The sequence below is a fragment of the Chelonia mydas genome, chromosome 2, assembly GCF_015237465.2.
Source record: "Chelonia mydas isolate rCheMyd1 chromosome 2, rCheMyd1.pri.v2, whole genome shotgun sequence".
NCBI lineage: Eukaryota > Metazoa > Chordata > Testudines > Cheloniidae > Chelonia > Chelonia mydas.
In genome coordinates, this window is record NC_057850.1 from 55106019 (window position 1) to 55564398 (window position 458380).

A 458380-nucleotide genomic window follows, 5' to 3' on the forward strand; every position below is an offset into this window, starting at 1 on the left:
AATGCTCAATACCTGACAAATGATTGCTTTATGAGAGTCATGATTCATTAATGGAGAAAAGAACTGGGGAATAAATGATCATTACTTTGGGGAATTATTTAAAATATCACAAAATAACAACTGGAGTACAATCTACTAAGAGTGTATCATTAAACAGAACAGAATGGGTATTCAACAGAAAAATGATTGGTTTCAGAGTAATTGTGGCACCTTAGAGACTAACCAATTTAATTGAGCATGAGCTTTCGTGAGCTACAGCTCACTTCATCGGATGCATACAAAAATGATTGTCAGTGTGATGAAGTAATTTGCCCCCGTAAGGGTCATGGTGCCTAGCCATCAGCGCACCCACTCAGGTGGCATAACCCTTCCAGATTTGTGGAGGTTTTGATGTATGCAAAGGCCTAGGAAATGAGAGGTATTAGTGGAGAGGAAGCAGTCCTGGAAATTAGTGTTCAGGAGAAATCTGTTACTGTTTCTTTAAGGGCCTGGGGCCAGGATACTTACAGAGGGGCAGGGCAAGGCACCCCTCTCACCCAACCTGTGTGGAATGAGGTGGAAGAAGAGGAATGCATACATTCTGCCTCTTCCCTCAAAATATAGAGATGAAAGTGTTAGATCTGACATTTTGGGCTAAAGTCAGGGGAAACAGACAAATAAGAATACTGGACAAATATATCAAGAATGTTGGAAACTAAGTGGATGAAATGTAGCCCAACACAATAAACTCGCTCATGCTCACAGGGTTAAAATGTGAGAAAAGAGTTAAGTAAAAAAGAAAAGACTAGAAGAGATTAAAATCTATAGTTATGGAACAGTACATTATACCTGGAAAACCATCTCTCTGGCTGTGGATTTAGAATCATATAATAAAATAAACGAGAAGAAAGAGACAGATAACGTTTGAGTTTATGATAAATGGAGTCACCATTGCCAAATGCATGCCAATGGATCAAAAGATGAAAAAATAGGTAGAGTGGAAGCAGCCTTTTGCATGCCTAAAATTGGAGCTGAGAAATCTAAAAGAACATCTAATTTTATAGCCATTATGAATATGTCTACACAGCAGTGAAACAGCCCCACAAGCCCAAGTCTGCTGGCACAGGCCAATCGCGGGTGTCTAGTTGCTTTTAGACATACCCAATGAGAGCTGATTTGGTGGGAATAATGCTAGCATCAAACTGGATATGGACATCTGGCCTACCACAGCTGTTCTCTTTTCAGATTAATCATCAGCTATACTGACAATTCAAAGGGATACCTCAAGAAGCAAGAGTGACCTAATACATGAAATATTGTTTTAGACACCAGAGTTAGTATAGCCACGTATGGACATAGCACTAGTATGGATTCCAGCACATGCAGGGATACCTGGCTGTGAAACGGCACATAAAGAAGCAAAAAATTGTTTAAAAAACGGCGACATTGCTGTAAAGATTCCTTAAAGTAAGCAGGAAATGAAAAGTTTAGTTTAAAGAGGAATGGTGAGAATTGTGGACCTAGTAAAAAGAGAAAGAGTCTATGAAGTATGTCCCAGCATAGACGATAATGTGCTAGTGCAAAGTTATGAAAGGATCAGTGATATCCTCGTATTTAGACTGTTAACTGGTCACTGTGGTTTGAATAATAATTTACGTTTATTGAATAGACACAAAGATGGGCTTTGTAACATATGTAAGGTTAAAGAAACAGTTGATCACCTGATAAGGGAATGCAGAGAGTGTTCCCCAGAAAGAAAGGCTCTTTATGAAGAATGTAGACAAGGGGCAGGCAAACTATGGCGCATGGGCCAGATCCAGCCTACACACCATTTTAAGCCGGCCTCCGAGCTCCCTAGAGGGAGCGGGACTGGAGCTTGCCCCGCTCCAGCTCTCCAGCTGGGGCGCTGGATTGGGGGGGACTGCACAACCTGGCTCGGCCCCACTCTGGCACTCCAGCCGGGGCGCTGGGTTGGGGGAGGGCACCATGCAGCTCAGTCCCGCTCCAGCCAGAGTGCTGGGTTGGGGTGGGGGCGGGGGGGCGCACCACGTGGCTCAGTCCCACTCCGGCGCTCCAGCCGGGGCGCTGGGTCGGGGGGACCACACCACATGGCTTGGCCTTGCTCCGGGGCTCCAGCCGGGGGCTGCATCATGCGGCTTCCGGAAGCTGCCACATGGCCTCCCTCCAGCTCCTATGTGCTCCAATGGCCCCCTCCTGGGCTCCAATGGGAGCTGCAGGGGTGGTGCCTGCAGATGGAGCAGAGTGTAAAGCCACTTGGCTGTACCTCCACGTAGGAGCTGGAGAAGGGACATGCCACTGCTTCCAGGAAATGCTTGAGGTAAGCGTCACTCAAAGCCTGCACCCCTGAACCTCTCCCCACACCCTAACCCCCTGCCCCAGCCCTGATGCCTCTCCCGCTCTCCAATCCCCTCGGTCCCAGCCCACAGCACCCTCCTACACCCCAAATTCCTCATCCCCAACCCTAAGCCAGAGCCTGCACCCCAAATCCCAACCAGAGCCCTCACCCCCTCCCACACCGCAACCCCAATTTTGTGAGCATTCGTGGCCCGCCATACAATTTCTATTCTCCAATGTGGCCCTCAGGCCAAAAAGTTTGCCTACCCCTGATGTAGACACTTAAAGGTGATACTATGAAAGGTTTAGTGCAAGTATGGGGAAAGTGGGGTAACATTAGGAAAGCTCTGTTATGCTTTTAAGGCTGTTGAGCAGAGTGAGAGTCTAGTGGCATGAATGTACAAGGAATATAATAGGTAGTGGTTACAGAGTCAGAGTCAGCTTCCCCATAAAGCATAAGAAGAGGATGAACTAAGACACTAGTGGGAAAACGCTGCCTGCTGAGCCTGGGGACTAATTGGAGGCATGGAGCAGCTGAAGGGGAAGCTGGTTGATAGTCACAGCTAGCCTGAGGACCAAGCAAAACCAAACAAGACGAGTTGGCCAAGGAGGGAGAAGCTTTGCCAAGGAGGGAGAAGCTTTGGAGGATACCCCCCAGTTTCCTGAAGGACAGCTGGAAAGACCCCTGTACCTGAGGGGAGAATCTATGGGCCAGCAAGGCCAGGACTGAAATGACTGCATAAACTAACTACTTCCTTTTCTCTCGCACAACCCAGTGTAGCTGAACGGTGTCACCACGAGGCAACAGAACTTCAGTAGCTTCATGCAAGATTCTAACACCTGCTAATGGGGTGAATGGGTGGAAAAACAGAAGAGCGCTGCTGCCCTGTTGCACATCCTCCTCCAGAGCATGCCGCTCCTTTGTTTCCCCTGGGTAATTTACATCTTCTGTTGGAGCTGGAGGAGCCAATCTCTTCTCCGTCTCAGGGTTTCTGGGATAAGGGCCATGAACCTCTGAAGTCCCGAACGTGCTTCTAGTCTCTCCTCAAGACAAACAGCCTAGTAATGAAAGGGACACTCCTACCTCGTGTCAGTCCACCAGCCACCCCACCCCTTCACTTAGAGAGAGGTTACAGCTACAGGATTTGTGTATAAGTCCCCATGGACGTAGGTGACTTAAAAGTGTTCTCCTGTCTGCAATACCTCAGCTCTGACTAAGCTCTCCTATACAGTATTGCCAACTGAAACCATTCAAAATCATGATATTAGCTTTAAAGTAATGAGTTTTTAACATATTCACAAAATTGGGGGAAGGGTTATTATCCTTCTAGTTTGTCACCCTTTAGGGCTCATATTTTGAAGCTTTTCTCCACAACCTTGAAGGCTAAATGTGTGCCTTTTCTTTCTTTTTCAGAAAAGCCAAGATTCTCCCCTAATCCCATGCCTCCATCATCTGGGGTTTCAGGAAAAACACCAACTGTCATGAGACAGGAAATAAAATCATGAGTTGGCACACTGCCTACATAAACCTGTAGGCAGCCACCTTCTAGATGCACACTACATCCTCTGGACATCCTGAAACCTGAGACTCAACTAGACCACATCAACCACCATACTCACAATCAACACAAGAGCAAGATTTCCTATGTGAAAAAAATGCACAGTAAGAGTAGCCAGTGACTCCTCTCAATGTTCTGAGTGTGTCTTTTCTGGCTCCCTCACAGTAACTTCCCCTCACTTTCAGGGTACTCCTGAGTCTACGCTGATCTCTCCCAGAGCTCGGCCTCCCTCTGTTCTTCTCCCTGAAGCACAGCCTCAGCCAGTGTGAACAGCACACCCAAGACTTCATCCTCCCAAGCAGACTTGATGTCAGTACTACTACAGCTATTCATTCTCCTGTTGTTCAGCCAAGGAGCTGCCTAGTCCGTCCAGTGTCAAGCAATGTCCATATTGCTGGAGAAAGGGACTCACTGTCAAAACTGCTGTTGGTATTTTTCCTCTGAACCCCGCCCCCACCCCCAACTAATCTGTAGCCGTTTGCTCATCTAGGGCCTGGTATGACAGTTGTGCATCCCCCATTAGAAAAGGGGAACAAAAAGTCACGTGATTCCTACCACTGAGCTGTAGCATTTACCCTCACCAACGACCAGGAAATCCACTGGGACATCCTCTGATGCCAATTTGAATAGGACTGGGACTAACTGATTACCTGACCTGTTCAACCAGATTAGGGAGCTTCGGAATCAGCTGCTCCTGAAGCTGTTCCTGCCAGGCTTGCTGCTCTTCATGGTGAGCTGGATTTGCAGCTCATCCCAAATTGCAGCTAAGTCTGGTGGGTTGCAGTGTGTTCTTCTCACTGTTGTTGGACTGCTGCCTATATTAGTTGCTGCCGCAGCAAGATTGCAGTCTGAGCTACTTGTTACTGCAGTTATTCTGCTAGCCATTTTGGGAAGGTTTCCATTCCCTCCCACTGGTACAAAGAGTTTCTGGGAACTTCTGGTACCAGATATGAATGGACTGACCCCTTATCCGTTATATGGTTTGTATTGTCCCCAGGAACATCATCTTGAAGATAATCAAAGAAAAAAAATCACTCACATTATACATTTGTGATGCCTAGGATCTTGTCTGATTGCTGAAGTCTCCCATATTATAATGATTAGATAACTAAGGAAAACTAAAGTAAACTGAAGCCTTGGGTACTGTCTTAAACACACAGAATATAAAATTTATGCTGCTGTTCTGGAAACAATCCTAACCCTACATGCTCAAACTTGTTTTAAAAGGATTCTTTATTCCAAAAATAACTCCATATTCTAAAAATTGGGTTCTTTACATAATGCCCATATTAAAAGCTTAAACAAACTTAATGCACTTCTGTGCTGTGCTCTCCTGTTTTAAAGGAAGTATTATGTGACTTTTAATATATTTAAAACAAATAGGCTGGTTAAAATGAAGCTTTTTAATGTAAAATCATGAAATGTGATTTGACGACTTCAGAAATCTTATGCAAGCCTGGTGTAAATGGATGTAACTCCACTGAAGTCATTGTAGCAATGGCTCACAGCAGCTCTCAATCTGGCCCACTGGGTAAACTCAAAGTTTGATTCCTCTAATATTGCCCTGTGTCAGTGTTGTGGTTTCTGCCATTTTTTACCTGCCTCTGCCCAGGGGAATCCAGGGTCATGAGGCACCTTGTTACCACCTGCCCTTAGCATGAAGAAATCTTGTCTGTCTGCCGTGGGTCAGCTCCATCAGCTGCAGGCACTTTCCTCCCACTGTTTCTCTACTGGTTAGCAACAGGCACACCCCATCTCTCAAATCCTATGAGCATCTCCCTGGAGCGTCCAGGCCCTGGTTCACAGGACACTTGCAGTTTTCATAGATTCGTTGCTTCCAAAGAAGCACTAAACCCCAGCTTGCTAGTTTCACTTTGGATCACCGCTCTGCTTATCACACAACACTTAGATATATTTATAGTGAAATCAAGCATAAGTTTATTTAACAAAGCACAGAGATTCAAATATTACCAAGTAGAAGTACTGGGAACAAATGATTACATATAAAATCATAACACATTCTAGAGCTTAGACTGAATTAACAAGATACTCCCATGTCTTGTAGGGTACTGCTCATCCAAAATCCTAGCAGTGCTTTACAGCCAGGCTAGCTGTGATCCTCCTTTCCAAGCATGCCGTTAGTTTGCCTCTTACGTAAAGGATTCAGTGTGTTCCTTTGTACTTCAACAATACCAGAATAATTGTAAAATCATAGAATCATAGAACTGGAAGAGACCTCGAGAGGTCATCTAGTCCAGTCCCCTGCACTTGTGGCAGGACTAATTATTTAGACCATTCCTGACAGGTGTTTGTCTAACCTGCTCTTAAAAATCTCCACTGATGGAGATTCCACAACCTCCCTAGGCAATTTATTCCAGTGCTTAACCACCCTTACATTTAGGAAGTTTTTCCTAATGTCCAACTGAAACCTCCCTTCTTGCAATTTAAACCCATTGCTTCTTGTCCTATCCTCAGAGGCTAAGAAAAACAATTTTTCTCCCTCCTCCTTGTAACATGTTATGTACTTGAAAACTGTTATCATGTCCCTCTCAGTCTTCTCTTTTCCAGATTAAACAAACCCAATTTTTTCAATTTTCCCTCATAAGTCATGTTTTCTAGACCTTTAATCATTTTTGTTGCTCTTCTCTGTACTCTCTCCAATTTGTCCACATCCTTCCCGAAATATGGTGCCCAGAACTGAACACAATACTCCAGTTGAGGCCTAATCAGAGTGGAGTAGAGCAGAAGAATTACTTCTTGTGTCTTATTTACAATACTCCTGCTAATACATCCCAGAATGCTGTTCGGGTTTTTTTGCAACAGCATTACACTGTTGACTTACACTTAGCTTGTGGTCAATTATGACTCCCAGATCCCTTTCAACAGTACTCCTTCCTAGGCAGTCATTTCCCATTTTGTATGTGTGCAACTGATTGTTCCTTCCTAAATGGAGTACTTTGCATTTGTCCTTATTGAATTTCATCCTATTTACTTCAGACCATTTCTCCAGTTTGTCCAGATCATTTTGAATTTTAATTCTAACCTCCAAAGCACTTGCAACCCCTCCCAGCTTGGTATCATCCTCAAACTTTATAAAGTATACTCTGTATGCCATTATCTAAATCATTGATGAAGATATTGGACAGAACCGGACCCAGAACTAATGTCTGTGGGACCCCATTCATTAAGCCCTTCCAGTGTGACTGTGAATCACTGATAACTACTCTCTGGGAACAGCTTTCCAACCAGTTTTGCATGCACCTTATAGTAGCTCCATCTAGTTTGTTTATGAGACAGAATCAAAAACTTTACTAAGGTCAAGATATACCACGTCTACCACTTCCCCGCATCCACAAGGATTGTTACCCTGTCAAAGAAAGCTATCAGGTTGGTTTGACACGATTTTTGACAAATCCTTAGTCTTTATTCATAACTAGGACACTGCCCTGCTATTTGTTTTTTCCTGCAGATTTCCTCTTTAGTAGATTTTGCAATCTCTTAATTAGCACCTGACCCAGTATGCAGATAGGCATACAAGACAGAAGTGGCCAGACATGGAGCTGTGTGTATTACCTTAGAAACTATCCCTTTCAGGCAGGAGATACGTCTCCTCCTGGTGACCTGCCTTAACTCAAGACCACAAGAACATTATTTTCACAGTAGATGTAGAACTCCTTAAATATTATCCATTCATACATTTTGCAATTATTATGATCACCAGTGGCTCTTAGTAGCAATCTCGCATGCCACCCTTTGATAAAGTATTATGTATATATATGAGACCAGGGGATCCCTGTAAAACCCTGTGTATGCTGTGCCCTCTGCCAGTTGGCACCAAGAGGTCCCTGGGTCACACTCTAATATTGCAACCTGTGTCAATTTTATTGACACTTTTTTACGTACTTGTGTCTCCATTTTTGGAGTTCCCTTTAGAGAGAAGAAGGGTGCTCAGTGACAAAGGATGGTCTTGTGATTAAGGTGCAGGACTAGGACCCTGAAGATCTGGCTTCAGTTCCACCAGCCTTCCTGAGAGAGCTTGACCAAGTCCATTTAAATCATAGAATCATAGAATATCAGGGTTGGAAGGGACCCCAGAAGGTCATCTAGTCCAACCCCCTGCTCAAAGCAGGACCAAGTCCCAGTTAAATCATCCCAGCCAGGGCTTTGTCAAGCCTGACCTTAAAAACCTGTAAGGAAGGAGATTCTACCACCTCCCTAGGTAACGCATTCCAGTGTTTCACCACCCTCTTAGTGAAAAAGTTTTTCCTAATATCCAATCTAAACCTCCCCCATTGCAACTTGAGACCATTACTCCTCGTTCTGTCATCTGCTACCATTGAGAACAGTCTAGAGCCATCCTCTTTGGAACCCCCTTTCAGGGAGTTGAAAGCAGCTATCAAATCCCCCCTCATTCTTCTCTTCTGCAGACTAAACAATCCCAGCTCCCTCAGCCTCTCCTCATAAGTCATGTGCTCTAGACCCCTAATCATTTTTGTTGCCCTTCGCTGGACTCTTTCCAATTTATCCACATCCTTCTTGTAGTGTGGGGCCCAAAACTGGACACAGTACTCCAGATGAGGCCTCACCAGTGTCGAATAGAGGGGAACGATCACGTCCCTCGATCTGCTCGCTATGCCCCTACTTATACATCCCAAAATGCCATTGGCCTTCTTGGCAACAAGGGCACACTGCTGACTCATATCCAGCTTCTCGTCCACTGTCACCCCTAGGTCCTTTTCCGCAGAACTGCTGCCTAGCCATTCGGTCCCTAGTCTGTAGCGGTGCATTGGGTTCTTCCGTCCTAAGTGCAGGACCCTGCACTTATCCTTATTGAACCTCATCAGATTTCTTTTGGCCCAATCCTCCAATTTGTCTAGGTCCTTCTGTATCCTATCCCTCCCCTCCAGCGTATCTACCACTCCTCCCAGTTTAGTATCATCCGCAAATTTGCTGAGAGTGCAATCCACACCATCCTCCAGATCATTTATGAAGATATTGAACAAAACCGGCCCCAGGACCGACCCCTGGGGCACTCCACTTGACACCGGCTGCCAACTAGACATGGAGCCATTGATCACTACCCGTTGAGCCCGACAATCTAGCCAGCTTTCTACCCACCTTATAGTGCATTCATCCAGCCCATACTTCCTTAACTTGCTGACAAGAATGCTGTGGGAGACCGTGTCAAAAGCTTTGCTAAAGTCAAGAAACAATACATCCACTGCTTTCCCTTCATCCACAGAACCAGTAATCTCATCATAAAAGGCGATTAGATTAGTCAGGCATGACCTTCCCTTGGTGAATCCATGCTGACTGTTCCTGATCACTTTCCTCTCCTCTAAGTGCTTCAGGATTGATTCTTTGAGGACCTGCTCCATGATTTTTCCAGGGACTGAGGTGAGGCTGACTGGCCTGTAGTTCCCAGGATCCTCCTTCTTCCCTTTTTTAAAGATGGGCACTACATTAGCCTTTTTCCAGTCATCCGGGACTTCCCCCGTTCGCCACGAGTTTTCAAAGATAATGGCCAAGGGCTCTGCAATCACAGCCGCCAATTCCTTCAGCACTCTCGGATGCAATTCGTCCGGCCCCATGGACTTGTGCACGTCCAGCTTTTCTAAATAGTCCCTAACCACCTCTATCTCTACAGAGGGCTGGCCATCTCTTCCCCATTTTGTGATGCCCAGCGCAGCAGTCTGGGAGCTGACCTTGTTAGTGAAAACAGAGGCAAAAAAAGCATTGAGTACATTAGCTTTTTCCACATCCTCTGTCACTAGGTTGCCTCCCTCATTCAGTAAGGGGCCCACACTTTCCTTGGCTTTCTTCTTGTTGCCAACATACCTGAAGAAACCCTTCTTGTTACTCTTGACATCTCTTGCTAGCTGCAGCTCCAGGTGCGATTTGGCCCTCCTGATATCTTTCCTACATGCCCGAGCAATATTTTTATACTCTTCCCTGGTCATATGTCCAACCTTCCACTTCTTGTAAGCTTCTTTTTTATGTTTAAGATCCGCTAGGATTTCACCATTAAGCCAAGCTGGTCGCCTGCCATATTTACTATTCTTTCGACTCATCGGGATGGTTTGTAATAAAACTCTGTGCCTTAGTTTCCCCTTCTGTAAAAAGGGGGACAATATTCCTTCCTATATCTGCCTTGTATATTTGAGCCCCGATTCAGCAAAGTATTTAAGCACATGCTTAACTTTAAACACATGAGCATGTGCTTAAGTGCCTTGCTCAATCAGTCTTTTAGATCGTCAACACTTGAGGGGCAAGGATTCATGCTTATTTTGGTTTTGTACAGCAGCTAATATAATGGGGCTTCGATTTCAGATAGGGATTCTAAGCACAGCCCTAATGAGAATAAATGATAAATAATAATAAAGCACCAAACATGCTACTTTATTTTCCAAGTCCATACTTTGAAGATATTATTACAGCTCATGCCCAGTTAGTGTGAATTCAGTAAATACCACCAACAGATATGTTCCTTGTAGGGAGGGACTTATTAAAGGTATAGGATTCTGCAAGTTGGAGCCATTGGGAAGGCCTTTTTTCATTTGGTCAAAATTGACAAAACACACATTTTCACAGAACTGTGTTTTGTAAATACTGAGTTATGCTATTATCTTTGTAAGCATAAGTTGTGTGTTAATATACAAAATACAGACATGTGGATATAAAATTATTCATGGATATTTTAAGCGTTTGCAGGATCAATGCCTAAATGTAAAAATTAACACTGATGCAATGTTAAGAGAGAAAAAACAGGAACTTAGTAGATAAGACTGCTCCCACAATACTCATCTACATCTTATATATTGTATGGTACATACTAAGAGCAAACAATCCATACTTTCAGACCGTTGTCACAATTCACTCTCAGTTCACGCATTGACCTGTCTCCCCATTTCTGAAACCAGCGGCACCTCTCTGCCAAGCAGTAGCAGATATCATGCTTCGCAGGTCAGTTTACCAGTGGAGAAGAAATTAGTGATGTGAAGTTTGATTATATTTTAAGTATAATTTGCTTTTATACAAACACACACACACACACACAGAGTACTGAAATGAGATGGTCAAACAGTATACACACTATTCTTTCTTTCAGGAATCTCAGCCCAACACCAATGCCCAGCGAGAATCACTGCCTCTAATCAGAGCCTAAGGCAAGGAGCACACTCTCCTGCCATTCACATAGCTCCCTCTACCCAAAACCTTGCATAAGCAAAAACTTTCACCACCATATACATTTCTTCCAAGACTAAAAATTTGCTCAGATGCTATGAAAAAGAACATGAAAGACTGAGTGTAATTGTTGCGTCTGGTGCTGCCTGTCATAACAGACACCATCCCCAGTCAGGATCCCATTCCCTTCCCACTATATGAACAAATAAAGTATTATTGAACCTGATCCATTCTGTACACTCATAACAATCATATACTGCACTGAAACTACAATGGGTTTATTCTTTAGAATGGGCAGTTAACATATTCCATGCAGTCACTTCTGGTAAAGCTTGCCACAGTTTGCCCCCATTCAGTTGTGAATCCCAAATTAAAATAATATTCGATTTGCCTGCCCCACTTCTCAAATTATTATTGCGGGAAGCAATAAATACATAACTGAATAAACAAACCCCAGCCTTAACAGAGACATACTGCAGATTGTAATAGATACTCCTGAATGTGTTTAAAAATACTAATTCAGGTACCAGGTGACCTTAAGTGCAGCTTCATACTGAAGCCACTCTTCAAATATGGCATTCTGGGATTCCATTTTCATTGGGTCTAATTCTGCCCGTAGTTACACAAGTGTGTATCTAGAGTAACTTTATTGATTTCAGATGAATTATTCCAGGTTTAAATCAAGCCAACTGAGAGAAGAATTTGGCCTCTTGCCTCTCAGTGATTTTCATGTGAAATGGGCCTGGTTGACAAGATTGTTTTTTATAAAAGCTGTTAATCCTGCCAACTCAGCCTGGAAGCTGAAAGTTAAGCCTCATCTTCTTGAACTTTGTCACCAGTAGTAGAGGTTGTACAGATCAACACAGACCCTCAGTTATACCTGTGTAAGCCCATTGTCTTTAAATTATACCCTCAATAAAGCCTGTGACACCCCACTAATTTCTCTGGAGTTGCACAGGTGTACATGATTGGATTTTAGTCAACAATTTTGCTTGTATGATGCTCCAAGAATTGAAAGAATCCATTTTATTCTCTCTTTCCAGATCATTTGGTTTCCACAGTTATCCATACACCTCCATTGCTGTCAGCACAAGGCAGGTAGGTGTGTGTGACAATTTGCTTCTCTTCAATTGACTACAGTAGTCTGTTCAAATTAAAAACAGGTTAGAGTTCCAGAAGTGCTTAGCCTAGATGCTATCAATATTCCCACAACACCAAGTTTCCTCCGTGTTTCCCAAACTGATGGTTTGGTCTGTGTGCCAGATTCTCTCTATGTGGTGCAAAGTAAACCTAAAGAGGTCAGAGATTACTACTGGGAAATACTCCTTGTGTCTGGAGAATCTCTGCAAGTGTGAAGCAGAATGCTGGTTTGACTTCAGTGGGAGCAGATGTTGTTAAACAAATGTTTGGATACTTATCTAAGCTCTCCGGATCTAGTGAGGTCCCCATCAGGTCTTGTGTCCCTTTTTCATCACACAAACCAACCCACCCACCAAGCCTTTCCCTCACACACCTTCACATGACACCATCACACCTACCTTATGTTGTCTTTGTTAAGTGCCAACATTGTATTCTATGTTGGCTCCATGTACAGAAGGATTGGGGACCTGCTATTGTCTTTAGCAACTTTGGCAGATGGCAGCCTGCTACCCCTTAAAAGTCTTTGTGGCAGCGACCCTCACCCTGAAATGCTATTTGGCAGTCCTGTGCAGCATCACCCCTTTCAGACCCAGGAGCATTCTTCCTTGAGTTCCCTTTCTGGTGAGCCCCCTCATCAGGTCCCCCCGAGACCCCTCCCTTTGGGAGCTCTGTCTGTAGGGGGCTGTTCCTCATGCCCAGGTGCTTCCCTGCTTAATTAACTGCCTCCCAGTTACTCAGTGAGTTAATTAGTCCCAACTGAACTTGAGTTGCCGCATTTGCCCTTGTGGAGCCTGTCGGAGGTAGGGTGAGCACTGTACCCATAATCTAATCTAGGGCATTAGGACAGTAAGCACCCACCACCATTGCAGTCGGGAACATCACACAGCTCTGGTCTGCTGTTGCCTCTGTCAGTGCCCTGGGGCAGAGACGTGTGCCATCAGCTCTAGTGAGTGGCTGCTAGTGTAAAACTAAGACTCAAGCCCCTTAAAAAATAAGGATGGAAATCTGTAACCTTTATTTACATGAACAATCCCTAGTCCCAAATATTTCCACTGATGTCCATAGGATCTATTCATGTGATCACAAATTACTCATGTTAGAGAGACATGGTGTGAGAGGCAGGAGATATGATTCTGTACTGACTTGCCGTGTGACCTTGGGCAAGTCATGTCACCTTTGAGTGCCTGTTTCCCTTCTTGTCTATTTAGTGTATAAGCTCTTCAGGGCAGGAACTCTTCTCTCACCATGTGTTTATACAATGTCTAGTGCAAAGGGGCTGTGGTTTTAGTTGGGGCCCTGTAAACACTATTGTAATGCAAATTATGATGTAAGCAAAGATTATCAGACCAGACCCTAAAAGGGAAGTTAGTAATTTTCTCATTCTCTCAGAGAGCACACAAAATATAGCCTCTCCTTCTGAAGAAACATATTAAAATGGCTTCTGCTGACCCTCCTCAGTATATCAGATAGGCTCAGCCAATCAGGGAGCAATGTAATTGTAACTATGTTATTTCCACATATGTGCACAAACTCAGTGTACAACTGTCTCTTGAATGACACGTAAATTGTAAATTTATGTGGCTTAATTCCTTGAACAGCCTCAGCCTAAATAATTTCTCTTTACAGGAAAACCTTGTGCTTCTCAAACATGCTCAGTTTTGTTAAACCAAAGGAAATGCATTACTCTAGAACATCATTTCACGTCCCACATTTATTTTTCTGAGCCCACGTACAAGCATATGATACAAAAAAAAAATACTAGCATACTGCTGTACATCAGCTGTGTGACATATGGAGAGAAAACGGTATATGAAAATCAAAGGAGGAGAGCATCCAAACTACAAAATGGTCACAGGAAGCAGTACTAATCACTGCTGGAAAGAAATTGGGCTAAAAGACAAGCAACTTTACAAATACAAGGTGAAATTCACCCCTGTGCACAGGGTCCTCACAAGGTCAATGCACACTTAAATCCCACATCAGCCCTACGTTGAGGTCTTAAGTTATGTGATAGGTCTTTTATTGGCCCTCTGTACAGGAGTGGATTTCAGCCATGATGAAGAGCACTTTAGCGCAGTGAGAATGAGTAGCCTATCAAGTAGTTAATCATAAGGCTAACAAAAGCTACTTAGTATTACAGTTTTAGTGACAGACTTATGCTCTACCTAGCAACCTGAACTTTCCTGAATAGTGTTATCCATAAAGTGTTCATTCAGGTAGATATATTTCCCAGCTACTCAGTGTTCATGTTAATGTGAAGTGTTGTTTTAACTCTGCCCTCTGGTAGACAATCTCAAATTACATAGGCCACTACATATTTACTATAGAAACTATGTCATTCAATAAATATTCCAGGTTTGAGAACAGTTTGAAATCACATGGCAAATAAATTGTGTCACACCATTTTTAACCACACTAGCTACCCTGAGGAGGATACTCCCTTTGTCTCAGATTGAGAGCAGAAACGTTTAATTTGTGAGAGTTTCAATGACAATTCAACTGGATTCTCAAAGTGCAGCCCTAGCAGAGTACTGACATCTGGTGGTCATTTCAGGTCTTCTCAGCAGTACATGCTGCTGTTGCCAGGCAATGAATGTGTGTAATCTCAAGGGCACTAAAGATCAAGGATAGATAACAGGGAGTGAAACTACACAGCCTGACCCATCATTAGTCTTCATCATAAATATACATACAAATTGGTAGTGTGGGCTGGACACTTGTGCTAACAGAAAACATTTCTCTAGGAAGACAACTTTATGCAGGGAAAGAAGGTGAAATTCATTCTGCATAGTCCATATTTAAATTATGTTAATTTTAGAATGACTTGAACAGATATTTTAATGTTATACTTTCAAACTCCTCAGAAATATGACATGCTACTGAAGCATCCAGTGATGCATATTGTTTTGTGGAATTTGCCAGATACAAAGTAAATAGAGATATGCTGCAATATACAAACAACAAAGCAAGAGTCATTTAAAGCTAACAAAACATTAACAGTGTTACTGGATTAAATTTACTCTAGCGATACTAAGTTTTTGTAAACAGAGCACATTCAATTTATCAAGATGTCCAAAACAACTGGGTCATTAAATGGAATTATATGAAACCGTCTTTTACCATCAACAGACAAACAAACAAACAAAAAGTGTTGTTTCCTATGTATGAATGTTTCTTACTAATGAAAAGAAGCAGTAAGATATGGGCCATCTTTTGTTAAACATTTAACACTCTGTTAAATTATAACCAGCAATGTTCAATGAACAAATTATCCCTTTCAACATCTGCTTGACACCAAAACTATCCAGGTAAAATCCATATCTGCTCATTTCAAATGACGATTAGAATTCAATCAGACATTACTAGAGATAGACCACAGCAAACAACTAAAGTTTGTGGACATTGGGATATAGGAGTTTGATTCAGGCCCATTACTAGATATTACAGTAACATTTTGTCTACTAAAACAACGAGTCTGGTGGCACATTAAAGACTAACAGATTTACTTGGGCATAAGCTTTCATGGGCTAGAACCCACTTCATCAGATGCATGGAGTGGAAAATTACACATGCAGGCATTATTATACTGACACATGAAGAGAAGGGAGTTACCTCACAAGTGGAGAACGAGTGCTGACAGGGCCAATTCGATCAGGGTGGATGTAATCCACTCCTAATAATAGATGAGGAGGTGTCAATTCCAGGAGAGGCAAAGCTGCTTTTTTAATGAGCCAGCCACTCCCAGTCCCTATTCAGGCCCAAATTAATGGTGTTAAATTTGCAAATGAATTTTAGTTCTGCTGTTTCTCTTTGAAGTCTGTTTCTGAAGTTTTTTTGTTCAAGTATAGCTACTTTTAAATCTGTTAGAGAATGTCCAGGAAGATCGAAGTGTTCTCCTACTGGCTTTTGTATGTTACCATTCCTGATGTCCGATTTGTGTCCATCTATTCTTTTACGTAGGGACTGTCCAGTTTGGCCAATGTACATGGCAGAGGGGCATTGCTGGCACATGATGTCATATATAACATTAGTAGATGTGCAGGTGAATGAGACTCTGATGGTGTGGCTGATGTGGTTGGGTCCTCTGATGGTGTCGCTAGAGTAGATATGGGGACAGAGTAGGCAATGAGGTTTGCTACAGGGATTGGTTCCTGGGTTAGTGTTTCTGTGGTGTGGTGTGTAGTTGCTGGTGAGTATTTGCTTCAGGTTGGGGGGCTTTCTGTAAGTGAGGACTGGCCTGCCTCCCAAGATCTGTGAGAGTGAGGGATCGTTTTCCAGGGTAGGTTGTAGATCGTTGATAATGTGCTGGAGAGGTTTTAGCTGGGGGCTGTACGTGATGGCCAGTGGTGTTCTGTTATTTTCTTTGTTGGGCCTGTCCTGTAGTAGGTAATTTCTGGGTACCCGTCTCGCTCTGTCAATCTCTTTCCTCACTTCCCCAGGTGGGTACTGTAGTTTTAAGAATGCTTGATAGAGATCTTGTAGGTGTTTGTCTCTGTCTGAGGGATTGGAGCAAATGCGGTTGTGTCTTAGGGCTTGGCTGTAGACAATGGATCGTGTGATGTGTCCTGGATGGAAGCTGGAGGCATGTAGATAAGTATAGCGGTCAGTAGGTTTCCGATATAGGGTGGTGTTTATGTGACCATCACTTATTTGCACTGTAGTGTCCAGGAATTGGGTCTCTTGTGTGGACTGGTCCAGGCTGAGGTTGATGGTGGGGTGGAAGTTGTTGAAATCCAGGTGGAATTCTTCAAGGGCCTCCTTCCCGTGGGTCCATATGGTGAAGATGTCATCAATGTAGTGCAAGCTGAGGAGGGGCGCTACGGGACAAGAGCTGAGGAAGCGTTGTTCTAAGTCAGCCATAAAAATGGTGGCCTACTGTGAGGCCATGCAGGTACCCATACCAGTGCCACTGACTTGACGGTATAAGTTGTCCCCAAATCTGAAATGGTTGTGGGTGAGGACAAAGTCACAAAGCTCAGCCACCAGGCATGCTGTGGCCTCATCAGGGATACTGTTCTTGACAGCTTATAGTCCATCCTCGTGTGGAATATTGGTGTAAAGAGCTTCTACATCCATGGTGGCCAAGATGGTGTTTTCAGGAAGATCACCAATGCACTGTAGTTTCCTCAAGAAGTTGGTGGTGTCTCGAAGATTGCTAGGAGTGCTGGTAGCGTAGGGTCTGAGGAGAGGGTCCAAATAGCCAAATAATCCTGTTGTAAGAGTGCCGATGCCTGAGATGATGGGGCATCCAGGGTTTCCAGGTTTATGGATCTTGGGTAGCAGATAGAATACCCCTGTCTACTAGTTACTGATAGCCAAACTTCAAAAACTTCAGATGCGTTTTGGTTCAGATATAAATCCAAAATTCTTGAAACATTCTGGGTCTTCACAAATGAGCTAGAAATCTTGCTAGGTCAGACTTATGGTAGTTTGTGCTTCCTGTCAGGCCACTGACTGACACACAAACAAAATCTGGCCTCAGATAGGTACACAACTGCCACAGGAATGACAGGGAGTTGGGTCAGATTGAACAATGCATCCATCAGTAGCCATTGACTGGTGGATTGCATAAAGCATCTGTGTTATTTACATTGTTTCTTCAAATCCAAACTGTAGCTTTATGAAGAAACTGCAATACAAATTTGCTATTCCCAGGTTGTTCAAACAATTTTCACTCATTTTCACCAAGTTGTAACTTCTCAGTAAATAAGTAGACCAGGCTGGAGAATTACCCACTTTGAATCTTTTTGTTAGCCAATCAAATTTGACAGATGGCTGACTCTTTTCCACTAATAAAAAACAAACAAAAATGAAGCTATCCTCAGAAAATCTTACTCATATAAAAAGCTATTTTTAGTGGATAAGATATTTTCCGATAGGCTGTGGCACTTATGGGCAATATTTTCACACATGTAATTACTTACATACAATTACACCCACCTAATTTGTAGGCAAAAATATCCAAGGTATGTAGGCAAATTGGTTATTTGAGTGCACACAGCCCATGCAGGGGATTTTCAAGGGACAAGTGGAAGTTAGGTGCCTGAATCTCAATGGGAGTTGAGAGCCTACCTGCTAGTTATCCCTTTAAAAAAATCTCCTCTTATGTCTTCCCAAATTAGCTGATTTTCACACACCCACTTCAGGTATCTTCCCAAATAAATGAAACTCATGCTACTATTTGAACCTCCATATGAAAACCTGGCCCTATAGGGCTATTTCCTAAGACAGTCATAATGGCCCCATTGCAAATCAATGGCAGTTGATCTTGGTGAAATTCTTTCCCATGCAAAGGACAGGCACAAGGACTATGGGCCACTTAAGTCCCACTTAAATCCTGTTTTCAGGGCTCAAGCGGAGCCCAGGACTTGTGCTGGTCTTCTGTACACTGAAGAATTTCACCCGCAATGAGTACCTGTCGCATTGCTGCATGAATACCAATTGAATAAAAGTTCTAAAATTACATCAGTCATTTGGTAAAAGAGACAGAAACAAGGATTCTTCTAAGAAAACATTGCCACAGGATCTACAGCTCCTCATCTGAAAAGAACATATTTTATTTTCTTTATTGTCCCCATAACATTTATTATCTACAAGTATTTCAGCTTTTCCAATACATGTATGTCATTGTAGGAGACTATTATTCTGTGACAATGTTCTGCTCCATGAATCTTTCATATATGTTTATCTTGGAGATTTTCCTAGGGGTTAGAGGTGTTCCCCACCCACAATCAGGCAAATTAGAGTTTAAAAATAAGGTTGTCTTGTTCTAATTGATAACATCATGTTGACAAATCTCTTCCGAAGACACGTGAAAGCAAAATAACCCATTCCCGCTAGCAAGCCAACCAACATGGTGGTACCAAGAACTCTTGGTGCCCTTTTCTTGGCCACCCGGAACGCAGTTGGCAGAACTGCTGAGATTAATATGTTGTTGACATGTCCTAAAACTTTGTTAAATGTTTTTCTCTTCAAGACACGTTCATAATAGGCTTCCAAGTTGGGTCGTTTTCCATTTCCCCAGTTTCTTCTTGCAAACCCCAGAAACTTCAGGCGATGTAATGTAACAGCAAGCGATACATCTGCCAAACTAAAGAATTCGCCACACAGCCAAGGCTGCTGTCCATCTTCTAATCAGAGATAAACACACAAAGAATTAGGAGCTAACAAAGTACAAGGTATGTGGAAGGTTGCCTGGTCTATTACATGTATGTTTACTGCTAGTACATAAACAGATTCATAAACAAGGATAGTACTTTTAAAAATCTGATTTAATAGCTAACTTCCTTCTCCAACCCCTTCCATAGTCTATACAATGCTGCAAAGTCTACCTCCCAGTTGCCCAGTAAGATCCACACTTCAGTTTGGTACTTTAAGACTCATTTTTTGCTCCCGATTAAATTTTCTCAAGACTAAATTAATTCAATAGAGGTGAAGGGAAACAAGGGAACTACAAGGGCTGCAGGTCCTGCTGGCAAAGGCGTGATAGAATAACACAAACAGGATGACACTACTTAAAAAAACTCAAATAGGAGCTGCTTACATCTGATGAAAATTTTCCAAGCAAAAGAAAATTAACCTGTTGATCTGGCCATTAGAGGAGCTCTGCATTGACCCATGGCCTACGCAGAACTTTTAAGATCTGACAGTAATTTTTTCAGAATTGCCAATTTAACTAGAAGTCCCCTAATTGCCCTCCTATGACCCAGTCAGCAAGTTACATTCTGTTTAGATCTCAAGTGGAAATGCTCAAGTGAAATACAATGCTCTCTGCTGTATTTTTCAAATCAAAATAAGTATATGCTCTCTGAGCCAGGGAGATCTGTGGTTATATCTAGAAGGCTGGGGAGAGAGACCTGTGCTGGGAGGGAATCAGTTCTGTGCAGCTGAAGAGAAATGTGGAAGTTAATCCTTACAAAAGAAGAATAAAAGGGAAGATCTAAGCAGCTAACTGTGTGAGCAGGAGACTTGTGTGAGGAAGAAGACTAGGAGGGAGGGAGAGATTGGAGTAGTAAAAGGAAGGAATAGAAGGTCAGAGACAGATTGAGAGGTGACTTCATTGTGGTATACAATACATTCACAGGGAGAAAATACCCAGTTGTACAGGGCTCTTTAATCTAGTAGTAAAAGGAATAACAAGAACCAGTGACTAGAAGTTAAAGACAGACAAATTCAAATTAGAAATAAGGCACTTTTTTTTTAAAGCAGTGAGGATGATTAGCTATTGGAACTACCAAAGGAAGTGGTGATTCTCTGTCTCTTGAAGTCTTCCGATCAAAACTGGATGCCTGTCTGGAAGATATGCTTTATTTAAACACAAGTTCATTGGGCTCCATACAGGGTAACTGCATGAAATTCTATAGCTTGTGTTACACAGGAAGTCTGACTAGCTGATCTAATGGTCCCTTCTGGCCTTAATATCTATGAATCTATAGCTGGAAAGTCAGAGAGATAGAATAAACAGGTAGAAAAGAAGATCAAAGATATGAAAGGGATTAGAACAGGAAGAAAAACGAAAAACAATACAGTCAAAGCTGTGTTATCTGGCACTTTCCCAACTGGAAAGCTCTAAAAACCATCATTTCTGATAGGGTTGCAGCCAGGTGTCCAGATCCGGGTGGTGCTCACCTCAAGCAGCTCCCCACAAGCAGCGATATGTCCCTGTTACTCCTAGGCAGAGGTGCAGTCAGACAGCTCTGTGCACTGCCCCCACCCCGAGCCCTGGCTCCACAACTCGCATTGGTAAGTATAACTCTTAGTTGACCGGAATATTTGACTAGCCAGAACCCTCATTCCCCCAACACGCCAGATAACAAAGCTTTTACTGTATATTAAAAATGGGCTTTATAATTCTGCACATTAATCTTTATTTTTGTTTAGGATTCTGACCAACAGTGAGAAGTGAAATCCGAACTGTCTGGAGGTTTGGTTCAGATGGGCACCCACACATTTAAGCTTATTCTTATCTTGCTGAAAGTAACATACATTGTGAAATGGAAATGAACTAATTACTTCAGTAAAGAAAACTCATAAAACTGCATTGGAAGTCTCATGAGAACACACTTTCCCATGTGTGTTGTGGTTTTACCTGCTTGAGGTTGGGCTGGGAAATACTTAGAACCAGCCTTCTAATTCAGTTTCCGAATGACCCCTTCCAATCCCAGATGGAGCCAGGGTGTGAGGAAGAGCACAAAAATGAAAGAACTGTGAGAATTGAGAAAACATTTTTTATGGTATCTATGGCCTAACCAAAGCAAGAACCAGACATCTCATAAAAAAGCCTGTAATCATGAGATTTTTCTGGTCTATTTGCAGACTCAAGAGGTTTAGATAGCTTAGATGAAGTTCAGAGAAGCATCTGATTTGTCAGAAGTCTGACATGCAGCCAAATGCCACCTCCCTTCCCCTGCTATACTCTTGTCAAATCTCAAACTAAGTGATGTCATGCCAGGTCACTGTTTGGATGAAAGATCTCTATGAGAAAACAAAGTACCTCATGAAGTGATGTTGGTACATCTCATTTGTTCACTGAAATGTTATCATCTGATCACTAGAGCTGCTATTCATGATGTGGGGGGTGGGGGGAGTTTGGAGACAGAGGAAATTGGAAGTGAATCTCAAGAAAGAAAAACCACGAGAAACAGTCATAAAAATGTTTGTATTTGGTTAAACAGCTCTCAGCACTAGAATGATATTAAGATTTCTGAATTCAGTTTTTTAATCAATTTGGGTAACTCTTCAACAAGGAGTCCAGAAAGTTCTAGGCTTGATTATGGTTTACAAATGCAAGAAACTCTAGAGCATCTCGATGAAATTCCAGAGGGTATAGATGAATCCTCAAGGGTTTGGTAATGGGATGAAATTCTTTGCTCGTGTAACTCCACTGGCATTGTGGCAGTACAGAATTTGGCCAAAAGATTTATTCACTATTGTATCATTCATTGGTTTTAATCCGGCCTGTATTGATAGAGACTAAAAGCTGTTACCATCTGACTTCTGATTTGCTGTCTATGTGAAGTGAGCTAGTTGTCTGAGTTCTGTTCTCAGTGAGTAGGAGTTCACTTACATAACACGGTTAATACCAACTAGCATCCTTATTGGTAGTCTCAGTAGAAGGGTGAAGGATTGAGAGCTTGATCCAGCTCCCAGTAAAGTGAGAGGAGAGGCTCCCATTGATTTCTGTGGGAGCTGGATCAGACTCTGGATGACCACAGAGAATGAGCTTTCTTTAAAAAGGATCGGCTAAGGTTAGGACATAGTGGCACAAAAGTGTGAGGGAACTTGCACTGCCGCTGCTCTGCAGTGTTTTTGTTCTGTGACTAGAGGCCTTTAATCTCCAGGACTGTCAGTTATGTACCTATCTCCATCACAACGGTTTAAATTCAGCATGGTATTTAAGCATATGCCTAACTTTAAGCATGAGGCCTACTGACGTGTTTAAAGTTAGGCACGAACTTGTTATGTTGAATTGGGACCTCAAGCAATTTATGAAATGTTTTTTTAAAAGCAGTATGGAATGTTGTGGCTAATCATGCTGAAAATGTGTGATCAAGGTCTCAAAAGCACACTTAAAAGTGCTCATATATGCTCCTAATGACAGTAAATTGCATTAGACTAAATTAGTATTGAAAGCCATATTTGATAGGCTCAGTGCAGTTAGATGGCTATAAATTAAAACGGATACATCAAAAAGTATCATACAGAACAAATGCTGCTATCTGGATGAATCAATTGTGTTAAACATAACTGTCAATAGAATTAAACAGGAATAATCCCTTACCTGGTGTTTCTTCATTTCTCCTTTGTAACTCAGTCTCCACCTGATCCAAAACTTTTTCCAATTCATCAAGTATTTTCTTCAGGTACTTTATATTATCATGGTCCAGCAGCTTAGACTGCAAATATACATAGGTTATAGTTTTAAACAATCATACATATATATTATAGTTAGTGTTTTGGGAAGAAGATTCATTTTGGGATTACAGTACATATTCATAAAATGTGCACATTTTCCCATCACAGTTAAAAGCCAAGTGGAAGCTATTGGCAATACGCATATTAGTAACGATTCAAAGAACAGAAAAAAATTATTTCCAGCATGGAGATACTCTGAGTGCTTAATCCTGCAATGGGGTGAGTGCTCTCACTTCAGTCCAGCAAGACACTCACGTACAGGCTTAACTTTGAAGTCTGTGGCATATTAAAGTTCTTTAAATTAAGCATGTATTGAAGTGTTCTGCTGGATGGGAGACGAAGTGCTAAACGTTTTGCAGGGCTGTCTCCCTGAATGAGCACACTGATAATGACAGGTGAATCATTCCAGGAGAAGTCCAATATTACCAACCAATTAGTTTAGCGGTGGGATACCATTAATTTACTCACCTTAAGGCGCTTCTGTTTTGCTATATAAGCATCTTGGAGGTCTGGATTTTCTTTGGCAAGCTTCTTTAGTTCCGATTCTGTGTTACCTATCTGGCCTAATAAAACACAAACAGGAATTATATAAAATCACCCACTATATTCATGTTTTCATCCACAAAAATTAATGAGTAAGTGGAGTTAAAAATTGCTACAAAACATATGTCATTTTAAATGGGAAGTGGTTTCTGAATGAAGTTTCCATGTCAAGTGGCTCAGAGATATCACAGTTTGGAGTAGTGGAATGATGAATTAACAAGGGGCCCCAAAACATTTTCTACTCCCTATTTTGTGATTAATTCTATAAACCAGGCACTTGCTTCCAGGGAGAAAGAATGAAGGACTGGGGAAGCTATTCATTTGTTCTTTCAGTAAACCCAACTTCTTTGTTACTCATTACCAAAGAGGGAAGGGCAATGGCACATGGCAACAGATGTAATAAACAGCTGTATCTTTGCAGCAAATGCTTATACTTTGTTCCTGAAAAATATTTGCCACCAAGTTTTCAAAGGTGGTCTCTAATTTTGTGTGAGCAATTTCTGGGTGCCCAAGTTTGGACACCTGGGCCTGGAGCACCCACAGCTCCCTTTAAGTTTGATCGGTGTACTGAGCAGTTCTTAAAAAAATCAAGGCACAAAGGGCCAAATTTTTACAGGTATTTATGCATCTAAAGATCTTTGTCTATCTGCACCTTTTGAAAATCTGGCCCAAAGTGTTCCAAGTTGGTCAAAATTTGAGACACCTAAAATCAGCAGCCCCTTTTGAAAATGTTGGGCAGGGTGTATATTTGCTATAGGCTAGGAAAAGGTTCTGCTTGTGTAATGCGAAGAAGAAATGTGAGTGAAGACCCTATAGAGACATTATCATTATTTATTTGTATTACAGAGGGGATAACTTTTTCATTTTTAAACAAGTGTGTAGTTTGTTTGGACGTTGGAAGAGACTCCACCAGCTCACAAACCCATAATGTCAAAAGTTAGGCTCAGAGTAAGCAAGTTTTTATTAAACACATATCTCCAGTAATAAAAAACTGAACACAGAAGAATACTTATAGGGCCTGAGCCTCCTCTCAAATTCACTAGGGGAAATTAGGTGTAACTCTTTTAGAGGGCTTGTCTACAATCCAAATGTTTTGCTGGTAGAGCTGTGCCAACAGAGACCCCTAGTGGAGATGTAGTATAACCCAACAGAAGGAGCTGTTCTGCCAACACAGCTAAACCACCTCTCTGAACAACATTAGATATGCTAACATAGTCAGCTAAGCTGCATCTATACCAGGAATCTTGCTGCACAGCTGTATCAACTAGGAGGTGTGATTCTCTCACACTGCTAGCCAACAGCTATGCCATCAAAACTTTGTAGAGTAGATGAAGCCTAAATCTGTGGAGTTAAATTGAAGTAAAATTGCTGTAAGAGAAGAATACGGCCCATTATTTTATATGTTCTTTGTTTCAACCTTAAATAGCCGTGAAAGTCATATTTCAACAAGTTACCTACTTGGCCTGATAAAACAGAAACAGGAATTATATAAAATCACCCACTACATTCATGTTTTAGTCCACAAAAATTAAGTAAGTGGTGTGCAAAATTGCAAAGAAACATGTCATTTTAATCAGCTTGAAGAAATGAGAAGTGGTTTCTGAATGAGAACATGGCACACATTAAATGTCTTAAAAACTGGCTAATTGATAGGTCTCCAAATTTAATTTAAAGGAGGAATTATCATTACGTGTCTGTGTTACTAGTGAGGTCCCAAGATCTGCTTCTTGGCCCTATGCTATTTATATTTGTATCAATGACCGGGAAGAAAACAGAAGCGTTACTGATAAAGTTTGCACACGACACAAAGATTAGAAGAATTGTAAATAACCAAGAAGTGATATACAGTGATCTGAGTCATTTGCTAAACTGGGGGCAAGCAATGAAGCAAACAATATGCATTTCAATATGGCCAAATGTAAAGTCCAACATCTAGAAACAAAGACTGGAGGCCCTACTTACTGGATGAGGGATTCTATCCTGGGAAGCACTGACGCTGAAAAAGAGTCGGTGGTTATGGTGGATAATCAACTGACCATGAACTCACAGTGCAATGCTGTAGCTATAAGAGCTAATGCAATCCTTGAATGTATAAATGGGGAACTCTTGAGTAGAAAGTCTATATTACATCTGTATTTGGCACTTGTGAGACTGCCGTTGGAATACTGTGTCCAGTTCTGGTGTCCATATTTCAAAATGGATGTTGAAAAATTGAAGAGGGTTCAGAAAAGAGCCACAGGAATGATTAAAGGATTAGAAAACATGCTTTGTTGTGAAGGACACAATGAGCTCAATCTATTTGGCTTATCAAAGAAGAAAATGGGGTGATTTCATCACAGTCTACAAGCACCCTACATGGGAAACACAAATTTGATAACAAAAGGCTCTTTAATCTAGCAGGCAAAGTTATAACAAAATTCAGTGGCTGGAACTTGAAGCTTGACATATTCAAACCAGAAATAAGGTGCAATTTTTAACAGAGAGTGTAATTAACCACTGGAATAACCAAGGACTGTGGTAGATTCTCCAATCACTGGACATTTTTAAATCAACATTATATGTTTTTCTGGTAGATATGCTCTAGTCCAACCACAGTATTGGACTCGAAGCAGAATTTAAGTCAATGAAGTCCTATGGCCTGTGTTATGCAGAAGTCAGACTAAATGACTACCATGGTTCCCCCTTCCCTTACAATCTACATGTTAGGAGTCAGAAATTGGTCTAAATGGAAAAATCAATAGGTGAAATCCAGGCCCCACTGAAGACAATAAGAGTTTTGCCATTGACTTCAATGGGGCCAGGATTTCATCCCATATCCTGCTTTGAAGATTCCCAAAATGTGGGGTTGTGCAGATCCAGGATTTTGGGACAAACTGATCTTTAAAAATTAATTTAATTTGTCAGATGAACCCAGGCTGCTTATCCTTTTTTGCCCCCAGGTGTGAAAATAAAGGTATTTCTCCTACAAAAAGTGGGGCCAAATTCTCCTCTCACGCAAGTTTTAGATCAGTGAAACTCCACTCTTTGTAAGGCTACTCTTCATTACGCTAGTTTCAGAGAGAGGACAGTCAGGTTCATTATTTTAATAGAAGTTCTGCTGCCATTGTACATTTCTACATTTACAAAGAATATATTTTCTTCACTGCAATGGTTTGGTGCAGGCACTATTAGTGCAGCCTACAGGAAAATATGTATATTGTTTTATAACCTAAAACAGCGAGATAAAAAAATTAAAATTTTGCAAATGCCATTACTGTCTGTGCATTTTAAGCACAAACCGAGTTGCTATCCTTTCCTGTTGTTAGCAGAATTAACTCCACAGATATTCCCAAAAGGAGTATTTTTCCACATTTTCAAATCTTTCAAAATTTTAAGCAAAATATCTTTTAAAATTATCAAGATTTTAAAGTTAAAATGACACATATAGGGCTAGATTCTTCCCTCAGTAGTATGCTCATAACTCTACTGATGTCCAATGGGACTGTGATCACAAGAGATAGTAGCTATGACTCAGATATTTTATCTGGTTGGCAGTTGAAGCTGAACAAATTCAGACTAGAAAGAAAGTGCACTTTGGGGGTGTGGGGGCGAGGAAGGATTGTTACCAGCCTAATATGGAAAAGGACATGTTCATTCTAAAACAAAGACCTTGATGAATGTACTCGTCTTTCAGCCCACAAAACTATTATAGATAGCAGTATTTCCTGTCATTATGACTGAATGCTCAACATTGGGAGAATGGAACTGAAGTTTCCTAAATCCCTGGTTTTGAGTTACTGGATAAAATTTTCAGAGGTGCCTACATTACTTAGAAGCCTAGGCCCTCATAAGCAACTTACATACTTTTGAAAATTTTACTGTTCATTTAAAAAGGCCAATATTTTAAAAAAATGAGTGCCTAAAACTAGGCCAATAAATCCATATCATGTTACTTTATTAAGTGAGCTGATTTTCAAAACTGCTGACCACCCAGTTGCTCCCAGTTATTTAAGTGCCTAACTGTAGGGCATCCGTTTATCAAACGTATTTGCCATCAACAATGTCTGAGTATGAGTTGTTTATGTGTTAAGCAAATTTTAAAACTACATTCTTATTCAGGTCTCAGGGATCTTTAAATATAAAACATATTTAGAACCAAGTAAGAAAGATCTGTTAAATGGCAATATTTTGGGGTTTATATTCAGGCTACATACTGCGAATTCTAGTTGTTGCATAAGCTGGAATCATGGAATCCACTGTTAATTCTGGGTGTAAAATGCAGCCATGCGTATAGGCATCCATAGGCAAGGAGTCCAAGAGCTCTCTATAGTGTTGCACCCTTGGATAATACATGCTTCCTTCTTCTGGCATTAATCTTGGTGTCCTCTCTGAAATACATTTATTTAGGAGATTTTTAAAAATAAATCAGAAGAGCTATATAATATATGTAATGATATTATGATAAGACTAGTGTTCTTAATGGTACTTCAGTTGTCCCTGTGTAGCACAGATGACATGGTTATCAAGTGAAATCCTCACTACTGGATGATTCCCGCCCCCCCCAACTATGAGCCCAGTTCAACAAAACACTTAACCGTGTGCTTAGTTTTCAGCATGTAATCCCATCCCTCTTCAGCAATGTACTTAACCATGTGATTAAAGAGACCTTAGCAGAGCAGAGAATCTGCTCCATAGCATATTATAGTCAAGCAGTTTCAGCAGAATCAATTTTTTACATTTCAAGCAATGTCACTACATAGTGAAGTACAATAGACATCTCTTATGGCCCATTAAAAAGAAAATATTGCAGTGATTCAAGAACTCTATTATAAAATGATACTTTAATTATTTTAAATATGTTTTTAAAGAGTTTTACAGCAGCATTAACAGTTCATTTATAACTGTATTCATAGATTGTAGCCACCCTCAGCTTTACCCAGCTCTCTATTTCCTCCAATTATTATCTGACCAAAAGGCAAGCAGCTAGCAATTAATTCAGCAGGTGTTGAACTGCTAATAGTGACATGTTCTTACTGCTACGGGAATCTCTAAAGTCCACTGCAGAATTTTATCCTTGAAACTACATTTGCCAGTTAGGGACATAGCGTATCAGAACCCTAACTAGAGAGCACCAATACAAAAGGTTGCGTCTTCTTCTCACTCCAAGAAACACAGTTTCTGTGCACAAGCCAAAAAAAAAAAAAGTTTTCTTTAAAAATTGGTCCTGCCTATTTGCTAGTAATGACAAGTGTTGTGAAATTTCAAGGTATGCCACTATTCCTTTGTTATTACCATAGATGTACTCTTCCCACTTCTATCTCCTTATTCCATTTATTCGTGTGCACACATGCAAGCACACACACTCACTATTCTCTCTCCTTTACAGGGTATAATTAAAAAAAAGATTATTCTGGAATTATCCAGGAAACTACACCATTTTTGTGTGAGAGGTTTTTTCCAAAAATTGAAAATGTTTTGCATCCTTCTGTGAAACTATTATTTTATATTAGTCCTTGCTATACAATTAGTACAGCAAAGTATTATCATATTTCTGACCTGTGTGGGCTAGCAGGATAAGTGATCAGAATATCCGTTATCTTGCCAAATAGATGTTAAAGTATTTTCAATGCAATCCGTTTGCTTGGGGAATGCGAAACTTTTTATGGAAATGAACAAAACTCTATACAGCGACACATAAGTACTGCATTAAAAATCACATAATCTAAAAAAAATTTTCATTACCATCCACGAATGTCTCTTCAAGATAATCAATAATCTGTGTGGCCTCACAAATAATGTTTTCCCCATGGATAAGGACAGGCACTTCTCCAGATGAGTTTAAACGCATAAACCAAGGTTCATTGTGTTCACTCAGGGGTAAACTTACATCATGTTCTTCACACTTCAGTGCTTTTTCAGCAATCACTAAGCGCACCTGAAAAATATTGCAAGAATTACTTGATTAAGCTATTTGCCAGGGATAAACTGATAGACTGTTCAATTAGAGGGGCAATGTGTTTCAGTGGGAGTCAGGAGTACTGGGGTCTATTCCCAGCTGTGCCACTGATCTGCTGTGTGACCTTAGCAAATCTCTTCACCTCTCTGTCTTCTTTCACATCCTTTGTCTACTTAAATTGTGTTCTCTGTAGGTATGGACTATGTACAGTTCCTAATGCAACTGAGTCCTAATCTCAGTTGGGATCCTTAAGTGGTACTGTAATACAAACAAACAAACAAACAACAAAGAATAATTGTAATTGCCTAAAACTCTTCTTTCAACACATTTATCATGAGCATAAAATAGTTGGTGGCTATTACCTGACTGACAGGTATTCCTAGAAACAGTTGATAAAATGTAAGTGAATTAACAACACAAATTTTTTTTTTTAAAATATCTTAAAACCTGGTGCTATAGTTTTGGTGATGTCTAAATTCCTTTCCCATATACTCTCGAATATGTTCTGTATACATAACTGGAACTGAGGCATACTTTTTTGGAATTTTTTATTAAGACAAAGTTACAATAAAATATTAACATACTACATTGGACATGACTTATTAAGGATCAGGTTAATATTCAAAAAGCCTGGCTAAAGATTTGCTGGCTGGAGAGCTCTCCCCCTTTGAATAAATGTAAAAAGGGTGGCCAAATTTCTGAATACCTGTCCTCTTTTTGGTGCTTCTCTTGTGTATGTACTTGGTGTGAAAGCTTCTCCATTACAAGAATAATCCATATTTTATTATACCATAATTGTTTGCTTTGGCAACTGAACCATTTGTAATAAAGGTGAGAAACAGCCCTTTGTTAAAAAGTATCAAAACGTCTTCTGAATTAGAACACAAAATAGATGTATATGCTCATGTCGTCTTGTTATATTTACAGACTACAGAAGTGCCATTCAAAATTATCTGTTACATTTTAACAACTCAAGGAGTGTTATATTTCTGTTTTAAAGCTCCTAGTCATCCTTCCTCGTAGGCCTCCTCCCCGCTGCCTCCAGTGCTGGATTTAGGGATTCTGCATTTCGAAATGATCACAGTCCCCTGGAGGCCTTGCAAGCCTTTCAGGGCCTAAAAAGAAAGCTTTGTGGCCTTGCCCCTCACCATCTCTTCCTCCTCCCTCTCCAGATCTAGGCAACAGCGCTACTTCCCTCTGCCCACGCCTAACCATCCAGATTGGGACCTGCAAGGCAAGAAGGCCACTGAGCTGCGGCTGCCGCCGCCACGCCCCAGACGGGGCGGCAAAGACGCGAGGGATCTGTCCAGGTGCTGATCCCTGCTGGCACCCCCGAGAGCAACCAGGCACTCACCTTTTGGGAGCAGAACGAGTGGGTCCAGTGGTACAGTATTAACTTAGCCTCTGCCTTGCAGTCAGCCAGGAGCACGCTGCCCGCTGCCGCGCCATCCTCCTGCCGCGCCATCGTTCCCAGGGGCTGAGCGGCCTCAGAACCGGCTCCCCAGCGGACCGGGCTGCCCGGCTGCTACGGAGCGTGCGCCGGCGCTCGGAGCATGCTCCGTGACAGCCGCCGCCCTCGCACGGCATCGGTACCTGCGCCCTGGCCGCACCGGGGAGGAAACGCAGGGGCGGGCGGGGCAGGACTAGGAAGAGAAGGGGTGGAGGAGGGACAGAAAAAAAAAGTGGGATCAGATTGTGGGGGCTTGTGCTGCACCCATGGACAGTGCATCACTGCACCTGCCACCCCCTACACAGGGCTCTGGCGTGAAAGCCCCAATCTAGCCCAATGCCTAGGTAACCTCTGCGGGGAAAACCCAAAGCAGCTGCCGCCTAGAGAGCTCATGCACTGAGTGCCCCCCAATATTGGCAGACATGATTTGGGTGTTTAAAATAATACATGGGTTAGAAACTGTAATTCTGGTAAGGTACAAACTGCAGGGCAGAATCTGGCATAAAGAACATAAAGTCCCTCCATAACCAACAACCATGGCTGTGTGTGTTTGTGTCCCATCTTTACATGTGTTTATAGCCCTCAGTCAAGAATGGCCAATTTGCTAAGGTTAGCCCAAAACATTGAGGACCCAGCCCTTCAATGTGTATCCCATGCCCAGCATGTTGAGCTAAATTAAACAGAATGTTCCTTATACAGGCATAAATATATATGTACATGGAAAAAGTCCACACCTCAAGAAAGTTCATTTATGCTTGATGAATAAATGGATGTTTTAACAATCACATGATTACACGACGCTCAAGGAAAATACGTTTTGCTGAAGAGAAAAAACACGATGGACGTCATCATCCAGCAAGAACATTAATCAGACTGTGTTACATTACCTTACCCACCTGTGTTTCTTGTATTGTTATTATTACATCTTCATATTTGCTTTCCTTCAGCCTAAACCAGGGAGTCAATGCTCTTGAATTTTTAAGGGTGACATACAGAGGAAATAAAAAGATTTTCCCTCCTTTTTGTTATCTACGAGGAATAAAGAAGGCCTGAAAAACATATGATGGTAGGATTCAGCCATACTCATCAGAAATTTCTCCCTCCATTCCAGGATATGAGGAAAAGTGAGAGGAAGCAATTTCTGACAGTGTCACCACCATGTATCAGAAATTATGTCCCCTAGGCCAGGAAAATGCAGAAAGCATTTTTTGTGGATGAGTAAAGATGGTACATAGCTTATATTAGATCTTGCAGCTAGCAGGAAATCGGATAGGAAAGCCTTTTCTAGGACTACCCTGTTTCACACTAAATATTCCCCACAGCTAGGGCAGGGCAAGCCAAACCGGAATCTAGGATGTTGTGAGTTCTAGGCCCTGTTGGTACTAAGTGTGTTTCATTTCATTTTAGACATAGTGGGTAAAATCCTCACTCTACTGAAGTCAATGGAAGTTGAGCCATTGGTGTCAACAGAGCCAGGATTTCACCCACTATTCATAGTCACTTACCTCTGTAATGTAATTGTGACCAAGGCATTTAAATAAGGAGGGAAAGAGGGAACAAAGAGTCAGCTCCCACCCCTGTAATACTCACAAGAGTGAGGCACAATTGCAGTCTTTGGATTCCCCTGAACCTAAGGACTGTGGCAAGGCCAGCATCACAAACAGCACAAACTTCCTCAGAGGAGGTAAGCAGTATTTCAGGGGAGTGACCCTACACAGCCCCACCCCTTTGGGTACTGCTCAATACAGTTCTGGGGGTACATTTTGTGCCCTGCAACAAAGTGATCAAGGGGAAGTTATGATTCTTCTGCAAACTCCAGGCACAATGCCTCCCAAAGCTCACATTGGGAAGTGTGGACATGACAGAGGCATACAAAATAATGAAGGGTATAGAGAAGTTAGAATGGGTGTTCCTATATACACTCTCATAACACAAGTACAAAGGGACATTTGATGAAACTGAAAGACCATACATTTTAAACTGATAAAAGGAAATTCTTCTTTATACAATCCAAATTAAACTGCGGAATTCATTGCTACAAGACATAATTGAGATCAAGAGTTAATTGGGGTTATATAAATGTCTATCTATATAGCTAAATGTCCTCATAGTTACATCAGATAGTACAAAATATAGAAAGGATATAAACCTTCATAGTTTAGGATACTATCTTAGAAAATCAGGCTTATGTTATATTGCTCATGGATTTGAATTCTAATTAGAGCTAGTACAAGACAATTATAATCAATGCTACCATCTGTGACCTTGCTTTAAAAGCCTGGAAAAGCCACTGCAGAAAAGAAATTAGTCCTCCTGTTAGGAGGGCATCATCTCAGACTTGAACTCTGCAGAACAGGAGAGTGTAATTGGCATGGCTCAGGAAAGCTTTCCTAGATGAGAATATTTGAATGTCTGCTCTGCAGTTTGTGAGGAGCTAAGAGAATAAGAAGACACACTGGGGCACTTAAGAACATTTCTCTTTCTAAACTACAATGGTGTCTTTCTGTTGACTTCACTGAGTTTTGGATCAGCCCCCAGAACTACTACTCAGACAAGTCATATAAATGTATAGTAGTGCCTGAGAATTATAAACATTCCTTCAGATTTTGTACATTAAAATATGGGGAGTCCAATATTAAATTTTCCATAGTATATTGTCTGAGAGAAGTGAAAGTAATTATTTGTACATGATAACAAATCTTCATAGCCCAGTGGTTCTTTGACTTAGTATTTATAGCAGTGTTTAAGTAGCCTTAATTATTTCTGATGCCTTCACTGTTACGAATTTTCCCTTTAACATGAAAAATAAGAAGCATATCAGCTCACTGAGAAATTCATTGTCTGCAGTACTCGGTCTGTTGTCCAGTTAATTCTGGAATTTATGGGGAAATGAGGGATCATTTGTTTATTCAAATACAAAATATCAGAGATTTTTTGATCAATTGAAGATCATCCCAAATAGATGGCCCTGTTCTCTATTGTTTGTATACCTCAAACTCCCATTAAACAACCATTCACTCTAATGATAATTTTGGGTGTGCAAAGAATGGAGATCAGGCCCTGCCTAAACACTGTGGCTTATAATATTTTATTAAGTGTTTTGTTACAATGTCTGGCTGTGCAAATGTCTAGTGCTTGAATCTGTAAACATGTATGCCTTTGATTAACTTTAATCACATGAGTACTCTCATTGACTTGAAGCAAACACTGTGTAATTAAGTGCAGATTATTTATTATTAACTAATAAAAATGAATTTTTGTTGTATTTCGGGTGAGCTGTTACCTTGGGAAACAGAAAATTCTTCCTTCCTCCCTTGATGTATTTTTCTCACATCCCTGAGTGCAGCTCTGGAGGAATAATATAACTAAAGGATGTACCATCCAAACAACAAGCATTTACTAATTTGAATACATTAATGTTTAGAAATTAATGAATAATATTAATTCTAGTAAAGCACAAAAATTGTTTCCTTACACGAACAGCATTTCAAACAAAGAAATGCCAATGAAATTATAAGAAACATGTACAATAGTTTAGAAAAGCAAAGGTTTTTTATCTGGATATGTCTAACATGTCTTCCACTGTAGTAATGGTTTGAATGATCATGAGTTAATTCAGTTTCAGGTAAAAGGCAGGATAAACTAAAATAGGTCTGCAGCTAGGGTTTGTGATTTCAAAAGGGCAAACCTGAAAAAAAAAATGAAGAGACTTCCTTGAGTTCTACTGTCCACTCCACTTCCCTAAGTATCTGAATGTGGAGAAGGCTTGGAATTACTTTAAGTCAAGGCTGCAGAAACTATCTGAAGCATGCATCTCAAGCAAGGGGAAAAATTGTAGGGAAGAGTGTCAGACCAAATTGGATGAATATCTCAAACAGGTTATTCAGAGACAGGAGAGAGCCTACAAGGAATTGACCAAGGGATGAATCGGCAAGGAAAGCTACCTCTTGGAGGTCAGAAACTGTAGGGTAAAAGTGAGAACTGCCAAAAGCCAAGCAAAGTTGGACCTTGCAAAGGAAATTAAAACCAACAGTAAAAGGTTCTTTAGCCATATAAATAAAAAGAAAACCAGGAAAGAAGTGGGACTGCTAAACACTGAGGATGGAGTGGAGATTAAAGATAATCTAGTTATGGCCCAATGCCTAAATGAATACTTTGCCTTGGTTTTTAATAATGGTAACGAGGAGCTTGGGGGCAGTGGCAGGGTGGATAATGGAAACAAGGATATGGAGGTAGAAATTACCACATCAGAGGTAGAAGCCAATCTTAAACAGTTTAATGGGACCAAATCAGAAGGCCTGGATAGTCTCCATCCAAAAATATTAAAGGAACTGGCACATAAAATTGCAAGCCCAATAGCAAGGATTTTTATTGAATCCATAAAATCAGGGGTGGTACCCTATGACTGGAGAACTGCAAATACAATACCTATGTTTAAGAAAGGGGAAAAAATTCTGTGAAACTACAGGCCTGTTACTTTGACCTCAACTGTATGCAAGGTCTTAGAATAAATTTTAAGAGAGAGAGTTGTTAAAGACAGAGGTAAAACGTAATTGCGATAACACATAAAATGGTTTTACAAAAGGTAGATCATGCCAGACCAACATGGTCTCTTTCTTTGAGACGATAACCGATTTTCCAGATAAAGGAAATGCAGTAGATCTAATCTACCTGGATTTCAGTAAAGCATTTGATACAAGTCCACATGGGAAATTATTAGTTAAATTGGAGAAGGTGGGCATTAATATGAGAATTGAAAGATGAGTAAGGAACTGGTTAAAGGATAGACTACAACATATCATGTTGAAAGTGAACTGTCAAGCTGGAGGGAGGTTACTAGTGGAATTCCTCAAGAACTGGTCTTGGATCCGATTGTATTTAACATTTTCATTAATGACCTTGGTACATAAAATGGGAGTAAAATTTGCAGGTGACACAAATGTGGGAGGTGTTGTCAATGTAGAGGAGGACCAGAGTATCATAAAAGAATATTTGGAGGACCTTGAAAACAAGTAATAGCAATGGGATTAAATTTAACAGTGTGAAATGCAAGGTCATATGCTTAAGGACTAACAACAAGAAACTTTGCTACAAGACAGGGACATATCAGTTGGTAGTGACAGAGGAGGAGAAAGATCTGGGTATATTGGTTGATCACAATTGGTTAATCCACATCAACTTGGGTGTATTAGTAGATGCAGCTGTGAAAAAGACTAATGCAATCCTAGGATGAATCAAATGAGGGATTTCCAGTAGAGATAGGGAAGTGTTATGACCATTGTCCAAGGCACTGGTAAGACCTCACCTGGAATACTCTGTGCAATCCTGGTCTCCCATGTTCAAAAAAGATGAATTCAAACTGGCAGCCAGGTGCAGAGAAGGGCTACTAGGATGACCAGAGCAATGGAGACTCCCTTACGAGAAGATACTTAAAGAGCTTGGCTTGTTTAACCTAACAAAACGACAGCTGAGGGAAGAGGTGTTTGCTCTCTATAAATATATTAGAGCAGTGGTTCCCAAACTTGTTCCGCCGCTTATGCAGGGAAAGCCCCTGCCGAGCCAGGCCGGTTTGTTTACCTGCCGCATCCGGAGGTTCGGCCGATCGCGGCTCCCAGTAGCCGCGGTTCACTGCTCCAGGCCAATGGGAGCTGCTGGAAGCAGTGGCCAGTAAGTCCCTCGGCCCGCGCCACTTCCAGCAGCTCCCATTGACCTGGAGCAGTGAACCGCAGCCACTGGGAGCCGCGACTGGCCGAACCTGTGGATGTGGCAGGTAAACAAACTGGTCCGCGTGGGGCTTTCCCTGCACAAGCGGCAGGACAAGTTTGGGAACCACTGTATTAGAGGGATAAACACCAGAGAGGGAGAGAAGTTGTTTAAATTAAGGGAAAATGCTGGCACAAGAAAAAAGGGATATAAACTAGCCATCAGTAAGTTTACGCTTGAAATTAAAGTAAGGTCTAGACTTCAGAGAAGTGAAGTCCTGAACAGCCTTCCAAGGGAAGTAGTGGGGGTAAAAAAATTAACTTGTTTTAAGACTGAGCTTGATCAGTTTATGGAGTGGATGGGATTGCTGCAGTGGCATATGGCCACGACTGCCATTAGTAAATATGTCCAATGGCCGGAGATGGGACACTAGAGAAGGAGGGCTCTGAGTTACTACAGAGAATTCTTTTCCTGGTGTCTGGCTGGTGGCCCATGTGCTCAGAGTGCCATATTTGGGATTGGGAAAAAATTCTTTCCAAGTCAGATTGGGAGGATCTGAAGGGGTTTCACCTTCCTCTGCATCATGAGGCCTGGGTCACTTGCTGGTTTGAACTAGAGTAAATTGGGGATTCTCTGTAACTTGGTGTCTTTAAATCAAGATTTTAGTATTTCAGTAACTCAAAAAGAGGTTATGGGTCTATTATAGGAGTGGGTGGGTGATGTTCTGTGATCTGCAATGTGTAGGAGGTCAGACTAAATGATCATGATAGTCTCTTCTGGCCTTAAAGTTGATGAGTAATAGATATTCCTGTGTTAAGAGAATTAAAGATATGCATGACATGTATGATGATCTTGCATGATCTTAGGGCTAACACACAAACTTCGGAGTCTAGTAATCTTGGTTCTATTCCTAACTTTGCCATAAACTTCTTGTGTGTCCTTGAGTAACATACTTAATTTGTCTGTGCCTCCATTTTCCCATCTGTAAAAGGGTGGTGATAATACTTTCCTACCTAAACCTAATTCACTTATGTTTATGAAGTGATTTTAGATCTTCTTACAGAAACTATTATATTATTATCTGAAAAATCCAATCTGTTTGCCATTTTTATATGTTTGGGCAGCAGAAATGTATTCTAGGAAATTCCTGTTTCATCCTATAGTCACATGCCCACACCCAAGTACAATAAAAGACAGGAGGCAAAGTGAGGAAGTTAATCCCCACCACTTCTGGCTTTCTTAACTATCTCAATGTATCCACAAGCACATCCAAACCTTTCAGTTTTTTTCTAGATTTAAGACACCAGCCACAGGTGCCAACTTTCAACTTTCCCCAGGGGGTGCTCCATCCCCGCTCCACCCTGAGGCCCCGCCCACACTCCATCCCTTACCCCAAGGCCCCACCCTCTCTCCGCCTCTTCCTGGACCCACTACGCCCCCTCCCTAAGGCTCCCCACCCCACCTTTTCCAACCCCTGCTCCTCCCCCTCCTCCAAGCGTGCCCCACTCTTACTCTGCCTCTTCCCGCCCCTGTTCCTCCCCACCCCCAGTGCCTCCAGCCCACTGCCGAACAGCTGATCAGCCATGGGCAGGAGGCACTGGGGGGTTGAGGGAAGAGCTGATCGGTGGGGCCTGCCGAATAGCTGATCAGCAAGGCCCACCAAACAGCTGATTGGTGAACACCCACAATTTTTTTTTCTGACAGCAACTTAGGACCAACATATCTGTATTTCCACACTTGGCCTACGTAAACAGTACTCAAGTTCAAAAGTTTTTTTATGGTGGAACACAAGAGATAGGGATTCTAAAACTTGGTGGGGTGGTTGGCCTGCTGATTTGCATATCAATAACCAGGACAGTTTTCCAACTCAAAACTATTGCACAGGAATACTGAGCTCGGAACCCTGGGAACATACCCAGGTTAGGTGAGCTGTGGTTGTACTGAAATTATTTTCCATGAGCCTTGTAATAAAGATGTTTCTCTGAATAACCACAAGAGGTCCCCTTTTACCTAAAAATGTGACAAAATGCTGGACTTATTTATTTCTTCAGAAAAGTGCAAAAAGAATGAGGTATTATCCATATGTGCTTTTTCCTCTCCAGCTTTTCTTAAAAAATCTTCAAATGCACAAGCGTGTTCCATCAAGAGAACCAAAAGCAGAAAGACATTCAGAACATCTTGGAAAGCCCTCTTCTCTAAGACAGGCATCCTGCTACAGCCCCTTTAATCCAAGTTTATTTGCCAAGAGACATCTTCAGAAAGCTCACATGATTGATTAGAAAATTATTCTTCATAATTCATTGCAAATACTTTTGTATACACTGGATATGTACCTAAGTACATAAAGGAGGAGCTGGGCAGATATCCAGATCACGAAACGAACAGCTGCAAACTGAGTTGCCACCCAGCCACTTTTCAGATAAGAGATAGGTGGCCACTTTATCATTAAATCTTGCCTCTTAACTAATTATTTTTCTTATTTCTCTAGCATTTTTGCCTTTTCTTTCTATATGGCCTCACTTATAGAACCTTGATGTGGTGTGTTTTGATCTTCCTGTGATGTACAGAAATATCTTGTTTTTCATTCTGAAAACAAAATATATTGGTTTTACTGCATAAACTTTTACATCATGAAGGTGCCGTACTAGCTCCACAATTGAATTGTTTGTGAGAATTATAAAAATTAATGCCTAAACAAAATTCTTTATTAGTAGTTTTTACATAAAATCTGTAGTGAAAATAATATTAACTTTTATACATATACTGTGACAAAGTTCCTCCTCTGCCCTGGTGGGTCCTGAGCTTATTGGTGGATTTGCTCGTCTCAGAGGTTCACGGCAGCCCTCAGTTTGGCCACTTTCATGGCTCAAACCTGCCGTTCACTCAGTTAGCCTCATCACTGGCCAGCATGGGGAAAAGAATGAAGAACAATCCTTGCAGTCTCTGCTGATCCACCTAGTGGATCGGGGAACAGGCCAGAGACTTTCCCCTCTGGTGGAACCTACAGTCCAGGTCAACTCCTCTGGTATCAAGTAGGGAGTTGAGGGGATGGAGGGATGGGGGGAACCCAGGACCGCCCTCTACTCCGGGTTCCAGCCCAGGGCCCTGTGGATTGCAGCTGTCTACAGTGGCTCCTGTAACAGCTGCGTGACAGCTACAACTCCCTGGGCTACTTCCCCATGGACTCCTCCCAACACCTTCTTTATTCTCACCACAGGACCTTCCTCCTGATGTCTGATAATGCGTGTACTTCCCAGTCTTCCAGTAGTATGCCTTCTCACTCTCAGCTTTTCACGCCTCTTGCTCCCAGCTCCTCACACGCACCACAAACTGAAGTGAGCTCCTTTTTAAACCCAGGTGCCCTGATTAGCCTGCCTTAATTGATTCTAGCAGCTTTTTGATTGGCTGCAGGTGTTCTAATCAGCATGTCTGCCTTAATTGTTTCCAGAAAGTTCCTGATTGTTCTGGAACCTTCCCTGTTACCTTACCCAGAGAAAAGGGACCTACTTAACCTGGGGCTAATATATCTGCCTTCTATCACTCTCCTGTAGCCATCTGGCCTGACGCTGTCACAATACATACACAGTATAAGCAGTGTAAGTAAAGTCAAAACCAAATTAACAAGGGAGTAATATTCTGTAGAAATTAAGATCAGAGTCTGGAAATCAATATTCCCCTCTCCCCCTCCAATTCTGCCACTTACTTTGTGATTTGGCCAGAATACATATCGTCAGAAGAGTGATCATGCTATTAAAAATGGCAATTTCTTACTCAGCAGATCAGTTCCCACGTGTATTCAGAGTCAGATATGATTATTTTACAGATAAAAATAAGCTTTAGCTACTTTTTCACACCAGACAGAACTGCCAAGCCAACACAGGTACAGGAAAAATTAGCTGGATTTTATTCTGACTCATACATCATTAGCTGAATTGTTGATTCAGTTCCAGTTGCAGAATCTGAATTACTAATGATGCAGTAGCTAATACAGCTATAGGAAAACAAGCTGGATTCTATTCTGGATCACTCATCATCAACACCTATTGACTAAGTTCCAGTTGCAGAGTCTGTATTACTGGTGATGACGCATGAGCCAGAGAGAACACAGCATGACTTTCAGATCCCAGGGAGAGATTGCAGTGTTGACAGAATAGATATCCTTTGACTGTAAACTTAACGAATTCATACTGAAAACTAGTGAGAGACAAGAAACATGGACCCTTACATTACCAATATGGGTACAACAACACTGCATATAATATTTTAACAGTCACACATCAAAGTATAACTACAATTCAGCCTATCTGTGCTTCAGTTTACCCACGTGTAAAACAGTGTAGGCAGGCTAAACTTCATGACCCTTGTATAGCCTTTGGAAAATACTTGGAAGAAATCTTGTATAAAAGTGTAGAGTACTGAATTACTATTTTGCACCCAACCCAGTACATACATGCATGTGTTTCAGTAAACTGAACTATCTCTCTTACTTACTGAGTTACTTACAGTATCATATTCAATTCCCCTCAGACAGTTACTGTTCAGAACTCTGTCCTACATTCTCCAAATGCACAATCCCTCCCCTTTCCTACACAAAGGAATTTCTAATGTCAATATTTCCAACAATTCTTTAAAAATTGAATTTCTCCTCTGTGACTATGAAGATACTACTAATAAAAATCTAAACAACAATATTTTATTTAAAAAATTACTAGGAGCCCCAAACTTCCCTACTTTTCTGATGCTTATTAAAAATGAAACATTCAACTGTCCTAATGTTATCAAATCTTCAACAGTTTTGACTATTATAATCAAGTAGCAGGAAGTGGCAGATTTCAAATCAAATGTAAAATAGATCAGCTGAATGAGGTCCAAGGGCTCTACTACAAATCTTAAAATTCAGGCATTATTATTCAGACTTTATGTGATCTACCACTCTTATCTCCGCAAATAATCTTTTATCCCAACTATGCCTCCAGACTGTCGCAACTAACACATGCGATCAAACCCAAAGCTAACTAGTCGGAATCTTAATCCAGGTCTCACTCCAGAACATAACGATTTTCGTTTGTTTGTTTTTAAAAATGCACCTATCACATTGCTTCAGTGTGCATATGTAATATAGTAGCTAGGGGGCTTGATCCTTCTTTTAGTGAAGAACAAGAAGGAAAAAAAAATGTATTGAGACCTAAGGCTCAGTTTTGCAAACACTGATGCCCCTATTTAAATTTACTCACATTAATTTCAATGGGACGACTCACATGAGGAAAACTAAATGTGTGCTTAAGTGTTTTCAGGTGAATTTCAAGTGAATTTGACTATTGCTTATTATACTTATTATACAATCATCTTAGTTACCCTGTGCTCCCCACATTTTTTTTGTTGTATCTACCTGTTGCCTCTCATCTTATACTTCATGTGTAAGCTCTTTAGGATAAGGAATGTCTTATTACATTTGCACACGCCTGGCCCCACTAGGGCACTGCCATAATAAAAATAACAGTAAGTGTGCAAGGGACCATGTTTCCTTCTTGGCTTGCAGTTGGAATAAGAGCTTGCTACTAAGTACTAATAGAGAAACTCCTTTAGTGTTTGACCCAAAGCCCACTGAAGTCACTGGCAGGACTCCGATTTAGATGAGATCCTTAAGGCCTGTCTTAATTCCAGTTGAAGTCAGTGGGAAAAAACACATTGATTTCACTAAAAAGTGAAACTTGTTAAAAATAGCATTTAAAAATGTAGTAGATCAATGTCAAATAAAACTAAGATACTCAGATGTCACGACTAGCTAGAAACAAAAATAGTTCTGAAGAGTTTATCCTTCCCTATTATTCCTGAATTACATGATGTCAAATCAACTCCTCATTAGATAGCCTTTTCTATCCTTATGACAGGATGAATTTTTCCCATCTCTTAATTTCTTCTGTCCCTACTCCCTGTCTTGTGTTCTTCCTGTTTTTTTACCGGTCTCTTATTATTATTATTATTATGCACATTAAAATAGCACTACAGGCCCCATTGTGTTAGGCACGGTACAAACACATAATGAGAGGTCATTTACAATCGAAATAGATGAGACAAAAAAAGGTTTGCCCAAAGTTATGCCGCACACTAGTGGCAGAACTGGGATTAAAATCCAGGTCTCTTGAATCGTGGTCTAATGCAGACTCTCCACCACGCCACACTATCTCGCTTTTTGGGGCAACTCTTTTATTCCCACTAACCTCCTCATCTCATCTTTTCCACACACTCCCCATGCTTTCTTCTCATCTCAATCATGTTCTTCACCTCTGTTCTCTCTTACGCCTCCATTGTTTGTTCCATCCCTTTTCCCTTAGCTTTGTCCCACTCCCTTTGCTGTGCCTTCCCCCTCCCTCTTCTCCTTTCTGGTTCTCTTATCACATATAGGACCATAATATCCCTTCTTTTCGTGCAACTGGAGGGGACAAGGTGCAGAAGAAGAGTTACCAGGAGGTTTCTGCCTCCCATCACACAAGGGCTAGGTACAAACACAAACCAAGCATTTGAGGAACAACCAGAGGAGCAAGGAGAGATGCAAAAGGATTGGTGCCTCATGAAGATGTGGAAAAGTAGCAGTGCTCACCCTTAGGAGAGACGGTGTACCCCACTCACTCAGCCCTGGTCTACACTACGAGTTTAGGTCGAATTTAGCAGCGTTAGATCGATTTAACCCTACACCCACCCACACGACGAAGCCATTTTTGTCGACTTAAAGGGCTCTTAAAATCGATTTCTGTACTCCTCCCCGACGAAGGAATTAGTGCTGAAATCGACATCGCTGGGTTGAATTTGGGGTAGTGTGGATGCAATTCGACGGTATTCGCCTCAGGAAGCTATCCCAGCGTGCTCCATTGTGACCGCTCTGGACAGCACTTTCAATTTAGATGCACTAGCAAGGTACACAGGAAAAGCACCAGGAACTTTTGAATTTCATTTCCTGTTTGGCCAGCGTGGCGAGCTCATCAGCACAGGTGACTATGCAGTTCCAGAATCGCAAAAGAGCTCCAGCATGGACTGAACGGGAGGTACTGGATCTGATCGCTGTATGGGGAGACGAATCCATGCTATCAGAACTCTGTTCCAAAAGATGAAATGCCAAAATATTTGCAAAAATCTCCAAGGGCACGATGGACAGAGGCTACAACAGGGACCTACAGCAGTGCCACGTGAAAATTAAGGAGCTCAGGCAAGCCTACCAAAAAACCAAAGAGGCAAACGGCCGCTCCGGGTCAGAGCGCCAGACATGCCGCTTCTATCATGAGCTGCATGCAATTCTAGGGGGGGCCCTTACCACTACCCCACCCCTGTCCGTGAACACCTGCAAGGGGGGAGTCTCATGCAACAGAGGTGAGGATTTTGGGGATGAGGAAGATGATGAGGAAGAGGATAGCGCACAGCAGGCAAGCAGAGAAACCGTTCTCCCCGACAGCCAGGAACTGTTTATCACCCTGGAGCCAATACCCTCACAACCCTCCCAAGGTGGGCTCCTGGACCATGAAGCTGGAGAAGGCACCTCTGGTGAGTGTACCTTTGTAAATATAATATATGGTTTAAAAGCAAGCATGTTTAATGATTAATTTGCCCTGAAGACTTGGGATGCATTTGCGGCCAGTACAGCTACCAGAAAAGTCTGTTAATGTGTTTGGGGATGGAGCAGAACTCCTCCAGGGACATCTCCATGAAGCTCTCCTGGAGGTACTCCCAAAGCCTTTGCAAAAGGTTTCTGGGGAGGGCAGCCTTATTCCGTTCCCTAAGATAGGACACTTTACCACGCCAGGCCAGTAGCACATACTCTGGAATCATTGCATAACAAAGCATGGCAGTGTATGGTCCCGGTGTTTGCTGGCATTCAAGCAACATCCATTCTTTATCTTTCTGTTTTATCCTCAGGAAAGTGATCATCCCAGAGAATTGCGGTGGGGGGGGGTGTTAGTTGGGTTTGTGCTGCACATTAACCCCAGAACTGCAGCCCCTCCTTTTAAATGGCCAACCCAACGGGTGCTTGGTATGGGAAAGGAGGGTGCTGCTGTTTGAAACCATTCCCACAGGTTACGACGGTTGAAGAAGCCGAAAGGCTGTGGCTTACCATGGCTGCCTGCAAGCTGAATTCTGTTGCCCAGCCCTGCACGTGTGATCTCTCACACCAAACCAGCAGGCCCTCAATATAAGAGGCAAAATGCGATCTTGTACCGAAAGTACATGTGCTATGTAATGTTAACAGCTTGGTTCACCATGAAAGAGTCTACCCATTGTTCTCTAAAATGTGTCTTTTTAAATACTACTCTCCTTTTTCCCTCCCGCAGCTGCAAATATTTCACCGCTCCCCCTATCATCTCCATCCCAGAGGCTAGCGCAGATAAGAAGGCGAAAAAAAACGCACTCACGATGAAATGTTCTCTGAGCTCATACAGTCCTCCCGCACTGAAAGACCTCAGCAGAATGCGTGGAGGCAAACAATGTCAGAGTACAGGAAAGCAGAAAGTGAATGCTCTGGCATGAAGTCACTCCCCTTGATAACAGAACATCAGTGATTGCATTGGCTACTTGGATCATAGCAGTCCCCACAGTAGACTTGCCCACTCCAAATTGATTCCCGACTGACCGGTAGCAATCAGGCGTTGCAAGATTCCACAGGGCTATTGCCACTCACTTCTCATCTTGGTATTCCTGCGCTTCAGGGCGGGGGAAAGCAACTCACAAAGTTCAAGGAAAGTGGCCTTATACATGTGAAAGTTTCGCAGCCACTGTGAATCATCCTATACCTGCAACACTATGCGGTCTCACCAGTCTGTGCTTGTTTGCCGGGCCCAGAATTGGTGTTCCACTGTATCAACCAGCCCCAGTGCCGCCATGATGTTCCAATTGCCACAGCCCATGCTTTCAGGAACGTCTGTATCCATGTCCTCATCACAATCATCCTCGTGCTGGTGTCTCTTAGCCTGGTTCTGCACATATTCCAGGACAATGTGCGAGGTGTTTACAATGCTCACAACAGCAGCGGTGAGCTGAGCGGGCTCCGTGCTTGCTGTGTTACGGCGTCTGCATGAATAACCCAAGAAAAAAGGCGCGAAATGATTGTCTGCCTTTGATTTCACAGAGGGAGGGAGGGGCGACTGATGACATGTACCCAAAACCACCCTCGACAATGTTTTTGCCCCATCAGGCACTGGGAGCTTAACCCAGAATACCAATGGGCAGCGGAGACTGTGGGAACTGTTGGATAGCTACCCACAGTGCACCGCTTCGTAAGTTGATCCTAGCCATGGTATTGAGGACGCACTCCGCAGACTTAATGCACTTAGTGGGGACATACACAATCAACTGTATAAAATCGATTTATAGAAGGTGATTTTTAGAAAATCGACCTAATTTTGTAGTGTAGACATAGCCTCAGTGTGGTCCCTTATTCAAAATGATTCTATTGTATATTAATCTTTTTTTAGTATATTTATTGATCATAAGTAGTTCTCTGCAAGCATTTAGGAGTCAACATTTGAAATTTGAGCTGTGTTGCTTAGTCCTGATTGGATGAGCACACACAAGTACTTCCAGCAGAAGTCAATTCACATCTGAATTTAAAATGTGTTTTCTGCGAATAAACACAATAGGAACATAGCCAACGCTGGAGCAAATTTGTTTGTTTTAAAAATGCAAATACAATATTCACCCAGCTCTTAAACAAGATCTCAGTTGTGAAAGTATAAATAGGACAAGATAAGGTTTTGGGCAGCAGTGGATACTGGGCACTGAATAGTTGTCTATGTTCTTTTGGCACGAACTGCAACATGATGGCATGATTTTTTCTTAACTAAATAGCGTCATTGGACTGCTACTCTGAAAACACAGTTCCTTTATCATGTGTGTCTCAGCAAGGTTTCCATAAGGAGAGAAATATATTGATTCCACCAAAACAAATTGAAAATTATAGTGAAAAAGCAAACAGAATTACTATTTAGTATATATTGAGTTATCATCTGACAGAATATATTAGGCTATATAGAGGAAGGGATGAATTTAGATCCTGTGTGTGTAACTGATACAAATGAAAGTATGAAGTTGACTCTGTGCCCTGTGCAAGACTGTAGGGGAGAAATGAGTGCAGCAGGCGTTGGTATGTGTCTGAAATAACAAACCTACTCCAGTAACACTCCAAGTGACATAGTGGGTGGGAAGAAGAAACCAACAAAGCAGAGAAGCTGCAAAAGAACTGAAACCAGCTTTTCAAATTGTGAAGACGGGCATAGAGCTACAGGGCAAAAAATGCCCAGATTTACCACATGCAATACTCTACAGTTCAGAAGAGCTAGATAGTGTGTAAATGAGGGCAGAATTTGACTTACACATTATAGTCTCAGGTAAGCAAAGCATGGAAATTAGGATAGAAATTAACTGTGAGTTAACAGCAGAGTCAGTTTGGGGGAATCACATGAAAATGATGAGCAGAGTTTTGTATACAGAAGTCAGAAGTCATTTTTGGATCCTGGAAAAAGATCCCCTTTTTTCTAAATCTAAGTAGTAAACAGGGTTTTCCCAGCCAGTTGGACTAGCGTGAGCACCCCTTCTCAGACAGTGTGTTTGCCACTGATAATGCAGAATATTATGTCTTATATCACGAGATATTTTTAAATATATGAGAGAACAGTGAAAAAAAAAACACCTTTTCAGTCTGGGCTTTTCTGCTCCTTCATTATGTGAGGCACTTTGATACCACTGTGATAGGCATTATATAAAACATAAGACAGTCACAGAGAGAATCATTTTGCAGTCCACCTTTCCCATTATGCAAAACCTGTGTGCTTCAGTGGCCATGAGTCAGCTACAAATTACAGCAAGTTCCCATGTAGATGTGAGTGGAACAAGAACACAATTAATATCTTGAAGCATTGAACCAGCTGGTGATTTAATTTTTTTCTCCCCATAGACTGTATGATGCCTGCACACTGTGGCCCATTATCATGTCTCCTCCTTTTGGTTGATGTCAGCTTGTTTGACGCTGGAATAAGGTCTTCTTAACTGCAGTTACATTTGTAAACGTTTCATCAAAGCTCCTGAATGTCTGGTAGCCAATGGACCCAATGGGTGCTGTAAATGTGATCCGGGTCTATCTGAGTGGAGGAACAGCATGACCATATTTACTGCTGTTGCTATTCTGGGGGCTGTATGACGCTCTTCTCCCTCTGGCTGACCACTGCTTGGCTGCTCATCTTTCAACACTCACTCTAAGCACGATAGGATGAAATAAAAATTAAAAAATAAAAAAATTTACTGGTGGGAAAGTTACTTGCAAGTCTAAACTTATTTTTAAATATTTTTCTATAAAGTATTTCCCTCAGTAACAGACACTAAACTAATCTGATTGGACAGTGTTTTAGAATGTTTTTGGATCCAACTGGGTTACATCAAACACTATTGACCTAATCTTTCTAGAAAACCACAACTAAATTGTTCAACAGATTGGTAACAGGCTGCCTTGCTCCTCTGTTTTATGAGTTCAAATCTAAGACAGATTGGCAACATTTGGTTGCTACCACCGTCACCTGATGGCTCTCAAAGCCTGCTCTCCTCTGTGAAGTGAGTCTCTGTCTAGTTGCCAATAGACATAATGCAAGATCCCTCTCTCTGCAATAATTTTGCTAGTATAATAAGGATTTTTTTAAAAATCCACTCCTCATGGGAAGAGATGAGAGAAGGCAGTCACACTTTATTATTAAGTTCCATTTATAAACAGTTTATAAAAGGTTCATAAATGATTAATAGCTATTATAAGCATGAGAGAGACATGATTAGTAAGCGTTATAGATGGTTATAAGCAAACCAGGACAGGATGTCACAGATGGTTATAAGCTACCTATGGACCTGTTGGAGTCTAACAGTTGACTAACCATTTATTAAAATTTATAATTTATTTATTAACCCCTTTATAAGCTATTTATAAATGGAAGCTTAATAATTCAGTGGGATCAAGACAAAGAAGAATTCTGGGTCCAGGGGTAGAGGTTTGGAATTTATGTTAATTTCTAAGGAACTCAAATATTAAGGTAATATGGCAAGACAGACAAATGAAAAACATCGAAATAAAACCCCCACAACTATAACTGGCACCCTTATATAATAGAATTCAGAGGCCAGATGATGAATCTAAAATGCCCTCTCTCCCTTAGAGGCCAAGTCACATCTGTAGAAAGATTTGAGAAAATTCACACTATAACTGCTAGCTCTGAATCTTTTCTGTGCTTAAATTGAGGATTTCATCCTCCAGAGCTTTCAAGCAATCACAGCTTTTATATGTGCTAACGTCTCTAAAATAAAAGCAATCACCAAAACACAGCTGCCTCCATCAACAGGAATGAAAGGGTAACTTCTGAAACCAGTATGAAGGCACACCTCCATCTTTAAAGGCCCAGTGAAGTTATACCCCAATTTATTTATACCACCAACACCTAATGACAAAATATAAATCCTAACTCTCTTCAGTTTCACTCATTCATAAGCACTAACTACATTACTCATAACAGAAGGATATATAAATCAACCTCAACTATATAATTTGGGAGGCAGCAAAAACCAGTAAAAAAAATCATCTCTTATTTCATAATCCCAAAAAGTTTTAGATGAAATGACACAAGTAAGTTTTTCACACATTAATGTTACTGCTTTTACATTTGTAATATATTTTAACACTAAACATACAGCTACAGCCACATGGAACATTATATTCAGGAATGATTGTTTGTTTTAGGCCTATCAAAATATCATTTTAAGCAGAATTTGGAAAGGCAAATTTATGTAAGGTCTAATTGTATCCTCATACTGCAGATTAAGAGAATTTGGAATAGGGTATATTATTAGGGACTGTCAACATTTTCTAAAGTGGCTAGTATTTTAGGTGCCCAACCAGAGACACTTTATAGGTACCCGATCTTCAAGAAGTGTTGAACTCCCACACTTTGAAAATCAGGCCCTATTCAAGTCTTTCAAGCTAAACAGCCAAAAACTGAAGCATCCAAAATCACTACTTTAGCCTCTATATTTAACTGTTGGTACCCTTCTGACATTCTGTGGAAAATGTCAGCCTCTCAGATCTGCCAGTCTTTCTGGTTTGGACGGAGCACCGCCTGCCAAATTAAAATCATATTGCTTGGTCAAAATTGGGCAAATTTAGCAAAATATTTCTAATGCTATCATATAAAACAAATGACTATGGAACCAAACTGCCAATCAAAATTTACTGCTGACTTTCAGTGAAATAACTGACAGTTGAGCCTCCTTATATGAGGCTTTACACATCTTTCATCTAAATGAGGGCTCCAAACATCAAAGCTAGTATATAGAGACATCATGTGACTTAATGACAGTGGAAAATTTGAAGTTCATAAACCAAAGACTAGATAAAACTGATCCTTACTCTATATGTAACAGATTTCTCTCTTTTACAGCAACTTCTAAAGATATGTTTATTATCATATCTACTGAGGGCCCAACCACTCTCACCTGTGACTCCTAATGTGGTTGTCAGGCTTCAAGAGGGGAGCTTAAAAAACGAGTGCCTATCTCAGTTGCCAGGCTGGGAAGAAGAGCAGACTTTGAGTTTTCATTCTAGGAGAGAAGACAGACTGGGACTAGGAAGTGGGGATGACTGCTGCTTATTGGGGCCTTCCTGAAAGAAGGATTACATTTGTGTGTGTTTATTCTGGACTTTTCGTGCCGTGGAAGGTCAAAGTTACCTCACTGTGGAAAATGCTGGAGGCTGAGCAGTGGAAGACCAGGAGTGAAACAGGCAGGTCTGTGCTGCACTGTGCCCTACCATAAGGGGGCACAAGGGGAGGATGTGTGGCCACATGTCTAATTTAAAGCAAGTTACTCATATAAATTACATATTACTCACATTGTTAGATATTTCAAAAAATGACAGAATGAAGCCTCTTTATGCAACAAGTGATGCAGTTTATACATATTTTGTGATTGTAACAATCACCAGTAGGACAAGAACATTTATTATGGATGCAGCATGTATTATATTCTTGATTATGTACTGAATAAGATAGTTGGACTATGATATTTCAGAAAAAGACTGTCTATTTCTCACAAGGGCCCTAATCCTGCAAGATGCAGAAATCCTCATTACCAGCTGAGGTTAATAAGACTTGGCCTAATTCAATATTTCACTCATGGCAGGACTAGGTCCATAATGTCAACCACACTCACTACAGGATGATTTGTAGGGCTGTCAAACAATTTTAAAAAAATGAATCATGATTAATCGCGGGATTTAAAAAATCATGATTAATGGCAGTTTAGATCGCACTGTTAATATTAGAAAACCCATTTAAATTTATTATAAGTATTTTTGGATGTTTTTCTACATTTTCAAATATATTGATTTCAACTACCACACAGAATACAAAGTGTAAAGTGCTCACTTTATATTATTATTTTTATTACAAATATTTGCACTGTAAAAAACAAAAGAAATAGTATTTTTTCAATTCACCTCGTACAAGTACTGTAGTGCAATCTCTTGTTCGTGAAAGTGCAATTTACAAATGTAGAATTATAGTTTACATAACTGCACTCAAAAACAAAACAAGTAAAACTTTAGAGCCTACAAGTCCACTCAGTCCTACTTCTTGTTCAGCCAATTGCTAAGACAAACAAGTTAGTTTGCATTTACGGGAGATAATGCTGCCCACTACTTATTTACAATGTCACTTGAAAGTGAGAACAGGAGTTCACATGGCACTTCTGTAGCCAGCATTGCAAGGTATTTACATGCTATATATGCTAAACATTTGTATGCCCCTTAATGCTTCAGTCACCATTCCAGAGATCTGCTTCAATGCTGATTACGCTCATTAAAAAAATAATGCATTAATTAAGTTTGTGACTGAACACCCTGGGGCCAAATTGTATGTCTCCTGCTCAGAATCTGAAATGCCTTCCAAAATCTGAGAGTGATGAGATATTGAACATGCTATCAGAAGTCTTAAAAGAGCAACACTCCAATTCGGAAACCACAGAACCCGAACCACCAAAAAAGAAAATCAACCTTCTGTTAGTGGCATCTGACTCAGATGATGAAAATGAACATGCATCAGACCGCACTGCTTTGGATAGTTATTGGGCAGAACCTGTCATCATCATGGAAGCATGTCCTCTGGAATGGTAGTTGAAGCATGAAGGGGCATACGAATGTTTAGCATATCTGGCAAGAAAATTCCTTGCAACGCCGGCTACAACAGTGCCATGCGAACACCTACTCTCCCTTTCAGGTGACATTATAAATAAGTAGTGGGCAGCATTATCTCCCATAAATATAAACAAACTTCTTTGTCTTAGATGATCATAATGGCCCCTTCTGACCTTAATATCTATGAATTGGCTGAACAAGAAGCAGGACTGAGTGGACTTGTAGGCTGTAAAGTTTTACATTGTTTTATTTTTCAGTGCAGTCACATAACAAACAAATCTACATTTGTAAGTTACTTTCACAATAAAGAGATTGTACTACAGTACTTGCATGAGGTGAACTGGAAAATACTATTTCTTTTGTGTATCTTTTTTACAGTGCAAATATTTGTAATAAAAAATAATAAAGTGAGCCCTATACACTTTGTATTCTGTGTGGTAATTGAAATCAATATATTTGAAAATGTAGAAAAACAACAAAAAAATATTATAATAAATTTAAATTGGTATTCTATTATTTAACAGTGCAATTAAAACTGCCATTAATTGCAATTAATTTATCAAGTTAATTTGTTTTGAGTTAATCGCTTGAGTTAACTGCAATTAATTGACAGCCCTAATGATTTGATAAATAAATTATTAGGAATCACGCTGTGGATTGGACAGCCTGAACAAGGCACATTGTACAGACAAAAATGCAAATAGCATATGCTAGAAGCACAGATGATAGCCTGTTCACAGTTAGAGCATGAAACAAAGATTCAAAGTCTCTCTGTTAAGTCATACAATCTAAATTCCATTGCTCTTAAAGCACAGAGAGTTCTACCAACATTCGGCTTCAGTGCTTTTTTTCTTGAAAAGGGCAGAATCTAAGACTTAACCTGAAATTTCAAAGGACACATACTAAACTGTTGCACAACTCTACACAATTGTTTAATTGTATTATCTGTGAATGACAGTTTATATATTTGTAAAAGGGGTTGGTGGTTCCAAGCCACTGCCTAGTGAATATATTTCCTCATCACACAAACTATCAACACAGACAGTAACTGCTAATCTTAAGAGAATAGCCAAGGACAGAGGCAAAATAGATACAGAACTACCCTCTCATCCAAAACAGAGTTTTGGTTTTTATTGGTGAAGCAATGTAGAGAAGCATGTAATATGGCAGTGCTTGCTAGAAATTTTCTGTTTAATTTAAAGGCTTCAGTTTCTAGGGCTAACAATCTAGTACATCTTTGGAGCACAAAATTCATTTTTAAAAAAGGAATTACCTACAATTTCTGTTTCTAAATGAGCATAGAAAGCAAAACAGCAGTGTGCAATTGCAAAGTCAAATATAGCAAACAGTCAAGATGGATCAGATAACAAAATGCAGTTAAGAGAGTGCCACAAAGGGATTTCATCTACCTGCTTCTATTTAGACTGTCTGAAAAGATAGCAATGGCTTTCTGGTAAGAGAATCTATAATAGGGGCTGAGCTGTCCTGAGATAGGAACCCCAGCAGCTCCTGAGCTGACTATTACTATCTGATTGATCATTTCTTTATTAGTAGTACCAAACTCCAGGAAAGAGGTAACTACATATATGTGGAGATCTTTTTTTCTAAATTCCTGTTATACCTACCATTAAAATTCTACCAATATTAGCACTTTGTAGTGATATTTGTGATAACCCTAATTTGCCTGTACTTCACTCACTCACTCTCTTGTTGTGGATAATCTGTTTGTGCTCTTTTTCTAAAATCAGTGATAAACAGGGCTGGATTTACACCTTGCACGCTCCTAGGCACAGCACCTTCAGCGCTGCCCTGCCCCCCGCCTACAGCTGACCTTTATATTTTCTTTTCATTTTTTATGGAAAATATGAACAATAATTTAAAAATTTAACACAACCACAAAAATACATGTAATTAAAACAATCACATATGTAGCAGGTAAGGTCCCCTGCTACCTGTGGCTCGGAGCTGCAGGGCCCCTCCCCCCACGAGCTGCAGGGCCCCTCCCCCCGCCACCCTTGGCAGCACAGAACTGTGGAGCCCTTCACCTCCCAGCAGTGGCCAGTAGCTGTGGGGTGCCCCACCGCCCGCGGTGGCTTGGAGCTCTGGGGGCTCTCGCTGCCCAGCGGCAGCCGGGAGCTGCAGAGTACCCTCACTGCCCACAGGAGCTCGGAGCTCCGAACTGCCACAGGTGGCTAGGGTACCCCGCCACTAAACTTTTAGGCGTCCAGCCCCACCACCACAACTGCCAAGTGCCCCACACAGACCCCTCACTGCCTAGCGCCCCAACACACACAGACCTCCCTAACTGCCCAGAGCCGCCTACCCCCTCTCTGCCCAGAACCCCCCGCCCCCCCAAGCCCACCCAGAGACCCACTCTCCTGCACCCTGCCCCCCACCTGCACTTACCAGCCCCTCTAGGAAGTGACTGTGTCTGCCGGGCTGAGCGAGCAACCAGTATGGCAACACTGTTCCCTGCTGGCAGGTTCCAGCAGAGCTGCATGGGGCAGTCTCCCCTCAGCCAGCCACGCCCCCTGCCAAGACCCAGGAGCGGCAAACTGTGAGATTTTAGGCGCCCCTAGAACGCTGGCATCCCAAGGAATACACCTACTGTGCCTAACTGGAAATCTGTCCCAGGTCACAAAGGGTTAGCTAATTTCCAATCACTCAGTTTCCATAAGTAGACACATTCACAAGCAAAGGACTGTGTTTTATATGAAGATAAAAATACAGATACAGGACATACTTCATGGTTGAAAACAGCTAATTTGATGATGCAAGACAGCTGTAAATACAGTTTGATTGGCTAGAATGCAACGGCTGCTTTGCATTGCTCCAGGGTGGCTTGAAAGCAGCCAGTGCATACTGGTAAATATGGCCATAAAAGAAATTTAAAAAAAATATTTAAGTGATACCTCATATTTTCAAATCTTTAGAAATATCATATGGTAACATTCTCTTTTGGTTTCTTGTTTACTGTTCATGCATGAAATAGTTTTTATCTAAGAATTTTTAATTAACAGTGTTAAGGTTGAGTGCATATATTAATAAGTTAGAGTAAAATACAGTGCAGAGATGTTACAATTATCCCAATACCAAGCATTATAAGCCAAAGACATTCAGAGTTAAGGTTAAATTTACCAGAAATCCACGTTAAGGTATGGAAAGGTGTGGTGTTTAGATGTCGCTTGTAATTATTAGAATTGGGAGCACTGGCTGTTGGGAGTCTGAAAGGACAGGAAACAGGAAGGAGGGGGAGGAGTTGAAGACGCTGAGGGAGAGCTACTGAGGGTGCAACAGCTACTTGAAAAAGAGGTTTCCACTTTAAAAATAAAGTCCTGTTGAAGTTTGTTAGTACCTTGCCTGGCTACTACAACATTTTGGGGACGAGGATGTATCTTCTGCCTCTGAACCCACCTGCACCCTTTCTATAAAATCCAGGTGAGCCTCCAATTGCTTTTACTGCCTGGATCCAGATGTTTGAGACTTATCTGCTTGCAATCAGTGCTACAGAGATTTCTGAAGTAAAAAAGCATGCTCTGCTAATCCACTGCCTTAGAGCAGAAAGGCAGCGTATATTTTACACTTTTCCCCTTGCAGACGATAAATATGAGACTGCACTCAGTGCATTAAAGAACTTTTTTGTACCAAAAGTGAATGTAGTAGCTAATCGCTACAGATTTCACCAGCATGAGCAGAAACCAGGGGAGACTATAATGCAGTATATTGCTTCCCTGAGGAGTCTGATTGTAACTTATGCCTTTGGGAATATGGCAGATGAGATGATTAGAGACCAGCTCATTGAGAAAACAACCATGCTTCTTGCAAGACAACGTTTACTTCTAGAACCACAACTTACACTAGAAAAAACAATAGCCATTACTACCCAGATTGCGTCAGCTACAGCTGAAGCCAAAATAATGAGCATGGATACAGAAGGCACAGTCCAAGCTGTGACTTCTTTGCAGAAAAGTGCACTATCGCTGCAAACAATTACAAGAGGAAAACTAATGAAAAACGACCAAATCAGCAAATTCAAAATACAGTAAAAGCATGCTTTCACTGTGGATCCCCACAAAACCTCCCAAGCTACACAGGATGTCCGGCAAAAGTAGCTCAGTGCAATCATTGTAAAAAGACTGGGCATTTTGCTGAAGTATGTCGCAGCAGCCAGTTCAGTCAACAGGTGCATGCACTTACAATACCAGATGTTACTGTGCTGAGCGTGGACAAAATCACTACTGCACATATTCCAGAACAAATAAAGTGCACGGTAAATGTTTCCACCATACCCTCAGGCACTCTATTCAGCTAATGTTGGACACTGGCTCAGCAGTATCTATACTACCTGATTCCATCTATTTGCATTACTTTAAAGATGTGCTTCTTACTGAACCCAAGCTTCACTTGGTGTGCTATTTGAAAAAACATATTCTAGTACGTGGCTGCCTGCCAGCAATAGTTACTTTTGGTGATTGTTGTGTAACTGCAGAGTTCTACATTGTCCACAAAGGCACTCCTATCCTTGGCAGAAATTTATTGGCTGCTTTAAATCTCAGAGTAGTTAATGGATGAATTGATCTTCCTCAGCAAAGCACTCTTGCGGTACACACACCAGTTTCAGCTGAGACCCAACACCAGGTTGAGCAGAAACTCGGCTGTGCTTATGGGTTTCCGCATAAAGTTAAAATGCGGAATAATGTGATGCCTGTACGACAAAAATTACGGCGCTTACCATTTTCAGTCAGGGAAGCTGTTTCAGAGGAACTTAGAAAACTTGTTCAAGAAGACATCATTGAAGAAGACATTAACTCCTCAGAATGGGTTTCACCTATAGTAGTGACGCAGAAGAAGGGTAGAGGCATTCACCTTGTGTGGACTTAAGGGAGCCAAATAAAGCTATTGTGATTGACAGCCATCCTCTTCCTCACACAGAAGTAGTATTTGTAGAACTCCATGGAGAAAAGATGTTTTCTACTCTTGAGTTGCAGAGTGCATACCACCAGATTATATTGCATGAAGATAGCAGAGACCTCACAGCATTTTTATTACACGAGGGACTATTCCATTTTAAACGTGTTCCATATGGTCTCCCATCAGACCCAAGTGCCTTCCAAACAATGATGTCATTGATTTTGAAGAATCAACATGGAGTTCAGTGCTATTTGGATGATATTATCGTGTTTGGAAATACTTCGGAGGAGCATGACAATAACCTGCAGTCTGTACTAAACTGCATCAGCAAAGCAGGCCTCAAGCTCAATAGGTCCAAATGCAAATTTAGACAAACTGAACTCTCCTTTCTGGGGCATACAATTTCACAGGCTGGACTAAAACCTGATCCGGCTCATATCCTGGCAATTTCAAATGCTCCTCCTCCAACAGATTTGCAAACGTTACGTTCCTTCTCGGGTCTTACCTCCTGGCATGCAAAATTCATTCCCAATTATGCATCTGTCATTGAACTGTTACGAGAATTACTACAGCGAAGTTCAACCTTAGTGTGGACAACGGATGCACAAGCTAGTTTCGAAACGGTGAAAGACATGATTGTACATAGTCCAGTACTTGCACTATTCAGTCCTGCATTGCCCACAATTGTAACTACTGATGCTTTTGATTATGGACTTGGGGCTGTCCTCACACAACTTCATGAGGACAACTCAGAGAGGACTGTTGTATTTGCTTCAAGGACACTAAGTAATGCTGAGAGAAAATATTCTACAGTCAAAAAAGAAGCACTTGCTTGTGTCTGGGCTACTGAAAAATGGAGAACTTACCTGTGGGGCCGCACGTTCAAGTTGCGCACAGACCACAGCCCTTTGACGACGTTGCCCATCACGAAAGGACGGGGAAGAGCAGGATATCGTATTGCTAGATGGTCTGCAAGACTACTCTCTTTCAATTATGAACTGGAATATAAGCCTGGAAACCAAAATGTGGTAGCTGATTGCCTTTCTCGCCTGCCTTTGCCTTCACCAGATGGTCCACCGGAGGATGAGGATGTAGTAGTTGTGCTTATTACAAGCACTCTCACTGCAGTTACAAGAGACAATTTCAAGCTGCTTGTTCAGCGTGTCCAATTCAACAAAAACTACGGGAATTTCTGACAAAGAGATGGCCCAGTAACCCTAAAAACCTTGACCCAGTTTTGCTGCCTTATTTTAGAGTTCGGGATGAACTTTCTTTGCTCGATGGCTGTGTGCTACGAGGTACACACCGGCTACTTGTGCCAGAAGAATTACAGTCAAAACTCATACACCTGGCACACGATACTCATCAAGGAATTGTCAGAACCAAACAACGACTACGGGATCTGTATTGGTGGCGAGGGATGGACTCTCAAACTGAAGCACTCATAAAATCCTGTGTCACTTCCCAAATGCATGATAAGACAGCAGTGACATGTACCCCTCCATTACAGCCTGTTCCTCTTTCTGAATCTGCATGGGAAAAAGTGGCGATTGACGTTGTAGGACCCTTTGATACTGCTCCAATTGACTGCCATTATGCCATCACCTTAATAGACTATTTCAGTAAATGGCCTGAGGTAGTGTTTACATTGCAAATCTCTTCTGCTACAGTAATCAAGTTCCTCTCTTCAGTTTTTAGGAGGGAAGGTAACCCCAAAGAACTGGTTTCAGATAATGGTAGTCAATTTACTTCCCTGGAGTTTGAAACTTTTCTAGCAGAGAGGAACATTTTACACAGAAGGTTATCCCTATACTACCCTCAAGCCAATGGGGAAATCGAATGATTTAACAGAAGTTTGAAAGAGAGTTTGCAAACAGCTAAACTGGAAGGGCGATTGTGTATAACCTTCAATACTGATTTCTTGCAAGCATGCTGGGCTACATCACATGCCACAATGCAAAGATCACCCGCAGAGTTACTGCATGGGAAACAGATGAATACTAAACTGAACATTACTGGATTTTTAAAGGCACAACCTGAGGCCCCAACCGAGGATGATGTGAGAAAAACAGTTGAACAGAACCAAGCAAAGTATAAGGCTTTCACAGACAGGCGGCGGGGTGCTAAGGAACCAAAGTTCCAGTGTGTTTCCTTCGTAAGAATATGAAAACCTGGAATTTTACACAAAGGGGACCATAAATTCACAGCTCCTCTTAAAATCATAGAGAAGAAGGGACCTTACACCTACTGACTTTCTGATGGGCAGGTATGGAATGCTTCTTATCCTGCACCTACCTATGCACCAAGAGGAGATTATGCCAACACCCAGTCTGCATTGGATGACTTCACCGTAGTATCCACACAACAAGACATTGCTCTGGAACCGGGGCTTGAGAGACGGCTTGTCAGACCCAGATGACCACCTGTCTGGACTAGAGACTATGTTATGTATTATCTATAGTGTTTTTAGTGTAATATTTCTGTCAACAGTATAGTGCCTTGTTTCCTATTTGTTCCTGTGGTTAGAACAATGTTTATTGTAATTGGAAGAGTTTCTTAAGAGAGGAGGGAATGTGGTGTTTAGATGTTGCTTGTAATTATTATAATTGGGAGCACTGGCTGTTGGGAGTCTGAAAGGACAGGAAACAGGAAGGAGCGGGGAGGAGTTGAAGAGGCTGAGGGAGTGCTACTGAGGATGCAACAGCAGCTTGGAAAACAGGTTTCCACTTTAAAAAATAAAATCCTATTGAAGTTTGTTAGTACCTTGCCTGGCTACAAAAGGCACTTACAAACAACCTTAAATCTGCCCTGCAGTGGCAGCATGAAGAAGGAAAAACTAAACAAAATCTAATGTGTCTTTAAAAATCAGGTTAATCTAACCTAGGACCACAAACAATAATATGCCTTAATCACAATGAAAAGATTATTGCATGATGTCACTGCAGGGAAACCTAATTTCTTTTAATGTAGCCCAGACACGAGAATCCAATGCTTTTTATTTACATGGAAAGTTAGAAAAGTCTGTGTTACTACACTATTAAGATCATTCAGGACAAAGAAGAGACTGACATTTAAATTTTTTTTATTAAAGCTAATGTTAATATTATTTAATACATAGGTTAAGGAAAGAATATCTATAAATCTGGGTATAATGCTTAAATTATCCCAAAGTTTTATTTTAAAAGTCAAAAAATACATATAGTACATTATTTGCAATATCCCATATTTATACTAATAAATTTAATGATAGTTACAAATATTAGTATCCAAATATTTGAGTACATCACTCATAAAAAGTTATACTAAGAGTGGCTTATGGAAAGCAAATATAGCAATAAGTATAGATTTTCCCTCAGTAATTGAGAATTTAGGATAGGTTGTCCCTCAGTAAATACAATCCAACAGAGAAGTAATTTAGTTACTTTCCCGACTTTGATTCTCAATGACACTCCAGCTCCTCTCTCCTGGTATTGCTGATGTCCAGTGATGTGCTCCAAATCACAGAATCATAGGACTGGAAGGGACCTCGAGAGGTCATCCAGTCCAGTCCCCTGCACTCATGGCAGGACTAAGTATTATCTAGACAAAGGGTGGGCAAACTTTTTGGCCCAAGGGCCACATCTGGGTGGGGAAATTACAAGCAGAGCCATGAATGTAGGGCTGGGGCAGGGGTATGGGAGGGAGTGCAGTGTGCAGGAAGGGGCTCAGGGCAAGGGGCATATGAGGGTGCTCAGGGCATGGGGTTGGGATGCAAGAGGGGGTGCAAAGTGCGGGAGGGGGCTCAGGACAGGGAGTGGGGTGCAGGGCGGGGTGCAACGTGTGGGAGGGGGCTCAGGGCAAGGGGCTGGGAGGCAGGAAGAGTGCGGGGTGCAGCAGGGGGGATCAAGGCAGGGGGTTGGGGTGCTGGGTTCCAGAGGGGTTTGGGGTGCAGGCTCTGGCCTGGTGCCACTTACCTGGAACAGCTCCAGGGTGGCTGTGGTGCGCAACAGGGCTAAGGCAGGCTCCCTGCCTGCCCTGGCCCCGTGCCGCTCCCAGCACCACGTCCCTGCCGTGGTTCCCTGTTCCTGGCCAATGGGAACTGCAGGGGGCAGTGCCTGCAGGTGAGGGCAACGCACAGAGCCCTCTGCCTGCCCGCCCCCCCCCCCGCCTTAACCCCAGGGCACCACAGGGGTGGCAATCCCGCAGGCCAGATCCAAAGCCCTGAAGAGTTTGCCCACTCCTGATCTAGACCACTCCTGCTCTTAAAAATGTCTAACCTGCTCTTAAAAATCTCTAATGATGGAGATTCCACAACCTCCCTAGGCAATTTATTCCAGTGCTTAACCACCCTGACAAGAAATTTTTCCTAATGTTCAACCTAAATCTCCCTTGCTGCAATTTAAGCCCATTGCTTCTTGTCCTATCCTCAGCGGTTAAGAAGAACAATTTTTCTCCCTCTTCCTTGTAACAACTTTTTATGAACTTGAAAACTGTTATTGTGTCCCCTCTCAGTCTTCTCTTTTCCAGATTAAACAAACCCAATTTTTTCAATCTTCCCTCATAAGCCATGTTTTCTAGACCTTTAATCATTTTTGTTGCTCTTCTCTGGACTTTCTCCAATCTGTCCACATCTTTCCTGAAATCTGGCGCCCAGAACTGGACACAATACTCCGGTTGAGGCTGAATTACGATGGAGTAGAGCGGAAGAATTACTTCTTGTGCCTTGCTTACAACATTCCTGTTAATATGTCCCAGAATGATGTTCACTTTTTTCCCCCACCAGTGTTACGTGGTTGACGCATATTTAGCTTGTGGTCCACTATGATCCCCTGTCAAGGTTCCTTCCCCATTCTGAACGCTAGGGTACAGATGTGGGGACCTGCACGAAAACCTCCAAAGCTTACTTTTATCAGCTTAGGTTAAAACTTCCCCAAGGTACAAACTATTTTACCTTTTGCCCTTGGACTTTCGCTGCCACCATCAAACGTCTAACACCAGTTACTGAGAAAGAGTTCGTTTGGAAACGTCTTTCTCCCCAGAATCCTCCCAAATCTTACCTCCCCCCCCTTTTTTTTTTCTGGGGAAGGTTTGATAAAAATCCTCACTAATTTGCATAGGTGACCAGAGACCCAAACCCTTGGATCTTAAGAACAATGAAAAAACATTCAGTTTCTTAAAAGAAGAATTTTAATAGAAGAAAAAGTAAAAAGAATCACCTCTGTAAAATCAGGATGGTAAATACCTTACAGGGTAATTAGATTCAAAACATAGAGAATCCCTCTAGGCAAAACCTTAAGTTACAAAAAGACACAAAAACAGGAATATCCATTCCATTCAGCACAGCTTATTTTCTCAGCCATTTAAAGAAAACAGAGTCTAACGCATATCTAGCTAGATTACTTACTAAGTTCTAAGACTCCATTCCTGTTCCGTCCCTGGCCAAAGCACCACACAGACAGACACAGACCCTTTGTTTCGCCCCCGCCCTCCAGCTTTGAAAGTATCTTGTCTCCTCATTGGTCATTGTGGTCAGGTGCCAGTGAGGTTATCCTAGCTTCTTAACCCTTTACAGGTGAAAGGGTTTTTCCTCAAGCCAGGAAGGATTTTAAAGGTGTTTACCCTTCCCTTTATATTTATGACACCCCCAAATCCCTTTCCGCAGTACTCCTTCGTAGGCAGTCATTTCCCATGTTGTCTGTGTGCAACTGATTGTTCCTTCCTAAATGGAGTACTTTGCATTTGTCTTTATTGAATTTCATCCAGTTTATTTCAGACCATTTCTCCAGTTTGCCCAGATCATTTTGAACTATAATTCTATCCTTCAAAGCACTTGCAACCCCTCCCAGCTTGGTATCATCTGCAAACATTATAACTGTACACTCTATGCCATTATTTAAATCATTAATGAAGATATTGAACACAACTGGACCCAGAACTGACCCCTGTGGGACCTCACTCATTATGCCCTTCCAGCATGACTGTGAACCACTGATAACTACTCTCTGGGCACAGTTTTCCAACCAGTTATGCACCCACCGTATAGTAGCTCCATCTAGATTGCATTTCCCTAGTTTGTTTATGAGAAGGTCATGCAAGACAGTACCAAAAGCTTTACTAAAGTCAAGATATACCACATCTACCACTTCCCCGCTATCCACAAGGCTTGTTAACCTGTCAAAGAAAGCTACCAGATTGGTTTGACACAATTTGTTCTTGACAAATCCATGCTGACTGTTATTTATCACCTTATTATCTTCTAGCTGTTTGCAAATTGATTGCTTAATTATTTGCTCCATTATCTTTCCGGGTATAGAAGTTAAGCTGACTGGTCTGTAATTCCCCAGGTTGTCTTTATTTTCTTTTTGTAGATGGGCACTATACTTGCCCTTTTCCAGTCTTCTGGAATCTCTCCCATCTTCCATGACTTTTTAAAGATAATGGCTCAGACATCTCCTCAGTCAGCTCCTTGAGTATTTTAGGATGAATTTCATCAGGCCCTGGTGACCTGAAGACTTGTCTAAGTAATTTTTAACTTGTTCTTTCCCTATTTTAGCCTCTGATCCTACCTTATTTTCACTGGCATTCACTATGTTAGATGTCTAATCACCCCCAATCTTCTTGGTGAAAGTTGAAACAAAGAAATCATTAAGCACCTCTGCCATTTCCACATTTTCTGTTATTGTTTTTTCCCTTTCATTGAGTAATGGGCCTACTCTGTCCTTGGTCTTCCTCTTGCTTCTAATGTATATGTAGAATGTTTTCTTGTTACCCTTTATGTCTCTAGCTGGTTTGATCTCGTTTTGTGCCTCAGCCTTTCTAATTTTGTCCCCACATAATTGTGTGTGTTTATATTCATACTTTGTCATTTGACCCAGTTTCCACTTTTTGTAGCACTCTTTTGATTTTTAGATCATTGAAAATCTCCTGGCTAAACCAGGGTGGTCTCTTGCCATACTTCCTATCTTTCCTACACAGTGGGATAGTTTGCTCTTGTGCCCTTAATAATGTCTCTCTGAAAAACTGCCAACTGTTTTTCCCCTTCGACTTGCTTCCCATGGGATCTGACCTACCAACTTCCTGAGTTTGCTAAAGTCTGCCTTCTTGAAATCCATTGTCTTTATTTTGCTGTTCTCCCTCCTACCATTCTTTAGAATCATGAACTCTACCATTTCATGATCACTTTCACCCAAGCTGCCTTCCATTTTCAAATTCTCAACCAGTTCCTCCTTATTTGTCAAAATCAAATCTAGAACAGCCTCTCCCCTAGTAGCTTTCTCTGCCTTCTGAAATAAAAAATTATTTCCACTACATTCCAAGAACTTCTTGAATAATCTGTGCCCTGCTGTGTTATTTTCCAAACAGATATCTGAGTAGTTGAAGTCCCCCATCACCACCAAGTCCTGTGCTTTGGATGATTTTGTTAGTTGTTTTAAAAAAGCCTCATCCACCTCTTCTTCCTGGTTAGGTGGTCTGTAGTAGGCCCCGTCATGACATCACCTTTGTTTTTTACCTCTTTTATCCTTATCCAGAGACTTTCAAAAAGTCTGTCTCCTATTCCATGTCAATCTCAGTCCAGGAGTATACATTTTTAATATATAAGGCAACACCTCCTCTTTTTTCCCTGCCTGTCCTTCCTGAGCAAGCTGTACCTTTCTATACCAATATTCCAGTAATGCGTATTATCCCACCAAGTCTCTGTGATGCCAACTATATCATAGTTGTGTTTATTTACTAGCATTTCAATCAGACTATTGTCGCTTGTAAATTGGTCACCACTGTTCTCCAGATTCCATAGTTTAAGGTCTTTACTTACTATATTATCACTCTATAGTAGTCTGTAATCTCCTTGCAAAAGGGACCTTTTCTTCTGTGACTCAAGAGCCAAGTGTACTCTTATGGTACTATGTAATAATTATAGTCCCCAGTACATGAATGACAAAAAAAAAACCCCACCACTTTTTGTTGTTCACAATTAAAGCCATAGCTGAATTTCACAGCTTGAAATGTCACAGGTATCTCAGTAAGAAACAGACCTCTGATAACTTAGACAAAAATATTTAATATAGTTAGAAACAATTATATTAATTCATAATTACTTGTGAAACTCATTACAGTCGTGCAACTCAATACAAACATAAGGTTGTAAATTTGTGAAAGAAAGCCTGAACAGTACTGTTAACTCAGCAACATTACATAGGTGCAACATTTTCAGTTAGCGTAGATTTAAGAAAATGGAGCTACACTGGCTTACTCTTGGGCTTAATTTAGCTTAATGGGCGTGTCCTGGCTGTTACTCTTTCAGTTCCTGATTTTTTTTTCAATTTTTTCACCTTGCATTAAGGTTTTTGCTTATAATAATCTGTAGTTTCTATTAATAATTTATTTTAGACATTGCTTAACCAAAACACTCTTCTTAGCATATGTGCAACATGCCTCAGGTGGCATGTGACCAGGATTCATCACCGAATTTGGTCTGATGGTTGGATCATTAGCTTCCCCAGCGTGGGCCAGGTACTGAGGGGGGGGACGGGGACTGTGACGTGAACACTGATCCAAGCCCCCCAATCAAACCACTCTTTTTTTTTTCTTTAATTCTGCTCTATCAGAATAGGAGGTCATATATCACAGGAGATGAAATTGGGACGTGGGAGCATACATATACATCTCATAACTTCCTCAAACACCCTTTGCAGTGAAAAGTTTGCTTTAAAATGTTCTTTCAACCTGTCTGTAACTTTAAAAGAATGTGAAACTAAGGTTTCAGAAAACATCAATCCCCATAGTTCTGAGATATGACCAAACACAATTTCCAGTTCCTTCTCCACTAAATCTTGTCCAGTGCTTTTGTGCCACCTCCTGTCACTTCCCTTATATTTTTATCTGATTACCAAATGTCTGGTGAAGAGTACTTGGTAGTACTTGAAGCTAACCAGTCATCCAAAGGCCATCAAATTAAAGGCATAATGTGAGACTTCTTAAAAGGTGACACCATTATGTCTTTGAAAGATCAAAAATACAACTACAGTATCCTGTGCCCCATAATCTTAGACCTCACTTCCTCAAACTATTGTCAGTTTGGCACAGTACCTCTTAGCACTGCAGTGAGGGTGGGTCTTCCATGCTATTTAAGATGAGATAAAGTACCACAACTCAGCTCAGCTTTACTCAGAGAACATTAGCTCCTGGGACCAAACCTAAAGCTCTGAGAAGTGCAAAGAAGAATTCTAAACTTGGAATATGTTTGAGCATGTTGGTAAAGTTAAACCATCCTCTCTCTAAAAGGGGACATTGCTACCACCTTCAAGACAGAGAGGCTGCCCCCAGAATCCTCTTTGTGCATTATCTATAAAAACATACATGTATAAATATTTACGGTCACATATGCACCCGCCACCTCCCCCCCACACACACTTGCAAACATTGTGTCCTTTCCGCAGGCAGCTACAGATACTATAGAAGTAACTATCAAGCTAGATTAACACGTACCTACAAATCTTCGCAGAGCCAGAGCTGTATTCTCCCACATCCGGTACATGCTTGCAGCCAGCACGCACCCCTGCATAGCCCGATGCTCGCGCACAGACACTCACCTACCAGCACCCGTCCCGCACTGCGAGCGCACCTGCACACGGGAACGCTGGCAGCTAAGCGGAGCTCACCCTACACGCGCCTCCAGCGCCCACACGCTCGGCTCACCCCGGCACCCGCGGGGGACAGGAGCGGGCGGGCGCGCGCACGGACCCCTCTGGTGGGGGTGCCGGGCTCCGGCCCCCACCGCCGCTGCCGCCGCCTCCGGGTGTGCGAGCCGGGGGAGGGGCGGGCTGCGGGGGAGGGGCGGGGGGCGGCGCTGGCGCCGAGCTCCGGGGCGCCGGCGGAGGAGCCCTGGCAGTCCTGCCGCGCGGGGCGCTGGAAGCGGAGGGGCCGCGGGGAGCGCAGCGCAGCGCCCGGAGCCCGGCGGTGGCGGCGGCGGCAGCAGCGGACCGAAGGAGCCGAGCTCGCCCCGCGCTCCCCTGAATGACGGGCGGCAGGTTCGACTTCGACGATGGCGGCACCTACTGCGGCGGCTGGGAGGAGGGCAAAGCCCACGGGCACGGCATCTGCACCGGGCCCAAGGGGCAGGGCGAGTACGCGGGCTCCTGGTCCCACGGCTTCGAGGTGGTGGGCGGCTACACCTGGCCCAGCGGCAACACCTACCAGGGCTACTGGGCGCAGGGCAAGCGCCACGGGCTGGGCGTGGAGACCAAGGGCAGGTGGATGTACCGGGGCGAGTGGTCGCACGGCTTCAAGGGGCGCTACGGGGTGCGGCAGAGCCTCAGCACCCCGGCCCGCTACGAGGGCACCTGGAGCAACGGGCTGCAGGACGGCTACGGCGTGGAGACCTACGGGGATGGAGGTGAGCGCCCCGCGGGAGGGGAGCGCGCCCGCCCCCTGGCGCGCGGGGCTGGGTGCAACACGCCTGGCGGGCCACACGCACGGCATGTGTGTGCGCGCACACACACACACACACGTGTGCCGCTGCCACCTGGCGCGCCCCACGCACGCAGCCCCGGGCGCCTTGGCTCTCGCAGGAGCTGCTCAGCCCCCGCCCAGGCCCCCGCTGCCAGGAGTCCGGGTCAGGGGAAGGAGGAGGAGTCTCAACTCAACTCTTGACAAAGTTTCGCGCCCACCCCCCGCCCCTTTTGTGTATAGATTGCGCGCGCGAGCAGGGCCCCATCGAAACCGCGGGAGCGGTGCATGCTTTGCAAGGGGGCAGCTGCTGAGCCTGCGAGCAGATTCCCCGTTGTCAGTGGTTGAAACTGCAGCCAACTGACAGGGAGTTCAGTGAGGCCTCGATCCTGGAGCTGGACCGCTAGTACTAATGTGACACGGAGCGGAATGGAGGAAGGTTCACAAAGGAAGCTACCGTTGCTTTACACTCAGGGCAATGAAAACAAAGTGTCGGTTACACTGTTGCGAGGTGACCTAAGGTTAATGTTAATTATCCTGTTAGAAACGCTGCATTTGAGTAATATATGCTGAGGAGATGAAATTTATGAGCTGTTTCATGGTTTCCCTTTTAAAAGCCCACATTCCCAGGGCTATCGTTTTTCCTTCTCCAGCGGGTAGAAATGTTTGCAGATTCCTAAACTTTAGAAAGAAATTGCGATTGCTTGCAAACATTGGTTTTTGCCTGTTCTTTGTACAACTGCTGGAGGTTTCACAGGTGGTGTTAGTTGATTTAGCAACAGTTACATATTCTGTCATAAAGAAAACGGTCAGACAAATCCAATCACTTGCTTTTGAGAGTTTGTGCGGGGAAACAATATTGATAAATTCACGAGAAAGCTAAACAGTGGCCAAATAGATTACACATTATTAGAATTAATGAATCTTAGCCCCACCCACATTTTTATTAAATGAGCTTATTTAATTAACACAGAAATATTGTAACTTAAAAAAAACCCACAAGTGATTCTAAATACAAACAAATCATGTTTTGAAATAAGCAGGCCAGCTGCTGTTTCTCTCCTTTACAGCCCCCTGCCCCTCCCCCCTAAAAAACCAACCCTCCTAAAACTCTCCCATATTTTGGGATAAGTATGTCTTAGTGACTTCTGACATCATATTTAATGTATCAAGGGGTGTCAAGTTGAGGTTCAGCAAGATGACGCATGAGTAAAGCTTACGCAGTTGCACAGTTTCATTTAATCATAATGTACATGTGTCGTTTCACGTGCCACACAAAAGACAGATGGGCCTGTTTCTGCTCTCACGCTGATTTTACACGGCTGTAGCTTTTGGAGTTACAGCAGTGTAAAATCAGTGTAAGTGAGAGCAGTGACTAATGGAATTACTTGATCTATCCCAATGTAAGGGGAGAATCTGGCCTAATTTTTTAGAGCTGAAATCTTTTAGAAATGTTACTTAGTTTAACATTTGTCATGTACATTTTGCAAGTTTAAATTTGTGTGAAAGTGTGTGAGTGCTGTGCAAGAAGTGTAATTTAGCAAAACGATAATATATAAAATCTGCCTTCCTTGTGACTTAAAAACAAATCTTTGGTTCAGGCCTCTTAAGTAATGCTGTGTATCAGTTTCTACATGAAGTTTGATTAGCGACTTGTGGTCAGACCCGGAAGAGATGCAGCAAAGAATGGATGCCCATGTGCTAAGGGGAAGTAGAGCTGCATGCTTCCAAAGGAAGCTTTTTATTCCAAAATTTAGAGAGACCATAAAATTAATTGTATAATAAAGTTAAAATACATTAATTTTATAGTTAGTTTTATATTGGGATTTTTTTAAAAGTGTTTTCACATGCTCATAGTGATCTCTTGGGGCTGAAAGTTTTTATGCTTGGTCTCTGCCTAGAGGATACATGCAGGTTTTTTATTTATTTCATTCTAAAACATGATCAGAGTTTTAGTTCACTTTCACTACACTGTAGGATTTTTTTTTTCTGGTGGATTAGAAGCTTAAGAAGGGCAGACGACAAGTATAATTAGTTTACCATATTTTTAAAGTAAATTAGCATGCTCATTATTGTTAGAAATAGGTTTCTCAATAATTAACATACCCTAAAAAAGAACAGTGTAATTGTGGGAATCCATGATTTTTAGGTTTTTTTCCTCTTCTCAGTGAAGCAGAATGTAATTCAGAGGTCAGTGTCTTCATAGATAGTTTGGAAGTCAGTAACTTTATAAAAAATCCACACTATCCTATCTTAAGAATTTTTGTTCTTGTAAATCTAAATCTATTACTAAGGCCCCAATTCTGCAAACACTTAAGAGCATGTCAGTATATTTGAGCATGTGCATTCCCATTGATTTTAATGGAACTACTCATGTGAATTAAGTTACACGTATGTTTAGGTGTCTGCAGAGTCAGGTCCTTAGTTTTGAGGCACTGCAAACAATACAGCAGCAAATGGGAAACTGCAGTATTTTTACCTGTAGAAAAATATCTGAATTGTTACTGCAAACAAATTGAGCATATACCAAAGGCGCTCAAAATAAGCAGAAATTGGGTTTGTTTTATGCTGAGTCGGCTAGTGCGTTGCGTGTTGGCTAGTTTTTCGTGCTTGTTTCATTTTTAAAGTAGCTTGTAATTACACGCCATTGTTTGTTGTCCTGGAGAACACTAGCATAATGAAATAACTTTATGTATGTACTGAGACTTAGATTTTAATGGTTTAAAAAAAGAATCTAAACAGAAAGTTTCCACAATAGTTTTCTCTAAAGTGTGTTAGTGTGGGAGGGATGTACATATAAGTGTAGAAATAGCAAACACTGGCAACAAGCAAATTTCTGCTTTCTGTCTGCATACAAAACTTCCTTTGATTTTCATCTGCAACACCAGAGTATTACAGTCCATTGTGTGTATGTGCTTTTGAAACTGACGTTCAACTAAATCTACATGGAAAAGGTTATAAATTTAGGTCTTAATTAGAGCTAGGTAAACTTTTTAGATCGATAGTTATTTGCTGACAAATGCAATTTTGGGCCATCCAAAACGATTAGCGAATTTAACTGTACTGAATTCAACTATTTCGCTGTGTGGCCCTGTTGTAGCTCGTTTCTTTGAGGAGCACATGCAGTTTTTAAATCACTTGGTAATGACAGTGGTAGCCTTAAAGCCGCTATCAATGGCACTAATTAGAACTATCAGTTATAGTTAAAATGAACACGAAAAAAAGCATGTTGTTTCTTGCATGAATGAGTATGCATTGCACAGGAACCACAAGCTTTCCATTAGATTTTTTTGTAGATCATGTTGTCTATTGAATATGTAAGCCTTTCATTATATTACAGTATTATTTTGGATAATCATATCCCTATAACAACTTCTTAAATGTTCACTTTGGAAATAATAGATGCAACTATAATTTACGTAAAACTATTGTTTCCACATTTATCTATATGTATGCTTTCAGCATACTTTTTAAAGGGAAAATATTTCGAATGTAACTGGAAAACTTAATGCAAGAGTGGACACTTTTCACCATGATACCACCTAGTAGTAATAAAGAGAGGGATACCTTTTTGATTAATGCCTAATTACAACCAAATGTGTGAGTTCTTGAGAATTGTTGCACTGCAAAACTTCACACACAAATCAGATGAAATATCCATGGCATGGTGTTTGTTTGTTTCCCTCTCCCTCACCACCCCAATATGTTTGATTTATAGAATACTCCACTTCCTCGTTAGCTAATTTTTCTTTTCTTTTTTTTAAAAAGGAGCTGGCCTTGATTTCATTGTCCCAGTAGAAAGAAGAGTCTGATAAGCACATAAGTGTAAATTAATTGTCCTGGTTTTAATGCTCTCCAGAGAAAATCATAACCATTTCCATTTTCTCCTAGAAAGCAGTGAAAAACATACATCATAATTGGCTTATATGTTTTTGATCTACTGTGTTCACTTTTCAAAATAAAAATTTTATGATCAAGAAAAATTGAAGACCATCCTAGCTTTGATATTTATGATAACTTTTTTTATTTAAATAGAGTGGACCTGATCCAGATCTATACTGTTCTGGCAATGTAAAGAGGCTATGGGGTCGGATGCCAACATGGTGTAATAGGGCCTAGTCTAAATGAGAGTCAAGTGTACTTCAAAGTAACAGAACAGTTATTACTGGCATAACAAATCAGACAGTTGATATATGAAGCAGCAAAACATCTGTAGCCGGATTCTCACCTCAGTATACCTTTTGTAATCACATGGGTGGAAGTGGGGGCAAAATATAGCTTCAGCTATGCTAGAATATTTATACATTTATTTCCAGGAAAAATATTTATTAAAGTAACAAATGTCAAGAAAAAGACTGTACTTTTAAAACTATTTACAGACCATATCCATGTATTATGCTTATGTTTTTTATTTGCTCTGCTCCATCTGTTGAGTATTTCTAAATAACCACATTTCTAGATTCAGCAGCCTTAAACACCAGTGCTTCAGCAGGTATCTAGGATACAGAGAGGGAAAGAGAATCTAAGAAAGTTGCTTACTGTTGATGTCAGCCGCCATCTGTTAGAAAGGAAAACCTTCCACTTGCTAGAATATTTTAACACTAAATAGTTACATTGTTGAGCTTATTTAACATTATATGAAGTATAAATTGGTTAAAAAAATCTTTGTGACAAAGCTTATAAACTGATGTTTTTAAATTAGTATGTTCAGACAGATATGATAAGTGGTGAATGGTGGTAATATTGTATATTGATTAATTGTCACACAGATGCATAACCAAGCTGGACTATGTACATAAAACTGAGATTTAATTTCAGACAAATTACTCAAATTAAGCTTTAAATGATGTTAAAATTTGAAGCTTTTGACAAATGCAAACATTTACAGAAAATCACTGACTTCAAAATGTCAAATATATTTCTCTAAAGAGCAATTTAATGTGTTATGCAGCTAACAGAGTAAAACCAAACAAGGATATTTTAAAAATTGCTTATTAGTACTTTTCTAAGAATATTCAGAGTTATGTATGTTAGTATTTTGGGCAGTGGGTGGGGGGAGGAGAGAGGGAGATTAAATCAATTTCTAACTTTTAAGGATTAGGACAAGAACTTCTCAGGGGACACATCTGCCTATTGTAGGGTTTCTCGCACTTTCCTCTAACACATCTAGTATTGGGTATCATCAGATGCAGGATATTGAACTAGGTGAACCACTGACCCAGTATGGTAGTTCCTATGTTCTTAAGGAGACAACCATGTACCAGGGCGTAACCTGAATTCACTTTTTTAAACCCAGAAAATACAACTTCAATCACACAGATATCTGTAAAAAGAAAAGGAGTACTTGTGGCACCTTAGAGACTAACAAATTTATTTGAGCATAAGCTTTTGCGAAAGCTTATGCTCAAATAAATTTGTTAGTCCCTAAGGTGCCACAAGTACTCCTTTTCTTTTTACACATACAGATTAACACGGCAGCTAATCTGAAACAGATATCTGTGATTGCCTCTTTTCAAATGTTATGCAACTCCCTCCCTCTTCTGTTTCCATTTTAAAAAAAAAATTCAGTGTTAAGACTGTGACATAACATATTCAGGTACAGCTAAAATGGTATCCCTTAATTCTCTGTTATTCTGCCATTGGCTTGTCCTAACTACATGCAAATGAGCACAAATGCAGCACAAATGAGAGGTTACTTCAAATTCTTTTCATATTTAAGTGAATAGTGAGAGAAACTTGAAGTTTCTGCCTTAGTTCTGATTTAGTTATTTAATTAAATATAAAAAGAAAATTTACAAGCAAAACTATTTTCCATGTCTCAGTCATTATTGTTCTAAATTTCATTATGGCTGATCAAGGCCTTGAACATGTTGTCTTTGGACCTGAACTCAGTTGTTTCTTAAGCAGATCTCCCACTGATTTCAGTGGGACTTTTGCTTATGATCAGACTGCAGGATAAGATGTATACTATTTTCCTGGGTTCTTTGTCTCATAAGACTGTATTTCTGTTGCTACAAATAGAATGAAAGTCTGAAATGAAATACAACCTACAGGGAAGTTATTGATTTTATAGAGAACACAGCTATTCATTATTCATGATAGCGAAATATTTGTTGGCAGCAAAAAATGTAAATGCCAAAATTTCACAAGGAGTAAGAAGAGGCAAAGGTAATATACTACCATTTCATTCCTGGCATCTCAGAAAAATTAGATGTTTTTTTTTCTCTGTTAAAATATATTTTGAAACTAGTGTGCAAGGAATCATTGTGCGGTAAACCATTAGGAGTGCCTTTTTGTTGAGAGACCCGGATTAAAACCCGACTGGACACAATTGGATTTTTAGCTGTCTGAGTACTGGGTTCATTTGAAATGTTAAGTTTTTATTAAACGGCAGAATAATTTTTAAAAAGTTAGAAAAATATTTTTCTATTCTAGTTTTCTTTTTACCATGTAAAATGTGTTGCCTTTTCTGATGAAATTTTGCCAAAAATATGGTTGATAAAATAGTTGACAGTAGGTATACTATTATAGTGATGGCATCAGTTCCTCTGTAACTGAATTGCTTCTTAAATGTTGTTTCCATTGGTTATTCTTTTAAAAGGTACATACCAGGGACAGTGGACAGGAGGGATGCGGCACGGATATGGTGTACGTCAAAGTGTACCTTATGGCATGGCAACTGTGATCCGGTCACCCCTCCGAACATCTCTAGCCTCACTTCGTAGTGAGCAGAGCAATGGCACTGTTCTGCATGACATTACTTCAGACAGCCCAGCTGGAACAAGAGGTGGGTTTGTTTTGAATTTTCACAGTGACCCGGAAGCCATGAGTAGTAAGAAAAGAGGCGGCTTGTTCAGAAGAGGATCCCTTCTTGGTAGTATAAAACTTAGAAAATCTGAATCTAAATCATCAATATCTAGCAAACGTAGCTCTGTCAGGAGTGATGCTGCTATGAGCAGAATTAGTTCTAGTGATGCCAACTCTACGATTAGTTTTGGAGATGGTGACTGTGATTATTGCCCTATGGAAGACCATGTTGATGCCACCACAACAGAAACGTACATGGGAGAGTGGAAGAATGACAAGCGCAGTGGTTTTGGTATTAGTGAGCGTTCAAATGGTATGAAATATGAAGGAGAATGGCTAAATAATAAAAGGCATGGATATGGATGCACCATATTTCCAGATGGCACAAAGGAAGAGGGAAAATATAAAAACAATGTTTTGGTCCGTGGAATAAGGAAGCAACTTATACCAATAAGAAACACCAAAACTAAAGAAAAAGTGGACAGAGCCCTAGAGGGTGCACAAAGGGCAGCTGCTATGGCAAGAACCAAAGTGGAAATTGCATCTTCAAGGTATGTAATTGCAAAATGCATACTTTTGCCACTTGGTGTAGCAACAAAAAATGTATTGTCTGCAGTAAGTTATATTGACAGAGACTCTTAAAAGTTTGAGTACAAATTGTTGTCTTCAATGGGCAATATTCAGCTCTGTTTCATATGTGCATCTTAACTGACTTTAATGAAGTTGTATATGTGAACCTGAGAATAGAAGTTGCCCCCATAACTTGAGAGAAGTATTACTTGCACACTTCAGAAATATACTGTCAGTCTTGCACACTTGCACCTAAAATATAGAACTACTACTAAATTAGATCATTGCATTCCGTTGTACACATGGGGTTTCACCTTTATACGCCATCTTGAAAATTAAACTGGTGAAGAATGTGGTGGCTTGCTTATAAAGTGGAATATCTTGCCATAAGCATGTTACACTTTTGCTTAGTGATTTGTTCTTCTTTACTGTAGGTTTTCAGGTAAAATGTAAGGTGTTCGTTTTGACTTGTAACACCCTAAGGACTCGATTCACAAAAGAACTTAAGTGCCTAACTAGCACTTTAGGTGCCTTAATCCCAGAATCATGCCCCACTGGGATTCACAGAACCCCTGCTCAGTTGCCCCTGAACCCTGCAGGCACCTAAAATAGATTGGCTTCTAAATTTTTGCAATAAAAGCTCCCTAAGTGCCTATGTGTCTGCCTCTGAGCATGCATGCATGCTGCAGCCCCATGCCAGGCATCCGGAGGCCTGAGCCCCGGAGAATGCATGAACCTGGGGAGGACAGGCTTTCCATTGCCAAACTCACCTGCAGGACCTGATCTGGTAAGCATGCTCAGAGCTCACCTACCAGATTGGGCCTTTCTAGGGAAGCTTACACAAAATTCCAGGGTGAGGAGGAGGAGGAGCTCCTTCATAACTTTCAGGCCAGTCGTTAGAGAACTCACCTGGAATGCAAAAGACGCATTTGTACAGTTGTGCTCAAAACATCTATCTATTAGCAACACCCCTCCCACACAGTTCAAGTCTCCCTAATGCCAGGAGAGGGTTTGCAGCTGAGAATCCCATGCAGAGGGAGGAGCCTCCCTGCAGCCCAGACTTAGGCACCTATCCAAAAGAGAGGGGCAGGTCTTAGCATACCTCTGAGCTTGGCACCTCCCATTGGCTAGTTTACGTGAGGCGTCGTCTAGCATGCTGGCTTTCATGAATCCTGTTTTGGAGGCACCTATCTCTCTGTATAGGGATCTAGGTGCCTAACTCAAGCTTTGTGAATCCAAGTGATTTTTTTTTAAGTACCTAAAAGTTATACATGGTGATGTTGAGTGTCACCATACCTAAGTTTCTTTGTGAATCACGACCTACCTACTTATTTGAGAGAGAGCCTCTTTTCACTCATTTCAGCTGGAATCCCTTAACTCTAGATGGGGATAGAGACCCACTTGGCAGGGTGTTCTCTGAGGGGACTCAGTTTTGGAACTTGCTTCCCCCATTGGATCTGAAATAACCAGAACCTGATGACGTTCAGGGCATGTTGCAAACTTCATGGGTTTTTTTCCCCAAGTGTTTGAAAATGAGAGAGAATTATGAGGGTGGTTAACAGAGAAAGAAGGAAGGCTGTTTCAGCTTTTAATTTTCTTGTTTGTTGGTTTGGGGCTATCTGAGATGGAATTGCCGCAGTTTAAATTATATGGTAATATAGGCAGTTTATGATCATTTTTAAGTGTTTTGTCAAGGGCGCTTAAAGCAAATGCATAGGCACTCTTTATTGTTTATAAATGTAAATAAATAAAATAGAGCTTTCTGGCAACTTTCCACATTTCAAATTAGTTTTCTCAATCAGACTCTACTTGCAATTTACTGTCACCATAAAAACAGCTTTTAAAAAAAAGATGCAGTGAGGAAATATTGACTGGAGTGTTAGAAAGAGAATATGCCATATTACACTTGTTAAAGATGACCTTCCACTGCTGACATCAACTTTTGCTTGAACTGTACAGCCACTAGTGCATAGAATTAAAAAGGTATATTCGCTGCACATAAGTAATACTAATAAATAATTCAAAGAGTGAGCCCCAAATACATGGAAGAAGTTGAATTTTTGGATGATTTATACCGAAAAGTAGTTGAGTGGCAAACACATAAAGAAGTTATTGGGCTACTAACGAACCCTGAGGAGCACTATCCAATTAGAGGTAAATCTGCTTGGCAACACAGTTTGCCCTCAAATGAGTGTTAGTAATTGGATTCTGCAAAGAAGTCAGGGAGGCCTTTGGCAGCATAACCATTTAGCAAAGAGTTGAAGCAATAACTAATTTTAAAACAACAACATAAAAAATCCAGAATGAGAATTTAAGTTTTATCAGAAGATTTAAAAGTAGGTTGAGTAAAGAAATGCATCATACTGTACACATTTTGATAATAAAGCAGATCATAGTATATTCTGAAGTTAAAAAAACATGGATCTAAAGAAAAATAAAGATTATTTTTTAACCAGTGTACTGCTTCCTAATAAAAAAAAATTAGAGTAATATTTTAAAGAATCTTTAACAGTTTGTAAATGATGTTGTAACGGGGTGCAGACTCACCACAGCGGTGCCTCCTGCTGGTTGGTTTGGGAATTAACTCTTTCAGCAGTGCACCTTCGTTAGTGGTGTCTCACTCTCCATTACTTTCTCGGTCTCCACCGTCCTTACAGTTGGACCCAGGTCCCTCCCGGACTGCAGCCTCCACTTCTGGACACTGTCCTCCAGCTGTGCCTGCTCCACTGGCTCTCCCCCACCCCCTTTCCAGGGGACCGGCAGTTTCTGGTTATGTCACTTGCCTCAGTGGCTCACTGCAGTCCTCAGTCTTGCCCCTTCCTCCAAGGGCAAACTGCAGTCTGGCTTAGCCGCTCTCATCACTAGCAAGTGGGGGGGAAAGAAAGGACCCTCTACCTGCAGCCACTTACTGCCCTCTTCCAACTCTCCTCTACTGCCTGTTTCCCGTGGCCACTTCGCCCTAGCCCCAGCACCTTTTCTGCCCCTTTCTGTCAGGGCCCCAGTCTGGCAGTCATCAGCCTAGAGCTCTCCCAGCCTCTGCTGACCCTGCCCAGCCCTGTCTTAGGTGCTTTTTTTTTTTTTTTTTTTTCTCCCTCTCCCTCTCCCTCTCCCTCTCCCTCTCCCAGCCAGTTCTCCCTTTGCCTTCCAGGGAGAGACTCCACTCCTCTCTGCCCTGCAGCCTTCTTATAGGGCCCAGCATGGCCCTGAGAGGCTACTTTCAAGCCTCCACTTGATTGGCTCCCAATAAGCCCTCCCAGGATTGTCTGGGCTCTGCGCAGCCTCTCTGGCGTGCTTTAACCCCTTCCATGCAAGAGTGGGGCAGCTGCCCCACTACAGATGTTCGTAAAGTCTTCAAAAGATGTAAATTAGTAAAGGCTGGATATGCAGAAACACCATTTTAAGTAGGTGGAGGTAAGGGTCCCCCAAAGTATGACTACAGAAACTATTTGTAATAGTGTATTCATTTCTGAACACCTTCTTCCTAAAAAATGTAGACAAATAAGATAGAATGTAAAGGAGCGCAATAAATAAAGGGTAGATAAAAGGGTAGAAGAATTGGTTGTTACAAGGAATTTAAAGAATAAAATTATCTATAGTTTTGCTGAGCAATAGCTGAGCCCTGGTCTACACTACAAACTTATGTCAGTATAAGTATGTCACTCAGGGGTAAGGGAAAATCTGCACCCAGAGCGACACAGTTATACTCACCAAACTCCTGGTGTAGGCAGCACTATGTTGATGGGAGAGCTGCTCCCATCATCATAGCTACCACCTCTCAGGAAGGTGGAGTACCTAGGCCGATGGGAGAAGCTCTCCTGTCGGCATAGGTAGCGTTTTCACTAAGCACTGCAGCTGCACCACTGCAGCACTGCAAGTGTAGACAAGCCCTAAATGTGATTTGAGAAAGATTATTGAGTCTGGTACCATGTGTAATTGAAGTTACAGGATGAAATTAAGAAAAATAAATTGATAATGAGAGCTGGATATGTACCTAGATTGATATACAAGTACTTCTTGATAGCCCTTGAAATCTATTCTCCACCTCTGCTTTTTGTAATCAGCTTTTGTCATCCTGAAGCAATCAAGTGCATACAAGAGCAAACACATAACAGAGCATCAGAAAATACTTGAGTGTCAATCATAAGTAAACAACAACGAAGTTCTAAGGTAGGATTAAAGACCAGTAGAGACTTGTCTTGAAGGACATTCATATAGGGAAGGCACACATTATATTGACCCTCTGCTGTCCTAATTGTTTAGGACAGTGGAGATAGGATGGAGAGATGATTATAAAGGATTAAGAGGGTTGAGGATGTGGTTGATAAACATTTTGAGAGGTAGCGTAGAGTGAATCCATGATATGTACGTGCATATAGTTTTATAAATTAATGTTTATGGGCACATCAGGGAATGTTCCATGTCAGAAAAATATAATCCTTTAACAAAAAAGAGAGGCAGTCTGGTTTAGCAAGACTACCCATTTTGGGTTGATCTCCATTCAACTTTCCTTTTTATTCACCATCACCTTGCCTCAGTCTCCTCCATAAGTCAACCAAACTCTATTCTGTAACTTTTGCTTAAATTACCTTTAGTCATTTTGGAAACTCGTTCTGTGTTTATTAGTATCCTCAGCATTAAATACTGGTAGCATAAGAATAATTCCCTTTTTAATCCTAGCTCTTGGGCTGTATCCTAATTTTTGACGCTGTTCAGTAGTGTGAATAGTTTCTCTTGTCTTTTCAAATGGAAATCATTCAAACTCATTAAGCCTTTCCATAACTGATTTTCTTGAGACTGTGATAAGAGAGATGCTCTGACTTAACAAGATTGGAGTTTTATGCAGGAATTAGTAGGTGAAATTCTGTGGCTTGTATTATGAACGATACCAGACTAAATTATAATAATGGTACCTTCTGGGATTAAAAAAATCTGTGATGCACCCTCTCAGAAGAACAATTTGTAAACCGTAAACAATTATATACACACAGTTCTATTTGGGGGTCTAACAAGGGTTTATCCAATACAACAGGAACCATTCTTTTTCTTATTGATCATTCTTCAGGTAATACAATAAGTTTCTGCTTGCCTTCTTTTTTTGCAGCTGTATTCCTGGCTGAGAGTTTCAGCAATTTTTCTTTAGTAACTCTAAAATTCATTTCCTGATCCATTCATCTCCAGATGTTTTTCAAAAGATATGCTCTAGTTCCAAAAGAAATTAGTTCTGAGAAGTTCTACGGCCTGTGTTATACAGGAGGTCAAGCTGGATCATCACAATGGTCCCTTCTGGCTTTATAATCTACGACTCTATGAATGAATGTGCAGAATGGCTGTTTAGCACAGATTCCCTAGCTTCTTCATTCGTTGTTCCCAAACTAATTATTTTACCATTTTCAGCATTTTCAGTGTACTTACTCAATGACTCAAATGATGCCTTTCCCTTTTATTCTAGTTGTATTGCAAATTATTTTTTACTCCAATTCTAATTTCAGTATTATCTACAGATTTGGAAATGTTTATTTTCAGTATCTTGGCCAAATAATTTAGTTGTTTAATAACTGTTACTGAAATTTTGGGACTGAGCCTGGATTCATAACCCTTGTTCAACTTGTAAAACTTCCATTTGTAGCTGTCTTTTTTTTCCCTTTTATCTAGTGCACTGTTTTGCTTCCTGTTCTCAGACTCTTTGTTGCCATTAATCTCTTGATATATGGAAGATGTCAAAAGCTTTCTGAAAATCTGTTTTATGTATTCTGCTTTTCTTTTATCATGACTGTAGGATCTATAAAGTAATCGAGCAAGTTAGTTAAGCATGACCTCCATCAACCTAAATTCTATCCTGACTCAGAATGTGCTTTCCTATTTATTTTTACTGGTGTCTTTTTGACATAATTACTGTCATAGCAATTAATCAAAAATAAATGGACATCATTACAAAATCATCATATACATACAAAGCTGCTCAACAGTTAAGAATTGTAGACCAATCCCTGCTACAACAGAAAGACAAGATACACATCTAAAAAGTGAATATTCATTATCAATGAATAATAATTAATAATAAAATTGTTTTAACAAACACAGGTATAACTTGGGGATCGTGGCATATTACAGTAAAAGCAAAAATCTCTCAGAACATATTAAACAAAGAGAAAACACTGGAGCGCATGTATTAAAATTTCAGAAATATAGGGGTGCTTCCCCCATTTTATCACTTTAATAGTCTCTGTGGAGAAAATCTTAAAACTATTTTAAAGTCACTGAGACAAATCCATTCATTTATTGCCTACAAAAATGTTATACTGGGGATAAATCTAGCCTACTTCTCCATCTTCCTGTATGTGGAAGGAAAAATGGCTACTTGCCAGTCCTCAAGAATATTGAACGGGGGAATTTCTCCTGTGTGTGTATTCTAAGGACATACAAAGTATGGGTCCAATCCTGGTGAATGCTTATTGCCTACTCTGAGATCCTAAGGATGCTTCAACACCTGTTAAAGCAGTCGTCAATCAGAAGGTTGCACCAGGAGACTCCAAAGACTTCATTTTTTCATTGTAAGTATTTTAAACTTTTTTTTAAAGGAAGTTATACATTTCTAGTATTATAACGTCCAAGTATTTCTAGTGTAAAGGTTTTATTCTGGCTAACTAGGGTTATATGAGATAAGAATACTGCCCCCTCAAAAACTTGATGGTGTTAGAAAAGAAGGAGATGGAGGAAATAAATAAGATTAGTTTATTTTTCTTTACAAAAACTTTTTATTGTGATGGAGTCGCTTAAAACAATTTGAACATATAGTAGTTCAATTTTTTGCCATTAGCTAAGATTTTGTCCAGATTTTAAACTCCTGTTTTCAGGAGTGTACACCTCATCTGAAATATTTACTGTGGGCACATAAGCAGTTTCACTATTACAGTTAAGCATGTGTGTGAGGCTCTGCAGGATCAGGTCTAAGTCTGCAGTGTGGGCTGTCATCTTAGAATTGAAATAGTATGGAGATGAATGTTAATAATTTAGTCTTTGATCTTGTTAACATTTACACATGTGCTTATCTTCATTACTCTGAGTTTGTCACAGTTAAAATGGCAGTGGTCTATAATTTTGAAACAGAAATTGCATTAAGTCATTGAGCACTATATTTCAGTAAAACTATATTTTTAATCACAAATTTGTTACAGTACTTTGAGGTGATAAAGGCCCCAGTCCTAAAAACACTTAAGTGTATTTGTAACTTTGCTAAAGTGAGTAATTTAGGTTTGTTAAGTTTTTGCAAAATCAGGAACAGATTCAGTCATACTTCACAAGTTTGTAAAGTTAGGAAAATTCACACACAACTCTAGGAGCCAGATCCTTAGCTGGTATAAGAAAGGACCTTTAGATCATCTAGCCTGATTTCCTCTATATCACAGACAAAGTATGTTTGCTTTTGGTTTTGATTTTATTTAAAATTTCATGGGAATTTCAATGTTTGTTATAATTTTTTTAAGGATGAAAATCAGTGTAAAAAATGAACTTCTCAGGATTCTGGGTAAATATCAGGGTTTAAAGCATCAACTAAAGAAAAGTAAGAATACTGGAATTAAAAGTAGTTTAATGCTGTGGTTTATTTCATCAGCTGTATATTACCCACATTACATACATACTGTTATCTTCTACTACATTACCTTACTTTAACAGACAGCGTCGTATTTGCAATTAGACTAATTTATTATTAACAAACACATCTACCTAATGTAATGCATTGGATTTTCTTAACATAATCAGTATTTACATGTACTTTAGGGGTCAAAAGTCAAATGAAAATTGGCAAAACCTGAATAATAAATATTGTAAAAACCCAGGAATTTTTCTGTAAAAACAGAAAATGAAAGGCATTAATCACAGGTCATTATATTTCACTCAGTTACCTCTGTATTGAGCCCAGTAACTTGCATTAGCTTACCCACGCTAAACATCTGGGCCTGAAATATTAAAAAAAAACACCAGCTACTGTTTGTTTCAAAAGCATGTTGTGACTATCTAAATTACATGGTTTTAGAGATCTCCTGTGCCCTCTAAGCATCTTTTCTGAACTCTACACTTGGCCCCATGCTGACTCTTCTCCTCCCCCCATTTAGAAATAGGTGGAAGTCACAGGTTCTGTCATAGCCTTAATTAATAAAACCAGAATTGGTAACATGAATAATCAGAACAGCAATGTGTCCAGGAAACAGCTCACAATTAAGACAACCTATCACTAGATCTTACATAGAGGATGCAGTCCATGCAGTTTGCCACTCCATGTATGACTGTTTTCAAGTAAGATAAGTATAAACTAATCAATGCTTACTCATTTCACATATTCAAGAAATCAGAGCTTTGTTATAGGATCACCAAACTAAGCTTTGTCAGCTTTTTATCCTTACTGTGTGCTAAATATTGTCCATAGTAACCATTTATTATTATGAAAAGTTCTCTGCATGTGTATCATAACATTCTGACAACCATTTTGGTCATAAAATTTGATTTTCTTGACATAATTGCAGTACTATGTATTTTTTTCAAGAAGTAGATGAGTAGAGAAGGGGAGCTGGATAAGAGTTTTGACTATATTCTTCTTTATACAACCTTATTAATATCCATAGGGTGCATGTTATGGGTAAATATAGGATCCCAGCAGATTCAAAATAAATACAACTAGTCTTGAAAAAACCACTTGCATTCCCACCAGTGGTGAATGGGAAGCTTTCCCTGTCTGTGGTAGAGAGGGGTATAAAGGGTCTCTGGAATATATCCTTCTCTCTTCCCCCCACTCTCACCCTCCCATAAATGTATGCACTGGGAGCCAAGATACTTGTCTTTGGTTTGGAATTCCCTTCTTTCCTTGGTGTGTGTTTTTGTAATTACTATATGGATGAGATATAATTCTAAAAGGATACAGTTTATTCTTAAGAATAATAATAAGCACGTGTGCCCTATACTTTCTGATACTCTATATTACTGAGTTCTTCAGATTTTCTTACTAAGATAAACTCTTCTGGTAGTTTTCTAGATCTAGCTGTGACTATACAATGTTAGAAACAAGCGTAATGATACTTATAACTTAACATCGCTCTTTTCATCTTCAGACTCTTTGCATTCATTACTGCTCACATCTGTGTTGTAGGTAGGTATTTTACAAATAGGGGGATCAAGGCAGAGAGATTAATTCTACCCTGCAATACAACTTCTACCACCAGCCCGTGTCAGCTGACTCGGGCTCTGGCTGCAGGCAGGGTGGATTTGATTTAAATTACTAGTCAGGAAGACTTGATTTATTCATGGATTTCTACATAAAAGTGCATTCTTGTTGGTAGTTATAATAACCTTAATACGTATTCTTCACAGCTCAGAGATAGATGTAGGTTTCATTTTTAGAAGGTATACACTATAAATTTTTAAACAGTCGTTTATTTTGAAAATGTTTCAGATTAATTTTACAGCTATATCAGAAAACAATGATTGTTTGGTTATTTCATTTCCCAAAGGTAATTGAAGCAGATATTTATGAAGTCATTGGAAGGTGAACTATCTCCAATTCAACAGGTTAATCATTAATATTTGGAGGATTTTCTTGCCATGCCTTATTAGGAGGAGGACATCACCAGACAGACATTTAAATTGTTTTATTTAATTAAAACAGCAACATTAAGTATTCTGGATTTTTTTCTTCGACAGCAAACATAGTATTTTAACAAAACAAGCATATGTCCCTCGCTTCTCACATTTATCTCCAGACTTCTTCTCCTTGTCCAGATCTATTGTGCCCCTAATAATCTTCTATTCACTGAACTTTTTGAAACTTTGCACTTTTAGAGAGAGGTAAGGAATTGACTCTGTGTACACAAATTTGCACAGGGGCAATAGAGTTGAGGTCTGTTATTTCTCACCTCTCTCTATTATTTACTTATTTAAAAACGTTTTTGCTCTAAACAAGCATGTTACCTCTGGAGACACAAATCCACAGTTTGAGAACTGCAAAACTAAGCATCTCTGATGGTATCTTCTAGAGTGAGCACTGAGTCCCATTGGGTAGATAGAAAGATTAGCCTAAATAATCTATACAGAAGCCTGTGGAACCTCATAAAATTGGATCCCTAATCCATGAACTATTGGACATTTACAAAAATTTTCTTAAACATTACATGAATATATTGTCTCATACTACAGATTTAGAATTTATAATCCCTATTGCATGATGAGATATCTTTGAGCTATAATAGTTTTAATTAAGATACATCTTTAGATAAGTTTTTTCCTCAAAAAGCATTTTATCAAAAAAATCCAATTTAAATAAAGATGATTTTTTAATTTAAAAAAAAAATCATTGATTTTTATCCACACTGGCTGCAGGGCTATAAAATTGCAGTGTAGACAATCAGGCTCTAGCTGGAGCCCAGGCTCTGGGACCCTCCCCTATCGTGGGGTTGCAGAGCCTGGGCTCAAGCTTAAGCACCAACATCTACCCCGCAATTTTATAGCTCTGAAAGCCTGAGTCAACTGACATCGGCCAGCCGGGGGTGTTTTATTCCACTGTAGAAATACCCCTAGTGATTACCCTGAGGCCAGAAAGAGAGTTTGTATCAGGAGCTGTGGCATGAGTTCCTGGAGCTCAGTCATTTGCTCAAACTATGAAATTGTGCTTTCCCCTCTCTCTCCAAGTTAATCACAAGAAATGCTACTTTTAGCATTGGGTTGACATTGCAAGAGAGAGAGTAAACTTTGAAAACGCATAGGGGGAGAAAGTGGGAATGGCAATGAATGAAAAAAAAGATTAGTAGAAGAGAGGAGAGATGGAATGGAAGAGAAGGGATGGGGAGAAGAAATCAAAGGAAATGGAAGGCTTCCCTGCTTATCCTTTCCTGTCCTCATACCCCACAAAATATTTTTGACCAAATCCATACTACCACCTAAATCAGACTTACACCACACTCAAAATGCTGAGTCTAACAAGCTTTAATATGTATAATTATGTAACATTCACTGATCTTTGAGGTGGATAAAACAGAATATAAATAGATATTGCTCATTAACCTTTTTATTCGCTATAGCAGCTGTACAACTGCCACAGAGTCCAGATCTCTGCAGTAAAGCACTTAAATTGAGGCAAAATATTGTCCTGAGTTTTTAAAGTATTTCAACACAGTTTAAACTGGATGCTGTGAACATATATTAGGATGCTGTGAACAGAACAAACAGAAATTAAAACCGAAGCCTCCTGTAGATAATTACAGTGCAGCGTCCCTTATCCCCTCTCACTCATGTCCTCAGTTTTGACCTGGACAAACTGTGATTTCAAGGGGGAGAGAGAATTTAGTGCGTATTGCATATGTGTAGTTTGTGTCCCCACTGAACAGCAACTGCCAGTCATGCCAAACTGTGTCGAAATATGTGCAGCGCACAAACTTTCCACTGTGGATTAAGCTGACTCTACCAATCTCACTTTACTCGAGGCACTAAACTGGACACTCGCAAAACTAGTGCCTTGCAAATCTTTGAGATGCTTTACTTATTATAGATGAAATATGAACATTGTGTTTAGAAATAGGATCCAACTAATACCAAAGGTATTTATATGAGTCTGCTTGCATTAGTACAAAGATAACTTGGGTTTAGAACAAAATCAGTTATATTCATTTTACTGTTCAGTCCGATTCATGATCAAAAATAAAATTTTGCCATGGTAAAATTTAAGTCAAGTTCTATGGATAAAATCAAGCTGCTGTATAATACGTCATGTGAATAGTCTTAAACTAACTCTACATTCTGTGTGTGAAAGCCTGGCTCTGTTGAAGTCAGTGAGGCCAGGATTTTACTCATTATACAGTTATTTCACTGGAAAAAGGAATGCAGGTTTGGACGTTGAAAAGTCTGATTTGTAACAGTCCCTGTAGTGTGTGTTGGTGTATATATAATATATCTGTTTCAAGTGTAGAAATTACAAAACTGTCACTGGCTACTTCACTGATTTGACTTTTGACCAAAAGCGTTAATAGCTGAATGAGTTAACAGCTGAAAAGGGCCAAAGTACTTCTATGTTAGCTTTCAGTTAAGCTGTAAATTAAAAAAATCCCAAGTATTTAATTTTTCAATCAAATCATAGAATAATAGAAGATTAGGGTTGGAAGAAACCTCAGGAGGTCATCTAGTCCAACCCCCCACTCAAAGCAGGACCAACTCCAACTAAATCATCCCAGCCAGGGCTTTGTCAAACCGGGCCTTAAAAACCTCTAAGGATGGAGATTCCACCACTTCCCTAGGTAAAGCATTCCAGTGCTTCAGTTTTTCCTAATACCAACCTAGACCTCCCCCATTGCAGCGTGAGACCATTGCTCCTTGTTCTGTCATCTGCCACCATTGAGAACAGCCAAGCTCCATCCTCTTTGGAACCCCCCTTCAGGTAGTTGAAGGCTGCTGTCAAATCCCCCCTCGCTCTTCTCATCTGCAGACCAAATAATCACAGGTCCCTCAGCCTCTCCTCATAAGTCATGTGCCCCAGCCCTCTAATCATTTTCGTTGCCCTCAGCTGCACTCCCTTCAATTTGTCCACATCCTTACTGTAGTGGGGGCCCCAAAACTGGACACAATACTCCAGATTTGGCCTCACGAGTGCTGAATAGAGGGGAATAATCACTTCCCTTGATCTGCTGGCAATGCTGCTACTAATGCAGCCCAATATGCCATGAGCCTCCTTGGCGACAAGGGCACACTGTTGACTCATCCAGCTTCTCATCCTCTGTAATCCCCAGGTCCTTTTCTGCAGAACTGCTGCTTAGCCAGTCAGTCCCCAGCCTGTAGCCGTGCATGGGATGCTTCTGTCCTAAATTCAGGACTCTGCACTTGTCCTTGTTGAACCTCCTCAGATTTCTTTCTCATCAGCTATAGATTCTTAAGATTTAGAGAAGGGGATCTGAAAATAGACAACGGGCGCTCCAGAATATTAGTGTGGACTAACTCTTGTCTGTAGATATTAATGCTAGATCACTTTCACAAGCAGCCCCAAACTAAAAACATTATGATACAGAAATAAAAATAATTGTGCTGTCAAGTTTACTTGTGGAGCTCCTACTGATTTCAATGGAAATTGTGCATGCATATTAGATCCAGAAGTTGGTACAACAGAGTTGTTCTCTTAAACTGGGGAGATTAAAAATTCTCTTAAAAATTGAGAGATTTGAGAACGTAGATGTATAGGAAATTTCTGACTTAAGATAAAATGTAAATTCTGCTGACTGTATATGTTTTAGTTAAACAGAAGCTCTGTGCACCAGGCCTTTCGAAAGACCCATATAAGGAAAACCTTTCCAATAAGCAAGACTTTTGGAATGTTTCTCTGTACAGGACAGATTATTACATAGATATTTTTGGCTGATTTGCAGACTAATTAATTTAGGAGCTGAAAGAACCTTTAAAAAGCCAGCCCAGTAGGTATATTGTTTTAAAAAAAAAAAACATTTTTTATGGGTCTTAGATCATATAAGTGTAGGACCAACATCTCTTGTTAGGGCCAGATTGTGAGAGAAGACGTTGTGCACACTTCCCCTTTAGCTGTTCCAATACATCTCACTTCTGATGTACAATACCCCAATCATTCCAAAAGCTAAGGCTTTGGGCAGTGTCTGCCAATTCTTCCTACTTGGAGTAGAGTTTTTGTGATGGAGAGATGTCTGTTTAGAATGAAGAGACCACCAGATGCATTTTCACTTGTAATCTGAGGTACAGCTTTGAACCAAGGTGAAAGTAAAAGGTTAATGAATTAACCTACTGTTTCCTATCAAAATGTTCTGCGGTAACTGCCATGCTGTCTGGAGTGGCTTACAACTGAGTGCCTACCTCAGGGCAGACTGTCAGAAAACAGGGCAGACACCCCACGCTGGTCATGTGTTCTGTAATTAGATTTCACCAAGCCAATAACAAATGTGAACTCCTGGATCATTTTATCAGTCTTACCATGGAGTCACAGACAGTCCCCTTGGACCAGTGGTGGGCAACCTGTGGCCCGTCAGGGTAATCCGCTGGTGGGCCACAAGACAGTTTGTTTACATTGACCATCCGCAGGCACGGCCGCACCCACAGCGCCCAGTGGCCGCAGTTTGCCATTCCCAGCCAATGGGAGCTGCGGGAAGCAGCGACCAGCACATCCCTGTGGCTTGCACCCATTCCTACGGCTCGCATTGGCTGGGAACGGAGAACTGCGACCACTGGGAGCTGCGAGCAGCCGTGCCTGTGGATGGTCAATGTAAACAAACTGTCTCATGACCCGCCGCCAGTGGATTACTCTGACGGGCCTGATGGGCCGCAGGTTGCCCACCACTGCCATAGACTCTCCAGTCTATCTTGCCACCCAAACAAAGTGGACTTTGTGATAAAAGGTCATTTAAACCAAAAAAATCACATCACACCAGGTTGCTCCCTGTCCCAAGAGACCAGTCACTTGCCTCAGATCAATTGGCACTCTAGATCTTACACCAAAGATAACACTGGTAGCAAATTCTATAGTTAACTAACTAAATGTTCATTAGATAAAAAAAGGAAATGAATTATTGAGAGGTTGAAGCAGGTAAAATATATGTAAAGGTGAGTCAGAGTTTGTAATTCAAATTGGTGGCAGTGATGTACTAAACTGCCACTTTCCCAAAAGTCTTTTCAGGGTACACAGGTTGTCTCTGGGGCTCTCCACTTTGCATCTGGTACACTTCCCTTTAAGAGTCCAAACAGTCCAGAGATGAAGGATCTTTCCCTGAATCCATTCTTATAGTTTCTTCTCAGTTTCTTCTGACAGGGTCACTACGCGCTTGGGCATTTCCTTTGATGACTGAGAATGAGGAATGTATTTGGAGTCTTTGACCTCCAATCATCAAGTGACCACTTGCTTTGAAATTAGCACTTTTCTGTTAAATTTCTTCATTTGCATTTCACAAGGCTTCTTTCTCATTTGGTTATTTATTTACACAATGTAAATGTTTGCTACTACATTTAAACAGGATACTGATAAGTAAAGACAATGTAAGTAATATCCATTAGTTTTCATGAAGTTTAAACACCAAATACACTCTTTTATACATTTAATAATCACTTTGATCTATACTAATACACAAGTGAATTGGCCGGGGGCTTCGGCATGAGCTGGCACTTGGTCTGCCAGCATCACAGTAACATCATCTTCAGTGTTTGCTAACTATCAATATTTTACTAGTAATCAGAACTTGAGAAATTTACATGGCACTGACTAGTTTGAAAACTAAGCCTGTTAGGAAGAAAAATACCTCTGCCTGTACAACCCTTCCCTTCCCCCAAGCTTCTTCCCTTACAGGAATAAAAGTCACGTGTTGTTTATTTGTAGTGTATTTAAGTGCAATGTTTTCAATTTTCTATTTAATTCTTTTTTTAAATGTAACTTACTATACCAATTCATTTAACTTATTTGATTAATTCCTTCTGTATTAAACTAATATATTTGCAGAATAGTTTTGAGCTGTGCATATACCACAAAAAGTATTAATTGAATAATTTATTCCACAAATGCTGTAAAATTAACTGAATAATATATTTGCTGAATACTATTTGAGCAACCCTACTTAGTTACTACTTTTATTTTTGTTAGATTTTTTTTCCTTTCTTGTCTTTACTCACTTTTCCTATTTTATTCCTATCTTTTTCTGAGTTGACGTCCGTGTCTGTTTCCGCTCTCTTTCTCTCCATTCTCCCCCATATTGTGGTGTTCTACAACTGTATGTTTTCTGTCTTTTCTTCTCAAACTCCCTTCCCCTGCTCCCCCTCCCAGAATTCTCTGTAGTCTAGGGTATTTTTCTCTCTCTTCCCCCACCCCAGTTTATCTAATCAGTTTCTCCTGTTGCTTCATGTACTGCATGCTTGGTAATAACAAGAGAGGACTCCATATTTCTAAAATGAAACTGGCTCTTTATCAAGAGAACCATTTACAGAGATGCTGCAGCTAACATTGAAGCCATGTTCAAACAGACTGATTTCCTTGTGCCTCCTCCAAGCTCTTCCCTCTTGCCACCTGGGCTCTTTCCTCCAAATTCCATGCAGGTTGTTAAACGTTCACAGCCCTCACAGGACTTGGAATTTTACCAGATACCCAATAGCCAGGTGACTAAACCTACAGCTACAATGGTTATGAAAGATGGGGTGCAGGAGGTCCAAAGTTCAGGAACAAAGGCCAAGTAAGAAGCCAACCCCTGCTCTCCTCTAGCTGCTATGAAAGAGAAGGCACTAAGTTTCCTATCAGTGTGCTACCCTGGACACTGCTCAAGGAGCCATATTTTTTTATATTAGTTTCTGGCTAGTATGCATCTGATGAATTTGAAGCCATCCCACACTTCTCCCTTCCAGCGCTCAGAAAGGGCAGGATTATTTTCTCTCTTCCCATTCCAGAGCCTCCAGGTTGCTACTTTAACTTTCCCTAGTTTTCTTGTTATTATGCTGTCTCCTCCACTGTACCCCCCCCTCAGTTTACTGGCTGCTGCAGAGAGATGGGGAAGGCACATTTCTGCTGCTCTACTCTTCTCCAGCCTTCATTTTTGGAGTTCCTCTTCCCAGTAAATAGCTTTAGGACATGCATCTGTTGTTGCTCAGAATTTTCCAGACCCCATCTAAATGAAATTAAACAGTTGTGTGTGGTGTGGGGTTTTTTTTTTGTTTTGTTTTTTGGTTTGTTTGTTTTTTTGGTCATTTTCCACTGCTACTCAAACAGATCTGAAAAATAGCAATGAAAATAGACTGCCTCATCTGATTCTTGTCAGTCTTCAGATTTGGGTAAACATGATTGCATTCATTCATCCTTGGATCACATTTGGAAAGCTGTTTCCACAACTATAATGGCTAGAAACTTAATTTTTGATTAACTTAATGATAGCTAGTTTCTACAGAAGGTAAAGGCATATGCCCAGGAAATATTCCTACTTACCTAGGAGCACAAGTGGAATTTTCAAGTCCTGTTAATAATAGTTCATTGTGTCAGTTTCACAAACATCTTCAAAAGAGCTCAAAGGTGGTGTTGAATGTTTTGTAATGGCGAACTGTAAAACAAGGAATAATAAGGTGAGTAAAATGTAAGATAATGTGCGATGAGTCCAAGTTAATGTTATAACGCATGTCAGTTAAAATCCTTTGCCTAAACAAAATGAGGGGCTTTGTGCTAAACATGTATCTGAAATCATATCCTTACTTCTATGGGGCAGTTTCACTATTGGGATTAATTCCAGATGTACCCAAAATCTAGACTAAAGTACACATTTTATCCATACATCTAATGCCTTTCTAACTATTATTTTATGAATCAAAAGCAATTTATTTCTGGAAGCGTTGGACTAGAAAATAATGTCTGACACTCACCAAATCATATATCTAGAAATATTGATTGAAGAATGCCACGGTGGCCTTTTTGTGCTCCTTTACTGTTCAGTAATATTTTAAGTAATATTTTAACTATTCAAGTAGTGGGAGGTTGCCTTTGGGATAAAGAAGCACGTTCATTTATTTATTGATGGCTAGATTCATGTAAATTTAATTACTCTATATGTGTGTTAAGTTTCCAGATACTTGGCGAGTTACTGAAAGGTGAAATGTACAAATATAAATTAATTCTTCCTGTTTATATCCTCCAGTTACAATTGCACTATTAAAAAAAATCATATTCGCTATCTCAGTTATTTAAGTACATATTCATAGGGATATATCACTCCCCTGTAGTTGGGCTTCTTTTTTTCTAATGTAGTTTTCATCATCAGTTTCAGCAGGGAGTCTTGCAGCAGAATATTTGGATATGAGGAGTATATCAAAGCTGTCGTTAGAATTACTTCTGTGTCTTGGAAATGAGATTCTATCTTTAATAATTATATAGATGTTTATAATTTAATAAAAAATAGAAAAAGATTAAGATAATTTATTAAGAAAAATTGCTCAGCAACCTTTGGTAGAAACCTGAATCTCTGATATGCACCAATGTTCTCTGTAATAATATACAGCATTTCAAATGAACAACTGCTGAGTGGCACTCCTGGGAACAACCTTTGGTAGCAGACAGATTAGAAAAATTGACGGCATTGTGCTTCCAGCTTTGAGTACAGTATCCTGACAATGGAATATGTGGTTTGGTTATTCAGAATGACAGCTCTGTAAAAATTTACTGGGTCTTTCCTAAAGTTCCAAAAAACTTGAATATGAAAAACAGTTTTAGTTAATACATAAACTCCTCCACATTGTTTTGCAAGATTCTATTTAAGGAAACATAGGGATGGCAGAAGCAAAATTGTAATGGCTTTTCAACTTTGATATTAAGCCGCTTATGAACCATTTACTGTTGAGTTATGGTTTTGAGACATGGTATTTGATGTTAGTTCATTTGCATTCTGCAGTCTCATGTTCATTAAAAGGCTGTAAAGTGATCTTGAATTTAACATGATAGTTATTTTGTGGCTATGTAACAGCTGTGAAATATAGCCGCCTGATGATGGCATAATAAATTAGATCACTTTTTTAAAGGATTTGCCTTGGACCTTTCCTGTGAGTAGTGTGCACACTTGGTCCTGTATATAGCATATGCATCCTGCCTCAGCAGTTCATAATACAATACAGATGGGATTTTAAAAAGTGCTGGGCATTGATCTAACCTTTTGCTGCTGTTGAAGGTCAATAGTAAAACTTCCACTGATTTCATTGGGAGCAGCGTCAGGCCAAAATTCACCGTACAATTCAGAGGTGCAAAATGTACCATCTGGCAGTACAAGATCGTAACCATGGATATATCTGAAAGGTAATTTCTGAGATCCATTTTAGTCAGAGTCCTTTTTATTCTTTTACTGGGGCAATACCAGAATTTCATCTTCCAGGAAATCTCCCCATCTCTTCTAAATCTTCAGAGACAAATCTTCTTCTAATCATCACATGGCCATAGCAAGACCATTACTTAAAGTAGTTTGAAAAGAGGGTAGGGTAAAGTTCTTACCATGCCAGCTAAGGGGGAATGGGAGCACTGCTTACCAAGCCAGAGAGATGAGGAGCAGCGCCTTTGTGTGTTTAGCAGAGGAAAGGGAGCTGGTTTTCCTCCTTACTTTAACTCCTGAGCAAGATATTTTCTTACTAGATATATACTCCCAAACCCTCAGTCCAGCTCTGGGGATACAGCAGCTGCTTTTCGGGAAGGCATTCCTGAATTCCAAACTTGTCTACCAGTTCCAGCTATATTCTGTCTTCAACTGTTCTCCAATCCACTGAAGTCATCTCTACAGTCACAGATGTCAGACTTGTTTGTGATCAGGCTAGAATTATTTTGCCCAGAAAAGGATCTTTTGATATGCCTATTGTTTCACTATTCCAAAATGGGCAAAGAGAGTCCAGCCTATATTACACTTAAAATGGTTAAACCTGTGCTAGGGTTGATTTAAAAAAAAAAATCAAATAATTTTTTAAGTCAACATTGGATTTAATGTATTTTTGTTTATTTTCAAAAACTATTTAAAATTACATTTGAATATGACAATTTGTTTAAAGCCTGAACTTACTTTTCTATGAAAATAATTTAAATTAAATACAAAGAATAACATTAAGTGGTACATTCATTGCCAAAAGTTTAAAGAAAGTCTGGCTATGCACCTGCTACCACAGTTTGCTGAAATGCTAAACCAGCTTTTTCTGCTGATGTAGAGAAGAGAATATTTTCTTCATTTGCTCTCTTTTTTTCAGTTGTTTCTTAAGCTAGTTCTGTTCAATGACTTGTTTGTTCAAAGTTAAGAAACCAATTGAGAGTAGAAAAAGCAGGAAAGCTTGTTTTGCTTTTCCAACCTGTGAATAAAAGCTAGGTGTGACAGGGTGTAATCTACTAGTTCCATAATCTTGAAGGATATGGTGACCAGAAACAATTAGTTCAGTTCACTAACTACAGTGAATACTTCTGTGATGGGTTGTGTAGATCCTACAAGGCAACAGACACCAAAGGGTTTAAAAAAGGGAGCAGTTATCTCCCCAGTAGTAGTCTATGGGAAGGCTAACAACAGCCGGGATAAAAGGCTGCAGCCCAGCCAAATGGGCAGCTGCTGTAGTCAGAGCCGCAGTGAAGGGACTCTATGAGGTCAGACTGGAGGAAGCTGCCCAGAGATACCAGTTCTTCCAGAAGGGATCAGAGAAGATTGCCAGGTAGGAAGTTCCTGCAAGGCCCTGAGGTGAGAATCAGCCCAGGGGAGCAGTAGGAGAGTTAAACACCAACCAGAGTCCCTGGGCCTGAGTCCCCTTACCATCTGTGCACAGATGGGGTAGAGACTGCCAAGAACCCTGACCAGGGGTGGCAGCAATAACAGAATATGGGACTGTGTCTTTGTGTTCCTGCTTAACTTACTTTATTTCTGCTCTGAAGAAAGAAGGGAAGAAATCTATAAAGGGGGCTGTGCCGGAAAATGGATTAAGAGAGAGCTTGTGACAAAGATCCACTGAAGTGGCCTATAGAACTTTGGGTGGAGACTGACTCCTTTCAGTCCCAAAAGAGGAGAGACAAGTAATCCAACCAGAAGGCTGGAGTTACAGACAAAGACAGGCAAACATATAGGTGACATCCCTGAACCAACTAATGGAAACTGAGGCAGAGATAGCTGCACTTCTGTGATAGACTGCTAGGGGTTACTACAGTGCTCAGGTCCCTCAGTCACAGCTTCCTTTGTTAATAAATCATACTTCCTTTGTTTAACATATTCATTTTAAATGTAAAGCATGTTTTGATCAACCTTTATGTATCCAGCACGTTGAAATTGGTAGTGTTTAATAAAATTAAAATTGTGTATTTTGAATTTTCATCCAAATAGAAATAATATTCATCCAAATAACAAATAAAAAATTAATAATCTAATATATAAGAAATGGATCATTCAACATTTTCCAACTTTATAAGAAATGTAGAAACTAAGATTCTGAATACATGTATGTTAAGCTACATAATTGCTTAAATAAATGTGTATAGTTACAGTACTCTGGCTAGTAAAAATCACCAAATTTAGTGCAAAAGCTATATTTAGTTGCAAATCATCATGCTATAATAATTACCGATGAGAATTAACCTTTCTTTAAGAAAACTAAAAAGTACAAATGCAAAACAATTAAAATCTGTGATTTAAATCAAGGTTTTCTGCTTGCTGATTTAAAACGTGATTAAAATCAATCCACCCTGGCTTATGCATCACCAAATGCATATCACCAAATATAACTTTTATTTTATCTCTATGACTATAAACCTCGAAAACTTGGTAGTGTCTAACTCTGTTGGATATATTTCTAAATTTTCTAGAATTAATGGTAGAAAAAAGACCCAATTTACAACTAAAATTTTTCTCTGATGTGATTTGTGGTTCTGTGGTTCATACAATTAGCGACATTGTGGTTGAGAAGAATGACCTAGGGATATCAAAGCATGAAAGTCTTATTTCAGACCCAGCTCTGCTAAGGATTTAAAATATATATTTACAAAACAGACTCCAATCATTCCTATTAGAACCATTGTTGAGTAGAATGCAAATCTGAAATAAAATGGGGGTTTCGTTTTCAAAGAAGCTTTCCATATGCCAGGTGCATTTGGGTCACAATGACCCGTTTCTGGAACTAAGACTCCTTTCCCCTCCAGTTGTTCATTTAAATAGATGATCGGTTTTAAAGAACTATTTCCAGAAACTTAAGCTAGTAGGGATCCATTGCTAATTTATACTAGTCATTTTCACTAAACTCTGTGTCCAGGGTTTCCCAAAGTGACCAGGGTTTCCCAACTTGAGACACTGTAAAGGGGGCTGATTTTTCAGAGGTTGAGTACTCACTGCTCTGAAAAATCAGGGCTCTTTAGTGCATACTCAGTCACTAGTCACTTTTGAAAATCTTGGCTTTTCTGCATAGTACAGATCTTTTCAAAACGTGGGGGTGGTTTTTTTTACTTTGTTTTTTTCAAGTGGCAAATCTATTTTTATGTATTAAACAATGAGTTATTAAGTTAGATTAAATTTTGTGTGCTATATATGTAAATTGGCATGAGTACTCATCTACATGTTTGCAGGTTTGAGCTCTTAGACTCTAAGCTCCTCTAAAACATGATGCACTATGTAAATAGTACTAGCGTTAAGTTGATGCTGTAACTCAAAAGCATCTTTTTTGCACTGAAGAAAGAGAGAGAGAAAAGAGAAGAAGAAGGGCTGCTATTCTTTTCTTCGATTCTAGCCATTATATATGACTGCTGTAGCGGGACACAGCCCTGTCCATGGCTTGCCCTCTGCCAGGCAGGAGCACATCCTGCTCCATGGGGAGGAGGGGCAGCCTATGGCCCCCCGACATCTGCCTTTCAAGCAGTCTCTCTCTATCTGTGTGTGTTTCCTGTTACACCAGTTACCTTGTTCCTGTCTGAACCACAAACATTAGCAGAAGTCCTCGCTGATGTGAGAGGCTTGCTTAAAGCTATATTACCAATTGTATGCATGCTTATGAATATGTAATCAATATGTAAGGAATGAGTGAGATAGTATGAGTGTAACAAACCAAACACAAGGCTTGAACTGAAATATTACCGTGTAAGGATAATCAGGGTGTATATGGGACTGTATAAAAACCCACGGCAGTAGCGGCCAGTGAGAGATGTAACCTGCAACAGCAAGAACTCAGGACTGGACCAGAGTAGTAGAGCCCTCCTGCAGACCCAAAGGGACTTCGGGGACTCTCATTGCCTAGAGGTTCGATCTCTGGGAAGCTGGAACCTGGCCAATCTCAATCACTTAAGATTGAAAGCAACACCCGCATCTACAGCCTATCATCTGTATGAATGGAATGTGTGTGAGAGTATAATAACGCAAAGAAGGGAAGCAAGCAATACATCAACCATCAGGAATACTTTAGTTCAATTTTGATTGTGATTATTTCTTGGCCTGATTCCAGGGAACGGGCAACAACTTCCACCAAACAAGTTAATAGGTTATTCCACTGTATTTCAACAAGAGGTGCCTGATATCTTTCAGGGTTTTTTCCATGCCCTTTGGCCAGCTGTCCATAGGTAGTCTTTCCTTTTGGTTGTAAAGGTATTGTCCTGAGGCTATTACTTCCTTTTTCTCATTTTTGGGCTGCTGCAGATCGTAAAAGATTCAAAAAATGCAAATGGGAACTGGTGTTTTACAGGTCATCATTATCAGCTTTGAAGAACAAGGAAGGAGAATCAGTAACCGAACAGAGATGGAGGCAATCTGCAGGGATTTCTATACCCAGCTGTTTGCATCCCGTATAGTCGTCCCAATGCCATCACTTCAACAAACCAATGAACACATACTCCCGGTTCTCATCAGCGAAGTCTGTCATGCAGTCCATCAAATGAAAGAGGGGAAGGCTTCAGGCAAGGGTGGTCTGACAGCAGAAGTGCTTAAGGCGGGCAGTCAGGAACTTTGGAGAGCTCTCGCCCAAAGTTTCAGCCACTACCTGGAAATCCAGAAGATACCGTCCAGTTGGAAAGAGTCCAATACCATCTTGCTGCATAAGAAAGGCGATCAAGAAAATCTAAAGAACTATCGCCCGATCTACCTGCTTTCACATATCTATAAGTTGTTCACTAAAATAATAACAAGTAGACTGTCGCCAAACCTGGATGAACAGCAACCTAGAGAGCAGCCCAGCTTTTGAAGGAATTACAGCACGATAGACCACATCTTCACTCTGAACGCTCTAGTAGTTGGTTTAAGGGAATACAAGTTCCCTTTGTGCATTGCCTTCATGGACTACGAGAAGGCGTTCGACAGCGTAGAGACTAACGCTGTTCTTGAAGCTCTTTCAGAACAGGGCATCAGCGTGAAATGTATCACATTACTAAAGGAAGTAAACTCTGGCTGCAGCATGGACATATCGCTGTTCGATACTCCCCTCTGAATCCCCATCAAGAAAGGTGTGAAACAAGGAGATACAGTTTCACCAAAATTATTTACAGCCTGTTTTGAATTGGTTTTTCGACTAGCAGACTTGAAAGGCGGGATTAATATCAACAGCAAGCGGCTAAACCATGTCAGGGTCGCAGATGATATAGTGCTGATAGCCGAAAATACAGCACAGCTTGAGAGAATGCTTAAAGGACTGAACACGAAAAGTAGTCAAGTCGGATTAAAAATGAACTGGTCGAAAACAAAATACATGAGATCAGATGTTCTGCCAAGAACCCAAATAACTCTTGGAGGAGAGCAGATCCAAGACGTTGATAAATAGGTTTATTTGTGCCAGGAAGTCAACATGCGCCACGATCAGAAAGGCAAACTGTCATGCAGAAAAAAAGCTGGATGGTGCGCATTCAGTGACATCAAGGACATTCTCCAAGAAAAGATCAGCAAAACAACTCATGCGAATCTTTTTAACTCGACCATGCTTCCAGCAATGTTATATGGCAGCGAAACATGGTCGCTGGCAAAGATTGAAGAACATCAACTGTCTGTCACATAGAGAGCAATGGAACGAACATTTTTGGGCCTTTCGCTCCGCGATCACATCCCCAACAAAATAATTAGGCAGCAGTCTGGAGTGTGAGACGTTGTTGTTAAAAGCAGGCTCAGCAAAATGCGGTCGGCGGGACATGTGGCCCAACTCAGTGACAACAGATGGACTGCAGCTATATCCAAGTGGTATCCGCGAGCACAAAAACGGCCATGCGGTCGGCCTCCAAAAAGGTGGGATGATTTCCTAATGAGAAGATATGGACAAGCATGGTGAAGGATCGCCAGAGCGAGAGAAGATTGGAAGAGGTGTTGCGATCGGCTCAGTCTCAACTGATGAAGGACTGACAGTCTATGCAGTCTAAGCATTTGAGCTACACAATGGAAAAGTAAAGAGCAGGAATGGATGTAACTACAGTTGGAAGTGACACTATGTCCTTAGGGAACAGGCTCACTTGTCTTGTTAAATTCACATAGAACCCAATCTCGCAGTCCTTACTTAAGCAACCATTTTGATACAGCTGCAGGGTCTTCTCAGTAGTTCTTCAGAGCCCTATCATGGAATCCCTGAACAAAACCCTTCAAATTCATGGGCTGTTATCTCCCTATAGACATTTCTTGACTTCAGCTGGACATTAATTTGTTTAATGTTAAAGAAAAGTCCAGGGAAATAGTGACAAGCCACTGCCCTTAGAGATATTTAGAAGCTGAGTAAAAGTTAATAGCTCTTACCTAGATTTAGCTGCTGATCTTTCAGGCCTTGCTTGAAGAAAGCCCTTTCTCCATTAGTTGGTTCTTCAAGAAATTTCTGCTAATTCCCACTATTCCCTGTAGGACCCTGATATTGCAAATACAGGTGTTCTCAAAAAGATATGTAACATTCACTTCAGCAGATTAGACTCATTTCTCCTGATCCTCAATCTCCTTAATAGAATTCCCTTTTTACTTAGTGGGAAGAAAGAGCGATTCATCTAAAATGTGCTATAGGGTAGTGGTGAAGAGTCTATTAGAGGGATCAGCATACTAACATTTGTTTTGAAAACAGTCTAAGATGTGTAAACTAACTGCTGGGGAGAGAGTATGGCTGCGGGTCAAAAACCTCCCAGTAGATTTTTACTGTGGCAGCCAGCATTTATATTTCCACCAGACACTTCACAAGATTGAAACTGGTATGAGAATATACTTTGTGTCCTTGTACCCATTTAGATATTTGTGTTTTCCCCACAAATGAAACCACTGTTTTTATATTTCTAGATGCTGTTTTTTCTACATTACTGCCTTTAAATTTACCTGTGATTCCCACCTGATGAGTAGCTTCTGTGCTCTGTGGAAGTGCTTTGTGGCCTTCAGGAGTCCTAGACTTAAAAGATTTAGAGCAAGCTATTGAAGATTCTTGGAATAGGGACTGTGTCTGCCTGTCTCTCTCTGCTATAGTTCATAGCTGAAACAATTGGTGGAATGGTAAATAACCGTAAGTACAGGGCTTTTATACAGAGTAATCTGGATTGCTTTGTAAACTGGTTTCAGAGTAGCAGTCATGTTAGTCTGTATCTGCAAAAAGAAAAGGAGGACTTGTGGCACCTTAGAGACTAACCAATTTATTTGAGCATAAGCTTTCATGAGCTACAGCTCACTTCATCGGATGCATGCAATGGAAAATACAGTAGGGGGATTTTATATACAGAGAGAACATGAAACAGTGGGTGTTACCATACACGAGTGGTGCGATTGGCTCAGTCTCAACTGATGAAGGACTGACAGTCTATGCAGTCTACGCATTTGAGCTACACAATGGAAAAGTAAAGAGCAGGAATGGATGCAACTACAGTTGGAAGTGACACTATGTCCTTAGGGAACAGGCTCACTTGTCTTGTTAAATTCACATAGAAGCCAATTTTGCAGTCCTTACTTAAGCAACCATTTTGGTACAGCTGCACGGTCTTCTCAGTAGTTCTTCAGAGTCCTATCATGGAATCCCTGAACAAAATCCATTGTTTCATGTTCTCTGTGTATATAAAATTCCCCTACTGTATTTTCCACTGCATGCATCCAATGAAGTGAGCTGTAGCTGACAAAAGCTTATGCTCAAATAAATTTGTTAGTCTCTAAGGTGCCACAAGTCCTCCTTTTTGTTTTTGCAGATACAGACTAACATGGCTGCTACTCTGAAACCTATCCACATCTTGTGAGCAATGGGCATGGGTTTAAAAGAAAACTGGGCCCTACCACTTCTGCAAATGTGTATCGGTGGGATTTGTAGAATGGCTGCCAATTGCGTGAGAGAATGTGAGCAGGCCTATGCAAGGTGGCCATCCCTCTCTCTACTTTTGGGCTCTATTGTAGTTATAGATGGGACCTTTCAATTATATCCTTATACAGAGGGATGTGATCATGAATTCTTGCTATTTTAATAAATATATAGGGGGCAAGAGGCTATGTTGGACCACATGGCTAAAGTAACAACTTCAAGCAGAGTATTTTAAAAACTGGTACTGGGTTTTCACTTTATAGCAGAGGACCTGGAAGATTGCAGTAGCTAGCAGGAATGTCTACATGTGAAAACATGAGACTTCTTTTAGTGGAAGTAGGCCTTTGTCCTTACAGGAGAAAAGGAAGTGTATTAATGTTCTAAATAGTGGGTGTTTTACTTTCTGATTGAATCAGTTATGTAGAATAAAAAAAGAGACACGCTTCCTACAAAGAGCTCTTTGTTCTGAAAATGTATGTGAAAAAACCCATGTGCTTGAAGTGTCCTCGTCTTCTAATTCAAGTCCATGTCCTGTTTGATTAGCTAAATTGAAATGTGCCCTCCTTTAACAGCACGTCACATTTGAGATGACTGACTACGTGAAACTGCTGCAGTTGTCTTTACTATTGCTTTCAGCACAATATGCTAGGTGGGCTGTAATGATATCAGCTAATTGTTTTACTCATGTATACTGTGCCTTTCATTCTGAAGGATCCCAAAAAATTTCACAAACTCTGTACAGCAGTCATATCCATTGTTGTTCAGCTATATCTGGGGTGGAGATCAACAGCCAACCAATGAATGCTGCCCAACAGTAGATGAGGGGGAAATTTGGCCAAGAACGCTAAGAAAATTGGCTACTCTTAGAAATGCCTGGGATATTAATATCCATATACAGCAGACAAAACTTCTATTTTTAAGGTCTCCACCAAAAGGAGCACCCCATCCACATAGTGAACTATTCTCCATTTATCCATGCCGGATGAAAGGCTGACCAAACCTGTCTAGTTTGAATCTATTCACTGTAAAGTCCAACACTCGTGCAATTGAAATCCTGGTCCCACACATGTCAGTGGCAAAACTCCCATTGGCTTCAGCGGTGTCAGGATTTCATCCAAGGAAAAGTATTTCAATAATTTACATACTTTGGGGGTGGGAGGCGGGGATTTAAAAAAGCCTAAAACAAGACATCTGTAGGTCTCAGATGGACCATAACGATTAACTAAGTAGAGACAGTTCAGCTGCTCATGGGGGGAAAACTTCCTCAGATTCTCAGCCTGCTGCATTAAGTGTCAATTATCATCCTTTCCGATGAACCTTTTAAATTCTGGACCTGAGTTGTGAGTGAAAATTAAAAAGGAGATTAAGAAAGCCAGACAAATGTATGCATTTTACTAAAACCCAGAGAGCCTTTTTCCCAATATTTATTGCAAATCTTGGGCCACTTCTTGTTGGAAGGAGGGCCAGAGCTCCTCTCGCTTCCCTTGCTATTCAAAACAGCCTAAAGTACTTGCAGAAAGGTCTTGAGCTGAGTTCTCTTAGTACTCAAAGGGAGTAGCATACAGGTTTATCCTCTGGTTTAATAGCCCCCAAGATACAGTATTATGCATATTACAGCATCTTAATTTAATTCTTTTTATTCCCCATCTCAGTCTATGGACTCCATAGTTTCTGATGCATCTGTCTCTGAACATGATTTTTCTTGTGGTATTTATTTTCCTATGTCAAATGAGGAGGGGAGGGAAATTGCATTCCTCACTTTCTTTTTTCGGAAGGCCATAATGATGTTTAAAATAGCATGACGTTCTGACTTCCATCAAGGAAATTCTCTTGCCAGTTTTTGTCCTTCCCCTTCCATAAAAAGAAACTTCTCTTAAAACCCAAACATACCGGTTCATATTTTGCCACCCGTACTGAAGCCGAGTGTTATCTTACTCGGCAAGTAGTCCCATGGAATCATTACAGAGTAAGGTACAATAGAACCTCAGAGTTATGAATGCTTTGGGAATGGAGGTTGTTCGTAACTCTGAACAAAACATTATGATTGCTCTTTTAAAAGTTTACAACTGAACATTGATTCAGCTTTGAAACTTTACTATGCAGTAATAAAATGATGCTTTTAGCCATCTTCATTTAAATGAAACAAGCACAGAAACAGTTTTCTTACCTTCTCAAATCTTTTTTTAAACTTTCCTTTTATGTTTTCAGTAGTTTAACACAGCACTGTATCGTATTTGGCCCCATCCCTTTTTTTGTGTGTCTCTCTGCTGCTGCTGCCTGATTGCGTGCTTCCAGTTCCAAATGTGGTGTGTGGTTGACGGGTCAGTTCGTAACTCTCGTGTATATAAGTCTGAGGTTCTACTTTATTACTCAGCATCGGTAAGGGTGACAGAATGTATACCATAAAGAAAATTCAGTTTGGTCTCTAAGAGTTATATTTCTGGAAATCTGATTCTCTTTGCTTTATTTGATGAGCATAATTAAGAACACTGTTTCATACTTTAACAAGTAGATTGGATCTCTTCACTAGAGAATCTTCATTTAGGGATAATTGAGACTAGACAATTAATAGGTAATATACCTTTACAGTAGAAATAACTGGTTATATAGACTGCTGCAGTTTAATTTTTAGCACTAACAAGCAGCTTTTGAATCTGAGGCCCAGAAAATACAAGAAAATCTGAAAAGACATCTATTAAACATGATTATTAACTTAGTTTTGCCAGTTAACTTGAAACCTAAAGTGAAATTTGGGTTAAGCATAGATTTATGGTTATGAAGGATGGACTAAAAGGTTGGGCAATTACTCAAATCTGGGTTTAATTTCCAGCTCTGCCACAGACATCCTGTGTGACCTTGGGCAAGTCACTTAATCTACCCTGTCCAGGTCCATGTTTCAGAACTGTGCAGGGAACGCAAACACTGGGTCAGACATTGCTATTGTTAAGACCCTAAATTCATATAGTCACACCAGATCAAGCCAGTCAAATACTCTGCTATTGACTTGCTTAAATGCTGCATCCATGGGTCAACTGATAAACAGTCAATGAGCTATGGTTGATTTTACTTGGACACAAAAGCCCATTGTGAGTCAAGCTTGTTTTACATTGGAAGGTGTTAGAGTGAGCTGAAAGGGAAAAATATGTGACAGTGAACTCTTAGTGGCTCTCTCTTAACAACACTAAGGCTTTCTCTACTCTACACAGCTTTTAGTAACATGCCTGTGTCTCCACAGCCATGCCACTAAAAGTTATGCAGTGTAGCTGCTGTTTGTCAGCTCTCCCACGGACAAAAACTTCCACCTCCAAAGAACAGCGTTTGCATTGTCAGCAGGAGGGTGCTCCTACTGACAACCTGCTGTTCACACTGGCACTTGTCGTGGCAAAACTTTTGTCTTTCAGGGTTTTTTTTTTTTTAACACCTCTAAAAGACAAAAGTTTTTTTGTTCAGTTGCCAGTGTAGACAAAGCCTAACTCACAGCTTAACAATTGTGCAGCCATAATGTGTATGGTTCTTAGGGGCCCTATTTAAAAGTCCTTCATGTTTAAAAAACAGCTAGTATTCAATAGATTAATCCTCATTCACGATGTGCCAATTTGTAATATGACATATTAAACAAATAACAGAATATATCATAATAGTTCCAAAGGTGCCTAAATATGTGATTCTCAATGGATCTTTTCTCAAAAGTTCTGCTTTTGGCGGTAGCTGTGAAATATAATACAGCAGAATCTCACCAATTCTTGCTAATGACTGGCAGATCCAATGTGGATTACTGTATTTTACCAATTAGCAAGTAAGAGAAACATGACGACAAAACTTTAGGGATACTGCATCACAGAATGTACTTTGCTAATTTACCTTGACAAGTACAGTTTTGTTTTAAGTATTTATACTTCATAATATGTTGGTAAATGCACTGGAGCGTAGTTGATAAAAATAATGAAGCTTTACAGAGGAACCTTAGTACAGCAGTCTGCTATGAAATCTTCTCTAAGAAGTGGGGTGAGTACATTGTGTGAGCTATCAGATTAGCAAAGTGAGAATCGGCGAAGTCGTTCTTTAGATGGAAAACATCATATTTCAAAATTATTCTCTTTTGTCATATAACATCAAAGAAAAGAACTATTCTGACTGGTTTAGGAATATTCTGAGGGAATGTAAACAGTTGAAAATGATGCATTATATCTGTTTAGAGAACTAAATTCCTAACTTTTGTCCAATGTTTAAAAAACAAAACATATAATTCAGAGGCACTACATCCATGTTTATTTGAATGTCTTCTCATTGTCTTCCAGATTAAAAGACTTATTTGAAGTATAGGGTAAAAATCCCCTTTATAGAAATAGCTGTAATGTTTTATGATTAGTTTTCTTTCTTAACATAGGCGCACACTTTAGACAGTTGTTAGTGGGACAGATAAATAACTAGTAGTATATTTAAAAAAACAAGCTAATAAAGCTCTTTCCATAAACCTAAATAAAAAGTTTTAAGCATCTTAATATTTGTCATAGTATTACTAAAAGGAGGAGCAAGAGCCTGTCCAGACTGGAAACAGCATATGCATTTGTTACTGTGTTTAAGTGTGTCAGCAGAGAAGTCTGACTAAATAAGGCAATGCCGGAGTTGAACTTATCAGCATTTGACAGGAATATAGCCCGCTAACAGCTGAAACTGTAGCCCATCTTTTCTGTGCTATCATCAGCTCTCTGCGTTGCACACAGATGTATGTTTATCATCTGCTGTGTTGCTGACTGTGCTCAAAATTTATTCATCTGCATTTTTTTTAACTTAATCCCAGAAGTTATGAATGATCTGTAGCTCCCAGAAAACTTCAGGGTCTGAATTCCCCAGGGAAAACTAGATTGAAAGACAGATCTAGTGTCCAGAAATACAAATCTAATTTGAATGTTTCTTTTCCAACAAATGCACAGGTGTTCTGCCAAAGATCGCTGGACATTTCAGAGCTCACTGAAGAAATGTCTCTTTTTTTAAATGTTTTAAAGAAAAAAGGGTGGGAGGATATTAAGTGTGATTAATATGAATTAACAGTGCGTATTTCAGTGCCAATGGGTGTCACCTGGCTAATACACTGTGCTGAAAAATTATCATGGATATGTTTTATGAATACTCCAAAAACAAGTCCTAGTTGGTCTGATAGCCTGACCTCACCATCAGGGTGTGATTTTATGTCCATTGACATCAGTGGCAAAATTGCCATTGATTCTATAGGAACATAATCAGGCCCTTAATGGGTTGATTTTTAAAAAATAATATACGCATTAAAATACCCTTAATGTTATTTTCATATTGGGTTTCATATTTAAATTACGCTTTTGGATCCCAATTATGTGTTGAGCTAAGTGTACAGGGGTAGGAATTTTAACCCAGTTTGGATATGTTACCCAACAGCTACTAAACTGAGGACTAAACATCCTAGTCAGGTTATAAAACACCTGTGGTGCCAAACAACCTAAGGCCATGTCTCCTGAAATTCAAAGGTGACGTGTGTGTGTGTGTTTTCTTTATGCTGCTTAAAGGAGGCCTGAAAGGTTTTCTACTTAGGTTTTTTGTACCTTAAAAATATCAGGAGTGGCAAGTCTCTAGTAATCCTGGGTTATGCAGGGGGACCTCTTGGGAGAGCTCACAGCCTGTTTATTTTGAGCTATAACATCCAATTGAAGGAATAGAGGTGATGAATCTTTAAGAAAATATGCCTTTATCCAAAGTGTTCATTAGTCTTTGAAGTTAAATATGCATTAGAAGAAACTAAAGTTTAGGGCAGTGAATAGAAATCCCATCCCCATCTCACTTGTTCATCTTTCACTTTGTGTTTTTTTGATTGATCTTTTTCTCTCTTGCTTCATTCCACTTTTCTTCTCATTTCTTTCCTGTATTTAATAATGGTGTATCTTTTCATTTGTTGTTTTTTCTTTTCACATTCTAGCTTCTCACATCTTTCTTTCCCTTTACTGGGTCTGATTCTCCACTTTCATCAGGTGTAAATGGCTATGCAAAATAATGAAAAATCAGGTCCACTGTGCTCTTTACCTCGTCCCCTATTTTATGTACTTCCTTCCCCCTCCAAAAAATTCCTCTTGCCCTTTCACTACCCCCACTTTTTTCTTCTGTAGCCCATCAATATCTTCCTCCGCCACCTCCTGCTCCCATATCCATGTACCCATTCATTCACCCATTCACTCACCCTTGTCCATAGGATTTGAAATAGTTGCCAGAGGACTAAACTATTATGCAAAGACCCAGTGGTCTAACAACAGTGGTCAACATCCAAGTGAAAAGCTAAATTCTCTGTCAGCAGATGATTAGGAGCTTGGAGTCCTACCAGGATGATCCAGGTCACTATGTAAGAACCCCAGATCTTGTAAAAGTAGTTTAATGTATAATGTCTAAAATGGGTAGGATGAAGCAGACAAAGAGAGGCCTGAAGTTCCATAATCCACATTCCTGAGGGAAAGGTCTTTACACACAATAACTTAAGATCATTCTAGACCTGAGAAAAGAGGACAAATTCATTTCAAAGTTGAGGTCCAGAATGACATTCTTCGCCTCTATTATCCCTTCCCTAGGTCCATAAGAAAGTGTACTATCACCTAATGATCAGGCGCCTGTGTTTCTGTATTGGGGAGGGTTATTACCAATACAAGCCCAAGCAGGGAATTTTGCGGGAGGGGGGAGATTTTCCTCCCTGTGCACCACCTGAGGAGTGCAAAGGGAACAGAAAGGAGCCAAAATCTGATGCAGAGCCAGTTTGTGTGATCCGAAGCCCAGACTCACTGATAGGGCATTGTTTGCCTTTTCCTAAAGCTGCTAGCTTTCATGGTGTCATACATCTTTCATCAGACACATTGCAAGACTCAGAATAAAACCGCTGCAGTTTCAGCTGAAAAATTTATTTTCCTCAGTTCACTGACCTGGAAACAAAGGTGTCTGTACTTCAAGGACTTTGTCATTCAGTAGCCTAGTGTTGAGAATACACATGAAAAGAGTAACTTTCTGATCTCTGAATCCGGCTGGTAACAGAAGTCCATATCACTGAGTGGGGAGCTCACCTGAGTCAGCTCACTGTACAGATTCTATAGAGGGCTCACAATACAGAGTCATGGTTGTACAAATTATTGCAAAGTGCGCAATATCTCTCACCCATGGGAGAGGGTTTTGTTTGTTTTTTTTAATCTAACTCCTTTCATAATAAAGGGATGTATTAAAGCACCTTTACCGTAATGAATGGTAGTCCAGTGGCTGTGAAGGCATGTAGGCAGAGATGTTATCTATTCTGCAATACTTCAAATAGCCCTGAATATTAGAAATATTTTTAAGGTGGGAATATCAGCCAGGACACCAAGTTTATCCCCTCCGAAGGATGTCAGATAATGTTTAATTTGCATGTGGAAGACCATTAAAGAAAGGCAACAGAGACCTTTGTTTAACAGATTTATAGATTTTAAGGCCAGAGGGACTGTTATGATCATCTGTCTGAGCTGCTGCATAACACAAACCATAGATACTCACCCAGTATTTCCTGCATTGAGTCCATAACCACTGGTTGAGCTAGACTTTATCTTTTAGAAAGACATCCATTTTTTATTTAAAGACTTCAGCGATGAATAATCCACCACATCTTGCAAAGGATATGGAAAAATGCACAGAAAAAAGATTGACAAATGGAAATTATGATAGTGGATAACAGGTGAAATAAAGATATTGGTGGATGAAGTGGTGATGAGAGAAAATCTATGGCATCTCAAAAGGAGAGGAGGGTAGTAGAAAACATAGAGAAGAACAGGAGAGAGGGGTCAATTGTTTAATGTTAGGCCTCAAGCCTGCTTGCAGATCCACGTAGGTGGACTCTTTTATGTCCATACCGAACCAAAGGAACTCTGCACTGCCGCAGGGGTCTGCCCATGTGGCAACAATTGCAAGATCGGGGCCTTACTGTACAGTCTTAATTTTAGAGGTCTTTCAGCTATCAGTTTAATTAATGCCCATTAATTAGATAAACCTTACAAATAGTCTCCCCTAAATCACCTCTTCCAGACTGAAAGGGTCAGGGGAGATTCTCTGAGATAAAAATTGAATTGATTATACTGAAGCAGTTTTAAAAAGAAAAGCCCATATATAATGGAATTCTTATATCATTGTTTCCAAATATGTAGTCTTATATGAGAATTTCTTTGAAAAAATTAACCTCAAATGTCAGTTAACATATAGTCAGCATGCATCCATATTACAGATTTGTTTTAAACTACATTAATGCTTCCTTTCTACAATTAGGAATGACAAAATCCTTCTTTTCTTTTCTTTTTTTTTTTTAAAGGATATTTACATGTTTCAGTATCTTGTCTGTTTGAATATAGCTCTCTTTAAATGGAAAAATCATGTGAGCATACAATCTGTTCTGTAATCGTAGTACATTGTATATCAAACCTAAAATCACAAACAATTTGCACTAGTGTCATGAGTATCTTTTTTTTAATGTCCAGTCCACTGTTGTGTATCAAGATGGTTGCAAATTAAAGAATAGTTTTACATTTTAAAATATCCTTTTATTGTAATTGTTGAATTATATTAACATTTTATCAAGCTTTCAGAGTAGCAGCCGTGTTAGTCTGTATCCACAAAAGAAAAGGAGGACTTGTGGTACCTTAGAGACTAACAAATTTATTTGAGCTCAGATAAATTTGTTAGTCTCTAAGGTGCCACAAGTCCTCCTTTTCATTTTATCAAGGTTGGTTCTAACTCTATATAAAATATCAATAAGTGGAAAAGCTAGGTACTGTTAGAAATTAGCAGTCTAATTTAAACATTTAGTATTTGAACTTTAAAGGTGGGTGATTCTGTTCATCAGATTTTTACTATTGACAGATGTTTCATAAAGCAAGGGATTAATGACTGCAGTTTGGCAGTGAGATTGGTTTTTATGAAAGTTCAATTTATTATACTGAAACTATCCTGAAACGTCAGTGCATTGGATTCTCAAACTTTTGTATGTATATTCTTAGTGAGTCAATCTTGCATAATAATCTCTTTCATCTTCACAGTGAACTAATTATTTAGTTCTTATCATTTTCTATCTCACAGAAACCTCATGTTTCCCTGAGTTACTAAATTACAAGATTTTCATCATGTGTGTCAGGTTTTAGCTTGGAATACTTTTTTAGCAGATTTCCAATTAGGCAGCAGTCAAGATAGATATAGAGCTCCTATCTTTGGACACCAATGTATTTTAAGGACATAATCACTATAGTTTTATACTAAAATGTACTTAGAAAAAATACTTGACCACCAATTTTTGTTTTGAGTGGATGTGTCTGACCTGATTTTTTTCTAAACTATTCTTTCTACCATGCTCTCTTTGTAATAATCATTTTCTAATATATAAAAGGAAGAATTTGGGCTGAACATTTCCTTTGACTATTAAAAAAATACATTTTGAACTTATTTTTAATTTTTTTAAAAACCCTTCATTTCCTCTGCTAAGAATAGAGAGGGTTAGAACTGGGCAGTTACAAGCAGAAGTATGATCCCAGCCCAGCAAAAAAAAAAAAAAAAATGGGCACCTACTAATCAAGACATTTTTCTGCCAAGATTGAAGCACATAATTTTGCCACAATCAAAGCTATATTTTCACTGGCTCATTAGACTACGTACAGTACTTGTGAATTGTAAATGTTCCTTGCCGCCTCTGACTTCAAGCCCTGCTTGATTAATGAATAGAGACATTATCATCTATAATTTATCTTTTGTACCATACTGCATACTAATATCTTAAAGTATATTATGTATTGGGCAGTTTATTCATCATCTGTATACCAACAAAGCGCACACAAATTTTCTCTGTCATGGCTTATGTTAAAGGCATTTTTTCTCAGTTGTGAATACTGCATCTCCGGCAGTAAAAAGTACTGTATTTGTCATGCTCATGTTTGCTTTCATGTTCTTAAAATAATCAGATTTTAATGATTTTCCTTCTATCATCTATGAAAATAGATTGAGTATGTTAGGATTTTCTACCTTTGGTTTTCCAAAACTGCTATATCAATTCTGTTCTCTCCCTGCACAGTACTTAAATTATTGAATGAGATCCAACAGAGAAATATCCATTTTGTCATTTTATTTATTTAATCTATTCAAGATTCTGTGCAAGATCCAATCTTGTACAATGGGCATATGCACTTTTAACATCTGGAACACAATTTTCTGACTTTGCCTGATATATAGTGTACAGATCCTGCCTATTTTAGGCACACACGTGACAGTTTGCTTTAGCACAGGTGACTAAACTCGAAAACTGAACTCTGTTAAACTGGAATATCCTGTTCTATACGCTGCACATTGTTAGTCTGCCATAGTAAATACAAAGGGACATTGTCTGAGAGTTTAGGCTTAACATTTAAATATCATAAGTTATTCCATTTACATATTTCATATGCAAAACAAAAGCAAAATTCTGTTCTTTTTTCACAGATATAAATCTGGAGGTACCTTACGAAGGACAATGGAATTATTCCAAATGTAAACAGTGTAAATCAGAATATACTTTGATTTTTCTCCTTTTTATTCATTTGAAATTTTTTTTCTCTTTCTTGGTGTTTCGGGTGAGGAAAGTGTGGCAAGAAAAATTACTGCTGGTATTTATAGTATAGACCATCATCCTGCATATGTAAATTACTGGCCAGTGCCGCCTTGAAGTGGTTAGCACCATAAGGCCAGCCCTACAGGTTTTTTCCCATCAGTGGGTTATAAGGGAGGGTTGTCAGGCAATATGGGCAGTTACCTAAAATATTTGTGGGGAGAACTGTTCTCTATGAAGAATGTACTGCAGTAAGAAGCCCCACTCCTTCTTTCCCTTCTCTCCTCCCTTCCCCACAGGAGAACGACTAATGGCTTCCCCTCTACCCATGAAGGTCTAAGGAGAGGATATCCTCTCCTGCACATTCTCCTGCCTGCTGCACATTCTCCAGTTTGGAATAAGAAAATAAATTGGGCTGGAGTGGAGGTTGTTCTGTGATGGGGATTGATTCAAGTGTTAGGTTTTGTTGCTGGTGGAGGGGATTTGATCTGGACATTTAGTTCATTGGAGATGGCAAAGAGAAATTGCTAGCTGATGGATGGATGGATGTTGCTGCAAAGGAAAATTTGGATGAGGCGTTTTGATGCAGTGGCAGAGAATTGCAGGAGGGCACTATATGGGAAATATCTTGGGATAACCAGTGTGTCAGGTCATGTCTGAGATGAAAGAATGGAAATTGCTCAGGAATCCTAGGTCCCAATTCTGACCATAGTAGCATGATTATAATTCTTATCCCTTCATTGAAAATTGCAGAGAGCAGAATTGAGCTCTGATATTTGAATGGTAGGAAGTATGTGACTACAGGATAGGAACTGAGGAAAAGTGATCTTGTTGTTAAGGCACAGAACTAAGTTGGGATATCTGGGTCCATGCCCATCTCTGCCACTTCGTGTTTTGATATTTGCCAAGTTATTTAGGCCAAAATTTTCAAACATGAGTGCCAGAACTTAGGCCTTTAAATATGGGGTCTGATTTTTCAGAAGTGCTGAGCATCTATGTTTCCCACTTAAGGCAGGGTGAGTTTTCCCATTGACGTCAAAGTACCTTGGATTAGGCATTTAGAGAGTGATTGGAGATGAGCGCAATAGGCTTCTGAGCAATGCATGAATATGATGGTGTCAGCATGCTGATGCACCTGAATAACACTTACAGAACAAAGAAAGACCAATTAGATTTAAAACAATTTAAGTTTAAGGTTTCCAAGATGTTACGGGTGAGGGGAGGGAAACTAGTATAAAAACAGTAAATGTTTAAGATACAAACTAACTTGCAAGAGTTTAGAGAAAATCAGTTTCCTAATCAGAACTTTTAAAAGTAATCAGGGTAATGTCAGACAATTACTGTTGTGAGGGCGTATACATAGCTGTCACTAGAAAAAAAAAGGAATCTATATTCCTTTTGTTTTAAAGATTTTAAAATAACTTTGTGTACAACAAAAGCTGTGTGATATAAGCTGGAACTTCTTAAGCATACAGTTTTCAATAGCAATAAACACATATATTAGACCAGCTGTTCTCAAACGGGATCGTGACCCTTCAGGGGGTTCACATTATTATTGTGGGGGGTTGCAAGCTGTTAGCCTTCACCCCAAACCCCACTTCACCTCCAGCATTTATAATGGCGTTAAATTAAAAACGCTTTTTTATATATTTATAAGGGGGGGGTCTCACTCAGATACTTGCTGTGTGAAAGGGGTCAGCAGTACAAAAGTTTGAGAGCCACTGTATTAGAAACTTGAAAATGAATAAGTTGTACATTGTTAATTAAACCAGCAGTGCTTTTTCTACCTGACCAGAGCAATTTTTTCTCTCTCTCAGGCCTGGCCTACACTAGGGCTATGGCTACACTGCCTTGCCGCTAAAAGGCATGCAATGTAGCTGCTGTTTGTTGGCAGGAGAGAGTTTTCCTGACGAGAAAAAACTTCCACCCCCCACGAGCGACAGCGGCTTTGTCGGCAGAAGAGTGCTCCTGCCGACAAAGCGCTGTTCACACCGGCGCTCTTCGTTGCTAAAACTTTTGTCATTCAGGGGGGTGTTTTTTTAACACCCTTGAACGACAGAAGTTTTGCTGATGAAGTGCCAGTACAGACAAAGCTTAGGAAATTAGGTCGATATAACTGTGTCCCACTGGGGTGTGAAAAAAGCACACCCCTGAGCGATGCAGTTAAACTGACTTATCCTCAGTGTAGACAGCACGGGAGAATTCTCCCATCCACCTAGCCGCCACCTCTCGAGGCAGTGGATTACCTGTGGCGATGGGAGAACCCCGGCCGTTGGCGTGTGTAGAGTGTTCACTGCACTGCTGCAACTGCACCACTGCAGCGTTTTAAGTGTGGAGGAGCCCTAAGTCAGACTAGCTTTCCTGGGGGGGAAGTTCAACTATTCAAAAATACAAGTGTGTGTGTTTAATGAAAATTATAATTTTTCTCTAAGTACTGGATCTGTTGCCATGAAATGGGTTCCATTGTGGATAAGATCAACATATGTCCCGTTAGTATTAGGAGTACCATGTGCATTTTTCATTAAATGTCTTCCTCAGGTGAAAGAGTATTAAATAAAGAAGTTGACACTTGAGGATTTTGAACTAAGTTGTTTACATGAGCAATTAGGAAAGGATGATCTGCCCTTCCCCCTTCATTGTTAAGTGGTAGATTGTTGCTATGGTGATCACTCTTTCCATCTCATCAGCCATAACCTGGTTTTCCACATCATCTGAATAGCTGCAAGCAAAGCATGATCTTTATTATATTTTTCTAAAATGGGTTAATATTGTTTTACTACTTAGTTATTGAATGGGACTTATAACACCGAGATGAAGTGAATGTATACAAGATGGTCCTAATTCCATTGTGTATATAAATCGGTTTGTGCACTCATTAAAATAAATTTAATTTTAAATCCTTTAACTGTTAAGTGGAAATTTTTTGAGATAGTTTATTCTTGTCTGGGTACAGCAGATCGATTTGATTTGATCATCTGTTGTCTTTTAGAAGAATGTAAGATAAGAACCAGTAATATATACGTGAAAAAGTTAGCAGTCCCTTGATTAATTTATCAATTAAGTGATTTGTTGTTTGTTAGCTAATACAGTGAAAACAAGATTTTTGTATTAGTAATAGTAACACCCCACTTCAACAGTTTCATTCCCTTTTAATGCAACCATATTCTGTTAGGACAGCACAGTTAAGAATATGATTAATATAATTTTTTTAAAAAAATCTCAAACTTCAATAATACTTACAGGGTTTAGGGTTGAAAAGTTCTGAAATTCCTGTTTAAACTATAGACCACTATCATCAGTCAGCATTTCTGTTTCCCTGTGCTGTAAATTACTCTTAGGCCATGTCTACAACATAACTACAGTGCCGTATCTATCCCAGTAAAACCCCATAGTGTAGACACAACCTACAGCAAAGGAAGAGTTTTTCTCTTGTTGTAGAGTCTTTCAGTGGTTCAGGGAACCATTGACAGACTTGCCAGAACAGACAGGAGTGGAGGAGCTGCGTCGCTGCCCTAAACGCCAGAGGCATAATGGGAACATCATGATGATGATGTAGGAACACAACAGTAGGTAGTTCAACAGAAGCATTATTCTCTTGACCTAGCTGCATCTACAGTGAGGTATAGGTCAGCATAGCATCAGGGATGTGGCTCTTTGAGACTTCTGTGCACCGTAGCTATGTCAACCTACATTTTAAGTGTGGACCAAGCCCTACTTTACCATTGTTGTTATATCACATAATACTAGAAGCATCCCAAAATGGGGACTGTGTAGTTTATCATGGGACGTACTTCTTCTAGGTATGTTGTAGAGATTTCTACAGAAGGTAAAACTTTATATGGAGTTTATGTGATACACAGGGCCTTGCACAGACCACCGGCGCATACCATAAGGTCACAGTATTGCAACACAACCTATGTGATTACAGCCATAAAGCATGTGTATAACAGACTCTTCATTTTATTGACCTGCGTTACACATACCACAGAATGCTAACACCCATAGTGCACAAGGATGCAATAAAAACTGTTTAAAGCTGTATTGCTAGATGACAGATTAATGGCTTTATGTATTTCCTATTTTATGCAAGCGTCAATGTATATGGGGGCAAGTTTTTTTTTAAATTTTCTTTGAAGAGTTTCTTTTCCCATTTTTTCTGAAGAATCTGGATACTCTTCGTTTACACCTCAGGAACAATATTAGAGCAAGATCATATCTGCCACAGAATAACTTTTGTCAGCATATAGTCCATTATCTGCTTTATGGACTGCAAGTCCACTGGAGAGTATTACAAAGCTCCAGTGTTCCTCAAGGCCTCCTACAGCATTTAGATCTGTAATTCACAAACAAGGTCAGCTCCCAGAGTACTGCACTGGGCAGCACGGCATGGGGAGGAAGTGACCAGCCCTCTGTGGAAAAATAAGTGATTCAGGACTATTTAGAAAAGCTGGATGAGCACAAGTCCATGGGGCCGGATGTGCTGCATCTGAGGGTGCTAAAGGAGTTGGCGGGTGTGATTGCAGAGCCATTGGCCATTATCTTTGAAAACTCATGGCGATCGGGCAAGGTCCTGGATGACTGGAAAAAGGCTAATGTGTTGTGCCCATCTTTTAAAAAAAGGGAAGAAGCAGGATCCGGGGAACTACAGGCCAGTCAGCCTCACCTCAGTCCCTGGAAAAATCATGGAGCAGGTCCTCAAGGAATCCATTTTGAAGCACTTCGAGGAGAGGAAAGTGATCCGGAACAGTCAGCATGGATTCACCAAGAGCAAGGCATGCCTGACTAACCTAATTGCCTTCTATGATGAGATAACTTGCTCTGTGGATGACGGGAAAGCAGTGGATGTGTTATTCCTTGACTTTAGCAAAGCTTTTGATACGGTCTCCCACAGTATTTTTGCCAGCAAGTTAAAGTAGTATGGGCTGGATGAATGGACTATAAGGAGGGTAGAAAGCTGGCTAGATCGTCGGGCTCAACGGGTAGTGATCAGTGGCTCCGTGTCTAGTTGGCAGCCGGTATCAAGCGGAGTGCCCCAAGGGTCGGTCCTGGGGCCGGTATTCTTCAATATCTTCATTAATGATCTGGAGGATGGCATGGATTGCATCCTCAGCAAGTTTGCAGATGACACTAAAGTGGGAGGAGTGGTAGATACGCTGGAGGGTAGGGATAGGATACAGAGGGACCTAGACAAATTGGAGGATTGGGCCAAAAGAAGTCTGATGAGGTTCAACAAGGACAAGTGGAGAGTCCCTGCACTTAGGAAGGAAGAATCCCATGCACTGCTACAGATGAGGGACCAAGTGGCTAGGCAGCAGTTCTGCAGAAAAAGACCTAGGGGTTACGGTGGATGAGAAGTTGGATATGAGTCAACAGTGTGCCCTTGTTGCCAAGAAGGCTAATGGCATTTTGGGCTGTATAAGTAGGAGCATTGCCAGCAGATCGAGGGATGTGATCATTCCCCTCTATTCGGCATTGGTGAGGCCTCATGTATATCTACACTAAGAAATTAGGTGGATTTTATAGAAGTCGATTTTTAGAAATCGATTTTATACAGTCTATTGCGTATGTCCCCACTAAGCGCATTAAGTCGGTGGAGTGTGTCCTCAGTACCGTGGCTAGCATCGACTTTCAGAGAGGTGCACTGTGGGTAGCTATCCCGCAGTCTCTACTGTCCATTGGAATTCTGGGTTAAACTCCCAATGCCTGATGGGTCAAAAACATTGTCGAGGATGGTTTTGGGTACATGTCATCAGTCTCCCATCCCTCCCTCCACGAAAGCAATGGCAGACAATTGTTTTGCGCCTTTTTTCCTGGGTTACCCGTGCAGACACCATATGATGGCAAGCATGGAGCCCGCTCATCTCATCGCTGCTATTGTGAGCATTGTAAACACCTCACACATTATCCTGGAGTATGTGCAGGACTAGGCTAAGAGACGTCAGCACAAAGACGAATGTGATGAGGACATGGACACAGACGTTCCTGAAAGCACGGGCTGTGGCAATTGGGACATCATGGTGGCAGTGGGACTGGTTGATATAGTGGAATGCCAATTCTGGGCCCGGCAAACAAGCACAGACTGGTGGGACCGCTTAGTGTTGCAGGTATGGGATGATTCACAGTGGCTGCAAAACTTTTGCATGCATAAGGCCACTTTCCTTGAACTTTGTGAGTTGCTTTCCCCCGCCCTGAAGCACAGGAATACCAAGATGAGAGCTGCCCTGACTGTTGAGAAGCGAGTGGAAGCTTGCAACACCTTACTGCTACCGGTCAGTCGGGAATCAATTTGGAGTGGGCAAGTCTACTGTGGGGACTCCTGTGATCCAAGTAGCCAATGCTACTTGGCTATCAAGAGTAGTGACTGACGTTCTGCTATCAAGGGTAGTGACTCTAGGAAATGTGCAGGTCTTACTGGGTGGCTTTGCTGCAATGGGGTTCCCTAAGTGTGGTGGGGCGATAGATGGAACACATATCCCTATCTTGGCACTGGACCACCTTGACAACCAGTATGTAAACTGCAAGGGGTACTTCTCAATGGTGCTGCAAGCACTGGTGGATCACAAGGGACATTTCACCGACATCAATGTGGGATGGCCGGGAAAGGTGCATGACGCTCGCATCTTTAGGAACTCAGGGCTGTTCGAGCAGTTGCAAGAAGGGGCTTACTTCCCAGACCAGAAAATTACCGTTGGGGATGTTGAAATGCCAATAGTTATCCTTGGGGACCCAGCCTACCCCTTGCTCCCGTGGCTCATGAAGCCGTACACAGGCAGCCTGGACAATAGTAAGGAGCAGTTCAACTATAGGCTGAGCAAGTGCAGAATGGTGGTAGAATGTGCCTTTGGACATTTAAAAGCTCACTGGCGCTGTGTGCTGACTAGGTTAGACCTCAGCGCAACCAACATTCCCATTGTTATTGCTGCTTGCTGTGTGCTCCATAATATCTGTGAGAGTAAGGGGGAGACGTTTATGGTGGGGTGGGAGGTTGAGGCAATCGCCTGGTGGCTGATTTTGAGCAGCCAGACACCAGGGCGATTAGAAGAGCACAGCTAGGTGCGCTGCACATCAGAGAAGCTTTGAAAACCAGTTTCATGACTGGCCAGGCTGCGGTATGACAGCTGTGTGTGTTTCTCCTTGATGCAAACCCTCCCCCTTTGTTGATTTTAATTCCCTGTAAGCCAACCACCCTCCCCCCTTCGAAATAAAGTAACTATATTGTTTTGAAAACATGCATTCTTTCTATATTAATTTAAAAAAAAAATGAAATAATGGACAAGGTAGCCTGGGTGGGGTGGGGTGCGGGAGGAGTGAAGGACAAGGCCACATTGCTTATTGTTGCCACACTACAAATCAAAACCGTTTGAATGACAGCCTTCTGTTGCTTTGGCCATCCTTTGGAATGGAGTGGCTGGGTGCCCGGAGCCTCCCGCCTCCACGTTCTTGGGCATCTGAGTGAGGAGGATATGGAACTTGAGGAGGAAGGCAGGCGGTTATACAATGGATGCAGCGAAGGTCTGTGTTCTTGTTGGCTTTCCTGCAGCTTCAACAGACGCTTCATCATGTCTGTTTGCTCCCTCATTAGGCTCAGCATTGCCTCCTGCCTCTGCTCTTCGTGCTCACTTAATGCTTTCCTGGCCTCTGCCACTGAATGCCTCCATGCATTAAGCTGTGCCCTATCAGTGCGGGAGGACTGCATGAACTCAGAAAACATGTCATCGCGAGTGTGTTTTTTTTTTTTTTCACCTTCCAATCTGCGATAACCTCAGGGACGGAGATGATGGGGGAGCATAGAAACATTTGCACCTGGGGGGAGATAAAAAGGGAGAGTAAAATTTAAGATGATACATTTCTGAGAACAAAAGGGAGACTCTTTCAGAGTGAATCAAGCAATTCACAGCAGACAGCACACGTGCTTTAGGTACAAGGTTGCATTTTGCCTTTTATATTGAGCGCCTGCCGGTATGTGACATCACGCAAGTCTGGGCAACAGAATTCAGTTTCCAGGCAACCATGGTAAGCCTTTTGGTACGCGAGGTTGGCTTCTTCTGCCTTCATAACATGTGGGAATGGTTTCAAACTGCAGCGCCATCCTTTCCCATAGCAAGCAATGCCGGTTGGGTTTCACATTTAAAAGGAGGGGCTGCGGTTTTCGGGTGGATGTGCAGCATACATCTCCTCTCACCTCACCGCCTGGCTCTTCTCTGGGATGATCCCTTCACCCCTCCCCCCGCCGCATAGCTATTCTCCGGAATGATCCCTTTTAGCCAAGCGCAAACAACCCAACATGAACGGGGTCCTTTTACTGTTCCCTTACAAAAATTCCCCTATTTCAACCAGGTGACCTTGAATGATATCACTCTCCTGAGGCTAACACAGAAAGATAAAGACCGAATGTTGCTTGAATGCAACCAAAATCCAGGACCATTCGCTGCCATGCTTTGTACTGCAATGATTCCAGACTACTTGCTACTGGCTTGGCGTGGTAAAGTGTCCTACCGTGGAGGACGAAATAAGGCAGCACTCCCTAGAAACCTTCTGCAAAGGCTTTCAGAGTACCTCCAGGAGAGCTTCATGGAGATGTCCCTGGAGGATTCCTGCTCCATCCCCAGACATGTTGACAGATTTTTCCAGTAGTTGTACTGGCCGCGAACGCATCCCAAGTCTTCAGGGCAAATCAAACATTAAACACTATTGCTTTTAAACCCTGTACTGTAGTTACAAATGTGCACTCACCAGAGCTGCCTTCTCTGCCTTCAGGGTCGGGGATCCCACCTTGGGAGGGTATTGTCTCCAGGGTGATGAAAAGGTCCTGGCTGCCGGGAAGAATGGATTCACCGCTTGCCTGCTGCACATTCTCCTCCTGCTCCTTCTCCTCTTCCTCATCCACAAAATCCTCCTCTCTGTTGCATGAGACTCCCCCCTTGCAGGTGTCCATGGACAGTGGTGGGGTAGTGGAAGGGTCCCCCCCTAGAATGCCATGCAGCTGATCATAGAAGCAGCATGTATGGGGCTCTGACCCTTGAGCAACCATTTGCCTCCTTTGCCTTTTGGTAGGCTTGCCTGAGCTCCTTAACTGTCACGCGGCACTGCTGTGTGTCCCTGTTGCAGCCTCTCTCCACCATGCCCTGTGCAATTTTGGCATTGTGATAAAGCTCTGTCCTTGCCTCCGTGGGTCCCGCATTTCCTGGCGGATTTCGCTAACCTCCGGGGCTCACTGTGACCCTCCACGTAACCCTTCTCTCTCTAGAGACAAGGGTCACAGTCTACTGAACCATTTTCATCATAAGCCAGCGAGGGAAGTGAGGAGAAATTATCCTTTCTTGCATAGTCTCTGTTGTCTCCCAGTCTCAGTGGTTAATCAGGGGACAAAGGTGAGGGGTGGGGGAGCCCGGGCCCACCCTCTACTCCGGGCTCCAGCCCAGGGACCCTAATAGTATCAGCTATGGTAGCTGACCTTTTAAAAACATTACATGTACAATTTCCTGGGCTACTTCCCCCACAGCAGCCCTCACTTCCTCAAGGTCCACTTCACCCTTACCTCAGGGCCTCCTTCCTCGTGCCTGATATGGTGTGTACTACTCAGCCTCTCCCACAGCGCAACTTCCTCCCACAGCTCCTGATATGCACACCCACCTAACTGACTGGGAGGCTTTTAACTAGTTTCAGCCAGCCCCTGATTGGCTTCAGGTGTCCCAATCAACCTAGCCTTCTCCCTGCCTTCTGGAAAGTTCTTAATTAGTCTCAGGTGTCTTAATTGACCTGGAGCAGCTGCCATTTCACTTATCCTGGTACCAGGGATTTGTTTAGCCTGGAGCTAATATATCTATCTCCCACTACTTTTCTATAGCCATCTGGCCTTGCCCCGTCACAGCATATATATTAGCATTTCTTCTTTTTGATCGGAGTTCAGCCTGCACAGATTCTTCTCCCCATACAGCAATCAGGTCCAGTATCTCCCTTTTGCTCCATGCTGGAGCTCGTTTGCAATTCTGGGGGGACTGCATGGTCACCTGTGCTGCTGAGCTCGCCACGCTGACCAAACAGGAAATGAAATCCAAAATTTCCCAGGGCTTTTCCTGTGTACCTGGCTAGTGCATCGGAGTTCAAAGTGCTGTCCAGAGCAGTCACGGTGCAGCACTCTGGGATAGCTCCTGGAGGCCAATACCATCAAATTGCATCTGCACTACCCCAAATTTGACCCAGCAAGGTCGATTTTAGCGCTACTCCACTCACTGGGGAGGAGTACAGAAGTAGATTTTAAGAGCCCTTAGGTCGACGGAACAGGGTTGGTTGTGTAGACGCATTCATTTTAAAATCGACCTAACGCGGCTAAATTCGACCTAAACCCGTAATGTAAACTAGGGCTTAGTGGTACCAGATGATAGAACAAGGAGTAATGGTCTCAAGTTGCAGTGGGGGAGGTTTAGGTTGGATAGTGGAAAAAACTTTTTCACTAGGAGGGTGGTGAAGCACTGGAATGTGTTACCTAGGGAGGTGGTGGAATCTCCTTCCTTAGAGGTTTTTAAGCTCAGGCTTGACAAGCCCTGACTGGGATGATGTAGTTGGGGATTGGCCCTGCTTTAAGCAGGGGGTTGGACCTGATGACCTCCTGAGGTCCCTTCCAACCCTGATATTCTATGATTCAACATTTGGAAGCATTAAAAATTAGCTGCTGTGAAAATATTGAGGGAGATCTTGACTACTGTCTAGTAGCATACTAAACTTTTTCAACCCTGTATACATACAACATTGTGATGTCTCTAATATTATGCTGCCCTAGGCAGTCTTCCCATTACGTGTTCTTGACCCATATTTGTGATACGACATTTTGCTAAATACCGTCAAAGATAATCTCTCAAGTAAACAATATTTCAGATGATATATTAAGACATTCATCTTTTAGCACAAATACAAATGTATTTCAGATAGAGCCAATTTTAGGATTATTACTGGTGTTCTTTCAAGTAAGAAGGGGATCTCTGTGTGCTGTGAGGTTAGAATAAGTCACCTTGAATTACTAAAATGCTTAAATCTTTTGGGGCTAGCTATTGGCTGCAGAGCACATGAAGGAATTTCCTGACAAAGTGTGTGGCATAGCTCCACAGCCACAAGAGCTGACAAAGGACTGTCAGGGTGTCTGTGAACTCTGCCACATCTCTGCTCAATGCCCATCATAAACAACCTGTATGGTGGAGAATATTGAACCCCTGCAGAAACATGCACCAAAGCTCATTAGGCCCACAACCTTCCCATATAGCCTTTCTGTGACTTGTTCACCTGTACAGCAGATACCTATTGTGTCCTACATGCCTGCAAGTGGCAGGTCAAGATCTGACCCTATCCATGTGTTTTTGAAGTGTGAATCTTCAAAGAATTCCAACTTCCAGATCCACAGACTGAAACCCTGTGTTTGCAGTCTTGGAATCTGGGCTATGTTTTGCTGCTCTATAGCTTCCACGGTTTGGAATGGTGAAGGTCAGTCTGTCCCCTTTACTCCTGTTTTCCTGCTCTTTGGGTGCTTTCCAGTATTTGCTATGCCTGCACAAGAGCCGGATAGGCAACTAGTTACTCTTGCTCAGTAAGGAAATATTGTCAAAAGTCTCAAGTTGTTTAATGCCAGTAGACAACAGTGTCAAAGAAAAAATCAGTGCAACAGTCTTTCCACAGAGCTTGAAAACAGTGTTCTGACTCAGCCTCATCATTACCTCTCTTCCCTTATCTGAAAAATGCTAACACCAGGATAGTTAACTCCTGGTCTTCTTCCCCACATACTCGATGGAGAGCTGAATACCTGGTCCAGCAACAAGATGAAATACTGGAGCAGGAAGTCCTTTGAATCCTTCATGTTCTAGAAAAGATAAAGAACACTGAATGTACTGCTCTGGAATTGTAGGAATATCCAGCTTTAGAAAGGCACATATGTTCCTTAACTGGGCTTTGCCGACTTACTTGCCTTCAACTCCAGGTCTGAGATATTTTTACTGTTCAGCCCTTTGGAAGGGATAAAATGTACTCCGTTGGTGTATGGATATAGTTGGGAACTTGAAGACCTGGGTGGAGGGGAGGAAATCACTCAAGCAGAATGGCAGCCAGAGAAGAAAATAAGTTAACCAGTTAAGCTGCCCACATGTGACATAGTATTTGTATCTGGAGGGTTCTTATGTTTTGTAAAGACTTTCTAATTTATTTTTTTAACAATGCCCATTTCTGTTGCCTCTGGGGACCATGTACAAATTTATCCCTTATAAGACTGATGTAACAAAAAACTGTAAGAAGAAGATTCCCCACATAGGATCAGAGTATAAACGTTACCTCTCTCAAGCTGCTCATGCAAAAGTTTGTCTTGGCCATTACACACACGTGCGCACACAAACGGGAGGACACTATCAAGTAATATTTCAGGTTTTTTTAAATGATCCTACGTTGTGGTAAAGGGGAGACAAATAGATTTTGTGACTTGGCTGATATAATTTTTCCTGACAGTTTTCAAATCTGGCTCAATTCCTCAGGAGTGTTAAAGCAGACAAGTTTGATATTAAAAGAAATACATTCAGAGCAATTTAACGTCTTTCATGTCTGTGGGTGTTCTTTATTGCTTACATAAGAAAATACTGTATCTTTGAAATGCAGTTTTGTTTGTCATCCTATATATTAACCTGCTGCCATGAAGCTTTACTACTACTTTGTTGGCCAATCATATAGAAAGAAACAGACAAACAAACCATTGGTGCCTGCTAGTAGAATGGCTGCTCTCCCAAATTTAAATGTGCAGTTTCAAATATAGTTTTAATCTAGTAGTGGTAAGCATATCTTGATGAAAACAAGTTCCCCTGCTCCTCTGGCTTCCAACTGGACCCGTGTACATCTCTGGCCCACCATCAGGGACAGTCATATGCACAGACTTTGCACTCCCTGAACATTACGACAGCCCTAGGCTGGAATCACTGCCAAAGTCAGACACCTTAAATGGAGAGGAGCATACACTGAACATTGTCAGGCAGGGCAAACTGGAGATCAACTTCCTGGAGTGAGGCCATGGACCTCATCATTTCTACAAAAGGCATAGGGTGGGCTGGACAAATGAGGATGGAGGAAAGGTGCTTTCACTGGAGTCAGTAGGGCAAGGAGCAATAGCAGAGCCAGTGAGAAATCTTTCTTTGCTCACTCCATATGGCCAGGATGGGGAACAGACCTAAAATGGCTAAATGAGGTTGTGTCCTAGAGATGGTTCCCATTCACAATTTGATTGTTCACAATTTCCATCAATTAAGGACCTTCCTCAATAGATTTGTATTCTTACCTCCACACTGCCATCAGAGGTACTTGTAGTTCAAGATTGTGCTCCATGGTCAACACAAAATCCCCTCATTAAGATGTGCAGTGGTCTTTAGGGTCTTCAAAGTTTTGACAATGTATCTGTGAAGAGTCTCAGTAAGTACTACACCTGGATGACTTCCTAGATGAGTCAACACTTTGAGACAAAGCATCTTAACCTGTTAAGAGTTCACCCTTTTTACACCTTGTTGTTCATAGAAGAATGCTCAAATTCCCTCACAAGAATGCTATCCTCTTTGAGTTCTCTCTTGAGGTGGAAATACTCTCCACCTTTTTAGAAATACACAAAAAAGGTGATCTTCTACCTGGAAATTTTGATCAAAAATCTCTACAACATTCACTGATGGAAGAACCTACTTGTCACTTTGCATTTTGCTTGAAATTAGTTCCAGGAACTATCTCCTGTGTAAGACCACATTATACCTTCCTCTACTTTGCAATTCACAAGTGAAAAGACTTAGACAACTTCTAGTTACATTCCTTCTTTCCTGCCTAGTGAAATCAGGGGTTCTGGAACAATCTGAATAATGGGGGTGCTGAGAGTAATTGAACAAAACTGCAAACCCTATATATAATGGGAACCACTTCAAGCCAGGTGATGCAGCATCACACACACACACCCGCCCACACCCCTAGTTCCAGCACCTGTGGCTGAAATTGTAAGAAAAGAGTTTTTTCCCCACCCGTAATTTTAATTTTCTTTATTTTGGCTACACCACTTCATAGACACTCCCAGTTTGGTTATACTTGTCTTATTTTCTATGCCTTGTCATGTTGTAGACTAGCTGCTTTTGGATCTTAATTGCTGAAAGCATATAATATTTCCTATTAACCTGTTTGGCTCCTTGCCCCTTAAAACTTTTGTTCTCTGACATAAGTCTACCACTGTTAAGAGGCAATACCATTGTTCTGGAAACTTGCTTAAACAATATGTGCTTTGTTCCACTTGCACACATACTATGGCAATGTCATATAAGGAATCAGAGAGAAAAAGTGGTAGGCCTTTCATGGATATTTTCTGCTGTGATTAGTAGCACTGCTTGTCTGACCTGTAACCTTTCATCCTGGAAAGTACAGAAACCAAAATTACAGCTAGGAAACAGGATGCCTTTCTTCCAAAAGATATTGTAACAACAGAGAGCGAGCAAGCAAGCAGGGGGATTGATCAAAACAGCATCTTTGGTAAGTAGTATATAAATTAATATGCATCATTGGAGTAAAGGATGTGGAGAGAGTGGAATAGTCCTATTGCATCTTATTACAATAAATTACAGACCCAGTCACTTAATATATAACTAGAATCATTCATTAGAGCTGAAATGACCAGAAATAGCTGTAGAGAGTAGAGAGATAGCATTAGCTCTGAACATTACCAAGTGATACAGACAAGTGTCCTTTGTAGAGTTATTGGGTCAATTTCATCCAAAGACCATCAGGAGAAAGTGGGTGTAACTTCCACAGAAGTCTCCAGGATAAATTCTTAAACTGAGAATGACCGGCATGCCAGTGTAAGGAGCGAAGTAGGACAACATGTACTGTGTTAGCATTAAAAGGGCCAGATTATTCAAACCTGGGTGCTTAAAATTGAGCACCATATTCCATATTAAGGCACCCAATAATATTCCATATTGAGACACCCAAATAAGCAGTCTGATTTTCATACTTACTCAAAAGAAAGCTGTGGATGCTCAGCACTTCTGAAAATCAGACCACTTATTGAAGTGGCTAACTGCGAGTTCTTGACATTTTAAAAGTTTGAGTTAGATGCATAAAGTGATGTATAATTCACATGTGATGTGGCAGAAGAGGAAAAGAAATTATCAGGAGGATATTAGATAAAGACCTAAGACCTACCTAATTTAATTACCCTGTGTTGGCTCCAACAGGGCTAAATTCAGCCCTGGTGTACACAAGCACAGATCACCTTTCCTCAGGTGCTTTATTTCCTTGCAGGAGGAGCTGAATTTGGTCCTTGCAAAATGCCAAACTACAATAAATTATACTCTTTTTGCACCACCAGTGAATGCCAAATAGGTGCCAGTTCTTCATTGCATATGCAGCATTGTGGATCCCACTGAAGGTGTGCACATGAGGCACACCTGAGGTGGTGTTATTTTTTAATATCAGTGTGCCCTGTGCTGCCTCCTACTCTCACATGAGGACATAAAGGGCAGGGCAACCCTTCCTCAGTTCCCTTTTACAGTCTGTGGCAGTCAGACAGAACCTGACAAGCATCCAACACACTAGTTCTTAGCTCTTAGTTTCAGGCTGAACTTCAAAACCTTCCAAAGTCTCTAGAACTACTTTCAATCTCCTACATTCAACCACTGTTAACTAATCTGTCATCTCTGGACTGAACTCTTCCGGTCAGACCTCCCCTTACAGGGCTCTTTAGTATGGCAGACTTGAAACCTGGGAGCTTCAAGCCCTGACTATCCAGCAATGGACTAATCCCCCCTAAAGGCGGCACACAGTAGGTATTACTTCTGTGGAAATCACATATTCCAAGCAACTCGTTGTTCTCTGCTAGAAGCATTCACGTCACAAGGCTGAAATTGGTTCTTCTGAAACAGTCCATGAAGGTTGTGTTAGACCCCCAAGGACACGAGTTTCAGAATCCTGCTAGTGGACAAGCCAACGCCCTATCAAGCAGACAGGTGATACTTAAGACTAGTGGAGAAGATGGTGCCAAGGAAAAGATCCAACGCTGATGTCTTCACTAGCACCGATGTCAAATACATTGCAAAAATAATAAAATACAATGCAATCTGCAATAAATAAAACTCTCCTACTAATTTAGCAGTGATTGTATTACAGCATAGACAGGGACAGCTCCATTTTCCCATTGGGGCGGGTTTGCATCACTAGCAAAACAAAGCCCCCTTAAAGCTGGCTTAAACAAAACAAGCTTTCAAACTTCACACCTTCACAGCTGATCTGAGGAAAACTTCCGTGCATCTCTCACTAACATAAGTTGGTCCAATAAAAGATATTATTTCACCCACCTTGTTTCTCTCATATCCTGTGACCGTCAGGGCTACAACAACACTGCATACAACAATGTAGGTTCAATTTAGAACAGCCAACTGAATTTGTCACAAATCCAATTTTTGCATTTGTTTCATGTTAGCTAGTTTTTGGTGTAGTTAACTTCACCTGCTTTGTGTCTGAAACATTCTGGCATTATACCCAAATGCCAGTTTCCTGTATTCTATCAGGGTAAATTTAGATATTTGCAAATGAAAGCGCCATCAAAGCCTATTATTTTTGCTTGTTTCCAGTGTTCAGTCTCATGATCTTTAACATATCATAATGTGAGCAGCTTGATTCATCTGTGCCTGGGTGTATGCCATGTGCAGTCTGTCACCCCTGCACCTGAGGACCTACCCCCACGGGAGAGCTCAGACCCTTTGCTACCTTTGAGAGACTCAAACCTCAGCTGTTCAAATACTACTAGTATCTAACTTACCAAATTGACTTGCACATTTCAAGCATTGCTCTCACTAGATGTATTGAGTAAGATACGTTTGAACTAAAAAAACTGATATGGTAACTGTAAAGTACAGAAAAACAAATGGGGGGGGGGGTTTATTAACCTCTTTCTAGGCATTTTGTACCTGATTAAGGAACATGAATGAGCGCAGAAAAGGAAAGGTTAAATTCAGAGTAATTCACAATCAATTTAGTGTGGAATTTAAGACAACTCAATAAGGGACATGAACTGCAAAAAGATGATTTCTTTAAAAAAAAAAAAAATCTGTTGAAGTCCTTAAGATTTGAAACAGAGTGATACTGAAGAACTTTTGAAAAGACTTCAGCGGGACTAAGATCTCTATAGATTTTAGCCTTTTGAATAATATGAATTCATAATGTCAATGTGTCCATTATTTAAACAAATGTTAGCTACTCTTTCCTTTCCAGGGCTCTGAACATCAATATTAGTCCTATAAATTCTCTAATTATGTCTCACAGTGGGTTGTTTTGGGTCTCACAATGGGTCTGCCTCTATTGTACACTCTATTCCTTAACATCCACCCCACAACTATCTCAGCTCATGTGCTGTGTTGTTTTGCAGTGTGTCCTATCTATCAACATTTGCTATTAGGATTTCATTGCATGCTATTTTTATTCTGAGCAACGACCAGTGCTGGAATATATTTACGTTCCATAGCTATGTGAAGCGAAAGGTGGCAAATGAGCATGATGCCTCATGTAATCCAACTGTAGTTTTTTCTTTAAAGTAAGCCTTTTTATATTGATATTTTTGCTTACATCGTGTACATCTATGGAATTCAGACTATTCAATTATATCAGAAGTGTAATCAAATGAGACCATGATGAGTATCAAAGTCTCCTGTTAAAAATCCACGACATACTCTTAACAGTATTTTTGAATACTGCATTTAGACATCTCATACTACAAAACTAATAAAAATAGCAAAATATTTCTGATATATTTCAGGTGGATAAAAATCAATTTAAAAAAAATTAAAAATTAGTTTTTTTAAAATCCGATTATTTTGATTTAAATTAAATACAGGTTTTTGGTTTTTTTAATAAACCAGTTACAATTTATTTATTTGAAATGGACATCCTATGTTAAGACCAAAGCTGTTTATAATCTATTAATCATTTAAATGAATCGCAAAAAAATAATAATTATGCAGTACTTATTTGCTATCAAGTTTAAGTCAAACCACTGAACTGGTGGAAATCACTGGCTAAGCACCTGGAACGGGAGCATGTTGAAGTGCTAAACCAGATTTTGCCAGCAGTAGCCTCATCTGCCCGTGCAGAGAGAATATTTTCTTCACTTCACTTTATTCAGCTAGCTAAATCAAAGTTAAGAAACCAATTTGGAGTTGAAAAAGCAGAAAAGCTTGTTTTCCTCTTCCAATCTGTGAATAAAAACTAGGTGTGAAGAGTGAGCTCTGCTAGTTCTAAAATCTTAAAGGACACAGTGACCAGAAACAATTCACTAACTATAGATAATGCTTCCTTTATTTAATAAATAAGTTAGTTTTAAATGCAAAAAATAAAAATTTTGATAAAAGAAGAAAGCTTGTATCCAGCATACTTAAGTTTTATTTAATTAAAAAATGCTGGTTTTCTGTATTTAGTTTAATTGCATTTCTATCCAAATAAAGCCTGACATAAATCACAAATAAAAAAATATAATAAGAAATGCATCATACACCATTTTCTTACATAGTAAAACATTTTTAAAAATCAGACTGTTATGCCATATAATTGCTTAAATAAAGATGTATAAGAATAAAGAAGCACCAAATTTAATAAAAGCTATATTTAGTTGCAAATCAACATGTTTTAATGGTTACCAACCAGTGAAAATCAACCCTAATAACTAAAGTACAAATGCAATTAAAATCAATTATTTAAATCAAAGTTTTCTTCTTTAAATCATTATCAAAATTGGTGATTAAATCAATCCACCCTTGTATATTTGCACATTACACAAATAATGCAGATTTATTTTTCACACAATTGACCTAAATCCTTGGCATCTGAAATGTGCTCTAACTGGTCAAGTTATTAGTGTAAAATTTAATTTGTTCTAATAATCAGCCTCAGGTGAAGGGAGCACAAATATACAACATGTACACTGTCTATTTGACTGTAACATCATATGAGAATAGTTCACTTCTCAGGCATGTGTAACACTGCAGACTTTTATGCCCTAAAAGTTAAATGGATTATTCTAGTGGACCAGATTCCACCATAGAGGAGATGGGAGGTATGGACCCTTCTTAGGTACTTTTCTTAAGTGATTTGTCTGAATGAATCCATCCATGGGCAGATCTAGTTGAAGGTTTTCTAACTAAAAGCTGGGGGAAGGGAGTATTCCCCTCCCCCCCGCCCCCCCGAATTGCCAATTTTTTTGTTTTACAATTGTTTTTTGAAATACAAAAACAAGTTCTCAAATGATAAATTTCAATGATCATTTTGATAACATTTTGAAAAAATATTGAACTTCCTCACTGATGCAAAGCTCTTACATATAAGACTCCATGAGTAATACTTTCTTTCATTTCCAGTTGCTTAGGAGAGTCTCTCTCATCTTGTCAGACAGTGTTCGGTCATCAGTTATACACACCTTTGTCACCTCCTGTCTGGATTAAAGTTATTCGGTCTACCTGGGCATGGAGCCATCAACCCTTTGGTAACTCCATATAGCAGAATATGCTTTTTAAAAAAAAAAAAAAAAAAATCCTACCATAACAAAACACTGCTCTGCCTGCACATTTTTCCCACTGGGGAGAGAACAAATCATGCATGATAGATGTTAATCACGTCACTTAATGCTCTATTGGAAGGTACTCAGATACTATGGTAATGAGGTTAGTATGACAACCTCTGTAGAATAGCTTAAGTGTGTTGTAACGTCAGAAAAATATGTAAAAATAAAATGTAAGTGATTGATTCCCTTAACATTTCATTTCGTCATTCATCATGACCTTCACACCTTGCAATTTGTGGATGTACTGTTGATTTCTACGGGAGTTTTGTTTACACAGAGCTTTGCAGCATTGGGCACTAAATGGGTAAAAGGGAAAAAGCAAAAGTTAAAAAGGTTCTTCCGTGAAAAGAGGAAATTAGTGAGAGCAGGCCCTACTGTTATTGACCACACAGAACTCTGAGCTCTAAGCTTGGCATTTGTTTTTCCAAAGATTGTAATTAGAAAGAGAATAATAACCTTCAAGAAAGTGATGTTACTCATTATTTAGGAGAATCAAGAAACAGCTTGAAAGCAATTAGGAGGAGCCACATGATTGATAAAGAGCACAGGTTCATTAAGAACTGATTAAGTCAGATATACGAGATCAGAGGTGGCAAACTACAGTCCCCGGGCTACATCCGGCGCACGGGACCGTCCTGCCCGGCCCTTGAGCTCCTGGCTGGGGAGGCTAGCCCCTGTCCCCTTCCCCCGCAGCCTCAGCTTGCCGTGTCGCCAGCACTCTGGGCGGCGGGGCTGTGAGCTCTTACCGGGCAGCAGCCCTCCATACAGGTTCAGAACCCCAATGTGGCTCTTAAGCCAAAAATGTTGCCCACCCCTGTGCTATCTGGTTACTAAGAATATTATAGTGTTTATTCAAAAATTTCTGATAGATGGAAAACAGAATAATTAATGGTTTGCCTTATACTGGGGAGAAAGCTGATTACTAGAAAGGTTTGTTTTGAGATCAGTATCTTTAATAATGTGCTGGAGAAGTACAGTAAATTGTACATTGATCACATTTACAGATGACACTCAACTAGCAGGTACTGTAAACATACAGGAGGATATTGTGGAGAAATAAGACAATGGAGAGTTTAAATGGAATTTAAATTGAGATAAATGTTATACTGTATGCTTTGGATCCCTAATAGCTGATGCATGGAAGACATATGGCACTACACGTAAAGCACATTTAGGATTAGTGCAGAATGCCAATTAATGTTGCTTAAGCTTTTCAGCCCACAGTACACCTCGTTTAAGTCACTTTTCAGGTATAAGCAGATGGACATCTGTAGGATTGTACCAATGGGACTGATTTTGAAAAGGCTCTGATTTTGTGCCCACAGTTCTGTGGGTGTAACTGATGTCATTTAGATATTTAACTACCCTAGTGAATCAAAAAAGCAAGAATACATCTAATGGCATTAGTTGCACCCACAGTTTAGAAAGCCAAGGCTGCTTTCAAACTGAAACCCTTTGATTTAAATCCAGATATAATTTGTAATAAAAGCAAGTACAGTAAAACTGAACTATTGACATTATAAAGAGAATGATGATCAGTTGTTCTCCATGTCAACTGCAGCAACAGAGATTTACTTTATATATTAGGAAAAACTTTCTAACTATAAGGATAGTTAAACACTGGAATAGGCTTCCAAGGGAGGTTGTAGAATCTCTATCATTGTGAGGTTTTAAGAACAGGTTAGACAAACACCTGTCAGGGATTCTCAGGTCCTGTCTCAGTGCAGGGGGCTAGACTAGATGGCCTTTGAAGTTCCTTCCAGCCCTACATTTCTGTGATTTCCTTGACTTCCCCAATATGCAAACTGTAGATATTTAGGGGGCCTCAGGTCTAGGAACAGTCACAGAGTATATAATATATGCTCATTTCTATAGATCTATATTTATTGTACAAGAGGACTGTAGTTCGACTGCCACTGGAATAGCTTAATTAATCCTCTTTAATGATTGCGTTTTAGGAAACATTTTGGCCTCAGATGTTTAAAAAGACAGCTTTCTGATAGACTAAAGAGCCCTGTACTAATAGGCAAAGGCATGAGCAAGATCCAGCATCTAGAAACCAGACTATATATAAGCCACACATTTTTAACAGTGAGGATAATTAACAATTAGAACAATTTACCTAGGGATGTGTTAGATATTCCATCACTTCAAGTTTTTAAATCAAATGTGGGTGTCTTTCTAAAGAATACACTCTAGCTGATCTAGAAATAACAGGCTTGATACAGGAATTGCCAAGTGAATGTCTATGAATGGCGTTACACAGAAGGTCAAAGTAGATGATCATAATGGTCACCGTGGTCTTAAAATCGATGCCACTAGTTTCTATGAACTTCCATACCAACAGTGGTAGTGTCTTTAATTCTTTTCAGAAGGTTTTTTTATTCATACATATTGCCATATTAGACACAAAAATACCATAGTTACTCATTTATCTAGCTTGTTTATTTATTTATACTATAATTACATTTTTGTAGTAAATAAGCAACGTTATTTTTTATCATGGGCACTACTAAACTCTTCGGTTACCGGCGGGAGGGGGGAGGTTGAGTTCAGGATGTTGTCTTCATTTGCCTACATCAGGGGTGGCCAACCTGAGCCTGAGAAGGAGCCAGAATTTACCGATGTACATTGCCAAAGAGCCACGGTAATTCGTCAACAGCCCCCCATTAGCTCCCCTACCCTGCTCTCAGCGCCTCCCCCTCCCTCCCCGCACCTCCCAATCAGCTGTTTTGTGGCATACAGGAGTCTGGGGGTGGGGGGGAGAAGCAAGGGCATGGCAGGCTCAGGGGAGGGCATGAGAAGGGGTGGAGTCGGGGCAGGGCCTGTGGCAGAGCTAGGGGTTGAGCAGGGAGCACCTCCCAGCACATTGGAAAGTTGGTGCCTGTAGCTCCAGCCCCGGAGTCGCTGCATATTAACTTCTGAAGAGCTGCATGTGGCCACCCCGGCCTACATAGTGATTACACTAGCTGAATATAATTCATTATTTTGCAAAGCACTTCAAGATATCTTAAATGTAAAAGGAGTTATATAAAAGAAAATTACATTCTGTACAATTATAGTTGGTATAATCTGGATGACATCCCATGTACTTGGAGGTGGATATTTTTCTAGTTCTAATAATTTTGGTTTGTAAAGCTGTTTGTGGTTGCTGAAATGTTGGGGGAAGTTTTATCAGGGTTCTCTGACTGCATTAATGATTTTTTCTCGATCTCTTTTCCATTATGGTACTTTTGTACCTGTATGATCAGTTATGTCCTCTGTCAAAGCCAGTTACATTTTTTTAATTTTGCAAAGTCAAGAACGTGGGTGTACTGTAAAAAGCCCTTTAGCATCTATTAGGAACAGTTTATTTTAGATCTCTAAACTTTGCAACACCAAGGCTTAAACTGGCATCTATTTATAAATTTGCATGATATTTTCATCAAAAGTAAATGTATGCAATCATTATATTGTATTTGCTTGTATTGCCATCTTTCTTAATAAATGAATACAAATTTGCTTGTTTGAGTTCACTGGCAAGAAAACCTTGCAACTGATCAGCTTTGTCTTCGCATGATGCCACCTTTTAAGGCTGGGCCATATTTCCTACTGACTGTACTTCATTAAAACCATCTTTATACAAATTTCAGCTCAGCAGACTGAAGAAAAATCCCCCAAAGCATCAAACAAAGATATTTTCCATTCACTTCCAAACCAGACTGATTAAAGCAGACCAATAATTGTCCCAATATTATTTTGTGTAGACTACATGGGTCATGATAACTTGTATGAAGGTTTGCTCTTTTGCAGTTATTCACAATCAACAGGCATAATTTTCTGGCTATACTTCATCATTTCTTTTCCAGAGACAATAATACTTTGCTCTCGGGTGTATTAATGCAACTAATGAAACGGCATCTGTGCATATAAACCCTTTTCTGCTCTGTATAGAACTGCACATGCAAGAGCTAAAGCTGATGCTGCGGATCAGGCTGCTCAGGCTGCTCGCCAGGAAAGTGATATTGCACGAGCAGTTGCCAGAGAACTTTCACCAAGTTTCTACCAACCAGGTAAAATTTTGATTGGTTTTGTTTTGTTTTGTTTTGTTTGGGGGATATTTTCCTTTTTATATTTTTTAAAGAAAAGGGTTCTTTGTTAAATTAAAAAGTTCATCCCATTTTTAATTTAATCACTTACTCAGAAACCATAGTTGTGTGTAGGCAATGAAGAGCACTTATTGTTCAAGAGGGTTTTGTTTTTATTGTATTATCATTTGGTAACAAATAGTGCTTCCTATAAAACCTTTCATTATTGAAGTGTCAGTGTCAAGATTTTATAGGAGTATGCTGTGTCTGAGCATCTCCCTTAAGTTTGAAGTTAGAGTAAGTCTTACTCTGTCTTTAGAGAACATAATACAACTGAATTTTCAGAGTTATTTCTATGCCATGTTCATTACAGGCCAAATCCTGAAATCATTACTGAATCTTGGGACGTCAATGACAGCTTTGCCTGAACTAAGAACTAAGTAAAAAACAGAGGGCTAGATTGTGCCTGACCCTTACACAAATGTGTTAGTCCCTGTACTCAAAGTATCACAGAAATTGCTCCACCCCAGTTTCCCACCTGTAGATCTGCCCATTCACAGCACATATTCGTTGGCCATTTGGTGGAGAGGGGATAACAAGAAGCACTGGAATGTTTACCATATATTAGGTGTCCTTCAACGGTTATTTAAAAAGTAATTGATAAAAATAAAAACAATTTCAAAACATGTAGACCAAAAAAGAACTTCAGTTCTTCTTCGAGTGCTCGTTCATGTCAATTCCATGTCCACAGTCGTTGGAGATTTTTGCCTTAGCGGTATCCGTAGGGTCAGCGGTGGCACACACACACACACCCCCCCCGAGTGCTGCGTTCATGCGTCGGAGTATCAGGCGCCACGCCCTCTCAGTTCCTTCTTACCGCCGTGGTGGTTAATTGGAACACCTTTGCTTGTATAGCAAGGGCTAGCAGTTTCATCTCTTCTGACACTGAGCCTTAGGGCCGTGTAAATAGTTGTTCGTAGTAGTTAGTGGTAAGTAGTTGTTAAGTGTAGTTAGAAGTCAGAGTCCCATTGGGGACTTCACCCCAGACTGGGCATGCCTCGGTCTCTGGGGTTTAAGCCCTGCACGGACTGTAACAGGCCTATGCCTGTGAGTGCTCCCCACGGCAGCTGCCTCAAGTGCTTGAGGGAATCACATGTGAATCACAAGTGTTGTGTTTGTAAAACCTTTCGACTCAGGACTCAGAAAGAGCATGCTATTTGTTTGTGGGCTCTCCTCATAGAGGCTGCCCTCCGACTGGCTTCTGAGCCATCCCAGCCAGACTCGATCCCTGGTACCTCAGCCTCGGTGCCCAGTGCACCCCCAGCACCACTCCCCGTTGCCGGTGCCCAAAAAGAAAACTAAGAAGCACGGCTCCCCAGCGCCAGGCAAAAAAGGCTATGGGGCATGGGGCAAAAGACCCAGTTCAGGCAGCCTGGCCACTCCGGAGCCATGTGGACGTGCCTCCCCAGTCAGGGCCCATAGCTCCTTAAAGGATCCACCACCGACTCCCAGGAGTAGTAAGGGACCCAAATTTGTGGCAACATCGACACCTTCCCAAGCTCCCCCTGGCGCCAAGAGAGCAGAGGCCTCTGCCCATGCTGTCGGCACCGCGTGTGCCACAGGACGCAGCAAAGGCTCCCTACGAGGGCAAGCCAGCCTCCAAGACCCCCCAGAGGACAATGGAGGGCCGCTGATCCCCCTGAGCCAAGATAGCGCTCTCCATCTCTGTGCCGCAGATCTCCAGCGTCGCAGCCCAGATCCTCTGGGACTCGCCCTTGGTCACCGGCAGTGCGTTCACGGTCCCCGCCATCTTGACACGGATCACCTAGGGGGAGGCGCCAGTCACCATACTACAGGCACTGTTTGCCCTGCCGCCAGTGTCCTCTTGGTGCAGATCTCTGTAGCCTGCCCCATGGGAGCACTGCGATACCAGTTCCCCCGGCACTGGCGAGACTCCACTGGCACAACTGGGCACCAGAGGCCACTCCACCTTGGCAGCACGGCCAGTGGCCGTATTGGAGTGCATGGGGCATGCCGGTGATGCCGATGCCCGCCTCGCACTGCTTATGTGCCACCACCTCAGAGCAACAGTTGACAGCACCAGGATCGGTGCATGAAATGCGCTCGGAGGTTGGGGTAGCGGAGACAGTACCCAAAACCCCACGGGGGATAATGTCCCGTGGCCTCCCCACCTGTACAATCATCGTCTTGTCCCCGGACAAGGTGGACAGGGGACCCACAAGGGCCAGACTGCTGGACGATTTTAAGGAACACCAGGCCCTGCTTCGACGGGTGGCCAAGAACTTGGGCTTAGAGGTGGAGGAGATGGCTGAGCAAGCAGACACCTTGTTCAGTGTGCTCTCGGTCTCTACCCCTGCCGGTGTGACACTACCAGTGCATGACAGAGTCCTGAAAATTGCCCTCTGGCAAACCCCATCATCCATCCCTCCCACCTCCAAAAGGGCCAAAAAGAAGTACTTAATCCTGGCCCAAGGATTTGAGTACCTATATACGCACCCACCTCTGGGCTCACTGGTCGTCTCTGCAGCCAACAAAAAGGACAAGCAGGGACACACCAGTTCAGTTCCCAGAAATAAAGAGGCCAAAAGACTGGACCTTTTCAAGAGGAAAATTTATTCAACAGCCAGCCTGCAATTCCAGGTGGTGAACCACCAGGCCTCTTGGGCAGGTACAGTTTTAACTTATGGGACTCCTGGCTTCAGACCACTGGCCTATCCCAAGAAATGCAGACCTCAATCCAGGATCTCCCATTCGATGGGAAAGGTCTCTTTGCGGAGTAAACAGATGCGAGGCTCCATGTGTTAAAGCAGTGGTCTCCAAACTGGGGTGCGCAAGATCATCCCAGGGGGTGCACGGCAGCAGGAGCACCGCTGGACGGCACTCCACCGTTTTTTTCTTTGGTAGCAGCTCTGCACGTCCACAGCTGGTGTTCCCCTCTGGTGGCGCGTCTGCGGCAGATCTTCCGGTCCTGTTCCATCGGCGGCGCGTCTGTGGCAGGTCTTCCGGTCTTTGCCCTGGGGGTGCGCAAGCCAAAAAGTTTGGAGACCATTGTGTTAAAGGACATTTGGGCCACCCTTCACTTGCTGGGTATGCATTTGCCTCAGTCTGCAAGGAAACAGTTCCAGCCGCCCCCACCACCAAGGCCTTGGCAGTCTTATCAGGGGTCTGCAAGGAGAAAGGATAGAGACATGAACTTGAGCTGTTGCCACCCTTCCTCCTCCCACTCACCCGCACAGCCCAGCCCGGCAAAGTATCCTGGGGGCCAGAAGTGCTCATTTTAAAGGTGTGCTCGAGAGCAACGCCCCAGTCAGCTCCCCAGATCCACCTTGTTCTTTCCTCAAACATCTTTGTCCCTACCATTCGGCCTGGTTGCAGGTCACCTCAGACCGCTGAGTGCTGGACATAGTATCTCGGGGCTATACCCTGCAATTCTTGGCTGCACCTCCCTCCTAGCTCCCACCCCCATCCCTCTTCAGGGACCCTTCTCACAAGGAATTCCTCGTTCAAGAGGTCAGAAACTTCCTGCGCTTGGGGGGGTGGGTGGAGGAGGAGGTCCCTCGGGACATGAAAGGAAAGGGGTTCTATTCCTAGTACTTCCTAATCCCAAAAGCAAAAGGGGGCCTTAGACCCATTCTGGACCTGCATCACCTCAACAAGTCTCTCAGGAAGTTGAAGTTTCACGTGGTCTCCCTGGCCTCCATCATGCTTTCCCTGGATCGGAGAGACTAGTACGCCGCCCTCGACTTGAAGGACGCTTATTTCCATATTCCAAGGTCACAGACGTTTCCTCTGTTTCATAGTGGACAGATGCCATTTTCAATTCACGGCACGGCCCTTTGGCCTCTCATCGGCCCAAAGGGTGTTCACAAAATGTATGGCGCCAGTGGCTGCTTACCTGAGATGGCAGGGGGTCCAGGTCTTCCCATATCTCGACAACTGGCTTATCAAGGACAGATCTCGGGAACAAGTGCAGAGGAGCCTCGATTTGGTGCATTCCACCTGCTGCAACCTTGGCCTGTAAATAAACAAGAAAAAATCCACCTGAAGGCCAATGCAACGAATACAGTTCATTGGGGCAGTTCCTTCCAGTAGCGCGTTTTCAAGTCATGTCGGACCTGATCTCCCATGTGAAGAACCACCCGCTCACCACCGCTCTCATCTGCTGCAGTTGTTGGGCCACGTGGCCGCACCCAAACTTGGCGGCACTGCACATGACCGCATGGCTACTGCATGGCTGAATGCGGACGAATGGGAACACTCGGCCTGGGTTCAGCAGGTCTTGTTGGGTAGCAGAACACCCCTCCACCAGCACGACTTGCCTCGCCAAGTGGAAAAGATTCATGGCTGGGCCTCGGAACGGCATGTCCGGGCCTCGTTGCAGGAGATCCTAGACTATCTGCGGCATCTCAAACTCCAAGGTTTGTCCCTGACATTGATCAAGGTCCACCTGGACGCTATCTCAGCTTTCCACTTTCTGTTCCAAGTCAGGTCGATCTTTGCTCACGACATTATGGGCCGGTTTTTGAAAGGCCTGGAACATCTCTACCCACGCGTCCGGGATCCCGTCCTTCCCTGGGACCTGAATCTCGTGCTGTCGAGGCTCCTGGGGCCTCCCTTCGAGCCTTTGGCTTCCTCCTCTCTCCTGGAAGGTTTCATTCCTGGTTGCAATAACGTCGGCCCGCAGGGTGTCTGAGATCAGGGTGGTTCAGAACCACCCTATATGGTCTTCTACAAGGATAAGATCCAGGTGCGACTGCACCCGGCGTTTCTGCCTAAAATAGTTTCCCAGTTTCATACGACACAGGACAGGACATATACTTACTCATCTGCTTTCCAAAGCCCCATATGTCAGATGAGGAACGCAGGCTGCACTCCCTGAACGTCAGAAGTAGGCCTTCTACATAGATAGAACGAAGCCGTTCCATAAGTCAACGCAGTTGTTTGTGGCAGACAGAATGAAAAGTCGCCCAATGTCTGCTCAAAGGATTTCGTCCTGGACCACGGCCTGCATCTGCTGTGAGCTGGCAAAAGTTCCTTCGCCAGCAATCATGATGGCACTCTCGACTAGGGCACAAGTGTTGTCAGCGGCCTTGCTGGGCCAGGTGCCAATCCAAGAGATCTGTAGGACCACTAGCTTGTCGTCTGTCCACACGTTCATGTCTCATTATGCACTTACCCAGCAAACTCAAGACGACACTGGCTTTGACAGAGCAGTGCTGCAAGCTGCCTGACGATGAACTCTGAGCTCACCTCCATGGACACTGCTTGTGAGTCACCTAGAATGGAATCGACATGAGCAAGCACTCGAAGGAGAAAAACCACTTACCTACCTTTTTGTAACTGTTCTTTAAGATGTGTTGCTCATGTCCATTCCGTTACCTGCTCCCCTGTCCTCTATCGGAGTTACCGGCAAGAAGGAACTGAGAGGGCGTAGAGCCAACAGCGCCAGATATACTGACACATGAGCTAGGGATGTAAAAGTTTAACCGGGTAACCGATAAGCATTAAGCTTTTCTGTTAACGATTAAATTCTGCCGGGGTCCTGGCTGCCAACCCCGTGCACCTGGTTGTCTGCTGCTGCCTGTGCCATGCATCCTGGTGCACCAGAGGTCCTGGCAGCCAGGACCTTGGGCGCGGGTTGGCAGCCAGGATCCCGGGTGTGGGGCCAGCAGCGGAGCTCCGCGTAAAACGTTGAAGTGCTGCAACACCTCCGCTGCCCCACATTCCTAGTTCCCCGGTTAAACGTTTAACCGTGTAACCGATAGAATTTTAATCAGATACACGGTTATTGTTTTTACACATTATTTATGTCCCTAGCATGAGCGTGGCACTCAAGGGGGCACCACAGCCGATCCTATCGGATACCGCTAAGGCAAAAATCTCCGACAGCCACGCAGGTGGGCGCATGCACACCTAGAATGGAATGAACATGAGCAGCACATCGTGAAGAACAACAGATGCAAAAAGGTGGGTAACAGATTTTTATCTAGTGTTAATATGTATTTTCAGAATATTATCTGGTCTCTTACCTGTCCAATAAGAACATTACAGCCATACTCGGTCAGATCAGTGGTCCATCTAGCCCAGTATCCTGTCTCTGACAGCGGCCAGTGCCAGATGATTCAGAGGGAATGTACAGAACAAAGCAATTTCATGTGATCCACCCCCTGTCTTTCAATCCCAGTTTCTGGCAGTTCGTAGATTCATAGATACTAAGGTCAGAAGGGACCATTACGATCATCTAGTCTGACCTCCTGCACAACGCAGGCCACAGAATCTCACCCACCCACTCCTGCAAAAAAAACCTCTCACCTATGTCTGAGCTATTGAAGTCCTCAAATCATATTTTAAAGACTTCAGTTGGAGGTTTAGGGACACTTGGAGCCTAGGGTCATGTCCCTGCCCATCTAGGCTAAAAGTCATTGATGTACCTATTCTCCATGAACTTATTCTTTGTGAATCCAGTCATACATTTGGCCTTCACAACGTCCCCCTGACACAGGTTCCGTAGGTTGACTGTGTGTTGTGTGAAGTACTTCCTTTTGTTTGTTTTAAACCTGCTGCCTGTTAATTTCATCGGGTGACCCCCTAGTTCTTGTGTTATGTGAAGTGGTAAATAATACTTCCCTGTTCACTTTCTCCTTACTATTAATGATTTTGTAGACCTCTGTCATATTCCTCCTTAGTCAAGAGTTACAGCTCTTCGATTATCTTTCTAGGGCAGAGGTCCCAAAAATTTTAACCTCATGCCCCACCTTACTCCTGTCCGCCCTTCCCCTCCCCCTCGCTTCCCTCCTGGCAGAGCCGGGAGCAGAGCCTCGGCTCCGGAAGGCTGTGACACAGACAGGGGTAAAGAGGCTGAGGCTGGGGTCATGGCAGGCGCGGGGCCAAGCCTCAGCCGCACCCCCCCGAATGTTCCTCCATGCCCCACAGTTTGGGGACCTCTGTTCTAGGGCTTGTCTTCACTCGCAGGTTAACACAAATTATAGCTCAATTTTCCTGCTAACTTGTCCCGCTATCAAGACAAAAAACCCTCCTCCCTCATTTATGGGATATGGTTGAAATCACATGAGTTAGCTAACATTGTTCAGGGAGTAAGGCAGACCTCAAGTGAGCTTCCCATTCAAGGTATCTGTAGTGTGTTGTAACCCTGCAGTTGAAGGCCACGAGTTCTTCAGTGCCTTCCCACAATCTCCCAGCGCCCTCATCCTCTGACCTTTTCTTACCAGCAACCTATTCCCTCTTTCCTTACCAAAAGTCACCAACCACTGGAATTAAGGCAGCTTAGCATCCTGGCTCCATAGTTGTATGTGCCTTCCAGTACCTGCAACTACACTCATTTCCAGACCATAAGCTCAGAACAATTTCTGGGATATATGTGCTGAGACAATACATGGGAAACCACACATTTCATGATCTTCTGAAATTTTATTTTAAAATGAGTTTATTTTTTTGTCTCAGCATGCTTTATTCTTATAGTCTTGGAACTTAACTTTTTTTTTTGCAGCCTGAGCCAAAGCAAAGAAATTCATTATTACATCTCAAACTACAGTACATCCTCATGATTATAATGAGCAGTTTTGTTTTGACAAAACCTTTCTAGTTTACGTTTATATATAATACAGGATGCACTATCCCTATTTCTACCCTACTTGTGTGTGTATTTTTCTAAGATCAGTATATGGTCACATCCTGGAAGTGCTCCCAATGATTTCAAATGTTGCAGTAAAGGCGTGTATCTAGGACAGTGGTCTCCAACCTTTTTATGTCTAAGATCACTTTTTGAATTTAAGGGCAACCCAGGATCTACCCCACCCCTTCCCCAAAGCCTTGCCCCGCTCATTCCATCCCCCCTCTCTCTGTCGCTTACTCTTCCTCACCCTCACTCACTTTCACTGGGCTGTGATGGGGTTGGGGTTCGGGAAGGGGTGCGGCGCTGGGATGGGGCCAAGGGGTTCGCAGTGTCGGAGGAGGCTCTGGGCTGAGCCTGGGGCAGGGGATTGGGGTGCAGGGAGGGGCAGGGTGCTGGCTCTGGGAGGGGGGTCAGAGCTGGGGCAGGGGTTTGTGGTGCAGAAGCGGGTACAGGGTGCTGACTCTGAGGCGGGGTCAGGGCTTTGGCAGGGGCTTGGGGTGCAGGAGGGGGTATGGGGTGCTGTCTCTGGGAGGAGGGTCAGGGCTGGGGCAGGGGGGTTGGGGTGCTGGCTTGGGGGGAGGGTCAGGGCTGGGGCAGGGGTTTGGGGTGCTGGCTTGGGAGGAGGGGCAGGGCTGGGGTAGGGGCTTGGTGCAGGAGGGGGTCAGGGGTGCAAGCTCTGGGAGGGTGTTTGGGTGCAGGAGAAGGCTGCAGCGCCGCCTGGGAGCTGCCCGTAGTAAGTGCCACCCAGCGGGAGGCCGCACCCCAACCCCTAGCCCTGAGCCCCCTCCTGGAGCCAGCACCCCATACCCTGCACCCCAACTCCCTACCCCAGCCCTGACTCCCCCTCCCAGAGCCAGCACCCCGCACTCTCTTCTGTACCACAACATCCCTGCCTACCCCGGCCCCGCGCCACTCCCAGAAAGGGCCAACATACCTCTGCAGCCCCTGAGAGGGGGCGTGGGGCACATGGATCTGCACGCTTGCCCCTCTCTGCAGGCACGGCCCCAAAGCTTCCATTGGCCACAGTTCCCCATTCCTAGCCAATGGGAGCTGCAGGGGCAGTGCTTGCAGGCAGGAGCAGCATGCAGAGACCCCACCCCACCCCACGGCCACAGGGGCGTGCTGGCCGCTTCTGGAAGTGGCGTGGGACTGCAGAAGGCAGGGAGCTGGCCTTAGCAGCAGCCCCGCTACACCACCGGAGATTGCAATCAACTGGGAGAGTCCCCAGGATCAAGCAGTCGATCGCGGTCAGTGGGTTGGTGACCACTGATCTAGGAGAATCACTGATTTAAACACAGTACAGTCTTTCACATGAACAATTTAGGTAAGCAGTTTTGTCTCTTTAAAGTACAAAGTGACATTAATTTAACTGTTATGTAACTACTTATTAGCTTACGGACTTCAAAATCAATGAAAGGTCAAATAATGATTTAAATTTGATTTTCTAAGTTTTTTTTATAATTGTTAATTTTGGATTATATACTGGTATATGTAAAGCAAACAAGTGTAGAAAGGCGTATGGACAGAGAAAAAGTAATCTAAATTTTGAACACAATCACACATCATGGGTTCAGAATAAAGTCAGAGAACCAAATCTCTTGAAAGGACTGCATTTCTCTGAATATATATACGTGCTTTAAATTTTCAGTAGGCTTTGATTTGCTCAAGCTATTTGGTCACATCCAATAATCATAACAGTAATATTTTTGAATAGGCCCAGTTAATACCTCTCCATGAGTGAGTAAGGTAAGAACTTGGAAACAGGGACCTTGTCAAAATTAAATAGGTTAAAGGAGGATAATAGGGAGTATGGAAGCCTACAGAAAGAGCGGTGCTAGAAGCTCCCAAGATTGGGAGACAGAAGGGGCCCTCATAGCCAAACAGTAAATGCTAAAGTGTGTCAGTGTGAATCCTGGCCCCCTGGACAAGGATTCTATCAGCCTGAGATCATAGAATCATAGAATATCAGGGCTGGAAGGGACCTCAGGAGGTCATCTAGTCCAACCCCCACTAAATCATCTCAGCCAGGGCTTTGTCAAGCCTGACCTTAAAAGCTTCTAAGGAAGGAGATTCCACCACCTCCCTAGGTAACGCATTCAAGTGTTTCACCACCCTACTAGTGAAAAAGTTTTTCCTAATATCCAACCTAAACCTCCCCCACTGCAACTTGAGACCATTACTCCTCGTTCTGTTCCTTTTCATTGCATACCTGGAGATCAAAAGTAATGTTATTTAACATGGCTTGATTTTGGTGTAAAGGGGGTGTAAGAGGATCCATTTCTCATCAAGAAGAATTTCCATTTTACAACTGTTTTGTTCCAGTTGTGTGGGGCAAATCTTGACTCCCTACTCCACAGGTGTAGAGACCCTCTGCAAAAGAACTCTTTCACCTTACTGTACAAGAGAAGGAAGGACAGTATGACACTAAACTGGTAGGAGTGGTAGATACGCTGGAGGGTAGGGATAGGATACAGAGGGACCTAGACAAATTGGAGGATTGGGCCAAAGGAAATCTGATGAGGTTCAACAAGGACAAGTGCAGAGTCCTGCACTTAGGACGGAAGAATCCAATGCACCGCTACAGACTAGGGACCGAATGGCTCGGCAGCAGTTCTGCAGAAAAGGACCTAGGGGTTACAGTGGACGAGAAGTTGGATATGAGTCAACAGTGTGCCCTTGTTGCCAAGAAGGCCAATGGCATTTTGGGATGTATAAGTAGGGGCAATGCCAGCAGATCGAGGGACGTGATCGTTCCCCTCTATTCGACATTGGTGAGGCCTCATCTGGAGTACTGTGTCCAGTTTTGGGCCCCACACTACAAGAAGGATGTGGAAAAATTGGAAAGAGTCCAGCGGAGGGCAACAAAAATGATTAGGGGACTGGAACACATGACTTAGGAGGAGAGGCTGAGGGAACTGGGGATGTTTAGTCTTCAGAAGAGAAGAATGAGGGAGGATTTGATAGCTGCTTTCAACTATCTGAAAGGGGGTTCCAAAGAGGATGACTCTAGACTGTTCTCAGTGGTAGCAGATGACAGAACAAGGAGTAATGGTCTCAAGTTGCAGTGGGGGAGGTTTAGGTTGGATATTAGGAAAAACTTTTTCACTAGGAGGGTGGTGAAACACTAGAATGCGTTACCTAAAGAGGTGGTGGAATCTCCTTCCCTAGAAGTTTTTAAGGTCAGGCTTGACAAAGCCCTGGCTGGGATGATTTAGTCGGGGATCGGTCCTGCTTTGAGCAGGGGGTTGGACTAGATGACCTCCTGAGGTCCCTTCCAACCCTGATATTCTATGATTCTCTGATTGAGTCTGCAGGGGGTGCATGCCCCTTGTACATCTTAGCACTCAGTTCTTCAGGGGATCTCAACTATACATATCCTTCTGTCAAACCTCCTACAAAGGTGTGTTTGCCAGAATATGGTGGCTACTTCAGTCATTTGGATGAAATGCAACAGTAGAGCAGTTTACTGCCCATCTACGATCTGGGTGGAAGGATTCCTCCTCTTTCCTTGTGACATTCGTGATGCAAGGCTATGTCATTCATGCTCAATTCTGCAGGCAGGATTACTGTCAGCAAGAGAACAGAAGAGGAAAGTTCATAGGCAGGTAGATCACATAATAGTTTTTAGAAAGTTTTTGCTGAGTCAGTCTCTTGTGTGGGAACATTTACAACCTGTGTAGTTAGATAGAAAGAGCAGGTTTTATGAATCTTGATTTTAAGTTTCCTAATCCATTATAAACATTTCCAGACATGTGAGATGTACATTTTAATTTCTGTTCCTTTTCTTAAAAAGCTTTGATTTAAGGGACTGAAATAGTCAAAGATTTTGACCAAATTTTAAGTATCCCACATCAGCCGCAATACAGCATAGGATCTGCAGAGGGTATTATGTTGAATTGTGCACCTGGGAATCTCCTCAAAGGTGCATGAATTTTAACATATCCAGTTTAAGGCTGAAAGTTCTGAATGTTGCTCAAATAGATCACTTCTGTCTGGTATCATCCAGTTCTGAACCTCACAGTACGCGGCAGTGTTATATTTAAATATTTCCAGTATATCATAGCTATGACTGATAGAGCACCATTTCTTATTATCATATGTCATTAACAATAATAAACAAGGCATGCCCATAATAATGTTTATATATCCCTCTCCAAGAGCCATTATTCAAAATAATACTGGGTTTATGCCTGTTTAAAAGAAAACAAACTCAACATTGTTGTCTCCGTTATAGCAATTTCTCAGTTGCCCAAGCCTATTCGGTTTCCAGCATCTCCATAGAGTCCTATTAGGTATTACTGAAAGATAATGAAGCATGAGATAGTCTCAATCTCCATGACTCTAGTTAAGACACAGCCTTTCATTGCATTGAATTGTCTTGGGGAAAAAAAGATATTGTGGGAAAATGTAATTTTACCCTCTTCTTGGCTAGAACTGTATGTGTGATAAACAAGCAGTCTGTCAGCAAGGTATGCATGACTGCACTTGGGATATCAACAGTTTTCTTTAAGAAAGAGAAACAGAATGAAGGCTAAAGTCTCCCGTCTGAAATGTTTCTCCTTAAACAACTGATCATTGTGTCTTTTCTCGTTTAGCCAGATCCTATCTGATTCTCCTGAGGCCTAAGCCCATTGAAATCTCTGAGTCTTTGGATCAGGCTCTTAAATTTTTAGTCCTCAAACTCTTGCCTCCTACTCAGTACATACCGGGACAATGTGGGGTGCAATTTACAATTATGAAATGAAACAATTTTAGCTTGCTCCCTAGCATGATGCCTCTTACATTCCAACTGAACATTAGATGTACCTATTTTCACATTTAAGTATTGCACTCATTTTACACAGACACCAGCAGGTGTCAAAATGTTCTAGCTGTTATACTGTAGTTTAGAGGGAGAATGAAAAGGGAGTAAAGCAGTAAAACAAACTAGCATATTGTAAAAGTGAGATGTCAGTCTGAATCGTGAATACTGAAATACCATTAAAGTCCTGACATTTACCTTTTCTGTAATTAGTTACCTTAGTATTTGCATATTGGAAATACAGTACCACAAGTGTGACTGCAAAGATAAATAATGTGGTGTGGTGAACAAGAAGGTACAGGGAGCCCTGCGTCTTAGCCTACTCATGCTAGGACCCTGCATAATCTGATTTCCAGCACTGCAGACAGCAAAGGGGTATGGCTAGGGGTCTAGAGGGTGGTGGTTCTGTGAGGGTTAGAAATTTACTTTTTGGAAAATAAAAACTGAGAGTCTCACATAATCACATGATTTGGGGAGAAACAATGCATCTTTTAATGGAAAGGGGGCATGAATTCTGTTATACTGTAGTTGGAGATGACTGTGTGATTCTGATCTTACTCTAGTGAGAACCAGGAGTTGTTATTGAAGTCAGGGAGTTGTTACTGAAGTTACACTTATAGAAAACTGATGTAACTGAGATCAGCATCTGGCATAATGAGTCTAAAACAGTGAGTATTTTGCCCATAAAACCACTCATATCTGAACTATATTGTGTGCCTCCATGGTGACACAGCAGAATCTTGAGGGAATAACACTTTATCTTCTTTGTTTTGAATTTCAAGCTGATATTGCTCACTGAAGTTCTAAAGGCATAAGGAGTGCTCTGAGCTACAACCTATGATTTAGATCAGTGTCCTGGATCTGGTGTTGCTTCGGATTATCAGCGGTTTCCCTTTCGGGGAGTGGGTTGCCATCTGTCTTTAAGGAAGCTGTTTTGATGCCTAGGGGGAAAAAAGGCTACTATTACAATCTTGTTAAACATCCTATCTCCAACCTTTCTATAGTCCATGAGGGGAGTATCCCTTATCTTCTGGGAACAGTAAACCTCAATGGGGGTGGGGAGGGATTGTTTTGATGCTACTCAACTTGAATGCTTCCCCAGGTTAGAATTTTAAGAGCCAGAACTTATCAGGCTTTCCCCATGAGCAGTTCCACCCAGCCATCAGCACTAGAAGCACAACGATGAGAGCACCCCACAGCAGTGACAGATATCATTTCTCTCCCACCCCCACACTGCATATTTTGTTCTTGTTTAACGTTTCTTACACACAGTTGATTGTAGTTTTGACCTAAGGTTGGTCAGTCTATAGACCTGGAGTATTACTAAGGTTGCAATAATTGCTGTTGGCTGTGTTAGGTGGATGGATGGACCTGAGATGCCCAAGGCTTGGTTTGTGTATTTACAGATCTCAACTCCCAGCATACAGCTCTAAATCTCATTGTGCTGGAGATTTTTATTTTCTTCGGCGCTTCTGGTTCATGTTCATATTTCCTCTAACTTGGTCAGACTGCTATGGAGCCTACATGGTCTGGTAGAGATTGTGAGGGCTGAACAGCTGCTCTTATTTTGTAGAGAACTACTCCGTTTAATTTACTCAATAATCTCTGCTTTGAGTAGTAAATATTAATCCCCAGTAGCAATCCAGAAGTCCAGGTTTCGTTCAGTGCATGTTAACTAAACAACCCCTCTCCCCTCCCCCTGCCCCCAAGTCCAAATATGTGCGGGGGGAAACTTGCTACTTGGCTTATAATTATAAATTTTCTACATGCATTCAGATGCAGTGAGGCAAATTCTTCTCCCTCCTTTGTGGTGACTTCTGGCCCAACAGGCAGTGGAGCCAGGACAGCTATGCAAATCCATTAGCTCAACATCACAATGGAATAGGGGGAACACATAAAAATCTCTGGTAGAGTTTGTGACAGTTTGGGGGATCTGTCTATGCAAATTATGAATTCTGGTCCATATTATGAAGTTGTTCCTATGAAACACCTGAATGACAGGTTGGCTGATGAGGCTGGAAAAAGCTACTTCCTCCAACTTGTCTGCAGGGAAGAAGAAATGGAACGAGTGGAAAATCCTCCAACCAGACAAAGGGACAGATGTAACAAAGCAAGAGTTTTTAAAAGGACTCTTAAGGGGAAGGCCTTGGAGAGAGACATGGGAAGTTTGGGCAGGAGATGTGAAGAGATAGGCATGCTTTCAAAGCAGGAGGACTAGATTTCGCTGCAGAACCAACCAAGCTCAGAGAACACAAGCTGACCTAAGGAAAGAGGCTCCATGGTTCAGAAGTCAAGACATGAGCTTCAACAGAAGGATCCTGGACACAGCAGAGAATGTTCTAGAGTGATGAGGAAACTAAGGCAGGGAAATGTGTGTAAGAGTTATTATTTTTGTATTGAGTTGCATGTGTTTCTCATGAGATTAAGTCAAGAGCATGGGGGTCTCAGCTCGCGGGGGAGGGTGTAGACAAAGAATTTGCACTTCGAGTGTGCCTACCCGAAGCCAGGGCAGTGCCTGGATTTTGTTCACACTCCAGAGGCTTAAAGATCAGTGTGTGAATCCCCTCACGGCAGTCTGGAGTGCCCAAGTTCAACTAGGTCTTTGATGGAGTTATGCACATGTTAAGGGGGGGAGGGGGGAACTTCTCTAGGTTAACAGAACCATGAGCAATAAACAGCTTGGCTTTTTTAAGAACAAGACATACCAGACCAATTCTATTGAAATTTTCAAATATAACTTCACAAGAGACTACTGTAAAACCATTAAAACCATTGTGGGAGAAAAACATCTACTTCCACACCATGCTTTGCTAAAACAAAACATTACAGTTACTGCATTTCCTTGCCTACTAATTTTGTAAATCTCTTTTTTAAAAATAGCATTCAAATTGGTGTAGACATGAGCATTGGCACATGGACAGAAAACTGTGTCTCATTTTACCATCACCCTTTTTTTTTGTCCTCAGAGAGCTCAGGAAGGAGGCATCTAATGAGATGACATAGGAAGTAGTGGTAGATCCATGTCCATTAATTAAATGTAGAAGAGGCACACAGTATATTTAAATCAGCCGATGATGGTGAAATGAGGTGATGCAAGAGGAAGTGATGACAGAGAAAAACAAAGTAGTTAGTTGAAGTTACAAATATGGACTGGAAATAATTACTGGGGGACAGAAATCAGTGTTGCCACTCTCATATGAGTAACTGCTCACCAGTGCAAATAAGGGATTCACAATTTGACTCTAAATAATCTGTATCTGAGACAAAGCCAGGCTGACACATAGGGCTGAAATCATCAACCTAAATGTTTAAATTGAAAGGAAGAAACTTGACCACCAGTAATAATATCAAACAAACATAGGAGTGATAGGAGTCAGCATATTAGATATAAGACGTGATGGTACGCCCACTGAAGTCAGTTGCCAAACTCTCCTGGGAGCAGAATCATACCCATGCACTTGAAATGTGATATGGCAGCAAAATAGCTAATGCTATTTTAAGCTGTATACGCAAAGGCAGCATGTCATGGAGAAGGAAGGTATTAGTCCCTTCTCCACGTGACTGGTGACACTGCACCTGGAATACTAAGGTTATTTGGGGGCACCTCAATACTAGAAAGATGTGGACAAGCTGGAAGGTATTCAAAGAAATGTTACAAAAATCAGTGTGTCATTCTACTGTGACAACTGACTGTAAAAACAGCCACATATCTGCATATATTCAGTCATATCTGCTTATTTTAGTGACAAATACATATTTAATTATTTTCACTAATGTCAGTCCTGCAGAATCAGCACATCATGGAGAGCATGCATTAGATTTTCAGTTTGATACAAAACCATTTTTAGAACAGAATACCATTAGGCTGCTTTAGTTAATATTGGTTAAAACTTTTTGATGTATTTATTCAGATTTTACAAAATATGATCAAGGGTTACTCTTCAGAGCAATTGTAAAATGAATAAATGACCAGAGGTTCTAATAACTGCACTGTGCTCCCAAGAAGCCCAATGAAATTAAATATTTTGAAAAGGATTGCTATTATATTTGCAAAGCCTAAAACTTTATTTATCTTGGCAGTTGTACCATATCAGGGTGTCTGCCTATGGGGGAGCAGCTCAGTGGCTAAGTGAGCCTCTAAAAGTCAGTGGCACTCATGTAGATTACAGCATATGTAAGTTATTCAGCCAGGAAAAATTAAGCCTGTCCTGCCCCGGCAGCCATATCTCACTGGAATATGATCTTGTCAAATATAAACTAAGTACAGTCAGTCCTGGTTAGTAAAGGGATACTTAGGAAAACAAAGTGCCTTCAGGAAGCAGTGTTGATGATTCAATAAGTTCCATTCTTTCCTCTGAGACAATGAACTCATGTCCCAGCGTGGTGTTGTAGAGAAATGTACTATTTGCAGTGCCATCCTTCATATCAGATCCAAATCCAGGTATAGTATTTCCAGATGGGGCTCCATACATGTGTAGGGGCCTACCATTGAAGGATTAGGCCCTAATTTACAGTGCAGATACTCAAATGAGTTCAAAATGTGCTGTTTACACAAACATTCCTCCTTCTCTCCTCTAGACATTTGCTAGGATATTCAGAGAGGGTATGGCTGCATGCCAGTTGTAAACCTGTGGCTGGCCCATGCCCGCTGACTTGGGCTAAGGGGCTGTTTAATTGCAGTGTAGACTGGAGCCCGGGCTCTAGGAACCCAAAAACAGGAGGGTCCCCAAGGTCAGGCTCCATCCTGAGCCTGAATGTCTACACTGCAGTTAAGCAGCCCCTTAGCCTAAGCCCTGTGAGCCTGAGTCAGCTGGCACGGTCCAGCTGCAGGTGTCTAATTGCAGTGTAGACGTACCCGAAAAGAACACAGAAGGGGCACAAACACTATTGTCACTTAAGTGTTTATTGATAGCCATTTGAGAGATTCACTATTCTACTATTTACACTATCCGATCAAGTCCCTTTACACATATTGTCCATCTTGTAAATTTGTATTTGGAAATTTTTTGAAAATGTTGCTTTTAAGGTTTATTTTGAATAATGAGAAATTAGTGTCTTTTTTTTACTAATTTGAAAACAGCTATGGATATTACATGCAAAAATCCTGCCTAAATACTGTACTCAATTAAGTGAATGATAGTGCTTAACGTAGCTTTGCAGGAATTGATGGGAGGATTTGATATTGCATTGAACGATTGAGAAATGTTACCTTTCAAAGTTTTCCCTGTTAGATAAACTTGTTTACCATGCTGTTTGAGTTGCAAGTTCATGATGTTGTACACAACCTGGACCATTTTGCAAGTTCGCCTACATTTTTGACACTCTTATACTTTCTCTAGTAAGTCGGGTAATGTTTGGATGGAGTTTTAGCCTTTGTAATACATTCTTATGGTTTGTGAGTTAAGGATCACGTTATGTTATGCTAACAAAGTCACTTCCATTTTATAATGCATTTATCTCTAAAAGGCAGGAGGTTTAGAAGTACAGCAGCCAATCTCCAAGTCATGTCAATAGTATATCCCCAGTTATGTTCTGTGGGGGAGCGGGGGTGGTTGGTGGAGAACCTGAGAAGGTTGGGAAGGATCCCAGATAATTTCTGAAATTTAGGTATGATCTGGGCATTTTTATATTATACAAAATTTGCCATATCCTGTCTTTTCTTTGGCCTGGTGTGCAATACAAATTTAGATCGATCTACATAGACTTGCGTCAACCTAGTTGTGCATTTGTCTACACCAAAATTTGTATCCCTCCAATGTAAGCACCACATCACGGTGATGCAATAAGAGCACCTCCCCAAGTAACACAAAGCCACGACTTACCTCCTTAGGTCTACACAGCTGGTACACAGCTGGTACACACTGATTACTTGCATTGATCCAAACAGTCCTGCGGCAGCCATCCCACGTTACCCCTGTCCTTGCAACAGTGGCCGCTCCAGTCACAATTTTGAACTCCACTGCCCAGCAGTCACAAAAAACAGCCACTCCAACCCCTCCCCTCCCCTGTTTTAAAATCACACACATGTTTTTGAAATGCCTTTTCCTGATTGCCCACCTGGGTAAGCACACCTACCTGCTCACCTTTGTTATGTACCTAAAACCATGCCAACTCCATGCACACTGAGTGCTATTAGATGTGCTTCTGCCTGGAGCAGGCAAGAAGTCTTTGATCTACTTGGACTGTGGGGAGAAGAGGCTGTGCAAGCACAGCTATGCAGCAGCCATAGAAATATCAACATCAACCTGCAGATTGCAGAGGGGACACTTCAATGGGGGCACGATAGGCATGAGCAGCCGTGCTGTGTGAAAACAAAGGAACTTCACCAGGGATACCAAAAGATGAGGGAGGGCAACAGGAAATCTGGTGCTGCCCCACAGACATGTTGTTTTTACAACAAACTGCTTGCCATACTTGGCAGTGACCACACCAGCACCCTGCATTCAACGTGGACACTTCGCAGGAGCTCGAGGCAGAGACCCTTCCTGGGAAAGGCAAGGAGGAGGGCAACACGGCAGGAAACTCAAATCCTACTGTGAGCCAGGAGCTGTTTGAAACTCCACTGGAGTCAAGCCAGTCCCAACAGGCAAGCACAAATGACCCCACTGATGAAGGAGAAGGGAGCTCGGGTAAGTGTGCATATGTATTATTCCTTATCAGCTTTTTGCTTTACATTGTCCAAAATCTCGTCTCCTTCCCTCCCTTTTTCTCCTCCCTCTCCACCATTCTTCCCCATTTAAAAATGGTGCCCATCCCATCTGCAAGTTTAGCAAACAGTCATTGACTTTTGATTGCTTACTTTACCTGTATAATATTAAAAAATAGAATGTTAGGGAATAAATTCAAAAAGATTAGTGTGGAAGTCCAGTTACACAATCCATATCAGATCAGTGTCCTTTCCTCGGGTAGACAAATAGAGGTAGACTCAGCATCTGCTTTTCAATTCTTTGGCTTGTTGGGCTAGGCAGAGGGGGCCTTGCAGAGTACTTTGCTTATATGGATAGAAATGTTCCTTTTGTCCTCTTGAGAGATCTTAACAAAATTTTCATGGAGATACTCTGCAGTCCTCTCCTGAAGATTCTAGGGACGACAGCCTTGTTTCTTCCACCACAACTGGGGACTTTCCTACGGGGACTATTCTGCCATGAGTTCAGCAGGCACCATTGTAATAAACAAGCTAGTAGCATATGAGCCTGGGCAGCTTCAGGACGCCAGTAAGAGCTGCGTTCTCTATTCCTTTGTCACTCTTGGGAGTGAGATATCAGCCAAAATCACTACTGCTTGTGAAAATATTGCCAGTATTCATTGTCCTTTCCCTAAACCCGGGGCAGGGCCACCAGTATTTAAAGCTTCAGGAACAGAACACCTTCCCACCCTCCCTGCTAAGCTAGGACGTGCTCACTAGCGTTTGAGCTGCAGAGCAGTGCTGTAACGAGGTGCTCCAAAGTTAAAGTGACAGTTAGCATTTCTCATTAAAGGTGGGAATGGGAGTAATTGAAGGGAGTTTTGAGACTTCTCTTTCGCTTTCCCTCGTGACTGTAAATCTAATGGTGCGGCTGTCTATTTCAATGAACAACTTCTGACGTGGTGGCCTTGAGAGGTGCCCTCTGTATGTTGTTTGAATGTCTGACCCTGATCAGGAGAAGAAAGAAGAGGACTAGAGAGGATATGTTCTCCGAGATCCTCCAGTCCTGTACAGCCTCAGGCCATGAACTCAGGTCTTGGAGGGGACATATGGCCATGACCATGGACAAGGACCAAGAATGGAGAGAGTGGTTGCTGCAGGAGAGAGAAAAGGACCCAGAGGCACATCAGGAAGTGCACGGGGGTATAATGGGTTTGCTCAGGCAATAAACTCAGATGCTGCAAAGCATTACTGACCTACATCCCCAGAGATCCAGGATTCAGCAGCCTTTCCAATCATTGGAGAACTCCGTGGTTGATGCTCCCTAGGCTGTCCTGTTGACAGCCATCTCTGCCTTGTTGCAGTCTGTCCCCTTCTTTGACTCCACCCCATACACAAGAGAGACCCTATTTCATAAAAGCATCAAACAACATTACCGTGACTGACTGTTAAAGGTTCTTTTAAGGCCTCCCTCACTCACACAGCTCCACAGTTGTGTCTTCTAATAGCCTTGGGTTTTGGCTGTTGAAATTCAGCAAACAGCCTGACCACCTCACCCCTTCACTGTGGCAGTAGCTTTTCCCCCTTCACCTCACAGATATTCTGCAGTACACAATGTGCAGCTATAATGAGGGGCACGTTTGCCTTATTAAGTACTAAGTAAACAGCACTGGTATCTCTTCAATGTATCAAAAGTACATTCAACTGTCATTCTGCACCTGCTGAGCCAGTAGTTGAAACTTTCTTTGGTGCTGGGCAAGTGACCACTGTAAACCTTCATGAGCCATGGGAGCAAGAGGTAGTCTGGCCCCTCAGAATAGCTATTGCTATTTCAGTATCATCAGTGTCCCTGCTTTCAGCTTTTTGAAAAGTCCTGTGTTCTTAAAGAAGAGAGCATCATGCACCTTCCCCTGACCAGCCCACATTGATATTAATGAAGCACCCACAGTGATCCACTAGCACTTGGGTATGGGAGTTGATGTATTCAGTGGCAGAGTGGACTGGTGCCAGAATAGTGATATGGGTGCATCTGCCAACCCACCGCAATTCAGGAACCACAGTGTTGTCAATCCATCCATATGTCCTTTACATTACCCAGCGTCACAGTCCTGTGTAGCAGGAGATGCTTAATGGCCTTACGCACAAGGATGACAACAGCCCTCATTGTGGATTTTCCAACTCTAAGCTGATTGCCCAGTCCAGCGTTGCAAGCTTCGCATGGTTGCCACTTGCTTCTCACTGACAATGCAGCTGTCATTTTGGTGTTCCTACTGGAGGTCTGGGTGAGCTTAGCACACAGATCCAGAAATGTGATATTTTACAGCCAAAAGTTCTGCAGCCACTACTCATCATCCGAAATGTACCTTATGCTGCAATTCTACCAATCGGTGCTCATTTTTTGAGACCAGAAGCAGAAATCCACTGTGTGGAGCTGCTCCTTGAACACCAGCAACAGCCTGGCATTTTTTCCCATTGAGTCTGTCAGCATCCAGTTTCTGCACTTGAACATCTCCACATCTTCCTCTTTACAATCCCAGTTATAATAGTATTTGCTCAGGTTCTTCTAATACCGGAGAATTGTGCATGTTGTATTAGCAATGTTCATGAGAATTGTGCTGAGCTGTTCAGAGTCCATGCTTCTGCCAAAGAGACTGAAAAGCGGCATGGAGGACTGTGGGAGTTTTGCAACCAGCATGAAAGTTGTGAGCTGTGGAAAACATTATGGAATGGAGAAAGTGGCATGGTAGGAATTTGACCCCTGCTCCCAGAAATCTTTGGGTGAATCACTGGTATTTCACAAAGCACGGCAAAAATGTCCCACAAGGCATTGTGTCAGATGGCAGCACAGGACGAGCTCGGATACCTACCCGGGGTGCACCACATTTTACATGGATACAAGCACTTGTGATGAGTACATGCAGCGCCAAAGCACGCACCCAGGTGTGCATGGACCCAAGCAATATACAAAGGTCATTGGCTATACACCAAGATAACTTGCATTGACCAAACTTTGTAGCATAACATGGCTTTTTGTCTTGTAATTTGCCTATCTGGGCAAACCTACTGACCCTGAGACATCTCAATGCTAGAGCTAGCAAGTAGGAAAAATATATTCTTGCCAGGCAAGCCAGGACAATTTTAAAATCCAATCCAGAGAAGTAAAGTTTAATGACTTCCTGGGCACACTGCTGACTGGCACTTAAAAATCCTGGGTATACTGACTAACCAGTCAGAGGCTGAAAATGCAAATCAGCTTCTGACCTCAAGTTCCTTGTAAACAGCACTGAATGCTGTGTCATCAACTATCCCTTTTCTTTCAAATCCCAGCTGAAATTGTATTCTAAGCCTTTGCCTAGACCATGCATTTCTCCCTCCTTCTGCTATTATTCATTTTTAAATTACACAATTGTATGAACCGTGTTCTCAGGTTCAGTTATTATGAAAGATGCTGTAGAAGTGAAGTTGTACTGTTTCTGTAACCCCTGATTTGACTGTGTTACTCAAAACTTGCTCAGAGCTTGTGCAAACTTAATCTGACTGTTTGTTTATATTATATGAACAAGATGGAACATGCTACTGAGTATGTTGTGTTATTTTGTCAATAATTTTTTGGTACAATTGAGTTCACCGAAAGGTGCTAGATCGACAGTGTTCCCCACCAAAACCCCTCAGATATGCCCAGGAATGGGAAACCATCTTTAGGAGTGAGAAGAATACTTGAGTGCTGGATCCTGCAAGGTGTTTACTACTTGAAGGAGATCAGCACCTTGAGGGATTGAGTCATTAGTCTCCAGTTCCATTCAATCCTTGGTCCCTGTACGGATACTGCCAGCAAATCTCACCAAACATATATAAATCCACAACCATAGGAGGTGGTAATGTGGACAAAACTGTCCACTGACCCCAGCAACTCATTTTACGTGTACCTCTAAACAGCCATCCATTGACATGTGCTGCCTAGCAGTGAAAAAGCTCTTTTTTCGTGTAATTTAACCTTTAGAAATATTAAAATAAAACAGAGGCACCAAAGACTTTAATTATAGCTCTTCCTCCCGCCACATACTCACATCCACAATGAAGTAATAATAAAAAATCCTGTCTTTCTGAAGTTTACTGAATACAGTTATTTTCACCCTAGTGCTGACTCACTGAGATACTTAGTTTAAGAGACTGATGAGGGATTATTTTTATTTCCTTCCCCCACAGTTGTCATCCTGACTTCTGAGAACTGCTTACCTATAAAGGTCCTACCCTGAAAGTCTCTAACGTGAGAAAGTCTTGCTGAAGTCTGTGAGCATTCTCCATGTTCGGGACCTGCAGGATAGGGCCCTTCTAATAATACAATTTTGAGCTCAGGTTGAAGTCAGACTTAAGTCATAAATATTCAGTAGCGTAAAAAATAATTCTCACTGACAGCACAGATATTGTTGGCAGCTGTAGTGTTACAGAAAAACATTGATCCCCTCACAGGATAACAAAGTCACAGGATTTTCACTAATTTATTCCTCAAAACGGTGAACATCAATCAATAGTTGTAATACACTGTTCAAAAAAGATCATTCAGTTGTTTAAACAACTAGAGCTTCAGCTTTCGCTACAACCAGTGTGCTCTTGCTTTGTTCCAGGTTACAACACAGTAAAGACCTGTGTATTTACCTAATAATTATTTCGTATTTCTGTCTTCCAGATCAGAATGAATATAGTAATTACTTTTTAATTCACTAAATGTAACTCTCAACTCATCCACGGTGGTATGACGTATCAATGTATCTATGTGTTGTTTCTGAGGGCCAAGTTGGAGAATGGGCTTGCAATTATTCAGACATTGGACTGGGATTCAGGAGATGCGAGTTCAATTCCTGTTCTGCCCAAGACACTCTTTGTGACCTTGGGCTATCACTTATCCCATGATACAACAAAGCTCTTAAGCACATGCACAGTTCCACTGACAACTAACTATTGAGTTCAGTGGGACTATTCAGTTCAGCGTGTGCTTAAGTGCTTTGCTAAACTGGGGCCACGACCTCAGTTCCTCATCTGTAAAATGGGGATTTGATATTTCCTTTTGCTGCCCTTTTTCTGTCTTATCTAATAGGATTGTAAGCTCTTCAGTCTCTCTCTTACTATGGATACATCCACTGCTTAGCACAGTGGGGCACCAATCTTGGTTGTGTACTTAAAACATGGATGTAATACAAATATTAGCAATAAATTCTTCACTTAGGCACTGCACTGACTTCAGTGAGCAGTGGATCTGATAATGTCATCATTACACCTCTGGCAGTTTGGGGTGAGTATTGGAACCAAATTCTGGGAGCATTGCGTAGACATCTCAGGGAAGAATTTAGCCTTAACACAATATAACTACACTTATTATCATTAAAGTGAACAGAAATGCCATTCATTACCTAGGAATTAAATCTACTGAGTCCAAAAGCAACTATCATTATTAGTAGTAAATCAGTTATATGGAAATAAAATAGGTTAGGGGATGTTACATAATTATGCACTCCAGTTTAAAAGATAGGAATAGGTGTATGCTTGATAATTACCACTGAAATATTCTGAAATCGAATTATGTACTGTCATCGTGTACTGTACTTTGAATGACATTAGATTCTGTATAGAGAGTTGCCATCTTTTCTTTGTCTACAAAACCCTGCTTACATAAAATTGCACCATTTTAATTTTTCCATGCTAGGTTTCTCCAGGTTTTAAAGTGGTGCTTTTTTTCTAGAAAATTATTTGTAAAGTGCTTCTCTTTTAACAAGACCTTTAAATATTTTTTAAATTTAATATAAATCTATACAGAAGGAAAGACTGAACAATGTTTACTGTATATACAGGTGTGTTTTGTTTGCCATGCTTTAGATTCCCTTCTCTACCGAAGAGCAAACACAGTTCAAAACTAGTCTCTAGAGTAAACTGTACATGGATCTTTATATTTTAATCACCATTATTCCACTTATTATTATCTAATTAGTCGCTTAGGTAATGCCAGGTGACTCTCAAACCAGCATTTCTGCATACAGTATGTAATGATAATACTATTTCGTAGTTTTGTAGACCTCCCACCCAAGCCACTTACAAAATATTAAGGATTGTGGCTGGGCCTGCGTAGGAATGCAAGTAGAGAAGAAGGACACAAGGAGCCTATCTTGTGCAGGGAGCCAGCCACGTTAGGAGTAGAGGGTTCGTTAGCCCTGTCGGTATGGCTAGCTTCCAGAGGGGAGCTAAAAGGGGTGGGCTGAGAGCAGAGCCCCAGACCCACTTCCTTCAACACCAGCAAGTGGAGTTGGTCTAATAGGGGAGGATGCACGTTTCACCCTTCAAAAAGTTGGTAGAGCTTCTTCTATAGCATGTTGTTACCTACAGGCCTAATAGGCATCTGACTTAGTCATCTGGACTCCAAATGCTAAAAGACCCAGCTCAACTGTCACTGTTTGGCCTGGGGCTCTCAACATTTTGCATGCTGGGATACCCACCTCTCCATTTAATCATATAGAAAAACCCCCTTTTCTGGAAACCTGTTCATATTCACCAGATTGAGAACCCATGATCCCTAGCCCTAATGAGTTAAGCTTCAGGCAGTAACTCCTAAGAGGGAGCACATTCATAGACGTATTTAAGGGTGCCCAGTTGGAAAGATTTTACTGGTGCTAACAGGATTTCCCATTTTAAAACAGGGAATAGCTCCAGAACAAGGGAGATGTTTTCAAGCAGGTGAGTCAGTTGCGCCCACTAAATTATCTCTTTTGACAGGCGAACAAACTGAGGCAAAGAAAAGTTGTGACTTACCCAAGGTCACACAGGAATAGAAGTAAAAATCCCAAGAGATCAGGATGTAGTGTATTCAATTTTAAGAGCAACTGAAAGTGTACTATTACACTAGCGGAATAAGTAATTTAAAAATAATATATTGTCATGCCATTTTAATTATTAAACCATCAAACTGTTACTTGGTTTATGTGTTAGCATGCACAGCTGGACCAGAAGATGAACTGGTTCACAATGAAGACACTGTATCACAATAAACACTCCTTTTTTCCAAGTGAGAGAGACAGGCAGAGACTTGATTAGGCCAGGATTTTTCTATCATCCAAAATGAGTCATTTGTACTAATTACCTTTTTTGAAGAGAGGAATTGCCTTTATAGCTGGCAAAAAAAAATAGGATTAATTTTTCATTATACCTCTGAAGATATAGAAATAAATATAAAAAATACAATACATGCTTATTAAATTACACTAATGAGATTGGGAGAGTCACTGCCAGATGGTGAATTTTGGATATTTAGTGATAAGGGTTCAGATCCTGCCTGTGAAGCAAAAAAGCCCTGAACTGAGGAGACATGCTGCTCCTAGGAAACAGCAGGAGGAATCATGCTTCAGGGAGACTAAATTCATCCCTATCCACCCTAATGCACAAGGGCAGGCTACATATCTGTATGGGGTGCACCCTGCCCTCCTGCTCCAGCTTTAGCCCCTCTTCCAGGCTAATGAGGAGGCAGGAGCAGGGCCGTGGCCTTGGCCCCATCTCCTCTCTGCCTCCTTAGGGTTCTCTGTATCCCAAGGGAATAGGGATGGAGAAGTCCCTGTGCTCCCTGGAGTTCAGAGACTACAATTTTGCCAGTCCCTCCTTTTTAAGCCCCTTACACTCTCCCCTTTTACTTCAAAGCTGTGTAAAAGACGAAGCAGAATGTTGCTCTTAGGGAACAAAGGCAATAAAAAGAAACCAAGCTCCAGCATTACAGAGTGTACTTTATTAGTTTTTCAATTACATTTTAGCTTTCACTAGCTGTGAATAATGCATCATAGAATATTGCTAAATGTAATACTGCCAACTCTTGTGATTTTTGTGATAGTTGGTGCTTCCTTAAAGTGAGCTTCTGGAATCAAGCGATTATGTGACAATCTCTGCTCTTTTTTTGTTTGTTTTGTTTGTTTTTTAAAGTATATTTCTAGACTTCGTGATTGTGGAGAAAAGCTTGGAAATGTGACTAGAGTATGTCCTAAGGGCTAACAAGAAGGCAAAAAAAACAATTAGCTTTTTTTAAAAAATCTCATTACTATTAAAACATTGTCATGATTTTTGAACCCTTGAAGACGATACTGTAAATGTAATGAAGTATATTTTGTACAAATAATGACAAACTAATAAGACCTTACTATAGATCAGTATTAAAACTTTAAGAGGAAGAGAGACCATCAATTTGTATTTGTGTGTTAGGAAGTCCTTACTTCACTGAGTTTCTGTTGCACAGGGACACAGCCTTTTAGTGGCAAACTAATTCTCAGATTCCAGCAGCAACAAGTTACAATATTCTTTACCAGATGTTATTATTGTAAAGGATTAGAAAGCACCACTAAACTCAGATAAGGGGAGGGTGGGAATGCAAGGGGAGCTAGGTGAAATTTCTGAATAAGAGCCAAGGTCTACTCTGCCATGAAGACATACCCAAAGACAGAGACAATGCAATCCCTCACACAAATACCCACTCATAAATTCAAACCAGAAAACTTATAAAAGATTCAAGCTCAGTCTTCTATAGGCTATTAAGGCATAAGGAGAGAGATTGCCTCCTAAGTATTTAACAACCAAAATAACAATCAGGTATCATTGTGATGAGGACCATGTATGGTAGACAGACAAAAATCAGCTATTGGAGGAGAAAATGGCAGGTGTATGCATGAGACAAATAAAAAGTTAGCCACTTGGGGGTGAGATTCAGAAAGGTATTTAGGCACTTAATTCCCACTGATTTCAATGGTCTCATTTGGAGACAATCTACTGTATTTTCTATGTCCCTTTGCAAGGTTGAAGGCAAAGTGATCAAACCAATAGTGAAAAGCCCAAATTATTGCCAAGCAGAGAGGAAAAGGTGCCGCAACTTTAATTAGCAATGCATTATAATATAAAGTCCAAAACTGAGTGAGTTTTTATTTTCCCTCTTTATTTCAGCTTCAGCCCAGCTCCATACCCACAGCGTGGCAGATTTGCCATCAGGCCCTATTCTTGTTTTAATGAGATAAGATTTTGTTATACTATTTTTCAGGCCCTGATTATATCAAACAAAGATTTCAAGAAAGCGTGGAGGTAAAAGAAAACCCTGAAGAAAAGGTTCAAGAAAAAACACCTTCCCCCAAAGAGTCTCCTCATTTTTATCGAAAAGGCACTACACCACCTGGGACACCTGAAGCAAGCCCAAAGCACAGCTCTCCTCTTCCATCTGAGCCCTCCCCTACCAAACAACTGAAAAGGCAAAACTCCAGCTCAAAGGCAAGACTCACTCAAGAAAAAAAGAGTTTAGCTAGTGAGACTGTAACAGCTGTGGTCAACAAGCCTCTGTATTCAAAAGTACCCGCAAAGGAGGAGATAGCGGTGAAACATCAGCCAAAGTTTTCAGCCCACCACAATCCCATCAGCACAGAGAATGGGGAGCTGCATGGTCACTACCATGGCTACTACGTAAAAATGAATCCAACGCTGCTTCCACAGGAGCTCAGGGAGGAGGATGAAGATGTCAACCCATTACCTTCAGCACTCACACGGATACCAACTCCACAGAAGCCAAGTCCTGCCAGATCTGTGACTAATCCAGATGCCAAAGAAAGCAAATCTGATACAAAAGTAAAGAAACCTGAACTTGCTGCACCAAAGAATCCCACTAATAATGAGTCCCATTCTTCAGCAGAAGTGGAAATCCATTCGGTAAGTACTATTGGCAGCCCCTTCCCCTTCAGTGCTGCTCTGCCTGCTGCATCTCAGCTTTGCAGTCTAAGTCCGGGCAAAACTCACTGACTTCCATAGCAGTTTCATCTCTGTATGGACTGCTGGATAACACCCAATGAGTAAAACTGGAGTAAGGAACTGAGGTTCTTTACCTCACTGTTGCCTTTCTTAAAAATATGGAAGGGACAGATAGTAGCCAGAATACCAATAGTGGCAGTTCATAGAATAAATTCTTGTGTATTTATGTAACAGCAAGATCCTTACACACACAAATGTTTTGGTGTTTTTTCATGTGTTCACCTCAAACCAATATGTTTTCCTTATTGGATATTTTGGTTACACTGCTAGATTGATCCCAGAATCTAACAATTTCTAAATGTTTACCCAAAAAATTATGCAGGATCTTCCAAAAATCCAATTTTATGACAACAAACATTTTTTCCCCATTAATCGTTAAAGTGCCAGTGGGATTTACTGAAGACTGTTATTGAAAAGTTTATAACTTCCATATAGCTTTGTTGTAAACCTGCATATAAACATTATCAGCACAGGGATTATTATTTGCTTGCCCTGAGAAAGGTAATTTCCAAATTCAGATGGCTGCTGCTGAATAGTTAACAATTAATTACTGCGCAACCATTAAAAAAATTATATATAGTATCACATCAGACACGTGTGTGTTTATCATTTCAGCTTCAGAATCAGCATAACAGATCATCTTCATCACCCATGTAACTCCCTAGAGCTAAGGGTTACCCTTTAGATTGATATGAATGTTTGGGGCTAAATTGTCAGTGTATCAAACAGGCCTTAAATACCCAGTGATGCAATAAGACTTTATTAAAGTCCTGATTACAGATTCTCATTAAATATCAGCTACAAAGGTGATATTTCAGCCTCTTAGGGTACGTCTACACGGCAAAGAAAAACCTGCAGCTGGTCCATGCCAGCCGACTCGGGCTTATGGGGCTCACGCTGCAGGGCTGTTTCTTTGTTGTGTAGACTTCTGAGCTCTGTCTGGAGCCTGGACTCTGGGACCCTTCCACTCCATGGAGTTCCAGAGCCTGGGCTCTAGCCCGAGCCCAGAGATCTACACAGCAATGAAACAGTCCCGCAACCCAAGCCCCATGAGTTAGTCGGCTAGCACAGGCCAGCCACAGGTGACTAGTTGCTGTGCAGATATACTTTTAGTTATCATCATCATGTTCCTATTACACCTCTGGCGTTTAGGGCACTGACGAAGCTACTCCACTCATGTCTGTTTCTGGCAAGTCTTTCAATGGTTCCCCAGCCGTCCCTCAGGTTTTTCAGCTCGGTAAATACAGTAAATTCTAAAATTTCATATATAAATATATTAAAAACCTGATCCAAAGTCAGTGAGGGATCTTAAAGTCCACTACACGATCTAAATAAACTCCCAAAACAAGTACTTTAAAGTTTTATAATGCTCAGTTCTTATACTGCTATGGAAAATTTAATTTTCTTCTTTATTTTTTAACAGAAATTCTAGTTGGATTAATTTCATAAAATTGAAAGTGAAGACTGAAATTGTGTTTTTAGACCATTGTGCCTAGATATTCCATTACTAGACAGTTGAAAGGTACAACTGTCAATAATAATGCCAAAAAAGAAAAAGCATTCAATAAACATTTGTTTTGTATTTGAAAAAAGCCAGATGATTAGGGCTGTCGATTAATCGCAGTTAACTCATGTGATTAACTCAAAAATAAATTAATCGTGATTAATCGCACTGTTAAACAATAGAATACAGTTGAAATGTATTAAATATTTTTGGATGTTTTTCTACATTTTAAAATATATCTTTCAGTTACGACACAGAATACAAAGTGTACAGTGCTCACTTTATATTATCTTACATTGCAAATATTTGCTTTGTAAAAATGATAAAAGAAATAGTATTTTTCAATTCACCTCATGCAAGTACCGTAGTGCAATCTCTTTATGATGAAAGTGCAACTTACAAACGTAGGGTTTTTTTACATAACTGCACTCAAAAACAAAACAATATAAAACTTTAGACCCTACAAGTCCACTCAGTCCTTCTTGTTCAGCCAATCGCTAAGAGAAAAGTTTGTTTACATTTACAAGAGATAATGCTACACACTTCTTAATTACAGTGTCACCTGATGTTCGCATGGCATTGTTGTAGCCGGCATCGGAAGATATTTACATGCCATGTGAACTAAAGAGTCATATGCCTCTTCATGCTTCAGCCATCATTCCAGAGGACGTGCTTCCATGCTGATGATGCTCGTTAAAACAATGCGTTAATTAAATTTGTGTCTGAACTCCTTGGGGGAGAATTGTATGTCTCCTGCTCTGTTTTACCCGTATTCTGCCATATATTTCATGTTATAGCAGTCTCGGATGATGACCCAGCACATGTTCGTTTTAAGACACTTTCACTGCAAATCTGACAAAATGCAAAGAAGATACCAATGTGAAATTTCTAAAGATAGCAACAGCACTTGAACCAAGATTTAAGAATCTGAAGATCCTCCCAAAATCTGAGAGGGATGAGGTGTGGAGCATGCTTTCTGGAGTCTTAAAAGAGCAATACTCTGATGCGGAAACTACGGAACTTGAACCACCAAAAAAGGAAATCAACCTTCTGCTAGTTACATCTGACTCAGATGATGAAAATGAACATGCGTCAGTCTGCACTGCTTTGGATCATTATCGAGCAGAACCCGTCATCAGCATGGACGCCATGTTCTTTGGAATGGTGGTTGAAGCATCAAGGGACATATGAATCTTTAGCGCATCTGATATGTAAATATCTTGCGACGCCGGCTACAATAGTGCCATGCAAACGCCTGTTCTCACTGTCAGGTGACATTGTAAACAAGAAGCAAGCATCATCATCTTCTGCAAATGTAAATAAACTTGTTTGTCTGAGCAATTGGCTGAAGAAGAAGTAGGACTGATTGGACTTAGGCTCTAAAGTGTTACATTGTTTTATTTTTGAATGCAGGGGTTTTTTGTACATAATTCTACACTTGTAAGTTCAACTTTCATGATAAAGAGATTGCACTACAGTACTTGTATTAGATGAGTTGAAAAATACTATTTATTTTGTTTTTTACCATGCAAATATTTGTAATCAAAAATAAATATAAAATGAGCACTGTACACTTTGTATCCTGTGTTGTAATTGAAGTCAATATATTTGAAAATGTAGAAAACATCCAGAAATATTTAAATAAGTGGTATTCTATTATTGTTTAACAGCGCGATTAATTGCACGATTAATTGCAATAAACTTTTTTAATCGCATGATTAACCACAATTAATTTTTTTTATTGCTTGACAGCCCTACACATATGTTCATATTATATCATGATAAAATAGTTTCCATTCCAACGGAACGTCAGGAGGATTTTAAACAGCAGCTACTAAAGTTAGACTTTTTAAAATCGGCAGACACAGATAACTGGCATCCAAGTTTCAAAAGAGCTGGCCAAGGAGCTCTCTGGTCTATTAATATTGATTTTCAGTAAGGCTTGGAACACTGGGGAAGTTCCAGAGGCCTGGAAGAAAGCAAATGTTGTGCCAGTATTTTGAAAGGGTGAACAGAATGACCTGGATAATTATATGCCCATCATCTTAATATCAATCTGAGGCAAAATAATGGTCTGGCTGATATAGTACTCGATTAATAAAGAATTAAAAGAGGGTAATATAATAAATGCCAATCAACATAGATGGATGGAAAACAGATCCTGTCAAACTAACTAGATTTTTTTTTTTTAGGGGATTACAAATGTGATTGATAAAGGTAATAGTGATGATGCAATTAATATACTTAGAGTTCTGTAAGGCATTTGACTTGGTATTGCACAACATTCTGACTAAAAGTAGAATGATAGAAAATAAACATGGCACACGTTAAATGGATTAAAACCTGGTTAATTTATTGGTCTCAAAAATGTAATGATGAACAAGGAATTATCAAGTGGGTGTGTTTCTACTAGGGTCCCACAAGAATTGATTCTTGGCCCTATACTTATTTACTGTTGTCATCAATGACGTGACAGAAAACATAAAATCATAAAGTTTGGTGGCTTGGTAGATAATGAAGAGGACAAGTCATTGATAAATTAATCTGGGTTGCTGGGTAAGCTAGACTGAAGCAAACAATGTGTGTGTCAATGCAGCCAAACGTCAAGTCCTACATCTGGGGGAAAAGGTAGTCCATCCATACTTACCAGATGAGGGACTCTGTCCTGGGAAGCAGCAACTCTGAAAGAGATTTGTCCGTCATAGTGGATAATCAGCTGAACATGCGCTCCAAGAGCAATGCTGTGACCAAGAGGCAAATGCAATCCTTGAATATATAAATAGGGCACTGATGCAACCGCCACTGGAATGCTATGTCTAGTTCTGGTGTCCATGCTCTAAGAAGGATGTTAAAAACTTGGAGAGGGCTCAGAGAAGAGCCATGAGAAAACATGCATTATAGAGAGAGACTCAAGGAGCTAAATCTACTTAGCTTAACAGAGAGAAGGCTAAGGGGTGATTTGATTAAGTACCTACACAGGGGACAGAAATACAGGGTTCTTCAGTTTAGCAGACAAAAGTATAACATGATCCAATGGCTGAAATTTGAAACTAGACAAATTCAGACTAGAAGTAAGGCAAAAAAAATTAACAGTGATGGCAATTAACTATTGGAACAACATTACTGTGGGATGTAATGGATTCTCCATCACTGGAAATTTTTAATCAAGATTAGATATTTTTTTGAAGGATATGATCTAGTTCAAACAGGCATTAATTCAGAGAAGTCCTGTGGCATGTGTTGTGTAGGAGGTCAGACTACAGTATCACAATGTTCCCTTCTGGCCTTTTAATCTATTATGCAGCTGATATTGGCCTTTGACCCTGGGAGCCTGACTATGTGGATGGGTCAGACGTACACTACCATGAAGTTGTCAGGCCCGGGAAGGGGAAAGGGGGTCCAAAGATGAAGGGACAGAATCTCAGCCTGAAATTTGAGTTTTCTGTTCAGCCCTGATATAAGCAAGTGAAGTTGCACCTGCTTAGGCAGCATCTATCAGGCCAAATTTTTCTCATCTTTTCCACCATTCCTTCCAAACCAAATCATTATTGGGACCTGAGGGAGCTCCTAACGTTACTGACTAGCTGGAGTCTCTCTATATCAGAAATGTATCCCTCCACCTTCTCTGACAATCAGGGCAGGGCACAGACACAAACACACCACTAGCCAATGATCAGGAAGGCTATGTCTTCACTACACGCCACTGGCAGTGGCATGCAGTGTATGTGTAGCTACATGCTGCAGTGAAAAGCATACACACTGCGGGTTCTAAGTACACATGTCAGCAAAAGGTGAGGAAAGGCTCCAGCAGCAGGGACCCTACACTGCTGTTTTTAGCAGTGTCGAGAGAGAGGCATGACTTGGGCAAGTACTCACATACATATCCACACCCTTCAGGCATGTCTTTACTAACCTAAGCTATGCCTCACAGTCTATTGCTATTTATACCTGTGTTGTGGGGGCTCCATATGTACCTACACGACACACTACTGAAAAAAGCATGCAGTGTAGCCATGCCCAAAAGGTGGAGAGGGTAATAAGAGAATATCACACAGCAGACATTTCTTTATTGATGTGATAGCCTGGGATCTGTCCCCCTGCCTCTACTGGGGTACTTTAATTGCATTAGTCTTGATAACATCGGTGTGGTGAGTGTATGAGAAAAAGGAAATGAGGGTGTGGGAGTTCACTCCCAATGTGAAGGCATTTTGCTGTATGTCTTTAAAACTATATTTTCTACAAGTGTGTGTGTGTATGTGTAGCTGACTTTTCCAAGATATGTGGTGATGTGTGTCAGAGACAGGGTAAATTCTCTACCTGTTTGCATTTTTTAAAACTTTAACAGGAGTAAAGCAACAAGAGGTACTCCAACAGTCTACCAGAACAAGGGTGTGTGTTGGTACAGAATTGTTATTAATGCTGCTTGTGCATTTTTCTCCAAAGTTTTCACCATCCCCATTTCAACCTCAGAAATGATTTCCCTCATTCCCTGATTCCCTCTGCTCTAAGTCTTTCCTGAACAGAGATTGTCAGCAAGTCACAGTTACCCATCCACTGAACTAAACCTGAAAAATCATTGGAGATAAATCAGATGAGATTTGAATTGTGATCAAAAAGATGAGCAGATGGTGTTTTATCCTATGCACCCATGTTCTTCTGCCAAATTGTTTGCATATTGGCTTAAATAAGGTAGTATTGGAAGAAGGGGCATGGCTCTATTATACCGTAAAAGACTATTTTGAGAGTAACTGGTATTAAACCACAATACGTAGTTCCGTTTTACCTAAATCTAAGGGCATCACAATGTGCAGAATATCAAGTGGTATGGGGTATAGTCTCCTCTTAATGTGCACTTGACATCCATCAATCATACAATCTAATGTCCCTGTTGAAAATACAGAGCTCTGGCACTGATCCTGTAAACTCCTATGCCTAGAATTCCCAGCAAAGTCAATGGCCATTCCTAATGCAAATGGATTGCAGGACTAGTCTTTATATCTCTTAGTTATTTCCCTGAACAGTCGTTCCATCTTCTACCTCAAAATTAATTACATAGGGTTCTCTTACCTAAGGGAAAAGATGTTCTCTTTCCTGCTACTAAAAAGATGAAAGGACAGTTTGATGCAGGACTAAAACTTTGCTGTTGCAGCTTCTTTATTGCACCTGTTCTAGTCAATCCTGCACAGCACAGACTAATTTTGCCTTTTGCTATTTTAAGCTCCTGCAGGGTATTAAGGACTTATCTTTGGTGCTTCACCTTAAAGCATTTAACACTCATAGCATGTGTCTAAAAACTGGGGTCATGCTTTGCATAGAACAAAACTCTAAGACTGAACATTTTTGGAACATCAGAAAACTCCACTTTCACAATTCTTGTTATCAAAAGAGAAAACAAAATATATTCACCACTGTGAATGGGGTGAGTCCCTGTTTGTGTCAACTCAGCATGGGTTGGTGCCCCAACATCACCATCTCTTCATTCTTTACTCAGTATTAGTAAACCTAATCCTTAACCTCCGCTTCCTCATCAGCTGCTTCTTTCTAGGAAGGATGCCTTGTCTCATATCCTACCCCTCTCTTACTTTAGAGGTTCTCTACCTTTTATTCTCCTTAGTAGGAGCTAATGAGACCCACTTCATCTGGGTGATAGATGCATCAATAGAATAGCCCTCCATCTCCAGGCAGAGTTCTGGAATCTGATATCTTATCCTGTTGCTGTTTGAACTACAGCCCCAACTTGCTATTCAACCAAAAACTGTGTGTCTTGGAGCTCTCATACCATGTAGAATGCAGTTCAGGATGTATGATGGGTAATGAAGGAAATCCTGGCTCCACTGAAATTAGTGACAAAGCTCCCATTGACTTAACAAGGCCAGGGTTTCACCTAGTCCACGTAAACCAATATTATTATTTATGGCTAGAATTTTCAAAGGAGTTGGCACCCAGCTCCAACTGAATTTCAATCCTTTGAAAATCCAGGCCCATATTACTGAAGCATCTACAAGCTCCAGCATGCTAGAGACCCAATGAACATGTAGTAAGAGCTAGTCTGAAACCCAAAGAGCTTACAGCCCAAGTAGACAAAGGGAATAGAGGTATTGTTCACATTTTACATGGGGGACTGAAACACAGAGAGACTGAGTGATGTGGCCAAGGTCACACAGGAAGTCTGCAGTAAAGCCAGGAAGTGAACCCACCTCTCCTGAGTCCAAGTCAGTGCCTTAACCATAACCATAACCATCCTTCCTTGCTGGAGGAATGTATCCTAACAGTGAAGTGTATCGTATGGTCCTTCTGCAAACAGAAAAGTGGCTTCAGTAGGAAGGGTCTCGTAAGTGTATGAACCTTGGCCTTTTTGAGTTTGCAAGTCATACTTGTTTCAAACAGGTTTGCCATAGAAAGGGATCCCCGTAGGGCCGTGGTGCACTGAACCATGCAGATGTAAGCATCCAGAGTAGTTATAATAGCAGCCTCTCCTATGATAATCTAAAGGCCAGTTTGTGGCAGGAGGGATGAGTCCCCATCTCTGTGAAGTGGAATGAAAGTGAATTTGATTCAAAAACATCCAGGGGACCCATTGTTTCTTGTGGGGAATTTTCTGTAGACAATATCGCTCAAACCCTTAGTCATTTTTAACACACACTCTGCTACAGAAGGATATATCTTCACTTCAGAGTTAACTTGGATGATTGGCACCCACGTAAATCTAGCCTGGGTGTGAGGAGCCACACTGCAAAGTCCTACCTGAGTTACCAGCTGTTGCACTCACCCATGCATGGCAGTAGGACTTCTGGGGGTATCTCCTATGGTTCCTTATGCTGCAGTAAGCTGGGCCACTCTGATTCTTTGCCAGCAAATGGTGAGATAATGATTTAGTAATTTAGCCTTGTTGGTACTCCGTGTGGGGACTTGAATTGTGGGAAGGCACTGGAGATTATCAGCAATTCAGTGGTTTAGCCTGCATCCTCACTGCAAAGCGGCCAGGTTACCGACCTGAGCATCAGGCTTTATCATACAGCCTCAGATAGGTCAAAGATTTGTGTATGTGGACAGGGGCTAGAAGTGGGGGTTAGGGGCAACACTGAGGTAGGGGTTAACTGCCATGAAGACATACTCCACCAGACACTTGTGAAAATTCAGCAAAGGCTCCAGGGTGTGACCCTCTAGCTCAGTGATTCTCAACCTTTCCATACTGTACCCCATTTAGGAGTCTGATTATCTTGCGTAGCCCAAGTTTCACCTCAGTTAAAAACTGTTTGTTTACAAAATCAGACATAAAAATACAGAAGTGTCACAGCACACTGTTACTGAACAGGTGCTTACTTTCTCATTTTTACCATATAATTACAAAATAAATAGATTGGAATATCAATATTTTACTTACATTTCAGTGTACAGTAAATAGAGCAGAGTAAACAAATCATTTGTGTGTATGAAATTTTAGTTTATACTGACTTCGCTAATGTTTTTTATGTAGCCTGTTGTAAAACTAGGCAAATACCTAGATGAGTTGATTACCACCTGGAAGACCTCTGAGTACCCCCACAGATACATGTACCTTGGGTTGAGAACCACTGTTCTAACAATTTGTTGTCATGCAGAGCACTGTACTTATGCAGGTTGCATTTAACTGGCAAAACTACATAAATGGGGGGCATCTCCCAGAGACCAGATTTAGCCCTGTTGGTACTTCTTAACGGAAAGACTGCTAGTTAATGGGATCATAAAAGGGCAGTAATTCTGCTTAAGCAGGAAGACTCCAGCTCATTTAGGGTACATCTGCACTGCAGTTGAATGTGTAACACAGGCAGCCAGACCCACACTAGCTTTTGATAGTAGTGAAGACACAGCAGCACGTACCCCAGCACAGAACAGCAACACAAATATGTATTTAGGGTCCCCAGGGGACTTATACAGGGGCTCCTAGCCCAGGCTGAAGCCCATGCCACCATATCTGTACTGTAGTGGTTAAACCTAGCATGGGAATGCTTATATAAGCTGCAGTGTCACCTTAAATTGCAGTGTAGACATACTTAGTGACATGATTTTTAGAAGTTGCTAGTGATAGTGTGCACCAATTTGAGACATGTTAAAGCAGTGCGGGGCAACCTGTGGCCCATCAGGGTAATCTGCCTGCAGGCCGTGAGACAGTTTGTTTACATTGACCATCTGCAGGCGTGGCCGCCTGCAGCTCCCGGTTCACCGTTCCTGGCCCATGGGAGCTGCGGGCGGCTGTGCCTGCAGACAGTGAATGTAAACAAACTGTCTCACGGCCTGCAGGCAGATTACCCTGATGGGCTGCATGCGGCCTGAGGACCACAGATTGCCCACCACTGCCTTAAAGGGTCTAATTTTCAGAAAGTTCTAAGTAATGACCCCCTCAAACTTAGGTCATTAAGAAGTGCCTTAAGTTGGGCACCCAAAAACTGAGGCACTCAAAATCATTAGTCGCTTCTGAAAATCTTGCCTCCGGATATTAATTTTAAAGTTTCAATCTTACGCTAGTTTTGTCTCTTTTCTCCTGGTCTTATTTGTTTGTTAGCTGTGATTTGTGCAGAAAGTCCTTCACCTGTTCCTGGCCGTGAGCTCACTTCTCAAATGCTAACTATACAAGCTGGGCCATCACACCAGGTATCTCACATCTGTCAGTGCCATTGTGCAGATAGGCCCAGTACAGGTAGTGTGCCTCCTCCCATCTCCAAGGGCCTCTCCATTCGTTTGACAGCCTCTTTGCATCTCAGCAAGCAGTGGCACTATTGATATGGGAGTGTCTCCATATTGACAACTTCAAGAGATCAAAAATCATGAGACACAAAAAGATTGTATTGCGTTTTTTTAGGTCAGTCCCTTGATTTTTAAATTTCCCATCCCCAGGGTGTGTGCATGTGACAATTAGTGTTGCCCACTCTCCCACATGTATTGGATAAGGTGATTTTGGCCCCTGCTGCAGGAGCTCTCACCCCCACATCTGCCCCTCTCCTGCCCAGTAATTAATCCTGTCCTCCAGGCCCCCATCAGTTCTCTTCCCACCCAACCCTCCCTCCCTCATTGACCCCACTGCCCTCAGTTCTCTCCCCACTCAACCCCCCTTAGTTCAGCCCCCCTACCCCATCGACCCCCAGTGGTCTCAATTCATCCTCCTAGCACTCACACCATCTGCTCCAAACCCATCATCAATACAGCCCACCCACCCCATCAGCCCTGCTCTGCAGCCCCCACGCCATAATTCAGCTCTCCCAGCCTCACCTGTGCTCTTCTTCGGGTTCTTCACCCTCCCCAGGCCTAGGAGGCCTGCAATGGGGTCACCTCTCCCTCTTCCCAAGCTGGCAGGGAAGCAGCCGCCCAGGGTTGACAGCCGGAGTGCTGCCACCTGGGGCTGAAAAAAAAAAAATCCTGAGCTTTGAGAGTTCTGTCATGAGTGAGGCTTAATTTTACTTAGAAATCATGTCTCACAATAAATTCACGACAGTTGGCAAGCCTGGTGTCTGTTAATTGTTAACTCCATTTCTCCAAGACTAAAGTCCCCTGCAGCTACCATCTGTAGTGGATTCTATTGTGAGAGTACTATGAGCCCAGTCTTGAAAACACTCATTACCAGGCCTACTGCTCGTCACTGTACACACTGTTTTCATTGTCTTGAATGAAACTACTCACAGTAGTAAGCTCGAGGCCTGGTAGTAAGTGTTTGCCTGTAATCATTTCTGAACCATTTTTAATACTATTTGATGTGATACTAGCACAAATACTGTTCATTTAAGACAGGCTTTGCCATTACGGTATTCTAGCAAACAGTTCTCAACCTGTATCATTCCAGGGATTGTATGGCTGATGTCAATCATAGCCATTAAATGTAGCGGAATTTTACAATAGATGACGTTTGCAGTAAGTCAATAAATTCTTGTTTAATATTTAATTAAATCTGGTTATCCCTCTTGTGATCTTAAAAGTGATAGCCCCATCAACAGGTCCAACAATCTTGCCCTGCTCAGGTCTTGCCTTTTTGCATGGATCATTTGTGTTTTCCATAGGAATGAATTTTATAAGCGGTGTGGTTTTCTTTGTTTTTTTACTAGCAGTGGAGTATGCATTTTTTAAAAGTTAATCACATGTAAGTCTGAGTAAATATGTCAAAAATTTTAAAAGGCGAACCCAAGAACGGAGGCATCTCATTTGTTAAATGTATATTCCAAACTATTCATAAGTGAGAATCTGTACAAATGATATCTTTCTGGGCACTGTTAAAAAAGCAGCAGTATACATCAGAAGGCTAATCAGAATCTTTGGTCATCTATTTCATGTAAAAATGAAGAAATTATACAAAGATTAAGAGTCAGCTCTTTAATAAAATTTAGATTTCGCTTGGGAGGCAGGGGTTGTTTTGACTTTTACATTTCTTTATGAAATTGACCACCTCCATTTATAAAGTAAGGGAATTTTGCCATCAGTGTCTACAGGAGCAGGAACAGGTCTGTAATTCTGCAACTGTTAAAATTACAGTTTAAATATTTATAAAAGATTTCTGGGGGATCTCTGTCATCTCTTTTTTATTAGCCAAACTACCTGCGGAGGGAAGGGAAAGAGGAAATTCCAGTGAGAGTACTGCGAGTGCCAGGGTGTATTATTTTACATAACACAGTTATATTTTCTACTTTAAAAGAGGTTGGAGTCTATGAGGAGGCCTGAAAGTAGGGAAGAGGTGCTGTACTATAATCTTTTTTTTTTACTACTACTGAAGTTCAAGTTTTGTTTTAAAAAACTGGCATAGTTTTTGTCTTGCACTATTTTGTTTTCTTTGGACAATCACAGTTCCCAGAAAAACAACTTAATCCTGACTTGATTAAACCAATATGATACCACATTTAATTTCACCTGCATTTACAGCATCCATTGCATTTCTCACACACATGATATTTAGCACAGCTGAATGCCAGAAATAATGAGTTTAAATGTTTTGTTTATCAGGAGTAGAGTCTGTACCTTTAGGGGTGATTAATCTTTCAGAGGCAGGTTTTAAAAGGTCAAGACAAGGTCATGATATATATTTCCTGTTGTGACTTCATTTAGAAACATGTATTATGTTCAGGCTTGCATGATTTTTTCCATTTAAAAAAAATGTAATCGAAACCCATTTTATTGTATTTTCAGGGTCCTAACTCAGTCATGATTGCCCTGGTAATGCTGTTGAATATTGGTTTAGCCATTCTTTTTGTCCATTTTCTAACTTGACTGGAATTAGAGAAGGTAAGAAAGGTCTTGTTTCTATAGAAGAACACCATATCCAAATCAGTTTGATTCCCCAGTTCAAATTATAAAGATTTACAAACTTTTAATGTTCCCTACTTTAATTTTAGCTATGCCTGAATGTGATTCAACATAGTTACTTAATGATATAATTGTTTTGACCCTTCAGTGAAGTCATGACAACTAGTGGTGTTAGCCCACAATTCTCTGCAGTTGTCTCATCAGCCTTTTAAATGGCACCAGTCGTACTCAGACACAGGGAAGGAGGCTTGGAATTAGGATGGGACGCAAGAGAGATGACACTTGGAAAATTCAGCCAGGGGCCTGATCAGTTTCTCTACTGATGATTTGTGGCTTTGGGGTCCTCTGGAAGCTGAAGCAAGCAGCCATGTTGGAAAACAACAACAAAAATCTGCTGAAGCAGCCCAACCAGTGAAGTGCATTGGCTACTCCATCTGTTCCAGCAGTGTGTGACTAAACTGGAAATGTACGGAGCTGCACTTTTTGTTGATGGAAGCTAACAGCTGCCTTATTATTTTACCGTCTGATGTTTTTAGTAGGGAGATCGGAAAACGACTGCCAGAGGAATGTGGTCAGAGGATTCAGTTGCTGTGGAAGTGATTCCAGCGTTCACTCCTATCTCATTAGAAGAAATAGTTAGCAGCATCACTCACCAGTCTTATTCCATTACCTGCTGCTTTTAACATCTCCTGCAATGGTCGGGGAGATTGAATTTCATTTGCTAGTGCATGATTCTGTTTTCGCTGTTGTTTAAACCTGATGTATAGCCATAATATAGTATGTAGAGCAACCTGGAGAAATGTACTAGTTGCATCTAGCAGCAGAGAAGCTAAGCTCTGTTATACATACAGTATATATATTTTTTTATCTGAAGGTACAATTCTTGAAACTAATTTTCCTAAATTATTAAGGTTTAGCAGGTAATATACAGTAATGGCAAAGTTTTAAGCTGTCCTTTATAGCTTCCAAAAAATGCTCAAATGCTTGTGTCAATAGCAAGCCAATTTATAATACCATGAGAGTCTTCAGGGAGTACCAGTACGTTAGAAAAAGGAGGCAGAATATCTTGAGAAATAGGATTGAAGTTTTGTGTGGTTTTTCTCCGACACCAGTGTTGTGGTAATCGGTTATTTGAATGATTATATTTTAATATTGGGATTTTTGCCAGCAGTTAAAGTCAAGTCTTGTCCAAGTGGACATTAATGCCAATGAAACCTAAGCTAGTTACTACATACAAAAATATTATTAATTTTAAAATACTAGCTTTGTGTTGAATACATTCAGGTAGAGCGTTTAGATCCATTGAAATAATTGTTTAATCAATTATATGGCTTTAATGTCTTTAAAGTCCGTAGATAATTTTACCTCAACAAAACAAAAAAAGAGAGAGCCACAGAAATTTTGATTTGGAACATTTGTCTTAAGTTGTTTTATAGTCCTATGTTATGCTGATGTGATCAGTGTTTTTTCATGTGCCATTACACTGTAATTACTGTACCCTGTATTACTCAAAAGCATGCTTCTTTACTTACAGAAGTTTATGTGGTGTGATCATTTTAAATTAAAATATTTACTTTCAAATCAAAAATAGAAAAGGGCTTGGAATATGGTTTATTTTATCTCTATTAGAAAAGATTTCATAATTTTTAGTTTTTGAACATGTTTGTAAACTTTGTAATTGTTTGCATGGTTTAATGGAGAAGTTTCTTAAAAGCTACATTAGGTATCTTTTGATGCAGCACATAAAGTAACATAGGTATGGAATGAATATTGTGTAGCCTGATACAGCTCAGTGCAGAACAATAACACTGTGTTTTATGCAGAAGTATGTTGAGAATCCTGTGGTTTGACCAGTGTGGAAGAAAGCAGAAAGAGAGCAAATGAAAATAACTGGTATATTTATTTATTTTTAAAAAGAAGTAAAATCATGTTTTACTTTTAAATTTAAGAAAGTAATTTTTAAATGAGAACACATTTTAAAGTTACTGTAAGCCTTGAAGTAAGGGATAAATGCTCCTGCCCACCCCATGTCTCCTTACAAAGAGAACTAATTTTTTAACTGACATTTAATTCTTATTCAATGTTTATTTAAAATACTTTATGCTCTGAAAATAATGGGGTAACAATCAGCTTCTGAAAATGTTTATAAATTTAAGCATGTTAGTACAATTTATAAATATGTATGATTTATAAGCTTTTCTAAAACAAAGCTCAAAAATTGTTGGTATTTTTCTAAAATGTGCACAGCTGTATTTTACATGAAAGGCTATTTATAATTGGTTGTTATACTGTACACTACATTTCGGACAGCACATGAAGCCTGCCAATGTACTTAATAATGTCACTTTGTCTATTTAAAGTTTCTTGCTGTGAAAAAAAATGAACTCTTTATGTAGGAGTTTCTCTATTTATAAAAGTCTTGAACCCAAAATGTATAATGTACAGTTTCCACGACTGTATTTGCTCTAATAAAAAGTTGGTTATTAAGAGTTGCAGGTGGGTTTTTCTGTTCATGCGAACAGTATCCTGCAGATATTTTTCCTGGAAAAATGTCTTCTATCATCTGCCAAGAGAATGGGCAGAAGCCTGGCTCCTTGGAAGTCCATGGGAATTTGGCCCTTGTTTTCAGTTGAGTCAGAATTTTACCCAAGGAATGTATCACTTCAAAGTGAAAGAAAGTTAAAACTGGTGGATAGCTTCCTGATATAGGTGTTCTTCCTTTCTCTTCACAATTAGGATTTTTATGTATTTTTACACAGACTAAACACAGCATATAAAACTCCATTAAAGCCAGCAGGGTTGTCTAATGAGTAGGTCACTACAGAGTTTTACTCCCTCTTAGTTGTTACCAATTGGTGCTGAGTTTTCAGGAGCTTCCCTTTAATAGAAATATATATTTTAGGAGCAGTTGCTCCTGTCTATATTTTGAATTAACTCTACCTTTATAAAGCTGCAAGAATGTCTCTTGTTTACACAATAAGCCCTTCTCTAAAAAGTTTAACAATGAAAAAATAAGTTCCTGGGTATAATGAACAGAGATACATATTGTCAAACATTTTTGAAACTGATAGATCTCTAAACCACCTTTTATTCCCCTACCACTTTCTGACCACACAATACTCTTCATATCTTCAAAACTGAGATTAAAGTGACATGAAGTATTTCTACAGTACTGTGAATGTGAAGATGTAATAATTCATATGTAAATCCCCCCCAGTAACAAGTGAAGGATTTAGGCAGCAACAGAGGAGAACGTGTTTGCTTGATCACATTTAAACTACAATAGCTTTCCCTGCCTAATTCTCAGACACCTTTTGAATCTGGGGATGAAGAGGAACTTTTTCTACAACTATGGGAACAGAATGACATCTTTTCCAGCTATGCGCACTTTCTTATTTGTGTAATTACATGGTATGAATTTATCTGATTACACAATATATTCAATGTCCACAATACAGAGATACTATCAAATGGACAGTTTTGAGTCACCAAAGACTGTCAAAGTCTCAGTTATCAGGTCTTCCTAGCACATACAGTTCTTTATTCATTCTCTGCTCCTTTGTCTATCTTCCCATCAGATAAAAAGAAACTAAAGAGACTCCCACTCTAGTGGTGGGACATTGAAAGAAAAAGTGGATTCAGTGTGAACACTGGCCTGTGGGCTTACACTATCAAAACCATGCTCTCAAATACATAGCATAAGCCATTTCCATAACAAACCTAGAAATATTTATTTACACAAACATTGACATGTATGTAATGATACTACACAGTAGCTAAGAACTATAGTAAAGTAGGCTGTACAATAAATTATTCTGATAAGAGTAACAAGCCTGCAGGTATTCACTCTGCTTTCGAGTCATATTAACATTCTTAGTTACTGTATATTAATAAGATATGGTTATGAAGGATATAAAAATGATCCTTCAGTACCTCAGTGAGTCAGAGAAGATGGCACAGTACATTGTCCTCCTATCGAAGGTCAGCTACTAAACAAGGAGCAAATGAAAGAAGATTAACTAAGCCTTTAAGAAATAACATTTTTCAAATCCTCTGGTTTAATATTCACAGAAACAGTGAAGAGGTTGAAGAACAGAGTGTGTGAAACAGAATAAGGGATTGGTGTGCTAACCTACTGTAGTTGAAACATCTGCAGCATCTCTCTCAAATTCTGCAATGCACAAATCCTGGTGTTTTTCTGTGCAGAAAACTAGCAAGTGGCATCTGCAAACAATACAGACATATCAGCACTTTATGGGTGCCTCTCGAGGAAGTGAATGGAAAGCAGGTCTATTCTCCCGAATACTAGACTTTTAATGGGGACAGCCCAAGGAACAGATGGGATTGGGGGAGGAATAAAAAACTTTACTTCTGTCTGCCTTAAGGACTTCATACTGCTGCCCATAGTACCTAAGCATCTTCAATGTAAAAATCAACAACCTAGTCCCTAGGGGAGTTCATAGAGTCTCTGCCACTTTTCCCTTTTTTGGTTCTGACCATTTAGATTTTATTGATTTACTTTTTGTTTAGGTTCATGTGTTTCAGGCTAATGGGGGGAGGGTTGGGTGCAGGGGAAATTACTGTTGTGTTATTCTGAGGGTGGAAAGGGCTTTCTGAAGAGGAAGGTGTTCCCTAAAGAGGCTAATCTCCTATGAAAGCTTGCTCCATGCTTGTTCATTTTTCTTTCCTTATGACTAATCTCTACTCTCTCAAATTGAGCTGAGAGCCCAATAATTCTGTTCTCCGCACCCTCCCCCCATCATTCTCCAAGAAGTCAAATTCGTCGCATGCTACTTAGCCATGCTGGACCAAATTCACTGGTGACATGACAAGATGGAACTTCAGTTACTGCACTGGAAATGCATGTGTTTGTGTCCGTGGCCCAGTCTCCCATTTGGCTCATTTTCACACTCTAAGGCTGTTGCTCTGTATGACTGTATCCTAATTTTCAAACCTATACTTAATTCATTCAGTCCCCCAGTAAGGGGACTCGGCCCTCTATGGGGTGATGGGGCACCACACCGCCTCGCTACACACACTCTGCTGGGTTGGCCAGTCTATGGCCCAGACCTTCAGACAGGGACTGTGCAAAATAGTTCTAGGTAAGCCCAGGCCCTGGGTCAGAGTGGGGCAGCAAACAGTCAGAAGCTCAGGCCTGCAAGCAGGGGCTGAGCAAATAGTTCAATAGCAAACCCCAGGCTCCTGGCTTTGAGCGACTAGGGAGAGTGGGTGGCAGGGGGCGACGCAGGCCCACCCATTCCACTGCGTCCCAGCCTGGGGCCCTAGCAGCAGCAGAAGACCCGCTGCTGTGTCAGTGGGGATCCTGGCCGCAACACGCTGACATTGGCTCTGGCAGTGCTGCAGCCAGACTAGGGTCAGCTGCCCCCAGGCTACTTCCGTATTCCCCCTCATAGGGTACCTGGGTCAGGGTGGTGTCCTCAGAGGGCTCCAGCACCATCGATTCCTCCAGGTAGCTGGCGAGGGGTAGGCTTGGCAGCTCCTCCGTGCACCTCTCGGCATTGGCTGGTCCAGCCAGTCCTGGGGTCGGCCGTGGATTGCCGGGGTCACCCAGGCTGGAGCCAGGCCACAGGCGTCTGGCCTCTCCGGCGGCTGCGGACCATGTGAGCTCTGGGATTGGGCTTTTATACTCCCTGTCCTGCGCCTTGACCTCTGGGGGACGGGCGCAGGATCCACTGGCTCCGCCCACTTTGGTGTCTGGGGAGGTTCCTCCCTCTGCAGGGTGGTGGGGCACCACACCGCCTTGCTACACTCCCATATATGATTAGTGATTTGAATAGCTACTGTAGTTCTTTTGTGATAGTATACATGACTGAAACCTCTGTGTATAGAGGCTGCAAAAGGCAGATAACTATTCCCAGTGAAACCCTGTCACCTTTATAAAAAATCTGATATTTGAATTGTGAGATCCACTCCAAATGTCCTTGATAAGATCATGAGGAAGAATGGACAGATTGCTGCAGCTGACTAACAGGGGAGACTAAAGAGTCCTCTGGGGATTCTTGATTTACGTTGGTCTGTGTGCTGTGATTATTATTTTTGGACTTGAGAAATGAACACATGAGCTCCTGGGAAAAAAGTACCCTGTACTGCACATTCATTCTTGCTCATTAGAGTCGGCTTCCACAACCGTATCCTTCCTCCATCCCTTGCACCCGATTTACCAGACTACACTTGGAAAGGTAGAGAACCATATAGTGTTTACATTTTACACTTGTAGCTTGTGAGTTTAATATAAATTAAAGAGGAGCAACAAATTGAGGAAAAACAATTTACTGTTTTCTAGCTGCCTCTAGGAGACTGGCCTCTGGTTTTGTTGTAATTTAAATCAAAGTTGGGAAAGGGGCGATGATGCTCTTTTTATGCAGAAGATAATTAGAGCTGAATTCCAGATTTATAGAATACACTGCATGGTATTTCCATGACCTGGTCTCCCCTCTGATACAAACCAGTAAATTCAGGAGAAGATATGTCCCCTTTTCTAATCATAGAATATCAGTGTTAGAAGGGACGTCAGGAGATCATCTAGTCCAACCCCCTGCTCAAAGCAGGACCAATCCCCAACTAAATCATGTGCAAGCTGTATTAGTTTCACTGAAAAACACCATGTAAAGGGTATTTAAAACTGCAAAAATATAACTCACTTTCACTGAGATTTCCTTTATCAACCTCTTCATGTCCCCCTCACATAGATAAATTAGATAGGGGCCTAAGCCACGAAAGGCAGATTGGGAACAAGGTTTTCAAAACTAGGTGCCTCAGTCCTCAATTAGGCCCCTAAGTAGCCTGATTTCCACACTGAACATGTAATAGGTCCCACTGAAGCAATTTTGAAAATCAGAATCCTAACTTCAGGCACCTGTTCTTGAAAATTTTTGCCCTGAATTTCAAACACTCCAAAGTTTGCAGGTGTTTGGCTCTGGGTGCAGTGAGGGGGGTTAGTTTCAGCCACAACAGTAACAGGGTCCAAGTGCAAAGTTTTGACCCAGAGCTAGATTTAGATTCTAATTCAAAACATACACAGAACAAACCCCTCAGAGGATCTGGAGTCCTGAGACCATACACAGCAAACTATTTTTATTAAATTCAGTTCAGTAATCAAATTTGTTTGCAATAATCGTGGGATAATTACACCACTGTGCTCTGTAGTTGGGGCCCTTTATTTAACTTTGCTGCTATGGTATATTTGGGGGGCATTTTCCATAGGATTAGAATAACTCTGAAAGTATCTGGTATTTTATTTGCTATACCTAGCTCTTGTAGAACATTTTATCCCAGAGCTCTCAGAGCACTTTACAAAGTGAGATCAGGATCATTATCCCCATTTTACAGATTCTAAAACACAGGAAGGTGAAGTGACTTTTCCAAGGTCACACCAATGGTAGAGTCCCAATCCAGACCTCTATCCACTAGGAAAAGATGCTTATATAGTCACATTTAACTGAGAAATTGTGTACCACACAACAGCCTGCATAAATTGTGTTGTGTACCACACAACAGCCTGCATAAATAGTGGTCAGTGCCTTCCATTTTACTTGTGACCACAGTAACTGATTCTGCTTAGACTAGTGTTTGTGAGGCCTTTACAGTGCAGGGTCTACTGCTGTAGGAAGAGCAACATGAGATGAGTAGAAATACCATTACACAGGGGCGAGACTTCAGTGCTACTAGCGATTTAAGGCCTGTAAAAAGCAACGCAATTGCTTTGATTTACATTTACAGTAGATGGTTTCAGTGCTTTGATATCGTACTGAAGGGACAAATTCCCAACACCATTTCCACAGGCCTCCTCCACATGCCCCCAGTTGTCTATGAGATCAAATATGGTGGTTATACATCTGAAGGGAGCAAAGCAGTTGGCTCACCACTAGCTCCTTCTTATGGCCATGCATGAAGTAGCGGCTCTCCTCCCGACGGTGGCTCTGGGCCTGTGGTGGTCTGTTTCTTCCTGTGACTTGGCTCTCCGGCCAGGTCACTTTAAAGTCTGTCCCCTTCCAGAGTCGGCCTTGAACAAAAAATAAGGGGAATTAATGCAAATAAACTGAATTCACTGGAAACAGAGAATGATTCAAAGTGCATCAGCAGCTGGCCCTCGCTTTCCTCAGGGAGGGACTGTCGGGCACCGGTCAGCGGAGGAGCTCCTATCTTCATCCAGCCCCTCTCTTCAGGAGATGATCACTGAAGATCTAGTGTTTTCTGTAGGCTGCCATCAACTAAGCTGGGGCTCTCCTTCTTACGCTCATCCCTCCAATCCTGACACCTGAGCCCACATTAGATAATTAACCCCATGTTGTCTAGTGGGGGGAGTTGTATACCCCATCACACAGCCTCCCCATTGAGATGGCAGCCAGAGAACTGGGCCAGCAGACTGTGCCCCACGCACACACACTTCCTAGGGGTGGCAAGGGAAAAAAATCACCATATGTTGAATTTGGGAGGTGTAGAGCTGGAGAGACAGATATCAGCGCATAAGCTGGGGGTTCATTTTTTTCGTGTCGTTTAACCACCTCAAGGGGGCATGATCAGTGACAAGGTTGAACAGATTTTTCTAAGAGGTGATATCAGAGAGAGAGAGAGTCCACAGTCCATTTCACAGCCAACCCTTCCTTTTCCAACACTGACTATGCCCCCCCAACCCAGGAACCGTTCGCAGCTCAGGAAGAGTGCTAGATGGCATTGCCCCTAGTCCCACTTCTGAGGCCTTGGTTTGCAGAATGACGTCTTTTGAGAAGTCAGACGTGAACAGGACAGGTTCTTTGCATAGGGAGGTCTTTCAATGTCTGAAAGGCCTTTTTGCAGGCATCAGACCAGTGAACTTTCTTGGGGCTGGCCTTAACTAGGCTCTTGGGGGGTAGGGGGGGCACTATCCCCAAAAACGCTGGCATGAATCCACAGCATTAAACCACAAGCCCCAGAAACCTTTTGACATGTTTCTTCTTGGTTGGGGTAGGTCATATTTTGAGGGGATGGGCTTGGTTCACGAGGGACTGGACCTGGCCTTTCCCCAAAGGATATCCCAGGTAGGTGGTCTCTTCTCTTCCAGCCTTACACTTTGTAGGGTTTGCAGCTAGCCCAGTGTTTCATAGGGACCAAACTATGGCAACGACTTCTGCTAGGTGTTCCTCCCAACTTTGGCTGTAGATGCCTATATCTAAATCTGCTGCTATATATGAGCCATGTGGTTGAAGACTAGATCTATGAGCTGTTGGAATATTGCTGGGTTACCACAGAGGTCAAAGTCATAGTCCTACAACGATACAGGCCAAAGGACAGACAAAGGCTGTTTTCTCTGGTGATTCCAGTGTGAGTGGGATCTGCCAGTATACCTTGGTTAGAGCTAACACTGTGATATACTGGGCCGCACCCAGACAGTCTAATAATTCATCCACTTGGGGCACGGGTAAGCACTTAATTTGGAGAGATCTTTTAGAAAAAATCAACACTATGCAAAACTGGATAATGCCATCCAGTTTTGGGGACAAATATAATTGGACTTTGCCAGCCACTGCAGGATTCTTCAGTGACCCTTCATTCCAACATGACCTGGATTCTTTTGCTTCACAGCATCCCTCATTTTCGATGGGAGCAGCCAGGGGTTTTCCCCAACAAGTTGCCCCGGCTCTTTGGGTATGGTGTTGCATGAGAGGTGTCCATCTGGACTGGAAGACAAATATTGTTGGGAAGGCTTTCACTAGGCTTCTCACTTGGGCCCTCTGCTCCAGATGGCGGTTTCCCCCGATCTGTATATGATCTGGGTCCAGAGAAGGGAATACTTGGAGCCCCAACTTGGCTCAAGGAGATAAGGAGTAAAACATATGCTCTCACGCTCCTTCCATGGCGTCAGTTTAATATGGTAAATCTGAGCAACTTCCTCTTAGAAGGCTGCCGAATCTCATAGTTAACTGGCCCAACTTAGGGGACTACTTCAAATGGCTATGTAACAAATAGCTTGGACTCTAGAAGTACCACCCAATCACCTGACTTAAATATGCACATATGTGCTCCTTTGTTATAGGCTTGCTCCTGGGCCTGTTGGCCACTGAAGAGATATCCTTTGGTGCAGGTCCCTAGGGTTTTGAGGCCCTCACAGAGCTTTGGTACATATTATACAATTGTCTCTGTCCTCGGAATTTTTTTTCTTCCCACTTCTCACAGACCATGTCAAGAATCCCTGGGGTTGTCTCCTATATAAAAGTTCAAAAAGAAATAATCCACTAGATATGGGGTTCTCAAATGGGGTCAGGACCCCTCAGGTTATTACATGGGGGGTCACGAGCAGTCAGCCTCCACCCCTAACCCCGCTTTGCCTCCAGCATTTATAATAGTGTTAAATATATTTTAAAGTATTTATAATTTATAAGGGGGGATCACACTCAGAGGCTTGCTATGTGGGTCACCAGAAAAAAGTTTGAGAGCCACTGCACTAAATGATTGGGGAACCTCTCAAAAAGCAAATAAAAGCAAAGGGATGAGCTGATATCAGTGACAGGGTTCCTTAGCATTTATCCTTTTCAGGATCTGGTTGAATGATTGAATTAGACCATCCATTTACGGATGACAGACAGATGTATGTAGAGTTGTCATTTTTAGCAAATCACACACCTCCTTCAACAGCCAAGATGTAAAGTTGGTGCCTTGATCCATGAGGCTCTCCTGAGGTACCCAGACTCTGGCAAAGACGTCTAGCAGTTCTTTGCATTGGTGAGAAGACAGTGGGATTGCCTCAGGATATCAGGTGATGTAATCAACTATAAAAAAAGTGAGGCTGGATATAAAAACATTAAAGGGTCCAACAAGTTTCATCCCTGTCCTTTCAAATGGGATGCCTACTACAGGAAGTGGGACTAGAGCAGTGGTGGGAAATCTGCGGCCTGTCAGGGTAATCCACTAGTGGGCCGCCAGACCAGTTGTTTACATTTGCGCAGCCACCCACAGCTCCCAATGGCTGCGGTTCACCGTTCCGGGGCAATGGGAGCTGTGGGAAGCGGATTACCCTGATGGACCACGTGCAGCCCGCAGGTTCCCCACCACTGGACTAGAAGGAATTATTTCACCCCTTTACGTCCTATGAGTTTGCATTTGGGACAGGAGCTGCAGAAGTCTTTAACTTTTGATTAATCTGAGGCCACGAAAAATCAGTCCAGAATCCGGGTTAGGGTCTTCTCATCGGAGAGTTGGCCCGCAGAGGGGATAGCATGAGCCAATCACATGTTCTCACACCTCTGAGGCCAGTGAACAAGGAGTTCCAACCAAACAGACCCATTAGTTGGTCTTTCTCCTGTTGCTCCATGTGAAGCTCAAATCGGGTGTACTGCTCTGCTCACTCTGGGACTCCCACAAGGTAGCCGGTCTTAGGCTCAAGATTTCATCTTCCCTCTGATCCTTGATGAAGTTGGTGCCTCTAGTTAGGATGCCCTCTCCTCTGGGGGAGAAGGGGGGCAAACAGTTTCATTGTTAGGTGGCCCTTCTGGGAGAGCTTCCTCTCAGCCAGACCCCCGTCCTTCTCCATGGTCCAGCTCCTCACCTACACCTGTGTGTCCAACGTCCAGGGTTTTGAGACTCCCTTCTCCCAGGATCACCTCATTTAACCCCTCTGGGCCTGTCTGAAGTCCTCTCAGTACCTCTGAGAAATGCTCCTAATCCCACCCCAAGATAATGAAGTAGGTTAGTGTTGAGGCCAGCCCACCTACAAGGGAATTCCTATATCCCCAACAGTCAATTGCATGCATCCACTGGGATAGGATTTAACATCTCCATGAATATACTGTAGAAAGAGTCCCAAACCTAGAAGCACATTCAGTATAGAGGCACTCGTGATACTAGTGACCTGCGCACCCACATGAAAAACAAACCCCACTGCTGTCCAAGTAGGCCTTGAACCCGAGCCTGATGTTCAAGGTGGCCCTTCCTTATGTGACTCATCTGCTTCCAACCCCTACCTTCCTGTGGAGGAAACTGCAGGGACCATTCTCCAGGCTGGGTCCTAAGATGCCAGAGTTTCCCACCAGAGGCCAGTCTAGGAGCCTGCAATCTGCTGGGCCTTTTAGAGGCTGGCATTTCCAAAACCATGCCATAAGACCACCAATTCCTCTGAATAGGTTCTCCCTTAAGTCAAGGGGCCCCTTGGCCTCAAGCAGTCACTCATGTGATGCAGCCAAAGCCATTTCAGTAGCCAGACAGGAGTTCGAGTAAATACAGCTGTATATTCTACTTAGGTGTATGAGTGCCCTGTACACCAGAGCTGGAGAATTTTGCCTAGCAGTAGGGCAGTGCTCATGCCTCGTGGCCATAGCCCCTCCCCTGGCTATATAAGAGAAATCTTCAGTAAGCTTAAACACAAAAAAGAAGCTTACAAGAAGTGAAAACTTGGACAGATGACTAGGGAGGAGTATAAAAAAACTGCTCGAACATGCAGGGATGTAATCAGGAAGGCCAAAGCACAATTGGAGTTGCAGCTAGCAAGGGATGTGAAGGGTAACAAGAAGGGTTTCTATGAGTATGTTAGCAACAAGAAGGTGGTCTGGGAAAGTGTGGGACCCTTATTGTATGGGGGAAGCAACCTAGTGACAGATGATGTGGAAAAAGCTGAAGTATTCAATGCTTTTTTTGCCTTGGTCTTCAAAGACAAGGTCAGCCCCCAGACTGCTGCAATGGGCAGCGCAGTATGGGGAGGAGGTGAGCAACCCTCAGTGGTGAAAGAACAGGTTAAAGACCATTTAGAAAAGCTGGACATGCACAAGTCCATAGGGCTGGATGAGATGCATCCGAGAGTGCTGAGGGAGTTGGTTGTTGTGATTGCAGAACCATTGGCCATTATCTTTGAAAACTCGTGGCGATCAGGGGAGGTCCCGGATGATTGAAAAAAGGCAAATATAGTGCCCATCTTTAAAAAAAGGGAATAAGGAGAATCTGGGGAACTACAGACCAGTCAGCCTCACCTCAGTCTGGAAAAATCATGGAGCAGGTCCCCAAGACAAGACCCTGCACTCTTTTAAGGACTCTTAGGCCACCCAATATTCCTTGGGGATGTATACACTAGCAATGTAGAGGCACCACTGGTGGCCACCAGCAGCAAAATACAGTCCACAATGCTCCTTTGGAAAGCCTTTTCCTCCCTCGAGACAGCAGGGTTACCCCAGAAAGGGGCACAGATCCCTGAGAAGGCAGTTGGGTCTGGGGTTCAGCCAGTCATCACACCCATCCCCATCGCCCCTCAAGTGTTCATTTTGACTTCTTGGTCCAGAGCATTAGTCCCGTTGTCATTTCCTTTACCTGACCTCTGTTCAGGGACTGGTTGGCTTGCTCGTGCAATGTTTGACGCTCTGTTACAACTGACAGCTGGGTCCTAAGCACCATCAGGTTGGGCTATGCTATCCAATTCCTCTCCACTCCTCCTCCCACCATCCCTCCCCAGGGAGGACTCCTCTCACAAGATACTGCTTCTCGAGCTGGTCTATTCTTTACTGGCCTTGGGAACAGTGAAGGAAGTTCTTTTAGAACACCGGGGTCAGGGCTTCTATTCCCAGTGCTTCCTGGCTCCCAAATCCAAGAGAGGAGTAATACTTATTCTTGACTTCTGCAACCTCAACAAATATATCAGATACATGAGGTTCCATATGGTCACCCTATCAACTAGCCTTGCCATGTTGTCTCAGAATGACTGCTCTGGATCTTCAGGATGCTTAATTCCATGAGGACATTCTCCCAAAGCACAGAAGATTTCTCCTGTTCATTGTGGCAAACTGCCATTTTTAGTACGTGGTCCTTCCCTTCAGTCTGTCTTTTGCCCCCAGGATGTTACCAAATGCGTGATCATGCTGATGGCATACTTCCGGAGCCAGGGAATCCACGTCTTCCCATTTCTGGGCAAATGGCTACTTAGAGGCAGGTCCAGGGAAAAAGTCCTTTCTCATGTACACATTACACTGCATTTACTCAACTCTGGGTCTCATCCTAAACACTGGAAAGTCAATGCTGGTCCCCACCCAGAAAAATTGAGTTAATTGTGGTCCTAATAGACTCTACAAATTCAAGATGTTTTCTGCTTACTGACCATTTCCAGACAATTTGCTGCCTTTGTCTCAGTCTGCAGTTTCAACCTTCCTCCATTGATTCTGGATTCCTTGCAGTGGTGGATGGTTCAGAGGAAGTATGTCAAGGCATTCCCTTTGCCCAGTCCTTAACCAGAACTGTTGTCATTGACACCTCCCTGATACATTGGGGAGTGCATCTGGGGTTGCTGAAGGTTCAGGGCCTGTGGTCAGAGCAGGCAGCTCCACTGCATATCAATGGCCTGGAGCTTGGGCCCATCTATAATGCCTGTCTCACTTTCATAGATTGCATCAAGGGTTCACATACTTACCAACAATACCACTGTGGTGTATTATGTGAACAAGCAAGGGTGCTCTGCCAAGAGGTGATTAGGTTGTGGCAGTTCTGCATTAACAAGAGTATCACTTCTATAAGCTGATCACTTGCCTGGGGCCCAGAATCATCTCACGGACCATTTCAGCAATAATTTTTTCTCTGAAGCCCAGTGCTCTGAGAGTCATCTTTGTAGAGTGGGGCATCCCAACAATCAAACTGTTCTCTACAAGGAACAGGAAATGCCATTTGTTCTGCTCTCAAGGGGGTCTCCCTGACCAACGCCTTCCACCTCAGCTTACAGTCAACTCTCCTGTACACTTTTCCTCTGACCTCTATCATTGCACAGGTCATCCTCATGCTGAAAGTGGATTGGGACGGGACAACCTCATTCTCATTGTCCTGGCATGGCCAAGGCACTGCTAGTTTTCCAACTTTCTTGCACTGTCAGTTCAGACCCCATATCCCTTCCCCCATTATGACTTTCTCATACAGAATCATGGTCGCACTTTACATCCTGCACTCAGCTCCCTGCATCTTATGGCATGGCTGCTCTATGGTTGAATTAGGAGGAAGAGCAATGTTTGGCAGCTGTTCAACAGGTCCTACTCAGTAGTAGAAAACCCTCTACCAGGATGGCCTATTTGGCAAAGCGGAAGCCTTTTTCAACGTGGTCATTGGCCCATGGAGTTCAGTCAACACTGGCTAGTATCCAAGACATCTTCAGTTGTCCGGTCTTATGCTTAGTTCATTGAGGATGCATCTAGTGGCGATCACAATCTTTTAACCATCCATTCATGGAAGATCAATGTTTTCCAGTGGTATGGTGGCGAGATTCTTGAAAGGAATCCTTTGTCTTATTTTCTTATGTCTCCATCTTCCAGTGTGGGAACCAATTCCCTTGTGGGACCTTAACACAGTCTTAGCAACTCTCATGGGACCTCCATTCAAGTCTTTGACATCCTGGCCCTTTCCTCTCCTATGTCAAAAAAATGCATTTCACAACAGCTGCAAGGAGAGCGAGAGAGTTGCAAGCTTTGATTGCAAGTGCTGCCCCTCTACGGGCACTGCTAGGCAAAATTCTCTGGCTCCAGTGCCCTGGGCGCACACACAGCTAAGTGGAATACACCTCTGCATCACATCTCAAAGACCCACAGTTACAGAATTGGCTAGGTTCTTTGGTGTTTGAGCGCCCACTCCCTATCTCCAGCTGGAGAATATGGGCAAAATGCTCCACCACAATGAGCTCAGCCACCTTGACAAGTGTCCAACTTTAACCACCGCTAGCATAGGTCTCTTAAATTTCTTGGCCACCATGTGGGTTCTTGCCCCATTAGGTAAGGAGCCAACAAGGTGGCCCACTGGTAAGGTTGCCACTGGATTGCCATAGTCACTTACTCAAAGATTACCAGGAAAGCCTCTGGGTCGCCTTCAGGGCCTATCTTTGTGAATTTCACTGGCATGGCACCGGGCCCAGGCCTACAACTCCTGGAGGGGAACCCCAGGGAGTCCCTGTGGCTGCACTGGGGCCATTACCTGTTGGACCAGCATTTGTTAATGTTCCTGCCGTTGTTCCCTAAAGTCCGAGACCATGTGTTGATGCTGGTCAGCCATTTGAGATTTTGAGATTTGGTCAGCCATTTGAGAAGACCCTCTAGGTCCATATTGCCACCATCCTATCAACCCACATCCCTAGGTCTAGGGTGTTTGACCATCTAGGTCAGTCATTCCTCCCCCCTCCTCTTCATACATAGGAAGGATGACCACAGACTCTGCCAGTTATAAAGCGGTTGTCTAGCCACTAGCACATCTTGTGGCCATCTGTGGAATAGCAGCTCACTCTCCGGTCGAAAATCACTCCAGGCTTACAGAGGTCTGCCTCTTCCTGTGACTTGGCCCTCCGGCCAGATGATTTTAAAGTCTCTCCCTTTTTGGGGTAATCAACAAACAAAAAACAAGGAGAATTAACATAAATATACTGAGTTCACAGGTGATAGAGGAGAATGGTTCCCTCAAGGTGAGTCAGCATTTGGCCCTCCCTGTCTTCAGACAGGGGCCAAAGGGCAGAGGTCAGCTGGGGGAACTCCTACCTTCAGTCAGGCCTCTCCAGGAGTAAAGTGCTACTCTCCCTTCTGGTCATCCATCAACTGAGCTGGGACTCTCTCTCCAATCCTGACATTTCTCCCAGATGTGACAGGGCAGAGTCACCTAATCCCACATTAGCTCATTAACCCCAAGGTCTAGTGTGGTGTTTGTATACCCCATCACAAGGGACATTGTTAGCAGGGGGAGAAGAGAAGTATTTGGAGGGAGAAAGAACAAAGGGAGAGGAATGAAGGAGATTTGGGGTGAGAAAGAAAAAAGTGAGGGATGTGGGGAAGGGAGAACGGTGATTTGAGGAGCTAAAAATATGGAGGAGGGAGGAGAATCTGGGATATGGAAGGGTAGGTAAAAGACTGGGGAAATGAGGGAGAGGAGAAGCATTTGAGGAGGAGAAGGAGGAGGTGGTAAGATACCAGAGTGATGGGTGTCTATATATAAATATAAATAGATTGGAAAGACTGTAGAATTGGAAGGGAGAAGAGACGAGAGACTTAGGACCTGGGAAAGAAAGAAAGTTTAGGAAGATTTGAGGGCAAGGCAGAAGTCAGGGGAGAAAAAGTTTGCTCGACAGAGGAATGAGATTGGGGGACTGAGGGGGAATGAAGGAGGGGGGCATGTTGAGGGAGAAGACGAAACACAACTGTTTGAGATTAAGAGGATTTGGGTGAAAAGAAGAATGACAACTGAAGAGGGAATAAAGTGTAGAGAACAGAATGATGAGAAGTGGGTCCTGAAGACACTGCTTCGAGGAGCCCCGCAGGAACACAGCCAGGGAGCTCAGAGATGGCCAGGAAAACAGGAGGAGACCAAATCAAGATGAGCAGCACCAAAGTAAGTGCTGGGGCCTCACAGGGAAGGCGGGGGATAGAATGACCTTGTGTCCGTCTCCTCCAATTTGTGTGCCAAGAGCTATGTAAGTGAAAAAAAAATTATTTCAAATGGTGCTAAACCACTTCAGCAGGATAAAAAGAAAAGGAGTACTTGTGGCAGCACCTTAGAGACTAACCAATTTATTTGAGCATAAGCTTTCGTGAGCTACAGCTCACTTCATCTGTAGCTCATGGAAGCTTACGCTCAAATAAATTGGTTAATCTCTAAGGTGCCACAAGTCCTCCTTTTCTTTTTGCGAATACAGACTAACACGGCTGCTACTCTGAAACCTGTCATTCAGCAGGATAAATGACTGAAAAGCTTAATACATGTGTTTCATTTTTAAATGTACATGAAAACATCCAGCTCTGGAGCTTGGCAGAGGATGAACACACACTGAACAGGGAGCGCCTTTAGAGCCAGCTCAATGTTCTGCAAATTTGTCTTAAACCTACCAAACTCCCAGGGCAAAATGTAATAGAACTGGGACTATTTGGGGATTATTAAGTAGCCTACACACACTGTGTAATCGCACTCAAATGTTTGAATTTGTGACTTGCGCACATAGATGCTGATCTCTGATCTCTTGTCCTAGGGTGAATTCCAACCCCTTTGAAGTCAATGGGAAACATTCCATTAGCTTCTGTACGGTCTGAGGTCACTCCTAATTATTCAAAAACAAAAAAATCCACTTTGCTGTACTTGGAGCTGAAGTCTTAATAAACCAGCTATTGCTATGACATGCCATTGTTCTGCTAACCAGTGACACACACACCAGGGTGCACATAAGCTGTCTTTTGGCCTTTATTTGTACAGTGCCTAGCACAATGGGATCCTGGCCCAGAGCTGGGGCTCCTACATGCTATGGTAAAACACATAAGATTTCTGACCACATGCTGAATCTGCTATTCGAGACTAGAATATTTCTAAACATAATTCCACCTGGAAGGGATCACCGTGTATTGGAACTTTATAGTGTTCTGCTCAAAACAAAACCTCTTAATAATTGCTAGATAAAGGAGAAAGAATATCTAGGGCTGTAACTCCAGCTAGAAGAACAGAGGTTGTTACTACAGCAAAGTGGAGTCTGGCTTAACTAAAAACATTTGTGCCCTTCCAAAACTACATGTACTTTACAGCTCTTGATTAACATTAGTGTTCTTATGCTGAAAATATTAGAGCCCATGGGCCAACTCCTGGTAGTTTTGCATTTTTCCATGTTGTTTCCCCCTTATTTGGGGTGAAGGAGAGCAGATAAGTGTAATTCACATGTCACGCTGCAGGGTCAGTGGTAAAGAGGGGAAATACAGCTTCATGGTACATCCCAGATCACCATGGTGCCACTGCCAACCCGCCTGCCCATACACATATGCCTATACAAAAGTTGGGGAGTAGCCAAGGAACTACTTTTCATGCAGGACAGTCCCCTTATAAAACTGTAAGAGATGCTGGAAATTGCTGTGAAAATTAATGCTGAGGCATTTTTTCCAAGGAATCTGTACGGGGCCAGAAGAGGTGGGGGGAAGAGATGAAGAATACCCTTCACAATCTTGCCTCTGACTGGCATTCATCTTCTAGCCCACCTCCACAAAGTTCTGTCTCGGAATCCATAATGGCATGGGGATGATGCCATGGAGGTAACAAAACTCCTTTTTCCATGCAGCAGTGTGAGATCTGTGTGCATAGGGTCCCCCACCAGGGACAGAACTGGGGAGAGCCATTCTGGGCCCATTACATTACTAAGTTTTTACAGTTAGTAAGCTAGGCATTGCTTACTTTTCTGTGTTCGGTCAGCATGTTGTTAAAAGCTACCCCATGAATTGAGTGCCACTGAAAACAGTCAATAATGCAAACACAGTGGTAATAGCTTATATTGACTGATTGCATAAAACAGCTCTGAGGAAAAAAGATTTTAACCAACAGGGTTTTCCCTGCTATTAATAAGTTGTGATAAAACACATGAGAAGAAGAAAATAAAAACCAACCAGATAAGCATGCAGCTCCCTAAATTAAAGAACTTGAAACACAACTATAGATTTCCTCCTTTGTGAACAACTCCTGAGATTGCAAAAATGTTCTTTGTATTTATGGCTATTCCCCTTTGTACTAAATGCTACATACACATCGTTGTGAGTCATACAGATTATGTAACACGTGAAAAAGCATTCTAGCATCTGCTTGCTACAAAAAGTATTGCTAACAGATTCTCTTTTTATCTATTTCTCCTTTTCTAATATTCTAGTTATTTTCACTATTTACTCGGGTGAAGATGACTCATAGCTGGAGAGCAGACTGTAATGTTTGAAAGGAATCTAATGGCCAGATCTGTTGGCGATCAGACATTGTCATCTGCCAGCTATGACAAAAGAGGATTTATAAACAATCTTTTCCAGATCATATTTTAAAAATATGAAGTGTCATATTGCTGAAAGTTCTATTTCATTTTTTAGATCTATTTAATGTTGATAAATGCAAAGTGATGCACATTGGAAAGCATAATCCCAACTATACATATAAAATGATGGGGTCTAAATTAGCTGTTACCACTCAAGAAAGAGATCTCGGGGTCATTATGGATAGTTCTCTGAAAACATCCACTCAATGTGCAGCAGCAGTCAAAAAAGCAAACAGAATGCTGGGAATAATTAAGAAAGGGACAGATAATAGGACAGAAAATATCATGTTGCCTCTATATAAATCCATGGTACACCCACATCTTGAATACTGTGTGCAGATGTGGTCACCCCATCTCAAAAAAGATATATTGGAATTGGAAAAGGTTCAGAAAAGGGCAACAAAAATTATTAGGTTGTGTAGGCTTCCATATGAGGAGAGATTAATAAGACTGGGACTTTTCAGCTTGGAAAAGAGACGGCTAAGGGGAGATATGACTGAGGTCTATAAAACCATGACTGGTGTAGAGAAAGCAGATAAGGAAGTGTTGTTTACTACTTCTCATAACACAAGAACTAGGGGTCACCAAATGAAATGAATAGGCAGCAGGTTTAAAACAAATAAAGGGAAGTATTTCTTCACACAGTGCACAGTCAACCTGTGGAACTCTTTGCCGGAGGATGTTGTGAAGGCCAAGACCATAACAGGGTTCAAAAAAGAACTAGATAAATTCATGGAGGATAGATCCATCAATGGCTATTAGCCAGGATGGGCAGGAATGGTGTCCCTAACCTCTGTTTGCCAGAAGCTGGGAATGAGCGACAGGGGATGGATCACTTGATGATTACCTGTTCTGTTCATTCCTCTGGGGCACCTGGCACTGGCCACTGTCGGAAGACAGGATACTGGGCTAGATGGACCTTTGGTCTGACCCAGTAGGGCCTTAGCATGTTCTTATTTCAGGAGCACCAGTCCAGGCTCTATATAGTTGCACAAATATTAAAATATACAAGAGTAAATATCCACGTGTGCATGCACATGTGGGTGTGTGTGTATATATGTGTGTGTGTGTGTGTGTGGCAAATTGCCGGCACTACTTCGATGGGTCTCGCGCTCTCTCTTCTTGGGGAGGGTTCAGGGCACCATTTCTTACCCCTGAACTGGGGTATTAACTGCCCCACTAGTGTCTTAGAGGAGGGGAGTGGAGAGGGAGGGACCCGGGCCCGTCCTCTACTACAGGTCCCAGCCCAGGGGCCCTAGGGATAGCAGTAAACCACTTGAATTAGCAGTTCCTTCCCCTGGGCTACTTTCCTCTCCTGCCCTTCAGCTTGTGGGGCTTCCTGCCCTCCCTCTGCACAGCTCTGATGTCCCTTTACCTAGGGTCTTGGTCTTCTTAGCCCACCGGAGCACTTCTCCAAACTCTCCTCTGCTTCAACTCCTTCCCTTGTCTGATTGAATTGGGGGGAGGGGGTTATCAGGTGACCGGCGTTAGGTGCTCTAATTGGCTTCAGGTGCTTTAATTAATCTTTTTGCAAGCTTTCTTCCCTCTACAGGGAATAAGGCTCCCTTCTGACACTCTTCTGCTGCCCTCTGGCCATACTGTATCACATATCTTTTCCTCCTGCCCCCGCTCAACACCATGGGACTACTTGGGATGAGAGGCAGTGCTGTCGTGATAGGCGATCAGCATTGCCATGTTGGGTTCCAGCCCTATGCTGTACCCGGAAATGGAAGGGCTGCAGGGATAAGAACCACCTAGTCACTCTTGCATTCTTCTCCTTGTTTCTGTGCATCCACTGGAGTGGGGCATGGTCTGTCACGAGGGTAAACCACCGCCCCAGTAGGTAGTAGTGGAGAGTCTCCATAGCCCATTTTACCGCCAGGCATTCTTTTTCAATGATGGCGTACTTTTGTTCCCTGGGGAGGAGTTTCCGGCTGAGGTACAAGATTGGGTGTTCCTCCTCCCCTACCATCTGCGAAAGGACAGCTCCTAGCCCTACCTCCGAGGCATCTGTTTGTAGGATGAATTCCTTCTCCAAGTCTGGGGCTATGAATACTGGATGGCAGCAAAGGGCTGTCCTTAAATCTGCAAATGCTCCTTCTGCCACATCAGTCCACTTTACTATCTCAGGGCCTCGAGCCTTTATCAAATCAGTCAATGGCCCTGCTCTTGTGGCAAAATGAGGGATGAATCTCCGATAGTATCCTACTATCCCTAGAAATGCTCTGACCTGCTTTTTGCGGACTGGTCGAGGCCAACTTTGTATTGCCTCTACTTTGTTGCACTGGGGTTTCACCAAACCTCTCCCTACTACATACCCAAGGTATCTGGCCTCAGCTAGCCCTATCACGCATTTGAGAGGGTTGGCAGTGAGGCCGGCCTTCTGCAGGGCGTCTAACACAGCTTCTACTTTTCTGAGGTGCGTTTCCCAGTCAGGGCTATGGATGACTATGTCGTCTAGATAGGCGATGGCATACTTGGCATGGGGTCACAGCAATTTGTCTATAAGTCGTTGGAATGTTGCATGGGCCCCATGGAGTCCGAAAGGGAGGACAGTGTTTTGGAATAGGCCATCGGATGTAGAGAAGGCACTCTTTTCCTTGGCATTCTCGGCCAGGGGAATTTGCCAATATCCTTTGGTCAGGTCCAGAGTGGTTAGGTATCGGGCCCTGCCTAACTGATCAACTAGTTCGTCAATGCATGGTATCTGATAGGCATCGAATTGGGATACATCATTCAACTTCCGGAAGTCATTGCAAAACCTCAGGGTGCTGTCAGGCTTGGGGACTAGGACGATAGGGCTGGACCACTGGCTGTGGGATTCTTCAATAACCCCGAGTTCCAGCATCTTCTTCACTTCTGTCCTAATTTCTTCCCTTTTAGCTTCCGATATTCGGTACGGTCTTATCGTCACCTTACTCCGGGACCGGTAACAATATGACATTGGACCACTGTCGTACGGCCCAGCTGTGTACAGAACACGTCCTGGTTCCGTTGGATCATACTAATGACCTCTGTTCGTTGTTCTGGAGTTAACTCAGAAGATATCTTCACCTGCCCCTGTGTGTCGTCTGTCTGGGGTGGAGCTCTCCGAATGATCAGGCATGTCTCTCAGTCACACCAGGGCTTCAGTAAGTTGATGCGGTAGATTTGCTCTGGCCTTCGGCGGTCTAGTTGTCTGACCTTATAGTCCACCTCCCCAATGGCTTCCACTATCTCATATGGTCCATGCCAGCTGGCTAGGAGTTTGCTTTCTGCTGTCGGTACTAGCACCATTACCCGTTCCCCCGGCTGAAATCTCCGTACTTTCGCCTGATGGTTGTAATATGTCTGCTAGACCTCTTGTGCTTTTTCCAAATGTTCTCGTACTATAGGGGTTACTCAAGTTATTCGCTCTCTCATCTGTGTCACATGCTCAATGACATTCTTTCCTGGATTGGGTTATTCTTCCCAATCTTCCTTGGCAATATCTAATATTCCGCATGGGTGGCGTCCGTATAGTAGTTCAAAGGGAGAGAAACCAGTGGACACCTGGGGGATTTCCCATATAGCAAACATTAGATACGGTAGAAGGGTATCCCAGTCTTTTCCATCCTGTGCTACCACCTCCGGATCATACTTTTAAGGGTACGGTTAAACCGCTCGACCAGTCCATCTGTTTGTGGATGGTAGACTGAGGTCTGTATGGCCTGGATGCAGAGTAGGGTACATAAGTCTTTCATTAATTTTGACATGAACAGAGTTCCTTGGTCTGACAGGATCTCCTTAGGGATGCCCACTCTGGCAAAAACCTGGAGTAGTTCTTTTGCTATTGCCTTGGATGTGGGGTTTCTTAAAGGAATGACTTCTGGATACCATGTGGAGTAGTCAAGGATGACTAGTATGTTTCAGTGGCCCTGTGCCAATCTTTCCAGTGGGTCCACTATGTCCATTGCTATCCTCTCAAAAGGGACTTCAATAATAGGTAAAGGTACTAATGGGGCCCGCAAGTGAGGTCGGGGGCTATGCAACTGGCATTCAGGGCAGGAGGCACAATAGCGCTGGACCGCTGCACATATTCCTGGCCAATAAACCTTCTTAGGACTCTATCTAGTGTCTTGTCTACTACTAGATGTCCCACAAATAGATGACTATGAGCTAACTCTAGTACTGCCCTTGTGTGTTTCTGTGGGACTAAGAGTTGCTCTACTTCTTCCCCTCATATTTGCGCTATCCTGTACAACAGATCATGTTTGAGCATGTAATATAGCCTTGGGCCTTTGGTCTTTCCTTCCACGGGTACACCATTTACTTCCATTACCTCCTCCCTCACATTCGCATATAGCAGGCCATTGGTTTGGTCCTGCTCGAAATTCTCATGTGTGGTACCAATCTGACCTAATTCCAGGGGGCCTGTTTCTATTTCGTCCCCTGGGTTGCCCCCACTTGAGCTAGGTACTGCCTCCGAGTCCTCACTGGCCTGAATTATCTCCTGGCCTCCTGAACGGGTTCGCCTACCAACAAGGAAGGTTTTCTGGTGCTCTGCTAGAATCCTGGTTCCTAATCTTTTATCTGCCCTCCTTTCCCGCCTAGACTTTCAGGGTTTTCCGGGGGATGAGAATAACTCTGGGGCAAATTCGGCAAATATTGGGGTGAGGCTATCTATAGGTGCCTCCGTCTCAGCCCAGGGGTTGCTACCCTCCCCTGGCTCTATTGGGGTGGGAGTAAGCTCTCAAACCCGGGGAAGTCCCTACCAATTAAGACAGGGTAGGGGAGGCTGGGGACCACCCTTGCAGTCACCCTGGTAGTATTCCCCTGGATCTCAATCCGTACCAGGATTGTGGGGTAGAAATTTACCGTGCCATAAACGCACGTTACCCCTGTGTTTTTGGCCCAGGTTAGTTGGTCTTGCACCACCAACTTCCCCAAAACCAGCGTGACAGCAATCCCAGAATCTACTAATGCTATGGTTTCGATTCCATTCATTTTTACTGATCTTGTATACCCATCCGAGGTCATTGCAACCCCTACCAGGCCGATTAGGCCACATTGCTCCCCATGATCCCCCAGATTACATTGCATAGGATCTTCCCTGTTGGGGCATTGGGCTGCTATATGCCCCAATTCCCCACACTCATAACACCGCCCCCTTATTCTGGTTGCTGCCTTCTGCCTGGGGCTATTTGGCCGGCCCCCCCAGCCCTCTCTTCCCAAACCTCCAGGTCCCTTCTTGGCCTTGGGCCATTCCTCAGTGTCTTTCCTCCCAGTTATGGTTCTCCTGGAGTTCTCGACAATCCGGGGTCTTGGGTTTGGGACTGGCTTCCTGGTTTGCCATGTCTCACCCCCTGGGGTCTGGAACAGTTCGCGGGCTGCCAGCTGTCTTTCCACGAGGGAGACCAACTCATCATAGGTGGAGGGGTCATTCTGGCCAACCCAAGCCCGGAGGCCTGGTGGTAGCCCCCTCATATACCGGTCCAGTACCAGGAGCTCTATCATCTTCTCAAAGCTGAGGGCCTCAGGGCGCAGCCATTTCCGGGTCAGGTGGATCAGGTCAAACAATTGCGATCGAGGTGTCTTGTCCTCCATATACTGCCACTCATGGAACCTCTGGGCTTGCAATGCCTTCGTTACTCCGGATCTGGCAAGGATCTCTGCCTTCAGCTGGGGGTAATCTGCTGCAGTCTCCACGGCCATATCGTAGTAGCCCTTCTGGGCCTCCCCACACAGGAACGGGGTGAGGATACCAGGCCACTGATCTTGGGGCCAGGCTTCCCGCAGGGCTGCTCTTTCAAAAGCCAGGAGGTATGCCTCCACATCATCCTCCCGTGTCATTTTCTGTACGCAGTGGCTGGCCCATATGGTCCGGGTCCCGTCTCGGTTCAGCTCCGTAAGGGCCTTCATCTGGTTCATCAGCTCTTGCAGCAGGGTTCGGTCCTGGGCAGCCTGACTCATCAACAGACTATTAGTCTCCTGCTGCATCCGAGTTGCCTCCTGTTGGGCGGTTGCTAGGACCTGGGTAGCCTCCTGCTGGGATGTGGTGGCTTGTATTAGGGCCTTGACCACATCATCCATCTTAGGGACGGGAGGGTTTTGGCTAACCCTGGTTTAAGTCCCCAGCACGTAGATCCCACTGCTCACATCACGTGTGGCAAATTGCTGCCACAACTTTGATGGGTCTCGCGCTCTCTCTTCTTGGGGAGGGTTCAGGGCACCGTTTCTCACCCCTGAACTGGGGTATTAACTGCCCCACTAGTGTCCTAGAAGAGGGGAGTAGAGCAGGAGGGACCTGGGCCCGCCCTCTACTCCAGGTCCCAGCCCAGGGGCCCTAGGGATAGCAGTAAACCGCTTGAACTAGCTACTTCCCTCTCCTGCCCTTCAGTTTTTGGGGCTTCCTGCCCTCCCTCTGCACAAACCAGGTGTCCCTTTACCTTAGCCCACCGCAGCACTTTTCCAAACTCTCCTCTGCTTTGCTCCAAACTGCTCTCTATTCCAACACCAATCTGCTCTGCTTCAACTCCTTCCCTTGTCTGATTGAAGCAAGGGGGTTTTATCAGGTGACTGGCTTCAGGTGCTCTAATTAATCTATAGCAAACTTTCTTCCCTCTACAGGGAATAAGGCTCCCTTCTGACACTCTCCTGCTGCCATCTGACCATGCTGTATTACAATATATAAAAGTGTGGCCACAAGCAGTACCCTTTCTAAGCATGTCACACCATCAGATAACTTCCCACATGGGACCATTCATCTCTCAGCCCATCTCCTCCTGAAAGGCTGAGAGAAGAGATGAGCCTTGCAATAGGCACAAAGGATAAGCAACCCTAGAACCAAGGGGAAGGAATGAGCTGCACAGTCAAGAAATCCTTCCAGAAAACAGCCTTCGACCAGTCCCCTCAGATTTATCTGAGCTGAGCTTTAATCAACTAGTCCTCAACCAAGGCCTAGTCTCAGGCTCAGGATAAGTCACTCATCTGCACTAACTAGGTTAAGTGATTAGAGACGGAGCCAGGTGTAAAAGCATACTTAGTAGGTATACATAATCCTGCCTCGCATAGGGGGATGGACTAGATGACCTCTTGAGATGCCTTCCAGTCCTACATATGATTTTATAGGTTTCAGAGTAGCAGCCGTGTTAGTCTGTATTCGCAAAAAGAAAAGGAGTACTTGTGGCACCTTAGAGACTAACCAATTTATTTGAGCATAATCTTTCGTGAGCTACAGCTCACTTCATCGGATGCATTCAGTGGAAAATACAGTGGGGAGATTTATATACATAGAGAACATGAAACAATGGGTGTTACCATACACACTGTAAGGAGAGTGATCACTTAAGGTGAGCTATTACCAGCAGGAGAGTCGGGGGGCGGGGGGGAGGGGGAAAGAAAACCTTTTGTAGTTATAATCAAGATGGGCCATTTCCAGCAGTTGACAAGAACGTCTGAGGAACAATGGGGGGTGGAGGGGGGGAATAAACATGGGGAAATAGTTTTACTTTGTGTAATGGCCCATCCACTCCCAGTCTCTATTCAAGCCTAAGTTAATTGTATCCAGTTTGCAAATTAATTCCAATTCAGCAGTCTCTCGTCGGAGTCTGTTTCTGAAGTTTTTTTGTTGAAGAATTGCCACTTTTAGGTCTGTAATCGAGAGACCAGAGAGATTAAAGTGTTCTCTGACCGGTTTTTGAATGTTCTAATTCTTGACGTCTGATTTGTGTCCATTTATTCTTTTACGTAGAGACTGTCCAGTTTGACAAATGTACATGGCAGAGGGGCATTGCTGGCACATGATGGCATATATCACATTGGTAGATGTGCAGGTGAATGAACCTCTGACAGTGTGGCTGATGTGATTAGGCCCTATGATGGTGTCTCCTGAATAGATATGTGGACACAGTTGGCAACGGGTTTTGTTGCAAGGATAGGTTCCTGGGTTAGTGGTTCTGTTGTGTGGTGTATGGTTGCTGGTGAGTATTTGCTTCAGGTTGGAGGGCTGTCTGTAACCAAGAACTGGCCTGTCTCCCAAGATCTGTGAGAGTGATGGGTCATCCCTCAAGATAGGTTGTAGATCCTTGATGATGCGTTGGAGAGGTTTTAGTTGGGGGCTGAAGGTGATGGCTAGTGGCGTTCTGTTATTTTCTTTGTTGGGCCTGTCCTGTAGTAGTGACTTCTGGGTACTCTTCTGGCTCTGTCAATCTGTTTCTTCACTTCAGCAGGTGGGTATTGTAGTTGTAAGAATGCTTGATAGAGATCTTGTAGGTGTTTGTCTCTGTCTGAGGGGTTGGAGCAAATGCGGTTGTATCGTACAGCTTGGCTGTAGACAATGGATCGTGTGGTGTGGTCTGGATGAAAGCTGGAGGCATGTAGGTAGGAATAGCGGTCAGTAGGTTTCTGGTATAGGGTGGTGTTTATGTGACCATCACTTATTAGCACCGTAGCGTCCAGGAAGTGGATCTCTTGTGTGGACTGGTCCAGGCTGAGGTTGATGGCAGGATGAAAATTGTTGAAATCAGGGTGGAATTCCTCAAGGGCTTCTTTTCCATGGGTCCAGATGATGAAGATGTCATCAATATAGCACAAGTAGAGTAGGGGCATTAGGGGACCAGAGCTGAGAAAGCATTGTTCTAAGTCAGCCATAAAAATGTTGGCATACTGTGGGGCCATGCGGGTACCCATAGCAGTGCCGCTGATTTGAAGGTATACATTGTCCCCAAATGTGCAATAGTTGTGGGTGAGGACAAAGTCACAAAGTTCAGCCACCAGGTTTGCCGTGACATTATCGGGGATACTGTTCCTGATGGCTTGTAGTCCATCTTTGTGTGGAAGGTTGATGTAGAGGGCTTCTACATCCATAGTGGCCAGGATGGTGTTTTCAGGAAGATCACCGATAGATTGTAGTTTCCTCAGGAAGTCAGTGGTGTCTCGAAGATAGCTGGGAGTCCTGGTAGTGTAGGGCCTGAGGAGGGAGTCTATATAGCCAGACAATCCTGCTGTCAGGGTGCCAATGCTTGAGATAATGGGGCGTCCAGGATTTCCAGGTTTATGGATCTTGGGTAGCAGACAGAATATCCCGGGTCGGGGTTCAAGGGGTGTGTCTGTGCGGATTTGTTCTTGTGCTTTTTCAGGGAGTTTCTTGAGTACATGCCCATGTTTATTCCCCTCCCCACCCCCCACTGTTCCTCAGACGTTCTTGTCAACTGCTGGAAATGGCCTACCTTGATTATCACTACAAAAGGTTTCCCCCCCACCCCACCCCACCCCGCTCTCCTGCTGGTAATAGCTCACCTTAAGTGATCACTCTCCTTACAGTGTGTATGGTAACACCCATTGTTTCATGTTCTCTATGTATATAAATCTCCCCACTGTATTTTCCACTGAATGCATCCGATGAAGTGAGCTGTAGCTCACGAAAGATTATGCTCAAATAAATTGGTTAGTCTCTAAGGTGCCACAAGTCCTCCTTTTCTTTTTGTGATTTTATACTACAGGCATCATGATCCATACAGGCAAGGTGACCAGATAAAACCATGTGGTACCTTGCATGAGAGTGACTTTGAGGCAGACAAATAATTGCCCAGTACTACTTTTTTGGGCCTCTCAAGCAGCAAGAGCACTTAAAAACAATTCTACTTACCCCTGCTAGGGACAATGGTGGATCTTACAAACTAACAGCATTGAAGGCAACTAAGGGACCACAGAGGATGAGCATGTGCACTTCTTCATCCGTTAGCAGGAGATCAGGCACTCACATCATACAGTGGTGATAGATGGGTGGGTAGGTAGGTAGATTAATAAGATAGATACATAACCAATGGTGGTTGTCTGTATATTATGCTTATGTATCAGTCATGTTTGCCTTACAGCTATTTGCTTCTCATTGGTCTTGGAGCAGCTTTAATAATTATGCAAACTGAAAATCTGGAGTGACCCATATAAATGAAAATGGACTGGCTGTGGTTTCCATATTATGGATTGTAATTGCATGTACAAATACGTGAACAAAAACACTTTGTAATAATTAGGGAAAATAGCTTTCAGTGTCCCTCATAAGCAGTACCTGATTGATTCACTCAGTTATAAAAAGGAGTTCAGCCCTATCTCTTCATCCCAAATGACAGCCATAGTTACTGAAAGAAAAGCAAATGTAGAATAAATGAATTTTAAGCCATAGAAAGTTGCATTGTTTGAATTTATTTTTAATAGCAAGCAAGCAAAGATTTTAGGTTTCATATATGGAACCAAAGAAATTCAAATACTGTTTGTACATGAAGTAATATTCTAAACATTGAAGATACACTTTCAACTCAAAAACTGGCTGGAGAAGTTATATATGGATAACCTACTGAAAAACATTATAGCTTGTATATCATATATACAGCTATCTTCTCTACAGGACATGACAGAGAACAGTCGATTGAGAACCGATGGACCAATCTTTGATTGCTTGCTATTAAAAAATAAATTCAAACAATGCGACTTTCTATGGCTTAAAATACATTTATTCTACATTTGCTTCTCTTTCAGTAACTATGGCTGTCATTTGGGATGAACAGATTGGGCTGAACTCCTTTTTTTAACTGAGTGAATCTGAAATAAAGCAACAGACAATGCACCTGTATACTTCTCTGCATCCTACTAACTTAAAGCATAAGTTAGGAGTGAGAGCATCCACCAGTTATGCAATGGTTTCTAAGTTACAACTAATTCCAAAATTTACTGGCAGTCAAAGCAAAAATTATACAACTGGGGTGATTAGCCGCTGAAACTTGGCCTGAATAAGAATCCTTGCTGCTACACTTTGTGTGTGTTGCAGAACTTCGGCTGTCTTTTTCTGCAACACTGCTTCAAAATCTTCAGTTTGTGTAGCCACAGCCTCCTACTGTACACAGAAAGAAGCCACAGCGCGTATGTGATGTCCGGAATGGATTTCATGACCTTTACCTCAAAAGCACAAATCTCTAACCCTCTGCCTAGTGAGCTAGAAGAGCAACTCCCATTAGGTCAGCCAGTAACAAACATGGAGGTCTGCTGCATTCTAAAGTCACTCCAGAGAGCAGGTTTGAAACATTAATGTGTTTCCCATATTGCCCTCTGCATTGGTGTACACTAGACACGACACATTCCCAATCCATCGCAGCTGTGTGTGCTTTCACTCTCCTTAAAAGCTAGGTGACTACAGCATACCACTAATATTTTGCATACTGTACCAGGAGCCAGTTGTTGTGTCTAGGCACCTAAAAGATATTTTCAATATTCCAAATATGCTTCTGTCAAAGCTCTGTTGACACGTTGTGTTATATTAATGGGAAAGTAAAAAACATCAAGGATATCATCAAAGAGTTACCACCTGCAAGACAAAAACAGAATCAAGCTGTAGTTCTGTCCTTAGTTTGCACACATGGCACCAGAACAAGGCTGGAGGCCAAATTCTGACATTGTACCTATCAACTATCCCTGCGTTAGGAGGGAATGTCCTGAGGAACTGACTAGCCAGTGACATTTGGAAAATGAATGACTTGTGCTTGCCAGGTGCTTGGGAAGAGTATTTGTTATGAAGTACTTGGCATGCAATATATGCTTTCATGCTGTGTTATTATTTCCTGTTCTTCTAGTCCTCCTTCTTGTGCAAAGGGACAAACTCAAGTCTGACCCCAGGTACATTAAGTAGTCAATCTAGGTTGCATATGCTTGTACATGTACATGTTCTTTCCTGTGCCATTTTGGATTGAACAAATGCTTTACTACGGTAGGATCCCATATAGTATATGATCCATAGTTTCATAACAGTCATGGAGACATGAAGTTTGTTCAGATAACCAGAAGCTCATATAAGTGGGAGTCAATGCCAGGGGAGACAAGAAACAGGAAATCACTTGTAGTTTTAAGGTAAATGGATTTAGATAAGTTTGCATTCTACTGTCTATATCCCCATGTGAAGCATCTTGATATGATGTCCTGACTGTGACCAATGTTTGTATCATCCCACCCCATTCCACCACCATTCTATGGACTAACTAGTTCCTAAGAAGCATAATAAATACCTACTTATTACATAACGTTTTGATCATTTTTGAGAAATGGAATAGCTTGGACTTAATTGATGTAGTGATGTCGCTTCCATGCAGCAGTTCAAATAGAAGATTTTTTTATTGTATAAATGATTGCTGTGATACTAACTAAGCAGCTGCTAGTCTCCAAATGGGGATTTACATCAAATAAAGATGGTTCTGAACTCCCCTCCCCTTTTGCATCCCTGGGGACTGAGATTATTCAGAACCATCCCAGATCTATATTTCATGGCTCACCAATTATTATAGTAGGTCAATCAAAAATCTCTGATCTTAACATCCCAAACTGTGGAGATACTTGAAATACATGATCAGTTTTAGGCATGTTACTTTGGAATAGTCATATAAACTGAAATCCTCAGTAGTACATGTACCTTAAAAACACAGTGTTTACTGAAAAGGGGGTTTCCTTATGGAGTAACCATCTACGGTGCATCATCCTCGTGATGTATACATAGCATAGAACCCATTTTTATATTCTTTTGTTGTATAGGGCAAATCACCTTTTTATTGTTCAGAATAATTACTCTTATTCAATAGCATGTATAAATCATAGAAAATACAGTTATTGTCAAAGTACATCATTTATATTGTCAGACAGTAACTGTTACTAGTGAATACATGACAAGGAAAAAGGTCTAACTCTGGCAAAATTTTGTAGGGTGACTTTGGAAAAGCAACGAATATGAGCTCAGAATCACCAACTGTCTGTTTCCCTAGAAAATGGATATAATACTTACTTGCCTCATGGGGGTCTTATGAAATTTAATAAAAAATATAAGCTAATTAGTTCACTTAATTCAGTCACATTTGGATTTTAGGTCCTCAGAATAGAGAAATGTAGAATATAATATTATTACTGTACATTTTCAAGCAATTCTACAACTATTCTTCCTTTTTGCAGCTGAAGGATAAAGTTTATTTAGTACTTCAGATGTACGGCACTGCTCAAAAGAAAAGCAGCAGAAGGAATAGGTAGGAAATATTCAAACCACTCAGTCTGAGAGACTTCAAAGGACTTACAGTGGACGAGAAGCTGGATATGAGTCAACAGTGTGCCCTTGTTGCCAAGAAGGCCAATGGCATTTTGTGATGTATAAGTAGGGGCATTGCCAGCAGATCGAGGGACGTGATTGTTCCCCTCTATTCGACACTGGTGAGGCCTCATCTGGAGTAGTGTGTCCAGTTTTGGGCCCCACACTACAAGAAGGATGCGGAAAAATTGGAAAGAGTCCAGCGGAGGGCAACAAAAACGATTAGGGGACTGGAACACATGAGTTATAAGGAGAGGCTGAGGGAACTGGGGATGTTTAGTCTGCAGAAGAGAAGAATGAGGGGGGATTTGATAGCTGTTTTCAACTACCTGAAAGGGGGTTCCAAAGAGGATGGCTTTAGACTGTTCTCAGTGGTAGCAGATGACAGAACAAGGAGTAATGGTCTCAAGTTGCAGTGGGGGAGATTTAGGTTGGATATTAGGAGAAACTTCTTCACTAGGAGGGTGGCGAAACACTAGAATGCATTACCTAGGGAGGTGGTGGAATCTCCTTCCTTAGAAGTTTTTAAGGTCAGGCTTAACAAAGCCCTGGCTGGGATGATTTAGTTGGTGTTGGTCCTGCTTTGAGCAAGGGGTTGGACTAGATGACCTCCTGAGGTCCCTTCCAACCCTGATATTCTGTGATTTCCATCCTGCTCATTAGTGATTTGAAAGATACAAATGATATCCCCAGCCTTTCCTTCATCTCTCTCTCCAGTAAATCTCAGTGATATTTTCTGAAACATACAGGTTGTTTAAGGACACTGAAATGCTATGCATTATTTCTCCTTGACTTCACAGGCACTATTCTTGTCAGTATCATATGACTCCAAATTGAATACCCATCCATCTGAAAAAGTTCACATTGACCAAACTTTAGGTGGCTTAGACCATCCCATTGATAAACTTACAGGCTTCAACAGAAAGAGCAGGAAACTTCAATTTCTAATAAAAAAACCTCAGAATGGTTGGAGCATAAACAAACACTTGCAAATTTATAAAGATAATTATTTATTACATTAATTCAATCACAGTATTAAGGATATAATTAATGCCCCATCAACAGTGTCACAATGATGAATGAATAAATAAGTAATACTGGGTGATTTGCCCCTTAATGGGAGATGGCTCCAAAGCCACCTGTGACAAGCTTAACTCACCTACCCAGGTGAGGAGGATGAAGGTTGTGTGACTGGTTGGTTAAGTGCAAGATGGATAACAGATTTTTAAAAATATTAAAAATTGGATTTAAATTAAATACAGATTTTCTTTTTTAAAATAAAACTAATTAAATTTGAAATCAACAACCTACATTAAGCCCTAAACTTTCCACAATTTATTAAAATCATTTAAATTAAGCACAAAAATATTAAGCAGTACATGTCTGACGCTCAGTATTAAAGAAAATCAAACCATTGAACTGGTGGAAGTCACCGATTAGGCACCTGGAACTAGAGTTTGTTGAAAGTGCTGAACCAGCTCTTGACAGCAGTAGCCTCTTCTGCAGTGCAGAGAGAATATTTCCTTCATTTCAGTTTATTCAACTCATTCAGCTAAATGATTATTTCATTTGAAGTTAAGAAACCAATTGAAAGCTGGAAAAGTAGGAAAGCTTGTTTCTTTCTTCCAATCTATGAACAAAAACTAGGTTTGAAATGTGGCGTTCCATACTGGCTTATGCAAGGCTGGTGCTGAGACCTTTTCCCTCAATGCATAGGAGATACACAAACACCCATGTGTGGCCACTGAGACAGCAGCCCTCCTGCCACCATCATGAAGCCTCTATGCAGTATTTAAAGGTTTGGGGATAGATTCACAAAGGAATCTATTGCCATACCTAAACACTCAGCACCTTGAAAAGTCACTGGGATCCACAAAACCTAAGTTAGGCACCTAGGCTCCCTATAGACAATAATTGTGGAGAGATAGGTGCCTCAGAATGGGATTCACAAAAACCAGCACATGAGGTGGCTCCTATCCTAAGTTAGACAATGGGAAATGCCAAGCCTCTCTCTTGGGGATAGGTATTGGCAACAAAAGGGAAGCCCCTCCCTCTGCTCGGGATTCTCAGACGCAAAAGGATCTCTTGGGGTTTGGCCATTTTAGCATAAAGGTCGACCACCTCCTCATAATTTTTAGCCCAGTGGTTAGGAGTACTCCCCTGGGACGTGGGAGACCTTGGGTTCAAGTCCTCCATCCACCTGACAATCTGCACTATTGGATATTTTAAATTGGGAGATGGAGAGGGCTCCCTAAATTTCTCCTGTTCCACTTTGGATTAAATAATGAAAGAATCAGAGAGAGAGGGAGAGAGATACACACACCTGCTGGTTAGAGCATTCACCTGGTAGATGGGAGACCCAGGATCCAGTGGCTCCAATATCCACAGTGGAACAGCTTCTAACAGGAGACACCGTGGGAGCCCCACACCAGAATATTCCATAGCCAGTGGTTAGGGCACTCACCTGAGAGGTGGCACATCCCAGTTTAAATCTCTTCTCTCCATCAGGCAGATGGGGGACCTGAATTGGGGGACTCCCACATCTCAGCTGAGTACCTTAAGCACTGGACTAAAAGTTATGAAGGAGGTCCTCCGCTCCCCAGTTGTTTTGTGTAAGCTCATCTATAGTGACCCAGTCCAGTAGGTGAGATCTGAACAGGTTTACTGGCTAAGGTCCCACAGATGAGGTGGGCAGAGGAATACCCAATTTTCCCAGGTCATGAATAGCTCTGGGGCTTAGGCACACAGACCCCTGGAATGGGGCTGCAGTGCATATGCTCAAGGTAGAAACATAAGTGCTTAAGGAACTTTCACTGCAAAAACATAGGCATGAAGCAAATTTAGGTGCCTACAGGGTTTGTGAATCCCAGTGTGGCCCAATTCTGGGATTTAGGTGCCTAAAGTGGATATTCAGCAGCTAAGTCCTTTTGTGGATCTAGCCCTTTGTGCCTAGGTGATTTTTGCCCATTGCGAGTAAATCATAGGATGAATTTGCATCACTCTACGGATAGCTGTACATACAATCAGCGTAATCACTGTAACTTCAAATGAATCAGTGAAACAAAGAGGAGTTACATATACAAACTGCACATAGCGAGCATTAGAAATGCAAATATACCATCACAAGAAGAGTAAAATAGACTAACAAAGAGGCATAATAACGCAGAACATACATGACGAATTGCGATAGAACACATAATTCTAACAACAAAGCTAAGAAGTTTTATGTCACCTACTTGGCCAACATAAAACTGACAAACAAAAGCAACAATTATATAGCATCAAAACATTGGCTTATAATTGTAGTAATCACTGCACCTGCACAAACACCAAGATTAGAAAAAATGTTCCCCCAAAAGGCAGCTTGTTGCAGGGTTCTACTCCTTGCTCGGGTGCCCTCTTGTGGCTGTGTCTGGCCAGGGCTGGATTTAGGTTTTTGTTGTTAGTGACAAAAGGGAAAATAGAATGTTTGAAGTAACATGTTTCGGGTACTCTAGATGTGGATTTATTTTTCACTAACCTCCTAGAATGTTCTGGACCTTTGTAGAATCTTGTGGAACCTTCCAGACTTTCTGAGAACTACATTTTCCTCGAACCTCCTAGAATGTTGTCAGCCATGCCCTCATGGCTATATAAGAGACAGTCAAGAACAAACTGAAGTGAGAGCCCAGCTATGATATTGTGGGCCTTGCTTTGTTGTGTAACTGTGAAAGTGTACTTGCCTTTTAAGACTTGAAGAGTGTAAGTAGCGACTAATAAACAACTTATTTAATGTCACTGAACATAACGATAATTTCCTCAGTTTGGTAGAGCTTGCTGGGCAATACAATGACGACATGCGTGAGCACCTACATCAAGTAGTTTGTAAAGAAGCTATGGACCATTACTGCAGCAAAACAATTCAAAACGAATTGATTGACCTTATGCCAAGGAAGGTGCTTGATAACATATTGAGGCTGCTTGGCAAAGTGAAGTACTATGCCGTAATAATTGACTGCACTCCCGTCAGTCACAGTGACAGTATATCATTTACATTAAGATTTGTTGACGAAGAGGATGGCAGTATCCAGGTAAAGGAACACTTTATCGGTTTCCAACCTGTGAATGACTCTACTGGGAAAGGCCAAATAGAACTATGTATGAACGTTTTGAATGAGAATAAAATAAAGCTTCAGCACTGCCACAACCAAGGCTACAACAATGGCGTGAACATGAAGGGAAGAAACAGTGGCATCCAGGCAAGAATCCTTGTGCTGAATCCAAGAGCTTTCTTCATGCCTTGTGGCTGCTATTCCCTCAGCCTGGTAGTGTCAGACACAGCATCATCTTCTTTAGATTCAGTATCTCTCTTCGTAGTACAGCAAAGGATATACATCCTGTTTTCAGCATCAACTATCAGGTGGAACATCTGGACAATGTTACAAATCTGACCATAAAGCCAGTAAGTGACACTCGCTGGGCGAGTCGCATTGACAGCGTAAGGCCAGTGAGGTACCAAGTGACTGAGGATTACGATGCCCTGATGGAACTGGTGCAGTCGAGTAAAGTCGAGGCTGGAATCCAACACGAGGCTCAAAGCCTGGCAAACCAGATCACTGATTTCAAATTTCTGATCTCAACTGTGGTTTGGCACTATACCCTGTGCAAGTAAATGTTGTAAGCAAGGCATTACAAACTCAGTCGATGGACATTGCGACCGCTACTACTTGATTTCGTTGTGGCCTACAGAGACAACAGATTTGACGATGCCATCACTGCTGCCAAAGAAATGGCAGAAAACTTAGGAGTTGAGCCTGTCTTCAAGGAAACTTGTATTCATCAGAAGAAGAAACAGTTTGGTTCTGAGGGCAGAGATGAGGTGATGGGAATCTCGGAGGAAAAATTCAAGAGGGAGTGGTTTTGCTCGCTCATTGACACTGTTCATGCATCCATCGAAGAAGAGTTTGGACAAATGAAGCAACATGAAAAGACCTGAGTTTTTTGTATGACCTTAATAAGCTGCCAGTGGACAGGAAAACATTCTTGAACAATTGTACAGACCTTCACCAGACGCTGACACATGGGGAATGGTTTGGACATCAATCATAAAGACCTCTATATCGAATTGGACAACATCCATCACATTTTACCACACGGGAAGCATTCTCCACTCCAACTTCTCCAATTTATTCCTGATGCAGAGCTGAAGGACACTTTTCCTAATGTGTGGATAGCTTGGAAGATTCTGATCAAGCTGCCAATCATAGTCGGGAGCAGTGAGCACAGCTTTTCAGAGTTCAGGCTCATTAAAACATATCTTTGATCAACAATGGCCAATGAGAGACTGACATCACTTTCTATTTTATCGTTTGAAAATGCCAGTGGTCAGTCTTCGGATCTCTCTGACGCTGTGCTTCAGTTTATGAGGGCAAGGACGAGAAAAGTGACATTCTGAATTAAAGGACGAGAGTTAACATTCTAAGGCTGTCACCTACTGTAACGCTATTTAATACTGTATCAACGTTGGGTGGACTACAGTTCAATATCTTGATGTTAGTACATTTCAGTTATTTGTAAAATTAAAAAAAGTTTCTATAAGCTGAGAGGAAATGAATTTTTTATTTGCTTACATATGATGTGGCCTGAATAAATACAGATTTACAGATCTTCGCATGCAAATTTATCATCCTATATGACAGAGATAAATCATACATGTAAATCATGCATCCAAGTCATGAAATGGGCTACAAATGCAATGAAAAATAAGTTATTCAAAAGTTTAACAAAGACAGGGGCAAAGAGGCTCCTCATCTGGGGTGCCATTTGGTCTGTGGCCAGTCCTGTGTCTGGGAGTTAGCTCTACCCCCTCTGATGCCACCTTCCTTCACTCACTTGTACTGCGGCCCTTCTTAAGCTCTAAAAGTCACAGTGCTTCCTCTTTATATAGAGACCTGGCTGAAGGACCAGGCCTCTATATAATTTTCCCCTTCTGGGGTAACAAAGTCTCACTGGAGCAGCTGTCTGAGTGCCATTCCAGGCAGTCTTCTCATTCCAGACTGTACCACTTTCTCAGTGGCTGGTAGGGGAACCCAGGCCTGCCTGCCTGCTGCTCCAGATTCCAGTCCAAGGACCCCCCAATCAGCAGCCAAGATCTGCACTGTCTCAACCCTCACTGCCATTTCCCTGGGCTTCCTCCTCTGCAGACTTTCTTCTCCATCACCTCTCTGGATAAACTCTTCCCCCAGGGTCAGGATCCCAGGGCTTTTGCTTTCCCCGCAGTTTTCCTCCTTCTCTCCTCGCTAGGCCCAGAAAGTGACTACAGACTTCCACACTGCAGTCCCCTTCTGCTCTCACTTCCTGCTTTACACAACCCCTTACTTATTCCTGCACAGATGGGCTCCATTTTCAATTAGTGCTTGTCACTCAAGACTAAATCTCCTCCCAGGTGCACCCTACAAAGTTAGTTAGCCCTGTGCTGAGTCACCTTAACCCCTTCATGGGTGGTGTGGGGAGAATACCCTATCACATAGCTCAACAAGAGAATGAAAAACAAACCAAGGTTTTCATCATAGAAAATATCTTCACACCCCAACTGATTACAAGCATAATTAATACAGCAGTCAAGAGACATCCACATTGAGTGAATCGCCTAAGCAATCCACTGACATACACGCTGCAAGAAATGGTCAAACTAGGAATGGTCTGAGGAAAAGGAGCTGGAATAGAAAGAGGAGGAATTAAATACTAGTGTTCCCATGTTATCTGGAGCACATTTTCCTCCAACTTTGAGTGCCCTTGCATTTTTTTTAATGTCATCTTAGACCCCTGTTCAGACAGGTACTTAACTCTGACTTCAGTAGATCTACTCACATGCTTAAAGTTATACACATACTTAAGTACATTGCTGAATCTCAGCCTTATTAATTCTCCATTGTATATTTTCAGATATTTTGCAACAACTTGTTTCATTTGTTTAGAGCTGCCTGCCAGCAGCTTAGACAGCTGGAACATTCCCTTGCTCTTTGTCCCCTTGCTCTTGTATTATGTCAGAGGGTAAACTGGCGTGCCCAATTTACCTTTCCCTCCATTCATTATTTGGATACCTCTGACACATTCCCCTCTTACTCCTCTGCTCTCTATGCAAAACTGTCTTAGTCCTTTTAGTCTCTTCATGTGATTTTCCATGCCTTTAATCATTTCCATTCTCTAACTCCCTCTACTTCTCCAATATCCATTTTTGAGATGGGGGCTCCGCTTCTGAACTCCATTTCTTTATATAATACCTTGTAATATTTTCACTATTCCTTTTCTTCATCTCATTCCTTATGCATTCTATTGTTTTCTTTACTTTTTTGACCACTGCTGAACATTGCATAGGAGCACTTCTAATTTTTTCTCCCATTGTGCATTACCTCACACTTTCAATATTGAAGTTCACCTCACATTGGGCTACCCATTTACTTAGCTTTGTTAGGGTCCTCTGTGAGTTCCCCAGACTTTAGTCTTGAGTAACCATATAATTGTACTATCTGCAAGTTTTGTCACCTTGCTGGTTCAACCCTTTATCATATCACTAGTGAATCTATTAATCAACACGGGTCCAAGCATAAAACATTGGGGCACCCAATTCTTAACCTTTTGTCATGATGAGAACTGATAATTTATTCCTAATCTTTGTTTGGCTCTTAGCCAGTTTCTGATGTGTGAAGACTGTGAGAACTTTGTCAAAGGCTTTTTGAAAGTGAAAATAAATTATGCTTTCTGATTCTTACTCCTCTGTTTATAAACATCCCCAATATAGATGAATGATTTGCAGAACCTAAGTAAAGTAAAATGCATAGGGACCTAAGTGGAGACTTCCCCCAACAGATGATGTTCCAGTTAAAACTTTGCAGCTGGTTACATTTGATAATAAGGTTCTAGAATGTAGAAGTACAGCCATTGATCTACTTGTTCCTGTTCCTCCCCCAGAAACCAACAAGGGATTCTATGGAGTTTCTACGACCAAGGGAAAATTGCAGCAATTGGTATTGTTATGTATGGGGGACATCAAGTGAGCTTGTTCTGAAGGGGGGGGGGAAACAATGCTCATTACTGGGGATCCAGAAAGATTTGGTTCACGTAACTGAGCTCAGAAAAGGTAGTTGGAATTGGGAGTTGCAGCAAAGTCAAGGAGGGTTGTAGGTGTGTGTTGGGAAAAAGTTATTGACTGAGTGGGACCCTCACTGATGCATAGTCCTCTATAGCTGCATACCTAGAGCTCTATGTTTTTCATTGTCCATGCACAATCAGTATTGCTCTCAGCCCGCAGCTTTAGCCATCATATAATAATTCTTGGCACTTCTCAAGCACCAATCCCCTCAACTTGCTTTACAACTTGTAATTCATTAAGCTTCACATCACTCTTGCAAAGTACAATGTTATCTCCCTTTCTAAGCTGTATCTCAGTTTCACCAAAGTGGTCATATGACTTTCATAAAGTTCATTGGTAAAGCTGGGAACAGAACTGAGAACTATTAATCATTGGCTCCTGGCCCAGTGCTTTAACCACTATGCTCCCTCCCAATTGGGAATAGCTAAAAGTCAACCTTGTGGTTTTTAAGATACACTTCACTTCTGCTCAGACTGTCTCATAACCTCACTGTCCAATCATGCTGGGGAAAAGATAGAAAGCAATAGATCTTGTTTAATTAGGCTGCAACTTTATTCACTTAAAATATCTGGGTGTGCTCAGCAGGTCATCATCCTTTCTTTAATCATTTTCACATAATCCCCAAACTGGACTCAGCGATCCTGTCTGTGGGACTTCACAACTTTCCCCTCGTAGTAGGACAGTTTAGGGTGCCATAAAAGGAGGGCAATTGGCTCCCTGCTGTACTAGACTGAGGGTCTCCATGTCCCCCCAACTCAGCTCCTTTAAGGGATGCTTTCCTCTAAATCTTTTTCCAATCCATTTTATCGAAATACCCTTCCCTAACAAGTACCTGCACTGCCACAGGTTTTATGTAATCCGTTTTGACATTATAACCTAACCACCCTATCTACCTCACTGGGTCACAAACCTCCTGTGGGGAAGGGGAAAAAAACCACCCCTGCCAACTGTGAGGGGAAAATTATTTTTCAGTCCCAACGACAAAGGGGTCACTAGCATGATGCCCAGTATGGATCATGAAGGAACTTTTTCAGATTTCATGGGTGTGAAGGTGAGAGGGCTGCTCGGGAACTCCACAGGGTATAAATTCTACTCCAACCAACCTGATCCATCCACTTGCAGCAACTACCCACTCCCTCTGCGCAAACTTCCTTTTCCTCTAGTTGCACAGGAAGCCCTTAAAGGGCACAAGCCCCTTTTCTTCTGGCCAGCTGGACAAGGATGCAGCACATACTGTTGTGTTGAAAACCTGAGTTAACAAAAACACACCACTGACTTTTGATCCCTGTCTCGTTAGTATATGGGAACCATGAGCTTTTGAACTGTGCTCCATAGACATGCATACTCATTTCAACACAGCCAGTGCTCTCCTATTTTCCATAGTATTTTAAACCTGTGCCTGACATCAAAATTCTTACTATTTATAGCTTTGCATGCAACATAATATTTACTTCAACCTCCAATATGGATACTTACTGTAAATGTCAGGGGATTATTTACTATGGTAAACTAATTAGTTATGTAAATGGTTCTCTTTTCAGGGCAAGGGGACTGTTAATGCTTGTTGGATTACTTGGGCATTACGATCCTTTGAAGTTCTTTAACATTTTTGAGTATTTACTTTGGGACTGTACAACTTTGAGGCAAATGATACAGCTAATATCCCACAGCAAAGACATACAGAGAATCACTTTGTTTAACCCAAGTATTAACAGTACTTTGTCTCAAATGAATGCATCAATTTTGCTGAATTACAAGGAAATTCCAGGAAAAGAATGAAAGATGGGAGCCCCTGATGAATTTATTTTGATCAGGGTTATTATAGTAACTAATATATTAATAATGATGGGACACCTAAAATAAAGTTTGACCAGCTGTTACCAACCACCATTAAAACGTATGCCAATTTTTATCCTTGAGTTGCCATAAAGGGAATTTTTAAAAAGTGGGAGGGTGAACACTGAGGAGTATAAATTTCCCCTCGTTTTGTGTTTAACTCCCATTTATAATAAGAACTATGTTTTGAAATATAGTTACCTAAATTTCACTTGCAAATATGCATTTATGTGCAGGCAGGTAACTGTGGAAAATGGATAACTGCCAGCATGAAAGCATCCTTTTGCTTGTGTAATGAGTCAGTGGCTACACACACACACGCAGACATCCTATTGGGTAAGAAAAAAGAGCATAGAGCTTCCAAACACAGAATCTATTTTAGGTGCAGTGAAATCTGGATCTCTCTCATCTTCAGGTCACCAGCAAATAGGTAATGTATTGTTCACACAGGCTTGAGCAGATCTAACATGCTATGTACTAGAGGACCGTGGCGCACACACAGTTAGCCAGCAGCTGGCACACGCAACAGGTGCAAATTGAGGTTTTACACATGGTAATATGGGGCTAGATTCTGCCACTCTTACTCCCACGGAGACCCATTCTTAGTAGTCATATAAGCTAAGTAGTAACAGAGTCTTAGTTCTCTGGTATGGAACAGTCTTGATACTTTTATTTGGTACCGTACAAATCACTCTGTTGGCGCTTAGCAAGCAAATAATATTTAGTTACTTGTGGACAAAGGTTAGCGGTCTGTTTGAAAATACTTCTATGCTCCTTTTTCCTTTCAGATTTAATATTAATTTTTCCCCCATTATCACAGGTATATTGCACTGATCTGTCAGTTCTCTCCCTCCTGCCTTCAAAATTAAAAAGCTATCCTGGGCCAACCCTTGAAATACAAATTCTCAAGACCAGAAACAACATTTATCAAATTGTAAAAAAAAGACAAAAGGCAAATTTACAGAACAGCAACAAGGCAAAAACAACCAAGCGAAGGTGGGCCAAAATCTGCTCTTGGTTACACAGGTGAAAATCCAGAGTAACTCAACTGACTTAAATGGTCTTACTCACAATTTACATTAGTGTAATTGAGAAAAAAGTCTTGTCCAATAAGCAGGTCTTTGAGCTAGGATACCCTCCAAATTCTCCCGGATATGTTTTCAAAGGTATCGAGAGTCAGCATGGTCAAAGGGCCCCAGATTGGGGCTGAACAGACTTGGTTTCTATACCCACTTCTACCACTGGCCTGATGTGTGACCTTGGTCACCCCAACTCTCTGTTCTTCTCCCACCCCATCTATTTAGACTATAAGCTCTTTGGGGCATGTATAAAGTTTGGGGCTTCACCTAGGTCAGTAAGGGGTTCAGTCAATGGCTGCCTTGTAACCCTGGATGTCTCGTGGCTATACAGCTTTGGTTCAAAGCTCTGACTCCAACAGCCTGCCAGCAGCCCACAAGCTTCACCCTGGCTTTGCCCAACTTGGTTACTCCTTGAAGACTGACCTTAGTACCCTGCCAGCCCCAAATTCACCCTAAAATCATCCTGCTGCAAGGACTAGGTCCTCTCACTGGACCCTCACAGAAAGGGTGTTAGTGTCACTGCCTCTAGACACTCAGTGTAACATGTCAACCTGTCAGCTTCCTAGAAGCACACACTTTATTGAACTTACTCAGCACTGATGATTTATAATGAAAGCAAAACAAGTGTATTAGCAAAAGAGCATGGCTTAGGGGATACCAGGTAAAAGAGATAAATATAGAGATGGTTACAAGCAAATAAAAGTGAAAAGATGCATCTAAAAGTCTAAAACTTAATCTAGCAAGGCCCAGTCTTTGTTCAAGATGGTTTCTCTCAGCCACAGTCTCCTTTCTAGCCTTTACTGGCCAGCACCCATCACAGAGACCAAAACACTTGGTTTCTTTGTCTCCTTAAGATGAAGGGTCACTTAAGGGTTCACTCCTGCTCTTTCTATAGTTCAGTGAACTTTTGAAATGTATTCATCTGGAGAGTTCCCCCAGATAGCGTTCATTAGTTCATGCTGAGTAAAGGAGCCATGAGATCTAGAGGATAAGGCTCCATTCTGGCTCCTCCCCCACCGGTGGTTGCTACTATGCAAAGTATCTCTTCCTGCTGAAACATCTGATACAAATGAACTGCCCATTGAATTTGGCCACACGGTCTGAGGTGTCTGCCTCTTTCCTTTGTCTGGAGAAACTCCTTTAATCAACTCCCCTGACATGCCTAGTTTAAAACACCTTTTAGTCATTGACTTTAAAAGCATAATATCAGTGAGTATCCAAAATTTCACATAAAACATTGTTATGTATATTTTACAATGAAATTGTTGACCAGTATGTTATTAGTTTTCAAATGATACCTCACAAGACATATTTTGTACAAAAGAAATCATAGCATTAGTGTGTAGGGTATAAATATAGGGGTGTCTAGGGTCACAACAGGGTCTGATTGATTCTTTGTCTGAACATGACCCACACAATGCAGTTCTGATCTCAGCTGGGGCCTCTAGGTACTACTGCAAAACAAACAAGACTCAGAATCCTGGCACAATTGAAGATTTCAGCCAGAAAACTAACACTCCACACCTCTGAAGGACCAATGTAGAGTATATTTTCTCTTTTGTAAAGGACTAAACGGAAGTAAGAATTGCTCATCTGTTGGGGATCAGCCATCAAGAAGGTACATTTTCTTAACATGACTAGAAAAGAGAACTAAATTTAAGCTAAGAACTAACGTATGTCAAGCAAACCAGACTGGCAGTTCCTGGCTGAGAAAAGGATCCAGTAGCAAAGATGTCAGAAAACTCTTCTGAAATCTGCAATGCTACAAAGCTATGCCAGGGAAAGAAAGCAACGCTTAAGTCTAGAAAACACATCTCAGGAAGCTTTCTCCAAGTAGCATCGTGGGAACAAGTCTAGTAATCTGCAAGGGAGAGAAATTAAGGAAACAGATATAATCATAAAACAATGACAGAGGAGCAGTTTGGAGTTTGTAAACTTGGCAAACATGCTTTGCTGTTTTCAAACCCTTTCATAAACTATTTCTTTTAGCATGAATACAGTAGTAAATATCTGAATTCCTTGGTATTAAAGAAATCTCACACTTGTTTACTGAGAGAGGTCTCACCTGTTGGCTGTGGTAATAAACCTGCTGCCTCAGTTTCTCTTGTTAGTATATTAATTAGAGCTGGTGGAAAATTTTCTGACAGAACATTTTTCCCATCAGAATATCTTGATTCATCAAAATCAAGTGTTCTGCAGGAACTTTCAACTGAAACCAAGTTCCCTGCCAACTGACATGCCTATTTGTCTCCTTCCTTAGCAGCCCTCCTGACAGGCTGCAGCAGAGCCAGGACATGCAGGGTTTCCAGGCTCCTGGGAAGCAGATTTCATTTCAGAAGCACTAAAATTATCCTGCTGTTTATTTAGCCCTTCAGCTAAACTCAAACTCCACCTACTGTAGCCAAGCATAAGTCAAGGCCAAGCTTTCCCCAGTCTTGCCTTGGGTGCAGGCAAGTTGCTGGGAGTCTGCATTCAGCTCCCATTTTGGGCATGGAGGGGAGATTCCACCTGGTGCCCCTAAAAGTTGAACAGATGTCCACTTTGGGCTTTACAGCCTCATTGTCCTTTTACCTCAGACCACTGTCATAATCTTATTTCAAGCCTCTCTCCCACTCTGGGCTCCTAACACAAAATCTTAACAATCAACAAAAATTACACTACCAGTAAATGCTAAAAGCTTCTTTCCCCAGGTCCACAAGCCCACTAACTGTCTCTAGATCTGTGGAGTTATTTATCCTGTTTCAAGTGACTGACTGATTCCTGCAGGGAACTGCTCATATAGCCTACTCCACCCTTACCAGCATGCTGTGCTGCAGAGACCCAGGAACTGCAACTCCTAGCCTGGGCTATAACTAGGGCCCTACCAAATTCACAGCCATGAAAAATGCATCACGGACTTGAAATCTGGTTTCCACCACAAAATCTGGTCTTTTGTGTACTTCTGCCCTATACTATACTGATTTCACAGGGGTCAGAGACACTAGCATTTCTCAAACTGGGGGTCCCGACCCAAAAGAGGGCTGTGGCGGGATTGCAAGATTATTGTAGGGGGGTTGTGGTATTGCCCCCTTATTTCTGTGCTGCTTTCAAAGCTGGGTGTCTGGAAAGCAGCGGCTGCTGGCAGGTGCCCAGCTCTGAAGGCAGCACTACCAGCAGAAGCAAGGGTGGCAATGGGCAGCTAGAGAGTGGCGGCTGCTGGCTGAGGGGCCAAGGGTCCAGTTCTGAAGGCATCAGCACAGAAGTAAGGGTGGGAATACCATACTATGCCACCCATACTTGTGCTGCTGCTGGTGATGGTGCTGCCTTCAGAGCTGGGCTCTTGGCCAGCAGCTGCCGCTCTCCGGCTGCCCAGCTCTGAAAGCATCACTGCCACCAGAAGCAGCACAGAAGTAAGGGTGGCAATACCACAACCCCCCTACAAGAATTTTGCAATGCCCCCACTACCCCATTTTGGGTCAGGACCCCTACAGTTACAATACCATGAAATTTCAGATTTAAATATCTGAAATAATGAAAATTATTATTTTAAAATCCTATAACTGTGAAATTGACCAAAATGGACCATGAATTTGGTAGGGCCCTAGCCAAAACCAAGAAACAAGCAGGCTAGATGTGGAGTTTGTAAAAGGGCCTTATACTACTGTATTATTATTGTAATAGCAATTCAACATAAATATGTATTATGTGTGCCTGAATTGTTGCACAAGGAAATTGTTAATTACTAAGAGCATATTTGATTTTGTTGTTTGATCTGTCCATTTTTAGGACAATTTGATGTGTAGTATCCTGATATGATTAACAGTAGAATAAACAGAGCAACTGAGACTTCACAAGTCTCCGTACAGTTACCTGAATTGACAACTGAAGGCAAAAAAAGTCACATTCGCTTGTATTTAATGGGAGTGATTAGTCAAGACTTTTAGAAGTAATAATGCAGGGAATCAGAAGAGATTTTATTATCACAAGTTATGCTTAGATAAGTGATTTTATAAAAATAGTAGCTTTTTACTCAACGATATACTCGCTATGTATATTCAGCCATTTCTGCTTTTTTTAGCAACAATGAGTTTTTACTATTTTTACTCATGTTAGAGCCAATACAGCTGTGGCAGAAAAAGAAAAAGACAGACAGACACACATAGATTCTACTCTGTTGCATACCCTCAAACAGAAATATTATCTATAATTGAAAGTTATCTGTGAATCAGCTTGACTTTCAGATCCCAGGGTGAGATCGCAAGACTCAAGGTTATAAACACAGGGATTTGGGTTGTTTTGATTAAAATAAATAAAATAAATAAAAACATTGTATGGCTCCTGAATTTTATTTGTTTTAGAGACAAGAAATGCAGAACTGGGCAATGCCATTTTTATAGAATAAATCACACTTTTAAATAGAATCTGTAGGCAATGAGGATCTCTCCTAAAGAGGGAAAATGGAAACATAATACAAAGAATACAAGCACTGAGCTACAATCAATGGGCACTGTAAGTAGTCAGCACCTACCACTCGAGATCCGACCCCTAACTGGGATAATTGTTTGGCTCAGAGTTTTAGATCCACTCTTCATGATTTTGTCAGTCATTAATTGGTGGTTCTTCCTGAAACCAAAAAGTGCATCAGTGCACAGTAAGATTCTGGCCACTTGTTCAGGCCTTTTTGTCTTTGTGGTAGGCTGCTACTACAACAGTAACTTTGATTGGATGACCAAGTGTATGCATAAAAATCCCAGGAAGCCTGGAAAGGTTAAAATTGCAATATGAGTTAAAATCACTATTACTATCAATGTAAAATCAACATTAACATATTAATATATCTGCTGACCATTAGCTGCCCTCAGATCCTAGTTTATATGGAAAACTGTCTATACAAAAATGGTGGTGGCTTTGTTGTCATGTGGGCCAAAGTCTCATTTCAAGATAAGACGACTGACTTCAGTGAAGTTGCCTCAGTGTCGCTGAGATGAGAAACTGGATCATCAGCTGTTATCACGGTCCCTTCTTTCTAAAATCCTGGTATGAAGGAATCAAAAGTCTCCTAACATGTCCCCAACTATCTATGATAAGTCCTATGTTAGGTATTTACAAAATAGACCATAAGAACTCCAAAAACTCACAAGCCCCTAAAAAGACAAATAGCTTTTAAGGGCTAGGATAATTGTTCAAAGGCCAAATATTCTATTACAGGTCATGTTTTAAAAACATTTCCTGAACAGGTAATGCATATTTTGAAAAGTCCCTATCCCAGCAATAATAATTCCAAAAGGCTGCATAGTAAGTCCCATTGTCTGCTGTCCATCGTGTTATACGGATCTGAAATATCAGCATAATTTCATGAGAAATGCATAAACAACCTCGCATATAAATTAAGCAGAGCTGATTTCCCCACTCAGAAAATAAGTATACCTCTCACTCTGAGTTGCTAGTAGGGGAGATGAGGGAAGAGATAAAATTGATCGAAATGAGTCATATTTAGCAGATTACAATAGAAAAAATAAGGATTACAAAGAATAGCTATATAACAACTATTGGGCAACATAGTTTTGCTCCTCTTCAAGACTTATTACAATTTGTGTCTAATCCATGTGCTCACAATGATTCATCAGATGGAAGCAAAGTGTATTTAAATAATTCATAAATGTAAGTAGTCTCATCATTTTGATGGTGACAGTTTCATCATATATATGCTAATATTCATCCATAGCAGTCTTCAGTGCTCTCTTCTTGACCAGATCTAGTTATATGATCCTAATGTAATTTGGAGTAACGTGCTCTTTCAGTCTTTGCTCAAAACACACCTGACACACTATACATTACAGCTATTCAATAAGAAAGGATTTGAAGTTACCTGTGATGAACACATTGGGTATACAGATCAAAGCAGAAAAAAATGCCAGGTGTAGAGGTCTCTTCACGAGCTCTTCTTTTCATTCTAATTTCCCTTGGAACAGTGGAGCAGCAGCACCTGCTGATTTGCATGTGTTTCATCATGCCCATTCTAGCGCATCCCAAAATGGGATTAACCTTGAAGGACTGTGGATTTTGTAGTTTTCACTCTGCCATAGAGTAGACTCTGTGGTGTACTGAGGACTGTATTGGAATTGCAAGGAATCAGTTCAACAGTGTGGGGATGGAGGGAGAGGGGAGGCAATTGCCTGTTTTTGCTTGCACGCTAGGGGACTCCGGAGTGAAGTATGTGATCAGAGGAGCCTGGAAAGAACCAGACTAAAACAAGGTGGGGTGTGTTGTGCCTCTGTGCCTTATGGAGCAGCCTACTTTGTCTCTCCCTGTTTTGAGTTACTATGTATTAGTCTGGATTCTAAAAATAAAAATAGTGTTGCAATGCAACCTTCAGCAAGAGTAACTAACTTATCTGTGCTTACTCCATGAACAGAACAGAATTATAAATAAAAAATTTCAATCCAAGTTTTCTTTTTTCACTCATATCCTTCCTACAAACTCAAAATGAAAGCTGAGCACCGAGCATCCATTTGAAAATTTGAAAATCATGCTGTCAAATCCAAGTGATGCTGTCATTCCATAGCATTCTGTAGTGATCTGCATAACTGTCAGATCACTTTCAAAGCGATTACTTTAAATTCATGCTTCCCAAGAAATCAGTGTTCAATTAATTCACATACTTTAAAAACGGTCTATATTCATACAGACACCAAACCAACATGAAATCAAAGATTAGATGCGTCCTTATTAAGGAGACCTCTAATAAAACAGGTTGAGTGGACATTGCTTGGGAGGATATATTTTTCCCCATGGATTGCATTATGCCTACTTTTACTGTAAATCTCTCAGAGAATACTCACATTGTATGTTGTGAGTAACACTGAGTACACTTTTGACATATTAGCTAGCTTTGAAAGAACTGATAATATGCAGCTTCAGAGTCTCTGTTGGGATTGTCCTTTGAAAAGTTAACTCTCTCTCTCTGAAGAATTGAACAAAAGGTATTTTTTAAATGTTATTAATCCTTAATAAGTACTCGTACAAAATAAAATTCAAATGCTCAATATTTAAAACATTTGTATCTGATTCAAAATGAAAAATAGGACAAACACAGATAAAGGTCCAGCCCTTGAAACCAGGATCAGTTCTAACTGAAATCTGACCAACTGTGGTCAATAAAGATCCTATGACACTGTTCACAAGAGTAAGTGTGGTAATTCCACTGTTTTAGCCAAATTCCTCTGTGGGTAATATTAATTATATTCTCACTGCAGTTTCACGTCAATATGGTATTCTTTACTTCCTGGCATAAACTGTTCCGTAGGCTGCTGAAAGCTTTCAAACTGTTGCTGCGTTTCATTCTAAAGGTGGGCGAACTTAAATGGTATGAAGAAAGGATAGACAGAAAATGAGAAATTCCAACAATGGATTGCCCAAGATGAATTGTTCTTCATATTTCCAACTGACAGATATGGAATTCACATAATCCTGTAGCTTTCTTTATAATTGACCTGTATCAAAATACATGGCCCCAAATGTTCTGGGGGCCAAGGTGCATAAATAGTTAAATAAAGAAAGTGGAATCAAAACCTCAGTATCGTAAATCTGGTGCTTTGATGCTCAAAATAGCACCAGAGAAACTGATCTAATACCAGCATTGCTAACTGGCCTCAGGAAAGTAGCTTCTAGTATGCTCTCTGTTAGCAGACTTATGTTCTGTGTTTACACTGAATCTTTTTTCCTAAATCTCTCTTTGGTAGTACTATTTGTTTAAATAATAGGGCATTAATATACCTGTCTCTGATAATTTACAGCAGCCCCTCTCCCCAAATAAGGCAGCTCATGTAGACCATTCATTTTTACATTCCATTCTGAGCTGCATGTCTTTAGCTAGAAATTTAACATGAAACCTGTACAAAGATCTCTCTTATTAAAACAGCCTGTTTTAAGAGACTACCCAAAAATGGCCCAAGAGTTTCATCCACTTTTATTAGAAGACCACATCTATTAAGCAACCCATTTTTCAGAGCACCCTCAGTGGTCACTGAGAGAAATTTTCATCATATAATGAAACTGGAAACCAGAGTGGGTTGCTTTTTAAAAACACTACTGTATTATAACACTGATCAGACATGTAGCTCCTCTTCATGGTACAGTGCCAGATGCTCAGTTGGCGTAAGTCAGTGTGACTCTACTGACTTCCTTGGAGCTAGTCAGATTTACACCAGCTGAGGATCTGGCTGTAGTGTTATTTGAAGGCATCATTTAAGAGAGATGCTCCAAATATAGTGTTCTCCCAAGGACGGACATAGAAGCAAATTCGGTTTAATTATACTAGGAAAAAGCATTCTGGTGTCAAGATGATTTCTAGCTACACAATGTCAATTTTCTACAGAGATGTTTAGATATTTACAGTTCTTTGATAAGAGTGACCTTATCAAAGAACTGTGATTAAGATTTATGATGGCCAGTTCAAGCAGCAGAAGTTCAATTTTGTAATTACTTTTAAAATCCAAAAAGTGTTTCTCCTACTTCCTTCTTTCTGGTTTCCAAATCATGACTGAAGGCCTGCTCAATATGAAAGATCAAGTACCAGTGATGCTCAGTTGACGGCCTTCCAGAGAGCAATGAGATAGAAGTACATTTCAGTAGGAACCTAAGCACGCACTCAAACTAATTGCAAGAGCAAGACCATCATGATAGTAATACAATGTGCATCTTCTAGCACATTTGGACCTGGAACCCAAGAAACTGCCCAGGTGGAAAGTAGGTATAATTGGGACAACAGTAACTGAACATTTTTTCCAAGTTTGTACCCTCACTGCATATCCTTTATCTATATGTGTTGTAGCTTTCCAATTTAGAGTGTAAGCTCTGCAGAGCAGAACCCTTGCCGTCCTATTTAGGGTACTTAGGGCACCTATCACTGTAATACCCGAGCAAAAAAATACAGTGATTACGGTTTGCATAGAATGGACCACAGTGAACTCTGCCTGTTGCCTCTTATCTGAGCATTTAAAAGTATTTTTAAACTTTGTATTAATAGCAGCCATCCCAATCCTATTCATTATTTGTGAAATTCAGACAGCAGCATATGGGCCTTGGAATGGCTACAACTCAGTGTGACCACTGGGCTTGTTCTGCGTACAAGTGGGAGGCTGGGGAGAATGTGCTCACATCAGAATAAGTGTGTCCAGCTCTTACAGACAAGCGTGACAGGTCTCTGCCTCAATGGGCTTCTAATTAGGAATATACACGGGGAGGCTTGCAATATTTCATGTTTTTCCTTAAAGCCCCAGCTCCTGCAGTCCCATGATTACGTTAAGAATCAAAGGGTCTCTAGCCATTATGGTTGCAGAGAAATCCTTGAATACATGACATATCAAGGCTCAAAAGAACAAATAAGAACTCAACTGTTGGTAATTTTTTTTGTAAATCATGATTTTGGGGGAAGGACTCATGATTTTTGAATGCTTGGGAATGGCAATTCTATCTTCCAAATCTAGACTCAGACCAGCAGTGTGTACATCTGAGAGAAAACCATGAGCAGTCCATTAAAAAGCACATATCATGCAATTTTTTTAATATGGTAACATTTCACCAGCACAGCTCTCATATAGACAATGGGGATTGCAACCCAGAGCTAAATTTGATTATCAGTGGGCAAAATGCTGAAGCCCTTACTCACTTTTTAGTCAGTTCTTTACTTAGACAAAACTCCCACTGGTCTGAGTTTTTAGTTCTGAAGCATAATTCCCACTGACATCAGAAGAAGCTTCCCAAGTAAAGTCTGAGAAAGGGCTTCAAGTTTTGGTCCGATAGTCAAATATTGTTTCAAGATTGTCAAAAATTCAGAGCAAAGTTTAGTTTATCTTTTAACATACAAAAAGATACTCAAATTCCATTCTATTTTTTTTTTTTTTTTTTTTAAAGCACATTTTCTCCAAACATTAAATACAGATTTACTTCAATCTGGAAATGGCCAAAGTTAACCAATCTTTGTTCCTAACTTTCTTCCAGATCCAAAAACTTATCCCATTTATGTTACTAGAAACACTTAAGGACAAACAAAATAAAATTACACTTGAGTCATATGATTTGAATAACTCCTGGGAAATTGAAGATAGAATTGACTTAAAGTTGACTAGCATGCCATGAGATAAAAAATTGGAGTTATGCTACCCAATAAGAGTAACACCTACATAATGAGAACGAGCCTGCCTTCCTGAGTAGAGTCTGACTCTGGCAATGGGACTGATTCAAACACTCAGTCTGTTGCTTTCTCTGGAGGAAATCTCAAGTGGGAGGTGAGAAAATTGGGTAGTATTTTATAAAGAATAAAGCCCCGATCTGCTCTGCCCCTGAAACATTCCCAGCCCAAGTCTTCATTTTTAAAACTCCTGGGGCTTGACATAGGGATGCTGCATCACACCCTCTCCCACAGTTCGTGAGCAGATAGCATTACACAGCATGCCAGGGCATAATATCTCTGCATGCCCAGACTCTCTAAAGATTTATGCCTCTTTTTTTAATTTTCAAGCACCACACAGTATCTTTGCTCCCTTTAAGTAGCGAGCAAAAAAGTAATTTATTAAAGGGGCACACCTTAGAATAACAGGTTTCAGAGCAACAGCCGTGTTAGTCTGCATTCGCAAAAAGAAAAGAAGTACTTGTGGCACCTTAGAGACTAACCAATTTTATTTGAGCATGAGCTTTCGTGAGCTACAGCTCACTTCATCGGATGCATACTGTGGAAGCTGCAGAAGACATTATATACGCAGAGACCATGAAACAATACCTCCTCCCACCCCACTCTCCTGCTGGTAATAGCTTATCTAAAGTGATCATCAAGTTGGGCCATTTCCAGCACAAATCCAGGTTCTCTCACCCCCTCACCCCCCTCCAAAAACCACACACACAAACTCACTCTCCTGCTGGTAATAGCTTATTACCTGTCTTGGATAAGCTATTACCAGCAGGAGAGTGAGTTTGTGTGTGTGTGTTTTTTGGGAAAAGGGGGAGGGTGAGAAAACCTGTATTTGTGCTGGAAATGTCCCACCTTGATTTTCATGCACGTTGTAAGGAGAGTGGTCACTTTGGATAGGCTATTACCAGCAGGAGAGTGAGTTTGTGTGTGTGGTTTTTGGAGGGGGGTGAGGGGGTGAGAGAACCTGGATTTGTGCTGGAAATGGCCCAACTTGATGATCACTTTAGATAAGCTATTACCAGCAGGAGAGTGGGGTGGGAGGAGGTATTGTTTCATGGTCTCTGTGTGTATATAATGTCTTCTGCAGCTTCCACAGTATGCATCCGATGAAGTGAGCTGTAGCTCACGGAAGCTCATGCTCAAATAAAATTGGTTAGTCTCTAAGGTGCCACAAGTACTCCTTTTCTTTTCACCTTAGAATAACCGAATCAAAACTGGGTCTTCCCTATAAATCGTATCTTTAAAGTTTAATCCTGGAAAAATTATTAGCCATGTTTCTGCCCAAGTAATGAAAAACCAATATCCCATTGCTTATCTACCCAGACCATACCTAGGTATTGACTTATTTGCTATAGCCGGTGCACATATGAAAGTCACGTGGCCCCTTGGATCTGTCTGCCTACTCTCTTCTTTTTTGTGCATTGGTAAAGTATCAAAACTTACAAGAATCTTACTATAGAAGAGCAGATTTTTGTCAATGTTGATACTCTGCCCGCTCACAAAAACAGAAGAGGCAAGCAGAACAGAAGGCCAGAGTGAGGCAGGCCTGCAAAGCAATAGTGCTATTCTTCTGGTTAATTATTAACTTAAATATGTATGCTCACATTGGGAATGTTGAACAGGTGGGGGTGGGTGCAAGGATATGACAATCCTCCCTATCTTTATGGAGAGATGAGAAAGGTACTTTGAAATTTTTCATTTGTAACATGGGATCATACTATGAAAGAGGCTGAGAACCCCTGCAGAAGAGGTTAAATGTTAGACCTTCCAGCCTTGAAAGCTGCTCCTCTATTTCTCAGCACTTTACAGATATCAAGCATGAGCTCACAACTGCATAGAGAATGCTGTGGCTTTTTATTAGGCACTTGAAGTCATTGGTTGTTCAAATGAAGCGATAAGAGCTGTTGGAGGTCGTTTATGTAGCTCAAACTAGGGTGCAACTGGGAGGAAGGTGACTGAGGAAAGGGGTGTAGATTTATATTCACCTTTAGGAATTTATGCTATGCTCACCACCATATTACCTGAGCGCCTTAAACATCTCATGTTCCACATCCAGCTGAATCTGCAAAACATCCTTATGTCTCTTTACACTCACTATTTCAACAGAGCTATAAAAATATCATCATTGTATGTGAAACTGCAGTTCACTACGTACTTGGGGCTTGATCCAGCTCCTATTAAAGTCAGCAGAAATCCTTCCATTAGTTACAATGAGAGTTGAATTGAATGAAATATATTCTTTGAAAATTGAGCCCTAAATTTATGCATCCTGCAAGTTTCCTCAGGCCAGGCTCTACAAGGCCCAAAAGAATACACTTAAGTAATGAACCAAAAGGATTCCCCACCCCGTTAGCTGAACTAGTAGAAACTCATACTTTGTCTCAGCTGGTGGATATTCCTTACACCCAAGACATGCTACAGTCTAGAGGACATTAGTTTTGGCTAGTTATAGAAGAGAATAAGTGGAAAGTCTGATGAAGCTTCTGGGAGAGAGAGACAAATGTTGTTCCCAGTGGGAAAAAAAACAAACACAAAATCGATATGGCTGACAATTGAACTCCCAAGTAGCATCTAGAGGCACCAACAGAGATGGGTCCCATTGTGCTAGCCAGTGTACAAACACATTGTGAGAGACAGTCTTCCCACACCAAAGAGCTTACAGTTTAAATAGACAAGACAGACAAAGGTTAGGATCCCCTCCTACCAAAGGCACAAGGAAGAGAAGTGAAGTGACTTGCCCAAGATCACACAGCAGGTCAGTGGAAGAATCGCTTCAAGTCTCTTAAGTCCCAGCTCAGTGCCCTCTCTACTCCTATTCCTTCTTCTGTGCATGGGCTTTGATTCTTGTTTCCAGGTAGAGCACAAGACTCCTAGAGACATCTCTCGTGTAGCCATTCCTACACTGCTTCGTGTTCACTTGGTAGGAGACCTTATATCTAGCCTGTTCATTGGCAACCTGCAAACAAGCCACAACACAGATCATCAAACAACAAATATATTAAAATAGTTACTGGGCGGGGGAGGGAAAGAGAAAAGAGATTAAAATTAAGAGTGTAGTTTGGCTGATCTGAGACCGAGCCAATTTTCTAAGTTGCTCTTTGTAGCATATGGGAAATATAAGGTGAAATGTAAGATGCAAAGAATAATTTTAAATCTATGCTATGAGAAATACGATTAATTCCAGTTGACACAGCATAAATTAGTGTCCTTTCCTGAGCTGTGAAGGCAACAAAACCCAACCCCTAATTGCTATGTGCTGTTGCTGCTACAAGAAATACCATGTGTTTTTTCAAAAAAAATAATGGATAGTTTTGTCATTCACGTAACATAAATTGTTCAATTAAGTTGTCTCTTGGCCTCTCAGTTGAGCTGTGATATGCTTGACTTCCTCCCCTCTCACAGTGGGGCTTACCCTTATATTTGTTTCACTATCAGCTACCTCAGCATATTTCTTTTGCCTGGAGATAGGATGTGCTTTCCAGTTTGCTTATTCCAGGGGAATTTGATTCCTTCATATGACTCACAGGATTGGAAATTGAGGAAATGAATATAAATTAGGATTCTAACAAACATGTCTGTATCTGAAAAAAGGAAGCCACTGCCCTTTACGCTTCAAGTTTAGGAGAAAATAGTTTCCTGAAGGTCTAAATCTGTGCATTCAAGAAAAGCAGGCTTGATTTACCCAAAGAACTCAACTCAGTGCTTTCAAAACTTTATCCATGATAATCAGCATTTCACTCATCCTTGAGTGTTAAAACAGTTGTCCATGGAGAACTCTCCAAACCAGGAGTTATAATTTTGCAAGATTGTCTCTTTTACACATATATAACTACAGTGTGATTGCTAACCTGCCCTGTACAGCAAGCATGACAAGCAAGATGAGAATGCAGCATGACATGCCAGGACCAGGGCTGCTATTCTGCTCCTTGAACTGGTAGAGAGCCCTGTTATATGAGCAAGTCCATTACATTCCATCCACCCCCACGCACAAGTCAACCAGAGCTAATTCTGAGCTCCCAAACAAGCAGTTCTTCCAGCTTTCAGACAGATGAGCATCTGTGACCAATAAGGGTTCAAATCAACTCAGTCACCCATATTTGGTGCTCCTTAATTTGCATGAATATGACACCATGATCACAAGCCTCATTGCATGAATGGTACATTCAGTCTCCAGAGTCTTTATTTCAAAAGGCAGTTTTCCACTTCGTAAGGTAAAAAGGCCCAATCCTATAAGATGCTGAGCACCCAGAATTTTATGACAAAGAAGATGATGAATGTTATGATCATGTAATGAGCCAATTTTATTTATAATATGTGAAACAGGATTAAACAGAAGACTGGAGGTTAAACCATCAGCTGATTTAAATCAATATAGCTCCATTAAAGTCAATGGAGTGATGTTGACTTACATCAGCTGAGAATCCAGTCTTCAACTGGTGTAAGTCAGAATAGCTCCAGTGAAGTCCAGCAACTGACAAGCTGGCCAGTAGAGCCTTGTCCAAAATTTGCTGCCACTCAGCAAAGAGGGAGTTTTGGGTACTCAGCACGTCACTACCCAGTGCTGCGTGTTACTTGGGCCAGTCTATTTCCAAAGTGCTAGTGTGCTCTGGAGCATGGAAATGATAATACAAGAGATACAAGGTGGGTGAGATAATATCTTTTATTGGACCGACTTTTGCTGGTGAAAGAGACAAGCTTTTGAGCTACACAGAGCTCTTCCTCAAGTCTGGGAAATCCCAAGTGTCACAATTAAATGCCCAGTGGAACAGATAACTACTTATGCTAATCTGTTCCACTTTTCATTTAGCTGGGCTCAAACTACCTTTCGCCGACCTGAGGAAGAGCTCTGTGTAAGCTTAAAGGTGTCTCTATCACCAACAAAAGTTGGCCCAATAGCAGATATTACCTCACCCACCTCTCTAATATCCTGGGACCAACACAGCTACAACTACACTGCATAATACAAGAGATGGCAGACGAGGAAAATTCACAGCAAGTGGTGTTATATAGCTTTTTTCATTTCCGAGTACTCAGTCGTGGTTCTGCCACAAGCCTAGAGTAAGAAGTAGCTTGTTCTTCTGCCCCAGAGGGAGACTGATTCTTGGAGCCACAATTTCCCTCCCAGTTTTTCTGCTGCTCTAAGAAGGGAAAAAACTATACTAAGTCTGTACCTGGTACAGTTCACATCACCCAGTGTGCCGGTACAGTTATGCTGCCTAGTACACTGAGGGAGAGAGGAGCAAAGTCCTTTCCCTGCCTCTTTCCATCCACCTAGCCTATGGGAGAAGTTTAGTAGTATATGAAGCCTACTCTCCCTCCTGCACTGAAGCAGCAGAAGTAACCAGTGCAAAGATCTTGCCTTAAACAATACTCAGTGAGATAGATGTTAAGAACACCATTTTACAGACACGAATACTGACGAAGAGAGAGGTTAAGCAACTTCCTCAAGGCTCAAAAAAAGTCAGTGTCAGAGCAGATACTTGAATTGAAGTGTTCCCGGCTCCCAGTCCTCAGACCATGCGTAATACAAGTTAGGAATAGGAGATGATGATCTACAAATTCATTCAGATTCAAATTTTGCCCTTCAAAGTCAGCTTTATCTTAACTTTCCTCAATCCTCCCAAAATGCATATAGCACAAAAACACTAAAGATGGGATAGAAACTTGAGAATCAGAGTCACTACATAAAATGATGGTAACAGTTTAGAAACAGATGTCTATGGCTCATTAAGTTAACATCATTCTGTCATAGTGACATTTATAGGATGTTAGCATGGTAGCTCATACTGCTTTACATATTTTTTCTTAGCATCTGTATAATTGATACTGTTTTACCATAATGCTTATAATTCAAACTAAATGATTGTGAAGAAATGTTGTAAATCAGAATGATCCAAAATGGGACCTAGATTTAAGTATGGCTAGTACTATATGTTAACTAAATGCCAAAGATTTTGTAAAAAGAAAATTATTGTAGAAAAATGGCTACTAGTCACAAAGGTAAAAAGATAATATAGTACCCTCTACAATAGCCATCAGAGCCGAATTAGTGAAGGGTTAACTCATTTTGCTTAACTTCTGACCCATTTTAATACCATCAGCTCAAAAGTTTGACTCAAACTTTAATGTTGGTAAATGGTAACATGTAATCATGACTTAAATTTACTGATATTTGTATATGTATCTCTATCCCCATACACACAGTATTTTTTCCTTGTACTTCTTTCTTCAAGGATATAAAGATGAGGTGGTCTCTGTTATTAATTGTTTTTCTCTACCTATATTTATTAAGATACAGCCGCTGGAATCCTGATTACAACGAAATGTGATGTGTCTACTGTGACAGTCTGCCTGTGTCTGTAATCTGCTGGGCAGGCAAGATGTTGGAAATTACAACAGTATTACCATGTGTGAGAGACTGAATATAAAAACTGCTTCATTTATAAAAGGTTAAAAGTTTTTTTAAAAACCAAGAATTTAAAAAATATAGAAAATTCCATTATCTCCTTAAGCAGTGCCAGATCAGGACTCTACTTGATACTAGATCTAGGCCTCTGGCTCTTCCCCCTCACCCCCAGTAAAGAGTTCTGAAAAATTTCCACTGGCTGCTAACCAAGCCCTTTTTGTAGGAGAGCTTTTTAAATAGGTCTGGTGAAAAATTCTGTCTAAACTGTATATTGATAGAAAATTAAAACTAAAGTTTTTCAACAAGTGTCCACTTTCCACAGAAAATTGACTTTTCAGTGAAAAGCCAAAACACTTGAAAACCAAAGAATTCTTGATTTGCAACCAGAAACCAAAAATTTCAGCCAGAAATTTTTTTTTATTTGGAAATGCCACTGTGATGGCTCATAGGAGAATTGTAATTTAGGTGCCTTATGCCCCCATTCTCCTCTCTGGGCCAGATTCCCCAATCACATTCCGCCTTCTGGGAACCACAGAAAAGGACTTCTATGATGCAGCATGGGGGCTCAACAAGAGGTGGTTGTGACCTATCATGGGAGATGTGTTCTGGCCAGGGAGCACAGCCGATAGCGAAGAATGGGGCACGAGGAACCCAAGCTAGAGCTTCCATGAGCACGTTGGCAGCCTTTCCAAATTAAGGTTAATTTTTAGGCATAAGTTATGTTTTCTTTTTTTTTTTTTTTTTTTGGGGGGGGGGGGGTTGCTAAAAATTCTAAGTTTTCCATAGAAAATGTTAACAACAAAGAAAAAACATCCATTTTCTCACCATCTCTAGTTTCTACCCGAAATCACTTGCCAGAGTTGAGAGACTCCTTTTTGCTATGGCTGCTCCAGTCATTCCAATGTGATAAACAGGGAATAATGCCTTATTCTGTTTCACCAAAATAAAATTCTTAAAAATCACATTTTGTAATTCCCTCAAAAGTTTCACATCCGAACGACATGACCGCTCACTTACTAAATTACATTTCCAGTGTAACTTTAAAACAAGGTCAAGGGTCATTTCTCCACTCCACATATAAATATTCCAAACCCTGAGCATGTCTTCAAAATCACTTAAGCCACATTAACAGCCACAACTAAATTAAAAAAAAATACAAAAATCATACATAATTTAAATTAGTCTGTCTCATGTGCATTTAGTCTCCAGTTTATCAACTTATCCCCAAACCACTCCTTATTGTTGTTCCAATCTTTTCATAATTGCAAGATTTTCAAAACATGTCTCAAGCATCAACCCATCCCCTGAAGCAGAAGTAAATATCTGTATGATTCAGGATTCCTCACAGGATCCAGACTAAAAAATATATGCTGGACAACAAAGGAAACAAGAGAAAATAAGCTATATAAATCTATACACTCTCACTGATTTTCAAATATTATATATAAATAGCAGCTTAATTTTCAAAGGTGTTGGAGTACCTTTATGTCCCATTGATTTCCACAAAATTTGTGGGTGCTCAGCTCTACTGAAAATCAATTTACATAGCTTTGTGAGGGGTTTTTGAGGAAGGTTGGAAGTATGTTCCTGGAGGTATAAAAGCGTCTGTTTTGCTACTGCTTTGGCTGGCTGAATTAATTCATTGTGTGTGTATGACTCTCTTGCTGCTGGGTAGTCATTTTGATTGCAAGTCTAATTAAATTTCTCAAAACTAGATTTTTTGGTATGGGCATCTTATTTTTATCTCTATCCAAATAAATATATTGACATACTCAATACAGATTTAAGAGCCTAATTGAGCACCACGTCATAACATTTTGGCCTGAATTCCTAGCCTGTTTTATTCACAGTTGCTTATGTACTTGAACAAAGATAGCTGTAGCAACAGTACAGCTACCCACAAATAATTCCCCTTCTAGAGCACCAGCAACGTGCAACTCAGAGTTCACGTTCCAGATTCTAATGTACATCTCTAGCACTGCTATCCATATACTGCGCCCAGTTGCTGTTTAGACCCCGCCATCTACAAACCACACCTCTGCCTCCATACAACATATTTTTGTCTTTGGTGCAAGGCCAAGTGATCCTGGATGTTGCCTTCCTTTCCTTGTACAGTTGATCTTCAATACAGAAAGAAAAGCCATTTGAAGCAAGGGATTTTCCTTCTTCCACAAGGACTCATTATCTATAGCACTGAGCTCTTGGTTATTAAGATGGTCGTCTATTATGATCTTTTTATATAACCTCTCCTTTCTAGTGTCACCTTCATATATTTATTGCTACTTCTGTTACAGCAACGTAGCTCTAGTCTAAACCATAAGCAGTTAAACATGAGATCTCACAGGTACATTCAGTTTCCCCATCCCACTGAAAGCCTCTTTATAAAAAAGTTATTTTATTGACTGTCCCCATTAATAAATATTTTTTCTAATCCGCATTAGGAGTGGCCACTTTGGGCCTAAGCCTTTTCCTTTTCCTAATCTCCCCAATCTTATACACACATTTTCCAATAAGAGAATTTTTAGGCTAAGAAAAACTGAGCCTCACATTGCTGTCAAAATATTTCACTGTCAGAGGACTTCTGAGGTCATACTGGCCCTCTAGGAACATTGTAAATTTCCTGGCTGCTTTGCAACAACCACTTCATCATTCATAGTAAAGATTTACTATTGCTGTTTGCAATCTAAACTGAAAGCCTGATCATTTCTGTAGACATATAAAACTTGGCTATATTGTCATTTTTTATTCTGCAGCATAACTAAGACCATTTCCTGCAACCCCTCCCCACTGTCAATTCTATGTTCCGAATAGTTATAGTACAAGCAACTCTTCCCACCCACCCCAAAGACTGTGTAATCACAGTTATCATGAAAGCTTATGCTCAAATAAATTGGTTAGTCTCTAAGGTGCCACAAGTCCTCCTTTTCTTTTTGCGAATACAGACTAACACGGCTGCTACTCTGAAACCTGTTTGTTCTACAGACTCATTCCTCTAATCTTTGACATGGATCTCAGGACAATGCTCAAAACAAGTCAGAACAAAGGCATTGAAACTGAGGGCAGAATCTAATGTAAAGGTCATTAATTCATAAGGAGGAAATACATTTACTATTGGGTTGTTTGACACATTATTGGCTTCTTGTGAAGCACATCATCAGGGAAGACAAAAATATAATGTTATAATGAAAATCAAAGACAAAGCAAAGGTAGAGATGGAACTCACATATGGAGAATGGAAAGATGGTCAATAGTATCTTCATTTCCAATTGCTTGATACGTGCCACAATTAAAAAGATATAGTAAAGCCACAAAATACAGGGAGTTTACTTTTTATTTTAGCCTCCTTTTTAAATACTAGGATCACTGAATTTACTGCATGTCTTTTAACAGTAACTCCAGTGCAGTTCTTTGGCTTTATTGAGGATTTAGTTAATTACTTTAAACAAAAAAAAACACATTCAACAAAAGAAGAAAAAAAGTTATTGTTTTCAGCCTTGAATTACGTGTTTTAAATACATGAGCAGTGTCAGAGAATTTTTCCACACACATTAATGCCAGCACACATTTCCTCTCCAGTGCGGGAATATTAACAGACCTTCATGATCCATGTTGCCTTCCACATGCTCACTTGAAACAACAGGACTCTAAGTGCCTCTGGGCTTTCGACATCACATTGCAAGGACTATCAGTTTGCATTAGTCACAACAAACTTCCTATGAATATGTGGCTTCCAGGGTCCTTTACTTGAGAACAGTTGCTGGGCTAAGAGATAACTGTTTCCCCTCTCATCTCTATTTACTGCCAGCAAATGAAATGACGAATGATGGCCAGAACCAGATTCAGTAGGTTTTTTAGTAAACTTGACTTTATGTATCTTCTAGAGCTTTCCCAATGTAGCTCCAACCCCCAATTCCTGGACATAATTATTTAATTCTGAAATACAGGAATTAAAGGGTCATTGTGAAAAGAGAAATTTGTTAAATATTACTCCAATCTAGACAAATTTTGGTTTTAGTTTTGTTTGTACATTTTTTTAAAAAACAGCTTTTTACTAATGAGGAATAAAACTGTAATTACAAATAGAACAAGAATAGCCTGTTTATATCTAAATACAGTGACAAAGCGTACCAGCTACATATTTTAAAAAGTCACAATCAAGGTCTCTTTTTTCTAAAAACTTTTACCAGAAAATATATGTATCTTCTCTTTCAGTACTCTTTTTAAAAAAGCTTCAAATAACTACATTAATAAAATTACGCCAGAACTGATCATTTAGAATGTTTTCTGTATTCAAGGGACATTTTTTGAGGCTATCTCCATAGTACATTTTAATATAGTGGGAGTTCTCACCCAGGATTGTGTTTGTACTTTAAGTATGTAATCTATTATTTTCATGAATATAAATCCCTTCATCCAGGCTCACAAAGGGTATGTCCACACTAATGTTTAGTCATCGTTTAACAGGTGTCAGTTAACACATTAACTAATATAACTGTCAATTCCTGTGTAGACCAGATAAACACGATTAGGAACAAATGTTGGTAAATATAAAGTAGGGTTAACCACGGCTAAGAACAAATGTGTTTCATCTCTATACTAGAATTTACTCTTATGTTAGTTAAGTGCTAAAGCGCCAATAAAAATTCAAATGTAGACATACCCAAAATGTGTGATACTGACTTCTAAGACTCACGAGAGACAGATGCGCACACACACGATATGGGATTTATTTCTTTACCATGTAACAGGTCAAATCTTATACAGAGAAGAGAAAATGATGTAACCTCTTCTGAGCCACAGGAGATGCATCTGATTATCCCATGATTGCAAGACCTCTGTCAACCCCAAGAGCGTATATATTTATTTGCACTCCAAAAGAAAATGTTTTAAAATCAGCGTACGGAATAGTCTCAAAAGATTCAAAAGTGCATTTTGCTGTGAATTCAAAGGGACCATGGACAGCTAATTGTATGGCAACAGGGGAAGTGCATAACATAATGGCAACGAACCCACAAAAGCACAGTGCAGGATGGGGAACTGAGGCACCTAATCAAGCTGGCATTATTCTAAGCCCCTCCTTTCCTGTCCCCCCTATAGACAATGAGATTAGTGACAATAGCACTATGTAGTATCTAGAGCTGCTAAAACAGCTATGATATCATCCAAAAGCACACAGTGACGCCAGTTCCATGTATGGTGATGCTGACTCAGTTGTCATTAGCTTTGGGACAATTAGTCATGTTATTTGTGCTGTGGTCTGATGGAAGCATGTGTTTTATCAGGAGGCTGCTTCCTATCTGCACTACCATTTCTAGCCAGCTACAACTCTACACGTAGTTATACATGCGCCAGACATGCATTGCTCAAGCAAAGGGGCTGCAAGGACAGGAGTATGCCTGTTAGCCACCTCTCGCCAGCGTGGTCTCCCAAGCATGATAGCCACATGATTAATGTGTTTTTACTCCCCTCTGTGCCACACAGTGGAGGTAAGAACAAGGGCCTAAATTAATCTGATGCATTTTGCCCTGTTTGCTATTTCTGTCATTTCACATTGTGTTTGTTGTATTCCCTTTGTTTCTACATGCAGTGCAAGTAAATTATATGAAGTAGGGCACTGCATTAACACCTCTAATGGAACGACAGCATCTTTTATTCTGATCAAGCAGGATGCATAACTATGGAAGATTTAGTTGGATCCCCAAAGAAAGGTCATTCAAGCCTCCCTATTCTTCAAGAACAGCTACAGAGGGGGTCATTAAAAGGACTTTTTTATGTTATTCATAAAAATGGGTCATGGTGCGCAGCACAACTGTAAGAAACACAGATAATGTGCTGAGACCACTGCCCATCATGCTGACCAGTATTGTTTCATTTTTATCTTGTACTGCCCTGTCAATCTATCCGTCATCTCCTGTCATACTTGGACTGTAAGCTCTTTGGGGAAGGGACAGTCTTGTTCTGTATTTGTATAGCGCCTAGCACAATGGGGTCCTCATCCATGATTGGAGCTCCTAGACTCTATTATTTGAATTTCCACAATAATGAGCTTTCACAGTATGTCATGAAATCTCATGTTACTCGTCTTATTTTATGTAAAAATAGCTTCTACATATACGTAAATAAGGTCAGGGGATTTCTCTGGAGGAAAAACCACAAAACAAACAGTCACCCAACTATCTAAGGAAAAAATAGCAACGCTAAGAGTCTCACAACCTGACCACAGAGAAAAGGCATACTAGTCAGTTCACCCCAAAGGAGCTCCATGGCATTCCAGAAGTCTTCACAGCAGAGATGGCACTTGAGTTCCTTTGAGAAGTCAAGCCTTTGAAAAAGCAATATTGGCTAATGCAGTGGTTGTAGCATCTTACTGACGAGCAGACTGGCGTCAAGAGAAACTCTGTTACGAACAGTGACTATGTACAGAAATGAGGCAACAAAACTTCCTGCTATTTCGTGCAGCTGCAGCCTGCTTCTGCCCTACCCTGGGCTGCTTTGTTTCTGCCCCAACAAGAAGTGTGTCCCAAGAAACCAAAGGTGGCATCTCTACTCTTCCTGGAGGACATACTCTAGCACAGAGGTGACCATCATGGCAGAGAGGGCATGACTCCTGCAAGTTTGACTCTCCAGATCTTCCATCAGCTCAGAGGTGTTAGATGGCTCCAGGAGCAAGCCTATATTCTGAATAACATCCATTTCCAATAGGTTCAGAAAGCTCCTCTGTGGATGATAACTTCTGTTAAGAGAGTATGGATATTAAAAAAAAAGGTGGATGAGGTGATATCTGAAGAAGATATCCGTGTAGCTTGAAAACCTGTCTCTTTCACCAACAGAAGTTGGGCCAATAAAAGATATTATCTCATCCCCTTGTCTCTCTGAAAAACCAAGGGCAATCAGTGACTTTTAATCCCCTTCTAGGAAATCAAACAATTCATGAGCAATCCTCCTAAAAATATGAATATGGTTCTCTTTTCCAACATCTCTCTCAGAAATGTTACCAACAATTCTCTCCTAAAAATCGGGAGACACACACACACACACACACCCCGACCTCCTCAGGTCAAGCTGCAGCAATTGATTGGCAAAATCCCTGGGCCAGATAGATTCATTTCAGATTTTTATACAGCAAATTATTCATGCCTTTCTCATGAAGCTCTCAAACATATTCCCCCATTCTCCATCCATAGACCAACTCCAAATTTATCCTCTGGAAGCTAGGTCTAACCTGCTGCTCTTGAAAATGGGTAAAAGCTCACCTGCAACACTCTCAGACCTATTTATTTAATCAAGATCCCATGGTTCTACAATCAGACTCATCTGCAGTTCTTGCCAAGAGTTTACACTGAGAGGACGCACTAAACTTGGTTAAATTACAACTAGAAACCAAAATTTTCACTGACCTAAGCAATGAGCTTGAATTAGTTAACACAAAGTGTCATGAACACAGGTGGATGGGGAGAAATCATGGAAGTAATGCTCCTGTAGAGATCAGACTCTTAAAATTGACTTAGTTTAGACTAGATGTTTTCCTCTCAGTGCAGGTGCATAATTCTGAGAGTTCCTCTACCAACGCACATGCATCAAGAGGCCAGTGACTCATTATGAGACCTTGGACAAGTCACTTAACCTAAAGTTATCTATCAGGTTAATAATTTAAATCCAGTTATTTTCATATTTTGATTCTTTGCTATAATTACACAGGGGCTGATGATATTTTTCTTGCAGTTTCAGCAATTATTTTGTGTAACTATATGGACAGTGTTTTCTGATGTATCCATTACTTTGATGTAACTGTATTTTACATAGCATATGAAGTTATGAGATCTCTCTCTTAGGTCCTATCCCCCATTACCTTACAATCTTAGTTATTTATCATCACCATACCTTTGTGAGTAAGTGCTATTCCCATTTTACTGGCATATGGAAAGACTAAATGACTTGCCCATCACACAGGAAGTTTGTGGTGGAGCAAGGATTAGAAACAAGATCTTCCAAGTCCTAGGCAAATGCTCTGACCACTGGACCATCTTCTTTCTCTGAGAGGGTACAAGAATGGCATTAACATCCTTCAAAAACAGCCTAACCTGATTATAGGTACACCAGTGCAAACCTCCAGTATAAACACGCTCCACTGACAGAAAGTAGGGTTTACTCACATATGACTTACTCTTGCTAATGTAATATTTGGATTCCTTAAGAATGTTTGCAAATGCAACAAAGTGAAAGGTTACACAGGTGATCTGTGCCTCAGACTGTAACTACCTCTGCCAGAGACATGAGCGTGCCAGATTTCTCCACACTGTGGCAACATTTGTATGGTTTCTTATTCAACTAACGTAGCACTGAACTGGTTTAAAATAAACTGAACTGAGTGTGAGTGAACATGGCTGTGGGTGTCTATGTGAGCATGCGTGTCCATGAACATCCAGTATTGCCAACTTTCATGATTTTAAGGTATTGATTTCACGAGACAGCTAAAAACATGACAAAAGGCTGCCAATTCACAAGTTTTCCCTTTTTCAAAACGGTCACCATCTCTTATTACTGTCCACAGGGCTACAGCCAGCAAGAGGGATTGTGGGGGGAATAGTGGCTATCTGCATGTGAAAGGGAGGCTGCCATTAATAAAGTTGGTGGCCACCTCCCACTGTTTTCAGTTGAGATTGAAGCCATGCCCACAGGCAAAATGGCTGCCACTCTAGGACTCAGGGGGCTGGACAGTTCACAAGGACTGTGAGGAGCAGTAGAGATACTGGGAAAGGTGGATGGTAAAGATGAGGGGGGAGCAGGAGGCAGATTTAGGGGTTGCAGTGGAGCAGAGTGGAGCAGGGGTTCAGGAGCAGCTGGGAGGCAGAGGAGGAGGAAGTGCTACTCAGTCTCAGGCAGAGAAGGGTAGAGGGAGTCAGGGAAGTGCTGCTTCTTGCAAAAGGCTAAACCAATCCCATATTTTAACTGCAACATTGTCACTGACGAATGATAATATTTCTATGCAAAAAAAGGTACATCAGTCACTACAGGGTCATTTTTGTAGTATTACAAATATTTTCAACACTTAATTTTTTAAAAAATTATATTTAATGAATGGAGATTATCTAACTGTACTCCCCAAGGATGCTGGTTAGTGGTTAGCTTATACTTATTTGTGAAGAGGTCATCTCTTTTATTGCCGTGCTACATAAACATATGACATTTACTCATATGAAATGACAAACATTTCTTTTTGCTGTTGCTTACAATGTACAACACTCATTTTTGTCTGTGACCCTGTCCTGATATATTCCTCTGCACCCTGTTAAGCTAAATTCAGAAAGCAGGAGTTAGTGTAAAGTCCTTTAATAGATATATCTGTAATTTACCAACCCTAAAAATTGGTATCAGTTCAATGTGAGAGTGTGAATCAGGACCCATTAATTAGGGCAGAGGTTCTCAAACTATTTACTATACAAACCTTCTTTTATCAAAGGAAATGAACTAGGAGGGGAGAGAGTCAAGACAGTAATAGACAAGGGATGGCAGTTCCCCTATCTTAGCGTTGAGGAAAGGGGTAGTCTCCCTATTAGCACTTAGGGAGAGGCATGCATTTGTATACATTAAAGGTTGGTTTTTCAACCTTAAATTATCACAAACACCTTGGCAGCAGAGTCAAAAGACAGATTTAAAAAAACATCAAGATACATTTTTCAGTCTGATGATTCTGGGGCCACTCTTGATTTTTGAACTCTTGAGGAGCAGTACTGAATATACCGTGGTGGAAAATTGAGAGAGAAAGGTAGGGGGTTGCCAAGGTCATCAGTATAGCACCACTAAGGAAAGTGATGACTCTGGCTGACTTAGGGACCAGAGGGAACAACACAGTGGCCAATAATATCAAGTTGCAAGTGTCTAGTTAAGCATACCGTACTCTCTACAGCTATGATTCATTTGCCGGGGGGGGGGTGCATTGTTACCTCACTGCCGCTCCCACATGACAACCCCTGCCCTTGAGATATCCTTTCCCTGGAATCAATAATCACTCACATCAGCTCCCTCAGGCTTCTCCTAGGCTGCTTTGTAATGATCCACTCTTACTGTAGTAATACATTTTGATGCCTTAATTCTTTTCCCTCCCTGTAAAGTCTGTGCTGGCTTTAATTACACTCATGTGACCTGACCCTGCAAGGTGCCGAGAGCCCACTAAACTCATGGAATTTATTGGCTTCAGAGGTAGTTGGACATTCAACCCCACCCAGAATTGGCCCCTCCTTTCACAAGTCTGATAAAGTAAAAAATTAGGAAAGTGAGCTTGCTTACCAGGCAGATGTCTAGAATTCCCCCTGCTTTATTTTATATCAAAAATAGTCTGCTCTACAAAGAAGGATAAGTCTGTCTCTCTTCCTATGTTTGGAACCTCTGGCTCTCACAATTCAATTAAAACATACAGTGTGATATTCCATGCTGACCAATGGTGTGTAAGGAATTCAGGCCCAAGAGCCAATTATGACTGCACAGGGAATGCAGGATTGGGACTATTATCTTTTCATGTTTAACTAACTGCCTATTTTAAATCTTTAATGCATTTCACTAGAGGAGTTGACCAAGTTTTCTAGGTGCAGCATAAACTAAGTTAAAAGTAGTTTACGAAGAGTCTTCCAGCCTTTGTCAAAATAAATGTTCTTTCTCCAATTTACTCTGTATGTGTTTTATATTATCCTAATTGCTATCATTTTCCAAGGAGAAAAACTTATTTTCAGCATGATCAATATCGTATTCATTTGGAGAAATTTAGGCACCAATTCAGCAGTCCATACCTCTACAGCAAAACTCTCAGCTTTAGACACGTTCTTAAAGACAACCAGGCACCTCACTGCTTTACTGACTGCAGATGGACTTAAACATTTACAGAACTGCTTTGCTGAACTGGGACCTGAATTAATAGAATGAGCTTTAAATGGTTATGCCTTATCCTACATTAGAAGGTTTTAAATCCTCTAATCTTGAATTTTGCATCTCTTTTCTAAGGTTTTAAAGGCACCATATAGATTCAGCTAGACCAACACTGACTGTTTCAAAAAATAAATTAAATTAAATTAAATCTAGGACTAAAGTGTGCAATTCTGAAATAGGAACCAAGTTCTTCAAACTTTAGCACTCAATGAAAAAGCTAGCTAGTGGCATAGTAATACTGAACATGCTCATGAAAAAAGTCATGGTTACAGGGGTTTTGTTAAAACATCCAGTATTCATTCAAAAATAGTATTTCCCAGATATATATTTGGGGTTATTCTCCTGGTATCTCAGGTATATTTGCTTCATTTCATCTGCTGCAGGATGAGTTTAATCTTCCAGGACAGCTTTTTATTTTAATTATCTGCAGGCCTGACACTTTGTTCACTCACATTTTCATAGCCCCGAGTTAAATAATCTTTCGCAGCTGGATTTAGTTCTCCTGATTCACAGAAGAAAACCTACTAGAAATTAATCAGCAAGCTTTATGATTAAAAGCTTGGTGTAAGCTTACTCAATATCCATCCATATTCAGATGCAATTATGGTTCTCATGCTATCACCATGCACGTTTCCTTGTAGGAGGTCTAGGAAATACTGTGGGAGGAAGCTTGAAGAGTGAAAATCAATGAGCCTGTCACATGGGAGGCCAGGATTAGGCCCATGGAATGTGAAACTGTTTCAGTGCTTTATACAGCAGATACTCCAAAATTTATATGAATTTCCAGGCACCTACCAGGAGGAGAAACATATGAATGAGGCCCCAGACCTCAGCATTATTCATTGCTCCCTCTACCTTTCTCAGTCCCCACTCCCTTCTGGAAGTTCTGCTCCATGCTACTATGTGGTCCCATCACAAAAAAAAAAAACAACATGGGGGACTACAGAGGTACAGGTGCAGTTACCACTGATCTAACCAGTAGTAACTCATAGGCAGATTTCCAGGCAGAAATCTGCTCAGCCTCCTATGAAGCACGCCACATCCAACAACTGCTGTCCACCTCCACCCCAGCTGTACCCTCTAAGACCAATAGAGCTCCTACCAGAAGGGACTTTTGCAGCACGTAAGCAAGGGGAGATGAGAGCAGGGCCACTGCTCTCTCTCTCTTTTGTGGGTTTGGCTGAGGTTTCTGCTACAGTTTGGTCTCCTCTCCACCACGGAGCATATGGTAGCTTGTGATCCTACCTTTCCAAGCACTAAGTAAAGCTCTATTATAAGCCTGTAAAACCAGATTGCCTTGTTGAATTATCTTCTGTAGAAACCTCAATCACTGATACATTGGGGAAATTAAGGAGTTGGGGAAAACTATCTTGAAAATGGGCAAAGCAAGATAAACACACTAGTGGCATGCATTTAGCAAAGGATAATGCAAGCCACACAGGGGAGTGGGAAGAGAAGGGCAAGTATATTCCCCATCTTTGAAAGTTAAACATTTAGGGACAGATTTCAAGAACACAGGTCCCATTTAAGAACTTAACTGGCCAGATTTTCAGAAAAGCTCAGCATGTTGGGTGCTGAGCTTTTAGGAAAATTTGGCCCGTGTGGTCTGACCCAGTGTACATGGGGTTCTCTCCACTGACTTCATTGGCTTTGAGTCAGACCATTAGGTTTTCATGGATCAAGAATGCTCTATCATCCCCTATTTCTCCCCAAAACAAGGGCTGCTGCATAGAAGACAGGCAAGGTGGGTGAAGTAGTATCTTTTATAGAACGAACTTCTGGTGGTGAAAGAGACAAGCTTTTGAGCTTCCCATACTTGTGAGAACAGCTGTTCGCATGGCACTGTTGTAGCCGGCCTTGCAAGATATTTACATGCCAGATGCGCTAAAGATTCATATCTCCCCTCATGCTTCAATCACCATTCCAGGGGTCACGCATCCATGCTGATGACAGGTTCTGCTCAATAATGATCCAAAGCAGTATGGACGAACACACGTTCATTTTCATCATCTGAGTCAGATGCCACCAGCAGAAGATTGATTTTCTTTTTTGGTGGTTCGGGTTCTGTAGTTTCTGCATCAAACTGTTGCTCTTTTAAGATTTCTGAAAGCATGCTCCACACCTCATCCCTCTCAGATTTTGGAAGGCACTTCAGATTCTTAAACCATGGGTCAGGTCCTGTAACTATTTTTAGAAATCTCACATTGGTACCCTCTTTTTGTTTGGTCAAATCTGCAGTGAAAGTGTTCTTAAAATGAATAAAATGTGCTGGATCATCATCTGAGACTGTTATACCAAGAAACATATGGCAGAATGCAGGTAAAAGAGAGCAGGAGACATACAATTCTCCCCCAAGGAGTTCAGTCACAAATTTAATTACCACATTTTTTTAAATGAGTGTCATCGGCATGGAAGCATGTCCTCTGGATTGGTGGCCGAAGCATGAAGGGAGCATAAATGTTTAGCATATCTGGCATGTAAATAGTTTGCAATGTCTGCTCAAAAGTGCCATGCGAATGCCTGTTCTCACTTTCAGTTGACATTGTAAACAAGAAGCGGACAACATTATCCCCTGCAAATGTGTTTGTCTGAGTGACTGGTTGAACAAGAAGTAGGAGTGACTAGACTTGTAGGCTAAAGTTTTACATTGTTTTATTTTTGAATGCAGTTATTTTTGTACATAATTCTGCATTTGTAAGTTCAACATTCATGACAAAGGTTGCACTACAGTACTTGTATTAGGTGAATTGAAAAATAGTCTGTTGTTTTTTCACAGTGCAAATATTTATAATTAAAAATAAATAGAAAGTGAGCAGTGTACACAGTCTTCTGTATTGTAATAGAAATCAATAGATTTTAAAATGTAGAAAACATTCAAAAATATTTAAATGGTATTGTATTATTGTTTAATCGTGTGATTAATCGTGATTTTTTTTTAAAATCGCTTGACAGCCCTAATATGGGCTACTCCTGGGGGGAATTCTGTGCCAAAGAAAATTAAAACTTCTGAGCACAATATTTTAAAATTCTGCAAATTTTATTTGTCAAAAACAACACAATATAATCATACCAGTTTCAATTATTTTTGGTCATTTATTTCAAAATACCTGTAAGCAAGTATGTCTGTTACAATAGAGACAACAAAAAAGATTCCGGAAATGTTTTTTGACAAATAGATTCCTTACTAGGCATTGTAGAGATGCAAAGACTCACTGGTGTGGTGCCTCCTGCTGGTCGTCTAGGAATTAGCTCTTTCCAGCTTACGGAGTGCCCTTTGCAAGCTGGTGTCTCACCTGCCGCTGGCCCCTTGTCCCTCCTGGACCCCAGTGCCCTTTTACCTCAGGGTTCTGCCCCAGCAGGACCCCCACGCTCTAGGTCTCCCCTCCCAGGGGAACCCCCAACCCTCTAAACCCACCTTGCCTCAGTGGCTACTGCCAGTCATCATCTAGCCCCTGCTCACTGGGGCAGGCTGCAGTGTAATCGCCATTCATCATTGGCAAGTCACCACCCCGCTATAGGCATATTAATACAGAACTCTGAATAATAATTCATTTAAACTACAATACAGAAGCATATTTCCTGCACCCCTCAGTAGCAGTGCAAAGGCTTGGGGGAGTCAGGGGTAACAGAGGAGCTGAGGGAGAGGAAAGTAAATTGCTGGGAAGGAGCTTAGGTGTTAAGTTGGAGGGTTGTTGAGTATGGGTAGAAAAGTATGGAACAGGTTTTTTGGGGAGGCAGGGAGGGATGTTTAAGGAGCTTCCCCCATGCAGATGCTGGCTGATCCCTAGCCTCTCCCATTCAGTCAGCCATATCTGCCCCTGTCCCCGCACCCCAACCTGTCCTTGCACCCCCTGTCCACGTGTCTCTCCACCCCCACTCAGACACCTAAGGTGACCTTTCTCTGCCAGTGAATTAGAAATAGCACCACATGACCAGCCCTTCCTGCCCCCAGCCTAGGGTTGCCAATTTTGGTTAGATGTATTCCTGGAGATTTCATCACATGATATAATCTTTAATTCTTGGAGACTCCAGACCAATCCTGGAGAATAGGCAACCTACGCCCAGCCCCAATAAGGAATTTGCTGTGCTAGAACCTCTCATTTTAAGAAAAAATAAATAAAGGCCCCAGCACTTCTTGAGGTCTCCTCCTATAGCTAGCTATTTCCTCCCCCACTGCTGTCCTCCTCTTTGGTCTCTCCCCCCATAGCGGTTTCCTCCCCAGCCCTATAGCTGACCCTCTGTCTCCGCTGATGCTCCTACTTGTACCGTTCCTGTTGCCAACCCCAAAGGTTAAAACTTCTTGAGAAAAAAATATACTTTTGGAATTCTCTTTTAAAGCAAAAAGGAATAAATCATGTTTTCACTCTCTGGTGTGAGAACTTGCCTGGGCAGCCCCTCTCCCAAGATGTGTGAGAATGCAACCTTAAATATATCCAGTGTACACACAAAAATGCAGGCCATGGTGCTATTGAGCCCTCCTCAGATGCCAGCAGACTCCTGCAGCCCTCCCACCCATTACCTAAGCCTCCTAGTGTTGCCAGTTTTGGTTGGACATATTCCTGAAGGTTTCATCAGATGACATTATCTTCAACTCCTGCAGACTCCAGAACAGTCCTGGAGGGTGGCAACCTTATGCCCCCTACACTCCACTGCCCTGGCAGGCTCCAGCAGTGGCATCCCCCACCCTGATCACCAGCTTCCTGAAGAGGCTTTCCCTAGGCTTGAGGCCACTTCTGCTAAGTGGGGTAGGAAGGGGGGGGGCTTCTCTGCTGTGCTGAACCCAGGGCCCCCCCCCGAGAGCACACAGGGGCACCCCTTGTATTGCAGGCAGCTGCTAGGGCAGTCTGCAGCACACATTGCCTGTAGCAGCCAAAGGGGCATTCCTCTCCTTTATAAAGCTTAAGCAAAACATTCTCGAGCTGCGTCTTCTCTCTTGTCCCCCACCAGTCTCCCCCGCCCCAAAAAAAACCTACACAAAAATCATGACTGGTGGATAACACTGCCCTTACTGCAAACACTGCCCCACTGTGGGAAACAGAAAGAAACTGATGCACTGTCTCAGAGCCATCAGGGGATGGGCCTGAGCTGAGCCTGTAACAGGCTGCAGCCTTCTACCTCCCTGGGAGGGGACATAGTGGCCACTAGAGGCAAGGGATTGCAACTGCAGCCTGAAGCCATCATTCAAACAGCTGATTAGTGGAGGGGAGCAAGACTACTCTGCCCAAATAGCCTCAGACTACACTGGCTGCAGCTGTCCCACCTCAGCTGGCCCAAAATGGCAGGGGGCGGGCAGAGAGAGAGAACAGTAGTACCCACTCATCAAAAAGAAGCCCCATTGTGCAGGATACTGTACAAACGTGGATTCAGGCCCCAAAGAGCTTCTTATTTTTGTTCCAAAACTGTGGAACAGGGACTCAGATTTTCATGCTTTCAGACCCGTTGTCATGAACTGATAAGCACCTTGCATGGATACTGAGTGCCCGTAACTGACTTCAGTGGGAGTCGTGGGTACTCAACACCTTCTAGGATTGGGCCCTCCATGTTTTAGCTATGTCATACACAACCTGAAACTTTTTAAATGGCATTTAAAACAACTGAAAGCCTAATTCTTGCATATTATATCCAGAGAAAGGGCATTCATTGTTCTAGAGGGTCAGACACCTGAGTGTTCTGGCTTAGTTGGACCATAAGCATTTTTCATTTCTCTTTTCACATTCTCAAAGGGCCAGATTCTGACACCTTCACTCTCTAAATAATATGAAACTACCACCTTATTCTGTGAGCAGTCCTAGTCAGGGAAGCCAACCCTAAACCTTTGAACAACTCATCAGCATTGAAGCGTTTCTCCCACCAGTCCTGGGTTTTGCGAGACTGTCTCACTTTAACCCCCACAGACTTGTCCTGGTTGAAGTAGAATACTTCCCACATTCAATGACATTCGCAGCTGTACGCTCATTACACAGGGTTCACACCATTGCCAAGGGCAGAGCTAGGAGTGCAGTAGCTTCAGCTGCTCCCGAGCATGCTCAGACCCCTCAGGCATACTCAGTGGCTTCAGGGGAGCTCAGGGATGGGGAGTGGCAGTGCATGGAGGTGGACTGGGCTGGAAGGTGGGGGTGGAGCATGGCGCAGACTCAGTACGTGAGGCACCGGGGCCAGCTGCTGCAGTGGGGATAGCTTCACGGGGATTGGTGGTGACCAGTTGCATCCCACCGTAGCCACTTGAAACCTTGGGAGGTATATTATGTCTAGAGTCCACCTCCAGGAGCTATGGCTCAAACTCAAGATGCTTTCAATACTTCTAGCTAGTGAAACTAAAATGGACAAAATTTGCCTGAACAACTCCAAACAGCCAAATACAAAGGGAAGACCTGATCCTGCAGTCCTTGCTCAGGCAAAAATATGCACTAAAATCAAGTGCACTTCAGGCTCAGGTGCTTCCACAATACTAGTGTAATTACTCCTTTCTATTGAATTCATTACTCTAATAGAATCACATATTTTAGGAGTGTGTTTTACCTGCCGTTTTCCTTTGATACATATAGGGTGCTACTCTAATATATATTTTGCATGAAGGGTTAGATAAGGCTTGTGGCAAAGTCACAGAGTAAGGGCAGCAGGTAACTCCACCGTGTCAAAAGCTGACCTAGGACCAGAATGCAGCCTATGAACTGGTGAGGTATATTTAACTCAGCCAGACCCTGCCCGAATGAGGTAGGCATAAGGAGAGGCCACTGGATAAGGAAAGGGCCAAAAAAGTAAACAGGAAAGCCATTTGTTTGATTACTCACTAGGGATTCTTCTTAACAAAACAAAACAGAACTGGCTCGAGCCCCCCCGTAATCTGGGAATATTAAACACCACTTCTGTGCACCTATAAGAGGCAATATTTTCTCTCTTGCAGGCACTGAGTCTGTGCATAGCAAAGAACACTTAAAAAGGGAAAACACCAAAACCATTAGTCAAAAGCATATGGCCATGAGTACATTGGGCAGAGTCCTCTGGGTCAGTTTCTCACCTTGTGGTGTGAAAGTCAGACAACTAAAAGTTCCTTTAACACAGAACTCCCCTCTCCCTCCACTGCATCCCACTCACAGTTGCTGTCCTTGGTCAGCAGAGACCCAGTGTTCAGAGGTGAGTTTATCTCCCACTCTGCAGGGGCAGAGGAGTCCAGCAACACCTCAGCTGCTGTAGCCGCCACCACCACTGCTACTGCCCCTCTGCTGCTGCCAGCCACTGTCCCTGCACTGCACTACCATTGTCTTTCTCCTGCGACATCATGTTCTGCGGCTCCACCACTTACATCAGCTGTCAGTGATTTCAGCAGGTGGGTAGGAACCTCACTTCTAGTGCAGGCTGTGCAGTCTTTCACTGCAACAGTGTCCCACTGCAGGTCTAAGGCTCAGCACCTGGTTATCTGTTATTTCAGCTTTAGTGATCACTGAACAAAACAAGGACTCTCAATTGAGTCTAATCAGATCTGTCTTTAAAACAGTGGAGAGGGGAGGGTCAAGTCAAATGGTATCTAGGACTCCTTAGGCAGAGCTCACCACCACCCCTCCCTCCACTAGGATTTGGCATACTTGTCCCCTGCTTAGACGATGAGTTTCAATTTAGGGTGATTCCCTCAATCATGGCAGCTAAGTACAGTTCTGCTGCCCTTAGAACAAGGAAAATATTTCATTATCCCTGCACTGAATACTAAGATGATTTGTAACCCAACACCAACCAAAATTCATCACATAGGTGTGCAGTATGATGGAGCTGCTTTGCCAAGGCAATGTAGGTATTTATGCAATACCATTCCTGAAACCCCCCACCCCCCGCCAGTTCATCACAAGATGTCAAGGAAGAGCTCACTCAGACCAGTATACATAAATAATGCTTTGTGCTGAAGATGATGTGTGAGTCATTTTAATTAGGCTCCAGTAACAGGCCCCAGAGGAAAAGGACTTTCAGATGTCAAGCACAGCTGGACCTGTTATGTTAACGGGGTTGGGGGATGCGGGGGAATGCCACACAGAGATCCAGCTCCAGAGCAGTTGGACTGTAGGTTCCACCTTTGAGAAAGATGAAGGAAGCCAGGCTTGTGTATTTGAGAGGGACAAGAAGGGGTATAAAGCACAGTTCACCTGGTAACTATGACAGCATCTCTTACTTCCATTAATACGTATCACAGTGTTTACAGTGCCAGTGTACAGAACTGAGACGCATGCAAACAGATGAAATATGGGGAGGGAAAAATTGCCCTCCCCATTCGCCACCTATGAGACTGGGGAGCTTGGGACCTCTGCCTTGCAGTAGGGTGGTGGAGTAGGGGTTTTTGCCCAGCGGGGAGGAGGGCCTCGGGGCTTCAGCCCCATTGAGTGTGCCTGCCAGGGCTCAGGAGGAGCGGGGCCCTGGCAGGTGCCTCCCCTGTATTGTCGCATGTGGCTCAGAGGGTCAGTAAGTTTGGCAATCCCTGTTCTAGATTTACAATGGCAGAATTGTTCCTCAGACTCATAATATAGTCCCTTGCCAATGTCACTACCAAATTAGCTGAGTTTGAACCAATGAAGACTATCTCTCTATTCCCATTCCTCATGGCCTTTGCCACCTAGCATTTCAGATCCAGAGCATTTCAAGGATAAACTAAAGAACATTGACAGAAGGGGGCATGCTTCCATCTGAAAAGATGAAGTTCTGAAAGTTAATTCTGTTCATGGTTTTCATTCTGCTCAAAATCCTGCCGGAAAACACAACTTGTTTTCACAGCCCTCTCCTTTCACAGCTCAGTTACTGTTCAAGATTTAGCACTACTGATGTTCAAAAATGATATGACTGGGGTAAGTGAAGCGTTTTCCTCACAGGCTGTCACAAGCCAACAGATAAATTCAAGATTTACCAGCAATGCAAATGGACCAAAAAAATAATGTTTCATGGTCTAGTTTACAATAAAGGCATATGTGAATAAAGTTGTTTGCCTTTGTAGTTGACTATGGAATTGCTCCAATGCTCACACCACTGAGTTTCTGTTAATGAATGACTAGTACTGAGTCACAAAAATCCCCTTGCACAAGCAACATTCTATTTCCTTAAGGTGGGGTGAGGTAACTGGGTGGGGTAACAGTTCACATACTTGCATTATCACTGCTATCATCAAATTAGCTGTAAACCTTGGCAACAAAAATGTTCATACTAATAAAGTAAGTGCCGATTTGATGCTAACAAACACCCAGAAGTTCAGATGTTTATCAGAGCCTTTCCAAGCTTCTTGGGCGTGTGAATTGGGCTGGAAATAGAGACGGGCCCAAACCAGCCCGTCTGGGGGATCTGGATCTAGATTTAGATCTGAATTCACAACTAAAACCTATTACTACACAACGACCAAAGCATAACACTGGTTCTGAGCACAAACAAACTTTGGGGAAGTTAAGTATTTACATTACAATAGCATCCAGCACCTCCCAATCAGGATCAGGGCCCCATTGTAATGGGCACTGTACAAACCAATGCAAAACAATTTCTGCCTCCAAGATCTTAGCGTCTAAAATGACAATGTGAATGGAGGGTAGAAGGAGTAGATTGTGTGGCTCTGCCACAGACTCAGTGTTTGATGTGGAAGAAGTGACTAATTCCTCTGTGCTTCAGTTTCTCCATCTGCAAAATAGGGATGATAGTGCCTTGGTAAAGGATTTGAAATCTGATCTCTTTTCTTGTAAGTATTATCATTGACAACAGAACATACCATCAAAATATCTGTTCTTTCAGGTTGAACCAGCATGTGAGTTGTTATCCTGCACAGCTACAGTAATACCAAGGAGACTTCCATCATAGAAATGTCAGGCTGGAAGGGACCTCAAGAAATCATCTAACCCAGCCCCTTGTGCGGAGGCAGGGCCAAACATACATAGAATATCAGGGTTGGAAGGGACCTCAGGAGGTCATCTAGTCCAACCCCCTGCTCAAAGCAGGACCAATCCCCAACTAAATTATCCCAGCCAGGGCTTTGTCAAGCCTGACCTTGGAACCTCTAAGGAAGGAGATTCCACCACCTCCCTAGGTAACCCATTCCAGTGCTTCACTACCCTCCTAGTGAAAAAGTTTTTCCTAATATCCAAACTAAACCTTCCCCACTGCAAATTGAGACCATTACTCCTTGTTCTGTCATCTGCTACCACTGAGAACAGTCTAGATCCATCCTCTTTGGAACTCCCTTTCAGGTTGTTGAAAGCAGCTTTCTCTTCTGTAGACTAAATAATCCCAGTTCCCTCAGCCTCTCCTCATAAATCATGTGCTCCAGCCCCCTAATCATTTTTGTTGCCCTCCGCTGGATGCTTTCCAATTTTTCCACATCCTTCTTGTAGCGTGGGGCCCAAAACTGGACACAGTACTCCAGATGAGGTCTAACCAACGCCGAATAGAGGGGAATGATCACATCCCTTGAGCTGCTGGCAATGCTCCTACTTATATAGCCCAAAATGCCGTCAGCCTTCTTGGCAACAAGGGCACACTGTTGACTCATATCCAGCTTCTCGTCCACTGTAACCCCCAGGTCCTTTTCTACAGAACTGCTGCCTAGCCACTCGGTCCCTAGTCTGTAGCAGTGCATGGGATTCTTCCGTCCTAAGTGCAGGACTCTGTACTTGTCATTGTTGAACCTCATCAGATTTCTTTTGGCCCAATCCTCTAATTTGTCTAGGTCCCTCTGTATCCTATCCCTACCCTCCAGCGTATCTACCACTCTTCCCAGTTTAGTGTCATCCGCAAACTTGCAATCCACACCATCCTCTTGATCATTAATGAAGATATTGAACAAAACCAGCCCCAGGACCGACCCTTGGGGCAATCTGCTTGATACTAGCTGCCAACGACATGGAGCAATTGATCACTACCCATGATCAATGTACCATAGACGAACCCTGAGAGGTGCTTTTCTAACCTGTCCCTAAAAACCTCCAATATGGAATCCCTGACAATGTTCTTTGGATGCCTATGCCAGTGCTTAACTATCCTTATAGTTAGAAAGTTTTTCCTAACATTTAACCTAAATCTCCCTTGCTGCAGATTAAGGCCATTCTTTCTTGGCCTGCCTTCAATGGACATGGAGAACAATTGATCACCATCCTTTTTATAACAGCCCTTAACTTATCTGAAGACTTGTCAGGTTCCCCCTCAGTCTTCTTTTCTCAGGACCGAACGGTGGTCTTCATCAAAGTTACTCAAAGCACTGTACAGATGGGGCTACTGTAATATTTTTCCAGATTGAAAGACCAATGCAGAAAGGGCAGTAAATGACTTATTAAAGACCACAAAGTCAGTGGAAGAGTTAAACACAGAACTCAAGTCTCCACCCACTAGATAATACTGCTTCCTAAATATGAAAGGAATCCATTACGGATAAGCCCCTTTGTTTTCAGTTTAAACTGATTTTTACAAAAAGCATTATTCATTTTTTTCTGATTTTCACCCTTTTTGTATGAATAATATATAAAAAATAACTTTTTATTAGGAAAATACATTGCATGAGACTATATTATGATAATACATTAGTCTGTGTGTATATGCAAAGCTGCTTGTTAAAGTAAGGCTGTGTATTAGTTTAGAAGATACACACAAACAAACAAACATACACGTACTGAAGTGCGTGCGCATCTGATGAATCTCACGCCCACCACCCTCAAGCCCTTTCACCACCCACCTCCGGGGAAGAGCAGAGAAAGAAAACAAAGGAAATCAGCAGTTGCCACCAGCTAATTAAACATCATAGGCACAATCGTCTTAGGGACACAAAAATCCAATCCTGTTCTTAAAAAAGGTAAATTTTATTAAAAACAAAAACAAAAAAGAAAGAAAGAAAATACATTTGGAACTTAGGCTTTTGCTAGATTTAAAAAACCCACTTACAAAAAATAAACATCAAGAATAACCTCCTTGAGATACAGCTTGAAGGTTGCAAGCAAAACAAAAGCATTTGGGATTAGCACAGAGGAGTCCACAAGCCAATAAGAAATAAACAGAAATAAACCTAATTGCATCTTTCTAGACACTTCCTGATCTACTTACATATCTGGGGTTTCAAATAAGTAGTTCTAGGTATGATCTGATGATTTTCCATACCTGACTTAAAAGCTTCTTATAGCATTGCTGCTATGTGTCTCCTCTCCCTGGAGAGCAGAGGGAAAGACAAAGGGAATGTTTTTTCCCCAATTGTAAAAAGTTCTAGTCCTCCCATTAGCTATTTTGGTCAGGTGCCCACTCCCCTTCCTTTTATTTGTGGATTTGTTAACCCTTTACAGTAAAGCAAGTAGAGAACAGCTACCAACAGCTAACTGGCTGGGTGTCCGTAAAAGGGAGCTACCTCCCCCCTTCATTTATCACAGTCTACAACAGTAAACTGTTTATTCAAATGAAGAGTTTTATTTGGGGATTAGAGATATATTGTTTTCTTAAACTCAGAGATGGCACTGTGTTTTGAGTTCTGTTTTAGTTCTGCAGCAAACTACACTGATGAACAGAATTCAAAGCATTAATCTATTGAATATATTCCCACATCTTTCTGTCCACCAAAATAAACCCCAATATTTACCCAGAAAAATTATTCATAGTTTTTGCACTGATCTTCCCCTGGTTTTGTTGTTGTGATAACAAACACTGAAATTCCCAGAAAAAAAATAAAATAAAAACTGAAAATGAAGGGCCCTAACTATGGAGTATCAGTTACATAGCACAGAACCTATAGCAAATGCTAGTCCCCCAGTTGCAAGTGTGTAAATCTAAATTTTACTTCTTTCCTTTACCATTTGGTGGATCAGAGTGCTAGTTTCTTCTTTAGTTTGAGACCAAATTATAAATATGGGGATAAATTTACCAGAAAATGCAAGTAGACTATCCTGGATCTTTCCACAGTGAATATTGATGCAACTTTGAAAATTATTTGAAATACTAGTATTAGGTTTAAGAGTTCTCCTCTTAGATACATTAATTCAATCCCACTGACTGGAATGAAATGACATGACACCTATGCAGCCAAGAGGAGAATCTCGCCTACAGCGTCTTGACAGACAGTAATATTAGATAAATTGTGGGCCAAATCCACTCTCTGCTCTACTGGTTCTACCCCAGCATTTAGGCCAAAGCCTTCACATTGGTTCCTCAAGCTCTGATTCTTCAAGGTGCTGAGCACTGCCAAGTAGGTGTTGAGAATGGGAGTGGAGCTCCACACCTTGCTTGATCAGGCCCAGTTTAAGTTGTGTGCTGACAGCTCAGGGCTGTGAGCTTGGACATAAATGCACCATTTCCTCTGAATGGCGGTTATGAAAGGTTGTTCAGGGAAGAAAGTTCTATTATTTGACCTTGTAAGAGTCTGGTGCAAGGAAAGATCTATGGATGACTACTGACACATGGAGTCAACACAGGACATTATACAGGTGAGGGAAATAAAGGCCTTAAATAGGGCTGTCAATTAATCACAATTAACTCATAGGATTAACAAAAAAACCAATCATGATTTAAAAAATTAATCACAATCACATTGCTAAACAATAGAATATCAATTGAAAATAATTAAATATTGTGGATGTTTTGCTCCATTTTCAAATATATTGATTTCAGTTACAACACAGAGTACAAAGTATACAGTGCTCACTTTACATTATTTTTTATTACAAATATTTGCACTGTAAAGAACAAAACAGTATTTTGCAATTCACCTCATACAAGTACGGTAGTGCAATCTCTTTATTGTGAAAGTGCAATTTACAAATGTGTTCTTTGTTAAATAACTGCACTCAAAAACAAAACAGTTTAAAACTTTAGAGGCTACAAGTCCACATAGTCCTACTTCTTGTTCAGCCAATCGCTAAGACAAATAAGTTTCTTTACATTTACAGGCTCTAAAGTTTTACATTGTTTTATTTTTGAATGCAGTTTATTTTTGTAATTCTACATTTGTAAGTTCAACTTTCATGATAAAGAGATTGCACTTCAGTACTTGTATTAGGTGAATTGAAAAATACTATTTCTTTTGTTTCTTTTTTACAATGCAAATATTTGTAATCAAAAATATACAGTGAGTACCGTACACTTTGTATTCTTTGTTATAATTGTAATCAATATATTTAAAAATATAGAAACATCCAAAAATATTTAAGTAAATGGTATTCTCTTCTGTTTAACAGTACGATTAATTGCATGATTAATTTTTTTTTTAGTTGCTTGACAGCCCTAGTTTTAAATTGTTGTTTGTCCCATCCATCTTGTATACAATTCCTGCCATTTGAAAGACACTTCATCTCAAGTTTGACACTGAGCAAGCCATCTCCAAGCTCATCACTCATATACTGTGACTACCTAACACGATCCCTGCTCTGCATGGATGAAGCAATATGCAGATTTACACGAGCACATCAGCCATAGACTGTTATTTTAATTTATTGGAGATGAAGACACACATTCTCATGTTAAGAGTAGTGGAGTGCTCTTCACTGTATACTGAGCTTAACATCATTTTTGAGCCTTAGAAAAAGCATCTGACCTGTTTCTGTGTCAGCACATTCTTCCCTTTACCTTTCACCTGAACATCCTATGTCCCCTCTGGAAGATCCTTAATTAACCCTTATCTTACAACCATCAGATGTAAGTTAATAGTCATTTGGGGTCATCTTTCCAAGTTTAAGCTGCATGGCATCCACCTGTTCTTGCCTGTCAGAATTAAATCTGGAGAGTGCTGAGTTGCTTGGTGATGTACGTCATTTGAAGCTACAGCTATTCACCTATACAGCAGAGTGTGGACTTAATTGGGGTGTTTATGCTTTGATGCCTAAAATGCCATGAGGAAAAGCTTATTTATAAGATGTTTTCCTGTGAGAAAAGGATGAATACCCGTTTCAAGATTATATAGCCTTGCTTGAATCATTTATTTACTCATTCGGGGCTTATTTTAAGACACGGTTCCTTATTAATGAAAACTGAGTTCCCCTACATGGCCTTAGACATATGCAGCCTCCCAGATGGTAAGGAATGAAGCTTTAGGCTAAATAAGCAAGTGATGTATAGTGTATAAAAGTAGCAGAATTCTTTTTTCTTTCTCAGGAAGAAGTGGGAGTGCCTGGGTACAGTGATTGACCAACATGTACCAGCTATGTGAAGTAAGTTTCCTTCAGTATAAATCATGCAAGCAAACAGCCATTTAGATGTGGAGTCTTTGCATGCATGTTATTATTATTCTATTGACTCTTTTTGGACAAGTGTGTCTTCAGTTTGCCTTGAAAGAAACTCAGGGGTTTGATGAGGACTAAGTTTACCATTTGAAAATAATCAGATTCTATGTAGGTGAATTTGTCACTTTACTATGAAACAAACTGAATAATATTTTTCTAGTTACTGTGGTACAGTAAACTATAACTAAGCAGAGTGATCCCTCCAAGTCATCATGACTTAACCACTGAAGCAAATAAACATTTACATGATAATTGGAACTTATATTTTGGAAAGTACAACATTTCCCAGTACAGGTTTGTATCCCTGGAGTCTGGTAAAAGTGAAAGAAATGCTCTGACGTTGTCTTTTACTCTGTTCCCTTTTTAAGAGGTCTTCTAAATTCCATAGTAAGAAGTCAAAAATATATAAAGACCCCAAATGATCTAGATTGAAGGAAATCCTGATGGATTTGTCATTTTGTTAATACCACCTTCTATTTACAGAGGAACTTCCCCCTGAGAATCTCTAAACACTTTGCAGACGTTGATTTATATGCCTCACATAACAAGTCCATTAGATTGTAAAATGGGTATACTTAGCATTAGCTAACTGGTGAACTGAAACATAGACATCTTAAAATGACTTGCCAAAGATACACTAAATCTGTGGCAAAACCAAGACTATAAACTGATTCCAAGGCCTAGCCAAACAACACTAAACTCTAAACAACACTACCTCTGTTGGGTGGCTTTGCTACTATACTTCATGTACTTTTCATGGACATATTATGAATCGCTCTAATAATCAGTTTATGCTGTTATATCATGTTCATACATGAAAATACAAGTTCATGAAAAAAGCCAGAAAAGAATAAATATGAAAGATTTCATTATTTTAGAGTTGATGTTGTTCAAGAATCTTTCCCGTCAATGCAATTTAAAAAAAACAAAAACAAAACAAAAAACACACCTCTATCACACCAAAGAGATAACCACCTAAGGTGACTAACATCCCCGCCAACCTCGATTCATAGCCCATGCCACCCAAATACCAAAATCCCCAAACATATTCACAGACTCCTCAGCACCACAATTCCTTTTCATTCCCAACATACAGCCAGGCATCATTAGGCTGGGAAGCATTAGATTTTTTTTTTAATTGGTAAATGTCAGTAAATTTCAATTTTACAATACACACAAAACAAAAAGTGTTTCCATCAATAATCAACATTTACAGATAGCTAAAGAAAAATGCTGCTTGAAAACTTAAAAGAATTCAATTTAAGGATATTTACTTTGTGTATTTTTGACATGTGATGTTGACAATTTGTGTTTTAACAATTACAAAGCTTTAACTTTTTGAATCTTAACATATGTGATCACTAAATCATCATGACCCTCCATACTTTCCCACAACTGTGAAACTGTAAAGTGATAATTAAAAAAAACAAAAAGCACAAACACTGATTTCTCTTCAAAATTATAAGAAAAACTAAATTCTGTCAAGTCTACCCAAATGCACACATCAGTCCCCCCCAATCACACAAATACAACCTTAACTCTGACCTCAGAAAAATTACTGTATCTAACAGATGGTTTTTACTTCTGAAGTCTACAATATTTTATTGCTACCCAAGCATTCTAAGGTATAAAGTCGAGGCTGTGTGTTTCAGTGATGTAGAGGAACTGTTTCATTGACAAGTCATTGGAATTTAAACGGATCTTGCTAAGAGAACTGAAATATCTGACATTTCTATCAGTTTTTCCATCATTTTCTCATTTACTGGGCTTGTTGGCTTTAGTTACTACGGTGGCTGTTTCTTTAATTTGCAAAATATGAATTATAACTTGATATAAAGACAGGCTATAGTACAGTTTAAAAAATAATAACCCATATTTGGAAAAGCATAATATTATATGTTTTGGGGTTTGGTTACACAAAACAGAATGTGACAGGATCTGAACAAGGTAAACTTCCTTAACCAAGGTACTCCAGTAGTTATTTTAAGAAATACAGGCTGTCTGGAGGAGGCCAGCCTTAAACATTACAAAAAAATCTCCTGCTGTTTGCTTTTATCAGTGAAGCAGAAAATAAGTTGGCTAAAAAATATGCTTTTTAAAACCTGAAGCTAACTAAGTGTATTAGTATCTCTATTTCCAACAAGACAGAGTCAACAGCAATGTAAGGTTAGTGTGCTTGTGTACTACTGCCCTCTATTGGATCAAATCAGATCTGTTATAACTGTGTGTTCTAGGCCCTATACTCCTAACAGATAACAGAGATTCTCACCTTCTGTAAATGGATACAGCTCCACTGACTTCAGTGCAGTTTTGCCCAATTATACCAGCTGAGGATCTGGTTCCTTTACTAACACTGGAGTTTTTGGTATAGAAGAGTCAGTTCTATGCAAACTCTTCCCCTGAAGTTCCCAAGTGCCCGCAGTATAAATTATAGCCTCTCTCTCAGTATTTCTAAAGTACCCATATGAGGGGTATCTAAGTGCCAGTGACAGCCATGAAAGTCCCAGGTAGCTCTATATTGTTATGTCATGGAGTATGAATGACTCACCAGCCAGCATGCCCCCTTATGTCTAGGCTGTCCTCCTCTTGCACCCTACTGCCAACAGCTACTCCGGCCCAGCACCAATCTGCTTCTTTTCATGACTCAGCCCATGTAACATTCAGTCCGACCCCTTCCAGAGTAACAGAGTCCCATGACCTTACATCATGTCATCAGCCTGACTTGGGCTTAATGGTCTTTGCCCCCTTATCAAAGGGCTTTCACACCAACTTCCTCAAGAGTAGGTAGGGGAAACCAGGCCCTCTTTTTGCTCTGGCCTTCAGTCCAGGGACCCTCTAACAAGCAGCTAAGGTGTACTCCCCGGCTACTTCCTACTTTGGCCTGTCTCTAAGCCCTTTTCCCCAGTCCCTGCCTCGGCTCATTCACCTGCAGACTCTTCAGCCCTTCCCCTGGACTTTGCAGAGCCCTTGCCTGTTCTTGTAAAGAGAGACACATCCAGGAGTTTTTTCCATGTCGGTCTGGCTCCTTTTCTGCCGCTCCCAAGGCTGACTATGACTGACTAACTGTCTATATATTTTTCCTTCCCAAAACCCCAACCCTCGGGCTACCCCTTTGTCAAGGCTCACTACAGAAGCTCACTCCACTCCTGCCCTTTCCCAGCATCTCTCCTGGCCCTTTACCAGAGCTCTTTTCTTGGGAAACTATCCCCAAGCCTACTCCCCCCTGGGCCTCTTGCCTCTTCTATGCACTGAATGCCTTCCTTTATTAGTCACTCCCATTCCTCACAGTGAGAATTCATCCTTAATTCAAGCACCCAGTTGGGCCTGGCCCACCCTCCAGATGCACTAACTGCTCTCTAGCTTCAGTTAACTTCCTCTCTGCCAGTGTGGGGAATACACATAAACACAAGAAAATCAGATTTGTATGTAACCCCTTTGGGGTTTAGAGAGCATGGCCCCTTTAAATCCTTTTCCTGGGAGGGAGGGGGAGCAGTGAGAGTAAGGAGGGAAACTTGGGGGTGGGGTCTGGAGCTGTGGGGTGAGAAGGGCCCAGAGCCGTGAGTACTGGGGCTTGTGACTCTGCATTGGGAATAAGGAGGGAGGCTGCTGGCTAGTTAAGTGGGGAGGTGGTCGCTCTGTGTGGCTTTGCAGAGAGCGGCAGAAGAGGGCACCGGAGCAGTTTGTTGGGGAAAAGTTCACTGGCGCTTAAGATGACCAGGAGCACCCAAGACTCACCACTGGACTGGAACTTTGCTTAGGCCTCCTGAACTCTGTGTGCAGACACATTGCTCAGTGTCTGCCCTTTCAGACTGTGCTACCACTGGGCCTGTGGGGCCTTGGTTTGGATGCAACCCTGTTCTACTGCTCCCCCTATACTTCCCCTTGTTGTTTTTCTCCTCTCACCCCTCTGTAAATAAATATCTCCCCTTGTTATATCTGTTGTACTTTTCCTGTGGGTGTGTGTGTTTACTCTGGAGGGTTTGGAACAGGTGCCCCTGGGGTGGAAGGGACTTTCCCTGCTGCATTCCTGTACATGCAGTCTCTTGGCCAGAGCTGCCTGCAGAGCAGACTCCATCTTGGCCATGAGGGCGCTAAAGTTATATGTACATTACTGATTCTTTATGACTTTACAACATTATTTGTGCAGCATGCCTTGATCATCATCCATTTCAGCTCTGTGGCATACTGCCACTATATTTCTCCTACCTAGTCGCTCCCAAATATTGCTGCTAAGATCACCTTCCTCAAATCCCTTCACGGGTTCCCCTTTCCTTCTGCATCAAGTTCAAGCTCCCCAATTCTCTGTGTCAAGACCACATGCTCTATATAAAATATCACCCTCACCTCAGTCTATGCACTTATTTCTTCCTACACCCCCTCACATTGTGTATACCACCATAGCCTCTCTCACAACCACTCCCTCTCTTCTATGTCATTAGTTAGCCCTGACTTTGCACCTCCTTCTACATTGCTCCTTCTGTAAATAGCCTCCCACTTCCATGTGACAAGCCTTACCTCTTTTTCCCCCTGTTCTATCATAGTGCAAGAATCAGCTCATTGCTAGGCACCCCCTCATGGCCATACATGGCATATTAGTTCTTGGTTCTCAGGCGCCACCCACCAATAGTCCCTCTGACAGTGGGGTGTCCTCTCTTCCAGGGACTTGTGCCTCTGGCAGGGTCACCCTCTGGAGTCCACCCCCTTCAGGTCACAATTGTCCAAACTAAAAGTTCTAAAAATGTCCTTAAAAGAATTCTTCCCCCTCTCTGGGGCTTTTATTGAGTCTGTCGCTCCCTTGCTAGGCTCAATAACCCTTGTGATAGGCTTGTACACCTCTTTCCGTGGGGTCAGTAGGGAAGCCTCATTCAACACTTTACTCTGATTCCTGGCCCAGAGCCCTGTAGAGAACAGCAAGGTCGCTTCTTTACCTGTACTTCAGTTTTCCCTGAGCTACTTCCTACCCAGCATCTTAAGTTCTTCTCTGGGTCTCAGTCTCTTTTTGTTTCCATCAGGATCTCCCAAGCCTCCCTGCCTGGAGAGCTTTTCCTTACTCTCTCAGCTTTCTGCCTGGCACTCACATTCTTTCCCCAGCTGAGCTTTGTCACCACCTAAACTTGACTTTTCCCCCCTTCACTGCAGCCACCTTCTGCTCTTCATGGATAATTGCCTGATTCCCTTCAGGTGATGCTCATTCTGTAATCAGGTTGGCTCAGCCCAGGCTCTTCAGCCAATCGGGCAAGCCACTCTGTTACACATAGCCTTCCTTAAAATGCCCTTCTTCTGCAAAGATTTCCAACACTGATCTCACCACTGAAATTGCTTCTGTCTCTTGTTATGTTTGAATTGCTGTTTCAAGTACCCTGGTAATCTGAGTGATCCTGTAAGTAGCTCGTATAAGGAAGGGACTTTGTCTTTCTGTATACACATTTCCTACAGTGTTGTGTAAATTTATCAGTAGTAGTATTACTGTAATGCCTAGTCACCTCAGTCATGGACTATGACCGTATTGTGGTAGATGCTGTACAGACAGAGAGTAAGAGATTGTCCCTATCTCAGAGTTTACAGTCTAAGTGTAAGATAAGAGACAATAAACAGACTGTTGGGAGGAGTATAAGATGCTTTAAATTACCTGCATTTAGAACACCTTAGTTTATTAGTAATGAAAGTATTTTAAAATCTAATCTTCTGATTCATGCCATTTGTTTCCTTTTCATGTTTCATTCAAATCAGGTAACTCAGTTTCACTTTTGTTTTTCTCAGTTTTGCTGTCTTTTGCATGTGGTAGTACAATGCTGTAATGTTGAGCTTATATAGGTGGCAAGGGAATGTTTTAAGATAAACCACAGACTATTTAATCAGCATTTAAAAGACAATCATGGAAGCACCTCCTCTCATATTAGGTTTTTGTAATGTCTAACTGTTGGACCTAAATCAGGGGTGGGCAAACTATGGCCTATGGGCTGCGTCCAGCCCATCAGACCTTTTAATTGGGCCCTCGAGCTCCTGCCAGGGAGCAGGGTTGGGGGTTTGCCCCACTCCGCCCGTGCCATGGCTCCATGCAGCTCCCAGAAGCAGCAGCATATCCTCCATCCGGCTCCTATGCATAGGGGTAGCCAGGGGGCTCTGTACACTGCCCCTGCCCCAAGCACTGGCGCTGCAGCTCCCACTGGCTGGGAACCGTGGCCAATGGGAGCTGCAGGGGTGGCGCCTGCAGATGGGGCAGAGCTGCCTGGCCGGCGCAGTACCTCTGTGTAGGAGCCAGAGTGGGGACATGCTGCTGCTTCTGGGAGCTGCTTGAGGTAAGCGCCACCCAGAGCCTGCACCCCTGACCTCATCCCAACCCACTGCCCCAGCCCTGATCTCCCTCCCGCTCTCCAATCCCCTCGGTCCCAGCCCATAGCACCCTCCCAAACCCCTCATCCCCAGCCCCACCCCAGAGCTTTCACCCCCAGCTGGAGCCCTCGCCCCCTCCAGCACCCCAACCCCCAATTTTGTGAGCATTCATGGCCTAACATACAATTTCCATGCCCAGATGTGGCCCTCAGGCCAAAAAGTTTGCCCACCCCTGCCCTAAATAGACCTGACATAACTTCCCACATGTAGTTAATGAGGTATATTATTTTAAATATTTTCTTTTTCATTGCACAAAATACAAACAGCTGAGTGAATGAACCCTGTTACTTTTTTCCTTCTCTAAACTCCACACAGCTGTGGACTCTATAAAACAAATAAAAGGTCGTGTGCTTGGACAGAAGCCAACCTTTATTTACTTCTGTGAAACCTGTGCTTTATTTTCTGAAAGACTTAAGCTACACCCAGGGAGAGGCAGCCACTGTAGATTAGACGGTTACCCTAAGATTTTTGCTGTTTCCTGTAGAAAACAGTGGCTGGAAAATAAACATTGTTATTTCACAGAGTTCAGCCCAGTCACAGGTTAGTAGCTTCAAGGCCTTTCTGTCATTTCATGCTTAAACATTCTAAAAACCATCCTTGAACTGCAGGTGTTCCTGCCAAATTACTCCCACCTCCACACACAGAGCAAATAATGGCTTAAACATGTCACTGCAAATCTTCTTTCTCATTATCTGTAAGATGGAGGGTTTATTTTGCTCGTCCCATTAAAACAGTTTATTCTAACATTGATAATGAACTATTTCTCATTAACCGCTATCTAACTGAAGATTAAATTTAATCTCTAAGGGCAGTTCTAAGACACTAATTTGCATACTGCTTATCTACTACTATGTAGCAATGTGATACAATGAACTGTCAAAAAGAAAAGGAGTACTTGTGGCACCTGAGAGACTAACCAATTTATTTGAGCATAAGCTTTCGTGAGCTACAGTTCACTTCATCGGATGCATACTGTGGAAAATACAGAACATGTTTTTATACACACAAACCATGAAAAAATGGGTGTTTATCACTACAAAAGGTTTTCTCTCCCCCCCACCCTACTCTCCTGCTGGTAATAGCTTATCTAAAGTGATCACTCTCCTCACAATGAATTGTCACAGGACCATGAGTGTGTAAGAGACTGATGAAATATCTGTCCATTCTGGATCTAGTGGCATTTAAATGTAGCTGGCCACAAGTTTAGTTATAATGATTCGTCATTACACTTTAGTCACAACCTATCGTTGTGGTTTGTCTTAAAGCAGTAGCATTGGAGAGAAGTCAGGACTAAGGATTCCTACCCCTAGCACAGCACAATAAGGCTACCCAGATCTGAGTGCTGGGAGGGCATGAATGGGTAGGGGAGACGCAAGGAGTAGGCAGATTCATGGCTCCATCCCTCATATTCCAGCCAGTGGAACTGTCAGGTTGTATGAAGGGAGAGGAGGGGATATTCTGGACTTCAAATAAGGAGCATCACAATTATCTCCTGTCATGGAGTCACCAAGAAAATACTCTGGAACTACTCCATACTAAGCCAGCGAGGACTCTGGGGGAACATCTCCTCTCTCTGAGCATACTGTCTCCCAGGCAAGAAGCTTACACAGCTTCGACCTTCCAGGGTCTGACTTTGGAGCATTCAGCATCTCCTTCCACACCATGCACTTCCCTCAGCGAGTACTCCCAGGGGGGGCTCCTGGTGAAGCTAGTGGGCCCTCCATCCCAACTCTGCAGTCAGATGTGACTCTCAGCCAGCTGGTAAAACAGAAAGTTTATTAGTTGACAAAAATACAGCGTTAGCACAGAAATCAGTTACTTTCAGCCAAATCCACCTTGAGGGGAGGGGAGCCCAGAGCCGGGGCCCAAGCCAGCAAGAGAAAGTGCCCCAAGCCAGCAGAGAAAGACTCACTTCTAGCTGCCTGGCCCCTGCCCTGTCCCTTGCTCCTCCTCCAGCCTTTGTCTTGCTTCCTGGGCCAAGAGTCACCTGGTCGCATCCCTCTCCTGTGTCTCAGGTTACAAAGGGGCAGCCATAGCATCTGTGCAGGCAGCTGGAGCAGCCCCTGCAAAAGTCACACACCCTTCTTCCCACCACCTAGACATTGGTGTAATACACAGGGAAACTGAGGGACACACAGCATTCATGCAAAACAGTAAGACACACATAGACTTGCATACAAAATAATAAGGAAAAATCCCCATTATGTCACATCTCTCCCCCCTGAGAGATCTAACTGAGCAGGGTCACTTTAGCCAGTGACCTGGGGAAGTTCAGGCCTCCCTCTCTGGAACATAGCATTAGCTATAACATTTTCACTCCCCTTAACGTGGGCCACCTCCATCTCATAATCCAGGAAGAACAGACTCCACTTCAGGAGCTTGGCATTGGCCCCTCTCATCTGGTGCAGCCACAGCAGGGCCAGTGGTCCGTGTACACAGTGAAGCGCTGCCCAAATAGATCTGACTGCAGCCTTTTAAGAGCCCACTCCATGGCTGCATAGCCCTGGCTATGGCTCTATGGCTGCATAGCCCTGCTCCCAGGGCAGCAACTTCCTGCTCAGGTACATGATGGGGTGTTTCTCACCCTTTGCATTGGCCTGCCTCAGCAGCACGCCCAGCCCTGTGTCTGGGGCATCGGTGAACACCATAAAGGTCTTGTCAAAGTGTGTGTTTCCCAGCACCGGGCACTTGACCAGATCCTCCTTCAGCATGCAGAGAGCTCTCTGGCACTGCCCAGTGCAGACCAGCTTGTCTGGCTTACCCTTCTTCCATAGCTTAGTGATGGGAGCTGGCACAGAACTAAAGTGGGGCACTACTGCCATCCCAATAAAGGCCTGGCCCTGTTTCTTAGTCTGCAGAGCAGGCCAGTCTCTGATCATCCCCACCTTGGCCGGCTCTGGCTTTAGGCAGCCGCTCACCACCTTGTGGCCCAGGTACGACACCTCTGCCATCCCCACCTTGCACGTCCCAGCTTTTACAATCAGCCCTGCATCCTGGAGGCAACTCAGCCCCCTCTTCACCTGGGACACATGGTCCTCCCAGGTCTGGCTAATGGCACAAATATCATCAATGTAGGCTAGGGTAAAATTCTCCTTCCCCCTCAGTAACTGATCCCGCTGGCGCTGGCAGTTGATCGGTGCCTCCTTGAGGCCGAAAGGTAGGACCAGGGATTTGTACAGCCCTACAGGGATGACAAAAGCAGGTTTCAAACTGGCATCTGGATCCAAAGGCACCTGCCAGTAGCCTTTGGTGCGATCCCTGGTCATGGGGTACCGAGTCCCTCCCAACCCATCCACAATCCCATCAGGCCTAAGCATGGGCAGGCAGCAGACATGTTGATGGCATTGAGCTTCCGATAGGCCACACACAATCAAATCGACCCATCCTTCCTGGGGACCAGCACCATGGGAGACGCCCCTGGGGCTGGTGGATGGCTGGATCACCCCGAAAACCAGCATGTCTCTGACCTCTCCCTCCAGGGCTTGGGCTGTGTTCCCAGTTAATCTGAATGGGGAACACCTGATGGGAGGGCCGGCTCCTGTCTCTACCCAGTGGACAGCTCGGTTAGTGAGCCCAGGCCAGTTGGAAAACAGCTGTTGGTATGAATGAATCTCTCTGATCTCTGCCTGCTGGGCAGGAGTTAGCTGGTCAGAGAGGGGAATTGATTCCAGCAAGGGGCCGTCTCCTGTCTTAGAGAAGAGACCCCCGCAGGGGATCTTCCCACTTCTCCCACTGGCCACACCAGCCTCTCCCCGTCACAGTACGACTCCATCATGTTGACCTGGTCTCCTTGGTGGCTGAGAGCCCAGTTGGGCAGTTCCACCACATCGTTCTCCTCATTCAGCTGCTTGATGACCTTGAAGGGCCCATCCCAGGCAGCTTGCAACTTATTCTTCCTCACCCGGATGAGACCCCTCACCTGGTCCCCAGAGCCATAGGCTGAACAGTCGTACCAGACTTTCCGCCTCCCTTGGGCCCTAACTAGGTTCTCCATGGCTGGACCCATGAGCTCAGCGAGCTTTTCCCAGAAAGTCAGTACATACTCCACCACTGATTCTCCATTGGGAAAGGCCTTCCTGTCCCATTCGTCCCTCACTAAGTCCAGGGCTACCTTCTGAAAAGGCTCCTCTATGACAGGCAGGTGTCTCAAGGCTGCTTTACCCTTGTCCTGGGCCTTTTGCATCTCTGGACAAGGTAGCCCTGGTTGACAGCTGTCCCACCCTGGCTGTGGTTCCCCACAATCAGCTGGGGTCTCCGATCCACCTGGGCTCAGCTTTGCCCCTGCTGTCCCAGTGAGGGCAGGCAGCAAACCCGCGGCTTTGTTCACAGCATCAGAGCCACCTTCCCAGTGTGCCAGGGGGTGGGAAGTATCTCTCTGTCCCACTCAGCTCTAGGGCTCTGGTTACAGACAGACAGGTATCCTGAGCTTAGCAGCTCCTCCCCCCTGCCAGCCAGGTCATTTGCATTTTCACTGACCACTTCAGTCTCAGCCAATGGTTCCCTGGATTCAAATTCAAATTCTTGGCCATTACAGGAGCAGGGCCTGGATCCTGTCCCAAATAGACACAGTCATTCCCCAACAGGAAGTCAGAGCTGATATCTTGGAAAACCCCAACTACCAGCCAGCCCGACCCCTCCTGTGTCTGCAGGTGAGGGGCTTCATCCCTGGGACCTTCACCCAGGTCACACAGCCCCTCAGCATCTGGTGAGGCTGCACCACCTGCGGCCTGACAACAGTTCTCTCTGTCCCAGGATCTCGCCACCCCAGGAATGTCTCCCCATTGACCATCACCTTCTGCTCCCTCTGAGGGGCCTGAGCCCAGGAGAGTCCAGGCAGACATATATGCTGGGGCCAGGAGTGGGAGCCAGTCTGCCACCCCACCCATCTGGCTAAAGAGCTCTGTGGCCTTGGGACCCAGGAAAGGGTCTAGACACCGGAGCCTTTCTGCCAGGCCAGCCTGGTTCCAGTTGCCAGCCTTCCCAGAGGCCTCGAGACAGGCATCTATATCTCCCCTCTCCTTAACCTGGGGCAGCAATTTAGTGTCGAGGTTCCCGGCAGAATTGGTACCCCAGGGTCCATCCCCACTCACCCCTGGACGGGTCCTTCTGCCTCTCAACTCAGCCTTTGCCAGTTCATGTTGTCTCTATCTCTCCTACTGTTCTGCTTAATGCCTTCCCTGTCTCTCATAGTCCTCTGACTCCTTAAATCTCAGCTCCAGTTCCATCTGTCTCAGATCCACCAATGGGGAACATGGTGGAGACTTCCTCCTGGTCGCTGACCCAGGTCGCCGGGACACCCGGCTGCTCCCAGCCTCTCTCGCGCCCCCTGCTGGGTCAGGAGCCAATGCGGGCTCTGGGGCTGCCTGGCTGTTCCCATGCTTTCTCGCGCCCCCAGCTGTGTCAGGAACCAGCTCCTTAGAGTGATCCTCCTCTTCCAACAGAGCAATCAGCTGCGTCTTAGTGAACTTTCCAATGCACAGCCCTCTCTCTCTGCACAGTTCTACAATGTCCTTCTTAAGGAGATGGTTATAGGCTGATCCTAAATGGTCATGGACTCATAGGTCTGTGCTTTCTCAACTCCACGCGATCCATGAGAGGAAACTCCTCAGTGCGACAGTCCTTCTCAGGGGTCCACCTCTCTCAAGGCTAAGACATAGGCTCTCCCACCTCCTGGAACAGCACTTCTTGGAGCCTTCAGCACCCCCATCTCTTGCTAATCCCCCTTTGTTTTACTGTTCCCCAGTCGCTTACTGCAGGATGCTCTGTCCACGTGGTGCAGTTTATCCCACCTTTACCACCAGTTGTCACGGAATCACCAGGGCGATGCTCTGGAACTACTCCATACGAAGCCAGCCAGGACTCTGGGGGAGCATGCCTCCTCTCTCTGAGCATACTGTCTCCAAGGCAAGAAGCTTACACAGCTTCGAACTTACTGGGTCTGACCTCGGAGCATTCAGCATCCCCTTCCACACCGTGCGCTTCCCTCAGTGAGCCCTCCCAGGTGGGGCTCCTGGGGAAGCCAGAGGGCCCTGCACCCCAACTCCACAGTCAGATGTGACTCTCAGCCAGCCGATAAAACAGAAGGTGTATTGGTCAACAGGAACACAGCATAGGACAGAACTTGTTAGCACAGAAATCAGTGACTTTTAACCAAGCCCATCTTGGGGGGAGGGGAGCCCAGAGCCAGGGCTCTGGCCCTCTCCCTGCACCTCACGCCAGCCAAGACAGACTCACTTCCAGCTGCCTGGCCCCTTCCCTGTCCCTTGCTCCTCCTACAGCCTTTGTCTCGCTTCCCGGGCCAAGAGTCACCTGGTCGCATCCCAGGTTACAAAGGGGCAGCCATTGTATCCATGCAGGCAGCTGGAGCAGCCCCCACAAGAGTCACACACCTTTATTCCCACCACCTAGACACTGGTTCAATACACAGGGAAACTGAGGCACACACAACATTCATGCAAAACAGTAAGACTCACATACAACATTAACAAGGGAAAATCCGCACTACGTCACATCTCCCCTCCTAGCTGAAAGTCGGAGCAGTTTTAACTGGAGCGTAGGTGAACCTGACTCAACTTTCAGGTGAACCAGGGGGATTTTGTAGCTTTGGGTAGAAAACTTCCAAACCCAAGTTTTGCATGATATGAGAATCAAGTTTCCAGTGCAAGTACTTGTGATTATCAATTTGAAATTTCCTGCGTCAAAAGTATCCTGCAAGATTAGCCTTTCTGAAATCCTGTCCTTTTATGTTCACCCATGTGAATATTGCTGCCAGTGAATTGGTTTGTAAGAAAATTATTGAAAGTGAGCACAAAAGTGACACCAACACAGTCAAATTAAGTTCATTGGAAAAATTAACAATTTTTTGTTTGTTATTTTTGTAGTCGCCCTCACGGGGTAGAGCTAGGTTCTTTCCACCTCATAAGCAAACAGATATATGAACATTTTAAGGAACTATTTCAATACTAAGTTATCACACATTATTTTTACCTGTGTGGGCTTATATTAACAGATACTGAAATGTCACTTCACCAGTCGTCCTAAGAGTGGGATAAAGAAAAACTTGAAATGGACAATAGACTGATGTCATCTCTGTAACAAAATCAGGAAGCTGTTTCTCAGATTAAGCTTTGTGATCTAACTCAGAGAGGAATTTTCAGTGTAGATTCTACGACAGACATTTGATTCCTATGAATACCCTGTCTGGCATCTTTTGCTAGACATAGATGTAGAGTGTCACAGGCAAGTGCTTCTGCAGTTAAGCTCCAGTGTGAAGTGCAAGGGGCGGGGGTGAAAAATTCAAAGGTGACACTGGTAAATGACTGCAGCATGGCCCAGAGAAGCTGGTGGAAACCAGACTGTGGGCCTTTGGCAGCAGAATGTCCACCTGCAGCATGGCAGTACAAGCTGTGTATAAATCCCATCCATCAGGGAGCCCAAAAGGCCTGAAAGTAGACAGGGCTGGCTGGGAAGGAAATGGGAATAGGCTTCCAGGCACATATGCTCTTGTTAGTTTAAAGTACTGCCCTCCCTGTAGGTTGTTTTTCCTACCACAAATTCCCCCTGTGGGAAGTTTGCATCCACTCTACACCCATGAGCATGAATCAGGTCCAGAGAGTGTACTTTAGTCATCGATGACGCAGAAGGATGGGGTTGTAACTAGAAAAGCACCTGTGTGTGTAAAAGAATAGACCCTGGTGATAAAAGGGGCCTGCTTTATCTTATACCCTCCTGGTAATAGCTTTTCTTGTTACAATCCACTATTTGCTACTCCAGTGTGCAAATTAAACTCACTCCCTCAGGTTTACAGACACGTATGCCTGCATGTATTTATTAGCATTTGGCCCTGAGTAATCCTAGTTGTTGGCTCTGTGTTTCTGAGCAGGGAGGGAGAGAGAAAGCGTTTGTATTTTCTTCTTCTTGGTAATTATTCCCCTAGTTTAGGTTTTGTGGGGGAGGCTGAGGGAAGACATGAGGTATGCTGGATGGTAGGAATTGGTATAGAAGAGTAATATTAATCACTTCTCTCATGGGGTAAATTCTTATTGTATTGTTTAATTGGCATCTTGATACCATATCAGAGGCTGCATTATAAATTTTTAAAAGCACGGTGAACATGTAGCGTAGTGTGCACTAGTTAGTTTAGGGGATTGAGGTTCCTTAAGGCAAACTGACAGGCTTGTTGTTTATCTTCTGCAGCTGGCCGTTTGTTAACACACTCTTAGATATTTATATACCTAATGGTAGCTCCTGGGTTGGTGATCAGATTGTGTGAAATGGCACAAATACTCTAGTCTAGGAAACTATGGGCATACTCTGAATGGGAGGCAGTGCACTTGCCCATGTGTGAACAAATCCCCAATAGCTATGACCTCTGCCGTGTGGAGAGCCAGCTGTGACTCCCACAGAAAAAGTCTATGTTCTGATTTGCCACCTACCTTTTGTCATTCACTTGACCTGATTAAACATTGATATGCCATCCCCTCCTCCCTCACCATGCACCCCCAATTCATCTGCACTGTCCAGCAAACAAAGCTTTCAGAAAGACACACTCATGCCAAAAGCCTTTAAGCAGAGAACAGAGTAGGTCAGCATCTGAGATTTATACAGATCAGTGGGTACCTAAAGAGAGCATAGTGCTGGCTAAAATTAATAGTGATGAGGGTGACACACACTTCCCTGTAGCTGGTCCCTACCAACCTCAGCCTGTTGGGTGACAAGTAACTTATCTAAAACCTGAACAAGACAGACATCATGTTCTCCTTCCTTTTAAGAAAGGAACTGATGATCTCTTGGGACACAGTCTGGGTAATTTGCTCATTAATTCTAGATTCCAGGCACCCCAAGATATAAAATAATGGATGTGAAAGATCAATGGATGAATTATTGATCTTGTCAGAGCTCTCTAAAGCTAATTACAGTACAGAGTGCTGAACTGAAGCAGCTGTTGGCTACTTACCACAGACATTAAAGTTGCTGAACTGTGAAACGAATCCCACAATCTTTCAGTGTTTCTTCTCATGTATTTTCCTACAGGACCTTACCCCTTTGATTATGGTTCACAGGTTTCAGGGAGGGTTAAAATATAAATTTAAAAGTTCCTGCCATCTAAACAAACTTGGAAGTATTTCTAACAATAGGAAGCATTACCAGCATTTGTATATGCCTCGAGTTGAAAGGGAACCCAAATCCTCAAGGGCTAGAGGGTGACTGACACAGTTTTTAGATGCACTCACACTGATAAAACATCCTTGACATGATTTCAGAAGTCTCTCCCTTGCTCTCTCTAGCTGACATTTTCCCCCGTATTGCCATCTTTAACAAGTTGGTCATCAGCGTGAAGAGGGACGAAGTACTTCTGATGAGAAATCAGATAGATAGTTGATATGAAAAGAGTTCTGGCAGAAGACACAGCGCCTAATATTCATGAAACACGGTTGCAGCTATTTCCTTGCAACTTGCTCAGATGGTCCCCTTATAGCCCCAGGCAGGTCTACACAGCTGGCACTATAGCTTGCAAAGGCCTTGGCTACATTACAATTGTTGTTTTTTCCACGGACAAATCATTCTTGACTAGTATTGCCAATGAAATAGGCACACAGTTTCTATCCGCATCAAATGCATATCCGCTTTCTCTCATTACCTCCTTTTTATTGTACAAATGTGTTAACTGTGACCATTGCAAGGAGACTCACTCTACTTATGTTTGAGTTCTCCGGTGTCATACAGGATCATATTCCACACATCTTTTTTTAGCACCAGCTTTTGAGAATCCAGGGCCACTGTGCAACAAGTAGGCGTTTAGTAACTGTTTGCACCAGTTGTTATGCAGTATTTGTTAGAGCTTGAAATTAAGTGTCTTCACCTAGCATGTCATCTTCCAGGACCCAATCCTGCAATCCCACTGAAGTTAATGGCGGGGGGGGGGAGAGGGAGCTTGCAGGATCCAGCCCCTGGAGGGTTGGAGGAAACAGATGGTAGCAAGAGAGGAGCAGGGAGAAGCGAATTATGTATAGAGGAAATATAATTATAGGAGAGAGCAAAATTCATAGGGCCTGAAGGCAAAAATTTAAATAGCTCTACTTTTGTATGATTTTAATAAACTCAGTTCCATCAAATTAAATATTTAATTCCCATCCTATACTTAGTAGTACTGGGAAGAGACAGTTTGACACTAATATAGAGCATTTTTTTTCCTGGAGGAATTTTGTTCTTTAATTAAATCTCCCATTTCTCTCTAAACAATTCCACTGGCAACGCAAATCATACACTGCATGATTGACAGGACATCATGATGTGTAATCTCATGCAGATGGGGGACAACATATAGAGGACATGGTAAGTTTTTCTTTCACCTGTCACTCGAGAAAGCCCAAAAACCTTATTAAAAAGAATGTTTCAGATTTTAATGAAATTGTTTAAGCATCTAAAGATACTTTCAATCTTTAGACTCTGGTAAGCAGCCCCATTTTCCCCCCCACAGTGCCTGCTATCTGGCTTCCGTTTGACCTGCCCACCATGGTGAAAGTTTACCCAATCAGGACATTGCCAGCAGTTCTAAAGCTTCATCCACACACACTCATTCGTGAAAGCCACACACATTTCCCTGTGTTTGTAAATGATTTAATACTATATATATATATGTTGCAGTACAAAGTAATAGTACAGCCCTTTTCCCACTTATTCCTGCAGCCTGAGGTGGAACAGCATAAAGACATCTAGCAGGCGTGCCTTTGTTCCTTATTTAAAATAGGTTCTGCATCACCATATAGGGCACCCTCCCTCACCAATAAGAATGGAAATAAGGCCTTCTCTACTTTTTTAGCAAAAATTCCCTATCAGCTACAACAATAGTGAGAGCACTAGTGTAGAAAAGGGACCAACAATATTTTAAGCACTGTTGGGAGCTTCTTGCCGACCTATCTGCACTAGCACTCCCAGCGATGCTAAACTGAGGGTAGCAACCATGGGAAATTTTAGCAAATGCTCAGCAGCACATCCACAGCCCAAGTCTTCCTCCAGAATCTAATTCCACTCCAGGGGAAAGTCAGCAGGGTTCACTACTGCAGAAAAAAAAAATCACTCTCTCGGTTCCCCAGCAGCATGGCATGCACCACAGTGTTGCTCCTGAAGTATGAGGGACTGAGCTCAAGTCTCAGCTCTGCAGCTTTCACATGGAAGCATGAAGTCAGAGTGCTCAGCTTTCCTCTAGTTGGTATCTTTTTATGTAGTTCTAAGTGTAGTTCCCATTTCAAGCATGGGGGCCCAAAGGAGAGAGTAGAAAACAAAATGCATAGATAGATGTTTAAAAGTATATGTTTTATATAAATCATGCTTCTCCCTCACATGTAAAGAGGAAGGTTGGGCCAGTAGTGAGGGTGCTGACTTGAGAGACCTGGGTTCAACTCCCTGTTCAGCCACAGACTTCAGGTAAGTCACTTAGTCTCTGTGTCGCAGTTCTCCAGGTGTAAAATGTGGACAATAGTTTCCTTCTTCACAGGGACGTTGTGAGGCTAAATACACTAAAAACTGAGGCGCTCAGATACTGTAGTATCATATAAGAATCTTTAGACTGTACATTTTTATTCTCATAGATGGTGGGCTCTGATGTAGGGACTGGGTGGGATGGTCAAAAGTAAGTACATGGTTCATTGACATTCAAAGGAACATGTATTCCTAAGTGACTTAGGCACTTCTGAAAATCCCACTCTCCAACTAAGACACTGCTTAATGCAGCATGGGGACAGAATTCTCAAAAGCCCTTGCAAATACCATGGCACCCAGGAAATTGTTAGCCAGGCAAGGATACAGCTATGATTTTCACAGCTAGGACCACACGTACAATTACATTATGTGAATGCAACGTAAGCTGTATCCAGCTAATACACATTACTGAGGTCTTATTTTGCTGTGAATTATGCCTTGGGAAAAGCCTGCCTGGTCCAGAAAAGAAAGAGTTTAACATTTTCTAAAATAACGTACTCTAAATTGTGCGTATCCGTTTCCTCCCCCAGAGAAATTCAAAGCCCCCAGATGATTAGTCAGGTCTCCTTCTGGTTGTCAGACAACTGGAGGTCTATAAGATAAAAGAAACAGTACCACATGACAAAAAACAAAACAACATGGCTCAAGTACTAAATATTGAGCACTGAATAACCACAGTGAACTGTTTATGATCAGTCCGTAGAAGGGCAGCAAAATTGCACACAGATTCACTGAGGGTCAGATTTTGCCACATTTATGCTCAGAAGTATCCTCACTGACTTTAATGGGACTGCTCAGAGTAAGGTCCTACTGGACATACAAGTGGAAGAATCTGGCCCTAAATACACTTGCATAATAAATCAATTTGAAAAAATTACATTCTGCTTATGAACATGTCAGGAGCAGAATAAGCAGCTAAATACACAAAATATGTCAGTGGCTGTGAATCATTTATTCCACTTTAGCTATTTTGTGCTGCAGACACCATAAAGCCTTTACTAGCTCTTCATAACCATTTACTTGCTGGGAAAAAAATCAACATCATGTGACCAATAAGGAAGATCCTCCTGTGTGTTTTGGGATTTATAGCCTAACCCCACAATGTGCCAAGCACCATCTGCTCTTAGTGGTAGATAAGAATACTTTCTACCCTTGAAGATTCTGGCCTATATGCCCCCACTTTATGGCTCTCGTTCTGCTCCACATTTAAAAATAAAACAAGTTTTTAAAAAAGCAAGCCTTCCATTGACTTTAGGGGAAAGGAGCAAACCCTCTGATAACTCTGAATTTAGTTAAAATATTAACTTCCAAGTTGAATTACCCCACTAATGACTAACTGCTAAATATGGCTGTAGTTTGACCATATACAATATGCTGAAAATATGATTTCATGAAGCCATATATTCTGAAACAAATGTGTTCTAATGTTTAAAAAAATGCAAAACTTTTTATTCATAAGAATAATATCAGATGGTAAATAGGGAAATGAAGTAATTTTTGTCAGAGTCAGTTTAGGGGAGACAGCTCATGACAAGTTTGGAGTAATAGGTCGACTCATTGCTGCCACTTGCAATCTGTGTTGCCATGTCAGGGACCCAGCATTAGGGAGCAGCATGAACAGGGCTCTTGCTCTGTGAGTTAACAGATGCTGTAGATGTTCTCAGAATCTGAGTACAAGACTATGATTGTAGTGGGGCAGCCGCCCCACTCCCATATAACAGGGGTTAAAAGCAGCCCTGGATGGGGCTGGGAAGAAGAGTGAAAGCAGCTGAGGGAGTGGTAGACCACAGGTGTGGCCAGCTCAATCAGGCCACAGCTGGCCCTATAAAGGGGCTGTGAGCCAGGAGCTGAGGCGAGTCTCACTCTAGCCGTAGAGTGGGAAGGGCTAGCTGCCTGGGAGCAAAGTACCTGAAGCAGAGCAGTGCTGGGGAAAGGCAAAGTGAGCTGGGGAGCTTCAGCCTGGTAAACCCCCAGGCTGCAGGCCTTGTTGAAGGCCTATCAAAGGTACTGGGGCTACAGAGATACAGCCCGGAGACAGGTAAAGGCAGCAGGTCCTAACCACTTGCCAATGATGAGTGGCCATTATACTATAGTCTGCCACAGTGAGTGGGGGCTGGATGATCACTGGCAGTAGCCACTGAGGCAAGGTGGGTTTAGAGGTTTAGGGGTTCCCCCTGGGAGGGTAGACCCAGACTGTGGTACACTGTTGGGGCAGAACCCTGAGGTAAAAGGGCACTGGGGTCCAGGAGGGACATGGGGCCAGCAGCAGGCAAGACACCAGCCAGAAGGAGGCACTCCAGAGCTGAAAAAAGCCAATTCCCAGATAACCAGCAGGAGGCGCCGTGCCAGTGAGGCTTTGCTACAATGTTGTTAAGGTCCAGACTGTGGGAGGCCTTCACTAACGGTTAGCACAGGAAGTTGATCTAATTGTTGGAACAGGAGTGACCAGGCCTAGTGGCCAGAACCCAAAGCAGAAGCAGGGTTACTTAGTCCAGGGAGCAAGCCAGAGACAAGAGCCAGGAAGCAGGAGCCCAGGCTCAGAAGCTGCATACCAAGTCCAAGGAGTGAGCCAGCAGTCAGAGGTCAGAACCACAGTATCAGCTGGAGCCAAGAACTGGGAGCAAGAAGTAGGAGATTGGGAGCAGGAACAGGAGTTGGAGTCAGAGGCAGGAGGAAGGACCAGGAGCATGCTGAGAGCGAGAGCAAGACCAGCAACACAGCTACAGCCTTGGAACACGAGAGAGGAGCCAGGAACCTACACCTGCCACAGGGTTTAAGAATGTGCCTGCTGAAGTCTTCAGCCAATCAGGAGGCCAGGTTCATTGGCTGAATCTGGTTTCAGCTGTGGGTCCCTGACACATGCAAAGTTTTCATGGCAGCCCAATCACTGATATAGAGGGGCCTATCTGACACTAAAAGGAGGAGCAAAGCAATAGGACAAATGAACACCCACCCCCACCAAACAATGCTGGAAACAGTTGATCTGTATAATGTAAGAGTAAGCTCCTCTAATATGCATAACATCAATTGCCTTATAGGTTGTTGTCCAGGGGTTGGTTATTTGCTACTACAAGTTACCATTTTATCATTGGGCTGCATATTTGCTTCCTACAGATGCTATTTTACTGGTGAGTGCAGAAATTGCAACATGCAGAAAATTCACCAAGAGCTATATCAGGGGTCTCAAACTCGAATCACCAGGAGGGCCGCATGAGGACTCGTACGTTAGCTCAAGGGCCACATCACCCTGCCCCCTACTCCGCCCCTGCCCGTGGGGTGCAGCAAGGGGCTCAGGGCAGGGGGTTGGGTTGTGGCAAGGGGTTGGGGTGCAGGCAGGGGGCTCACATCAGGAAGTTGGGGTGCAGGAGGGGTTCAGGTTCCGGCCCGGCACCGCTTACCTTGAGCGGCTCCGAGGTGGCAGGAGTGTGCACTGAGGCCAGTGTAGGCTCCCTGCTTGCGCCGGCCCCATGCCACTCCCCTCCGGGAAGCAGTGGACACCACTTCCCTGCGGTCCCAGGGGGAGGGGGAGCAGAGAACTCCAGTGAGCTGTTCTTGCCTGTGGGTACCTCCCCCGAAGCTCCCATTTGCCGTGCTTCCCCGTGTTCCCGGCCAGTGGGAGCTTCAGGGGAGGTAACCACAGGCAAGAACAGCTCACGGAGTTCTCTGCTCCCCTTCCCGCCCCCCCCCCCCCGTCCCCTGGGGATCGCAGGGAACTGGTGCGGGGCCCTCAGTACCACGGGGTTGGCAAATCCGCAGGCTGGATCCAAATCCCTGAGGGGCCGGATCCAGCCCGGGGCCATAGCTTGCCCACCCCTGGCCTGGAGGTAGGCTGGGGACGTGGTGCGCTGGGGGGGCGGGGAAGCTTGGCAGGCTGCAGGGAAGAACCCCGCGGACCACGTGTTTGACTTTATTCATTATTTGGCAGTGAACATTGTAGTGAAAATGTTGATATAGCTCAGGGGTCTCAAAGAGGAACAGCTACAGAAGGTGCCGATAAAAAGCAAGGAGGGAGATGAGGAGTCAGTGTGGAATTAATCCACAATCAACACCAATATGATCATCATGAACTATATATCAGTGAGAGATATAAAACTGTTGGATTCAGCATGCCTTTAAGCAACTGATCTTGCATAACAGTGCTACTAGTTTCTCTTACAACCCATATTCCTTAAGTCATTCTCCCCTCCTCCAGGCTTGGCATAACCTTTACATAAATACAATAGCAACAGTTAGCTAAATATGAATGTCTATAAGACATAAAGTGAACCAAATTTCATTTCAGAGAATGGCTATTGACTTTTTCCATTAAATTAGGCAACAATTTCTAAAGGCCAGGATACTTCACAACAAGGCATACTGTACTGCATTGCCAATTTTCTCAGCAACAGCAAGTGAAGGGGAGTTTTTGCTGCCTGCTTCCAGAATTTCCCAATCCTCAGAGCCACTGACTGCCACACATCATGCTACAATAAGTAGAACGGTAAAGAAAGTAGGAAAGAATAGAGGAAGTTATCAACTACTTCATGGACATTTCCATCAAAGACCCAGAACTGCTAGGTCTCAAAATGCCTCCATCCATCCAGTCTTCTGAACATTCTTGTTAAACAGCAGAGAATTGGAGCATTTGGCCTCTGCTTAACAGTGGCAGAGATAGCTTTCCTCTGAAACCCATGAATGGATTCAGAACTGGTTTATTTGATTTAACAGCAGCAGCATACTCTTCAGCCATATTTTTGAAGCTCCATCCCTTCAGTTTTCTCCTGGTACATGCAGAACAGGCTAATCAAGCCAACCACAGCTCAAGAACTGATATTATTCATATTTGGAGGACTGAAAATCTATTTTCATTGACTGGACAACAGACAAATGGCAATTCTGCAGCTGACTCTTGGGACAGTATGTAAGATATGCATGGCATGCTGGAAGCATTGTAGTCTGGCTTTGCAAAGGGGAATTCCCTAGATAAGGACAGCATTCAGGAAGGGAAGGGAAGGAAGGAGTGAGTGAAAAAAGCATACAGCAGCATATGACCTGTGGAAGAGATAAAAGGTTTGGGATTAGAATAGTACTTTCAATTAATAAGTTTCCTAAAGCTAAATTAAAACTAGAATAAAGTGCCTTCCCATTTGAAATCAGGCATTTGTATCCAAAATATACACACATGGGCAACATTATAAGCACCCCTACCTTCCCTCAACAGCCTGTTCTTCCAGGATCCTGACACAGGATCCTGTTTTGAGGCAAATTGACTAACAGCTACAGTTATAGCAACAAAACAGAAAGAGCAAACCCTTTTCCTTTCAAATGAGAGCTAAACTTTTGAAATAAAAAATTTTGCACTCTTAGCTATTTGAGAAGCCAGTAATTTTCTGTATTTTTATTTTTAGGAATTTCCTAAATCCCCAATGATTTACAGATAACTTAAGCCATGCATGTGAACAATGATCTTATGTCTACATTTAGTAGAGTTCTTTAATAACTAAAGTGACTCCATTTAAAAGCAGAAATATGCCAATCTGCTTTTTTCTTCTCTGTACTATTTTTGTACTGCTTCATCACATCAAAGTGATCAGAAAAGCCCGAGAGATAAGAGCAGAATATCCATATGGAAGAATAATGCAAGATTAGCTCATGGAGTAGATAAAGCAGAGCACTCTGCTGTGACAAATATCTTAGGGTTTGTCTGTACAAACAGTTAATGTATGGCATGCTGGGGTGCAAACCTACCATCCACTAGCCTGCCTCATACTCACTGTCCATGTGGCCCCTGCTGCTACAAGCTGAAAGCTGCCTTAAGCGCTTTGATCTCCTCTCCTTTTAAATGAGTGAGTCTCAGGCTCAGACTTTAAGGCCAGAAGGGACCATGATTATCTAGTCTGACCACTTGCACGCCACAGAACCTCATCCACCCATTCCTGTAATAGAACACACTGGGGAACTTTTAGTGTGCAGTAGCGGGGTTGACATGTACACTGACTGTGTGGCAGACTAATGCAAGGTAGATCTATACCCATCTTGCCATGTACTGTTTGTATAGACAAGCCCTCATTGAGACTAGAAGCTTCTCAGGGCAGGGGCAGTGTGTGTGTTTGTTTGTTTGTACAGGGCTAGCCCAGTGGGGCCCTGGCCAATGATTGGAATGTATAGTGCTACAGCAATACAAATCATTAGAGCTGCGAAGACTCAGAATTTCTAGTATATAGGTGTCAAGGTTCCTTCCGCACTCTGAACTCTAGGGTACAGATGTGGGGACCTGCATGAAAACCTCCTAAGCTTACTTTTACCAGCTTAGGTTAAAACTTCCCCAAGGTACAAACTATTTTACCCTTTGCCCTTGGACTTCCACTGCCACCACCAAACGTTTATGTGGGTTTATTTATTAGGAAAGCGTTGTTTGGAAACGTCTTTCCCCCCAAAATCCTCCCAACCCTTGCACCCAACTTCCTGGGGAAGGTTTGGTAAATTTGCATAGGTGACCACAGACCAAAACCCTTGGATCTTAAGAACAATGAAAAAAGCATTCAGTTTCTGAAAAGAAGGATTTTAATAGAAGTAGTAAAAAGTAAAAAAGAATCACCTCTGTAAAATCAGGATGGTAAATACCTTACAGGGTAATTAGATTCAAAACATAGAGAATCCCTCTAGGCAAAACCTTAAGTTACAAAAAGACACACAGACAGCAATATTCATTCTATTCAGCACAACTTAATTTCTCTGTCATTTAAAGAAATCATAATCTAACGCATATCTAGCTAGATTACTTACTAAATTCTAAGACTCCATTCCTGTTCTGTCCCTGGCAAAAGCATCACACAGACAGACACAAACCCTTTGTTTTTCTCCCTCCTCCCAGCTTTTGAAAGTATCTTGTCTCCTCATTGGTCATTTTGATCAGGTGCCAGCGAGGTTATCCTAGCTTCTGAACCCTTTACAGGTGAAAGGGATTTTCCTCTGGCCAGGAGGGATTTTAAAGGTGTTTACCCTTCCCTTTATATTTATAACAATAGGAAACCCCAACATTTTGAAATTTGGTTTGGGTTCAAAATTTTCCACAAAGCAGAGATTCCTGAAATGAGAACATTTAGAACACTGATCCATGGTGTTTTCAAAAGTTCCAGGACCCAACAGCTGCTGAGTGAAATTGATACGATGCTTGCCACTGTCACAGGTGCTCACCTCTTAATAGTTCTGGCACCTGGTGAGCCCGCTGGCCCGTGAGTCTGGAAGCCCTGAGGTCCCAGGGCCCTGGGCAGTCCACATGGCAGGACTGCCCTCAAGCCACAGACCCTCAGAGCTCTGGGATCCTCAGCAGCCCACCAGGAAGGCATGGGTGAAAGTAACTCAAAGGACTTACCGGTACTCTGGAACCATGAGCAGGGGGCGTGGCCGCAACCGGAAGAGGTGTGGCCTCATCTGGAAGAGGTGGGGCCTTTAAATACCCAGGCCCTTTACATCAAGATTTAAAGGCCCTGGGGCTCAGGCTATGGCTGGGAGCCCCGGTCCCTTTAAATCACTCCTGGAGCTACCAGCTGCAGAGGCGGCTGAGAGCCCTGGGGCTCAGGGGTGATTTAAAGGGCCCGGGGCTCTGGCCGCTGCTACCACAGCGGAGCTCCAGGCTGTTTAAATCACCGCCAGAGCCCTGCCGCCACTACCCCAGGGCTCTGGCAGCGGGGCTCGGGAGGTGATTTAAAGGGCCCAGGGCTCCGGCCGCTGCAGAGAGCCCTGGGCCCTTTAAATTGCCCGCCTGGGGAAGCAGGTCCGGTCTAGCACGGCGTACTGGCTCTTGCCGGTACGCCATACTGGACCAGACCTGCTTACTTTCACCTCTGCAGGAAGGTTTCCACAATTCAATGGAAGTTAGTCAAACCTGAAGTGCTTTCAGTGAATCGGCATTTTCCAATTAAACTCCGTTCTGACTAGCTCTACAAATAATAGAGAAAAAGAGGCTTGTTTGCAAGTTTCCGAAAGTTGTTTAATGTATTTTCTTTCTGAAAGTTGACCAGCTCGGGAATAGCACTTTTGCTGCTCAACAATCCAATGTCATATTGAGGGGTCTAAGCGGATAGGTTTATGTTGATTCTTCAAACTAGTACATTTTCCTATGGGCTGCCACCTTTTATTGCAGAGTCCAGGATTTCACTTTGTAAAAAGTCTAACTGATATGGTTTTTGTTTGTTTGTTTTTTTTAAAGTAAGTGTAAACTAATACCATGATGATGGGAAACCTAAGTAAAAACAATAATTCTAAGAAGTGTGAACTGCTGTTGTACATCTCAAAAGGATGATAATTCTGAAGCCTAATGACCACATTTAAAGTTATTTCATTGTTGATATACTTCATTGCTGCAAGGCAAAAGTGAAAACCATAATATGACGATCAATCTATTGTGAATGATAGCCTATGTTGGTGTCACAACTAAGTGGAACTTGGGTTGTGGGTATAGCCTGGAAGAGTACCACCCTCTCACTTCCCATGCCCCCTCAATCCTACCCTTGAAGGGCCTAAATTACAAAGAGTTCTCAATCTAGCAACTGCATTCTGAATAGGATGGAATCTTGGAATTATAGGTGGAGAGAGACTATCATAAAAGGAATTATCAAATCCAATCAAAACTGCCACCTCCACACTAATGAAGTGCACTTGATGTGGGGGTGGGGGGAAAATCAAGGAATGTCCAAATTTACAGCAATTCTTATGTGGCTGCTAAGATGGCTCTGTTAGTGAAGAAACCTATAGTAAAGGGAGCAAGGAAAAAAAAAGTAGAAACTTCAGAAGTAGTTTGTGTGTGTTCTTTGGTTTCACTCAGGACTCGGTTCCTCCCGTATCTACAATTGCACAATGCCCTTTTCTAGCAACGGAAGTTCTATGTACCTAGCTGGGGGTAAAATTGGGCCCCTGGACCTTTTTTAAAATGCTTCCGTGAGATACACATCATGTTATGTTCCATTTTGTATCTTGTAATTCCAAAAGTAAGTTTGAAGACATTTAAATTCAGTCAACACCAGGCAGAAGCTACCTTATTTTTTGTGGTTTTCGTTTAAAAAGGGTCTCAATGGGCCTGACTGTGTCCCCTCACTTGAACCTACATAAATCATAAGTAACTCCACTTAAATGAGTGAGTTCATAGGAGTGGAAAAGCAGCATGAGAGGAAAAATAGGACCCCTAGTGAATGAATTCATCCTTACCTGAAGGCCGAATGTTAGCAGCACCTCTGCCTTCCAAGTCAGAACTGAATCCATATACCAGAATGGTGTTAGGGAGGAGTTGTGCAAGATGTAAAACTGAGATCCTAGCCACTGTTGGTTAATAACTATACCATAGGGTGCTTGAGGTGTTACCCTAAAGGCACTGGCCATATGTCATTTCAGTTAACTACCTTTTGAAAACATTACTTCACTTGTTGCTTTAAATGTTTCACTTTGAGGCATTAACATTGCTATATAGTCTTTTGATAGAGCCAGTAAAATGGCTGCCATAAATCTAAATCCTGTGTGGTAGGGTCACGGGGCACTCTACTCACCGCAGGACAGTACTGCCTCCTGATAGTTCAGGGGATTAGCTCTGCCAGGCCGACGCTCCTTCTGGTGGTCGCACTCTCTCTCTTTCCCTCTCTGCAGCTTCTCTCTTGTTCCAGGAACTGCAGCCTTCTCTTTAAGAAAAGGAGTACTTGTGGCACCTTAGAGACTAACAAATTTATTTGAGCACAAGCTTTCGTGAGCTACAGCATCACTTCTCTTTGTGACTCATCCCCCTGGCCAGGTCACTACATAGTTTCCCCTTCCAGGGGTGTATACGATGTAAGTGGGGGAATGGTTCCACCATTGTGGGGAACATTCCTGGCTTATATACTACCCTGGTGGAATTGGCTAGCAGAAGGATCCGAGTCCTCGCTTCCCCCTCCCTTTTACCCAGAGGCCTGCCTGACCTCAAGGGCTGCCCTCCCACTCTCCTGTGTTGCAGTCCTTGTAACCCCAACAAGGTTGGGCCCAGGATTCCTGGGGGCTCAACACCACCCCCCAGTCTTGTCATGGTCACTTAGGACGGGGACTAGGGTGTCCCCACTCCAGGGTACTCTCTCCACACTGGACACTTCCCTGACCCACTGATCATTACATATAGTTCAAAGCAAATACAATTTATTAAACAGCAACCAATTTAAAAAACGGGGAAGGTTAAAGGAAAACATGTAACCCTGCTCTCTGGCCACGGCAGAACCACAAACAGCTGTCTCTGGAATGTAAGGGAAGTTCAGTCTTTACCTCACGTTCCAGGCCTCCTGCCCAGGGCCTGGCTGTGCTGCAGGGATGCTGCGGGTTGGACACTTGCTCTCGCGGTGGCCACACGCCCTCAGGCTCTAGGTGGCAGGACTCCTCTTCCCAGCGTCGCCCTCGCCCCGTCGGGGTTATGATCCCCCTCCAAGTCTGGCTTGCAAGGCATCTTGGCTGGGGGCATCTCTCTGCGCTGGGCCCGCTGCCCCGGGTCCCCCTCGCTTTCCCCAGCTACTCACCACACCCGATGCCAGACTGCTCCAGCCGCAGCTTCACTCTGCCTCCAGCTCAGCTCCCCAGGCTGCTATTCTGATTCTCTCTGGCTCTGGCTGCTGCTCTCTCCTTATCTTGGTCTTGCTGTGGCCCAGGCAGCTCCAGCTGACATGGAGGATGGGACCCCACGCTCCTGACTCCCACACTGGCCAGCCTGCCCTGTCAGTCTTGCTGACCTGGAGCATTGGCCTCTCCCCATTGGCCCTGGGGACTGTCAGTCTCAGTGTCTTGATTTCTCATCTTTACCCTTTCTTTTGGTACTGGGAGAGGGCCAACCAAAAAACCACACTAAGTTTCAGTAAGGGCCCAACAGTCCCATTACACAAAGTCCCTTCTCACCAGCAGCCTCAGGCAGTCTTCCCTTTCACTGCTCCATGGTGCCCCTTCCTCGGTGGCTGATAGAGGACAGGCTTGGGTTCCCTGACTCTGGGTTCCAGCCTGGGGATCCTACAACACACAGCCAAGGTCCGTTCAGTCCCCAATCTTGCTGCTTACTCCCTGAGCTGCTTCCTACTCTGCATCCCGCAGGGTCTCTTCTCCACCCAAGGGTTGCCAGGCATCCGGTTTTCGACCAGAAAACACCCGGTCAAAAAGGGACCCTAGCAGCTCTGGTCAGCACCGCCAACCGGGCCATTAAAAGTCTGGTCAGTGGTGCAGCGGGGGCCCGGGGCTAAGGCAGGCTCCCTGCCTGCCCTATGTCCGTGTGGCTCTCAGAAGCGGCCACCAGCTCCCTGCAGCCCCTAGACACATGGATGTCCAGGGAGGCTACCCGCCCTGCCCCTGCCCCGAGGGCCAGCTCCACAGCTCCCATTGGCCAGGAACCACAACCAGTGGGAGCTGTGGGGGTGGTGTCTGCGGGCACAAGGGCAGCATGCAGAGCCTCCCTGGCCACCCATGCATTTAGGGGCTGCAGGGACCTGGCGGCCGCTTCTGGGAGCCATGGTAAGCACCACTGGGACCCTGCACCCCTCCCTCACCCCAACCCGGAGTCCCCCCCCCACCCAAACTCCCTTCTGGATCCCGCAAACCCCCCAACTCTCTGACCCAGCCCCCTCCTGCACTCCTGCCTGAGGTGCACCCTCCCAAACCCTTCATCCTGGCCCCACTCCAGAGCCCACCCTCCCCAGCTGGAGCCTCACACCCCCCCCGTACCCCAACTCCCTGCCCCAGCCCAGAGCCCCTTCCTTCACCCCAAACCCTTCATCCCTGGTGCCATCCTAGACCCCACACCCTCAACCCCAGCCCAGAGCCCCGTCCTGCACCCTAAACCCCTCATCCTTGGCCCCATCCCAGAGCCTGCACCCCCAGCTTGAGTCCTCACCCCCTCCCCCAGCCCAGAGCCGTCTCCTGCACCCCAAACCCCTCATCCCCGGCTCTACCCTAGAGCCCGCACTCCCATCTGGAGCCCTCACTCCCCTCCCTCACCTCAACCCCCTGCCCCAGCCTGGTCAAAGTGAGTGAGGGCAGGGGAGAGTGAGCAACAGAGGGAAAGGGGATGCAGTGAGTGGGGACAGGGCCTTGGAGATGGGGCAGGGCAGAAGCAGGGTCACAGGGATGGGGCGGGGCAGGGCAGGGGTGTTCAGTTTTGTGCGATTAGAAAGTTGGCAACCCTACACCACCCTGCTCTCTTCAGGGTACACCCTTTCCCCAGGGCCCTACCCCTTCCCTGGGTTCCCACCTTCTCTCTCTACTAAACCACAAACCATCCTCCTGGGTTTATACTAGCTCAGCCCACCTCTGCTCAGGTGAGCTTCCTTCTAATCAAGGCTCTCCACTCAGCCTATATTTCACTTATTTGCTGCTTAACTGGCTAATTGGGCCTGCCTGGCCTAATCCAGCCCTCACAGAAGCAGTGTGAAGAGTACACCTCATTCACTGAGCAATCCCCAAATTCCAAGCTTTGTGCCTCCCACTAGGCCTAAAATTCTTGTTTTCTTTCCACAGCCTTTGGTGAGGCTGGAAATAACTCCAAAATATAAATGCTGTATTCAGATATAATGCTTCATCTATGCAGAGACAAAAAGGTTCAGTTAGTAAAAGGGACCATTTAGGAGCTCCTTCAGGGAGCCACACATACCACCTGAGCAAGAGTACAAAAATGAGTGTCCATGTTTATACATACAATGGGGCCCAGTCCCCCTCTGTACAGTCAGCACTTTCATAACCACCAAGTCCCATGTGTTGCCAAGCCAAGTGAGTCTGGGTAGTCTAGTCACTGTTTCTAGGGTACACTTCCAAGCTCAGACCACTTGTCTGATGCCCTTCCTTGGGACATGGGACTCTGCAGTCCAGCTACACTAGATCATGAAACCAGTTCCTCAGACCTCTTGAGAGCACACTCTCCCGCAGAACTGCACCTGTTCTGTGCGGGCTCTGAGCTTCTAGTTTAATCCCTTCAGGGACAACATGGCAGGAAAGCAGGAAACACGGGTTTAGCAAAGGAATTTCTTAAGCACAGTCACTTTACTCATAAAAAGTTACAAATCTTTGAGACATAATAAAAGTCCTGAGGTACACCCTCCCTTAATCTGAGCTTCTGAACACCCCTTCTGTGTTTGTCTGCATTTTGGGCCAGGTAGAGTTTCTCATACTCTCTTTTCTTCTGCACATCCTGTTTCCACATGGTGATATTTGCTCTTCCTACCTCCATTCAGAGCAGCACCCCTTCTTAAGTACAGTCTCTGTCTCCTTTTAGCCATGTTCTCAGCTGGTGAGCTCCAGCCTCCCCACCTCACAGCCCCATGGCAGGCTTGCCCCAGCTGTAGAGGGGGGAGAACAACAACAACGTTTCTTGGCACTGGACCAGCAATTGACAGTCATTCAGTGTGGATAGCCCCAGTTTGGTCTGTTCTGGCTTCTTTGTGATGAACCTTCAATGGAGGTGTTAAGGTCCTGTCCTGGAATGCAGTGCAGTGACCTTGCATTTGGCAAGTTTAGACACACAATACAAAATAGAGCTGTTAATATAAAATGGAGTTCACAATTTGATAAAGACATATCTCGCTCTGTCACAATACTATATTATCTAAAAGAGTACAAAGGCCCCCTGGCCTGTCCAAATCAGTATAACTCCTGGCTATTGCTGTGCTCACTAATGCTTGGATGCAGTGTGAACTTGGAATCACAGATCCCAGTCTCTGCTGTGTAGCCAAGTGTCCAAACCCATGGGTTGCTCTGCCTAGGCTATACCCACAGCCTGCTTCCTGGGTCAATCTCTTAACCCTACATTTAGGCATACTCCCTCCACTAACATGTCAGCAGCATGTTCTCCCAGCATAGCCTGCCAATCCCATAATCTTTTCTCAGCATCACTCTGGGCCAAACCCATAATCTTCTCTCAGCGTCACCCCTCTGCCAGCTGATTGGCCCAAAGTCAATCAGGTGGCCTTTAACCAATCCCAAGAACTCACTTAGTGGGGGATGACCCTCTGATCTGGAGCCATAGACCCTTCCTCCAATGAGAGGAATCCTGGCAGCAGGAAGTCAGGAGTGAAATTTCCTTACAATCCTCTAACCAACCATGGTTCTGGGATAGAGGGGCTCGCTCATCTATTGCCCAACCCCGTGAGTTGTTGGGCATGGTGGGTATGGCCAGGCCTTCCATGCGGACATATGCATGGGGAGGTTCTACATTTGGCAGCCAAAGAAGAAGAACGGGGGGGCTGGCAGGCCTACATTGTGCTCCTGGCACTGTTATGGACTTCTGTGGTGTTTTATAGGCCAAAGCCAAAAAGAAGTCTGTTGGTAGCTATGGAGGAGCTGTGTGATGAGGGCAAGTAGTTACCATTTCAAGACTAAGAATATAGTCCCAAAAACCATACTGCTTGAACCTTCTAGCCCTCTCTTATGTTCATTTTTTAACTGGTATTTTAGTCTGGCTATTTTATACATTCTGACTATTTCTACTGCATTCATGGGGAAATACGGAGATCCTCCAGTGGCAAAAAGATTCCACTGAAGTCCTATAGCTGCTAATTAAAGATTATGTAGCCAAGTGATAAAAGTGTGAGATTTGTATTTTCAAATATATGGAGTTAAACCCTTCTATTACTGTTGTACTTTTATTACAGTTTTGATTATTTTTTCCATTAGTGCAAGTTTAGATTAATTTTTACTCCTCTTCCAAATTTAAAAAAAAACGTATCCAAAATATCTTGTACAAAAAAGCCAAGTTAGAAAGAACAGTTCAGCCATAAAGATAGTATGGGTCCAAATGACATTAGTGGACTTGTACCCACTGTCATCAACTGAATTTGTCCAGTAACTGTAAAAACAACTACATTAGAAAAGGGTTAGTTGTTTCAATTGTCCAGTAAAAGAAGACTTAAGGGCTGATTCTGAGAAAACCTGAGACCTATAAAGTTCATATAAAAATAAACTGACTTCATCTGCTCTTAGGATTTTTCAGTACACTATGAATGCAGTCAGTCACTATGAATTCTGGATACTTAGCACCTCTCACTGCATGCTCAGTCCTCCATTAGAAGTAACCTTAATTCCACTGTTTTCCAACTCAGTGCTCCCCTGTGCATGTTTATGAAACTTAGGAGAGGACCAAATTAGCTCTAATCTTTAAGGGTGAAATTCACCCCTGTGTAGAGGGTCCACATGAACAAGGAAATGGCCGGATGTGGGCTTTCTGCACAGAGGGTGAATTTTACCTTACGTGATTAAATATTCTTATTTGAACGTAATTGTTTTCTCATGTAAACTGTTTTTGATCAGATAATTCCTTTTTCCTTATTCTGCTTTGTTTTGTTTTCCTTTGTAGAGATATCTGTCAAATGTAGAGATGAAGAGGATTATACATATAATGAACATAGCTGCCATAAAAAGCTGTATGTATAAGAAATTTATTTTAACTGTATTAAATAAAACCTAAAGAGACAAACATTTCAAGGACTAGTCTGTGGCTAATATTGAAAAAAAAAATTAAAAACATGTGAAAGGGCATGAAGTGGTGTGGAGGTGGTAACTGAAGATAACAGTAGAAACAAGGAAAATTTTTAAAATACAGTAGAACCTCAGAGTTACAAACACCAGAGTTAAGAACTAACTGATCAACCACGCATCTCATTTAGAACTGGAAGTACACAATCAGGCAGCAGCAGCTGACCAAAAAAAAAAAAAACAACCAACAACCCGCAAATACAGTATAGTACTGTATTAAACTTAAACTGCTAAAAATATAAAGGGAAAGTTTTTTAAAACAAGATAAGGAAACCGTTTCTGTGCTTGTTTCATTTGAATTAAGATTGTTAAAAGCAGTATTTTTCTTCTGCATAGTAAAGTTTCAAAGCTGCATTAAGGTTCAGTTGTAAACTTTTAAAAGAACAATCACAATGTTTTGTTCAGAGTTACGAACAACCTCCATTCCTGAGGTGTTGGAGAATATGAGGTTTTACTGTAATAGTCTGTAAAAGGGAATGGCACTCAATGTTGCTTTTAAAAATAATATCCCACAGACATAACCCTGGAGGACATATTTACAGTTCTTTCATGATAAAAAAAAAAAAAAAAAAATCTGTGCTCCTTTATGGTCACATGTGTTTTATGCATCAGTCTGAGCAGTGGCCTTATTCCAAATTCCAACACAGGAATTGCTTTGCATGCTAAAGTTTCATTTTTAAACGGCCATTGTACAATTTATTTATTCCTCTTTCAGCTTTTAGCCCTTACAACAAGAACAGCTTTGGGTTATCTTAAGCTTTCTCGCTATATGCACACTAGATTGCTACACATTATTCTTTGTAATTTTTTGTCTTAATAATTACTAGTGCTTTCTTTGTTATCCTGAGCAGCCCTACCAGAAATAGAAACAATAGCTCCAAGGCAGTGGAGGCTATTCACTTTCTTTTCACTGAATAACTGTTTCCTCTCCTGGCTCCAGGGTCTATAGTGACTCATGTGCAGAGCAGCTCATCTTCAGCACCTTTTACATTTTCATGCTTATCTTTAGGAGCAGATGACTTTTCATTTCCATACCTATCACTAATATTCTCTTGACTGTTGTGTATGAGATAAGGGCAACATAATCTAGATCTTGTATAACTTCTTCTCTACTCAGTTATAATCTTCTTCGCACGATCTCCACTGCTCTCCCCATTAGTCAGTCTGGCCCCAATTCAGCAAGGTACTTAAAACATACCTAGCTTTAAGCATGCAGTCCCATTGACTTCAGTGGTACATTGCTGAATCAGGGCTTCTGTCACTAATCAAAGAGAATTACAGGTGTCATCTCTCCTTGCTGAACAACCTGACTGGATGGTGAACCCATTCTAAATGTTGGCCAGCAAACAGCCATCCAACATGCTACAGTTCTGTAAAAGCTTTAGGTGCTATTAGCTGGCTTTTTGTAGTCCAAGTAATCATAGGATGTTTAGGCTGTCCTCAACCTACAAATACATTCTTTCTCAGAGCACACAATATGGCTTCACTGACACTTTTTTTATTATCCAATACTATTTATTATCCAACACTATTACAGAGAACAAGTGTATCTGTTACCTGAATCCTTACTAGTCCAACAGAAGGCTCATACTGGACTGCTGTCTGTTCAGTATATTAGTATCCATTATTCATGGTTTATTCATAACTAGTGTAAGGACCAAAGTTTCATGTGAATGTTTCAGTGTCCTGTTTCAAAACTCAGGCCTATGCATAAGTCAGGTGACCAAGGTCACATGACAGCATCCCAGCTTGTACAGGGGCTGTCTGTTCACTCAGAAGAGGAAACCTACAAGGAGCAGGAAGAGTCTCTAACATTAGCGAGGATAGTGGTAGGCTAAGGAAGCTTGCCAAGATTCAAGTGGCTCCTAGTGAAGAGAGCTGGGGAGATACCTGCAGGGGAGGCTTTAGGACCTGACTTTGGGACAGAAGTGTGTTCTGTTATGTCCAGTGCTGCAAAACAGAAAGGAATTGTGTGTTAAAGGGAGAATTGGGGGAAGTACCACAGCCTGTAAGAGCCAAAGGAATAGTCAATGTATATTTTGTTTTGTGATGTAATAAATGAGACTCTAAGAGGGAGAAAGTTATTTTGAAATGCCTGGAAGCATATGAATTCATCCAAGAGGGGACATTGAGGCAAGACTCACCAGATGCTAAGAAAGGGGTTAGCTGATCCCATGGCACTCTGAAGCCTATTTGTTTTTTAAACGGTTTCATCCGTCACTAGCATTCACTAACATTCTCATTCTAGGTTACTTAAGGCACTGAAATTTCTCCATAGTTCAAATACAAACTGATTCTTTTTGGTCTGGTATTTTCACATATATCAGGTTTCATGACAGATGTTTTCAACTGAGCTAAATTTTGATCATGATGACATGATGTGCTATGCCACATTCAAATACTTGCTTAGCTTGTGGGTTCCTTGACTTAGTCCCTGTGCAGCTTTTTAGGTGCACAGAGGTTGAAATAGAATTCCTGTGGAACAAGGCACGATTTCTGCAGATGAAAAAAGAACGAGGAGTACTTGTGGCACCTTAGAGACTAACAAATGTATTTGAGCATAAGCTTTCATGGGCTAAAACCCACTTCCTAATGTATTTTCCACTGCATGGATCTGATGAAGATATATATATATCGTTATAATTCTTGACATCTGATTCGTGTCCATTTATTCTTTTACGTAGAGACTGTTTGGTTTGGCCAATGTACATGGCAGAGGGGCATATATCACACTGGTAGCTGTGCAGGTGAACGAACCTCTGATAGAGTGGCTGATGTGATCACAAGAATTATAACATTCAAAAACCAGTCGGAGAACACTTCAATGTCCCTGGTCACTCAATTACAGACCTAAAAGTTGCAATATTACAACAAAAAAACTTCAGAAACAGACTCCAACGAGAGACTGCTGAATTGGAATTAATTTGCAAAATGGACACCATTAAATTAGGCTTGAATAAAGACTGGGAGTGGATGGGTCATTACACAAAGTAAAACTATTTCCCCATGCTTATTTCCCCCCCTACTGTTACTCACACCTTCTTGTCAACTGTTGGAAATGGGCCATTCTCATTATCACTACAAAAGGTTTCTTTCTCCTGCTGATAATAGCTCAACTTAATTGATCACTCTCGTTATAGTGTGTATGGCAACACCCATTTTTTCATGTTGTGTGTGTGTGTGTATATATCTTCCTACTGTATTTTCCACTGCATGAATCTGATAAAGTGGGTTTTAGCCCACGAAAGCTTATGCTCAAATAAATTTGTTAGTCTCTAAGGTGCCAAAAGTACTCCTCGTTCTTTTTGCTGATACAGACTAACACCGCTCCCACTCTGAAACCTGTCACAGATGAAAAAGCCATTTAATATATTGTACTGTTTGAGAAGTAATATGTGATCCCATAATTAAAGACTTCATTGTAAGGCATTGGCACAAGGGGCAGAATTAAAGTTGAGCGACAACCTTAATTTTGGGTTTCACAGTAGCAGCCGTGTTAGTCTGTATTCACAAAAAAGAAAAGGAGTACTTGTGGCACCTTAGAGACTAACAAATTTATTTGAGCATAAGCTTTCGTGAGCTACAACTCACTTCATTGGATGCATTCAGTGAAAAATACAGTGGGGAGATTTATGTAAATAGAGAACATGAAACAATGGGTGTTACTATACACACTGTAACCAGAGTGATCACTTAAGGTGAGCTATCACCAGCAGGAGAGCTGCGTGGGAAATACCTTTTGTAGTGATAATCAAGGTGGGCCATTTCCAGCAACTGACAAGAACGTCTGAGGAACAGTCGGGGGTGGAGGGTGGGAATAAACATGGGGAAATAGTTTTACTTTGTGTAATGACCCATCCACTCCCAGTCTCTATTCAAGCCTAAGTTAATTGTATCCAGTTTGCAAATTAATTCCAATTCAGCAGTCTCTCGTTGGAGTCTGTTTTTGAAGTGCTTTTGTTGAAGAATTGCAACTTTTAGGTCTGTAATTGAGTGACCAGAGAGATTGAAGTGTTCTCCAACTGGTTTTTGAATGTTCTAATTATTGACATCTGATTTGTGTCCATTTATTCTTTTACGTAGAAACTCTTGAGGAAACTACAATCCATCGGTGATCTTCCTGAAAACACCATCCTGGCCACTATGGATGTAGAAGCCCTCTACACCAACATTCCACACAAAGATGGACTACAAGCCGTCGGGAACAGTATCCCCGATAATGTCACGGCAAACCTGGTGGCTGAACTTTGACTTTGTCCTCACCCATAACTATTTCACATTTGGGGACAATGTATACCTTCAAATCAGCGGCACTGCTATGGGTACCCGCATGGCCCCACAGTCTGCCAACATTTTTATGGCTGACTTAGAACAACGCTTCCTCAGCTCTCGTCCCCTAATGCCCCTACTCTACTTGCGCTACATTGATGACATCTTCATCATCTGGACCCAAGGAAAAGAAGCCCTTGAGGAATTCCACCACAATTTCAACAATTTCCATCCCACCATCAACCTCAGCCTGGACCAGTCCACACAAGAGATCCACTTCCTGGACACGACAGTGCTAATAAACGATGGTCACATAAACACCACCCTATACCGGAAACCTACTGACCGCTATTCCTACCTACATGCCTCCAGCTTTCATCCAGACCACACCACACGATCCATTGTCTACAGCCAAGCTCTACGATACAACTGCATTTGCTCCAACCCCTCAGATAGAGACAAACACCTACAAGATCTCTATCAAGCATTCTTACAATTACAATACCCACCTGCTGAAGTGAAGAAACAGATTGACAGAGCCAGAAGAGTACCCAGAAGTCACCTATTACAGGACAGGCCCAACAAAGAAAATAACAGAACGCCACTAGCCATCACCTTCAGCCCCCAACTAAAACCTCTCCAACGCATCATCAAGGATCTACAACCTATCCTGAAGGACGACCCACCACTCTCACAGATCTTGGGAGACAGGCCAGTCCTTGCCTACAGACAGACCCCCAATCTGAAGCAAATACTCACCAGCAACCACACAACAGAACCACTAACCCAGGAATCTATCCTTGCAACAAAGCCCATTGCCAACTGTGTCTACATATCTATTCAGGGGACACCATCATAGGGCCTAATCACATCAGCCACACTATCAGAGGCTCGTTCACCTGCACATCTACCAATGTGATATATGCCATCATGTGCCAGCAATGCCCCTCTGCCATGTACATTTGTCAAACTGGACAGTCTCTATATTTTTCAATCTCTCTGGTCACTCGATTACAGACCTAAAAGTTGCAATTCTTTGACAAAAACACTTCAAAAACAGACTCCAATGAGAGACTGCTGAATTGGAATTAATTTGCAAACTGGATACAATTAACTTAGGCTTGAATAGAGACTGGGAGTGGATGGGTCATTACATAAAGCAAAATTATTTCCCCATGTTTATTCCCCCGCTCCACCCCCCACTGTTCCTCAGACGTTCTTGTCAACTGCTGGAAATAGCCCACCTTGATTATCACTACAAAAGGTTTTCCCCCACCCCACCCCCGCTTTCCTGCTGGTAATAGCTCACCTTAAGTGATCACTCTCGTTGCAGTGTGTATGGTAACACCCATTGTTTCATGTTCTCTATGTATATAAATCTCCCCACTGTATTTTTCACTGAATGCATCCGATGAAGTGAGCTGTAGCTCACGAAAGCTTATGCTCAAATAAATTTGTTAGTCTCTAAGGTGCCACAAGTACTTCTTTTAATCTTAATTTTGGCGTTTCCTAACTTAAGTACATAACTGTTCTTCCAACATGGTTTGGGACTTTTGTATGAAATCTCTTATAGCAAAGACTTTCAATCATCTGTGACAGATTCAAAGCAGTGGTCTACAGGTGAAAGGCTGTGTATCATATTACCAAACCCTAGAGCCATCCAGAAGCCTGGTCTCATTCTTTCCTTGGAAGTGAGTACTAACTTCATCAAAGCCCAACCCTGTAAGCCCTTGCACAGATAGTCTCATGGGAACACACTCATGAGTATGGATTTGCAGGATTAAACCCTAAGTACAGAGCTTCCTTTCCGGTTTGCTTGCTCTTCTTTATTCAGTCAGATAACAGGCTCTTAGTCCTAACCCAGATCAGCTTCTCATAGCACTATCTGTCACGGGGCACCTCTCTCACCACCAGATTGGCACCTCCTCCTGGTCAGTCTGGGGATTAGCTAGAGGCTGGTGCCCCTGTCTGCAGCTTGCACACTGTCACTCCTTGTCTGCGTTTGACTGCAGCCCCTCTCACAGCACCAAGAACCGCAGTGCCCTTTTCGCGACTCAGCCCTCTAGCTGTGTCAACATCTGTGTTCCCACCTTCTGGGGGTTAGTATTCCAGTCTAATAGTCCAGTCACTTCTCCAGTGGCGATGGGGGAGACCCAGGCCCACCCATGACTCCGGGTTTTAGCCCAGATGTGTAGATGGCAACCACATGCTGTGTCCCCTCCCACTGCTCAATAGGTTTCCCTGAGCCACTTCCCCACATCCCCAGCACCTTCTTCACCCTTACCTCAGGACCCCAGCATGTCAGTCCTAGCAGCCAGCCAGTAACTCCCTCTTGCTCCCCTGCTAGCAACTGCTCTGTCCATGGTGCCACAGGACTCTCAGCCTGCTAGAGACACATTCCTGACTCCTGAGCTCCCAGCAGCCACTACCCACTTCCATCCCAGCAGCTTGTTTTATGTGAGTCCAATGGGCCCTGATTGGTTGTGCCCAATGCAGCCTCTCTAGGCTGCTTGGAGGTCTCACCTCCACTGCTCACACTAGGGATTTATCCCTTTTAAACCTGTATGGGCATACCATCACACTAATGTACCATCACACTATCATTTAGGTAGTAGTTGAATTTACAAAGTGAGGGACTACCTTATAGCCAAGCCTCCTCCTTTTTCCTGTGAGCTCGGGGCCAGCTTTCGCAGAGTTAATCAGACGTTAAAGTATGAAAAGGATATATGCCATTTCTATTACGAATATTTTGGAATTTTTCTTACCTCTTTATTACTGAATAAATATTACATAATTTTCCACAGAAGCTGGCGTGTAATTACACTTTAATATATGCATTTAACACTGTGCAGTTTGACCTTTTACGAAAATAAGCATCTCCCAGAGACAATTCCAAAAAAGTGCTCAGCTATTTACTATTTAATAAACATGGATACGTACCATAGCAACCCCTACCTCATACGGTAAACATTGGTGTTCTATTCATAATTAAAATACACACCGACACTAGTACGTAAGTCTATCTTATTCAACCGTGAAGCACTTATTTCATTATTAAGGAGGTAATTTGTTCCACAGACTTCATTTTTAAAACAGTGTGGGCTAGAAGGAAGTGGTGAGGAAATACACAAGGAAGACCAAGAATTTCCTTTGGAAAAGCTGGACCCACTTGGTAAAACAGGAAGGTCAATCCTTTGTTATTCTTCCTTTGGAAGAAAGTCTTTGATCACCACGTATAAAAAGTTTGTCTGGCTATGCCATTACTAAACTCTGTACGCATTTTTCTGCATATAACAGGACACACAGTCCTTCACACACTCCACAATGTATATTCACTTTTCTACATTCTGACTGTATAGTCTGGTGTCTCGAACTTCATTGTCCTACACACTAACCTGCTCTTAACAGAGTTTGTATGTGGCCAATTTACCCACAGTAAATTATTTTAAACTCATGTGACTATAGGATACTTAGTTTAACCTTGGAAAAACAGCAGAATTGAGGAAAATGCCCTTCTTCCTATCCCTTCCAATCATTCACTTCCTCCAAGGTCATCTTTCCCTGCCGTGGAGCTAACAAGGACTGGATAACATCATTTCCTGTTTGTTGAGATGAGATTAGGGAAATCAGGCTAATACAGAAGATTAAAATACCTCCTAGAAGGGCTGTGATGATGGTTCATGCAGCGCTGGTGAGAAGATGGGGCCTTGGGCTGGTCAACATCAACCTCTTCAGGTAAGTGAGGAGTGGTTGTTGATAGTCTTCCATGGCCACAATGAACAATGTCTTGAAGATTAGGGGAAGCACAAAGCAAGGTAAAAATGTATAATGAACACCCTAGGGAAAAATGCCTTAGATTGCATTGCTCTTGTTTAAAATTAGACTCTTTCTGACCTCTGAATTTAGTATGAAAATACAAAGAAAAATAATTGAAAAAAATGTTAGTGAATTAATCCAGTAAATTAATCCAGTATTTAATCAGTATTAAATCAGTGTCATACAAACATGGCTGTGACTAGCAGAGAATGAGTGCCACAAGTAATGCCGTATTTCCTAATAAAGCCAGGGGGTTTGCTGCAGTGGGGAATGAAAAAGATAGTAAAGTTAACCTAACATCCTCAGAGGAATAATACAAATGGAGCACAGAACTGTGATCTAGACCGTGCCTGATAGAAACATGTATGACAATGGCAAAAAAGATGGAGTTCAGTGCCAACTCCATGCAGCTGTAATTTAAACATCAACTTAATACTAAGATTGAAAGCAAGACCCATCACTGTTAAGCATCTCATTCTATTTCTAACTTGATAAGCCAGCAGATTTAGGTTAGAGTTGTAAGAATCTCTCCATTTTACCCTGCTGTATACCCTTCAGATTGTCAGTGCTTTTGGCATATGAACCACAGGTAATATTTACAGAAGAGTCCAAGTGACTTAGGAGTCTATGATCCATTAGGATTTAGGCAAAGTCACTTAGGAGCATAAATCCCATTTTCCAAAGGGCCTGTTTTAAAACTTTTATACACACACCTCTTCACAAGTGTTTCAACAGTGCCCGGAAAGGTGAAGACTTAGTCCTGCTTGGTGACTCTGAGCTCTACTGCAATACAAATATTAAGTAACTAATAATCAGAACAAGTAATTTCTTAATTTTCTTGAACTTAGTATGGTAGATTCTGTCCATACTCACAGAGCAAGGGGATGACACCATCTCTTTCCATTGCACTGATGGATGCATGGAAAAAGCATCACTGTTCTTTCAAAGAAAGTCTAATAGCAATCTCTGCTGAATCTCTGTTGCCGTTTTAACTTTATATACATTATATATAAAAATTATAAAATATATTTAAAATTATATATAAATATAAAATGTCCACAGAAGGGCATGTCTTGTTCTTTATATAAATATAAAATGTCCACAGAAGGGCATGTCTTGTTCTTTTGATCAAACCCCCAGCATCACATTATCTATTCCATTATTGTCAATTCACACTTGACTTTTTGATAGCCGTTGGATGTCATGTGAAACATGTCACTTTATGTAAAGCATTTGAAATAGGACTGGAACTAAGCTCCTGACTAGGAGGAAACACAACTTGTTATTGTGTCAAAAATGTCTCTTCCGTATTTAAAGGAGCATAATGCATGTTTGTGTTATGATTATGTTAAGACTGCAACTAACAAAGGGCACATTCCTGCCAGATGTTGAGCAACACCTGTAGCACCTTCAGGAATTGCTCAGCACCTGGCAGGATCGAGCTCTAGCAGGGAGAGAAACATTTTGTGTTATACCTGCTGACAATCATGGCTGACCATGCATTTCAATTATATTTACACTCAAGAGCAGTGGCTCTTTCACAGATTTTGAATATCACAGCACCCAGTTATCTACTTGAGAATCTACAAAAGTTCAACAGCTCAATGAAAATATCAGTTTGCAAGACTGTAACTTTCCCTCTGTGGCCATGTAAGGGAGGTCCTTTACCCCCTCCTTACTCTGTGCAGGCTAGCTGGAATGTCTATCTGTTGACAGAAGGTAGAGTTGTCTCTAGAGGCTATTAGTTCCCACCTATGCAGGCGGGCAGAGCCTCCACCTTCCACAATAAGTCAGCTTGTGAAGCTGAACAAGTGTATGGGGAGAAATAATCTCTATCCAATAAAGGAGTGACATAGACTACTTTCCCCTAGAACAAGGAGTGTACTAGGCAATTCTTTGCCTGGCTGCTTCTGCAACCCCTCTGCCTGGTATATTCCTGTGTAAAGTCTCAATTTTGCCTTTTGTTGTTGTCTATTATTTCCACAAGAAAGTGCAGAGCATTCACTGAGGAAATTTAGAAGAAGACTGCAATACCCTTACTTATAATGAATAGTGTCTTACTCCATAAGTAGACACATTGACTTCACTAAGACTGCTCATGATATAAGGTACTATTCAATGTAAGTAACAATATCAGAATCTGGCCCTAAGAAAATAAATGGGGTCACTGATATGTTTAGAGAGGCAGAAACCTCTAGTCAAAATTATTACTGAAACTGACAATCTGCTTCTTTCAGACAGTTGGATGTGTGTCACTTTATCATCAGAAACATTTATTTTTTTAAATGCATGACTGATATCAGCAAACTTCCACCAATGTTCTGATACAAAAATACATAACAACATAAGAAATTTGGTTCACCTTTTCTATGGGGAAGAATTTTTCAGTGCAACAGTGAAACACAGAGAGGCCCACTGGTGCCAGCTGGAAAAGGGTTCACTTTGCTGTGTCAACAACTCCTAACAGGTCTGACAAACTCACTACACCCAACACATAGCTGTCATAGTATTTATTTATAAAGGATGTCATGTGAGATCTTAAATGAAAGCCAGGATCATGCTTGTCATTAATAACATTGTGTGATGTATTTGTGGATGATATTTAAGGAATAGTGCATATGTACTGAAAATATATCCTGAGAGTCTGTATCAAAGTATGAGTTACCAGCAGAAAGAAGTTCTCTCTCAGATCAGGAGTGTTTGTCCATCTAGCTAACTGGCATTTAAGTTAAGTATTGTATTGTTTCACAATGGGCTTCCCATCACTGGTGCAACAGAGTGCAGGCTTACCTATTAACTCCCTGCACTCTGATCACTCTGGCACTAACTGGCTCTCCCAGAGAGGTCTGATTGGAGAATGAATTGTAATTAATCAAGATAGCAGGCTGGGTGAATTGAAGGATTAATTAGCCCATCAGTTGAGGACTGATAAATAAAAAGTCACAGGAAGGCCATGCAAGGGAGAGTCTGAGCTAGGCTAGTCAGAGAGATCTTAACCAAAGGAGACCTTTTCTCCTCTTGGGCCCTGAGAAAATGGCTGATGATACAAGGGACATTGTATATAGTATTGTCACATGAAACTGTAAAGATATCAGGAACATAAACAAACAGCATAGTTTGGATATCCAACTAATGGATTCTGAACTGGTTTTTGTAGGGTAAGGAGTGGACTGTGCTCTGCTACGACTGGTCTGAACTGAACGCTAATAAAGAATGGAGATGTGAAATCAACCAGAAAAATAATTGGGGAGAAGAATCTTATCTGGAGGTGCACATGAAAAGTTTACCGGACTATAATGCAGGGGTCAAGACAGACATTTGTTATCTATTCACTGAGGAACCCTGCTGGAGAGCATGGGGTGTTCATGAATGCATGGATCCTGCTTTTGACTGAAAACTAGCAACTCTGCCAAAGACTGAATCCTTGGGAGAAAATCTACTTTATTAAGTCTACATTGATAAGTGTAGACCGAGAAGCGTGTTTTATGTTTTGTGTTCTATGTACTGTATAACCATTTCTATTTCCACTTGTCCTTGCTCACTATCTCTTGAAACTAAACCTTTGATAATAAACTGATGATTGATTCCCTAGCAATATATTGCAGTGCTGTGATGTTGTAAAGGGTCTGACCTTGAGTTGCACCAGCTTAATTTGTACACTGTTCCTTCAGGGATAGCTCACCTGGCAATTTCTGAGAGTGTCCAGTGATGGGGGCTAGACACTGCAGGAAGAAAACACTCTGAGGACTCAGGGTGCCTATCAGTAGCCTGTACAGAGACAGTGAGGTCTGCAGAGACCTTGAAGTCAGCGCTTGTACAACCCGAGGCTGCTAGTTTCATGGAGCTGAACCACAGCAGGCAAAGACAAGACTGATTCACGCTACGAGCAGGTGGTGGTGAGATGCCTCACAACCCTTGGTACCCCTGGGGAATGTCACAGTGATCATTAGGAATAATTACCAGTCTGTTCACCTGACAGACAGTTGAAGATGAGTCAGGTCACTCATGAGCAGTTCATTAGGAGGCAAACTATGCAAGGACACTCTCTCTCTCTCACCTTAAATAGACTGATTTATGTTTCTGCTGCTCTCCTAGTACTAGTGAATACAAAAAAGTTCGCAAAACCTCCCTGATGTGTGTGTACTTATTATTCTCACTTTTTACTTGCATTACTGAAGTAGTTACATTGGTTTATTTTGTAGTAAAAACTCAGTGCAGGTATCAATCCAAAACAAGGGAAACTGACTTGTTTGAATGTGGTGCAAATCAGAACTAGCCCAGTCATTCATAATCAATACATATGTATATCTTGGGGAAAATGTCTCACTTCTTGGAAGACCAGAAAATATACCAAGTAATGAACCTTAATGGATCTTCCCAAAACAACATAGTGGAGGCTGCCCGGATAACTATGGATATAATCTAAGGAAAACAATCTTCTCCATACTACCCACAGGTACCATGCAGGAGGAAACTTCTTGACTCCCAGGGACTGTAATGTGACTAGGGCCTGCTCTACACTTAAAAGTTTTGCCAGTATAGTTATGTCACTTCAGAGTATGAAAAAAAAGCATACCTCTAACAAAGATAGCTACACTACACTTTTTGCCAGTGTAGATGCAGGTATACTGGAAAAAAGGTCCTTTTGCCAGAATAGCTGTGTCATGCCCAGGGTACAATCTGGACTGATGGGTAGCTGTGTCCCCTCAATTCTCCAGTCTGGGGTGCTCTTTACACTGCTTTACCACTCCCAGTCTGCTCTCACACAGCCTCCAGCATGTAAGTTACTCCCAGTTATAATTGTATGATTTCTGCTGTCAGCCACTCTTGCATTACACTGCAGGGTAACACCAGCAAACTCCCAGTCCAGACTTTCCGCAGAAATGTATGTCTTGTGCTGCCCACCACCCTCCTGGACAATATAAGTTCATACAAAATCCATCATTATATGAATAAAAAATGATATGCACAAATCCTGTTATTTCAAATAGTTTCCCAAACACTTCAATTTAAACACACTACTTTAGATAAAACAATAAAACAAGTTTATTAACTATAAAAAGTAGATTTTAAGTGAGTATAAGTAATAAGACATAAAAGTCAGAAGTGGTTAAAAGACAAATAAAAGTAAAATGCAACAAATACCTAACTTAACAACATAGAGTGAATTTGAAGCAGAGGTCTTGCATCACATGCTTCAGCAGTCTTACTGGCTGAACTTCTTTCAGTCAGGATTCTTCCCCCAGCCCAATGCCGCTTCTTTTGTTCTTCAGGTATAGTGGATGCCATGGGTAGAAAGAAAGAGAGAAATCCTTTGGGGCATTTGCTCTTCCTTCTTATAGTTTTCCCTTCTTCAAGAAGCATCCCCAGATGGGGTTCAGGAGGCAGAAACGGGACAGGAACCCCAAGCGGTTTCTTTATCAAGATGTAGATTTTTCACTCACATCCTCTTTTCTGCCAAAGAGTGGCCACTTAACCAGGTGGTGGTCCATTTGATTTCATTGACACCAGGCTGAGGTGTCAGCTTGCCTTTTGTCTCTGGGGAATTGGTTTGTGGCTGCTCCCCAGACTTGGAACATGTCTGAGCAATACCATACAGAGTAATCTTATAACCTTACATACAACGTTGCCACATATATTTTACCAAGACAATAATGATCAGCAAAATGTGTGTTTTCAAATGATACCTCACAAGGCATACTTTGTGCAAAATTTATCATAATTCTGTAAAAAGGATGAACATGGGGGTTTAGATCATTACAATAGTGTATTTAATTCAGGGAACTGGTATAAACTATACTGGCAAATTAACACTTTTGCCAATATAAACTGTCTCCACTGGGAGAGTTTGCTACTAGAGCTATACCAGTATAGTTATACTGGCAAACCCTTTATAGTGTAGACAAAGCCTAGGACAGCACCCCTAATATCTTTCCTGAAATTAAGTATTAGTCTCCTCCAGTTACCTGTATACATTACAAGTAATTCTCATTGAAAGAGGAGGATTGAACCACTTAGAGAGAGAGAGAGAGACAGAGAGAGAGACCTGGTAAATTGAATGGGCAGTATGACTGGATTATGTAGGATGCTTGTACCTTCCAGTCCAACCCTGGAAACATGGTGTTGTATCAAGACAGTCATGATTGCCAGGCTTTTTGTTTGTTTGTGTATCACAAAGTATGTTAGGCCCTGATCCAGCACTTAAGCACACATGTACACCAGTGTGGCCTACAGGACTACACACAGGTTTAAAGTTACTGATGTGCTTAAGTGTTTTGCTAGATTGGAACGGAACGTTAATGCACATTTCAAAGCGTGTATGTGCTTAATGAAAAACAATTTTACAGGAACTTCTTCTTTAGCTAATTACATATTTGGCAACAGAGGGTGAGGGGGTGAAGGAAAGCTATTTTTCCATCTGCAGTAAATCCTGACAGCTGCTTAAAAAGCAATAGTAATGAGAGAGAAAGATCTGTGATGGGTTTAGAGGTTCTGTTCAGATAAACACCCAAAAAATCTTATACTTACCTGCTCTATACCAAATCTTTGGAATCTGCAAAACTATGCTAGAAACCTTGGCAATAAAGGGTATCTCATGGGATGTAGGGCTCCTAATGTTTACATTCGTACCAGAAATATACTCCATACAGTTTTGTTGTTTTTTTTTTACACTAGAGCCCATATAGAGTATCATCAAACAATTTCAACCCACATTTGATGGGGACCACATCCCGAAAGAAATCTTTCCTGAGCCCCCTTTCTGGGTTTCAAACAATCCCCCAATCAGAAGCAAATTCCGCACAGATCTGGACAGAACTACTCAAAGTGGCACCAGACCCTACCAGAAAAACAGATGCAAAACTACCCCGCACCAATGTTGCCTCTAATTTTTCACGTCCATGTGCAAAATGAATTTTGTTATGGGCACCAATATGGAGGTGATGTGTGGCCGGGGTGGAGCTGAGTGGTTTGGAGTGTGTGAGGGGACTCAGGACTGGGGCAGAGAGTTGGGATTTGCGGACGGTTAGGGCTGGGGAAGAGGGGATTGGGCTCAGAACTAGGGCAGAGGGTTGGGGTGTGGGCTCTGGTTGGGGTTGCGGGCTCTGGGGTGGGGCTAGGGATGAAGGGATCAGGGTGTGGGAGGGGGCTCAGGGCTGGGGCAGAGGCTTTGGGTGTAGGGGGGTGAGGGTTCTGGCTGGGGGTGAAGGCTCTGGGATGGGGCCAGGGATGAGGGGTGTGAGAGGGGGCTCAGGGCTGGGGTGCGGTGAGGGGTGAGGGCTCTGGGATGGGGCTGGAGATGAGGGGTTTGGGGTGCTGGCTGCCTCGGGGCTGTGGTGGGGAGAGAGGACTCCCCTCAGCCTTCTCTCACCACAGCAGCTCTGGGCCTGGTGAGAGGCACCTCGCCCCAGCCGCAGAAGCTCTGGCTGGGCTAGGCCGAGGGACAGGCACCTCTCCCCAGCTGCAGCAGCTCCAGCAGAGCAGGCCTGGGCTGGGGGAGAGGCACCTCTCCCAGCCGCATCAACTCTGGCAGGGCTGGGCTGGGAGAGGGGCGCCTCTCCCCGGCCACTGCAGTTCTGGCACGGCTGGGCTAAGCTGGGGAAGAAACACCTGTGCCTCTCCCCGGCCGTGGCAGCTCCAGTGGCCTGGCCTGGGCCGGGCGAGAGGCTCCTCTCCCGAGCTGTGGCAGCTCCAGCGGGGTTGGGCTGGGCTGAGCCGGGGGAGGAGCGCATCTCCCCACCTGTGCGGCCCTTGATAGCCTGCTGCACAGCAGCGCAGCTCAGAGGAAACTTAGCGCTCTCACCTTTCAACACTCATGAGTCCTACACAAGTCACCTTTCAACATTCACGAGTCCTACACATGCTTATCACAACATATAGTATACCTCATTCAATGCATCAAATATCCCAATAAGAACTAGTGGGTGAAACGAGACAATCACTATGCTCTCGAATGAACTTGCACATAGAAGTGATAGAAGACTAAAGCACCATATCACCCAGTGGCAAACACTTTTCACAAACAAACAGTCACTCTATATGTAATCTCTCAGTACTTGTCCTGAAATACAACCTGCACAACACCTTCAAAAGACGAGCCTGGGAACTTAAATTCATAACTCTAATAAATGCTAAAAAACATGGACTCAATAGGGACACTGGTTTTATGTCTCATTACAACAACTTGTAAAACACCTCACAATCTGCTAACCCTTAATTGCCCACTTCAAACCCCTTTTGCATAAAATCCAACCCTCAGTTGTCCAGTTTATTTGAAGAGGCTTCCTACAACATGCATTACCCCTTATACTTAATCTGTCCCAATTTGTATTTAGCTCAGACACTCTGATTTCCTTCCCCAAACCTGAAGAAGAGCTCTGGGTAGCTCAAAAGCTTGTACCTTTCTCCAACAGAAGTTGGACCAATAAAAGATATTACCTCACCTGCCTTAGCTTTTTTTCATAGAATTTGCACAATTCAATTTCTGGTCCAAAAAAGAGCCAAGACATGAAGAGGGACAAGAGAAAAAAAACTCGACCAAAGTTTTCAAAACCTCTAAGCTGAAGGACAGGAAAGACTTCAGATCAGTTTGTAATTGGTCTGAACAAGTTCACCTAAATCTAACTGGAATGGACTTCGATGGGTCCCTAATGTGGAGCTTTGCAGACCAGAAAGCTTAAAAGGGGAAGAGGTTAAACGATGAGATTCTGAGAGTATTTTCTGTTAGGGTTCATGTCAAAGCCAGACCTACACTGTCTAGTAGAGAAAAACTTTTTGTTAGGGCTGTCGCACTATTAAAAAAATTAATCGCAATTAAACACCTATAGCACACCATTTATTTAAATATTTTGGATGTTTTCTACATTTTCAAATATATTGATTTCAATTACAACACAAAATACAATGTGTACAGTGCTCACTTTATATTTATTTTTGTTACACATATTTGCACTGTAAAAAACAAAAGAAATAGTATTTTTCAATTCACCTAATACAAGTACTGTACTGCAATCTCTTTATCATGGCATTTGAACTTAATTCTACACTTGTATGTACCCAAAAAACCTGCATTCAAAAATAAAATAATGTAAAACTTTACAGCCTACAAGTCCACTCAGTCCTACTTCTTGTTCAGCCAATCGCTAAGACAAACAAGTTTGTTTACATTTTCAGAAGATAATGCTGCCTGCTTCTTGTTTACAATGTCACCTGACAGGGGGAACAGGCATTTGCATGGCACCATTGTAGCCGGCGTCGCAAGATATTTACATACCAGATGCGCTAAAGATTCATATGTTCCTTGATGCTTCAACCACCATTCCAAAGGACATGGCATCCATGCTGATGACGGGTTCTGCTCAATAATGATCCAAAGCAGTACGGACCAACGCATGTTCATTTTCATCATCTGAGTCAGCCATCACCAGCAGAAGGTTATTTTCTTTTTTGGTGGTTTGGGTTCTGTAGTTTCTGCATCAGAGTGTTGCTCATTTAAGACTTCTGAAAGCATGCTCCACACCTCATCCCTCTCAGATTTTGGAAGGCACTTCAGATTCTTAAACTTTGGGTCGAGTGCTATAGCTATCTTTAGAAATTTCACAGTGGTATCTTCTTTGTATTTTGTCATATTTGCAGTGAAAGTGTTCTTAAAACAAACAACATGTGCTGGGTCATCATCCGAGATTGCTATAACATGAAATATATGGCAGAATGAGGGTAAAAGAGTGCAGGAGACATACAATTTTCCCCCAAGGAGTTCAATCACAAATTTAATTAGCGCATTATTTTTTAAGGAGCATCATCAGCATGGAAGCATGTCCTCTGCAACGATGGTCAAAGTATGAAGAGGCATATGAATCTTTAGCGCATCTGGCATGTAAATATCTTGCGTTGCCGGCTACAACAGTGCCCTGAGAATGCCTGTTCTCACTTTCAGGTGAAGTAATTAAGAAGTGGGCAGCATTATTTCCCAAAAATGTAAACAAACTTTTTCTCTTAGCGATTGGCTGAACAAGAAGTCGGACTGAGTGGACTTGTAGGCTCTAAAGTTTTACATTGTTTTGTTTCTGAGTACAGTATGTAACAAAAAAAATACATTTGTAAGTTGCAGTTTCATAATAAAGAGATTGCACTACTGTACTTGTATGAGGTGAATTGAAAAATACTATTTCTTTTGTTTATCATTTTTACAGTACAAATATTTGTAATAAAAATAATATAAAGTGAGCACTGTACACTTTGTATTCTGTGTTGTAATTGAAATAGATATATTTGAAAATGTAGAAAAACATCAAAAATATTTAATACATTTCAATTTGTATTCTATTGTTTAACAGTTGGATTAAGCGCAATTAATTTTTTTGAGTTAATCGCGTGAGTTAACTGCAATTAATCAACAGCCCTACTTTTTGTAAAAGAAAACAAAGCAAAGAGAAATATTTAAATAACTGACTCCAAGAAAGCAAAAATGTTAGTGTTAAAGTTACATATGACATATACGTCTCCTTTAGCACTTGTGTTCTACTTTTTAAAATGAATTACATTAATATACAAGTCTGTGTCTGTTTTTTACAATACAGAGCCCTTTTTACCCAAATTTTACAAATTTATACAAATTTTACCTTATATTTTTAAGTTTTTATATAGATAAACATACAAGCTAAATTCTGTCTAGTCCTGTGCATGCAGGTTAGGGGGCAGGTTACCTCTTGCCACCCATGCAGAGGCTGGGCAGAACGTTGCTGCTAAGGGCTTATCTGAGCTGTCAATATGATATGGCCATGAAAAAGGCTAATGTCAAGCTATTGCCAGTAAAGGTAGGGAGGTGTTATTACTATTGTTCAAGGCACTGGTGAGACCTCATCTGGAATCCTGTGTGCAATTCTGGACTCCCATGTTTAAGAAAGATGAATTCAAACTAGAACAGGTGCAAAGAAGGGCTAATTTGGATGATCAGAGGAATTGAGAACCTGCCTTACAAAAGGAGATTTAAGGAACTTGGCTTGTTTATCCTAACAAAACGAAGGATGAAGGGAGATATGATTCCTTTCTATAAATACATTAGCAGGATAAACACCAGGAAGGGAGAGGAGCTGTTTAAGTTAAGAGCTAATGTTGGCACAAGAAAATATGGATATAAACTGGCCATCAGTAAGTTTAGGCTTGAAGTTAGACCAAGGTTTCTAACCATCAGAGGAGAGAAGTTCTGGAACAGCATTCCAAGGGGAGTAGTGGGGGTAAAAAAACTAAGTTGATAAGTTAAATTGCGTTGAGATTGCCCTCAATGGCATATGGCTCATCTGCAACTGCTATTAGTAAATATATTCAATGGCTGGAGATGGGACACTAGAGGGGGAGGGCTCTGAGTTACTACAGAGAATTCTTTCCCAGGTGTGGCTGGTGGATCTTGCGCACATGCTCAGGGTCTAACTGATCACCATATCTGGGGATAGGAAAGAATTTTCCCCCATGTCAGACTGGCAGAAACCCTGAATGGGTTTTGCCTTTCTCTGTAGCATGGGGCACGGGTCACTGGCTCTTTTGATCTACAGTAAATGCTGGAGTCTCTGTAACTTGAAGTCTTTAAATCAAGGTTTGAGGACTTCAGTAACTCAGTTAGAGGTTATGGGCCTATTACAAGAGTGTGGGGGTAAGGTTCTATGACCTGCGATGTACAGGACGTCAGACTAGATGATCACGATGACCCCTTGTGGCCTTCAAGTCTATGAGCTCTGCATCCTACCACTCTAGAGAGGAGCAAGGGCATGATTTGAACCACAGAGTGTATCAGAATAGTAGAAGGCCTGGTCTACTCTTAAAAATTAGATCAACCTAGCTATGTCGTTCAGGACTGTTAAAAATGTTGCGCCCTGAGTGCTGTAATTAGGTTGACCTAACCCCTGGTATAGACACAGCTAGGTCGATGGAAGAGGTAGATTAACTACAACAATGGAAAAACTCTTTATGTCGATGTAGGAAACATCAGCAGTATGGTGCCAACAGCTGCGACGCCATAGCTGTGCCACTGTAGCAGTTGTAATGTAGACATACACTAAGATATGCAGGACCAAATTCTGTCCTCAGTTATGCCATGAACTCTATATGGACGTCAGTTATGACTTCAGGGTAACCCAGGTGCAACTGAAGACAGGATTTGGCCTATAGTGTAACAATAAAACACAGAAATAAGGACATGGACATCAGTGATACAATAGCTGGCAACCTTAGATCATATACTGAAGATATCTTGAAAATTTCTTAGAAAGGTCTCCAATGTGTCTTATTTACCAGTTGGGGCTCAAGTATTCTGCATATATTGAGGATTCTGTCTGTTAGCATATATAATCATAAGCATTCAGCTACAGACTTCCTATTTCCACATATCTGTACTACAAAGCTCCAACATCTACAAGGTCTTTACCACATAAGCTAACAAAAATCTGATGCGTAAAGATCTTTATTTATTTCCCATCACTTATTAGCTTCTGTCAACTGTTGGATATGTACTACATTAATGATCAGAACATATTCATTCTAAATTTTTTTTTTTTAAGTATCTGAAAACATTCCAAGCATAAGCTAAACTGCCTTGAGATAAAATAAATAATCCTCAAAACAGTTTCAGTGACAATGGTCCCTGAACACTTCTGTGACTTTAGTATTAGATTTCAGATAATCACTAGAAACGTTCATCGGGCAAATTGTAAAGTTCAAAATGAAGATAAACATATATAGTAAGGCAGACATCAATTACCAGATTTTCTGAGTCCTTTTTTTGTTTGTTTATAGAATAAATTCAAAGGAAACCAACTTTAATTTCCAATAGCTCTATTCAGACATAAAATAAGAACTGTTTGTACAATCTGTTAGTGTCTGCAGAATTTAATGCAAGCATAAATTCTTCATCGTTACAGCTCTGAAGTAATTATGATGTCTGTCCTCCATTAGTCCTTCACCTCTGTTTGTTACACTGTCTAGCGATTCTTTGTGACTTTTGTTTCAGATTTTCCAACTAAAATTTGCTGGGGCCCAATATCTAAATGGAGTGGTTACAACTGTGCAAAAATGCTTTTTTTGGCACCCAGTTTGAAAAAGCTGACCGCCTGCTGTAAGCTAGAAGTAAAAACTTTAATTCTGCTCGTCTATATCTGCTGATAGTTTATGTAGTAGTCGGCAAGAGGTTGAAAAAAGAACAGGAGTACTTGTGGCACCTTAGAGACTAACAAATTTATTAGAGCATAAGCTTTTGTGGGCTACAGCCACTTCATTGGATGCGTAGAATGGAACATATAGTAAGAAGATATATAGATATATACACATACAGAGAAGTTGGAAGTTGCCATACAAACTGTAAGAGGCTAATTAATTAAGATGAGCTATTATCAGCAGGAGAAAAACACTTTTGTAGTGATAATCAAGATGGCCCATTGAGACACCTGACAAGAAGGTGTGAGGATACTTAACATGGGGAAATAGATTCAATACGTGTAATGACCCAGCCACTCCCAGTCTCTATTCAAACCCAAGTTAATGGTATCTAATTTGCATATTAATTCAAGCTCAGCAGTTTCTCATTGGAGTCTGTTTTTGAAGCTTTTCTGTTGCAAAATTGCCACCCTTAAGTCTTTTACTGAGTGGCCAGAGAGGTTGAAGTGTTCTCCTACCGGTTTTTGAACGTTATGGTTCCTGATGTCAGATTTGTGTCCAGGAATCATAACATTGAAAAACCGGTAAGTGCCACAAGTACTCCTGTTCTTTTTCCGGATACAGACAAACACAGCTGCTACTCTGGAAGGAGTTGAAAGTAATCTGTGAGATACAGCACAGCCTAGTGGCTATTAATCAGTTTACAGCTTTAACACAGAATTTTCTATTGTTCCACAGAATATGTGCTACAAAATCCCCAAAGTTAACTCATTAGGGAACATCTGACTGAGAATCTAGCCTAACAAAAGCCTGGTATTGGACTGTGCAGAGAGGAAACATCCAAATCATACCGTATTTTAAGACAATGTTCCTGTTAATTTCCTAAGGATCACTATGTGATGTAGAATCATTAAGCAACTTTAAGGTGAACTGAAATCCTCTTTGGTCCACCTTGGACAAAATCCTCTAGTCCTTATTCCAGCAAAGTTCCCATCAAAGTCAGTAGTGATCTTGTCTGATTACAATCTTCAGGAGTTAGCCCTAAACTATTTATTGTGAAAATACAGACGGCAAGATGACCTGTGGAATTTAACCATAAAAGATATATTAGTCACCGGGCCAACAGGGGCCCTGGCCAATTGGGGGCCCCCAGAAAAATGTGTGCCCCCTCATCCTGACCTGCTGTTCCCGCCCGGCACTCCTGCTGGGGAGTGGAGTCAGGGCACAGGAAGGCCAGGGCAAGTCCCTGCGCCCCAACCCCACTCCTGGCAGGAGTGACAGGCAGATGGAGAAGGGCAAGCTCCCTGGCAGGAGCACTGGGCGGAGCGGGTCAGGGTGCAGGGGTGCACATTTTTCCGGGGGCCCTCCAATTGGCCGGGCCCCTCGCCTCGGGCCCCATTGGCCTAGTGGCTAATCCACCACTGCTGTTCACTCTGCATTGCTGCCTGCTACCACTGCTGTGCCATCCTTCACTCCGCTGCCATTGGCCGCTCTGCTGTCACTTTCTGTGCAATCACCCGCCTCTCTACTGCAACCTTTGCCATGTCCCATCACTTAACCCAGCTCTCAGTGATTTCACCAGTTACCATGGAACCTCACTGCTAGTGCAGGGTGGGCAGTCTCTTTCACTGAAACACGGCCCCACAGCAGGTCTGAGTCTCAGCACTTAGACCTAGTTATCAGTCATTTCAGCTCTAGCGACAAAACAAAGGACTCTCCCATTGAATCTAATCTGCTGTCTTTAAACAATTGAGGGGGGAAGGTCTAATGGCATCTAGGACTCTTAGGCAAAGCCTACACCACCAGCTAGGAGCACCTATCCCCTCTCTCTCTCTCTCCCCTCCCCCCCCCCCACTGGGATTTGGCATCCCTACCCCTTGCTTAGCGAGTGTAGTTCAGCTGACTGTACTCCCGTCAATCTGGGTGTGTTCAGTACAGTTCTGCTGCTCTTTACTCATACAATCCAGGATAAAAACATTTAATTACCTCTGCATACAAAGTGATTTGTAACCCCCCACCAGCCAAAATTGATCACTTTGGCAACAAGGCTTTGTGTGCTGAATACCTAGGCAGAGTAGGTGTGTTCATGTAAACATAGTCTGGTCCTGAAATATTTTTCCCCCAGCTCATCCACGGAGAGCTTCATTCAGACCCTGCTTACACCTACAAGAACCAGGGAGTCTGCAAGACTCTGCTGCCCAAACACACTTGACTGGACCAAGGCCCCACCCCAAGCAGTAGAAGATCCTGAGGATGGTGGACCAAAGCAGTAGTCACCACAATCTCCAGTGGGGAGGCAGTTCAGACCACCACAGCCACTTCACAGCAACTCATGGGGAAAGAAATCCTAGCTGGGGGCATGGAAGGACCAAAACCCTGCTGCTCCTGCAGCAGCTCCTGGGTGGGGGTCCTCACTAGTGTGGAAGACAGCCTTTGCCACTACAATCCTGGCTTTCGCTCTCCAGCTGGGCCAAGGGAAGAGGGGCCTGCTTATCAATGCAGTAGGCTGCTCCTCTTGCACATCAGGATCTCCCTCCTCCCTGGTCTGTCATTGTTACTCCTTCTCTAGTGACCAAGGGAGAGGAGGAGAACCCTGGCTTCCTCCCATGTTTCCCTGATGGACCAGGACGGAGGGAGGGCATAGCCCACGGCTGGGCCACCTTGCTACTGCTGTCTCCTCTGCTACTCCTCTTTGGCTGGAGGGAAAGGATGGTTCAAAACAAGGTCCCTGAGGATGACATTAAGTCCCCCAACTTTCAGGAATTGTGGTCCTGTGAGAAAAGGTCACCACACCCACCCTTCCCAAAGAGAGAGCTTTGTCTGTGGGTCTGGTTCCCTCTGACACCACTAACCCACAGAGGGCTCTTGGCACCACACGGAGACCTATGCTGGGCTGACATAAAGTACCTCTTCACAGAGGGCCCACTGCTCAGGTGGTGAGGGAGGCTAGGCACTGGCCACCTAAAGAATAGCAGCAACAGGCTGGGGCACCCTGCTCCCAGGCCTGCCAGAGATTGGCTGTGGGTTGAAGAAGAAGTCATCGCTTGCCCACTTGAAGAACAGTAGCAGGCCCCCTGCCATCCCAGGGGAGGGCTTGTGTGGATAATCCTGCCACCACCACCCCAAGCAGGGGCCAGGACCACATCAGTGGGTTGTGCCTAGGACACTGGTTTGCCTTAAGGCAGCTCTACTCAAGCTGCGTAAGCAGTGAACACTGCTGCCCAGTGCCCACTCTGTTTCAGATGCTATTAACACCATCAACTGCTGCCAGATAACCAAAGATCCCTGAACTCCTGTCTTGGCATGTTAAAAAGCCTTTCACTTCACTGTTATGTGTGGTGGTGCAAATAAATGACTGAGAATAGAATAGCTACTGAAGCTAAACAGACAGAATGAACAAGAGAATACACAGGGTTTTCTTTTATATCAAATAAATTCTGGCAAACATTCTTGTCTTGTCTTAGTTTAGCAGAATCTGAAATACACACATTCTGCATAACACAAGAGGTATAATTGAAATACATTTGTAACTACGACACCATTTCAGGGTCATTCTGTAGATTAAACAGTATGCATTTGTACCTAATTTTCACAAAGAAATTTAGCACAAGTTGGCTGGCCATTTGATTATAGCAAGTATATGAATGGATGAGACTATCCTTCTTCCTTATAATTATGCGTATAGTAAAGTGCATTTTGCATTCGTACCCATGCAAAATCAGTCTGTTTATTATTTCAGTGATAAAATTCCAGTTCCTTGCAGCAGCAGTTCTTGTGTTCCGCGATGATTTGAAGCAATCATCTTATTCTGAAATTCCTTAACCATCCTATTTTATTAACAAGGTGACATTCATACACAGGAACAAGTTCTTCTCAGAAGGACCAGAGAATAATCTTAAAAGAATCATATATATTCCCTAAAACAAAGAAAGAAAAAAACCACACAATCTTGTTGCCACTTTTCAGCCCAGAAACTCGGGGGGAGAAGACTAGGATGAGGAGCCCAGGGAGTGGGGAGAAAGGTCTGGCACAGGATAGGCTGGAGTTAAGAATGGCATAAGGAATCAGGCTTGGGAGAAAACAGAGACAGAAAGAGACCATCAGAACACACTCCCCTCCAGAGCCTGGAATGGAAACCAGTTCTTGAGTCTCAAAACTCCACTGCTGTCAGCAAAAAGCTGTGAAACTCACTGGCAAAGTGTCTGTCTAATCAGTTCTAGTGTTGGTCCACATAGAGAATGGCAACCTACTACTGCTATCAGTTACTCCATTTGCTCAAGTGGCAGAGGTCTGCGTGGTGGATCTAAAGGGTCCGACCTTGCTGATGACTAATGTGGGTGTCAGTACGATGAGATTTCTGTTTTTTCAGTTAAGTTTTTAAAAAACTTGGGAAATTACATTAAAAAACCACTGTGTTAAAAGGACCTTATTAAGGTTGCAACATCAAGCACTCAGATGTTAGGAAATGAAGAATTAAGATTACCTGTAAATTGCCTTTTTGTGCATATGTATTATGATGCAGCCTTTAATTACATGATCACATATTTTTTGCACAGGATCCTGGTCTCATGTGGTCACTGGTGGGCCTGCTCTAATGGTGGAGCAGGTTTGTGAGTAAAGGAGACTATTGTCTGTAGGATACCTGCCTTATGTAGTGCAAAAATTGGAAGGTGTGAATGAGGAAGGGAACTGTAGGAAGAGAAAAGGTGGGAAGAATCCCATAGACTACAGACTAGGGACCGAATGGCTAGGCAGCAGTTCTGCAAAAAAGGACCTAGGGGTTACAGTGGATGAGAAGCTGGGTATGAGTCAACAGTGTGCCCTTGTTGCCAAGAAGGCCAATGGCATTTTGGGTTGTATAATTAGGGGCATTGCCAGCAGATCGAGGGACGTGATTGTTCCCCTCTATTTGACATTGGTGAGGACTCATCTGGAGTACTGTGTCCAATTTTGGGCCCCACACTACAAGAAGGATGTGAAAAAATTGAAAAGCGTCCAGCGGAGGGCAACAAAAATGATTAGGGGACTGGAACACATGATTTATAAGGAGAGGCTAAGGGAACTGGGATTGTTTAGTCTGCGGAAGAGAAGAATGAGGGGGGATATGATAGCTGCTTTCAACTCCCTGAAAGGGGGTTCCAAAGAGGATGGATCTAGACTGTTCTCAGTGGTGGCAGATGACAGAACAAGGAGCAATGGTCTCAAGTTGCAGTGGGGGAGGTTTAGGTTGGATATTAGGAAAAACTTTTTCACTAGGAGGGTGGTGAAGCACTGGAATGCATTACCTAGGGAGGTGGTGGAATCTCCTTCCTTTGAGGTTTTTAAGGTCAGGCTTGACAAATCCCTGGCTGGGATGATTTAGTTGTGGATTGGTCCTGCTTTGAGCAGGGGGTTGGACTAGATGACCTCCTGAGGTCCCTTCCAACCCTGATATTCTATGATTCCATGTGGTTTTGTGGTTAAGGCAGTTCAATGCTGCACTGGGGAACTCAGTTTTCTCTCTGCCTCTGCCACAGAGTTTCTGTGTAATGCTGGCTAAGTCACATAAGTCTGAATCCACAATAACTAGGGCCCTACCAAATCACCATCCATTTTTGTAAATTTCACAGTCACAGCATTTTAAAAATCTTGAATTTCATGGTTTCAGGTATTTAAATCTTAAATTTTATGGTGTTGTAACAAACCATGAATATGTATTTTAAAATGGCAAAATGTAAACATGTAAAGCCCTTAAGACCCAGTATTTCTCAAACTGGAGGTCCTGACCAAAAAGGGGATTGCAAAGCTATTGTAGGGGGGTCACGGTATTGTCACCTGTACTTCTGCACTGTCTCTGTGTGACAAAGGGGAACTTGGAAATGGGGAAGAGGAGAAAAAGAGACATGGAAGAGTGACCTGGAAATAGGGAGAAGAGGAAAAGAGAGAATATCTGAAGTGAGAAGGACGCCATCTAGAGAACAAGGAAGAGGAAGTTATTTTTGCGGGCAGTAAGGGAGGGGGAAGAGAGAACCTGAAAGATGGAATGAGATGGTTATAGTTGGAAGACAAGGAAATAGGTGGGATGGTACCTACTTAATGTAAACCACCAAATGTTAATAAGGAACATATAGGGTCATTAGAGTGATACACACATTAATCCCTTTGTCTATAGTTCTTTTTCAAAAAAGAACTAGATAAATTCATGGAGGATAGGTCCATCAATGGATTAGCTAGGATGGGCAGGAATGGTGCCCCTAGCCTCTGTTTGCCAGAAGCTGGGAATGAGTGACAGGGAAAGGATCACTTGATGATTACCTGTTCTGTTCATTCCCTCTGGGGCACCTGGCATTGGCCACTGTTGGAAGACAGGATACTGGGCTAGATGGACCTTTGGTCTGACCCAGTATGGCCATTCTTATGTTCTATAGTGGCAGTTCGTTTTCTTATTTACACAATATCCCTTATCCTTCCAATATGTTAAGAATGATTTGTTTGTTTGCTTGCATTAGACTTGTTATATCACCTGTGCTAATTTTATTTCTTAAAATAAAGTTTTCAGAAAACTATAATATAGAGGGACAACTTGAGTTCATCTACCACTCAAGTACAGTCATTCCTGAGGTAAGAAAAAAACAAAAATTTCATAACGAAGTTGTTGTATACAGTTTTGGTGCAATACTATTTTCAGGGGAAGTATACATGTAAGCAATCTATTTTGCTAATTTTTGTAACCTTTAACATATATATTAGATATAGTGTATATATACTTTAGTGAGTACCTTCGGCAATTGCATCTTTAAACCGCTAAGTTCAAACGTCGTATTGACCGTCTCTGCAAAATAGGGACAGTTATAAAAGAAGTGGTTATTTATTCTTGGTCCTTAACAATGATAAAGTTACCATGCCAGTTAAATTTCCATTGACTTCAGAGGGAGTTGGATAGAGACCTTATTTCTTACTCTATTTAGGTTTTCCTTAAAGTGCAGAATGCAACTAGGAAATTTGTCTGGCTTGTGTCAGTGGTCTGGAGATCATTAGTGCATACATTCAAAATGTAACTGACGCTATATAAGTCTGCCCCTCTACTAATCTACTTGTCTCTGACACCTTCATCCCCAGCTCCCTTTGCTCTGTCAATGATGCCACCTTTAACACATTTATCTGCCTCTCCCACAACCATCTCTGCACATTCTGTCACACCTCCCTCTTGGTAAACTGAATTAAACCATAAGGCCACCACCCTCACCTCCTCCAAACCTACTCCTACCATGATGCCTTCAAAGGATTAGCCTGAAATAATAGTTAGGTTGAGGATTGGTTGGGAGTAGCAGATATTCTTTTTTTTTTTTTTTAAAGGCAAATGTTGATTGCATGATTTATTCCTCATCCTTCATTGCTTGTACTCTTGTATTTTGAGTTCTTTGAGTCTGAGACTGCATCATGACTCACGTTATATGTTTGGCTAGTACCTAGCATATTGTTGGTACTACCCTAACCATAATAAATTTAATTGTGTATGTTTGTGTGGTGTGACGGGGTGTCTTTAGGTCACATCCTTCCCCCCCGCACCCCAGTGCAGAAGATTTGGAGCCCTGCTACTTGTGCTGAGGTCTTTGTAGTGCTACCAATATTTAGAGAAGTTTACAAGGGACAATTGTCCAAATAAATTGGGGTTCTAGGGGCGTTTATAGTTCCTAGGGTCTGTAAGGTCTGCATGTGCATTCTGGCAAAGTTTGAGACTTGCCTGACATTTAAAAAATGTTAACAATGTAATTTATTCTTTGTGAGGCAGGTAAACAATATTATCCCCATTTTACAGATGTAGAAATTGAAGCCCAGGGAGGTTAAAGCCAAAAGTTTTAACCTTGGGGGGGTGTGTGTGTGTGTGTGTGTATTTGCTCAGCACCTCTGAATATCGATTTAGGGGTGTGTGTGTGTGTGTGTGTGTGTGTACACACACACACCCACCCCTAAATCGATATTCAGAAGTGCTGAACAAATGCAGCTCCCACTGACATCAGAAAGAGCCGCAGACTCTTAGTTCCTCTGGATTTAGTTGCCTAAATTTAGGTGCTCAAGTTTGAAAGCTTTGGCCTGCGTGACTTGAACAATGCCAAAAAGAGTCTGTGTTATAGCTAGAATTAGTCTCTTGCTAGTTGCCCTCAGTCCCTTGCTTAGGCTACTGAATCATGCGGCCTTTACTGCTGTTGAGCTGCCCCCTTCTGGCTGCCCAGCAGATGCACTGGCTCAGTTAGAGGCAACCAGCTGGTATGAAATTTGTGGTGTCTCTAGTGCTATCAATGGTAGCCTGTGCAGAAATTCTCCTTTACTTTTCTAGGTCCCCCGAATTAGGGGGCCCGCAAAAACTGGCTGTGGTTAGCATGGTTTTATATCATCATCTAGAGCTATTCACAGACACAGAAATATCCCTGTCCGTGCTGGTCAGTTAAACAGCTTTCTAACAAACCTGCCAGCAACAACGTTTAAACAGGATTGTAGCTAGCAGGGTTCTGTTCCCTGTTTGGCAAAGGAGAACTTCCAAGTTTATGCTTACCTCCCTTCAGAGTTCCACAAAATGAATAGTCATCATCAAATCCATGGCAAATAACTTCTTTCCCTTGAAATACATTTGCAGCATCATACCATAAATCCATGCTGCCCTCCAAAAAGATTATATCACTCCCTATAAAAAATAAGCAAAACATTAACTGATTAAATCTCCACAAAACACATTCACTCCCTACATGAGGTGAGAATCATGCATACTAATGGTGACTAGAATATTAAACTTAGTACTCACATAGGCTGCAACTCAGCAAGGTGTTTAAGTATGTGGCTACTGGTTGGGAAATTATTCTTCACTCCCCACAAAAAACAATTATTCAGATTTTTTGGAGGGTGTTGTCGAAACACCAAAAAAAAAATGGGGGGGGGGGTGTGAATTTGGTTTAAAATGGCAAATTTTCAAAGTTTTTGGACAAAAAAAACATTAAATGAAAATTGGAGTTTCCACTGAAAGAAATCTGTTATAACTGAAAAGCCATTTTCCATCCAAGAGAAATATGGAAAGTTTTCAACCATCTCCAGTGCTTAGACATATGCACCCAAGTTGTTCCACTGAAGTTAACAAACTACACAGGTGATTAAAATTAGATGCATGCTTAATTACATTGAAAATATAAAAAACTGTAGCCCCCAATTCAGCAAAGTGATGTATGAACATAAATTAATTGAATCCAGCAACCCCACAAGTTAAATATCATCACCCTCACCCACCCCCATTTTATATACTTGAATGAAAGGCACTGTGGAAGCAAAGAACATCTGTCTGGTGCTACTTTTTAGGTATTTATAAAGACACAAAGTGGAATAGCAGAGCCAGGAAAATTATTAATAAATATATATACTGTCTAAGTCAGAGTGTAAACTAAAATTAATCAAGAATTTTACTTTGTGGGGGAATGCTTTTAATTAAGTTATAAAACTGTTCCTTCTTCTTGGGATGCCCACAATCTGGACACTGGGTTGCTTCTCCTTCTGTTTAATCAGGTAGCTCAATGAATTGGTAGAAGACTTCAATTCCTTTTTCTCCTCGGCTACAGTAGCACTCTATCTTCACACAGCAGTCTTATCTGTACTTCTGCAGGAATCAGGTGCTACATTCAGCATCTCAACTGCCTAAAGAAGGTGGCTGCTGCTAAAAAGAGGAAACTCAGGAGGTGATCATTACACAGAGGAGGTATGGTACTGGTTGTAGCAGGCCCTGTGTCTCTCTCCCTTTGAAAAGATCCCCCAAGATCACATACCCCCTATGAGGGGACTGCTGGGTGACACTGAATCATGCCATGAAGGGCCTTGGGTAGACGACAATGTGCGAACACATTTTTAAAGGTGTTAAATCCTATCTACACTAGCGTTCAAAATTGTGAGTTAAAATGTGTTAGCTAACACATTTTTAAATGCAATCTATTTTTCTAGTTTAGACAGGGTCTTGAGTAGAATGAGGAAAATCTCAGACACATAGGAACAGGCACTCTCCTGGCACTTCCACTCTCCTCCTAGCACATATAGCATCTGTCAAAAGTCTCTTCTTTCCCTATAAACAGTCACTCCATCTTATTCAGTTATGAAGTGTAAGTTCTAAGGACCAAACTTTGTTGTGTATTTTTAATGTTTTTCATATTATTGAGGCACCAGTCAAGGCTCCATAATGAAGATTGATTTGAGTTTGGCATTTAATGCAGGAATATACTTTGAGCCCAGTTTTCTAAATTGTACGTGAGCAATTGTGTGCCTAATTTATGCACAATAGTCGTGAATGATAAATTGAGTAACTGCATGAGCAAATGGCAATTGTTTGTCTAACTGACAATTTGCACACACAATTACTTTATTAGTGTGTAAAATGATGGATGGTAATTGCATGCACAAGTGAGTCACATTTTAGTGCGTACATCTTTACATAAATGTGTTAGAAAATCAGGTTCTTTGTATATCATCATGATTTATCTTTCCATGTTCAAACATGAAAAATTTCCCCTAAATAGCCTTCTCATTTAGAATAGAGGTTTAGAGATAGAAGTGACCTATCCTCGTGCAAATACAGAATTTAATCCCCCAAATTTGATGGAAATAACAAAAAGTGACTTACTTGGAATCCATAAAAGAGTAATTTTCCACCGACCTTCACTAAAGGAACAAGGGACTATACCAAGGAAGAAAACATGGTCCATAGAATCTAAATTAAAAAATATGTAATAAAGTCAGCATGAATAGCACTCTCCATCAAAAAATGTTTGTAAATGATCCTTCTAGATGCCTTCTTAGAGGCAGAAATAACATCATTCCACTTTTGAAATTAAGTATTAAAAACCGTAGGTTAAGTGGGTTGAGGACATTTGTGACAAACACACGCTGTTGTAGTTATGTATGTTTTGAAGACATGCATTTTCCACACTATCGCTGAAGGGAGGCTATTAACACGATTGTCAGACAAAAATATCCCCATCCACACTGGTCAGTGAAACTGTCTTAGAACTTGGTTGTCATTAGCATGGCTTCCAATGTAATGGAACCTTAGTAGATTATTCTGTACCATGGTTTGTTTTCTGAGTGACCACTGCTGTACTTTCTACAAGATGCAGATGTCAGTGTAAAATACAGGATATAGTACAAAATGCACTGGCTTTTCAGTGTTGGAAAGCCTATTATTTCACATTTTAGAGGGAATCCAGTTCAATACTTTTCTTTTAATGACCGAAATCATGTCAGGTTAGTTTACTTGTACTGTCTTTGCAGGACATGATGTACTATTTTATCCATGATGAAAACGTAATCTGATGGAGTATCTGGGGAATGCTGAGGATATGGAATAGTTGGGGTATAATGTACTGTGGTATTTACTGGCTGCTATGCTAACTGTTCTTACTGTACTATGCTGCTGGCTGATATTCCTAAGAGATTGTAAATTGTATTGTCAGGGAGCCGAAAGCTCAAGCATAGGCACTTCTTAACATTTTAACAAAAAGAAAATAAATGCAAAGCAGTTGTAACAGCAAATATTCTCTCTCTGTCTTAGGTTACAGCTCATTCTTACTAATAATACAACACGTGTGATGTGTATGGAACTGTACAAGACATGATCCCTGCCCTGTAGAATGTACAGTCTAAGGCCCTGATCCTGCACCAAGCACCATGTGAGCGGACTCCTCTGCCCACACAGAGTTCTGTTGACATCAGTGGGGTTCCTTTTGGGTGATTCAGTGCCAGATCATGGCCTAAATTAGAGCCTATGTACCACAGCAAAGGAGTAGGGGGAAAAGAGGAGAAACAATTAAGAGCAAAGTGGAAAACTGCCCTCCCTCCCCAATTTCTTTTTCAACTTGTACTTTGTTAGCTGTCTCACAGTTTCACCAGTTTCCAGGGCCAATAGGAACTCACATGAAGTGTTCCTATTTTCCATACAGCTAAACTTCAAGTTCTATGAAAATCTATCTCACAGTAAATTTCTTGCATTTCTTGTCCAACTTGATTAATCACAGCACTGGAGAAGCACATTGAAATTTGTCTTTTAAGTTTTCCCAAAGTCACCAACACACATGCCTGTCCTGATCAGAAAAGCTAACCTCTCTCCCACCCCATACCTTCCCCAACATGGACTGTGGTAATATCTATGGATGCACAGTGTAATTACTATCATACAGAAATTGCAGAATACCAGAAAAATATATACACCCAAACTACTGAAAAAGAGCAAAATTATTCTTAAATCTCTAGTGGATCATTTCTTTATCTTTCTGGACTCCTCAAAGAGGCAAATACAAGAGAAAGGAAGACAAGTGTTTGCTGAGAGGATATCCATTCTTGTGCAAACACCACTGAAAATAAAACAATCCTTTACTTACCACAAAAGGAATAGGATATTTCTACATCTGAGGATCTGCAAAGCAGCTTTTTTCCTTGTGATTCAGTGAATCCAGAAGTAAACAGAATGAAAAAAACAAGCTGAAACATGCTTGCATATCTTCAAGCCTTCCAAAAATAAAGGGGGTACTATCTGGGTGAATATTTTACTTGAACACTTTGTTTTCAGAAAAGAGGAACAAAGTTAGGCTGAGTCATCACGAGCCACATGATTACTGGGTTTGTTTTGGTTTTTTTGTTACATTTCCTCAAATTCTCTATACACTTAACTTGATATTTTACTGCATTTATGCAGCTATCTTTATAATAAAGTGATGGGAAGAAGGGGAAATTCTGCATCTACTGTTACATTTTTCCAAGGTGATCACATTTGGGATTGTATTAGCAATGTGGTTTTAAGCCACAAACGAATAATGAAAGAGAAAATATTTTACACCAAATAGGGAAGTTGAAAAAAGTCTAAAATAGATGATTACCACAATTACGTAAAAGGAAGTGTAGTTGATTTATCAGAAGTAGCATCTCAAAGCATAATTACCATGGCTGAGGAGAGCTTTGCTGTGTAACATAAGAAATTTAGAAAATCTTTATTTAACTGATTTTAGAAAGTTCACTTTCTTATTAAGATACATTAGCCAAAGATTTTCCAAGAACATATTTCACACACAGCTTACCATCACTAGGAAATCTTAGTATTCGTAATAAAATTGTGAGGAATCTAATTAGATGACAATGCCAAACCTAGCTGGGACAAGGCTTAACCATGACTAGCTGACATGATACAGAAGATGACCATGTCAGCTAACTCATCACAATTATGTTTAACACAATTAAATTTAGTGAAGACAAAGCCTGTAGACACATGAACTTGATATCATTTAGCAGCACGTCCTCTACACGTGGCTATTCCTTTAGCCTTCCCCCCCCTCTTTTGATTTCTCTCTATGTATTTATCATTACTGTTCCTGTACTCTTGCCTGAAGAATGCACTTTGCAAAAGAGCACCAGGCCCAAGTACTGAATAACTGGGAATTAGAGTGAGTAGGAGAAGGACATCATGCATGGTATAATCAATAAGAGGCATGAGACTGACCTAGCTATTTTTTTTTTATAGGAAAGACCCCTCGACCATCAAACATGGGGCTCCTGATGCAGTGCCCACAAGTAGTTAACCAACATTTAAAAAATAAATGAAAATAAAACTCCTCACCTCTACATTATTCCCTCTTCTGTGTTTCTCACTGTGTTGTGCCTTCTCTCTCTTACAATATACTAGAAGTTCTTTGGGGCAGAGATTTTCCTTATTTCATGTCTTCCTTAATAAGCACATTGTTGGTGCTTACCAATGAGATTTGGAATATGATGCAGATGAGTGTTAATAAACTCACTAGACAACGCCCAAGTCACGAAGGATGGGGCAAACTCAGTCATGTGAGGCGAATGTCTATTGTCTTCAAAAGAAGGATGGCTTCTGAGATCTGAGGATCTAGGTGATTCTTTAACTGTCTTATCCGACTGCATTCTAATGACTATTTGCTAAACAGAAGTCTATAATATTTCTATAATCTCATTAATTTTGGCACTTTTTATTCCTGCCAGACTTAGTGAAGAGCTTAAGGTCAAGATTTTTAAAAATAGAATCCTAACTTTAGGCTTCTAAATCTATTCTAGGCTCCTAAATAAGTGGCTTGATTTTCCAGTGGTCTGAGCAGCCAACAGCTCTCACTGAGTTCAGTAGAAGTTGTTGTGTGCTTAGTATTTTGGAAAATCAGATCACTTATTTAAGAGCCTAACTTTATGCTAGAATTTAGAAAATCATAGCCTACATTCCAGATTTAAGACTAGTTTGAAACCAGTAGGCCAAAATTTTCAAGCACCTTGAGTATTATAGTTCTCTTAACTGTACTTTCTATCTACAAAGACAAGACAAAAATTTTATGCAACATATTTCACTTTCGCCGATTACCTCAATTCTGAAAACTAGACTGGATCAATGCTCACTCAACAAAATCAAGACTAATTCAGTTCTCAGCTATTTACATGAGTATCAAAGCTTATCACCACCTTTAAGAGAGGAAACTATTGTCTGACTGAAACTATATGTACAAATTTCTTCCAAATATATTTAACCTGGAACCTTGTATTAATGATATTACTATTTCATCACAATTAATCTTCCTGATTCTTAAATATTTCTGCATGCCCTTCATAGATCATAAATTGTACTTATCACTTAGCAAAAGTTATTTCTATAGCGTAAATTCATATATTTAATTATTTTTTGTTGTTCTGCACATAAGAAATCAATTAAAAGATTACATACAAAAAAGCAACTTTGGTAATTTTATCTGACCCGCATACCATAGTATCTGAATGCCTCACAAGTATTAATGAATTTCTTTCACAACACATGAGTAACGTAGAGGCGTATTTTACCCATTTTGTATATGGGGAACAAGCACAGCGAGATTAAAGGCTTGAATTTCAGAGGTTGTTTCACAAGGCATAATACGTGGAATCCAAGGGTGTTGGAAAACAACTTTCATGGTACCCCAAAGTGGTAAGAGAGTGATAGAATCCATTAGATGACGGGAACACTTGGTAGGAACAATGGGGACTTCAATAAAAATACGAGATACTACCAACTAATTGTTTGTTAGTGAAGTACATGAATTTCTAAAGGAGATTACAAATTTCAAGTAAGAAACAACAGCTTGTTCTAAAATATTTTCAAAACTATATGAAGATCACTAGAGTTACTCTGAATTGATGATGTTTAAGATCAGGGGTGTGCACAAGGGGGAGTGGTAAGCAGGAACATGAGCTCCCTCAATAATCGGTGTAGGCACAGAACTCCTCCAGCTCCAGGGCCGCTGCGGGGAGAGCTTGCTCCGCTGGGCCCATGGGGAGAGTGAGCTTCTCTGGCCCCAGGGGGAGCTGACAGATCCTCTGGTCCCAGTGCCGCAGCAGGAACACAGACCATGCCCCTCCAAAACCCATCAAATTTTTATTCCTGTGCACACCCCTGTTCAAGACTGAAATTAAGTTTGTACACATGGCTTTCAAGTTTGTTTTCCTTTAGAGGATTTTTAAACAATACAATAGGATGGAACTATTTCTTGATTTCTGAATTTCTGTAGTTTTCTTAACTAATATCCATATTACAAAGTACATGCACATATTTTAGCTATCATGTAATTATATATTGTGATATGTATGCATCCCTTGTAATCCATATCCACCATATATTTATTTTCCAAAATTACTTTTGAAGTGGAAAAAAAAATCAGTTTTGCTTTAAAAACAGCAAAATATGTAATTAAATAAGAATAAGTGGCAGAAATGCATAAGAACATAAGAATGGCCATACTGAGTCAGACCAAAGGTCCATCCAGCCCAGTATCCTGTCTACCGACAGTGGCCAATGCCAGATGCCCCAGAGGAAGTGAACCTAACAGGTAATGATCAGGTGATCTCTCTCCTGCCATCCATCTCCACCCACTGACAAACAGAGGCTAGGGACACCATTCCTTACCAATCCTGGCTAATAGCATTAATAGACTTAACCTCCATGAATTTATCCAGTTCTCTTTTAAACCCTGTTATAGTCCTAGCCTTCACAACCTCCTCAGGCAAGGAGTTCCACAGGTTGACTGTGCGCTGTGTGAAGAAGAACTTCCTTTTATTTGTTTTAAACCTGCTGCCCATTAATTTCATTTGGTGGCCCCTAGTTCTTATATTATGGGAACAAGTAAATAACTTTTCCTTATTCACTTTCTCCACACCACTCATGATTTTATATACCTCTATCATATCCCCCCTTAGTGTCCTCTTTTCCAAGAGGGAATGAACAGACAGCAGATTAAATATGTTTTCATATTTGTAATGGCAAAAAGAAACAGAAGATAGGGAAAGGATTTAGGGAACAGAATGTGTCATAATAAATTTTTTGGAATACTAAAATAAGAGGGGTAAGATAGAAGGCAGGCTCTTTATTAATTATTGTGAGTCATACTGTAACACTAAGCACCCCTATAGTCACACCCTACACACAATTGTAATAATCTTTGTACAAAATATGCCTTGTGAGATATTGTTTGAAAACTAATAACTCACTACTAATAACCTTGTGTGATGTATGTGGTGGGTATTAAGAGTTATGGACCTATGCTGGAATGTTAACTAAAATGTGTTCAAACCAGGCACATCAGGGGGAGTTGGTAAACAGGACTGCTTAGACAAATGAACATGTATTTGATTCTCTGACCAGCCCAATCTTTGGCAAAGACAATGAAGGTCCATTTTTACATATTAGGTAAACAAAGCTATTAACCTAACAAGTGGGGAAGAAAGAGCATGAAGCTTCCTTCACCATCAGACTCTATGTCATCTTCCTCATAGCTTAAATAAACTTTCCTTTGACAGGTAACCCTCAGAAGAATCGATTTCAAAGGTTTACTGGTCTATACAGACAGGGGGCTGAATGATACCTCAAGTGATAAGCAATTGAATCAACTGATTGAATACAATATTAGCACATCAAATAAGGTATTTTATGAATGCCTGTAACATGGCTGGTGATTTAAATCATTGTAAAATGTATGTATTAATACTATATAAGGAATAATGGATACTAATTTATATTAGGCTGTACAATCTGCCCAGACAGGAGGGAATGTCACAGCTATCTACCTATCTGCTATGTAAATTAAGCATAGCAGAATCAGAAACAATAGAAGCCCTATTTATATACAGGGAGAACAGCAGGTGGTCAGCTTCCTGGTGGACACAGCAAGCTAAGCACACAGGAGGTCTTCCTGCCTCCTGAAGCAAGGTCATTGAACTTTGGGAGATGTAAAAGCAGGGAGAGAAGCCATCTTTGGCATCCATTACTGGATGGAGACAAGGGAACAGAGTCCTTGCAAGCTGAGAAAGATGGATCATTCAACCAATGGAAGGGGTTGAAATCTCTGGAACTGAATATAGGTGAGAAAGCTGTTTAGGTAAAGATCTTTCACTGAAGGCGGCAAGGGAAGCCAGTATCTTGTACTTTTGTGGAAGGTCCTGACTGAGAAAAAGTCAGACATGGCTGGGAAGAATGACTGGTGAGAAAAAACATCTTGAACAAAGCCTGTACCTTGCTATATTAAGTTTTAGACTTTTAGATGTGGGATTTCACCTTTATTTGCTTGTAACTCTTCCTAACTTTATTCCTTTCACTTAGCATCACTTAACCTATGTCGTATTGGTAGTAAATTTGTTCTATTTTACTATAAACCAGCTCAGAGCAGTGCAGTCACCCCATGTAAGTTAATAAGCTGTGATGTGCTTTTGTGTCTTCAGAGGAACAAACAAACCTTATTATTTCTCTGAACTGTCCAGGAAAGGCTGGACATGGCAGAACACACAGTTTTGGAAAAATCCAGGACTGGGAGTGTGTTGGGGTCCCCCTGCAAGTAGTAACCCAGGCTGGTAGGGCTGTAGACAGGCTGCTGGGGTCAGAGCTGCTGAACCTGGGCTGTCTAGACACTCCAGGTGTGACCTCCATGCTTATAGGCTTGTTGTGAGCAGCCCACATTAAGAAATACAGCATCAAACCCTGTGAGGCATTCAGGGTTACAGGGCAGGTGGTGACACAACCCCTCACTGGACTGAATTGCATCCCAGAAGGTGACATCTAGAGATTTAGCAAAGGATACAAATCAAATTCAAGCAGATACAGATAATCATTAGTACAAAAGACAATATCCACTAGCTGTCAGGAACTCAGCTAGTTCCAGGTGCAGTTGCCTAGCTGTGATATGTGATGCTGTATGAAAAGGAAGATGACCATTTATATCATTGTTGCTCCCACTGTTGCACAATTGCAGTAGATTTGATACAAAGTATGTCATGTAAGGTGTCAATGGAAAAGTTGTAATCTGTTAAGTATGATAATTGTATTTATATGCATGTTTCATCTTTGCATCTGAAGTTATGAATATTTGCTAAGTATTTGTATCTCAAAGATGTGTTTTGTTCTTGGGTGACACCCACGAGGTAGATTTACATCCAGTCTAGCCAGCCATGTGTTGATGGGCCATTCAGGAGAAATCAGCACTTCAATGAGCTCTTCCTGAAGACACCTCAGACAGCGAGGAGCCAATGGCTATCCCTATTATTCCGCAAAACATGTAAACACATGTGATGTGAACATGTGACCTAAGTCTCCATCTTTGCCAGTAACTTTCCATGCACACGGGCTATGGGCATTGATTGGGACAGTATCTTTCCATGCATACAGGAGAGGGTATAAATTGCAACTGAACATCTCCATTTTGCCTCATTCCTGCTCCAATTCTCTTGACTGCGGATTTCTAACAAAAGGATTATTTTGAACAATGGACCGAGGACCTTCCAATCTTTTGGAAGTTTCCAGAAAGACTTTTGCGCAAGCCAGCAGACTCATCCATCACTGCTACAAATCTGATCTAAGGAGTTTGCATTCACTTGTAATATATATGATCTTTTAACCATTCAATAACTCTTTTTTCTTCTGTTTTATTATTAATAAAATCTTCAGTTAGTTTACTAAGGATTGTCAGACAGCGAGATATTTGGATAAGGTCTGAGATACATATTGACTTGGGGGTAAGTTTCTGATCCTTTGGGATTGGACGAACCTCATGTATGGTGAATTAGATTTTCAGAACTTATCATCATTATAAGACCAGTTTGTCTGGATGGGAACCAAGGGCTGGAATGCCGAAAGGGGCCTGCGTTTTGGCTTCTTGTTATCCAGTGTGGTGCTATGGAAGCTCTGTTGTTACCGGTTTGGTGAATCTAAAATTAGAGAATAAACCACCAGTTTTTGGAGTATGTCTGCCCTGTTTCTTGCAGTCTGTCCTGAGTGTGGCATTCTCAGCATGGTACATTCTAGGCACCAGTCACACTAGTGAGCTCAGCTGGGCTCAATAAATCCTCACTAAGTGATTGTGCTCCCACATTGAACAGAAGGGCCACCAGATCCCTCTTAAGCCTGATAGCAACAGTAGCACACTGGCTGCTCAATGCAGCTGCATCAGACCTGCTTCCCGTCCAGCCCTTGCTGCACCCCTTGCCTGCTCCAGCCCTAGTCCCTGCCTAACTGTAAACTCCTGATTCCTAACTCCTGGTTCAGACCATTGACTTGTCTCCTGACCATGCCTCAGGTTCTGCCCTCTGATTCTGTGTGGACCACTAGGCCAGACTCCTGCTCTGACTCCTACACCTTGGTGTGTCAGGTTGAGCAACCCACTACAAGATAAAAGAGGACTTCACCTAACAGCATGAAGACCCCCTCCAGAAGGTCCCAGCAGGAGCCCCACACACCTTCTCAGACGTCACTGGAGTCCTGAAGGAACTGCAGGCTCAGGCTGCCGCACTACCTGACCAGAATGCTGCCCTCCAGGCCCAAATACAAGCCCAGGAAGTGTCTTCTGTCCCTGCAGCTCTCACTTCCACTTTCGATGAGCTTAAGCTGCCCCTATCCAATAAGTTTGATGGGGATGGATCATGCCAAGTTTTGGTCGTTCCTTCACCAGTCATCTCCAGTTTATGTTGCAGCCACAGTGCTACCCCACAGATAGGTCCTAAGTGAGATTAGTACTTCGTTTACTCACCGGAGAGGTCCTGAAGTGGGCATCCCCATTCCTGGAAGGGTTCAGTCCTCTCCTTGAGACCTTTGTGCAGGCAATGGTGGGCATCTTTGATGATCCTCATTGAGAACATTCCACAGAAGCTGCTCTCCATGCCCTCCAACAAGGTCCCGTGTCTGTCACCAAATATGCAGTGGAATTTTGATGTCTGGCTACAGATACCTACTGGAATGAGGCTGTGAAGTGATACCACTTCAGGCAGGGACCCAACAACCCTACCAAGGATGAATTAGTACAGGTAGAACCTTTGCCTAGCCTGGGAGCCTTAACTGATCTTTTATTAGGATTGATCATCGGCTAATGTACCAAGCCCAAGAAAACCATGCACCATCTGACCCCTACAGACCAGAATTCTTCTATCTCCTGGGGCACCAGTGGCCCTACGAGACCCCAAACCAATGCAAGTTGACAAGGCCCAGCCCCACCTCTTCACTGACTAAAAGAATTGTTGCTGGCATGAGACTGTGCTAGTATTGTGAGATGCCTGAGCACATTGCAGCCGGGTGCCCAGCCAAAGACCAGCCCATACCTCCAGGTCACAAAACACCAGAGCTCAGCCCCAGTAGGGGAGCTAGGGTGAGGTTGGCGCTCCACTGTGAACCATGCTGCTGCCCATCTGCTGGAATCTTGGAAACCCCTAACCAGCACATTAGACTGCTCCATCTCTTTCCTCAATTCCGGCATTCTGCCATGTCTGACATCCACTTAGAAGCATTTGCTGACCCAGGCACCTCCAGAAGTTTCATCGACCAGGAGTTCATTAAGGGGTATCAAATTCCCATCCTTCACAAGGACTTCCCTGAGCTTGTCAAGGCTATCAACAGGTCACTTCTCTCTTCAGGTCCCATTATGCATCAGACAGCTCCCCTGGAGGTCATTACCCTTGTGGTCACCGCAAGATATTATAGTTGAGGGTTATCCATGCTCCACTCTTGCCAGTCGTCCTTGGTGTCCCCTAGTTCATCACTCATGTCATATATATAAAGGGAAGGGTAAACCCCTTTAAAATCCCTCCTGGCCAGTGGAAAAATCCTCTCACCTGTAAAGGGTTAAGAAGCTAAAGGTAACCTCGCTGGCACCTGACCAAAATGACCAATGAGGAGACAAGATACTTTCAAAAGCTGGGAGGAGGGAGAAAAACAAAGGGTCTGTGTGTCTGTCGGTATGCTGCTTTGCCGGGGATAGAACAGGAATGGAGTCTTAGAACTTTTAGTAAGTAATCTAGCTAGGTATGCGTTAGATTATGATTTCTTTAAATGGCTGAGAAAAGAATTGTGCTGAATAGAATGACTATTTCTGTCTGTGGGTCTTTTTTGTAACTTAAGGTTTTGCCTAGAGGAATTCTCTGTGTTTTGAATCTAATTACCCTGTAAGGTACCTACCATCCTGATTTTACAGGGGTGATTCCTTTACTCCTATTTACTTCTATTTCTATTAAAAGTCTTCTTGTAAGAAAACTGAATGCTTTTTCATTGTTCTCAGATCCAAGGGTTTGGGTCTGTGGTCACCTACGCAAATTGGTGAGGATTTTTACCAAACCTTTCCCAGGAAGTGGGGTGCAAGGGTTGGGAGGATTTTGGGGGGAAAGACGTGTCCAAACTACGTTTCCCAGTAAACCCAGTTAGAGTTTGGTGGTGGCAGTGGTTATTCCAAGGACAAAGGATAAAATTAATTTGTACCTTGGGGAAGTTTTAACCTAAGCTGGTAAAAGTAAGCTTAGGAGGTTTTCATGCAGGTCCCCACATCTGTACCCTAGAGTTCAGAGTGGGGGAGGAACCTTGACAACTCATAACACCCAAATCATCTGGCACTAGTAATCTATACTTATTTGTGCCCTCCAGTGCTGATGATCATTCTTCCTCAGCTCCAACCAATGATTGGTCACATTCTGCGGTGCACTCCAGCCCCAATGGATCCAGAGTCATGAACCAAAGATTCATCAGCAGTGCCTGGAATTCCTACCAAGTACTTAGTATATGCCAAGGTATTTGACAAACAGAAGGTGGATACTGAATCTCCTCACTGAAGTTACAATTGCCCAAGCAACCTTCAACCAGGATTGGAGGTTCCTTTTGGACACATTTAAACCCTATCCAAACCTGAGCTGCAGATCCTCCAGTAATAACTTGGGGAAAATCTGCAGAAGGGGTTCATCCACCCTTTGACTTCCCCAACAGGAGTATATATCTTCTTTATGGCTAAGAAGGATGTCTCCCTCTGACCTTGTGTCAATTATCAAGCCCCAAACAGGATCATCATCTGCAATTGATACCCTCTTTTTCTCATACACAAACTCCTGAAAAGACTCCATTTGACTTGGGTGTTCACAAAGCTAGACCTGAGTACAGCGTATAACCTGCTCAGAATTCGACAGGGGAATGAATGAAAGACAGCATTTCAGACAAGATATGGCTATTCTGAATACCTGGTCATGCCATTTGGTCTATGTAATACCCCTGCTACCTTCCAGCATTTCATGAATGATGGCTTCAGAGATATGCTCAACCAATTTGTGACCATCTCTACTAATTTTTTCACAAAACTAAGAACTCCATGACCAGCATTTACACACCATTCTTGATCAGCTTTGCCAAAATCAACTTTACACAAAATCTATGAAATGCAAATTTGACAAGAGTTGTTTCTGGGATATTTCATCTCTCCAGTGGGACTTGCCATGGACCCCCAAAAGTTACAAAGCCATTAGCAAGTGGAAGACACTCTCAAATATATGCAGAATGCTGTGGTTTCTTGGATTCACAAATTTTAACTGGCCATTCATCCAAGGATTCTCTGAGCTGGTAGCCCCTATAATGTCCCTTATCAAGAAGGGAGCTAAGTTCACCTGGTTCACTCAGAAGCAGGGGCCTTTCAACCACTTGAAAAAGCATTTATTTATGCCACCATTTTGATCCATCCAGACCCTACATAGGCCTTCATAGTCAAGATGGATGCCTCAGACTTCACGATAGATGTGGTTCTCTCAAAATTTACAGGTCCTCCCCAGTTGCTTCATCCCTGTGCTGTCTTCTCTCAGAAACTGACTCTCTCAGAGAGAAATTATGTCATATGGGACAAGGAACTCCTGGCCATCAAGGCTGCCTTTGCAGAGTTGTCCCCACTTCCTAGAGCAGTGGTGGGCAACCTGCGGCGCATCACGGTAATCTGATTGCAGGCCATGTGATATTTTGCGGACATTGACCATCAGCTGGCAAAGCCCCCTCAGCTCCCAGTGGCCACGGTTCACCGTGCTTGGCCAGTGAGAGCTGTGGGAAGCGGCGGCCAGCAATCAGACCTTGGAGCAGCCAACAATCAGACCCTGGAGCAGTATCTCCACAATTTTCTGAATTTCTGTCAGCGTGATTGTCTCCCACTGCTGTGTTTGGCCAAGTTCACATACAACAACTCAACCCATGCTTTAGCCCAACAGACCCCATTCTCTGCAAATTTTGGTTTTCACCACCAATTCCACCCAGACCTGCCTGGAGGCTTTGCCATCCCTGAAGCCAAGGACCTGTCCTCCACCTCCATAAAACATACCAGGAACTCCAGGGGCACTTACTTGCCACTAAATAAACATATAAATATTACACAGATCAAAAGAGATAGGCCACCCCTAACCTTTCAATAGAGGATAAGGTTTGGCTGTTGACTCAGAATCCTGAGAACAGACCATCCTTTGGCCAAGCTTGACCACAAATTCCTGGGTACATTTTGGATCATCAAGCAAATAAACCCAGTGTCCTTCAAGCTTCAGGTCCCAGAATCCCTCATTTCTCTCCTCAAGCCACTCATCGACAATCCCTTCCCTGACTGGATAGACCCTTCTCTACCCCTAGTAATTGTCCACAGGCAGGAGGAATACAAAGCCCATCAGGCCCTCGACTCCCAGCTCATCAGTATCTGATACACTGGAAGAAGAACAGGCCAGAGGAGCAATCTTGGGAACCAGAAGAAAACATTCACACTCCTGATCTCCTGAGAGATTTCACCAAAGATGTCCTGACACTAAGCTTGAAATTATGTGAAGGTTTCTAATCATCAGAGGAGTGAAGTTCTGGAACAGCCTTCCAAGGGAAGCAGGGGGGCAAAATACCTAACTGGCTTCAAGACTAAGCTTGATAAATTCATGGAGGGGCTGGTACGATGACACTACCCATAATAGCATGTAGCCAATCTAGCAGCAAATATCTCTAAAGGCTGGTGATGGGACACAAGTTGGGGAGGGCTCTGGGTTACTACAGAGAATTCTTTCCCACGTGTCTGGCTAGTGGGTGTTGCCCACATGCTCAGGGTCTAACTGACTGCCATATTTGGGGTCAGGAAGGAATTTTCCCTTGGGGTCAGTTTGGCAGAGACCCTGGGGGAAGGGGTGGTTCACCTTCCTCTACAGTACAGGATATGGATCACTTGCAGGTTTAAACTAATGTAAATGGTAGATTCTCTGTAACTTGAAGTCTTTAAATCGAGATTTATTTGAATACTTCAGTAACTCAGGCAGAGGATCTATTACAGGAGTGGGTGAGGTTCTGTGGCCAGCAATATGCAGGAGGTCAGACTAGATGATCACGATGATCCCTTCTGGCCTTAAAGTCTATGAGACAAGCCAGGGCCAAGGACCCCTAGGAGGAGCTCTCAAGGGGGTGGTATTTTCATGAACTCAGCTAGCTCCGGGCTCAGTCACCTAGCAACCCAATGAGCTGAGCTGGGCCCAATAAATCCTCATTAAGTAACTGTGCCTTCGATCGAAGGCTCAACAGATTCTTGTTTAAGCCTGGTGGCAACAGCAGTACAGTGGCTGCTCAGTGTGGCTGCACCAGACCTGCTTCCCAACCATCCCTTGCGCTATCCCTTGCCTGCTCCACTCCAGCCCTAGTCCCTGTCTAACTCCAACACTCTGATTCCTAATTCCTGGCTCAGGTCATAGGTTTGTCTCCTGACCATGACTCCAGTTCTGCCCTTTGATTCTGCTCAGACCACTAGGTCAGACTCCTGCTCTGACCACTAGGTTGCACTGCCTACATCTCAATGTGTGATACTAGCTGCTCTCCAGCCACCAACAGTACAATTCTTACAATTACTAGTGAAACAGGATTTTGGAAAAGACTTTGCAAAAGCTGAGACATTTGCAGTAAAACTCATTTAACTTAGATGGAGGCATCCCCTGCTGAACCTCTGCTGCCCTCTGGGGTTTTTTAGATATCTATTACAGGCAGGACTGGAATAATGTTTTGTGAGCCCAGTGCCAAACATATTTGTGGACCCCCAAGGGTTGTGGGGTTGGTCCCCAGAGCAAGGCAGAGGCTGGAGGAAAAGCACAGCAGGCCATAGGGGGCAGGTCAGTCCCCAGAGTGAGGCAGGGACTAGAGCACAGTAAGGCAGGGGAAAGGGTCAGTCCCCCAAGCGAGGCAGAGGCCAGGGGCAAGCACAGTAGGATGGGACAGGGCAGACAGGATCCACCACAGGGTGGCGCAGCGCCAATACCTACCTCTCTCTGCCACAGCCAGGTCCTTGGGAGCCAGCTCTCTCTCTCTCCAGCTGAGCTGCAGCTTCTCCAGGCAGCAGCAGCTGCTCTTCCTGCCCTCCTGGTGGGGAGGCTGATTGCAGTTACTCCTGTAATCAGACTTTTAATATCCAGACACTGCCAAGCTTGCTTTTCAACTGGACTTTTCAGTTGAAAACAGGACACCTGGCAACAGGGGTGCCAGAACAGGGGGGAATAGGGAGCCATGGCCCCATCACTTTTAAAAGTGGGTGGGCTATGCCCTCCCCCTTTTTTCCTGCCTTAAGGGTGAGCGACAGGGGGAGAGGAACGAGCGGTGGGCAGGGCCTCAGGGCACAGCGGGAGCGGAACATAGGCAGGGCCCCTAGGAAGGGATGGAGCGGGCGGCGGGGGCACAGTCCAGGCGGCAGGTGCACGATCCAGCCACCGATGGGCCCCCCCGCCCACTTCTGAGGAGCTTCCCTCTCTCCTGCTTGGCAACCTTAATGGGCTCCTTCCGACTGTGGGCTTGGTGTGATGGTGCCATTGTAAACCCGGTACTGATTACAGGGTAGGACAAGGTTGAGGAATAAGTCCCTCTAATGGGTTATACAGACACACAAGGGAAACTTTTGCATTTTCTTGCTACTCTTTCCTTAAATCATTTCACTTTATTCAATTTTAACCCAGTTTAAAAGTAATCTGGCTGGCTAGTGGGGACAGGGACAATTCATGTTATTCAAGGGCTCAAACATGGTTTATAAACTTAATTTTTATACTTAGCCCTATCCACAGTGGCTGGCCAAAATTTCTTTAAACCAAGTTTTAAACCACCCCCCCAAGAGTAGTTTTAGTTGCATGTGGCTTTTAGGCATGCACCAGCGGCTTTCACATAACACCAACAGGCCTCACAGAAAGTTAAAGAGAAGCACGAAGACAGCAGACTAGAGCTATAAAGGTCACTCTTTATCCCTTCCTTCAAGCAACCATGAAGGGGATTGGTGAGAAAAGGGAAAGGAGAAGTGTCTCTGAACTTGTCCTCCTACCTGGCAGGAGTGTGGATGAGTGAGACAGAAAGGTGCAGAAAGTCAGAAAATAATCTTGTTTTACCAATGCTTTGTGGCATTTTGCTGGAGTTATTCTGTGGCTCTTTATGGCTGCATTCAATGGAGGAGTGGATCTCCAGCTCTTCAATGCTGAGTATTGCTGGGTTGGAGTTGAAGCAATCCAAACATATACAACTCAAAAAGTATTGCTATTTAATAAGCTGGTCTCTGAGGTAGTCCTGCAGCAAAAAACTACCTGATAAGGAACAACATTGACTATGCCAAATGTAGCTGTAATGTTCAACTAACAAGAAAAAGAACTGTTTGCATACAGAAAGCGTAGCTCCAACATGCAAAAGTGAACAAAGGAGAGCTATAGAACAAGTTTGTAATTAAGATATATTTTAGAGTGTTTACAAGTTCATAGGATAATGGAGTATTAAACTTCATTGTCTAGAGCTGGGCAATCATTTTGAGCTAAAAGACAAAACTCAAATTCTGTTCTCAGATGTATGGATGTGGCTCCCCTGGCTGACAGCACACGCGACTACTCAAGATCAGAACTTGGCCTTTAACGTGGAAGCAGTCAAACCAAGCTATCACCTCATTAAGAAAAATTTAAGTCCAGGAACCTGCGAACTTCACATCCATGACTTTCTATTGGTACTATATATGAAATACTGTATTTAGGGACAATAGAATGAATAAGTGGAAGTCTGAATAAGATGGAGTGGAAGTGAATTTCCTCATTGATTTAGATTAAAAAAAAAAACCAACAACAACTTTATTTTAACAGGTTTTTTTCCACAGTTGTATAAAATCTAGGAGTAATAAAAGTGCTTAACTTACATTTGATTGTGTTTCAAAATAATAATTTATATTTGAACTGTTGGCTGCTGATGGATAACCAATAATCTGACTGCAATAAAGTTACTGAACTCTCCTACAGGTTTTTGTTTTATTTTATAATATCCAACACAGAAAGAACACTAGCAGTATTCCAAGATGAGAGAGAAAATGAGCTCTACACCTAAAGCATAAATAGGTGAAAAGAAGTGTCCATGCAAGTATTTAGTCACTCCCTCTGCCAGTCACCAGTGTGGTACATTACATTATTTTATGGCAAGTCCTTGAACAATAGAGCTCCCACACTTTCCTAGCAATGGAAATCTCTTTGCAGGAGGTCATATCTATTCGTCCAGTGAGAACAGGGAAAATTCTAACTTCCCTGTGGGTTTTTTTCTAGGACCTTGGGTGGTCAGACAGTTTTGGCAGCAGGGCATTCCATGTCTCCATGGCAACTGGAGGCAGCCCAGATCTTTGCTATGAGCCTGGACTTAGCACCATCCCCCCAGGACAAACTCCAGAAAAAGAATATTTTTCATCTTTGGAAGATCACTATATAAAAGTTTTAAACCCTTTGCAAAGAGCCTTGACGTTAATTTTAGGAATTCTCTGGAGGAACACACACTTCCCTTTTAAATTACTTAACAAACGAGCAATAGCCAGAAAAAACTTTGGACATAAGGCAATCCTCTGAGGGAGGATCAGACTGTCTGACATGGAAGGTCCTAGAAAGAAAGAGATATATTAGACTTGGGAAAAGTACAGAGAAGGACAACAAAAATGACTAGGGGTATGGAACAGCTTCCATATTGAGGAGAGATTAAAAAGACTGGGACTGTTCAGCTTAGAAAAAGAGACAACTAAGCGGGATAGATGACCGAGGTCTATAAAATCATGAATGGTGTAGAGAGAGTGAATCAGAAAATGTTATTTGCCCTTTCACATAACAAAAGAACTAGGGGGGTCACCCAAAGAAATTAATAGGCAGCAGGTTTAAACAAACACAAGGACGTACTTCTTCACACAATGCACCGTCAACCTGTGGAACTTGTTGCCAGGGGATGTTGTGCAGGCCAAAAATGTAACTGGGTTCAAAAAGAATTAGATAAGTTCGTGGAGGATAGGTCCAACCATGCTATTAGCCAAGATGTTCAGGGACTCAACCCAACGCTTTGGGTGTCCCTAAATCTTCAACTGCACAACAGGGGATGGATCACTCAATAATTGCCATTTTATTCATTCCCTCTGAAGCATCTGGCGTTGGCCACTGGTGGAAGACAGAATACTGGGCTAGATGGACCATTGGCTGTACTAGGTCAGACATTCTTATGTTTTGAAAAGCCACAGGTAAGACAGAATTTTCCCTTCTCAGTCCCTTCCATGTCAGACAATCTTTACATGTAGAAAAGCAGAAAGCCATCCCTAGGGAAGGAGGTAGGATTCAACTTCCCCATTTAGAATCAAAAAGGAACTTAAGCATTACTGGGGCACTCTGAGTTACAACCTTCTACCAAAACACTGCATCAGCATGGCTGAGGTTGTCAACTCTACAGAATCTGGGAAAATGTGAGTGGACGGCTGTGATAAATAGCTTTATGGACCTCCTCATAAGAAGCGGTCTCTTCCCAGAAAATCATTGCTCTTTTTACAAAGTGTGGTAATGACAGGAGTCACTTTATGATAACCTGGGGACCCCCCAGACACTAGAAGTAGACATGGGGTAGGTCCATCTACCAGGGAAGAGGATCTGAATTGCTTTACCCCATGCTCCCTGCTGCTAGGTCCAGCTGAGTAGGGGCTGATCTCACAGAATAAGGAGTGAGCCAGAGCCACAGGAGACAAATGGCCCACTGGTCTCAGAAAGGTGACAGGAGCTGGCACCTTTCATGGCAGCTGAGGCTTGGCAACTTCTAGAAACCGGGGGATGGGGGGAGGGAATGCTTTGCAGCTGTCTCAGCACAGACCTTGTCTATCTACTGACGGGGAGCAGGAATTTCTTCCTCCAGGTCGCTATGGGGTCAGGAGGAGAGGAACTTGTCTTCCTTGAGGCGCCGCTGAAATTTTCCTGTGGGGTCTGCAAGCTGTGGAAATAGGGGTCCCATGGTTGGGAGAGAGGTAGGGAGGCACTGAAAAACTTACCACTGGTTCCATGCCACTGATGCTTGCCTGGTACCAGTGAAGGAAGCTTCTATGAGGCCTGCTCAATGATCAGCATGGTTCTCACCCACTCGTCAGCTTGAAAGCCAGGCTTCCCTGCCGCCTGCTCAACTGTCTCAGATGGACCTTACCCACACACTGGCTGGCAGGTTTGTCTTTATCCCTGGAGCCTGCCTGCGAGTGCGAGAGGGGATTACCAATGCTCTTTGTCATCTCTGCCATTCTGGAAATGGGGAGGGAGGAGAGGTGCTGCCTTTCAAACCCTCCTCCGAAAGCCAGAAGAAAAAAAATATTCTTGAATTTAGCAGTTTTGAGGAGAAAAACCTCAAAACCAATGAAGGAATAAAATATTTAGTTTAAAGTCTTTTAAAAATCCTCTGAAAGCTCTGCTCCAAGAGGAACCCTGGGGTCTGCCATGTGTGCTGCTTGGAGGAGAATTCTGGGCAGTTCTTCCTGATGGGTGGTCCTAAATCCAGGCTGAGAGAAAAGATCTGGTCTGCCTCCAGGTAGCAAGGAGACAGGGAAGCCCCACTGTGAAGACTATCTGCGGTGGAGGGGACTGAGAAGAGAGAAAGATATGAGCCCCAATAAGAGGGGAAGACACAGTACACATTCCAAAATGAGGAAGTCCCGGCCAGCAAATAAAAAAATTAACAATGAAATTCTACCACATATCTTACTATTCTAGATATTTGCAACTGTACTTGCAATTAGTAAACGTACTAAAATCAGAGAATCAGTGCTGGTAGGGGCTTGGCAAACAGCAGTACTCCCTTGCCAAGACCAGCTAGTGGTTTCATTGCTTTTGTTTAAATTAATTTAAAGCTTTGGAATTTTATTTCTTTGCCTCCTTTGGCAAGTGGACAAACAGCAAAGACTGCAGCTGAAAAAAGTAGGGTAAAGGAAACAAGTTGAAAATAATAATGAAATGTCTCATCTTACCTTATTTAGCTCAATTTCCTAAACATTCTCCAAATTATGTGAATAAAATTTTGTTCACAATAAAAATATAAATATGCTTATAAATATTTTCTTTACAGATTATGAGAGACTGATTATGGTGAGGGAAAAACACAAAGTTTAACATTTATGGAATAATTAGCCACAATCTGAGGCCAATTCAGGCACACATTTCAATGATTGTGCTTGCAAACCACTATTTGCTGCAAAATTCCCCAAAAACATTCTCTAGACATAATTTACAGACTTTTTGGTCTTTGCACGATGTACACAGGCTCTATGTATGTAACAGATATCACAGAAATCATGTTGGCAGCTAGTGGGGAAAATATAATTAATAATTTATGGATGTTGCTAGGACTGTCATTTAAAAACTTTTTATAGGTATGATATAAAATAGATGACAATTTACAGTACTTAAGATTTTAAAGAACATGGGCTGATCTGTAATAATTTATTAATTCTCTATGTAACTTGGTTATTGGTTATATTGGGTTACTGAATACTTACTGTTTGTGTATATCAAGTTAATTTACAAGCAAGTTGTGTCAGGAAATACACCCACGAAGCAGGGGTTGGTTCCTGGCAAATATTTCAAGGGACGAGACACAACACAGAACCTTCCAGTTTGAAGCATGCTTCCAATAACCTGTGGAGCTGACAGAACCAATTTGACCAGGCTCAGGAAACACAAGAGAGAACAAAGGACTTTGGCTGGGGTTATAGATACATACTCCGTGAAGTGGGGCGAGCAGACAGTTTTGAGCTAAGGTGAACTTAGATTCCAGAGGTTGGGGAGTCTAGGTTAAGACAGTCCTACCTACAATTAGGTTAGATAGATATGCATGTAGAACTTTTACTGTGTTAAAATGCCTTTTACTGGGTTTTGTTCCTACTGTTAAGATTAAACAATACTTTGTTTTGAAAAGGCTGTTTTGGGTCACTATTCCCCACTGGTCACAGCTCCGAAGGGAAAGACATGCAGGTGCTGAAACCAGTGAGGTCTGCTGAATAATCACAGTTGGTACACAAGGTGCTGTAACCTGGGAATCCAGTCTAAGAGCAGGAGAATCTCAGGATTCCACCCAGATAGAAATGCAGGTGCAGGGACCTAGCATCTGAAGGGGATCAAAGAGAGGGGGCTCAAAGGTGTAGTTAGCCCTGTAATTGTGAAAAGGATTACAGCCTACCAAGAAATTAAATACAACTATAATTGGCTGAGATATTTCTGAATTCACAATTTGCTCCATAACTCGTTTATAACTATTCTATAAACTCTCAGTATAAAAACCATCTAAGATGTTTTAACTGTTTGTCTAATAAATGTGATCTTATATAATGCTGAAAGGCAAAGACATATTTTGTATGTGATATTAATAAAATTGTGTTTTAAATGTCTAAATTCAACAAAAAAGCTGCAAGATTACCACTGCCATCAATCATTAGTGGCATAACTATGATATATCAACCTCGGATTACATCAGGGTAGGCAACCTGTGGCAAGTGAGCTGATTTTCAGTGGCACTCACACTGTGTGGGTCCTGGCCACCGGTCCAGAGGGCTCTGCATTTTAATTTAATTTTAAATGAAGCTTCTTAAACATTTTAAAAACCTTATTTAAACTATTGTTGTATGTAAAGTAGTTATATATTAAAGACTTATAGAAAGAGACCTTCTAAAAATGTTAAAATGTATTACTGGCACACGAAACTTTAAATTAGAGTGAATAAATGAAGACTCGGCACACCACTTCTGAAAGGTTGCCAACCCCTGGATTACACCATAGTCATGAGATGTCATTTTTCACTTGCTGGTATTGGGACTTTTGTTAGTGTAGGTGAGTTTATATATACACTAAGTAAAGAGCATGACAACTAGCCTATGTTTATGTGTGTCACAGCTATGATGCAACTAGATAGATAAAATAGTTTCACTTCCCCCCCTCATTTTAAAAATTGGTCATGGGATTTGATAGCTCAGTGTGGCTATTTTAAGTTTAATCAGTAAAATTCTGAATTGTCAAAAATCTTTAAATGGCAGTGAAAATTTTGTTGCAGAAGTGAGGAGGGAAAATTGACAATTTTGCTATGTTTTAAAGCATTTAAATACAAGCCCCTTTCTTTCACCTAATTCCTATGTTCTTTTCCTTCCTTTGTAAATTCCCATTTCTCCCTCCTTTAAAAGAGCTCAAGGCAACTTCAGCCTGTGCAAACAGGTATCAAAAAAGGAGAGCAGGAGACTGAACATAGCTGATATCTTTTTAAAGTAAATTTCCATGACAGCAGATACTAAATTGCATGGAACTAGGAGCTCCTTTGTGAGACCAAGCAAATGCAAAAGCGTATAGATTTCTTTTAGTTGTGTATAAAATTCTATTTTCACTCAGTACTAACACTTCAAACAGTGGATTTCAGAGCAATTATTATACTTTTCAGGTGGTCTGAATCATTTGTCTTTGGTCTCATCTCTTTCACCATCATTTACAGACACACCGCCTCTTGCATTTTATTGCTTACCTGAGGAGTCTCTTCACTGAGAGTTGGAACAGGTCTTTAAGATGTATAACCATTTTGAAACAAGAAAAGTTCCACAAAAATCCTTCTATAGCTTGGTTTGCTTTTAAATGATTCAACAAATGTGTCCAGAGTTAGATCAATACATAGAATAAAAATATAAAAATATAGATACTTTGTCTCTCTTTAGTGAGACATTAAAATAAGAAAACAGACTAATCAAAAAGCCATTTTGCCAAATTGGAACTTAGGAGAAATCTAAAAAGAAAAAATCTTAATTATTTTTTCTTCATAAAGGTAACTACTTTAGTATGTTAGCACCAAGACATTCCCCTAATACAGGGGTTTTCAAACTTCATTGCACCATGACCCCCTTCTGACAACAAAAATTACTTCATGACCCCAGGAGAGCGGACTGACGCCTGAATCTGCCCAAGTCCCACTGCCCTGGGTGGAGGTGCCAAAGCCCGAGCCCCACCGCTCTGGGCAGAAGGGCCGAAGCCGAAAACTCAAGGGTTTCAGCCCCAGGCAGGGGGCCTGCAACCTGAGCCTTGCAGCCCAGGGCTGAAGCCCTCAGGCTTTGGCTTCAGCCCTGGGCAGTGGGGTTCAGGCTTCAGCCCCAGGCCACAGCAAATCTAAGCCAGCCCTGGCGACCCCATTCAAAGGAGGTCCTGACCCACAGTTTGAGAACCGCTGCCCTAATGTAAAGTGTATTGCTGGCATAAAAGGATTCATCTGAATTTCTTTTACATTATTGTCAATTTAATCAATTTTTTAAACCTCAAAGTATTTTAAGCCTTTCATTACATCTTGATTTTTTAGGTGGAATTGAATATTTATCCACAAACAAAAAACCTATCAGCTTACATCTCCAAACCTTCCTTTTTTCTAAAAAAGAAACACTGAAATCCAATTTCTGTACAGAGTAAAACTAATCTAAGCAATCCATTTTGACAGAGAAATTCAGAGGCCTAACCCCCTTCGTAATCAAGCTGTTTTCTTTGCAGTGTTATGAATTCCAAAGAAAATAGAGTCCAAAAGACTATGCAGTACTCCATGGGAGATTTCTTTTGCTTCAGAGCTTTCATTAGCATGGAGTGGGACCCCATTTAACTACATTCTGCAGTCAGTTCTGTTGTAAAATATACATGCTGCATTATCTCAGCAGACCAGATTCTCTGCTGAGCTGTTTTTATTGAGCACAGCAGAGGGGCTATTGAGGCATTGCTATGGGCTCACAGTTTCTCCACCCCAGTCTTGTTACAGGTTAGAGTAACTTGGGAGTTGCTCCAGCTAACTTGCACAATCCCCAAGGGACCATCCAGCAACTAGGGATAGCCAGAGTGCATTGTGCTCCAGATACTCCTTCGGTGCCTTCCAGAGAGAGCTGCAGGGAAGGAGTTGTGGTGCCAGCAACAGTAGCTATCTGCTTCCTGGGGACTCCTTCATGCTGGGAATATTCCCACCTGGGGAATTATGGACAGTCTCTACTTCCTTTATGCCAGGGGTGGGCAAACTTTTTTGGCCCGAGGGCCATATCTGGGTATGGAAATTGTATGGTGGGCCATGAATGCTCAAGAAATTGGGGTGCAGGAGGCGGTGAGGGCTCTGGCTGGGGATGTGGTCTCTGGGATGGGGCCAGAAATGAGGAGTTCAGGGTACGGGTGGGGCCTCTGGGCTGGGGCAGGGGGGTGAGGGCTCTGGCTGGAAGTGCGGGCTCTGGGGTGGGGCTGGGGATGAGGGATTCGGAGTGTGGGAGGGGGCTCTGCGCTGGAGCAGGGGATTGGGGCACGGGGGGGTACAAAGGATCTGGCTGGGGGTTCAGGCTCTGGGGTGGGGCTGGGGATGAGAGGTTTGGGGTGCAAGAGGGTGCTCTGGGCTGGGATTGAGGGGTTCTGAGGGCAGGAGGTGAATCAGAGCTAGGGCAGTGGGTTGGAGCGTAGGAGGGGCTCAGGGGTTACCTCAAGCAGTAGCGCTTAAGTCAAGCAGCTCCCAGAAGCAGTGGCATGTCCCCCTCCGGGTCCTACGTGAAGGCGCAGCCAGGCGGTTCGGTGTGCTGCCCCGTCCCTGCAGCTCCCACCCCTGCTTTATATCATCTGAACAAGACAAGCCAAAAAATCTGGCCCTTTCACTTTTTAAGACACAGACCCTTTTTTGGGGCTTCAAAATTCTTATTCGTCTATTTGATTAGTCAATGTTGCTTTTTTTAAGGAATGGTTCCTTTAAAATACTGTATCAGGGAGCTTGCAGCATAAAACTAAGATCAAATCCATTTTCCTTCTCTTCATTACTGTAACAGCAGAAATCAAACAGACAAAATAAGCATCTATTTTAATTTTAAATCTGAGGAGACTTCAGATTGTTTGAAATTAAAAAAGCTTCAGGTTTCTATACATTCTGAAATATGATAAAGAAACTCTAAATTAGCTGACACTTATGGACGCGTTATAGAATTGTGTGTGGTTTTAGAAATGATGCACTAGACAAATACAAAAAAAGACAGTCATCTTCACTCTATCGTCTAATTCTATTTGCTTTCACTGGATTATTTTTGTTCCTCCAAGTCAAAATAAAAAGGTTTGTCATAGCCCATGAGATGGTTATAGTCCTGTGGATATGTGAAAAGCATTGGATTAACAAGCATTGATTTAGTTTTGGCATAAAATGTTGTAAACATCTTGCTGATGTCTGGAACCTTGACATCCCTCTGATGGAACACAGTTCTTTTTTCTGCCAAAATAGCATTATATGTAATGGCTGTGTATGTGTCCGTCTCAGCCTTATGATACAGTCGAACCACATAGCCCTTTGTAAGTAGATGCAGGGTAACTGGTGTTATAAAGGTAAAGAATCCTACAATGCCGTAAAAGGCAGTTTGTAAAATCACACTTTCAACTCCAATGCCAGTTTTGAAGATGATGTAGGGCATCATGCAAAAGCTAAATATGCTCGTAGAGTAAGAGAAAAACTTCACACCTGTATAAGAGATGAAAATCATAGGTTAATGTTTATGATCAAAGTTACCCCTACAGTCCTTTATATACATTGTTCTCATATACCCACTACTTTACTTCAATTGCTAAATTAAATGATGATCCAGTTAATCCCTTCTTACCGTGGAACTTCTGAAGTCATCATGTGGAAATCAAAGCCCTCAGCCCTTCTCCTTCTCTATGGTTAATAAACTAAAAGTTAAGTTTTATGAAACACCTTTAAAATTCTAGTTATCAAAACGTTTCACAAAGTAACAAGTTAAATCTTGGTAGCGTAGCGACTGCTTATGCAAAAGTATAGCTATTATGAACTCAGCTATAACTATCAAATATTGTATATTGCTAGAGAAGAGTAATATTTCCATTAAGTTTAGCTGGGAGGGAATAAATGTACTTTGTTCACAGAGGACTGAACTTAGGGCTTGTCTTCACTACTGCGCTACTTAGGGTTGCCAACTTTCTACTCGCACAAAACCAAACACCCTTGTCACACTCCCAGCCCCACCTCTTCTCCGAGGCCCCCCTCACTGCTCACTCCACCACCACCCCTGGTTGCTCGTTCTTCCCACCCTCACTCACTCATTTTCACCCGGCTGGCTCAGGGGACAGGGGTGTGGGAGGGGGTGAGGGCTCTGGGGTGGGACCAGAAATGAGGAGTTCATAGTGCGGGGGGTGGGGGGCAATCTCATGGTTCTTTTTTAGAGTGTGGCTCATTTTTGAACATATCTTGTGATTTTTTAGAATCTGACTCATTTTATTTGAACCTTTAGGGTTGGTTATATGACTATATAGGGGACCACAAGCTGGCCCTTCGTGCATATCTGAAGAAACAGGAGGGCTCCATTCCCAACAGCAAACTATGTTTTAAAGACATGTTTAAGTATAGATAAATCAAACAATACATTTCAATTTCAATCACATACCCAACACTGTCTTTGCCAGATTCCCAGTGTAAACTAGTCTTCCATCTTCTGGTTGCCCATGAAAGGAGGAGGTGCTGAAGCAGCGAACAGATGCCACATGAGAAAATATGATCTACAGGATGAAAGCAGCACATGGCAAATAAAGCATTAGCATCGTCTACATACATTTCAGATTTCTCCTGATGTAGATGTTGAATCTATAACAGGATAGAGGCTAAAAATTAATTACATTACAACTAAACTCAAGAATTTAATAGATATCAGTAAATTTAATTAATTTGTAAATGTTAGGAAACAGAGGATTTAATGATTCAGGGGATTCGAAATGGGATATGCAGCCATAAAACCCTTCATCCCTAGACATTTCAGTGGTGCGCTGTATACAGGCAGAAGGCCACACATTCCAAGCTCATTGCAAGTCTCTGGTCACCCATCTATCAATCCTCAGCACTGCCAGCTCTTCAAATACTGTGTGAGTTGTGATAAAATGCCATGGTTTACTTGAATCCCCAGCTCCTAGAGTCCTGCCATTAAACGAGAACCTCATATTTCATTTAAAAGAAAATTTCTAGCCCACATGGTTACAAAGAAAAAGAATGTGAACTCAGAAAGTTAAAAAAAAACAAAACCCAGATTCTGTTTTTTAAAAACTTGTTATTTTTAAGCTAATCTTGTATGATTTAGGGGGCCTGATTCCTGAGTTCCAAACACTTAGGGTTGGCTATACTGCTGTCCATCTACCTAGGTGCTTGTATTGGCAAGCACCTAGGTAGACAGACAGCAGTAACTGGACACACCTTATCTTTCACACATTTTACATTCTCTACTCTGCCCCTTTAACCTTATCCACCAGCAAACACTTTGTTAAACGCACCATTAACAGTGAAGATTTAAAATGGATTCAAATTGGGGAGATTTTGCATTTACTTTTGCTGTTCAGGAACAAGGAAATGAATCCAGTACACTGGGGGCGGGGATGTCGCTGGGTCGGCCTCCTCAACCAAGACCCCTGCTTCTCCCTCTGCTATTTGATCGGAGGTTTCCACCCCTGCCCGCAGCCCAGCTACAAGGAAAGCGTCCCACGCTCCTGCACCTGTTCTACTCTCCCTTCAGCCCTGGGAAGGGCTCCAGCTGCTCCTGGACCTCGGGCCAGCGGCAGCGGCAGCGCCGGGACCCCGCCACTAGACGCGCTTGGAGAGTCGTTCAGAGCCGCCCACCGGGGGCCGCACGCCGCTGCTGCGCGGCTCCCCGGCGGACCAGGAAGCGCGGCAGCTGCGCACCGCCCAGCGCTCCGCAGCCAGAACGCCAGCGCCCGGGCTCGGCAGCCGCCCGCAGCCAGGAGCGGCATCGCCCACACCCGGTCCCGGCCGCGCTCAGCGGATCCCCGCGCACCGCAGCAGGGCAGGCCAGGAAGGGGAGGAGCCAAGGCGCTTCTCTCGCTGCCGGGGATTGGGCCAGCTGCCTCTCCCCCTCCAATAGTAACTCTCCTCAGGAGCTGAGCGCTGCCAGGGGGAGAAACCCAGACCTCCGGCAGCCCTGTAGCGTTGGTTCCCCTTGCAATGAGGCAGCCACCCGAATCCCATTCAAGCCAGTGGCAAACCCAGTCCCGTTGGCTTCTTCGCTCAGTGGTACAGGCTCAGCCCCAGTGTCTGCAGGGTTATTTGGGAAGAGCTTTGCTAAACCTGCCAAGTGCTGTGTGACTTCAACTCCCACTAACTTCTGTGGCGCGCAGGATCGGGCTCACGGTTTTCACACTTGTGTCAAACCAGTGAGCTAGTGCATTTTTGCAACAACTGTTTGCCAACAGTCTGAAAGCCGGGTGCTATGAACATTAAGAGGAGAACTTTAATAATGTGCTAGCTACATTTCAATTACAGCCACATTGGGGGGACCCATTTTACAACCAGGGCCGGATTAAGGTTATGAGGGGCCTAAGGCTAATGGGAGGGAAGGGCCTACCTATGAATTACATATTGCAAAAAAAAGTATGATGTCATCAAACATTTCTCTACATACATATTTACATATTATTTATTTATGTAAAATTAACAAGTTTATTCTACTCTCACTACACTCAATTCTTCAAACAGATACTTCTAAGTAAGAGGTAGCACGAGGGATTCTACACTGTCCTTCTCTTAGGCCTCCTTCCTCCTAAGTAGTGGAGTGCTCATCTGTATGAGGATGAACACTGCAACATTCCCCATGCTGTTCACCTCTTCCAACCTTGTGCTTCTACCCTCAGCTCTTCACTTGGCACAGTGCAAAGCCAAGCCCTACAGGTGTTTCCCCCAAGCTATGGACTCTACACCACATACCCTATCTCACTCTGACTGCAGTCTGCGATGCAGCCAGCTTTTATCATGTAAAAGAAAGCCACTCAGGCGTAAAATCCACTGGAGTACAGGAAGTAGTAGTGGGAAAATTACAATGGGTAGCATTAAGAAAAGGAGGACTTTTGGCACCTTAGAGACTAACAAATTTATTTGAGCATAAGCTTTCGTGAGCTACAGCTTGTTAGTCTCTAAGGTGCCACAAGTCCTCCTTTTCTTTTTGCGGATACAGACTAACATGGCTGTTACTCTGAAACCTGTCATTGGGTAGCATTGTGTTTTAGGCTGTCTTGCTCTGAAAGCTGCCTCCCAGTGTTGCACTAACTGAGGGCAATAAATTACTATTTTCACATTGAACCCAAATATTATTTGTGGGATGATACCCAGTTTGTGTTGTTAATCTCCAGTGATTCACCACATCAGGCCATTCTGTCACCAAGCTCTTCCACAATTAGAATCATAGAATAGAATCATAGGACTGGAAGGGACCAAGAGAGATCATCTAGTCCAGTCCCCTGCACTTATGGCAGGACTAAGTATTATCTATTCTAGAATGTGTGATCCGCAACTCTGACATGAGGTTTTTTAAGCATGAGTTCTGTGTGCTCCAGCTCCTGCAGTTTGCATTTGTTTGTTTTAAGCTTCCTGTAAGAAAATGGTAAGCTAGAAGTGACACAGATCTTTAGATGGTTGCCGAGTCATAATATTTAGCACTTCTGTACTATGTTAGCTCTTCAAAATCACTGTACAAACATTAAACAAACTTAATCTAAAGCCTTTCAGCTTTTGAAAGACTACAAGTTGACAAAACAGAGCTATTCCTTGTTGTGTTCTCTGCCCCCCTGAACAAAAAGACTTCACTGAAAATCAGCATCTTAAAAGAACCATTAAGGATCTTTCAAAAGAACCGTCCAACCAAGGCTGCTGTAGTAACACCCTTGTTACATCAGGTCTGGTGTTTGTTTAAGGCTAGTGTAGAATGAAGGGACTCCTGTTTCATTTGCATGTGTAAATCAAGCAGACCTTGCTTATTTTTTTTCCTTAAAGTGCTCAGAGTTTAGGGGAGGAAAGTGAATGAGATGCTTATATGAGGTGTGAAAAAGCAGAAGGGACCAAAATTTATTATTGTGCAAAAATCTGTTCTCCCTGAAGTCAATAAGGCTACACAGGTGTAACTGTCAGCAGGAAATGGCCTGTGTTCTCATTACCTTCTCAAATCACACACGTTCCATGCTTACCCAACATTTTCCACTTGGGAAAGAAGTTAGTTTGAGTTGGGACAGAAAAATGAGGACTAACTTCAGGTTTATTTAGCTTTAAGTTTTTGGGATGAAACTCAAAAGAAATTAAATGTGAGGTACTTTTACGATGGATTGAACTGCTAGAGAACCAGCAAATGGACAGAACCTGCCTTTAGCCTATTCAGCCAGTCTTTCTATCATAGCCTGCTAAAATCCTTGAGGGAGAGGGGAGGGAGAAACCTACAACATTGTGTGTTGAGCTTCCTCCAGTGCTTCTGCAATCCCTTAAAAGTACAAAGATGCATTGGCCTGTGGAACTAGGCTAAGCATAAGGAAAGAACTTGGTTGCCCATGCATCCCAGTACAGAAAAATAGATTTCTTAGATTTTTAGTACAGTTCAATACAGTATTGAACATGGAGCATCATAATTCTGAAGTCCGTCAATGGAAGGTACTGTAAATGTTAAAGTAATAGTATCCAGAATGGGATGTTTTGTTTTGTTTTTCCTACAAATGTGTGGGAATTCGTTCCTTATACAAGGGAGGGGCAATAATTCTGGCTGGAGCTGGATAGAGTGTGTGCAGGTTCTGTGCAAGCTTCCCACCCTACCGCTCTGGTACTGCCTCTTCCCCCTACAACCTCCTTGCTCTGCCCCCCACAGGCACTCACCAGTTGTCCAGAAATGGGACCCAGCATACATAGAAGATGACGCTAACAGGCACTAGGACCCAGGAGGCAGTGTCATGGAGCTACCTGCCAGCCTCAGCCCAGGAGAGGGACAGAGGGAGCTTCTTCCCTCCCTGACAGCTAAGCAGAGCTCTGGAGAAATTGGGGGTGGGGAGGAGCTGGGGGACAATGCCTGTTTAAACTACATCCACAGCTAGCACAGGTTTCTATGGTAACTGGATTTTTAGTGTCCAGTCACCAGTGTTAACTGGATACCTGGCAGTGTGTTTCTGCAGCGTGGGGAGACAAACACTAGAGGGAGCGGAAGCAGCAGGCTTCTGGCTGAGGTCCTTCCAAGCCACATGGGACTGCTTTGCCTTTCCTGCTAGCAGGAGCGCTCCAGCAGGCTATATATGCAAGCTCGCTCCTTCCCCTCACCCGGCCCTGGCTGCGCCCCCTGCCTGACTAGTAGGGCCTAAAAATAGGAGGGCCTAAGGCGGGGTGGGCAAACTTTTTGGCCCAAGGGCCACATCTAGGTATGGAATTGAATGGCGGCCCATGAATGCTCACGAAATTGGGGTTGGGGTGCAGGAGGGGGTGAGGGCTCTGGCTGGGGGTGCAGGCTCTGGGGTGGGCCCAGAAATGAAGAGTTCAGGGTGTGGGAGGGGGCTCCAGGCTGAGGCAGGGGGTGGGGTGTGTGTGGGGGGGTGAGGTCTCCGGCTGAAGGTGTGGGCTCTAGGGTGGGGCTGGGGATGAGGGATTTGGAGGGTGATCAGGACTGAGGTAGGGGATTGTGGAATGGGGGGATTGTGGGCTCTGGCAGGTTATGCAGGCTCTGGGGTGGGGCTGGGGATGAGGGGTTTGGGGTGCAGGAGGGTGCTCCAGGCTGGAACCAAGGGGTTTGGAGGGCGGGAGGGGGATCAGGGCTGGGGAAGAGGGTTGGGGCATGGGAGGGGTCAGGGGTGCAGGCTCTGGGTGGCACTTACCTCGAGCAGCTCCCAGAAGCAGCAGCATGACCCACCTCTGGCTCCTATGCAGAGGTGCGGCCAGGTGGCTCTACATGCTGCCCCATCCACACGCGTCACCCCTGCAGCTCCCATTGGCCACAGCTCCTAAATGTAGGAGCCAGACAGGGGACATGCCGCTGCTTCTGGGAGCCTCACAGAGCCACGGCAGGTAGGGAGTCTGCTTTAGCCCCGCTGCACGACTGGACTTTTGACGGCCCAGTCAGCAGTGCTGACCGAAGCTGCCATAGTCCCTTTTCGACTGGACGTTCCGGTCAAAAACTGGACACCTGGCAATCGTAGCTGCCCTCACACTTGGGAGGAGCACCCTATACACAGCTGCAAACCTACCTCATTATCCTCCTGAAAATCCCTCTTTAAAACTCTCCTTTGCTATGATGCCTACAAAAAACTTGACAATGATTAGGCTGTTCATATGCTGACATCACTGCCTATCATGCTAATAATTGTTTCCTTGTACTCTCCTGCCTGTCTGCATCCACCTGTTGTCTCATCTTATACTTAGATTGTAAGCTTCTTGAGGCAAAGATCACCTTTTTTTTTCTGTGTTTGTATCTGGTCTAGCACAATGGAGTCCTGGTCCATAACTAGGTGCTCCTTGCATTTCACCTTGATTTTAGGGGCGCCACAGATCATTTGTCATGATCCCCATATTCTATGGGCCCAATGTGTCATTGCCTTCCTATCAAGCTTGAGTAGGGAGCATTATATTCTTGTTCAAGAACTTGAGCCTTTGATCTGTGGCGATTGAGCTGAATCTCAGCTATTATTGTTTTGAAAAGTAACTTTCTAGCCCTGTACCATTGCAGGAAAAAAATTGAAAATGTAAGCCCTAAAGGTTGATAAACCAGATGGCAAATAAAAAGAACCCAAATGTAGGGTGACCAGAAGTCCCGATTTTATAGGGACAGTCCCAATTTTGGGGTCTTTTTCTTATATAGACTCCTATTACCTCCCACCCCCATCCTGATTTTTCACACTTGCTGTCTGGTCACACTACCCAAATGTAAATCCTTGGGAATTTTTTTAAGCCAGTGATTATTTTTTGGGTGGAATGCTGGACTCATGAACTTTGGCAAGCTGGCAATACAGCCACCCACCAACTGGGGACACAACATGGCCCTCGATTACCTACCCTCATTTCCACCATGGTGGAGCAGCTCCTGCTAGCTGTCTCCAAGCCCGTAGAGCGTGGGCTGCGAACTACATCTCCCAGCATGCAATACTTCCGGCGGACACGGGCTGCCGCGGCCCGTGGCATGCTGGGACCTGGGCTTGGTAAACCGTCCAAGGGCAGGAGGCTGGAACGCTGTCTGTCCCTATGGTGGCGGCAGGCGGTGCTAACCTTTGACCTATCGGAAGTGATTGTGAGGCAGCTGGCCCGGAACAGGGGGCCCTGCGAGCAGGGAGTGGAGGCAGCGAAGCTGACACAAGTGAGTCCCCGCCACGGCCGGCTGGAGTGGAGGGGGCGCGAGCTGAGAGGCTGCCCCTCCCCCCCCGTTTCGTCTCGCGGCGGGAGGAGGGTCGCCGCCGCCGCCGAGGCTTTTCCTCCTGAGGGAGGAGCGGGCCTCGCCCTCTGCTCGCCGGGCCAGGGCCCAGGCCCCGCTCCGAGAAGCGGCCACCCCCTGGGCGGAAATCTTATTACTCATCCCTGGGCGGGGGGAGGCTGGGGGCGTGTTCAGGGCTCGGGGCGGCCTGAGGGAGGCTCAGGGGTGTGCGGGGGTAGGGGTAGGAAGAATCTCATTGGAATCCACACACCGACAACAAAAATCCTCTCTCAAGCAGTCCTGTAACTGTTGCTCTGCTTTGACGGCTTCCTCCGCCAGTGGGGGAGCCGCCTCCTTCCCCTCCCCTCCCTAAAGGGAAGGAAATAATTCCGTTACAAAAATCCCAAGGATGGAGGTATTTAGGAACCTTTTTAAGGTAGGTTACGGTGCTTAGGTACCAAAGTGAGATTTGCCTTGAGATAGATGTGATTGTCTCCTTCCTTTTAAACCTGAACTGATAGTCTAAATGCTCTTAAATATCTGTAGGGAGTAAAGTAATATATTTGTGTGAAGAAAAGAGAAACTAAAGTTTCTCATTAATGATAGTCTTCTTTCACAAGTTGCAATATCCAGCATCTGTGTTACAGCTTGTGAGTGAAGACTGGCACTAAAGGGAAAGGACAGATATCCACATACCTTTCTTTCCTATTTTATTTCATGCACTTCTGATCACTTACAGATCATTAAAACCATTTAGATTACAGGGTTCATGCTTGGGGGAAGGGAGAAAATCATATATAGCACAAGACCCCTCTTGCTTTGATCTCCAAATACCATAATGTTCTTTGAGTAAAAATGCTGGATATCTTCTGAACCTTCTCTGTGCTAGGGCTGCCACTGATCAGGTGAGTTGGGAATAGTACAGGTGGGAAAAGCTTCGTAAAGTTCCCTACATAGACAGTGCCTTAGAGATAGGAGTGTGGAAGACTTGCGTTTGGCATTGGTATAGTGAAATAAAGGGGTGGCTGGGTTCTACTTTAAAACAAGAAAGAATTTTGTGTTCAATGAGGAGGCAGAAAATAACTTATGCCAGGGTTGAAGGCAGAGTATTTATAGAACAGTGTACTAAAAGTTTTCTCCTTATACACAATCATTTTATTTGACTGTTCCCTTCACATTCTCCCCCACATTCCCCAAAATTACCTATATGTCTATGTAAAGGGTAAATGGTTTTGAAGACTTTCTTGATGCAATATTTCTGTATCATTGTTCATGTTTCTCATGTTGTATGAAGGCAGATTAGACTTGAGTGTTCACTTTGTAATTAGAATGCTACAAATAATACTCCAGGGGGAATTCTGCACAACTGCGTGCATGCAGAATTTGCAGATTTCTTTGCGTCCCTGCAGAAAAATGACTTTCTGATGGGGAAGCAAAGGGAAGCTGCAAGAGTGTTCATGTATCCTTCTGCAGCAACGCGGGGGCATGTGGTTTCAGGCACCTGGAGCAGCTGGGGGAGAGGTAAATCACTGGGGAGGGGAGGGCTGGAGGTGCCCTGGCTGGTTCTGGGTCAGACCCTCCCTCCAAGCTCTGGGCACCCCTGTCAAGACTTACTCCCTGCACCCTGCCCTCCCCAGCCCACCCAGGACTTGGGATGCCCCAGGTGGTGGCTCCTGCCCTGCACTGGGGCTGGTGGTGGGTAAGGAGTGCACTTTCCCTGCATGGAGTGGCTGGGTCTGGGTCAGACCCACCTCTATAATCCTCTCCTACCTCCCCCCCTGCTTCCTGTCCCCATCGCTCCTCAGCCGCAGGGGGAGGGGTCACTATGGGGAGCTGCTCCCTCAGCTGCCCAACCCCTCTGCATCTGGATGCCCCCACCATCCGGCCCTCCCTGCTGAGCCCCCTCACCCCCACCCCTGTCCCCCCTCCCGCATCTGGACCCCCACCCCTGCACTCAGACCACCAACAGCTGAGCCCGACTCACAGGAAACCCCTCTGCGACAAGCCCCGACACCTATATACCTGGGCTACACTGACGAGCCCCGTGCACCCAGACCCTCACCCCATTGAGCCCCAACCAGCTGCATTTGGACCCCCCACACACCTCAGCCTTTAGCCAGCTGAATTGCAAATAGATGTGCAAGTTTTCTTTCACACTGCTCTATTAATATACTTCAGTCCTGATCTGCACAAAAGCCCAGATCACAAAGGTATCTAGACTCCAACTTCCATAGAAATCAGTAGAAATTGGGAACCTAAATACCTTTGTGAATCTGGATGTAACTCATCTTTCAGTTCTGTTTCTCCTGAGCAGTAAATGTACTTACAAGAAATTGTGTGGTAACTATGTGAAGTAAACCAATGACAGTGAGACGTAGAATAACATTAAAACTTAATCACCTAGAATGAAAACAGAACTTAAAATTATACTTTTGTAGGTGAAAAGCTAATGCATTAGCCCACTGCTCCACCTAGCCTATTTGTTTATTGATCAATATTTTGTAGAAACATAGGGCTAGAAGGGACATTGAGGTCATCTAGTCCATCCCCCTACACAGATGCAGGATCAAGAATACCTAGATCATCCCTGACAGGTGTTTGTCTAACCTGTTCTTAAAAACCTCCAGTGACTGGGATTCCACAGGGAAGCCTATCCAGTACTTAGCTATCCTTGTAGGGTACGTCTACACAGCAGAGGAAAACCTGTGGCTGGCCTGTACCAGCTGACTCGGGCCATTTCGTTGCTGTGTAGACTTCTGGGCTTGGGTTGGAGTCCGAGCTCTAGGACCCTGCCCACACCACTATACTCCCCCAGATTCTTTTCAGTAGTGCAACTGTCTGGCCAAAGATTCACCATTTTGTATTTGTGCCTTAGATTTTTTTCCTTCTTAAATGCAGTACTTTGCACTTTTTTTAATTTAATTTTGATGATTTCAGACCAGCTCTCCAATTTGCTGAGGTCACTTTGAGTTTTAATCTTGTTCTCCAAGGTGCTTGCAACCTCTCCCAGCTGGATGTCATCCACAAAATTTATAAGCATACTCTCTGCACCATTATCTAAGTCATTCTTGAAAATATTGAATAATACTGGACCCAGGACAGATCCCAGCAGAATGCCACTAGACACATCCTCCCTCTTTGACAATGAACCATTGATAAACTTTGAGTGTTTTCTCCAACTAGTTATGCAATCACCTTCTAGTAATTTTAATCTAAACTACAGAAATGTGATCTGCTTATGAGACTGTCATGGGAGGCTGCATCAAAAGTCTTACTCAAATAATGATAAATCATGTCTATTGCTTCCCCCCTACCCTTCCATTCACTGCTCAGTGAAGGAAATTAAGTTGGTTTAGCATGATTTGTTCTTAAAAAATCCATGTTGGATATTAATTATTACCCTGTTATCCTGGATGTGCTTACAAATTGTTTAATAATTATATCTTTCCAGGTTTCAAAGTTTGGCTGGCTGGTCTATAATTCACAGGTCCTCTTTGTTCCCTCTCTAAAAATAGTAGTATGTTTGTCCTTCCCCAGTCTTCTGGGACTTCACATGTGCTCCATGAGTTTTCAAAGATAATTACTAATGGTTCCAAGATTGCTTCAGCTAGTTCCTTAAATACCCAACCCTAGGGTGAATTTCATCAGATCCTGCTGACTTGAATACATTTAACTTATCTAAATAGTCTTTAGCCTGTTTTTTCTGCATTCTGGATTTTGTTCCTTCTCCCTCGTCGTTAATATTAATTGTTCTAGGCATCTGATCTCGATTAACCTCTATAGTGAAGACTGAAGTAAAATGGGCATTAAATGCCTCTGCCTTCTTGATGTCATGTGCTATTAGCTCTCCTTCCCCATTAAGTAGTGGGCCTACACTTTCTGTGGTCTTTCTCCTGTGCCTATTTACAAAATTCTTCTTATTGCCATTTATGTCCCTTGCTAGTAGTAACTCATGTAGTTCCTTACCCTTTCTGATTTTGTCCCTACACACACTTCTGTATTTATTTGTGTAAAGATGACATTTTGAAAACTTTAGGGGTATGAACTCTCTGAATCATATTTGACTTGTATGCTAATGTACTGATGGTGAAGGCATTCATATTATTTCCTTAGTATATTGAAAAAATGGATATAATAGAGTACATTAAAAGTAAGATGTAATATGTTGTTTGAGCACACATAGCTAGATGTTAATATTCTAAAATTACTATGGCCAAAATCTGCCCACAGTTGTCTTTAATTACCATAAATTAGTTAAGTATGCTGTCATTATGAATTTGTTATCCAGTGGACACAGTAGCCACTATTTTACTGGAACAGATAAATATGCCTTTGCATATCTATATTTGACTGTTTATTTCAGTGGCTCTCAACCTTTCCAGACTACTGCACCCCTTTCAGGAGTCTGATATGTCTTGTGTACCCCCCAAGTTTTACCTCACTTAAAACTACTTGCTTACAAAATTAGGCATAAAAACACAAAAGTGTCAGCACACTGTTACTGAAAAATTGCTTACTTGCTCATTTTTACCCTATAATTATAAAATCAACTGGAATATAAATATTGTACTTACATTTCAGTGTATAGTATATAGAGCAGTATAAGCAAGTCATTATATGAAATTTTAGTTTGTACTTACTTTGCTTTTTTTTTTTTTTTTTCTGTAGCCTGTGGTAAAACTAGGCAAATATCTAGATGAGTTGATGTACTACTCCCTGAAAGACATCTGAATACCCCCAGAGTTAGAGAACCATCTAAGTGGTCCACTGCTTGCACACTGATATTTACCAGATGGCCTAAGAGTCTGCATTCTCACATGCATAACACTAACTGGGTAAAACTTTGAGTATTGATGTACTTACTAGTAGTTTAAATACGTGTCTGTCTTGCATATGCTTAGCAGCTGATGCTGAATTTCTTTAGATGACATTTGAAGAGAGCAGTTTTAAACAATTACATTGTCTAAACCTCTCTTCAAATTATTTTAGTTTGCAGACTGAAGACTGTTCCATTGTTTTGCCAGTAGTTGTATCCCAGTATGAATTTTTTTAGCATCTTTATGGGGAAAATCTCTAGGGCTAAATGGAGCTTCTAGGTACAACCTTGATCAAAAGGTGGTCTGTAAATTGCATATCTCCTGAATAGCGTGGGTGATATTGTGCTTCAAACATACCTCCAAGCCACAACTCCCTCCATTTCTTCTTACTATGGGGGGAGGGTGTGGTAATAACTTGCCGCTGACCTATACCACAAGTACATTGACACCCACGGTAATGGCTGGTGGGTTGCATGATAGTGCCAAGGTGCTATTCATTTTCCTCCAATCCCTGCCTGACAGCTTGGCAGGCATGTGTGTTGAAGGGGTTAGAATGTGTACTGTGCTCCAACTTTTGCATGTCCAGACCCAAGGTCGGGTAGTCTGCGTAGGGCTGTAATTGGGGGCGCTTTTTTAAATACCCACTCAGGAGTGTGTCAGTCATATTGTAACCCTACATGTTTGTTTGACCAATCAATGTCAATTCTTATTTTTTTAATCTAATATGGTATTTTACCTTCAGCAGTATCATATCTGGATGCTTCAGAGAGGCAAAGAACAGATATAAAGCACCTACTCTATTGTGATATTTGTACCACAGGTTGGAAAAAAAATTCTTGACTCCTGCAGGCTAATATCCTGAAGCATATTATTTGATTACTTTTGCAGTTGCAAATGTTAATGATTTAGAACATCATTCAGCCCTCTTTATTATCAGGCTACAGCTTATCCATGGCCTTCCTCAGCAGTAGATTTGCCATGAGACTGCCTTTTAAAATTTTTCTATTTTCATTATTCGGAATATATTATTTTTTTAATTTCATCATCTTATTTTGCAACAAGAAAGATAAAAACAAGATGCTATTCTGTCTTCACTAATTTCACCGTTCACAGTCTTGAATGCCTCAATTGTCATTTGTTAGAAGGAGAAATCATGCAGGACCAATCCTGACTGTTTTCAGCACTTATGCAAGCATTAAATTTCTGTAATTCATGGCACGCTTCCTCATGTGAGAATAGTTTGACATTCTGCTTCTGATTTGGAATTAACAGTAAACAATTTTCATTGATGTGTAAGGAGTTTTTTATATGTAACTGTTGTAGCTAACCCCTGCGCGCCCCCTCCACTCCAATAATCCTTATTACAGGGAGCAACTGTTATTGAAATCTGAGAGCTTGCTACAAGCAGATCACTTAGCATCTTCTAAAAACCTGTTCACTATTCAGTAACAAAAGTATTCCTCTTTGAAGTATCTGACTGGAGACATGTGGGAAAAGTCTCTAGTATTTAGATAAAATTTATTTAAGAAATTTTCTGCTGGGGTGGTTTGCAGCAATATAATATTAATTAAAAACCAGTTAATTCTGAATAAAATAGGAAATGTTCATAGCTGTTGGCTTATTGCAAGAGTCCCAAACATTGTTGAATTAGAGTTAAGGTTCTAAATACATATCAATAACTTAAGAGTATCTTTGCTTTTAAAAATGAACATCTGAAAGCTAGGAAATTCAAGTTAAGGGGGAAAAAATGTGGCTGCTATATAGAAAATGCAGGGTTAATGGTTTGGGGTCCCTTACTTTGTCCTTGTATCTCAATAATCCTGTATATCTCTGTGTAAAAGAGGCTGTATAAATCAACCATCCTGGATGTCATATTGACTCTGGATTCTTTGCAATCATATTAATTCCTGGTCAAAACTGTCAACAACTTAAACCATGTTCCACTTGGTTTGAGCAGCAGAGAATACGTAACCTGCAAGGAAAAACCAGATCTAAGTTCCATACTGTTGTGGATAGGAAATGGTTAAAATAGTTGGTGAGAGGAGGGGGGAGGCCCAAAACCCAAATGTCAGATGTTGACACTGAGAGAGGAGTTGAGTGGGCTTCAGATTTACATTGCAGCTTTCTTAATTTTGGTTGATTCTGAAACAACTGTACACAGTTGTATACAATGCTGAACTGCAACAACTTCTGTGTGAGGAGAAGGTAACAGGCACCGGTATACATTATGCTGCACAACAGTTTGAAGTAGGGAAATTATATACAATAATTGATTAAAAATCCTTATTCTTACAAAATACATGAATTTTAACATCCACACAGCATATTTAAGGCACTGGTATAAGACTACTTTTTAATTACTGTTGAATTTTGTTACTCAATTTAGAGAAACCAGTGACCATTTTTCCATGTCTGTCAAATAATTAATTTTGTGAAAATCATAAATAGATATAAATATTATTTTGGGTAAGGTGAATCATTTAGCAACTTTGTAAACACTTTACAGTTCTGTTGTAGGGTTTTTTCCTGTTTTGCCTCTAAATGTTTTGCTTTGTGTTTTCTGTGTTTATGTAAAGGAAATGGTGTCGGAATTGTTGCTAACCAAACATGCGTGCACTTTGGGAGTTAAGCAAGGTTGCTTAGCTGCCTGTTTTGGTAATATCACATAAGCCTCTACCCTGAAGAGATGCTCCAGATGCGGAAACCAACAAAATGTCTAGTATTCATCTTTGTTATTTAGGTGGGTTCTCGGCGGAGTGGGCAGGGAAAGGCCATATAATAAAGGGAGGCAGCATGGACTAGTGACTAGAGGAGATGACTAGCAGTTAGGAGATTTGGATCCTCTTCCTGACTGGCGCTGACTTAATGTGACCTTGATTAAGTCACTTAGGGCAAGTTTTCCACAAGTACTCAGTCCCGTAAATGTGTATTTGTATTTAAATTCCTAGTGGAATTTTCAAAAGTACCTGTTCTGCATATTTAGGTCCCTAAAATTGGCCCTTAACCTTGGTTTCAGTTTGTCCCTCTGTAAAGTGAGGTTAATACTTAAGTAAGGTGCTTCCAGATTCTCAGAAGAAACATGGTATTTAAGTGTTATGACACTTCCTGCCCTTAGTCTGAAGAAGCTTTGTCTGTGTCTGCTCTCCATCCGCTCCCTGACTCCACTGGTCATAGGCAACACAAGCACTTCTCTCTTAGCCAACACAGGTTCCGCTGTCCCTCTGCAGGTTAGCAATAGACATGCTATGAGCATCCCCCTAGAATGTCCAACCCTTGATCCATAGGATGCTCTTTGGGAGTAGCCAACCTGTGAATTCTCTAAAACTGTACCCTGCCAGCTTACCAGTGCACCTTAGATTGCCGCTCCGCTTAACAGACAGCATTTAAATAAACTTTTGCTTGTTTTCACTATAAAAATATCTAACAATGAGTAGGGATTCAAATGATAGCAAGTAGAAATATTGGAAACAAATAGTTACATATAAAATAAAATCATAACTCGCTTTCTAGAAGCTAGACTTGTTTGCCCTATGAGACCTGAAAGTAACTAGGTAAAGCTCACCCAAGATCCTTCCAGTGTATTACAGCCAGGCTTGGCTGTGATCTTCCATTCACAGGACAAGTCACGCTATCAGGTTGCCTCGTCAGTGGTTAAAAAATCCAGGAGGGGATCTCTGTCCCTCAGATATACTTCAACAATCCATTTTCTGTACTCAAATGGGATCCCCTCCTGCTGTTCTGTTTTATTCCTGTACATTTTCTCTTGATTAGCATTTTGGCTCCATATTCAAATAGGCCCGTATTGTGAAGTAGACAATACACACTAAAAAGCTTCTATTACCCACTGCCTGGAACCCAATTACTTATTACCTGCCTTACATTCTCAAAACCTTTTGAGTTAACTTCCAGTATAGATACATAACTCTTTTTTTAATATGATCTGTATGTACATTTTGAAATGATGATGATGGCCAGTAGGGTACTGGCTCTCAGATCTCGTATGCCACCCTTTTGGTGTAATTTTGTGAATTATTATGCATATATGTGACCTAGGGGATCCCTGTAGAACTCTTTGCATCCTCAGTGCACTCTGCTAGTTGGCATCAAGAGGTCCCTGGGTCACAAATGTAAACTGCTACTAGAAAATATACTGAGAAATCTGCTCTTATAAGGGGATGCACTTAAATTACTTGACTTGCCTATTTCTAACTTATTACTAATTAAATAATACTTATGACCACTTCCAGCTCAATTGGGAAAGACTAGGTATAGCTGACAACTTCAAAGTAATCCTTGCTGGATAAAGCATTGAATTGTGAGTACAGCCTTCTGTGTGAGATTTTTTTGTGTGCAAAAACTGTATATGGGGAAAGGTGTCTGAAAGCAGTAAAATCTGAATTATAACTTGTGACATTCTTCACCCTTGCACCCTTCTAACCACTTTCAAATTTTATTTTTTTATTTCTGGATTTTTCTGTTTCTGGGGTATTAAAATAACAAATTAGATAGGCATCAACATCAAATACAGTTGCCTTCATTCATCCTGTTTTTCAGTTTTCTGTGGCTCGTTGTTTCCCATTGGCTGGGAAAGCTGGTTGCAGCTTGCTCTGGATCATATTGAATTTGCTCCCGTTATCCTGAGGGTAGTTGCTGGAAAATAGTACAATGCACTTGTTCTCTCACAAAATACTGCATTTATGGGAGATTATGTGCTACCTGTGTAGCACTCCCAGCCTCTTCTGACTGGGTGTAAGGGATTCTAATAGGCTGTCACTAGGTTACCTATTTTCTGTCCCTCCTGGGTTCAACTTACCCAGTTTCCCTTTTGTTTTCCTCCCATATCCTCCTTTGTCTTAGCATTGCCATTTCCTACTCTTCCACCCCTCCTGCTTTTTTCCTACTCAGGATTACACCTGCACTGCTGTTGCTGCTGGTAGTACTTTCCTAGCAGTAAAGTGGAATTGATGCTGTCTTAATCAGTTTCATTGCTACTGATTTTGAAGCATAGGGAATGGTTCTGTGGGTGGGGAAGGAAGCATAGGAGATCCTCTGCTAGAGGGTTCGGGAAAAAAAAGATAAATATTACTTCCCCATCTCCAGCTGTGTATCATACCTACTTGGCTCTTGCACTGAACTGTTTCCTCATACTGACAGGTTTCAGAGTAACAGCCGTGTTAGTCTGTATTCTCAAAAAGAAAATAAATTGGTTAGTCTCTAAGGTGCCACAAGTACTCCTTTTCTTTTTCCTCATACTGCAACAGGAGTTGTAATAGTCTGGGAATATAATGTGGTAAAATCTCATTCCATGGTTAGTGGTAGAAGGGACAGAGAGGTGCCAATTGATTCATAAAAATCTACAGGATCATAATTTCTATGATATCACCCTTTGTGTTGTGGCAGTTGGGAGTCTCTTCCTCCAACTTCAGGTCTTCTGGTTGGTGGAAATTTAGATAATATCCTCTGATAACCAACTCAACCCATTTCTTTCTTTCAAAAGGCCATCGCCCACAAACAAAATGGTACAAAATATGACAAACCTAGAACAGTTATGTAGATAAACAGTTGAGAAAATGTTTAAAAGTCAGCTTTTTTTTAAAATTATACTTTCAACAGGGATGCATTGCTTACATAAAAGACATGCATCTTGGCTAATCCTAGGGAAGCTAGCCTTGGCATGTAGAACTGAAAACATGTTTTTCATCAATCATTGTCAGTGTCGACTCTGTCTACAGCATGCTGCTGACATGTCAGACCAATCCTTGTCTACGTCACAGTCACACATCTTTGTACAAGGTAGGCTGCTTGGCCGAACATTTGCAGAGTGGTGATCATCTGGTCTTTGTACACAAGCATTTGATTAGCTGAAGGATTGATTTTGGGAGCTTGTGTAACTTCAGGTTTCCGAGTAGCAGCCGTGTTAGTCTGTATTCGCAAAAAGAAAAGGAGTACTTGTGGCACCTTAGAGACTAACAAATTTATTTGAGCATAAGCTTTCGTGAGCTACAGCTCATTTCATACTGATCACACCAAAGACATATCCATGTCCTCTAGGTGAGGGTAGTTTTGGTTCCCCCCAGCATCATAGAATGCCATTGCTTGGTGATTTGCCATCTTGATATCAAGTATAAATACACCCCTTTTGGGGGGCAGTTTTTCTTCATTTGTCCATTCCTTGGAAAACATCCATCAACATAGCTCTGCAAGTATTGTAATGTTGGCCTTCAAAGGGTAAACTTGGCATAGGAATGCCTACAGTCCATTTGACCTCATCGGCGACTGTCTCGGCCATTCTGAGCACCTTTAGAGTGAGAAGAGAGTCTTTGGAGGCTGAATCAAATGCCTTCCAGTAAGATAATTTGGTCTTTCCAGCCAACCTTCCAGTGTCACATCCTGAAAGGACATGGAAACCTGGCAGTGCGGCAGCTTTTAATGGTTCAAATGATAGGAACACATCTCTGAAGGATATACAGCGATTCTGCTCCTAAGCAGCAGGTACAAGAACAGAATCTTGCTGAAGTCTTGGGTAATGTCTCACAGAGCACTAGAACAGTAGCACCTCTCTTTGTGACATTTGATGGCATGCAAGATAATTTTAGTGTCCACCTCCTCATGGGAACTACAAAGAAACACCACTGAGGAGCTTGAGGACATAGCTTTATTACTCCATGCAAGAGCAAAATTCTTTGAGCAATGCAAAGGCACAGTGGAGCATTTTTTCTGCAAAGTATGTGGTTATCTCTTCCTTCATGCGGATATGAGACTAGCTTCTTCACTGTGACATTGAAGATATTTGTTGAGTCAATGATTTTTGTTTTGGGCAGATAGAAGACACTTTGTGGTCTTGTTTCTAGTAATATTTTTAATTGATTGTTCTACACAGGTGTCAGACATGAAGTGGATTTTGTCAGAGGTCCAGTATTTTCTTTGTAACCTCATAATGAAGTATTCAGTCAAATCGTGGGCAGATATTAACAGTTCCTCGTTTGTCGAGAGCTTATTCCTCAGCCATATCATGTATGATTGCTACACTGAAAGGCCTTTGCTAGCATAACGTACTGGTCATGTTGTCTATAGGTGCTGGCTAAGAAAGACCATGCAAGAGGAGCATTAATTTTCTTTTTGCCTGGCACGTATGCATTGTTCTGTCACATTCAGACATCAGTTGTGGTACCATGGAGAACTCATACTTTCCCAGTCTTGTAGATCAACATCATGATGAGATCTGGACGTGACCAGGAGAGAAGCAAACCATGATCTATGGTTAACTTTGTAACAGTCCATGCACCTTCACTTTGATTTTCTTTGCATACAAACACAACTTTAGTCTGTTCTTGATTGGGACCCATAGATTGACAGAACCTTGGATAATTCTTTGGGTCATGACTCGTGTGAAGCCTTCGAAACCCAAAGTATCCATTCGATTGACATCTTTAGCTATCTTACCACTCAATAGTGCTTTTGTCATGATATTAATGAGCTCTGCTCTGTCATATGCTAATGCAATTTGAATAAGCTCATCCTGTAGCTTTAAAATTGCCCTTTCTTGGCATTTAACAGTACTTAATGAGTCTAGATGTTGCTTGGTTACTTCTGGGGAAGTCATCCCTCCATGATAAATGTTTTGTTTGAAATTCGATGGAGTTATGGGGTTGTCAGGAAAGACCATTTGGATGCTGTAATGGCCACCTACCCCCAACAATTTTCATTGCTCTGTTTTCATTTTGTAGGACTTCATCTGAACCAAGTGCACAGAAGGGAACTGATAACCTTTTAACAGCCCAATTTCCTTTTCAGAATTCTTCCCATATGTCAGCATCAGACTCTTCTAAACTTCTTATTTTAGCAAGGTACCAGACAAGCATTGCAGAATAGTTTGATTAAATCTAAAACAAAAAAGTATGTCACATAGTCTTCCAGTGCTGCAAGGTGCAAATTCCAATTAGCAGTCCCACAGATCAAATAAAGAGCAGCAAAGACTCAACCCTCTTCATGTATCACCGTATCATCCCAAAGGTTGGCTTTGCTGTCGATTCAACCTGATCAAGTTGCTTGATCCGTTCTGCGATATTGCAGCTCTCCATCATATGCAGTAGGTCATTGAGAGACTGCATGTGTGGAACTGGTCTCGCAAGTCCTGTACACATTAGTAAATGATTTCAAACACATGTATGTTATGTAACTATATGCAAACCATTTGTGGATGGATTCAACTAACTTCTGGCTAGATGCTAACATCTTAACCAGTGCCTCATTATTATTCTTTGCATAATAACAAAGCTGATGATCAATACCACTGAACTGCTTCTTTTTTTTAACAATAATGGCAAATCAGCTTGAAGCACTCATTCCGTTTTATATAGTAATCTGAAACATTAAAAAAAAATTAATCCATGTATCATTCTAAGCATTAACTGGTAATACAATACTGTCAGTCAAGAGCCACAATTTAACTTTGTGAGAGCTGCATGTGTGACATGCCTGTGTTAAGTATAATTAAAACATTTTTTTCAAATATCTATCTATGCAATTGTTCTAGGTTTGTCATGTTTGGTACCATTGTGTTTGTAGGAGGAAGGGCATTTGAGTGATACCCAACTCAACCCACTTCTGACAACATTATCAAAATTTCCACCAACCAGAGGTCCTGAAGTTGGGAGCCAGGATTGGGGGTGGGAGGGCAGTGAGTCCTCCGGCCACACCATAGAGTGACAATATTGAAATTATGATTCTGTCGATTTTTATTTTTTTTTATAAATTGACACCTGCCTTACTTTTCTACCTGTAACTTTTCTACCATTAACCTTTCTACCATTACATATGCTTCTAGCTTATAAAGTGGAATTAGGTTTGTTTCAGTATTACACTGCTCCTGAGGAAATGCTATGTGCAGGAATAGCAACATTTATGGCTTCCCTGGGGGAGTTCCCATGGAAATATCAAGAACAGGGTGAGCACAGGGAAAATAAGGAATTTGTATGAGCACGTGCACAATTTAACCCTCAGAAAATTTTAGACTCAGAAGTACACCGGACCCTTGCTAGAACGCACGTCTATATAACGCAAATTTGGATATAACGTGGTTGCAGTCATGGATTCCAAATTTAAGTACAGTACAATTTTTTTTAGTTTTAAGTGACCTTGTGTTCATTACCTTATCATTCATGCAAGATTGCTGGAGGAAAGACACGTACTGTATCACAGTCTGAGGAATTCGATTTCGAGGGATTTACAGAGGAGAAAGTTGGAAGAACAGATATGAAGTGGATTCAGGAGCTGTCCCAGCAACTGTCTGGGCTCGGGGTAACTGTTCAGCCACAAAATATTGAGTCCTGGATAAGAGGTGACGATGAAGCAGAAGAATTTTGTCCCGTTGCTGAAAGTCTAACGGATGACCAAATTCTTCAGGTAGTACAACCAAACAACATTCCAGAAGCTGAAGAATTGGCCTTCGCCGTGGAAGAAGGGGAAGATGAAGTGGACGTTGTTCCAACATCAGCTGTGACCGTAGTTGGTTTAGAGACTGCTTTGAGATGGTTTGAGACACAAGATGTTGAACCTATAAAAATTATACAGCTACACGGTCTTCTGCAGTTTGCTAAGCAGAAGCAGCACAGCAGCAAGAAGCAAAAGCAACTCACTGACTTTTTTTTAAAAAAAAAACTAGACTAGTTTATTGTAATGTCTACTTTAAATCTCTAATAAAGCAACACTTTCTTTCTTGTTTGTTTCCTTCAAGTAGGAGTTTATTTTCTAAGGTTTTCTATACTTTATGGATGGTGAAGGTAATTAGCACTACAAAAATTTCTATACGCGTATTTATATATACAGTTTACATAAATTTCTCTATGGCATTCCATACGCGAAGACGGAAGTTCATGGCACCTGAAAGCGGACAATCAAAACAAAGCACACAAAGCATTTAACCAAATTCATTAAAAATGCTTCCATTTTAAAACACAATTTCCACTGACGCCCGTGGTGAGTACTGTATCTTGTAGACTCGTTTTTCGCAACAGTTCCAAGTTTTGATGCTATCGTTAGCCCGCTATAACCTGCAAATACACAACTACATATACCTGTATTGAAATTTCAGTCACAAAAATATTATTTCATTTTAACGCGGTCCCCGCTAGAATGCAGTACTTGGCATGGATCCCAAATCCCGCGTTCTAGCAAGCGTCCTGTGTATGTGATAGTCAGGAACGTCTCACCTATAAGATTACTGGTTCAAATTTGGCTTTGGTCCATAAGAAAAAAAAATTTTCCTTCAATTTTTTTCCTCGGTAAAGTGGGTATAATACGTTGTTTGGTGGCCTTTGTAAACGGAGTTGAACGGTGGCTTCCATTCTTTTCATGACACCGCCAGGCACCATTGTTTAGTCTCACTAAACACAGATGGCATGAATAGGTATGCAGACTGAACTACCCTCTCATACAGAGACTGACAAATTTCAGGCCTTGTTATATTTCTCAGCAAGTAGATATGAAAGGTGGGAGGTTCCCCAGTAATGTTCAGGAGCTGGTCCCTGGTGAGAAGTGTGTCTGCCACTAGTCGCTGGAAAGGACTGTTTTCTCTACTGGATTTTGTCTCCACCCTGCTCAGAGTTCTCTTTATCAGCCTCTGGCTAATAGGTATATTATTAATGTCAAGCTTCTATGACCCCACTCCCAAACTGGTGGAAAGGAAAAGGAAAAGGGGCTTTCTCTCTCTTTGCTTCTCCCACTTTCCCACAAGGTTTTTTGTCTCCATTTCTCTATCCCTCCATCAGTGTGGGAGATAGGGGGAGAGGGAAGAAAGAGGTCTTCTGGTACTCTATCCTTGCCCTAGCCTCCCTTTTATGGTCCTTCTTTGTAGTGAATAATTCCAGTGCCTGCCTCTGCTGTTACTCACAGCTTTCCTAAGGAGTAGAAAGAATCACTAAGAGTTCTTGACATTTTCATTACTGTCCACAGAGTTCTGAATAGCATCTGTGAAACTGACCAGAATATTGTTAACTTCACTGCTACTGGTGCTGTTTTCCTGAGTCTCTAGGAAGCCCACAACATTCTATTATTATGTGTTCATTTTCATGCTTCGAGGGTTACCCCCAAATAAATGTAAGGAGTTGGTAAGTGGGTGAGTGGAATTTATCTTTCAAGCTGTCCTAGAGTTGTCTTTTTCCAGAGCGTAACTGGAGTGACATACAAAGAAACTGGAATTGCTGTTGTCCATACTGGAATTATTTTGCAGATAAAGGCTTCAGTTTTTACACTTGTTAGCCTTGAATCTTTCACCAGTACTAACTGCATTGTGACACAAAGTGCTTATTTTTCTTCTGTTTTTTTCTTACAGGAATTTTGCCATTGTAGTAGCAAAATCTATGTACACAGATTTCTCCCCTAAAGTTCTCGAAACTATAACTAGCTTTTCTAAGAACCTTGACTGCTAAAGGTTTAAAACTTTATTTTTACAACATGTAAGGTAAAATCTGGAAATCTTTCACATAGTCAGCTTTCACTTCGTAAAGCTTGTGAGAATCTGATGAATAAAGAACACATCCTGAAACTTGAATCTACTGAATACTTCTAATCAGACTTGTATGTCATCATGAAAATTTTCTTTGACTGGAACATCAGTCTTTATAGTAGGTCACTTAAACTCTGACTTATGAAATTACTACTAAAAAGGAATTTTGACACTTGTGTCAATACTTCTTGTTTTCAGACCATCTTACAGTGAAAGCTGCTGTCGCAAAGCAATAAACGTTTAATAAGGAGAGAATGGGTAAGTTAATTTTTTTTAACAAACATCTTTTCACATTTTTAAAACATGAAACACGTTGGGAGGCTTTTAGAATGATGATGGAATTGAGTAGGAAAGGGCTCTGAATTTTGGAGGTTGTATTTTTAAGCTTTACGTAACAATTAATTTTGCTTACTATGTCATTGTAATTAACTTGATTTTACGTGCTTGGAGCTGCCCTATCTTTCTCCATTCAAATGACTGCATAGTGAGAAAATAGCCAGCTTTTAATGTGGGCTTGGGTGGATTCAGTTATTTTTATGGACACTGACACCTTCCCAGCTGTATTTCTTTTTAGCAACTTGAGCTTTTGCATTAACGGTAACTGGTGGAAAATCCTCATCTAATAATTTATATAGTAATTTTATTTTGATTAACCCTGATAGTAAGGGTTTTCCTTACTGACTGCAAGACATAATTAACAAGACTCTTTACAAGTCCAGTATGTATTTGGTACACTTAATTTCTAATGTTTCCTTAACAAAAGAAATCATTGATTTGTTTTTGGGTGCCGGAAGAAATGACATTTACTAATAATTACTGATTAAATTCCAGTCTTCAAAAGTACATCTCTCTTCTCTTACCACCTCTGGATTCTGCTGGAAGGAAGTAAATTTATCACCAACCTTTCTTATAATCATACTTTTCTTATAGTACTGACTGCAGATATTGAGGGTGTCTAGCATCTTACTGATTATGTACAAATTAAAATAAATAAGCACATTAATACAACCCTGAAATGGAATCTTATGTAGAATATACAGTTCATTAACTTCTCTTTAAAGTAACTTTAATGCTATTTACTATAGTAACTTATGTAAATGTATATTATTTTTGTGGAAACACACACTACCTGAAAATAGACTTATAAATACAACTTCTAATTTTAAATTGGATTAAAGTGGTGTTTTGCTTTTTTTTTATCACTTCAGGTTTTGAAACTTTTTTGAATCTTTCTGTAGTCTTACCCTTGGATCACCCAAAGGCACAAGTTGAAATCTAATTAATGGTTTGCGGGAGGGGTAAGAGAGGGAGAGGAGTTTCAGGTATTATGCTCTCTGTCTAATTTTGTTGTTTTACAGTGATATTTACTATTACTTAATTTTTTTTTCCTGCTGTTGTGTGAGTCACATAAACAGAGGAAACTGTTCAAAGTGCTGTCCAAAGTAGAAAAAAACTGAAAATAAAGAACATTTTGTTTACTCTTTGTTGCAGTAAACTTACGTTACTTGCAATAGTAAGTAAACTTTCCTCAAATTGACTTTTTAAAGTTGTTGCGGTTCCTTTTTAAATGAATGCGTTAATGCCAGGCAAAGACTTTTATTCTGTGAATTGCCCTCTTAGAAGCATGACAACAGACAATGCCTGTAAGAAGAGATGTTTCTTCTTCTTTTGGCAAATTCTTAATTACTGTATTCTAATGTATTAACGCTAGAAACATGACCTTTCCCTGGTAATACGACTTCATGAGGATTGTTTAACAGCCACTTTAGAGCAAGCAGAAAGTATAGTCTCAGATTTGAGTGGCAGGGTTTATTTTTATTATATAAAGGAAAAAATTAACCCTGAATAGACTTTGCTAGAAAAAGAAATAATGTCTGAAATTATGTTTTGACCCATTGGTCAGGGACAAGGGAATGAGGGGACAGATCAGTAACAGTATATTAAAACTAAATTAGCTCGCTAAGACACAAAGCTGAAAAATTCAGCAGACAGCAAAACTTAAACTTTAAAAGAAACAAACAACTTCCTCGTCTTATCCTCCACCCTCTCCTTTGCTACCTTGCATTTCTTTATTTCTTTGGTCTTTCAGAAGTAAGTGCGCTGAGGCTTCATGCTTGTAATAAAGGCATAAGCTGTACTGGCTTTCTTCATACTACGAAAGTACTAACCAGATATTCTGAAAGTATCACTTAATTTGTTTTCTGTTATAGATGGAGAAGAGAAAACATACGGTGGGTGTGAGGGCCCTGATGCTATGTATGTGAAGTTGATATCCTCTGATGGTCATGAGTTTATTGTAAAAAGAGAGCATGCGTTAACATCAGGAACAATAAAAGCTATGTTGAGTGGTCCAGGTAGGTGCAATGAGTTTTGTAGCATCTTGTAATTCAGTTATTTCACTTTCCTATTTTGTGGAGTGTTTGGATTTGTATAATCCTGTTATATAAAAGTTGAATTTCTATTATGAATAGTGACTAGTCCCAGTCCAGGATTGGTTTCTGTTCCTACGTGAACAATTCAGCTTTATCAAGTCTTGTATTATCAGTTTTATATATATATTCATGTGCCAACTGTATATGAAGTCTTTGGGTGCTACCGTAAGACAAGCAATTACAATTACTACTATTTTTGTCTGTGGAAGTGATTTCCCCCCTCCCATTCCTTCAAATGGCATGTAGGTGGGGGAGAGGATTCATTAAGATTAGGAGAAGGCTACATTTTAAAATCTTTCAGTTACTGATAGCCAAAACTAATTGCTACAATCCCCATCTTGAAATTCCCTTGGATATCACTGGGGTGGGTACAGTCTGAAACTTGGAGTGTGCCCCAGATGTGCTGATTTTGCTCCATCCCTACTCAACCACTGGGCTCTGGAGAAGTCTGGGGTCTGCACTGTTTCCAACTCTTACAATTCTTTTGCTAGTGATGGGCACGGCTGGAGCCTAATCTTGTGAGGATGCCCAAGCTGTAACCCTTAACAGACAAGTCTTTTTTGATTGGTCATCTACTCTAGTTCCCCACCTCCTGGGGCTAAACAATCAGTTGAGCTGCTGCAGGCAGAACTCTCCCCCCTGCCTCCATCACTCAGTAACTCAAAGCTATTATCTTGGGATTAGGCATGGGAGCTAAAGAGCCCAGCAACTCAGGGCAGCTCTGCTCCCTCCTTCCCTCTCCTCTTGTATGAGTAATGGGGACAGGATAGCACCTCTGCTTTCCCCCACCTCCCCTCTCCCTTCTTGCAGCACTTAGCCTGGGATGGGGGGTGGGGTGGTGAAGAGCCCTTGGAGCTGCCCGCCCCCCCAGTCCTGGAAGGTGAAGAGGGGACAGCACTGCAGCCATCAGCACTGGGAAAGGAGGGTAAAGAATCCTGGGAGGAGAGCAGAGGTGAGGCTGGAGTAATGTGCTGATGGTGGGGATGGGCAGAACTAATGAGGGAGGTGAGGACAGGATTGACTTAGGAGACTGGGAGCAGAACTAATTGTGGGACAGGGGATGGGCAAATGATGGGGTAAGAGCTCCTGTAGCAAGGGCAAAAAATCACCTTACCCGATAAACTTGGGAGAGTGGGCAACATTAACTCTTGCATACTGGGGCTGGGCAGGGGAAGTTCAAAAATTAGAAAACAAAACAAAAAAACCTCTGTTCTGTGCCAAAAAGAGAGATTATTTTTTTTGTTTGTATTTTTAATCTCATGATTTTTGGGGCTTACTCATGACTTCTTTATTTTTGGCAATATTGGGGTAGTTACACAGCCTTAATCTTAATTTGTTGTCACGGGCTATACCGGGGGAGTTCAGAGCAGCCTTTTGCCTCCTGCTTCTCTCCCTTTCCTCAAGTTGGCTCTGCAGGAGGGTGCTGCCTGCCCACCCCTTACTCCTGGCTCTCCAGAACTCCTCTTTAGGCCCTTGCAGTGTGAGTCTCCCCAGCCGCTCCTGACAACCACCAGAGCTGGCTGCACAACATCCAGCTGGTCCACTTCCAAACCATGCCCAGAAAACATCTGTGTACACTTATGCATCATGCCATCCACTTTCTTTCCCTTGTGTCCTGCCCCAATACCATGTTGTGAGGCCAGCTGAGAAGGGCAAGGAACTCTGAGCCAATCTGTACTCCACTCTGGTTCCATGATCCACTGGGTATATTTGTTGGGAGCTCCTTTGGAGAGTTATGAGTATGAACGTGTACTTACTGTGGGTCACGAACTCCCCTGATGCCTGTCACTTCTGTGATGAGAGGGAGACCCAGGCACGCATCTATGTAGAATGCATCATCTTGCAGCCCCTCTTACTGAGGTTCTGGCTTCACTTTTCCCCACGTTTCCTGATCTATGCACACCTGTCACTTCAGGAGGATGAAGCTGGATATAGAGGGCACTCTGTGACTGGGTGGGGTCTATTTCCAGTCCCTCAATCAATCACATCTCTGGCAGAGCTCCTCTGGGGAGTGTACACTGACTCATTAGATGCCTTTGAGGAGCAGCAGGTGCTATCTGGAGTTCTATGCTTGGTGTTCCCTTCTGATTCTCTGATTTTTCAACCTTTGACCTCACTCCTGTAGCTTTTCCCCCCTCCCCTCTCCATTTGTTGTCCAATGAACTCACTTGTAGCCTGAGCTGAGTGGTTCCTCTCCTTAGCTGAGGGGGTGGTCCTTTAGTTTTAGGTGGGCCTATACCTGCCTGTCCCACATCTGCAGATAGTAGTACATGGCTGTGACTCTGGGCGGGGCTTGCCAATTAAGAATCAAAAAGGGCTACAGCAGCAGGAAGGAGGAAGAGTCCAGTATAATCAGGTTCCATGGCTGAGCACATTGTGTATAAAAAATCATCAAGGTAAAACTGTTCACAAGTGAAAAGATTCTAGCTGCCAGATAGACAAATTATATCTGGAGATATAGCAAATGATCTGTGAATATGAACCTATATTAAAACTAAAGAAGGGGCCAAAACCCAACTATGCATCCGAATCCTCTTAAATTTCAGGGACAAAAGGGCATTCAGACTTAAATTTGGGTATCTGAAGTCATCTCATGACTGATTCTGGGCCTCATCCAAAACTGCAAGGGGGTTTATATTGGTTAGTTACACCGCATTGGCTGTTCTCTAATTAGTGATTAGATTCACATTTTTGAATTCACCATTCTGTCACATCTTTAACAAAAACCCACCAAAAATATTCATTCTGAATACCATCAAAATAGGTGGGAACACCTGCTGAACCGCTTCTGCTGGAATATCCTGAGCAAGAGTCTGGTCCAGACGTGGTAAAGACTACATCATAAGATGACAAAAAACAATACAAAACACCTCCACCAACTTTCATTTGGCTGATTGTGAGTTTTTGGCTGAAAGTGTCACAAAAACACTTGAGTCTTCAGTGCCATTTAAATCAAAACCCAATTTTTTAACTAAACTTTGAATATCTGTGTACATGGATCTCACTCGTTGGTGCATTTGCACCCACCACACAGGATATGAGAATCTTTTAACCAGCAGTTTTCCTTGGGTCCATGCATGCATCTTGCATGCCCTTGCACTGCTCCTCCCAAGACAATAAAGGGCAAAGCCGCCTCAGCTGCTACTCAGATCCTTCTTGCTGCCTCTGGTCATGAGTCATAACAGCTTCATTGTCCTCTGACCTACAGTAGTCCTATCTTGTTACATTGTTACTGTACCTAATTCTTTCATATATTTTTTTTTTCTCTACAACTTTGTGGTGGTGGTTTTGTGGTTTGCTTGGTTGTTAGCAGCCCATTGGCCAAAAAAAAAAAAAAAAAAAAATCCCAAAATTAGGTAGGTTTTTTGTTAGCTAGCTGCCATGGTATTGTGGCTGCCAGCAGTATGACTGAGTCAAAATCTCCAGTTTTTAAATCCTGCCTATCATGCAACATTGTGATTTCTCTGAATGAGGGACACATCAAATGACTTTTTTGCTTAGGAAAAGGCCATATCCTCCGCAATGTGTGCAGTTTGCAAATCTTTTTCAAAATGCATCTAATAAGCCAGGGAGATGCCCTTAAAGTGGTTCCTGATGGAGAAATCCATGAGAGGAGTATCTGACTCAAAAGTTGTTCCTGGATCTCCTTCAGAACCTCATTCAGAGAGTGCTCCATCTATAAAAGATGTCACTCCAGGTTCCCAGGGAACAAAGAGCTCATTCAGTCTTTGAGTTCTTTGACACTGAATTTCAGATTTCCTTATCCTCCCAGTCCATGGGAGAAGGGAGCACAGCTCCAAGTCTGGTCCTTGGTACTGCTTAGAATTTCCAGTACCATGTAAGAAAAACCCATGGAATCTTCATTCCAGAGATTTGGCTAAATCTGCAGCTGTGAAGCTGGTATAACATTCAGCAACCAGAACCAATCCTGTGCCAGTCAAAATCAACTTCAGAATCATCCATTAACATCTCTAATTGCTGGACATATGGACTTGTACACTTTTGTGACACTGTTGGCCAGGCTTTGCCTAAGACCATTTCAATGGTGACTGAGGTCTGTTTATCAACCAAGCGTTCTCTTTTCTTTGAGAATTTGTACATATGGATCCCAGTCTTGGTGATCAGTAAGGAGTCCACTCCTCTAGGAGGAGGGAATCTCGGAGCTTATCTAAATAAGGACTATAGTACTACCCAACCAAAGTAAGCATCAGATCTGGAGGCTGACACCACTGAATAGTGTTGATGAATGTATGAATGGAGTTCCATGTGATTTCTCTGCAAATTCCAGCTATGGGAGATCTAAGATATTCCTCCAGTGGTCACCAAACGTTTTACCTCATGCACACCCTTTCCTCTATCCATGTCCTCTCCCCGCCCCCAGAGCCATGGCTCTGACGGGGGGATGTGGACGGGGTAAGGAGGCTGGGGCCACAGGTGGGGGTGAGGCTGGGAGCCGAGGCTGACAGGCAGGGGCTGGCAACTAGGGCACCTAGCGTGGAGCTCCAGGCAGGGGGCTGGGGCCAGAAACAGTGCTGGGTGGCGCTCCCTCCCTGTGCCCCTCCAGATGTTCCTCCGTGCCCCCCTAGGAGGGTATGCCCCACAGTTTGGGGACCTCTGCCTTATAATAACTAGTTCTTTGAGATGTTCTGTACATGTGGATCCTATGTGGACCCTCTGCCTGTAGCTCGAGTTTTACAGCCCAGAATCTTGACAAAGGAGACAGGAATAGCATTTGGGGATGCTCTGCCTTTTATGCCTTTGGGATGGATGACATGGGAGCATACAAGGTGCATGCGCAACACCAACAGACACTCATGTTTTAAAAGATTCTGATCTCAAGTGCATGTGCACCTAAGAGTGGGGTCCACGTGTACGGAACATCTCTAAGACGCACAGTTACAGCAAGGTAAATAACTGCTCCTCCAGCCACACACACAAACCTCTTCAGACATAATAGAAGATTATGAAAAGTGAAAACATTTAATGGATCTTGATTTCAATGATACTTGAATATTTATTTGATGTGGATGTTCCCTATTTAAGTTGCATGGCTTTACGAAGTGCGTTTAAAATCTGCATTGCCTTCCCATTAAATTTGGGCTGGATTGTCTTCAGTAGTCGTGCCTAGATGTAATTGGTTGGAAATTAGTAATAAATTCTGCTGATGATTCTCAAGATGGGAATAGAAGCTGTTTCACTCTCAAAAGCTGTATTGGCTCTGCAGGGATAACAGGAGCCCTATTATGGTAGGTGCTGTGCAAACACCCAAAGGGTAGACGTGGTTCTTGCCTTAACGAGCATGCAATATAATTAAAGACAAGACACAACAAGCAAATGACAAACTGTACAAAGGAAGGAAGTGCAATGGTAACAAAAGTAGGGTTATGTGGTGCCCCTGTTGTACAACCGGATGTTTTCAAATCATCTGAAAGGTTTATTTAAACAAAATAAATCGCGCTCCCTAGCAGCCAGGCCACATGGTCATCATTGGTTGACCTTGTTTCTTGTAGGTGTTTACATCAGTGTGGGTCTCACAGGGCTGAGTATGGAACTCTCAGAGAGCACTCCTAGCACAGACTGAGATCAGGATCAAATCTTTTCTCTACATATTGCTTGTAGGCAGTCAGATTAACCAAAACGAACAGAATATTTTTAAAGAAAAGGTGATGGAAATTCTTTGGCTCCAGTAATTGTGGCATGTCTTAACACACTATGTTATACAGCTTGTACACTGAAAATGTCTAATTCCTAACAAGAGACTACACTGACAAAGTATTCTAGATGAGTTTGCACACATGCAATACAAATGTATTCATTATCAAGGGAATTTTGATGCTGATTCTTTCTTCCTTTTTTTAAACAGGTCAGTTTGCTGAAAATGAAACAAATGAGGTGAATTTTAGAGAGATTCCATCCCATGTCCTATCCAAAGTATGCATGTATTTCACCTACAAGGTTCGCTACACTAACAGCTCCACGGAGATTCCTGAATTCCCAATTGCACCTGAAATTGCACTGGAACTGCTGATGGCTGCAAACTTCTTAGATTGTTAAATAAAATAAATTATAATAAAAATGTAAAACTTTTTTCAGTATTTAATACCTGTAGTTCAGTTAGTAACTTTTTTCATATAGCATGCTGCGTGTGTGCGGTTGAGAACTGTAAAGTTCACTGCAGAGGCAATTATCTTCAAATCTGTTGCATAGCAATCATTCAAGTTTAAATTTGTTTTGCTGATTACACAAATAAGGCCCTTTTCACAAACAGACAAATAAATAAATATGCCAATTAGTAGATGGCTATGCCTTATCTTTTAGGTATAGCAGAACTTTATCTTTTAATGCAATGCTCATTTAAAATACTGGAGTTTAGGCCAATGCTACTTAAAAGCTAATATTAGCTAAATGTGTAGGTGTTTAGCGTTTCTAACTTTCTCTCATTGTCGCAATTTCTAAACCTCTGAACTTTATCACCTTACAGGGTAATTGTCCTTTTAGCATAGTTATAACTTTAAGTTATATCAGCACTTGCATTATAAATCCCCTTTTTCAAGGATTTGTAAACTGGCATAAACATTCACTTTGGGCTGAAAACAGTATCTAGGATAATTTTTTGTTTTAATCAAAATTTAGCGGTGTTTTTAGAAATGGAAAAGTATACCTGGTTTATTTTTCAGTCATAACTTAATTTACCCCTTAGATCAATTTAAAATGTTCAGGTCACTTGTCTAATAAAAATGCATCCCTTCTGATAGTGGCTTACTAGAAAGAATTAAATAGCCATGTTAGTAACTCATGATAATTAGTGTTTGTATACTCTCTTCTGTTCTATATAAAATGTAAGTTTATTCATAATGTACTGTCACTTGACCTAATATACAAGATTAATAATAGCCTATAATGGCTCTTTTCCACTGTTTGTGATCAGTTATGTAAACTCTGTATTTACTCTTAGATCAAAGCCTTTTAACCTTCCTAAATATGGCTACCAAAGAGGTAGTTTTTCCCTCTTTTTTTTTTTTCTCTTCCTTCCCTCTCCCCTGCCTCCCCATTGCATATACAAGAAAAGCTGAATAGTGGAGGCCTTTTTGTTCTTCGTTGAAGTAAAGGGGTATTAAAAAGATGTTTGAGAATCTTTCATAGATTTCTTAAATACATCCAATGTTTACACTAAGATTTAAGGGGAGAGGGGCAAGCCAACGATATTTACTCTTTTGAGTGGAACATGTAATTGTCCATTGTTCAATTCCTGCTGGTAATTGCCTGTCATACTCATTCTTCTCTCATGTCACAAAACAAGATTCCATAAAACAAACATGGTGAACAGTGTGACAATAAGTCTTTCTTTAAGAGGCAGACTGGAGAATTCTACTACCAAAATAATTCTTAGAAGAGGATGATAAATCTAACTTCAGCAGTAAGATGCAATAGCTATTATATTCTTGTGTAATTATTTTGTACTTTGGGTGTTGGTATGAGACGTTCAGCTGAAGCTAAAATGGCTTTGAGCACCCGAGGAAATGGAGTAATGTTCAAGAATGCACTGCGCAGAATGTTCTTGCTGTTAAGAAAATTAACCTACAAATAAAGGTGTGTGCGGGGGAAGAAGCTAATGCAATTTACTTGATAGTGACATGGGTATGATAATAGACAAATGGAAACCTGCAACACTTATTCCCTGAGTTCAAAATAAATTTCGTAATGAAAAATTTTTAAAATTTAGTTTTTGTTGCTTTGTGACTGCTTATCTTTAAGCAGATTTTTATATGCGGAATCACATGTTCACAATTATGCTGTGAATAAATTGTAAATATATAAAACTGATATTTGGGTTACAGATGGGCAAATTAGTGTGGATAAAAGATCCCACCCAAAACATTTCAACAAAATCATTTACAGACCTTAGGATGTTCAGTTCTTTCCTCCCCCATGTTTAAGCGCTGCTTGTTATAACCGAAGCAGCCAACTACTGCTGAATTGACCTTGTAACATTTCCAGTTAAATTAGAAGTGGAAAATATTGAAAAAATTAACATGAGCCTTTTCTTAAATTCAGCTCACCTTTTTTCCCCCCATATACTAAGAAGAATCTAGACTGCTAGGTGCCAAAAAGAACTTTTTGAGGTATGCTCATCTCTAACTTTGCCATAGCTGAAAGCATGTGATAAATATTTACCCAAGTCGAGTCATCAGCTACATATAGCTGGGGAATAAATTTTTGGTTATGTATATTTCCAGTTTGATTGTAGGACACAATAGAATACTATGTAAGTTACAATGGAGTAATTTGTCTGTCCACGACTGATCATCTTCCACCTACAATGGCCTGCCACAAAAGGAGCTTTGCACTTGAACGATCAGAATTCCATTCAACTGGCTGAAATATATTTTAAATCTCCAGGTTCAAGGGACACGTGCCACTAGATTTAACTAGGCCACCATTTTGAGCTGCATGAATGTTTATGCAAATATAGCCAAAGTTCAAAGTGGCTTTTATTCCCAAATGATCTCAGAATATGTGGAATATGAGCACTTCAGTTTTTCAGCTGGTGTTTGTATAGTACGTTTCTTCTTAACTGGTCAAGGGGTACTACCTGCTCTTTTTCTTCTTTGTTTGTAATATCCATTAAGCTTGGAAAAAATGGTTTCCTTCCCAGCATCTGAATAGATCTTCTGCATACATGGTAAATGTTCTCCACACCTTTCATCTAATGGAACAGAGGCAAACTTGCTTCTAATTTTCACTTAGTATTTACATCCCAACATATGAATGTTGTGTTTTTGTGTATCTGGTGTCAACAGTTTTTAGAACAGTTCAGCTGCTTCTGCCAAGTTAGCAAAAGCACAATGTTCTTACATGGGTCCTACAAAAATAATGGTTTCTTCTAACTGGAGGGTAGTGGGAGGGTGTAACTTAATCTTGACAACTGAGTGGGAGAAATATGCTAGTAACTTTTATTTATTTATTTTAAGGTGAATCAGGTTTGGGTTTAAATTATTTGACAATGTTCTTTTAAGACAGAAGGACCAAAGCTTTGCAGTTAGCAAACCGTAAAATGTCATTGGGTTGGGTTTTTTTCCCCCATGGAAAAAGTAGTTCAGCTTCGAAGAATGCTTTTGTGACAAACAGATCAGCTCTGTTAGAATTAGATTTATTTTTAAAAGCAGCTTACGGGGTGGCAATGTTATGAGAAAATAGTAAAGCTGTGAACTCTGTGTTGAACATGGTTGAAAGGTGTACATCCAAGAACATTTAAAAAGTAGTAGCTCTTCTGGCAACTCACTCTTGAGAGATGATTGTGTGAGTAACCTAACTAGAGCAGCCACAAGGAAAACACAAAGGTTACCTTTTATCTAATCAATAAACGCCTTTTAAACCATACTGGTTTCACCAGCCTAATTGTGTGCCAAGAACCTAAAGTTTTTGAGTACTTCCCATCCAGAAATGTAAATTGGGAAGTTTGACACAGTTGCATTAGTTCATTATAGTGTCTTGTCATTGCTACTGAGGTTAATTCTATATGTGGACAGAATACATCTTGATGCTGGAAGAACTAAAGGATGTAAAATCACAATTCTTTTCTGGCAAATCCAGAATACTTCCCCCCCCCCCTTTTTTTTTTTTAAATGGTTATTGAACTTGTATATTGGAAATGGCAGTTCAGAGAACTGTGAAATAAGGGATGCAGGGTAATAAGTTTGTGAGTAGGGTTGGGAAATTAAAATTACTTAACCATTAATGAATTTGTTGAATTTTGGTTTGCTTAGTTAAAGTACAAACTTGAGAATTCTTAGAAATGTGTATATTTAATACAAATATAACACTATATTATGTTTTTGGTAATTAATCTTTGATACTATTTATGATATTTTATTAATCTTTATGATACTATTTACTATTTAAATTGAAATGAATGATTTTAATATCCTGTTAAGTAACAAAGCAAAATCTCACTACACAGAGGTAGTTATTCTAATTCAATACTACTCTGGGAATTGATTTTTTGGAGCCAATATGGAACTGTAGATGCTTAATTCAGGTTTTTATTAATTTGCCAGTTAGGCCTTTTCCTTTCACACTAGAAATATCACCAGCTTGTCATATTCGTTTAACAGTTGAAGATTGTAAATATCTTCTCTTGAAGATCACCATGTGTAACAGTAGGTAATATGTAACTCTAATCTTAGTTTGCCATAAACTCTTCTTTCAGAGTAGCAGCTGTGTTAGTCTGTATCCATAAAAAGAAAAGGAGCACTTGTAGCATCTTAGAGACTAACAAACTTCTTAGAGCTCTAATAAATTTTTTAGTCTCTAAGATGCCACAAGTGCTCCTTTTCTTTTTATAAACTCTTCTGTTACTCTAACCAAATGTTAAAACATGGGTGAATTCTTTAGCTTAAAAACTCAATTGTGCGTCTTAGAGATGTTCCGTACACGTGGACCCCACTCTTAGGTGCACATGCACTTGAGATCAGAATCTTTTAAAACACTAGTGTCTGTTGGTGTTGCACATGCACCTTGTATGCTCCCATGTCATCCATCCCAAAGTTCAGTACCTCTTGTCTGAGCTCTGAAAAGCTCTGTTTGGTGTGATATCACAAAACATGTTAGATCTTAGAAATTTTTCAGATAAATCTGCTTTTTAGCATGCATGCTTTCTTTCAGCTATCTTCTCAGTGCATGTAAACACTATTTCTGTAGAAGTAGTGTTTTGCTGAACTAACAGATTTTCCTGTCCATTGCACTCCATCATTTGCGTCAGAATTATTTCTGGAGATCTATGTGATTGTAGATTGCAGGTGAAAGTTTCACTAACCTCTAAGTCACTTTCAAGTTTTTCATAATTTAAGTAAGTACCCTCTGAGAAGTATTTAACTTAGAATAAACAAATTATGATTTAGGTAAAAGGATATGTGTCTAAAAGTTACTTATCAAGTGAAGCTGGTGTGTAGATAAGATGCACTGTAGGTCGGATGATTTCAAAAAAGATGGTATCTCAATAGATATAATAACCTCAGTTCACAGCAGTATTATTACTGTAGTCATGTAGTATTTCTGTGGCCCTTCCTAAGGGAATCAACGGAAAATTAGCAAGGTGTTTATCTGTGATCAATCTTAGCCCGCTGCTGAATTACTAGTAAGAGCTATGTGGCCTAGTCTGCAGTAGAAAAATTGCATCAGTTTAACTAGAGCTATTTAAAATAGATGTAGCTAAACTGGTTCTGGCCCCTAACGTACATGCACCAGTTTAACTTTTGCTTAAGTCAATTTAGGTTCATTCTGATTTACATCAGTAAATTACAGAATTAACCTAAACTGATTTAAGCAAAGGTTAAATTGGTGTAAGTGCATATACATTAAGTGTTTGCACCAGTTGAATTAAAAAATAGAAATTTTAAAATTTCTAACTTCAAACTAGTGTAGCTCTTTTACTATAGAAAAAATGTTTCATCTTGTCTCTTGTCCAGATGATGGTTTGTTGAAAGCATCAGAATTGATTTATTCATATGGGCTATCTGACTGCTTCACTTTTTGAAAAGCTGATGTGTTTTAATCCAAAACCCAAATCTTGCTTTATATAAATTGGAGTCCATTTAAAATACTAGTTGTGCTCTATGCATTTACTTTTCATAGTCCAATGAGAGAAGAAGGCATCTGTTTTGTGGTTTCATATTTGTAACTGCACACTTAATGTGGAGTTTGCTCTCAAAACCTAAACTCATGCAAATGTCATGTGGCATCCTGCTTCTGCTTTTGGAATTTCAGCATTTTATGCTGCCAATAAACACTTGCTCAGAACATCCCTTTCCAGGGTCTCTTGTTTTGCCATATGCTGTTCTGTTGTCTTTGCCAATATTTAATTGGGGTACTTCTGTTTAGGGTGGTGTAACCTTGTTGGCTAACACTGCACAATTCTGTGTTCCTTCTGATAATATGTAGCGTCTCCTCTTTGTCCTTTTTGATCTTTTCTGGTATTTATGTGAGGTCTTTACCATCTTTTGAAGTTTCATAAACTTTTAGTCCATTATACAGCAGTATAAAATTACTTGTCATCTTTTCTCCATCAATCTTACCTTAATTCTGTACGAGCCATATGAAACAGCTGTATAAATCTTTAATTTCTCTCAGTTCCTCATTTTCAAGGTTGGAATCATTTACAATTAAGCAGTTAACAATCCATTTAAATACACTTTTTGGATTTATGTGGAAGGCTTTTAGTTCATAAACTTACTTACATTTTTTACTTTTATTTAGAATTGGCTGTACTTTCTATAGCATATTGTAAAGCTATTTATTAACAATGAGTAACTTCTGAGCCCTCATGTTCAACATATGCCATAATTTACATAGTTGGTTATGTAGCTTCTGAAAAAGGTTAAGTTATTTTCTTCAACTGACTCTATCAAGTATGAAAACTGATTTTTGGAAGAACTATGTACATAATTGCTTTTTCAGCATACTGATCCGTTCCCCTCCCCCCTATAAATCACTAGGAAGAAGATTTTCAAAGGCAAAAATGAGTTAGGTACACAACTCACATTCATTTTCAGTGGGATGTATCCATCATAGAAGGGTAGGACTGGAAGGGACTTCTAGGTCATCTAGTCTAGTACCCTGCACTCAAGGCAGGACTAAGTAATAACTAGACTATCCCTAGCAGGTGTTTATCTACCCTGTTCTTAAAAACCTCCAATGATGGAGATGCCACAACCTCCCTAGGCAATTTGTTCAAGTGCTTAACTGCCCTGACAGGAAGTTTTTCCTAATGTCCAACCTAAACCTCCCTGTGGCAGGGGGCTGCAGGGGAAGCCCTAATCAGCTCCTGCCACTCCAGCCCCAATCAGGGGAAATGGGTTGGGGCTGGGAAGCTAGCTAGGACTGGCCTGGAAACTGGCCACACCTGCCAATCTTGTTAACAGGGGCTAAAAGCTTGGGAAGCACTGAGCCCAAGGTGGGGGAGAGACCAGAAGTGGGGAGTTGGTGTACAAGGAGCCAGGAGCCTGTTGCCACTGAGGCCTGTGCTAGGCCAAACCTGTAAATAAGCTGTAAAGAGTTGGAGCTTTGTGATGGAGACCGGACACAGGAATAAAGAGCACGGGTGCTTCAGCATCTTGAAGTGGTCCTGACACTTTGGGGAGCAGGGCCAGGAGACCGAATCCAGGGAGGTTCGGTGAGCACCCTATTACATGTGGGAGCTTGTCCAGGAGCCAAAAGCCACCACCAGGGAGTGGCAACCCGAGAGAATGGAGGGCATGGTGCAGTGGCTGGCTAAGCAGCTGGAGGATCTGCAGAAGACCCTGCAGGCTTTTCACCAGTCCCACCGGGCCAAGAGGCAGGCCTTATTCGCGTGGCAGGCTGAACAACAAAAAACCTTCCACGACTTCATCCGGGAGCAGGCCAATATACAGAAAAGGCTCCTGCACTGGGTGGTGAGTCCCCCAAGCAGTGATGGAAACTGTGCAACAGGGCTGGGGCTCTGTAAAATGGTCCCTGCCGATGACCCTGACACCTTCCTATGTACTTTTGAATGGGTAGCCATGGGCATAGGCTGGGATAAGGCAATGTGGGCGCTAAGATGAGCTCCTTATCTGGCAGGTGAGGCACAAGGCAGCCTATATGGCCTTAAGCAACGACCAGGCCAAAGATTATAAGACGGTGAAGGTGGCTGTCCTGGAGCAGACGGGGCTGTTGGCCGAGAAGTACAGGCAAAAGTTTCAGGTGGACAGGGGGTTTGCAGCCCTGAGCTTTTGCCAAAATATTGACCAACTGGGCTATGTGATGGCTACAGTCCAACACCCAGACAGTGGGAGAAATAATGAATCAGGTGATTCTTGAGCAATTTGTGCAGGGCCTCCCAGAGAACATGTGGGTCTGAGTCTGGAGGCACCAGCTGACGATCATGGAGGCCGCCGTCAAAATGACAGAAGAGGAGGCTGAGGCGGACTTTCCCCACAGGGAGGTGTGGACAGGCCATGACCTGGACTGGGGGAAGAAGCCCTGAAAGCCTTCCCCCTGGGAGTGGTCTAGAGAAAAAGAGAGTGGAGGCTAAGGGGGCCCCCCACTCGCCCGGGTCAACTGGTCTCCTGGCACTGCAGGCAGCAGGGTCCCAAATCCTGGGAGTGCCTGGTGATGGAGGGCGAGCTTGCCAAATTTTGTGATTGGAGGAGTGCAAGAGAGAAGAACCGAGGGCGAGGGCTGGCCACCATCCCCTTATGGGTGGGGAGGAAGCCCCAGAGAGGTTTGGTCAATACGGCCTCAGCCCGCTCCCTCATTCAGCATGGGCTGGTGAAACTGCACTGTTTTGTTTATCCCCAGGAGACAAATTATGCTGGAATGCATCCATAGGGATTGGAGGCTTTGTCCCGTAGCACAGGTGCCCCAGGAGGTTGGGGGCAGATTTGCCTGGCAATGGGTGGGGGTAGTAGAGGGGCTGCTCTACCCCATGCGGGGGACAGAAAAACAGCTGTGGGAGGAGACCCTTGGGTGGGAGAAGGAGGGAGCCCCCAGGAAAGGTGGGGTGAATCCCTCAGCCCCGGTGAAGGGGAGGACCTAGGGCCCCACAAGACAGAAGCAGGTACTAGATGACAAAGCCAGAGAAAAGACAGTTAAGAAGGGGAGAGCGAGTGACTGAAGGGGTGCCCCGCTGTGGAAACCGCAGGAGAGGAGGTCTGAGGTTTAAAGGGGGAAGGCTCTGGGGAATGCTTGCAGGGGCATTCTTCAGGCAATGAGGGCCAGGCCACCTCGGGCTTGGTACCTGCACCAGAGGCCCAGGACAGCCGGTGTGGGTGCCAGGCCCACCCGGCTCCCCTGCCAGTCAAGAACGGGGAGCAGCTGGGAGGGCAACCGCCCAGTTGCGATTGGGGTGCAAACCTCTGGGTAGGAGTAGAGCTATGGAGCAATCTGCTCAACACGCTGTGGCTTTTGTGGGTGGAGAACCAACAAACCTTGTGAGGGGGATCCAGGGGACCTCCTAGCAGAAGCCAAAGGCTGCCTCGAAATCACCTCCCAGGTAAGGGGAGAAGGGGCCAAACCAAGCCCCCCCAGGGGTTACTTAGTGGGCAAAGTGTGTGGCAGGCAGCTGCAGGGGAAGCCCTAATCAGCTCCTGCCACTTCAGTCCCAATCAGGGGAAAGGGGTTGGGGTTGGGGCTGGGCAACTAGCTGGGACTGGCCTGGAAACTGGCCACACCTGCCAGCCTCGTTAATGGGCTAAAAGCTTGGGAGGTAGTGAGTCCAAGGGGGCAGAGACTAGGATGGGGGAGTAGGCTCAGAAGGAGCCAGGAGCCTGCTACCCTGTTACCACTGAGGCCTGTGCTAGGCCTAAGCTGTAAATAGTTGGAGTTTGGTGGTGGGGACTAGACACAGGAATAAAGAGCACGGGTGTTGCACCAGATTGGAGTGGTCCTGACTCAGTGGAGAGCTGGGCCAGGAAGCTGAACCCAGCAGGGTACAGTGAGCACCCCATTACACTCCCTTGTAGCAATTTAAGACTGTTGCTTCTTGTCTCAGACGTTAAGGAGAACAATTTTTCTCTCTCCTCCTTGTAACAAACTTTTATGTACTTGAAAAGCGTTATGTTCCCCCTCAGTCTTCTCTGGGCTGAACAAACCCAATTTTTTCAATCTTTCCTCATAGGTCATGTTTTTTAGACCTTGAATCATTTTGTTGCTCTCCTCTGGATTTTCTCCAGTTTGTCCATAGCTTTCCTGAAATGTGGCACCCAGAATGGGACACAGTACTCAGGTTAAGACCTTATCAGTGCAGAGTAGCATAGAAGAATTACATCTCATGTCTTGCTTACAACACTCCTGCTAATACACCCTAGTATTTGCTTTTTTTGAAACAGCATTACACTACTGACTCATATTTAACTTGCTCTTCACTATAACCCCAGATCCTTTTCCACGGTACTCCTTCCTTGGCAGTTCTTTCCCATTTTGTATGTGTGCAGTTGATTGTTCCTTCCTAAATGGAGTACCTTGCATTTGTCCTTTTTGAATTTCATCCTGTTTACTTTGGATCATTTCTCTAGTTTGTCCAGATGATTTTGAATTTTAATCCTATCCTCTAAAGCACTTGCCACCCCGCCCAGCTCGATATCATCCACAAACTTTAAAAGAAAAGGAGTACTTGTGGCACCTTAGAGACTAACAAATTTATTTGAGCATAAGCTTTTGTGAGCGTCTCTAAGGTGCCACAAGTACTCCTTTTCTTTTTGCGGATATGGACTAACATGGCTGCTACTCTGAAACTTTAGAAGTGTACTCTCTATGCCATTATTTATATAATTTATATATAAAGATAGATATAAGATATTGAACAGAATTGAACCCAGGACCACTCCCTACAGGACCCCAATCAGTATGCCCTTCCAGCTTGACTGTGAACCACTGGAAATGGTTTTCCAACCTTTATGCACCCACCTTATAGTAGCTCCATCTAGGCTGTATTTCCCTGGTTTGTTTATGAATTGGTCATGTGAGACGGTATCAAAAGCCTTAGTAAAGTCAAGATATGCCACTTCGCGCCCCCCCCCCCCCTTCCACAAAGCTTCTTACCCTGTCAAAGAGAGCTATTAGGTTGGTTTGAAGTGATTTGTTCTTGACAAATCCATGTTGACTATTACTTATCCCTTTATCTTCTAGTTGTTTGCAAATTGATTGCTTAATTATTTGCTCTATTATTTTTCCGAGTACGGAAGTTAAGCTGACTGGTCTATCATTGCCTGGGTTGTCCTTATTCCCCTTTTTATATATTGGCACTTTATTTGTCCTCTTCCAGTCCTATGGAATCTCTCCTGTCTTCCATGAGTTTTTGAAGATAATCGCTAATGTCTTGGTTATCTCCTCACATCCCAGAATACTCAAGATTACTATTTCATTTATTCCATCATTCACTAGCTCTCTATGGTATTTATATAGCTCCTAAAATATCTGAGCTTCTCACAATCCTTAATTGCATTTATCCTTAAACACCCCTGTGAGGTAAGGAAGTACTATTCTCCTGGCTGCCTAATTCCCTTCTCTTTTAAAATCCCAGCCTAGAAGCTTGGCACAAATTGCACAAGGGATTACCTACCTATCTTTGTTTAGCTTGAGGTAGGTCAATCATTTCAACAGGCAGTAAAACAATATGCCTTTTAAAGACACACTAGTCACAGCATAAACTCAGGAGTATTTCTTACTTCTAGCTGTCTTTTATTTCCCCTGTATTTCATTTTTTTTTCTTTTCTGGTTTGATTCCACTTCTCTTCCTCTTTTGCTGGAGAGACGCAGGTACAGTGGGTGGTTTTATGTAGTTTGTTTTCTTCAAAAGATCCTCTTCCTGAGAAATTCCTAATGCATTGCAGAGGTCAATACCCTTCTTTAAATAACCAAACTGGTCAAGTGGGAAACAAACAGAATTCCTTTGTGAAGTATGCAGTCCTCCTCACTTGTGAGATGTGGTCTCCTGGCACTGCAGATTATGGTTGTGAGGCCACTGGACTAACAAAGGGAGATTAATGTGAATGTACAAGTAACTTCTGTGGGAAGGTGGAGGAGGCAGGACAAAAGAAAACAAGGTGGAACATGACCAAAGTGGTAGAATTTGCAAGGAATCAGACAGTAAGATGCAGTTTAGTATCTGAAATATTCAAGACACTAGTAATACCTAAGTAAAAGGTTAATTTTATAACTCTCTTGCAAAAACACTTTATAGATAATAATGGGGGATGGAAAGTGGTGGAATAAAACTGGTCTGGACAAAACCCAACAAAGATGCTTGTGATTCCGTGCATTTCCTGTCAAATTCTAACATGAACACTTTTAATATTCACTAAAATCAGAAATTAATGCTTAGTAAACTTGTTTCATATTTTATTTTTAATCTTTATTTACTGCTTATACACATCACAAAATATTGTAAACAGTCAAAACAAACAATATGCTCACCATGAGAGAAAATTATAACCATGTTAAATAATGGAAAAAAATTTATACAAATAGCCATTTGAATTCAAAGGCAAATTTTGATTTGACTATAGTTGTAACCTTTTGGGTTTGCTTTCTCTAAACATTCAACCCCTGAAGCTTTAACAGAAATGATCAAGAAAAGTGAATTAACACCAAATGCTTGAATCTTTACTGAAAAAGTTTTAAATTGTATATTCAAGTACAACATTCATGACTTGCACTGTGGTGGTTGGATGTCTTATGTAACTAATCAAGAAACAGAAGCAATGCCAAATGATTTATGAAACTAACCCACACAGTATATGAAATTCATTCTGCCTCTATAAAATTTGGAGTTGGATTCTAAGAGTGTGATTGTGCACCACTGAAGTCCATGGCAAAACTGTTAACTTTGCTGGTGCAGCGTCAGACCTGAGGCCCAATATTGAAGCTTTATATAGGTAAAATGAATTTCATCCATTGTGTTGGATATTTTCAGTAGCCACTTAGTACCCCCCACCTTCCTATAAAGGCTGGTCTTCCAGCTGTCCCTCTGCACTATTTACACAGAGTACTGGCGTCACTATACAAGCATAAATGAAGATCCACTGTCCCTCCCTTGCCCTACTCCCTGGTGTAATCTTCTACAGGGCTGGTGTGACGTCTCTTCTCAACGCACACAGACCTCCTTCCCCTGCACAGCCCATAAGTAGGGCCTTGTGCCAGTCCTCAGCATTGGGGTGAAATGCAAACTGAGAATTTGTGCTACCGTTTGAGAACCATATTCCAAAAGAGAATTTTTCACTGTCTAAATTAGTGAATACTTTAGAACAAAGAGTTCCATGACCTGTTCATGAACAAATTGACAGAACTGAAATTATTTGCTGAATAAACTAGTCATTGTGTTCTATTTACTCAGTTCTATTGTGACCAGCAGAGAGTTCTTTCCAACGTGTTCTACTGTTGTGCCTTAATCTGAGAATGGGGCCCCACTGTGTTAGGCACTTTAACAACACTTTTTAAAAGACACCATGTTGAAAATGTTTGCAATCTAGGTTACAATATCACACACAGATGAAACAACAAATTGGGGGATGGAAAGTAGTGTATACAGCAACAGTACAACATATGTGGAACACTCAAATAGCCCATATTCCATTCAAATCCAATGACAACAAAGGGTGCTAAAGCTTTCTTCGCATAAAAATTAGAGTAGGATTATCCAGTGCCACTGCTGAAAAAGTAGGAGGCCAAATTTGCATAAATGATACCTTTGGTAGCTATAAAGCAGCTGATCCTGCTCCTGCTGAAGTCAGTGGAAGCTTTGCCATTGACTTCAGCAGGGCCAGAATCAGATTAACAGTTTCCTAAACAAGATATACAATGATCCTTTTAAGGGCCAAATTGTACCTTTTGCTTCCTTTTGATACCCATGGGGTTGTGTAGGAGTGAGGACAGAATTGGGTTAGCACTGGATATTGCATGAGTATATCTTAGTAAATAACACAAAACAGTTTTGGATTGGATTAAAAACCTTCATAAGTGTAACTAAATACAGGAAAGACATTTTTCATAAATTCAGGGGCATGTCAGGGCTGTATATTTTTGCAGCTGAGCGCCTGTAGTGGCAAAAGACATGAAAGAGAAATCAGTCATTTTTTATTACTAATATCACCCTCCATTCTGTATTTATAACAGCTAACTCAAAGTCCTACAAAGCTGGCCTTAATATGTACTTTATATAGTAGAACATACAAAACAAAATCTAGTTTGCACTGTAGGGTGTGTGCTGGCAGCCGCGCACACAATCTTTTGACCTTGATTTTCTGGAACAGGATTGAGAAGTTCATTACCATGGTTTCAAATCAGTTTTATTGCACTGTAATTATGCCCCTGTTGACTAATCAATATGCACGTTTACAGCTGAACACATGCCCATTGCCTAAACTTGATATGCTTGCTGTGTGTATAACATATAGCATTAAAAACATTTTAGGGTAAACGTGTTTGGTTCATGTAAAATAATACAACTTAGTAAAGCTAATTATGGTGCTCAATTTAATATTTTAACTGTGTCAAAAGGGCAGTAGCAGAGTTAACCCTACATCAATCCCACCTCGAGTTGTTTACACCCACTAACTTCACCGTCACGAGGATTTCACTTGGAAATGTGACCTTGTCATTTATTTTAGCATGAAAATGCTTCTAGATTGCATCTCAAAGCCTCTTTCTCAGTCTTTTGGCAGGCTACTGGCTCCTTCCCCTTCTAAAACTTACATGTGCTGATCAGCCATTGGCATACCTTTGCTCTCAAAACATAAATGCTTTCAGTGAAGAGAAGGGAGTTTCAACAGCTATTAGGTGACAGGGAAAGCGGGCTCAGAGGTAGTCCCAGCACATCAGTTGGCAGTTCCCAAGGGGTTTTCTGTGATCCAACCTGTCACAGTCCCATCTTCTGGCATTTGGAAGTTTAAGAACACCCGGAGCATGGGGTTGCATTCCTGACCATCTTGGCTAATAGCCACTGATGGACCTATTCTGCAGGAATTTATCTAATTATTTTTGAACCCAGTTATACCTTCGTCCTTCACAACATCCCACAGCAACAAGTTCCACAGGTTTACTATGCATTGTGTGAAGAAGTACTTTCTTATATTTATTTTAAACCTGCTGTTTATTAATTTCATTGGGTGACTCCTAGTTCTTGTGTTATGTGAAGGGGTAAATAACACTTCCCTATTCACTTTCCCCCTACCTGCATGATTTTATAGCAATCAATCATATCCGCCATCTTAGATGTCTCTTTTAAGATGAATAGCACCAATCTTTTTAATCTCTCCTTGTATGGAAGCTGTTCCATGCCCCTAATTATTCTCATTGCCCTTCTCTGTACTTTTCCAAATTCTAATATATCTTTTTTGAGAGGGGGTGACCAGAACTGTATGCCATATTCCGGATACTGCCAAGTCACCCAGTTTAGTGGGATCCCTTTGTAAGTCCTTGCAGTCAGCTTTGGATTCAGCTATCTTGAGTGCTTTATTAAGATGGCAACTTCTGGTAACAGGACCAGCTCTAATCACAGAATAGACAATCCAACACACTACAGGTGGTTTTAAAAAATAAAATACTTGCACAATTAAAAGGGGGGTGTTTGTGCATGTATACGCATGTAAAATTTGTTTTTAAAGTGCACCACTCAAAAATGTCTGGCCATATGTACTCAAAATCTTTGACTGCATGTACATGATCCACAACACAAAGGACAAAAAGAACCCAGGACTTAAATGGTCTACAGACAACTAGATGATGACACAGCAGATTTTTTAGAGTAACTAATGGGATGAGCTGCCCAGCATCATACTAGAAACTCTCCAAGTTATTTTGTTCATGGAAATCATGGGATCTCACCGGTGATCTGCCAGACACATTCCTGTACTCACCCAGACACTAACCTGCAGCCTGGGAAGGGATAGTGGGGGAATAACTAGTATTAGAGGCAGGACTGGAACCACTACCTATTATGAAGGCCCCACACTTCACTGTTTTTGGTTGCATATAAGTTTACCAAAATGTAACCCTTTAGGCTGAAGTCTTCCAGCCAACTGTTTCCCCTCCGGCTGAAGCCTTCTGGAAAATTTCAGCTATTTCTGAGAACATGAAAGAAAAATACACTCTTCTACCATTTTTAACAAAAATGCAGATGCCCTGTTCTATGAGAAGCTCTAGCACCCCTGTGCTTTGGAGCAGGGGTATGACTATTTAGCGAGGACATGACCTTCAGCTCAGGGTTGTGCTGCCTCCAGGAAAAATCTACCCACCTTTAGCAAAGTTACAATTTAAGCATCTGAAACATCACAATTTGCACATGCTCAGTAGATACCAGCTAGAGTTTCAGAGAAATAGACAGTGACTAAATGCTCATGTGACCTCGCTGCAGCTTTCCCTGCAATCACCGGGAGCTGGATGGGGGATACAATGCCAACCCCCCAGGATTGGCCTGGAGTCTCCAGGAATTAAAGATTACATCGTGTGAAAACACCTCCAGGAACACGTGCAACCAGAACTGGCAACCCTAAATCCCGCTCAGCTCCCCGCATGGAGCAGCCGCGGCGGCGAAGAGAACTGGAGGGCGGTGGCGAGCTCCTGCTCCCCAGAGGCCCCGCACCCGGCGGGCCCGGGGTCTCTCCTGCCGCCGAGCACCCCGCCCAGGCGCTGCGGGGAGGCTCACCCAGAGGCGCAGCGCCCAACGCCGCATCCCCTCCCGGCTCAGGGCGCGCTACCGCTCCACTGGCTCCAGTCCAACGGCCGAGCGCCCCCCAGGCCGCGCCGCGGGGCACTGGGTGTCCCAGGCCCCTCGGCGCGCACAGGCCGACGCGGCACGTTCCCTAGTTCCGCCCCGCTCGCCTCGCTGTGATGTGACACCCTGTCGGGCGCGGCCGGTACCAAGCGCAGCCCCGACCTCTGACCGCTGTGGCGCATGCGTCCTCCCGCTTTCGGCTTGTGGCCCCACGTGACCTGGGGGGGGACGTCGCTGCGTGTCTCTCTCTTCGGGTCCCCGCCCGCGGCGCAGACGGGAGGGGGGGTGCGGATCCATCATGGCGTCCATGCAGGTGAGGAGCTAGCGGCGGAGCCGGGGAGGAGGGTCTCCGGGCGGGACCTTGGAGTAGGGAGAGCGGCGTTTCCGGGTGACTGGAGCAGCCCCTGGCGGGAGGGGAGGTTCGGGCAGCTGGGCGGGGGAAGCTGCGGGAGGGGCGGCGGTTGGTGGGGAGGTTCTGGGGTGTCCGTGGATACAGTGGCGGGGGGGGGGCGGGAATCGGAAGGTACCTCTCCTCGGGGCATGGGGGGCACTATAAACACCCCCCACACACACACACACCACGTGTGGGGGGGGGATGTGGCAGACACCCCGCTCCCGGGGGAGTGTGTGTGAGTGGGGGGAGTTCTGGTAGAGAGACTTCCCCCCCGCTTAGTCTGCGAGGAAGAGGTATGGTGGAAAAGACCTCCCCCTCCCAGCTTCCCTGGAGAGTGTGTGAAGATGGGATGAGCCCCCCCCACCCCCCGGAGTGTATAGGGAATGGAGGATGTGATAGAGAGAACCCCCTTCCTGTCCCCTAGGTGCATGATGTAAGGATCATTCGGGGTACTGCAGAGAGACTCCCAATGTCTTCCTAAGGGAGGTTATGAAGATGGGAGAGGGCATGGCAGCCTGAGGCTGGGGTGGGTCTCACAAAAAGACAGCCTTGATATCAGGAGTCGGTGGTGGGTGGGGAGGGGAGTCTTCCCAATAAGAGGGAACAGCAGGATGGCTGACTGGTTGCTTGGGCTTGGCTGCAGTGGGTGTAATAACATGAAATGTCCTGCTGCTGTGACAGGTTTCTACCAGAATTTCTTTTTTCTCTCTACCTTTTGTGGATAAGTTTTTAGATGGTGGCAGTTGAAACAGCTGTGGAGGTTTTGCTTACTTTCTCTGTGCAACACACTAAATTTGAAGGTAGAAGTGTCCACATTTACTGTGTTAGGACAGGGTTATGAAATGTTCTGAGAAGTGAGACGAGTGATAACAAACATGAACAGTCATGGAATTGAATTATTTCACTCATAACAAAGTGGTGCCTTTTTTCTTAACAAATTTTCACATCTCCTTTATCTCTGAAAAATTAATACTTCTTTTTGCCTTTTCTTTTTCCTTTCCGGAGCAGTGTCCTCTGCCCAATTTCTTATCTTTTCCCTTTTGTTTTTTACTCTTACCTTCTGAGCCAGTGGACTTCAAAGTGAAACAAACTAATTCAATGGCCAAAAAAACCCTGTTACCATGAGTTAAGATTGCCTGGTGGTATGTCAAACTCAAACTGTCTGAAAACTAGGAAATGCAGTTAGGGCTGCCCATGCAACCTGGCCACCTCCTCACTATTGTACCTAGGCCTCACCACTGCAACCAGGGAATGCATCTCTCTGAAAACTGTGCTCCATGGTGTACAAACATTTCTGTTTATTACTTCTTCCCCTCTTATAACCTGACTCATCCAGTGCCTGGAGCAAAGTACAGCTGTGTTACAATGGAATAGTGGTAGGGTGCTTTGGTGGAGCTGGCAGGGTGCTGTGAGCCCCCAACTCTCTTGCTGCCCCTGCCATAACCTGGTTCCTTTCACTGCAGCCCCAAACCCTTCTCTCCCTATTCCTCCACTCTTTCGCCCCCTTCCTTCTCAAAACCATTCATATCTAATTTTTCTCCCAAAGACTTTGGTTACATTCAGGCCCCACCTACCCCCACATTTGTACAATTTGAGAGTTATAGATGGCAGTCTCTTAGCCACGTAGCCCCAAAGTCCTTTCATCTTAGGGTGGGACTTGTGATTAATTTATCTTTAATTGTTAATTGAAGGGTGAGCTCCCAGCAGTCAAGAGGTCTGTGATTCAACCAGTCATTTGTATCGTTCAATTTAACAGTACAAGACAGTAGAAGGAAACAGGTTTTTTGTTTGGTTTTTTTGGGGAGGGGGTGGGAGGAGAGGCGCTGCCTCATGGAAACCCCTTGGTCAGATTACCCCAAGTTTGGATCGTTACTGTTAACCTACACCCTGAAAGACACACCAAAGGCATTCCCATTCACCATTTGGAATATAGAGTACTTACAAGAATTAGACTTTTACAGCATATAAAATGGCAGGAGTGGAAACCCTCTAGCTCAGGGGTCTCAAACTCAATTTACTTTAGGGCCAGTGCCTGTCCTCAAATCCTCCCAGCAGGCCAATAATGTCACTCATGCTGCCCAGAACCCGCCCCCCACCTACCTAAGGCTCTGGGAGGGAATTTGGGTGGGGGAGGTGGTCTGGGGTAGGAGATTGGGGTGCAGGCTCTGGCGGAGAGTTTGGGTGCAGAAGGGGTGAGAGGTTGGGCTCTGGGAGTGAGTTTGGGGTGGGAAGGGGGTGGGGGTGCAGGTTCTGGGAGGGAGGGGATCAGGGAGTGGTGCTTACCTGGGGCTCCGAGGTGGGGCGGGCTCGGAGGCCTCTGCATGTTGCCACCCCCAGGCACCACCCCTGCAGCTTCCCATTGGCTGCAGGGGCGCTTGGGGCAGGGGCAGCATGTGGAGGCACAGCCCTCCCCGGAGCCCTAGGGTGGGGCCAGAAGACATGTGGAGCAAGCAAGCAGACACTGCTTAGCTCCGCTGTGCTGCTGGGGCCCCGGGCCATTTTAAATCGCCTAGGGTGGCGAGCACCCAGGGGCGGCAGGTGGGGCCAAGGGAGAGACCCGGCTCCAAAACAGCTGGAGCCCCGCAGGCCACGTTGGGGACGTTCGCAGGTGGCAGATGGCCCGCGGGCTGTGAGTTTGAGACCCCTGCTCTAGCTGTTCTTCTGTATTGGTGCATGCACAGTGTAAAAATAGACACTTTCTTAACTACTGTTCTCAAATTGGGTCTCTCCAAAATTTAGTGAGTGCCATGCACTACCTTGGGTAAAATTTGACCGGTTGAAACCATTTTGACTCATAGTTCAGTAATAGTTTGATCTCCAGTGCTGGGCAAAAAAAAAAACAAAACAAAACACCCAGAAACTTTTTCTAAAATGGCTGTTTTTGGGGGGACTGATATCTCTGGAACTCCTGGATCAAATGACTCCAAATTTGGGTCACTGACTCTTGACCCTCCAGAGAGACACAAAATTTCAAAAAGATCCAACTAAGCATGCTTTTAGAGGACCTAGAAACATTGACTTTTCAACAGATGTCATGAGGTAACCTTAATTATAGTGGTGCTTCTACACCACCACTCAGACAGCCCACAGAGAAGATGTACCAACTGGAGCAAAACACATATGGCTGTGCTGATACCCAGCTTTAGGGTTTATAACTTAGAGTAATATGAATAAGTGAAAAAATAATAATAAAGCTAGGAAATTATGTGAGTGAAATGTATTAGACTCTGGAATGGTCTCCCAAGAAAGTAATGGAAGTCCAGTTTTATGAGTCATTTAAAACAAGACTGGATAAAGCACGTGAGAACATACAGTACCAGACAATCCCAATTTAGCAGGAAGATGTGCTAATAGATCTTTTGTCTCCATTTTCTGTAAGAATCTGTATGCCAGATTATTTTTGCAGTTTGGTCTTTATTTAACCTTCAGAATTCTTTCTGCAGCTTAGTTTTGACTAATTACAAATTATTATGTCCCCAAAAGTTTCTATTAAAAAAAAAAAAAAAAAAAAAAGTCTGTAGAGAGGTATAAACACTATGTAGAAGAGACTGTTGTGAAGCTTTAAGGAGATACAACCTGGGGCTTGGGATACCAGGGTTCTGTTCATGTATTTGCCACTGGTCTGTGTTGTGAAATAATCTGTACAAGAGCACACCTGTTTTTCAGTTTGCCTGTCTGTAAAAGGGAGATGACTGCTGCCTTTGTAAAGCACTTTGAGATCCACAGATCCAAAGTGCTATCTAGTATTAATAATAATGTTTTAGCTAGTGTCTGTTTCTTGGAAAATATGGCAGTGGGAAAGTCTAATTTAGTGCTTGTTTTTATATTATAGATGTTAATCTCGAGGGTATCTGTTAAACTTACTGATAGTGTCTAAGGGACCCCTTAATTCCCTAGGCCTTTTGATCAGGGAATCCAGGGAGCTAGTGCAGCATTGTTTTTGTTTCCATCTTACTAATTATGTAGCCTTTTAAAACACATTTTTAGAGCACATTTTTGTAACGTTTTCTTGAAGTTGAGAGATTCTGTTCAGTTATTTAATGAAAAGTCTACAAAATGGAAGAGAAGCTTTTGATTTAGAGTGAATGTTAAACAATTAAGAACAGAAGGGATCTTTAAACTGTCTAAAATACTTTGTGTTTTGTTGATATCTGTTTAACTTTAATGACTAATATATTGGCTAGAGGAAGTCTTTGGTAAAGATTGAACAACCCAGTTACTCCAGTGAAAGTGTGAAAGTTGATAATATAGATTTTGAGGCCCTCAATACCTGCAGCAAACAAGGGAAGATCAGAATTGTTATTCCTCATTCCTTCTGAGGTACAAAACGAGCAGGAGAAAAACCTTTAAGCAAAACCAAAAACCCTCCCACAAACCTTTCAGTTCCCTTTAATGATGAAGATTCTCTAGCAAGTTTTTTGAAAAAAAATCCTTTTTAGGTCATCTTTAAAACTAGACTGGAACAAGTACGTGAGAATAGGTTATGTGACATTTTCGATCGCCAGTGTCTGATTCTAAAAATCACGTTAAGTATTAAATCTAGTTCTCTCTGCAATAGGTTGTCCACTATTTTTATTTGGGACCTGATTATCAGGGGACTTGTTTAAATTTTAAAATAACTCTGATCCACAAACTTATTGAGGTTTTATTTGGTTATAGTAAGATATCTTGATGTGGTTGCTGTTGTATATAATATAACAATGTAATAGACATTCCTTATTCAAGAAATGATCCTATATTGAATTATACTACATCAGTGGTCCCCAAACTCTGGGGCATGCTCTCCTGTGGGGGTGTGCGGCAGGGCCCAGGTCAGCCTCTATGTGGGGGTGGTGAGGAAGTGCCACCCAGGTTCACTTGGGCCCCATCCCAGCTCTGACCCCAGCCACAGCTCTACTTTGCCCCCTGTTGTTTGAAATTATTTGAATTTGAAGTTATTTGAAAGTTATGAATGTCGCATTATATCGGACCACATTATATCGGACTGCATTATATCGGGGTAGAGGTGTACCTAAAGAGCATATTTATGTACCGAAGTTACTTAGGAGCACAAGTCTTATTGACTTTAAACTGAAAACTCTGGTAGAGAGAGAGAGCCTGGTTGAGCCTGGTTTTAGCTTTCTTGAGCTGTGGAAGTTCAAAATAGCATGGTGTTCCCTTACCACTTCTGTGTCAGAGTTTGTGACATTCTTACAGTAGGGATATTAATGAGGCCCTGGACTTGCCTTTTGCAGAATAGATGAGGATTAGGTGTGAAATTTGTTAGATGAAAATTCCCCCACCCCTTTTGTGCCTGGGGCTGGCTCAGGCTTTGTCTCCCCCTCCCAGGGCCAGCTCCAGGCACCAACTGAGGAAGTGCGTGCCTGGGGCGGCCCCTGTGAAGGGGTGGCATTTCAGTTAATCTTGGGGCAGCGCTTTGGCGGCTCTCTAGCCACCATTTTTTTTTCCCCTTCTTTTTTTGCTTTAGCAGTCTGGGCGGTGGTTTGCTTTGGTTGGTTGATTGGTTTTTTTTTGCTTGGGGTGGCAAAAAAGCTCGAGCCAGCTCTGCCCCCTCCACCACCACCCCTTGGGGTTGTGTAGTAATTTTTGTTGTCAGAAGGGGTCACAGTACAATGAAGTTTGAGACCCTCTAGTGTAGTTAATCTGCCTCTCAGAGGGGCGGTAGCTAGGTCAATAAAGAATTCTTCCATCAACTTAACTGCATCTGTGGTGAGGGTTAGGTCGACCCAACTACATCACACAGAGCGCAAAATTTTTCACAGCCCTGAGCTAGGTCTATCTAATATTTTAGTGTAGACCAGGCCTAAGACTATAAAATTTGAAGAAAGTAAAAAAAAAACTAGTGATGTGTAAATGAAAAAGAGTAAATTTAAATTAAGAAAAAACAAAATGAAAATATTAAAAAAAAACCCCAGGATTTTATTCACCTTGAGACCTAATGTAGTCTAGGTCGAAGTTAAATTCTTTGAAACAGTATGTTTAACCAAGGGGTGAGGGTGGAATTTATAGACAGAAAGCAATAAAGGAGTGGTGGTTGGAGGGGTAGACTATGAAATTGGTAATGTGCAATAATTTAAAATGGATTTTATTGGATTTTTCTGGGGGGGGGGTATGTGACAAAACATATTACAATGTCTTTTATATGCAGAGAAGTGATCTGAAAGCTAAGTCAGATTTTGGGCCTACTAACATTGATGTGATTTCTTTTAAGACACAGAGAGAAAAATCACTGACTGTTCTGCTGTAAATAATAATAATAAAGTGCTGAGATTTTTTTAAATGGTTGGTCTGGAGCTGCCAAAAAAAGTGGCTTTACTGTTTAATATATTTTCAATAAAATCTTTGTGCAGGCTGACAATTTGTGGGCCAATTCTCAGATTATTTGGAACAATTGAGTGCTCGACTCAGGCAAAAACGCCTTTATAATCAGAAGTTTATTAGCACCATTTACCTCAGGTACAGATAGAATCTTATAGATAAAATAGGAAATTCATTGGATCTGACTAAAGCAATGTATCACTAAGTTATACCAATAGATAAAAACCAGCAGGATCTTATTAAAGGGGAAAAGGCAAAATACCACATTTATTGTGAATACAGAAAGAATCATAGTAAGCAGTTAGTTATAGCTATAACATTCCATTCAATTTCATATTTATTCACACATTCATTCATTCACACACACAGGTTCTGCAAGGGGGTTGTTATAGGTTTCAGAGTAGCAGCCGTGTTAGTCTGTATTCGCAAAAAGAAAACGAGTACTTGTGGCACCTTAGAGACTAACCAATTTACTTGAGCATAAGCTTTCGTGAGCTACAGTTCACTTCATCGGATGCATAAAGTGGAAAGTACAGTGAGCAGATTTTATATATACACACAGACCATGAAAAAAAAAATTGTAAGGAGAGTTATCACTTAAGATGAGCTATTACCAGCAGGAGAGTGGGGTGGGGGGAGAGAAAACCTTTTGAAATGATAATCAAGGTGGGCCATTTCCAGCATATTTCCAGGAGTTAACAAGAACGTCTGAGGAACAGTGGCGGGGGGGGGGAATAAACAAGGGGAAATAGTTTCACTTAGTATAATGACTCAACCACTCCCAGTCTCTATTCAAACCTAAGTTAATTGTATCCAATTTGCAAATTAATTCCAATTCAGCAGTCTCTCGTTGGAGTCTGTTTTCGAAGTTTTTTTGTTGAAGGATACTCACTCTGAGGTCAGAAATCGAGTGACAAGAGAGATTGAAGTGTTCTCCGGCTGGTTTATGAATGTTCTAATTCTTGACATCTGATTTGTGTCCATTTATTCTTTTACCTAGAAACTGTCCAGTTTGACAAATGTACATGGCAGAGGAGCATCGCCGCCACATGATGGCATAGATCACATTGGTAGATGTGCAGGTGCACGAGCCTCTGACACTGTGGCTCATGTGATTAGGCCTTATGATGGTGTCCCCTGAATAGAAATGTGGACACAGTTGGCAACAGGCTTTGTTGCAAGGATAGGTTCCTGGGTTAGTGGTTCTGTTGTGTGGTGTGTGGTTGCTGGTGAGTATTTGCTTCAGCCTGGGGGGCTGTCTGTAAGCAAGGATTGGTCTGTCTCCCAAGATCTGTGAGAGTGATGGGTCGTCCTTCAGGATAGGTTGTAGGGCCTAATCACATCAGCCACACTATCAGAGACTCGTTCACCTGCACATCTACCAATGTGATATATGCCATCATGTGCCAGCAATGCCCCTCTGCCATGTACATTGGTCAAACTGGACAGTCTCTACGTAAAAGAATAAATGGACACAAATCAGACGTCAAGAATTAGAACATTCGAAAACCAGTTGGACAACACTTCAATCTCTCTGGTCACTCAATTACAGACCTAAAAGTGGCAATACTTCAACAAAAAAACTTCAAAAACAGACTCCAGTGAGAGACTGCTGAATTGGAATTAATTTGCAAACTGGATACAATTAACTTAGGCTTGAATAGAGACTGGGAGCAGATGGGTCATTACGCAAAGTAAAACTATTTCCCCATGTTTATAGTTAATAGCTTAATTTTGACCTAATTGCTTTACATTTGACCTATGCACAAGATTTTAGTTTATATCTCTGGAATATTTGAAGAACGTTATTCTGTTAGGCTCATTAGGGTGAAGAAAAGACTGATGCAGATGCCAAACTTCTTAAAGAATCCATTTTTTCACTTTTAACTCAAACTAATAGATGTTCTTCTAAATTTGCAGAATTCATTCTCTGTTCAGTGCCTTAAACTTGGGAGGACGTGCTGCATTTTTATACACAAGTCTGAATCACGGCTTTAAGTGCAAAATGGTATTCCACCTTAAGTAAGGAGCCATGATTGCTCTTATTATGGAGGTGCCAAAGTCTTTGCTAAGTACCATTATGTTATCTGCTTCTCTTGCTTTAACTTAACAGCTGTTCTGATATATTGTAAATATATTTAACAAGCTGTTTCACTCTCAAATTGGGTTTGTCAGCCATAAGCGGATTCATCTGGCACCTAATTAGGCCTTTTATGCGTATACCATAATCCAGTTTGGATTGACAGTAGCCAATAATATATTGTAAATATCATTGGAATTTATATAAACGAGAACATGATTGAGTTTGAGGCTTATGACTTTTCTCTGAATCTAACCAATTATAATAGACTGTTTAATTTTTGTGGCAGGAAGCTAGCTCCCTTTCTTCGTCCTGAGGCACATTTTCTGTACTTCAGGTTTTCAGAAGATAGTTGGCAAAAAGAGTTTATTGTTTTGCTTTTATTAAACAGCAAAATGTACTGTAAATTAATTAGCTTTATTGTAATATATAGTTTATGCAATATTTCAAATCCTATTTATATTCTTTTTAGAAGAGACTACAGAAAGAACTGTTGGCTTTGCAGAATGACCCACCTCCAGGAATGACTTTAAATGAAAAGAGTGTTCAAAATTCAATTACACAGTGAGTGTGTAAATACTTTTCATATTTTCTACATTAGCTCAAATTATAGACAAGTGAAATATTATTTTTTCTAGAGTAATAATTGCTCCTGTTGATCCATGGATATAAAAAAAGTGATATGGTTCACAAGTACACTGTTTAATATGTTCACTAGTAACTGATAAACTGGGTTATAATCTACAGTACGATACATTTCACTGTCTGGGTCAATGATGCTTGCACTTTTTTTTTATAGAATAAAAAACTTTTTTGTCTGGAATTTTTTAAAAATCAGCCTAAATGTGCCTATGCATTATCTGACAGAACAGAATTAAATTCTGGCAAACCATTCTAGATCAAAAGTATTAGTCTAAAGTAGTTTGACATTATCTACATTTTGCATTAAATCAAGTGGGTATCCCTCTTAGTCAACAATCTCTCATTTGGATTTCCTTTGTCTGTTCGGTGTGCCCAAACAATTCTGAACTCAGGAGAGCAAAATCTGAAGGGATGCTAAGCATTCAGTTTTATCTAAAACTGCAGAGAAGGTGATGAGAGATCAGTCCATGCTTTGACATCAACAGGAATGGGGAAAAGACTATAAGCAAACTATACCTTTCACTCCTAAATATATCAGTCACTGCCATCAAGGTAGATTTTGACATTAAATCATGATGCGGGGGAAACTGAATCAGAAGGAAATAAATATTGTGATTTATTGAAATGTCACATGGCTATTGCATGATCCAGAGAAAGGTCCATGTTCTGTATGGCCCTTGTAGCATGTGGCAATGGCTTAAAAGAATAGAGGAGAGTAAGATATTGAACTACAGCAAGTGTGGATGAGTGGTCTACATGAATATTAAAATAGCTTGAGGGTAAGATGATGGGAACCAAGAGCAAATCTTCAGACTCTTTCAGGAAACTAATTATGGGGAGTGATGGTATGATCTGAATATTTTTGTGTTTTTTCAAAAATAAAGTATAAGCTGGTATATGCTTTTATTTGCCATTGTATCTGTATGTCTGAAAAAAATGTGTACACTAGAAAGGTTTTATTCGCATCAATGTGGTGTGTCCATTACATTAAGCAGCAAAGCCATAAGTGAGATATGTAGATATATCATCAAAAGGGAATGTTGATAAAACTTGGAGCATATCTGACATGTATCATTGAGACAATATAGACATGCAACCCTCTGACACCATTTTTAGTTACTTTTCAAAATAGTTGGACTTTAACTATGCATTTCCTGCCTTTTAGACAGTTTTTCCCTTTAAGTTACTGATTATATATTTACAGGTACCTTTTTGGCCTATCAGTTTCTTTTATTGTTGCACAACCTTTAAAGAGAAGCTCAGTGATTGAAGTAGATTAGTTTGCAAATCAGTTACTACTTTTGTAGTGTGCTATTGTCTTGCTAACCTTCACATTCTCTTTGTTGCTAAGTTCTGTATAGCATCATAAGTGACATTTTTGCAGATGTGAGTCAGGGAAAGGAGCATGCCCCTTTTGATTCTGATTTAATGTTAGTAAACTGCATGTTGTTTGTGACATTTCTATTATTCTTAAATTTCCCTGGCAAAAAAGTAAAATAAAATGGAAAGGGAGTCTGCTTTCATCTGAGGAAGGGGATAGAAATAATCATCACACAAGTTGTAGACTTGGTAATGAGACTGGGGGGTGGACATACTACCAGTCTTTCAACTTGGGCTTTACTTCTCTTGTGAGTACAAATAGGCATTTTATAGGGAAACACATTTGTATTTATTTCCTTAGGCATTGCTGCTTGTATAATCTACAACACTATAACAAAGATTAAGTATATAAAATACCAAACTTGTTTCTCACATACGGAGGTTTGGTGTTAATTTCCATTTGTATTTACTTTTGCTTTCATGGTCATTGTGATACCGAAGCATAGTTCAGTAGTGGTGCCATAATAGGTAGTTCATTCCGTTATTCTTTTATATTTTATTTTAAATTGCTGGATTAAATTAATAAAGATTTCTATCTGTTTTTTAGGTGGATCGTAGATATGGAAGGTGCTCCAGGTACATTATATGAAGGGGAGAAATTTCAGCTTCTATTTAAGTTCAGTGGTCGATATCCCTTTGATTCTCCTCAGGTAATTAGTTTCTCTCTCCCTCCCGCTTACCTCCCATTTTTTTAGATTATAACTGCATGGCATATGCTGAATATGCATTGTCCACACTTCTCGTAATTTTAAGGTTCTGTGTTAGTTACATGGGTTTCAATTGTACACTCAATTGTGCAGTTGCCACCTCTTTTAAACATGTTTCTGCATTTGAGAAATATGTCCACTTGTTCTCCTAGGAAGAACAGAGTAAATCTGACATTTCTGAGTGTCACTTGAATCCTCTTGGGGATTTTTTCTGACCAGTGAAAGAGCAACACAGGGGCAGTGATTCTCTGCTTTTGGAATGTAGAAATAGAGTGGATGATAAACTTCTTTTTTCCTCTATTCTTGCCTCCAAACCCTGGTGCTGCTCCTTAATGTCACTTTCCTTGCAGTTTCTCTGCTGCTCCTGTTGGTACTGCTAGGGCAGTACTGTAGGTGGGACCACAGCTGTGATTGTGGCAGGGGAGCACAAACATAGGTGTTGTGGCATGGTAGGAGAAGCTTGATAATCTATTGGTACTACATGAGTTAAGGAACAAACTTGGTTCATTTTTTCTTGAATCAGCAGCAGGAGCTGCAGAGGAAGTGCACTGTCCTGTTGGAAAGGTTGCTATGTTGATCTCTAGTGACATCAAACCAACTAAAGGAGCAATTTCAATGCTGAGCTACATTCACCCTCCACAACCAGAGGGAAGGTTACAAAGTGTGGCTTTCAAGGGGAAGGTGGGTAGGCAGAAAACCCTCTCTCTACCCCCTGAAAAAAGGAGGAAAAGCCTGGAGTGAGAGTACTTTAGTCTTCATGTCCATTCAGTTTTGACCTCTCAGCTGAAAGTTCTGAGTTTGTGAATTAGTACTAATTGTGGTGATTTCTATGGAGACATATTTATTGCAACTCATTCAAAAAGCCATACGAAAAGCTTAACCACAAAGATATGTTTAGGTACTGTGGTAAAAACTAGAATGCTGACTTTTCAGTCTTAGGTTTTAAGGAACAAACTGGCACCTGCACATCTGCACCCATCAGGTTTGCAGTGAAGTACTCATAGGTGATCCACAAGAGGGTAGCCACTTTCATTTGGTTCCAAGTAGGTACTCTTTGTACTCATTACCCAAAGTGTGTGTGTGGCTGTGTGCAACTTATTGTAAAACAGTAAACAGACCAATACATGTACACTGGTTAGTACAGAAAACAATTAAGTATTTAAGTAATGGATGCTTGACTGTTGAAGATAGCCAGAACTCCCTTAATAAAAATTCTGCCATATAATAAGTGCATCTTGTATAATTTAACACCTTGATTCAGAAAAAAGTGCATATATAGTATAAAATAACAGTTTAAACTTCTGTCACTTAAGCACTCAGTTGTTTTCTGTCTCAAATGTATGTTGTCTCATAGTGTGCATGCATTTGCTTACTGAGTTGTGCATAGGTTTTATTTTTTGAAAGGAGAGACATTAGTTTGAAAAAGAAATATATTGCTGGATGTCTGAAAAAATAAAACCTTCAGTATTTTAGGAATACCAGTAATAGCAGTATAAAAGTGCAAAGTGAAGTGAGGAGGGTGGTCTTGTGGTTAAGGCATTGGGCTGGAACTCAGAAGATCTGACTTCATTTCCTGTAATAGGGAGGTCCTAGGTGACATTGCGCAAGTTGTTTAATTTTTCTGCATCAGTTCCCCATCTATAAACTGGTGATGAGGATGCTTCCCTACCTCATGGGATGTTGTGAGAATGTATCCATAAAATATTTGGGAAGCTCTCATATAGTAGGTCATAAAAATATATAGATAAAAGGGAGTTATTACATCATCTGGTGATGGCTGAATACTGTGGGAAGTTGTTGATGGTTGGGTGAGGGGATTGGATGAAGAGTTGAGTAATGCTGGCTGCTGAGGGTGCTTCTTTCCCTCCACTTCCCTTGTCCCGTCTTTGAATTCTGGGTCAATTTTATATTTGATTAGTGATAGAAGGTTGACTTACGGGCAGTAGTTGCCACGATCACTCTTCTTTCCTTGTTTTGACCATGGCAACGTGACTCTAATTTGATTCCTGTCTATTTCTGAACACGTTTTTTCTTGTGTTATTTTGTCCACCTCAAAATCATCCTTCAGATAGAGTATAATCTAAAATTATATATTTCATATGTGGCAGCATTTTCTGGTTTTATAAATCACAACTTTTTGTTAGTCTGTAGCATTAATTACCAAGGTTTTTTTTTTTTTCTGCTGGGAAAATCAGTTTCCCAGAACTTACATTTCTATTGTATTTGTTGTTAGGAGACTTACTCATTTATGAATCTCGTGGTATTTCCAGTTGAATAGTGTTGTAGATTATGGAACCACTGAAACACAGTGTGGTGGGTAGCCAGTCCATAGTCCTTTCTCTGTAGAAGAATAAGATGAGGCTTTAAGACTGAAAAAATTTTCATGAAAGCTTTGTGATGTGTTTATATTGCTATAATTTAGAGAAGCTGTCTTTGCACGTTTCTGTGCTGTACTGCTCTTTATAAGTAGTGATTACATTTAACCTTTCAGTTCTTCACACTAGTTCTTTCTGTCATAAGTACAAGTCATTTTGGACCAGATTCTGCCATCCTTATGTTAATTAGTACCTTACTCAGCAAAAAGTCTTGCTGAAATCAATGGAACTACTAACAGAGTAAGATACTTCTCAGGGTAAGAAAAGATGGCACAATCTGGCTTTTGAATATAAGGCATTACTGTTTCCAGAAGACACAAGCACGTCTGTTTCTCATTTAAATGTTAACAAGTGCTAACCGTATTTTATTCTTTTTTAGGTCATGTTTACTGGTGACAATATTCCTGTTCATCCTCATGTTTATAGCAATGGTCATATCTGTTTATCCATTCTAACAGAAGACTGGTCCCCAGCTCTCTCAGTGCAATCGGTTTGTCTTAGCATTATTAGCATGCTTTCCAGCTGCAAAGAAAAGGTATGTTTGTTTTTTTTTATAATGCACTCAGAGTAAAATAAATGAAAGCTGCAAGTTTTCTACTTTTTCCAAAGTCTATATTTCTCACACTTGAATAATATTACCTTTTTTCTAATATGCAAACAAATATACCGTAAATTAAAACACTGAAACGTTTTGAGTAGTGCAGATGTTGACTTGTTATAAAGATTTTGTAGGAGGAAATAATTTTCTATTTGTAAAGAACCAAATTAATTGCAGTAGGATACATTAATAGGTTATTTTTTCTCATCCTTCATTTTTCCAGTTTGTTCCCTTAGCACAGGTGAGCCCACACAGCTGACAGTAAATTTTTGTCTCTAAAGTAAGCAGATATGGCACTTGGAGCAGATCCACTGAGGCTCAATTTTTTTACATAAAAATTTTTCAGAGTAAGATCACACTTCAAATTGGAGTTAGATTTGTTTTACAGCAGTCAGTTCTGGAATGATGCTGTTTTGCCAGATGTCTATTCTCACCACATCACAATTTCAGTTCTGATTATTTGCAGGAAAATATATATTATTGGGTACAAAACAATGCTTATAACTATTTATTATTTCTGTGACTCTTCCCTTTTCACTGTGACCACCCCGTGACTTTTTTCAGAGAAGTGCACTACGCATTAGGCTATTGATAGGTTGCAGATCTTCATGAGTGAAGGTGTAACCCAAGTCCATCTGGTCAATCTCACCAAGCTATGAGAGACTTCATATAGACTGGGATTCAAAACTATACTTGTGACACATTGAAGCCAAACTTCAAAAGTATTTTACATTTGCTTTTGCAGATAAGAGTGAATAATTAGTTTTCTTTGTCCAAACGTTCTGAAAAATTTGCAAACTTTTTTGCTCTGTCTGGGTTTCCCTGCTTAAAGTTCTTGCTAAAAGGGTGCTAAAGTGACTTTCCTGATCAGTGTAGACAGGGCCTAGTCCTACTTTTAACACATTTTACAAAATGTATGGCATTTATTTTTTGAATGTAAAAGTTTATTTAAATAGATAATATACTGTAAGTGATATATTGATTATTTGATTATTTTTAGGTTTTTTTTCTATTGCAGAGGCGACCTCCAGATAATTCATTTTATGTAAGAACATGTAACAAAAATCCAAAGAAAACAAAATGGTGGTATCATGGTAAGTATTTAATTTGGAGTAGGCATTTCAGAGGACTGCTAGGCTGAGTGCAAAAGAGTAACAATACAAAGTAGGATTTTAAGTAATTTTAAACACTTAAGCTTAGCGAATTTGGAACATAAAAACTTTTCCCGGGACACCAAATAAAAGATTTTTGTAAAGGAATAAATTATATTTTAGTAGGAAAACTGAGTTAGGGTTTTAAATATGCAAACTTAAATGGATATTTGTAGACCAGATCAGGATGTAAAACAGAAGTTTAAGAGTGGAGAAAATCAGTCAGAATAATTGGTTGATTCTACTCGCATTGTGAATTTTTATGAGCAACAGATTTTGGAAATTGCTGATACAAATAAAAAGAAGCTGAAAGTAAGAGACATGAAGAAGAAAAGATGTATGATGATTAGTGCTTCTAAAGTTGTTTGGGAACAAATTGAGTAAAGATCCTAGCTGTAGCAATTCTAGATGAATACTAAAGAGGTTAGCAAAACCAGAATGCTTTTCTATGTAATTTGAATGTAATTATTTTAATATGATAACCCTGATCTATTAAATATAATCATGTGTTGGTAAAGTACATTTAATACAATGTTCTCTGAAATAAGTGTATATGGGATATTTTAATTGAAGAATAAATATCTTGGATGACTGTCATTACTTGGCATTGGAAGACTTGCTGCAACTCACCCCAAAAAAGTGCACCATGGAGCTGTTTTCCCCTGATTTTCAGAATTAGAGTTCCTAAGATTCTTCAGTTTAAATACCCTTTTCTAGTAGAATTTGACGTAGGGTATTACTCTGTTTCCAATGAGAATTGAACAGTATCAGCTGCACTGATATATATTTTGGTAACTTTAATCTGTTTATCGTTTGCATGTGTATTATCTTATTTTCAGTTTAAAAATTGAGCCCAGAGTTAAAGAATAGCAAATCCTGTCATCCACAAGACTAATGTGATGTTTCAGGAACATTTCAATAATCACATCCCCTTTCTTCTCTTGTAACATGTTTTTTCTGTTGCTCTGGTTAATTCTGGAGAAATATATAATACTTTTTTCTTGAGGATGTGAGCACTGAAGAATTATCCCTGAAACTAGATGGGCATACAATACCAAAAATGCAAAGTTTCAAGTGCGTGGGTTCCAGAATCTGGGGAAATGAAGGATAAAATTAGAGCTAAGATAATAAATGCCTGGCTCAAATGGAGAGCTATAAGTGGTGTAATATGTTACAGGATGAAACCAGTAAGATTGAAAGGGAAAATCTGTAAAACTTTCAGTTTTAATGTATGGCCCTGAGTGTTGGGCAACAAAAAAAACATGAGTAAACAATCTGTTCCACAAAAATGTCAAGGTTGAGAGATGAGTGGCGTAACCAAGAACACGTGAGGAATGTGTGTGTTAAGAGAAGTACTCAAAGGTAACGCCCATAAACAACAAAATGAGGGAGTGCAGGCTAATGTGGCTTTGTCATGTAAAAAGCAATTCTGACAACTATGTGGGTAAGGAACAGAACAAGACTGAAGGAAAAAGATGAGGCCAACCCAAGAAGAAGTGGAGGGATGTTATAAAGGAAGATGTTAGGGTATGATGGGAAATAAAATATGGCATGGAACAGAGCACAGAGCGAGAGGATTTGATGGAATTGACACAAGGAAGATTTTTTTCTTAATTATCTTATTTCCTCTTGGTAGTAATCTTCCAAGAAGACTAGCTAATAGTTTTCATTTTGTGATGAGATCTGCTCTAATTTTAATCTTAATTTGTGTCAGAGAAGATGACTCTTCTTTAGGATTTAGGGCTGAAGTCTCTGCAGGGTAGCAATCTCTAGGTGCTACTCCAGTTTTCCTACAAGTGAAAAATTGGATTTGAGAGTGAAAATCTAGCTATAAAAATAAACATGATTATCTGATTCTGAAAATTGATCACTAGCGGTTGTATAGTGGCTAAACTTCTATTTCCATTCAACTAGTCATCAAATAGATTCATAGATACTAAGGTCAGAAGGGACCATTATGATCATCTAATCTGACCTCCTGCACAACTTAGGCCACATAATCTCACCCACCCACTCCTGCGAAAAACCTCTCACCTATGTCTGAGCTATTGAAGTCCTCAAGTCGTGGTTTAAAGACTTCAAGGAACAGAGAATCCTCCAGCAAGTGACCCGTGCCCCATGCTACAGAGGATGGCGAAAAACCTCCAGGGCCTCTTCCAATCTGTCCTGGAGGAAAATTCCTTCCCGACCCCAAATATGGCGATCAGCTAAACCCTGAGCATATGGGCAAGATTCACCTGCCAGATAAATGGTTCTTTACACAGTGGAAAATTCTCCAGCCATTCTTTTCTGCTTGAAAGGCAGAAAAATCAAGTAATTGCAGAACAAAACTGGGTAACAGTAGATAAAAATAGAGAGAGATCAACTCAAACTTGGGAAGGTTACAGTCAGGAAAGGACAAGTCTGTTTAAAAAATGGCTCATGCTGCTGAAATTGGAAAGTTTTCACATATATAACACCTAAATCAATTTTAACTTCCTTTCCTAGTTGCTAATTATCAAAGATGTGATGGTCTCCTCTTTGCTCAGTTCTTTAAAAGTAAGTGTCAATTCTGGAGCAATACTAGACTATTAAATTTTAAATTTGTCTCGGAGCTTGTCTATCTGGTGAGTTACTGCATAGCAAACCAGTATGTGAATTTACAGAACACTAGCTTGCTGCGAACTATCTGGCAATGTGAAACCTGCTACTGACTACTAAATGTACCGTAGTGTGCTTTGAGGTGTTCAGGTTTCAAGAGAACCTATTACTCCTGGGGGAAGTCTGTGCCACTGGGCACGTGCAGAATTAATGTCCCCCGCAGATTTCTTTGCTTCCTCGCAGAAAAAGATGGGGAAGCAAAGGGAAGCCTCAAGAGCAGTCACGCGCCCCTCCTCAGCAGCGTGAGTGTGTCATTTCAGGCCCCCGGAGCAGCTGTCAGAGGTAAATCACCACAGGAGGGAAGTGGGGCTGGGGATATCCCAGCTGCTGGCTCCTACCCTGCGCTGGGTTCAGCTGTTAGTCCTGGCTGGGCTGGAGGCAGAGGAAGATAGGACTTCCTCTTCCCCTGCAAGGAGCAGACTGGGCTGAGTCAGACCTACCCCCTGAAACCTCCCTGGCTGCAGGAAGTTACCCTACTCCTCCTCCCCCCTAGCCCCCATTTTCAGCCACAGGAGGAGGGGTCACTGTACAGGGAGGTGCTCCCCTGTCTACCAAATCCCTGTGTCTGGACCCCCCTCACACCCTGACTCCCCCCCCGCACCCCTTCCCCCCGCACTGGACTCAACCCCCACCAATCTCCACTACCGCTTGCATCCAGAGCTCTGCTGAGCCCCTGCCCTGCACCCAGACCACCCCCTATTGAGCTCACCCAGATGATCCCCCTGCATCCCAACCCCACTGAGCCCCAACCAGCTGCACCCAGACCTCCACTCCCCCCAGCACCCAGACATCCCTGCTGAGCCCCCTCACATGCAAACCCCCCCCCGAGCCCCACACCGAAACACCCCTCTGCTGAGCCCCAACCACCTTCACTTGGACCCCCTGCAGACTCCCATTCCCCCTGCACTCAGAACACCCCAACAAGCCCCTGTATGTCCAGATCCCCCCCAGACCCCTTACTGAGTTGCCCAGACCCAGATTGCGCCCCCCCCCCCCACACACAAACACAACTCTCTCACCCCACACCTGGATCCCCCTCCCCCACACTAAGCCCCTCCACACTTGGATCCTGCCAGGCTAAGCCTGCTTGCCCCACACCTGGGCAAGTGTGAGACTCTGTCCCTCTCATTTACTATCTTGGTGCACCAGTGATGGAGGGGCAGGGCCCTGGGATGTTTCTGTGGCAGACCCAGCCCTTGCCTGTGTCAGGGTCAGGTGCAGCCTCACTGCTGAGTCCGTGTCCCTCGGTAGGAGGTGAGGGGCGGCAGGGTGATCTCCCATTGCTGTGCAGCCAGTGGCCTTTGCTCCCCACTACTATGCTGGAGCCTCCACATTTATTTATTGATGAATAAAATATGCAGATTTTTGCAGAATTTTAGAATATAGCGTTCAGAAATTTTATTTTTTTGGCACAGAATGTTTAATGTTTTGGTCCAGAATTCCCTCAGGAGTATCCTGTATTGCCCTTACTATCCTCTCTTCTTAATTGCACGTACTGTAGTTAAAAATCCTGTGCTGCTGCTATATGACAATGGCACCAGCAGGGGAAGTTAAAAGGAGATTGTTTAAAATCTAATTCCTTTGATTGAAGATGTGCTGAATTGTGGGAAGTTGGGAAGCTTAGCTTGAGAGCTGATCTTCCTGCTTCTGCAGAAGAGCTGTCCTCAGCCTTATATGCTCTTAAGAAGTTATGATCTGCCCTTTTCAAAGGAAGAGGAAGCAGTCAGTCCCATTTTTCCATCTCCCTATTGCAGGGGAACAAAACATTTTCCCCTTCTCCAAGAAGTAGTTGGTATTCCGATCATAGCCACGCAAGTCGGAATAACGCTTATGTGGGAACCTTTATAGTGACACAGGCATATGGTTGTTCTCAGATCTGCCTTCACCCCATCTGATTGTAGCTCTTTGGGGATTTTGTCTCAGATTCCAAAAAAACAGTGTCACTTAAGGTGTCTGATGTGTGTTCATGAGCCTCGCCTACCTAGGCAGGACATAGATTCCTGTGGAAGCTGGATGGTGTTTGTCCCCAAACAGTGTTGTTGATTGCTGCTGCTTTTCCTGGGAAGTGCTTTTCCTGACACCCTTACAGGACTATCTGTAAATGGTTCAGATACTCGCTCTTTACCTCCAATGCATCCTGTCCAACTTGTAAACAAAGAGTTTTAGTTCTTCACCCTCCTGGTGCTTCTTTTCATGTACTGTTACCAAGGACAGAGTATCTTGCCATCAGGATGGATTGGGGAGTATATTTAATTTAAAATAAAAACATTTTTTTAAGTTTAGTGTGTACAGAAATATTGATAAGTTCAACACTCATTTTTTTTATTTAGGCTTAAACAGTTTCTTGTAGTCTTTATTATGTACATTTTAAGACAATACTATTCTCACCTCAGAATTAGATATACATGCAAAAACAGATAAGGCAAGAAAAGTAAATGGCCAGATTACCTCTCCTGAGGACAGAGACTCTTTTCAGATCTCTGGTATGTTTTCCCCGTGTCTTCTCCACTCTCTTGTTAATCACTTATCTTGTATCCCTTGTTTGATAACGTTGTGCAGACTCCGTTTACCAAGTTACCTCATCTGTGTAACTATATAATTAATATATTCTCATGCATAAATCACAATAACTAACCTGAACTAATACATTTTTGCATTATCCTGCTAAAACTTACTTTTATCTGTCTACTTCTATCTAATCTCTGCTGTCACCACCTCTGGCTCTATCCAGTTCTTACCTTACAATAGCAGTTATCCTTCTTACTGATCTATTTTTATGGCCTTGAGCTTTTACTTGTTAGCTTGTCTTGTTGCAGGGGCCACACCTGGAGCCTCTTGTCACTCTGTTTCATCTTGCTATTTACATAGACCAAAAGTTTCACAAATAAGACACAGAACCCAAGTGTCACGATTTACACAACCTTGAAGCAGTTTCAGCTGAGCTCTGAAATGCTGCATCAGTAGAAACGCATTCAAAAAGCCAAAATTCCTTTATATATTCTTATTCTTATAATACTACATTTATAACATTCATTTCTCTAACATTATTTGACATATATATTTGAGTAAGACATTTCATTACATAGTTCTCTAAAAAGAGGTGAATAACTCCACTGTAAGATGAGATTTGGAAGAGATTTTAAAAGGCAGAAATATCTGCAGTAGCATTGGGAACTATGGGAGGGGGAAAAAAGCCTGACAAAACGGGCATTTCCTTTGGAGTATGAATGGGTTTTTCCCCGTCGTGTGCTTTAGAGTATGTCTACACTGCAGTAAAACATCTGTGGCTGGCCCATGTCAGTTCACTTGGCTTGGAGGACTATACCACTGCAATGTAGGCATTTGGGCTCAAGCTGGAGTTTGGGCTCTGGGACCATCCCATCTTGCTGGATCCCAAAGCCCACAGGCTGAGCCCAAGTCAGGTGACACAGGCCAGCCACAGCTGTTTTATTGACATGTAGACATATCCTCTGAGACAGATCCAAGCTTAATTTATTCAACTGTCTATAACTTAGACCATTTTTGTGGACATATTGAAAGTCTTCCAATGACTTTTGGAATATTCGGAAACAAGAAACACATCTGAAAGTTAGTGTGTTGCCATTAATATTGTGTTTTACTAGGGAACTGTGTGGGAGCAATTACATAGAATTTTTTTCCATCAATTCAATGTATGTGAAAGACTTTAGGTTTACAATGTCAACTTTATTACACCAACTACAGTTTTTGTGGTTGTTCCTAAGACACACTCATTTGTGGCAGAGAATAGCAATCTTCTCCCCTTCTGTTGAAGCGGCAAAGAGTCCTGTGGCACCTTATAGACTAACAGACGTATTGGAGCATAAGCTTTTGTGGGTGAATACCCACTTCGTCGGATGCATGCTTCTATTGAAGTTTATGCTTACCACCTTCTCATACAACTGTATGTAATTTTGTAATATATCTTGCCTGTGTTGGTCAGGAAGCCACTTCTTGAGTAATCCAGCTTGTCAAATAACTTTTTTCAAATAAATGGTGAAAAATCTTGTGTAGTTTGAACTCAGTTGTAGGTGACAGTATGGTTTGCTCAAAATGTGGCCTCCCTAGTATTTTTTCTTCTGTTTGCAAAGTCTGTGTATTTCTTTAATCTCTCGAGCATTTCTTAGTCATCAAAAGCTCAAAGCATCAAAACTAAGATGCGTAGTGTGTACAGTGAAGGGGCAAAATGCTGAGAAGAAACAGATTTTTAATTTCAGGTTTACAGTGGATTGTCTGGATCGTTAAATATTGAATACAAAATATTTAATATGAAAAATAACGGTCTTTTGTAATGAGATTAGTATATACCAACATTAATCAATCATAATTTTGATAAACACATTTTTCCTAAAGTCACTATGTATCACTGGGCAAAGTTTCACAGTTTTTTATCTTGCTTTGTAATCTGAATTCAATTTCCTTAAAACAGCAGTGTTAGACATTTGTTGCACTTTCACCTATGTGGTAACGTATATGCTAGGAGTTGCTTCTGCATCTGTACCTCTCAGAAAATTGGGATTTGAATGTATATTTGTTTTCCATAAATCTTTTTTTGTTTTAAAGATGACACCTGTTGATGTCACCACTTTGTGATCCTCCAAGCAGAAGATTGTCCTACTGAGAAAATGAGCACTTTGATCATTCAGTCTTTGAACTTTAACCTTTGACTGGAAGTGACCTATAGACAATGAAGACTACTTCCTTTGACTGCATTTTTACTAGTGTGCATTCTGGGCGCATGTTGATCGCTGGTTCAGTCCGTGCAACTTGACATGCTTTTATTAGTCATACAGTATTAATGCAGGTGTCTGGAAATGTCAGAAAAATTCCATTTATTTTTATTTTTAAGCTTTTGGCAGAAATTCAGGTCTTCATGTATTGTGCAATAACAGTTGAACTCCTTGGCGGTTTTATGGCATCCATTGCCGGCAATGGATGTTATACCAAGAAAAGTTTTGATCCTGCTGCAAAATAAATTGATTGGATGGTAGGGCTTATGGAAAGTTTCAGATATTTTGGGATTATAAGCAAGGGATTCAACATTACTTTGAAACCATCCCATTCTTTTATATTTGGATTCTGTGCCATGTGATCGCAAAACTAGCAGCATAATTAACATGCTTCGCTAAAGGACTGTAATAAGATCATATTTATTAAATTGTTTATCTGCTGTCAAATTGTTTTGACATGGAAGGTTTTCAAGTGACATTGGGAGAGAGGTACAATGTTATCCCTATGGTGAAATAAAAATACCTTTTTTGTATGGTAGTTACTCATATCTCTAAAGCAAAGATATGAGTAATAATTGGGTATGAGTGGCTTAATCAAGACTTACTTTTGGAGATACAAGAAGATGGCAGTGATATAATTAAATTTGCTGCAGTCCACAATTGGGCCTGTAATTTGTACATTAGAATTTTTTTCCATGTAGATTCCACACTGTTACTTCCTGCTAGCCATCAGCATGAGCCCTACTGCCTACACAATATTTCATTTATTTATGTGTTTGAAAACAATCCATATAACATTTTTGTTTGTTGCTGTTTTTGTTGTTGTATGTCATGTTTGAATGTTACAAAACAATATTTTGATTGAAAAGCTTTGTCAGAATATATTTTCTTGTAAATTATTTCTTTACCTTGTAAGCATCATCTTGTCTTTAATCCTGTACTATAAAGAAAGAAATACATTTTTGACAGAGGCTTAATGTTTTGACACAAAAGTGTGGACCTTTTTATTTAAGTTTAGACAAAAGTATATTTTCTTAACTTGCTTGTCCTACAAGCATAACAATTTTTTTCCAGCTTTTTCTTCACAAAACTTTAATTACAGCTAGATTAACTTTTTTCTACAGAGAAATAATTGTTGAAAAATAGGTAATTGTTCTCACCACTGTGTAATTTTATGATACTACAACTAGGATGTCTTTTTAGGAAGCACTGATGTCTTTTATAAACTTATTACCTTTACACATATGCAACATTTCTATAACAATGCTGTTTTTACTGTTGCCTTATTGTTGACTCCTTAAAAAAAATGTAGTCAATAAACAAATGTCTAAATCAAATAACCATTTACTTTATTTTTAAAATAAGAACCAGAAACAGCTAAACTTAAAAAAACAAAATAGAACAAAAAATTGGCTAAAAATATTCAAATATTTTTTTACTGCTGTATAATTGACAAATTGTATAGCCTTGTACATACTTCTGTATGTTATCTAATGTTTAAAATATAAATTTTAAAAAGTGTAAATGGTGAACTCAGGGTGGGTAGAAATCAAATGGATCAGCTTTGTACAGCCATTGAATTACGGATATTATCAGTAAAGTAGGGCTACTATACTATCTTTTCTATTATATTAGAAACCCTTTTTGGCCTTTAAAACTCAACAGTAAAAAGTAGTTGTGAATATAAATTTGGTGTACATATACTTTCACAATAAACACTTTTTTTTTAAAGGGGGGGAAAAATCTGTCAGTTCTTGTTAAGAGCCAAAAATCACTTTCAGAATTGAAACAGTTGTGCTCCTAATTATAACTAACTTGTATTTAGCATGAATTTGCAGATGTAAGTTAATCATAACAATCCAGTTATTAGTATCTGCAAACTGTTACTATGCATGAGCAGTAACTTTTTATGAATATTTAATCTATTTCTTATTAACTTACTTGCTCTGTATTACTGATTGACTTGATTGATGTATCTTGCAAAATTCCATGTATTTCTCTTCCTACAGCTGGTTCACATAATGGATCATGTCAAATATTCACTTGCTAATCCACAGTAAAGAAATGGTACTGTGACACAACTTAATGCCTCTGAAAGAATTGTTACAGTGCATCATGTCAAAGATTGATGTAATTGTTTTCATACTGTGGATTGTGATAATACAATATAATGGTTTGAAGAAGCTTTATAATGTACTGCATCTTATCAAAGATACATGCTGTAGTGTTTAGCATTATACTTTGATTCACCTATCAGCACCATTGTATGGATTAACATTGAGATGAATAAGTAAATAATCAAATAGCTGGTCTCATTTATGCTGCTGTTTAAAACAAAAGGAAATATGAAAACCGTGTTAAAGTAACATGGATATTCTTATTTAAAACCAAGAAAGCAAGGTATATTAGAAGAGAAAGCATAACAAGTTAACTGTCTTGGATTCCGAGTGCTGTTGCTGTTTGATAAATAAAATTCACCCTGTAGAGAGGACCAGCACAAAGCCTATGCACCACTTAAGTCCTGAAAATAGTGAAATTACTCTGATAGTGCTGTGCTGTCTGAAAATAGAGTTTACATTAGATGTAAGTGGTGTTGGCCCTCCCCATGGGTGAATTTTGCCCTGTGTGTTGAACTCTTGTCTGTCAGTGGGAGTTCCTCATATGAAGTGGCAACAGAATTTGCTCCAAACTACCTTGCTTTGCTTTTACATCAATATTCAGATTGTTTATACATTTGTTTTCTGTTTAGTGTGTTTATACCATAACACAATAAATACTTATTTTTAAAATAGATCAGTGCCCTTGAATGGAAATAAGTGTGACCCCTACGTGGTGAAGTACAGAAGCATTTCCCGTACTTCATTTAGCTGCCTGACACAGCTGTCAGAGTGATTGCAAAATGATGCAATGGAAATCGAGATGAGTTTACATAACACTGATGTGCTTAACCTTCTCCTCCTCAACTATATATTGCAAAGGCCTAAGGAAATACTTTCTTTACATTTGAATACTTTAATATGGAAGGGAGAATATCCACTAGATTATCATGCTGCTTTGGGGCTATTTTTTAGTTTGTGTTGATATTTATATACACTTATGTAATTGTTTTGATGTCCTTTTGGCAAGCACTTTAAATACTGAATGGGGAGCAGGAATATTGTAGACTCTTTTGTTTGCTTTGTGGGAAGAGAGATTATATTACTTCAGAATACATTTTTGGACTGTTCTGGGAAGACATTTATATTGCATCACATCAATAAATTTTTTCAGTTTTGTGTGGTTCCTACTTCAGAAAGGCATGAAAACTCATCTTCCACTTCAGAGGAAAAGGGAAAACTCTTAGTATCCAAAAACGAATTCTGTAAAAAGTAAGGTCTTTTCAATATTTGTGATTGGTGATGACTTATTATTTTAGATTTTTTTGGTGTTTGTTATCTATCTTTTCTTAAAATCTAGCACAACATAGTTAAAATTTGAGATGAGTGTACATTAAAGTGACCTTTACTGTATGTTCTATAACAGAAACCAAATGACAGCTGAACTCCCTTTTCCAACAACTCATTTTTGTAAGGATCAAAAGTTAATTAAACTGAGCAATGGGAGGAGAAGAGAGATTGACTTTGGTTGATATGTATGTACACTTAGTTGTTGATATGTAATCGTGTGGCAGCCTAATGTTTCCACAACTCCTACAATGGGAATTTTAAGGGAATGGAATTTTGGGTATCTTTGTAAAACTGTAAGAGATTAAAGGTATTATGTGCTTTAAACTCTCAAAATAAATAATTCAGTGTCACAAATTTTAAAATGTTTGGCTACTGCTGCTATATTTTAATTTTGATTTTTTCAATAGCAGTACTGTATATTCTGTGCCTACATATTTTTCATCATTTTATTTTTCTTTCATCATTTTATTTTTCTTCCCGTTATGATCCTCTATTCTGTATTCTAAAGGATATTCATCAGATTATTGGGCATTTTTAGTTTAATTTTCCATAGTGGATTAAACATCTTTGGAGCTTTTTATGTTGTATTCCTTTTTTTAAATAAACGTATAGGTCAAGATTATTTTAAAACACTGTAATTTGAAAATAAACATTGTGAAACTGCTCCCTTGGAAAACAATTCCCTTTGTTAGTGAAGGCAAGAATTGGTAAAGGCAGTGGATCATTTTCCTATTTGTTAAACATCTGGAAGAGTAAGAGTATCTACACACTAAAATGAGATTGTACAACCCTGTTGTTCTTCCAGCACTAGTGTACACCTCAGAAATGTGGCAGATGGTGAAAGTACACAAAAGGAAGCTGAATGCACTCCACTGGTGTTGTTTAAGAAGAATATTGTAAATTCATTGGAGAGATTGTGTAATCAATGTGGAAGTGCTGCACTGCAAGGTTCAGCGGACTGTGGGCTCAGTGATTGGATGTAGATGGTGATGTGGTTTGGTCATTTCATTAGGCTGCCCTATGGTAGAAGCACAAGGTACATCTTAAATTGGATTCTATTTGGAGGGAAGAGAAGGCATGGAGGGCAAAGAATGACCTATCTCAGGACACTCAAAGGATACAGCCGTCATGGAGACAACTTACGATGGAGTCGTATGTATATGTTGTCCTCCAAAAGATAGTTGGTTCATTCTTGATTTCAGTAGGTGAAAGAGCTCTCTGGGAGACTGCACCTTACTCCAGCTGTTCACTGGATCCCAGTGTTCCCCCATGAGCTGGGATGGTTGAAGGAATGCTGGGACCCAGGTAAACCATGACAGTTTCTCAGGGAGATGGGAAGGGGGAATTGACCGGCATCTTGGCATTGCTGCCAATATTCTCTGTGCACTGCTGTCTTGAGTTTAGGTGTCTGATACCAAAGTTGGGCATCTTGATATCTTACTGTTCCATGCTTAATTGGGCTTGCTGCTTGTGTTGTCTGATCTGCTGCTTTCTTTGACGCTGTACTTTCCCACCTACACCTTTTATTTCAGATATGATATCGGTGGAGGGAGAATGTCTATCCAGCACCTTCAAACCTTGTCAGTGCATTAGAACAATGTCCAAGACTGGCAATCATATTTGCCACACGGTCAAGTCAACCACAATGTGAAGGGGTATAAGATACATCTGCAACTATTGCCCTGAGCACAAGAAATGTGGGCAGTGCCTCCAGGTAGATTCCTGTTAGTCCAGCAAAAGGCTGGCCTTAGTGCTGGGAGGGGAAAACCCATCAAAGTGGAAGTCAGAGTTGGCCAAGACTGAATTCTGTGAGTCTGTGTCATTGTCTGTGTTGGTGCAAACCAAGCTTCCCTACTAAGCCCAGAGAGGTGGCTTCATCTCCGAAGGCTTCTTGAAGCTCTCAGAACCTGGTGTTCGAAGCCACTGATACTGAGCTCTAGCTTATTCCATACAAAAAGGCTAAGTCTGGAGGTGCTGAAAGAGCTGGCAGCCCCCAGGCTGTTTAAGCCTCAGACTGCTCGCAGCTGTGTAGCAAGGTCTCTGTTTCTCTCCTACTGTGTTTTGTGTCCTAAAAGTGGAGAGGAGGATGGTGATTCCATGTATACTGTTTCTGTCTCAGTCACTCTTGGTCTTCTGTCAGGCTGTCACAAAGTCAACAATATCAGCCTTGTTCATTCCGCTTGTCCTGTATTGGTGAAGTTGAAGCACTTTTTGCGCTGAGTTGAAACTTGTTCCCTGAGTCTTGGCATTCTAGTGCAGAAAGTTCTAGTCTCAATGCTGGTGCCCTCAGCACCTCCGGGGTTGGCCATTGTCGGTGCTTCACAGTGTGCTTTTCATGTTCCTGGCACCCCCATAGATGACTCCAGCCACTTAATGGTGAAGACCTCTTTGCAAAGGGCAAATGAGACACAGGCTGCACTCTGTCCAGTCTCCTCTCTCAGGGATCTCGTTCAAAGGTGTAGAGTGTTTTTTTCCCCCCTGATATTTTCTATTAGAAGATGGGAAGGCTCTGACTCATCACCTCTTAGGGAACTGATTCAATACCAGGTCCAAGAAGTGTTTGGTCTTAATCCTGACTCTGGTAAAGTGACTGGCTCTGGACTTTGGACTCAGGTATACTTCTAGTGCAGGAATGGACAAACTTTTTGGCCCGAGGGCCACATCAGGGTTGTGAAACAGTATGGAGGGCCAGGTAGGGAAGGCTGTGCCTCCCCAAACAGCCTGGCCCCTCCGCCTATGCGCCCCCTCCCACTTTCCGCCCCCTGACTGCCCCCCTCAGAACCCTCGACCCATCCAACCCCCTCCCTGGTCCTTGTCCCCTGACCACCCCCTCCCAAGACCCCCCGCCCCTAACTACGCCCCCGGGACCTCAACCGTATCCAACCCCCCCTGCTTCCTGTTCTCTGACTGCCCCGACCCCTGTCCACACCCCCACCTCCTGACAGCGGCCCCCCCCCCCCAGGACCACACGCTTATCCAACCCCCCCAGGACCCCTGTCCCTAACTGCCCCCCCGGATCCCACCCCCTATCCAACCCCCCTGTTCCCTGTCTCCTGACCGTGCGCCCTCCCCCCAAACCTCCGCCCCATCTAACCATCCCCTGTCCCCTGACTGACCCCTAGTGCCTCCTGCCCCTTATCCAGCGCCCCCTTACCGTTATCCTTACCCTTACCATGCTGCTCAGAGCGGCAGGACAGGCTTATTTGAAAGCCTGGGAGGTGGGCGGGTGCAAGCCGCGCTGCCTGCACAGCAGCATTCCTGCGGATGAGAGGGGACAGCAGGGGAGGGGCCGGGGGCTAGCCTCCCCGGCCGGGAGCTCGGGCCAGGCAGGACTGTCCCGTGGGCCATAGTTTGCCCACCCCGTTCTAGTGCTTGGCAACTATCTTACATTTTTCACCGGGGAACAGCACTACTGATTCAATGTTTTTGGAGCCATTCATATGTCTTCACAAGATATTTGGTAATTCTAATCTACTTGTGCAAGCTGGAAGTGCACATGTTCTTGTACTTGGACAACTGGTTCATCAAGGATCCTGCTTTAATCAAACCATGTCATCAAATAGGTGTGTTCATCATCGAATGAGTTTTTCTGATAGGGTCCTGCAGGAATCAGTTCTTGGCTCTATGTTATTTAATATTTTTATTAATAACCTGGAAGAAAATAGATGACATAAATTGGGGGAGTGGTAAATAATGAAGACAGGCCACTGGATCACTTGGAAAGCTGAGTTCAAGGAAACAATATGCATTTTAGTATGGCTAAATCTAAATGTATGCATCTAAGAGCAAAGAACATAGTCCCAGCTTATAGAATGAGGGACTCTATCCTGGGAAGCAATGACTCTGAAAAAGATGTGGGGGTCCTGGTGGATAATCAGCTGAAAATGAGCTCCCTGTGTGACGTAGTGGCCAAAAGGACTAATTCAATCCTTGGATGCATAATTGGGAATCTTCAGTAGAAGTTTATTTAACCTATGTATTTGGTTCTGGTGCAACCGCTGCTGGAATACTGTATTCAGTTCTGGTGTCCACAATTCAAGAAGGATGTATATAAATTGGAGAGGGTTCAGAGAAGAGCCATGAGAATTTATTCAAGGATTAGAAAACATGCCTTTATAGTGATAGACTCAAGGAACTCTGTTTAGCCTAACAAAGAGAAGGGTAAAGGGTGACTTGATTACAATCTGAGTACCATTATGGGGAACAAATATTGAGTAATGGGCTCTTCAATTTAGCAGAGAAATGTATAACACAATCCAATGGCTGGAAGTTGTTGAAGCTAGACAAATTCAGATTGGAAATAAGGTGTTAGCTATCTAGTTAACTGTTGAACAACTTACCAAGAATAGTGGTGGATTCTCCATCACTGACACCTTTTCAGTCAAGGTTGGGTGTTTTTTCTAAAAGATGTGCTCTAGGAATTATTTTGGGGAAGTTCTGTGGCCTTATACAAGAGGTCAAGCTAAACAGCATGTAGGAGTCACTAAGGCTGATAAAATACCCCAAAGTCCTAATTTGTCTCCAGCAGACATTTTGAAGTATATGTCTGCTAGACACAGAACGATTCAAAGCCTTCCTGCTTCAGGATAGGATCCAAGACAATTGTAGTCTACAGAAAAAACATAAGCTAGTAACTGACACCTTGGACCATACTATGAATGTTGGGCCTTAAGGCTGCAACTTTTTTGTACTACCTATAACATGTTTGCACCATGATCTTATGGTCCCAGCAGAAGCAGCAACAGAGGGATTCTTCCATCCCATCTGAGTAACAATGACTTCTGGGCCTCCCTGGCCTGGAGGCAGTTGAGAGAGAGTCTGGTAGTAATGTACTTCCAAACACTACTTATCCAAATGACAGTGATCACAGATGTGTCCAGCCTGGGATAAGGAAGCCATGTGGAAGGACTCCATATCCAAGCTATGTGGTTTCTCCAGGAACAGCAATTCTACACTTCTGAAGATTAGTTTGGTCCTGTATGCTCTAAGAATCTTTGCAGATCTCAAAAGATGTTCCTGGTTCAGATGGGTCAGGAAGGCTCTAACCCACAAGACATTTGTAATAGCTGTATGCCTGACGGGAGAGTTCTGTTGCACACACTATTGATCCATAATGGATTTTTGGAAAGGATCTCTGGATCAGCAAGTGGAAGATCAGATCGTCCCCCAATGAGGGACATTACTTAGTTCAAGGTTTGTTGGCAATGAGTAAAGACCAAATTAGCAAGAAGAGGCTTCTGTATGCCTTTTCACTCGTCCCCCAGCTAGCAAAGGTTCTGGCAAAGCTCAGAAGAGTCTAAAGTTTGATCCTAATTGTAACCCCATACTGTCCCAGACATAGGGTTTTGAACTCTTGCTGATCCCATCAGGCTGAGTCTCTCAGGACCATGGCACCTTTCTTTATCCCATCCCAGGAGGCCTCTCTCTTAGCTTGGTTCTTGACAGAATAGAGATTCATTGGCATCATGTCTGGATAGTTGGTTCATGTTCTCTTTATGTCCTAGAAACTACCAGAAGGATCTATAGTACCAAGAAGAAAAGATTTGTGGTATGGTGTTGTTAGACCCAAATAGACCCTTTAATTTACCATGCACAAAAACTGCTTGGCCAGCTTCATTTCTCAGAATCTAAGACTGACTGAGTCCAGGTACATTTGTCAGCTGTTTAATCCCTATTACAGACTAACTGAAGATAGGTTGAGGTTTCTGCACCTTCTTCATGTGTCAAGTCAAACCCCCCATATAGACTTGAAAACTTACATTAAGGGCTGGTCTACACTAAAGCTGTAAGTCGACCTAAGCTACACTACTTCAGTTATGTAACTGGGTCAACTTACAGTAGTGTCTGCACCGCGCTGAGTCAACAGGAGACACTCTCCTGCTGTTAGATAGCAGTTTTTCTTTGTCCTGGTGCTGACGTGCCACGGTTGCCAGGGTTTAAGCCGTGCGCTTCATGCAGCAAGTCTGTGCCTTTTGAACAACCCAAGTGCTGCCTCAAGTGCTTCGGGGAAGCTCATCGGAAAGACCGCTGCCAAATTTGTAAAGAATTCAAGCCCCGGATCTAGAAGGACCATGCTACTTGCCTGAAGGTCCTCCTCATGAAGGCAGCCTTAAGATCAGCCTTCGGCCACGCTCGAACTCAGCACTGAGCACTTCATCCTTGGTTCAGAGTGCTCCTCCATCAACAAGAGTCCCTCAGCACCAATCTTCTTCGCTGGTGACTAAGAAGAAACACCGCAAACAGCAAGAGAAGAGCCAGTCTCTGGTGACAGAGGGGACAGAGAGCGAGACCCTTGTCAGGCTGCTCTTCATCCCCAGAGCTGCATTGCCAGGTCCCCACAGCCCCAGCACTGCAGTGTTCTACAGTGCCCACTCAAGACTAGCATAGTGGTCAATTTTCAGTCTCATTGACTCCAAAAGCTTTTGTGGCTGCAAGAAATCTTATGACCCTGCCAGTACTGGGCTCCCTGGAGGATCAGGACTCAGCACAACTGGTGGCCCCAAATGACAGGGAATTGGTGCCAGCACCTCATCAGCTGTCCAAGGGGACACCTGTGCTGACAGCCTCAGTGTCCCCTACGTGACCTTCTCTGGCACCCAGTGGCACAGCACCGCTCTGGTCTCTGCAGCGCACCTCTTTGTCCTCATAGGACTTGGAGGGGGAACCGTATTCCCATCATCAAACCAGTCGACCACACTGCTCCTCTGACTGCTCCCACTCTATTATGGCACTGAGCTTGTTGGCACCTCTGCGGGGCCAGGCCACAGTACACCTGTGGCCCAACCATCATCTAGTGGCCTTTTTGGAGCCCATGGGGGTTTCCACCATTTGAAGGGATCCCTTTAAGACTATCTGATTTGGTTGTCTTGGAGGCTAGAGCACTCCCAGTACCATGTAAAGGCACCCTAGAACCGGACTCCAGTACCAAACATGGGGCTTCAAACCCCAAAAAGAAGACTCTCAGGCTCCTGCTCATGGTGAGGCACCAACTGAGGTTCCCCATCTGGTTCTAGCCTCCTTGTTGTCCTCTCCAGATGAGGCCACACTGGCACCTGGAGTCTCTCCACCTCCAGACGACCATCAGGCATATCAGGACCTACTGAAGCAGGTAGCTTCAAACCTAGGGGTCCAAGTGGAGGTGATTAAGGAGGACACATGACCACCTGGATATTCTGTTACCAGAGGGTCTATCCAGAGTGGCTCTGCCACTACACAATGCCATCATGGATCTTAAGACCCTGTGTCAAATCCCCGCTTCCCTTCCAGCAATGGCAAAATGCTCAGGGTGTAAATATCTGGTTCTGGCTAAGGAGTTCCTCTTTACCCCCCCTCTCCCCGGATCATTGGTGGTTGCAGCGGGTAGTGAGTGAGAGCGCCAGGGACAACTGAGCTCTACGCCCAAGCCAAAGGACCCTAAAAACCTGAACCTCTTTGTGTTGTACCAATAAAAACAAAAACCAGCAGGATCTTATTAAAGGGGAAAAGGTAAAATACCACATTTATTGTGAATACAGAAAGAATCATAGTAAGCAGTTAGTTATAGCTATAACATTCCATTCAATTTCATATTTATGCATTCACACACACACACACACACACACACACACACAGACACACACACACACACACACACACACACACACACACACACAGGTTCTGCAAAGTTGTTATCATAGTTACCAGCCTTAGAGTTGCTCATGCCAAGCCACTGGCCAGGTGGCCTGGACATGAGGAGGGAACACGGCCTTGTTAGATGCTCATCTGATGCTCCTGGAAGTTGGTTTGCAGAATCAGATCCCACAAAGTTCTCACTTTCTAAAGTCCATTTTTATAGGAATTTCTTCCTATGCCAGTCTATGGGAATTGCTTCATCGTGCTGTTGCTGAATCAACCAGCAGATAGCACATTCCTGATGGCTCCATGCTGCTAGATGTTATCTTGTTCTTTGGTTCTCCCATTCTTGAGGCTGTTGGGTGGATTCCAGTCTGCCCTCCAGGGGTCCTCTGGTTATTTCCACTTGACGCCTTCTTCAGCCGATGGACACTGGATTCTTAGGCTGGCACCTCTCTGATCATTCAGTTATTATCCACACCAAACATCCATCCACATACATCCTCTATCTCTGTTTTAATCACAATTGTTAATACAACAAAAGGACGGGGAGTCTCTGGGTGCTGTTTCTGTTGTTACAGAGTATTGCTTTGAGTCTCTCTCTGTGTGAGTGGTTGTTACAAAGAATTGCTTTGAGAACAGACTCTGTCTTAGAATGTACTAACACAATTAGCAGCTTGCAAGTTTCACACATAGAGGGAGAGAAACAGTACCAAAAACCAAGAGACCTCTTAATTAGTAATACCCTGGAATTTAAACTATGGGGAATCAAACTCATTTGTGATTTTAATACAGAACTTCTTTAATATGATCCAAGATTTGGACTCAAGGCCTACTCTTCAGGGGGCCTGCAACTTCAGATAGCAAACCAGCAGGTCCTCCTAGAGCGCTATGACTTTAATATGTGGGAGTTGTTGCTTAAATTCAAGCACCTTCTCCCCCAGGACTCCAGACAGGAGTTTTCCTCCCTTACTGAGGAAGGGAAAACTGTAGCCTGAGCTTCCCTACAAGCAGCCCTGGACGCCTATGACTCCGCAGCCAGATCAGTGGTGATGATGCATGGGACCTCCTGGTTGCAATCCCCGGGGCACACCATCTAGGATCTTCCATTTTGAGGGATCGTCGCTCTTCTCAAAACAGACGGATGCTAGGCAGCAGAGCCTTAAGGATTCCAAGGCATCTTTGAAATCCTATGGGCTCTATTTACTGGCAACTACAAAGAAACGATATAGACCGCAGAAGTCCACCTGTTACTTCCCTCAAACAATCACGCAGGATCAACAGAGGAGAAGGAACAGAGGGTTTAGGCACAGGCCGCCACCTCAGTCATCCTCGACAGGCCCTACACAGCCAGTTTCCAGACTCCCTGGGTTGTCAAAACACTTGTTTTGATGAGACACTCAAGGGTGACATCACAATCCCTGCTATGTTGGATCCTGCTACCCCCGTGTTTTCCAACCACCTTTACTATTTCCTGGATGCCTGGACCCAGATTACTTCAGACTGATGGGTCCTCAACACTAGGTTACACCATCCAATTCCTGTCCACCCCACCTTCCCACTTCCCTCCTGTGGTCTCAACCAGTATCTCAAGAACCTGAAGTTCCACGTGGTCTCCTTGGCCTTCATCATTCCCTCACTGGATCCCAGGGATTGCTCTGCCGCCTTTGATCTAAAGGACGCTTACCTCCATATTTCGATCTTCCTTGGCTACAGATGTTTCCTGAGGTTCATAGTGAACCAAAGTCACTATCAGTTCACGGTGCTCCCATTCAGCCTGTCAGCCACCTTGCAGGGTTTCATGAAATGTATGGCGGTAGTAGCAGCCTTCCTAAGGAAAAAAGGGGGTCCATGTGTTCCCATATCTCGATGACTGGCTGATCAGGGGCCGGTCCAGAGCTCAAGTAGAGGCCGACATCCAGCTCATACAATCAACCTTCAATGCATTGGACTTACTGAATTTTCAGAAGTTCACTCTGATCCCCGTCCAAATGATAGAGTTCATAGTACTAGTACTAGACAGTACTAGACTTGGTGTAAGTGAGATCTCTACTTCCGCCCGACTGGTTCCTCGTGATTGCGTCCATGATAAAATCTCTCCAAAGATCATGACCACACAAAAGTGCCTGAGCGTCCTGGGCCACATGGCATTGTGCACATATGTAGTACAGCACTCAAGGCTACAACTCAGACCTCTACAAGCCTGGCTAGCCACAGTCTACTCTCCCTCTTGGCATCTTCTGGACTCAGTTCTTATGGTCCTGGCAGGTCCTAGTCTCACTGTAGTGGTGGCTGGACAGACACGTGGTATGCACAGGAGTAGCCTTGAGACCTCACTCATCCCCGCCTCTAGTATGCAATGCATCAGACCTCAGCTGGGGAGCCCACTTGGGCCCCATCAGAACCCAAGGCCTGTGGACCCAAGATGAACTCTCCATGTACACTCAATGTCCAGGAACTCAGGGTAGTACGTCTAGCATACCAGATGTTTCTATCCCATTTGACTGGCAAATCTATTTCAGTCCTTATAGACAATACGATGGCCATGTTCTATGTAAACAGGTAGGGTGGTACATGTTCTTTCCTCCTATGTCAGGAAGTAATCTGCCTGTGATTACTATGCATCGATCATGACATCACACTCGAAGGATCCTACCTTCCTGGGGCTCGGAACCAACTAGTAGATCACCTCAGCAGGTCTTTCTCTTCTCACCACAAGTGGTCTCTGTCCAGACATTGTAAGGGACATCTTCTGACGGTGGGTGACTCCCCTGAAAGACCTGTTTGCCACCCGATTCAACAGGAAATGCCATTGGTTTTGCTCCCTCGGGGGCCACAGCCTGGGGTTCCTTGGAGATGCGTTCCTATTACCGTGGACAAGGCACCTGCACTACACTTTCCTGCCTACCCCACTGATTCACAAAGTTCTGATGAAGATTAAGCAGGACTGAGCACAGGTCATCCTCATAGACTCAGCATGGCCCAGGCAGCATTGGTTCTCCACCCTCCTGGGCATGTCTGTGGAGACACCTTTGCAGACTGTATTTGATCTCCAAACCTGCCTCTGGGTGAACTGCTTGTGAGTCACCTACATTGGAATGGACAAGTGCAAGCACTCGAAGAATTAAATGGTGGTTAACATTTCTGTAACTGTTCTTTGAGATGTGTTGCACATGTTCATTCCAAAACCCACCCTCTGTCCCCTCTTCAGAAGTGGTTGGTAAGAAGAAACTGAAGGAGGGCAGAGCCAGTGGGGCCCTTTATACTGACGTTAAGAGCGTGCAATGCCAGAGGGCGCTAGAGCTGACCCAATGGATACCAATAAGGGAAATTTTTCTGGCAACTGTGCTTGGGGGGCACAAATACTTACATTGGAAAGGACATGTGCAGCACATCTCGAACAACAGTTACAGAAAAGTTAGTAAATATTTTTTCTTGTGACGGTGACTTCAGCTTGCAGAGTAAGTGAGCTTTAAGTCCCAGTGACAGACTGATCTGAAACTTCTGTCTAATGTGAGTTCAGAGATGCACATTAATGAGTCTGTTATCAGGGCAAGTTGTCTTATTCCAACAGGTCCATGATGAGCAGCCCTTCTCCATAGAGTGGAGTGAACTAAAGCCTGTTCAGATTTTTTCTTGACAATTTGCTGAGTAATATTAAAAGGATTTTGTACAGTTTGTTGTCTGACTGCATATCTCATAGCTTTAATATGGCTGGCCTGAAACTAGGTCATTATACCGCATCTAGTTTGAGGTAAGGCTGCTAATGGGCATACCTCGGATGTTTCCATTGCAGACTCTTGCGAAGCAGTTACATAATCTTTATGTATATGTGCAAAGCACTACTGCTTTGATTTGACCCCCTGGAGGGAATCCTGCTTTGACTTCTGTGCCCCAGGATTTGGCCTTCCCTTACATGGAAGCATGTTATGTCGTTTCCTAGAAAGTTTAATTTTACAATATTCCTTATTTTCAGCTGATCAGTCTTTACAGGTGTGTTTTGTTTATGACCTCATTTTACAGCCTGTACGTTGCACTTAATGAGTTTGGAGGGGGGAGTGTAAAATATTTAAAACCCTTTTTGTACACTGTTAGTATTGGCTTTGTTTACTTCTGGTTTCAACCTTATTCTTTCTATCTTTTGAGACATCCTTTTAAGCTTTTCTTCTAAGAGTTCACTCTTAGAATCATGCAAATATGGACTCTCTAGAGAAGGGAAAATTACTTACCTTGTAATTCTGCTTCAAGATATCACCTTGCAGGATTCCACTTGCCTACATGTCTCACTTCAGAGTTTGGAAGTTACTGTTTTTGCAGATATTTCTCTTTAATCTTTTCATTTCTCTTCTTTGAGGTGTTTATGATCTTACATTTATTTTGAAACTGGTATCTTTTCTCTGGGAGGTTCACTTCAGGTGCAGTTGAAGGAGATGACTCGAAAATGCTAGGGCAGCATTTATACTTGCAGGAGGGGAGGTTGGCACTAAAATGGCTAAAAGAGGCCAAACTCATGCTCTACTCCTGCCGTGGCCTTGAAGGTTCAAAACAGCTTAAGAAAAGGAGTTTTGCAATCTTTCCCAAAGGATCAGATCCAGGAGTTAGAATCCTGTTTTTTTTTTCTCCTTCTGGGAGGCAGAAAGATAAGGTAGATAAGTTTCCCTTATTAAAGGAATAACCTAATAGCATTTGTTTACTATTGTTCTGTGTAGTAGTGTGGCATAATACCTCTTACAAGTCTCATGTTACCTAATTTTGGACATTATAATACCATGTATTCTGCAGTCACAAAATTTGCTATAGCATCATGCTCTAGACCAGGGGTACTCAATAGGCAGACTGTGGGCTAAATCTCGACCGCCAGTTGCTTTTGAATGGACTACAAAACCTTTTTATTTACTGATTATTATCATCATTATTGCGGTGTGAAAAATGTTACTCTGGAGTCAGGACCTTGACTATACCTTGGCCAAGAAATTTGGACATTGGCAAAAAAATAACCACCCCTGTTCTAGACTTAAGTTTTTTATTTTTATTATTTTTTTATTATTTATATATGTATAAACCTCAGATGAACAGGACAGCTCACATCATTGAGAGCCCTTGTTTCAGGTTGTCTGCTGGCACAGGATGACAGCATTGCACTGGCTTACATTCAAGATTTTCTTTGCACGTGCATATATATATATAGAGAGAGAGAAAGAGAAAGCTGTTACATCTGCAAAGAAAATCTTGAATGTAAATCAGTGCAATGTTGTTGTCATAACCATACAGCTAAGGGTAGCCTAGAATTCCTCCTTACCTGTAAGGGGTTAAGAAGCTCAAATAACCTGGTTGGCACCTGACTAAAAGGACCAATGAGGAACGAAGATACTTTCAAATCTTGTGGGGGGCGGGGAGGAGAGGCTTTGTTTTTGTGTGTTTTCTTGGGAAGCAGAGAAGCCTCAGGTCAGAAAACTCCTTCTCCTATAAACCATCCTAAAAGTCTCTCATATTACAAAAATTGTAAGTAAAAGCCAGGCAAGGCATGTTAGATTATCTTTTGTTCTGCTTGTGAATTTTTCCTTTGCTGGAGGGAGGTTTATTCCCATTTTTTGTAACTTTGACACTAAGCCTAGAGAAAGTTCTGCTGTGTTTTTGAATCTTTTGTTACCCTGTAAAGTTATTTTCCATCCTAATTTTACAGAGGTGGTTTTTACCTTTTTCTAAAATAAAATCCTTCTTTTAAGAACCTGACTGATTTCTCTATTGTCCTAAGACCCAGGGGCTTGGGTCCATGATTACTTTGTAACCAATTGGTTAGGATATTTTCTCAAACCTCCTCAGTAAAGGGGGTATAAGAGTTTGGGGGGATATTTTGGGGGAATAGGAGCTCCAAGTGGTCCTTTCCCTGATTCTTTGTTAAATCACTTGGTGGTGGCAGCATACCCTCCAAGGGCAAAGAATTTGTGCCTTGGGGAAGTTTTAACCTAGGCTGGTAGAAATAAGCTTAGGGGGTCTTTCATGCGGGTGCCCACATCTGTATCCTGACAGTTATCATTCTGCACCAGCAGATAACCTGAAACAAGAGTTCTGAAAGATGAGAGTTGCCCTGTTCATCTTAAATTTTAAAAATCCAAAACCTCAAGGTGACAATTTAAGTGCTAACATGGATTACTTTGCTGCTATTTTAGCAAAAACATCCAACTACTGTGCTTACCTCATATCTTCAAACTCACCTGATCACAAAAGTTCCAACTCTTCCTCTCTTCCCACCGGTCAAAGCCTCCAACTTTCAGGATGTGGCTGTATTGACAAGTGTAGCCAATCCATAACTGCATATTGAAAATTAAATGTAGTGACAGTATAAAATGGAACTGAATATCAAAATTAGTAATGGGGACTATTGTACTGAGTGTGGTGTTCATTAAAAATCTCCCTTTTAAACCTTAACTTAAGCTGCTGCAGAATTTCCAGTCTGCAACATTAAAGCACCACAACATCCAAAAATCTTGCTGTGGAATTTAGGCCAGCCATTTAGTGAAGAAAATAGGGACTTAGCTGTAGTAAATTATTAGCATCCAAAATTTTCATTCAGGAGTGGGGGCTTATTGCAATAAATCATAGCATTTAATGCCAGAAGGGACCACTCAATCATCTATCTGACCTATATCACAGGCCACTGATAGCACCACATACTAAACCCAACAGCTGAAATTATACCGAAGTATTACAGCCCACAGGAGCCAAGGGTCTGCCTGTGGCACATAATAGAATATGAGGGAGTGAGGTGTTCTAGTGTAGTGGCAAGGAAATGATTAAGTGAGATCTACCTATATAGTTGTGGCAAGTGCCCATGGTACATGCTCCAGAAGAAGGTGACCTCCCTAGGTCATTATTGCTGTGGCTTACAGTAGTAGAACTGTTCAGATTTTGGTGTATGGCAGTGTCAGTAATCCTTGTATAGGTCTCCTCATTCATCATACTTAGCCTGCTTGTAGGTGCAGGCTATGCATAACTTAATAATGCTACCTCTATCACTATATCCACTTTGTAGCATCATCAGCTGATGTTTTGTAACTTGTGAAGCTCTTTGCAGAAAATAAAGCTCAGTAGTGCAGGAGTCATTAATAAATACACCTCTTTATGAAGAAGTCCTCCCTGTTTAATACCTAGATTTCTTTGTCTTGTACAAGACAAAGAATAGTATCATAAGACCATTCCATTTCAAATATCACTTAAGTAGGACAAATCTTGTGCAGTTGCCCTTAAGGGATTTTCATACTTCTAGAAAACGACTCAACGAGATCACCCCTGATGCAAGGGATTTGTATTTCTTTGCAACATTCCGCACACCATGTCCTATGTTAGCAGGAACAATATTCTATGAACGCTTGGTCTTGTCTGTACACAAGTTGTACTGCTTTAATTAAAGAGGCACAATCCCATAGTGGGGAAGTAGTTATTTCTTTATAAAAGTGCTTATTCCCATATGGAAAGGGGAATAAGTTATACCACTCTAAGGCACCTTTAGATCAATATAACTCCCCATGCTAGGGGTTGTACTATATAACTATTTTGGCTTTAAAAAAAAAAAACAAATCAAAAACTCAACTCCTAATTTACACTATGATTATATCTACACTAGACTTCAATCAGGGTGTGATAAGGTGTGACCTCTAACTCATTTAGCTGTGCCAGCAAAAGCCTCTAACATAGAGGATTTATACCAGCAAAATTGCACTTCTCCCAGTATAGCATGTTTTGCTCGGGTGAGGTGGGTGGGAATAAACTATATCAGTAAAAGTGCACTCTACTGGTATAATAAGCTGCATCCATGCTAGGAGTGCTTTGCTTGTATAGCATCCAGCTCTACCAGGAAATATTCCTAGTTTAGACATACCCTAGAGCCCTTTCACCCCACTCTGGCAGTTTGTCACCTCAAAGTACATTTACACTCATTTTAAAGGCCCCTTTTCATAGCCAGAGGGATGTCAAGTGGTCTTAGTGTAAATGATAAAAAGATCTGAAATAAATAAGATAGGAGAAGATATTTTAATCTCTCTGGCAAAGTTTACCCCCCTGCCTGAATGGGAGTAAGTTATACCACTACAAGCGTTTTTATGCCAGTATAAGTGCAGATAGCACAGTTGAACTACACTCGGGATAATTGAAGTGGTACACCTTTTATGGGCAGACAGGGCCATCATGTTTTCATTGCAGCACTTGTAAATACTGTTTTCTACCACTTCAGTAGATGGGTGATAAGAGAAAATGATTACAGTAGAATGTTTGACTCTGCAGAAGAAAGTGTTGAATTTGAGCCATCAGGCCACTCAAGTTTGATACACTTGAAGAGCAAGGAGTGTAGATAAAAGCCTGTGACTATAAAATCAGCTCATCTTGGTTAGATTAAATCAGTGGTTCTCAAACTTTTCACACAGCATGCCTCTGAGTGCGACCCCCATTATAAATTAAAAACACTTTAAAAATATTTAACACTGTTATAAATGCTGGAGGTGAAGCAGGGTTTGGGGTGGAGGCTGACAGCTCACGACCCCCCAGGTCATAACCTCGCAACCCCCTGAGGGGTCCTGACCCCCAGTTTGAGAACCCCTGGATTAAATAGTTCTGTAACTCACGATATTTTAAAAAAATGTACAAATTGAATTTTCTTAGGCAACTGAGATTGAGACCTGGTAGGAACTTGCATATTTTTTAAGATACATGATCCATAATAACAGTTTCTCCATTCAATGTAGGTTAGGGAAGAACCAGGAAGAGCTGAACATACAGTAACATATATCGGGGTTAGGAAGCCTACATTCTTTTAGTTGTGAATCTTTTAAAATAATTCAATGTTGAGAATTTTTTAAGTTTACTGTTCACAACTCTTTCACAGGAATATAAGAAACAAATTCTCTCAATTAACTGGAAGAGATCTTGCATTAGAGATCGTGTATTTACTTGTAAACTACGCAGCTTATGGTATGTATAGTATGTCAAAGCATCTCTCATCCCATATCCTGTTCACAGTAATATTTTAGTTAACTGTATAAAAGTCCCAAAATCAAACATCTACTTTTCCACTCACACTTTATCATATTTCGTAGTTATTACTGTGCAGCCCCCATAACTGAAAGAAATAGCAGATTAATAAGATGATTTAGATTTATTTTAATAATTGCAGTTTTTAATTAGGCATGATTCCAAACACCTGGCTTTCCTTCTCCACCTTTAATTGTTTGTTAGAGACCACTATTTTTTTATTTAAATAACTTTTCCTTCTAATGTTAGCAGATTTACAGGTTTCAGAGTATTGTCTCTCTGAACTGTTTATGAAATATAAGCAATAATGATGTATGTTAATACTAAGGATACATTTTCCATTGGTGTATTATGAACAGACTCAGCTAGATTCAACTTTGTTTTAATTTTACTATCAACATTTGTAATTTATTAACTGATTTTTATGACTGTAAATGTTTTTAAATGTATGGCCAAGAAAAACACATGATCACTAAACTGATTACAAGCAATCTCCTGCTATAGTGCTGTTGGAAATAAGCAGTTGCCTCAGTCTCCTGCTTATCAGTGATATCAAGGTACCGTGTTTTTCTAGACTCACTCATTAGACCAATATACATTTATGTATGGACACTCCATGATGGGCTTTTAAAACCTTGTCACAGTTTTAAAATTTGATTAATGGGAAAGGAAAGGCACTGTAGGTTTTATCATGTCAAATCAACAAACACCAACATTCATTGACGTCTATTTCTGTCAAGCCTGAGAGTAGAGCTCAAAAGGCCAAGTGACTTCAAATAATAGGTGCACTTGGATATTGTATAAATAAAATGCTTGATGCTGTGTTAATTAAGAAGAGTCAAACTGGTTAACACTTGTATTTGACACTTGCTCATTGATACATTTAACTGAATACATTGTATGATTATTAAAACAAACAAAACTCACTAAAACCTGAACAATGTTTGTTGTGTAAGCCACCTACTGTGGTGTTGAGAGGGGAGCGCTGCAGGTTCTTCTTCAAAGAAGGTTCTAGCCACAACTTCAGTTGAACATATATATGTATATCGGAAGTGTGCTTTCTTGAAAAATTAAGATCTTGGAAGCATGTTCTAGGCCTTACTGGAATGACTAAATTCTGAACCCCAGACCTCAAGAGCAAAACGCTAAAACAGTAAAAGCATGCTATAACTAAAGACTGTCCAGTAGTCTGCTAATTGTTTACATATAAGAAGCGCTAATGGCACAGAAAATGTCTGTCAAAGTAGATGAGTATTATTTAACATTAATTTATAATGGCCGCGAAACATTTGATACCTGTGTATATTGTATCTGTGACAGCATTAGATCCAGAGCACCCAGTTGTATTAATATTTTTGTATCAGCAAATTGTTGGGTAAAATGCACTCTTTCATATTCATAGGGTTCTTTGTTACTCTCCAGGCCTTGCCTTTCAATTGTGTACAACATATGGTATAACTGTTTGTGTCATGTGTATATTAAAATGTAATGGTTGTGGTGCTGGCAGGCCAGATGTCAGCTCTTCCCCAGGCTGCAAGCATACACTAAGAACTAACAAACTGGAGACCAGACCAATTCACCTGTTTGTAAGTTTTGTTTAACATTGGTATTAATCTTATAAAAACGTATTGAGTGTTTACACTCTATGAATGCTTGTAAGCTGACACATATTAATTTTTCTTGTAATGTCTGCATTCCATGCCATAAGAAAATATGTAAATTTTGCTTTATAACTTTGAAAATGTTTGTTCTGAACTTGTGAACACAGGCTCGGGAATTGAGCCCCTTCCCCCTCATCCAGAAGTACCATCAAAATCAGATGGGCCATCAAGGAATACTGGAATATAAAGAACGGGTAAATGGCCCTGTGGACGTGGAGGCTGAATGAAGAAAATAAAACAGTCACAGGAAAATTTTCCATCTTTTTGGTTGTTTGAACTCTGAAGGGCCAGAGACTATAAACTGAAGCCACAGATCCCCAGGGCTGCCTCCTGGGTCCACCCTGAAAGACACTTTGAATTGACAGATCACAACAACTCTGTCACTCTTACTATTTAGATGGTAACTCATTTGTGTGTATAAGTTTTTGCTTACTTTAACTTGTAAATAACTAAAAGAAAAGGAGTACTTGTGGCACCTTAGAGACTAACCAATTTATTTGAGCACAAGCTTTCGTGAGCTACAGCTCACTTCATCGGATGCATACTGTGGAAAATACATAAGACGTTTTTATACACACAAACCATGAAAAAATGGGTGTTTATCACTACAAAAGATTTCTCTCCCCCCACCCCACTCTCCTTCTGGTAATAGCTTGTCTAAAGTGATCACTCTCCTTACAATGTGTATGATAATCAAGGTGGGCCAACTAGTTTCTTTTTCCAAGTTAATAAATCTTTAGATAGTTTATTACAGGATTGGCTACAGGCGTTGTCTTTGGTGTAAGATCTAGGGTATCAATTGATCTGAGGTGAGTGACTGGTCTCTTGGGACTGGAAGAAACCTGAATATGGTGTAATTTTTGGTGTAAGTGACCATTTATCAATGTGATAAATGAAGGAGGGGGAGCTCCCTTTAATGGACAGCCAGCCAGCCAGTTAGCTATAAAGTCCCCCTTGGTGGCTGCTTGCTTTACCTGTAAAGGGTTTAAAAAGTCCCCAGCTGAAGAAAAGGGAGTGGGCACCTGATCAAAAGAGCGAATGGGAAGACTAGAACTTTTTAAAATGGGGAAAAAGCTTTCCCTTTGTCTCTCCATTGTCTCTCTGGGCTGCAGGGACAGAGCAGCAATGGAGTAAGCAGTTTTAAGGCAGGTATTATCACAAATCACCAGATCATAGAATATCAGGGTTGGAAGGGTCCTCAGGAGGTCATCTAGTCCAACCCCCTGCTCAAAGCAGGACCAATCCCTAACTAAATCATCCCAGCCAGGGCTTTGTCAAGCCTGACCTTAAAAACTTCTAAGGAAGGAGATTCCACCACCTCCCTAGGTAACGCATTCCAGTGTTTCACCACCCTCCTAGTGAAAAAGTTTTTCCTAATATCCAACCTAAACCTCCCCCACTGCAACTTGAGACCATTACTTCTTGTTCTGTCATCTGCTACCACTGAGAACAGTCTAGATCCATCCTCTTTGGAACCCCCTTTCAGGGAGTTGAAAGCAGCTATCAAATCCCCCCTCATTCTTCTCTTCCACAGACTAAACAATCTCAGTTCCCTCAGCCTCTCCTCATAAGTCATGTGTTCCAGTCCCCTAATCATTTTTGTTGCCCTCCGCTGGACACTTTTCAGTTTTTTCACATCCTTCTTGTAGTGTGGGGCCCAAAATTGGTCACAGTACTCCAGATGAGGCCTCACCAATGTCAAATAGAGGGGAACGATCACGGCCCTCGATCTGCTGGCAATGCCCCTACTTATACATCCCAAAATGCCATTGGCCTTCTTGGCAACAAGGGCACACTGTTGACTCATATCCAGCTTCTCGTCCACTGTAACCCCTAGGTCCTTTTCTGCAGAACTGCTGCTTAGCCATTCAGTCCCTAGTCTGTAGTGGTGCATGGGACTCTGCACTTGTCCTTGTTGAACCTCATCAGATTTCTTTTGGCCCAATCCTCTAATTTGTCTAGGTCCCTCTGTATCCTATCCCTACACTTCCAGCGTATCTACCTCTGCTCCCAGTTTAGTGTCATCTGCAAACTTGCTAAGGGTGCAATCCACACCATCCTCCAGATCATTTATGAAGATATTGAACAAAACTGGCCCGAGGACCGACCCTTGGGGCACTCCACTTGATACCGGCTGCCAACTAGACATGGAGCCATTGATCAATACCCATTGAGCCCGACAATCTAGCCAACTTTCTATCAACCTTATAGTCCATTCATCCAGCCCATACTTCTTTAACTTGCTGGCAAGAATACTGTGGGAAACCCTGTCAAAAGCTTTGCTAAAGTCAAGGAACAACACGTCCACTGCTTTCCCCTCATCCACAGAGCCAGTTATCTCGTCATAGAAGGCAATTAGATTAGTCAGGCATGACTTGCCCTTGGTGAATCCATGCTGACTGTTCCTGATCACTTTCCTCTCCTCTAAGTGCTTCAGAATTGATTCCTTGAGGACTTACTCCATGATTTTTCCAGGGACTGAGGTGAGGCTGACTGGCCTGTAGTTCCCAGGATCCTCCTCCTTTCCTTTTTTTAAAGATGGGCACTACATTAACCTTTTTCCAGTCATCCGGGACTTCCCCCGATCGCCATGAGTTTTCAAAGATAATGGCCAATGGCTCTGCAATCACATCCGCCAACTCCTTTAGCACTCTCGGATCAGCGCATCTGGCCCCATGGACTTGTGCTCATCCAGCTTTTCTAAATAGTCCCAAACCACTTCTTTCTCCACAGGGGGCTGGTCACCTCCTCCCCATGCTGTGCTGCCCAGTGCAGTAGTTTGGGAGCTGTTCTTGTTCGTGAAGACAGAGGCAAAAAAAAGCATTGAGTACATTAGCTTTTTCCACATCCTCTGTCACTAGGTTGCCTCCCTCATTCAGTATGGGGCCCACACTTTCCTTGACTTTCTTCTTGTTGCTAACATACTTGAAGAAACCCTTCTTGTTACTCTTAACATCTCTTGCTAGCTGCAACTCCAGGTGTGATTTGGCCTTCCTGATTTCACTCCTGCATGCCCGAGCAATATTTTTATACTCTTCCCTGGTCATTTGTCCAATCTTCCACTTCTTGTAAGCTTCTTTTTTGTGTTTAAGATCAGCAAGGATTGCACTGTTAAGCCATACCTAGAACTACTTATCTGAAACTCCAACTGTGTCTGGTCTACTTACGCATTTGGGGTTTCAGATAAGTAGTTCAAGGTATGATCTGATGATTTATGATCATACCTGGCTTAAAACTGCTGACACCATTGCTGCTCTGTCCCTGCAGCCCAGAGAGACAATGGAGAGACAAAGGGAAAGCTTTTTTCCCATTTTAAAAAGTTCTAGCCTTCCCATTGGCTCTTTTGATCAGGTGCCCACTCCCTTTTCTTTAGCTGGGGACTTTTTAACCCTTTACAGATAAAGGAAGCAGCCACCAAGAGGGACTTTATAGCTAATTGGCTGGCTGGGTGTCCATAAAAAGGTGTGTTTCCCCCCCACCCCTTCATATATCACAATCACTAAGTCCATTTTGTCTGGATAGCAAAGTAGACTAGAGAATCTAAGGGGACCATCTGCGACTCCATTGTAAAATTGTTACAGTGATCCAGGAGTTCACATTTGTTCCTGGCTTGGTAAAATCCAATTATAGAACATACTACCAGTTCGGGGGAGTCTGCCATGGGGTGGGCACCCAGACAGTGTGATAATGGTATTTAAAATTAATAAAGCACATGTTCTTAACATTTTCTTTGGTCAGCCATGATGAAGCTCATCATGTCACCGGTGTGCTAGGTTTCCTTAATATTTACTGAAGAAAAGTTCAGATTATTAAAATATAACTTTATATAGCAAACTATCACATGGAAATTGTCTTTTGGTTACCAGAGAGCAGGTTTGTAATCGGTACAAGACACATTTTTTGTTTTACATTTTACCAATCTTAAAGATGTGCAAATATTTATAAAAATTGTACTATTAAATACAAAAATGTATAAAACTATTAAAGTTCACACACACTGAGAATCTTAGTGACACTGGAACTTTGTCATCCTATATTATAGGATGTTGTAGAATGCTATTTCCTTGTAATCTGACATAATTCAGGAAATGGGTAGTACATGTTTCTACAGTATTGGATTAACTATAAATCCTCTAACAGTATTAATAAAAGGGTGATGATTCAGTAACTGAATGAACCCTATTTATAATATATTAATACTTGTAATAGGCTTATAAAAATGAGTATTTGTATTATCAAACATGCTAATTTCAAGTGATAGCGGAAAACTACATTAAAATTGTATTATGTACTTTTGTGAACAATTTTTCCAAACAAACTAAGCTATGGAGGGAGAATGACAAGTGTGAAGGGGTGGAGATAAGGAGTCTAAGATGACATCTCACCAAGATTTAAGGGTTAGTGGGTATGTAACCATGCGATTGTATTAAATGCCATGTTCCCAAAGTGTATTTAAACCAGTTACAAAAATCATCTTGGTGTTCTGTCAATATGAACAAAACTTTGCTCTCACTAAGGTGCCTGGATAAGATTCTATTATGTAGAGTTGTATAACGGGTGTTAAATTATTCCCTGTAATATACAGAACACCTAGGCAACTTTTGATAGTGTCCTCCCCCACATACTATCAAAGTGGTATGCAGTTATGTCATTAGTACTTGGAAAGCCTGATAGAGATGGCATTTTGTACTTTCTTGCTGTTGGCAGTTATAGAAATCTACTACTTGTTCAAGTTATGATTTTAAAAATTCTCATGGAGTTGTAAAATATCTATTTCCAACCAACCTGTTCTCAAATAATTGTGGAGTCCGTGGACTAATTGTGGTTTCAGGTAAATAGTATTTAAATTGCTTTTAAACCACAGCCCTCTAGATCTAATGTGTTAAATCAAAGAATGGATGCTAAAAAATTCCAAATAAAATGATTAAGTAGCAAGTGATTCTATATGAAGTTAGACATTTTCAAAGTTTATTTATTTAAATGCCAAGCAGCTGAGCTACTGCAGCCTTGCAAAGCTGTTATGAAAATTTACTGGCTCAGGCACGCAATCTATTATCCATGCTTTGTCATGATCATTGATAAGTAAAATATTGTTGATTCTTTAATTCTCTCCTAAGTTACTGCAAGTCTGGACTAATGGTTAATACATTTGGTGATTTTTCAAAATGTAATGCTATTTAGCACTATGAACGAGTGAATGACTTGTTCTATTACATGATATAAAAAAGTTAATTCTTTTATTCAAAGTGATCTCTCTCTCTATATATATACATATATATCTTGTCTCTCACTACAAAAGTTGCCCAGGAATTGTTCACCCTCATTTAATTTCTCCTTAGTTCTACTCCTCATCAAGAGCAAGGTTATTACAACCTTGGATGTTTCTCCAGCAATTTGCCTTGGGTCTCTCAGCCCTGTCTACTCTGCCCAAGGAAAAACTGTTGGCACCCTCCTGTGCTTTAAATTTGATTTGGGATTTTGTGGTAAAAATGAGCTAACAGGTTTCTCCCAGCCAGTCCAGACATGGCCTAAATGGCATCCCCATCTAATCATTTCCCAGTTCCCACAGTGATTTACTTTCTCCATTGCATTTTTTCTTTCCAGTAGAAGACTATGATTTGAAGTCACCTAGTTCTGAAAAGCAAAGACTTCATGTTTCCTAGGAGCTGAGTGGTCATGTTAAGCAACCAAAAACAGATTCTAGGCCATGCCAAATCACATATATGTGGTTCTCTTCCTGATCAGGTTTCTTTTTTTCCTTTTACCGTTGTCCTTCATAGATGACATGGGCAAGAATCTGAAAGGTGCAAACAAGAGATATTTTGGCCTTCAACAATAGGGTTTTTTTTGTTATTTTCTAGGGCTATCAATTAATCGCAGTTAACTCACGCAATTAACTCAAAAAGATTAATCGTGATTAATCTCACTTATAACAATAGAATACCAATTGAAATTTTAAAAATCTTTTTGGATGTTTCTCTACATTTTCAATATTGATTTCAATTACAATATAGAATATGTAGTGCACAATGCTCACTTTATATTATTTTTGATTACAAATATATGCACTGTAAAAAGATAAACAAAAGAAATAGTATTTTTCAATTCACCTCATACAAGTACTGAAGTGCAATCTCTTTACTGTGAAAGTGTAACTTACAAATGCAGATCTTTTTGGTTACATAACTGTACTCAAAAACAAAACACTGTAAAACTTTAGAGCCTACAAGTCCACTCAGTCTTTCTTCTTGTTCAGACAATTGCTAAGACAAACAAGTTTGTTTACATTCACGTGAGATACTGCTGCCTGCTTCTTATTTACAATGTCACCTGAAAGTGAGAACAGGCGTTCGCATGGCACTTTTGTAGCCGGTGTTGCAAGGTATTTACATGCCAGATATGCTAAACATTCGTATGCCCCTTCAAGCTTCGGTCACCATTCCGGAAGACGCGCTTCCATGCTCATTAAAACAACAATGCATCAATTAAATTTGTGACTGTACTCCTTGGGGGGAGGGAGAGGAACTGTATGTCTCCTGCTCTGTTTTACCTGCATTCTGCATATATTTCATGTTACAGCAGTCTCGGATGATGACCTAGCACATGTTAGTTTTAAGAACACTTTCACAATAGATTTCACAAAATGTAAAGAAGGTCCGAATGTGAGATTTCTAAAAATAGCTACAGCACTCGACCCAAGGTTTAAGAATCTGAAGTGCCGTCCAAAATCTGAGAGGGATGAGGTGTGGAGCATGCTTTTAAAGTCTTAAAAGAGCAATACACTGATGCGGAAACTACAGAACTGAAACTACCAAAAAAGAAAATCAACCTTCTGCTGGTGGCATCTGACTCAGATGATGAAAATGAACATGCATCCACACTACTTTGGATTGTTATCAAGCAGAACCCATCATCAGCATGGAAGCATGTCCTCTGGAATGGTGGTTGAAGCATGAAGGGACATATGAATCTTTAGCGCATCTGGCATGTAAATATCTTGCAATGCCAGCTACAACAGTGCCATGCGAATGCCTATTCTCACTTTCAGGTGACATTGTAAACAAGAAGCGGGCAGCATTATCTCCTGCATATTGTAACCAGCCTTGTTTGTCTGAGTGATTGGCTGACCAAGAAGTAGGACTGAGTGGACTTGTAGGCTCTAAGGTTTTACATTGTTTTGTTTTCGAATGCAGTTTTGTTTTTTTACATAATTCTACATTTGTAAGTTCAACTTTCATGATAAAGAGATTGCACTACAGTCCTTGTATGAGGTGAGCTGAAAAATACAATTTTGGGGGTTTTTACAGTACAAATATTTGTAATCAAAAATAAATATTAAGTGAGCACTGTAGACTTTGTATTGTTGTGATTGAAAGTAATATATTTGAAAATGTAGTAAACATCCAAAAATATTTAAAATAAATGGTATTCTATTGTTGTTTAACAGTGCAATTAACCGCGATTCATTTTTTTAATAGCTTAACAGCCCTACTTTTTTTTTTTTTTTTAACTCTTGAAATTTCCCGCTGTGGATACTGCCTGTGCAGGTACACAGTGAGAGCGCCAGTGTGATCTGGCTTCTGAATAACAGAAATGTAGGCCTGGAAGGGACCTCAGGAAGTCACCAAGTCCAACACCCTGTGCTATGGCTGGTGTTTTTACCGAGTGTCATCTAACCTTGCTGAGACTTGGTCGAGCGAAGAGAGTGATTAAAACACTGACAGGTAGGCTAGTGATAGCCTCCTACTGGAAAAAGACAAATAGTCCAATGTAGAGGAATAGCTGAAAAAAATATGGAAGTGGTTGTTATGGGAAAAACTAACACACCAGTTACCTACCCAGCAAAACAGAGTACAAACAGATACTTAGATATTTGGTTACCATTTATTCAATAGTCAAAGTACATTCCCTCCTCTTCTCCCTCCCCCCACCAAAAAAACCCAACAACAACAATCCACCACAACCAAGCAAACCTATCCAATTTTTTGAATATTCACATTTGATAGACACGCCTGGTTTGTTAAATGTGTAATCAGAATTCACTCAATTTAATAAAATCACTAGAAATAACATGTCATGGGTACTATAAACATGCTCATTCTGTAACATGGTAACACCCTGTTAAGTAGAAAGATCCAATGATTGTATCGCTGTTTGTTTCTCTAATGATTATTGTATTGTATTGTTTCTGATATTTATATGGCCAAGATTGTAACCCTATTAAAACTTTCTAAATTAAGACATAGTTTACATAAAAAAAATAGACCACCACAGTGTCTGTTAGCTCTTTCATCATACCATTGTGGAGTGGCAATAATTGAGGGACTTTAAGTAAAGTATTGTGTTAGACATAGCCTCGCCAAAACTATTTCCAAATTTGGTACAGAACAGAGATTTTACAAGCTGACAATCACCTGCGTCAAGAGTTTCTTTTTCAGAGTCTGTCTTTGCAGAATGCAGTGAACAAAAAGTTCTTGTACTGTGTTTTGTTTCAAACATTCTAAAAAGGTATGCTAACATCAGAAAAATATAAAAGGGAGAAAGTTTGGGCCCAACACTTAGGATGTTTGAAAAAGGAATTTACAAAACATAACAAGCATAAATGTTTTTATGAACTTTTAAAAATATAATTGGAAAGTGTTTAAATATTCCCCAGAACTGTTGATTCTAAACATAGCAGGTCTGTGCTGGTGCTCAAAGACCAAAAAAGGAAAACTGACTAGAAAATGTGTTATGTTTAAGGTAAGCTAACATTACAAATAGTGAAAAGTAAATAGTTTTTTAAAATTTCACTTATCTAAGGTAATTTGAATTCTGTCTACATTACAAAGGTACATGTGTGGGGCATCCAGTCACTAATGTTAAGTTGACACATAATTATAGCTAAAGTCCCATCTTGCAGCACAGGCAGGAGCATAACCATGTTTGAAGTGTCTATAAATTGTGCTAATGCCTTAAATACAGCTTGGCACCATGGTTAAAACACGTAGGGCTCCCAACTAGACTGCAAGATAGGATGCTGCTATAACTAGAGACCTATTAATGGGTTCAACTATATTGAACCCTTACATAGTTGAGTGTGTAGTGTAGACTGAATTTTAAACAAAAAAAATATGTAAAATAAGGGGGGGAAAGATTGTTAATGAGTTCTTAGACATTATACATCACTTCTTCGTCTGCTACTTTCCCTATGTCTATCAAACAGCTCTTACAGTGCTTCTTGGCAAACTTGTTATAAAAATATTTTAAAAGAACATCAAAGAAAACAAAAGAACACAGATCTTGAGATAAATACTTTGGCGGGATGCTATGTGTAAGGCTTATAACGTATGTATACAAGTATATTATAAGGAGGTTTCATTTTTAGACACAGAGTAATACTACTAGAAATGTATTAGCTAACAACACACCTCCATGCCAAGTCCATAGAAAATATGCTATTGTCCTTCAGACATTATTTTGTTTTGACTTTGATTTATATACAGGTTCACTGTATATTTTAAGTTAATTTATCTGGTCCGTCTTAGATATTAAGCTCAAGAAGAGACTGTCTGGAAAAGTGCTGAACACCCTGTTGGCACTTAAAGATATTTTATATATATTTTTCCCTCCAATATTCTGATAATTCATTCTGATCATGGGTTTGGGGGAGGGAGCTAAGGAGAAGGGCTGTCCTATAGTGCTTCAACTACAGGCAACAATATTTATTTCAAAGTTGAGCACCATAAATGCTGAGAGAGACTGAAGTACGTCACCCATGAGACCTACAAAGCATATTAAAAACCCACCATTTTTGTCTTTCAGTACAGTTTACTCACTTCTCCCAATCTTTAAGACATGTTTCCGCAGGCTATATCAGGGATCGGCAACCTTTGGCCTGTGGCCTGCCAGGCCAGTTTGTTTACCTGCCGTGTCCGCAGGTTTGGCCAATCACAGCTCCCACTTGCCACGGTTCGCCAATGGGGGCTGTGGGCAGTGGCGCAGGCCAAGAGATGTGCTGGCCATCGGTGGGAGCTGTGATTGGCCGAACCTGCAGATGCGGTAGGTAAACAAACCAGCCCGGCCCGCTAGGGGGCTTACCCTGGCGGGCCACGTGCTAAAGGTTGCCGATCACTGCGCTATATCATGTTGTCATGCTCCCTGAAAGAGGGGGATGCCGTGTAGTTGTAGCCTGATGATGAGCTCGGTAGGGCTCAAAAGCTTCTCTCTTTCACCAACAGACCTTGGTCCAATAAAAGATACTACTTCATCTACTTTGTCTCTGAAAAAGTAGGAAGAATTACAGGCAAAATCCAAAAAGTTTGCAGGACACTCTTTTAAAAACCAGAAATAGAAAATTAGCTTAGGAATGGCAACTTGATTTTCTATCAACATTTGTATTTTTAAATTCCAATTTGTCAGGAGACAAGGTGGGTGA

At 42.0% G+C, this 458380-nt stretch overlaps 6 protein-coding genes and 2 long non-coding RNA genes across 49 annotated transcripts; 3 read left to right on the forward strand and 5 right to left on the reverse strand.

Annotated features, from left to right (window-relative positions):
• Window positions 1–13911: 13911 nt before the first annotated feature.
• Window positions 13912–66672, reverse strand: GDAP1 (ganglioside induced differentiation associated protein 1). 9 transcript variants are annotated; one of them, XM_027826029.3, is made up of 6 exons: window positions 66449–66672; window positions 29542–29589; window positions 27869–28042; window positions 23601–23695; window positions 22999–23113; window positions 13912–19348 (listed from the first exon to the last, which is right to left on the reverse strand). In XM_027826029.3, the coding sequence occupies exons 3-6, from the start codon at window positions 28023–28025 to the stop codon at window positions 18966–18968; spliced, it is 750 nt and encodes a 249-aa protein (XP_027681830.1). In that variant the 5' UTR covers window positions 28026–28042; window positions 29542–29589; window positions 66449–66672; the 3' UTR covers window positions 13912–18965. The 9 variants fall into 9 exon arrangements, with proteins under 9 accessions (XP_027681830.1, XP_027681828.1, XP_037748338.1 ...); XM_027826027.3 differs by having other exon boundaries at window positions 29397–29589; XM_037892410.2 differs by having other exon boundaries at window positions 66345–66672.
• A 38-nt stretch (window positions 66673–66710) lies between these two features.
• On the forward strand, window positions 66711–179782 carry JPH1 (junctophilin 1). Of its 21 annotated transcripts, none has more exons than XM_043539446.1 (7): window positions 66721–67251; window positions 73906–74662; window positions 135506–135624; window positions 159944–160009; window positions 163775–164430; window positions 177179–177274; window positions 179119–179782. In XM_043539446.1, the coding sequence occupies exons 1-6, from the start codon at window positions 66873–66875 to the stop codon at window positions 177257–177259; spliced, it is 2058 nt and encodes a 685-aa protein (XP_043395381.1). In that variant the 5' UTR covers window positions 66721–66872; the 3' UTR covers window positions 177260–177274; window positions 179119–179782. The 21 variants fall into 21 exon arrangements, 17 of the variants coding, with proteins under 17 accessions (XP_043395389.1, XP_043395390.1, XP_043395388.1 ...); XM_037892411.2 differs by having other exon boundaries at window positions 66722–67251; window positions 177444–179782; XM_037892412.2 differs by lacking the exon at window positions 66721–67251 and adding an exon at window positions 67521–67815 and having other exon boundaries at window positions 177444–179782.
• A 1034-nt stretch (window positions 179783–180816) lies between these two features.
• LOC122464449 lies at window positions 180817–268996 on the reverse strand. The gene is made up of 5 exons (XR_006288483.1): window positions 268789–268996; window positions 187916–188061; window positions 185179–185318; window positions 181428–181519; window positions 180817–181284 (listed from the first exon to the last, which is right to left on the reverse strand). It is a non-coding gene; the product is annotated as an uncharacterized LOC122464449 (long non-coding RNA).
• Window positions 268997–280857: 11861 nt separating this feature from the next.
• LOC119565578 lies at window positions 280858–293035 on the reverse strand. Its single transcript, XR_006288484.1, has 4 exons — window positions 292243–293035; window positions 291256–291384; window positions 285133–286765; window positions 280858–282326 (listed from the first exon to the last, which is right to left on the reverse strand). It is a non-coding gene; the product is annotated as an uncharacterized LOC119565578 (long non-coding RNA).
• Window positions 293036–294720: 1685 nt separating this feature from the next.
• LY96 (lymphocyte antigen 96) lies at window positions 294721–331759 on the reverse strand. 5 transcript variants are annotated; one of them, XM_037892419.2, is made up of 6 exons: window positions 330838–331759; window positions 329085–329171; window positions 326988–327116; window positions 325213–325265; window positions 305149–305281; window positions 294721–295193 (listed from the first exon to the last, which is right to left on the reverse strand). In XM_037892419.2, the coding sequence occupies exons 1-5, from the start codon at window positions 330944–330946 to the stop codon at window positions 305174–305176; spliced, it is 486 nt and encodes a 161-aa protein (XP_037748347.1). In that variant the 5' UTR covers window positions 330947–331759; the 3' UTR covers window positions 294721–295193; window positions 305149–305173. The 5 variants fall into 5 exon arrangements, with proteins under 5 accessions (XP_037748347.1, XP_037748345.1, XP_043395394.1 ...); XM_037892417.2 differs by having other exon boundaries at window positions 294721–295233; window positions 330838–331758; XM_043539459.1 differs by lacking the exon at window positions 305149–305281 and having other exon boundaries at window positions 294721–295173; window positions 330838–331751.
• A 22096-nt stretch (window positions 331760–353855) lies between these two features.
• On the reverse strand, window positions 353856–361994 carry TMEM70 (transmembrane protein 70). 2 transcript variants are annotated; one of them, XM_037892421.2, is made up of 3 exons: window positions 361854–361994; window positions 355453–355564; window positions 353856–354512 (listed from the first exon to the last, which is right to left on the reverse strand). In XM_037892421.2, the coding sequence occupies exons 1-3, from the start codon at window positions 361977–361979 to the stop codon at window positions 354082–354084; spliced, it is 669 nt and encodes a 222-aa protein (XP_037748349.1). In that variant the 5' UTR covers window positions 361980–361994; the 3' UTR covers window positions 353856–354081. The 2 variants fall into 2 exon arrangements, with proteins under 2 accessions (XP_037748349.1, XP_007063642.3); XM_007063580.4 differs by lacking the exon at window positions 361854–361994 and adding an exon at window positions 356546–356871.
• A 17-nt stretch (window positions 361995–362011) lies between these two features.
• ELOC (elongin C) lies at window positions 362012–387060 on the forward strand. 4 transcript variants are annotated; one of them, XM_007063568.4, is made up of 4 exons: window positions 362012–362151; window positions 378727–378786; window positions 380739–380882; window positions 386824–387060. In XM_007063568.4, the coding sequence occupies exons 2-4, from the start codon at window positions 378783–378785 to the stop codon at window positions 387012–387014; spliced, it is 339 nt and encodes a 112-aa protein (XP_007063630.1). In that variant the 5' UTR covers window positions 362012–362151; window positions 378727–378782; the 3' UTR covers window positions 387015–387060. The 4 variants fall into 4 exon arrangements, with proteins under 4 accessions (XP_007063630.1, XP_043395396.1, XP_037748350.1 ...); XM_043539461.1 differs by lacking the exon at window positions 362012–362151 and adding an exon at window positions 362489–362641; XM_037892422.2 differs by lacking the exon at window positions 362012–362151 and adding an exon at window positions 366914–367040.
• Window positions 387061–403363: 16303 nt separating this feature from the next.
• Window positions 403364–430029, forward strand: UBE2W (ubiquitin conjugating enzyme E2 W). Of its 6 annotated transcripts, none has more exons than XM_037892423.2 (7): window positions 403364–403501; window positions 412453–412544; window positions 414550–414652; window positions 417464–417619; window positions 418683–418776; window positions 421321–421371; window positions 426055–430029. In XM_037892423.2, exons 1-7 carry the CDS (start codon window positions 403487–403489, stop codon window positions 426066–426068), a joined length of 525 nt encoding a protein of 174 aa, XP_037748351.1. In that variant the 5' UTR covers window positions 403364–403486; the 3' UTR covers window positions 426069–430029. The 6 variants fall into 6 exon arrangements, with proteins under 6 accessions (XP_037748351.1, XP_037748352.1, XP_037748353.1 ...); XM_037892424.2 differs by having other exon boundaries at window positions 418701–418776; XM_043539462.1 differs by lacking the exon at window positions 403364–403501 and adding an exon at window positions 403554–403576.
• Window positions 430030–458380: the final 28351 nt, after the last annotated feature.

Coding starts and splice junctions, on each gene's coding strand:
- GDAP1 (XM_037892406.2), bottom strand. CDS start 31,075: ATGGCGCGGCAGGAGGATGGCGCGGCAGCGGGCAGCGTGCTCCTGGCT. Junction 29,590..30,964: donor ACTCGTTCTGCTCCCAAAAG/GTGAGTGCCTGG, acceptor AATATTTTTCAG/GTGCGCTTAGTGATTGCTGA. Junction 23,114..23,600: donor CAAAACAGAAGCGCCTTAAG/GTGAGTAAATTA, acceptor GTATATTTGCAG/TCTAAGCTGCTGGACCATGA.
- JPH1 (XM_043539446.1), top strand. CDS start 66,873: ATGACGGGCGGCAGGTTCGACTTCGACGATGGCGGCACCTACTGCGGC. Junction 74,663..135,505: donor GTGGAAATTGCATCTTCAAG/GTATGTAATTGC, acceptor TGCTCTGTATAG/AACTGCACATGCAAGAGCTA. Junction 164,431..177,178: donor CAGAAGTGGAAATCCATTCG/GTAAGTACTATT, acceptor TTGTATTTTCAG/GGTCCTAACTCAGTCATGAT.
- LY96 (XM_037892419.2), bottom strand. CDS start 330,946: ATGTTTCAGCTTGTTTTTTTCATTCTGTTTACTTCTGGATTCACTGAA. Junction 329,172..330,837: donor AATATCCTATTCCTTTTGTG/GTAAGTAAAGGA, acceptor TTTTTAATTTAG/ATTCTATGGACCATGTTTTC. Junction 325,266..326,987: donor TTGTGGAACTCTGAAGGGAG/GTAAGCATAAAC, acceptor CCTATTTTGCAG/AGACGGTCAATACGACGTTT.
- TMEM70 (XM_007063580.4), bottom strand. CDS start 356,800: ATGCCGCTCCTGGCTGCGGGCGGCTGCCGAGCCCGGGCGCTGGCGTTC. Junction 355,565..356,545: donor CTGAAGGGAGAGTAGAACAG/GTGCAGGAGCGT, acceptor TTCATCCTGTAG/ATCATATTTTCTCATGTGGC. Junction 354,513..355,452: donor TCTGGCAAAGACAGTGTTGG/GTATGTGATTGA, acceptor TCTCTTATACAG/GTGTGAAGTTTTTCTCTTAC.
- ELOC (XM_043539460.1), top strand. CDS start 379,811: ATGGTTTGCGGGAGGGGTAAGAGAGGGAGAGGAGTTTCAG. Junction 379,851..380,738: donor GAGAGGGAGAGGAGTTTCAG/GTATTATGCTCT, acceptor TTTCTGTTATAG/ATGGAGAAGAGAAAACATAC. Junction 380,883..386,823: donor AGCTATGTTGAGTGGTCCAG/GTAGGTGCAATG, acceptor TTTTTTAAACAG/GTCAGTTTGCTGAAAATGAA.
- UBE2W (XM_037892423.2), top strand. Junction 414,653..417,463: donor ATCCCTTTGATTCTCCTCAG/GTAATTAGTTTC, acceptor ATTCTTTTTTAG/GTCATGTTTACTGGTGACAA. Junction 418,777..421,320: donor AACAAAATGGTGGTATCATG/GTAAGTATTTAA, acceptor TTCCTTTCCTAG/TTGCTAATTATCAAAGATGT.